General features: G+C 42.9%; 1 protein-coding gene and 1 long non-coding RNA gene across 12 annotated transcripts; one reads left to right on the top strand and one right to left on the bottom strand.

Moving 5' to 3' along the window:
- Positions 1-110,704: 110,704 nt before the first annotated feature.
- On the bottom strand, positions 110,705-494,898 carry LDB2 (LIM domain binding 2). Of its 11 annotated transcripts, none has more exons than XM_086705382.1 (9): positions 494,402-494,898; positions 351,623-351,725; positions 195,941-196,113; positions 188,749-188,871; positions 185,856-185,939; positions 121,521-121,644; positions 117,702-117,853; positions 115,020-115,162; positions 111,927-112,063 (listed from the first exon to the last, which is right to left on the bottom strand). In XM_086705382.1, the coding sequence occupies exons 1-8, from the start codon at positions 494,531-494,533 to the stop codon at positions 115,058-115,060; spliced, it is 996 nt and encodes a 331-aa protein (XP_086561508.1). In that variant the 5' UTR covers positions 494,534-494,898; the 3' UTR covers positions 111,927-112,063; positions 115,020-115,057. The 11 variants fall into 11 exon arrangements, with proteins under 11 accessions (XP_025777274.1, XP_086561507.1, XP_025777273.1 ...); XM_086705386.1 differs by having other exon boundaries at positions 117,708-117,853; XM_086705384.1 differs by having other exon boundaries at positions 117,702-117,850.
- Positions 494,899-527,597: 32,699 nt separating this feature from the next.
- Positions 527,598-532,448, top strand: LOC147582089 (uncharacterized). Its single transcript, XR_015250563.1, has 2 exons — positions 527,598-527,824; positions 530,272-532,448. It is a non-coding gene; the product is annotated as an uncharacterized LOC147582089 (long non-coding RNA).
- Positions 532,449-576,716: the final 44,268 nt, after the last annotated feature.

Raw genomic sequence — 576,716 nt, 5'->3', positions numbered from 1 at the left:
GTCACATTCTGCCTTCCATCCTGGGATTCCTCTGACCACTTACATAGTTTTTATTTGTGCACATTAAGATGAAGTCTTGCAAAGTAAAGTTCAATGGATGCTTAGTGTAATATATCCACAGTATCGTACTAACTCATACTTGATAGTGTGACCTCCCTAGAAAATATCTGCTTTATCTATCCAACTCCTTCTCTTCTCCTTTGAAACCTGTGGCAACCACTGATCTTTTATTGTATCGATAGTTTTGGTTTTTCTGGAGTGTCATGTAAGTGGAATCATATAGTACTTAGTATTTACACATTAATTTCTTTCACCTAGGAATATGCATTTAAGATTAATCCATGTATTTTCGTGGCATCACTTTTTTTATTGCTGAATAATATTTTATTGTACAAATGTACCAGAGTCTCCTTATCCATTTATCCATTGAAAGATGACCTTGATTGTTTCCAGTTTTTGGTAATCATGAAAAAGCTCTATACATATTCATATGCATGTTTTAGGTGGACATAACTTTTCAAATATGTTGGGTAAATACCTAGAAGTGCAATCATTGGATTATATTTAGCTTTGTAAGAAACTGTCAAACTCTTTCCCAGGTGGCAGTACAATTTTGCATTTCTGTGAACAACGGAAGGGAGTTTCTATTGATGTGAATACTCACCAAAAATTGGTAATGTCAGTTTTAAAAAAAGTTTCAGCTATTCTACTGGGTGTGTGGTGCTATCTCATTGTTGTCTCAATTTGTAATTTCCTTATGACAAATCGTCTTAGTCCATTGGGCTGCTATAATAAAAATACCATAGAGGGGGGCTTATTTATTTCTCATAGTTCTAGAGGCTGGGAAGTCCAAGATCAAGACACTGGCAAATTCAGTGTCTGGTGAGAGCCCACTTCCTGGTTCATAGATGGCTGTCTTCTCTCTGTATCTTCATATGGCAGAAGGGGCAGTGGAGCTGTCTGGGGTCTCTTTGATAAGGACACAAATCCCATTCATGAGGGCTCTATGAATGACTTAATCGCTTCCCAAAGGCCCCACCTCTTAATACTGTCACACTGGGGACTAGGTTTCAACCTATGGGTTTTGGGGGAACACAAATATTCAGTTTAAAGCACAATGATTTGAGCAGCTTTTCACGTGCTTATTTGTCATCTGTATATCTTCACTTTTTTAAATGTTTATTTTTGAGAGAGAGAGAGAGAGAGAGAGAGAAGGAAGGAGAAAGAGTGTGTGTGTTTGAGCAGAGGAGGGGAAGAGATAGAGACAGACAGAATCTAAAGCAGCCTCCAGTCTCTGAGCTGTCAGCACAGAGCCCTATGTGGGGCTTGAACTCATGAACTGTGAGATCATGGCTTGAGCCAAAGTTGGATGCCTGATCAACTGAGCCACCCCAGGTGCCCCATACATATATATTCTTTGATGAGCTGTTTGTTCAGATCCTTTGCCCATTTTTATTTAGGCTTTTAGTTTTCTTATTGTTGAGTTTTAAATATCTTTATAGAAATGTTTATTCACTTATTTTGAGAGAAAGAGAGAGAGAATGCATGTGTGTGTGTGTGTGTACGAGTTAGGGAGGGGCAGAGAGAAGGAGAGAGAATCCCAAGCAGGCTCTGCAGTGTCTGTGCAGAGGGGCCCAATCTCACAAACTGTGAGATCGTGACCTGAGCCAAAACCGAGAGTTGGACGCTCCTGTTAAGCCACCCAGATGCCCCAATATGTCATTTTAAATGCATGATATACTTGCAGGAAGGAAGAAAGGAAATTCTTAAAATGCATGAAATATCAAGAAATTATTCCATGGGTAAGCAAACTCTGGAACTAATGTTTTCTCGGGGCATTTTTGTCAATACCTGGAAATCTGGAATTTGGTGTTAATGTGTCATGCAGTGGAGAATGGAAGAGAAAGGCTAGGGCCTAAATAAAGGGAGGTTATATGGAAGATTAATCCTCAGCCCAGGCTCTATCAGACAGAACCTGTAGGAAGTGAAAAAGCAAAAACAAAAACAAAAACAACATCTAACCAACCAAATCAAAAAGCAAAACAAGGCAAAAAACTTGTTTTGCAAAGGAAGTAGCAAAAATAATTTGTTTTTTTTCAAGCCTCTGTATGGATATATGGGGATAAGGAGGAGAAATGATAAGCAGGGGTAGAACCAAGTCTACACTAAGAATCCTAATAATAACTCCAATTCCTATGGGTATGGGTAAGAATTCACACCATCCGAAAAAAAAAAAAAAAAAAAAAAAGAATTCACACCATCCGAATGGCTGCACTCACCAAAATCTCCAACTGAAAAGTCACTTGATTCTTAGTCATATTTTCTATTAAAAAAAAAAAAATCTCCCTGACAGTATCAACTGTAACTTCCTCTTATCTACCTTCTAGTTCACATATTCTCACTCTGGACTATAAGATCTTCATTAACCTGGTAGAGGCAAATTGCAATTATTTCTGGATGAAAAAAATTTAAACTTAGACCTCAAACAATAAACATAAAATTTTATGGAACACGAGCTCTCTCTCTCTCTCTCTCTCTCTCTCTCTCACACACACACACACACACACACACACACACACACCACATCACCAAAAGCACAAGCAAAAGAAGCTATCATAAGTCAGTTAGCAGATATAAAAAAAAATGTGGAATCACATTCCCAAACTGGAATTTTCAGGTATAGAATAAACATATTTAAATGCAAAAAATCTTAGTATTGAAAATATGGTAAAAATATAAGAAGCTACCATAATTGACTCAACATAATTGGAAGGAAGCATATACAACATCTAGAATTTAAAAAGTAAAAGTGAATATTAAAATTCACCAAAAAGATTAATGTAGATTAGACACAACAAAAAAGAGAATAAGTGAGCTGGAAGATAGTTATGAGGGAATTACATAGGATCCACCTCACAGAGACAAGAGAGGTAAATATGAATGAAAATAATAGAATATAAGAATTTAAAAAATCAAACATAAGTCTAATGGGATTTCCAGAAAGAGATGATGGAGAGAAGAAGGAGAATATTACTCAGTCATAAAAATAATGAAATCTTGCCAATTGCAACAACGTGGATGGATCTGGAGACTAAAATGCTAAGATAAATTAGTCAGAGAAAGACAAATCCTATACGATTCCATGCCTATGTAGACATTAAGAAACAAAAGAAATGAGCAAATTAAAAAAGGGAAAAACCAAAAAACAGACTCTTAAGTATAGAGAACAAACTGATGGCTACCAAAGGAGTGGTAGATGAGGGGATGGGTGAAACAGATGAAGGGGATTAAGAGTACACTTCACGATGAGCACTAAGTACTTGCTGAATCACTGTATTATACACCTAAAACTAATACAACACTGTAGATGCGCCTGAGTGGCTCAGTCTGTTAAGTGTCTGACTCTCGATTTTGGCTCAGGTCATGATCTCCCTGTGAGCCCGACATTGAGCGCTGCACCGACAGTGCTGGGCCTGCTTGCAATTCTCTCTCTCTCCCTCTTCTGCCCTCTCTCTCTTTCTCTCTCAAAATAAATAAATACACTTAAAAAAATAATATAACACTGCATTTTAACTATACTGGAATTTTAAAAATTGGACAATGACATGCACATAATTTTTTGTAGCAAATTAAAAATTTATTGAGAGACATTAAGAAGAGTTACGTAGACATAACATGTGTATGTATGGAAAATAGTCATGTAAAGATGCTAATTCTTCCCCAAACTGATCAATAGACTGAGTGCAATTCCTGTCTCTATCTCAACAAACTTTCTTGTGGAAGATGATAAAAAAAAAAAAAACTTCTAAAATGTTCACGAATGTGCATAGGTTGGGTTCTCCGGGTAACAGCTACCAAGATGGAGTTAGAGGTGTAAGAGGTTCTTTTGGGTGTGATGCCTGTGAACGATAAAGGGAAGAAGGAGCAGGAGTGGACAGGTATGTTGATGGACAGACTAGTGTGTGGATCTGACCTCTGTCAAAAAAGGGAGGAAGAAAGGAGGATAAGGCAGGAAGAGACTGGGTGGCAGTGCAGCTGTGGTCTAGCTCCACCAGCCCAGAGGGGAGCTTGGGAGAATGACTGCTCAGAGAGGAGTCCTACTCCGGCCAGGTCTGGTGAGCCTTTGCTCAACCATCATTGTGCTCAGTTATCGCATGACACCTGACTGCGGAATGCATGGCCTCAGGTTTAAACAGAAGTAGGTTTTGAAGGCACTTACAGCCATAGACTGTCAGCTGCCTGCACCCCCTATGGCAGGATCTGTCTAGGAAGAGAGATCTGAATAGTGTGCTTTTATGGCTGCCACAAAAGGAAAAGTGCCAAAATTAATCAAGACATTCTTGATGAAATGATATCCCCCTAGGGTGTACATTTGCCCTTCTAGATATCAACACTTGTTAAAATAAAGCTACAATAATTAAGGTATTGTGATTTTGATATAGGGATAGTTAGGCAGGTCAATGGAAAAAACAGTCTGTTGTCAGATCTGCGCACATTCAGAAGCCTGTTCGATGACTGAGCTGGCCCTGCAAATCAGCGGAGAAAGAATGGAAAATTCTATAACTGGTGCCAAGACAATTCTTCATCTAGATGGTAAGAAATGACAATGGATCCTCACTGTATCTCAGACACAAAAATCAATTTCAGATGGATTGAGTACTTAATGTGAATGGCAAAACTTTAAAACTTTTAGAAGAAAATATGGGAGAATTCCTTTATGATCTTGAGATAGGAATAATCTCTTTAGATATAAAAAAGCACATACCATAGAGGGAAATATTGATAAATTCAACTACAGTAAAATTGACAACTTTGTTTCATCTAAATACGTTCTAAACAGAGTAAAATGTAATCCATAAACCAAGAGAAGCTATTTTAATACATGTAATCAATAGAGTACTGTTGTATACAATACGTTAAAAAACGAAACAAAACAAAACTCTTGAGAATCAACAAGTAAAAAGCCAAATGATCCCAATGGATAAATGAGCTAATGAAGTGAATAGGAATTTCACAAAAGGGGAAACAGAAATGGTCAATAAACACAAGGAACAATGCTTGATCTCCTTAGTAATGAAAAAAATACTAATTCAAATATGAGATAAAATTTCACAACTATTAGATTGGCAACGAAAACCTCGACAATACCAATTGTTGGCAAGAATGTAGAGTAATGGGAAATCTTGTACCCTGCAAGTGGAAATGTACATTAGCATATCACTTTGGAAAACATTTTGAGATTATCTAATAAAGTTGAAGATGCCTCCATTCTATGACCTTCAGTTCTACTCCTAAATATATATACTGTGGCAGTGGTCTTCAAACTGGGTGTATATATTTCCTGGGACTTCATGAAGATTTCCAGGGGTTTGCAAACACTGGTGACTTTAAGTGAATTAATTTAAAAAAATTTTGTTTAACGTTTATTTATTTTTGAGACAGAGAGACACAGAGCATGAACGGGGGAGGGGCAGAGAGAGAGAGGGAGACATAGAATCGGAAGCAGGCTCCAGGCTCTGAGCCATCAGCCCAGAGCCCGACGCGGGGCTCGAACTCACGGACGGTGAGATCGTGACCTGAGCTGAAGTCGGACGCTTAACTGACTGAGCCGCCCAGGCGCCCCAAGTGAATTAATTTTTATACCTTCAGTATCTATATATATTCTTTACTAAAATTGTTCTGACAACATGTTTTGGATTAAAAAAAACCCCAAACATCGTGTTGGTTCTCCTTTTCCCAACTCACCCCTTAAAATCACCCTTGTCGTGTTAGGAAAGAAAGCCTCTCACTAAACTTCTCTTACTCTGGTGTAAGAGTAAGGGATACTGCTCTACGAAATAAAAATCCTTGGGGGTGGGGGCACCACAGAGGTAATACAAGACATTGTTACTCCGCAGCTTCCTTCAGTTAAGACACCATAAGCTGTAGCAGAGCTTTGTGATTTTTCTGGTCCTGTAAACTATTCTAAGAGCAAAGTATTGTGTTAGAAACGGGATACTTTGGGGGCACCTGGGTGGCTCAGTTAAGCATCCAACTTCAGCTCAGGTCACGATCTCAGAGTTTGTGAGTTCAAGCCCTGCGTCAGGCTCTGTGCTGATAGCTCAGAGCCTGAAGCCTGCTTCAAATTCTGTGTCTCTTTCTTTCTCTGCCCGCCCCCCACCCCTGCCTCTCTCTCTCAAAAATAAATGATAAACATTTAAAACATTTACAGCAATGGGATAATTTGGCTTCTATTAGGATGTTCTGCATCCAGCAGAAGTGATAACTATTTTCATTTAATGACATTACCTCTGGAAATCTCTGACTGCTCTCCAAAATACATCAGTCCTATGAGTATCAAAGACGGCAGCACCTTATTTCATCCGGGTAACAAATTCAGAGCAAGGCTGTTATCTCAATAACTTATCTATCTATCCATCCACCTGCCCATCCATTTATCAATCTTAGAGTTACATCACAAAAGTGAAATGTTTGTCAGGGTTTCATAGTAACACATTTATTTAATTTAAGAATGAAGCCAGATTTTCTTCTAACACGAAGTGTATCTGGCCTGGCTGATTGGTTAAAACTAAAGACTTAGTTTGTCTGCTCAGTTACATACTGGATACTATCCCTACATTGATTGAGTTATAGTCTTGCTTCTGAGGTTTCGATAAAAATATCTTAAGAGACCTTGATAAGATAAAAAGCATTTTCTCAAAAATATTGTATCAGCAAAATTTGATGAAAATAAACAGGGTTTATTTTTTCTAACCCTTTCCAACTACATTAGGTTAAGCAAGGTTACTGTAAGTGAAAAAATTATCCATATGATGGATAGTCATTTGATACATCTTTCTGGAATAGATATATGATGAAGCCTCTTTGTTATGTTTCTGAGAAACTGAAAAACTTTATACCTAAATGACTGAACAGCTTTTACAAGTCAAAGAGTTACCATTCTTTACTTTCAACCAAACTGACAAAGGATCCAATCAAGTTGCCAGCTGATGGGTCACTAAAAATAATGTTTAAAAATGCTAGGTTTTTGCATACATTTTTCTATGAAATGCTACTGACTTTTTGCAGAAAACTTAGAAAGAATTCAAAGAAGTGCGTGACTTTTCTGTAATAATATTACATTCATTTCAAGCTTCAATACCCACGGGAATTCTTCTGTGTCTTGAAACTGTCCAGAACGTCCAGAAAAGTGGGAGCAATTCCAGAATCTCTACTAGAGGGAGGCCGTTTTCTCAGCCTGACGGAAGGAGTCCAGACTAGGAGATATCTGGAGATACAGGAAGTCACCTCCCATCTTAGGTTCCCTGAAACAGGGTCGCCCACTGTTTCCCCATCTAGCTTCATTCCCTCCTTTACATCCCCCTCCCTGTCTCACTCCTGCAGAAGATAAAAGCTCATTGGAGAACAGGAATATGTGGAACAAAGTTCCAACCACTAATGGTTTTTTATTTGGATTGGCCTGATCACAAAGCCTCACCATATTTACAGTATGACAAATAGCATAGCCTTTGCAACTATTTAAGCCTCTACTGAAAATTTGGACTTATTTTATTTTTAGAGGCTTACTCAAAACTATTGAGGAACATTTAGCTTTACAAAAGCTTTATGCAGATAGGCGAAAATAAATAAACAAGCAAATGAAATAAAAACTCGAGGAGCATTGCTCTAGGAAAATTCTTGGGCATATGCAATAGGACCCCTATATGAGATAGTTTTGGGGGAAACCTGAGTGACTCGGTTGAGTGCCCAACTTCAGCTCGGATCATGATCTCATGGTTTGTGTCAGCTGAACTGACACCTTGGAGCCTGAAGCCCACTTTGGATTCTGTGTCCCCCTTTCTCTCTGCTCCTCCCCCGCTCCCTCTCTCTCTCTCTCTCTCTCTCTCTCAAACACAAATAAACAAAAAAAGTTTTGGAAGTATTTTTTGTTCATCATGGCAAAATGCTACAAATAATCAAATGCCCATCATAATACGGTTACAAAATAATGTATAATATGTTCAAACAATGGAATACCATACAGCAATGAAATTTAAGAAGTGGGAGTTATATTTTTCATTACAGTTCTCAAAACGGAGTGAAAAGAACGAGTTACAAAAGAATACATGCGGTATGATGTTTGTAACCCAAATTTCAGATCCCAGCAAAACTGACCATTATATTGTTTTTGGTTTACCATGGCAAAATCATAAAGAAGAGCAAGAGAATGATCAACATAAAATTCAGGATAGCAGCTTTTTAGGGGGATAGTGAGGAGGGTGAACGCGTCTGTTAGTCGTGCGGAGGGACTTTGCAGGCACTGACAATGTTCTATTTGTTAAACTCCAAGGTGGATACTGGGTCTCTATCTTATTGTTATGAAAATTATAAATATGTGTCATATTGTTATGTATAAAGTATTCTCCAGTATGCATAATGTTTTATAAGTATTTTTAGAAGAAAGTGGGAGGGAAATTCAGGAGTATCTTAGGCTCAACACTACAGTCAAGGGATAAACGTAGAAGGTAAAATGAGCAAGAAGCAGATGAAAACTTTCAGACTGTGACCTTTCATTTTCTTGTTGGGATCTTCTCCTCTTGCCCTCATCCCCACTCAGGAACCTCCAGGAGCTGGGATGTTGGGCTCAGGAGGGTAGCAACATTCTTGTTCTACATGGCTTTCTGTCTTGACACAAGACCCTTTCTGGTGGCTGGGTCATAGAAGCAAAGTCATGGTTAGGACGAGGTCTGCAGGAAGTGAGGAACTGAAGCCCTTATCAGAAACCCAACTGGAAGTTAAGGCAGACACAGTGGTGGTCAGGTGTCAGCGGGCTTGCAGGGACAAAAGACTTCCCCCAGACTTGTTGGATTCCAAGACTGTGACAACAAGAGCAACTCTAGATGCCACCAGCCTGTGAGCCTGGGTCCCTCAACCATAGTCTGCCTTGTTTAGAGCCTTCTCAGGACATTCTTGTCAGCATGCACCCTGGGCTTTAGAAGCAGGCTGACCCCTTCACTCACTATGTCCCCAAGTCCATTTTTCTTAACGCCTTGGACCCATTCCTTTTGCTTCCAGAATCCCTTTTGTTCTTGTTTCTTGCTCATCTTTAGTGGATAAATGGGCTTGGAATTGTTGGATTTTCCTATTGTTTTACTCCTTAGACTTGAAAACTGATGTCTGAGTAAGACACCCTAGTTTAACCTCAGCCCTGCCTAAAAATAGTACTTATATAGTCTCACTCCAGCTTTTTCTCCACTTAGGGGCTCTAATTATGAACTCAAGGCTGGTTCTGACTTATTATAGTGTCCTGAAGGAACTCTTCATGCTGGCTCTGAAGGGCACTGAGGAAGCAAGGATTGGCAATAAATCCACACTGTGCTGTGTTCTCCTCATGATGCCTAAAGAGTCTACTGTGAGGCTAGCTGAGGACTTCAGTGGAATCTGAGCCAAGAACATTGACCTGACTCATATTTTGTGGAAAGGGAACACAGGGCTAGAATATTTTCTTCAGTATTCCCCTGAATATGCCATGCAGAGAAAGTACAAAATATTGAATATCCAGTCCTCCCCTTGGAAAGTCATAATGGCTCTGAGAAGTCTTGCAATAAAGATAATTTAATTGTGTGTTTTTTCCAAACATAAAGGATCATGAAAACTCTTCCTTCCTTCCTTCCTTCCTTCCTACCTTCTTGCCCTCCTCACTCTCTTCCTTTCTTTATTTCTCCTCATGTCCCAAAGGACTGGACTTGTTTAGAATATACTTTGGGTAACATAGCTCTACCAATCCACAATAGCAAGAGAGAGGTGGGCTTCACAGACATTGTGCACTGACCAGCCCCTGACCTTGACCTCCTGGTGCACTTGAGGAGGTACAAATCAACAAGCTCTGTGACATCACTGAAAAGAGCATGTGAGAAGGTCACTCTGACAGATGTTCCCCATGATTAGTTGAGTTGGATGAACTCATTATGCCTAATGAGAATGAATTTATGTTACTTTATTGACATAAATTTACCAGTAAAAATGTGGATCCAAATAACAGAATGGTCCCTTTGCACATAGTTCTAGAATCTTTCAACATATTTTCATGATAAATTACTTAATTGGCAACTTCTGTCATTCTGGTGACATTTTGCCTACTGATCATATAACTAGTTCTTGGTTATTGATGCTCTACAATTGAATCATAGGGTAGACATTCCAAAACACCGCATGGTGTTTAAATCATTTATATGTAATCTTAGAGAGCATTCATTCTTTCTATAAACATTAGGAACATCCTGAGATCATAGTTCCACATTAAGCCAGAGAAATAGAGAATGGAACAAAACCAGTTTCACTTCCTTAACAAATTTTGAAAAGAGTGAGCCTCCTGCATGCAAATTGGAGAAATAGGGCCTGTTCCTATTCCTTGAGCATTTAGTCAGTCGACATTATTATCTTCATTTTGCAAATGTGGGACCTAAAACTCGGAGACATTCAACTTTTCCAGGATTACTTATGTAGCGAGGTTACACCTGAGAGGAAAATACAAGACACTCGGTGCAGGCTGCACACTTAAGTAAGGAGATTTCACACTACTTGAATCAGCAAACTTTACAAATGATGGTAATGCCCAAATGGTGACTTGAGCTAAGAAAGGGCTGCTCAAACCTCCCTGCTGACTGATTTATGGGTCTTTGACAATCCCCTCTCTCCCCCCCAGCAGTGCTGTGATTTAAGGATTTTATGATTCTCGCCAAATACTGTTTGTAGCCAAATTTGGACTCTTTCTGGCAGTCAAGAGCAATGGTGTCCTAACTTTTAAAGAAGCAGTACTTAACCCTTTCTTCAACTGAACTAGTTCACAGATGCCTGACATATAGAAGCTCTAGGAGGGTCTTCTGTGCCCTTTCTCTTCAACTTCTCCTTGCCCTTGGCATTGGTGACTCCAGCGTGTCAATATGAAAGGAGATTGGGACCATTAATCTGATTTTAAAGGGTGCCAGGGACCTGGTCTTACACTATGATTAAATGGCAAAGTTTTATCAGATATAGGTTATTTAGGATTTTATTATATATAATTTATTATTATTATTATAGGTTATATGTTCTATAACTGTATATACTATATATAATAACACGTTATAGATTATGATGATGATGATGATGATGATGATTGTAGGCCTTTATTAGATACAGGCTATTATATGAGTTTTGTTAGATACAGGGTTTTATTAGATTATAGGTTATTGTGTCTTGGGTGACCGGTCGGTATCTCGGCTAATGAAGGCCTCGTTCACCCAGGTACCCACCTGATGCCACCTTTGTCCCCGAGTCCCTCTGCAAAACCCCGTGGCAAGCAGTTTGGACAGTTTTGGTGTAGGCTTAGAGCCTGGCTCCCAGCTTTTCAAGATGTGCATCCTGTGACCTCGGCAATCCTCTCCCTCCCCCTGAACACATTCTCTGCAGGCACAAAAGATTCAGCATCTTCCCCCGAGGCTGCCCCCCAGGGTTTTCTGAAGATTATGGAAATCAAGTCCACAAAGCCTTCTCTGTTCCTTGGAGAACAGGGAGATGGAGGGAAGATAAGAGAAAAGTTATCCTTAGATGAAATTATTAGGTCTGGCCACACTAGGGTAACGTTCCTGAATCCAGCCTGTTGCGTTCGAGCTATCAGTTATTTTATGTACAAAAGGGCTCAGAGGCTCCCCCTGCTTCCCCTTGTACCGGGATAGAATTTGAGAGTGATTGACAGTTTTGTCTTTCTTCTGGCAGCTTTTATATTCTCCTCCTACACCAAACCCAACAGAGATCTGTGGGCCTGAAACGCGGAGGCAGAGGAAGTGCGATCATGTGACCAAGAGCTAAGCTTCCATCCTTGACACAGGCTTAGGGGGTGATCCGGCCTGAGACAGGGATTGGTGAATTACTGTAAAGAGAAAGCCTCTTCTAAATGCTCAGACTCCCTGGCTCTCACCGCAGGCTTGAAGGATTTGACTGTGAATACTTCTGGAATCCTCCCATCCTTGTTCTTGATTAACCGTTGAGAGGACAGTCTACATTTCAGGGAAAATGGCCCTCACTCTGCTCTAGGCAAGAAAAATGAGATATTAAGCATTGTCCTACAATATTGGTGAATTGATTGAGTGATTCATTCATTCATTAATTCATTCATTCATTCATTTATGTATCAGGCATTGTGTAAAGCAATGGAGAAACAGAGATTAAAAGAGCGACATCAGTACCATGGTTCTTCACCTGGGCTTTAGAGGTCTGTGGACCCCTTGATTTTGTAATCAAAATGCATGCTTATGCTAATATGCATTTATCCAGAGAGAGAATGCAGAATTTCGATCAGGTTCTCGAAAGCTTAAGAGTTGCTGGTTCATGGGAAAGATCTGTTGTAAAGGCTTTTGAGAGAGATAATGGGTAGGATATAGCGGTCCAATCTGAGTTGGGTGGAGAGATGGCGGGGTGTGCACGTGAAAATATCAATTCCTGAGGGTGGACAAAGATAGCCAAGTGTCATAGCATCCAGACAGGACAAGCAGCAACAGTTTCTCCTGGGGTGTCTTCACCCGATGCCTGATAATAAAAAACTGAATGCAAACACTTTGTGTGGCAAGACCTAGGTGTGGCAAACCTATGGAGAAAGAAGTCTGGATGGAGAATCTGGGTCTTAACAGTTCTGAGGAGTCTGCCAATATTCTGGGAAAACAGAGCAAATATGTTTTCCCCACTACCAACACAGCATCACCGTATTCTTTTACAAACGTGCTCTGGACACCTTGACTGCAAAGAGTGAAAAATGTCCCGCCCAGTGGATATTTGTGGCACCTAAGCGAGCAGTTAGCAATTATCCACTAAGCCATTTATTGAAACCCTCCCTTGAGCTCTTTGAGGACAACCACTGTGTCTTATTCACCAGCGTGCTCCCAGTGTCCACCCTGGACACTGCCTGGATGTCCTAGCACCACCCCCCCTCCGCGAACTGTGCTCCCCCGCATCCCGCCCTTTTGCACCTCACATCAAGACATGGTGTCTATTTCTCCACTCCTTGAATACAGGCTGACTGTGTGACTTGTTTCGGCCCATGGAATGTGGCAGAAATAACATCATGCAAGTTTTAGAGTCTAGGACTTAAGAGACCTTATAGTTTCTGTCTTTCCGCTCTTGGAACTCTGAGACACCATGTTCAAGTTATCTCACTAGTGCGACCACATGGAAAGACAGAGGCTGGAGGATTAGAGATTCGGTATGAAGTGAGAGAGAGAGCCAGCCAGACTGCAGGCCTTCTGAGCGTCTGAGCAGAGGATCCAGAGGTCGATGTGAAGTCATCTGGTATCCTACAAGCCCGGCTGCGCTGTCCCAGCCAACACCACAGATACGGCGGTTCCAGCCCAGACCTGCCAAAATTGTAGAACGGTGGTCAATTAAATGGTTGTGGATATCGAGACCTCTCAATTTTTAATATTAATTCACTAAGTTTTGAAGTGATTTATTAAATAAGAACAGATAATTGATATAGTGGCCGATAGATGATACTCAACAAATATGTATTGATGAATGAATGAACGAGTGGATGAATGACTAAAACTGGTATTCCCTCTAACGAGCTGCAGATTATCTATCGGGGATGCCTGGTCAATGGTATGTACTTGATAACCGCTGAGTCTGTGGGACTAACATAAATAGTCCCATCAATTTATACAGTTCTCATTATCTTTATATCAGCGCTCCCTGGTGGATGTCTGGAAAATTCCTTCCTGCTTAACAGGACAAGGAAGGAAGTGTTATGGACAAAGAGTGCACAGAGCTCCAAGGAGGTGGGGATGGCAGGAGCATATGCCCGCCTGGGGTGGCAAGGTTTCGGAGGGGATGGCTTTTGAATGAGGGGGTTTCCTCATCTAAAGCAGCAGAAAGAGCTTTGCAAACAGTAGAAGCAAAACGTGCAAAGACACCTAAGCTGGAGAGGTTCTGCAGAGTGCTTAGAACCACGAGTATTGTATGGGACCGTTGTATTCACCAGACCTTACAGCCCATTAAGATTTCAGGTTTGTGAGAGAGCAGTGGGTGGGTAGCTGAAGGGAGGTGCCCCTGGGGGAATGAGTGAGACCCTGAGTTTGGGCAGCCTTTTTGATCCATAGGAACAGACCCTTTTTCTAAAGACATAGGCAGCATGGAAGGATTTTAAGCAAGGGCTTGACATGACCTGACAGCTCTCAGGTTTCAAGACTTAAGAAGCCCTCTAGCTTCCCAAGTTCCTGACCCCATGTAACAGGCTCTGCTTTCTTGCTGACACTGGCAGCCGTGCAAAAAGGGCGCTCCTCCAAGGCGACCCCATGTCCTTTATCCACTTTTTCCCTCCTTGATAGAGATCTTCAAGGGTTTTCTGTTAGGATCGGAACCACTGCTAATTTATGAACTTGCTCGTCAGGTGTTGCTGTGGCTAACAGGCCCCTGGGCTAGCATTTTCCTCATGTGGTCAGAAAGCAAATAAATGTGCCTCGAGTCTCTATGAATTCCTGCTTACGGATACTGAAGGCATAGAAAACAGTCTTCGGATAAGGCTTTATTTTCAGACATGATTTGGAAATATTTTTGAGCTAGCAAGTTCTGATTTTCTGCACTAACTTTCTGAGGTCTTAGTACAAAACATGAGCAGACTTTTATGAGTGGGGTCAATGTCATTCTGGAATGTGTTAGACTCCTCCAGCCACAGAGTTTGGTTCTCCCTCTGATCCCTAAGATTTATGACATTCTTAATCAAGAAGAAGGAGCTGCAAGATTTCTTCCAATTCAAATGAAGGCAAAATTTATGTGTGGTTGGGTGAATTGGCCATCTCTTTCTAGAAAAGGCCATTTCATTCCCAGTCTTCATTTAAAGTTGGGATTGATTTATCCCCTTGGTTAAGTGCCACACAGTCCGTCCTGAACCAGGGTGTATGTGAGATGTTTATTGTAGCTTGAAGCTGATGCACCTGCTCCCGGTGGGTCCCCCGGTCTTTCCCTTCACCAAACTGCTGCCAAGCTGAGCCGAGGCATGCTCAAAGCAATGCCAATACCAAACTGAGGATAAGTGCAGATAAATTCAACCTCTACCAAAGCTTCTACAAGATTTTAAATAAGATCTCAGTCTCATTTCCAGTTAAGCATTTTAAAAACTATTTTTTCCATCTTTGCCATATAGGCTTTGTTAGCATACGCCACCTCCAAACCCTGCTTCTCTCTAAACTCTCTGTAAAATGCTTTTTCAATGGGATCACCAGAGATTTTCAGTCTTTCCTCCCTTTTCCTTTCGCAGCTTAGCTATTTATCAGGTCAGTCAAAATCTTTCCCTGCTTCTCAGGATCTGGATGGAGCCGAAGAAGAGCCAGGAGTGAACGTCACCAGAATCTTCCTCCTTCAGCAAGAGGGCGTCAAGATGGTCAGGAGGAGTTCTGAGTTCTGAGCCCAGGCTTTATGAGGTGTTGGTGCTTCTGTGCTTTTTCAGAGCAATGTTGTAAGAACAGCCCAAAATGCCCGTGGGTGAACATGTCTGTGAAGTCATTCTCAACCAGCCAGGCTGCAGCCTACACACCAAATGATCTCAGACCGTGAGCAAACCTAGGGAAGGTCAGCCGAGTCTGGTCCAGGTCAACAGAACCACCCAGATGTCCCACAGAATTGTGAGAATTAATACATGGCTGTTGCTTTAATCCACTGGGTTTGGGGTTGATTTTTGTTAAGCAGCAATATCACAGCAATAGATAGTGAATGATGGCTGTCTACTGTCTTCATACATCTTGATTCAGTTCAAGACCTAACTTTAATCTCAGCTTATCCCAAGGGACATCTTTGCCTACTCTAGCCTACCTTGATTTTCCTCTCAGCCAAGTTTCTTTACCACAGAAGTAGGTATCAATGTCAACTTTGTCTCGTGACTTTTCCTATTTTTCTCTTGTACTTACGTGGCTCACTACATTATCTCACTATGCTATCCCCACCAAAATAAGGTCTGATTGTAACATCTCACGCTGTAACATCATTATGACCCATAGGGAAAAAAGGACTTTCTAATTGTCTACATAAAACCAATAACATCGGTTGTTAAATCTAACTCCTGCCTTTTGTTCTACAACAGTGTAGAAACAGTTGAGTGCTACCTAAGGGGAAAAGGGGTCCACCAGGTTAGAATCTGCTCTCTCTACTAGATGGCAAGCTTCCTGGGGTCAGCATCCTTCCTGTTGCCCTTCTGCATCCCCCTCAAGATCTCATGGGGCACCAGGAACATAGGCTGTCATCAATGACTGCTGACTGACCTTCTGATGGGTTCCTTAAAAGGAGTAGAAACTCTCCCTTCTCCTCCCCATCGATGGATATTTGCAATTCTTGCCTCTTGTTCTCTTTTCCCTCATTTCTCCTTGATTACTGCCAAGGCAGATTCCACCATCCTAACCCCTGGGAGTCTATTTCATTTCCTAATTACTTTCCCTGCTGAGAACATTCTTGTATTGCTGTATCTAACCCAAATTTCCCTTTCTGTGGCTTCAGGCCATTGCTCCTTACTCTAAATCCTCTGAAAGGAAGAATAATTCCCTTGATTAATTTATATTGTAATCTCAAAGCTGTTTATACATCACAATTTCTGCTTCCCTGGAGTCTCTTTTTGCTAGATTAGAGGAATAAGATTTCTCTCTCTCCATTTCTTCTCTGTACCTAAATTTTTGGTTTATAAACCTCTAAGGTCTTTCTAGGTGCTGTATTTAGAGATTTTTCTTTCCAAACTGATGTAAAAATAATTGCTCTCAATTATTGACTATTTCCTCTATGTGCTAGGCAGTGGACTAAGCATTTTTATACACATTATTTTGTTTGACTCTTAGAATGGGGTAAGGGCTGTTGTTAACCCTATAAAGTCCATGAAGAAACTGAAGCTCAGAGAGGTTAAGTAACATCTGAAAGTTCACACAGCTTGTTAGCTGGTTGCATTTTGATCTTTTCACTCTTAAGTGTGGACTTCTAATTGTTGAGCTGTATTCTCTTCAAATATGGCCATTGTGCATGGTCTTTCTATTGATTCTCATCAGGCTACCTACATGACACCATGGTCTCTTTTTCAGCTATTTTTTAAGGCTATTGAACATTTAAAAAAATGTTCATTTATTTGTTTTGGAGAGAGAGAGAGAGAGGGAGACACAGAATCCGAAGCAGGCTCCAGGCTCTGAGCTGTCAGCACAGACCCCAACTCAGGGCTCAAACTCCACAAACTGTAAGATCATGACCTGAGCTGAAGTCGGACGCTTAACTGACTGAGCCACCCAGGCACCTCTCAGCTAATTTACTTTTATATGCTTGAGGAAATATGTGCTTTAAATGAGTCCCGTGATGTGGATTGGAGTATTACTTTGAGCACCAATTGACTCTCCGGGCCCGGAGAGGTTATTTTTCAATCTGTGAGATGAGAGAGTGATCACACTTCTTGTGACATTCGGAGAAGATAATGTCTGTGATAAATTCCGATCACAATACCCATCAGAGCAACCTGTTTTGTTACTCCAATGGTTTATTTTTCTTACTGTTATTTTGTTACTATCTTTATTACTGTTATCATTAGTTTCCAGAGTGAGAAATTGGAGAATTGGAAGCTTGGTAAACTCAGGAGTACAAAATAGCCTGTGGTTCTGGGGCGCAACAGCTTAATCTGGAGTTTAGAATTCCGTCCCTGTCTTTTATCTCTGGCACTTGCACAAGCCTCAGTCGATCACTGATGTTCTGGGTCCACCAATTTACTTCTGTGTCACATCATAATTTCCCCTCCTTGTCAGCGGAAAGGTAAATTCCATTTGCCGAGGAGATCTCTCAACCTCCCAAGATTTCTTTTCTTAAGGACTGGTGAAGTGGTCTTGGGTGAATCTCCAAGGGAAAGGCCATTTCTCAGGGCCAGTCCTTGCTTGCACGTACAGTTGCTCAGTCGTCCCTCCAGCCTCTCCTCTATCGGGAGACTCTGTCTCTTCCCTGCCAGCCTTGGAGAATCAGAGTATTTTTGTTGTTTATTTCTTTAAGAGAGCCAGCAAATGTCTTTAAAGTACTTTAATTCTCTCATCTTCAAGGTAGCCATGAAGTTACCTGTTTTTCAGGTAGGATAATATTACTGAATGAGTATCAGACTAGTTATGAATCTTTAGCCCAAATGCTTAGCCCTTCTGAACACGTTCTCCCTTTCTGTGAAATGAGATTGTTGGACTAGATGAGGGGTTGGAAACGGAGAAACCTGTCGTGTCTGGACAAATGTCTCTGATGATTGCAGCAGGCAGGTGTAGGCTTGGTAAAGGGGAGTCACTGCTTACCCCCCACCAATGGGCACCGTGTGGCATGCACACACCTAGGGCTGACAGCTTCTATATTTTTCCAAAAAAAGTTAGGGATCAGATTTCTTTGTGATGTTCTTGCCTTTTAAATGTGGGGGAAAAATCAGTTTATAGTAATTCTGAGCAAGACAAAGCTTAGTAGACCAAACAGAGACCTTGGATGTTGAGCGGCCAGGCGAGGCGGCTGAAGTGGCACCTCAGAACGTGCACATGAATTGCCTGGGGATTTGCTGACAGGCAGAATCTGATCCGGGAGGTCTGGTACTTGAGACCTGAGATTGTGGGATGCTAACAGGCTCCCAGGTGATCCAATCCTGCCGGTCCAGGGACCACACAGAAAGTTGAAGGGGGCTGGATGATCTCAGAGCAACCTCCTTCATCTCAAGCAGTTGGTGGTGATGTTGGGATTCTTAAACCTCACTAGGCCAATCTATACTTGTCCTTTAAATCTGTACTCCACCCACCTGACTGACATCCTTGCCTCTGTCCCTCTGTGTCATGTCCCTATCATACTAAGATCCTGAATTCCCTTTGACCTTAAAGTATTTACAGACTTATTTGGTGATTTTGGATGCTTGGTATTTCTGGATATCGCAAATGATACACCCTGATGTAAGAGCATTGCAGATTTTTTCCAGGATGATTACACAGGAATTATCATAGGGTATTAAGAGCCCATAAGCAGAGCTGAGATCACTAAATGGGAAACGTGAACATCTTTGTATATCAAATGAGGGTCACAGCTTCAAATTAGGCTTTGGTCTCTCCTGATAAAGCCCTCATAATAAGGCTTGTTCTGGTGACAGGGGACAGAAATTTATTCATTCATCCATTTAATAAATACTTATTCTTTGTCTGTGACATGCTAAGCAATATTCTAGATGCTGGGGATATAACAGTGAGCCAGACAAAATTACTTGTTCTAATGAAGCTACATTTCAGTGAGAGAAACAGATAAGAAGGCAGTAAACAAACAAATAAATAATATAACGTCAAGCAGTAATAAGTGCTGTGAAGAAAAAAAAAATATCAGGGTTAGAAGACAGAGATTGCTAGAAGAGGTGTGTGAGCTGTTTTGAAGAGAGTGAGCAGAAGAGTGTCTCTGGGGAGTGGCATTTGAGCAGAACCATAGATAATATGAAGGAGTGAGCCATACCAATTCCTGGAGGAAGAGCACTGCACACAGGAGGAGTAGCCAGTGCTGAGGTCCCAAGGTGGAAGTAAGCCAGGAATACCCAAGAAGCAACAGAAGGCCAGTGTGGCTGAAGCAAAGTCAGCAAGGGCTGAAGTGGCAAGAGGTGAAGTCAGTAAGGGAAAAAGGGCTGCTCAGAGCTGTGAGGGGAGGGAAAGACTCAGTTTCATCAAGTGTGACGAGAGGGTCACGGGACTGGTATGAGCAGGGGGCTAATTCTTCTTGATTTGTGCTTTTTATGAGATTAAGAGGTGTAAGAATCTGTCAGTCAGCCCACAGATTTATTTTTTATTTATTTTTATAAATAAAGTTTTATGGAAACATGGCCACACCCATTAATTTAGTTACAACCCCTGACTGCTTTGGTACTACAAGGATAGAGCTGAGCAGTTGCCACACAGACCGTATGGGCCACAAAGGACCCATCTCGTGTCAGTGCGTCTTCTCCATGGGCACCAGAGACACCTGTCTGAAGTATAAGCCTGAATACGACAGGCCTGCCTCACTTGTGTCGGTGGGTCTCCCTCACTCAGGGTTAAGTCCAAGTTCCTTTTCATGGTGTCCAAATCTTTCATGATCTGGCTCCAGCCTCACCTTAGACTTGCTACACTATGTTAGGAATGTTGAACCTCACGCATTTTTCTCCTGTTTTTCTTTCTGGCTGTTCCCTCAATCTGACGTGCTCTCCTTCCCTAGCCCCTACCCCAATCCATTTGGTTCTTATCCATCTTCTAAGGCTCCACCTGGGTGTCTCTTCCTTGACCTGCCCATGCAGCCACTTTCTCCACTGGGATATCCTGCCACCCCCTCCTCAGTTTTCCTTTTGTACTCTTCAAACATTCAGCATTGCATCCCAGGTTTCTGTTCATTTGTCTCTATTCATCAGAATGAGACCAAGTCAAAATGGTTGAAATCATGAGGAAATACCTAGACCCTCGCTGCTGGGAAGGCAGAGGCTGATTGGACTTCACAGTGGACCTAATCTGGAGGCTTCTGCTCAGTTTATCTGTAATTATTTTGCTTCTGTTGTCCTCTGGCTGCTGGCTTCATCTTCAGGTTGAGCAAATCATCACTGTCATGGTTTCACTACATCCAATGGCCAGAGAGAGACGGCAAACTTTCCCTTGTTACTTCATTGACTTCTCTGAGGTCATGTGTCTGCTTCTGTACCAGTCTTGGTAATTGGGAAGACCGGGTGCTGAAGGGCTTAGGCCTGGGTTCCTGCACTAACCAACTCACTGGCAAGGCTTACGGGGTTCCTTTAGAACCAGCATGCCCAGTCCTCAAGCTAGAGATGCGGCCATCTTGTTCTGGGGCTCATGAATAACTGAACAATAACAGGAGTCTTTTAAGAAGGAGGAGGGGGCTATAGATGCTGAGTAAGCTGTCAACAGTGTTTTGTGCTGTGCTCAAATCCACTGCTAAATGGATCACCTTGAAGACAGTGATGTGTGATGTTGCCTCTTTCATTTTCATACTCCCAACCCTGGGCACAGCGGCTCACATATAGCAGGTGTTCAGTATAAGTATGTGGAATGGCTGATTAAAATGACATTAAAACATAATTTAGTTAGAAGGAAGACAACCTTCAGAGAAAAGCCATACTTTGGCCAAATGCAAAAAATCAGTGTATCTTTCTCAGCACTCTGTTCCCTACCTCCATAGCTGATCTTGACCTTTGTTCTTCCAGATGATTTCTGTCCTCTTAATTATAGAAATGTCATTATCAGTGATTAAAATTGAGTAGGTACCTACTGAACAAAGGTTCAGAGGACAATGAGTGCGCTAAAAATGCAGGCTGATGGACCACTAATGAAAAGCATATGGAGGCATGGTTTCCACCTTTGCTGGGTGCTGTTGAGGGCAATCGCTCAAATTAAATGCTGAAGGCAGAAACTCACTGAGTTCAGATTATATCCAAATGTTCTGAAGCTGTTGAGTGAATGATTTCTGAGAACTTTAATCACTGTATTTGAAGTCCCTCAGGGGACAAAAACATTTAGACTTAATTAATATTACTTTCGGCACTCTGCATCTCGCCCTGGGCCTGCCGAGTGGTAGTGGAAATCTGTGCAAATCTCTTCTAGTGAGTCACTTTCCGTACTAGCGTTCCAAGGGACGTGAACCTGATCAGAACCAGCCTGTGATTCTGAAGTTGTTCTCAGAGTTAGAAAAAGGGCAGAAACCTGGGCTTGGAAGAAAGGGCAATTCTGGGCACTCCAGGAACTAGACAGATGGTAGACAGACGGCTTTGACCCCACCATGATGTACTTTCTCCCACTTGATTTTCCTTCTCTCTGCTTTTGAGCATCCTTCTCTCCCACTGTTTTCTATACAAGACTGGCCTCATAGCATCCACAGCTTTTTGCTTTCATCTTCTCATACTGGCTTCCAGAGAGACAGAAACTCTCAGGAAATACCCTGATTGGCCAAAACGTGGGCGATGTCCACACAATCTGGACACTTGAGTGGTCACGGGTTAGGTCCGTGATAAGACCAGTCTGGGTTAGTGGTCTACCCTCAGACTAAGTACTGTGTCTAGTGTGCTAAGTTCATGCACCAACTTTTGCCTCAGTTGTAGGAGAGACCGTATGGGGAGATGAGCACAGATCCTAGTGATACCGTGTAGCTGCATGACCCTGGACAAGCTATTTAACCCATTATGCCCCGTCTGTTACTTATTTGAAAATGGAGATAATAATAATAATGTGGATATTGTGATATATATATATATACACACACACACATTCATTTTTACATTATATATGTATTATATACATACATTTCATACATATAAGTACTACCTACACACTGTGTGTATATGTAAACAGATGATTTGTTTTCATAATGTTATTATTATTGAGGATAATGAAGATGATTGGGGACAAGGGTGGAGACAATAATACAGATATCATTAAAACTAAATATAAATGTGTATAAAATATATGAGGTGAAAAGATGTGTATATAATATAGGTAAGCACTAAGGATTTTGTCTGAGTATGTATCTCTGTATATATCTTTATCTGTATGTATGTATGTGTGTATGTAAAACATTCACTAGTTCTCACTTTGTCACAATGTCCACGCTATTATCAACCCCACTGCTTAGAACGGTGCCCGACACATTATACGTGTCACATAAGTATGATGGCTTATTAGCTATGAACCGGGGAAGGACTGGAAGAAGTGGTTCTTCAACAGGAGGGGGGCCTTGGGTCACTGCTTGACCTTACTTGTTTCTCCTAACTGCAGTGCTGAAATTGTGGCCCCAAAGGGTAGCTTTGTCTCTTGGGCTCAGTTGCCTGTCACTGGATCCCACGAACAATGGCCAGATTTGAATTCGGGAGGACTCAATTCTGGGTCATCTGAACCATTCTACTAGGGCATTTTTAATTCTCCTGATTCAGATCAAGCTTGGTGTGTCGGGCCACATCTGCATGGAAAGTCAAGTGTCTTCTCTGTTCTTCACGTGCCATTGCAGTTGTTGGCTCAAAAATGCAACCCTGGGTTGCATTCTCCAGAATGAGGCATTAATGCATAACGTGTAAGACCTTCTTGTCTCCTGTCTTTGGTGTGAAGGGTCAAGGTTAAAAATACCACAAAAATATTCTGCTTTGTTCAGACTGTGTCAGACTTGGGAATCAATCACTACACTTGGGATCACTATAGTTGCACTTAAGACATCTTCACTCCTTACAAGCACCATGGACAGAATTGGGAGAACAGGTTGAATCAACAAGCGCACAATATTACATGATACTCTTGGCTGACAGAAGCATCTGACAAATCTCATTTCTATTTTCCCAGAGTGAGTGGCCTTGTGAATGAGTCTCCTGGCTCTAAGGACTGAGTAATCTTTAAAAATATATATGGAACTGTGGTGCTCTCGAATTTACAAAATCTTCAGTACTTCTTACAAGTCTTAAAATTTGCAATCCTTATCAGGGCCTAATCTGTCTAATATGGTGTCTTCCAGTCACATGTCACTATTGAATTTAATTAAAATTAAAATTTCAAATGGAGTTTCTTAGTCGCAGTGACCTCATTTCTGGCAAATAGCCACATTTGTTTTGGGCAGTGCAAACATAGAACATTGCTCTTATCCTAGAAAATTCTATTGGATGGTGCTATTCTGCATAGCCTAGCCTTGACTACCTCACGACATCACCAGGGGGCTTGCATTTCAGACTCTTTCCTATTTTCTCCAATGCACCCAACTCTTTCCACTGTCACTCACACTTCTGCCCTTTCCCCTCTCCACCTCTCTAGCTCAACGAGTCTCTGGCTAAAGGACCCTTTGCGCAGAGAAGACTCCCATGACCCCACCTCCAATCTAAACAAGCTCCTATTGTTAGCCCTTCTCATACTAGCTTGTACTTTTTGTTTATAATACTTAGATCTATGGAGGTATTTAGGTATTTTCATGGGTGATGCCAAACTTCCCCTTTCAGCTGTAGGCTCATCAGGGCAGCCACACGTCACTACTTTAACCCCAGGGTCCAACACATAGTAAATGCTCAGTAAACATTTGTTGCCCGAATGCACGATTGAATGAGTTCTCCCATGTGCTATCTCCACGAAGTACAATCTTTCCAGTTTCCAGATGATACAGAGGACTTAATTTTCTCTTTCCATGTCCATCTTCTTCCTCCTTTTACTCTGCAAGGGTCACATTCAGATTCCCTTGGAGTTGGCTGGAGCCTCTCTCTGTGGTATGTCTATGCCATCACCACATTATCGACATGTACGGTTTCCTGGGGAAGAAGAAAGGTAAGTTGGCAGAGTAAACTAAACTTTCTTGTCCACAGTCTACAGCTTGTTTATTTTTCATAATAATAATTGGCAGGGTAGAATATTTTAATTTCCCTATATCTACATAATTAATATGTTCACATTAGAAATCAATTATCCTTGATAATTACCATTGGTGCTATGGCTCATAAGCTGAACACTAGTCTTGCTAACGAACTGAATGAGACATAATTTCTTGTTGTTCAAAGAGATGATCAACTCTAATCAGCAGCAAATTCAATCAAAACTTACTGACATCAATTGAAATCATATTAGAGTTTGTAAAAATAGGATAATTATGCTCATCTTGTAAGTTGCAGGTATTGTAACAACTCTAAAATGTGGGCCTATTTGAATAAACGCTTACGTCTGCTGGCTCTACACTAGCAGATGCAGAAACATATAATCTGCATAAATAAATTAAGAGTCTTTTTTCCCCTTCATAGCTCTTTAGTTTTGTAGGATTCAATTAATTCAACATTTTTTTTTTTTTAATTTAATGAGCTTAGAATAACGGGCTAAGCAGACGCTGCTGTGTAGGGCACTGAGGCAGGGTAGCCCATGATATAGAGTTGTCAGTATGAGTCCTTCTTTTTTATCTTCCTTGATTCATTAAAGAGAAATTTAATAGGGGTTACAATAGTGGATGCCAGAGCATCCACTGAACCTGGCTGGGTTCAGACCCCAGCTTCATACTCAAGAGCTGCATCTTGGCTAAGTGTAGGGAGAATGCGGGTGCTCGGCTCTCGTGCCCTTGACTCCCTTCACCGTGGATCCCCTAGGATGATACTTAACTAATGACTGGGGAACACAGGAGTGTAGAAGGCTCGTCTCCCTTGTCTTGGGTTGGCAAAACCGAGACCACTTACATGCAGAGTATAGGTGCAAGATCAGGCCGATGCTCCTCTCTGCAGACTGCCTGATTTCTTACCCTTTGCTTGTCTTCCTCTTCTTCCTGGTCCCACTTTCCCTGCTCTGTTCTGCTAGGCTGAAAGGCAGTTCCTTAACAGATCATTTGTACGTGACTCTTCCTCAGAGGGTCTGCGGCTGGAGAGCCTCATGGAAGACAGCAAGTTCCTTCAATGTCGTGCTTCATTTTCCATGTCTATCATGTGGGCATAATAACAAGGCTTTGCTCATAGCTGGGTGGGAGTTAATTCATGGAAAGCACAGACACAGCTGTGTCTGACAGGCCCCATGCAGAAGTTAGATGATAGCAATAAAATGATGAGGACTTTATGAAATAACAATTCTGTCCTGATACAGTACACTGTTGTTTAGCAAAGAGATCCAAGGTGACGGGCTTGAATTTTGGATGTGTTGTTGACTGCGTGTCCTTGAATAACTTTCCTTAACCTCTCCGGACCTCTGTTTCCTCATCTTGACGTAGGGATAGTGATGTGATATGTACGTCTGATTCGGCAGTTGTGAAAATTTAAAGACAGAATGATGGTCATAGGAGCAGGATCATGTCGGGCTCGTGGCAGGTGCTCGATAAACAGCTGCTCCCACTTATTACACTTATTGTTATTAATATGCCAAGTATTGAGAGCATCTGCTGTAGCCGGAGTGAGCACCCAAAGATCGGTCCAAACACTCGAAGGACAGAGCTGGCGTCATAGAGTGGTTATGACTGTGGCGTGGGACCAGAGAGTCTGGGTTTGAAACCAGCCCCACTACTTACTGCTTGACTTAGGTCGCACACTCTCTCTCTCTCTGCTCTGCTTCCTCATCTGTAAATTGGGTTGTTTAAGTATTAAATGGATGCATGTGTCTGAAGCAAGACCCACTTTTCCATTAGGCGTTGTAGGCATATGGCTGGAGCTTGCAATAGTAAATTTTAGGGGCCCAGGAAAATGTTCTAATTTTCTGCAAAACCAAAAGGGAAAAAATGACCTTTCTTGGTGGGAGAGAGTATTTTTAATATGTGATACCACCTTTATACCAATGCACTCACAAAATATAATTTTCCATTTTTGTTACTATTATTATTATTTTCATGGAGGAAGGGACTCATGAAGGCAACAGATGTGCCATTCATGGAAGTTATAATGTGGTCCTGGTAGGAAGTATTCAGACCAGAGCTTGGCACCATCCGGGGTCGGTATTAAGCGTCCCCACCTCTAGAGGGCTCTGCAGAGTTAACTCAGAGCCCCTGGGGTTGGGGGATGCCCAGTGCACCCACACATTCTGCCCTCCGGCTCTCTTTCCACAAGAACTCCTTTGCTTTATATGCAGCAAGATAAAGAATATACCCTTGACCAGACTTTCTCTTAGGAAGAGTGTCAGGAGAGCTCACGGGTTGGAAAGGCGGACCTCAAAGCAGAGTTGAACATGGATGGATCTGTTTTGGCCAAGACCAGGGAAGACCTTGCTCATAACTCAGGAGTTATGTGTCTGCAGTTGGGGGAGGTGGGGCAAGAAGATGATGGGAAATGCTGGTGGGTGGATCCAGTGGGGTAGAAAATGCAGTGTTCGGTGCATGTGAACTCCAGCTGTGACCCTCCAAAGCCTTCAGAAAGGTTACCGAATGCACAGACCTTCTCCAGCCGCATCCCTGAGTAGACTCACTCCGGCACATTCGGGACCGCGGGCATAACTGGGTCATGGTGTGATGTGGCGGGGCTGTGGCCGTGAAGAAAGATGACATTACAATTCTTTATTCCATGGGATGCACTTGAGTGCCTCGTTCCTGAAAGCATGGCCCAGCAGCGTTAGCAAGGACAGTGTTGGAAGCACAGAATCTTGCACTTCAGGACGGGTGACCCATATGAACTTTAAAGTGTGACAAGCACCGCCCTCACTCAGGGGCTGTGTGGTCACTGATGTACAACTGTATCTGGGACTCCACCTCCTCGGGAGAGGGTGAAGTCGCTCTCTATTTCAGAGAAAAGGGAACAGGAAGGAAAAGGGGGGAAAAGGAAGCAGCCCCTAGAGCACCCACTTTTGGTTTAGGTCAGTGTTTCTCAGCCTGAGTGGCTCGTTAAATTCCCCCAAAGACCAGGTAAACCAGAAACCAGGAACAGAGACTGGTATGTTTTAAAAGTTACCCAGGCAATTCTATTACGTGGCCAGATTCGAAAACCGCGAATCCAGGCCTTAAGCTGAAGGGATTAAGTGAAGGAATTTCAGTGTTCATCACCCTGCAGTGGAGAATTCCCGATAAGGCTTTAGGATCAGATCTCCAGCGACAACAACGGGAGAGTTTGCCTGGAGTATCTCTGCACATGTGATGTCAACCACAGAAAGCGGCCGGTGGAGGGTAGGGAGTTCGCTCTGTGGCCGGCTCGATGGTCCTCATCCTATAGGAGATAAAAACAGCAGGAAGAATCTGGAGCCACAGAAAAGAAGACCGCTGACTGGCAGGTGTCCTCCAGCTTTGAGCATCTGGGCAAATCTGAGGCAAAGATTTCCTGCAGGAAGACAGGGCATGATGCCGGATGAGAGTGATGGTCAGATGAGAGGGGGCCTCTGTGCTGCTTACTCCCGGAAGTGTTTCAACAGCAAGCTTCCTGTTTTGTGGATGAAAAGAAAAAAGAAAGATGTGAAGTGGAACTTGAGGATGTATAAAACGGGTATAAACTACTCTGTAACTTTTGAGGTGGACAAAATGTCACACTTCTGAATTTATTGAATCAACCCTGGCTCAGATTCCCACCTCACCAAGGTCCATGAGAAGCCCCCAAACAGCCGTGGAACTTGGGACTTCTGTGCACTATAACATGGGGAGGGGGCTGAGGTCGCCTATCAGCCAACACTGGTCACGCTCCTTCTGCTGCACAATTCAGGGGTCAGAAGCTGCTCCTGCAGTGGCCCTGGAGGCATCTCTGCTGCCAGCAACTTCAGAGACATGGCTCGGCAGATCCACGCCACGCCTCGGGGACCCTCACTTGGCCTCAGAGCCCCTGTGCTTGGTGGCTTGACTCTCCCTACGAGCCCCCACACAACCTTCATCTGAGGTCCTGTTGTTCTTAGAGTATTTCTGAGGGTGAACCCCCAGCCTCCACCCTGTGTCCTCCCCTTGTTGGACGGACTGCAGCTCTCTGGTAATGAGCCTCTTCCGCTCAGAGCACAAGAGCCACCATCCGAGATGCTGGCCACCAGCTCCAGGTGGCTCTGCTGTTGAGCCCCTGAACTGTGGCCAGTCCAAACGGCAATGTGCTGTAAGTGTAAAATGCACACCGTATTTCGAAGATTTGGTACAAAAGAAATGTAAAACATATGAATAATAATTTTTATGCTGACCCGATGATGAAATACTATTTTAGGGGCACCTGGGTGGCTCAGTCGGCTAAGCGTCCGACTTCGGCTCAGGTCATGATCTTCCAGTTTATGAGTTTGAGCCCCACGTCGGGCTCTGTGCTGACAGCTCAGAGCCTGGAGCCTGCTTCCGATTCTGTGTCTCCCTCTCTCTCTGCCCCTCCCCTGTTCACGCTGTGTCTCTTAATAATAAATAAACGTTTAAACAAATTAAAAAAATAATATTGTAGATATATTGAGTTAAATAAACATAATTAAAATCAATTTATTTTATTTATTTATTTATTTATTTATTTATTTATTTTTTACTCTTTAAAGTGTTTTCTAGAAAGGTGAAAATTCATACCTGGCTCACATTACAGGTGACTCTTGAACAACATGAGTTTGGACTGTGTAGATCCACTTACACGTGGATGTTTTTGATAAATACACTGTGGCATTGTAAATATATTTTGTGTTCCTTGTGCTTTTCTTACCAGAATTTTCTTTTCTATAGCTTGCTTCATTATAAAAATACAGAATGTAATATGTGAAACATACAAAATATGCGTTAATTGACTGTTTATGTTATGGGTAAGGCTTCTGGTCAATAGCAGGCTATTAGTGGTTAAGTTTTGGGGAGTGAGTAATTACATGTGGATTTTTGACTGCATGGGAGTGGAGGCCCCAATCCTGTGTTGTTCAAGGGTCAACTGTGTTTCCATTGGGCAGCACTGCTCTCTGCCCACTCACTTCATGCTGCCCTCCTTAGACTAAAATGCCAGGGCCTGAACCACTAACTCAGTCAGCCGGTTCACCCTCCTTCTTGCCCCACCTTTCCCTGGGATCTCAGAACCCCACACAAAGGTGCCTATTGCCCTGGCCACCTTGAGGCATGGGGGGAGGAGGAGTGGGGAGGCCCTTCCATTCCTTCTATCATGTGTCTGTCAGGAGGGGAACAGGGTTACTAAATTGTGAACAAATGTCTTGGCCTCTCTTATTCTTTTTTTCTTTAATATAATTTATTGTCAAATTGGCTAACATACAGTGTGTAAAGTGTGCTCTTGGTTTTTGGGGTAGATTCCCATGGTTCATCACTTACATACAACACCCAGTCCTCATCCCAACAAGTGCCCTCCTCAATACCCATCACCCATTTTTCCCTCTGTCCCACTCCCCCCCCATCTATCCTTAATTTGTTCTCTGTATTTAAGAGTCTCTTGCGGTTTGCTTCCCTCCCTCTCTGTAACTATTTTTTTCCCCTTCCTTTCCCCCAAGGTCTTCTGTTAAGTTTCTCAAAATCCAGATATGAGTGAAAACATATATCTGTCCTCTGACTGGCTAATTTCACTCAGCATAATACCCTCCAGTTCCATCCACGTTGCTGCAAATGGCAGGATTTCATTCTTTCTCGTTGCCACGTAGTATTCCATTGTATATATAAACCGCAGCTTCTTTATCCATTCATCAGTTGATGGGCATTTAGGCTCTTTCCATAATTTGGCTATTGTTGAAAGTGCTGCTATAAACATTGGGGTACGAGTGCCCCTATGCATCAGTACTCCTGTATCCCTTGGGTAAATTCCTAGGAGTGTTATTGCTGGGTCGTAGGGTAGTTCTATTTTTAATTTTGGAGGAACCTCCACGCTCTTTTCCAGAGCGGCTGCACCAGTTCACATTCCCACCAACAGTCCAAGAGGGTTCCCCTTTCTCCACATCCTCACCAGCATCTGTAGTTTCCTGATTTGTTCATTTTAGCTACTCTGACAGGCATGAACTGATATCTCAGTGTGGCTTTGATTTGTATTTCCCTGATGATGAGTGACGTTGAGCATCTTTTCATGTGTCCGTTGGCCATCTGGATGTCTTCTTTGGAAAAGTGTCAATTCATATCCTCTGCCCATTTCTTCACTGGATTATTTGTTTTTCGGGTTTTGAGTTCAGTAAGTTCTCTATAGATTTTGGATACTAACCCTTTATCCAATATGTCATTTGCAAATATCTTTTCCCAGTCTGTTGGTTGCCTTTTAGTTTTGTTGATTATTTCCTTTGCAGTGCAGAAGCTTTTCATCTTGATGAGGTCTCAACAGTTCATTTTTGCTTTTAATTCCCTTGCCTTTAGAGATGTGTTGAGCAAGAAACTCCTGTGGCTGAGGTCAAAGAGGTTGTTGCCTGCTTTCTCCTCTAGGGTTTTGATGGTTTCCTGTCTCACATTTAGGTCTTTAATCCATTTTGAGTTTATTTTTGTGTATGGTGTAAGAAAGTGGTCTAGTTTCATTGTTCTGCATGTCGCTGTCCAGTTCTCCCAGCACCATTTGCTAAAGAGACTGTCTTTTTTCCATCGGATACCCTTTCCTGTTTTGTCAAAGTTAAGTTGGCCATACCTTTGTGGGTGCAACTCTGGGTTCTCTGTTCTATTCCCTTGGTATATGTGTCTGTTTTTGTGCCAATGCCATGCTGTCTTGATGATTACAGCTTGGTAGTAGATTGGCCTCTTTTATACTTAATCTTATCTCTCATTTTACAGACCAAGAGGCTGAAGCCCAGAGAGGGCAAATGACTTGCCTCAAGCCACAGAGTGAGTTTCAAGAAGGCAGAGCATCCAGGGAAATTTGTCCACACTACAGTGTCTGCTGCCTTCCCCAAAGGCAAGAGGCAGCAACAGGAAGAGTCAGAGAGGGAAGGGAGAACCCATTAGAAGGGGTAATCATGCATAGTGAGTTGCGGGTATTTATGGCCCGTGATGACTCTTCCCATCCCCCATCTTGAATTTGTTTTCTTTTTTTAAAAGTTTATTTATTTTGAGAGAGAGAGAGCGAGAGAGAGCCCATGTGCAAGCAGGAAGGAGCAGAGAGACAGGGAAAGAGAGAATCCCAAGCAGGGTCCACACTCACTGTGGAACTTGACACAGGGCTTGATCTCACAAATCATGAGATTATGACCTCAGCCGAAATCAAGAGTCGGATGCTGAACCGACTGAGACACCCGGGCACCCCAAATTTTTCTAATTTAAATTTTTGCTGGCCTCTATTTTCAGTTCTTGTTTTATAGAAACTATTTTGGCCACAGTAGTACATTTGTTTGTTTGTTCATTTATCCTTATGATTTTTGCTGAAAATGCTTCAAACTCCTTGGGGAACAAGGCAAGGAGCAAACAAGAAAACAAAGCACAAATCACAGGGATTTCCGAGCATCACCTGTGGTGTTGCCTCATGGAAGAACTCCTGGGAAGAAGACTGAAGCCCGGGCTCTGCCTCGCATGGCACACAGCTGCATACATCCAGGGGACAGGGGAATGACGGGTATGTTTCATTTAATAAAATACAGAGCAGCCTCAGGGTGAAAGGTTATGAGAGCCCTTGGCAGGCCTGGAGAGAAGTTGAAAGACACAGGATCAGGTTAAATTCCCTGCAAGCTTCCATTACAACTTCACTTTCTTCCCCCTTCCCCACTCCTTGGGGGATAGTGTTGTTTTTCTGCAAGAGAAACTCTAGGAGGAGAGGGTTGTACTTCTCGGAGGAACTTTACCCTTGTTTTTATCTGCAAGCAACAGCAGAGATTTTTAAGGGCAGACCGGGATTTCTTTTTAGGCAGTAATAAAAATCCTTGAAAGTTCCAGCTCACATCATTAGTTCCCCAATACTATCACGGCACGGGAGTTGGAGAAGGGGCCCTGGGCCCCAAGACCTCATTGCTGGTGCTTGCTGAGTAGATGGCCCATCACGGAATAGTCTGATTACAGAGAGTCGACTCACTGAATCAGCCCTTCCTCAGACCACATCTTTAAAGAGAACTTTTAAGGAAGAGTGGATTAAATAGATATTCATTAGAAGGCAGATGAATTATCTCATGGGAACTCAGACATTTCATCCTTTAAAAGTCCATAGCATCATGGTCATTGCCATATTTTAGAGCACCTACTTTGTGCTAAGTCATTGAAGTTCATTATCTTGTTGAATCTTCATGGTACTCTGTGAATTGGGCATTATTGTTCCTCTTTTACAGATAAAGAAACTGGGGCTCAGGGAAATAATGACTTGCCTTGGGTTGCATGGCTAGAGGTGAGAGTGTAAAGTTTCAAGCAACGTCTGCCCACCTTCAAAGTCAGGTGAGATCTGGGAGTAAGACAGGAAGCATGCTGAGGCCTCTTTCAGTTCTAAAATCATCACTACTGATCCTAATATGATTTACAAAAGCAAATGTGATGAACCACATTCCGTCAACACACTTTTTCCATCACATTTCTCCATATTTTCGACAAGTGGGCATGTTATTGCTAAAAATAAGTAGAGAACATCTTGAGAGAAGGCTAGCTCCCGAGCAGCCCTCCTGAAGGGCCCCTGTTGGGAGCAGACGAATGTCCAGGGAAATACTAAGCCCACAAAGCCCAATCACTTTGTCGAGTGCTCATGGGACCCGTGAGCTCCCCTGTGAGATCTCTTCTGTCCATACAGTGCCTCCAAAAACACTTTACCTTTTGGTGCAGTAACCTGGCCCCATTTTTTTTTCACTTGGTAATGTGATCCGTCGAGAACCAGCTCCATGTTCTTTCTTCTATAGTGTCTTTTTTGTCTCTTCCTCATCCCTTTGACCTCTAGGAAGACTATCATTTCATTGCTAAGCTCCTAGAACATGCTCTTAATTTCTGGACTGTCCTTGGAGCCAGGACACATGCAACAGAGTGATTTGCAATTGTTGGAAGGTCCCTGCCCAAGGATTCAAAGCCCATGTAAGGGGTCCCTTCCTCCTGCCAAATGCGGGAACCATTAACAGTGGGAAAGCACACAAATGAGCATTTTGCTGTCTTCCTCTGTCCCCTACTTCATTCCTTCTGCCCTACAAGACAGGACATTGTATTTCTAAATGACCAAATCTCTCTAAATTCAGAAAACGAAAGGTAAATTTTATTTTGCTAATGAACTGGACCTCTGCTTGAAGGGATTTTGTGAAGGGCATAGAAGATGGATGTATAGCCAAGAGAAGAGGCCATAGCTCTGAGACTAAGAGATAAAGAGGGTGTGAATAGAAACCCAAGTGGTGATTGGACAACGCTCCTATTTCTCCCCTTCTCCGCCCTTTTCGAAGAATCCTGACTCCTGCTGAGTTGCTGGGCTTTTGTGCTATAGAGATGGGAAAAAAAGAGCCAGAAAGAAAGAAGTCTGAGACCAGCATGGGGGATAAAAGCAAGAACAGGAGTACGGAGTCATGGACTTTGAAAGTATTTGAACAGAGAGTCAGCATTGAAGATTGTAGATACACATATCGGCAGGGTGGGACAGGAGAGTAATGGAGAAGGGAAAAGGAAGGGAAAATAATTTCAAGAAGCATGGCAATAGACAGCTAATTTGGTCATCTTTAAAGTCCTCTGAGAGGTGTGTAATCGGAATTCAACCTGGTGGCCTTTGTGGCTGGAATGTGTTTCTGCGGGACACTGAGCCTAGACAGGTTGCTTGGGGTCCTGAGGTCTGCATTGGCTGCAGAAGGAAAACAATGGCTATGAGATGCAGCCCACAGAGACAGACGGGACGGAAAAGCATGAATCATGGAGAAGCCACGGATGGAGCGAGCAGCGTGCCCCTGGGCATGTTTTGCTGGCATGGCCTTCTGTGTGTGGCCTGTTGGCTTCGCAGAGACTGGACATCAGCTGGCCGGGCCAGACCTCTCACTTGACTGCAATCAGTATAACATTTTGTGGGGCACCTGCCTCCGGGGTAGCAAGGACTCTGTCCCACGGGACGGGTTTGGATGGGGTGACGCTTGCCTGGGGCTGTTTTGGAAGTCAGGGATGGAGAAAGCAGGGTTTTCAGACACAAGCGTGAGAGAGGACTTCCAAAGTCTAAGTGTGGATAGGAGGAGAGGAGGGGGAAAAGGGGAGAGAAGTCCCTGAGAGTCTCAGCAGGGGGTGGAGTCAGCAGTGGAAATTCCACGGTGCTGACACAGCCAAAGGAGCTTTTAAAAACAACATTGTTCTAATGCTCAATTTAAAATTGCTTGTTTTTCCACGATGTAAACCCCTTCTCCATCTCCCCCGGCTCCCCTGCAAATAGTCAATGAAGTGCGCTGTGCACGTGCACTCACAGATCGTTCCTGTGAGCTGTTTCGTGTCATTGCTGGTGAACTTGAGGAAGGATTTGAACTTCACCTCCAGATTAAGATTTGTAGAACACTGTTTCAGCAGAAGCAGTATCTTGAAGGCAGAGAAGAGAGAAGACCATAATAATATGATTGTCACCCCCCCCCCACTCCATTTTTGAAATATTGGCAGAAAGCTTTGGGATTTTTACAGGTTGTAAAATAAAGGTTCTAATCCTATCAAGATTTTAAGAGCCTGGGAGAAAGCAGACATTTCTGGTCACATGTTATTGGATAAGTCTGTCTGTCTGTCTGCCTCTTCTCTGTGATCTCTCTCATCTTAAGCCTGTGTACAATAATCTACATGTAAAGCTATGGGTCGGTTGAGAACGATTTTATAAAACCCCTTTTAGGGAGTTTTGCCTGCCAAGAGGATAAAGGGGTATATAGAGGCAGTGTATGGGGAGAACCTACTCTACGCATTACAAATGCTTCTCGATTTTTCTATCATGTACAAGATTTTGGGTAGGGAACCTCTATATAAGATATAGCACCACATAACTTAGTATATAAGTGAAATGTACATATATGTTTTAGCTTAATTTTGCAAAAATTTTGTTCATTGCTAGGTACCATAGCCAGCAAAGCAGGGGCATATTATACCTCAGCTCAGGATTGGTCATATAAATCTTTCAACAAAGCCATCTATCATATCATGCCAGGAGTTATTCAGTGTCTTTTATTGCTCATATAAATTGTCTTTATCAATATCTCCCTTCAGGTCCGGCTCTGTTAACCCCTGGGTGCCCACAGCATGTTGCTAGTCTTAGAAATGTACTGTTATCGTTATGGACATGTTAGTATCTAATCTGGCCATATATATTTCACGCTTTTCTATCTCCATTTGAGTGATCTGGGCGTCTCCCAGAGCTTCCTGATAAAATACTGCTTTCTTTGCTATAGTAGACTTATAGTTTACTTTTAAAATAACTCACTTGAAATTTAATAGGAGGTTTTGAAAGTCACATCTGATTTAAGCCACATAAGTTCCAGCTTTTAAGAACACCCTTGGCACATCAACCTTGGGGTTTTCTGAGCTATGGACAGGAAATCCCAGCTTGCCATTGTGTTGTGCCTCGTTACTGTAGTAACTATATATCAAAACACGACACAACACAACAAGAAAACAAACTGGAGTAGCCTTTTAATAAACTAATTGACCCACAATAAACAACTGAAGTGTCAGAAACTGTGGACACATTCTTTTTTTGTGGGGGGCACATCTTCTTTTAAAAGTAAAGTGTTGGAGTGGCACTCTCAGGAGAAGGGAAAGAAAACACAAACCCGTTAAGATATGAGCTTATTAGAGGGCGCCTGGGCGACTCAGTCGGTTAAGCATCTGACTTCGGCTCAGGTCATGATCTTGCAGTTCGTGGGTTTGAGCCCCGCGTGGGGGTCTGTGCTGACAGCTTAGACCCTGAAGCCTGCTTCAGATTCTGTGTCTCCCTCTCTCTCTGCCCCTCCCCTGCTCATGTTCTCTCTCTCTCTCTCTCTCTCTCTCAAACATCAAAAATAATTTTAAAAAAGATATTAGCTTATTAAAGTCAGTGATCTTAAAAAGTGAAGAAATCACCAGATCAATGATCAAGCTGCAATGTAAAACAGTAACTAATGGGGCTTCTGGTTTTTTCCTTGCAAACCTAAGCATCCTTGAGGAAGGAATGGGAAGGGGTTAGGCGATCATTCAGCTTCACAGGTGAAATCCTGAGCAAGAAGCCTACACCAACATCCTCTCTCCTGGGTCTCCTGACAATCCTGTGTGAAGATAGCAATATTCCCATAGTACAGATGAGAAAACCGAGGCCCTGGAAGAAGGGGTGGGATATATTGTCACACATCTAAATCTCTTTGGCTTTCAAGCCCATCATCTTGCTACTCTATCCAGCTACCCCTGTGCCTTTCTGGTACTCACGGTTCAGTCTTTTTAGGCTCCTCTGGATACCCCTTCAAGATTCAGTAATAGATCTCCAAGCAGAGCATTTACATTCTTAAACAGCATCTCAGCTTGACAGGGGAATAAAGAAATAAAGTACAAGTAGCTCACTGCTCAGTCTCCTTTACAGAACAGCATTTGTTTTTGTATGGTGTTGATTTCATAGCGCTCCCTGAAGGCATCCTTGCTGCTCAGGGAGTTCTTCCTGCTGTTCCCCTTGTTGGATTCCACTTTGATTCCTTCCATGGAGAGAAGTCTTGCTTTTAAAGATACACACACACACACACACACACACACACACACACACAAACTCTATTCTAACGTGGCCTTGATTTAAAATATGAGGAGAAATGTCTGATTTCAGCTCAGGTCATGGTCTCATGATTCATGGGTTCCAGCCCCGCATCAGGCTCTGTGCTGACAGCTCAGAGCCTGGAGCCTGCTTCAGATTCTGTGTCTCCCTCTCTCTCTGCCCCCTCCCACTTGTGCTCTGTCTCTCTCTGTCTCTCAAAAATGATTAAATGTTAAAAAAATAAATAAAATATGGGGCGCCTGGGTGGCGCAGTCGGTTAAGCGTCCGACTTCAGCCAGGTCACGATCTCGCGGCCTGTGAGTTCGAGCCCCGCATCAGGCTCTGGGCTGATGGCTCAGAGCCTGGAGCCTGTTTCCGATTCTGTGTCTCCCTCTCTCTCTGCCCCTCCCCCATTCATGCTCTGTCTCTCTCTGTCCCAAAAAATAAACGTTGAAAAAAAAAAATTAAAAATAAATAAATAAATAAATAAATAAAATAAAATAAAATACGAAGAGAAATTTGCACACGGTTGTGAGCCCGGAGAGACACGGACACCTCCATGCTCTGCTGGTAAGTATGTTCGTCAATAAAACTATTTTGCAAAGGGATTGTGAAAACCTCTGAGCTTAGTCATTAATTGTGTTTCCAGAAATATATCTTAAAAAACAGTAATCTCAAAGGTAAAAAGCACTTTGTGCATAAAGAGATTCCCTAGTGGTGTTGTTTTTAGTGGTGGTGAAAAAAATAGGCAACAATTTAACTGCCCAACAACTGGATAACGGTTATGTGAACATAATGCATCTACTAATCAACAGGATGGAACCAGTAAAAATGATGTTTATGTATATTTCAACTTTAATGTGACAAATTAAATATATATATTTGCATCGTTTTGTCTCCAAATCTAACGAAAGTGACAGTAAAGGGTTAAAAAAAAACCCCGCCAAAACCATAAAACCATTGCGTGCAAGATAATGAGACAGGAGAGGAAAGCAGGTGGCAGGTATCAGCACATTTCTAAACGCGGAAGAGCAGATTTACTGCCAGTCGCTGGGTTCTGTGGCTGTGAAAGCTGACCTGTAAGTACCCACGGGGGCAAAGATAAGAAGGAAACAGATCCAAGTTACAGAATCCTGGAAAGGTCAGGGACTCATGGCATCAGGTAGCACGGGAGGCAGGGAACGTGATGAGCTGAAAGCAAAAAGTTTGCGTGAAAGTTCTTACGGGAGCAGTAAGAGCCTCGATTGTTTCCCCAACTAGGCAACCACCCTGCCCCATCTGGTAGAAAACTGGGAGCTTGTTCTCCGCAGAGGCTAAACCACATAGACTCCGGACTCTGGACTCTGGGGCCCGAGACATAAGTAAGAGAAGACAGAAGCACTATAATAACAAAAAAATGTGCATTGTGTGGGAGTCTACGTACTCAGCTGCGAAATTCTCCGGCTCCTTTTCCCAACGGTGCTAAGAATGTGAACGAGCAAACCTATAGCCTCTCACAGGAGGTTAGAGAATTCTCCGGGTAGAAACTAGTAAGCCTAGGAAAAAATCTGCAGATACCAACAGCTGTGGAGAAAGTTGCTGAATGATGGCCACGTCCAAGTCCCATCACTTTGAAGTCCGTTACTTGGTGAAACTTGCCGACGCACAGAGGTTCCAGGCAGCAAACGCCTCAGTCCTGAATAAGGGTGGGTCATCTGCGGCACCTGGGTGGCTCGGTTGGTTGAGCCTCTGACTCCTGAGTTCAGCTCAGCTCATGGTCTCACAGTTTGTGAGTTTGGGCCCCATGTCTGGCTCTGCCCTGATGGCGCGGAGCCTGTTTGGGATTCTCTGTCTCCCTCTCTCTGCCCCTCCCCTGCTCCTACACTCTCTCTCAAAAATAAATATCTTTTTTTTTTTTAAATTGGGGCGCCTGGGTGGCGCAGTCGGTTAAGCGTCCGACTTCGGCCAGGTCACGATCTCGCGGTCCGGGGGTTCGAGCCCCGCGTCAGGCTCTGGGCTGATGGCTCAGAGCCTGGAGCCTGTTTCCGATTCTGTGTCTCCCTCTCTCTCTGCCCCTCCCCCGTTCATGCTCTGTCTCTCTCTGTCCCAAAATTAAATAAACGTTGAAAAAAAAAATTAAAAAAAAAAATAAAAATAAAAAAAGAGTGGGTCATCTGACATTTGCAGAAAGCATCTAATGTAAAAAAAAAAAAAAAAAAAAAAAAAAAAATAGGCACCCAAACAAGCCATCAACAAAAAGAAACCCAGAGACAATAGACACAATGTGGTAACTAGAAAAAAAAATTCATGACACAATCATTAATACTACTTCCTTAGGAAGGTAAGACAAGGTATTATATCCATGAAAAGATTTTAAAGGAATATTCAGAAAAGTTTAACAAATCATCTTGGAGACAAAAAATATATATGAGAGTAGGAAGATTAAAATTTAGCGAAACAGTTGGAAGGTAAACTTAAAGCGATCTCCCAGAAAACAGAATATAAAGTGGAAAAAGCAGAGGCAAGTTCCAGGAAGAGCAAATAGGGGAAAATGAAAGGAGGAATCCATGGAAATCATATAAGAAAATCTCCCCGGGATGCCTAGATGGCTCAGTTGGTTAAGCATCCAACTTCAGCTAAGGTCACGATCTCGCGGTTTGTGGGTTTGTGAGTCTGAGCATCGCGTTGGGCTTTGTGCTGGCTGACAGCTCAGAGCCCGGAACCTGCTTCGTATTCTGTGTCTCCCTCTCTCTCTGCCCCTTCACTGCTCACACTTTGTTTCTCTCTCTCTCTCAAAATAATAAACATTAAAAAAAATTTAAAAAAAAGAGAGAAAATCTCCCAGATTTTAAAGGGCACAACACAAAGGATAGCAACAACAACAAAAGAGACCCTTATCAGTGTGTCTTAGAACAAAATTTCAGAACATTGGAGATAAGAAGAAGATCTTAAGTCCTCCAAAGGGAGAAAGCCAGCAAACTTACAGTGTCAGGAATCAGAACGACATCAGACTTCTCAACAGCTGCGCTGGAGGCTGGGAGGCACAGGAGCAGCTTTAAATTCAGAGGCTAGTTACTCTCCATTCCAGGGTTCTGTGTCCAACAAATGATTATTCAAATGTGGTGCTAGAACAAAGACATTTGCAGCCATTTGAGATCTCAAGAATTTTTCTTCTCATGCTCCCTCTCTCAGAAGAATATGTCCGCAACACAAGTGGAATGAGATTAGAAGCTGGGGGGTATGAGATTCTGTAGAGTAAATTTAACACTGCAGAGCAAGGAGAGGCTTCACGGGGTGACTGGAAAGGATGGTTTTACAGCAGCCTTCGAAGGGTACCGAGCGCCAGAAAAGCTGAAGCAGACGGACACTCTAGAGGTTTTCTGACAGAGGTCCGACTGATGGGTGTGTTGAGAGGGGTTCTCAGAGGGTTTGAAAAGGGATTTGTGATAGGTAAACAGGAAATTTAGCAAATTGAATGGAAGGCAATTACTAACTTGAGGGAAAATACAATGTTTCAGAAGGGAAGCCTAATAAGGTATAAATAACATGTACACAAATCAGTCTGATATGACTAGATCAAGTATTGCTATATATAGAGCTACACCAGAGACACACAGGGAAGGAATGGTGAGTGCGTATGCGTGTGTGCGTGTGTGCATGTGTGAGTGTGTGTGTGTGTGTGTGTGTGTGTGTGTGTGTGTGTTGATGAACATCATGGAGACTGCTGTTTGTCCTCCCATTCCAGTTTTCCACTGTGAGTTTATCAAATTTGCATCTGCAAAGATCCAGAGGTCAAGGCCGGTATGGAAGCTTCGGGGTCCAGCCTGAAGAATCTTGTGGCCTTAGATGATGAACATACGACAGCCTGTGGACAAAAGATCAGGAGGACCTCCTGGAATATTCTAAATAATTTCAGGACTGGAGACTGCGGGGGAAGGCATCCAAATGATGGTTGCGATTGGCTTTCTCAACACTATATATATAAAGTTTTGATTATATTTTTATTTGATATGCAAAAAAAGCAATAACATCTTTCATGAACCTCAGTATTATGATGGAAATCACACCTAATAAAGAAAAGTAATTGCAATGCCTAGTGGTGAGGGCTGTGATAGATGAGGCAAAGGGTGCTGTGGAGGCAAGCAGGTATAGCCTAATCCAGCCATGAGAGTCAAATGCTTTATACACAAATCTATGAGCCTCAGGTTGGAAAAGAACAATCTCCAAAGACTAGAGACTGTCAATGTTACTCCATGAAGTACCAGAGGATGAAAATAGAAATAGCAACAAGAAGAGTTCAGATAAATGAATGGGTGATAGTTCTATGGATGTGTATTTTGAGAAGAGATTGAAGATGTTTAGGACACCTTTTCTTAGGAGAGATACATAAAAGTGAACTCTCTGGGTGTCTTCCTATCTTTTAAATTAGACAGCCGACAGTAAACCAAGAATACTAACAAATTAGCCTTTGTGGTAATTGTCAGAGTTGGAAATACAATGTCACCCACTGTGGGCTCCAGAATCACAAGGCTTTGAATCAGAGGAGACCTTAGAATCTTATCCCCTGTCTGAAAGTGATTAAATGGGTTAGTAGTTCCATTTAGCACCTACCGTATTATAATATTTTATATGTATATGTAATGCTATTATATCATAAGCCACCCCATTGGAACTCTTTGGGGGCAAAATGGCCCTATCATCCGACAATTAGCTTTAGATTGTCAAATAGGCCTGTGAACCATAACAACAGGACTTCAGCCACTTCCCCCAGACATTCTCTTCCTCTTTGTCTCAGAGACCAGACTGGAGGAGTCTAGGTGTCTGGGGAATGGATGTACTTAAAAAAAATACTTCTGTAATGGAAGGGAAGATGAAAGTCACCCTGTAAATCAGATGATCTAGATACACAATGCTCTTTTGTTTGGATTTCCATTCATCATGTCCTGACCTGTAATAAAGTCTTCTTAGAGGTTCCTCTTTGGCATCAGCAAAGACAGGGCCATCCAGAAGAGAACTGAATAAATCTCGCCAATCCCCTCATTTTACCAGTGGGAAAAGGTGGGCATGAAGTACAGAAGGATCAAGTGTTCATGGTCATTGAGAGCTGACAGAACATTCCTTTGTTTCTCTATTCTAGCCTCCAAATTGTGAAGATTCTTGTGGTTTGAAATAGGTAGATCTTTTACCATGAAGCTCCAATGCCTCTGGGAACATTCTTTGACTCCAATTTATTCAGTCGTTGCCAATTTATCCAATCAACTATTGCCATTTTTGTGCATGATTCACATCAAAAATTAAGTAAACCAAGAAAAAGAACCCTAGATAATCTATGTAATGGTCTATTCTTTTTATGTGTATGAATGTACATTCAATCTTGTGGCCATGAACATGAATGAGAAAAATTTTCCTTTTGGAGTGATATTCTACCATCAGAGGATGTCTGGTTGCCCAGAACACTTCTGAGAAGCATCTGCCATTAGAGCAAGTCTCACAAACAATGATGCATGGACCAACTTCAGCCCACAGCCTATTTTTTGCAAATAAAGTTTTATTGGACCACAGCCACAATCATTCTTTTACATATTGTCTATGGCTGCTTTCTCAAATGGCAGAGTTGAGTAGTTATGGCAGAGACTAAAATATTTATTATCTGGCCCTTTACAGATATTTGCCAGTCCTTGCATTAGAGCATGCTTTCTTTTTGTAGAATATTGGTGCTCCTCTCATACTGACTGATTGTAAATCAGCTCTTCCTACAGTCTTCTTTTCAATCCCTTCCATGATTCTAAACACATCCAGAGAAAAAAAAGGTATCGTGAACAGAAGTTTCCAAATGTGACTGATTAGAATTTCTTGGGGGAACATTTACATTAAATATTTCTGGGCCTGTTCCCAGAGATTGTGATTCAGTAGGTCTGGGTAGAGCCTGGAAAACTTGCTTATATATAAATGATTCTGGTGCACAGGCGGGAGTGAGTAACCCCATAAAGCACGTGGAAGTTGGAGACGGAATGAACAAGATGTGAATACTGACTCAGTCTTACTGTGTCACCATAGACTAATCACTTCACTGAGACTTGGTTATCTCATCTGTAAAGTGAAAACAACAGTTCTTCCTGCATAGGAATGTTCTGAGGACCAAATGAGATAATGGTTTAAAAATGTCTAGCACTGCACTCGCCCATAGTAGACACTGGGTTAATGACCATGTCCTTTCCTCCACTGGAGTCCAGGGCTTTGGAAAGCACCTCAAGCAGATTTTCTTCACTTTGCCTGGTGTGTTACATTTCTATCTCTGTTTGTGTTAATTTTGCTCTTGTCAGACTACACCTGGACCCACAAGACCTTCTCCATATGTATTAAAGCTAAGGGTGGTTTTTGCAAGCTTGTTTCAGGAGACACTCAGGAAGTTGAATGGCCCTAAATGGCTTGTTAGCCACAAGGCTGCCAACAGTCTTGATGAATTCTGCTTAAACATAATGAAGCACAAGATTTTCCAACCTTTCCGATTTTTGTAAAAAACCTTGATGCAAGATGATAGACCTTATAAACTCCAAAGACAAACCACTGGACAAATTGGGATGCTATTTAATTAGATTCTCTTTCCATCGAAATAAAAAGACTAATTTTGTCTCTTTGCCTTGGCATTCTAAATAATGTCCAGCAAGCAGTCTCTGAGTAGCAGACAAAGTTGAGGCTTTGCCCATATGTCCTCTTGCCCTGCCCAAGTTGACCAGCAGTCCCAGAAGACTTGCCAGTGGACTAGCTACTTGTAACCTCAAGTAGCTTTATCTCTCATCTTTTTTTACCGAAAGACTTTCTCTGCACCTCTGGAGCTTGGTCCCAGTAGTCAGACACAATCTGGAAATAAGGGAACCAGGGGAAGGTAAAGACCTCGGATAATTATTCCAGACCCTCTGCTTCTAGTGGGACAATACTGAGGGGTATTCTATATTGTTCTTTAGAGGGTCCCCAGTGGGATTGAGTCTCGCTTTCCCAAAGTGCTTATCTACTGTCTAATGTATCCCTTACTATCTTTTATTTTATGCCTCAGTTTCCCCCACTCCTCACTTGGGCTTTATGGGAACTTCTTCCAGATAAACTGCCCATTCCTAAGTCCTTGTCTCAGGTTCTATGTTTGTCGGAAGTGGGTAGAAAAGGGGCCTTCCTATTCTCTTTAAATCACAATATAAGGAATAATGACAGGCAATATTTGTTGAGTGGTTACTATATATGCCAAGAATTGTTGTAAGGACTTCATACATAATAACTTATTTAATCCACACAAACATTTCCTGAATCAGGTACACTTATAATCCCTATTTTATAACAAAAGAAGTTGAAGTATAAAAAGATCAAGTAATTTGCCTAAAATCATCCAGCTTGTAAGCAGAAGGTAGAAATTTGAACTTGACCAACTTAGCGCTGAAGGCTATGCTTTCCACCACTACTCCAGACTCCTGCTCTGCCAACTCTGATCGGCCCTTTCCATTGGTGGCTGAGATTCAACAACTGAATAATTGCTTGGGTTAGGGTATGGCCCCTATTAAATTCGAATGTCAAAAGGTCTAATGTATCATTCTGAAGGTATTTATACCTTACACATAGAGAGATACAGCTATTGACTCAGCTGCCTATGGCAGAGACCCAAAATGAGAGAGGCTTAAAGAAACATGGAAGCTTAGTCCTCTCTTGTACAAAGTCCAAGGTGATCAGATAGCTTTGCTCTGAAAGTTTTCATGGCCCAGACAGCTTTTGTCTCATTCCTCTGACATCTCCGTGGCGCTATCCTTATCTTCGTGGTCTCCTACATTTCACCATGTATCCATCTGCCGGGCGTCAGCAGAGAGGAGAGACTACAGAGAAAGCACATGCCTTCCTTTAAAGCACATGTCCTAAAAGATTCCCCTATCACTTGTATTCACATCAACTGGCCAGGTCTGAGTCACATGAAAGCTGCAAGGGTGGCTGGGCCTGGATGTCTTTAGTGCAGTTGACTCTGAGATCACCTAAAAATTCAGTTCCTGTGTACTTCTGCTCTTAACCTGATACCTGAGAGAATCTTCCTGATTCAAGCCTAGTACCCGTAACTAATTCTGTCCCGTGATATGGTTGGAGTCTAAAGAGCACCCTTTACTGGTCTCATCAAAAGTCAGTGTCACTGAGGCAACAGTAAAAGCCAATTGTCTCTGTCTCAGGTTAAACACTCGCCTTTTCTGTCACTTTGTTAATAATACCCACCTGGGTTTCGAAAACTTAGGGTATACTGGTTTTGTGATGTTGGACTAATAACTGAATCTCCCTAAACCAGTTGTCCTCAAGTAGGGTAATTTTGCACCCCAGGGGACATTTGTCAATGTCTGGAGACATTTTTGGTTGTCCTAACTAGGGGAAAGGATACTATTGATACCTAGTGAGTAGAGGGAGAGATCCTGCTAAATATCCTACAGTGCACAGGGCATCACTACAATATAAAGAATGATCTGGTCCAAAATGTTATTAGTTCTGAGTTTGATAAGCCCTGCTCTAAGCTTTAGGTTCTTTACAGAAAAATGGGGTGACCATGAGATCTGCTTCATAGTATGTGTGAAGATCCACTGAACTAACACTTATAAAAGATTTAGCCAAATGTTTGGCCCATGGTAGGTTCCAGACAACCTCTGTCCTCAGGGACCCTTAATCTGCTTGCTTAGCCTGACTTCTCTAGGCTTGTGTTCTTGCAATATTTGATTCACAGCACATACATCTCTTGGGATGGGAAATGAGGAAAATTAAATTTTATTGAGGAACTGGTAGATGGCAGGATTTCAACATAAACCATTTCATGTAAACCTCTCCCAAACTGTGTGAGGTTGTTATGACTGTCCCTAATTTCCAAACGGGGCAGTGAGGCTCACGGAGATCGCCGGACGTCCTCATGAAAGCAAAGTTAATCAGTGGGTGTGCAGAGATGGAAAGTCAAAGGTGTTTGACCCCAATACTTGTAGATTTCAAATTTGGCCCCTCTTAGTCCTAGGATGTGGAAAGACGAGGAAGATAGAGAGGATCTGAGGAGCTAGAATGTTCTAGGGCAAGTCAGGAGAGACTAATGTGGGGAGAAAGAGGCAGACACAGGAAGGCATGGAGACATCAATACAGACTCATGCTTTTACACCAGGCAAGGCTCAAAAAGGTAGTTTCACTGTCACCTGTTGAGGAGCTTTGGCCATATTATCTTGCCCACAATATAATGGGAAGTCTTATCATCTTTTTTCTCTGTTTCATCCTAGGAATTGGGGTCTGTATTAGTTTCTTCGGGCTATCATAAAAATTACCAGAAACTTGGTGACTTAAAAGAAATGTATTCTCTCACAGTTGTGGAGGCCAGAAGTCCAAAATCAAGGTGTCAGCAGGACACCTGAAGGTGTCTGAAGGCTGACAAGGAGAATCTGTCCTTGCCTCTTCTGGTGTCCGGTGGCTGCTGGCGATGCTTGGCTTCTCTTGGTTGGCGACAGCCTTGCAGTGTCTTCTGTCTGGATCTCTGATTCTCTACACGGCCTTCTCAGGAAGACACCGACCACTGGATTATGGCTCATGGCAATCCGATAGGATATAATTAACTTAATTACGTCTGCATTGGCCTGATTGCCAAATAAGCTCACATTCACAGATGCAGGGGGTTGGACTTGAACATGTCTTTGTTGAGGATACAATTCAATACACATCAGGGCCTAGAGAATATTTTTAATGGAAAGAAGCTAAATCACAGTTCCTCAAGATAAATCAAAAGCCGTGGTAACTCAGTGGCAACTTTGGATATATGAGATGGCTCGAAGAACACTCCCAGTATCCTGACAGCTCTGGTCCTTTCTCAGGACAGGAGGCCTCCACCACCCCAGCCCAAGAATCTCCTTCTTGGCACCGACAGTATTTCAATACATGCTAAACAGATAAAACCGCCCCTTAGCATTTGGGAAGAATATTTAAAGATAGCATTCTGTAGGTTTCTGTTCTTGGTTTGTTTGTTTTTCTCCCCCTCCCCTCATGCTTTATTTATTTATTTATTTTTTTAAAAATGTTAATCTGCAAATGCAGATTAGGGTGAGAACCGTTTAACTTTTGGAGGTGATTTGAAAGCAGAAGTCCTCCCCAGTCCCGGTCTGTATATGGCGTCTTTGAACAGAAAATCTTAATCATGCCAATCGAGACCACATCCTTTTACAACGAACTATGCATTATATTTTCCCTTCTAGACAAAGAAGAACATTTATGCAATTAAAATAGGCTGATTGAAAAAATGCGTGTCAGGCACAAGCTTGGATTTATACTTTGAGGCCCAAATGACTGGGAAACATTAAAAAAACTGCAAAACTGAGCAAAAATGGTCTTTTTTTCAGCACATATTTTGAAGAGGAACAAGCAGTTGGCTTTCCCCTCCTCATTAGTCCCCTGCAGAGCTGGGGCTGCTCCCTCAGGCCCTAATCAACTTACTCAAACAGGCTGCAAAATCGATCTGACAGCCCATGAAAGGCAGTTTGGAGGTGGGGAGGGAAGCACAAGAGAGAGGCTGATTTCGGTAATGTGGAATTCTGTAATTTCAAGGATTTGCCTCGTGTCAAGGGCTGTGACATCAGCAGGGCCCTCTGATCTTTGGGCTCCAAAATAGTTGTGACAAGGACCCTCTACTCTGTGTGTGTGTGTGTGTGTGTGTGTGTGTGCATGTGTGTGTGAGTTAGGGGGTGTCTTCTGAGTCTGAGGCTTGGAAACACTGATTTGAAATGGTGGGAAAGAAAGTTTTCTTTGATTTAAGCCTGAATCCCTTTGAAGTAAAGAACAAAGGCGATTAGCATGTTGATCATTTACTAAATATTAAATATGTTCCGTTTTTTCTTTCAATCCCCGTAAGAACCCCTGAGGTTCGCATTATTGCTCCATTGTACAGATTGGGACACAGAGGTTTGAGAGCAAGAAGCCTACTCAAAATATAACAGCCAGAAAAGATAGGCAGTGACCATTTAGAAGCATGCTGGCAGTGGTCCTTGAGTTCCCCCAGGACAGGGTTGGAACGGCTGTGGTGGTGCCCCAAGGAAGCTTGAGACAATGACCATTTGTAGTAAGTACAAAAATATTTCGATGACTAGCAGACCAGATACCAGGTAAACTGGCTATGCTGGAGAGGAAAGTTAGCTTCCCCTAAGGCAAACCATTTGCAGTGTGTGACTTGGGATTTGAACTCTGCAAAGATAACGCTCTTTCCAATGTGCCATCCTCTTGGCTGCTCACTGCGTCCTTTCTGTGAGGACAGTCTTCAGACACGCTGGGGAGGAGAGGCCACTGGCAAACTCTCTCGTGAGGGGTCAGCGATGTCAGAGCCTTTCCTGTGAATATCTTTGTCAAGGTGATGGAGAGATTCTCCAACAACCTTGAGAATGTGGGAAATGAATCACGAGGATCAGAGAGACAGTATTTCAAAAGGGGAAAAGGTGTCCAAAAGCAGAGTTGGATCACTGAAAAGCAATATTGCCTACATCTTTCATTTCCCCCAGAGTTAATGCTCCCTTTGTGGTGTGGGAAGTACCAAGATAGATGATCCAGATGCTGCTCTGGGGGAAGGTAGGTGTTCTGCTAACAATACTTGGACAAAATACCACTTATGGCTTAGATGTTTATGCTACACATATTGTGAAAACTACAGTGAAGATTTTGTTTCTGCCTTGCACATAAGACGGAGTTTGGACTTGAGCAAATTCATAGTCTTCCGTGACTTTTTCTTTATGGATTGATGCAGGCACATTAAAACCTATGCCACTTGTATCCATTCTCATATGTATGAGGAGACACAGTCCCTTCTTTCTCTGGACACCCCAGAACTACCAATGAAAAGGTGTGGTTAGATATTAAAGGAGAATGCCCTCTCTGTCCTGTGGAAAAAGAAGAGACATGTAAAATCCTTTCATTTTTTTTTCAAGTGAGAGAAAAATCAATATTCCTCTCCAGATGCAAACAGAAATTTACTCACTGTCTCTGAATAAACAAACGAACAAACAAACAAAAAACCAAGTCCAGAATGGACACATTTGCCTCTCTCTTGCTACGTTACATTTTCTTGATTGAACTAGCATCATATCTCCCTTCCTTCGTACAGATTCAAGCCTCGTATGTGATAATCACAGAACTGTAGCATCAGAAGGCAATCGCCAAGGTGCGGTCTGCACATCCTCAATGGTGGGCCAGGTGATCACAGGTGATAGAGAGTCAATTACCTTTTCTTGTTTTAACAGCCATGGATTTATTTTAATGAGTATTAAAGCACAGAATTGGAACATCAAGCTGTGATTACATAGATATTACTGCCGAGGACCATGCTAAGCTTTAAAAGTGAATCTATCTACGCTCAATTAAAATACGTTGAGAAAATAATGGTCCAGGTAGTGTGTGGATATAGCAAAGAACATCAATTATTTGGGAGACAATTCTTTCAAGCATTCTCTACCATCAGCTGCAGCCTTAGCAAATAGACAGCCAGCTTCTGCCCGCAAGGCGAAAAGGGGACCCCAGAGTGAAGCACACATAGGGCAAATATCTCCTTTCCTGAAGTTTGGTCAGCCTGACATGCTGTTCTCAAAGTGAAGTCAAGAGCTTGTTCCTGCTGCTTGCCCCCAAAGAGCACAAATTCGAGACTTAGATCCTATCACTCCAACTGGAAGAGGAGTTACTTCTACTGTGGAGAAATAGAAGAATGTGCAAGAACCCCAGAGCAAGCTCGGCTGGGGTCCCGTGCCAGGCGTTTCTACACTGGCTGTGTCAGGGGAGGGGACCATGGGGGCTGACCTTGGGCAGGCCAGTGCTGCCTGCCTGTGGCAGAAGAGGTAACAAAAGGCAGAGGGCAAAGAGAAATGTCGCACTAGCCATAAATCAGCTGCGGGCTGTAGAACTCAGTGTTCTGTTTATGAATGTAAATTGGGCGGATCTTTATCTCAACGGTGTTTCTGTTGGAAAGGAAGAAGTGCTTTGCTAAGGAGCGGATTTACACTAAATGTCTAGTATCTTCACCATTGTGTTACTTAAGACTGAATCACTCAGACCTTGGAAAAGATACAGCAGGCTATTGGTTGTTTGGGCTTGACCATGGAGTCTGTCCTTAATGCTAGAAAAATAACAGAGAGGAATACGGAATGGATTTGTTCAGGTGGATAGTTTCCGGGCAGATCATACAGCTGACGCTAGAACCTCTCTTTCCCAAGATCTTGTCTTTGGGAAAAAGAGTCGGATAAATGACCTCTTAAACCCATCTCAATATTACCTCCTCCGTCAGGTTTTTCCGAACCATATCTTCCCCCTCTCTTTGCTTTTTGTTCTTTCATCTCCTGTATCTCATTAGCTGGACAACTCTTTGGGCGAGCACACTTGCTAATCATGTTTTTGTGTGAGCCGCTCCATGATCATCCCTGCACTCTGTTTGAGGCCCAGATCAGGGCAATGCGTGGAATAATGACACAGAAACGTGGGAGTGGAATTGAAGAAAATGGAAGAAGTTCAGAGATAGTGTCAAACTCAGCAGGATAGGGCCATGTGGCTACAGAACTGCCCAGGAGACAAATGTGCCCAGCTAGCCCTGAGACCATGTTTATTGAACACTTTGTGGCCGGTTACTGCTGGCTGAGTGGAGAGGGAAATCCCAAATAACCTTGGCTGTCCTAGATTCAAGGTTTGTCTGACTCCTGCATGATCACAGTGTGCTGATTATTCTGGAGACGATTTAGATTGTCTCTACAAATCCGCCAAGAGATACTTTGTGTTCATGTACCCTTGACAGGTCCCTACTCCTTTGAGTTAGGATCATAGGTCTTAACAGTTTTCATATCTCTGCAGATTTTGTAAAATCTAGAGGTTTTATGTGCGAGGTAGCAGTGGCCAAAGGAACCAGATGGAAGAACAGGTGCTCAGGTGTATGTTGCTTGGGAAGTCAGAAAGGAAGCAGTTTGCCTCCCTCCCTCTCTAACTTTATTTTTTCCCCTTCCCCTCCCCCATGGTCTTCTGTTAAGTTTCTCAGGATCCACCTAAGAGTGAAAACATATGGTGTCTGTCTTTCTCTGTATGGCTTATTTCACTTAGCATCACACTCTCCAGTTCCATCCACGTTGCTACAAAAGGCCAGATTTCACACTTTCTCATTGCCAAGTAGTATTCCATTGTGTATATACACCACAATTTCTTTATCCACTCATCAGTTGATGGACATTTAGGCGATAAAGAGAGAATTTTAAAAGAAGTAAGAGAAGGGGCGCCTGGGTGGCTTAGTTGGTTAAGTGTCCAACTTCGGCTCAGGTCATGATCTCACGGTTCATTAGTTTGAGCCCCACATCGGGCTGTGCTGACAGCTCAGCACGGAGCCTGCTTCGGATTCTGTGTCTCCCTCTCTCTGCCCCTCCCCCACTCACACTCTCTCTCTCTCTCTCTCTCTCTCTCTCTCTCTCTCTCAAAAATGAATAAACGTTAAAAATTTTTTTAAAGCAGTAAGAGAAAAAAGAACAATTACAAATAAAGGAAGCCCCATAAGACTATCAGCTAATTTTTCAGCAGAAACTTCACAAGCCAGATGGGAGTGACATGATATATTCAAAGTGCTGAAAGAAAAAAAAAAACTTGAAATCCACAATACTCTATCCAGCAAGGCTATTATTCATAATAGAAAGAGAGATAGAATTTCCCAGACAAGTAAAAGTTAAAGGAATTTATGACCATGAAACCAATCCTACAAGAAATTGTTAAAGGGGACTTTATGAATGGAAATAAAAGACCGTAAGCAGGAGTAAGAAAAGTAGGTACCACAAAAGCAGCAAAATTAAGTATATCTATAAAAATCAGTCAAGGAAGTCACAAAATAAAAGTATATAAAGTATGACACCATATACCTTAAACATGCTGGGGATGGGGTGGGGGAGAGGAACAAAGAATGGGTTCAAACTTAAGTAACCATCAACTTAATATGGACTGCTATGTGCATAAGATGTTATATATAAACCTAATCATAACCACAAATCAAAAACCAGTGATGGATATGAAAAAATAAAGAGGAAGGACTCGAGGTATATCACTAAAGAAAGCCATCAAACCATGAGAGAAAAGAGTAAGAGAAGAAAGAACAGAGAACCACAAAAACAACCATAAAACAAGTAACAAAATGTCAATAAGTACGTACCTTTCAATAATCACTTTGAATGTAAATGAACTAAATGCTCCAATCAAAAGCCACAGGGTGACTGAATGGATAAAAAGCAAGCCCCACCAATATGCTGCCTATAAGAGATTCATTTCAGACCTAAAGACATATGCAGATTGAAAGTGAAGGGATGGAAAACTGTCTACCATGCAAATGGAAGTGAAAAGAAAGCTAAATGGACTTTAAAACTAAGGCCCTAACAAGAGACAAAGAAGTACACTATATAATCATAAAGAAAACAATCCAACAAGAATTAAAACAATTGTAAATATTTATGTACCCAACATGGAAACACCCAAGTACAAAAGCAGCTAATAACAAACATTAAAGAAGTAATTGATAGTAATACAATAATAGTAGAAGACTCCAACCTTCCACTCACATCAATGGATAGATCATCCAAACAGAAAATCAGTAAGGAGATAGTGGCTTTGAAATTGCATATTGGACTAGATGGGTCTAACAGATATATTCAGAACATTCTATTGTAAAACAGCAGAACACACATTCTTTTCAAATGCACACAGAACATTCACCAGAATAGGGGCGCCTGGGTGGCTCAGTTGGTTGAGCGTCCGACTTCAGCTCAGGTCATGATCTCGCAGTCTGTGGGTTCAAGCCCCGCGTTGGGCTTTGTGCTGACAGCTCAGAGCCTGGAGCCTGTTTTGGATTCTGTGTCTCCCTCTTTCTCTGACCTTCCCCTGTTCATGCTCTCTCTCTCTCTCTCTCTGTCTCAAAAATAAATAAAATGTTAAAAAAAATTAAAAAAAAAAAAGAACATTCACCAGAATAGATTACATATTAGGCCACACAACAGGTCTCAACACATTCACAAAGACTGAAGTCATGCTATGTATCTTTTCCAACCACAATGCTATGAAACTAGAAATCAACTACAAGAAAAACTTGGGAAAGAACACAAATACTTAGAGGTTAAATAATATGTTATTAAATAATGAATGTGTTAACCAAGAAATCAAAGAGAATATCAAACAATACATAGAGATATAAACTTAACCCAAAGGGTGAAAGACCTGTACTCTGGGAGTAGCTGGGTAGCTCAGTCGGTTGAGCATCTGACTCTTGATTTCAGCTCAGGTCATGATCCCAGGATTGTAGGATTGAACCCTGTGTTGGGCTCTATGCTGAGTGTGGAATCTGTTTGAGATTCTCTCTCTCTCTCTCTCTCTCTCTCTCTCTGTCTCTCTCTGTCCATCTTCCCCACTTTCAAATATCTTTCTCTCTCTCTAAAATAAATAAATAAATTTAAAGAAAAAAAAGAAAGGAAAACCTGTACTCTGAAAACTGTAAAACACTGATGCAAGAAATTGAAGACAACACAAACAAATGAAAAGACATTCCATGCTCATAGATTGGAAGAACAAATATTATTAAAATCTCTATACTACCCAAAGCAATCTATACATTTAATGCAATCCCTATCAAAATAACAACAGCATTTTTCACAGAACAATACTAAAATTTGTATGGAATCACAATAGACCCCAAATAGCCAAAGAAATCTTGAAAAAGAAAAACAAAACAGGAGGACTGACAATTCCAGACTTTAGGTTATATTACAAAGCTGTAGTAATCAAAACAGTATGGTACTGGCATAAAAACAGACAAGTAGATCAAGAGAACAGAATAGAAAACCCAGAAATAAACCCACAATTATGTGGCCAATCTTTGACAAAGGAGGAAAGAATATCCAAAGGGGGTTTGGGGGACAGTCTTTTCATGGACATCTACATGCAAATGAATGAAACTGGACCACTTTTTTATACCATACACAAAAATAAATTCAAAATAGATTAAGGACCTAAATGGGAGACCTAAAATCATGTCTCCGACATTGGCTGTAGCAACATCTTTCTAGATATGTTTCCTGAGGCAAGGGAAATGAAAACAAAAATAAACTATTGGGACTACATTAAAATGAAAAGCTTCTGCACAGCAAATGAAACAACCAATAAAACAAGGTTTCCAACAAAACTTAGCATGGAAGGAGAAGATATTTGCAAATGACATGTCCAATGAAGGGTTAGTATCCAAAATGTACAAAGAACTTACGTGATTCAACACCCAAATAATCCAACTGAAAAATGAGCAGAGGTCACAGATAGACATTTCTCCAAAGAAGACCTACAGATGGCCAACAGACACATGAAAAGATGCTCAACATCATTCATCATCAGGGAAACGTAAATCCAAACCACAATGAGATAGCACCTCACACTTGTCAGAATGGCTAAAATCAAAAACCTAGAAACAACAAGTGTTGGTGAGGATATGGAGAGAAAGGAACCTTTGTGCCCTGTGGTTGGGAATGCAAATTGGTGCAGCCACTGTGGAAAACAGTATGGAACTTCCTCGAAAAGTTAAAAATAGAACTACCCTACAATCCAGTAATCATATTACTGGGCATTTACCTCCTCAAATATAAAAACACTAATTCAAAAAGACATATGCATCCCTATGTTTATTGCAGCATTATTTACAAGAGCCAAATTGTAGAAGCAACCCAAGTGTCCATCAACAGATGAATGGATGAAGAAGAAGTAGTAGGTATATACAATGGGATCTTACTTAGCCATAAAAACCAATGAAATCTTGCCATTGGCAACAACATGTATGGATCTAGAGGGTAAAATGCTAAGTGAAATAGGCAGTCAGAGAAAGACAAATACCATACGATTTCACTCCTATGTGGAATTTAAGAAACAAAACAAACAATGGAAAAAAGAGACAAACCAGAAAGTAGACTCTAAACAATAGAGAACAAACTAATGGTTACTAGATGGGAGACGGAGTTGAAATAGATAAAGGGGATTAAGAGTACACTTATTGTAGTGAACACTGAGTAATGTACAGAATTGTTGAATCACTATATTGGACACCTGAAACTAATATAACACTGCATGTTAACTATACTGGAATTAAAAATAATAATCTATATTAAAAAATCCTTACATTTTATGCCCTGAGAACTTGGGACAGGGCACAGCGTCTGAGGCCATGGGAAGCACGGAATGGAGTGGGAAAGCACGGGTGTTTCTGTTAGCAGATGGGGTTTGAATCCTGCCCGTATCACATAATAATGTGTGTTACCTTAGGCAAGTTGTTTAACCTTTCCAAGGTCTGGTGTTTTTCTATTAGAAAATAGATTTTAAAACATTTGGCCCCAGTGCTCAATAGTAACTATTCTGATTATTATTTTAATTCTGGATCTCATCTAATCTTAGAACAACTTCATGAGTGCTATATCAACAGCCCCATTTTACAGATGGGGAAAGCAAGGTAGTGGAGGCTTGGAGAGTATAAGATTGCCCTTGGCCACAAAGAGGCAGAGCTGGGTTTTGAATACATACTCCCAGGCCAATCGCTGACTCCACTAACCCCCATGGGTAACTATGCCTATTGGTAAATTGTGTTCTTTAACCAGAACAAACATGCTGGATGTGTAAATTTGAAAAGTTGTCAACTGCCATTGTCTTCCAAGATGGTGGAAAGACTCAGAAATATAATTTAAGATGTATTTCCGCCCTCGTCAGTGGAGTGCCATACTGGATCAAAATACAGTAGCAGTTGAACGTCTAGTTGTCTGGGAGCAGACAAACCACTTTTTCTCCCCAGACTTCAATGTCTTACTTGAAAAAAAAGGGAGTTGACCTTCTGGCTCTAACATTCAGTGGAACACAAAAGGGAGAGATGTTTCACTGGGAAAACAGATCTTGTTTTTGGACAATAGAAATAGGGACAGAAACAGGAAAATGATTAGAGCTTGACAGATGAGGAATCCTGAGTTGTAATGTGGGTGGGAGGGAAGAGGAAGACCATGATGGGTGGGGACAATGGGACAGATGTATGGTTGTTAGGGATTTCATCTAGAAGATTCTACACAAATCTCAGGAAGCATAAATAATTTTTGAATAGAGAGGAGTGAAATTATTTGACTCAGAAGTGTAGACAGGGTACTCCGTGTGTGTGTGTGTGTGTGTGTGTGTGTGTGTGTGTGTGTGTGTACGTGGGCAAAATTGATAAGCAGGAATGAGCCACAAAGCGAGCCTCTGGTCTCCTTGCTACGGCTGCTAGGAAACACAAGAGTCCATTTTGGTTTTAGGATTGGAGAATATAAATGAAATTTGGATTGCGATCCGAGGGTGGGTGTAAGAACTGGTGAGGATATAATAGACAACTTGCGTTTATGGGATCGGATATGAGTAGCAGAAGCTGTAAAAGCAAGATATGAGTCAGTCTCATTTTCTGCGATTCTTCCAGTTACCCCCAGAGGGAAGAGATAATGACTGGGCACATCCATTCCAATAAATAAATAAACACATACACATTTTGCAATGATTGCTTTCTGCCAATATTTAATATGCCTCCCAAGTTGGGAATATGGCTCACAGTCTCTCACCATCTTGCCTACCCTGCTGTCTCCCCAGATCCTCTCCTCCTTTGGGGCTGAAGGCTTCATTAATCAGCTGAGACACTGCTACCCACGTATAAAAATACGCACTCGTTCTCTCAATGACTCCCTATCCCCGATTGTGCTAAAGAGGGCCTTCAAGGCCTCAGATAGGGACATTTTTTTTTTTTTTAATGTTGATGGACTCACAGATATCATAGACTCCAGTGGAGTGCTGACAAGAGAGGGAGGGGACGTCTGTGCCAGTCTGCAAAGAATATGAGTGGGAAGCAGTGAAGACACCCCCCCCGGATTGCTATAATGTCTTTCAACTGGAGTGCAAGGGGAGGGTTATCCTTTGTAAGCCATCCAAACACGTTTCAGTAAATGTTGAGCGTTTGGACTAAAACAGGATCTTGGCTTCACTTTAGCTCCCAATGGCCAGGGAGAAGGGAACACTCTCCCATCGGGTACAGAGGAGAGGAATCTTGGCACTCTGCCTAGAGTGAGGATTTTTCATTTTAGAGAGACAATTTAGGGAGGACATCTCGCAAGAAGCTGTTGATCAGTGAAATGTGCATTTGCTCAACACGCCCTTTGCCTGCTGAGCCCCACCCATCCGTTCCAGATCTTCCTGGCTGGGTCCTGCTCATTTGGCTGCCCAGTAGCCATGTTTGAGACAGTTTGTAGCGGATTTTACTTTGAAGAGTTTCAAAGTAATTCTGCTAATGCAGGAGCCTCTCCTATTTGATGTATCAGAAGGCATTTGAAATCTGCTTTAGCCACAGTTAAGAGCATCAGAAAAAAAAAAAAAAACAAAAACAGGCACTTATAAAAACAAAGTTACTATATGCCAGACCCATTCTGAGTACTTTAAAAACATTAACTTATTTAAGACTCACAACAAACAGCCCTTTGAGGTATGTGTATTTATTATTCCTGTTTTTGCAGATGAGAAAAAATGATAAGTAATTTGCTCAAGGTCACATAACTAATAAGTGATGGAGACATTGTTTCATCCTAAGCTGACTCCAGAGTCCACGCTTGTAAGCACACTACCATGTAAGAAATAATACCTACTTTCGAGGCTTGTTTCGATCACATGGAAGAATTAGGATGATTTATATAATAGTGTAATATAGGAGAAACTCAAATATTTGAGTGTTTCTGTTAATCCTTCTTGATTCAAAAATCAGAATGCCAAGAACTTACATTTTTTCTCTCTCCCCTTCTCTCTCATTTCTGTGCTTCCTCCCTTCTTCCTTCCTTCTCTCCTCCCTTCCTTCCACATTCCAAAAGGCGTCTTCGTGGGATCAAGGATCCAGGCATCTGTGGCAGCCAATGAAAAATAGAAGGCAGGCAGGTGGGCAGGAAGCAGGCAGGAAGCAGACAGGCTCTCTTTTCTCTTTCACTTCCCCTCCCCTCACTTCTGCGCCTCGAGCTCACACTTCCAAAATAATTCATTCACACATAAGCCTTCGTCTCAGACTCTGCTTTCAGAAGAACCCAGGCTAAGACTCTCTGTCTTTCCTTCCCAACCTCCCTGTTCTCCCTTCTTCCCTGATTCTTTCCTTTTTCTCAGTGATATTGTGTTGTTTTCTTAGATAAAGAAATATTTTGATCTTAGTGGAGTCATCTGGTTGGAAGGCCCAGTTCAATTGCAGAAGATTTGGAACAGGTACCCCGTTGGTACCCACTCACCTCTGTGTCCCACAACCTAACAATCTGGCACATGGCCAGTGTTCAATAAGTGTGTATTTTAAAAAAATTTCAGGGGCACCTGGGTGGCTTAGTTGGTTTAGTATCCAACTCTCGGTTTTGGCTCAGGTCATGATCTCAGTCTGTGAGTTTGAGCCCCATGTGGGGCACTGTGGAGACTGCTTGAGATCTCTCTCTTTCTCCCTCTCTCTCTGCTCCTCCTCACCCCTCTCTCTCAAAATAAATAAATAAACAAAAAAAATGCAAACATGTGGTTAACCCACATTGCCCAATCCACCAAAAACAGAAAGTGCAAAGGTTAGTTTTAAATTAACAAAGTTAGAAAGTTATGGTGGGTTTTTTTTCTTGTTTTTTACAGCAAAAACTGTTGTCATGCCACATTTGGAATTTCAATAGTCTGGGAAGACAGGAAAAGGAGGGGAGACACTCTGTGATGTATCAGTTTCACAATGCCAGAACTTTTTTCTCTCTATCCATGCCTCTCAAGTTACAATTTTGAGGATCACTGGTCCACTGATGTTTCTATCTCTTTAAATTCTTAATCCAGACCAACAGCTTAGAATGAACATTGTTCCAGGAGAGACTGTTAGCCAGAGGTGGTAAGGCATAAGGAGGTCAGCTGGTGAGGCTCTGACAAGTGTGCACTATAAAATGAAATCATCCCACCAGAAGATCAGAAGTGATAAATGGAAAGTGAAGAATGGAGATATGAACAGAAGAGCAAACTGACTGCCTGGCAAGTCGAAAAACCTAGAATAAAGGACTAATTGTGCTTCATATAATAGAAGTAGTTTGTGGTCTTATTTATGGATTGACTGATTTATCATTTGTGTGACAGGTACTCTGCCATGAGCTTCTGCAAGTATTATCACAATTAATTATAACTGAAGGCTGTAGTCCATGACCTTTAGAAGGCTACAGGCTTGTTTTATTTCTTTTATTTCATCTCTAACAAAATGAAGCCGTGATCATAAGGCATGCCCATCAACCTTTTTCGCTGCCTTTTTATGTTTGAGAACTTTCCTACATTATGGGTTCACTTCTCCCCCAGACAGAGCCAGAAATTCACCTTTCCAAATTTCCTGGCTGGAATGTGACTGAGGCTCTGGAACACAAACAACTGCATGAGATTTCGATCTAGACACTGGCTAAGAGAAGATGCGGGTGCTGGGCAGAGTCTATGCTGGTGAGGCCAGTGACAGGACCCAGCATGCAAAGGTGGCAGGGGCAGAGGTTCTAGAAGCAGCGATGCCATCCATGTATCTGTGCCCAGAAGTGCTGGTGGGGGCGATGTCACCAGGGGAGCAAACCTCTGCTATAATTTGGACGTTCTTACTAGATCTGTAGGAGCCTGTCACCAGGGGAGCAAACTTCTGCTATAATTTGGACGTTCTTACTAGATTTGTAGGAGTTTTCAAGTGCTGTTCCCAAATTTTCCTAGATTTCTAATTAAACCAGTTAGAATAATTCTGTAACTGATTCCATGCCTTGCTTATATTTCTAATTTCAAAGATGGTGGCCTGAAAAGTCTTTAAAAAGTCCCCCTTCATCATCAATGCATGATATAAAAAATTTAAAAAATAAATATGTTAAAAATGATAATTAAATGAATAACACCAGCACTTCATGGAAAAGAAACTGTGAAAAATTGTTTGTAGAAGAGGTAAGATGTATCAGTCATCTCTTGCTGTGTAACAAATCACCACAAAATATCAGTGACATATGGTAATAAACATTTACTTCTCATTCATGAGCCTGTGGGCCAGCTGCCTGGTGTTGTTTCAAGTGATGGGATGTGAGTTGGCTGGCCTATAGCCAATCTAAGTCAGGCTCAGTTTTTTCTTGGCTTCAGGCAAAGGGTTTGGTTTAGACATTTCCCCCAAGTTTCTCATTTGTCTGGGACCAGGAGCTGCACACGAATGCTCTTCTAAAGAAAGTGGCAAAAGTTTAAGAAAGCAAGATTAACCATGAAAACAAGTCCCTACTCATGTTAGGCTTGCTAATGGCTCATCAGCTAGGGAGACTCACATGGCCATGCCTAATTTCAAAGGTTCAAGGTTGCATACTCATTCTGTGGAGGTTGCATGTGGAGGGAGTAAATATTCTTTGAATAAGGATGTGATCCCACAGGATATTACAGCAATTAATGAAGGTTATCATCCAGCCCAGTTCACATACAGGAGAGCAGAAGGCTCACTAAATATCTGAGCGAGGCCCTGATTATGAAACAGACTGTAAGCCTAAAAATGATAAAACTGTATATGTAAGGAGATAGAGTGAGAAGTCAAGAATAGGCAGAATAAAACTTTTAAAAGCATATTCAATATTAGCTGAGAGAGAAAGAAGAGGAATGGAGTAATAAATCCCAAAACGGGTGTGGTGAGAAAAGACTAAGCAGGCAACAAACATAACTACAGATTTTAAAAATGAAAAAAAAATATGCAACCGTTGAAATGGAAAACTCAGCTGAAGCACCCAACAGGATGGACACAGCTGAACGATGATTTTGTGAGTTTGAATCTGGTGTTTTCATGTAGTAAGTGGATGTTAGATGAATGCATGAATGAGTAAATCAAAAGGAAACCTTAGATCATGCAGTACAATGTTTCAGTGTTCTACTGGGACCAAATCACTCAGTTATATCTACATATCTCTAATCTTTTCCCAGTGCAAGCCACCACTGTCTTTGTCCCATTATCCCTGTTCCTCTGTCTCCTCTCATCTACTGCTGCCCTGTCCTGACCTACTGAAAGCATAAGTCACTCTTTTTTGTTTTTAAACTGCTCCTTGGCTTCCGTCTACAGGGCACTGCACACACTCCCAACCTCATCTGCTACCACTGTCTGCATTGACTGCGTATCAATTACACTAGCCTTCTCTTACTTCTTCCAATCCATCAAAATAGTTCTAGACTTGGGACCTTTGCCCAAGCTGCTCCTTCTGTGCGGGATGCTCACATCACTCCTTTTCTCCAACTTGCTTAGCAAATTTCTTCTTTCTCTGGCTGAATGAGTTTAACCTCATCTTAAATATGTCGGCGTAAATATCACATCCGTATTTCCCCAGGCTAGAATAGGTTTCCTCGTTATACACTCCCATGGTGCCCGTCGCCTCTCCTTTGTGCCACTTAATCACTGTCATAATTACCCATTATATGCGGTGCTTTCTTTAAAGTCTGTGTCTCAAATGGGACTGCACAAAATTTGAGGGTCGGAACTGTGAAGTGTTGTTCAGCGCTGTATTGTGAGCTCGAAACCCAGTGTTGAGGATACGGTAGATGTTTAAGAAATATGAATGTATGCATGTTTAAATAAACAAATCTATCAGGGTATCCCCAGCTGAATTGTAATAAGAGACCACTGAATTTTGTGAACTTACCTTTTGTGATTGAGTAAATCCTACACAGTAATAAAAGGAAGAGCTGTAGGGAATTTTCCAGTATTTGGTTCATCAAAAATAGGAAAATTAATTTGTCCATCATTCTAAGATTCAGGATGAGTTTTTGTCATAATAATGTTGAGCTTTACCAATGAACTAAATGGCCATGTTAGTCGTAGCGCTCTTCAGGAAATACACTCTCCTCCCTCTCCCCCTTAATTATACTATCTTCACGCTATCCACCGCTTCACAGCTCCTATCAAAACTTGGAGTACCTCCAGGGATGTGGCACCAGGCATTTTTAGTTGCCTACCTAACATCCTACCCTCTTTCTTTTTTTTTAATTTAAAGTTCATTCCTTTATTTTGAGAGAGTGTTGTGCATGAGAGAGGGGGAGGAGCAGAGAGAGAGTGCTAGAGGGCAAGAGAATCCCAAGCAGGCTCCACACTGTCAGTGCAGGGCCCGACATGGGGCTCAGACTCATGAACTGTGACATCACGACCCGAGCCAAAATCAAGAGTCAGAGGCTTAACCCACTGAGCCGCCCAGGGGCCCCTCCTACCCTCTTTCTTTTGGATAAAAGCCTAATTTTTTTCAGACCTTTCAACTGCAGGGCCAATGGCCTTCTAAGGGGCAGCGAGAGTCCCGCTCTTAGGGGTGAGTCTTGATTAGTCTCAACCAACCATGATAATTAATTATGGATGTATTTTAGGCAATTTAGGACTTTGGAAAAGCAGAAAACACACTGATGTTTCACTATACAAATGCAGCCACTTCGAACATTTTCTTGAAATCCCTTCCAATCTTTTTTTTTTATACATCAGAGAATCATCTTACCCTATATCTTCATCACTTTATAGATTTTTGAGTTCTATTTACTTGTAAAATATTGTAACCTTTTTTTCTAAATAATTACACAGTTTTAACTTATTTTCAGTGGCTGAATATTCCATTGAGAAACTGTTTTTCAATGAACAAAATTATGTGTTATTATCTGCATCGGTTTCTCAGGGCTGGGGTAACAAATTACTACAAACTCGTGCCTTAAAACAACGGAAGTATATGTGCTCACAGTTCTGGAGTCTAAAGGTTCAAGATCAAGGTGTCAGCAGGGTTATGCTTCTCCTGGGGGCTCGAGGGGGGAATCTATTCTATGGGCTCTTCCTTGGCTTCTGGTGGCTGCAATCGTTGTTATTCCTTGATTATAGATGTATCACTCCAACCCTCCATGTTCACATGGCCTTCTCTCCATGTGTCTCTGTGTCTCTTCTCATACAGACACCAGTCATCTTGGATTAGGCGCCACTCTTCTTCAGTGTGACTTCATCTCAACTTGATGACTCCAGAGGTAACATTTGCAGGTGGTGGAGGTTAGGACTTGAACATACCTTTTGGGGAGATAGAATTCAATGTCTCACACCATTGTTCTGAAGTTGAAGAACTGTTGTTCACTATTCCACATCCTACACATTTAACATCCTCACCTCACAGAGCATTTCCTAGACCTAGAATTATTGACTTAGGATAGATTCCCCAAAGTGGACTTTGTGGGTCAAAGTATGCAAATAAGCATTTTAAATTTCCTATACAAATTGCTTTGTTCCTTTTCAAAACTACCCATGAAATTGCCATTAGTAATACATGAGGGCCTCTGTTTCCCCTCACTTTTTACCCTCACTTTATTTTATTTTATTTTTTTAAGACATACACAGATAAAATGGCTGATCAGCCAAAAATAGTATCCCGTAATGATCACTGAGGTCGAACCCTTTCTCAGATTTTATTTACAGCTTCCTTTTTGGTGGATTTTTCTTTCCACTGCTGACTCATCTACGACGGGAGTCTTCGTGCTTTTCTTATCTGTTGTTCACATTTGTTGCATTATTTTTCTTAGTTTGCCAGTTATCGCCATATTTTTGTTTTCACCCCGCAAACATTTTAGTTGATGTGTAATTGTCTACAAGAGTGATGTTTAAAATGAAAACAAGTACAATGCGAGTCGGAGTCCATCAGGGTGGGTGCTGCGTGCGTGCCCTACCAGGGTTGTGTCTGTCCAGCTTTCCCTCCATGAATTATTTTTAGAATAATTCATAGAATTGCTAGAATAGAAAGTCCCTCCTTCCCAGACAAAGCAATGAAGCTGAATTCTCTTTTAATTTTCATGTATATATGTTATATTCTGTAATTAGTCAGAAATGCCTTTTGGTATCCCGAATGAGGTGCTTATTTAAATATCTTGTGTTCCAAATTGTTAGCAATTGTCCCAGACTTGTTTATTGAAAAACTGTAGCTTTTCTGGGAATTGACTTGCGATGAATTCTTTATCATATATTAGAATACAATATATGACAGGACCATTTTTTCTGGGTTATTGTCCCTGATGTTATTTTTGTACCATTGTCACATTCTTTAAAATTTAATCACTTTATAAAATACAGTGTACTTCCCCTTAAAAAATTTCTTAAATATCCTGTTTATTTTTTATAGGTTAACCTTAGAATCATTTTGTCAAAGTCAGGTTGGGATTTTTTATTACAACTGTAGCAAGCCACACAATAATTTAAGAAGAATTTAAACCTTTGTAACACTCTTCATCACCATGTGGTCTCTCTCTTCTTGTATTCCAGGCTTCTTTTACATCTCTTGTTAAAGTCTCCCTTTATATAGGTCACACAGTTTTTATCATATTATTTATATCATTTTTGTTGCTACTGGAAATAGGCTTTTAAAAATTATTTTATACATTATTTTTGGCAATCTTTGTTTATCTTGGATTCAAGCTCCTAAGTGTTACCAATTTTTGATAGTTTTTACCACATTCTTTTCATTTCTAGATAAGTACATGATCTATAAAGAAGAAATTTTTCTCTTTGTAATTTTGCTATTTGTTATTTTATTTCTTTTTCCTTTGGTCAGAATTCCTCAACCAATGTCAAATAGAATGATAAGAAGCCTGCTTTCTTGGTTCTTGATTTTGATATTTTACCTTAAAGTGACTGCCAACTATTATTATGAAATATATTGCCTTTTTATGGTAAGCAGCTTTTATATTCCTACTTGAATTTTTAAAATAGAAATTGGTCAGGGCGCCTGGCTGGCTCAGTCAGTTGAGTGTCTGACTCTTGACTTCAGCTCAGGTCGTGATCCCAGGGTCGTGGGATTGAGCCTTGTGTTGGGTTCTCCACTGAGTGTGGAGCCTGCTTGAGATTCTCTCCTTCTCCCTTTCCCCCTCTCCAAGATAAAAAAATTCTAAAAATTAAAAATAAGATAGAAATTAGTCACAAATTTTGTCAAGTGTTTTGCACCGTTTATCCAAATGATATAATTTGTGTTGCCTTTGACCTGTGGCTGTCATATGTGATAACAGTAGCTTTGTTATTTGCAAACCATTGTTGAAGTCTTAAATTATATCTTGGATATCCCTGTTAAAAAGATACAGTTGAATTGCACTTAATATTTCATTTTATTAATCATTAACAATGGTTCGTTACTAATAGAACGACAGCAATTCTTTACTTTTATCACATGGACCTCATCTTATATAAAATACTTTTATGAGGTAGAGAATTGGTCGGGTGGAAGAACATGGGGCCACTCCAAGATCAAGATACTACTCATTTACTTATTCATCGATTTGGCATTCATGTATCCCTTTGATGTAAATTTACAAATATTTTCTGAGCAGTTCCTAGTCTGCACAGGACTGGAAAAGTTCCCATCCTGACTCTGTTATTTACTGGCCGTGTGAACTTGGGCATGTTGCCTAACCTTGCAAACCTCCCTTTCCCTCATCTGCAAGATAGGATAATAAATAGCACTGACTTGAGAGTGGAGTCTAAAATAGTATCTGTAGAGCTCTTAGTGTCTGCACAAGCAATCTTCATACATGCTATTGCAATGTTGTGATTACCTCCCATCAACAAACACGAGTAGGTCTGAGTTCATGCTCGGCGGTCGGGGTTATGGGCTACCTGCTTGATCACCCTGTCCTTCCAAGGCCTCTACTTTCCCAAATTGTATATTACTTGTATATTACTCTGCAATGCCAGTCCACTTCCCTTCCTATTCCTCAAATTGGCACATACCCTCCTCATGGCCCACCCATCTTCTCCTCCATGTCAAGTCTGCTAGATAAGAACTAGACTACTTTGAGAATTACAGGAGAAGGGCAGCCTTATAGCCAGGTCACTTGTGTCAGGACAGTTGATGACTTCTTAGGGAAGTTGACCTGAATATACCAATGGCAGCTTTCTGTTAAATGTAATATCAGGTCAGTATCCTAGAGCTCACTTCTGAGGGTGCTCTCACCTGGCTTTTACAACATACATCAGCATCCTCAACTGCAAGGACAATTCAGAATGTTCCTTAGTGCTGTCCAGATAGCCCCTCTCACCAGCTCAGTTTCAGAGGTCTTGGCCTCGACAGCCTGTAAACGAGCGCCCTTTGTGCTGCACACGCTCTGTCAGTATCACCAAGGATGGCCGGCTGTTAGTTTCCTGGTGATTGGGATGGTTTGTTTTATTTTGCAAAAATGACTTATTGTTCCGACCTCCCCACCTTTGGAGAAGCTTAGCTAAGTTGTCTTGTCTCCTTGGCCTCTGCTCCAGCCCTTTCTAATAAGTCGCGTTTCAGAAGGTGCACCTTCACCCCCCGCCCCCTCTGCCCTGGCCATGGGTAATTTAGATCTCCCAAGTTGCCGGATGGTATCAGCCTGGGAAACAAGAAGTTTGTTATGTATATTGTGTCAGCTGCAGACATAATTCACTAAACTACCCCAGACACAGGATGTCACCAAGTGACACTTCAATTTACAGTCTCTCAGAGGTCCTGTTGGCAAATAGTGCCAGTGGAAGCTGGGAGGGTTTCAAAGGCTTGGGGCATGTTTTTCAGCCCCTTGGTTCCCCTCCCCTCCCTCCACCTTGCCTCCTCCTTCCCCTTTCTGCGTGGGTTGTGCTGTGTGCCCTCAAGATTCTAAGGCCAATTAGCAGGTTAGAAACTGTCAAGGCATATTGACCTACAAAATCACAGTATTAGCTGTCACCATAATTTCTCATAATATTGAGGCTTATGCCGGCCCTCTCCGTGGCTTTGTTCAAAGCCTGCTGGTGAGAAGGTCATTTATATATTGTAATCAGAATTCTTGAGCTGAGCCATTTTTTAATTATGGCTTAGGTAGAGGGGGTGGGGATTGTGCAGTTTGGGAAAGGAGGCCAGCTGGGAGTTAGCCTCTCTTTGATCACTAGGCTGAGTGATTTGCTTTGATCACGGAGACAACAGTTGAGAAAAGAGCCTGGTCTCTTCCTGAAATTTGCAGGTAAACAGAGCGATCATTTGAACCCATTGTGGAATGAGCAATTCAGATCCCAGACAATGGTCTTCTTTGAACTAGATTTAGGGGCCTGTTGATTAACATAGCAAAGGGGACTGGTGACTTTAGTCCGGGAAGGTGGTCAACAGGCCACCAGTTGGTCCTTTGTGGCTGAACTTCGTGGTCCTGCGTGAACCCTTCTGTGGGGCCCAAATGGTGTTTGGGCAAATCGGTGTAAACATGAGCATCGCAGGTAACCCCGAAGGGGAGAGGATAACTCGTTTAGAAAAAGGTGCTTGGAAGTGTAGAAAGATTGCAGGCTTTGGAGTCAGGGGAATCGGAGATAAAAATCCTTGCCTGTCCGTTTATCATGTGGTTTCAGAGGGCCAGTTGCTTAAACCCTTCTGTGCCTAAATATCTTCCTCTGTACAAATTGGACACAAATACCTCAACGGTTATTTTTAGGGTTTGATGGCTTGCCTTTTGGGAAAGGAGGCCTGCTAGGTGCCAGGCATTCTGAGGAAGAAGAAAATACTGAGGTGTCTGCAAACCGGACTGGAAAATCGTATCCCTATGCTACAGAGAGGAAGCTTTGTGATGTTTTCTCTGCATGCAACTGTTACCTGAATAAATCACTTGATTTTACCCCCAGCAAACGGTTTTAAAGTGATTTTTTCTGAGTTGCGTTCTGATGCAAGAAGTTTCATTTGTTTAAAGAATTTGAGCTTTGGGGGTTGTAGAGGGCACTGCCACATGAGTGAAACATATAGCCACTCGTGGTCAGTTTTAGAAATATTAGCCGGAACAGGTATTAGGTTTGCATTGGAAGTATTTAAATTCTGTTAGTTGTGAATCTGGAGTGTTCAATTTGGTTGGTTCCTCGGGGCAAGACCTCATAACAGCAGTCAGCTGCTATCTGACTACAACATACAGATAAGTCGCTGCTACCTGTGAGTCATTGTGAAAAAGACATTGGTCCTGAATAAATAAGCCAGTCCCCTTGGGCAGGAAGGCAGAGGCCCAGTGCCTCGAGACTTCTCAGCTTGTTCAGAGAGAGTGGACGCCATCAGAACAGTGGTCCCCCAGACTGCCTTCCAGTCTTCTTATAACTACCCGGAGCTCTGCTTTCGGCCACTTGTATTCTGAGCCACGGCCAATGCATCTTTCATGGAGGGATCACAGAGGCCTGGGAAAGGCGGGGCCACGTGGGGAGGGGACACCTAAAATTTCCTGCTAGGGAAGCGAGGTGTGGGACTCCAAGCCTGGAAGGGTTGCAGGCCTGCAACACTGTCCCAGGCCACTTCAGTTGAGTCGCTTTTGAACATGTGTGGCATTAATTTTCTAGGGCTTTCATAACAAAATATCACAGACGCAGGGCTTAAACAATAGACATTTATCTCCTCACGGTTCTAGAGGCCAGAAGTCTGAGATCACGGCGTGGGTGAGGTTGGTTTCTTCTGAGACCTCTTTCCTTGGGTTGCAAGTGGCCTCCTTTCTAAGGTCTTCCCTCTGTGTGTCCACGTCTGTGTCCTTATTCTAAGGACACCAGTTATACAGGATTCGGGCCCACCTTGCTGACTTTCTTTTACCCTGGTTACCTCGTTAAAGGCCTTGTCTCTAAATATAGTCACATTCTGAGGTGGGGGTTAGGACTTCAACCTATGAATTGGGGGCGAGGGGGCGGGGCTCGGGTAACCATCCAGTCCATTATACCTACTACGTGTCAGGTGCCTGGGTTAGCCCTTGAGGGGCATTAGAGACCAGACCCTGCTGCTGCTCTTGAGGTCCCAGTCTCAACAAGTTGGTGAGAGCCAGAACAGCGCTCCCATGTTCCGTGATCTGTAGGATGCCAGGGCCTGACTTCTTTCACCTGGCCGTGCTGAACACACCTGTTTGTCAAAATCTATGTGTCTTTGGCGCCAGAGACAAAGTTCATTCGGGCATAGTTCCTCTTTGACCCCTGTGACCATTTCATCTCTGTGTCCTCATGAACAGGGCTTTTTGGTGTTCCTACAGGTGTGTGTCGTCCACTTTTATCTCTAAATAATCTTCCTTGGGGCCTCGAACATTCTACTACTTTGCGGCTTCAAATGCGGTCTGCAGACCAGCCACATCGGCTTCACCCGGAGCTGGTTAGAAACACTGACTCTCAGGACCCATCCAAGATCCACTGAATTGTTATCTAGATTTCTAGCAAGACCCCAAGGTGATTCGTGTGCCCGTTAAAGCGTAGAAAGCACGTTTTTACTGATGTTGGCTCCCTCTGTCTCCGGTTACCTGTCAACCTCTTATGTCCAGCCTCCAGACTTCTACCAACGTCCAGCTGTCTGTTGAGCACCTCCGAGACGTCCCATGGCCCTGGCCAACCAACCTCCATCCTGTCTCCTAGTGCTGCCCCTCTTCCTGCATTTCTGGTTTCAGGGAACAGAGCCCATGACTCCACTTACGTAGGCATTTGAACTTCTCTTTGTCCGCATTTGAACTTCTCTTTGTCCTGTCTCTGCATGCAATCAATCAAGTCCTGCTGATTTTTTTTTCTTTTAAAATATTCCTATCTCTGTCTCTCTCTCTCTCTCTCTCTCTCTCTTTTTCAACAGCACCTGCCCTAGTTTGGGCTTACATCTCTATCCCCTGGACCAGCTAAAGAGACTTCCAATAGATTTATTGGCAGGCAGGTTTTTTGCCCCTTCTACTGTCAATGCTTCTGTCTGTAACCTCCCGCTAAGCCGCCACCCCCCCCCCCCCCACCTCACCCCTGTTGCCTGGCCACACTCATTCTTTAGGACTCAGCTCAGGAATCCTCCCCAGAACCTTTCCTCACCCTACCCCCACCCCTAGGAATCCTTTTCTCTGTTCCCTCAGTAACTCCTCCTCAGTGTCTGCACCTGTGAAATGGGATAAACAGAAATGTTTTAAGGAGTAAATGAGTTAAGTTCATGCAGCAATATTGACGCAGAGTAAATGTTTAATAACTGCTAGTTATTATTTTAGCAACCATTTCATCTTCTTGACAGGCGGTCTGGAAGTTATCCTTCCCTCTGCCCTAGACCGTGGTTTCTGAAAGCACGGTCAGTGGCCACCAGTGTCCATAACAGTGGGATGGATCCAGGGTGGTCTCCGGTCTGAGAGGCCCAGGCTGGACACGACCTCTTGGGAGCAGGATTGAGTCTGAGGCATCTGCGAATCCTGGACCGACTTCCACTTGTGGCCCATAACAGGTGCTCCTTGGATATTGACCACGCCAGGTGACAGCTGGAAATTTTAGGTGGATATAGTATTTAAAAAAATAGAGCTACAAATGACTTTGGGGGCATTTCCTAAATGAGGAAGCTGAGGAGGAGAGTACTGTCAGCTTGGCCAATTTATAGTTTTGAATTTGTGCCCAGAAGCTGTTTGCAGAGAGGGTATTTTTAGAAATGTGAAAATAAATACAATTAAATTAGAGAGAAGTGTCAAGTAGTTTTTTTCTTATTAAGACTGTCCTCTGACCATTACGGCTTAGGTAATGACAACTCTTTGAATAATGGTGCCGTATTTCCTAATTAAACAATCAAGGCTCTGCGATCATTACTTTAGTGAAGATGGGGTCAGAAACCTAGAACCTAAAATAAAAGAGATTTTACATGGACAGAAATGGCAATAAAAATGGAAATATTTTCCCTGTGTCTTATTAACTCTTTGTATCCTGCACACCTTGTTTCTCCTCATTTACTTAAACAGCTTTTTGTTCCTTGATGTAAACATCAGCCCATGGAGTACAGAAAACACAAAGAAATGTTAGAATCCGGCAGGCTTGCCTGGGTTTGAATCCTGCCTGATCAGCTGTGTGGCCTTACATGGGTCTGTAAACCTCCAGAATCTCAACTTTTCTCTCCTTCAGAACTTAATATCAGGTCCATAGTCTGCTATGGGAATTAAAATAGATAATGTATGTATAATGAGTAGGCTTTTTTGCTTCATCATAATCAGGGTATAAGGAATATTGCTTTAATTTCTTTTCTAAAATGAAAAAAAAATGTTTATTTTTGAGAGAAGAAAGAGAGAGACAGAGTGTGAACAGGGGAGAAGCAGAGAGAGAGGGAGACACAAAATCCGAAGCAGGCTCCAGGCTGTCAGCACAGAGCCTGATGCGGGGCTCAAACTCACAAACCAAGAGATCGTGACCTGAGCCAAAGTCAGACACTTAACCGACTGAGCCACCCAGGCATCCTTAATTTCTTTTTTTTTTTTCTAAGCCAAATCAAATGGACCCAACCCATATCAGAATCGGATGAAAAAAAAAATCCAAATTTTTAGTGACTCCTTCACAGGGTGGTTACAAGTTGGGTGAATGGCTACAGGAGTTTCTCAGGCTGGTGACATCACCCTGAGATTTGTCTTGCTTAGGCCCACGTGGGGCCGAGCTCCTCTGGCAGTATATGCTTCCCACTTACGAGCTCGCTTAGCTATGGAGCTGTTGGCCTCAGCTCTCAAGTGTCTGGGAACAAAGGCAAGATCTCAGGCAACCATGCAGTCAAGCCACTATTAGTTACGACATCTGGAATTTACTTGAGCATACTTCCTAATACAACATGTGATTGTGTGTGTGTGTGTGTGTGTGTGTGTACCTGTGTGTATTAGACTACCACCCACATGCTACTCACCTCCTGATCAGGAGACCACCCTCCCCCTCTGAAGAACTCTACTGGTACCAGACAGGAGCCCCATGCTCTGAAGGAGATAGACATAGATGTCTGTTCCCTTATTGGATCGATCATTTGGGTTTTGCTGAGTAACCTAGTGAATGTCTCAAATAGTATTTTTCTGGCGACATTAGCTTGCTCATCAGAGCGATGCATGTTAGAAATGGATTCTCAGTGGTGACGAGAAGGGTACGTGGATCTGCTAGAACATTCGGGGACATTCTCCAGTGATGATGCCCTGGGCTATCGCTCGCTGGCTCTAGCTCTCTGTCCCTGTTTGTACCACCTGCTTGGCACCTCTCTCCGTGCTCCCTGGCCCGGAGCGGCCCCCATGCTCACACAGCTCCCAGGCGTGGAACTGCCACCCACGTGTCTCCATCGAGCACGTGGCTCCTACTCTCATCTCTCTCATTCCCACTGCCAGATGACAGATGGAGCCACCGCAGGGGTCCCACCTGAAAGCCACAGCTGGGATCCCATGCGCTCTTCGTGGTATGGGGAGCCAGAGATCCTGACCCTGCATCACAGCAAGACCACCGGCAAGCTGGCCCAGGCCACGGGGTTGTGCTCTGCATTGTCCTCTGTCCTGCCCATGTAGTCTGACTTGACTTCAGGACTCCTTCAGGACTCCTAGCTGGTGCATGAGTGTCCCTCCCTCCTCAGGGCAGGGCCTTCCCTCTTTCCTCAGCTTACTCACTCTCTCAGCTGTTAGCATGACCTGAACGAGCTACTTTCAAAAAAAGTTCGCCCCAAGGTTACTTCAAAAGGGTTTAACTAATAAACTAAAGGTAGATTTGGATATACAAACATTTAGCTCACAAGCAACTCCTTATCCCCATTCATTCTTCCCGCATTTTTGTTTTTAAAGTGTATTTATTTATTTTGAGAGACAGAAAGAGAGAGCAAGCCGGGGAGGGACAGGGAGAAAGGGAAAGAGAGAATCCCAAGCAGGCTCCAAGCTGTCAATGCAGAGCCTGATGCAGGAATTTAACTCAAGACCTGTGAGATCATGACCCGTTGAGAAACCAAGAGCCACCCGGGTATTTATGAACTCTTATTATCTAATAGTTGCTGGGAATGCAGTGGAGCCCCCAGACATACTGCTCGAGCCCTTGAAAAGCTGTGAGTGTTGTAGGACACACTGGTGAGTGAGCCATCAGCACCAACACGATGTGCTAAGTGCCCCAAAGGGGAGTGGGGTGTTGTGGGAGGATGAGGAGAGGAGCTAGAGCGGGTGGGGGGCACTATGAATTATACCACTAACAAGGCGCTTTGCGGTGATTTGCTCAGGTCTGATCCCCCCATAGGTTCTGTAAACTGATGTCAGGTCCAGATATTCTGCTGCTATATCTTCGGGGCAAAGTGTGGTTCTGTGTGACAGTCGCACGAAGTGTAAAATGACATGCATTGTTCTGGGAATGTGGTCATGTAAATTCCATTCATGGATGGGTCTCACACAGTATTGTTTTTAAACCTGAACTTGAATGAGCAGGAGGGACTTTGAAATGAGACCACCTTGAAAGAATGAAACACCATTGCTAAGGCATCCTGGCAACTGAAAGAAAGAAATTCAGCTTGTGGAAGCAGCTGTGGGGGGCCTGCTCACTCAGAGTTTGCCACTCAGAGTTTCAGAGGGTGGATGACTCAAATGGCCAGGTGCCCACAGGCACGTGCATCGGAGCAGGAGGAAATCCAGGTGTTCTAGCCATACCGGGTGTCTTTCAGCCGCATCAGTGCCCTGCCCTGGACGTGCGACCAGACAGCTGGACATCTCAGGAGAGGGAGTGTTTTCTTTGAAGATAGATTCGTGCCTGGCTTTCCTGAGGAAGGCTATTTAGGCTCCAAAGCGCCTTTCCCTAGGTTGGGTGATTCATATCGGCAAGGGATTTATACTGATCTCTGTCCACGTACAAAAGAGTTTGATTTTTGCAGGTGCCCCAGGGATATTTCGATGTGGAAAGCATAATGCGCAGAGCTTCAGAAGGGGACCTCTGCTCTTTCTGAGGTTCTGTCTTGTTTACCTGACTCAGTGCAGGGGAGGCGGTTCACAGTCACAGACAGACCACACGTGGCTTGGAATCCCAGTCTTTCCGATTATGGGGTCCCCCGAACTTCACCCCATAGTCAGGGTTGAGTCTGCGAGTGGCAGAGACACCGGGGCTGGCGGGAAGCATGTGAATGTCAGAGACATGGGCACGGGGCCAACTCTGCCTCCAACTGTCTGAGTGCTTCTGGACAAGTTCTTTAACCTCTCTGACCTTCTGTTTCTTTATCTATTACCTACGGACGATGATAACTTTCTATGGCTTATGGTAAGGATTAAATGATAAGAAAAATAGAGCAAATGGTACATAACAGGTGCCAGGAATGCTAGTTCCCTTCCCTTCCTCCCTTCACCTACCCCTCCAGGAGCCCACTGAAAGTGCCAATGCCAGCAGACCAGGGGTAGGTACACTGGGATAAGTTGTTAAATCAATTCAGCAATTTCACTGAATTGGAGAAAACGTAGACTGAAATTAGTCAAATGCTTAGTAAATTAGTTTTGTGAATTAACATGACACCGATTAAGAACTGGGTAGAGTTTTTACTTTCCAGACCGGGTACTTGGTGAACATAAATCTTAAAGAAAAGACGGGGTCAGTGAGCTCCCCAGCAGGCAGACGACACATACCCCCAGCCCTGCCTCTAACCCTACAGACTAGAGAACAATGTCTTTGTCAGACTTGTCCATGTCTCCATACATTATTGTGTGTGACCCTCAGAGAGGCTTCCGGGATTAGACTGGGGAGGAATCATTATCTCTATTCTGTAGATGATGAAAAGAGACACGATGTTTGGGTGTGAGGAGACTCACAGCAGAAAACAGGGCCTGCTGCTTCTGGATTCTGCCCTGGTGGCAGGCACTTCTGCTCGGCCGTTCAGAGTCCACACCCCCTCCTTTGTCCTTTGCAAAAGTATGCACGTTTTGTTCACATACTCATCTTTCTGTGCTGGGCCGTGAGCGTAACAAGCTGGATCCCACATCCGGATATCCGAAGCCAACGATGGGAAATCCGGGACGAAAAGGGATGCTAAGCAAAGCCGTGTAAGTGGTGGCTCGCAGCGGCCACGGCTCAGGTGCTCAGGGCTGTGTGGGACAGCAGCCTGACGAAGAGCTGAAAGGGCAGATAGAAGATTTGCATCCTGGTCTGAAGCAATGGTTCTCCAATTTGAGTGTGCATCAGAATCACCTGGAAGGCTTGTGAAAACAGATGTCTGGGATACCCATCCAGAGTCTCTGACTCAGTAGGCCTGGGGCAGGGGCCCGTGAACCTGTGAATCTGTTTTCCTGACATGTTCTCAGGTGATGTTGACGTGACTCGTCTGGGAACCACAAGTGGAGAACCGCCGAACTTACGGAGTGGTTCTTAACACTGGCTGCACATTAGGATCCCCTGGGGAGCTTAACTAATTCCAAATCCCAGACTGTACCCCAGACCCAGTTTAATCCAAATCTCTGGGGCGAGGATTTGAGTTCGGTAGTTTATAAAGCTCCCCGGGTGATCACAAAGTGCAACCAAGTATGAGAACTAAGTAGGGAGTTTAGAAGGCCTGGGATCAAGGTCCACGTGTGATTGAGGGGGTTGGTTAGGGGATCACATCAGGGATTCTCCTCTATGGAAGAGGGAAGTGTTGTACCATTGTATCACTCTTCACGGGCAGACATCACACTTACTCTTAATATAGTCTTAATACTCAATCCATTATGAAATTTCAAAAATTAAATAAGTGCATGGGAGTTTGTATGTTGGCCCCGAGGAGGCATGGATCGTGGTGTGCAGGAAGGGGTTCACGTGGTAGGCTTGGTATTGCTCCTTAGATGGGCCTGCTTTTGAGCTGATCCTTGGCTGGCATCCGAGAACTTGGGTTTTAGAGGTTTCCCTATGTTACTAATGGATAAGGCTATTTTGCATGCCTCGGGCATTGAGGCCTGCTGTACAGCTCACCTAGATGGCAAACAGTGTGAGTGGTGAGCACCTGCTTTCCTCCTGGGAGTGACCAGGTGCCTGGTGACCAGCACCCAAGAAAAGCCCTGCACCCTGGGTCTTAAGGGTGCTTCTTTACACAGAACGTGGCGCATATAGCGATGCAGGGAGGAGCACTTTCTACACGAGCATCCCCTTGGGAGGGGAGCATCGAAAGCCTGCCTGTGGACTCGGGTAGACTCCCTCCACAGCATTATTTTCATGCTGGTCCTGCTGTGCATCTTTTCATTGCAACAGAGCGTAGAGGCAAGAACAACCACCTCTGAGGCCTGTGATTCCTTTCTATCAAGTCACCAAATGTGTGTGTGGAGCTTCCAGAAAAGATGGGTGAAATTGTTTGCATTACATTAGAGATAAATTTTAATATGTAACATATACTAAGTAGGGAGTTTTATGTGCAGAGACAGTTGCTGAACTAGAGAAAGGAGATGATGCAGATTTAATATTCCTAAAACTCCAGCAAGAAGGACTGGGGTGATGTCTGGGCAGATGATCGAGGCTCACCCCATCCACGGGAACATCGGGTGATGGATAGGTGGCTTCACCGAGCATGTGAACTTGCCTCTCCTGCTGGTGTGTCTGTGACCAGGGAAAAGAAACCAAGGATTCCTGAATCTGTACCCGGTCCTATCCCGTCTCTCACCACACCTTTTCTGTGTGTGATGGCAGAGCCCGTTTTCTGGATCATTAGCCATCATGACAGGTGGCCACCTGGATTTCTCTGCCAGACTCTCGATATGACCAAAGAGGGACCAACCGCCCCCACCCGCTCCCTGCCGAAGGAGAATAGAATTGAAGAAAGGGTTTCAGAGGTCAAGTATCACGGGTAATACATTCTCTAAAGATCCTCATGACCCTAAAAGTCTGTGATTCAGAGTCCCTGACATTCTGAGTATTGGTCTTCTCATCTGTACAATGGGCACAATGCCTAACCAGCTGCCTCACAGCAGTGGAGAGAAGATGGATGGATGTTCCAAAGAATAACGGATGATCAGAGCTTAGCTAAGACTCTTCATTAACTCTTTGCTGTCAGGCCAGTATAGAAACAAGTTGGCATCTTTGTATGAGTGCCTGCCACGTGCTAGACGCCTTGCAGATATTATCTCACTGACCCCCCACAGCTGTTAAAGATGAGAACACTCAGAAGTGAAGGACTTGCTTAGGGTCACTTAGCATCAGCGTTTTAAATATAGATCTTCTCTCATGTACAGTTTCCTGCAGGTAAAATAGAATTGATAGCATTTCCTGAGCGCCGACGGTATGCCAGACATCATACATTATCTCATTTAATCCTTGCAACAGTGCTAGGAATGAATCACGGCCGAATCCTCTAATTTCATCCACTCTGAACGCAGCAAGATCCCCATTAAATCATCACCAAGTATGTGCTAAGTTATTAAATCTAAATGCCAGCCCTAGGGTCCTGAACCCAAGCCAAATGACGGTGATGGAGATTGTAAATCCGATTTAGGGCAGCATTGAGATTAAAGCTTTCTAACTGGACAGACTGTAATCTAATTTCACTGACTGAAACCAGCTCTTCCCCCTAGTGCTCTTGGAAATGCGGGTTTCCATCTCCTTCCAAATTGCCAGGCCAACCTCAAAGGTTAAGGGTTTGGTAGTCACATTGGCCTGAGATTGAATCCTAGGGTTGATTATTCCCCCAGGATCCAGGCAAGTTGTTTAAACTCCATGAGCCAGTTTCCCCGTTTAAACAATGGGGGCATATGCAATAGAAACTATCCTGTTAACTACATAAGATATTCAACAACTAGTCCAGTGGATACACCAACCCATCGGTGCGGGTGACTCTCCACAGAAGTCCCCGGCTGTTCTGGATAACCAGGTGGGAACAGTTCAGAGTCTCTTGGGAGAAGTCAAGGCAAGCCGCCAGTCGAGCCTTTCCCCTATTTCCTCTATTTCAGTTTCCTCACATATGGACTGTGGCCATGACCTTGGAGTGGGTAGAGAGTGATTTGGAGGAGGGAACGAGAAAAAGGAAGTTGGAAAGTGGCCGAGAGTAGCCTGGGAGGACCACCAGCTGGGAGGACCTGTCCTCGAATAATAAGAGGATGTTGTAACTGACACCACGAAACCAGAGGGAGGTGACGAAACTACCGAGTGGCCATTCTGGACCAGGTGGTGTGAGAGGGTTGCGGTGAAACTAGGTAGACAGTCTGGGTGTGACCCCAGTTCCGTCCCTTACTAGCCGTGTGAGCTGGAGAAGGTTTCCTAGCCTCTCTGCAGCTCCCTCTCTCCATCTGTAAAATGGGCGTAACAATCGCATACACCACATTTTGATGCTGCAAGAATTAAGTGAATTAATGGGGGTTAAGTGCTAACGGGGGTCTGGAAAAGAAAAATAAGGTTTTGAGGGAAAGAAATCCTATGCATGCTCTGACTGTGGGAAACATTCTCTCCGAAGGCAAGTCTAATTAGACAGCATAGACTTCACACTAGGGAGGAAATGTGTGGATGAAGTGAGAGAGAAGGTTTTCATCAACACATCTAGGAATGAAAACCTGTGGATATTCTGGATGTGAAAAATCCCGTGGCAAGAAGCCCAACATCCCTGTATGCAAAGATTCACAACGAGGTGAAATTCTGCCAGTTTGGTGAATTAGGAGAAGCATGTTCTCCCAAAACTAATGATAGAAGGATAATGATGCTAGAGCGTGATATATTTTTATAGGATAGACTTAATTATAAAGTGTATCTGTATCTATATTAACCGTGGATATTAAGCTGTGAAATCTGTGAATAAATGAAATCATCAAGACAATAGGGAAAAGTGTACTGGCTATTAATATTATCATTAATATTACATTTGCACATTTTACTTCATTTGACGATACCACAAACTTCTATTATGCTCCCCACTTCATACATGAGAATATTGAGGTTAAGAGAGGGAAAGCAAGCAGGCAAAGGCCACGCACGTGAAAGGATTGATTCAGGGCGAGAACGCCAATCTTTCCAACTCCAAATTCAAACTCTCCCGTAAGCCCGCACTTAGGGAAACAGTGGCAGGTCATGTCACCTGAAACAAGATGAGAATAGAAGAGGTTCTAATGATATACATGGCAATTTCACGGTGTCTCACCAAGTGAGAAAAAAAAGAAAAAAAAAAAAGCGGAAAAGGAGGAAAGACCAGACCCAGGTTCAGAACAGCTAACGATCTCTTGTGTAAGTAGGGGGGCGGAGGAGACAGGAAGGCTGTGCTAGAGCAGCGTGTCCCAACCGAGGAGGGCTGGTTGCTAAGGCGTCAGGAATTTTGTCGGCCGGCTGACATCCCCGTGGGAGCTTGCAATGACTACCCCAGGAATATTTACACCGCTGACGCTGGCAAACATACTGAAAAGATACAAATGAATACAAAATGGTCAACTGTGATGGAAGAGAGAAGGGGGAGGGATAAGGAAGAGAAACAAGCTTGCTCGGAATGGACTTTTCTATAGAGCTTTGACCTTTAAATCATGCACGTACATTGCCGTTTAAGAAATTAAAGGAAAAAAAATCCTCTTAAATTGAAAATAAACAAAAGGACCCAACCATATGTCAAGTTGGCAGCGCGGCCACACAGAGAACAAATTTATTTCACAGGCCTGCAGAACACCGTAATCCTTAAGGGGAAACCGTCGAAGAATGAAAAGTGGTACCAAGAAACTTTGAACTTTCATACATTTTATAGCAATTTCAGCACTGGTATTCTGGCACTATTTATGCTGTCGGTTAAAGCAAACAACTAATCGTGTTAATGCTCTTAGAAGTCATTGTTTTCACTGGAAGATACAGTTGTAACATCAGATAAAATGTTCAAATTGAAGCATCAAGAAGCTCACATGATTTTACAACACACACGTACACCGTCACGGTTGTTCCTACCCCTATTTATGGAAATGGTAGCAGTAAGCACTCCTCTAGCATTCAGATTATGGCTTCTAATTCAGTTACCCAATAAAAGGCACTGGAGATTCCTAGAAAAACGGCAAATTCCAGCTCTGGGGCCGAGATGAACTTGCAACATCTTATTGTGCCAAAAAGCAACGAAATTTGCAAAGTTTAACAGTGTAATATAAAAAAGACCCAGGAGTCGGCTTAAGAGTTGTCATAAAATGTTATGGGATTTGAACAGGAAAATGATAATTATTACAGTAGATTAAAACATTTAATCAATAAAAATCCATGAGTCCGTAATAATAGTTTAAAAAGAGAGAGAGAAAACCTCATTTATTATCATCTGGGGTAACTTTTAAGATAACTGATTACTCTGAAAATCAGTAATTATATGGGCAGCGGTAAACATTTATCCCACCTTTCCAATAGAACCTACGTTTTGCTATTACAAAATAGCCCTTTTGATGAAAGAAGTCTCTATTTTATAGGACAGCATTAACTAAGAAATAGGAGGAATGAGAAAGTTAACAAATCTCATTTTATAAACCCTCTGGAAATATTGATTGAAGTGAAGATTGTCTGCGGGCATTAAAACAATAGATGAATGCCTCCTGGAGAACTGGACAATTGAATAGCGCCAAAGAAATATCTCCCAGGTTGCTTTCTGGATGCAAGAAAAACACTGTACAATGATTTGGGTAGGATTCAATCTTAGCCACCACCGCTCCCCCCACCCCCCACCAGTGATGAGTGTGTTAGTTTTGCCGGGGCCTGCCATAGCAAAGTGTCACCGACTAGGTGATTTAAACAACAGAATTTTTTTTTTTCTGACCGTTCTGGAGGCTACAAGTATAAGATCTAAATGTCAGTAGGATTAGTTTCTTCCTTGATCTCTCTCCTTTTCTTCTCCATGCTGTATCTTCCCATGGTTGTCCCTCTGTACCTGTCCGTGTCCTAATCTCTTTTTCTTATAAGGGCATTAGTCATAGTGGGTTAGGGCTCATCCTAATGACCTCATGTTAACTCAATTACCTCTTTGAAGACTCTATACCCAAATATAGTCACACTCTAAGGAATTGGAGGTTAGAACTCTGACATGGACCAGGCGTGGGAGAAGGAAGGGACACATTCAGCCTGTAACACATCTTGCACATGGCTGCCTTCTAGATGTTTCCTCAAATGGGAGAAAGAGTTGGGGGGGGGGCGAGCTTTCAGTTGTCTCTTCTTATAAGGGCACTAATCCCATCACGTGGGCCCCACTCATTCTAATTACCTCCCAAAGATCTCCATCTCCAAATAACATCATAGCGGGGCTTTAACATACAAATTTTGTGGAGACACAATTCAATCCGTAACAATCTCTTCAAAAGCTAATTGATTGTGGTAGTAGATATAGGAAACTACACATGTAAGGAAATTGTACAGAACTAAATACACACACACACGCACACACACACAGTACAAGGAAAACTTAGGAAATTTGAATAAGATTGGTCATTTGTATAAGAGTCTATGTCCTGCTTGTGATATTGTACAATAGTTTTGCAGTACATTACCATTGAAGGAAATTGGAAAACGGTACATAGAATCTCTGTATTATTTCTTACAATTTACAGTTTTCTCAAAATGAAAAGTTTAGTTAATAAAAGATAGTTTACTGGGATACCTGGGTGGCTGAGTCAGTTAAGCTTCTGACTCTGGTTTTCTGCTCAGGTCATGATCTCACAGTTAGTGAATTCAAACCCCACATCAGGCTCCGTGCTGACGGTGCAAAGCCTGCTTGGGATTCTCTCTCTCTCCCTCTCTCTCTCTCTTCCTCTCCCCACCTCTCTCTCTCTGTCTCTCAAAATAAATAAAAAGTTTAAAAAAAGAAAGAACATTGAAAAAAGATAGTTCACTGTTTAAATAAAAGTAACAGAGTAGTATGTGATTTGTAACATTATATAAAAGCAAAATGTATGACGATGATGTCACCCAGGTGGGAGGGGAAACTCAGAGGTAAGAAACATTGTAAGTTTCTTATACTATACATGGAATTGTATACTATCGTTTGAAGGTACACTGATAAGTTAAAGATGTATACAGTCAACCCTAGAGCAACCACTACATTAACACAACAAAGAGCTATAGATTATAAGCCGCAAAGGAGATACAATGGAATCATGAAAGCATTTAATCCAAAAGTAGACAGAAAGAAAGAGGAAAAAACGGAGCCAACAACAGATGGGGTGAATAGAAAACAAACAGAAAGTGATAGATTTAAACCTAGTTATATTAAGAATCATTTTAGCACAGGTTATCAGAATGAATAAAACATCAGGTCCCTCGATATCCTGAGTACAGTAAATACACCTTAAATGTAAAGGCACAAATAGGTTGAAAACAAAAAGATGGGAAAAGCCATAAAAGGCTGGCACTAATGAAAAGAGGCCGGAGGATCTGTATTAACTTCAGACAGAGTAGATTTCAGAGGAAAAACTCTTTCCAGGGTTGAAGAAGTCCATTTCGTAATGGTAAAGGGGAATGTTCATCATGAGAACATGCCAATTTAGAAGTTTTAGGCTGCTGATAAGAGAGCATCAAAATATATGAAGCAATAAGTGAGAGCACTGAAGGATCAAGACAATCCAGGATTACAGCTGGAGATTTCAATACGTTTCTTTGTGTAACTGACAGGACAAGGAGACAGAAGACCCATAAGGATGCTGAGGCTTTGAAGATGCCCAGAGATGGCAGAGGCAGGATCCAAACCCAGGCAGTCCTGCACCAGAGCCCTTACCCTCAATCTTTACACGGTTCTGGCCTGTATGTGGTGGCCATCGGGATATTTCACTGTGTCACTGGGTAGACAGGCACAATGGACGCATTCAGAATGAATGCACTGAGCACTGAGCACCAGTCTTCCTGGATTTTCAGACAATTTCTTTCTTCCTTAGGGAGAAGGCTTGGAGGAGATGTTATCTACGCACGGAGCTTGAAGACCAGGTAAGGTTTCCTTTCTTGTGAGGCTGTCATTCTCCTAGAAGAGGAAAGGGCTCCTGCAACAGGCACTGAAGTTGACATGGTCCGTGGCTTGGTCAGTCTCTGGATGAATTTCTTCCTTGGATGAAACACTCTGATATCAAAGGAGTACCTTCGAGCAATTCGCAAAGCGCGTAGAGCTGGTCTTACCTGTTGCAGGCTTCCTTCACCTTGCCTGCAGGTTCACATGCTTGGTGGAGGGCTCTCTGCCTCTGGTCCCGCCTTTTGCTTCCCTGCTTTGTGCTTTTAAGAACTTTCATCCTTGAGCTTTAAAGTGCAAACGTCCCTCACCAGGTTGATATGTTTGGTCTTATGACCTCATGGTCTACCGCCATGAACACTGTACTAGGGATTCACATCTCAAATCTGCTGGCTATTAACCATATATTTAGCTACTCTGGATGTCAGTATCACCTCTTTTCAATTGGGTTCACAATGGTGGTTGTGAATATTGAATGAGATTATGTTTCCTACCCAGTACCTGCTCATCTGGCCCTTACCATTGTTTGCTTTTCTTCCTTCCTAATGGATGACGAATAATAAGGAAGAGACCCAGGACCAGAACAGAGAGGAGAGAGAAGAGGCTGGCAGTCCATGTGAAAGAGCCGATTTTCCTCATCTGCATGGTCGTAAGTTGCTTTGTATCTCATTTTTTTCCCCTGCCAAAAGCTACCCTGCGTCAATAAAATCAGCTGAAATAAAATTTTTATTTTTTATTTTTTAAGATGCTGCCAGAAAGTCTGCCTCAAGTGATAATATTCCAGGCTATTGCAGAATTTGCTCTAACTTTACTGAGTATTTGATCTTGGAGCAGAAAATTAGCAAATGGAATTGATAATGCCGCCCATCTCTGAAAGTAGCTGATGGGTTAATTCACTAAGTAAAGGTTTAAAAATAACACCTGAGTTATTTCAGAGCCATTTTCCTAAGGAGGCTGGTGGAGCTACTGAAATAGTGTTCTTAAAAGCTTTTTCGGTCCTTCAACCCCCAAGAGACCATTTAAAGAGAAGAATAAAACTTTATGTGATGAAATCAGCACTGGAGGAGAATATGATAAGAAGTGTTGAATGATGACATCAAGTCAAGTGTTTGCTAAATGTGTCCTAAGTGTGTTGACAGGAGAGACGCCACTGAAAATCCACATGGCCATTCAGGAGGGGGGTTCCTGACTGGATCAGAGTCTTACAAAGTTTTGGAAGCCACACTTTTAAATTAAAGCAGTGCAAGAGAAATAGTGTCTTCAGAGGAGATGTTTCTAGTCCTGTGAAGATGTGATATCAATCATTCTTCTCTACGTTGTCGTGTCAAGATCTATACAATGGGAACAGTAATAATGCTCACCTCAAAAAGGTTGGTATGAGGATTACATGAGAAAATTAATTTAAATGTCTTAGAATAGTGCCTGGCATACAGTAAGCACTCAAGAAATTAACTAGTCTTAATCTTATTAATTCACTTCTTCCATCAAGCCAGTGGCACCTCCCCCGTGCTTGGTGTTATGGTAAAACATAGTATATTAGTCGGGCTCATAGTTGCAAAACAACAGAATATACTCTAGGTACTTCAGGCAGAAAGGAACTTCTCAAAGGATATGTGGTAGACCGTAGCATCTCTGGGAGGGCCAGCTATTGTCCAACATTGGCAGCTGCTTCCATGGGACTGCTCCAGTGGACCCTCTGCCCTTGCCACTGAGGGGACGCCTCTCCATTTGTAGCTATTACTGAAAGCCAAAGTCCACCTTGCTGGAGTGGCTTTCACATGGTCTCCCCTTCTTCAAGATACTACATCTGAACTGAAATTTCTCATGAGTTTTTCTGACTGGAGGAGCCTAGCTCATGGGCTAGATGCCCAAGCTGCAAGGCAATCTGGAAATGTGAGTTCTAGATTTTAACTTGGAGTAAGATTCCCCAAAGCCATGACAAACGTCCATTGGACCGAGTCTCTGCCTTCCAAGAGCCCTTTCAACTGCCAAAGTCAGAGATACAGAGACATGACTACAACATCAGGAGCATGGGAGTTTGTATTACGAGACAGCAAATACGTTCACTCTGCTTGACGCTATGCTTGGCCGTGTGGCCTGCTCTTATTTGTGGAATTGTGAGTGGAAAGGATTGATGGTCTGCTGTATCCAAGCAGAGGTCCTAAAAGGCGTCACACATATTCTTCAACTTTGATTTTGTGTTCCCGCCCTCTACCATGAGAGCGTAACGTTCCTGATTAGGGATGGTTCTTCAGCTTTGAGTGAGAAAACACATGGATCAGACCCAGACTCAGTCATAACCTGGCAGAGCCACAGCCCTTGACCCACTGCCGCTGAAATGCAGCCCGAGCAGGAAAGGCATATTTGTATTTATAAATCTTGGCGATGGACAGATTGTTGTGTACTGCTGTCGCGGACAAAGCTGACTGAAGACACAAGGAGATACAGAAAGATACAGATGCGTACCAAGTGCTGGAGGAAACTCAGGGAAGGGAATAAGGAACTGGAGACACCAGGGAAGGCATGATAGAGGAAATAAACCCTGTGAAAACACTTCGGAAGCATTTAGGTTTTATCCAGATAGAAAAGCACGGGGGAGTGTATTTCAGGATGAAATATCCATATGCAAAGGCACAGAGAAGTGAAGTGGTCACTTATGTCCTGGGAAATTCAGTGAGTCACCTTAGCATTTCCAAATTGTAGTAATGTCAGTATCTCCCATCATACCTGCAAGCCACCAGTGCAATTTACCTCACATTTTTGTTCAAATAAATTTACATCCCTGCCTTGTTGCTTTCCTTGGTATCATTATCAATAAAACTATTTCTAAAACCCCAACTTTGTTAGACCGGTCATTTTTTCCGAATACACAATTAAACCGAATGCTTAACTATTAAAAGTTAAAACTATAGTTTTCCATGTACCACCAATGCCGTGTGCTCGGCATTGTGTTCGACACCCCTGGAGCCTACAAAATATCCTTTCGTCCCTGCTGTCTACCGGCAGAACTCCATTTGGTTTGAGGCGGGACTGGGCCTGGCTAAAAGTGCTCACCTCTCCAGACTCTTTTGCAGATATGCGCTGGGAGCCCACCTGACCCAGTTCTGGTCGAGGAAATGTGAATCCACTGGGTTGTGTTGGGGGGAAGGCTACTGATTTCCCGATGGAAAAGGACAGATTTAGCTGGCAGGTGCCTTTTGCATGTTATTGCCCTGTTTCCTCTTCTTTTCTGGAGCGCAGATTCAGTGTCTAAAAGTGTAGCAACCCCACGGGCCTGTGAGCGATGAAAGGCGCATGCTGAGGATCGCAGGGCGGGAAGATGGCAGGAGCCCGTTGCCTTCCTCCAGCAGCTCCACTAACCCCAGCTCTATTTTCAGTTAAGCCATCATAGGTGAGTGTTAGATGCAGCTGGATACAATCTCACTGATACGTTGGGATCTGGGGAGGCCCTGGGCTTGAGCCACAGAGTGAAGTCTGGGAGAGCAGGAGATGATGCCTAAAGGCAGACAAGGGCCACATCCCAAAGGGCCTCGCGGAGCAGCCAAGCAGGTGCGGGTTTCTTTCTACGGACAACGGAGTGGAACAGCTTGGAAGGCAGCGCTTCTTGGGTGTAAGGCCTAGTCCTAGTCTTCAGTGTTCTTCCTGTCTAAACACCTCGACTGTATTTAGCCCTTCTTCCACTATCATCGAACTCATCTAGGAGCCTTCACTGTAGATCTTGATTCTATATCCAATTACATTAGCTGTGAGCTTGAAGAATCACAACACCTTTGGACTTCAGTTTGTTTACCCATAACAGACACATGAAAAGATGCTTCGCATCACTCATCATCAGGGAAATACCAGTCAAAACCACAATGAGATACCACCTCACACCTGTCAGAATGACTAAAGTTAACAACTCAGGAAACAACCGATGTTGGTGAGGATGCGGAGAAAGGGGAGCCCTTTTGCACTGCTGGTGAGAATGCAAACTGGTGCAGACGCTCTGGAAAATAGTATGGAGGGTTCCTCAGAAATTAAAAATAGAACCACCCTATGACCCAGCAATTGCACCACTAGGTATTTACCAAAGGCTACAAAAATGCTCATTCGAAGGGCACATGCACCCCAGTGTTCATAGCAGCCCCATCAACAATAGCCAAAGTATGCAAAGAGCCCAAATGTCCATTGACTGATGTGGACTGATGAAAGATGAAGTGATGAAGTGAGATTCTCTGTGAGATGTTGTATATCTATCTATCTATCTATCTATCAATCATCTATCTATGTATGTATATGTATATGTATATGTACATGTATATGTACATGTATATGTATATACATACATACATGCACACACACATAGACACAATGGAATACTACTTGGTGTTGAAAAAGAATGAAATCTTACCATTTGCAATAACATGGATGAACTAAAGTGTATTATGCTAAGTGAAATAAGTCAGTCAGAGAAAGACAAAAATCATATGATTTTACTCTTATGTGGAATTCAAGAAACACAACAGATGAACATAGAGGAAGGGAAGCAAAAATAATACAAAAATGGAGAGGGAGGCAAACCATAAGAGACACTTAAATACAGAGAACAAACTGACAGTTGCTGGAGGGGAGGTGGGTGGGGGAATGGATTAAATGAGTGATGGGCATTAAGGAGGGCACTTGGGTTGAGCATTCGGTGTCATATGCAAGTGATGAATCACTAAATTCTACTCCTGAAATCATTATTACACTATGTGTTAACTAACTTGCATTTAAATTTTTAAAAATGCCACGGACACCTATGTTAGTTTCCTGGGGCTGCCATAACAAAGAACTGCATGCTGGGTTCTATTAATATTGTCTCAGAGTCTGGAAGCTGGGAGTCTCTCATCAAGGCATTGACAGAGTTGATTCCTTCTGAGACCTGCAAGGGAGAAATGGTTCCAGGCTTCTCTCCTAGCTTCTGGGGACCTCAGAGATTCCTTGACTTATAGCTGGCATCCTTCCTGTGTCTTCACATCACCTTCTTCTGTATGTGCCTGTCTCTGCAACCAAACTTCCCTGTTTCACAAGTACACTGGATTGAAGGCATTCTTGAACATAGACATCTGCAACAACCTTATTTCACCTGCAAAACTAGATCATCTGCAAAAGCCTTATTTCCAGGTGAGGTCACATTCACAGGTATCTTTTTGGAGGACACAACCTGACCCATAACAATGGCCATCTCTTGGGTTTGTTTGTAGTGCCTCTCATGCATTGGTATGGATTGGAAAACCGGGGGCTGTGGAGGGTGAAGAACTTCAATGAATGTGTTCTGGTTCTTTGAAGGAAGAGAACATGGCAACCTAAAGAATCAAAGTGATGGAGAAGAAGCCCCAGGCATGAGTCGAGACACTGTCACTCACTAGCCAGTGTCTGGGAAAGCCATTTCCTTACTTTTGTTTCAGTGTCTATGACTGTGTAATAAACAATCTCAACTGGTCCCCCTCTGCCAAGTGTTTTGATGTTGTTGGATGTTCTGGGACAACACTTTGAACTTCCATTGAAACCTTTCTTTCCCCAGGGCTTTCTGATGTCAAGCCCTGACCTAAGCCAGGTGGGCTCATGCTGAGGTGTGAGTAGCAAAGAGCATGATTGTGGTAATGAAAGTAACAAGTTGATCATAATAACAGAGCCAATTGGGCCACTCTTAGAAAGGTCTAAAATATTATTTATCTAACTGATGAGAGGATTAGCTTGAGCTGAGAGGGTTTCTGTGGAGCACAGCAGTTGATTAACATGGATGATGGGGAATTCTCTACAGTGTGAACTGTTTGTTGTGAGAAAAATCTCGAGTAAACAGGTGATGAAAATGAAGGACAAGTAACCCCATCCTCTATCCCTAGAAAAGGTGTTCCATTTCTTGTTCAGCTCCTCTAATTGGTTTATGAAAAAAGGTTTTTTGTTTTCCAGAGTAAAATGTTTTAAATTTGCCTGAATTTATAATTGGTTAAGGAGGTCAATGCCAACTCAAATGTCCAAAGAGCCAGTCATAAGCATATTATGCATAGAAGCAGTGGGCTACATGGAGCGAATTTTATTTCCAAGATGACAGTTTCATCTAAATTCATCTTGCTCATACCTGGAACAGGAGAGGGTTTCCTGTGAAATTAACAAAGCACCATTTCTTATTCTGCCTTTGCTTTTCTAATTAAGGACTCGGATTTGTGGCTGTCCTTCCAGCCAGCTTTACTCTGAACCAGGAGACTCAACTGTTTGGAAACAGAACTTGGGTTCTGGAGTTCAATATTCCTTGATTCAAGTCCAGGTTCTTCCATTTACGAGTGCTGTGACTTTGGAGAGTTCATTTCTGGGACTCAACCATAATATGGAGACAATAAAATAAAGCAGCAAGTTTAAGTTGACCTCTGGAGTGGATGTACAATAAACTTTTAGTCTCTCTTCTTTTCCTTTTACAGAATCTTCCTCCCAGGATTTCCTGTACTAGATGAATCTTTGAACCTGCTTGATTTAGTCATTTGTTTGTCTATCTATCTATCATCTACTTACCTACCTACCTTCCTATCATCTATCTATAAACATTCAGCCATCCATCCGTCCATCTATATTTTGACCATATTTGACCTTCCCTTTTTCTACCACTCCAAATTTATTCTTCCTGTGTTCTGTCCTAGAAACTCTGGACATCTGAAATTTATCAGATAAATCAATTCATGGGAATATTTATAGGCTTAAAAAATAGAACATTTTAAACCTAGGAAGATTTTGGGGATTTTAGTTCATATCTCTTAGTTTACTTACGAAAACAGGTTGAGTAACATGGGCAATGATTCAGGCTTTAGTGGGAATACCACACCAATTTGTGTAGGTTCCCTGGCCTTGAACACAGTAAATCCAAACAGATAAAGTATTTCTCCATGCTTGTATTTTATCACGAGGAAAGATAATGATGACGATGATGGTGGTGGTGGTGGTAATGGTGCCGATGATAATAATAGGCATTCTTCTCAGCCCTTATCATATCACCAGGACTATACTTCTTTTTTTTTTTTTTTAATTTCATTTTATCCTCCACAAAACCCTTGGAGACATATGTTACAATTTTATATACGAGAAAACTGAGAAAAAGAGAGGTTAAGTGATTTGCCTACGGTAACACAGCTGGTATGTGGAAGAATCAAAATTTGAAAATTCCAACTAAAATTCTTTGTTGTTGTTCAAATGCATATTCTTTTTTTTAAAAAATTTTTTTTAACGTTTATTTATTTTTGAGACAGAGAGAGACAGAGCATAAATGGGGGAGGGGCAGAGAGAGAGGGAGACACAGAATTGGAAGCAGGCTCCAGGCTCTGAGCCATCAGCCCAGAGCCCGACGCGGGGCTCGAACTCACGGACCGCGAGATCGTGACCTGAGCCGAAGTCGGATGCTTAACCGACTGAGCCACCCAGGCGCCCCCAAATGCATATTCTTAATCTCTGCCTTCTTTGGCTGGTCTAGTCAGGCCAGAAAGTGATGCTGCTGCTGATGATGATGAGATGATGATGGTTTATGGGGGTGATGATACCACCAAATGCTTATTGAGCATTTACTATATGCCAAGTACAGTTTGGGGTATGTATTAACACATGTAATCTTTACACCATCCCAATGAGGTCAGCACCATTGTTATGCCAAGGCACAGAGAGGAAGTTAAGGAACTTGTCTTCCAGCTGGAAAGTGGTAGGCCAGAATTTCAGCACAGGCACTCTGATTTCAGTGACCCCGCTCCAAACCACTGCATGGGGCAGCTTATTTTGCAAAGGCCCGGAGTCTTGTAGAGGCTGGGCTGTGAAGCAGAAAGCAAGGCTGTAGAGCAGTTCCCACAGGAAAGCAATGTAGAAAGTGTAGGCAATGTGCGAAATGTAGGCAAAGGTATCCTGTGAACTCTAATGCACAGTCACGGTTACCATTGCCCATCCTTAGCCTTACCTATGACGTGACCAACAGCAGTCCGTCAGGTCGATTGCCAGTCAAGAAAACTTAGTGGCTGTCCCTGGGATGCAGACTCTATCTTCTGACGGCTCATAACCAGAACAGTCTGGAACGGGGACTGCAGACACACATACCCACGGGGCCAGGGGAACAACGTGATTGAGTGAAGGTGCGAGGTAAGAAACGTAGCTATTATTTACAGACGAAACCCATAGGAACAGTCTTTACTTCCTAAAAGAAAGAAAAAAGGCTGCTCACATGTTTCTTGGCACACAAAATCAGTTCTCCCTTTATTTTCCAACTTTTAGAAGAGAGAATATTGGAAATATCACTTTCTTCATAATTCTCCCTAAAGGGGAGTGATAAATAACCTACCTGCTACACAGCCTTGGAATTGGAGGCAGATGGGACCTGGGGTAAAAGACTGAGTTCTGGACTCAGCAGAGGGGGCAGGGTCTACTTAACAATTGATTGTTGGTATGAGTACCCTGTATTGGTGAGGATGTCTCGGGAAAACCAAAACACATCAATCATTTTAACATGGAGAATGATAAGGAATAGTTAAGCAGAAATCAGAGAACTGAAAAGGCATAAGGAGGACACTGAGATAATGCTGAGCTGATGACTGCGAGAGCTGCCATGTTGCTGGTGCTGTGGAAATGAGGGTCAGAGAGAGCGGGACCCCTAGAACCTGCAGCTGCGACATCCAATATGGCAGCCACCAGCTCCGTTTGGCTTTTGAATGCTTGAAATGTAGCCAGTCTGAGTTGTGAAACGCTCGGTGTGTAAAATACATGCTAGATTTTAAAGACTCAATATGGAAAAAAAGATGTAAGTTATCTCATTCATGACGTTTTTAATATTGATTACATGTTGAGATCATTGTTTGGATAGATTGAGAGGAGCAAAACCTATTACCAAAATTCATCTCTCCTGCTTTTTTTTTTTTTAAATCATTTTTAAAGTGGCTACTAGAAAATTTTAAATCACTTCCCTGACTTGCATCTGTGGCTTTCATTATCCTCCTCTTGGACAACGCTAACCTAGAAGCTTAGAGCAGGAGCCCCGTGGAGTTGGGACCCACACATCTGAGAGGGAACGCCAGCTGGCTGGTACCTGTATCCCAGCGAGGGGTCTAACTGCAAAAGTTTGGGAGGTAGGGGAAAACCACAGACCGCAGCCTCTGCCCTGCCAGGGTCAGGAATTGTTACTCGGGTGGCAATGACAGAAAAGAAAGGACCCAGGAAGGTATGTGTTCTTTCTTCCTCCTCCAGCCTTCCAGACGCTCTGTCTCCCGAACCTTCTATCAGCAGAGCCTAACAGGGAACCAGTGGGCACAACGGCAATGTTAGCAGAGTCCTAGTGCCCACGTCATAGACCAGATGACAGGATGAGTTTGGGGCATGGAGCCTATGGTTTAATAGGCTTATGGTTTAATAACATCATGCCTGGCACTGTAAGAGTTACTTACTTTTCAAGAGAAGCAACTCTATGCTTTTTTTTTTATGAGAAATTTTCCTGGTTCTAAATGCTGCTGACTAATTAAATATTTTCCAAAACATTATGCATCCAAAGTACATCTGCAGGTCATATCGCCTGTAGGCAATAATCTGGGGACTTAAGTTGAGATGTCCTGAGATCCCCTCCAGCTCTGAGCGTCTATAGTTCAATGAGCATTTAATTGAGTGTAATAAAGATAATAGAAATTCTCTGGAGGAAGAGCACTGTGGGCTGTGGTCAGGGAAGCCTTCCTTGAGTTGAGGAGGCCTGGACTGGGGCCTTGTTGTTCTTTCTTGTAAGCAGACCTTCCTGCAATGTCCCTGGTCAATTATTTGAAGCTTTTTCATCTGCTTGCCTCCATGAGACTGCAAATACTGGTTCCAGCATTGATTATACCTGAGGGTGAGATTTACTTGGGTCGCAAGCTGGGCTCCTGATCGGGACCCAAACAAGGAGGCCCACTGACAACTCCCATAATGCCTCAGAGACAAATGATGACTTTCAGAGCAGGAGCGGGGGCTGCGGGGGCATCTCGAAACCGTTCAGACACAGCGGCTCTTCCCTGTTGAGGTATTTTTGTTGTTGTTCATATCAAAAGGGGGTGAATCTCACAAATAGGAGTGTTTCCATTTCCAACTATTTGTGTTCGTTTACTGATAAGGGAGCCATAATATGTAATAAATCTTTCAGAAATTAAAATGCTAATGCTAATCTTAAAAGTTTAATAAGGAAGACACTTTAAGTGTGCTTATGCAAATCTAACACGGAATGATTATTAGCATTTTAAAATTCTGAAAATTACAGCCTGGATCATAATGTTGTCCAGGCCGGGCTTTCCTCTAAGGGAAAACAATATGTGTTCTGTTGTTTATAGGAAAAAGTAGTTGCGGGTACACTCTCTGATTGATTCACCCCTGATTTTGGCTGCTTCGTCCTGCAAGAACCCCACTCACCCGGATGTCCCCTTCATTCAGCCGTCTTTATTAGAGCCCACTGAAGGCTCCAACTTAAGGAATCTCTACAGCCCCTAGAGGCTTGGAGCTTCTCATTCTCCACGTGTGCGTGTTTCAGTTTGTGCCCTGTGTCTGTGTGGCTGGTTGGAGGCTACTTCTGAGTCTGGTTGGGATAAGCTGATGGTGGCATCTTTAAAGACTCTCTATTCCCTGGACTTTGCTCCAGAAAGGGCTTCTAAATGCTTCTCTTTTGGATAAACTGCTGATACTTGTGACTTGAAGACGAAAGCAGGTCTATTGCCCAAGCTCCAGCTGTGGACAATGCATTAACATGTGAGCAAATGGTGACTGACCCAGAAGATTGGTTGTGACACGGCCAGCCACCTCCAGCGTGACTTGGGATAAACTCAAGCTAACAGGGATGCTTCATGCTGAGTGGTGGCAACATCAACAGACCGATTCCTATTTTTGTAGAAATCTAAATTCAAGATGAACAAGAGAAGGTACCTCATTCAGGGTTTCTTTCTGAAGCAATGATGAGTGTTTTCTTTGATTTTCTGTTGACTTTAGTACATACTCCGATGTCAAAGTTGCTGGAATGCAATTGTATGGTTGATTTATTCTTTCACATTTGTATTTATTAAAATGTGTATTTAATAAAATTTGTATTTATTAAAATGTCTAATGTGGGGGTGCCTGGGTGGCTCCGTCAGTTAGGCCTCTGACTTCAGCTCAGGTCATTATCTCCCAGTTCACGAGTTCAAGCCCCACGTCAGGCACTGTGCTGACAGCTCAGAGCCTGGAACCTGTTTCGGATTCTGTGTCTTCCTCTCCTTCTGCCCCTCCCCTGCTTGTGCTCTCTCTCTCTCTCTCTCTCAAAACTAAATAAACATTAAAAATTAAAAAAGAATAAAATGGCTAATGTGGGACAATTGCTTTGCTAGACACTGGGCATATGACCAACCATAAAACAGTCTTTATGATCATAGAACACACTCCCTACCAGTGGGGGAAGACAGTAAAAAGATAACTACAAGACAGTGTGTACATTCGGTAGTGGAGGAAAGCACAAGATGACATGGAAGCACAGAGAAGGCAACATACCTGGTCTGAGGGAGTCAGGGAAGCTTCTGGAGGAAGTGTGGTATAAACCAAGAACTGAGTTATGCATGGAAGATAGCCATAAGAAGGTGGGCCTTTCTATGTGCAATAAACCTCCATTTTTGAAGGTCACCTGTGCATGACCTTGGGTCTTTAAGGACTTTTTCCCTAGTTGACTAGTTCAGAGTCTAGAGCTTAGTGGCCTTAGTGGATAAATCTTTGATGTAGAGAAACTCTGATCCTAGCTTCCCACCCTGCCTCCAGCCTGTGTGTTGGATGTGATTAGAAAGTATGGAGGGGTGCCCACAGGCAGTCATTTTAGAGAAGTCAGAAAAAGACAGTGGGTAGCTTGGACCCTTCTCTGACCTGTATGCACAGAACTTCAGGGAAGAACTAGATCTTAGAATGTGGAAAAGACAGTGGCACATTCCCAGAAGTTGAACAACTCTTTCTAAATTAACCCTGCCCTTTACTAGCCGTGCACTTAGGTACAAGATGAACCACAACCTCAATTTTTTCAATCCCTGCCCTTACACAAAAGCTTAATTCAAAACTCCTCTCTTCTCAAGGTAGAATAAATACTTCTTTCTTCCTGTATGCCCATAGCACATTTTCTCTGTTCTCTAACATCATAGCTTTCTGTTGGTGGATTGGTGGGGGTGGCCTCTGGGTGTCTCCAAAACCCTGAGTAGGTTGAGCACCCCTAGAAAGCAAGACCCACTTTTTTTTTCAGGTCCTTGCACACTGTAGGAATTCCAAAAATAATTTTTAAAATGAATTGTTGAGTTGAATTTGACCTACACCACGGCCACCATCCTCCAGACGGTTAACTTGGCTTTTCTGCTTACTGGTATTTGGTTAGGAAGGTATCTACAGGTGAAGAGAATGATGGAGAGAATTTGAAACTTTGAGGGTCCAACACGCACATCCCTCCCAAAACTTGGCTGTAGCTCCACATGACATCTATGACAAAAACCTTGGGCTTTGGAGAGTTAACTTCGGTTCTGTTCCATAATCTGTATCTCCTGCTGTGATGTTGTCACAAGGACTACTTTCCTGGATCAGTCTCTTAGGTGACTCTTACCAGAAGAGGTCAAGGGCTATTATAATGGAATGTAGTGAAAAGCATGTACTCAATAAATACTAGTTCAGTTCTTATTCTTATCTCACAAATCTGAAGACCTGGCATCTCATTGGTGAACTCAAATGGCAGAATAACATGGTTTTGAGCCTTCTCCTTCTTCCTTTTCTCTCTATCCCTCCCCAATACCATGACCCTCTGAAACCTCACTATGAGTAGTTCATTCCTTTGTAAGTAACACAGTCCTATATTAAAAGACATATTCTCTCCCCTGTGTGGAGTACCATTCAGATCCTATGAACAAGTCTCAAAGATAATTTTTCCTGTTGTTATCAGTATAAAGGCATTGGTCTTGAAGAACATGGAAGGGGTACATTGCTTTGAAAAGGAAGTTCAGATCATAGCACTGGGAATTCAAGTTTCAGCAGGAGGAATATTTGCTTTCTCAAAAACTGTTTAATCTTTGGACCCTAATGTGGGAGTAGGGTAATGGGATGTGTGTGCCCCATACCTCGTGCAAGGACATCCACTGGCTTAGTGCTCCTGACCTCTGTTACCCTTCCTGCCTGGGCAATGGAGTGTCTCACTGGGTCCATGACTCTGAGAAGGTAAACTAGATACAGCCCTCTGTCCTCTCTTTGCTGTCGTGAAGGAAGCACACACTCAGCTGGCTTGGCTTCCTGTCATGTGGTGAAACAGGCTTCCAGGGGATTCTTCAGGTCTGCAGGGCCACCTCTGACTGGCTGGCTAAGTCTCTCTAATTCATTCCAGGAAAGCTGAGTGCCTACAGATGTAAGTCACGTTCTCTGTATCAGCATTTTCCATAATAAGGCTGTATTTTGATAGCCATATAACCTAATCCATATTCAACTCTAAAATGATTGAGAGTTTGGTTGGGAAAGTGGTTCCTTTGGGATTCCCCCACTCTGACATATAAAAATCATCATTCATAATTCCCCCATTGCCTTTAACCATCAAGACACCCAGACCCTAAATGGTTAAGTGGTCAACTTAAGTTTACTAATACACAGCAAAATGTAAATAAAATGCAAAGGGATTTTGAAATAACTTTTCTACTTTCCTCGTATAAAGAACTGGTGAAAGCATTTGGCCAGTTGTGAATAAAAGAACATTTTTTATTTGTCATGGTCCCAATTTCTCTTTATTTGCTGCTCAGGCTCAGCTAGCTTTTGCTAGTTTATCCCTATAACTTTCATCCTGGGTCAGTTACCCAGGGTGTCTGGTCTTCCTTGATTATTGACATGATGTGAGATTGCAGAACAAAATCTTGGTTTCTGCATACCACTGTTCAAGACGAAAATCTTAAATATGAGCATTTGATGAAAACTCTCTCCAAAAAGGTATTGTCCCTGGAATGGATGCCCTGTGTTTTCACGTGACCCTGCTCATCTCAGGCTCTGACAATGCTCGATGTCTGCCTTTCTTCCTCTCGAGTCTGGCTGGCACTGTGTTTATGGTCCACTCCTCTTGGCAATAAGAGCAACCGTTTGATTGGGGTCTGATCTGAAAATGGATTCCTCCTTTGAGCAGAAACTCAGACGCTATTACATCGGCTATAAAAATGATTAAACATGTTTCCCTCTTTCCCAAGCACAGCAGCTGGAGTTTTATTGTTTAACCACTTCATGCCCACAGTAATGGGGTTACAACTTCACCTCCCGGAGCCTCAGATTTTTCATCCTCGAGGAGCCAAATATATGTTCTCTGGCCTTGAGCCCCTGCTGTCCCTTCTCTTCCTTTCTAAGTGAAGCTGATCTCCATGGAAACAATTGAAGACTAATACTCAAAATAGAGAATCATTCGTTGCTCTCTGAACAATACAACAAAAATAAAGATTATATTAGGAACGATCTAATACTTACAACAAATTAAGAGGTCTAGTGGCAGAATAGAAGTGGAAAGGAAGAGGCCACCCCTCTAAACATATGCTTGAGCTTCTGAATATAAAAATCATGAAGTCCCGAGACAAACATTTATCAGACAAAGGAGCATCAACTTTCATAAGCCTTGGATTTTGTCACTTAATGAATACTTCCTAGGATCAACTCCTGCCAGACTTCAGGGGTACCTTGGCACCATCCATATTTATGGTAAAAGGGCTGCAGGTCAAGTTTGTTCTACTGTGACCTGAGGTTCCTCACGAGAGCAGCTGCAGGTAGGTTCTAGCCCGCTCTCATGTTTCGGGTTCTTTGTGCCCCATCACCATTTGAGATTACTTATTTTCTTTCTTCCCCGACTACATTTCCTGGGACCAATCTTCTGGATAGTCTGTTTGGATCACAAGCCACATCCTTGGCTATAGGAGAGAGTAGAGCACCTTGATTTCTAGTTCTACCAACATTTCGCCCAAGAAAGTAAAGGAAATAGACCATTGTTACTAGAAGGGAGGAGGATGGATGCTACAAGACTAGAGGACAATTCATGTCAGTTACAGAGTGACAGAGAGAGAGAGAACAAACGCAGATGCAGGGGGGCTGCATTGAGCCGTGACAGAGGGAAGGGATGGTTCATGGACATAGTGGGGAGTGGCCTGGAATACCTCTGGTTTGTCAACCTGGGAGTGTGAGTTTAGTTAGTAGACTGCACCTGACATCTGAGAGACAGGTACATGGCTGCTGTTAAGTTTATATGTCTTTGATTAATGATGGGTTGACCGTTTGCCATGTAGTTATTAACAAGCATAGTTTTGTAAATTTTATTATACTCTTGGCCTATTTTTCGTCTCTGAGTTTTGTCATTTTTCCAATTAATAAAGGCTTTTTACTTAATAACAATGGTAACCATTTGTGTAATAGATTTGTAATACTTAATTCATCTAGTTAATGATTTCCTTTTGATTTTCATCTTGTGAAGAAGTTTTAAATTTTTATAACATAAGATCAAGTAATTTTTTTTTCATGCAACTTTCTTGTGTTTATACTTGGGAAGTTGGTCTTTTAGAACAGACATATAATAAAGCTATATTTTCTTCTTATTTTATGCTTTTGTGTTATACATTTAGCTCCTTATTCCATATGGAATTTATTTTTTTCTTTTGTGAGTGCTGAGTACTTACAAGTATGTCATTCGCTCATAGTTAGCTAATTGTGGAAATGTCATTTATCAAATAATTTTTCCTCGCTACGAATTTGTGATGTCATTTATGTCATTAATGAAATTCTTTTTTTTTTATAATTTTTTTTTCAACATTTATTTATTGTTGGGACAGAGAGAGACAGAGCATGAATGGGGGAGGGGCAGAGAGAGAGGGAGACACAGAATCGGAAACAGGCTCCAGGCTCTGAGCCATCAGCCCAGAGCCTGACGCGGGGCTCGAACTCCCGGACCGCGAGATCATGACCTGGCTGAAGTCGGAAGCTTAACCAACTGCGCCACCCAGGCGCCCCTGTCATTAATGAAATTCTTAAATAGACTAGGGTTTATTTCTTAGCTATGTATTCTGGTTTCACAACCTATCAATTGTCATTAACTATAGTATTTTTGAATTAGTGATGCTTTATAATTCATTTAAATAGGAAAAAACTCTCCACATCAGTTGTTCTTATTTTTCCAAAAACTTTTTTAGCACTTGTGCCTGATTGTATTTCCTAAAGAAAGTTGGACTGATGTTTCTCACAAAAATTTATTTTGGAATTTCGATGTGACGTTTGTGTTAATTTGAGATGAACTTACATCTTCCTAGAAACATAATCATAACAGTGCGTAGTGTTTAATGAATACTTTTGAAGTCCAAAAGTGCTACCTAAATATGATCTCATTTAATTCTCAAAATAATCTTGTGGAATAGGTACTATTGTGGGATTCATTTGACAAGTGAAGTCTTGAGAAATTATTTACCTTTCTGAAAATTACATAGCTGATTAGAGGAAGAGTCAGAGCTTAGGCTTAGGTCTGTCTCAAGTACTTGTGTATGAGAGATCCTCCAATTGCTTTGTGTTATTTTTTTTTTTCTCTTAGGAGAGTTTTATTATTTTGCCCATAGATATTTTGTGGTTTTATTGTTTTGCCTATAAATATTTTGTGCTTTTAAGATTAAGATTATTCTGGGGCGCCTGGGTGGTTCAGTCGGTTGAGTCTCTGACTTCGTTCGGCCCAGGTCATGACATCGCAGTTTCTGAGTTCAAGCCCCGCTTCGGGCTCTGTGCTGACAGCTCAGAGCCTGGATCCTGCTTCGGATTCTGTGTCTCCCTCTCTCTCTCTGTGCCTCCCCCTTTTGTGCTCTCTCTCTCTCTCAAAAATAAACATTAACAAATTAAAATAAATAAAATTAAATTAAGACTGTTTCTCGATATTTTATTTGTACTTTCACTTTTGTTTATTCTATTTCTCTATGGCTCTTTGTGACGTATCTAAATAGTGCTCATTTTTATATTTCTAGTGTACCTGGCCAACTTACCAACCTGTTTAAAATGCTTTCAGCTGCTTGTCTTGGATTTTCACCAGCAAAGGGTGATCATATTGATATTAGTAAGATGGCAACACTTTCCAAATTGATCTACAGATTCACCATGATCCTCATCAAAATTCCAGCTAGCTTCCTTGCACAAATGACAAGCTAATTCTAAAATTCATATGGAATTGCAAAGGATCCGGAATATCTAAAACAATTGCATAAAAGGAAAACAAAATTGGAGAAAACACATTCCCTGATATCAAAACTTACTACAAAGATAAAATAATCAAGACAGTGTGGTGCTGGCGGAAAAACAGGCATACAGATTAATGATATAGAATTGAGAATTCAGAAGGAAAGAAAAAACACCGCTTCCATTTCTGGCTAATTGATTTTCAAGAAGGATGCCAAGATAATTCAACGAAGGAAGGAATAGTCTTTCTAACAAATGGTGCTAGGACGACTGGATATCTACATGCACGAGAATGAAGAACTTAGACTCTTACCTCATACTGTGCACAGAACTAATTCAAAATGGATGACAGCCCTAAATGTAAAAGCCAGAAGGATAAAACTCTTAGAAGAAAACATAGGCATAAATCTTCATGATCTTGGACTAGATAATAATTTCTACAAATGATCATAAACTCATGAAGAGCTCAATATCATCAGCCATTAGAGGAATTCAAATTGAAACCACAATGAGATAACACTTGACATTCACAAGGATGGCTATAATCAAAAAGATAGGCAATAATTAATGTTGGTGAGGATGTGGAGAAATCGGAACCCTCATACATTGCTAGTGGCAATGTAAAATGGTGTAGGCACTTTGGAAAACAGTCTGAAAGTTTCTCAAAGATTAAACATAGTATTACTGTATGACCCAGTGATTCTACTCCTAAGTATATACCCAAGAGAAATTAAACCTATATCCACCTAAAAAATTTGTACACATATGGGTATAGTGACATTATTCACAATAGCCTGAAGTAAAAACAACCCAAATGTGCATCAATTAATGAACGGTTTATGAATATGTACATCCCTTAAGTGGAATATGGCAATAAAAAGAATAAAGCACTGATACGTGCTACAACATGGATGAACCTTGAAAACATCATTCTATATGAAAGAAATCAGTCACAAAAGACCACAGATTACATGATTCCACTTTTATGAAATGTCCAGAAGAGGTAGGTTTATAGAGATAGAAAGTGGATTAGTGGTTGCCTAGGGCTTGTGATGGGCTGGCTGTGGGAAAAGCGGAGTGACTGCTTATGGGTATGGGGTTTTGGCGGAGTATGATGAAAATGTTCTAAAATTGATTGCAGTTATGGTGGCTCAATTCTATGAATGCACTAAAAAACACTGAACTGTATATTTTAAATAGATACATTATATGTTTTGTAAGTTATATTTCAGTAAAGCTGTCGTAAAAAATAATTCTGTATTTTTTTTCTGATAGACACATCTATCATTTTCTGTCTTGTTATGAAAAGTCAGAGACCCAGCAAATATCACACATGGAAACATGTGCTTTCATGAATGCTGGGCCTGGACACATAATGATAACCTTCTAGGTAACCTTCTAGGACTGGACCCTGCTAGACTTTAGTGGACCTGGGTTGCCATTTTGTTTGATTAGACAAAACTTTTAAAATGGCTAACTTTCTTATATTCTTACTATGTGCCTCTTACCTTTTCAGGTATTTTCTTCTACCTATGTTACTTCATTCAATTTCTCAATAATTATCCTCATTTTAATATGTAAATAAATTGAAAAATATTGAATAAACACAATGGGAAAAATAACAGTGAGAGTGTTAATTCTTATAAAAACTTGAGGGACCCTCAAACACTGTCACCAGAAGGAAATTATTAGTTTCAAAGTGTATCATTCTCAAACAACAAAGAATGAATATTAAAGAGTCAAGCTTCAATTCAGAGAATCCCAAAAGCCCAGGGAAATAAAGGTTAGAAAAACAAAATAGAAAATACTCCTAAAAATAACAACAGAAATTAATTAATTCTTATATCGGTTTGAAGTGAACTTAAATCTCTGAAGAAAAATCATTATAGTGCTTTCAAAAGCACTCTGGTGTCCTATAGTTACACCTAAACTATATAAACTATTACAGAATCCAGAAAAGATAGGGCACTTTCAAGCTCATTCTATGCAGATGGCATAATTCTGATGGCATAATGGAGTAAAAATAGAACAAAGGAAGAAAACAATAGCCTAGTTCCACTCTGAACACAGACCTATGCAGCATAAATGAAATAATAACAAATATCATGTAACAGCATATTAAGAGAATAATCTACCATGACCGAGTAGAGTTTAACCTAGTGAAGTTAGGAAATAAATCCACAACATATATCTCACTAATAGCACAACAAGGAAAAGTAAACTTGATGATGTCTTTAGTTGACAAAATGGCATTTGCTGAAATTTAACTTCTCTTGGTGACTGAGTGACAAGGATTAGAAAATCTGAAAATATTGTCTACATATCATAGGATTGACAGCATTATGTTAAATGAAGAAACACATAAGAATCAATTTCGTTGAAACCAAGATTAATACAAAAATGCCTGTAATCACCATCACTATTTAACACAGTTTAAATTTTAGCCAGTGCATTAAGCAAAGTAATGAAAACAGAAGATACATCTATTGGAAAGATAGAAAATTTTCAATATTCACAGGCAAATTGGTTATACACTTTAAAAAGCACAAGAGAATGAAATGAAAAACTATTAGAATTAATGAGAAAATTCAGTAAAGTTGTCCAATGAAGACATCAGTGTACAAAAATCATAGCAATAACCAGAAAATAGAATAGGAAAAAATACCATAGGTTTTTATGAGCAATGGTTTCAACTTTCTTATTTCAAGATAGCATGTGCGTATTAATTTTATTTTTTCCATGATCCAATTGTTATTTGGGAGAACATCTTAAATTTTTAAATGTCTGGGGCGCCTGGGTGGCGCAGTCGGTTAAGCGTCCGACTTCAGCCAGGTCACGATCTCGCGGTCCGTGAGTTCAAGCCCCGCCATCAGGCTCTGGGCTGATGGCTCAGAGCCTGGAGCCTGTTTCCGATTCTGTGTCTCCCTCTCTCTCTGCTCCTCCCCCGTTCATGCTCTGTCTCTCTCTGTCCCAAAAATAAATAAACGTTGAAAAAAAAATTAATAAAAAAAATTTTTAAATGTCTGGTTAAGAACATTTTGTCTACATTTCTGTTAAACATTTGTGTCATTATATTGTGATCAAAGTAGGCAAACTATATAGTTACTACACTGGAAAAATGCCTTCAGGCTTTTTTTTTTTTGGACTTATTGTTTGGAAAGTTTTTGCGTATATTACATCAAAACGTGGCATACTTGTTAATTATCTGTCTAAAGATAAATATGTGTCTATTATTTCAACCTAATTACATTATTTAATATTCTATTGTGCGGTATTCAAATTCCTGAATTCTAACAGTCTTTATATTTTAATGCTATGTTACTTGTAATATAGTGGCACTTTTAATCAATATAAAATTTACAATTTTTAAGACAGATTTTAACTTGTCTAAAATTAATATTTTTTAAAATGTCTAAATAATCTCTACACCTAACGTAAGGTATGAACCTACAACTTGGACATCAAGAGTCTTACGTTCCACCAACTGAGCCAGCCAAGTGTCCCTAAAATTAATATTTTAACTCTCGATTTCTTTTTGTTTATGTGTAACTCATAAATCATTTCCCAGCCTTTTCATTGTCATTGTGGGTCACTTTTACTTTCATGCATCTTTTCTTTATTGCTGAGCATCGATTCTTTCTGTCTCAGTCTCTCTTTTGTGGCTTGCCTTTTAACAGAGGAGTTTAAATTTGTTAAGCTTGTTATCATAACTCTTAACCCTGACCTTGTTTACATTGTCTTGTCTTTTCTAATTTTTGTATGTTCTTGAAATTCACTTTATGTCTTTTACCCTAAAAATATTAATAATTCATAATAATAATTGATTTCTTCATATGTGTTACATCTTACATATCATATCACATTTAATTCACAATATAACCTTTTGAGTCGGAACTATTACACAGGTTTTTTTTACAGAGAAGGCACAGAGAGTCAGAGAAGGCGACTAATTTGCCCCAGGTCACGGAGCCAATAAGTGTCAAGATCAGGGTATGGACACAGGTCTAACTCTCTCTGGAGTTCAGACGCTTCGCAATTCAATATTGTCTACTGAACGTGTGTATTGACAAAACAAAACGAAACCATCTTTATAGTCTTGGTGTTTAGAGAAGAGAGGTATTTCTAAATTCCTATTTTAATGATTTGCTGTTTTCTTCTACTGCTTTTGTTGTCTTACGTTGAAGTCTTTAATTCACCTGAAATTTTTACATGTGGACTAAAGTAAGATAATCATTTTGAAATGTATAGCCAATCAATTAACTGATATTTAATCCCATCCTTTTCTCATAAATGTAAAATACCCTGAATGCAGATATATGTGTTGATGTGTTTCTGAGCTCCCCTGGTGCGTCCACCTCTAGGCTCATTTACGCTCCGCTTTGGGATATCTTAGGGTCAGGCTCCCCTCATCGCTCTTCATTTTCAAAAATGTTTTGGACAGTGCCTTCTGTATTTAGTTTTGATGGTTGTAACATCAGTTGTCCTCTGGTTCAAGGGCAGTGGTTAGAAGTCATGTTAAACTGGGAGTCATTTTAAATCAGAAGTTATCCAGGAACCTCTTTCCTAGGACTATGAAGCAAGAATTAGTCTGGTTCTTTAAAATGTGGAGTCAACCTTGTGCACATATTGAAAGGAAGTAAAGAATGAAGGATGTCGGTGGTCTCAATGGCTAGGGAGATTAAATTTGCTAGTGGAGACAATTTACTCTCTTTTAAAGAATAATGTGTTCTCACTTCCTTACACCATACACAAAAATAAGTTCAAATGGGTGAAAGACCTAAATGTAAAACAGAAAACCATCAAGATTCTAGAGGGGAAAACCAGAACAATCTCTTTGACCTCAGCCACAGCAACTTCTTACTAGACATGTCTCCAGAAGCAAAAGAAACAGGCAAAAGTGAACTATTAGGGCCTCCTCAAGATAAAAAGCTTCTGTGCAGTGAAGGAAACAATCAACAAAATTAAAAGGCAACCGATGGAATGGGAGAAGATATTTGCAAATGACATATCCAATAAAGGGTTAGTATCCGAAATCTATAAAGAACTTATCAAACTCAACACCCAAAAACTAAATCACCCAGTGAAGAAATGGGCAGAAGACATGAGAAGACACTTTTCCAAAGAAGTCATCCAGATGGCTCATAGACACATGAAAAGATGCTCAACATCACTCGTCATCAAAACCACAACGAGATACCACCTCACACCTGTCAGGGTGGCTAAAACTAACAACTCCGGAATCAACAGATGTTGACGAGGAAGGGGAGAAAGAGGAACCCTTTTGCACCGTTGGTGACAATGCAAACTGGTGCAGCTGCTCTGGAAAACAGTATGGAGGGTTCCTCAAAAAATTAAAAATAGAAAGAACTACCCTATGATCCAGCAATTGCACTACTAGGTATTTATCCAAAGGATGCAAAAATGCTGATTCAAAGGGGCACACACACCCCAATGTGTATAGCAGAGCTATCAACCATAGCCAAACTGTGGAAAGACCCCCAAATGTCCATCAACTGATATGAATGGATAAAGACGATGTGGTATATATGTACAATGGAATATACTTGGTCAAAAACAATTAAATCTTTCCATTTGCAACAACATGGATGAGACTAGAGTGAATTATGTTAAGCAAAATAAGTCAAAGAAAGATATGATTTCACCCATATGTGGAACTTAAGAAACACAACAGATGAACATAGGGGACGGGAAGGAAAAATAAAATAAGATAAAAACAGAGAGGGAGGCAAACCATAAGAGACTCTTAAACACAGAGAACAAACTGAGGGTTGCTGGAGGGGAGGTGGGTGGGGGGACGGGCTAACTGGGTGATAAGCATTACGGAGGGAACTTGTTGGGATGAGCACAGGCTGTTATATGTAAGTGATGAATCACTGGGTTCCACTGCTGAAAACAATGCTACACTGTATGTTGACTAACTTGAAGTTAAGTTGAAAATAAAATAAAAAGTACTGTGTCCTTCCATTAAAAATGATAGCCTGGGGATTATTGCCACCTCATTGTCAGAGTTCTGCAGTGAGAGGTAAGCAACATTCTGTCACTCTTGGGTGGTGGTATTGTGTAGAGGGTTGAGTTAGAGAAGGGCCCACCCTGGAGATGCCTCCCCCCACCCCACACAACTTACTTTTCTAATTATTTGTAAAGAATCTCCCAAAGTGCACTTGGCAAATGCAAACTGCCCAAACCCAGTTGCAGAAGTAACTGGATTGAGTGCAAAGGGGCCATAGATATTGCTAACTGCTTTCTGGACTTCAGCAAAACTACAGGCCAGTCATTAAGACAGGCTGGATTAGTCTCCATTGCAACGGAAAGGGACGTTTTCATTGGACCAGCTGGGATAAACCTTGGCTCTCTGTGGTAGGTTCCCAGTGTCATTTGTCTGCATACTTCCTCATCGGCCAAATGCCATAGCGCACAGCAGCTTTTTCGATCGTTAGCGTGACTGAGCCAGTGGTGTTCTCTTGCAGCCTAGTGACAGTGGGAGAATACAGGTGTAGACCTGACTTGTACAACCAAGACTCTGGTTCTTCAGGATTTTTTCTGGGTTTCACGGTCTCTGATGCTTGACTGTTTCTCTTAGTTAACTTTATATATTGCACTTCCCTTGGTCTTATTTGGAATAAGAGTTCAAAGCCATCGATGCAGCAGAGAAAGCACAGGCTGTGAGCCAGTCACACCTGAGATTGCATCTAAGTTCTGTTGCTTATTTGCTCGGGGTCCTTGGGCATCTTCCTTAATGTTTCTTCACCTCAGTTTTCCTACCAGCAAAACAATAACATTAACGCCCCCCTTCCTTCCCAGAGTGGGTGTGCGAGGTGCCTGGAATGCAAAAGATGCTTTGTAGCAGTGGCTACTGATTATGCATTTGTCTGTTTTGCTGCACGAATGGGCTGGGCTGCCTGGAAGTGAGGAATTTCCCAGGATGAGGGACATTTGGTGCTAAAATGGGGAAAGGGGAAAGCAGGGTTTTCTATCACAGGAAAACAATCCTGTGAATTCCAGAGGCCTCTACCTTTGAAATGCTTTGTGATTTAGGGCAGAAAGGCAAATCCAGGGAAATCTGAGCCCTCCTTTACCTCAGTGGTAGGCTTTGCCAATATTCACACCCTTCTTCTCCCTGAGTGAGCTCCTCAGAAGCTCTCCTGGAACAACAGGACTTGCCAATATTGGTCGGTACTGGCTAGAGGAAGTGAAAGGTGTTTGATCCCTTAGATAGTGCCCAGGTTTTCCAAAATTCACTTTTTCTACGAAATAGAAGTTTTCACTTTTGTGACAATGGACTTCAGGTGGGCTTCAGGAGTTAAAGCCGTTTCACAACCGTTTGAGACTTTTTGCAGATCTTTCCGAAAGCATTAACACTTTCATAACAGAAGAATTTGCAAACCCCCAAGGAGCAAATACTACTTTTAACAAATTAAGAATTAAAAGAGAAAGAATGGCTTCCTATTGGAGAAGAGCTCAAGATACATCATGTCCACTCTGGAAGAGACACAAAGAAGAACTTCCTTCAAAACAGGTTTGCTTAACTTAGGAATCAATACTTTCCAGAAGTTCTTTGGAAGTCATTGAGAAAGAAGAAATGTTTTCTTTGCCCAAGATGGTGAAGTTCTGGAAAGAATAGGAATGGAGGAGAAGGTAGGGCTGGGCAGGGCCATAGACAATGCTTCACCAGTTCCCTTAATTTATAGTTTTAATAACCTTTCAATGCCTTTTCCAGCTTAATGGCTTCAAGTGCTGAAAATACCTTTACGTAAACAGCAAGAGTGCTGATACATTAGGTTTTGTTCAAAACCCAAACTCCTCAATATCCCCAGCGATCAGAGACATCATCTTGACAGCAGTGATGGATAAAAGATGAAGCCAGAGAGCGAATTGTGAGAGTCAGCCAGACACTCAGATGTGGGTGCGTGTATCGATGCATTGTCCCCTCTTGCTCTGTCACGAAGTCGTTCCTGCCAACACTCATTCACAGCATTTGCTGTTTCCCCGAGGGATTTCCTGTGGCACACCAGCAAAAGAACAGGCTTTGGAGTCATGTGTTGGTTCAAACTTGACCTTGGCATTTTCTATCTATGTGACCTTGGGCAAGGTGTTCAACTTCTCTGAGCTTCCTGTACAAAACACCCACATCCTCCGGCTGTGGTAAAGACTAAGTGAGATGCAAAGCAAGATGCAGACAGGGTAGAACACAGTGAGTGTGAATCAAATGCCTTTAAACTCCTAGAGGTTTTATTCTCTGTGCTTTGTTGATCCTCTGAATAGATTCAGCCTTATATGCTTGGACAGCATTTTATGTACTTGTCCTCTATCCCAAGTGAATTATAAGCACTTTGAGGGTGGGACCAGGTACAGGAATCCCACACAACACTCAGAATGGTGCTGGGCACGTGGCAAATACCCAATAAGTGAATTTTGATTTAACAAACTCTAATCAACCTTGGACCAGTTTGTTAATGATTATGAAATTCTAATGAGATGTAAAAAAGGGAGTTGACCAGCCATAAATAAATGGCTTAATACATTATGGTATATTCCATTAGTGGGTCATTACATGGAAATTAAAATCATGTTTTTAAAGAATAGTTAACAGAGGTGGCTCATGAGACGATATTATATGAAAGGGGCAGGATACATCATTGTCTATTCTGTATCTTATCAACATTGTAATGTATATGAGCCAAGAATAAAACTGGAAAGATAAGTATCAGAGTATTAGCAATGCTTATATTGGGGTAGTGGAATTACTTGTCTTCTTGTTCCTGTGTGTTCAAATGATCTACAATGAGCATGTGTTACTTAATCAGAAACAAACAAACAAACAAACGAAAAACCCTGGTAATTGTTTCTATGGAGAATGGAAAGGCATCCCATTATAAAATGAATTTCTCAAGGATGCTGCCAATCCTGATTTAGGGACATTGATATTGTTGACCTTGTTCCCCTGCGGCCCACCCCACGTAGTATCAGTGCAAGTTGTGTCTTCCTATTGCATTAAATGCTCACCTCAAGGTTAAAAAGAAATGGAGAGAGAAAAAATTTCCTGCAGGGACTGGGCCACTTATTTCTAAATCCCTTGTCAGATGCCCTTGAGATTTCAAGGTCTTAAAGGGGGCCTCCCCACTTTGTTCCATTACCAGGTCAGTGGCAATTCTTGATCTCTGGAAGTCTCCTCGACAACCCCTGAAAATACACAGCAAATGGTAGAAAGGTGGATGCCAGGACCCCTCTCCCAGGCCAGAGAACACCTCCAAACACCCAACATGCAGACTGTGTACATGACAGTAAGTCTAATAAAGTGGTTCAGAGAGTCAAGGTGACATGATGTTGTCACTTGTGACCTCCATGACTTTGGGGAAGCTGTTTAACTGCTCTGAGTACCAGCTGCCAAATGGAGGAGGATAACTTTACCTTGCCCACAGGAACAGTGCGAAGATTCAGTGCGATCGTGCTTGCCACGTTCCTAACCTAATCCACAGAGGCTGACCCACTACCACTAAACCAGTGTGGCTTGCTGAAAGGAGCACTGACTTTGGCCCTGCAAGCCCACTTTAGTACTCACCAGCTATGTGACAAATGGGCTCACCTAACCTGCTTGAACATTAGTCTGCACATCTGTAAAATAGAGCCAATGATGTTGACTTCCGAACGTGGTTTTAAGGAGTAGAGAGCATGGGTGTAATAGATACAGTAGCCTGTGGAAGCCAGCCAGGTGGAGTGGGTGAGATGGGTCAAGTGTGCCACGGTGGAGAGCATCCAAGCAGGGTAGCCATGCCGTGACACCAGCCAACTGTCACCATCCAGGCATTCAGAAATGGGAATCTTTGTTAAATTTTTTTGCATTGCTGTTCGATACGATGTTAGGAGCAGCACGAAATTTTAATTCTAAAATCAGTTTTGAAGTGTTGGCAAATAATTAGACATTTCTTCAGGCAACATTGTGTAGGTCACCAGTGGTTGACTAGATTCCCACTTGTTTATTCCTACCCTTCGCCACGGGACTTTGCAGGAGGGAGTGTATATTTCCCCACCCCCACCGATGTGAGGCTTATCCTTGCGACTTGCTTCGGCCAGCGGATGCAGGGTGAGCAGGCGTATGTGTGATTTGGCCTAACTTCTTTTCACTTTTTCCAGAGTATGCCAAGAGAGGAGCATGCCCCTCTGTCCCAGAAAGAGATCTGAGGGGCAGACCTGATGGAGAGTTGCCCCAGGTAACCGACAGCACCTTTTTTTCTTTTTTTCTTTTGTTTTTACCTGAAGAACACTCCTTCAATAATCTCGTGCCTCCAAATCCTGATCTCAGGCTCTGCTTCTGGGAATCCCAACCTAAGACACGTGGCCTCCCATAACTTCTCTTTTTCAAATTCGCCTTTCCAGAATTTGCCAAGATGATAAATTAAAATCACCTGGCACTTAATACACATCCAACAAATGCTGACTTCTTCTCTCATCTTCCTCACTGGTGGAAAACAAAGTGGAAAAACACGAGGAAATTTCTTTTAGGAAAAACGTCCTCAAGTGAATTTTCTGTCGTCTCATATAGCAACTTTTTGAAAAATGGGCAAGCAAGACATTGATCTTTAAAAATGGAGATAGCAATGCCAACTTTGTGAAGCTTTGGGGATTAGCTGAAATAGTATCTGTGGACCTTAAGTAGGGCTGTTTGGTGCAGAATCAACACTTGTGGGGAAGCCACCGCTCCTCCACTTGCCAAGCTGCAACACAGGCCAGTTCTTGCTTTCTCATTGTTGTGTCCATGGCAAGCATGTGCCCAGCACACAGCAGACTCTCACACATCTGCCCAACTGAACCACAGTGAGCAGGGAAAGGAATCAGACTTTACGAAGGATGGCATGGCTGTCCCAATTCCACTCCGTTTGGACTCTGGGCAATAAATCCAAGCTCAATACTTCTCATGATCGTGGGCAGATTTCTCCCCCTGCCATCCCCCCAACCCCTCGCCAAACGCTCACAAACAGCCAGACGCAGTTGCTTTGGTCGTTAACACAGTTTATTATTGGCACACTTATCAGTAAAGCATACATAAAATACAGCTGTTTTATAACACACGGAGCCACTGTGTCTTTACATGTGTGGAAGAACATATTAATATGCAAATGGAAAAATTAGTTCTCTTATAAAGTTTCACATAAATACACTGGAATTGCCCCCAAAGAAGAATCCCCATAAAAGAACCAGGTGAGGGCTTTACAAAATATTATACAAGAAATATACCATGAAAAGAAACAACAGTCAACTCAGATACGATAAAAAACACAAAAAAGTTTCAGATTTATTAACCTGCCCACAAAATTAATGGATTACATGTCTTGAAAAGATTTGGATCAACAGCAATTTTACAAACGAGTAGGTTCTCGAGGGGCCAGGTGTCTGTCTTTACATAAAAATCTGCCTCGGTGTCTTCGATGACAAAAAGACATTTCTGGTTTCAGCCCTTGGGCTCAACTGAACCAGCTGCGGTTGGAGAACCGACTGACATTAGCTCACCCAATAATTACCCTGCAAGGCCCTCTTAGCTGTCACCCCATGAAAGAAAAGGTGAAGGAAAAAAATAATAATAAGGATACATTGAAATTACTGTCCAAAGGCTGATTTTTTTTCTTTTCTTTTTTTACTGAAACAAGAAACTCTCAGATGCAAGTCAAAAAGCAGAAAATATTTTACAATATTAAAAAGTCATCTGTAGTTAGGGTCGGCATATAACGAGACCCTGAGCACTGAGGGCGTATTGACAATATGGCCTTCGTCGGGGTGGGGTTGGGGGGGTGGGGTGTAATTAACAAACACGTGGTTAACACCGAGCCCGGAGAAGCGCGAGCTTTCACTCTTTTCATTAAGATCAGTGCCACTCTCTGTGTTACCTGTGAAGGCCTCCAGGGAAGGGTCAGGGAAGTTTATTGGAACGATCCTCTCAATTCAAAAAAGAAAAAAAAGAAAGAACAAAGAAACCCAAACTCAGATCATTGTGGTTTAGAAACAGGTATTTGCGTGGAAGAGTTTTTTATTTCTCCTCCTTCCTCTCCTGCAAGCAAGGATCTGCAAGCGTGAGCGTGCCCCACGACCTACTGACGGCGGGTGCGGGTGTGGGTGCGGGTCAGTGTCACTGGGGAGCCTGGGGTGGGGCGTTTTCTGATTTGGTCTCTTGAGCGGCGGGGGGTTTACTGCTCCACGGGCTGCTGTTCCCCAGGGCCGGGGGGCTGTTGAAGTCTTCCTCGTCGTCCACGCCGTTGGCCGCGTCATATTGCGTGTTTTCTAATCTAGTGATTAGCCTTTCGTCCTCGTCCCCAAACTCACCTCCCATCAAGGTTGGTTCGCCTACCACCATCACATCCTGTGAACAGCAGCTGACATTATTACAGGGAAACCTTGGGACAGAGAAGCTCAGCTTAAAACACTAGCGGGAGGAGCTGGGGGGTCTAGGACAGACACGCTCGTGTACTGTGCACCGGGGGTCAAGTCTCAAAGTCGGGGGGCGGGGGCGAGACGCATATTGGATTTCTACAGGAAATAAACATTGCCTCCTGACGTGGAACAACCACGCGAGTTTATGTCCTTAGTGCGCAGCCTGACACCGGAGAACGAGCAATGCTAGCAATCTGCAGAAATAAAAAAATGGATTTTTCAAGATTAAAAAAATCCACGCTTTTAACTTGCCGACGTTGGGGACTTTTAGAGAGAGGGCTGTGGAACCTTCTGCTGGGTGCTCTCCACTACCTCCAAAAATCCGCCACTTTTTACGTTAGGGCCTCTGAATGGCTTCAGACTAGCAGCCAACAGGGGGAGGGTGCCATTCTGCAGTATTCACGCAACTCATTCCAAATGGCGTTCTCTCTGTCCCAAGGACGGTATACATTTTAATTGAAGGCAGAATCTCTCTTTTTTCCACTCAGCCAGGCCCTTTTATGCAGCCAATATCCTTGACATTCTGCTACTTAATTATGGTAATTAATTTAGGTAAAGTTTTCGATAAAAACAATGTTCACACTGATTTGACAATTTGCATAGCTAATTAAGTCATTAGCAAAAACCTGCTGATTGCCAACAAGCCCTGAATTTACCATCTGTTATTTCATGGTGCCTGTCACCTATCCCCACACAGGCAACCCTGCCACCAATCTGGGCAGTCAAGAGAACCAGTCTGTCCAGCTGGTGCCATAAAAGGAAGAAGAGCACTAATTATAATTACATTGATGAAGCTGGCAGTCATCAGAAATGGAAGCGTGCAAGAAGAATCCATCTAATCACTCCTTTAAGCACAGACTGTCCTTCCATGCAAACAAGGAAGCCACCTACTGTAGCCGGGAGCATCGTGGAGGCCACAGCTGGAGAGGCCCGGGGCCCAGGAGGAGAAGGGGGCATACACAGGGCACGGCTCCGGCCTCTTTGTTCAGAGGGGGCTGTGTGGGGTTGGTGGGTGACCTGGGCATGGGACAGGACACCTGTCAGGTGATACTGGGTGATACTTGCTGGGCAGGCTGTGAGCAATAATCTACTCAAAAGTGCGGTGACTCCAGGCGAGTGCCCAAGGCCATCAGCTTCCGCCTCTGCCAAAACAAGCAGGGCTGAGCCAGATGCTTTTGGAGACGTAAGGGTGTGTTTCCTGATGCGGACGCTAATTCGATGAAATGCCCTGGTAACTGGGCGAAAATTTTGTCTTCACTGGGGCAAGAGAGGCTTTCCTGGGACGGTATAGGAGAATACTGCCTTTGGTCAGGAGGCGGTCCATTGGGCCCTCCCGTTTCTTTCTAGAATTATGAAGGTGCCAATTGAACAAAACCCTTGCTTGTCGCCTGGTTGATTTTGCAGTGGAAAACCTTGTTTGTTTGTTTGTTTGTTTGTTTGATTGACTGATTGATTGGTTCCCCTAGAATTATGGGGAGATAATCAATAGATTTCCAAACTGTGTTTTCTGACTAACCGATCTTGTGATTTGATAAACATGATTTTAAAGAGATATGTCCCAGATTAAGTAAATGCCTCAAATATGCACTGGGTAAACTCAGCAAATATAGGTACTGGCAGGACAATCAGAAGTGTGCTTCGAAGAACGTACTGACTATGCAACGAAGAGCCAGACACGACATTGACATGTGGGGAGACTCATGAGGGCTCAAGGTGAGGTACAACATAGACAGAGACTCTGATTGGCAAGAATGCCGACAGGACTGGAGATGGAATGTGGCCTCCAGAGAGGAGGGGACATTATCGGGTCAGCCATATGACCCGTTGGGGGTGTTCTGGACAAAAAAGTGCCACTTGGTTACAGGCAGTTAGGAGACAGTGCTTATGATCAGGAACAAAGGTGGGGTGGGGGGGAAGAATGGGGCAAGATTGGGCAGAGGATGACACGGGTTCATCTCATTTCATGACTTACGTGCAGCACACGTTGAAAGGGTCGGAAAACACATGCATAAGGTGTCACAGGGCAGGGGAAGGGTGTGGGAAGTGACCACATGGGTCCTCATTAGTACTGTGAGTCCAAGGTCATCGAGAGAGGCTGGGGCAGTGTGAGGAGGTAAGCGTAATTTGGAAACAGAGGAGAAAAATCAGAAGGCAGCTTAAGCGTGACATTAGAAAAAGTTCTCGACACTCCAGGTGCCTTCATTGCATCAGAAAATAACAGTTATTCAAGAAAAGTACTGTGAAAATAGTGATTTGAGTCACTTCAAATGGGACTGATGTAGGCTTGTCATGTTTGGAACAGGCATGGATAGTTGTAAGCATCCTAAATTTCAGAGTGATGCCACATTTGCCTTCCTGATTGTACAAGAAAATCCTTAGCCAGATACATAATCCTGTGTGTACCTGTGCGGATGAGTGACAGATGGCAAGCTATGACAGATGTGTGCCGTGGGCTTCTCATGTGCATAGATACCTGAGGCCGCTTAGGCCGCTATGCACGGGGCTCTACCTGCTTCTTCTAAACCTACAGACTCAAAGAGTGGTTCTCTGCTCAGGCAGTCTCACTTGGTTAGCCTCACACAAAACGAACGGAGACATAGTGCACGTTCTGGGCTGCCTCTACCTAGCGGATGTTGGCCCCGTTTTCCCCACCCCCCCATCTTTAAAAATCCCCCCAACGTTCAACATGAGTAGTGAGAGTTGCATTATCCTTCCCGTCTCTGCTATCTCGTGTGTCCCACAGGAGGCAGGGCTGGTCTGTCTGAGGGTAACCCCGGATGCCCTTCGCTCCCCCTGAGGCAGACCTCTGCTCCTCGCCGGAGGCCTGGAGGCGCCACGCCCATTGTCACATCTTCTCACTAATCCCCCGTGCAAGGACCACCAACCTCTGAGGAGGACTGGAAGTGACTCCTTTCAGGGCCCCTCAATGCTTCTCCTTAAATTGGCCAGAAGGGGTCACTGCTGTTGAATGACACAGGTCTCCATCCCTCCCAGGGTTGAGGCTGCAGTTCGGGATCGCTCCTAGCCCCTGCTCATGGAGTGAGAAGCAGAATCCAAGGATTAAACCCTAGTCCTCGCCGGACACGCACGTTTGCTGCCGCGGCAGCCAGGCGGACCACAGCTGTGGTCACGGTGGCACAGAGAACCTGGCCGTGCCTTCGAACGAGGCAGCCCTTGTGCCTGCAGATCGCGTTCTAGTTCAACAGTCAAATCGTGTCGGTAATTCAGTACACAGGGTTAAAAGAGGGGGTCGCTACAAGCCAGACGATGCCTATCGCGGAAGGTCCATTCAGCAAGAGTGCACCCCGAAATGTGCACCTTTTCCTAATGTGGCGGTGGCTTTTTCCTGCCCCCCCTTGGCCATCTGTAAGCTTGACTTCATTGAAACATCTTGAATTGCATGGTGCGGGGGTGGTGCTGGCGTTCTGCTCTCGCTTTCTAATGGTGCCTTGTTCTCTCGAAGTCCAAGGGGTCTCACTTCATTAAAAGCCCTCTCGACACAGGGATCCTCCACTAAGATGTAGTTGTTGGCTTGGAGGATAGGAGCATAAGGGAGCGGAACAGACTATGTGCCCTTTAAAATAAAATTGAAATGTTTCCGACGAGGCTAGGGATGTCGAAATCTGTGACACACATACTGCTATTCTACACCTGAGGCAGACATCACCAATGGATGGCCCACCAAACCCAAGGCCTCAGAATCCTGCTCAGTGCCGTACCCTGCTGGCTGACACCGGGAGACTGAGCTGGCAGGAGAGGCTGAGCTCTTCAGTGACCGACAGGGCCTGGGTTTTTGTTGTGGTTGTTTAATCTCAGTATTGCTGATATCTGGTACGGTGTGGGGCACATAGTAGGAGCTCAAAACAACTGGTGAACTGAACTGAATTCTTGCAGTCACTGTGCCTTTAAGGAGCAATGCCACAGTTCCAGAATTCTCTGGAATGCACTTCCATTTGCTAGAGGAAACTAACAAATGTTAGTTTCTAAAACTCCAGGAGTAGATGAATAATAGGCTACTTGTGTGCACTTTGGGGTTGATTTATTTATACCAGGCCATTTTCTCTGTGTATTTTCCAATTTAACCAGAAGTGGGCCTAACTTATTGGTACCTTAATAAAAAGACTCTGTTTTGTTTTTTTTTTTTCTTTGATTTTTTTTTTTTTCTGACTCTTTAGCCAGTTCAGAAAACAGAGGTGAGTCTGGCATTATTTAAAAACTATAATTCCTAGCGGTCTTAAAATTAAAATGGTACCTTCCCCACAGGCTGGCCACTCTCTCCATGACCCTTTCTTTCTAGTGCAGTGATGATGAAAACCATACCCTCTGTCTATGGAAGACAGGAGAAGAGTCTCAGTGGCCCAGGTGATTCTCAGGTACTGATGGGGTTGCTTCTAGCCAAAGAAAACCGACCGATGGAAAGTGGGTAAAAGTGGGTTGGGGCCAGATTTGAAAGACACATTTAGAAGTAAGTGGAGAATCCCCATGAAAGAAGAATCCACTCTCACATGGGGAGAGATAATGAGGACAACAGACCAAGACAGGGAAGAAGGTGTGAAAGAGAAAAGGTAAAATTGTACTGGTTGAGGGAAGTAATAAGAAATAGAACACATTTCCGAAGACATGGTATCCAAGGGATAGCCATGAAGCACCACGGAAGTATCAGGGTTCAAACGACAGTCAAACGCCTGGAGACAGGGTGATGTGACAAGGGCAGCAGAGAAGGACACCCACAAGTAATCGTGGAGGGGACGAGGGACGAGAAATGTTCAGAGGAGCATGAGAATTTAAAAGCGATAAATGATCTAACACTGGGCTGAGGAATCTGGAGTCAGAAAGGAAGTAGGCAGACAGGACAGAACTTGAAAAAAAAAATGGAGATGAAGAAAGTGCCCACACGGGCAACGCGCTATTTGGGGACACCCGTCAGCTGTCAGCCTCGGAGTTCAAAGAAGCCCCCTTCTAAGCGGCCCATTTCCTCTGTCAAGACCCAGAAATGAAAGAAAGGGTCAAGAGGTCAGGAGAGTTGAGACCAAACCAAGGGCGGACCCTCCCCCTGAGCTAATGAAATGGGTCAAGTGGCATCCACTGAGCTGCGATTTTAGTGGCCGAGAGTTCATTACCTGAGTCTCAAAATGAGAAGGGCACCCATGTTGGGAAGGCCCAGTCAAATTACAACATGGAGCCTGAACGCCGGAAGCTAGTTTCCAGTGGAGCACAGGGGTCCCCGGGGATCTTGCCGAGGGCCCCTTCTCTGCCACCAGGCATGGCGCTAAGTGATATTTTAATTAAGCCTCACGTGACACATCTCCTGTCTGTGCCTCTGACGGCTCTGTAATTCAGGTCCCTGTGCAGCGCAGACGCTTAATATTGCTTCCTAATTCCCAGTTTGCAGGGGAAGGTTTCCACGGTAGAGCTCCTCCCGCCCACCCTCCCCCTGCCCTTGCCTGGCCCTCCCCCGCCCCCAACCCCCAAGGCAGGAGCGGCTAACGGGGACTTTCCCTGGGCCCCCAGCAGGCGGAGGACAGGCGGAGGCGGGATTTCGGGCCTAAGAGGAAAGCGAGACTTACAGGTACCTGACTGGACAGACTCAGGTTAGCGGCTGGCGTCTTCTTCTTGCTGCCGGTGCTGTTGGCGGTGTTCCCGGCGCTGCTGTTGGACGTGCTGCTGGTGGAGTTTTTTCTTTTTCTCCGCTTCGTTGTCGGCTGCCGTGTGGGTTCTGCTGCAATACGGACAATGGATGGAGGGTCAGATCTGGGGCAACCGTCACCATACCGTCCCCCCAAGGAAGCTGTGCTTGTAAATGACAAAGAGCACACTCTACATTGTTGCCGTTTCTTTTAGCTTCACGCTAAGTGAAGGGAGGAAGCCGCGGCTTTATCCTTTTAGCACCAAATGGGTGCAACTCTTTTCTTTGGTCTCTAGATCAAACGATTTGTGCTTCACTGTTCTCTCTACCGTTAGACACGTGCCTGCAGTCTAGTAAATGTAGTTTAGGGGCGAGCCTCAAATACCACTGTTAACAGTCGCGTGAAACATATTATCACCATTACAGAATTTGAGAAAACCCTTTTCTCTGGACTGTTGGCTCTTTAGGGGGAAAGGAGGGCTCTGCGTTCCTCCGGGGGGCCTCGGAGGAATGAGAGAAAGGGTTAAAACGAGTTAAGGTGGTAGACCAGCACCTCCCAGTCGGCACCTGGTTGCAGGCCAGCGCAGACCTTGAGATGCTCAAGTACAGAAAAGAGGAAGCATGAGTCCTATCAGCTGAGAGTGTCACACGTAGGGTCCCTAGCTCAGTACAGTTGTCAGGTCGCATGGTTTGGACCCCGGTGTTTAAAGAATGCTGCTCATTTCAAAGTTGCTGGGGGGAGAAGGTCGAAGTGTGCTAGGGCCAGCATCTGCACGAAGGGGAACTAGATCTTTGCATCCAAGTCCCGCTTAGAAACAGAGGAAAATATTGCGGACCCGCCAGCTGAACAACGTCTTAGTGGAAGCAGAGGGACGTGTGGTGATGTGGGGCCGGAGGATGTTATTTGTTTACCTATTAGGTAGTGTGAGAAGTACCAATGTTTTCATGTCCGTAATGGTTTCATCTGCTTCATGTGTTTTATGTCATGACTATTGTATGTTCCTGGCAAGTCTGTTAATTCGGTTCTATTCTGATCTTTGTTTTGTAAATGAGAAATCTGCGCAAACTTTTTCCAGGCATTTACTAAGTTGGAAATGTCATGTAAAAGCATCCTTTTTGCTAACCCTCTTTTGAACCAGCGCTGATGGAGAGAAGGTGAGCCAGGGACCCAGTGAGAGAGCCTTGTAGCATTTTCTTTTTTTTTTTTTTTTTTAATTTTTTTTTTTTTTCAACGTTTATTTATTTTTGGGACAGAGAGAGACAGAGCATGAACGGGGGAGGGGCAGAGAGAGAGGGAGACACAGAATCGGAAACAGGCTCCAGGCTCTGAGCCATCAGCCCAGAGCCCGACGCGGGGCTCGAACCCACGGACCGCGAGATCGTGACCTGGCTGAAGTCGGACGCTTAACCGACTGCGCCACCCAGGCGCCCCTGTAGCATTTTCTTAAAACATTTATGCGCTTCTGATGGGCAGTGGGGAGGATTTCCTTTAAGGCTCATTTCAAAGGCCACTTAGTCCACCAAATTACCCCTAACATTTGAGGAAGAAGAGGATTGTGTTCCTATTTATATACCAATTCTTCTTTTGTAAATATTTTGTCTCTTATGTGCAAAGATTTTCTTTTTTCTTTTTTTTGTAAACATGATTAATTTTTTTGTTAAGTTTTTAATAATAAGTTTAAATAATAAGTTTATTTATTTTGAGAGAGAGCACAAGTGAGTGTATGTGTGCAAGCAGGGGAGGGGCAGAAGGGGGCGTTGGAGAGAGAGAATCTCAAGCAGAATCTGCACTGTCAGCACAGAGCCTGACACGAGGCTCGATCTCATGAACTGTGAGATTATGACTTGAGCCAAAATCTGGAGGGAGTCGCATGCCTAACCTACTGAGCCCCCCACGTGCCCCAAAGATCTTCATCAAAGGTCCTAACATGTCTATCTGTAGAGAGTTATGGGTGCTGCTCCTAAAAGTTGTGGAAACAGGAAATAGAATTTTTCCAGCTCATGATGCTGGGAAAGAGCTGAGTGACACATTCAAAGTCAATCGAATACTTAGTTCCCCTGACAATAGCTTCTTCCATTACCTCAAAAATTAAAACTGACTACTTTTTTTTTTTTTTTTTTTGGTATCTGTATTCCTTCATGAAATTTGGGGGAAATATATCGAAACTGTGTGCTCTGGATTATTCCCATTGGCAGCAGGTAGCTGAGGTAAGAGAGTCATGAGCTCTGGAGACATAAAAACCTATTGTGACACAGGCCTCCTTCATTGATGAGCTATGAGACTGACCTTGGCAAATTACTACTTTAAATTTCAGGCCCTCAGGGCGCCTGGGTGGCTCAGTCTGTTGAGCCATGGACTTCTTCTGCTCAGGTCATGATCTCACTACTCTTGGGATCTCACTGCTCATGGGCTGACAGCTCAGAGCCTGGAGCCTGCTTCGCATTCTGTGTCTCCCTCTCTCTCTGCCCCTCCCCCCTCATGCTCTGTCTGTCTGTCTCTCTCTCTCTCTCAAAAATAAACATTAAAAAAAATAAATTTCAGGCCCTGTATATTTAAATAGGAAATAATAAGTACCTCATAAGGTTATAATGAGGATTCAGCAAACGAATGGAAGGTCCGTGAGGGCTGGGATTTCTGTTTCATTCAGGGCTGTACCTCTAGTGACTAGAACAGTGCCTGGCACCTAGGAGGGGCTCAATAAATAACTATTGAGTGAATGTTTTAATTAATAAATAATATATAAATTATATATGCATATGAAGGAAAATACAGGTTCTCAAAGCATTTATTGAGTGAACTATTTTTTCTCATAAAGCCCTATTGATATTGCAAGAGAATAAAACTTAAGCACATTTAATGAGTTTGAAAAATAATGCTCTAAATGTCTAAAATTCCTCTAAGAGGGGATGTAACTATTCTACGTAAAATAATGCCCATTTTCTCAGATGTCTAAATACGTACTTGGCTAAGTCTGTCTTCATTTTATATAAAATGCCTCGCCAATTACCAGTGGAAGGTGACCATTATATTTTGTGATTCAGAAAGCTATGTGCTTCGTGTTAATAATTACTCTTGATAAAAATAATTTTTAGCGAATGGATACGTTTTGCTTTTATGATCAATGAGGCTCGACACACGCCTGGGAGTAAAAATTTTTAGATAGAATGACAATTAATGATAACTGGAAGCAGTAATTTCAGAACCTCAGCAGGAGACTATAGCATCTAAACTGCCTTCTAAGGAAGTGAGGAAAATGGAATCTTTTATGTATTCTCTTCATGATCAGAGTACCCTTTGATATTAGATCTATCTTTAAAAATGAACCAATTTATTTATTTTTTTCTTTCTTTCCTTTTTCCCTTCCATCCTCCCTTCCTCCCTCCTTTCGTTCCTATAATTTCTATGATTCTTAAGCAAACAAACAAACAAACAACCAAGCAAAATAACAACAGACTGTGAGAAGCCATCATTCTTGTCCAGTGGAACAAAGACTAGACTGGGAGACAGGAAACCCTGGTTCTGATTTCGGCTTTGCCAGTGACCTTGGTAACATTGAATAAATCAGTTGACTTTTGTGGGTCTCAGGTCCCAAGTGAGATTGCAGATGATTCCTAAGGATGTTTTTATTTTACAAATTAGATGTCCCCCAGTCTAAATATCCATAATGAGCTACTTTTCCTTCTCACATCATTTTCTCCCCAAAAGAGGCCTCCCTCAGAAGACGCATTTTTAGAATGAGAGGGAAGAACGAGGTCGTACCTGGTGGTGCTACCATTCGCTGCCACTTCTGAAACAAGCAGGTCTTCAGGCAGTCTCGTGGACTGAGGTTGTAGGTTTTATGTCTCGACATCAGCTCCTGCATTGGCTCCAGTATTACACACAACTGCAAAGAAGTTCAAAGACGTTGGCGTTTCGCTACTTGATAATATTATTTGCAGTAAGTAATGTCAACAGCTGGAAACAATTAGAAAGCTTAAAGGTACTTCTCTTTTTCTCCTGCTTTTGATTTTCTCTGTGCAAGTTTGGAGGAAGAGAAATACTACCAATACCTGATAATGCCCACTTCATTTACTATTATTTATACTACCATATTATAGCTGAATGTGATTTATACCCGCACACACGCACGCGTGTGCATATCCAAGGACACATTCTGTACAAACTCTTGGGTGGATGTATGTAGCTCTATTCTGAATTCAAATGATCCTTTCTGGTTAAAGAAAAAAAGCTCTCTTCCGTGGAGCACAGCATGCTCTGATTTCTACTCTGGTTTCTGCTGTTGTTCCTGTTTGTATAACCACACACTGTGAGTTACAATGCTAGTTTATGTAGATTACGTGGCAGTGAAAGCCATCTTTTAAACTCTGGAGAACAGAGTGGCAACTGCAAGTACTTTTTTGATCCTCATTCTTATCAAGGCCCTTGATGAACACTATTTTATTTTTATCCATGTGCTCGTTTGTATTTTACACATGATAATAATGTCAGTAACATATGCCCACATTAGTTCAGCGTGGGGGCTTTTTCTGTGGCGCTGCACACTGTTGCTTTCTTCCCTCCTTTGGTTAGATTTTTCAGATTTACTTCGGTCCAAGACATCTGATGACAAAGATTAATGAATGAAACGAGAACGGAAATCCATTTAGGATTGCCTTGAACTTTTCTGAATTCCTTCTCCCGTTGGAAGCTCACCAGAATACTGCCACATGGAGAGTGCCGTATCGAAGAAGACAAAGACCACAACCTGGAATGATGCATCCAGTACTGTTGCAATTACAACCACACAGATATTGGCAATGCACCCTCCCATGTGGAAAAACACTAGTTCATTATGAAAGGCAGATGTGCAATCTCCTCCTTCCTCGGCCCATCGCTCCGACTACCCGCTTCCCTTCTGTCATTACTCAGCAGACACGTTGGCTTTTATCCACTGGTTTCCCTCTCACCTGGAATTCTCCCCTCCCCTCTTCTTGGCCAATAATGCCCACTCGTCCTTGCGACAAGGTCACTGCTCCTGTTACACCTTCGCCTTCATCTCTAGGTTTTGCATCTCCCTACGCAGGCTGAATTGGGTGCCTCCCTGTGGTTCTCTCCATGCACCCAGCCCTTTCTGCTTCACGAATGTACTCTTCCATGCTTTGCAACTATCTGCTTCTAGTCTTTCTTCCACTTGACCTTGAACTCTTTGAATGCTGAGACTGTGCCTTTTATCTCTGTGTCCCTAGGCTTGGCTCAAGTGAATGGATGCATTTAAGGTGTCTTTAGAAAGACCAGAGGATTTTTCCATGCCAATGTTCCTGAACGTATGGTCTAGGTAACACTTCCATCGGAACCAAATGAGTTGATAATTAAAAATGCAGGCTTCTAGGGGCACCTACGTGGCTTAAGTCAGTTAAATGTCTGACTTCAGCTCAGGTCACGATCTCGAGGTTTGTGGGTTTGAGCCCTGCGTGGGGCTCTGTGCTGACAGCTCAGAGCCTGGAGCCTGCTTTGGATTCTGTGTCTCCCTCCCTCTCTCTTTCTTCCCCTCCCCCATTTGTGCTCTCTCTCTCTCTCTCTCTCTATCAAAAATAAATAAACATTAAAAAAATACAGATTTCCAGGTTTTTCCCCTTCTGTTTCACTGGGTCTGGAGCTGGGGTCCTGAATCTGCCTTTTGGAAAAGCATGCCCCTGTCATATTCTGATACATACTCCCGAAGTCTGCCGCCCTACATATGTGCTAGGCTTTAGAAAAGATACATATAAACAGCAAGACGTGTGCAAATTCCCTGTAGTTTCCAGCTTGAATTCCACTCTCTTCTCACTTAACCCCACTTGCCCATGCTGCTCCTCTCTTCTCAAGCCTAAGCATGATAATCAAGATTACCTTCATCTAGAAAACATTGTCTGCTCTTTTTACCTAACAATGATCTAAACTTGACCCAAACCGCTAACTCCGTTGAAAGGACAACTGTAATCTCTTTCCCATTGCAGTTTCTCAGGAAGAAGAGAGGAAGACTTCAAAGCCTAAATGACATGTGTCAGCCAAAGAGACAAAGCCACTCAACCCTAGTGGATCAGGCTGTCAAGTAATGAGATCTGGATGCGTGATGGTACATCTTCAATCTTGTCTATCTTCTTGCTTATTTGGAGTCCTCCCTGAAACGTAAAGTGTTAGTGAGGAAGACCCCATGAAAGAGGGGAGATTCCTGTGCAATGAGCTCCACATTCCCACACCGTGAAGACTCGATGTGGACATTACTCCATTAAGAATTCCTCGCTGGAAATCAAAGTACGTGCAAGCCATAGACGGCCGCGGGTCTCCCCCAATGGCTGATGCTCAGCAGACCAGAGTAAAGGATTCCATAGTCATCTCTACAAACAGAGATAAGGGCGGATTATCCATCAAAGGAGGACCACTGCGAGATGCAGACAGGGTCGGAAGATGTTTGCATCTATTACTAAGCTAGGTTAGTGAGAAAGGAAAAGCTTTCAGGGAAGTTCTAAGGGCTGGGAAAACATTTTTTTTAATTAAAAAACCCCACAACGTTAAGTTTTCAGGCCGTTTCCTTTTGGCCCGTTCCCCATTCTTGAGAAATGGCGAGAGGTCTAGGTATGGATTTTAATTCCGCACTAGGTATGCACCCTTGGGGGAGTCCCTGAAGAGTGCCGGGGCTCCGTCTCACCTGCAAAACAATACCCATCTTGTGTGTTGTTGTGAGAATTTGAGGTAATATGTCTGACACATCAGAGGTCAACAAACAGTAGATATTACAATTACGTGTTAACAAGTACAGCACAGACAGTCAAACAGATGACATTTCTATCACTTTACATCCACAAGCATTTACTGCGCCTTCTTCTAAGTGTCAGGCACTCTTGCTTTGGCGCTGGGGACATAATGAGGATAATAGGATCTCTGCCCTCAGGGAGTCTTCAGCCCCCTTCGGAATGATTTCAGGATAGTAAGAAAACTCCTCGAGTTTCCACGTCAAGCATCTCCGGGAATCACATCTCCGTGAAGCAAGTATTTTCGTTACATGACAAGTCAGATGGCCAAAGTGACCTTTGTGGACCCAGAGGGGCCCTGGGCAGGATACATGCTGGCACACAGGAGAGTTGCCTTTATCCTGAGAACCTGGGGGCTCATCATCTACTTCTTTTTGTGGTGCCTTCCTTTCCTTTCCTCTCTGGGCTTTGGGGAAGCACTTTTTTTTCAGGTGCTAATCCTCAGGATTGATCCCTCCCCCTTTAATGTAAAAATACTTTCCTATCCCGGCAACCCACCCCAAAGGAATTCGTATCTCTGAATACTAATCAGGAATCCCCGAAGCCATGTTTTTGCCTTCCAGGGGAGGGTTCCCAGGCTGGAGAGGCAGCCTTCCCCTGGATTCCTGTGTGCAAACAAGCGAGCCTGCTGTGGAGGTGCGCTGGCTTTGCTGGGCTGCATGCTGTAGGTGGCGGAACTAACTCAGACAAGAGCCTGCCTTCTCATGCAGCAAGCCAGTGCCTTCGGGCCACAGCCAAGGCCTGGGGCGTTATGAAACGAGATCAGGAAGACAGCTGGGGGAGTGGTTCCCGCAGCCACTGGCCAGTTCCTTCTGGAGCCAAGATTCCTGCTGTCCCTGGGGTCTTGGACCCCCCTGAGAAGCTGGTGCAGGCTAGGCAGCCTGCCTCTCGAATTTTGTACAAAATATCTGGAGGTTTATGAACCCTCTTATACTCCCAACCATAGACTCTAGGGAAAGAGTTCCCTGTGTGTCATAAGTGTAAACCAGGCTACAGTACACGTGCCTTTTGCTCCACCCCACGCACGCACACACGCGCGCACGCGCGCGCACACACACACACACACACACACACACATCAGTCGACTGCATGTTAATGGAGCTAAGCATAGTAACAGAGTCCTTTGATTTAGAGGCACAATTTCATATGCAAACTTGGACCTGCTGCAAAGGTCTTAGTGGTTGGGTCCCTTTAACTGAAGAGGAAGGTCCCAGACAGCATTTGTGCAACTTCTGTAGCACCTTGTGTGCAGGGTTCTCATTTAGTTTGGTTTCCTCCAGTCGTGGTGGTGGTGGGGGGGGGGGGTACCAGGAGGAATTCTAGAACACTGTGGAAGGGGGCAGGAGTCAGCAAGACTTGAGATCTCATTTTGAGTACGAAGCCCCTGAACATTCAGCCCCCACCAGGTCCAGCTAGGGTCCCAAAGAAAGCTATCGCCCACCCCAGCAAAGCTGCAAGGACACCTTTTTGCAGATTTAGTGAGAATTTTAAGCTAGGCTTGATCTCCTTATGCTTCTGACTTCATGTTCTGGGATTTGGGCCCCAGCACTGACCCTTGGGTATGGAATCAATGCCTGTAGCTACAACAGTGACTTGCTGGGTGAGTAAAAGGATAGATGGATGGAAGGATGGATAGATGGGTGGATGGATGGATGCGTGGATGGATAATAAACATCTTGGCCAGATTTATAGCAAGGAGTCATTTGCTAATAGCAGACAAATCAGGCATCGTCCCGGGGGCTTAGAGGTGATGAATTTGTCCATTTGATAAACAACCAATTGCCTCCTCTATACAGAAGGCTTTGCACAAATGCACATGCATGTACTCAATTACTACATGTCCAGACCAGGTAGGAAGATCTCAGCTAGTCCTGGGACTTGTCACAGTAACAAAGGGCCGAGCAAATGTAGACAGTATTGTGTTTTGCTTTGTTTTCATCGGACGGTTCTCCCGGAGACATTTGATTCTCCTTGTTCTTCTTGTTCAACTCCCTGCCCAAAGCCAGTCCCAGAAATAGGTGATGCTTGTCAGAGGCGGCTCTGGTGAGGAGAAAGCTAATGCCCTGGGGCTGGCAGTTGGCTAACTCCCAAACCTAGGTCCCGTCTACTGCCAACATTCTGATCCACTCTTTTCTGGATGATGGATGACATCCTCTGAGCCTGAGCCACCTAGTCTTTGTATATAGGTTTGCCCAAGGTTACTCTTTCAATGCCAGCTCAGGCCTTTCTTCATGTTGTGAAGACCTCCCCTCATTCCCACCTAGAAGACCTAGAAGACCACCTAGAAGACCTCCCCTCATTCCCAGTCCTTTTAACCAGAGGTTGGCAAGCTACAGTCTGTAGGCGGAATATGGCCATGCTTACGCAAGGTTGGTAGCTGCTTTTGTGAAGTGACACCAGAATTGAATCGTTGTGACAGCATTCATATAGTCCGCAAACCTGAAAATATTTACTCTCTGGCCTTTCACAGAAAGATTGCTGACCTCTCTTCTAAACCGGTGCTGCTCAAAGTAGGTGGTCTACAAACTCTTTGTTGTGTTTCCGTGACAGGATAAGCAGCTTGAGGCACAGTGTAATTCAGTTCACTGCTTCCTTCACTGAGAAAATCTTATGTCAAAAAAAAAAAAAAAAAAAATTCAGATGAACTAAACAATGTGTTCAACAATGCAGTTGATTTATATTCCAGAGCAAGCTTCCTTGAGTTTACAGTCTGGTCCTGGCCTGAAAACCACATTTGAGTCATACCAATATGACCATTAATGTCCTCCAAGGTCCAGCTCAAAGCCCACATCTGTCTTTGACCATCCCCGCCCACAAGGGACTTCTGCTTCTATAGCACTTATTACGAATCTAGGTACGTCCTCGTGTTTATATTTGCATTGGGAATATTCCTTTCTTGTGGACTTGTTTCATCTGCTTATCTATAGCAAGCCATATTTCACTTTTCTCTCCTTCTATTTAACACAGTATTAGGCATACTCAAATATTTGCTGAGTCGTAACTTAATAATCACGGTGGAGTATCTAACCTATGCCTGTCCCTGGAGTACGTACCTGACGTATATTAGATCATTAACCCTCACCAGCTACTGGCCCACTTTCACAGGTGAGGAAACTCAGACTCAAAGCCATTAAGTCACCTAGAGCTGATAGTAAAGAGTGTGATTCCTATAACGTACCCAAGGTTTTACAGCTATTCGAAGGGCAGAGAAGAGGTTTGTAGTTAAGTCTGCCTGATTCCAATGATGTGTTCTTAACAACAAACTGTTCTGTTGTCTACCTTTCTAAATATGAGTGGCTTAAATCGCTACTAAGATACCAAGTTCAAAGGCTCTCTCATTGTGAGGTGCCTGGGTGGCTCAGTCAGTTCAGCGGCTGGCTCTTATGTGCAGGTCAGGTCATGATCTTGCAGTTTGTGAGGTCAAGCTCTGTGATGACAGTGTGGAGCCTGCTTGGTATTCTCTCTCTCTCTTCCCCACTTGTGCATGCTCTCTCTCTCTCTCTCAAAATAAGTAAATAAACGTAAGAAAAGTCCTCTTAAAACTTGCGTGCGTGCGCGCGCGCGCACACACACACACACACACACACACACACACACAGGCTCTCATTGCCTTTATATGGCTCCCTGTACACGGTATTGACCTCTATACAGAGAGGTAGGTCATACATGAGGGGTGCAGGCTTTGGAACCAGATTCATGTGGGTTCAAACCCCCAAGTGTGCCGTTTACTACTGTGTTCTTGGCCAAGAATTTAGCCTCTTTGAATCTGTTACCTCATCTGTAGAATGGGGATAATGATACTTATCTTTTTTTTTTCCAACGTTTGTTTTTTTTTTTTTTTTTTTTTTGGGACAGAGAGAGACAGAGCATGAACGGGGGAGGGGCAGAGAGAGAGGGAGACACAGAATCAGAAACAGGCTCCAGGCTCCGAGCCATCAGCCCAGAGCCCGACTGGGGGCTCGAACTCATGGACCGCAAGATCGTGACCTGGCTGAAGTCGGACGCTTAACCGACTGCGCCACCCAGGCGCCCCATGGTACTTATCTTTGACAGTTTGAAATAACGTATTTAAATATCTAATGCAAAAGCTGGCACAAGGCCAGTACTCAAAGGATGGAAATTGGTATTAGGATAAATACCAGTGGCATCAATGGCTCCTCTGAGCCAGATCAACGTGTGATGTGATTGGTTGGCTACTGGGGAGTAAATCATTTGGTCTCCTTGAGACTTAGGGGGTCACTAGATATAATATTCCAAGGGGTGTTAATTACAATTACATTGCATTTTAATGGCTGATGTCTCTGATAAAAACCCATTTTTAGAATTCAGTGATAAATACAACATGTTCGAATCCACAAACCAGAGTTTTTTTTGCCCCTGCTCCCCCTCCTCCAGTAACTTGCTCCTCTGGGTAAATTTGAATTAAAAAGATATCAGAGTGTGGGGGTGATTAAGAAACAAACTCTTATCTAAGGTGAAAGAGTATCTCTTAATTAAGAGACATATCACAGGAAGATATTTTACATTAAAACAATAGAAAGATACAGAGAATCTAAAAGAAAAACAAAACGAAACAAAAAAAACCAAAGCAAAATAAACAGATAATCACACCTAGAAGCAGATAAGAATGAGTAACAGACATCCACATGAGTAAAACCCACTGTGCCTCAGAGGATGAAAAACAAGAGAGAAGGAAATGCTTTCCCTTAGAAGCTAGGCAATTCTAAAACATCAGATTATGATTTGGGTTTATTTCCTGATAGGATTAAAGGTAGATTGGTTGTCAAATTCAAAACATTCTCTCTCTCTCTCTTTTTTTATCTGAAGATTCAACCAGGGGAGCCTTTGCCTTTTCTCAACTGTTTTGCAAATTGATTACGGGGAAAGGTATCACATCCAGCCCTGGAGAAGGCAGCCTCTTCTGCTCTGGGAGAGGAGGTGGGTGGTGGCCCGGGGGAGCTGACTTTCCCCAGCAGCAGCTGCCACCTCAGGAGCCATCCTTCCAGAGCAAGCAGGCCAGCCATGCACATCTCAGTATCTATGCCTTGATCTCAATTTTGAGGCCACCAGAGAGGACTCCTGTGTGTGACCTCTGGCTGCTTTTCTCACCACCCCACCAGAAAAACGCGGAGCTCGGGAGGCCCCAACAGACTAGCCACACTCAGCGTTTCTGCGTTTCTGCCGTACCTGTCAGGTCAAGGAACAGAAGGTTCAAGGCCCTGGAAGTACATTCTCTATCCTTCTGATCCTATGGACTTGATTTTCCCACCATGTCATTTGGTATGGGCACCCCCTTCCATAGTGCCCCTTCCTTCCAGATCTGTATTGACGAGGACAGACCCCTGCACACTATTTACCAGCTCTTTTGCCAACAGGCTTCACGTGAGGTTGGGCCGGCTGGAGGCACCAGGGAGAATGGAGGGAAGTGGGTTGGGTTAGTTTCCTAGGGCAGCCGTCACGAAGTGCCACAAACTGGTGGCTTTAGCCAACAGAAATGTATTTTCTGTCAGTTCTGGAGGCTGGGAGTCTGAAACCAAGGTGTTGGAAGGGCTACACTCCCTCCAAAGGCTCTAGGGTAGAATTCTCCCTTGCTTCCCCCAGCTCCTGGTGTTTCCTGTCTTGTAGCTACGTCACTCCAGTCTCTGCCTCCGTCCTCACGTGGCCCTTTCCTCTATGTCCCCGTGTCTGCTCCTCTTCTGATGAGGACAGTGGCCATTAGACTTCCCAGTAAGGACACACCATGAGGTTCCAGGTGAACATGAATTTTGGGGAGATACCGTTCGATCTACTACATGGGCAAAGAAAGAAGGGTATTTCTTGTCTTCTCTGGTTCAGACGGCCTCTCCCACAGCTGTCACCAGAGGTCCTATAGCTTCTATCAGGTGGCAGGCAGTAACACCTCTTGCCTTTGTCCCCTGGAGTGGCAGTTGCTACTCTTGGGGTTGTCTCATCTTCTGGTGGCTTTTCCAGCTCCAACATCTTTGTGCATAATTCACCATATTAAATTTCCTCTATGAAATTACTTGGTAATTACTGGATAGACTCTGATTGACATTGTGGTTTGTAAGAAATTAGGTAATATATAAAAGATGAAGGACTTTGGGTGTAAGGAGGCATCACGTGTAGTGGGGTTAAGCGTGCAAATTCAGCTTGGGTTCAGATTCCAGCTATTTAATAACTGAGTGACCGTGGATGAATTATTCAGTCTCTTGGTGTTTCAGGCTCCCCATCAGGAAAGTTGGGATAACCATAGTACTCAACTAACTGGGTTGTTAGGCAAAACAAGAAAATCCACTTAAAGTACTTACCTGGGTCCTATTCCTAGCATATGGAATGTGCTCTGTGCATGTTTATTATGATGGGGTATAACCAAGCTGGGGGCCAGGGGCATTCTGGAAGACATTTTGAAACTTGTCAAGACATACTTGTTAAAAATTTACAGATGTTTCTTGCCCTATGTATATGTGTATGTATGCACCCAGCCTAAACATTAGACTCTGGTGAAACAAGGGACATCTCAAATGTTTAGTCAATTTGCGTTTCCTATAAATACCTTGTCCTGACCACTGGGCCATTGCCTCAGATACCCTCTCCAGGTGTTCTGCCAGCATCTCTAAGTTCTACAGCATGGTCCTGGAATGTTTCAAAGGAAAGAGAAAAACTCTGCTTGGAAATACTCTACAATGATTAACAAACATTTAAGGAGTTCTGTCTGTCACTTGTAGGGCTCGGAGTAAATTTCAGGTAAATTTTAAAAATTCTTATTGACCCAATGGTGTGCCTTTGGATGAGTCAGATAGTGAAAATGAATACCAGTGGCTCAGGATTATGAAGGGACCTCCTGCAGACACTGTCTCTTTATTGTCCATGACTGTATTAGTCAGGGTTCTCTAGAGAAATAGAACCAATAGGAAGTGCATGCTTGTATGTGTGTATTTTAAGGGATTGGCTTTCCCTTGATTGTAGGGGGCCAGCAAGCCTGAAATCCAGTTTCCATGGGCTGGAAACTCAGGCAGGAGTCAGTGCTTCAGTCTAGAGGCAGATTTCCCTCTTCTCCAGGAAACCCCAGTTTTGCTTTTAAAACCTTCAACTTCGGGGGCGCCTGGGTGGCTCAGTCGGTTAAGCGGCCGACTTCGGCTCAGGTCATGATCTCGCGGTCCGTGAGTCAAGTCCCGCATCAGGTTCTGTGACTGCTCAGAGCCTGGAGCCTGTTTCAGATTCTGTGTCTCCCTCTCTCTGACCCTCCCCCATTCATGCTCTGTCTCTCTCTGTCTCAAAAATAAATAAACGTTAAAAAAAAAAAATTAAAACCTTCAACTTTGTCAACAAAGCTCACCCAACAGTAAATCTATTTTACTTCAAGTCAGCTAGTTATAGATGATAAACACACCTACACAATATCTTCATAGCAAAACCAAGATTAGCATTTGATTAAATAACTGGCAGTATAGCTGCTATGAACTGAATTTGGCCCCTCAAATTTATATGTTGACGCCTAACCACCAATATGACCGTATTTGGAGAGAGGGCTTTTAGGGGGCAATTAAGGCTAAATAAGACTGTCATCTGACAGACCGGTGGCCTTGTAAGAAGAGGAAGAGACACCGGAGAGCTCTTTCTCCGTGTGCACATGCTGAGGAAAGACTAAGCAGGAATGCAACAAGAAGGTGGCCATCTGCAAACCAAAAAGAGAGCTCTCACCAGAGTTGAGCCCGTGGTCAGAGGTGACCATGATTTTGGACTTGACGGTCTCCGGAATTATGAGAAAACAGACTTCTCTTGCTTAAGGCACCCAGTCTGTGTGTTTTTTTTTTTTTTTAATTTTATTTTTTTAATTTACCTCCAAATTAGTTAGTGTATAGTACAACAATGATTTCAGGAGTAGATTCCTTAATGCCCCTTCCCCATTTAGCCCATCCCCCCTCCCACAATTCACACACATTGTAATTGTAGTAACTTGGGTAGCAGGGATGTAGTGGTGAACACTGCACAATCCCTCCCTGGAAGCCTCCATCCAGAAGGGAGACAGGTGATAAACGAGACTTCCAGTAACCCTCTGTTTGTCCTCCATATTTAAGAGTCTCTTATGTTTTGTCCCCCTCCCTGTTTTCATATTATTTTTGCTTCCCTTCCCTTGTGTTCATTTGTTTTTGTGTCTTAAAGTCCTCATATGAGTGAAGTCATATATTTGTCTTTCTCTGACTGATTCATTTCGCTTAGCATAATACCCTCCGGTTCCATCCACGTAGTTGCAAATGGCAAGATTTCATTCCTTTTGATTGCTGAGTAACACTCCATTGTACATATATACCACATCTTCTTTATCCATTCACCCATCGATGGACATTTGGACTCTTTCCATACTTTGGCTATTGTTGTTAGTGCTGCTATAAACATGGGGGTGCATGTGCCCCTTCGAAAGAGCACACCTATATCCCTTGCATGAACACCTAGTAGTGCGATTGCTGGTCGTAGGGTAGTTCTATTTTTAGGTTTTTGAGGAACCTCCATACTGTTTCCCAGAGCGGCTGCACCAGCTTGCATTCCCATATGGTATTTTTTTAAGGCAGACTGAGCAAACTAAGACAATGGCCTAGCTAAGCTGACACATAAAACTTCCAGTTTCCCACTAGATGGTAAAGAACTGGAAAGCTGGGTTGTGTCCTGTTTCTTCCATTCATTCATTCATTCATTCATTCATTCATTCATTCATTCAATATTATCTCACACCAAGCAATGGATCTAATGTGTGTGGAATGAATGCATGCTTGAATACATGAATATGACCGGATGGAGAACAAACCCAAAAAAGGTGATTAGACATCCGCAAACAGGTCAGCTCTTGCTTCACACACGTTGTAATTGTGGTAACTTGGGTAGCAGGGATGTAGCGGTGAACATGGCACAATCCCTCCCTGGAAGCCTCCATCCAGAAGGGAGACAGGTGATAAACGAGACTTCCAAATGGATTGGCTACTATAAAGGAGAAGGATGAGGGCTGTCAGGAAAAGTTGCCAGGAAGAACTGATATTTAAGTTGAGACCTAAAAACATGACTGAAGCGTCGGCCAGGCGAAAGAAGAGGCAGCCAGGACAAAAGTTGGGTGGACATCTTCAGCAGGGGGAATGCAGATGTGACTGCAAGAGAGGACACGGTGTTGGAGACGGGGAATGACTGGAACGGAATCCTTGGAATGATTGGATTCCATGATGGAATCAGGGAGCCAGCGACAGTGGCCAGGCAGGGGTCAGGTTTGTCAGGGCCTCAGTTTCCGGCCACAGCAGAGCTGAGAGGTGCAGCTGATACAGGCGAGGGCATTCCGCGCATGACGTGGCCCCACCGGTGCCATCAGCGTGGACGCTGCAATATGGTGCATATTGGACTGTTTCTCTTTCACCCACGTTTCCTAAGCATGAGAAAAGCATCACCACTCTTTTGATGTGTTTGGCTACACAAAAGCACCAAATATCCCTGAAGGCAAATATTGGCGGCTCGGAGGCTCCAGCGGTGGACACCGCCCCCCAGGCTGAGTGCCGTTGATCACAGCGCTGGGGGCCTTCGCGCTGGTCCACGCTGGTCCTCACCGGAAATAGGGAGCATTTGTAGCGTGCTGGTTATTTCTCCCAAGGAACTAAGAGACTGTGCACTTACAACGAGGTAACATTTAAACACTAGCATTTATAAATGGGGCCTAATAATCTTAATACTGCGAGCAGGGGAATCTGGATACGGTCCTTGGGAGCCGTCAGTGACAGTTTCCAAGGAACAGGGCTATCTTGTTCGTGCAGTTATAATCCCTCCTGAACATTAACTGTGTGGTGATGCCTGCCTCCCACCCTGGTACAAATACCCACAAGACTGTTAAAGATAGCATTGTGCTCTGGGGTGCGGGCCAGCATCCCCATGGCCACCGTTTAGGGCAATGTGGGGATAGGGACTTCTTGGCCCTGAGCACCCAGTGCATGGCTGTGTTTTGAATGCCTGCCTGCCTTCTTGGGAGTTTCTGCCAGGCAATGGCCCTCCAGCTCCGCTCCGACTCAAAGGAAGGAGCAATTGTTCAGCAATGCAGCGTTCAGCCGCTCGGTTGCTCCCGTCGGCCGCGATCAGGTGCACCTGTGGAGCCTATATAAGCAGCCTTGTCCCCACCCAGGAACAGAGGTGAGGTTGGCGAAAAGCAGGGTTCATGCAGACATCGGCGACGCCGTATGAAAATGGGGTTGGCAGAGATTGGGATGCATTCATTCGTTCACTCATTCAACACATATTTATTGAACTTGTACTAGGTGCCCCCTGTTTGGTCCAGATGCTCAGATTGAGGTAAACAGAAATAAAGAAAATCACTGCTCTTACGTAACAACATTCCAGGGAAGGAGACAGATAAAGAAACAAGCACGTGATATATGTCAGTGACAAGTATCGAAGAGCAAAAGCAAGCAGGGAAAGGAGGTAGGACATGTGAGAGTTGGGAGGGTTTAGAATCTGGGTACTCTGGCTAAAGTCACTGCTTGGAGGGGTGGCTCGGCAGAGGTGTCGGGGCCCTAATCCCTGGAGTCTGGGAATATGTTAGGTTACCTGGCAAAGGGAATTAAAGTCGCCCATCAGCTGATCTGGGGAGGGAGTGATTAGTCTGGATTATTCAGGTGGGTCCAATATAATCACAAGAGCATCTAAAAGCAGAAAAGGGGGCACCTGGTGCCTCAGTCAGTGAAGGGTCCGACTCTTAGTTTCAACTCCAGTCTTGATCTCATAGTCATAGGATCGAGCCCCACATTGGGCTCTGCCCTGACTGTGTGGAGCCTGTTTGGCATTCTCTCTCTGCCCCTCCCCTGCTCTTATGCACACATGTGCCTTCTCTCTCTCTCTCTCTCTCTCTCTCTCTCTCTCAAAAATAAATAAACTTAAAAAAAAGTGGAAGAGGGGATCAGAAAGGAGAGTCAGAAAGGAGAGTCAGTATGAGAAGGACCTGAGGTGACCTTGGGGCTTTGAGGACAGAAGGGGGTCAAGAGCCAAGGCGTGCAGGTGGCCTCTAGAAACTGGACAAGGCAAGGAAAGAGATTCTACCCTAGAGCCTCCAGAAAGGGAACACAGGCCTGCCAGCACCTTGAGTTTAACACGGTGAGACCCATGCCAAGATTTCTAATCTACTGTAAGACAATAAATCTATAATTTGTCCCGGCAGCAATAGAAAACTATTACACTCACCCAGAAAGTGACATCAGAGTAAAGATCTCTGGTGAGGTTATCATATTTGGCGAATAAAAATAGAGGGTGCCCTGTTATATTTGAATTTCAGCTAATAAAGAATAATTTATTATGATAATTAAGAAATAGAATAGTAATTTATTCATTATTTATCTGATATTTAAATTCACCTGGGAATCCTCTATTTTATCTGGCAATCTTAATCTCAGAGGAAACTAGGAAGAGAGGGTTTTTTGGGGGGGAAAACACTTCAGGCAGAAGGAACAGCATTCTGAGTAGAGGGAACAGAAAGGGCAAAGGCCTGGGAGCTTTGAGAAACATCTAGGAGAGAAATATGGCAGCCATGGTGAGAATGAGAACAGGAGAGAAAAGGAGTCCAGAGAGGTTGTGAGGTGTTGAATCATGAAGGTCATCAGGAGGATGTTGGCCTTTGGTCTGAGTGGGATGGGAAGACATTGGAGGGCTTGGGGCAAGGGAATGCTGATGTTTGGGGTCTCTGGAGAATGGAGAGATGCTGACTGTAAGCGACTTGAGGACAAGGTCTAATCCACTTTTGCATTGCCCTGGACCTAGCACAGAGGTAGGTTATCAAGCACCGTGGGGCTGGGAGGGCAGCAGGCCCTTTAACTGGTATAACTCAGTGCTGGTCCACCCGCAGAAACGTATAGCGACATGTGTGGTAGGAAAGGGGAAGATTTTAAGAGGAAAGAAGTGGTTCTTCAAGAGAAATCTGAAGCACGTAGGGAGATCTGTAAGGATGGGGAAAGGACACGTGTGCGGGGACTTCCTGGAGGCAAAGACATTATGCACAAAGCTGGATTTGACTCCGGAACTCAAGTGTTAAGAAAACTCAGGAAAGAGCATCACATCCACTGTCTACTCCAGTTAATTCTGAGCAGCAGAGTCTAAACCAGGACGTGAGGAAGCCAGATTTCTTTTTCTTTTTTTTTTTTTTAATTTTTTTTTTCAACGTTTTTATTTATTTTTGGGACAGAGAGAGACAGAGCATGAACGGGGGAGGGGCAGAGAGAGAGGGAGACACAGAATCGGAAACAGGCTCCAGGCTCCGAGCCATCAACCCAGAGCCTGACGCGGGGCTCGAACTCACGGACCGCGAGATCGTGACCTGGCTGAAGTCGGACGCTTAACCGACTGCGCCACCCAGGCGCCCCGAGGAAGCCAGATTTCAACTCTTCAAACACCTGAAGGTTTCCTCGAAAAGGTTACAAGAGGGAAGAGAACTGTGATTATAAAACTTTTTGTAGCAGGCTGCTAATCTGTCACTCACTACCCCGAAACATGGCGGGCATGTGGTATTCATGCCCGTGGGTTTTCTCCCCTCATCTTCTAGCATGTCAACTACACACACATACAGATGAGGAACGGGAGACCAGAGAGGGTGGGTTACTGGCCCAAAGTCACAGAGCTTTCAGGGACTCCTTAGCTTTGGCTTCCTTGCCTTAGCCCCCAAACCAACCAGTTACTCCCTCTCTTACCTTTAAGCCCATGCTTACGAACACGTCTCTATCACCCAGCATTATAACAAGCTGCTTCCCTAACAAGACTGGGATTCTGGTGGAGTTGCCCACCTTTACATCACCAGAAATTGGCACTGAGTAGGCATAGGCAATCATAAAAATGAATTGATACTGAATGAATGAATGAATGAATGAAATGTCCTCTAAGTCTCAATGCACATATTTCAGTGTAAAAAGACTGATGAGGCCAGGCCGCAGGTAGGAGCAGGTGCTTGTTCCTTCCTTCTCAGCACTGAGAAGGCACTGAGGCTCCTGCCCCTTTGCTACTTTTCTTCTGGAGTTACGTGAAAACTTGAAGATGCATCGCCTCTAATTTCCCTGTGCTTATTTTCCCACAGCGGGTATTAAAAGTCTCAAAAGGGATCGCAGATTATAGTTCCTGTTTTTATTTTTTCCTTCATCTATCTACAGTTCTGCACACTGGAAGCTTCCCTTCCTTATCTTTCTTCATGTGCTTGTCTAATTGTTTTCCTTTCACTTCTGTGCTCTGAGAACATCTCTGGACCCTTGACAGAAGATCTGTATACAGTGATTGAAAATCTGCTCCTGTTCTAGCCATTAAATTGATCTAGCCTGCTGGGGCTTCAGCCTCCATTCTTTGTGTGTGTGTGTGTGTGTGTGTGTGTGTGTGTGTGTGTGTTGAAGAGAGTTTTATGGGAGACATCTGCCTGACCTTGCCCTCTTTGGCCCTTCGACGTGAGAAAGAATGTGTTCCTCAGGCCCTCTGAGAACAGTGAGGAGCTTGGGGTGAGCATCTTCAGGGGAGCTGGTGGGACCAATTAGCAGAACTACCACGGGGGCCTTCCAGCAAGAAATCACAAAACCTAACTACAAGTTCATACTAGGCTACCACATTTGGATGCAGTCACAGAGTCTCAAATTATTTATAAATCAGTAAGCAGATAGCACGAAGCCCCTAAAATGACAGGCTTTTGAAAGCTGGAAATCTCTTAGCCGTTTTTACAGCCGTGGAGACGAAACTTCATAGTGTTCAAGAAATTCTGCCTGGTCTTACACTGTTGTGTTGTGGTCAGCCGGGCAACTGTGGTTCTTTTCTCTTCTGGCTCAGGGTCTGTGCTTTCCATCACACTGTGACACTTGGTAAGGTGTTCTCCTTAACAAATAGGACATTTTCTTTTGAGTCTGGTTTCCGCCTTCTTGGAAAATTCTCGCAACCTGAGATTCTCTCATGGCATCCAGAACTTTCTGTGTTGCTCTGCTGTCATGTATGGGCAAATCTCAGTTTGGCCCCTAGGAGAAATAAATTCCCCAGGGGTACCATGCAAGTGGTATCTCCACGACCCTTATGATCTGAGGCAGAACCTAATACCCTAAGTCCTGAAGAAGTGTCAGATCATTTTGGTTAAAAGCACATATTCATTTGGTGTGAACACAGACAGGTTGGGGAGCATCATTTTTCGCATGATTAAAGCATGATTAAAGCTTGGAGAACTTCCCAATGTGACAAGTTCCCATTTTTCCCCCAGAAATGCTCTCAAAGTTTGTTCTTGAATTCTGTTCACCTGAGCCACTGCCAAAAAATCCTAAAAAAGGCCATCCACTATTTTGAGGGGTCTGGAACAGGACCAGTTGCTGTGACCCCATTTAAATTTTCCAATAGCTTAGGTATTACTATCTTCATTTTAGCTTAGGTATTACTGTCTTCATTTTGCAGATGAGTAATCTGAGATAAAATTTATCTCATTTTATCTTAACAAAAAGTGGATTAGGACTGATTATCCCCATTTCCAGAGGCTACCATCAGAGTTTTAGAGAAGCTAAGTGCTTTGTCCCCAGACCCGCAGCTAGACGTTAACGGAGACAGATGTGAGCATAACTTCTTTAAATCCTACATCCAGAAAGGTGCTCAACAAATAGCAGGTGCTCAATTAACATCACCCGAAGAAATGAATTATCCCAAAGGCCACATTCTTTCCACGACCCTCGACTATTGCAAAGCTGCTACCTCTTCGTTTGGCACATGGTTTTGAAACCAAGGCTGATCAAAAGGCATCCTGCCAAGTTCTTGTTTCTCAGGCTGGCTCTCGGCTGCCCGGTTCCTCCATTACCTCCCTGTAACCCTTGGCTCCCAGCGGTATCTTTCGGAAGCAGCCTAGGAAATGACAATTTCCCAGTCTGCCATCTTTCTTCGCTATCTTGTGCGAAGCTGCAGAATGACATTTCCTTCCTCTTAATTTCTCCAAAAGGCAAACAACACATTATTCAGAAGTTCTGCGTCAACTCCAAACACCTGATACTTCTGATATGCAAACTGTTCACTTTTTCTGTTTGTGCAGCATTGAGACCTTATCACTCTTGCCGCTCTTCGTTTTGATTATGAAATGCATTCCCTGTCCCTCTTCACCTGTGTCCTTGGCAGCCCCCTCAGGTTCACATGGCTTCTCAAATGCTATTTGTCTTGTTCGAGTTCTTCAGGATCCAAAATAAATCATGGATTTAGGGAAATCATCACTGTATCATCCAATGCTTGAGTGCTGGCATGGCTAATAGGCAGACAGACATTCCAACCAGGGATGGGGGTTCGGAAAACCTTACTACCGGAAATCTTTTTATCTAGGAATTTTCTGTCCAAAAGCACCCAAAGAGGATGTAGTTTTGTAAGTCGTCATATAAGGAAATATGCCAATCAATCATTTTTCCATGGCCACTTTGCAGTTCAAACTGATGAAGGAAAGCAGAATAGGGCATAATATGAGTGCAACACAGTTTTCATTTAGGGAGAAGAAAAGGCTCTAATAAAAGGCTCTTCTGGGGATTCATTCTAGCTTGGCAGGATCATTTTGTTCACTAAAAATAAACAGAGATTATGCATAGCTAGGGTTCTGGGGGGAAAATCTGCTTCTGTTTTTATCTTTCTCTCTCCACTTTTCCTTTTCCTTTTTTTTTTTCCTTTTAATTTTCAGTATGCCAAAAAAGAAGGTTTCGGGAGAATAAAAAATGATAGATTTCAGGCATCATGATTTTTTCTCCGGGAGCACGCACACACACACACACACACACACACACACACACACACCCTTCCATGTTTCTCTACCATGGCTAAAGCAGAAATGCAGTGTTTTTCACAGAACTGATGCTATTTTTAGACTAAATTGTAGGAAGTCTGCAGCATAATAAGTGGACAAGAAGCACCGAACCACGGTGCGGGGTAATATGCCAACGCAAAAGCTAGCTTGGCCTCTAGCCAATGAACTGTGATTCGATGTTGCAGCAATGAAAGTAAAAACACCGCTTACAAAGGAATGATTAATAAGCTGACAAACTTCCAGGCATTTATTTCCTATTTCTTAGTGCCAGCTATATGAATACTAGCATATTTTCAACTTTATTAGTAAAGTCTTACAGCCTGCTAGTCTTTGGTGTGTACATGGAGGGCTTCTTAAATTGGCTGCAAATCATCTGCAGTGGTGAACATTTGATAAACATAGCTTTCCCCCCCGCCTTCCCCATCACCCTGTAGACCAGGTCTGTTTATTTGTCTCCATGACACCTTGCACTGAACAATAACTATTACGTTTCCCCAAACCCAATGCTGGAGGAAATCTTCTCCGACACAGGGATTAGCATCTGGTGGTAGCTGGTCCACGGGCCAGTTAGTGTGACTTTTCTGGGTCATGATTGTTATGGGAGAGTTCTGCCCCTCACGGTGACAAACCGCTCCCTCCATGTGTTAGTTAGACATCCTTTGGACGTCAGCCACTTCCTACAGAGGGAGCCAGTCGATAGACTCCAATCCACTCTCTTGGATAAACTCGTGATTTTAGTCATCTGGGGAGATGGAGTAAAATGAGGAATTAGGGATGGAATTAGGGTGACTATCTCAATCCAATTTGCTTGGCATTGTTCCAGAGTTTAAAAGTGGGAGTCCCACTTCCCAGGCAAGCTCTCAGTCCCATCCAAATGGGACATTTGGTTACCCTAGATCAAAGAGTCACCAACTTGGCCCTATGAGAAGCCGGGAAGGGGCTTAAGCTTTGGAGTCAGATCTAAGTTCAAATCCCAGCTGGGGTCTACCAACTCTGTAACCTTGGTAAGATTTCCACGTCCTCAAGCCTCAGCGGTACCAAAATGCAGTAACGATGTCGAGTCTTAGACGGTTATGAGGTTTATGTAAGATAAGGTATTTAAGCTGTAGAACACAGTGCCCTCCCTCCAGCCCATCCACACGCCACTTCTGAAGTTATAAAACCATTCATGTCTGTAAAAATGGAAATAATAGCGGCTACCCCACAAATCTGAGGGGACAGAGCAATATCGTGTGTGTAAAAGTGTCTTCTCATTCAAGAAACAGCAAACTTTAGAACCCAGGTCAATGGGCTCCAAAGTGGTTTGAAATACACTCTCAAGAGAGCGTACTAAAAAAGTGACAATGAAAGACGGAGCAAAACCATATCTTCTGTGGCGTTCTCCTCCTTTTGATTCTGAACGTGGTTTTGTTCTTATCCATAAAGTTGGAAGTTTTCCTGGAGAGCAAGACTCACGGAGAAGGCCAGCCCCCAGCACCATCTCCTGGACACCAACAGAGGCCTTGTCTAAGGACATCACCCTGGCTGGACAGATGGGTGCTTATATAAAAGGCCCTGACCTCCAATGAAATTCCATTTTGGGGTCACATAAAAACAACAATTGCTAGGAAGTCAACATTTTTAATTAAATGTATTCAAAGGGAGTACAGATTAATGCCTCTAAGCAAGAGAGTATTTAATGCTTACGGACCAGCTCATGCTAAAGCAAAAATCTCGCTGCCAGCAAAGCTTTTAAGTATTGATATTTCCTGCATTAATAATACTCTAAACCACATTCATAACAATATAATTAGCAACACAATTCATGTCATACAGCACACGAGGACTCTGCATTATTAATTGTGCCAACAGAGCCTTTTTGCTGAGCACCAATGCTCTAATTTTAGCCTTCAAGGTAAATGATCCTAAACTCGGGGGTGGGGGCGACACGCAGAGAATGATGCCTCCGCACAGTTCATGTCTCTCTGGTGATCACTAAATAACAGTGAAATGTTCTGTCCACAAAGCCTTCGGGGATGACACCCGTTTTAAAGCCCAAGCCTGAGTGAATTTGGCTGCGTTCCCAAATGTTCTATGTAGCAAAATAAGACCGATGCCCTAGCATTGCTTATTCTACTTCAGATTCCATCTTATGACCCGCAGGACATCATGATACTTTCATGTGGATGAGACCAGGATCTCAGTTAGGGTCTTAGAAACTGAGTCTCACCCCAGTGGGCTTACCCCACCATCTCCACCCCCCTGCTTGAACACTCTGGGCTGGGCGTTGCAGGAATTCTTGTCTGTACTCCTAGGAAGCACCGGGAGAAGGGAAGTTTTATCGTCAATGGTTCTGTTAAAGGCCCATGCTAGTCCTGAGTAGGGGAAACAAAATATGGAAACGTATAGCTGTGCTAATTTATATTCCAAAGGGGCATCCCTTTTCGTGTATCTTCCCCAACACTGTGTATTATCATTTAAAAAAATAATTGCCGACTTGATAGATGAAAAATACTATGGGATTGGGTATTTTCATTTTCCAATGTGAATTTGGAAGAGCACAGCTCAGCTGAGATGCCAAGAAGAAGGAGGATGCTAGACCCAGATGGTCTGAGGACAGACTCTGATGAAACTTCTGGAAGAGTCCCCCTGGTTACCCACCTAGCCCCACACTGCACTGCCTCCCCCATAAAGCCCTTCCTGAACCTCCCATTGACTCAAGAACTCCGGGCTCCAGACCGCCATTGCAAGTGTTCCTCCTCCAGCAGAATCTAGCATTTCATTGTTTTCTTACTCTTGGAAAAAATTTTTTTAATGTTTATTCTTTACTTTTGAGAGAGAAAAAGAGACAGAGCACTAGCAGGGGAGGGTCAGAGAGAGAGGGAGACACAGAATCTGAAGCAGGCTACAGGCTCCGAGCTGTCAGCACAGAGCCTGATGTGGGGCTTGAACCCACGGATCGTGAGATCATGACCTGAGCTGAAGACGGATGCCCACCAACTGAGCCACCCAGGCGCCCCTTAAAATTCGTAACGTTTACTCATTTCTCAGAGACAGAGCATGAGGAGGGGAGGGGCGGAGAGAGGGGGAGACACAGAATCCAAAGCAGACTCCAGGGTCTGAACTGTCAGCACAGAGCCCGATGTGGGGTTCAAACTCACGAACTGCAAGATCATGACCTGAGCCAAAGTCCAACACGTAACGGACTGAGCCACCCAGGGGCCCTGTTTTCTCACTCTTTACATTAAATTCAAGTAAAGGATCAAAGAAGGAGTGTTTTTCAAGGATCTACTAGACATTAGGTGGATATTAGGAGAGCTTCTGGAGATGCCCATTCCATAAGCCCTGTTCTTTAGCCCAGAAGAGCTCACAGCCTAGGCAGGAAGATGGGCAAGTAAAGACTAAATTATAATTTGCTGTGGAAAACAGAAACATAAGTAATCACAGAGTGATAATTCTTTCTTACCCATCTTGAGTTACAATGTGTGAGTATGTTCAGAAGACAGCAGTGGTCTTCACTAGAACGTTATGATCGGTCCAGGGTAATGGGAGCATGTTGGCTGGGGTCTTACCAACTGGTTGAAACCCCAGTGAGGTATTATCACTACTGGCTCGGCAGGGATCCGTTGGCTCAGAGAAGGGAGTTGTTGTCTTTCCTGGGTGAGGGTCAGAAAGGAATCCCCAAAGAGGAAAATCCACTGAATGAGGTTCTGAGTGTGAAAAGGAATTTGGCAGGCAGAACAGAGGGAAAGTCATGTGCAGATGTATAGAAGGACACGGTGCTGTTGTCTACTTGGGGGGTGTCTGGGATTACTGGGGGAAAGATCGGTAGGAAATGAAGCCCGCTTTCATAAAATGTATATTATCAATATTTCCTATAATGTATTTTGCAGATATTAAAAGTGTTAGGCAAGACAATTAAGAAAATCCCAGGTTGAAGGAGTTGGGGAAAATATACTGAGTGAATTAAAATTAAGCAACTTTTTCTTTACTGCAGGACTTGGCAGAACTTTCAGCTCAATTCCCAAGAGGAGGATACAGGATTTCCGAAACTTCTCACTTTACTGGGTTGGATTTTTGGTAAATCAAAATTGCCATTTTTGTAGGTAAATTAACAGTCAAAGAGTGGTAATTTTATATGATTCAACCTAACATTTTGCCACCAAGCTATTTGCTCAGGGACTTCCGTTTTGGAGAACAGTTTATAAAATGTGAACACAAATATTTTATCAAACCAGGACATAATGCCCAATGAAGAAGAGACACATGTCATAATTTCTTTGTGTACCACCCCCACTTTGAGACGAAGAGTTGTTTAGTAAAGTTTTTTTAAATCAGGCAAAATTTGGTAGACTTTTCTACGGGACAAGAAGACCTGCCCACTGGTGGCTGAAATGTTTCTAGGTCATCCTTGATACACCTGAGGATATAATATGCAAAAATGGAAGTGGGTCAGCCACAGGCCCAAGGTCAATGAACTGGTCTCGAGTGTTTACACGAAGGCAACTGCCTTTGGACCAGCACACCTCACCCCATTCTGGAGTCCAGAGCCAAATAACACACTAATGAATGTGAGAAAATGAGAAAGAATGGTGACAAATCTGATTTGGGCCTCGTGCCGGTCTCAGCTCTTCCCCAAGTGACACATGGCTCTCACTTTTGACAGGTTAAAAGAAAGCAAGGATTTCTTTAGTCATAGTCATTGCAACAAACCCTTCCACGCATCTGGGATGAGGGGGTCCGGTGAGCGAGCCGCTGGGACTTGAGTGAGGGGAAGGCAGAAATGACTTCTGTTTCCAAAACAGAAAATCAGTCAGATGGCCAAAGGCGAACCAACGACTTTCACAGGCAGGAGAGACCCTCCTCATAATATGATGCAATATAAAAGGCATGGATGGGATTTAGGGGCCAGCAGACCTGACTGATGACCCTGGCCATCTCTTCCAATCATTGTTAAGTCTTGTCTTCTCAGGCCGCCTTAATTAGCAACTTTGGTGCTTTTACTAGTGTTTGGGCTCTTGAACATGGCAGAGGCCACAGGCTCTCCTTATATTCTGTAATTAATTAATGAACTCATGTAACAACTATATTTTGAGGGTCCACATTCTGTGCGACAGGTTCTGTTCCAGATGCAGAAAACAAAGCAGACCTGATCCCTGCCTTCAAGACTGGGTGATACAAAGTATTATGGGGGAATGATAAGAGCTGTGGAAAATACCAGGGAAGGACACTCAAGCCCACAACTGGTGGAGGGAGGCTCAGTGTCTGCAAATGCTTCCTGGGAGAAAAAATTATCAGAGTTGAGACCAGAGGTTTAGATGTTGATTCTGGTAAATGTTGAATAATAACAGTTTCCGTACTTAGTTGATGGTCCCAGCGAGGAAGTGCAGAGCTGGGAACCGAACTTGGCAAACTGAGTCAGCAGAGGTCCTACTGCATTATACTGCTCGTCTGTGAGCCTTGGGAAAGATCCTTGGAACACGATCTTGGGAAGAAGCACTGAAGCCCCATTTGCAAAGGCAGATGGGGCAAAACAGCATGGAAACCCAATCCCAGGGATCTAAGGGCATGAAGAAAGTTGGAAGGAACACTGGTTTACAAAGGGTGACATATTAGCCATGAAGGATGGCTGGTTCTCTTCCCAGCCACCACCTTTGTCTTCTGTACAGGACACAAGACATGTGGCAAATACAGAAGATACTCATGTATTTTCTTTCTGTAGGAGAAGAAGTAACAAGCATCCATCCTTTTTTCCATGGCTACATGCAACCATTATGATAGAACTACATGGAGAGACGTATCACTCATGCTTCAGGGGAGGGGGGGGGTCTGATGGCCATAGCTTCTCAAACTTTGTATGGGTCACCATCACTGTGCTGCCTTCCTATGCTGTCTGTGGGGTGTCTGCTCATGCATGCTGGTTGGTAGGTCAAGTGTCCCGGGTGTTCAGCCACTGCCCAGAGAAGTCGGCGCTTCTTTCGGATGGCTTTTGCCTCAGGTGACACAAGAAGCCCTGAGAGCTTGGTCAGGAGGAGAAGCCAGAGGTGTTATGGACAGGCACTGTGTTACCTCCAATTGGCCTGTGTTGAGGACATCGGTTCCCTTAACACCGTTGGTTCCTGCGGTGGAGAGAACCCTGGTTGTGCCATTCTCGGGAATCAAGTGACTTGGGTGGCTCTGGTGAGGGAGGATGGCCAGTCAAGGTGACAAGGCTGCTGCAACCCTTCAGAAGGCTCAAGGGGCAGGGAGGACGGCCGAGAGACAAGCACAGGTTAGAAGTCACACAAGCCCGGTGGTTACTCCTACTCCCCATTTATGGACTGTACAGGCTGGGGGCACTTATTCAGTCTCTCTGGGTTCAAAATAAAGTGCCTTTCTTAGGGCTGCTCTGAAAATTAAGCAAGATGATGGATGTGCCCCATACGATGCTGGCACGTAGCAGGCGCTCATCATCAATCGCAATCTAACTTGAGTTTTGTTTTGTTTTTTCCTGAAGTTATATTTGTATATTGTCCTTTTGGAAGTTTTTAAAAAGTTGGTAATTGTTTGACTGTCGTATGCATGTGTGTGTGGCTACGAGTCTGAGTTTTGTTTTGGGGAGAGGGACTTTCTTTCCCTCTAGCCACCTGGGTGGCTCCTTTGGTTAAGGGGCCAACTTGATTTCAGCTCAGGTCCTGATCTCATGGTTCATGCATTCGTTCAGCCTGGCATTGGGCTCTATGCTGACAGTGTGGAACCCTGCTTGGGATTCTCACTATGCCCCTCCCCCCCAAAATAAATAAACATTAAAAAAAAAAAAACCTCAAGATCTTAGAAACATCATCTTTCCCCCACCTGACAAAGCAGGAAAACAACGCGAGAACTTGACAGGCAAATCTGGTTTGGTTTTCACTAAGTAACACTGAGTTTCCCTTGATCTCCCTTCTTCTAGAAGGAAATACACAGATTTCCTTGGTTTCTTCCTTCTGCATGAAGACGTAGCCATAGAGATCTTGCCTCCCAAGAAGGGATAGTTCAGGAAAAAACAATGCATGTATGAAACACATTCCAAGCGAAAACATTTTTACAGTCCACAACAGCCTGGTAAGTCTTATGTTCTTCCCTCCTTTACAGACAAGACTGTAGTTTCTGAATGACACCAGCGTAAGGGGTTGGGAACTCGGCATAACACAGGGTCTGAGGTCGACACTCGCCTCTGTCCTCTGTCTTTATGTGGGCATTGATCATAACAGTTTACAAAGAGCTTTCCTGGAGGACGGTTTATGGTTCCTGATGTCCTAAAAATCCCGAGAGAAGGGTCAATGAGGGGCTCCCTTCGTCCTTTTACAGGCCCTCAAAGCGCAAGGTGCAGATGTTATGTGCAACACCCCCAGGTCCCTAGCGGGTCAATACTGGAGTGGGGCTAGAATCTGAGTTTTCTGTGGTCTGTCCGTGGCTGCTGCTGGTGTCTTAAAGCACTCTCATTCCACTTAGTTGCCTAGAGTACAGGACAAGGCGGTCACTTATTACTTACAGAAGTCATCTCCAAGAGTAAGAAGGGCAGCCAAACTGTCAAGGGTGGGAGGTCCTTGGATTTCTATCATGTCACTTTATCTCTTTAAACGTCAGGGCCTGGGACCAGGGACATGGGCGTGGGTGACCTGGCACGTTGGTGACCAAAGAACTTGATTGTGAAGAAGGGCTCTGAGAGTGTCTACTCACAGAGGGAAGTGATGCTCAGGGTCCCTCCTGCCTTTATGCATTACACTCAAACCTCCCACTTGTTTGGCTTGTGTCCCAGGACTCCTTACCTCCCCTCTTAATGCAGCAAAAGAGGAAAGTGTAATCACTCTCTGAGGGGCCTGGACCAAATTGCTAACAACAAACCCTGTTTCGCTTTCTCCCAGCATCAAGGAGGCATTAAGAATAAAGACTGACTTTGTGAGCTGGGCTGCAGAGCGTTGGATATGACCTGTGAAATGAAAAATCCCTGCTCTGCGCCCAGAGCCTTCCAATCCTACTGCACGGGCTGTTTTCCTTTTATATCTGCTGGAAGGAAACCAGAAAAGTCCAACCAGCAAAAAATATCACAATAGTAAAGATTCAGCAGGAGACGAGGCATGTTCTCCTGGGGCTTCATTCAACACATCCTTTCCTTTCCCACCGTTCTGATCGGGGTCATCAGTTCTCATGTTCACTTCACCCATTTGTTGAGCACCTGCTGGGTCCACATATTTATCAGGAGGAGGTTTTAGACTCAGACACTCCCACTAGCTGTGTGACCTTGAGCCAAAAACCTCCCTGAAGCCTCAGTGTCTTTACCTGTGACATAGTGCCTCCTGAGACTGAGTCAGTTAATCACCCACTCATTCTTTCATTTGCCAAATATTTACTGAGTGCCTACTCTGTGCAGGTATTATTAAGCACCCTGTGTGTATTTTTTATTTAATCTTCATGACAACCCTGAGGTAGTCCGTTTTGTTATTACACCACAGATGAGGCAACTGAGGCAAAGATGGGTGAAATTCCCCATCTGGGGTCACACACCCTTTCAGTGGTTGAGTTGGGATCGGAATTAGTCTCAGTACTGAGCCTGCTCTGCTGAATGGAGCATAAGACTCTGTCCCTGATGTGAAGATGCTCACAGCCTCGTAGGGGAGACAGACACATAAATGATTAAATGACATGTAGGTAAAGTTTCACAACAGACATGACATAGGGAGGAACCCTAAGCTGTCTTAGGGTTGGGGGTCAAGGAAAGCTTTATAGATCAGGGGATTTTGAGTTAAGCCTTGAGGGACACATGGATATTTTTTGGATGAAGGAGGGGAAGGGAAGGGGGGAGCATTCCAAGCAGAGAAAGAAGGATGGACAAAGGCAGAGAAAAGATCAGGCACGTCGGGAAATTCTCAGGAGTACAGAACGGTTGGAGCGCAGGATACTTAGAAGAAACAGAAGAGAAACAAAGCTAGAAAGATAAGCAGGGGCTTTAATTCTCTCTGGTCACATACACGGACCACGGCAGTCTCTGCCCTCCTCCACTCGGTAACCATGGTGATGATAGTGGCGATGCTGATAATAGATTAGATTTGCACAACACCTAGCAGTTTATAAAACACAATCACCTACATTACAGTATATCATTTGATCCTGTGAAGAAGGCAAGGCAGGGAGTATTTTTATCCTCATATTACACAAAAATAGTTTAACTTCCAATTGCTTACATGAATTTGTGCCAAATTTACTCTGTCAGTCCAAAAAGCATGGTCAAACAAAGGGTTTTTCTTTTCTTTTTTTATTTGGAGTCCAGGAGTTCACTGCTCTCTCTCTTATCCAGTTAGGAAACAAACAAACAGAACAACTAATCAGATTCACCAAAGGCTCCCCATTACTCTGCCAGAGTGGCCGCTCACCAAATATCCACGTGCTCCACTGGGTCCCCCAGCCTTGCCTGCCATTGAGTTGAAGTCACATGACTAGCTGTGACCAATGGGCTGCGAGTGGGAGTGAGGTATCACATCAGGCGAAAGTAGTTCATTGCTCTCCCCTAAATGCTTTCTTCCTCCAGGCGGCAATCTTGGATGTCACGTCTCAAGATGGAGGCAGTGGCCAACCCAAGCTGGACTTCCACAGTAAGAACCGAGTCTTCACTGGGTTAAGCCAACTGAAGTTTGGGGTCTACTCTTTACTCCAGCATGCCTTCTCCTATCCTGACCACCACAGTTTTCAAAATGTTGGCACTTTTTCCTCACCTTCTCTCATTCTTCCCCTCAAGTTGACACATGCCTTCTGCAGAATAGCACGAGATAGAAATATTCCAGGAAACACTGTAGAAAACAAGGTACTGCTAACCTTATACTCCTAAAGACCAGCTGAGATCACTTCTATTTTCTATTCTTGCTCAAAAGTCCTCAATGACACTTAAATGCTTAAGCAGATAATTTCTGAATTACAGACCCTGACATATAAGGTATTTAATGATCTATTTGTCTTTATATTTTATTTTCCACCAGCATTTCCTCCCCAATGTACCTTTTTTTTGGGGGGGGGGCTTGTTGGACCACTTAGGTTCCCTGGATATGTCCTTCAAGAATTATTTACAGATAGTCTCCTCTTCTCCTACTTGATTGTAAATTCCTTAGGAGCAAAGCTGTAACAATCATTTGGGAAAAGAAATAATTCGCAGGAAGAGTCTGGCACATACCAAAAAAATCTGCATAGGACCAAATTTCATTGAAAAAAGGAATTTTGAGAAAGGACCATTTTGCTTGGGACACTTTTAGATACCCGCGGCAATTTAGTGGGTTTTAGTAATGATATTATTTAATGTCAGATGAGTCTCTGGCTAGTTTTTTTGTTTTTAATTTTTTTCATGTTTCTTTATTTTTGAGAGAGAGAGAGAGACAGAGTGTGAGTGTCAGAAAGGCAGAGAGAGAGAGAGGCAGACACAGAATTCAAAGCAGGCTCCAGGCTCTGAGCTGTCAGCACAGAGCCTGACATGGGGCTCAAACCCATGAACCGTGAGATCAAACCCATGACCTGAGCCGAAGTTGGACGCTCAACCGACGGAACCACCGAGGCGCCCCTCTGGCTAGGTGTTTTAGTCTTGGACAATGTTTATACCTTATCTTTGCTGGGCTTTACATGAATTCTGAACAAGAATTCTGGACTTTACATGAGAGGCTGGGTATGCTACAAAACAAAAAATAATGGTGTCTACCAAATCTGTAGCACGAAGATTGATTACAAATAATGACAATCTGTTAAACATTAAAATTGTGCTCACAACACAAGAGAACCGAAGTATTTGGATAGTTATGTGTGGGGCACAGAGCTGGTGAAATCCACGTATCACCGTGATTGGGGTTCCTAAATCTTTTCTTCCTCTTCTATGACAGACATGATGGATGGCAGCCAAGTATACCTCACCCTGCCTGGGGCATCCCAAACAAGGGCTGGACAGTAGGCCAGGAAGTCTGTCCTATTTACAACCCCTAGCACACCAGTTATCACTTCATCCCTCCGTGGTGCAAGAAAACTTATCAGAATCTCATGAAAGAGAAGAATAGTAAAAGAACGACCTTACATCTCACTTGGTCTAGGGCATAAAAGATAAATATCACCCCAAATTTGGTAATTTGCCTACCCCCCGTGGCACCTCTCACAATGAACTGTGATGCCTCAGAGCTGGAAAGTGCTATTCCAGGAAACATGTGAGGAGCTTCTATTTAAAAGTTCTTTTTTTTTTTCCTTCCTAAAGGAAGGAAGATTCACCTCGTTAGGTTTGCTATGACAGTTTCTTTTCCAAACGATTTTATGCCTCAGTCTTTCCAACTTCTTGGAGTCCTTTCTGGCAAGACCTGCAGCATTCTGTTCTGTTGCCCAGGTGCCCAACTCACTGCCTTGCACAAAACAGCAAATCTGTAAATAGCCCTCATCTTTGATGTTATCAGGAAAGGGCAGGAGAACACAAGGAAAGTCAGTGTCCCGGAAGGCAGCCTCAGTTACTCGTTCACCACACGAACGATGACAGGATACCCACCATGTGTCAGGCGGAGGTATAGGCCCTTGGCACGCCCCACTGAGCAGGACAGACAGAGAAGGCCTCTGCCCACATGAAACTCATGATCTAAAGGGGGAGATAGAAAAGTTAGGAAATAAACAAGACGTTTTGGATGTGGATAAATGCCATGAAGATAATAAAACATTATGTGATAGGAAGTAGGTAGAGAAAGGGATAGCAGGATTGGTGAAGGTCTTTCTGAGATGACATTTGAGAAGGGCCCAGCCATGTCATGACCTGGGCAAAGAAGCTTCCAGTAGGCTGGAGGGACTGCAGTAGACTGGGAAAGTGGAGGAGAGGCAGGGGCCAGGTAGGTGATGGCAATCCTTCAGATCCATATAAAGATATGTGGATCTTTCTGTAAGCACAATGGGAGGCCATCCGAGGGTTCCTCTTGGACATTATTATGAAGGGTTTAAGTCTCAAGAGACCATCCTATCCATTGGTCTGCATTTCTGAACTGAACTTTAGGCAATTTTTGAGAAAGATTTTTCTTTGTCTCCTTCTCTCTCGATCATTCATTCTATTTTTATTCTCAGTACTGACATAACACCCAATCTATACCAGATACTGTGCTCCACTGTGGAGACACAACAAACAGTGCACAAAAACTAAATTCCTGGGTGCCTGAGTGGCTCAACTGGTTAAGCATCTGACTTTGGCTCAGGCCATGATCTCACCATTTGTGAGTTTGGGCCCCACTTCAGATTCTCTGCTGTCAGCACAGAACCTGCTTCAGATCCTCTGTCTCTCTCTCTCTCTCTGCCCCTCCCCTGCTCACGCTCTCTTTCTCTCTCAAAAATAAAATAAACACTTAAAAAAACTGAATTCCTGATTTCATGGGTCATATAATCTAGTAAAGAGAGAGAAGCAATAAAAAAACATATATAGGGGCGCTTGGGTGGGTCAGTCGGTTAAGCACCCGACTTCGGCTCAAGTCATGATCTCAAGCCTCAAGAATTCGAGCCCCACATTGGGCTCTGTGCTGACAGCTCAGAGCCTGGAACCTGCTTCAGATTCTGTGTCTCCTTCTCTCTCTGCCCCTTCCCCACTTGCTCTCTCGTTCTCTCTTTCTCTTAAAAACAAATAAACATTAAAAAATATGTATATAATGGGTTAGGAAGTATTAAGCTTTACAAAGGAAAAATGGAAGATGCTAAGGAAGATAGTGCCATGCATATGTGTGGGTGCATGCTGGCTGTTTTTGACTGGGGATCATGGATGACTTCTTTGATGGGGCGATTGGAGAAAGGGTTGGAAAGAGAGACCCCTATGAACACCCGAGGGAAAAGCAGTCAAGGAAGTGGGGACCCCAAGTTCAAAAGCAAAGCAGGAAGAGCTGAGGAAGAGCAGGTGGCTGGAGGGATGGAGGTGGAGAGTGGCCGGGGAGGCTCGTGGGAGTGGCTGGAGTCCAGACCGTGTTGGCCTTCGTGGGCCGAGGACTTTCACTCTGAGATGGGAAAACACTGGAGAGTTTTGAGCAGAGGTGCTGCAGCATTATCCAATTTAAGCTTAAAATGATCACATCGGGCTGCTGCACAGAAACCAGGGCGAGTGGAAACAGGGAGACTAGTGGGACTGGTCTGGCCGCGGGAGATGGGCAGAGTCATCCGACTCAAGACAGAGTTTGAAGATGAGCCAGCAGGATTTCTCAGTAGGATGGTTGGGGGCTGGGGAATAGAGAGGGGAGCTGGGAAATGCCCCCAGTACTGGATGAGAGTATATAGAAAAGGCAAGTTTGGGGAAAGGGGTGGGGGAATCTGTTCAGTTACGAACAAGGGGAATTTGACCTTGTTCCGTTAGACCTCCACGTGAAGATGTTGCGTTGGCAGTTGGATCTCTGGGGCTGGGAATTAAAGGAGAAGTGAGGGCAGGAAATATAAATTAAAGAGTTGTCAGCTTAAAGAGAGCATTGAAAGGCGTGAGGCTGGATAGGGTCTCCTAGGAAATGGGTTAAAAATGAGCCAAGAAGAAATCTATGCCTGAATCTATCCTGGGGCAAGGGATTGAGACAAGGTAGCCAGTGTGGGAAGAGGAAAACCAAAAGAGCATAAATCGAGAAAAAAAAAAAAGGTTTGGAGAAACAACATGAACTGTATCAAAGGAAAGGATAACTGGATTTTTAAAAAAATTTCTTCCTTCCCTTCTTCCTCCCTCCCTTTCCTCCCTCCTTCCCTCCCTCCCTCCCTCTCCTTCCTTCCTTCCTTCCTTCCTTCCTTCCTTCCTTCCTTCCTTCCTCTCTTTCCTTCCTTCCTTCCTCCCTCCCTCCCTCTACCCTCCCCCCTCCTTCCCTCCCTTCCTCCTCTCTTCTTCCCTTCTCTCCCTTCCTCTCCTCCTTCCTTCCTCCCTCCCTCCCTTCTACCCTCCACTCCTCCCCTTCTCTCCCTTCCTCCCTTCCTCCTCTCCTCCTCCCTTTCTCCCTTCTTTCCTTCCTTTCTCCCTTCCTTCCTCCCTTCCACCCTTCCTCCCCTCCCCTCCCTTCCTTCCTGCCCTCTCCTTCCCTTCCTTCCTTCCTTCCTTCCTTCCTTCCTTCCTTCCTTCCTTCCTTCTGTTAGTCTAAGATCCCATAGGCAAGATATTCTCTGGTCCTCGTCATGGAACTGAGGACTCTAGTTTTCCTCCTGATCCCCCACCCCCTGCCCAGTTCATACAAAGACACAGCAGATAAAGATATCTAAGTACGGAATAGATAAAATCAGATCTAAGCACAAAATGCATCCCTTGCACTCTGTTATTATATTAAAAGTGCTGGTGGTACTTTCCTTCCAACTTTTACCCATGGAGAATTGAAAAGGCACTCCAAGTGAAGGTTCAGAATCATCAAAATGTGTACACGATCAGCATAAATGTCTCATTCTAGATGAATCCACTTCAATTATATATTTAATTCAGCCAAGAGCTCCCCAAAGAAGGGTTATTCTGTATTCACCAGCAAAAGTACCTCCGATAGCCTCATGGGGACAATGATTTGCCAAAAATTCATGCAACCTTTTTTATATTAATGCAGAAAAACTTGAAGGTTATTAAGTCCATGCTTCTGACAGCCCCTGCAGTTACAAATAAAGCAGCTAATGAGAAGAAAAACTGCTCCTACCGCCTTATTCCCAAATCCCCAGCCATCTTTACGCAAGAATGCTGTGACAAATGATACTTTTCACCTTTCTCCCATGCCCCTTCTCCGATTATAGATTTAGATGGATAACATGACCACAAGAGTTAGGCCCCGAAGCAGATGATTGCCTCTGGCACCCGCCGGACGCAATTCGGGTGAAATTTCCAAGAGCCAAATGAAATAATTGTAACAGGGTAAGTCTAACTCTGCAAGTGAATTTATAAAAATTAAAAGGTCTGAGAGGTAATGCTCATGGACCCATTTGTCACATTTTTGCTCATTAACATTTAATTGAAATGAACTCTGGTAACTGTAAGAAAAGTTACATTCTTATTTTAGACTAGCAGATAAGAGAAGGTAATTTTTTAAGCCTCCGAACTTGGGATCAGCTCCGTGCAAGCCACTTCACAATCGACGCTAGTGCAATCATGCTCGAGAAATGTAACGTATCGGAAATATCGCTTAATGCTATCAGAAATGGAGCTGAGTCTTGACATCTCCGGAGCACGGGTATCTGTGTTTGAAGGCACAATTAAAACAGCTTCTGAACAACCTCTAAAACATGAATTGGCCCCCTACCACGTAAAACTAATTTAGAGGAAATGGAAAGTCAAAATATTGTCATCTAAAATAATTGCCTTATATAGGCAGTCATTCATATATATCTGCACTTTGGTATGTTTTACGAGAGAGTATTAATGTAAAGCACATTCTTATGTATGCATAAGAGATGGAGAGTAAGAACGGGAGAGTGTCCTCACCGGGGTTTTTCCAAGGCTGCTAATGTGTCTAATGCCATTTAACAGCTTGCAAATGGTGTGATAGCAACGGCTACCAGAATTTCCAACTCCAGGCTCGTCCCTCTCCCATCAGCACTACCAGGCTAAAAAACAACACAACACAACACAACACAACACACATACACATAAAAACCCAAACCAACAAACGAACAAACCAAATTGTTCTTGCCAGAAACCTCCATACTTCTTGGGGGTACCTGACCTTGCTGCCCAGGCCGTGCTTTTTTTAAAAAAAATTTTTACATTTATTTATTTTTGAGAGACAGAGAAACAGAGCACACGTGAGGAGGGGCAGAGAGAGAGAGAGAGAGACATAGAATCCAAAGCAGGCTCCGGGCTCCAAGCTGTCCACACAGAGCCTGATGAGGGGCTTGAACTCACAAACCATGAGATCATGACCGGAACCAAAGTCAGATGCTTAACCGACTGAGCCACCCAGGCGCCACTAAGCCGTGCTTTTTATATATAATACACTCCCCTTGCTTTTCTAGGTCTCTCTCCTGATTACTTCCTCTTTGTCTGGGGCTTCTTTCTGGTTGCCTCTTGGCATTCTCCATTTGTCTCTCCCCTCAGAGTTGATCCTCCCCCTGTGTTCTGCTTAAGTTCCACTTGCCTCCTTGCTCACGACCTCCTCAGAACGAGCTCCTCCCTGTAGTGAGTTAACTCACTCCCTGTAGTGAGTTAAATAAGGTCCATCAAAGAGATACACCCAGGTGTATGCAAACCATTTGAAAATAGAGTCTTTGCAGATGTAACGAAGGATCTCGAGATGAATGATATCCCGCTGGATTTAGGGTGGATCTCTAATCTATTGGGAAATGTTCTTGCAAGAAAACAAGGGGGCACAGAGACACAAAAGGGGAAGGGGGCCAGGTGAAGATGGAGGCGGAGGATGGAGACATGTGGCCACAAGCAAAGGAATGCCTGGGGCCACCAGAAGCTGGAAGAGACAGGAAAGATTATTCCCTAAGAACCTGAGAAGGAATGTGGCCCTGCCAACTCTTTGATTACACGCTTTTGGCCTCCGTAACATAGAGAGAACACGTTTCAGTCGGTTTATGCCTTCAACTGTGCCACCATGTTTTGAAGAGCCATAGGAAACGAACGGGTTCACCCTGAGGAGATGTTAACAGCTACCTTGAACCCGGTGGCCCTCAGTTCCATGGCTCCAACTCAGAACTCTCACCTGAGTGTCTGACCCTCCGGACTTGTCTGTCCAGTTGTCTTAAAAACAGCTCCCTCTTGAGATGCACCTCCACCTAAAGGCTCTGTCTGCTCCTTGACTCTGCTGCTGCAGCCAGCCCAAGACAGTTGGCATTACTCAAGAACTATCCGCACAACCAAACTGCACCCCGATGATAGAGACAGAAGCAAGATGCGAGAGCAAAGAGCATAGATTCTGGAGCCCGAGTCTTGGGCTTGAATCCTTTTTCAGGCACCTGCCAACTGTTCCTACTTGGGCAAGTTGTCCATCTTGTTACCTCAGTTTCCTCACCTGTAACACAGAATAACTGTACCTACCCCCAGTGAGCACGATGAGAATTGAATTAATTGCCATTTGTAAAGTGTCCAGCCCATCAAAAGTACTATTTGTTTATTTATTTAAGTTTATTTATTTTTGACAGAGAGGGAGAGAGACAGAGCATGAGTGGGGAAGGGCAGAGAGAGGGAGACACAGAATCCAAAGCAGGCTCCAGGCTCCGAGCTGTCAGCACAGAGTCCGGCGCGGGGCTTGAACTCACGGACCGCGAGATCATGACCTGAGCTGAAGTCGGACGCTCAACCGACTGAGCCACCCAGGCGCCCCTGTTTATTTTGAAGTAAAAGTTTTACAAGTACCTGGAACTTTCTTGGTTCTTGACCCAAACTCAAGGTCAGCGAGCCCTCACCCTCATCCAGGAAGGAAAGCATAGGCATTGACCAGATGGCTCTGAAGGGTATCTCTGGGTCCATCTGTGCAGTGCGCCAGAAGCCCACATTCCACAGTTTACCGTGTGATCTCGTTTCACCCGCTTGCCTCCAGGGGGTTCCTTGGCTTCTCGCCCCCAATCCCTTTCCTTCCCCTGAAATGGTCTTCCTTTTCCCCCGCCATTCTTTCCTGTTCTCTCACCCACCTTTTTTCCCAAGTTGGACTCAGCTAAGATGAAACCTCTTCCAGACACTGTCCACTGACCCCAGGAGCTGAAGTATAATGATCCGTCTATTAATCTGTCTCTTTTACTTGACTGCCAGCTCCCCACAAGCAGCCATTGTGTTTTCTTCCTATCCGCACCTCCAATGCTTGGAACGCTGCCCGAAGAGAGAGGAGACGCCAGCAATCCTTGTGAAGTGAATTGCCATTTGTTCAGCAGCTTCTTCCCTCTGGGTGGTGAGGGTCTGGTGGAGGCCTGAAAAAGGACCTTGGCCACCAAATTAGAGCCCTCAAATCCTCTATTTTAACAATTAGCTGAGAGTCTTCAGGGAAATGTAATAGTTACTCACTATTTCGATTCCTACAAAGCACAACACCGTACACTCACGGTTTAGATTCCTACAAAGCAGTCCTGCCTGATTAGATGCAGAATACACTTCACAAAGCACAGCAAAGTGTGCCAGTGGCAGAGATGTGATAATATGGAGATTAATGGCAAGGAATCGGATTTCTAGAAGATTAAGGGCATAGAGCAAGACCCCACATACTTGTGCCTTGAGGCAGATGAAGGAAATAGAAGCATGGCGTCCTCTGTGAGTAGGGGGCATTGGAGCATCAAGGCCTTCATGGGTCCTGAAACCAAGTTGATTGAGTTGTGACCTAGAACTAATGCAGACATCTGACACCTGCCATTCTCCTATTCAGAGCTTTTTCTAGATATCATGGAGCCAATGAGAAAACAACTTCTAAGAGTCTCTTGCAACCGAGTGTCTAGTCAAAGTTTTTTCTAGTTTCATCTAGATGTCCAGGCCACAGGCTTTAGGGGAGCTCAGTGGTCTTGTTTTGATGACAAACTGATGGTGGAGGCAAAGCAAGGGTCTCCGAGAGGAGACAACTTGTGTCAGGTGTCTAGTCTTTTGGTTGTTTTCAAATGTTTATTTATTTTTGAGAGAGAGCAAGAATGGGGAAGGGGCAGAGGCGGGGGGTGGGGCGGGACAGAGGATCTGAAGCAGGCTCTGTACTGACAGAGGCCAGCCCGATGTGGGGCTCAAACTCACAAACCATGAGATCATGACCTGAGCTGAAGTTGGATGTTTAACTGACTGAGCCACCCAGGCGCCCCTCAGGTGTCTATTCTTAACAAGGCCATCTCCACCTTTTTTCAGCCATTTTCTGAGGAATGAGTAGGAAACCAGGAAGGGCTGCCCCTTTTTCTCCTTAAGTCCACATGCCTTCTACCAGGGAACACTGTTGGTGTTACAGTGAATCCAGAAGGCCATCGCCACTGCCATGACTCAGCTCCAAACCCCGCCATCTTACGTCTGGATTTCTGCAACAGCCTCTGGACCTGTGTCCCTAGCTCTACCCTTGTCCGCCTCCCAAGTATTTTGCTCAGCAGCTGGTCTTCCTGCCGAAATTAAGTCGGACCATAGTGTCCCCGTGCTCAAGACTTGCAGTATCACCCAGATCAAACTCCAGTTCTCTCTGAGGTCTGCAGGACCTTCTACGACCTTCCTCTAGAAAGGATTAGAAAATCTACTTCTCCGTGGCCTCAGTGCCATTAAGCTCAGCTCTGAGAGAGGAATATGGCAGACTCTTGCTGACACCGCATTCCCCCTCCTACGACAGTCGCAAAATATTTTGCTGACCGGCAGGAAAAAATTAATGACTCTGGCTGAGGGGCTGAAGCCAACTGAAAATTCAGATGATGTGTGTGAGTCAAATCAGACATCTGGGTGAGTCATATTGTGGGAGGCATGCTCTTTCACTCTGTTCAGAGCTTACCCAATCCGTGTCTACGGGACTTTGGTACCAATGGCAACTTTGGGATTTCTTAAACAATGTGCAGTCTTTGGGTCCACACTGACATTAGAGACAAAGACCCGGGTTCAATTCCTTCCTTTACCATTGACTCACCCAGGTGTGTTACGGTGAACCCCCTAGACCTCACTCTCCTCACCTGTAAGATGGGATAACAGTAATACTTTAGAGGATTACGTGCATTCGACCCTATTTATCTTGAATTCTGTTGAGACATCACTTTCTGCTGTAATAGAATCAGTTTCTCCCTTCTGTGATTTCCCTTCCTACTCGTAATAAATTATCAAAGCATTTATCACGTCTTCGTATTTGTTTTGCATGTCCGCCTTCTCCTCATGAGTTCCTGGATAGCAAGGAGATGTCTTACTTGTCTTTGTGTTCTCAAACTGGTCATGTTTGTCGACTAAGTGCATGAGATCTCAGGAGTAATTGGAAAGTATATTTCTTGTATGAAAGTCAGCTGTGATTTTTGTATTTCCAAGAGATTTGTTCCTTCATGCTGGTAAATTATACCATTGTGCTAGAAGAAAAGGAACTGTTGTAAATGGAGAGAGAAGGAAAACAACGCGAAACCATTTGATATTAGTATGATTGGTGAAAACCCCAAAGCGAACTTTTTACAGGACAGGAGCGGTGGAGACTTTCACACACGCTTGGTGGGAGTGCGAATTGGTACAACCCATTCGGAAAAAAAAAGCTGCAGATGCACGTGGCATTTCACCAACCGTTCTACTCCCAGGGATCCGCTCTTGAGGACCCGGGCACGCACAAACAAGGAAGTTTATGTGAGGCTACTCACAGCAGCACAGTTTGTAAGAGCAATAAAATTGGAAACCATGCAACTTCTCATTAATAGCAAAACAGATGTAAACAGTGCCATATTCCTACACAACTCCTTACAGCAGGTGACATCAGTGAATGAGAAGAACACTGGTTTGCAGAAATAAATCTCAAAATCAAACTGAGTTGCCAAAGAATGTATGAAATATGGCACACCATTTCTATTAAGTTTAAAAACAGAAAGATAAAGCCAAATATTATTTCTGGTTACACACGTATATGATAAAGTTCCAAACCACCCAAGAAATGGTAACCACAAAATTTTTGAATGGTAGGGTTGGGAAGAGGGAAATGGGCTTTAGGAAGAAACTTCTAACCCAACTGTAATGTGGTTATTTCACAAATAAAAAGACTCAGAGAAAAATATGCCCGAAGGCTACAAGTTTTAAAGGTTGTGTGGTAAATACGTGATCATTCATTACAGTCATCTTAAAGTATTTCATAAAAATTAAAAAAAATGCAATGGTTATTCATTGTTGGGGGCGGTGCCGAAAGAGAGGGAGACACAGAATCCAAAGTAGGCTCTGAGCTGGCACGAAGCCCAACACAGGGTTCGAACCCATGAACCGTGAGATTATGAGCTGAGCCAAAGTCAGATGCTCAACCGACTGAGCCACCCAGGAGCCCTTATTTCATAAAAAATTTTTAAGAGAGTTAAACAAAAATCTAATCTCAGCCATGGAAATTGCTTGCCAGCTAATTATTTTCGATGCACCTGTGAGACAGCAGCCTTCATACGTTTATTTAATACATAAACTCCACTGAACAAGTCCCAGAATGGACCAGCTCCGTGAAAAAGCCTTCTGTATATATTTGTTCTTTCCTTTCCACTATTTTTTACCTCATATTTTTGTAATGGAAATATTTGGGAGGGCATAATGCACTTGAGTTTCTTGAAGATATCACAAAGTACATGGTTTTAAACACCCCCTGCATTCTTTATAGAATCATTTTCTGTTCCTCTCTGCTTGATAAGTCTTATGTGTATAGTTCATTTGTTCGTTCATTCACTCATTCTTTCATCACCTGCCCAACAAGTATTTGCTGAAGCAAAACTATTTACACCCTCCTCCGGGTCCTGAGCGTAGATTGTTGAAAAAGGGATCATCTGATTCAGTCTTTGTCCTCACTCGCTTGTTTTATAGTTCTTGTATCTGTTTCAGCTCCTTGAAGGCAGCAATGGAGAACTTCTCACTGTCGCGCCCAACAGAGTGAATGCTCGGTAAGTTGAATATATTAACAGATGGCGTTGACTTAAGAGTGCGTTCACAGCATTAACAAATCCTTGTCTTTATTATTTAAGTTCCCTTGAATTTTGCCTTATTGGGAATTTTTCCATCTCTTATCTAATGTCCTCAATGATAATTTTACGAATAAAAGTATTTTCCTTGAAAAATACCCAACACATTAAAAATAACCAAGCCTTTTCCGTTCCTTAATAATCAACAATTCCAGCTAATTAGGATTCAGCCCTCTTTTCTCTTTGGTGCTGGTACTGATATCTGTCAAACAAAAGATATCCACAGGATATCTGATGATACGTCAGCTATATGTCAGATATACATCAGATGATACATCTTCGGAGGGAACAATGCTTACTGTTCTCCCGTCTTTGCTCCACCCCCACTCATCCGAATATCACGATTTCTCCTATTCCCCAGATGACGGTTCCTACCACACAGAATTCCCAGCGGCCAACTGCTTTAATACCCAATGCAAGCAAAGACACAGACCAACCACTCTCAATGATCCCTGTATCACCGTTCAACAAACGTTTCTCCAAACGTCTTATTTTGATACTCTCTGGACTTGGATGGCTGAGAACAAACATGTTGAAGTACAAAAAAAATGAACAGGTATAAGGACGGGGTCTCTACAGGCAGGTGACGTCACTCTGGCTGAGAAAGGATCTCTCCAGCTCAGCAGGGTGAGACATAAGACAGGCTGGGCCAGGGAGGGTCCAGGAGGTGGGAGGAATCAATTGTACCCAGGGCAGGCTCCTTCATTGGCCTGAAATAGGGTCAACCCCCAGGATCTCAATCCCTCTCACACATTTAGCAGAAACAAGCATCACTGTGAATCCCATGCATTCCTGAGAAACACGCATCAGGTAAGCAAAGAGGGATTTTTTTTGGGGGGGAGGTAGATTTAATGTTCCCAGTAAACTGAACACAGGGTATTTTTATGATTGCCATTCTCCAGGTGAGGAAGCTGGGGCACAGAGAAGTGGTTTTATTTTTGGACCTTGATTGGGACCCAGACTGCATAGCCAGCAGAGGTACGGAAGAAGCTGGTATTCCTAAAACTGAGAGCTTAAGAAAGGTCCTTTTCGTATTGAGTGGCTTAGGCTTAATTTTTTTTTTTTTTTTTTTAAGTTCCCTGCCCTGTCCCTGCCTTAGCTGCTCTTCACAGGAAAGAACTGGCATTTATAAAGGGCATCTGATGCATCGGTTTCTGTTCCGAGTCCTTTGTGTGAATTAGCTCATTGAGATCTCATGATAAGCCAGGTCTTGCTGCTACCCCATTTTATACCTGAGCAAACTGAGGTCTGAGAGATTAAGTGATGCACCCAAGGTCAGCCCGGTAGTAAACTGGCTGAGCAGGGATTCTCAACGACACCCTCAGGCATTTAGCCACTGCTGTCTGGATTATGACACCACCCTCAGAAAGCGGGAGTTAGTCCCCTGTGTCTCTTGCTCTCCTACCCGCCCCCCCATTAATGAGATGACTAGTATCATTTTTGTAATTCAGTGGCCTGAATGTTTTTGAAATCCATCCTCTCTTTTCTGTTCCCATTGAGTGCTGCCTCCTCCAAGATCTCACTCTTCTTTATTATGGAAGCCTCCTGGCTTCTAATCTCTGCCAAGCACCCGGGGAGTCTCTGTCCCTAAACCACCAGCTCTCAAGCTTGGTTACACATTGAAATCATTTGGGAAGCTGTAAAATGTCTGGGTGCACCCACAAAGGTCCTGATTCAATTGCTCTGGGATATATCTGAGCTTCAGAAGTTTAAACAGCCCCCTGCCCCTGCCACTGATGGTGATAATTCAGTGGAGCTAGAAATACTCTTCCAAATTCACAAATATGAGTTTATAAGAGGTACCTCACCTATTCAAAGACCTCAGTTACTATGGGATGGTCCTAATTCCTTAGCGTGGCTGATGGTCCTGCTTTGCTAATGCCCCGAGCTGAATTTCTAAATGCATCTTTTAAGACGTCCGACTCCAATCCCCCTGCTTGTGTGCACGTATGTATATACACACACATGCACACCAGCTAACATACACACGCTACATATACTCCAGTCACACATGCCTTCTGAACACACCGTGTTCATTTATGTTTCCAGCTGTCCTAGTCTGTTTGGGTTCCTATAACAAAATTCCACAAGCTGGGTAGCTTATACACAACAGAAATTTATTTCTCATGGTTCTGGAGTCTAAAAATTCAAGGTCAGGGTATCGGCATGGTCTGTTAGGTCCCTCTTCTGGATTGCAGACTGCTGACTTCTTGCTGTGTCCTCACATGGCAGAAAGGGTGAGGGATCTTTCTGGAATGTCTTTCATAAGAGCACTAATCACATTCATGGGGGCTCCAGCCTCACGATTTAAACACTTTCCAAGGTCTCATCTTTGAGACTTAGGATTCCAACATGTAAATTGGGGGTGGGGGCACAAACATTCAGACCACAGCACCAGGTGTTTGCACATTCTGTTCTCTCTGCAGAATGGAACAGCCATTCTCTCTTCTCTTGATTACCAAGCTCCTGTCCATTTGTAAAAACCTACTTTTATGTCCCTCTACCTGGAAGCTTTCTCTCATCTCCAACCGAATGGCCCTCTCCCCTCTGAGCTCACAGAACAGTCAGCACATGGCATGACTCCGTGATGCCCTTCTCCTGCTCCCCCCAGTTCAAAGCAACTCATCCCTCACTCAGTCCACTCATCATTTCCTCAGGGAAGACTTCTGAGATCTCTCCTAGACCAGAGATGAGTTCCCTTTGTAATATTCGCTCACAAAATCATGTTCCAGGGTGGAATTTACTTAGCAATTATACACACATCTGTGTGTGATTATTTGGTAGGTGCCTTTCCACTTGATCATAAGCATAGGAGAGCAGGAATGTGACTGTTCTCGTTCCTCTTTCTACTTCCAGCATCTACCACCATACCTGGCACCTAGCAGGTGTCTGATGAACATCCGTTACAAAAGTGAATGAACGCTCATCACATAGTAAGTGCTCAGCATATGTTAGTTAATACTCCTAAGCTTGGTAAGAGCGAACAACACATCTTCATTTTTATAATCCCCAGATTTCGGAGTACAGGGACACTCAATAAGAGGTTATTTTGTATATTATCGAACCTAATGACTATTGTTTCCACTTCATCTAATAATCAGCATTTTAAGTATATCAAAAGTGTTTTTTTCCCCATCATAAAACCAGGGACAATAAACACTGGGTATTTGCATAGTCATTGCCACAGCTAAGTATTGCCTAAAGCCACTGGGAAATTAGTGAGAAGATAATGGTTTTCAGAGGGGTGAAAGACCTCTAAGAAGAGAAAACCTAAGTGAACATATGTAGTAAAAAGTTGAATCAACATGTAAATATAATTACAGAAACCATGGTTATAACTGCCTTTATTTAAATGAGGTATTCTCTTCACCAATTTATAGTTACATTTAATAAAGTCAGTCTACCAAACATTTTTTTTTTAGAAAAAAGAAATAACATAGAGACATTACTTAGACTCATAGTTGGGGGAAGGCAGATTCTAGAGTTTTCTGGAAAACTCTACATCCAGAAAACCAAGTTAACCTTTGTTAAATAAAATTTTAAAAAGTATCTCCATGTGTTAATATTATCACATCCAGAGATTATTCCAGAGAGTCATATTAAAACTATATAACACTCCCTTCCATAAATAATTTGTGGGGTTTTCATAAGCAGGCAAATCTCCCTCAGGATTCCAGGCAATGGCTTCTACATGTGCATCTGGACAGCAGAACTTTTTTTATAGTAAAAGCCTCTATGTCATGTTCAAGAGGCTTTTTGTGTACATGTACTGAATTACAAGACATTGTGTTATTAAAAACATTAAAAAAAACCCTCAGAGATTCTAAAACAACATAACAAAAAGACTAGAAGGCAGTCACATCACTTTAGATCTGACCCAGGACACCAAATGTCTCCTTTAGGAGAGAAGCCCAGAGCCCCCAGAGTCCCCAAATCAGAGCTGGTCCTTTAGAGGATCTCTACACTGTCCCTCTTAGAATCCCCAGAAGCCCTGAAAAAGAATCTCAGTGGCTAGCGAAATAGACCAATTCCCCACCTGATGGGATTGTTCAAGAATAGCACTCTTGCAGAGACCCAGGCTCTCCTCTTCCTCTTTCTCCTTCCTTCCTGGGCTTCATCCCTCACAATGATCCTCAAGGTTTTAATGATCAGATATTCAGAAGATTCACAGCTTATATGCAACTACTTTTTTGACACCTCTAGATGTCTCAAATGCCTTCAAAGACAACATATCAAAACACACACACACACACACACACACACACACACACACACAGAAACCAACTTAATGTCTCCCTATACTTGACCACCCCATGCCCACCATACATGCAATCTTCTTCCTATCTCTGCTCTCATCATCCAGCCTGTTCTATAAGCTAAAAACAAGGGCACATAGTTGATAATTCTACCACTGTCAACCTCCTAATACAATCTAATCACCCAAAGGTACTAACTTTTCTTTCCTAAAAACTTTCAAAGGCACCCGCTTCTCTGAGCGAGCTTTCCTTCAACGGCTTCTCATTGTTTTAGGGTAAACTTTTTTTTTTTTTTTTCAACGTTTATTTATTTATGGGACAGAGAGAGACAGAGCATGAACGGGGGAGGGGCAGAGAGAGAGAGAGACACAGAATCAGAAACAGGCTCCAGGCTCTGAGCCATCAGCCCAGAGCCTGACACAAGCCTGACACGGGGCTCGAACTCACGGACCGCAAGATCGTGACCTGGCTGAAGTCGGATGCTTAACCGACTGCGCCACCCAGGCGCCCCTAGGGTAAACTTTTTAACATTATATGGGCTTAGCTGATATCCTCAGCCTCAGGTTGAACCATGCTCGCCATCTTGCTCTTTGTCGTCCAGCCACATTAACCTTCTTTTGGTTCCTTAAACATATAAAAATCCCCTAGCCCTGCGGGGATTGTATTCATTTTGGAAGGGTTTCTCCTCCACCCTTCTTCAAGCTCCAACCTCTATGACTTTTACTTTCTGTCATGTGACATGTGTTTCTCTCCTTCCTGGAACTACTATGATTGTGATTGTACATTTCTGAGTTTTTCTCATTTAATGTGCACAGCTCCCATGTGTTAAACTATAATGACAGTTAAAAAAAAATAATCTGATTAAAAATGGGCAAAGGACCTGAAAAGACATTTGTGCAAAAGAAGATATATGACTAGCCAACAGGTACATGAAAAGATGCTCAACATCACTAATCATTAGGGACATGCAGATGAAAACCACAATGAGATATCACCTCACATCTGTTAAATGGATAGCATCAAGAAGACAAGAGATACATGCTGGTGAGGATGTGGAGAAAAGAGGACTTCTGTGCCCTGCTGGTGGGAATGCAAATTAGTGCAGCCATAATGGGAAACAGTATGGAGGTTCCTCAAAAAGTTGAAAATAGAACTACCTTATGATCCAGCAATCCCACTTTTGGGACTACATCCAAAAAAATGAAAACACTATGTTGAAAAGATATCTGCACCCCAATGATCATAGCATCATTATTCACAATAGTCAAGACATAGAAACAACCTAAGCATTCATAGTGAAATATTCTTCAGCCATACACAAACAAACAAATAAGCAAAAACCAAAAACAAAAACAAAATAAAAAACAAGAGGAAATCATACTGTTTGAAACAAAATAGATCTTGAGAGCATTATGGTAAGTGAAATAAGTCAGATGGACAAAGGCAAATATTGTAGTATCTCATTTGTATGTGGAATCTAAACAGAGTATAAATGATAATAAATCCATAATAAAAGAAACCAGATTTATGTTACCAGAGGTGGAGAGTAAGGGGAGGGGAACTTGGAGGAAGGTTATCAAAGAGACCAAATTTGAAATTATTAGATAAATAAGTACTAGGGATGTAATGGACATGATGACTATAGTTAACATTGCTGTATGATGTATATGAAAGTTAAGAGAGTAAACCATAAGAGTTCTCATTATATATATGTATACATATTTATATATATATATATTTTATATATTTTTTGTCTATATGAGGTGATGAATGTCAACTAATCTTATTGTGGTAATCATTCCACCATATATGTAAGTCAAATCATTATGCTTTATACCTGAAATGTATACACTGCTGTATGTCAATTATTTCTCAATCAACCTGGGAAGAAAAACTATATTGAAGACAGGATCCAAATAGACCAATTTCCTAGAACAAATAAAGAAAATGTATCAGAAATCCCCTTTCCACACACACACACACACACACACACACACAAAAGCCCAAGGCCCAGATGGTTTCACAGGAAAATTAGGCTGAAGTAATCTCATAAGGAATTCTACAAAACATTCAAAGGCAAATAGCTTCATTCAAATTATTCTGGAAAAAAAATTTAAAAAAAAGAAAAAAGTTTCCAAAATGTTCATGAGGCCAGGATACCAATAAGACTCAATACTGGCAAAGACATTATAAAAAAGAGAATTTAGCTAAATTTTTCCTTTGAATGCTGATGCAGAAATTGCAAATAAATATTAACAAATGGAATCTGTGAACCAGTAAAAGGAGGATACCTTCTGAACAAGTAGGGTTTGTTCCAGGAATGAAATTATGACTAGCTATCAAGAAATCTATTAAGATGAACCTTTGTACAGTATTTATACACAAGGCATTGGCCTGGATCCAATCTCAGCTCTGCCACTTACGGGTGATCTGATCTTGTTCAAGTTACTTGACCTCTGTGAATTTGAATTTTCTTAACTTTAAAGTGAAAATCAGAATAGTAATGAGTTCTAGATTGGGCAAGGATTAAATGAGTTGATACATGTAAAGAATTGAGATACTGCCTTGGATATCAATTGCACCAAATAAGGATCAATCATTCTTACTAATAATCTTAATCATAATAATAAAAAGAAAAAAATAATACCATCTCCTTGGACACCATAAGTACATTGGATAAAATTCAATATCCATTTTTTTTACTTTAAATAGCTCTTAATAAAATAAGAATAGATAGACATTACCTTAACATGAGAAATATATCTATCTCAAATCATAAGCCATCATCCTGCTTAATGAAAAAATCCAGAAGCATTCCCATTAAAGTCAGACACAAGATAAGGATGTTAATTATCCTCACTATTATTTAACACTTTTCTGATGATACTAGCCAATGTAATTAGAAATAAAATATAAAAATTGGAAAAGACTTGGTAAAAGCATCATTATTTGCAAATGATATAACCTTGCTGGAACACCCAAGAGGATAAACTTAAAAAAAAAAGAAACTATTACAAATATTACAAAGATTCTGTAAGGTGTCTAGGAATAAAATTAAAACACAGAAATCATAACTTACATAAATACAAATAAAACCAATTAAACTATAAAATGGGAAAGACCATGTTTATGATTCTAAACACACACACAAAAAGATTATCTAGGTGCAAACTAAATACATACATCTGTAAATAAAACCATACACATGGAGTTCCTGGGTGGTTCAGCTGGTTATGTGTGTGACTTCAGTCTCATGGTTCATGAGTTTGAACCCTGCATCAGTCTCTCCACTCTCAGCGCAGCACCCACTTTGGATCCTCTGGCCTTCTCTCTCTGCCCCTGCCCCCCTTTCTCTCACAAAAATAAACACAAAAAAAAAAACCTCTTTAAAAATAATAAAATAAATAGAATAAAACCAAGCACACATGCACAAAGACATACCCTTATAACACACACAGACAGACAAAGAAAAACCTCAAAATATTACCAACCAAAGAACACAAAAAAGACCTCAATCCAGGAAAGGCTACCCAAGATTTTGGATAGAAAGAATCAACATCATAACGATAACACTTCCCCCCAAATTAATTTAAAAATGTAACAGAATTTCAACGGAATACTACTAAGCTCCTTTTAAAAGCAGATAAGCTAACGTACAGTATAGATGAAAAAATAAACACAGATTTCAGAATCCTAAAAAGAAGAATGATGATATGATGCCAGCCCTACCAGATCCTAACATGTATAATAAAACAAGAGCAGTTTGTTTTGAAGTGTAGCATCAGACAAAGAATATAAAGACAAATTAGCAGAACGGGAATCGGGGTCCAGAAACAGACTCAAATACCTCTGGCAATTTAAAACATGCCACACTAGCATTTCAAATCAGTGAGAACAATATGTATTAATCAACAAATGATGTTTGAACAATGGGGCAATTAAACAGGCTCCCCACACTTCTTGCCCCCCAAATTCCATGTGGATTTAAACATAAACACCCCCCTCAGTGTTCAAAGTGGCATTAGAAAACAAAGAGAAATATATTTTTATTATTATAGCTCGAAGAGGGCTAATGCTAAATACAAGATGCAAAATAGAAGACACTGGTGAACATTGCTCCATTTAACACACACACGCGTGCACACACGCACACACGCACACACACAAAACTAAAAAATATTCCGTGAACAAAGCCACCTTATGCAAATTTTTAAAAAATAAAACCACAAACCTGCAACGTAATTTCAATTATATCACAACGAAATGTGTACTTCTTTAAAATATAAAGCCCTACATATCTCTAAGAATAACAACCCAATAGAAAAATGGATAAATTAGGAGCAAATAATTCACACGAAAGGAAATACAAATGGCTCTTAAGTATATGAGAAGATAATAAATCTCTCTTGTAATAAGAAAAATGCATATTACAATGAAAATGAGGTATCATTTTTCACCCATAATATTGGAAAATAGGAGAAAAATTCGATAACCTCTAGTTGTTGAAAAGGGTGGCAATAGTCATTTTTTACATGTTGCTGGGGAAACTGAAACCTAGTACAATCTCTAAGTTGAACAGCTTGACAATATCTACCAAAATTACAATGTACATGGTTTTTGACTTGGCAATTTTATTTCCAGGAATCTCTCCGACAAATTTAGTTTTGTAGTTGCTCCTGCAAAAAACCAAATCTGGAAAGATATTCTCACACAGTTGTTAATAGCAGGAAAAGATTAGAATCAACCTAAGTGTTCGTCAATAAAGCGCTGGTAAAATAAAATATGATGTATCTCTCAAGTAATATACCTCCTCGGGATATATGTCTGCTGCTTTTATAAAAAACATTACTGCTCAACGCTTAGAACTCCATGCGTAGTTGTGCGCAAGTGTGTCTCTGTGTGTGTTTAAAGCAAAATATGTTTGCATGTGTATAGAATGTCCAGGAAAAAAAATGCAAGAAACTGGCAATGTTGAGTGCTTCTGGGAAGGGGAACTCAGAAGTTGGGCACTAGGACTGAAGGCATAGATTTTAAAGGTTTTTGCACTTGAGTTTTGCACTAGTATATGAGTAAAATATCTGTTTAAAATATAAATAACTAAGTTTGAAAGTGAGATTAGCAAGGTTAGTTAAGTAATTTTCAGTTCCTGGCACAAAGTCACCAGACAATAAACGGCTATTGTGTTTACAATCACAAAGCTGAGAAGGAATTGGACGATGATAGTCGGAAATGAAAAAAAATTGTGAGGCCCAACAATTGTTTCCTTTTTCTATAGGGTCTTGTTTCTTAAATATTAGCATGAACCATATGAAATAGCCAAAATTTGGCAGGGTTTGACTTGCAAAAATAGCGATTTCTTATCATTCAACCCCAAATTATTTTCTTCTGTAGAAACTAGACTGTTAAGTGATAGTGACAATAATGGTGGCTCTTAGCTCAATTATTTCTTGCCATCCAAACTCATGTGGCTTCCAGATTTGGAGAGCGAGAATTAAGAGACTATGCTGAGTGATGAGGATCCCGAACTGTATGAATCAATTTGGTTCCCGAGGTCTGGACAATGAGTAACTTGAATTGCATAATAAAAGATACATTTACAATTTTATTCAAAACTCATTGATTCCTGAGTTAGGATAGCAGAAGTTTGGACACGGAGGGTTTGGGTAGTAACTGAGAAATAATCTGTTTTCATAGGAGAACTTTACAGCTTACAAAGCGTTTTAGTGTAAGTGGCCTCCTGTATTCTTTAATCTCTGGAGGTAACTATGAGTCCACCCTCCACCCAATTTCACAGAAGCGGAACAGTTTCCACTTTTAACTGCAAGCCGAACAGATGTAACACGATTGGTGTCGAGGAAATTGACAAAGGACTAGACCCACTGCCAGATCATGGCCACCTTCAATACTAAGACTACGTTTCTTATTCTCTCCAAAGCAAGCACTGGTCCTTCCTGCCTCCTGTCTGTTAGTGAGATACCCAAAGTCCTAAAGCTCAGGAATTGAGTATAAAGGGTAGGATTGCTACCATTTTGCAAATGTTTGTAAATTCTGCTTATCAGCATCATGAAAGCTTTCAATTTTCCCCTTTAGCTTCCAACTCATGGTAAAACTGTTAAAAAATTATGATAGATGGCCACAAATTTCTTCTGTAGGTAAAACCCTGACAGAATCCAAACAGGGTGCTGGGAAAGGAAGGAAGAGAAACAATTTCATTGACTGGTTCCTAAGGCTACTGATACTTTCCTATGAAATCCACATCGTGAGGTTTCTGGAGTTGCATTTTACTTGTAGACCAAAAGTTTCCATGATGATCCTTGGCACTATTGAACTGAAAAGGGGTGACTCCCTACCTTATTTCACAAAGATTGGGAGAGGCAAGAAGAAAAGAGGGAGAAATTAGCAACCTTCTTGGGATGACTTCCAGTCTTATGCTATGATTGGCCTATAAAAGATTTTAAGGATATCAGAGGCAATGTTTGTGAGATTCTCATTAGCCCAGACATATTTATTATCAATATAGAAATTGATAGCTAGAGACCAGAGCAGACTTAGACATAGAGTAGGTGATCAGTAAACATTTGTAGATTAAATGGATGTGAATGGTCCTGCAAACAGAGTATGAAACGAAAAGAAAACCAGAAACTATCCTACACTAATAGGCAGGTAGACTTGGGTCAGCCTCAAATCACTTGGTTTGTTTCTTCATTTCCAGCATTGGGTTTATTAATATTTTACTTGTGGAATTAGTTAATATTTTTGTTTTGCCTTCCTTCTCTTTAATGTTTAAGGAGAAGTCCTTAGAGGTCATGCTTATCTCCTTTTTCTTACAGATGAGGCACATTTATCAAATAAAGTGAATGACCCTCATCTACTATCCCAGACAGGGCTGTTTATAAATTGCAAAGAAGAACATCAAATCCTTGGAGGAAAGTGCTGCAGGCATTCAGTCCAGGAAGTCAAAGATGGCTAACAGCCTTTCCATGAACATTCTCAAGTATTCCAAGGCTACCTTGGGGTTTGGGATTTTATAACTGGTTTTCTCTTTAAAACTTCTGACTTGTTAAGGAGTGCATCTGGAGTGGAGTAGACTTAAACTCATCGACTTTCTAGTCACTGCATGTCTGGTCCTGTTACAGACATCATGGAAGAAGAAACAAGATTTCTGGTTTCCAAATATATTCCAGTGACAGGCATGAAAGGTCAGAAGGCAAACAGTGGGACAACAGAAAGGTAAACTGATGATTGTGTAAGATAATTCAACCAATGAAGATGCTACGGGAAAAGTAAGACAGGCAATGACGTGTGATGGCAAGTAGCTGCGGTGGCAAGGTCACGTGAGATGGGCTGACCAGGAAGGAACTCATGGAAAAGATGACATGCCCCGAGACCTGAATAATAATGAGCCAGCCATGCAAAATCTGGCCAGAGCATCTCAGGCAGTAAGAATGATGATGATGATATAGCAAGTACTTACGGAGCACTTACCGTGTGCCAAGATTTATTTGAAGCCCTTTGTCAGTACTGTTTTGTTTAACTTTCTCAAAAACTCATTGAGGTCAGGGACTATGGATGAGGAAATTTTATTGATGAGGAAACTGAGGCACTTGAAAGAGTAGGCAATTAATTACCCAAGGTTCTATAGCTAGATAGATGGTCTGATACAGAAGTCCAGAGACTCCACCAGAGAGAGGAATTTGGTATGCTGGAAAAGAAATATCAGGCTGCGGAGCTGGAGACTTCTGTGAGATGAAGGAGGGGAGGTCCTATCCCTTAAGGCTTTATAGACCAACCTAAGGATTTTGGATTTTCACTGGATGGTTATAAGCAGATGATTTTAAGGGCCACCTCGGAGGAATGACAAATCCTGACGTATGTTTTTAAGATATAAGTTCAGGCACTAGATATACTAGTCCAGGTGTAATAGTAGTAGGGGTAAAAATATGTATGATGGGTAACAGCCTCGAGGCCTGGGATTTTGCAGAAGTCTGAAAGAAACAGGGATTGTGAGATGGGTCTGGTCAGGGCCTTGACCCCATGACGCTCAAGTGTTCAGAGTTGTCGATCCATTGACTCTGTTGACAATTTGGCAGAACTGCTTGGTCATCTCAGTGGAAATGAGCGACCTCATCCAGGTTTTCAACCCTGCTCTAGTTAGGAGGTGACATTTCTGCAGCATGACAGAATGATGAGGCATCAGGCCAACATGGGATCCAGTCCCAGCCTGGCAGTTTACCCATCGAGCCAACACTTTTATGAGTCTCAGTTTCTACTTCGGAAAAATGAAACCACGGACACCCGCCTCCCAAACTTGTTGTCAGGACTCAGTAAAACCAAGTCAGCATCTTGCACATAGTAGGCAATCAACGTTTCCAGGTTAATCAAGGCTTTCCCTTGCCCTTTGGTGGAATATGCCAGACATTGCAAATTTCACTTGTTTTCTCTTAATTATGGTACACATCTATAGCCATTCCCAAGCTCATTGTGCAGATCAACACCACAGACTTTGGCCTCAACTGCCCCCCTCCCTTTCACATATTTATTATCTCCCTAATATGTTTCTTGAACTCTACTCGGGCCATGCGACGAGGCTGTACAATCCAATACCTGTTACTATATTCAAATAATTTGAGTTTTCTGTGTGCAGGAAGACGGTGCCTATGCGGAGGTGGGGAGCATCCCAAGACCAGATGCAGAAGGCTCTCGGGATGAGCAGTGAGACCTCCCAGCCCCTCTGCATATTTCAGGCTACTTCCCTGCCTAAGCTCTTAAATTCGAATAGCTCTCCCCTTCCCCCCTTTCCTGCATTTTCTTGACACACTTTCTTACCCATTCTAGACAATTAGGAAGGCAATTTCCCAGCAGAATTAACTCTAGGCTCCATCTTGCACTTAACTACTGTCCCTCGGCTTTTCTTCCCCCAGAGTGCCAATTTCCCACCTGGCCATCTCCCTTGATTTTCGGTGTCTTGTTAAACAAAAATTTCTTTCTCTTTCTCTCATGCCCGAGACTGAGAAATTACTTTCTTTAATCCGAGCCCTATTTGTACTTTTAAAGCCAAGAATTTTAGAAGCATTCATGGCTCTGAAATTGTTTTCAGTTAGGATTGCTCTGCTAAAATACTGTTGTTGTTGTTGGTGGTGGTGGTGTGTGTTTGTGTGTGTGTGTGTGTGTGTGTGTGTGTGTGTGTGTGTTTCTTTTAATGTTCTGATAGCCGTTCCCTCTGGCTTCATTTTAGAAATCACTGTTTTCTAGACACTGCGATGTCTGTATGTTACGGTTATTTCACTTCCTTAAGAGTTAACTACTTTAATTCCTTTATCATACAGTCATATGTACTACCTTTCTATCTCCAAATGCAATTAAAAGTGCCCTTCGGGTGTTCCAAGTTTTAATCATTCTGTGTGTGGAGCGTTCCCATGGCTCAGAAGGGCTTTCTCTGTCTCCTCTCAGATGGAGCCTTTCTCGGGGAAGAAGGAGGAGGAGGAGGAGGAGGAGGAGGAGGGGGAGGAAGAGGAGGAGGAGGGGGAGGAAGAAGAAGAGGAGGAGGAAGAAGAGGAGGACGAGGAGGAGTGGAAGAGTCAGAATGAGGGGTGGCAGCTTTGTTCCAGAGGCCAAATTCCTCACTTGTTATAGCATTGGCTCTCTTGTGTGGGCCGATGCCAAGAAACCGTTTCTCACCAGCAGTGGCTGTGCATAGTGGTCTTGGGGGACAGGCCACATGTGAGTCCAGGAAAGCACTGCTCTCTCCAACTGGCTCTGTGATCGTAGGCAGTTACTGAATCTGACCTGTAAATGGGAATTATAACACCTATCTCATTGTTTTATTGAGGATCTATAGAAGTTCCTCCAAACTGATGGTATTATAATATTTGTTCTTCAAGATGGTCCTTGGGAAAAGCTGGCCCTCGTCTTTTAATCAGGTTCATGTCAGTGCTCTACATACAGGTGCTCATCAATCTGTGTGTGACATGCGCTCCTCTAGCCCTTGGTTGGTGGCCGCTTGCGGTGCAAGTTTGATGATACCGGAACCGCCCTAGATCCCAATCAGTGCGATGAGTCTACTGGTCGTGCACTTGGATGTCCTGGCAAAATGTCAAATTGCTATCGCGGTTCTCACGTTCTTACTCTCATTTTTCCGGACTTCCTCACAGAGTAGTAACAAACAGGTTCAAACCTGCAACGATCCATGGACCACATCTTGAATAGCATTACTTTCAGCTGCGAGCCTGTTGAAAGTCTAGAACACGTAAGCATTGTGGGAGGTGCAGAAGGTCTGCTGGCACGGCTCTGCCCACCCCCTCAAACGTCAGTGCTTAACAGGGTTTGTGGCCAGTCTGAGTGCGTAAATGGTAAATGGTCTGCCCTGATGCCGGCCTTTTCTGACCACCAGTAACTATGCCTCATTTCCATCACTAAGCGGGGATTCCTATTCCATCCTCAGGCTTGGCTTGGCATTTAGGTGGGAAACGGGATTGGATTGTCATCCCTTCTCATGTTATAAGACCAAGGAAAAGAACCTGCTGGCAGTCAAAACCTTACCAAAAAAAAAACCCAAAACACCCTGGCAGGATTCCAAACACTGACTCCACCCACACTCACTCTCCTAGAGGCCACTTCATGTCGTTGGTGTTGGGGATCACTTTCTAAAGCCAACTACCTAATTCTTCCGGGCATTGGACTCTACTCATTGGCTACCAGTAGAGGCTACGTGTGGGGACCGATGTTCTTACAGTACGACAATAACAACAAAAGTCTTCACTCACTCGGGAAATTCAAGGTACAGCGGCCAAAAGCATTAGATGCCTTCATGCCCAGCTGATGGTGCTGCTTACTTGAAGAGTTAGACTTATTCAACAACACCAACAGCAGAAGGTTATAAATAGTGTTGAAAACACCCAGTGATAATGATTATACCCTTGTAATAACGTTTGTATTGGGAAGGGGGGTACCAATATACGGCACGTGTCTCAGACTCCCTCTCTCCTCCCTCCTTGGCAGATATTAATCAATCGCTTCTCTGTCTTCTGATCATAGGGCTTCAGAATGTCGGCGTAGAATTCAAGGCCATGGCCAACATATAGGAGATGATGAATGGGATGAGACTCCCTCAGCCTTCCAGGGTCGTAATTTAGAGTTAAATGTGCTTTTCACGTGCATTATCATTTCAGCCCTCACCTAGGATGCTGTTACTATGATTCACAATGCACATAATCAGAAAACTGGGGCCCTGAAGAATTAAGGCAGCTGGTGGATATCATACAAGAAATAAGTGGCCAAAGTGAAAGCCGAGCCCTGATCCGCTGCGCTCAGATAGCAAAAGTATTTATTATGCTCCTTCGGAGTGCAGGCTTTTATAAACCATAAGTCATTTAATCTTGTGAATCATAACTCATTGCAACCTGTGAGGCATTATTCATCCCGATTTCAGGGTGAGGAAAGTGGGGCTCAGAGAACTGGAACAACTTGCTCAAAGCCACTACAGGTGGTAAGGAGGGGAGGATCTGATCCCCCTTTCTCCGAATCCAAAGCACATTTGTTTCTCTTAGCACGTGGACCCCACAGTTCAGCCTCTGCTTACACAGAGCACTGCTGGGAGCAGGATGTGGCAAAGGTGTTCAGAGGAACAACATTAGAGATGATGACAACTTGAACATGACTTCAGTGTTTGACACTTAGACAATGATTAAATAAACACTGTCAGAGCACCACACTAGAATATTTGCCACTATTATAAACGGATGATATGATGACTCTGTAGAAACACGCAAACGTGTTTACCAAATAACATTAAGAAATCATATGTATACTGATTACATTTATGCAGAAATTATGCATATGAATGGATAAACGGTAAGGGGAAACACAAAGAAAATATCTCTTGGTTGGGATGCAGGATAATAAGACGTTTTAGTCATGTTAGGCATACTGCGGGGAGAGGCGGGGGAGGTTTCTGTACCTCAGTATGAAGAAAATCTGGCCAAAGAAAATAGACAAAAATAATCACCCATTAGGAAATTTGTCTTTAAGATTTGAAAGAACACATTTCTTTTTTTTTATTTAGTTTTTTTTTTTTTTTAACATTTATTCATTTTTGAGAGTGAGAGAGGTAGAGCGTGAGCAGGGGAGGGGCAGAGAGAGAGGGAGACACAGAATCCGAAGCAGGCTCCAGGCTCCGAGCTGTCAGCACAGAGCCTCATGTGGGGCCCGAACCCACGAACCCTGAGATCATGACCTGAGCTGAAGTCAGACACTTAACCAACTGATCCACCTAGGCGCCCCTGAAAGAACACATCTCCAAAATAATGAAAAGGGCGTAATGGCATTTAGAATAAAAACTAATACTGATTCAGAGCAAGTGGATGTGGCGGTATTAGAATAAAAATTTCCCGTTGGGAACTTGGGAGAATTTCAGTGGAAATTTTGCACACGAGGGGGATCTGGACGTCCCATGCCTGTTTCCTTTCATTTCCTCAATGTGTTCAAATTTTCTGCTCTTGAGATATCATGGTGAAGTTCTAGGTAGTGATTTTGAAAATCAATCACACATTTTTCCCCCTAGATACTGTTGGGCCAGTGACTTCATCTGAATTCTACTGTGTGTTTTTGGGGGGAAGAAGGAAGGGTGTCATTCAAAATCTAGTTTCCACTTACCAAACTCCCATCCACCAGCCATCCATTCAAGAGACATTTACTGGGTACTTATTGTGATCTAGAGCTTATGAAGCTCTGGAAACACAAGACAATCCATCCATGTTCTGGTTGCTGAGTCTAGAGCAGAAGACAGACGAGTGCAGTGACAATTCTTACACAGGACCTACCAAGAGCTAAGCGAGAGACCGTGTGCAAAGAGCTCCAGGAGTAGTGACGAGGGGCAGCTGCCCTGGCTGAGAGTCTCAGAGAGAGAGTCTCAGAGGAGGTGACTGACAAACAAATCTTGAGGGATGAGAAGGAGATGGCCAGGGAATACTGGGAATACTGGATGGGAAGAGAAAGGTAGGAACAGTGTTTCAGGCAGTGAGTCAAGCAAAGTCATACTGCGCCGACTCACGGAGGCAACAAACAACACATTAGGGGAGCGGCCAGTGGTTTATGTGGCGATAGGACGACATGTGAGATGGGGAAAGGATATGGGGCGAGGCTGGGTGGCAGCAGAGGCCTGAGCATGGAGGGCCTTGAGTGCCACGGGAAGACAGCATGGGGAAGCAGAGCAGTCAACCAGTGCATGGGAAACCACAGAGTCCAATTGAAGTCATATGCTGAGACCAACGAGGCAAGGTTTCCTCGCGGATATTAGGAGAGAAGGAAATTGGGGGATGACCCAAGTCCTCCGTCAAGGAGGCAATGTGAACTGTAAGCAGACCTACTTGTTCTGGTACCTTCAACAGCTAGGGAGAGGGAGTATACCTTATCCATTCTTGTCAACACCCCACCCCATCCCCTTTTGTTTCTGGCACACAGTAGATGCCACCAAAATGTCTCTTGGTTAGATAATCTGACTTAAAAACAAAACCAGAGGGGTGCCTGAGTGGCTCAGTCGGTTGAGTGTTCAACTTCAACTCTGGTCATGATTACAGCTCGTGAGTTCGAACCCTGCATTGGGCTCCGTGCTAGTGGTGTGGAGCCTGCTTGGGATTCTCTCTCTCTCTCTCTCTCTCAATAAGTAATTAAAAAAAAAACAGAGCACCTTAAATACCCAAGGTAGGAGAAAACTGTTCAAGCCAACATCGCCCTGCCCGTGTTGAGCATGCAAGGATCGTCCCCCTCCGTCATGGATGGGAGATGAATGAAAACTGTGCTTGCCACTCACGGCATCTTGGGATTTTGCACCCTCCAGGTCTTGTCTAAGTCCTTATGGACACGATTTCTGTATTGCCCACTCCCATTCTCCTTGTGGAAGAGGAAATGAAATCAACATCAATTATTTCTTTTTCAGTTGGAAAATCGAATTCATTAAAGTCATTCAAATTTAGGAAACTGCATACCGTAAACACTCACGTACAAGAAGTGCTTACAGGAAATTTGAAATGATGGCAATTTCAAACCCTGAGTGAGAAAGGACTTTCACTTTGACGAAATAAAAGGCAAGAGTTAGGAGGAATTGTGTTGTCCTCAGGGGTTCTTCTCAGGAGCTCCAAATCCAGGGGAATCCAATGAACAACTCAACTCTTCCCAGGGACCCTCACGAAAGCACACTTGGCAAATAGGAGATGGGACCTCCACGTACCTCTATCACTGCAGTCCAGTGAGGGGGGTGTAATACCCATTTTCCAGACAAGGAAACTGAGGCTTCGAGAGGTTGAATAACTTGTCCAGGGTCACACAGCTGGCAAGTGGCTGAGCTCAGATACATACTCCTGCCTGCTCCCAACCCACGTGCCAGCATGAGGTGCTCTCCCTGACTGGGCTGTGTTCTTGCTGGAACAAAGCTCTCTCCAGAACTGTGCCACTCAGCTCAGCTATACATTCGGGGTCACAACACCTACCTTGTGCCAGTGCCTAAAACAAACTTAACACTTACATTTCAGCCACGGGAAACTGCCTGGAGTTCCCCAAACCCACTAACTTTCTCCATCTTTCTGTGTTGCCACTTGAGGTAGCCCCTCTGTCCAGTCTACCTGGGACCACCTACCCGCCTTTCAGAATCAATTCAAGGGTCATCTCCTCCGTGAAGGGTTTGAGCCTCTCCTGTCCACCCTCCAACAACCGTTCCCTCCTTTGTGCCTGGACTCAGGCCGTAGGATCAAATCCCTCCTCTGCCACCTACCAGCTCTGTGACTCTAAAACATTACTTCTCTGTGCCTCAGTTTCCTCACCTGAAAAACAGGACCAAAAAGAATCCCCAATTCATAAAGTTGTCGTGAGTATTAAGAAAAGACTTCCCGGGCACCTGGGTGACTCAGTCAGTTAAGCATCTGACTCTTAACTGCGGTTCAGGTCATGATCTCATGGTTCACGGGTTCAAGCCCCGCGTCTGACATTGTGGAGCCTGCTTGGGATTTTTCTGTCTTCCGCTCTCTCTGCCTCTCTCTGTCTCTCTCTTTAAATAAACATTAAAAAAAAAAAAAAGACTTCCTAAAAAGTCCATAGCAAGAGTACCTGCACATACTAAGTGCTCAATAAATGTTAGCTATTACGTTGTTCACTGTACCGAGGACAGATTTCTTGCACAGATCTGGTTTTCTTGTGTACTTAAACATACAGAGATCTCCTTGAAAATTGTGGAGACCTGGTACAAAGACGGTGTCTAATAGTTGCATGCGGAGCGAACAATGAACAATGAACAGCGCATCTGGCAGGAATGACAAGGTTGCACAACCGGGTCTCAGGGACTCAGATGCCACGATCCTATCAGGCTGCTCCCTGCCTCCCTGTGGTTGCTGGACTGGATCTTTTTCTGAAATGCCAGGGGGATGGCAGGACTTGCTGTTTTCCAGCAATTAGGGCAAAGGACACATTGTCGAAATCCTAGCTCCTTCTCCCCACCCATAGGTCTCTGGTTTCCCCACTAGAGGGGTTCTATCACCCTACTCAGGGAAACAACCTCCCTCCCCAGGAGTTGGCGACACATTTTGTGAAATGCATCACATAGTTTCCAGGAGTGTCTCCCAGGCAGGAAGCAGTCCTGGCTACTGTGCTGCGCCCGCCCCTTCCTCCAGCGACGACAGTCACCCCAATTGACTCTCCACTGTCCCTGACCACCGGCCGCCATGAGACTGATTCGGAATGTCACGGCAGTGAATGACGCTGTTTTGGCGAAGTTAGATGGCTGTAACTGCTTACCTTCTGTGCTGCTTAATTTTGTGACATAAAAGACACAGCATATTGAAATTTAAGATGTCTGGAGTATTTCAAATCTCTAGCCCTTCTTTCCAAAGCAGGATGCACCCATTTAAAAAAAAATTAAAATCTTCTGCTGGTTTAGAAGGCCATGGATTAATATTTGCCAACACTCGTGTCTGACCTCTTTTTTCTGATCTGGGCGTGGTTTTGGAGCTCCTCATTACCAATCTAAACAATGCCTCGGATGACCCCCTGAAGCCAAAGGCAAGGTCCTGGCTCCTCAGAAGGATGGGGGAGCTCCAGGTTTTGTTTTGTTTTGTTTTATTTTATTTTATTTTATTTTATTTTATTTTATTTTATCTTATCTTATCTTATTTTATAATTTATTGTCAAATTAGATCTTGAGAAACTTAACAGAAGACCATGGGGGAAGGGAAGGGGGAAAAACAGTTACAAACAGAGAGGGAGGGAAGCAAACCATAAGAGACTCTTAAATACAGAGGACAAACTGAGGGTTGATGGGGGGTGGGGTAGAGGGGAAAACAAGTTTATGAATGAATGCACTTGGTGACTGCTCAGCTGTCTTGCGAATATCAGCTGATAAGAGCACTAGGGAAATCTGGGATCCCACTTCTAATCCGAAAAGAAAAGCTTCGTTTGTCATTCTTAGCAACCACTAACCAGGCCAGGTCTCATCACGGAAGCCAAAAGAGTGGTTTTGGGAACTGAATGTGAGGTTCCGCTCGGCCTTGACCTATCAAGTGGTCCACGGCGGTCCCGAGTATTGCTAGGAGGGGTGGCTTCTATCCAGAGACCAGAGGACCCCTCCCTGGGCTCTCATGAATCCTGTGGGTCCTTCTTTGTCAGCATACCTCACTGGAATTGTGGCCAACCACACCCTGCTCGCCTCACCCAGCCCTGGAAGGGGCCACATCTTCTCCACACTGAAGGCCCAGCACCTGGCAAGGCCAGGAAGACAGAGTAGGCTCAATGAAAGAGTCCTGAGACAATCAGTAGATGAAGAAGTGATCAAGGGAGTGAAGAAAGGGAGGAACGGAGGCAGGATGGTCAAATAGCTGCCCACCCAGGATGCATGAGCAGAGGAAGTAAAGGAGTGTTAGGTAGACCCAGAGTGGGAGTAAACAGCCAGGTGCCATGTGGATCTCTGTGATTCCAGTAGGAACCACGATGATGAACACATAGGAGGCGTTCAATAAATTATGCCAATGAACAATAACTGGGTGCTTTCTGTCTCTAGACACTGCTCTAGGCCATTTATAGGGATTGTCTTGCTTAACTTGCACATGAAAACCTACAAGGAGCTGGCATTACTTTTGGCAAAGTGGATTAAGGGCCCATGATAGATGGTGACTCCCCTGGCAGGAGAGACATGATCCAGTTCCTGTCAATATCATCATCCTTCATTCTTACTAGAAAAGCAGCAGGACTCTGCACGGAACACCATGGATTCTAGAGCCAGACAGCCTGAGTTCAAGTCCCAGCCCAGCCACTCAGTGGTGTAAAGCTGGGTGACTGAGTTCACTCACTTGCATTCTCTGTGCCTGGCTCTCTTACATGAATGGTGCTTGCGCACATGGGCCATTGTGAAGGCTAGTGAGTCAAGACATGCATGGATGGCGAGAGCATGCTGTAAGTGCTACATTTAAGTGGTAACCTTGGAAACACTGTCCTGTATTGCCCAAACCCCCACATGTTTTCTTATATCGCTGTTGGGTGAGGGGTTGGTACCAGTCTCCCTCAATTTGCAAATGTGGTCTTCTCAGTCTCTGTGGGTTAAAATCAGAGAACCACAGAACGTGGGAGCCGGGTGGGTCTTGTTGACCCCAAAGTGAAGGTCACCATTTTACTGATGATAACAGGAGGAGCTAGGGAAAGGGGAGGAAGAGAATTTAGCATTTATTGATTTGTATTAAATGCAGCTAAAAGACTTAATAAAGAATCTGTCCAGATTTCACCAGAGAGTCAGTGACCAAGTCTACAATAGAATCTAAAATCCCAGACTCCTCTGTGGAGTCTGTTGAGGACACAGAGTATGGAACTTCTTTCTCTGCCTGAGAAGAGGCATCTTCAGATAGTTTAAACTAAATCTCTCATGGTCTCTAGCATGATGAAATGCCTAGCAGTGGAGAACAGCCTTCTGAATTCCTATGGCTAGAACATGCCAGAGACCCCCATTTCCCCAGTCCTTGCTACTCACTTCTATTGTTCCGGTGGCCCCTTGGGGGCAATTCTAAATACAGAGCCTAGAGATTTGGAAAAACCTAGTTCCAGCTACCCTGGCTGGGGTCACTTGCCTGTCCACCCATCCTCCTGGGCAGACCCTGGATTCCTTCTGAGCAGGGACCACAGGACTATTTACTGGAGAACAACCCAGTTCAGAGCTGCCAAAATGGTGGTGGTGTTGGAACAAAGTAGGGTGGTGGGCAGCAAAGCTGACCCAGCTCTTTTCTTGTCTGGATTTGGCTTTGGGGCATCTAGGCTGGATGGAAAAGGGCTCTTCTCCCTCTACTCAGATGGGGGACACAACCATACTCATGGTTGATCCTTCCGGAGGCTTCTGGCCTGGCAGCCTGAGCAGCCAGTTGCTCCAAGACCTGGCTCCCAAGTTACTCTCCCTCCTGACTCTCTTGGCTTCTCACTCCATGTCCCAGCATCATTAAACTGCTTGGAATTCCATCCCCTAACCCATCATGCTCCTTCTTTTCCCTCTGATGGGAGTGTCTTTCCTCCCCTTCCTCTTGTTTGCCTTTGTTCATTCTTTCATACTCAAGTCAGGCACCATCTCCTCCATAAAGCTTCTCTGATGTAGTCTTCTGAGAGGTCTCCCTTCTGCACTCCCATTTCTCCACTTGGAGCTTTTGGTCATGGCATTTACCATTTTGTATATAATGTTCTCTCTATGAATCTAGCCCTCATAGGAGTGGGTTTCTTCATGGCAGGTGTCATGACTTTCGTCTCTGAATCTTCACTGTCTAGCCCAGGGTGTGGCCCATGGCACTGAGTGCATGACTTGGAAGCATTTATTCAAATCATTGTTAATTCACAGAAGAGAAAGTCCAGCCAAAACATTTCAACATTTCCACATATGCAAAATGATTGTGCATAGAGGGTTGTGAATTCAAAACAAAATTCTCAAACCTACACAGCACTCAGGAATAAAGAAACAACAGCATGAACTCCATGATGGGATGGGGGCCTGAAGAAGTGGCTGCAAGTGACAATGATGGAGCTCAGAAACAAAGGAATGTGGAATGTGGCCGCTGCCTTCTTGTGGAGTTTGGAGGACAATGCTTGCCTTATGACGGAAATCATATTCTCTACCTGCAACATGGCGACCGCAATTCTACATTACACACCACTGTGACATATGTTACCCTTTTAGACCAAATATGGAAGCTAGAATTATTATGTAGGCAGAGAATCTTGCCTAACCCTTAATTTTTAAAAATAAAAACTGACTTCATATCCAACCCAAAAAATCTGTTACGTGTTACCCAGAGAGTTCTTAAGAAGACTTAGAAATAAATGTCTGTGTCACACCATTGGGCTGCCCTCTTTCTGGAGGCACACAGAGTCTCCTCAGAGACACTCCTTGGGTGGAGATGCAGAGGCAGTGAACGCAACAATAGTACACTCGAAACCCGAGACAACCACAAGGGGCATAGCGCCCAAACATTTGATGAGCAGACATTGCTAGCCTTTGAATAATGAATTCCAAGAGTCATACAGAGAGAGGGAGTTCAATCCTGATGATGTCTAAGTTTGCTGTTTTGTTAATTAAACCCCATCCCCCATTGGACGCACACACACACACACATACACACACACTGTGGCGTAAGACAACATACATATTATGTTACATTGCCTCATTTTAACTCCTTGGTTCAAGATACATATAAATCTCTAAAGCACTTTTCAAATTCATCAGGAAATGTAATCATCCCATTGGTCTTACCCTGAGGTAGTTGAGGGTGAAATTTGTTAGTCCCATCCTGGTGATGTTTTTGGATAGCTGATCCAGGACCTGAGGATCTTGTGCCTAAAACAGGAAAAGAAAATCGTATTTTTCATCTCTGCATCATGGTGCCAGGAAAGTCTCGGATTCTACTAAAGTTGCTAAGAAATGAAATCTTGACACTGTTGGTTTTTCTCAGAGGGGAGGTTGCTGGAGACAATTTAATTTACATTTTGAAGACACTTGAATATAATGGCTCAAGAACATTTTTGGATCAATGGTGCAAGATCTATGGCCAGTAGAACCAAAATGAGTCAGACAAGCTTTCAGTCCTTGGGAGAAATAGCTTTACTTCCTTCCACCAGTGAGACGCCACGTGTCTTCAGGAGGAGGGTCACTAAGCCAGGACGCTTTCAAGTCTTTGGCACTCGCCAGAAAAGGCAGGGCCCCTGGATTTGGTAGAGCCATGCTTTAGGACTGGCCTTTGTTTTGTGTTGTGGTAGTGTTGTTTTTAACAGCTTGGAGTCCAAGACTATATTTGAAAACTTTGCCATTTCTACCAAATGGCAATATATATATATTACCACATATACCATACATATATATATACGTATACACACACACACACACACACACACACACACACACACACACACACACACATATATACATATATTGTATGTATATATAAATAAATATATATATTTAAGAATTCTAACTTTCCTCCCCATTAAGCTGAGGCTAGCAATAGATGTTCTCAACAATTTTCACCCCGCACATCCTCCAGGACTGTAAGGGGAAGCATCACATTTTCCAAAATATCCGCCACGTGTATAAGAGCAATGTGGCATTCCGTAGGCTACCCCAGTGTTCTGTTGGGCTAGAAAAAAAAGAAAGTTCTTTTGGATTGCATTGTAAAGTGAGTCTCTTGGTTGATGCTCTTTCTTTCGGTTTGTCTTTTCTTCTTTCTTAACTGGTAGAAACAAATTGGAATGAAAGAGAGACTCAAGTAAGCACCCTTTTGTCTTCCTGCTTGCAGTCATGAGACGATCTAGGTTGTTCTAACACTTTAATTTATTCTTTCCTGTACTTAATTCTCCTCATAGTCACACAACCACTTGGCGTTGTGTATATCAGTAAAAAAAAACAGATGTCAGCAAAAAGAGAGCTGGTCACTTCTCATGTCAATTTCTGGAAAGGGCGTCCTCTGTGAATATGGAGCCAGTATTTATGGAACCCCTTTCATGAGCCAAGAAAGGTGGTTCTCTAGATATTCTCTAGTCATGACCGACATCAAGGAGCTTCCTTTGCACAAGGAGGACAGGATAATAATAAATGAATGGAACTATATTGCTGCTGCTGTTAAAAGCCAGTCACCACTACTTGAAGAGGACCTACTGTGTGCCAGGCACTGTTTTATGCCCTTTACGTGCATTAACTCTTAATCCTCATACCAATCAATCCTCTGAGGCAGACTCTATTACTGTATCCATTTTACAGATGAAGATCTGGAAGCACAGAGATGCCATGCCACTTGCCCAAGGTCACACAGGAACAGGGATACACCTATGTGGTCTCATTTTAGGGCCCAGGCTCCCAACCACTAACCTCTGCTATCTTTCTGTCTATTCTGAAAACAATAAGAGTGACAACTCCAAGCTGCTTCAAGGGGAGCAAAGGATGTGAACTGGGCTTTGAAAGCTGAGAAGAAGTTGGGGATACGGATAGGAGGGAAGATTGGAGCAGGGGAGTTGGGCGCCACAGCAGAAAGTGCAAGGTCAGTGAAAAAGGTAGAGATTGGGTTAACCAGTTGGGAGGAGAGGGTCGAGGACAAAAGCCTGGGGACACAGACTGGAATTGGATGGTCGGGAGACAGATAGCTTATCAGTCTGGGTTCTGGAGTCAGTACCAGCTGAGTTGAAATCTTGATTTCCCACTTTCGGGCTGAGAAGTATGGAGTAACTTATCAAGCCTGAGCCTCAGTTTCCTCACTTCTAAAGCAGGGAGAGTGATAAGGCACCTCTCTGGGTCACTGGGAGGATTAAATATAATGTGTACAATACTTAGCACAAGGCCTGGCATAGCAAACAGCCAGTAAATACTAGCTACTGTTATTGTATTCTTTTTTGATTGTACAGGGTCTCAAAAATCAGGCTCATTAAGTCTGATTTTGCTCCAAAGCTTTTTCACAGAAACTGCTGCATCATGCATTCTGGAAGAGGGATTTATTTAGTCGATGCCTTTGACGCCTTCTTCAGGGACTGCACTCAGCTAGCTCTTAGCAAGTCTTACCCCTCACACACATCCCCAACTTGGCATTGAATCTGGCCTTGCACCTAGTTGGTGCTCAATAAATTTGTCGTGGTTCATGGTCGAATGAAACCGAGAGAATCCCAAATCGTCTGCTTCACTCCAACACCATGGTTAGGAGGGACGTTGACACAGATGTGAGGTACATGAGCCCCACGTCTTGTCAGCTGGTTCTAATCAAGACTGGAAACTGTTTTTCTTACTTCTTGTTTTATTTCTTTCCCCAGTTATACATAACAGGTTTAATAGCCCAGGCAGAGCAATACTTGATAATGACTCCATGGAATTTAAGAAAAGTACAAACTGTTTATTGCGGTAACCCCAGTTTGGAGTTTAAAATAGTAAAGTATCAAAAAAAAAAAAAAAAAAAAAAAAAACTCACAACGCACCAAACTCACAAACAAAGAAGAGGGAAAAGGGCCTGTGGAATAAAATGGTTGAGGGAAAAGCTCAAAATTGAGAGTTCATTGCCCAGTTTGTGAAAATTGTTGGCATTCTTTACAGAGAGAGAACTGGACTTTTTCTCGTTGAAGAAATGAGGGGGTAAAAGAAAAGACAGTAAAATAGTGATGAAATTACTTACGTGCATGGCTAGAATGCTCCTTGGGACTAACTCTCTGTATTGTCTAATGGTAAAGTGCCATGTTTTTATTCTCATGAGATCATCAAAGGTGAACTCCAAGATCAGTCTGCCTTCTGTACATACCTAGAAGCGACAAACATCACACTCATTGGCTGTGCACCTTGTGAATGCCACATTTTTGTAACTCACACGTCAGCTACTCAGCGGGGTCTCCCTGACTGTCCTTGGGCAGCACTGTATCTTAGTAAGGATGTGACACAAGTGCTTTATCCACAGCACAGTGAGGCAAGTGTGAGCCCTAGAATCCATGGGTCCTGAAGACGGCACAGTTGCTCGCTAGCCATGATTTACTAGTAACTTTACTGGTTGCCACGAAACTCTATGAGCCTCTGTTTCTTCATTTGCACGTAGGGGACCAAAACCCACATTATTGTAATATTATGTCAAAAGTGTGCACCTGCGAAAATAATACCCTCCCCACCTCCTTTTACTTCTGTTGTCATCATCTTTCTACCATCAGAGCTTGAAATCTTGTTCTAATCGTGGTTGCCCTACTCTGGGAGGAAGTATCTGCTAAAATTATTTATGCTTACGTGTGACTTACTACAAGGTTACCCAATCAGAGGAAGTTTTCATTTTTAGAGACAAATTCCAGGCATGTTTAGAGTGTATTCCTTCAATCACATGCTATGAACAGTGACAAATTTTGCTTGCATAGAGGCATGCTCTCTTTCGAGGAAAAATTATATTATTAATGAAACATAGAATTTGTGAGGCTCTCTTGGGGCCTCTGGCTGGCTCAGTTGGTGGAGTGCGTGACTCTTGATCTTGGGGTCATCGGTTTGAACCCCATGCTGGGTGTAGAGATTACTTAAAAATAAAATCTTAAAAAAAAAGAATTTGTGAGGCTCTCTTCCGTGATGCAGTGATCTTTGACAGGGTAGTCATTTTTTTTCTTCTTTTGATATTCAGATCAGTTTTAGCATGTAGTTCCTATTTTATTTACCTATTTTGTTTCACCGTTAATGACTTTGAAATAGAAAATACTAGGTAGTCAGACACCATTGATCCCACTGATCCAACTTCAGCTAAAAAATAGTGGCAGTGTATGTGTTCAGTTTACATAATTACAACTGCTTATTCAGTTCGTCTTTGCTTTAGAGCAGGTGGAGGCTTTGATATCAAAGTCCTAGATTCACATCCCAACTCTACTTTGTACTTGTTTTGGAACTCTGAGACAACTGAATACATCCCCCGCATTCCAGTTTCCTCCTCTGTGAAATGACAATAATACTAACCTTACTTCGGGTTGCTGGGGAAATGTATGATGATATTGTGTGTGTCGATTGCCCAGTATTATACTTGGCACACAGGAGGATGATAGCAAATGATAGCTCTAAAGATAAAAGAAACACAACCAAAGAACCCTGGACTGGTGGTTGTCATAAAGTGCTCTCTGAGATTTAGGGGTCCATGGAGGCGTCTCAGGGGCTCTGCTGGGAAGAGTTCGGCCTCCTTCTAGACCATGTGATCTCCACCCATTTTTTTCAATTCAACCAGAACAGCTTCAGTTCTACTGTTTCAATATATTGGACTTCTGCTCAAGCTTTTTTGGAGAAAGCTTTCCTATGCTAAGAGCAAACATATAAAACTTCGGAAGCCACTGCACTACACAATTTTTAAAAATCATAAATAACAATCCATTCAACAAGGGGCATGCTCCTTCTGAAAACTATAGTCCCTGAAGATAATTAGCAATTTACCTAACTTTTTATGAGATGTTAACAATCATTTCTCCCTTTGGGAATCTAATACGAAAGGCCGCCATTCATTGAGTTCCAACTATGTCCTAGGCACTGGGTTAGGTGCTTTCTATTTACTCTAATTTAAGGTAATGTTTTTTTTTTTTTTTAAACGAACTAACAACCACTACAAAGAGAATTAGTAACATGTGTTGATAGGGCACTACTTAAGAAAGATGCTATTGTCATGTGCCATTTTCATTTTTTCAAAAGTCTCAGGACTGTGGGATGATTATTGATGATGTGGGTGAAGACCTCTAACTGAGATGCTACTAGCAGAATCTGCGGGTAATTTCTGGCATTTAAGGCACTTTGCCCCAAAACTGCTCGAAAGAATGGTCTTCAGGGCTTCCTTCTGACATCTTAGCCATGATAGTTGTGCACTCTGAAACGGGAAGACTTTCATGTCCCCAAACCACTCCTCTAGAACACCCTTAGCACTGGAATTAATTCACCAAGGGTTGCAGGGAGATTAAGTTACACAATTCCCCCTGGGGTGTTAGTAGGACAGAAGCCACCTGCATTGAAAGCTTTCACAAAAGGGAGGTGACCGCAGCCAGCCCGTGACAGTTGAAATATCCTGACAGTAGAGGACAGGGATATTTGGATGCTACACCTTTTTAAAGAAAGGGTATTGTTAGGTGTTTAAACAAATATTAGCCCAGTTAAATCTCATGCTTTTTTTTATTATTATCTAATCTATTTGTTTTGTGTTTATTAACCACAAACTCAGGGAAGACGTAGGTTCTGGCTTACTTCTACTGGAACAGAATTTCATAATGAGAAGGTATGGATGTAGTCCTTCTGATGAATTACTCAATTGTAGCATCTGTAAGGTCAAGTAAAATTGTGTTCTCTGTTTACTGTGACATAGCAAACCAGTTGAGGACCCTTATTGCTATCAAACCGTCCTGGGTCTACAAAAGGGGAAACTGTAATAAGCCTTGGGCTCCTCCTTTGTCAGCCAAAGCCAAGAAATCAGCTTTCTCCCAAGCAGGTCACGTGCAAGAGAGGAATCCTTGAAAGTGAATCCACGTTGACTGTTTTGGATGTTTTTCCTGAAGGAAAATTCAGTGACTTCCTTGAATGGAAGAATGGAGAAGAATTTGGTCACTGTTGGTCTCCCCTAAGTAGTGATACCATGGCCTTCTCCCAAGCCCTATTCAGCCTCACTGCCTCCTGCCCCCATCATGGCAGTTGAAGGCTTTGTGATTTATTTCATATGCAACAATCAGCAAATGGAATAAAGGCACCTAAGGGGGGGGGGGGGGAATATATATATATATTCCTTGTTTGGAAATGGTAAAAAACAGACATAGCTTTTAAAGGGGAATTAATATTTTCTCTTTCCAGAAAAATTCTGTGCATTGCTCTTAATCAATACAATTAACGTAGCTTTTATCTAAAGTTGGCCTTTTTTTTTAAAGCTGCCTTTCACTTGGAATCCAAAATCAAAAGGGTCCCCAATTAAGAAAACATTTTCTGTTGTGCTGAATTCATGTTACCGTACTGTGAGCTCTGACATTTTGTTTCTGTGGTAACCAAAATCAGCTGATTAGTTGGCATGGCAACAGAAAAGATGTAATCCCAGCAGACACGCTCTAATCAATGCCCCCAGCACAGATGGTCTCCGGAGGATCAACAAGAAAGAGGCTGGCAGGCATTCAGCGGATCACGTGCTAGCTTGAGACTAGGCCAGGAACAAGAGAACTAAAAAAGAACATTTCTCAAACTAACCGGTAGCTTTTTAACCCTTTTCTTTCTTTGGCTAATTGCGAAGCAATGTTGACCATGCCACTGCACAATACAGTGACTTTCATAGAGCTGTTACGAAAAGAAAATGTGCTTTTCAGGTAGAAGTGTTTACTTAATTTTCTCAGTCTTTATGCATGAAATACTGCTTTCAAATTAACAAGCGCACAAAGCTCATTGTATTTTATGTAGAGATACTGTATCTGTAAATGCATATTGAAATGCATATATATACGTATATTAGGGCAATATGATCATTGATATTATAATAATTTGATTGGAGTTGGGCTAAGAGTAGAAACGTATAAATCCTGGAGGATGATGTTGTAGACAGGCTAAGATAAGAATGATGTCAAAGACATGAATGAGTGTTCATCTAGGAAAAGTGGCTGGGGCATTTCCATGGTACTTTTCTATAGTAATAAATAATTGCATAATAAATAATTGAGACCAGAGAAAGCATAAAGCTGTATTTACAGAGTGATAAGGGTGTTCAGTCCTGGGTGTGATTATTATTTCAGTTTGTAAAATCTAAAAGTAACCAGATGTGTACCCCAAAGAGGGCTCCTCTCGGCATCTGCCGGCATCCACACCCTCAAATATAATTCAAGGGTCTTTGATTCTGAAAACCTTGGTGATTGCCCTTCAGATTATTGAGCCTTGTTTTCAATTTGATTCAAAATTGAATACAGAAAAGAAAGGCTTCGTAATGTGTGTCTTAAAACTCTAATTACATATTTATCCATAATCTATAATGTTCCTAGGATCAGGAAATTGCAAAATGCACACTATACCCCTCGGTAATATTAAATATTACTGTTGATTAGGACTGCAGCTGATTTTTGATTCACCAGTTGACCAAATTTTCATAAAAGCAACTCGGAACCACTGGGTCAAACGCTATTGGGGGAATTAGAGTATATTGATAGTCTAAATTAGAACAATGTGATACTGCCTGTACTTAATGTGCTAAATAATTCCACGTACAGCAGCCTCCCCTTTAAAAATAGAGCATCGGCTTCCAGGCTATATTTTTCTTTGTGGTACTGAAAGGTCATTAGCTCACTGTTTCATACTAAATAGTCATATTTTATTACGTGAAGATGGCTTATTTTTAATTAACATAAGAACAAAAGAAAACTGGAAGGATTCCTTGGGTAGTATAATGATCACCAAGGAGCCAAAAAAAAAAAAAAAAAAGGAATGCTTTAGAATTTTCTAAAAATAAATGTGCATAATTAGCATCTGGACTCAGTCCACATAGCTAAGCTACATTTCCCAGAAAGTGGTATTTTTCATCATGGTATGGAAATATTCATTATAAGAGTTGGGAACGTATTGCCATGGAGGAGAGGGAGGGGTGATCTAAATAACTGAAGCTTGGGGCCGAAAGAACTGAGTTCAAGAGGATGCTCCCACCGTCTTCCTGGTGACTACCTCAGATGCCTGAACAAACCACTCGGCCAGCTGAGAGGGGCGCATCCGCAGATGAGGAAGAGTCAAGAATCAACAGAAGAAAACTTTAGCTTCTTGATTTGAATGAAAAAAAAAAAAAAAAGAGCACTTTATTATTGATTCATCAGAAGAATGGGATTTTTTTCAAATTTAAAACCAGTCCTGACTGTATGGCACTTTAACCTCAGAGCAACTGACTCTGCTCATTTATGAGATAGCTTTGGCCTGAAAAGAAAGACATTGGAAAAATATAAATGATAGGGCTGCCTTTTATTATATATTTTACATGCATATAAAATGTTATGTTTTATTTTAAAGTTATTTATTATAATAAAATTATTATAAAATATTATATTATTTTACTTCCATAAACTATTTTATGTGTTATGAAAGGGCTGCCACAAAATGCATTTTTACTTTCCATGGCTGTAGGCTTTGGAAGTAGCTTCTTCATTATAGCTGTTTTATTTAATTCTCATGGATTTCTTTTTTCCCTTAAAGCATAAGAAATTGGTGTGTTTTTCTTGATTACCTAAATATAATGCTAAGTCTAGACAAAAACTAAACAAACAAACAAATAAAACCATAATGAGCTAGCAGAGAAAGCTTTTCTCCGTGGGGCTTTGACTTTGTAACATTCGAAATAGGTTGTATTATCCATCTAACATACAAGATTATGGAAATATTTTACATCTCCAAAATGAAGTGAGGCATGGGCAGATTAAACCATCACCCAGGTGATCATTCCTTTCCACATAGCAAAACTCTCTTCCCAGAATACAGTGGGAATGTACTTTGTCCCTGAGCAGCAACCTTCCTTTCTGCTCAACCGTTAAAAAGGAAGAAAGAGAAAAACCCAACTCTTATCCTGCATTTAAAAATGTCTATTGACAAAATCAAGATACCATAAGATCAATGACATTTGATGACTTGCTTGGCATTTTAGAACTATTTTCTTTGCCCTTGTGTGTGTGTGTGTGTGTGTGTGTGTGTGTGTGTGTGTGTGTGTGTTTTAACATCATTGTGAGCATCAGAAAGATTAAACTGTACCAACAAGATCAATGGATACTTTACATGATAAACATTTTATTTCTATTCTTTCAGCAAAATTGAGCAGAGGTAACAAACACATCTTCAGTTTGGTAATTTGGGCTTTTTGCAATTAACCCTGATAATTCAACTTCTGAACTATAAAGAGAGGATCATCGTGTGTGTTTTCAACTAAAAGAGATAGGTGCTATCATTAATATTACAAATTAGTTCAAATTGAGTCTTTGTGAAAATGCAATGAACTAGTGTTCATTAAAACAAATTTCGGTTTGTCAGAATCTCTAGCTAAATATTTGTTCTGAGGAATGTTTCTACTTGGGAGAGGGCATAAAGGGATTGTCTGTAGTGTTCCAGAAAGGTCTTTGCCCAGGGGGACGTTACATCTGTCAACTGTCTGTGGATAGGAAGGGGTCATAGGTGTAGAACGTATAGAAGCCAGGTTGATTCTCTATCTCTTCTCTTTCATTTTACATCCTTCAAGGTCCTTGAATTCTGCCTCAAAGAATGTGTCACTTGCTCCTCCCTCCACAACCCTTCCCCTGTGTTCCTATTCTCTCACAACCAGCCTTTGGCTCTACTGTGCTCACTTGCTCACTGACCAACCAGAACTTCCTAGAATTTGGGGAAACAACCTTTAAACTCTGAATTCCCTAGTTTCATTCATGTTTTTATGTTCCCTAGAGATTACAACTAGTTCAGTTGTAGTCAGTTGACTTTTTCCCTGTTTGTTAACATTTGAATTTAGCTTTAAAAAGTGTTTCATTTCAGAAACAAAACACAAATACTGACCACACAACAATGGGGAAATGTTATTTTAGCTGTAGAAAATTCTTTGTATTACAGTCAAAATTCTAATTTAGCAAGTTGGGTTTGACAGACCAGCCAATGCTCTCTCCCTCTTAGTTCCGAGGCTCTGTCATATTTGACTTTCAGGTGCTCTGTACCACTTGCACATATCTTAGAAGAGTGTTCACCAAGAGTCTAGCCGTGCCACAAACAAAAGAGATGATCTCATAGTGCTGAAAGCGTCTGAGATGTGAGAAATCAGCTCAAAGTTCCAGAAGAAAACCACAATCATTATCCTTCAATACACCCACAGAGAAACAAGCCATGTTGCTGAGGGTGTCCTGTACCTTGGTAAACATGGGCTTCCCATGCTGGGTGACCATAGCACACTGGTCGCAGTCCACTGTGATGGATGAGTTGTGGTATGACTCTTTCGAGTGTTTGAGGATGTAATACAGGTCAGTCACCCCTCCTTCAAACACAGTGCTAAAGTAACGAGGGATAAGCGTCCTGCCAATAGCTGGGAGAGAAAACACAGAGAAATAAACCATTAACACAAATATCCAATGGTCCCACGCACCCCACATCATTGCCAGACCTCCAACGGGTACGAATCATTTCAGGAAACCAATCATACCAGGAGACAAATGTCTTTCTTTTATAAACAGCCATGACCCTTCTGGGTTACAGTTAGTAAAACAACATCTCCAACTATTCAGGGAATATTTGTACGTTCATCTCTTCAGATTTTGTGTCCACCGAAAGTTGATCATGTAAGGGTTGATACTTTAAAAATAAGGGGAACAGAATCATTGACTCCTTTGGATCTCATAAGTATCCTCTAAGTGGACATATTTTCTTTTTTTTTAAGTTTATTTTATTATTTATTTTTGAGAGAGGGAGAGAGACAGAAAGAGAATCCCAAGCAGGATCTGTGCTGCTAGAACAGAGCCCAATGCGGGGCTCGAACCCACAAACTGTGAGATCATAACCTGAGCTGAAATCAGGAGTTGGAGGCTTCACTGACTGAGCCACCCAGGTACCCCAAGTGAAAAAAAACAACAAAAAAACCCACATTCAGCTGACTTGGAATTTTCAATGAGCTGTTTATAGAGCAGTCATCTAAACATATTTGATTCATAATAATGTAAATTTTAATAATGTAATGCTTTTTAGTGTGCAAAGTATTTTGGGGTGTTATTTCATCGGATCTTAAGAACAACCTCAAGACAGTAAGGAACTGGAACTCAAAAGGATTATTATGCAAAAAACCAAAAAGGTTATTAGGACTGTATCAGAGTCACATGACTTATAAGTAGATAATTGGGGTCTCTAACTCCAAATCTGCAAACATTTGCTCTTTCCAATACCTTGTCTCCAAATGCTTTAATGAATGGAAATCTTTAAAATGCGATCAGGATCAGAATATATGAAGAAGTCCATACCTATGTAAATACTGATTATTCTATCTGCTTCTGGAGCTGGATAAGATTTCTTTCTAGAACAAAAGACCAATTTTAAGAGAACCTGATACCTTCTACTCGGTCTAAATTGGTCTCTTTGATTGTATGTGTCCTGCCTGTCCTGCCCCATTTTAGTTTGAACGATTGGTAAGTAGCTGGGACTCTCTGATATATGAAGCCTAGAAACACCTAACAAGCCCTTGCTTTAGCAGAGATTTTAAATCCTCTTATGCTGAAAATCCCAACTCATAATATCAGGAATTTTGCCTATGTGCAGATTTTAAGGCAAAGTACTAAAGCACTCTCAAGCGATCCAAGGTTTTTAATAAATCTCTTACATTCACTGTGTAATGCCTTCTGAAAGACAAAAATAATATTTAAGGTAAATAAATTACCAAAGAGAGCTTCGGTACGAAAGATCATGCAATCTTCACTTGAATGTTTTAAAATGTTTAATTTCATTTTCAAAGAATCAATATGAATCCATTCCATATGTATCTATATCTCTTTTGTACATGGATTTGGAAAGAAAAAAAAAAAACTGTAAAAAGAATATCCTGCCAAACTGTGCTCCGAAGTAATCTCTAAAGAATCCTGCTGTGGATGACTAGTCTCTGAATAATTTATATAGTTGTTATTGCTTCATATTTATTGCAGTAAAATCAATCAACAAGTGTGTGCTAAATATTCCGGGATTTTTGGCAATTCCATTCTAAATAATCCTTACGCATACATTTTCCAAATACTGCTTAATCCCTAACAGCGCATGTTCATTTGCTAAATATAAAATTCAAACAAGAGTGATTTGAGTCCATCATGTCTTTAAACATATGCACAGCTGATACCATAAAGAAAACTCTGTTAATGCAAAAAGCCTTATTGTACTTTGCTAAACAGATAAAATTAAGTTAATGCATTTCAAATATTCCAACCTAAAACGAATTTCCATAAAACAGCTCTAGTAATTTGACATTTTGGGATCGGTACTGTGGAGAATAAATACAAACCATAAAAATGTAGATGCAGAGTGAAAATATTTCACTACAATATCAAAGAGATTGTCACACGAAAAAGGTTCCTCCACATAAACACCACCGGAGTAGCCACATTATAGTTTATTCATTATGGATCCTGCACCATTTAATTCCTTTGTAGTAATCTCTGTGATAAACTATCATCATTTTCATTCACAGAAAAAAAAAACTGAGCAGGGAAAAAGTTTGTGACTTCTTAACTTTAAACCTAAATTTTAATTACCTCTCCAATTCCAGAATACGTACGAACTATATAGTAAATATACTTAGAGGGAATGGAGCTTTGCTTTATTTAACATTTTCTGGCACTCTCGGAAGTGACTGTTAAGGAAACCTGAGGTTTGTGTCCAGTCTCTTTTCTTTGTGGGACGGCCCCTACAATTTCCCCCATGGTCTTGTTTGGACCATCGCTCACAAAGCTCTATCATCCACTGTGGTAGACTTCTACAGGTGGCCCCGATGAACCATGACAACGACATTTACATCTTTGTGGATGCAGTCTCCTCTCCTTACATCTGGCCTGGATTCTGTGATCCACTTTAGTCAGCAGACTGTGGCACAAATAACCTTGTTTCAGTTTGGGGCTGAATCTTACCAAGGCTTAGAAGCTTCCACTTTGTGCATGGGTGGGAAGTCAGTGGCTATGTACAAAGTTTACTCTAAGACAGCCATACTTTGAGAAGCCCAACCATTTGGAACAGTCACATGAAGAACCGAGTCTTCCAGCCGACACCCTCAGCTGAGCTCCCAGCAAACAGCCAGCACCGACCTGCATGAGGGAGGCTATCCTGGAAGTGAATCCTAGAGCTCCAATTAGCCGCCTCGAGCTGGTGTCACATAGAGCGGACAGGAGCTGTCCTCCATATGCTTTGCCCAAATCACAGAATCATGAGTAAATAAAATAAATGGTTGTACTTTTCGCCAATAAATGTTTCACGTAACAGTGGATAATCTTAACACCCTTTCAACTAACTTCCGAGGCTACAATGATGAGCAAATCAGAATCCTTTTCTGAAAGATAGAGAGGGCAGTCTTGCTCCTAAAAATGTGAATTATAGAAATGCAGAAGCTTGCATGGAGAGGAAAGCGGATTAGAGAGACAGAGAGTCTTTGTAGACTGACCCGGGACCTCATTATAGTTTGGAGTGAAAGCCAGCCCCGTCCCTGGGAGGTCCCGCTTCTGTGAGATCTGCACCCTGCTTCTTCTGCTTATGTCAGTTTGTGTTTGCTTTTTGTCATTTATAAACAGAGGAATCCTCATAAATGCTGTCCTACTCTAGCATGGATAGGGTAACGAACACTAATGTGAAAATAGAAAGGAAGTGAATGAGAAAAATGAACTACGAGAGGGAGCGGAGTCTTTTTGTGCAACATCTTGTGTTAGTAGCTGATGAGGATACACAAGCTGTGTCAGAGACCGTATTCGTTTTTCTATTGCTGCATAACAAATCACTGTACACTCAGTGGTGTAAACTCTCTCTACGGATTATCTCATCGTTCCTGATATTCTGACCTGGGTCTTGCTGGGCTAAAATCAGGGTGTCAGTAGAGTTGTGTTTCTTCCTAGAGGCTCTAGGAAAGAATCTGTTCTTGCTTTTTCCCGCATCTAGAGGCTACCTGCTTTCCTTGGCTACGTCCCCTTCCTACATCATCCAAGCCAGCAATAGTGGTTTGAGTCTTCCTTGCCTGCCTCCCCCTTCTGCTTTTGAGGACCCTTGTGATTGCATGGGACCCACCCAAATAATCCAGGATAATCTACCATCACAAAGCGACATATTCTCAGGTACCAGGGATTAGAACCGGACAGCTTTGGGTGCCATTGTTTTACAGAGGCTATCTTTGTTAAAGAGTTTTTGTTGTACGAGAGAGTACACTACAAAATATCACGCGTGCGCGCGCACACACACACACACGACAAGCAATATATAGATAATGTGCAGTGAATGGGACAAATAACCAGAAAAAAACCACTTGTGCTTAAGGAAATCACTCTACAACTCATTCACAGATTTCTTTTATAAATATTCACTGAGCCCATAGTAGGTGTAAAGTTCCTTGGTAGGCGCTGGACACACAAAAAGAGATTTTTGTCCTTGTCCTTCAAACTCAGTTGTAGCAAGAAAGTTAACAAATATGTAAGTATTTATAATACAATGTGATAATAGGTTTAAAAAATGGACTTGTGATTTTGAACTCTTTGCCAATTTCTTCTGAATCCTGATTTCAATGTACAATTTTATTATATCTGAAGCACTGAAAAGGTGAAAATGTCCTTTTAATTTAGTAAATCGTGCAACCACACTGCACACCCTCATATACATTGCTTTAAATCAGTGAACATTTCAGAGTCAAATTTGGTGGTCTCCTAACTCCTCAGGTACACCAATTCTGAATCTATTTAAGTTTTATACTGTCATGTCCATATGCTTCACTTACACTTCACATTTATATTTTAATCCTTGGAATTAAAAATCATTTCAATAATGATACACCTAAATCTACATTGTGCTCCCATGAAAAGGATTGCATCTTTCTAACATTCTTGAATAGATAGAAAGACTATAGTAGATTCTAAAAGAAATTCCATTTTTCTTATACATTTAGGTCAAAGTTCCAGAAGCTGGGAAGGGGAAGTGAACATGATAGCACAGGGAGCTTTTCTGTGGGTGAAATACAGGGAGATGGAATACAGTATGTATTATTTATCTATGTACTTATGAAAGACAAGAAAATGACAGATTAAATTATCCAGGAGCCTGAAATGTGTATAATGTCTAAATAACACTCTACATTGTAGGTAAACATTTAGAAATAGCTAAAAATATACTCCTAGGTAATTTAGATGCTGAGCTCTGAATTCCAGTTCCTTGGGAGGTTTTTGTTGTCGTTCTGTTTTGTTCCCAACCATTGACTCTCACTCTCCAGAAGTTCTTGCCATTGGAGTTGGGAGGCTGACGGCGTTGTGGAGCATTATCTAGCTCCCATCTTTTCTTGTAGGTGTTACTTATAGGACGATATCTACACCTGTAGATATTAGCGATTTTTCCCCCATTTAGAAACCAAATGGTACACACTGGGAACTCTTAATCACTGAGAAGCTATCAACTACTGTGCGTCTGTTGTTTCGAGCATTCCATCTCTGTTAGTCATAAGGAAATACTTTTTAAAACTCAAGCATGTGTGTAAGTAGTTCACATGAAAGAAATTTTGAGTAGAAAATAATTGTATGGGAAAATGTTCGAACTAGCAATCAAAATACAAAATAAGGTAATAACGACAAAAACATAAACCTGGCGAGGTTGTGGTAAGACAGACATACCTAAACACTTCTGGGCGATTCAACGTAGCAATTACTCCTCATCTTGAGAATCTCTAGTTCTCTAATAGCTTATTAGGTGTAAACACTCTTGCCAAACTGCAGTTCTAACGTGCAGCTCTTAAGTGCTCTGAAGTTCTCCAAGTCCTCTGAGAAAATACTGTCTAATGTTATGACTTTTTGCTTTGGGGTGATGATTTACTATTCTAAATGCCTATATTTTCTAACTTTCAAAGACAATTCACTTAAAAAAAATGAAAAGGGTGGAGAACCCTAATTAAAATGTGGAATAAAAGGATATATTAGTATTAGTACCATTTAACACTTGGCAATTACTTCACTAATGATTTTTCTCCTGGCTGGAAAGAGAAAACCATATAACCACATATTTGTGTTTTCAATTAGGCAAAATTAATTATAATAAAATCAGCAATTACTACAGTTTAAAAAAAACTCTTTTTTTGGTAAAATGATAAGGACACATTGGTTGTCTGAATCTGGGTAGTTTTATACAGTTGTTCTAAGGCTGCAGTACCTCAGAAATCCACATCAAAATTCTACTACTGAGATAAATAATAAACACAAAGATTCATTCAACTTAAACTTATCAGTATTCAGAAATAAGTGAATGCATGATTCTAACATGTAAATGGAGATGCTCTTCTTAGCGAAATAAACAATACTGGTGATTTCGTCTATGGTAAATAACATCTATAGCCAAAACAAAGGACATAACATATGCTTGAAATTAAAGGGGGGTGATAGAGGTTCAAAGCAAATTCCTTCGTCTTGAAAGGAAAGCAGGTCAAACTAACTTTACTTTCATAAATTGGCATTTGGAATCTTTTATTAGCATATCTTTTAATTCCAACACCTTTTACTTCTTTTCTCAATCAAACCAATTTGATTTAAATATCTTCTTTCTCATTACCTCTCTTACTATTCCAAAGATTCATTCATTTAATATACGCTTATGAAGCACCAATTACGGGCCAGACGTTGTTCTCGGTGCTGGACATAAACAGCAGAAAAGTGGAGAGGTAGATGAACTTGGTGGAGAGGGAGGGCAAGCTGGTTTAGACTGGATGGCCTAGAAGGCGGCAGTGAGAGGGTGATAACGGAGCTGATTCCTGATTGCACAGGGCCATAAGATCTGGGAATGAAGAGGTCCAGGCCCCGGCACCGGCAAGGGCAAAAGCCCCAGGACACGAATGAGTTTGGGTTCAATGAGCTTGGTGTACCACAGTATCGGAAAGAAGGCAGCTTGGCAGGTGCACAGTCGAGGAGAATGAGATGAGCTCAGAAAAAAAGAGGCGGGACCAGATTATGTGGGGCTATCTAGACCAAGGCAAATGGCTTGCAATGTATTCTTAGTGCAAAGAGACCTCACTGGAAAATTTTAGCCAAGGATAATATCTGATGAACATACTCTATTCTTCTTACATGTGTTATTCATCTGCCAACAAAATCCCAAAACTCCACAAAAAATATTTGATCCTCCCAGAAATCTAAGGCATTTTTTGTTCCATTTTCTACTCACCAAACAGTTAACGACTTGACTAAGGCTTTACCCACACCACCTTGCGTTAGTTGCTGGAGAGACAATGATGACCACAGTAGATCCCATCTTGCTCTTAGCGAGCTTCTGATCAAGCAATTCTTAAAGCTATTAACTCACTAATTAAGGACAAGTGAGATGTGTGTCATGCTCTCTCTCGTTCTGCACTGTTTATCCCATACTTGACACACAATTAGGATCTATCACATATCTGCTGAATGAGTTGATGCAATCCACGAATGGATTTATGGGTTTCAAGTTGTAGAAACTCACATGTAAGTCTGCCTCATTTCATCTCATTTAATTCAACAAACACTCTGGCATATTCAGGTAATACTGGTTTCTGATTCTGTTAGCTATATCACGGGGTATTTCTCTCAGATGTGTGCCTTTCATTGTGGGCAAAATTCTTTTACCCCTTTATCCAAGGTACTGACAATAACATAGTGCAGAATGGTCCACAGCCATGGCTGGACTTCCTACCATGAGCTGATATCCTTTGGGTATGAATTCAAAATCCTTTACCGACTCACAGAATAAGGCCATGCTCTAGTTACTGACGCCTTAGGGACCTGGTGCAGGGTCATTAAGGTGTTAGAGAAAGACCTAAGCTACAGGATGAGTTGATATCAATTAGGCATAGGGGGCCAAGGGAACAGCACGTGTTAGGGAGCACGGTGCGTTTCCCATGATTTGGGCTGCTGCCTAGACCAGACATTATATATTTATACCTTAGAGGGTCTTGTCTGGATGAACTACTCTATTACATAGATTTGTCTCACTAACTTCCTGTGACAATACCTTATTCTATTACTTATCCAAAGTTTATCATGCAGTTTACATCTGATAGATTTGCTTCTGCCCTCTGCATTATTTTTATTTCAACACTTTCATAACTATGTTCTCTTCTTCAACATGGGCCTTATGATAATTTTGAAAACTTCCTTTCTCCTCCCACCCAAAGTTGGAAGGAGGTTAATTTAAATTAAGTTTGATTTACTAAGAAAGATTGACATCTCTAAAATAACCAGTCTTCCCATACAGGAACATGAAATGTTTATCCATTTGTATAAATCCGTACTGCTATCACAAAATGATTCTGTTGTTTTTCTGTAGTTTTTTTTATATATAAATAGCTAAGATTTCTTGTTAAGAGAGTTGTTAAATATTTTAGTTATGTTGATGGTTAATATAGTTCTTTCATTATATTTCTATTTGGAACACAAGACACCTAATTGAATGCTCTTATCAATTTTAATAGTTTTTTGGAAGATTTGTTTTGAGTTTTCTAGGTGAAGAAATCGATCATTCCCAAATATTGATAGTTTGGTTCCTTTCTTTCTTTCCAATATATTTATAGAATTACTTCCTCATCTTATTGCAATGTTTAGAAGAGAACTTCTAGGAAAATGTATTAAATAATGAGGGAAGTAATAGGCTTTCTTTCTTTTTTTCCCCTGAATTTTTCAGGGAGTGCCTCTAGGATTAGGGGAAGTGCTGTATGTTGATCTGAAATCAGATCATATTACTTATAATGGGAAGAAAATCAAATTATTCTTCTAATTTTTGTTTTAATGATTTTCTTCTTTTTTTATACTGATGGATGTTTAATTTGATCAAATGACTTCTTGGTTACTATTGAATTGGTTGTCTAATTTACCTTAGAAAGCTATCTATTAAGATATTTTCAAATATTGAATAATGTTTTTCCTCAGGATAAACCTTGCTGTCTCGTGCACACACACACACACACACACACACACACACACACACACACACACACACATTTTTGTGCAAATTTTTGCATAAATTCAACTTACAATTCACTGATTCCTTTAACAAATATCCAGGCAAGTGGTGCCTTATATAAGGCACTATCCTACGTCCTAGATTAGAATGTTAGAGCCAGAAAAGATCTCAAGTTTAGTTCAGTGATTCCCAGTAGCATTTTCTAATTCTAATGGACTTCTGGAGATTTTATTTTTATTTTTTAAAATGTTTTTTTAAATTTTACTTTTGAGAGAGAGAGACAGAGACAGAGCACAAGCAGGGGAGGTGCGGAGAGAAAGAGAGGAAGACACAGAATCCGAAGCAGGCTGCAGCCTCTGAGCTGTCAGCACAGAGCCTGATGCAGGGCTTGAACTCATGAACTGCAAGATCATGACCTGAACTAAAGTTGGATGCTTAACCGACTGAGCCACCCAGGTACCCCAAGGGCTTCTGGAGATTTTAAAATGTACCCCTAGATAGTTCCAAGTTTCCAAAATGCCATTAAAACAAAGACTATGTTTAGCATGTTTCTCTGATTTGAGTAGGAATGAACTCAAATTATGGCGATACCGATTAGCTCCTGATGAGTGATTATGAATAGTGCTTAACATATGTGGAAAAAACACCATACAAAATACTAATAATTATTTAATAAATGTAATTATGTTATCCATGATTATATTCCACACCATCATTTTACTGCAGAAGAACGTAACAGCTGGAGAAGTAAAACTGCATAGCTACCTGGAACCAATGTGGGATAAAGTAGAATGCTTGTTGTTTTTAATCAACCAGGATTGGTTTATTTTTATACCTAAATTTGATTTTTATTAATTTTTAATAAATCACTGTTTACTAGATCTGATTTCTTTTTGTAAGCATAGAGCCAGACCTCACTTTCTAACTCAAAAATATATTTCACCTTGCCAGCTGGGTGCTGCCACCTCATGGAGCTGTCACCAGTATCCACTGGGCATTTCCATTGTTTTCATTTTTTTCCACCAAGTAGACATCCAGAAGAAAAATTCAACTTCCAGACATGGCAAGTAAAATCCTCCTGTGTAACTGGCACACTGTTCCCCACCTCTGATGACCAAATCCTGCAGACCTGGCAACGATTCCACGGACCCTCGCGGATGGAAGAGCCAGGAGATGGGAGAAGTATGGATCCCTGAATTGCTAAGGACCAGCTGCCACATATTGGGAAAACCCACTTGAACTTTGGAGCAAAAAAGGCTTTTCTATTGCGTTAAGCCACTGAAATTTCAAGATATGTTTGTCTAAGCAGCTAGGGTTAACTAATACAATTACTATAGCTCTAATGTTTCCGTGACCCTTGATGGACCCTTGTATCCATCAAGGTGAGTAACTTCGCCCCTCCCTTTGTTATCAGTATGTTAGGTAGCCTTCTAGATTTTTAAATTATACATTTATCTCCATATATATGTCCCCATAGAAGACACATATCATTTTGTGTGGGTACTTTTTGTCTTGGTTTACATAGAAGTTATCATAATAAATGTATCTACGTGGAACTTGTCTTGTTTTACTCAATAATATATTTTTGAGCTCTAAGGCTAATTCATTAATTTTAAACACTGGATCATATTCCAGAGTACAGCTATTTCACACGTAATTTAGACACTCTCATGTTGAGGGATGTAGGGATTGTTTTTTAATTCTTTCCAATGGGGTAGACACTGAAAGAGGAAAAAAATATATCTATTTAAATTTAACTAGTTACCAGTAATCACCCTTCCCAGTGTGGTGACATATTTACTCCTTACTAGTCCTGATAGTAGGAGTACGTGTTTCACTCACAACTTCACCAGCACTGAATATTGTCAAGGTGTACATTTTTTTTGCCATTCAGATCACAAAGTGTGTCCCTTACACAGGGACGGTGGCAGTTGTCTAGTCCTCAAAGCTTTCTCTACATGTAGATGATGAAATTAAGTAGTTACTCCAGCTCAGGTGATTATTGCTGTGAATGAATCATCCACATTTAATGTTTTCAGATGATTTGCAGGATTTTTTTTTTTTTTAATTTTTCACACCAAACCCATTCACTTGGCTCAAAGAAAAAAAAGGCCCCAGGAAAAGAAGTGAGAAAATGACATTCCTTGTTTTTTCAAAGGTGCCAAACTTCAAGAATTCTTACGAAATTATTTCAATACGATTTATTGGGCCATCTCAAACTCAAACCCATGGGGACACCACAAGTCATTCAATTTTATGTTTTAATATCAGCACAATTCAATGGGGTTAGAGAAATGTTGCCAGAGAAACAGACAAATGTGTGTGATTCCAAACTTAATAGAAAGCAGGGCTTGGCAACCTTCAGCAATGAATGCCAAGAGACGATTTCCTCCCTGTAGAGAGGTGCAGACTTGGGTAGAAGGGGCCTTCCCTCCAGGCTGGATATTATACAAGACATTCCCTCGGAGGTGTTAAGTGGTCACTAAAATAGAAGCTAATAAAATTTGACCTTTTAAAGTGGATTTTGAAGTCAAAGGAAAGGTTTGTAGAATTAAAATAACAAAGGGGCTGTTTCCGCCCACCTTTCTATTGACTTCACTGCAGTCCCATCCATTTCTAGTGTTTCCTTGCCTATCTCCTCCCAAGTTTTGCCCCAGAAGCATCCTCTGCCTCAGGGTCCTAGATCCTCCTCTTTTGCTTCATCCCAAGTGTGAAGCATCCTTATACCTGTCTACAGCACCACGACCTCTGGTTGAGCAAGATTACAAACTTGGGTGCTGCAGTGAAACTTCCGGATGCACATACCGGCTGGGCCATTTAGTCATTAGGTGGACGCGGACAGGTGACTTATGCTTTTGACACACCCAGTGTCTTCCTTGGTCAAACAGGAATAGAATACTCACTAATTCGGCGAGCAGCTACAGGTATTAATAACATCACTGCACGTGTAAAGAGCTGAGTACGGCATCCCACTCCGCTAAGCATGAGTCAAAGTCATTACCCCCTGAACACTCGTCTCCGCACAGTCCGTGAGACTTACCTTACTGCACTGTAATCGCCATTTTATTGTCTTTCCTTCAGTGACTGTAGTTCCCCGAAGGCAGGGAACATTCCCTGATCATTTCAGGACCACGGCACATTCACGATGTAAACAGCTACTTAAGAGATATTTGGCACAGGGATGAACGCGGACTTGGCATGTCTATTGAGACAGTCAGCCAAGCTCAAGCTGGTTATGCACACATGCAGGTTCCTGACACAGAGGCAAAGCCACTTCCAGGGTTTTGGGCAGAGAATCAAAATCACAGGGAGAAAATAAGTTTTTAGGGGCCCGTATCTGGAATTTTCACGTCTGAATGCTCTAGTCGTGATAATTAAGGATTAGAGACTAATCATTTTGAAAGATTCATTTTGGGGATTAACGGTAATTTTGAATTTTGCAGGTAAGAAAAACATCCCATGTGAGGAGACTCCTTAGTTACAATGGGCTTCTCTCTTATTTAATTTTTGTACAATTCATGCACATTTGAAGTTCATAAAAAAAAAAAAAAAGATGCTTCTTTAAAAAGAAAACACAAGAGGGGCACCTGGGTGGCTTAGTCAGTGAAGCAGCCAACTCTTGTTTTCTGGTCAGGTCATGATCTCATTCATGGTTTGTGAGTTCGAGCCCCGTGTTGGGGTCTGCACTCACTGCATGGAGACTGCTTCAGGTCCTCTGTCTCCCTCTTTCTGACCCTCTCCTTATTGCACTTTCTCTCTCTCTCTCAAAAATAAATAAATGTTAAAAAAAAAGGAATTAAAAAAGAAAAAGAAAACAAAAGAAAAAAGAGAGAGAAAGAAACAGAAACAGAAAGAGAGGAAGAAAGAAAAAAGAGACAGAGAAAGAAAGAAAGAAAGAAAGAAAGAAAGAAAGAAAGAAAGAAAGAAAAGAACAAAAACGAAAGAAAGAAAGAGAGAAAGAAAGAAATCCTCCATTTGCACGCCAAGTCAGCATTCCAGGGGCGCTTTACAGGGAAGTAAAAATCCTTGGAAACGAGAAGTAGTCAAGGAGGGTCAGCTTCGCATTCCACACAAGTCCACTGGGGGCTGTGCCTCTGACCCTTAGATTGTGTCTACAAGAAAAGGAACAACCATTCTGACAGTGAATTAAATGTTGCAGGGTCTTTCTGACAGCAGGACGAAAGGGCCAAAATGCACCCACCCAAGTCTGATAAAACCGCATGGGCGCCAGCTGTTGGAGTCTCACATGCTGTGTGCAGACTTTCAGAAAGACTGGAGGATTCAGGCCAGAGGAGGAAGCCTCTGGGCATTCTGTGGGTTCCGCAATGGGTCTGGTTTGTCTGAGCCTTGGTACCAGCGAAGTTACCAGGGCTCGCACCCACCTGTAACGTTCCTCGTGGGCCAAACAGCATGAAGAACTCCCATCACAAGCCACCACTCCATGACAGCCCCTTCCCTGAAACTGGCCTGTTCCTCTCCAGTGAGGGGACTGTGGTCCCATTCCCCGATATGAAATGACACTCATGGCCTCTGTCTGCACTCCATTGCCTTTGGGAGGAGAGGTAATTCTCTCTTTACGCGATGGATCACGTGCGCCCGAAGCAGGGCCCCTGCATCTCAGTGTGCAGGGCTCTGGCTTCTCGCTGGCTCCCACCTTCCTCCTCTGTCACTATTAAGAACTGATTAAAAAAAAAAAAAAAGTCCAGGGACCCTTCTGGCCCTGCTCCTCCTCCCAGGCCTCACCAGTCCTGATCTCCTCCCTGGAGAGGGCGGCAGGGTCAGAGTGTGGAACTAGAGCCCCCCTGCCTGGACTTGAATCCCAGCTCTACCCCAAAGCAGCTGTGTGACTTTGGGCAAGTTACTTAATGACTCTGTTCTCAGGTCTCTCATCTGTCAAAGGGGGACAAGAACAGTGCCAGCCTCCCAGGGGTGTCATACAGAGCACTTAGAAACATCTACAAAATACTCTCGTTTCCAGCCTGACTCTATCCCCCTTACCCTAATCAATTTTTCTTCATAACGTTCATCACTACTCATACAAGGTTATTTTGTTATGTTACCTCCTCCTTCGCAAGAATATAAGCTCAAAGAAGGGAAGAATTGTACCTGTTTGCATCTGGCTACATTCTCAGCACGGAAAGCAACGTGGACCACATAGTAGGCACTTAGCAAATATTTATTGACTGGCTGGACTACGTACACCATTGAGAGCCGTCGTTTTATTATATTATCCTCATTATTATTATTACTACCAGCTTGCCATGAGAATTAAATAGCATGGAGGATACCTGAGTATTGTGTGTGTGTCTGTGCTCAACATACAGTGAAAAAAAGTCTAGAAAGAGAGGAAGAAAGGTTGGGAGACGGAAAGCGAGAATGGACGGAAGGAAAGAAGGGTAGGCATGTTCCCACACAGACGTGCAGAAGAACCAACCCCGTGTGTGGGAGGCGCTGAGGGAAGACGGTGGTCAGTCCTAGGAAGCGGGAGCCACGTAAACGCTTGGCCAGGCTCCCGTGGGGGAGTGAAGCTTGGGAATCAGGAAGACGAGGCCACCAGAAAGTTTGGTGGAGGGACCAGACTTTCTGGTGGCCTCGTCTTCCTGACTAGGGCTAGGAAATTTCCCAGGGCTAGAAAATCAGGGAGACAGACCTCGCTGCCTGCTCAAGTGAAAGGTCCCCAGACTTTCCTGTCAAGTCAGCTGGCTCTGCTCTCTTCCACTCTCTTACTCACGAGGTGGCTAGAGAGAAATCAGCCTGGCGCTGTGCAAAAAAACACGGGCTCTGGAATCAGACAAACGGGACCGAATCCCACTTCTGCTGCTACAGGGAGCCATGGTTGAGGATAGTTGACAAAAATGAATCCACTCGTCCTTTTTATCTGCAACCTCCCACCTACAGCCCCATATAAATATACATGTAGCATGTACCTAGCTGGCTGGTCACATGCTAGTTCCGTGGGTATGATTTTGTTTCTAGATGACCTTGATGATTCACTGACATAGAAAAAGTACATTGAGTGTCTAGCCAAGCTCCCAGGGCACAGCCGTGTTCAACAGATCTTACCAGCTAGGGAGGCACAGTTAGGGCCTTTGCATACAGCAAGTATTCAATAACTGCTCACTGAAGAGGAGAAGAAAGGTTAAAATACAGACACAACATCAAGGATCATATAAATCTTGTCTACATCCCACCATCTACACATAAAAAAAAGGAATTCTAAGCGTTTTCCAAAAGGAATTTGCAAGATGCTTGTTAGAAGATTTACAGATGTCAGCACACGGTCCCCACATCATGCTTTCTCCCTTTTCTTGCAAACCCAGGACTACTTTCATTGACTCATCCACAGTTCCTGACTTGTCCAAGATTCTAAAGACTTAAAACAGCAGGGCAGGTTAACCTAGGTGCATTTCTCCTGCCTTTCTCTTATTATTTTCTCAAACCTTTGGAGTTTGTACATGTTCTTTTTGTTTGCATTTGAATGACTTCTAGTATGTCCCTTGCTACTAGAACATGTCTTCAAAAATTTTCCCCCTCCATCTCACCCTCCCTCCGTCCCCTCCCCCCTTCTCTTTTCCTTACCCCCAAGGCTTTTGTTGTCAGAAATTCACCCCCTCCTCAGAGGGAACATTTTAGCAGCATGGGTTTATGGCTACCGTAAAGAAGAAAGTTTGAAAGGCAAAGCCGGAGACGTGATCCCCAGCTTTATAACAAACTCCTGTCAAAACATAACAAACCACAGCCAGACATGAGCCGCAGTAACAGAATGCAAGACCATAAAGATGATGGAGATCAGACGGGACAGGCACTTTATAGAAACAAACACCTTCCTTGCAAACAGATAGAGCGAGCCTAGCACTGAAAACCCTTTCTGAGGAAAAAAAAAAAATGGTCGGAAGAAATAAGGACAAAAACATAAAATTCAAATGACAACTCAGCCCAAGGAGATAAACCCAAGGCAGACAAAGAATCCAATTTTACTAAATCAAGCCGACATCGCCTCCTGACTTTAATTGACCTCAGTAAGCTGGATCCTGAACAAACATAAAATTAAGAAGCGGGTAGAAATCCAGAGGAGAAATGGACCATCAGTTTGGAGGTGTTTGAAATTTCACTCTCTCAGGATATTCTTGGTTCTGTACAGGAGATGTGACATCATCCATTGCATTGGTGGTAGCCATAGTGCTTGGAATGAGGTCAGAGATTCAGTGCCTAAGAGCACCACACAGAAGCTTCCAGATCTGAGGTCTGGATTCTGCAAACTGCCCAAACAACAGTTGAGGTTTCGATGGTGTTGTCACTATTGGAAAGAAGTAAGCGCAAGAAGAGGACATGAAACAAATGTATGTAGCTTATCAGGATGCCAAGGAAAACCTGGTCTTCTGTTACGTTGGAAACATTACAAATGGAGGAAGCAGCACACTGGTCTCTATTTACTGGAATCCCTTAGTGACTAAGGGTCGTATGTTTTGAAAAATCTGTCCATAGTCTCTCTCTGGCATTCCTCTGCTGGGCATTCTTTCTGAGTCTTCTTCCTTCCTTTATGTCTTTCTGGATACTTCTTTTCTTCAGCTCCCAACTTGGGGACTATTTCCTCCAGGGCCCCCTCTCTGATTTCCACAGGCCATACTGGCTAGGTATATCTCCTGCAAATTCCATTGACAACCTACGCTTCTCTGTTACAGGTTTATCACATGCCAGTGGCTCTCAAACAAACTCTACCTGGGGAGCATCTTGGGCTAAAGATCCCCAGGTCTTCCTCTCAAAAGCATCTTCGTCAGTAGGACTGGGATCGGGCCATGGTCTGGAATTTGTACCAAGTGTCCCAGATGCTTTAGATTCCAGCTATCCCCAGACCACATTCAGAGACACTCTACCTGATTTGAATTGTCTCTTTGTTCTCTTAGTATGTAGGTTCCATAAGAACAGATGCCACATGTGCCACATTTTACAGTTGTATCCATAAGACTTGCTCGAGTACCCAGCATATATGTATGTGTGCATATGGTATGCACATATATGTGCGCCTAAATGTTCGTATCTGTATACATGTAGATGCACACATGTACACATCCATAGAGCTGAGTGAATGTGACATGAAGTTGTGTTTGGCATGTTATAGTTCGCCCTGTTCAACAGGGATTAAAATGACCATGGCATCAAGTACTGGGTGTGGTCTCTCATAGCCTCCAGTTATCACGGATTCCTCCATGATGGGTTGTCAAGAGAATGGATGGGGTTCTCAGAAAACAAAACAAAAGCAAAAACTCCCACTTACTGTTACTATTAGGTAACATGCTGGCCACCTCCATGCTGCCAGAAAGTCTGCATCGTTTACGCTGCTGATTACTCCAGGGCACAGACCTTGACCAAGGGAATGCGGTACCACCGAGTGGGAGCCTCCCCTAAGGGCACTTGTACGGAGAGGGCAGATATTTCCATTTCAAACAACCCCGACTGCGGTGAGCCCACATGGCAAGATAATTGTGGGAAACAGATCTGAAAGGTGAAGTCTCTTTTCTAACATCCCCAAACTGTTGTATTTCTGAGACTACCCACACTTCACTTAACATGTGAAAATACAATTGAGTGCTGAGCTTTACCCAAGGTTCATTATAGTGGGGACTTTGCATGATGAATTTGTTGGAGACGAGGGATTTGCAGTAATCCTAGAAGGTAATTCCCAGAGCCACCAGGCCATTGTGAGCATGTATGAATTGATAACCAGGGTGATCATTCGTGCAATTTCAGGCTGTGGAGATACGAACGATATCTCACTAGTGGATAATATCAGTTGTCAAGCATATGTTTTATAACCCCCAAAACTCCCTCTTGTTTTTGCAAGCTGCTGGTGGATAGCTTTGATTTTTTTTTTTTTTTTCCTGGCTGCATAAAACTTTGGGAAGATATTCTTCTTCTTTTTTTTTCCTCCTTTTCCCAGGGAAGTTAATAGTAGAGAAATTTAAGAAGAAAGAAACATCAAAATAGTAGATAAAAATATTATGAATAACCATCTTATCAGCACGTTAAATACCATTGAAAGGATTTTAAATGCACATTTTAATATCTACAGCCAATGCGGGGAAGACCTTCTCTGTGTCAGATGTACTGCTGTCTCTTCCTGCGGAATGTTCAGGGATGGGATGTGATCGTCTGCCACATCTCTCCAGGTCCTGGTTGTCCAAAAGTTCCACGAGGGAAGGGAGAGTATCTATCTCAATCATCCCTACATCTTCAATGTCCAAAGCAGTGCTTGCCACAATAGCCATATAATTAATGTGTTCACTCATCACATTGGGTCTCCAACAGTCAGAAGACAGGGCTGATTAGGTAGATATGATCCAGGAAAAGGGATGAGCCTATAGGTGGAAGGTGTAGGCAAGAGAAATCAGATGAGAAGGCAGTAATTTCTGAAATGTAAAAACTAAGAGATTTAGGCCATTTAGAACAGGCTAAAATAAAACACGAAGAACACAAACAGGGAATAGGTAAGAAGTGGGTTCCAAATCAACAGAGAACTGGGTGCCAGAGAAAGTTTTTTTAGACTCTTAGGGTTCTTTGTTATGAATGAATCTCCATGAGGTGACACTCCCCATCTCTCTCTGCCTTTTCATTCATTCCACCTGGGGGAAGCAGGGAAGCGAAAAATCTTAGCATTTCAAGTTCAAAAGGAGAAAATGGGCATGTGTATCCAGCCCTTTCCTCTTCCTTTTCTTGTAGACAGGCCCTACAGGGTACGTGTGTTCTGATCACCTTCCCCAGGGCAGACTCTGTCCTGAACAGTGAGAAAGTGACACTGATGACTAGGTATGTGGGTCTACATGTTTTTGGATTTAATATTAGGAAAGCTATGTAGAGCTATAGATATAAGCCATGTTCACAAATAACTGTTTGTGCCATTTCAATTATGGATGGTGTGTATTATATGTGCCATTTCTTTTGTCTTAGTTCCCAGTTGGTTCAGATCAGATCCCAGTTGGTTCAAAAACGGTGTCATTTAGTGTACTCTCAAATCACACAAACAGTTGGAAGGTAGCAAACAAATTCCAACTCAATTCAATTTCCCAAATGTTTTTCACTCACCTACTATGTGTACAGTGTTGTGCTGCATTTCAGAGTGATTACACCAATACTGAGACAAAATTCCAGCCCGGGGTACCTCCATAATGTTCTAGACTCAAGAGAGAGGACTGGGTCTCTGATGTCATGACCAATGACTCAGTGACAAAAGCCACTGTCCAGTGTCCAGGTTCAGATATCCAAAATCTTTAGTGGACCCCCTTCTGCAACCCCAAATGTATCTTGTAACGTGAGCTCCTTGAAAGCAAGAACTCTGAGTCCCACTCTTGGTCCCAGTGTGTAGAACAAGGCTTGGCAAAGAGCATTATAATGGGATGATTGGCTGGATAAATGGATGGATGAGTCCTGCTAGATATCAGAAGATGTGTGTTGAGAAGAAAATAAAAATCATCTCCACCTCAAATGATCATAGAAAGATTTCATCTCTCCTAACAATTTCACTTCCAAATAAGTTACGTAAATTTAGGAAGGTGTTTTCAAAATTAATATAGTGGGGATTTTTCCCAGATTGAGAACCATATTTCAAGAATACAAATGGAGGTACTTCGAAGTTAAGACAGATGATGACTGCTAGGCAGGTGGATAATAAATCTATATAATGAGCCCCACCTTTCCTACCATGAGTCTTTTCTTTTGGTCATACAGCCAGGAAATAATCGGTGGAACAGTGAAACTAGCGTTTTGATAGGGAAGGCTACTTTGATTTTCTAGATGAATGGGCCAGTACCAGTTGGAGAACCAATGGTGAAGGCTTATTTAGACTCAGAGAAACCACAGATTGAATTAGATATTTCCATGGGAACAAATAAAGACAAAAACAAAAACTATAAATGTCTGGCACACAGGAGGCATTCAAGAAGTTTCGGTTGAATGACATACATGAAATAGATGTGTGCGTCCAGAAAGCAAGCCAGGAAGGGTACAAATCACACATCACTGAGATGAGGCAATGCTTCCAGTTACGGCAATAGCTTTTGTATAATTTCCCCTCTGCACCAAAGCCCCTGAGTCTTCAGGAGGCCTTGGGGATGAAAGATAAGATATCAAAACCAGCAATAGCTATCGGCTAACTTCATCCGGCAGTTTTGAATGAAAGCTTTAGAGTTCATCTTTACTCTGCATACACAAGTTATTAACCAGTTGCAGCAAGGCAGGAGTAGATCTGGATTTAAATATTTCTCAGCTTTAAATTTCTATGACTTTTTTATTTTTGGTAATAGCCCAGTATGCCTTAGTTTTCTCTGTTAATGTTCGTATCAAATTACTGAGGAACTAAGACGGAATTTTATGGATCTGGTGTGGGGTGAAAGCACGCATTAATGGGGAAAACATGCAAATCCCTATGTGCAGAAAGAGTCATTTGTGTAACTCTAGAGACTCAATCAAAACCTTACAAAAACAATGTCATGAAAAAGCTTTGTCCTAAGGTCTGGGATCCTTGACAATAGCCTCATCCCGATGACCTTATTGCTGTATCAGAGTCTCGTTTTACTATGTTTATTTTTTATAAGCCAGAAGTACCTCTAGATACTTCTAAACAACGCCAAAAGGCTATTACTGCTCCCTTCCCAAGCCAAACTCTGACTAGGATGTAAGTTGCAAGAGAGAGGGCCTTGTCTTTTGTTCATTCCTCAATCTCCAGCACCCAGCCTGCATCCTGGCACAGGAGTGTGGTAGGCACTCAGTAACTATTTGTTGAATAAATAAATGAATGATGACTGCTATGATTTAGCGACATGACACTCACTGAGAGTAACCAGAGGAAAGTGAGGGGGACAAAAAGGTTATGCAAAATAACCAGAAAGGACAAAATGCTCTGCAAAGAAATGCCATTTTATCGCTTTGACACATGCTCTTTGTAATCCATGACTATCAAGTGCTACCAACTTAAGTGCTACTTGGAGACACTTGAATAAACCAATATGGCTACATTTATAATGACCATATGGCATAGGTGCCTAGGAAGTGGCTTAAAGTACTTGAAATGTATACGTAGACATTTTGAAAGAGTTTCACACCTCCAACTCCTCTGCTATCGCCAGACTTTCTGTTAGTCATTCACGAAGCAATCTGGTTTTGGTCCTATGGAGAAAAGAGTTTCATAACTAAACCAAATAGCCATGATTTTGAATTTTAGGTGTCCAGATAGAAGAGATTTCATTGCAACTGGTAAAATCATAGTAGTAACAGCCTCTCATTGCTGTTACAACAAACTCTCTGCTGTTCTCAGCTTCATGAAGGTACCAATACGATTACTAACATCCCCACCATTATTACTGAGAATGAAGCGAACAGCTAACTACATTTAAGTTCTTATCATGCGCCAGGCGTTAGATTAAGTGTTTTGCTTGACTGTCTCTTCCAATACTCTCAATGACTTTACAGATAGATATTATTGTCATCCCAATTTTATAGGTAATGAAACTGAGGCTCAGCAAGATGAGGGGCACACACCTAAAACAACCTGACTCCAAAATCAATCCATCCGTCCATCGATCAATCATCTACCTTCTGCCATCTCTTTTGATTGTGCGGGAGAGCTATGAGTCTCTTGCAGTTTTCTTTAACTTTGTGCACCGTGGAATCCCTGCTACACCCAGTAGGGTGTCTTCTAAGTCTTGCTAGAAAGTTTTGCTAGATAGATGCATTCTGTGAATGAAAGTTACAAAAATCCAACTGGCGATTAAAAAACGTATGAAATAATTTCTTTCTCTGGAGAACATTTCAAAGAGAATACAATAGTATCTGTTTGGGAGGTGTTGAATATCTAGGGACCTTCAAGATCATCTAGTCTAACCACCTGCCAACTGCATCCAGCCAAGGTCAGTAGTCTCTGAAATCTTTTAGCGGTGCCCTCATTGCTTTCAAGATGAAATCCAGACTCTTGAATAGGAGTCGTAAGGATCTTCGTTGCCCTGGTCGGTCCCTGCTTACCTCGTCCACCTAACTGCTTGCCACTTCCCCTGCCTCTCTGTCTCTCCTCATCCTCTCCTGCTTCTCTCTGGGTCCCTGCCTCCCACCCCCCCATCACAGACAGACATGCACTCTTGGTTCTAGCTACATGGAACTTCTCTGAACCCCACAGCTCTACTTTACTCCTGCCTCTCAGTTCATGAGGTTCTACCTGCTTGGAATGCCATTACTGGTTAATTTATCCTTTAAGAACCACCTACAGGAAATTTGGAGCCAGTGTCTCTTAGCAGTGTTTCTGCTGTTCTCTCTGCTTTCCAGCGACAGCACGTATCTCACACTGGATTGAACCGCGTACTTGATCCCCATGAGATTGTAAGCTCTCTGAAGGTAAGACTACAAGTCTCCATCTCATTTCTGTAGCCCTGTCATACCAGGGACAGAGCAGACTGGATATATATTTGGTGGATAAATGAGGTAGACCCAGAGACCAGGATTTCGGATGCCCACTAAGTTCTCGTCCATGAATATATTAGCTTCTCAAGTGGGAAAAAAACCCAAAGGCAATAAAGTCTTTGTGCAGTGCAGTCTTCTTTTTTTTTTTTTTTTTTTTAATTTTTTTTTCAACGTTTTTTATTTATTTTTGGGACAGAGAGAGACAGAGCATGAACGGGGGAGGGGCAGAGAGAGAGAGAGGGAGACACAGAATCGGAAGCAGGCTCCGGGCTCCGAGCCATCAGCCCAGAGCCCGACGCGGGGCTCGAACTCACGGACCGCGAGATCGTGACCTGGCTGAAGTCGGTCGCTTAACCGACTGCGCCACCCAGGTGCCCCAACAGTGCAGTCTTCTAAACAGAAGGGATGGTTTTCATGTAAGAGGCGGTTTGAGCCACCCTGAAAACTCACAGAGGCTTAACCACAGCCCTGAAGCATCCTAGTTTCTGTGGCTTCTCTTAGCAATGGGAAGCACTTCTTGACCTGGGCATGCCCTTTCACCTGGGCGTGCCCTTTATTGTAAAGGATGCCTTGAAGCTTCTTAGGAAGACAGGTCACTCCTGCTTCCCACAATGACTACATGCATCCCTCATTCTCTTCTGCTGTGTCCTGGAAGCACGAAACGGTTCAAAAGAAGGGTCTCTGAAGACCATCTTGCCCAATACCGTCATTCCACTATGGGTTGATACAGGACAGGGCACTGAAATGCTCAAAGGCCCCTAGGTAGTGGGCAGAACAGTGCGTATTTGAACCAAGCTTTCGTGTCTTATCTTGGTTCATCGACAGCACAACCTTATGAGGTAAGGACCGCTATGGACCCGTTTGTACAAATGAGGGAGGGGAGGCTTCAAGATCAGTGGCTTGTCCAAAGTCACAAAGCAGCAGGAGCATCTAGTATCCTACTCTTTCCGTCCACTATTCCAAACCACTGCATTCCGGTCAGAATACACATCGGTTCCTGGACTCCCTAGAGCAGCTAAGCTCTGACCCTCATTACCAATCTAACCCCTGGCTTTCATTTGCCGCATCGTATTCTTTCTCTCACTGTTTGACATAGAACAATGCCGGACGTCATCGTACTCGCTCTCAGTGCACCTGCCCTGGGAGATATGTCATCAGAAAGCTTAACAGTCAGAAATTGGTCGTGAGTGAGCAGCATATGTTGACGACTTTGATAAGACCTTATTCCCCAATCTTACTAATTCTGCGCTCTAATCCCATACACCTGAAACCTCACCAGGTTCTCAGAAAAGTCGGGTAAGTATAGCTTGTACCTTCTCCCGGTGGTCAGTTCTCTGGCCAAACCTTCATTTTCTTTTTTTCAAAGCTTCATTTTATTGCAAACCATCACAAATATTTGTTTTTATTGACTAGCAAGTTTGCTCATCCTTACCATATCTTATTTTGTCATCTATTAAATTGAGTCACAAGAACCTCTACCTCAAATGACTGTTGTGAGTTCGACACAAGATAGCTTATGTAATGTCTTCATTCGAGTGACTCTCAGCTTTAGGTACTTGGTGCCTCGAACCAGAAATATCCATTCCATAGTGCAGCTCACAATACAGCAACTGGCTTCCCTCAGGATGTGCCAGCAAGGCAGGGCAGCCATGATGGCTAGCCTTGTATATAACCCACATGAGCATCAGGAGAAAACTTCTCCGGCCCTCTCCTCAGAAGGGATGTCAACATCTGGATGGAAATGCTGCAGCAAACAAATCCCTTTGGGTGGGAGTAAAGGGAGGCCTGGACTATGACAGGATTCTCTAAGAACTGTGAGAGGCTGAGCAGAGACAGCTGCATCGTAGCCATATTAAAGGCTGCTGCTGCTCTATGGAAAAGCATCCATTCGTCAACTTCTTCCCTGATGGCTGTGTATTCATAGCCAGGACTCTTTGGCAGTGAAACACAGTGCATGAGTCACACCGGGTTGCCAGTGACTAAAGAATTATTCCCTTCAGTGTCATGCCTACCACACCATAATTCTACTTTCCACTCGCTACTTTATGCACTTGACACTTCTGGAAAGTAACTCATTATTGAGGTTACTAGAAATATATGCGGTGGTTATTGGTATGGTCCATACTACTGGGGCAGTGTGCTTCTATTCCCTTCCAGCATGGTAGAAGATGAGTAGCGAATGTTAAAAGAATTAGGTCCACTCACTCAATCTACCTGGCCATACAAAGGACCACCCTTGTAGGTGCTCATGAGCACCTCCCCCTACCTCTGGAAACAAGGAAAGAAAAACTAACATTCGTCATCATCAACATCATCACCATCATCATCATCATCATTATTTTTGACTGCCATTTATTACACATCAGGTCCTTGACATTACCTGTCTCCATTTTGTGGGTAGAGAAATGAAGGCTTAGAACAATGAGATTCGGCCAACTTCACACAACTGCTAAGTGGCAAAGAGGTGGGATTCCTCCTGTGATAGGCAGCTTCTAAGATGGCCTCCAAATATCTTTGCTAACAAAAGTTCCTTCCCTTGTGTAATCCCCTCCCCTTGAGTGCGGGCTAGATTTAGTGACAGGCTTCTAGCAGTAAAATAGAACGTGGCACAGGTGATGGAATGTCACTCTCAGGATTTGGTTACAAGAAGATGGTGGCTTCCATCATGGCTGCTCTGTGTTGCTGGCACGTCCTGAGGGAAGCCAGGTGCCATATTGTGAACTGCACTATGGAATGGATGTTTCTGGTTTGAGACACCAAGAACCTAAATCTGCTAATGGTCTCAGGAGTGAGCCTGGAGATGAACCCCCGCCCCCACCCCCGGTTGAGTCTTGAGATGAATGCAATCCCAGCTGACATCTTGATTACAGCTTTGTGAGAGATGCTGATCCAGAAGCACCCAGCAAAGACACAGCGGAGTCCTAAACTACAGAAACTGTGGGATAATAAGTGTTTGTTCTTTAAGCTGCTACATTGTGGAGCAACTTGTTATGTAACACTATTTAACTAATATACTAACTCAGTTTGGTCGATTCCATAGCCTGGCCGTTGGGCTCATTGTACATGTCACAATAACCTTGAGACACTTGCTTTTATATGAGAATGCTGCAAGTCAGTGTTCAGGGAACCTCATTTCAATGATGGTCCACAATAGGGCGTAACACAGCAAGGCAGGGGTTGGGAAGCAGAGAAGAAAGAGCAAAAGGAAGCCGGTTAAGAAATTCCAAAGACTGACACGTCTGCTCTCTACCATTGCTGAGCTCTGAGGAGAACTGGGAAGCGATGAGTCTACTAAGTACTGGAGCTCAAAGGGTCTCCATTTCATCGCCAACTGTGGCATACGGTAGGTGCTGCATCATCTGGACAAAACTGCTTGCCTAACAATACCACCCAGCACCCCACACTTCTATAGGCCTCAGTGCTTTTCCCTTGTGGCACCTTCCACCAGGACTGCTATCTCCTCCCACCTCCCTTTTTTCCTCCTTCCACATTTATTATCTTCCTGGTGAACTCCTACATATACTTCAAAACCCAGTTCGAAGACCATTTTTTTTTTTTTTTTCTCAGGAAGTCTTTACGGACCTCTGGTGATCAGCTCACACCCCAAATCCCAGGCTGGGTCAGAGAAACCACCTGTGTCTTCCCATAAAACCAAGTATTTCTTCTAATGTAATATGCGTCACACTATTATAATTATCTGTATGTATGTCTTTCTCCCCTGTTAACGGAGTGCCTGGAGGACAGAACCTATGGCATGCATGTCTGTATCTCAAAAGTATTTTTGAAATGAATAAATGAATGTGAGGGGAGGCCATGGGAGGCAAAGCAACCCCACGCAGGAAGACTGGATGCTTGGTCCCTGAGGTGGGACTGGACAAAGAGGCACGATGCTCTGGCCCTTTTAGTGAATCAATACACGTCCTACTGCAGGGTGAGAGAAACTGACTTCTCAACACTGGCCTGACCACCCAGCCGCTGCAGACGTGGAGGGCCACGCAGCTGAAGTGAAGTAAACCAGCCGCTGACGGGCTGATCTGCCCCTCTTTGCTGTGTGTATACCACTGCAGCAATACATCCTGATCCTTGCGTGGGTAATAAAAACCCAGAGGATGGGGCGCCTGGGTGGCTCAGTCGGTCAAGCGTCCAACTTTGGCCCAGGTCATGATCTCCCGGTCCGTGATTTCGAGCCCCGCGTCGGGCTCTGTGCTGACAGCTCGGAGCCTGGAGCCTGTTTCAGATTCTGTGTCTCCCTCTCTCTCTCTGACCCTCCCGCATTCATGCTCTGTCTCTCTCTGTCTCAAAAATAAATAAACGTTAAAAAATTTTTTTTTTTAAACCCAGAGGAGCTTAGAAAGGCTCATGAATGGGCCAGAAAGTCCCTGAGCTTGGGGTTAAACACCAGGAAGGGAAAAAGTAGGCTCTGTTTCCAATGTTCTGGGTTTAGTGAAGCTGGATGGTGCACCTTGCCCAGCACCTCTTCCTCTGACTTCCAAACCCTCGTGCACTCCATGAATCAGAAACATACGAGTCGCATTCCTCTGACCCAACTCATCAAAATATTTTTTGTAAGGATTTTGTGAATTTCAGGGAGCCTTTGAAAGGTGGCATTCCTTTATCCCATACTCCTGACGCTCCAAATAGTCCCCCAACACGGTAGGGTGTCATTTGACCTAGAATCTCTCCAGAATCGCACTATCCCTTTGACTCCTACGGAAGGCTTGCCCCAGAATATTTGATTCTACCCCAAACTGATAGCCAGTGAGTTTGCCTCAGATCAGTTTGCCATGCTCTGTCTTCTTAACGATTTTAGGACGAGAAAAATAATCTGGGGGCAGGCCTTTCTCACCTTTCTTACTTGACAAAATCCTACTCATCCTTCAACACATCTAACCCTTTCTACCATACCTCACCACCATTAGGGAAAACCTGTCTTAAATGTGGAAAAACCCTTATCATTTTTTTAAAAGTTTATTTATTTATTTATTTATTTATTTATTTATTTATTTATTATGAGAGAAAGAGAGAGAGCACGAGCAGGGAAGGGGCAGAGAGTGAGAGAGAAGCCACGAGAGCCTGACCGAGGACTCGAACCCACGGACCGTCAGATCACGACCTGAGTCAAAATCAAGAGTCAGACACTTAACCAGCTGAGTCACCCAGGTGCCCCAAAACCCCGTCCTTTCAAACAGTCATCACTTACATGGAGATATGGAACGGATGGGAGTTCCTGGATTCAGTACAAAGGACTGAAAATTAGTGCCCGAGTGCCGTGTGGAGAAAGATTCTGGAGCCAATACAAGGATGTCTCGAATTAGCATCAATGAAAAGAGCTATCAAGATTGACTTCCGGTGTCGGCTTTGTTTAGATACAGGTGGAGGGAGTGATGAGGTGTGTGCCATTCGCTGTCTGTGGATTGTGCTGTAAGGCAGTCATGCCCTTAAGGGCTACTGAAAGGTACGTGGGGAAGTTCATATCTGTATCAAGCCATCACGGCATTTATGCTTTTGAATTCTGGTGTTGGGGAGAAGGAAAGGGAAGAAATCGATTCTGTGTCCTCTTTTTTTATGCCATCACCTGACTCTTTTGTGTTGGCTTGCCAATGGTAGCTGCCTTTTATTTGCCGAGTCTCCCATTAATTAGAGAACCAGGCACCCAAGCCTTCTGAAAATGTGCACAAAGAGTAAAATAACAGTTTCAAATCAGGGCTCGTGAACCCCGGTATGAGCGAAATACAGGAGCTTTGCTGCATGGGATTTATCATTTTGGAGAGGTGGGCTTTTGTCATTTTTTTTATGTCCTAGTTTCTCAGACATGTTCCATACAAGCAGCAGCTCTCACTGAGAATAGTCCCTAAAGACTGGAAGAAGCATGACCATCCAGGTGGTTAGCCATCTAGAAAGTTTGCAGGGTTTAGGATTGTTTTAGACGAGGGCATAGGCCGCGGAAAGTACCGTCACAAATCACTAAAGTGGCCATTGAGTTACACTGAGGGTCAAATCCTGAAAGTCGCGATTATGCCATCCCCATCTCACAGATGAGAACGCCAAGGCCCAGGGAGCTAAAGTGGCCAGCTTAGGGCCATATCACCATGTCACAGGCAGAGCCGATATTCCAGCAGGCCTGGGTCCACGGGGAGTGTCGCACGAATGCAGAAAAGCCCTTATCGTTCTCTGCTGCCCCCGCCGGCCCACGTTTGCTCTTCCTCTCCGAAAGTCAGACCAAAGAAACTGGAACCAGGGGGCTCAGCGATCACACTTCACGGGCACGAGGCCGAAGGCAGCCGACCTTGATGCCCGTCTGCGGGAGTCTAGGGCAGTGTCGTGTTTCTGATAAGGCTCTGATTATTAAGGCGGGAGGCTGATCTGTAGACAGTGAGATCCTGTAATTTACCTGACGCTCGTTCCTGCTGTATGACAACTTCTATTTGTGTACTTTGTTTTCATCTCTGCACCTTTATTCTTTGAGGTTGATAATAAGAATCATTTTGTTGCCCCAAATCCTCTTACGTGTGGATAGGGGAATGCAGGGGGGAGGGGAGAAGAGGGAGCAGTCTGAATTGGTGAGAAACCTAAACCATCTAATGGTTTTGGAGAGATGACATGGTTTTTAAATTTATAATTTATCTGCCAGCCAAAACAAGCAGAACAAAAAGGCGCAAAGCAGTTTGGTGTATTAAACCTCATATACGTCAAAGCAGTTCAAACACGATTCACACAAAGGAGAGCTTAGAAGCCATATAGAAGGAAAAGCAATATAATTGCCCTAAGACGTTAGGAAGCACTATCTGTGCTGCGTTCAAGTTTACTCTGCAATTTGCACTCCCTGATAACAAAGAATCTCCAGATAGGAGTCCGGTCGGTCGGATCTGCTCTAATGGAAATCGGAACCCCGCATCTGATCACAACCCATTTAAATGCTGAGATTCCTCAAAACCATTTTGCTGTCGGAAAAACAAAACCTGGTACTGTCTTGTTGTAGTAAACCACTGACTTTGGAAGCCCATTCTTCAGCCCAGCCCAGCCCAGGTAAAATATTCAGTCGACATTTGTGGAGTCTAAATCAATGAGGTTTTAGTTGTTTTCCTCAGTTTGGAATCCCAGTTCTCTGAGAGAAAGGTCTGAATGCTCTAAGAAAATCCTTTCCTGGGCTGCTATTTTATTTTATTTTATTTTATTTTATTTTATTTTATTTTATTTTTTGCCACATCCCCTTCCCTAGAGAGGGAGACTTTTGAAAGAGGGCTGGTATTCATGTAAGCAACTAAATGGGTGCTTAAGTGATACACTGTGACTAAAAAGTTAGGGATGCTTTATTCATGAATTTCACAAATGTTTCTGGAGTGCATACTGGGAGCCAGGTGCAGGGCTGGCGACACCATCAACGGAAGGTCCCCCTATCTGTCCTCGTGGAGTTTAAAATCTACTCAACAATAAACCAGATGATTGCACCCATGAACATATAGTAATGAGTTGTGATAAAAAGAAGACTGGATGCTCAGAAGAGTGTAACAGGGGTGGGGGGCTTCGTCAAGATAGGGGTGTTAGGACTGGCCGTGGAAAGAAGTCAGGGAATAAGACAGTGGGGACAAGGGCATAAGAACGAATTACTCTTCAGTGTCTTAATCGTGGAGTTTTCTTCTTCCATTCTTCTACTGAGAATTGGCCAAAAAATAGTAGCTGAGGCTGATGTTGAGATAAAAACTGAACTAGCCATGCCCTCTGTCAAAGCACAGGGAGCTGAGCATACTGGGCTCTGGAGACAAGTGCCAGGGTTCCAATCCCGGCTCTGCCACTTAACTGGCTACACACCTTGGGCAAGTGACTTCACCGATCTCTGCTTCTTTTCCTCTTCTTAAAAACGGAATGTTAATGGCATTCACCTCGTTGCATTATAGGATTGTGAGGATTCAATAAATTAACACGCATTAAGTGTTTTAAAACAGTCCTTGGCACACAAGGGCTTTGCACGTGTGTGTGTGCGTGTGCGTGGGTGTGGGTATGTGCGTGTGCTTGCAACTATATATGGAGTGTGCAACCTCCAGGGAAAGAATAGTTACAAATGTCACTATAACCTAAGTGAGGGAATGGGCTTTATGACCTATGTACCGCGTGAGTGCAAAGAAGGGAATAATGGGTTCCACTAGAAAATGTATCTAAAAAAGACTCAGCATTGCAGAAGGAAATACGTTAGACCATGCTGAGCGCTCTGTTCTTTGATTTAACGTCTTTTGCTTCCATTATTCCTCCTCTGTATAATGGGCATGACAACTTTCTGGACGGCTGTAGCCACAGGATGCTACCCATGAGAGCTCTCCATGCTGCACGAGGTGGCCTGGAGGAAGCGCTCAGCCAGTATTTGTTGGGTGAGCACTCAAAGCGAGAGGGGAGCTCGGGAAGTCACCCAGCCCAGCTCAGTCAGGTCTAGCTCAGGCTTCCCCGAGAAAAGAGGAATGAGTACTTTAAAGTTTTTTTAAATGTTTATTTATTTTTGAGACAGAGAGAGAGAGAGAGAGAGAGAGAGAGAGAGACAAGGTGCGAGCAGGGGAGGGGCATACAGAGAGAGGGAGATAGAATCCAAAGCAGACTCCAGGCTCTGAGATGTCAGCACAGAGCCCGACACGGGGCTCGAACCCACAAACCGTGAGATCATGACCTGAGCCGAAGTCGGACGTTTAAACGAATGAACCCCCCAGTCGCCCCAAGGAAGGAATATTTTAAACAAAACTTAAAGAACTCGCTAAATGAAAGGGAAATGGGAATAACTTTAATGATATCCCATGTGTCAATCTTTTCCTCTATTTCCAAATGAACTTTTGCAGCTTCTTTCTGTTTTGCCAACCCTTTCCACGTCGCACTTTTAAAGTCTGCGTCTTCTTTTGTTTCTTCACTCATTTGGCAAATATTTACCGTGAATTACTTGTACCTGCCAAGCACTGTTTTTAGGGCAGAAAGGTAGGCACCGTACATTTCCTGCATTCAAGTATATCATCTGGGACTCCGCATAGATAAGGAAGGATTGTTACAATAAGACACAAACATATGCTCTGTGAAAGAAGTGAGCACATGATTTTATAGAAGCAGAAATCTCCCGTTTGGAATTTGTAAGATACTGTTTTTTTAAGTTTATTTATTTTGAAAGAGGGAGAGCTAAAGTTTATTTATTTTAAGAGAGAGAGAGAGAGAGGGAGAGAGAGAGAGAATCCCAAGCAGTCTCAGTACCATCAGCCCAGAGCTCGAGGAGAGCCCAACGTGGGGGCTCAAACTCACAAACTGTGAGATCATGATCTGAGCTGAAATCTAGAGTCAAACGCTCAATCGGCAGAGTCACCCTGGCGCTCCCGTAAAATAACTTTTAATGCTTTGTTTCCTCCTGATGCAAAAGACAACAATAAACTCAGGCTTGGATTCTTCAACTTTGAAATAAAGTTTCAGAGACAAGTTTGAGAGTTTTAAAAAACATGGATAACGTTTGCAGAAGGAGGAAAGCAAACTAAATAAGAATTATAATCTTTACTTGGTTTCACATTTCTCCTCCTGAATAATTACATGTAGAATTAATTCTAGACAAAGTGTTTCTAACATTGTCTGGGGGGAAAAACTTGCAAATTTCTGTTGCCACGTGAAATAATTTAAAGGTTAAAAAGCTAATTGTGCTAAATTGGGTCTATAGGAATTTGGCATGGGCATGCCTTGGCTTCAGAGAGAGCTCTAAAACAAAATCCAAAGATAGGTCTAACATTCTAAGCACATACCTGGCAAAAACAAATCTTTTAATGAGAAAAGGATTGCGATTATGATGAAAGAGAATAAGTGTAGAGGAAGCTGCAACCAGAGAATTTTCTTCAAGTGTTGAAGGTAGCTCCCATTTCAATTTATTTCTTCAACGAATACGTAACCAGAGCCCTAGGTGTGCAACGAGCAGGAGACACAGGGCAGGTGGATCTGATGCGACTCTGCCTTCAAGGCACTCGCAGTCTTGCAAAACAGCCAGAGAAGACAATCACATCCATCACGCATCTATTTCCAAACGACTTCGTAGTCGTCTCACTTTGTTAAGTGGTTAATCCCCAAATTTTCATCCATCCAACTTCTGTTCATCATCCATTCATTCATTGTTAGACAGCTACTAGGTGTCCCCCTATTTTATATATTTTTGTAGGATCCCAGACCTTTCCTTTATAGTACTTTGGTCAATTAGCATGCACTGCTTACAAGTCTTATTACCCCTTTATTCTGTAAGGAATACAAGGTGACTTGTGGGTCTGCAAAAAACAATTTGCACAATGAACAAATAGGTCAACTAATAGACTAGTGAAGAAAGACATGGGTAAATGGAGAACAATAATGCAGCCTGGGAAATGTAGTAACAGAAATTCTCCAAACAGGTGATGGATTCTACAAGGTTAACCTAGTTGTTAAGAACCACCTAAGTGTGCCGGGCCATTGGAGAAGCTTCAGAGATGGTCCTGACGTTAAGGAGCAGAAATACCCCACAAGGCCAATACTACAGATAATATATCTATCCACCCCTTCCTCCTCCGTTTCCCAGATCCATGGAAGAAAGGAAAATAATAGTAACAGCTAATACTTTTTGACCACTTACTGCCAGCCAGGTACTATTAAAACCACTTGCTACTTGTAAACTAATTTTTTTTTTTAAGTTTTTATTTATTTTGAGAGAGACAGAGACAGCATGAGTGGGGGAGGTGCAGAGAGAGGGAGAGAATCCCAAGCCGGCTCTGTGCAACCAGCATGAAAACTGTGAAATCACGACCTGAGCCTAAACTAAGAGTTGGATGCTTAACCGACTGAGCCACCCAGGCGTCCCCAAACTAATTTAATCCTCACAACAGAGTCTATGAGGTGGGTATTACTATTATCCCCTATCTACATATAAGAAAACTGACCAACAGAGAGGTGTGGTAAACTGGCCCTGATCATACAGTTGGGAAGTGACATATACAGGATTCAAAGCCGGCTTGTCTTGCTCCAAATTTTCCTCTGGAAAAAGCAAATTCTATTTTAAAAGACTCCTAATAAACTGTTTATTATTTCATATCTAACGTAAGACTCACATTTGGAACTGGTCCATATTAGAAAATATTGTCATTTTAATTTATTTTTTATTTTTTAAAAATTTTTTCAACGTTTATTTATTATCGAGAGGCAGATACTATCATCGAGAGAGACAGAATATGAGCAGGGGAGGGGCAGAGAGAGGAGGAGACACAGAATCCGAAGCAGGCTCCAGGCTCTGAGCTGTCAGCACAGAGCCCGACACGAGGCTCGAACTCACAAACTGCAAGATCATGGCCTGAGCCGCAGTCGGTTGCTTAACCAACTGAGCCACCCAGGCGCCCCAGAAAATAGTCATTTTTCGTTCAAAGTCAACCATGATAGCTAGATGACACTTTGCATTTACGTTGAGCCCATTTTTACTTGAGGCTGGGAATTCTTGCCTCCAAGATGCAGTGGAGCAAACCAACATCTCACCGGTCTTCTGGAAGGTTCAGCCTCGCTTTCATCATCAGTCTCGGGCGGTTAACAGAGTACAGCCTACACCAAAGCCTTAAAGCCTTAAAGTGCTCTTCACTTCCTAACCCAGGACTGCACAGTTAAAAGACAGGGGATACCTGTTCCAACACTAGCGGAGAATGGAAACCTATAAAGAAGAGAAAAATAAGGCTAAAGAGATGGAAACGTTTTGAATCTGGGCTTCCCTCAGGGGGCCGGACGTAGAGAAGGGGGAGATGATATTTCTCTGATGAGTAAACAGCTTTTTAAGGGAAAGAAACAGGAAGGGCACTGTGAGAGAAGAAGACTTCATTTCAGGAGATGGCGGTTGGGAAACAGGAAGCTGGTATCTGAGGAGGAGCCAGAGTGGCCAACAGCTTTTGAATAAAGGGGCTTACCTTTTAGTATCAATGAAAAGAGCAGAAAATGAGTCTACGTGGAAGAAATCGCATTCAGTGAGAAAGGAAGAAAAGATAAAGTTTGTAGTGGGAGAGCCCAGTGGTAAGTATGTTAGGAAAGCAGGTGGTTCAAGGGGGAAAAAGACACACACAATCCCATAGGGGGGAAAAAAAGTCAGAGAAGTAAGGACAGCGACTAGGGCGTGCCTTAATATGAAGTTATATTAACAAAGAAAAGTAAATAGCAGCGAAAACGCCCCACAATTACTCAGAGTAATCAAAGTAAAGGGGAGTGACCTAGTGTAATGCAATTTAAGAACCAGTAGCCAAGGGAAAAGAATGGCAATTCTGAAGTGGAATGGAGAGTTGAAAAACAGCATGTCTTCCAGAGCTGGTCTCATCTCCGGGAAATCATTGCCTTAGAAAAGAGAATCTTTCAGAAGGGAAAAATTAAAGCAGTTTCAGACAGCGTAGGAGAGAACAAAGGTGTCGTGCCCGCTCCGTCAGGCCAAGTAGGAGTCTGAACTTCCTACCGTGATTAATATGACAATGAACTACATGGTAATTACAGGAATATACGAGAGGAAAATGATGTTTTTTAAAAAGAAAAGGAAAAAAGAAAGAATCCAGAAGGTAGAAGCACAACAACCCCCTTCTAAGAAAAAAAGAAAGAAACAGGGAATGTCCCATAAAAGCTACATGATAGGGGCGCCTGGGTGGCGCAGTCGGTTAAGCGTCCGACTTCAGCCAGGTCACGATCTCGCGGTCCGTGAGTTCGAGCCCCGCATCAGGCTCTGGGCTGATGGCTCAGAGCCTGGAGCCTGTTTCCGATTCTGTGTCTCCCTCTCTCTCTGCTCCTCCCCCATTCATGCCCTGTCTCTCTCTGTCCCAAAAATAAATAAACGTTGAAAAAAAAAAAATTTAAAAAAAAAAAAAAAGCTACATGATATAGAACAACTTGACAAGAACATGAATTCAGCAAACCAAAAACTTAGAGACAGGATGAAGAAATACCCGAAGGAGATAAATTGAAAATTAAAAATAAAATCTAATAAAACACACCAAGGAATAAATAATAATAAATACACCAAGGAATAAATAATAATTATCCACTTATTTTCCAAAAACCCAGATTCAAGGTCCATTTGTTTTCTCACTGCCAATGACTCTCCTGCAGGTGGCCGTGACCAAACACTTGGAGGTATTTCTCACAGAGAAACCCATGGACCTTTATTCCATATTGTAATTGTGTGTTTAATGATTGTCCTATCTAGACTGTGTGCCCCTGGAAAGCAAACATTCTCTCTTACTATTCATTACATCCCCATGAGTGAGTGCAAACACTTAGTGAGTAGATGTTGAATAAACAGACAGATAATTGGTCTTAAGACCAATGCCTCGTTTTCATGCAAGCTTAAGATGGACTAAAAAGGAAAAAAAAAAAAAACAAAAAAACAGAAGAGGGTAAGCAAAAGAACTTTCTCGTCTTTATTTTTCCTAGGAAATGGGAACGTTCTCCTGCCTGAATTGGAGGGTTGGTTAAGATCCTGGACCTCCACCTTTGGTGCTGGTGGAACCACCTGTATGGGAACATCTTACATCCTGGACATCACAGATTTGTATATTTATTACAACAATTTTTCCGGTAGATGGCGGTAGGCTGTTTTGGTCTACATAATCAGTTTATTATAACAACTTTTTAACAGATGGGGATAGAAGTATCTTGAGGGAGAGGCACTTTACCCTAATTCCCATGGAGACTCCATATGTGCCAATTGCAACAATGCCCAGGGCCTGGATTCAGACGTAACTATGTTCAAATCCTCATCCCATTGGTTACTAGCTGCAAGATCTTGGAAAAGTAACATAACTGTTTCAAAGATCCTTCTTTATGAAAAAAGTTGATATAAGTTCCTTTCTCCTAGAGCGGTATTAAGAAGTCATTAAGACAACACAAGTAAAATATTTAGCACAGCTAATTGTCACAAAATAAGACTTAAATGTTGCTTGATATCATTATTATTACAATTACCATTGTTATTCTATTATTCTATTATTATTATTCTATTTGATTATTCTATTCTATATTCTATTATTATTGTTAAATGGTGCTAAAATCTTGATTCCTTTGCATTTTCCCCACACAAAATGGATGTGAAGATCATGGCTGAAAGTATAGCAGTTATTTCAAACTAGTCAGATACACTCTATGTTTTAAGCCCTTCAGAATATTTTGTTATTTGCATATAGACATTTTAAAATAACTTCCACATTTTGGTCTTTGATGGGCAGTAATTAATTAGTGATCTTAAAAAAAAAAGATTTCCAGTCATTCAGTGCATCTCAGAAATAAAGTGTAAGGAATCAACTTATTGTATCATAGTATATTATTTCATTTACTGACTTTTTCTTACAGATAGAGTCTTGAAATGCATTCCGAGACATAATGTTTTAGTGCAATGGCAAAAACAGCACTTTGGTTCTTCCTCGGTTTCTTTGGTATCTCTTAAACAACAAACAACTTCTCCAAGTGCTGCTTTTTGAGTAATTGTTGTTTGTCAATGTTTTGTCAACTTGTCAATTGCTCACACAGTTTATGAACACTCTCGTAGCACAGCTGTCTACAGTCTGATGAAGAAGCTCATCCCTTTGGAATGCCATCGAAGATGGCAGCCCTGTTTGAGTAAGTGCTGTTTACATCTAAGAAGAGAGAGAGAGTTCACGGGAGATTTATTGCCGCCATTTTGGCAAATTCTGATTTTGACAGAATTTCTTTGAATACTGAATACCGACCGATGTAGAGACACAAATGAATGGTGTCTGTGCTTCAATAGTTCATTCCAAGCTCCAGGTGTTTCCTTAAGGAATGGTTGATTTAATACCATTAGCTCCTACCTCCAGCAAGATACCATTTTTCACCACCAACCTCATCATTAGGTATTTCACACAAACCGGTTTCCATCGTAGACTTTCTGATAAGGCTCCTCTCTTTCATAATTCCACCATTTACATGCCAGTGATCCTCTCTTGTTAACTGTATCTTTTCTGTTTTCCTTCCCTATTAGATATTCAGGCCAATTACGTTTCCATACATCCTTGCTTTCCCCTTCTTCCTTCCTCACCATCACTCTGTTACTATTCCAGCTACCTTCTGATGATCCCTTTTGCTCCCAGGCACAAGAAAAAACACTTTTTTTTTTTTGGAAAAAAACAATCCTAAGTAGTGTTGAAATAAAACAACTTCCTGTGTTCAACCTGGGGATAACTGAAGCCCATTGATAAAGTACAACGTCTTGTAGGCAGTAGATTAAACCCCAATAATTCAGATTGCAGCCATTCAGAGCCTAAGAGAATTCACCTGGTAGTTCAGGTGTCCTTTTATAACAACTCTGATGAAAAAAGAAAGGGTCGATTAGGTAGATTCAAAGTACAAGCCAGACTGTAGGAGGAATGTTTTACCTACTTAACGACAAAAAGAAACTAGGATAAAATGAATAAGAGAAGGTAGATTCTGGTGAAGAAAGGCAGATTCAGAACCAACAGAAGAAGGACTTCTTTCGCAAAGCATCTGGGGTTGTGGCTGCTCTATGTTCCTTGGAGTCAGAGAGCCCCATACTTAAATCTCAGAACTGCCACTCTGTAGCTGTGACTTTGGCCCTGATCCTCCTAAGTGTGTTTCCTTGTTTGTACAATGCGATGATGATAGCATCTACTTCAAGGGCTTCCCTGAAAATAAGTAGAACGTAAGTAATTATTATGAGAATCACCCAGGGTGGCTTGCAGAGGACCAAGCTGCCTCAGGAAGTGGCTATCATCCACCCCGGAGCCAAGGTGTCCTTTAGCATTTTTTAGTGATTCAACGGACAGAATGAGATGTCCCTTTAGGCTCTTTTCACTCCCAAATTTCATTATTCTGTGAAGTAACCAAGAATTCAAGGACTCCTCGAGCCCTAAAATGGAGTATGTAAAATCAATGGGCTAAGTACAACTATTTTCACCTTTTCATTAAAGCACATCTCCAAAGACTGGCTTCTAAGTTACTATGACTTTCTCACATTTTAATCTTAAAAATGGGCTATAATTTGGAAATCTCTCTTCCTTTTCTTTCTTTCTACTTCCCCATTCACCATTTTGTCTTAGAAAAACTCAGTTTTCAGGGCGCCTAGGTGGTTCAGGTGGTTAAGCGTCTGACTTCGGCTCAGTCATGATCTCACAGTCTGTGGGTTCGAGCCCTGCATCAGGCTCTGTGCTGACAGCTCAGAGCCTGGAGCCTGCTTCCGATTCTGTGTCTCCCTCTCTCTCTCTGCCCCTCCCCCGCTAGCTCGCTCTCGCTCTCTCTATCAAAAATAAAGAAACATTACAACAATTTAAAAAAAAAAAGAGAAACTCAGTTTTAGAGTACTGTAAATTCCATACTGACTGTGGAATATTGGATCATTCTCCCCCATCCTTTATTCCATCCTTATAATAGGATAATATAAACGCACACTTTGCCATGTGACACTGCAGAACTTTCCAGAAAAATAGGCAGAGCAAACTTACTTATACCATTGACTTTTGGGGGGTTTGGCCGTGTGACTTGCTTTGGTCAAAGGAATGTTAGTGGTTTGACATGGCCTCCTATACCTCCGTCATCTGCCGTGAGGATATGACCTGGGTAGCCACTAGCCCCTGAATGAATCTGACCTACAGACTCCAACCAAACCCTACCAATCTTAGCAGAAGCCATCAGAGTTACAGCTGACCTGTAGATCTAAGAGCAAGAAATACGTATTTGTTATTGTATACCACCGAGATTTGGGGTTGTTATGCAGCACGATCACCATAATGGCTAGCCTACTGCCTAGACTCGCAAGTGAAAAAATGCTGAATTTGAGCTGTATCTCTTTACTCTGGCGCTCTTCCCCAGACGCATGGTTACAAAAAATTGCCAAGATACCAGGCATTAAGAAAAAAGGGGGGAAATGGTATAGTCACTGTAGAAAAGGATTTCCAAAGGTATAAAAATAGAATTACCATACAATTCAGTTATACCACTGCTGTCATCTACACGAGAGAAATGAAAACACTGGTCTACACACACACTTGTACGTGAGTGTTCATAACAGTGCTATTCATAATAGCCCAAAGTGGAAACAATCCAAACATCCATCAACTGAGGAGTAGATAAATAAAATGGGGCATATGCACATAATGGAATAATATATGGTCATAAAAAGGAAAGCAGCACTGACACGTTTATACTATAATATGGTGGACCTTGAAGACATTATGCTAAGTGAAGGAAGTCAGTGACAAAACACCACATATAGTATAATTCCATTTATGACATATCCAGAATAGGCAGATCTATAGAGACAGAAAATAGATTAGTGGTTGCAGGGGCTGGGGCAAGTAAGTAAGGCAGCTGACTGCTAATGGAAATGAGCTTTCTTTGGGAGGTGAAAAATAATGTTCTAAAATTGGACTATCACCACAGATAGTTCCACAGATCAATAAACATAGCAAAAACCAAAGAATGGTGGACTTTATTTTTTAAAGTTTATTTATTTATTTTGAGAGAGAGCATGCAAGTGAGGGGGGGACAGAGAAAGAGGGTGGGGGGAGAGAGAGAGAGAGAGAGAGAGAGAGAGAATCCCAAGCAGGCTCTACACTGTCAGCGCACAGCCAGATGAGGGGCTCGAACTCATGAACCACAAGATCATGACCTGAGCTGAAGTTGGACGCTTAACTACCTAAGCCACCCAGGTGTCCCAGAATTGTGGAATATAAATAGGTGAATTGTATGATACGTGAATTCTATCTCGATATGGCTGGGATATAAGAAAAGCTAAAAGAAAAGAGAAAAATATTCCTGAATAGTGTACAGTAAGAGATGTGCAGCCAGCCCCTGACGTTGAACTTCTTTGGGTCCCAGCAGTGGGTCCCAGGTTCCATTTGACTGTACATCTCCCCTGGTCAGGGTCCCCAGGATGGAGCCCATGCTCCTGGAAAGGCAATCAAGTTTCCCCCACCAGACTCTGCTTCAACGGGGCAACCCACAGTTCAAATACCAATACTGTTCGCAGACCCTCTCTGTGAGTCCTTGTTGACTCTTAGACCCACCTTGAGAGAAGGAATGCATCCAATGTTTAGTATATTTGCAGCCAGAGTTAGCACACCCAACAGGCTCACTCAGCTTTGTCCTACCCCAACCCTACCCTCTCGACATATTTCTATCGTTTTATGTCTCTCAATATACTCTAATTATCTCCCAGTAATTAGAGAATACTGGTCGGTCCAGTATAGAAGAAGAACTAGTCTGTCTTCCTTAGTCAAAGATAAATTCCTCCAGAAGTAACTTTCTTCTTTCAGTGCCTGAATTAATAAATGTGACTTTATTATTTAAATTTTTTTCTCACTGAAGTACAGTTGACATATAATATTATACAGTTTCAAGTGTGCTTCATGGTGATTCAACAATTATATACATTGCGAAATGCTCACTATGGTAAGTGTGGTTACCATCTGTCACCACACGAAGTTATTACGATATTACTGACTATATTCCCTACTCCCTACGTTGTACTTTTCATCCCCATAACTTCTTTATTTCCAGAAACATTCTTAGTCCTTCATACAGCATTGCAGCACAGAGCAAGCATCCAATATATGTCTGTAATTAAAGCAGATGATCTCAGCTGTGGAGACATAGCCACTTTAAGAAGTGGCTGTTCTTGGGGCACCTGGGTGTCTCAGTCGGTTGAGCATCTGACTCTTAATCTCGGCTAAGGTCAAGATCCCAGGGTCATGGGACTGAGCTCCAGTCAGGCTCTGTGCTGAGCGTGGAACCTGCTTAAGATCCTCTCTCTCTTCCCCTCGGCCCCTCTCCCCCACTCACTCTCTGTCTCTAAAATTAAAAAAAAATAATAATAAATAAAAAGGTGGATGTTCTTGCCTTGTACATGAAGGAGTCGAATGGTGAGAGTGTTCAGTAATTTGCTGGAGCCCCAGAGCTAGTGAGTGTTACATCCGGGACTCAAGCTCAGAGCTCCAACCTCAGATCCCAGTTCTTTCCACCCCCTCCTGAGAAATGAAGACATTTCTACCAGATATGAGGAAAGTGCTTTAAGCTATTTATTCAAGCCACAGACGTTGCTGGGAGGAAAACATTGTCTAAGGTACGTGCTTTTCAGCAGGCAGGCACTGTTCATCCATCTTTGTCCCTGTGCGTCTCTTCCTTCTTGGTTCCCCAGCCTGGTGAACCTTCTCGCCAACTGGTACCAGGAAAAGCTCTATAACCTATTATGTGCTCATCCTTTGAGGTGGTAAATGGCCACAGCTTCCTTTCACGTGTCTGCAGGTCAAGTGAGAGAGATGCTCCGGAGTCTGGTAAAGCCCGTTCAGTTCCCTCCACCTTGACAGTAAAGCTTATAAGCTGATTTGGAGAATCTCAGGAATAAAGTATCTATAACATACGAGCCCAATATTTTAATGCAAAAAGACTGTATCATATTTAATAGCTCCTTTCAACTTAACTCCTTGTTTTCTTCCTTAAAATTTCTCTATTTTTTTAAACTGAAAACTCCAAATCTCTCTAGTTTTTTTGTTTTTTGTTTTTTGTTTTTTTTTTTGTTTTTTTTGAACCCAGCCATGGCTGGGGCAATTTCATTTATATTTATAGCTAAATTCCAACTGCATACACTCTGCACATGATTAATTCACAGATGAAGGGTTCTGAAGTTTGAATGTTCTGAGTAAGTACAAAGCAGGGCAGAGTTAAAAAAAAATGGTAGCTGAAGCCAATAATTTGAATTTATAAAAAAAATCAGAAATCACAGACAGTCTCTGGTTTAAAAATTTATGATCCCTTAGAAAACTACTTTTTTATGTAGAAAAGGAAAATATTAATCCTCTGTTAACTAGGTGAAATGAAACCAAATCTGAGCTTCAAACTTCATTTCTTTATATATTCTCTTGGCAAAGCCCTAGTGGAATATTACCCAGAACCTTCTGCTGTCCAGAGGTGACTACAATATTTGGCCTTCAGGGTAAAGCTGAAGTAAGAATTGTAGGTCTAGCTGGGCTCACACTGGGAATGAAATACTTCCATTCCTCACGGTGAAGTATAAGTTTGTCCAAAATGTTCCCTATAAAATATGTGACCGAGGTCTAATTGCTCCAATGTGTTATAAACTTTTCACTTTCCTTAGGTTTCTGCACACACAGACAGATTGGCATAGATTTAAAAAGAAAGGAAGAAAGTTTAACAGATTTCTCTTACACAAAGAACTGCAAAACCGTGATATATCTTCCACGTTTGAGTAGAGTAAGTTAGTACAAAGGGTACTTTTCTTTACTCTTTTTTCATTACAGGCGCATTAAGACCCACCAGGAACCATGGGAGTGGCTGTACATCCAGACTGCCCGGATCCCAGATCTTCCACTCAATTAGCTCTCAACACCCATGCCTCAGTTTCCCCATCTGTAAAATGGGAATGCCAATAATTGTGCCCTACTGCACAAGTCTATACAAAGCACTTAGAACGGGGGGTATAGCTCAGGGGCAGAGCATTTGACTACAAAGCGCTTAGAACAGTGCTTGGCATACGGAAAACACGGAATTAATATTAACTCATTATTATTACTATCAGAACTTAGAGACTAACACAAATTACTGAAAATTAAATACTGAATGCCACGCTCTCAAAATATCTCGAAAGCAAGGGCTGTTGAGAACAGCGTTTTAAGGAATTTAGCAAGCTGGTAACTGTCACAGAGAAAACAATCCATTTGAAAGAAGATTCATCTTTTCCCTCTACCCTGTAGATGCGTGGGGGGGGGGATGGTAGGGGTAGGGGGGCTGTCTCACTTTTTTCCCGATTCTGCCCCCAAGTGTGGCCCATGTCGTGGATCTTTCTGAGATTGCTCATTAACACAAGAAAGCACGCTCCCCTCGGAAGAAAGCTTTTCTGCTACTTCATCAAGCAAAGGGGTGGTTAGAGGCACAGTCCTTGGAACCAACATGACTAATCTCCCCTCCTGGTACTGCGACCTATACGCTGTGTGACCCTGCGGAAGATCATTGACCTCTCTGTGCCAGGTTTCTTCATCTGTAAAATGGAGATAATGACAGAACTCAAGAGCTATGTGAGGGCTCAACGAGTTAATACAGGCAAAGTACTTGGAACTGGGCCAGTAACACAGTAAATTCTAAACCGCACATTTACTGCCATTATTATATACCTTCTCTGTGTCTTGTCACTTTGCTTGTTGTAATTCTTTCATTCACCCAGTAAATTATTTCACTTCCTGAGGGTTAACTAGTTGCACTGAGGTTCATGGCTCCATGCATCGGTGCGGAGCCTGATGCGGGGCTTGATCTCACGACCCCGGGATCATGACCTGAGTCAAAATCAAGAGTTGGACGCTCGACCGACTGAGCCACCCAGGTGCCCCTGTGTCTGTGTTTTGAAATACCAACCCTGTGAGGTGCGGCAACAGTTGGTAACGTTGGATTGTGCCATCTCTTCAAGTGAACTCATTGCAAGACATCCCCCAGATTCTCAGAGCCCCCCCCCAAACGTGGCTCCTCCTGGTTCTGTCTTTCATATGCTCCTACCGTACTGTCACATAAAGGTTCACTCTCCTTTATCTCAGAGGAGACAAAACTTCCCTCGCAAGCCCCGGTTCTACTTCCTAAACTGAAATGAAAAAGCCCTTCTAGAATAATAGTCTCTTCATTCCTAGGACGTGTGGGTTATCCCATTTACGGGCAATTCAGTTTTTGCCAACTTTCCTCCTACTTTCTTCCTATGTCCCTCCATCCCCGGAGTGTCACACATTCATTTTATCCACACGATTTAAATAAAACCAACTGAGACTTTGGCAGGATTTTTATATCTGTGTTTTACATAGTTTTGAGAATGGCTGTCTTCTCTAGGTTTGAGGAAGATCTACATCGTGTGTTCAGTTCTGCGTCAGGAATCAGCCATTCACGTGGCTGGAATCGCACACTCGTGTGTCTGTAGCTCCATCCACTCCGTCCAGGCACTCGTCTTCATGGTGGTCAGAACGGGTGAGGTGAGTGTTAGATGTGACAGCAATTAAGACAGTTAGGATGCATTTAGGACTTCGTTGCAACCCCACTGTTGGGCTAATCAAGTGTGTATTTTAAGTACAATTCTTTGCTTTTACTTAAGTCCTTAGCGCTCATGAATCAATTCAAATGCTTTAGACTTTCCATAATTATTTTCACATGCTGCTCCAGAAGGCAAATTCCAGTCAGTATTCCCCCTGGGAACAGCGGTCCGGGGAAGGGCTCCGTCTGTCCTGGAGTTAACACTGGAGCACCAGAGCGAGCTGCTTTTTACTTCCTCAGCTGAACCTCTTGGAACGTGGGGGTTGTTTTCTTCTTGTAAAAAAAAAAAATGTCCAGGCTTATAGTAAAATATGAAAGCTCAACATATTTCCCCCAGGTAATGGGATTGAGAATAAAGATGAAGTCTTCCCTTGGCTTTGCCATCAACAGGATCTAACCACGGGCTTGTGTTCTCTTTCTCTTTGCCAAGGGATCCAGATTATTCCCCTAATGGACTTGGTCACTCAATCCTGACTAAAGAATATCAGCAAAACACAAGGTTTCACTTTGCGGAAGATGGCAAGCCATAGTCCCGGGGTATCATTAGGGTACTTGCCCTTCGAGAAACCCCCTTATTAGCCACAAGATCCAGAGAACGCTATGAAGCCTGTACTTTTCTTTTTTCAAGTAAAAAGGGTCATTTCGTTTGCGTGCTAGCAACATGTACCCAAAGCATCCCAAACTAATGGACCTTAGAGAAACAAAATGCCTTCTGCAGAACTGAAAAGCCACTTAAACGGATTGGTTTATTCCAGGACCGAGAACCGGAAGGTCAAGTGTGAGGCCAAAGACGATGCTTTGTTGCTGCAGGAAAAACCCCGAACAATTCTGAACACGGCCAGGCTGCCAGAGTTTTAAACTTGTCCCGGTCCTAACAGAGGCTTCTGCCCCAACCCGGGGGCTTGAGGGTGGGGCCGGTCTACAGAGACACAGATCTGCAAGGAGATGCCTGAGACGCTGGACACTTCGGGGATGTCCCCAACCTCCACCTGTCTGCGGGCACAGGGGAGGAAGGAACAGCTTTAATGAAGCCATACCCCCGATACAGCGGGTGCGACGCAGGAGGCACGAGGAACTCCCACCTTTCCAGGGAAGGGGGCTACTTCGGTGGCACTTGATTACATTCACTCGTTCACGCAGCTCCCCGGAGGACACGGTTTTTATTTTTAGAGGAGCCTCCATTTGCTGACTGTCGTGAAGGGAACACTCAGGAGGAGCTATTAGCAGTCACTTGTTTCAGTAAACATTGAATGTAACATATGCCTCTCAAGTAATGTGTATCCAAACATACAATTTACAAATAATTAACATCATGTTAATTAGTCACATTAATTTATGCCACTTTGTGGAATTATTTCCTCAGAGTGTTTAGGAACGCTGCCAGGAGCTTGAGCCAAACAGTGTGAAAATGTGCTTGAAGTTGACTGTTGTGAGTAGCTGTGAAACACAGCTTGAGCACGTTGCTGCCGGGGCCCTGCGCGGCCGGGGACGCGCCCGCCGCCCGGCTGCCCCGCCTGGCAGGGCCCTCAGACCCCTTTCCTGACTCACACCCCCTCTTTCACGTTCAGGGGTCTGCTGATCGCTGCCGAGTGCCCGCTGTCCCCGCCACCGAACACACACTGCCAGGTACGTGCAGGTGGGGGGAAGGCAGACGAACGGCGATGAGTTTTACACGCGGCGATACTGTGCTGACAGCCGGTGGCTGGAGATTTAAAACGAAGACAAAACTAAAACTAAAATTATTTCCTGTGAACAAAGCTCCTTGAAGGCACCGTGGCAGAAGCGAAGGGTTAAGTTTCCAAATAAAGGGGGATCTGCAGAAGCATTCATCTGTCTTTGAAACGTTGGCAACCTCACAAAGACCGAACCCCTGCCCCCCTCTTCTCAAAGTGCTGAAAATCGGGACAACGGGATGGCTAACTCCAGCTGAGCAGCCGAGGAAGAAAAAAGAAAGATATTTAGAGAAAGCAGATTTGGGAGACTTTGCAAACAGAGGGCAGGCTCGGTAAGAAAAACACAACCAAACAATACGATGAAGTCGAGATAAGGGTCCCAACAGGGGCAGGTTATGATTTAGGAGTCTGTGAAATAGGCCACGATCGCTCCTTCTCGGATCTGGTCACTGTCAGCACGTCTTTGTGTTGGGGTAACTAAGTGGATAAGAAGGGATGAAATTCAGAATCCCTTTCTGAACTTTGCAGGATGAATTCCAGAAAGTTCCAGACAAGACATGCAACCCCTTCACCACTATGGTTTGGGTGATGATTCTGAATTAATGATATATAGCAGGACTAAACTATCTATAATTGACGTACACTCTCAAGGTGCAAAGAACTTGCACGAAAAGGTCAGTGCAGACAAGCATTTGAGGATGAAGACATTGACCAACATAAGGAAGTTGTGGGCAATACAAGGAACAGGGATCTAGGAATCTCTCTTGAATCTCCGCACACTAGTGGAAACAAGATTAGAATGGACTGTCAGCACGATTCCTTCCCTCCCAACCCTGTTTCATCTGTTTATTTGCAGAATAGGTCATTGTAAGCTGCCCTACCGGAGCCACATCACCTTGTAGACTAAGCCAAGGGACAAAATGATGAAGAGCCTAAGGGGGCAACGGAGAAGCAGTGAGGTGTCAACATCCAACGTCATCCCTGTCCTCGTGGAGTTTAATAACCTAGCAGAAGAGGCAGGTGTGTGCATGAAAAAAAATTACATAAAGGATGATAGAAATGCCAATAAAGTATTATATAAACGCCAAAAGAGAGCCCCAAAAACGTATTGTGGGAGGTAAAGAAAACCATGATCCATTCAGAAAGTTTGGGAAACTTAGCCCAGAGAAAGTTCCTTTCTTGATATCTGTTTCTAGCTATCTAAAGAGATAAATTCGGAGCTTTATTTCCATGTGGACACACGGAGACATATAAGTAGAGCACATATATATATATATTTTTTTTTTTCCCATAAGAAAAAGTTGGAATTGGAATTCATTGGAATGAGAATCACATGTAGTCTATAACTTCCTCAAAAGTCGTGGTTAATAACAATATATTTTAAGTGTTGCTTTTTTAAATTTTATTTAGGGCCTATTTGATTCATTTTAACTTGGATTCAATTTGGCTCTCTTTAATATTTATCCAATAATGTTTCAGAATCCCAAAGATGTGAATACATGAAAGCTCTTCCCTAATGTCCAGGAAACCATTGAGAATATAAAAGCAGCAAAAAATCATCCTAGGGTTTAAGGACGTTCTGAAACTTCAAAGAGATTCGAATGAAATCTGCACCTATTTTGCCCAATCTGAAATTGTGCTCGGCGGGAGAAGCACTTCTCCCCATGCAGAAATGTGAAAATGCATTTGAAAAAATAGATCCATATTTTAATTAAAAGGGGCCATTCGGAGCCCAGCATGTGAAAGCATGGCATTAATATTTGTGACACTAGCCATGGGGGACAGGGGGGCAAAGAGGGTCTTGCATCAGCAGCAGGAAGTCAAAGTTGATCCTTCTTGAAATCCAGATTCTCACAGACATTAAGGGGTCTGTTCTTGCTTCAAAGTATTACCCAAAGACAAGGCACATTGATGGCAGGTCTAGAGACCCGTTAGGGGGGCTGCGGCAGGATCAAAGTTGAAACAGGGTAGTGCTTCTGGAGAGGAAAATGCTTGTGGCTATAGATAAGTGTGGGGCTGCGTGTGTGTGACAGCCAGCAGTAACCCCACCTATCATACAAACACACGAATAAGTGTCAATCCACAGTTATACAAATTTTAAAATGAGTGTAATTTGCTCAACAGACTTGAGAAATGTTACAGTCTACTGAATACCGATGGCATTTATTGGCTTTGTTTGTTTGATAGGGTGTGACAGCTGTTGAACAGCCCGTGTTTGGCGTTTAACAGAAATGCACGTATTCAGCAAACCAGTGGCCGTGACTCCTTACAGCCATAATATGGACACCTGCCATAATGGCTGGTAGCCAGTCCTGGCCTGTTCAGTGTTGCTGGGTTTATGGACATGTATATTTACACCATGACAGGTAAAAAAAAAAAAATCATGTTCGTGTGCGTGGGTCAATTTTTTGACGTCCAATGGATCATTTCTTCCTTTTAAGGAAAATGTTCATTGTTCTGCGGGGAAAGCACCCTTTAAAAACGTAATCTGGTTCCTAAGAGCTTAGTTTCACATTCCCCTGACTTGATCGTTAATGGAATGCCATAAGCACACCCTGGTATTTCGGTTTTGGGTACCCCAGGAGAGAAGAGCGGGGAGTAAGCCAGACGGTATGACATTTAGAACCTCTTCTCTGCTCTTGAGGCACAGGAGAGGTGAGGGCAGGCCCACCCAGCTCTACCCCTCCCTGGAGCGGCACTGTCCAATATGGCAGCCTCCAGCCCCACGTGGCTGGTGAGCCCTTTAAATGTGGCTAGTGAGACTCAAGAACTAAATTTAAATCTTACTAATTTTAACTGATGGGAAGTTAACTTTAAAAACGGAAGCAGTGCGCAGTATTTGTCCACCAGGCACCTGACATTTCCGTTTCACTGCTGCATCACGTAAGATAACACTGTCGTTTTTGTAGCGAGTGCGTCGGGTACATGAGTCATTTCTGCTCTTGCACATAAACACCAGGCAATGCGTGTTAGTCTCTGTCATCAGATTGACTCAGCTACAATGACTTTTATCTTTGCACCGTGTAACATTATAATGTGTGTATTTAAATATGTTATGCAGGTGGCACAAGTTACGCGTTAGTGGGTAGGGATAACTGTGTAATTCACAATTCGGAATTAAATACAACTAATTTGTTCTAATTCTAAATTATTAGACTAGTTTCTCGTGAAAACAAGTAAGTGTAGACAGATCTTAAAATGTAAAATGATGATACCTGTGCAAAATCGAGGGGCAGATAACAAAACAGTTCTGGAACCAGAAAAGTTAAGAAAAAAAAATGAATAGAAGAAGGAACATTCCAACTTTCAGGAGGGATGTCCATTGCACTGAGCTGCAGTGCAGCAAAGCAAGGTTGTTTGTTGTGTAAAAGAAATTTAAAGGTAATAAAGTGAACAATACAGAGATGTTTTCTAGTAAACATAGAGTAAATTTGAAGTTTTTCCCTCAACATTCAAACCCAAAATGTTGTTCCTAGAATGCAGTTAGTAGAAACTTTAACGTTACACATGTGGTTAGCGTTATCCATCCGTTAGTGTCAGTACATGATGGTGAATGATCAAAATCTGTCCCGAATCTGCTCCCACTGCTGCTGTCACCCTCTGGGTGTCCCCCACCACCTCTCGCTTGCTCTAAGAAACCACCTATGTGGACTCCTGGCTATACTCTTCCGTCCTTGTAATCCATACAGTACAGAGCAGCCAGTGGGATCTTTAAAAATCAAAATCAGGGGCACCTGGGTGGCTCAGTCTGTTAAGCATCTGACTCTTGATTTCGGCTCAGGTCACGATCTCACAGTTCATGAGTTTGAACCCCGAATCGGACTCTGCAGTTACAGCATGGAGCCTACTTGGGATTCTGTCTTCTTCTCTCTCTGCCTCCCCGCCTCTCGCTCGCCGTATCTTTCTCAAAATAAATAAAAATAAACTTTAAAAAAATCAAAATCAGCTTTCTCATTTCCCAAATTTCTGTTTCCCTAAAATATGGAAAGCAGGCCACAAGGCCCATGGGCCCTGCATAAACCAGGCACTGTTGCCACTTCCAATCACTTTTGTCCCCCAACCTCCCTGGCCTTCCTTCTGTTTCTTGGACCGTGTCCAGCCTGTTCCCATCTCAGGACCTTTGGAGTCTCTGTCCCTTGTGCCTGGAAGACTCCTTCCCCAGCTCTGTACAAATCTGATGGTTAAGTACATAAATGGATGTGGGGGGGTGGGGGGAAGGGTGAACTGGATTAGACATTGAAATTTCATCCATCCGTCAATGTTTTATCCATTCATCCATTTATTTTAGCGAACAGACATTACTTAGTCTCCACTACTTGCCAGGCACTAAGCTAGGAGTTGAGAAGCCAGATGTTTTAAAAAACCTTCCCTTTATAGGAAATAAAGGGGAAACTGGTTTCTGCTTGTGTTCTCTGTTCTCCCAAATTTTAGGAAGACTAAACTTATCTATAGCTAAGTCACGGCCATAATTTTATGCTGTCGGTGTACTGAAAAAAACAAAAAGACAAAACAAAACCGAGGGCCGGACCAGATGATGTCCTAAGCAGAACATAAAAAGCTAATGCTGTTGTGAGTCTCACCCCGGGTTGGAAACAGAAAACAGAAACTCCAACCCAGAAGAGGTCAGCGAGAGCAGGTTCCTCTTGGGCCGGGACCATATCTTATTAAGTACTGCAACCTTGGTGCCAGGTCTGTAGTAGGAATTCAATAAATTCCTGCTAGATTGAGATCATCACTTACAATAAGCCCTTAATAAGACTGTGAGTTCCTTAAAGGCAGGGTCGATGGCAGTAGATGTCGGAATTCTTGAGGTCTCCCATGACCAGAGTCTCCGTAATTGTTTATGGGCATTGTGGCTAAAACCTTAAGTCCTAAACATTTCAGGCCCAGGACATAAATGTGTGAAGCAGGCTGAGTGCAAAGCATCAGAGAATGATGGAGATTGGGGCCTAGGGAGTATGTGCTCCATCTACATGGTCCCAGTGTTGCTAGATCTTCAGATTATTTTATTCAAAATCCTACAATGTAGATTTTTACTTGACATCTCCAATTTTTTTTTAAAAAAAGCAAAATTATGTATTTTGGGAGAGACAGAACGCAAGTGTGGGAGGAAAAGAAAGAGGGAGAGAGAGGGAATCCCAAGCAGGCTCCACACTGCCAAAGAGAAGCCCGATGCGCGGCTCAAACCCACGAACCATGAGATCATGACCTGAGCCAAAATCAAGAGTCCGATGCTTAACCGACCGAGCCACCCAGGTGCCCCTTAAAATCTCCAATTTTTTAAAATTGGCAGTTAATTCAGAATGTTTGAAAGCATTTTGCAGATAAAAATACATGCAGGCCACTTTTGGCCCATGGTGTGGTCAAATCAAGAGAGGGGAATCGTCTTGCGCCGTTGGTGGGAATGCAAACTGGCACAGCCACTCTGGAAAACAGTATGGAAGTCCCTCCAAAAATTGAAAATAGAGCTATTCAACAATCCAGCAATTGCACTATAGGAATTTACCCAAAGGAAACAAAAATGCTGATTCAAAGGAGCACGTGCACCCCAGTGTTTATAGCAGCACTCTCAACAATAGCCAAATTATGGAAAGAGTCCAAATGCCCATCGACTGACAAATGGATAAAGAAGTAGTATATATATATCTATAATGGAATTTTACTCAGAGATCAAAAAGAATGAAATCTTGCCATTTGCAACAACATGGATGAAACTAGAATGTATTTTGCCAAGCGAAAGAAGTCCGAGAAAGATCAAATATCATATGAGTTCACGCATATGTGGAATTTAAGAAATAAAACAGATAAAAACAGAGGGGAAGGCAAACCATAAGGGACTCTTAAATACAGAGAACAAACTGAGGGTCGCTGGACGGGTGTTAGGTGGGAGGATGGGCTAAATGGGTGATGAGCATTAAGGAGGGCACTTATTGGGGTGAGTACTAGGTACTGTATGCAAGTGATGAATCACTAAATTCTACTCCTGAAACCATTATTACCCCATATGTTAACTAAATTGGATGATAGGTAGGTAGGTAGATAGATAGATAGATAGATAGATAGATAGATAGATAGATAGATAGAGAAAGAAAGAAAGAGAGAGAGAGAAAGAGAGAGAAAGAGAGAGAGAGAGAGAGAGAGAGAGAGAGAGAGAAAGAGAGAGAGAGAGAGAGAGAAAGAAAGAAAGAAAGAAAGAAAGAAGAAAAAGGAAGGAAGGAAGAAAGAAAAAGGGATAGGAATAAACACCTTTAAGTGTCTATTCATGTAGTAGCCACTGTAGGATCCATTCCACTTCTGTTCCATGTCTCCTTACCTCCCCCAACCTTCCGGAGTGGTGCGCATCATTAGCTCCACTCATAGGAGAGAACAATAGGACACAGAAGGGATATGTAGTGCACCCAGATCACACAACCAGTAGGTTGGTGTGGTAGGGTCTGAAAGTGAAAGCCATTGATCTTTCAAATATATGGGCTGCCTTCCAATTACAGATACCAGACCAGTTCTTAAACAGAAAACAAACAAACAAACGAACAAGCAAACAAAAAACCACACCAGTAGCTCCTTACTAACAGGCCTACCAAATGGGCTTGAAGTTTAGGATGGGGTCATCTTTACAAACAACGGGAGCACCACCAGGAAATGCTCTCCAAAGACAGGGATGTCGAGGTTCTGCTGTACTGTTTCAAGCATGGAGAGACCAAGCCTGCTTTTAAGTACACAAACTGTATTTATGAAAAGGGTCTGAGATACCCTTGGCAGTTTGATCTTTCTGTCTCTGGCTTGCAAAGGCTCATTTTGCAGACATGTGTTTTTGCTTAGAAATGCACAGAGGTGGATAAATCACTGGATCAGCGGCCCCAGAGCCAGCTCCATTAACTTTCTTGGCATGATCTCACCACTTAAGTCAACATGACTTAAGAGTTTATATAACATTTTATTAGGCTTTAATTCCATACTTTTCCTGAATTTCAATGTTCATCTGTTGGGCAGAAAATAAATGTTACTCATGACTTAAAGACCAAAGTTTTCTAACTTTAAGTTATTTTTAATTAATTTATTTGGCTAATTTGAATTTCAAGTAGGTAGCAAGGAGAGAGTTATGAATACTTATGAAGGAAAAAATATCATAAAGTATATATTATATATATGTATATATATGTGTATATACACACACAGACATAACAAAATCCAATGGAATCAGCCTTCTGAGAAAGATAAGTGGACAGAAGTTCAAAGTTTAATACAAAAAAGAAAATAGAATCATTTTGCTGTGATTATGAGTCATGCGACCCTGGTGATTATATTCGACTTTGCCTTCTGGCCCCTAACCTCTTGTTCTGTAATCCTTTCCAGACTTATAGTACCTACGTAGCTCCGTGTTCTCATTTAAAAAAATTAATAAATGAAGTAAATAATATAACCAGAACTCAGTTAATTGAAAATTTACCATTTGGACAAAATCATTGGATCTTGACAAGGGACAATTTCGCTCCCCAGGTGACAATTAGCGACGTCTGGAAACATTTTTGTTGTCATGACTTGGGGGAGTTGCTACCAGCATTGGGTGGGTAAGTGCATTCTATAATACATAGACAGAGTATAACGGGAGAAATTCCCTGAAGAGATTATGCAAGCATCTTTGATCTCAGCAGGAAAAAGAGGTGCATATTTCTCTAGTAGCTCTGAAGCAAAAATCTTATTTTGCAGTTGTATATTGGCAATGCCTCCTACAGATATAGAGAAGGCACAAAACTTGAGAAGGCTGAGCCCGGGACCCACATTTTGCACAGGCCACCAAACTGTCTCGGACAAGGTCTTTAACTAATTGAGACTTAACTTCCTTACTTATAAATGAGGCTGATGAAGATGATGATCCAATGATCCTACAGGACACAGAGAGATTTCAGAGATAATGCCTCGCAGGCATTGTTGGAGGTCAACGCCACCCCCACCACCATCATTATGCAGGAGAATCAGAGATGTCCACAGAAGTAACATACTTTTCATTTTCATTCATTCCTTTTTGTCATTCATTTATTGAGCAAACATTTACTGTGCACCTGCTGTATACCAGGCATCCTACTAGGTTCTGGGGTGATGATGAAGACATCAATCCCTTTACTGCATCAATTCCTATTCTCCGTGTCTTCTTATAACCGCTGGATAGAACAAGAGAAACAAAGATGGCAACAGATGATACAGATGAGTCCCGGACTCCTTATTTCAGAGTCCCTTTCATTACCAGTGGTCATCAGAGAAGGACACAGATAAGTGTGTGGCTGGAGACATGCACTGGGTTGGGTTAGGAATCAGACTGCATAAATCAGCTGGGGTTTGGCCCAATCAAAGCCATCACAGGCTCACCCCAATCCAGAAGCACTAGGAAGATAGCCAGCGTCCTACATGGGGTTATAGAGAAGACTTTCACGTGAGAGCAAGGCTCCCAGGGATGCATATTGGATTCTCCTGAGAATCTGTAAATAGACTTCTGATTTTTAAAGCCAAAGTACACCCCATCCTTTCCAACCTTCCTCCCAACACTCAGGAAGAACTGCTCTCTCGACAATTAACAGTCCCTGTCACAACGCTTCGCACACGACTTTGCACATGGCACATGGTGTGAATGTGTGCACACACATTTGCATATTTAACGTATCTGTCTCCACTGCCACCCAGTGAAATTAAGAAACAAAAGGTAAAGACTAAACACATCTGGACAAACAGCCCACTATACGCCAGGTACTACCACCATGGAAATGGTCTTCAACTTCAGAAATACATCAGAACCTTTGCAGAAGCTTCATAGAAAGATGGAGGCTGAGTAGCACGGCAGTTAAGAGATGGACTGATGGGGTCAAATGCCAGCTTCCGCTTACTAGATTTGGACCTCGAACTCTCTAGGCTGCAATTTCCTCCTCGTTGACGGGGATGATAAAATTACCTACCTCCCAGGGTTGCTGTTGGGATTCCATGAGGCAATGTATGCACAATAGAACAGTGCCTGCCTCCTGATAAATGTTGGCTGTAGCTGCCGTTACTACTGCAGCTACTATTTTTATTGTCTCCATCATCATCATCATCATCATCATCATCATTATCATCATCACAGAGGCCCTTGGCATCAGCCCAAATGTATCCCATCAGTTTCAAGGGATCAGGGCCTCGGCATCAGTATCTTTTTAAGTGGTCCCCAAGGTTGAAAACCACTGACTTAGCATGCAGTAGGCGCTCCATTGTGATTGGAGAATAAATGAATGATTGAATGAAATGACCATGTGCCACGGAAGACCTCCAGAGCAGAGTGTGAGTCGGGGAAGAATGGAAGCCAGAGGGACCTCCTGCCAGTAAGAAATCAGGCTCTGTAGGATACTGGCCAAAGAGCTCATGGAATCTTCTTCTCTGGGAACTTTAATTAATGGGGCAGGTAACATTCATTCTTGGAAGCTTTCCACACAGATTCTAGCCTGGAGCCAGAGGAGACTTTGATGAACTCTTGGGCCTCTTCCAGCCTTGCATTATTTATTTCTCCTTTCTCTAAGGCACAGGTAGAAAGGGGGAAGGTAAGCGACTGCTGAAAAAATTGGGGTGAATTCTAGGCAAACTCTTCGTAGATATCTTTCTGTTTGCATTGCGCCCAGTAATAGTTTGGCCACCACCTCTCTCGGGCATTTCCTCACCACTCTGCCCATTACACTGTAGATTCTGGCCCTTCGCCACACCCCGCCTCGTCCTGGGAATTAGCATCTTATTAATCTTTGCCCCAAACACAGGAGATGCTCACTAATCACTTGTTGAAAGATGAAAACAACCCAAATGAAGCTTGTGGTGAGGGCAGCTCAACAGCCAGTATTGGACAGAGACTTGAGAAGCCCCTGCTCGCCTATTCCTGCCTTTTGTGAAGGCCACCGTCTCCCACACAAAGCCCTGCATAAATTGATGTATGGTGAAAATATGTCACCTGATCGTAACAAATAGCGAGGGGTATTTGAAAACAACACTTTATGCCACATAGTTTTTATTTTTCTTGGATAAGAGGATGACTTGGGACATTACAATAACAAATAGAAAAGAGGACCCCCTCCCCCATTGCCTTCCTGGAGCCTGGAAGAGAAGTGAACCATCCCCAGCATTTGTTTCCTTGAGTCAAAGAATAAAGGAAATACAGCTTTTCTTCCAGGGAGCTAAAAGCTTTTCCTTTTGTATACTTTCTGAGGGTCTCACGGTTTCCCTTAGAAGCATGTGTGATTCTTCTCACCGCGCCACAGAGATGCTAAATGGTTTGCTCCCAAGTGAATTACGAGTCAAAAAGAAAGGAGGAAGCATTACCTGACTTTGACAGAATGCTGGTAAATGTTGAACAACCAGGTCTCCAGAAACAAAAAAGCCCTGGTTTGCGGTGCTCACCAATTTCTGTGGTGTAAATACTCCCCACGTGGCTGCTTTCAAGCTACGCACTGGACGTAACTGAGAACAGAGTTGGGAAAACATTGGCTGCTGTGAACCGTTGACAGCTGGCCCCAGTGTCCCACTGTCTGAATTCCCAAGCCAGCCTCGCTCTTATAGATGTCACAGGGGGACGACTTCCATCCCCTCTCTACTGCCTTCATGACATGTACAAATACAGTTTTTGAAGCTGTTCTATTTCAAAGCACAGTGCCTAGGGGCACCTGGGTGGCTCAGTCGGTTAAACATCTCACTTCGGCTCGGGTCATGATCTCACGGTTCATGAGTTTGAGCCTCAAGTCAGGCTCTGAGCTGTCAGCACAGACAGCCTGCTTCGGATTCTGTGTCTCCCTCTCTGTCTGCCCCCCCCCACCCCCAAATAAAATAAGCATTAAAAAAATTCAAAGCACAGAGTCTATTTCCATGAAGCTCTCTGAAGGCGAGATTCAGCCCTTTGTGTTTCTGGTGTTCAGTACAGTGTGGCTAGTTACTAAACAGCTGCTTCTAAGGATCATATATATAATTTAAGATCCTTTAAATGAAACTCATCATGCCCCCCCAAAAGTTCTCCTTATCATGTCTGCTTAGGTACGTTCTATTTACCCTATTTTGTCCTGATATACGATCTAAACTTCCCAGACTGTCAGGTTGGTAAGAGTCCATTCTCAGGCAACTCCTGGGAGCAAAAATCTTTCTTTGAGGGCCACACAGTCTCCCCAAGTGACAGCTGTCACTATGGGAAAGGCAGTCCAAGTGATGAGCACTGTATTGACATGATGGATGTGAGCGAGTCACTGTTTCTTCCAGCACTCTTGGCACTCGGGTAGAGGCTGGAGGGGCAGAGCAGTGAGCGGTGACAGAATAAGCTGTGATAAAAGTAGGAGAGAAAACAGAAATTGGAAAAGATGAGGAACATAACATTGGGGCAGGGGCAGGATGCAAGGGTGGTGGCATAGCTGCAGGAGGCAGGAACGCAGAAAGGGAGAGCTGGGTGGGAACCAAGACCCTCATTGTTTGATATCAACTCAGAAAAGAGTTCTTGAGTTTCTATTTCTTCTGCTACCAGTGAGTTTTTTTCTTTTTCATCAGGAAAGACCACCCAGTATTTCTTCACCTTCATAGATGTGATTTTTTAAGATCCCCACTATTTAAGTTTGCCTTCCTTACCTTCCTATTCCTAATGCATGCTGAAAAGACACACACGTGTACTTTTGCGCGATTCCAGAACTTTCTGACTCGCTTCTCCACGGAGACTCCCAATGTATTGGGCTGTGCCTCCCTTCCTTTGGGCAGCGAATGTTAAAATAGTAGGAACGCCTTCATGAAAGAGAGAATGCTCTAAGATAATCCATGCACCTAAAGTAGGCCTTTCCTTTTTTCCATTGGAAAGAGGTGGCAAAGCAATAACCAAGAGCAGTGCACACGCAAGACGGCAGGACGCAGCTGTGTGCAGACGGACATGGAAACCGGAACCACTGGATAAAAAGAGACCATGAGTGAAGGCGTAGGGACCTGGGGAAGAGATTTCTTTGGAGATGACTGCGGTCTTCATAAGAGACCCCACCCTTTCTCCGGGGCATGGGGTTGGCCATCTTTGGACCCCAAGCCTCCAAGGGGAGGCTTCAGGGACACGTACTTCACAAATCTTTGCGTGTCCCTGGCAAAGATTTGTGAAGTACATTTCTGACAGTTGGAAGTCGCAGATCCCTGGAGGCTGACCTGCACCTGAGAAAGTTAGAGAGAATCAGGGATGGGATTGTGAGCCCTGGGAAGGGGCAGAGGATGCTGAACGGCTACTGGGAGGCCAACCAGGAGAGGAATCCTCAGCGGGGCTGAGCTGAGCCTGCATCCAAGAGGTCATGGGGGGCAAGTGTCATGTGCATGCTTCCCACGAGCCAGAAGTGCAAAGAGAGCGAGCGCAGGTCCAGTAAAGCCGTTCTGCTGGCATTGGCTGAATGCCAGGTCTCAGAATCAGTTGCATTGAGGGGATTGCTGGAGAGAGGGGACCAGTGTGGGACCCACAGGAACGTCCAAAGGCCCCATGCTTTCATCAATAGCTAGGCCTATGCAGAGTCTCCCCTTTAGATATTGGTCAGGCCCAGATAACATGAATCCACTCAGCCAAGTGGGAACTATCCCAGCCCACCTCACCCACCTCCGAGCCTGAAAAAGAGCGAAACGGCAGATGTATGTAGGGGGAAGGAAAGCCGCAAGCAGAAGAGAGTAGGAAGCAGAGCAGTGCTTCTCTTTCCCACACATGTCTTCCAGTTGGACTCAGGGCTGAGCTGCAGGGGAGAAAGACTCTAGCTCAACTTTGAGCTTTGGCTGTTACTGAACATTAGATACTCTAGTTACTAAATGGAGACCATGTTTGAATCTCACGGTGGTTGAATCCTACTGGAGAATGAGCAGAAAAGATGTGGCCAGCAGTCTCCAGGGATATGGGAGAAAAACCTCCATCGGGGGGTAGAATAGTAGCCCCCGAATGATGTATCTACCTGGAACCTGGCAATGTGACCATAAATGGGGAAAAAAAAGTGTTGACAGATATAAGCAAGTTAAGAATCTTGACGTGCGATCATCCTGGATTAGGGTGGGCCCCAAATCCAATGACAAGTGAGAAGGGAAAGAAGAAAGGGAAAAGAGACACAGGACACAGGGAAGAAGGACACGCGAAGACCGGGACAGACATTGAGATATTGTGTCTCCAAGCGAAGGAATGCTGAGGGCCCGGGAGGCCACCAGAAGCTAGGGTAGGGGCATGGGACAGCTTCTCCCCCATGCCTCCCCGCCCACCGGTCACCTTGATTTCAAACTTCTATTGCCTCCAGAATTGGGACACAGGAACTTGGTGTGACGTGAACCAACAAGCGGTCATTTGGTAAAGCAGCACAGGAAGCAAGTACAACCCAACACAAATTTGAAGAGATGATGGGAACAGAAAATAAGGCCATGTGTCATCACGGTCCACAGGACAAGCACGGGCCATACACAAATTACAGGGGTTTTTGTTTTCCCTGCTCTGGCTCACGTGGGGCGGTAATCGAGAGATGAAGCTTCACCGAGCCCAGCTCTTGTCCCCAAATGCTGCCCGAGGCAGAACCAAAAGGCGAAGGGGCAGCCCTGAGAAGGACAGGAAACCTCTGTGCCTGGAACTAACTTCCAATCTGCAGCCTCACGGAAGGTCAGAGGTCGGAGGTCGGAGGATCATGACTCTTCCCTGAAGCTCTTCTTTCTACCTCTGCAAGCAAGCAGGTTACCAGAGCACGTCGACTACATGCAGATGCCAGCAGTTTCCTGCCATCAGACTGAGCTGCTTCCTTCTCTGCTGCTTCTGGGGGTCTTGCTGTGCATTAAAGAGAATCAGGGTTCCACCAGGTTTCCCCTGTGGAGATGCCTCCCTAAGCTTGGGCTTTGTGCTGTCTGGGGCTTTACTCCAGTTGCCTACTGTTAGGTGACAGTTTTATGGAGATAGGCCGTTAAAAAATCCACGATATTTTGCAAAATCTAAGAAATGGAAAGACTCGGGGCGGGGGGGGGGGGTGGTAAACGGCAACAAATTGGACATGTGCCAGTGCAAAAGCAGCGTTATAATCTCTCCCCCTTGACTCGATTTTGACGGAACAGGCGGCTGTTGTTTTCTGACAGAGCCTCATTGTGTTTTAAAAACTGGGGGAAAAGGCAAAGAAAAGGACCTCCTTCCATCCACATTGGTGGCCCAGGACTCGCCCTTTGAAAGGGGGTTGGAGGATTGGGGGTCAGCACATGCAGAAGGTGGGCGGGCCCCTGAGCACCATGTCTATCTGTCGATTGAGACCACCATTGCAGAAGAAGAATATCAAAGATCACCTACTCCCACTTTTAATAATTTTTTAATGTTTATTTCTTTTTGAGAGAGACACAGAGCACAAGCAGAGGAGAGGCAGAGAAAGAGGGAGACACAGAATCTTACTGAAGCAGGCTCCAGGCTCTGAGCTGTCAGCACAGAGCCTAGCGTGGGGCTCAAACTCACAAACTGTGAGATCATGACCTGAGCCGAAGTTGGACACTTAACTAACTGAGCCACCCAGGCATCCCCATTCCCATTTTTTTAAAAGATGATTTTAATTTTTTAATTGATTTTGAGGCAGAGAGAGTGTGTGAGTGGGAGAGGGGAGAGAGAGAGATTGGGGGGAGAGAGAGGGAGAGAGAGAGAGAGAGAGAGAGAGAGAGAGAGAGAGAGAGAGAGAGAATCCCAAGCAGGCTCTGCTTGAATTCATGAACTGTGAGATCATGATCTGAGCTAAATTCAAGAGTCAGAAGCTTAACTGACTGAGCCACCCAGGTGCCCCCACCCACTCCCATTTGAATTTTGCTTACAGAGAAGTAACATGAAGCACAGACACTGATATGCCAAAAGACACACAGAGACACGGAGGGGACCTGCATCACAGCCCAGAAAGCTTTCATTTCTAGATCTGGCCCTGCCGAGTGTTTTCAGGCTGACCTTGAACTAGTGCCTTACAGAGCTGAGAAGAGGCATTCCCATCGAGCCACAGGGTGTCTCAACTTGCTGACCCGATGGTGGCCAGGCAAGGACGTGGGCATTTCTTGAGCACTCGCAGTGGACAAGGCCTGGGCTCCACGCTTCCTGCTGTCCTTCTGACGAGCCCACAGGTAACGTGTTGCTGTTGTTCCAACTTTAGGATGCAGCGCACTGAGGTCAAGAGGAGGAATGATTCAGCCCGTTCCCAGCAGACCTGGGACCTCCTGATTCTGCACTGGGTGCTCTTTCTGTTACACCTGCCAGTCCTGGCCCTGCCAGATTGGAGGAGGCAGGAATGAAAGAATAAAGGAGGGCTCTGGAACCAGGCAGAACTGGCTTTCAGACCGGACTCCGACCTTGATCAACTGACTCGTGGATGGCAAATAGTTTTCTTCTTAGGGAACGACTGTTTAGAGAGAGCAGTTGAGAAGGATTTGGAGGCCAAATCCAGGCCTGGAAGGAAAGAGTGCCGGGATCAATGAGCAGAGCCCGACTGGATGCAGTTGAGGGAGTAGAAGGGCCTGAACCGCACAGAGCTGTCCCTGACTGGCCACGGGCTTTGCTTCCTGTGTGCGCTGTGACACTGTGGGAACCGGCTACAGGTCACTGTGTGCCTCTCGAGGCCAACCACCTCCCTCTCACTGTGGATCTTGGCTGGCTTTCTGTACGTTCTGGCCTCACAAAGGACAGCGGCCCCCAAAACCGGTAGAGGAAATGGGTGCTTCAGCTCATACTGAAGCTCATCCATTCAGACATTCAGGAAGATAAATGTCGTGGTAGCCCCAATACCCAGGAGGGGATATTTGTTTCTCCCTTCGCTTTCTAAAAGTGCCTGAGATTTAAGGACACTGGAACCTCATCATTCCCTGACTTCTTGCCTTTATTTACTTACCCCGGCCTCTCTCCTTCTCACCCACCCTCCAAGCCTTTCGTGCTTTGTGAAAACTTTCGGGGCCATCCAAACATCACTCCCCACTGAAAGTTTAGCCCTGTCCCTTGCATCTGAGTCCATCATATGCTAGCATACGACATGTCTTGTATTTGTGGTTATTTCAGGCTTCCTCCATATGGCTTTATGTAAATGGTGTAGCAGGAAGAACTTTGTACTCAGATTCGGTTATGGATCTTGCCCTTTTTTATTTGTGAGATTTGCAACAGAGGCCATGTCTTGTAGCCTCTCTGAGTTTGTTTGCCTCACCTAGAAATGGGGTGGTGATATAGCCACACTAGGTTCTGCAGATGAGTACACGAAATTACGATGCGAAGAACCTTTGCTCATCACCTAGCGCAGAGTAGGTGCTCAAAAATGTTATTCAGTAACAACACATCTGCCTCCAAGGATGGTTTCACGACAGTCTGGAAATTGCAAAAACAACACAAAAACATGGTAATGAAAATCATTACAGGGCCAGATTCCCATGAGACATCAGCAGAAATGTAAAACGGTCAGGGCAAAGAAGATTCGACTCCTTTAAAGTACTCGTGAGATCATGTAGCCCACGGAGGGTCCTTGTGAGCTGGGATGGAAAGGCATGGAAAACCTGGATCCCAGTTCTGGGACGTGGGGATGAGATGTCTTTTTCTGGAAGCCTCACTGCTGGAATGGTTCTTAACCGATGGCCCCGTCCAACCCACTCCATTTGTGAGAAGGGACACACTGAGATTCAGAAAGGGTGACCTATTAGTGTTGCACAGCGATCCTCATGAGAGCCAATCCTGGGAGTGAGATCCCAGCTCAGGTCTGTCTTCACTGCTCCCAGATCTGCTTCTGAGCACCTTCTTGAAGCCTATGGCTCTCTGGGGTCCATGAGACCCAAGTTATGCATGCATGTCTACTGTTTTCCAGCTTCTCTGTGATCACCATTGCAAGAATACAGTCAGAGAGTACCCGCTGTAAGCCTGAATCCTTAAAAACAAACAGACAAGCCATCATACCAAAGGGGTTATGGATGAAATATCTGTGTCCCCTCCCCAATTCATATGTTGAAATCCTAGCCCAGCTGCCAATGTAACGGTATTAGGAGATGGGGCGTTGGGAGGTGATTAGGTCATGACGGGGGAGCCCTTATGAGTGAGATTAGTGCCCTTATCAGTGGATGAAGGGACTGGAGCTCTCCTGCCACGGAGGCCACGGGGAGAAGGCGGCCATCTGCAACCGGGAGGTGGCTCTTCCAGACACCCGATCTGCCAGCACCCTGATCTCAGACTTCCAGCCTCCAGAACTGTGAGAAACAAATTTCTGTTGTTTATAAACCACCCAGTCTATGCTAGTTTGTTACAGCAGCCTGAACTAAGACAGATGGACATAGAGATTTCGTTAAGGCAATTCTCAATCCTGGTTACGCACGCTAAACCCTTCCGAGGCTGCACAAAGAAAGAAATGGTAGATAACGTAAGAGGAGTTAAAAATACCCTTTATGTGTGAAGAGACTTAAAACAGAGTCTTAAACAGAGTCTAAAACAGAGTCTTAAAACAGACTCTGACACACAGCAAGTTACCAATGCAATGTTAGTAATAATCATAACGACCATATTCCCAGTCCTCCTATCACACAGCCACCCTCCTCACCCTCACTGCTACCCTCACCCTTACCACCAACCTCACCATCACCACCAGCCTCATCACCACCACCTCCCATCCTAGGCTAGAAAATCCTACGTAACACTATTTTTCGAGGCGACGTTGCGGTACGTCAGAGTTTGTGGAATCAGATTGTGGAGTCCAGACCAGCACCTTGAAAAATGACACAGAACAGAACAAATAAGACATAGTAGACTAGAAAGTGATCAAAATGCATTTCATGTAGGAAAAGGACAGTTCTGTGAAACAAATTTCCATACATAGGTATGTGCTTGCGTACTGGGTCGCATGTAAAATGCATTTCATACTGAGTCACGGTCAAATGTTTGGAAAACAATGTTGGGCAAAGTGCTGGTGCTGGAAACACCTAGATCCTGAAAGGGCACGACGTTGCCTCAGACAGTGCCTGTTCCCTCCTGGCCGAGAGGCTTGTCCTGAGGCAACTCCTTTCCTCACCCGGCCTGAGCTCTGCCTTGTGGAGTGACACAGCACAGAGCAAATGCTTCTTCCCCACGACAGCCTTCAGACCCTTCGAATTCTTTTTTCTCCCAAGCCAAGCATCTTCCTTTCTTTCACATTCTCTTCCTCTGACGGCATTTCTGGACCCCACTTCCCCGTTCAGACACCGCCAGGGCTACTAGTCCTTTTCACCATCCCTTTAGCATTTTGCAAAGTACTTTCATAAATAAGAAGCATGAACACTATATGATTTCTAACCCTTCCTACCTGCCAGACACTCTACCTGCTTTACTTATCCTATTAGCCCGTATCCCTCAGTGCCAGAGACAGAAAGACAAATCAAGGCGGCTGAAGCAAAGACAATATTTGCTCACATGACTGAAAACTCAAGGGATTCAGGTGCAATTAGATGCAAATAAAGTCGTTATACCTCTGCTTCCTTTGTTCCAGGTCACCTCTGCTTGGCTTTGTGCTGACTTCCCTTACAGGTGGGCTTTCCACAGGGTGCCAGCAACTTGTGACCTACATCCTAGCTCCTCTAGCAGAGAAGGAAAAGGGCCGCTTCTTCCCAAGAGCCGCAGCCAAAGTCCCAGTTATGGTTCTCATTGACCTTGCTTGGGTCATTACCGGAAAATGGATAGAAGATCCAATTCCATGGGTCTTCACAGGCTGAGCCTGGGCTTGCGTGATGCTCAGAAGAAAACTGAGAGGCAGAAAGTTTTCGCTAAGAAAGGGGGAATGAATGCAGAGCAAACTAAAGCAAGAGCCACCTACCAGGGTCCTCACAATTTTGTAAGCAAGATGGTATTTTTAGTTGTGGAAATGAAGGGTCAGGATGGTTATGTAATTCGACTAAGATCTCATGCCAAGAGGTGACAGAGCTGGGATTCTAGCCCACGATTCCCGGTGCTTGTTCTTTGCCTTCTGCTATGCTTCTTTGACCGCACTGACCTCCCAGTTCCGGTTGGCTGGGCCGATTGACCACCAGTTCCCTTGATCCCCACTCCCCAACCCAGATGTGCACGGGCAGAGATGCAGCTGCCTTCGGAGGGGCCAGACCACATGGCTGGTTCATCCCATACTTTTGGTCAACAAAAATCTGGACGCTGATATTTAATCAAGTTCTTCCAGTCCAAACCTCTGTGTGTTATCTTCTGAAGACAAATGGAGGAGTCTATATTCATCCTTGAGGAATTAAAAATATACTTCACGTTCATATATTGATAAATATCGTGATATATTTGGTCTTTTCACAGATCCACAGAGGAAGGTTGATATTCTCTATGTTACAAAAGACACATGTGTGATTCAGAAAGATTAAGTGACTTGAGTGATTTGTCAAAGTTAGACAGGCCTAATTAATGGTAGACCTAATTAATGACAGAGGCAGAATTCCAATCCAGCTATTCACATAATTTCTAATGCTTAATACCTGACATTTTCCTGGACCATTGAGAGCTTTATGATCTTCATTTTCCTCACCCACCTTTCACTGAGCTCTCTTTCCTAGGTTGTTGCCATTACTAGTATCATAACTCTGCCTTTCGTGCCTTGAACTAAATCTGAGGTCGGCAAACTATGGCCAGAGGTCCATCTCACTGGACTGGCCCATTGCCTGTTCTTATAAATAAAGATTTATTGGAACATAGCCATACACATTCATTTAAGTGTCTTTCATGGCTACTTTTATGCAGTAATGCTAGAGCTGAGTACTTGTGAGAGAGAACTAATGGTTCACAAAGCCTAAAATATTTACAGCCTGGCCATTTACAGAAAGGTTTTTCTAATCAAAACCATTGATGAAGAAGATGGGCCGTACCTAGTCAAAGATCTGCTCTATTGCCCGCCACTGGAGACCTTCACCAGGGGCCAGGGATTAGTACTGAATAAGTACAATTTACTGATGTGAGCCAGTCGAAGCAACCCCAGTTAAAGCAACTGTATTCATCCATTCGATAGTGTGTTTTCCACTAACATAAGCCAAATGATCCTGAACAGCATCTCCAAATGCCTACCACCTCCTTTTGTTTGGGAAGACATTTCTTTCCTCATTTCTGCGAATCTCTTATTTTAGAGGCTGACTGCCATGCGTGTTCACACAACAAATACTAAGTCCCCACCACTGGGCTCCTTGTTGGGCACTATCCTGAGCAGCTTCAAGGGCAAAGTCATAGCCCAGTGCCTTCACAGTGATCTGTGAAACATCCATAATTAACTGCTTAATAACAATAGTTAAATCCTGAGGTTCAGGACTAACTGACTCTTAAATTTTAAAAAAATAGCCTATTCACGGGGCGCCTGGGTGGCTCGGTTAAGCACCTGGCTCTTGGTTTCGGCTCAGGTCATGATCTCACAATTCATGGGTTTGAGCCCTGCCTGTGTCCAGCTCCACGTTGACAGTGCAAAGCCTATTTGGGATTCTCTCTCTCTCTCTCTCGCTCTCTCTCTGCCCATCCTCTGCTTGAGCTCTTTCTCTCAAATAAATAAATAAGCTTAAAAAAAAACACACAGCCAATCAGATGCAAAGTAAAATGTGACACAATGTGCAGAAGCAGTTAAAGATCGAAGACCGTGAATTAAGTCAAACCTACCCGAGTTTAAATCTCAACTCCACAGCTTTCTGCTTGCGTGGCTTTGGGCAAGTCACTTACCTACCTGTGCCACAATATCCTCATCTGTAAAATGGGAATAATGCTAGTACTCATCTGCAAAAGGTTTCTGCAGAGACTTAGTTAAAATAGGTGTCCCCACAGTAAGAGTACTCGGCATATTGTAAGGGCTATATAGAGATTTAGCTACTGTCACTCATTGAGTGCTTATGATGTGCAGTTGTATGCTAAGAGCTTTGCATAGATTATCTTGACCTTGTACCCTGGCCTCCGTCACCTGATTTATGACACACTTCCACAAGAGAAAGAAGGAATTAGTTACAGCTGGTGTGGGGGGGGGAACTGTGTGGCACCCACAGCCTGTGTTATCTATACCACATTCAGAAATAGATCTTTAACCGGATGATATCATTACTCAAATGCTTGGAGAATTTATTTTTAAAATACCACATACACAGAAACAAGAGCCTAGATCTTAAACCCAATTTTTCTTAACTTCCTCTTAAAACTTTTGGAGGAGGGCTTATTAAAATAATAGATATATTCCTGAGCGTACCTCAACCATGTGAACATCATTCATCAAGTGTATCTTGCAAGAAAAATTCTTGCAAATCTCTATTCTGGGGTACTTAGAATCACATTTCCCCTTCAGTCCTTCAGGAGTTCCTTCATCTGTAAAGAGGCTCCCAGGTCCGTTGTGAGGAAGAAATGAGATTCTCCAGGTAAAGCCTGTTTCCCGCAGCCCCTGGCTACTGACGCACAGGCTACCGTGGCCACCAGAAACCTCAGGTCATCTGCCACCGTCCCATCAGTTCTGGGCTTTCCCAGCAGCCCGAGCCCAAACACGGTCCCATCCCGGGGCTCAGCCAATGCCCCCAGAAAATCAACCTACAATTAGAACTCCGGGTTTAGAGCCTGCAAAAGAATGAGCACTTCATGCCAACACTGTCTGGGGACCCAGAAGGCCAGAATTCTAGACTCTTGAGTCGGAAGGGCCTGGCGGATGAATCACAGGCTCCAACCTCTCCCCCACTACAGGCGGTGGCCAAGCCACTGAGAAACACGCAGAGCTCAGGGACAGCAACAAAGTACAGAGATGCTACCACCTGCGTAAACCTTTTGTACTGAGCTCCTCCACAGCAGTGGGGTGATTGGGCCGACTGCATCACGCACGCCAGGTTCAAAAATAACAGTTGCTTTCTGCACAGGGAGAAAATGGGCTGCAGCTGGCTTGCCCTTCTTTTAATGATACACCATTAAAAAAAGTTATTTTAATGTTGATATCTTTTCGACACACACACACACGCGCGCGCGCACGCACGCGCGGCATGTGAGTGGGGGAGGGTCAGGGAAAGAAAGAGACACAGAAACCAAAGCAGGCACCAGGCTCTGAGCTGACAGCACAGAGCCCAATGGGGGGCTTGAACTCATGAACCGGGAGATCAGACCTGGGTCGAAGTCGGACGCTTCACCGACTGAGCCGCCCAGGCTGAATCACCCCAGTGATTCACCATTGTCTTGGTCTGAGCAGGAGAAAATGTTGCCCGGGGTACCCGGGGGCAGTTTGCAGACCTGCCTCCCAGCTCCCTGGCCAGGTGCATGGAGAAGACCAGGCCTCCAAGGACACAGCCCAGCTGAGAGTAATGATGGCAACTGTGACCGTTTACGAACCATTTCCTGGGGACCTCAAAGCTGCTTCTTCCATCATCGGTCGGAAACACGCCCTTCGAGGAAGGTGTCATTATTACCCCATTTTTACCGCTGAGAAAACCAAGACACAGAGATGTTCACCAGCTAGCTTGAGGTCACCCGGCTTGGGAGTTCCAGAAATGTATGAGAAGACAATTCTGTTTGGTTTAGAGACGGCAAACCTAACCTCTAACTTTAATGGCTCCCGAGATAAAGATGTGTCCAGTAAGACATTATCTTGTGGCCAAGTCAGAGGAGGAGGAGGAGGAGAACACATGGGGGAGGGGGAGGGAAGCCCAGGGCGGGGGAGGGGGAACTCTGCGGGTAGTTCTGGGGCCCTCTGAGCCCCGGTCTCGTGACCAGAGAGGCAAGAGTTAAAGGAATGGATCTGTGCCCTTGTTTACTTGTGTTCTAGTTTCTTTTTTCAACTATACTACTGGGAAGGACTACAAGACTTTCCCGCTCCTTATTAAAAACAGAAAATCTGTTTATGCAGCAGCTACAGCACAAAGGCAGATAGATATATTACAGGCAAAAAGGAGCCAAGCTACGGGCAGGACGGCATCAGTGCAGAAGGGGCTTGGCGTCAGCCTGTCAACAGACCTGAGGATCTCTAATTAAATATTCCGCCTCTCTCACGGTCAGGAAAATGAGAAACGATGGCAATTCTCATTCCCCACAGTGACAGACAATGTTCCTTCAAGGAAAGAAAAGAACTCTTGCCTCCCTCCTGCTCCCCTGCCCTTCCCCCCTGCCTCCCCACTTGTTCCCTCCCTCCCTTCTTTCCCCTTCCTTCCTTCCTCCCTCCCTCCCTCTTCCTTCCTTCCTTCCTTCCTTCCTTCCTTCCTTCCTTCCTTCCTTCCTTCCTTCCTCTTTCCTCATCTTTTAAGATTCTGGTATGTGACCATAGGGACTGGGATTCTGAAGGAAAGTGGTACTTACCACTCTTTTCATTTTTAGCAATAAAGGAATGACTCTGCCTCGTAGGAGATACTATTGCTTAAAAATCTATAAATACCAAGTTGCTATTTGATAAGATTTGCTGACAACCCCAGTCCAACTTCTGACCCTCGGGGGTTTCTAGGCCCCCAGAGCATCAGCATGTACATATACCACTAAGAGACTGTGTTGAAAACATTTGCGGATACTCAATAATTGTTGAGTGAAGAAAGGAATACTAGAAGTAGAATTCCCAAATCAAGGCTATTCCTGCAGCTCTAGCGTGGGATCTTGGAGCTGGGATCGTGTGTCACGTTTTAAAATAACTACCAAGAGGGGCACCTGGGTGGCTCAAGTCAGGTAAGTGTCTGACTCTTGATTTCAGCTCAGGTCATGATCTCACATGTTCATGAGATCAAGCCCCATATCAGGATCTGTGCTGATAGCATGGAGCTTGCTTGTGATACTCTCTCCTTCTCTTTCGGTCCTTCCCCTCTGCGTGCAAGCGTGCACTCTGTCTCTCAAAATAAATAAATAAACATTTTAAAAAACTAAAATAAAATAAGTACCAGTGGGAACAGTTCTTCTCACAATGTGCCCTGTTGCCATATTTGCCCTCCGTTGAAGAATAAGTTTTGGTGACCTCTGAAAATTGTTCCATTAGCTTTCTGGAACCATCAGATTTTTGCAGAGGGTTTGGGGCTCCTTATGCTGCTGAGTGTGCTCTTTCTCTTTGCTATTATAATCAGTGAGCCCTGGGGGGCGTGACTTACTATACAGAACATCTGGTAATGTCTGGACACACTTCTGGTGGCCACAAGTGGGGGGGTGTAATAGGGCATCTAGTCGGTGCAGGCTAGGGATGCTGCTGGACGTCTGACAGTGCACAGGACAGCCCCTCCCCCCGACCCTGGGACAGAAAATCACCCAACCCAGGGTGCCTGTCGTGCTGGGGTTGGGAAACCGGGTGGTTCTGACAAGGGAGTCTCGAAAAAGAGGTGAGCCGTGAATATCAAGATGAGAACATCGTTCCCTCTTTTGCATTTCTTCCTCACTTTCACAATACCCTTAAATTCATGGGATATCTGTGCCCAGAGCGCCGAGAGAGTCCATAGGGAAATTAGAGCAAAGATCAATAATAATAATAACAGTAACGACTCACATTTGTATGTTGCTTTGCTGTTTACCGAGGACTCTCTCCACATTAACTCCACTGGAGCTACGCCGGGGAAGGAAGTTGGAGAGATTTCCCTAAGAATATTTCCCATTTTATGCGTTTCCAGAATTAACGGTTTAAAACAAATTAGAAATAGATTAAACGAAGTACCTTTGGTCAAACAGAAAAGCAATTACATGATCGGAAATTGTAATAATCCATCACAGGCATCTGCTTCCGAATCCCAACGCCGGCTGCAGTTTGTGCCGGCATCCCTCATTGGATGCACAACTACAGAGAGACCACCCTTCCTTCTTCTTTGAGACCCCGAGGCAAGAGCAGTCACCATGGAAGACGTGATCCAAGAGGGGACCTGGCTTTTCCCAGTGGTGATTCAGGAGCGCCTGTCTTTGTGCTCAGTACCCACATACTGGGCTGGACTGGCCTTTGGGTGGGACTCACCTGCTATAGTCTCATTTCTGAGCACCGTATTTTTGCTGGGTAAGAAGTGTCACTCGCCCATATTTGATGGATAAACTAAGAAGTTCTACAACTGCTCAGAGCACACAAGAAAGAACAACTGGGAGCCAGGATTCAAACTATCGTCTGCCTCACCCCCCACCCCACCCCACCCCCAGTGCACACATTATCTAGAACATCACGTGAGCTGTGCAAACACTCAGTATCCGGGACACAGAAGGTACTGAATTAACATTTGTTATTATTGCCATTTTCCCAGGGAAAATTAAAGAGATAAAAATCTATTGACCACACACACACACATACACACACACACACACACACACCTCCTTTCTTTGTGTAGTCCGTGTCAGGGGTAAAAAAGTAGTATATGGCTGGGGCGCCTGGGTGGCTCAGTCGGTTAAGTGTCCAACTGAGCTCAGGTCATGATCTTGCAGTTCACAGGTTCGAGTCCCACTTCGGGCTCTCTGCTGACAGCTTAAAGCCTGGAGCTTGCTTTAGATTCTGTGTCTCCCTTTCTCTTTCTGCCCCGCCACCACTCGTACTGTCTGTCTCTCTCTCTCAAAAATAAATAAGCATTTTTAAAAAAAGAAGCAGTATATGGCTTAGTATATGGCTAAGTATATGCTAAGTATATGCTATATATACTTAGTATATAAGTATAAGTGTGTGTCCCCGTGTTCACAGGTTTAGTTTTATGCAATTTTATCACACGTGAACTTTATTTTGCTTTATTTTGTTTTGTGTACTCAGTGTAACTTCAGTATAAGTCATTAGCACCAAACAATGATGAGGCACATTTCTAATGTAGATAGAACAGTTCAGTTGGTTCACTGAAGATATTCTCTGTGCCAGGCACTTATGCAAGATAAAAAATACTAGATGTGAAAAGAAAGAAAACACAGAACTTGTTGTCTCTGGGGAGAGGCAGGAACACAGACAACCACGGGACCCAGTGAGTGCAAAATGAAAGAAGCCCTTCAATTAGTTGCAAAAATAGTCAAGTTGAATAAAATTATGTATTTCAGTGGTTATTACATTGGCCTTGATCCCAAAGTCATTTAAACCCTTAACACTATACATGTCTTAATATATTATGAGTGCTCATGCAACATATGTTTAACATTGAAAAATATTAGCTCTAATGATCCATCAATATGGTGTCTGTGAATCTTTTCCCATTGCAACAATTCAATTCAATATGTTGAAATATAAAAATAAATCAACTCCAGATTTGATTTATTCAGGCATAGACTTCCCCATTTCTTTATTATCAGATTATTTAGAATTCCATAAAATACATATATCTGTCTGTGTTTCATTAAACAAAGATGGTTGTCAGATGAGAAGGGAATATCTGGCATATTGACAAGTGCTCTTTAAGCTTTTATAAATAATGGTAAGAAGAACAGTATTTCATGTTCACATGAAAGCCTCTTTTGGGAGAAGCCAGAGGAGAAGCGTTTTATAGCAGAGAAACATCATGTCTGAATACGTGACACACTCAGTTTCCCATGATGGGCCATGTATCTGTGTGTTAAGTCGCCTCATCCACCACTGACTCCAAACGCGTTTTTTTTTTTCTTTGTTACTAAAGCCGTTCCGCTCTCTCCTGGAGTCTGTTCCCAGTTCAGGGTTCAAGAGCCACGGGAGATCGTGGGAGATGTTGACGCAAGAGGTAAGACAGGACTGCAAAGCATTTCGCCTCTTTTCCACTCCATCCCCATTACTGCTAGAGAGTAAAGAGCTAATCCAATGGTGTTTTAACTGGGAGAGACCTGAAGTACACGAAGGCATAGCCTCTAGGCCAGGATCACAGCACACACTGGTGACCTGACTGGGATGACAGCTGGCATCTCTACGTTCCCATGTTATACAAGGCACAAGAGCAGTGGCTATGGGGGATTTCAAAGAGGAAAAATCTATCAACCGGGAAGCACTATTCACTACCTGTGGAATAGATGGCACAGAGCTAAGTTCCAAAGATAAACAGCTCTAAGAAATCATCTCTACCTTTCAGAAGTATACAGGGTAGATTCAAAGCCAGAAATTAGAAGCATTTCCAGGGTGATATAAGAATGACATAATACTTGATTTAAAAAAAAAAAAAGCATCTGCTCTAAACTATAAACTATAAGAATACCAAAAAGAAAGGAGAAACAGGTGAAGTGTGCCTAGAGTTGGAGGGGGAGGGGCCAGGGGCCAGCAGAGGCCAGAACAAAGACTCTGCCTTTCAGTGTTTGGATCAGATGAGCTGAAATTTGATTCTTGGCCCTTCGCCTACTAACAGTGAGTTTGAGAAAGTTCCCTAAACCCTCTGAGACTCAGTTTCATCTGTAAGCGGGGATAGGATAGCATCTACACGATGGGGCTGTGGTGTGGTTTGCATTTGTTAATGCCTGTGAGGCACTTAACCTAGTCAAGAAGTTATGGAGAAAGACAGCTATAAGGGTGAGGGAGACAGAAGAGGAAGAGGAGGGATGAAGGGCAGATGGATGGATGCTGTTCGAGGGGGATCTGAAGCCAGGCAGAAGAACTGAGCTTCTTTCCAAGCTGCAAAGGGTCTTCTGATCTAACCTAACTGAGTAAAATGAATAAGCAAATGTGCATCAACTAGGTAACAAATTAAAAATCATTCACAGCCAACAAAACAGAATGGAGAAAAGTAGTGAAGTACATGGGTCAGAACAGCAAACGATAAATGGAGGGAGGGACGGAGGGATTGGATGTGAACGAAGATCAAAGCTGAGAGATACCTGTTGGGAACAGAACGAGGGTGCAGTCAACATCCCCCAAATTCAGAGCTTCAACTCGGCGGCATGGCTATGCCAGTCTCTATTAGACAAGACGCCTCCTCGAGAAAGTTCTGATGGTTTACTAATCTGAGGTGCTACCTGATTCCATATACCTCCAAAACATGGTTTGTTTTTAGGTCAAATATCTTGTTCCATATAATTAGGGTGTTTGTATCGCGTATTATCCGAAGTGGGAGAATTTTGTTCTGACAAATGCTAAACCAGATAGGATATCAGGACAATGGGGGTAAATTGAAACTCTCCAGCCAAATTGAAACATGTGCTTGAATTGCATACAATCCACATAAATAATATTAAATTTCTGTTTTTGGTCTATTCTAGAAACACCAGGAAATGGCTGGACATATTTCACCATATTTGGTGGGTATATTTAGAACTGCCTGAATTAGAATATGGATCTCTGTAAAATTTACATTGAGGGATCTGGAAAATACCTCGAAGATGCGGACAGCATCTGAAATGATTAGGAGAGGTTCTGGAAACTTCTATGTGGAAGAGACGAGCCATTGTATGAGGACCAGCAGTGGATAGAGACAGCAAGCAGTGTTTGCTCGGTCCCAAATCAGAAGTCCGCAGGCAGGATGGCCACGGCTGCCAAACAATGGCTGCCAGAGACCCAGTGAGTCACTTCTTGATTCTGTAACTCTATGGCGCATATTAAGGATGAACTGTAGTGACATTTATCTTCTCCATAGCAACACAGCAAAAGTGCACTCAAGAGTTAACGTCCGTTGTGCAATTATTTTGTGCCAGGCCTGCTGGTAGATTCTTTTCATTTTCAATAACTGTACTGAAGTGTGAGGGACATACAACAAACTGAACACATTATTGATTTGGGGGTGTTCTTAATTTCGTTTGGCCACAAGGTATCCCATTTATGTGTGCCACAAACATATGGTGTGCAAAGTATAACACTGGGCACGGGTGGGGTTTCAGGGGTCTGAGGGGCACCTTGCCTCGGGCTTCAGGTTTCTAAGTGGAGTGACCGACACCAGAGCAATGCCCTGGGCCTCTCTTGGGACCCTCCCTCACTCTGTCTCGGGAGATGTGGAATTAACTATTTGGCAAATTCTGGAAGTGACTGACAAAAATCTAGCTTGGCCCCCTCTTCTCTTCCATGGGAGGGACCTGCAGAAAGGACCCAGTCTCAGCTCCTCAGTCACATGCTTTCTGGGGCAGGGCTTGGACAGAGATTGGTGCAGGATTAGGGATTGTTAGCACTGCCCCTGTGGGATAAGTGTGTCTCCTCCGGGGTCCCCTATAGGAAAGCCCGCTTGGTTCAGGGGCCCTGAGGCCCATTTTCTAACACAGCTTTTTTCTTTATAAAGCTGATTTTTTATTTCCATCTGCTTATGTTCTTTTTATTTTCAAATAAGTGTAGGGACAAGGGGTGCCATTTATTAGGTTTCCCCAAATCTCAACAGTAGGTAATTGAAAAAATATAAAGCACAGTCTCTGATCTTATTGCCGGGTTGTGGAGGCAAAACATATCTGTATCTGTATCTGTATCTGTATCTGTATCTATATCTCATAAACCATATATATAAATATATATATAAATATACAAATTAAGAAAATTGGCAAGATGTTAAATACAAAAATCACATCTTCTCAATGCCTTGTAATGATGCAAATGGTACTGAGTGTTTTAAGCTTCACTTTTCACCCTTTTCATTCATATGATCAAGAACCGAAAGGCAACGCAACGAATAAAAAGAGTTTTCGCCGAGTGACCACGGATGAATGGTGCTTCTAATTTTCCATGTTATGAAACTGGGTAGGAAAGACAGGGAGTGACCAAGAGTGAGAGAAGGAAGAAAAGAAACAGCAGGAGGACGCAGGAAGGGGAACTTTTCTGGGTTGGCTGGCTACAGTAGCAGTTAATACTACCAAAGCCAATGTCTGCCAAGCACTTACTATGGGGCAGGCACAACTCTTCCTTCCACCTTCATGAACTCATTTCGTCCTCACAGCAATGCCACAAGGCGGACACTGGCGTTTTTCGTGTCCGTTTCAAAGACGAAGAGCATGTGACAGGTGGAAGTCGGTGACCTGTTTGCAGTCACGCGACCAGTAAGGGGCAGGGCATGAGGGGAATCTCCACAGACCACCTTCTGCCCACGTGCTCCTAACCTTTATGTTCTACAGCCACTGATGATGGGCCACCGAGAGGAAGTGGGGAGGATATGGGTGAAGGAGGGGCAGATGAGTGTTCCAGAAGGAGGAGCTGATGTGAATAAAGGGTTGGGGGGGGGGCAGCCAAAGGACCTTCCGTGGGACACCTGCCAGCCAGCCCGACTAGAGTGGAGGTCTGTGCAGGGGGAGAGGACACAGATTACCCTTTTTCTGCTTGGAAATTTTTTCTTTTCCTTGTTCCTTCCCCTCTTTCTCAAAGCTAATTTCAACTTTCACCTTCCTCTAGACTCTGACATGAGCTGAGAAATGCCACCTGTTTCTGGCTTATCTTTCTTTTACCAACTGCATCTAAAGACCACCCCTGGGAATGGGTATCAGTACTTGCATCCTTTTTTTTTTTAAGTTTATTTATTTATTTCGAGAGACAGAGAGCTAGAGAGTGCACATGTCCATGTGAGCAGGGAAGGGGCAGAGAGAGAGGGAGACAGAATCCCAAGCAGGCTCTGGGCAGGAGCACAGTGCAGGGCTCAGACTCATAAACCATGAGATCACGACCTGAGCCAAAACCAAGAGTCAGACGCTTAACCAACTGAGCCACCCAGGCGTCTCACCAGTACTTGTCTTCTTAAAACTCACTATGTGAGCAGTTACATTAACCGCCATTTACAGGATCCTTACAATACACAGGGAACCGCACCGAGGACTAGTTCCACCTACTGCTTGGGAAGATCACCCAGGAAGACTCTGTATCTGGTTTAGGGAGAGGAAATTGAGGCTCAAGTAGGCTAAGGAGCATGCCCCATGCCACAGAGCTAGTAAGTATAGAAACGGTGGATTAACTCCTGTCCTATCCCACCCCAAAGTCAGGCTCTTACATGTTGTCGCACCCTTAACCTTTTTCCACTTTTTCAGGAAATGGCAGAGGATTTAAAATGGGCAGAGGACAAATGTAAATGAAAACAAAAGCAAAACAAAGACCCTTCGTACAATCCACTCTGCGCCCTCCTAGCTTACTACTTAGAATGCACAGCACCCAATGCTTCTGTAACCAACAACAGGCAGAAACATCCACACCGAACTGACGTAAATCATCAACTTGGGAAGTCGCCATTCAGATGAAAAGTCACACGAAAACAAAATGGTGGTAGGCAGAGTTCGAGGACGGCACTCTTGGGTCCTGAGCCCTGCTTGTCCAATGCAATACTGACCTCAGAGCCACCACAAAGGGATTTTGAAGCTATCATGAAGTCCCAAAGCAATCGTCCTAAGATGTAGAGATTATCCAAGGGCATGAATCCAATCACGTGAGCTCTTCAAAAGCACAGAATTTTCTCTGTGCTCGGACCACAGCGAGCAAGAAAACGGACACCTTCATCCTACGACCATGGAAATGGAATTCTTCCAACAGCCTGAACGAGCTTGGAGCCCAACCCAGTTGATACCTTCGGCTGGGCCCCGTAAGAGTGTAGCTGAGCCTATCTGGACGTCAGACTTACAAAACCTACAAAAATAAATGAGTGTTACATTAAACCCTTAAGGTTGTTGTAATTTGTTAAACAGCAATAAAAATGAATGCAAGGACTTCACTGTGATGGTGTGAATTATTGAAATGCACTCTCTTCCTCATTTTAATAAAATGAATGCATTCCAGCTCTGCAAACTGAGAGCTGGGGAAATCTTCTCTACTCTCAGCGGCATTAAGTTTAACCATCCGGAGACCTAGGCAACGGGACCCTATTTATAAATGAAGACTTACAGTAATGTGCAGCAATGACTGATTTTCCAGGCAAGCATGTATCTTTTTTAAAAAAGTCCCAATGTCATTTTGAACATTGCTCATTAACATGTTGATTTTATAAAGACAGAGGGGAGACCATTGTGTGAGATAGTTGACAGGATCTGAGTCTTAAACGAGAGAAAAAGTGTGTGTTCCCACATTGTTATGGTTTTAATCTGCCAGGAGAAAAAAGCAAAGCCTGAGGAACATCTCAGGAAGCAACCAGAACGAGTTTAAGTCTGCCAGCCCAGGAAGAGCAGGCAGTTTCATCTTGCAGAGGAAGTAAGAGTGACTCCAATGCCTGACCAAAGAAGAATATGGGAGCACTAGGCTCTGCCAGTGGGCTCCCCCTTCATTTGCCTACCGACCACTGAGCCTCATCACAAGACGGCCAGGAAGACAACCAATGTTACTTCGTAAAGCACTTAGAATAATGAAAGTATTGGCAGATACTCAGGAGAGATCCCTCTATTCTCTCTCTCTCTCTCTCTCTCTCTCTCTCTCTCTCTCTCTCCCCCTCCCCCCCCCAACGCAGGCTAAAACTCCTGAACTGTGAGATCAAACTGCTGAACTCTGCTCCTAACGTTTCTTTCCTGGGACACCAGCTCAATTAATTTAAGACCATTGTCATGCTCAGCTCCGCCCCTCCCTTCCCCCTTCAAGAAGTCAGCTGTTCTTCCAGAACCCGACTCAGCTCCATGGGAGGGGGCTTACTGGAGAACAGTTTTGCCTGCCCCCTGTTCTGGGATTCTGAGCCAGGAGCCCTCATCCCAAGTCCTCTGATCTGACTTCTCAATGATAAAGGTGATATTTCAGGCTAATTTTTCCAAGATCAGATGAGATTGGGCGCATTCCGTGGTATGGCCATAGACTCAGCCGAATTTTTAATGCTCTGTTTTATGTTTCTACATGTTCAGAACCAAGATGGGAAATGGGGTGCTCGTTATTGGCATTTCTATTCTGAGCTCCCAACAACACGTTCAAGAAACTATCACTCATCTCTGTTTTATTTTGAGGTACGTGATTAGGCTACCAAAAGCAGACTCTCTGATCGTAGAACGTGTCACTTAGTGGATGTCCCTTCTTATTTATAAATGTCTCTGATAAATTATGGTAAGCAATTTCTCCACCTGACAACTCACCCAAACTGGGAGCACTTTACCCCAGAGATAAATGGGAAGTGAACTTCAATAAATGCTATGTGGTCTAGAAGGTAATAATATTGCACCCTAAATAATCCATTACAAAATGAACAAGTGTATGAATCTCCAAATATATTTCTGTTTGGGAAAATCCCTCTGGGAGATAACTGTACAGCTGAAAGATGTCACATAGCCTACTTCCTGCCTTAACGCTAATATTACATTTTCCCCAACCCCAACAACTAACATCATTTCAAGAATAAACTAACATAAAATTAAACGGTATACCATGGCAATGTTAAAAAAAAAAACCTAAATTTCATTTGGGTGGGGGGAGTGGCAATCAAGACACCTGAGATCTAGAGCCTGTCCTGCTGGTAATTAGCAATGGGAACTTGACCCTATCACTAGATGTCATGTATAAACTTCAGTTAATTATCTGTGCAGAAGTTGGTTGGACTGTGATTTCCAAAGTCCCTTCTGGCTCTAAAATAGTGTCCTTTGTTAGGGCCAATTAACCAAGAACAGAAGAGTAGAGCTGCTCAGAAACGTGGAGAAGTGTCTGTCCAGAAGAGGGTTGGCTTCCGTGGTGAGAACCACTGTCACTGGAAATTGTTCACACTAGAGGGATGCCATGACAGAGAAAAACAGAATTATAGATTAGAGTATTAATTAAAGTAATGTTAGCTGCTGTAGCAGATACAACTCCCAAATCCCAGTGGTTTAGCACGACAGAAATTTGTTTCTGGCTCACTGACTCTCTGATGGGAAGGTTCAGCAGTGACTTGAGGACCCCAGATCCTTCTGTCTTGTGGCCCCATCAGAGTTTCTTTTTTTTCTAAGTTTTTTAAAAAAATTATTGTTATTTATCTTGAGAGAGAGAGCGCTCATGCACAGGGGGAGAGCAGAGGAAGAGGGAGAGGGAGAACCCCAAGCAGATGCCATGCTGTCAGCACAGAACCCCATGTAGGGCCCAATCCTATGACTGTGAGATCATGACCTGAGCCAAAATCAAGAGTTGGATGCTTAACTACTGAGCCACTGAGGTACCCCCCCCCCCACCTTCAGGGTTTCTAATCCTTCAATTCCATCCAGTATGGAAATACAGAGTGAAGAAGGCACTCCTTAACCACTCAACTAGAAAGAACCACATATCACCTCTGTCACATTCTTTTGTCAGTAATTGGTCATAAGACCTTGTCTCAACATACAGGGGCAAGAAAGAGGGTATGGAATTCTAGTTCCTGACTGGGCATCCACTTAGCAGCAATAACTTCCCTCTATGGAAAATGGCAGTCAGTCTTTGGGGAGCGAGAGCCATATTTTTCCCAGTTAACGTGATGTGCTCCTCACAGATAGGAACGTCCTATTTTCTATGGCAACTTCCACATTAGTAACCAATTTCTGCTTTATCTGGCTTTAATTATGTGACACAAGGGTGCCAAGTGACACAGCACCATTCAGGACTAAAATCAAGCTAAACTCAGCTGAAATCTAGTGTGTGTTTTGCTCTGTGTGCCTTTTTGTTTTCAATGTATGTAAGCAGAAACATAAGCCAGATGACGGTAAGAAGAAACGTGACAGCAGTTACTTTAGTCAAACTGTAATAAGAATGAACACATGAAGAATGACTGGATTCAGGTAGAATTCAACTCATCAAGAATATTCCACAAAATATGTATATATTCCTTGATTGCTCATTCATCATATTTTGGCTTATTGAGCTGCTGACAGGGTTATATTTCTCATTTGGTGGGGAAAAAATACTTTGAAAAAGTGTCATGCTATTATCTGGATAGCTGAGCCTTGTTCTAAATTTGCTCTCTAAGGCAAAGAAAAGTCTAGATTTAAAAATGCAGGTTTGTGTGGAGCAGAAACATTTGGGCCTTTGGATCTGAAATTTGATAACATCTCCACGACGCATTGCCATCTATCAGTGAAAAACAGAAACTTACTAAAAATATAAATTTAGACCTTTGGCAAACAAGTATCAATTATAGCATGGGTGGGGAAACTTTCCATAAAGGGCAAATAGTAAATATTTTAGGTTTTAAGGGCCATGTAGTCTCTTTCCCAACTACTCAACTTTGCCCTTGTAGCAGGAAAACAGACAGCAGTCACAGTTGCTATGTAAACAAATGGGCATGGCTGTGTTTCAATAAAACTTTATTTATAAAAACATGCAGCAAACTGGATCTGACCCACAGGCTGTAGTTTACTGATCCCTAAACCAGAGGCAAGATGGCAGAAAGTCCTAAATGGAAAACTTCCTCAGCCGTGACTGGGAGAGGATCTCAGTTTTCCTCTTCCATTTTGGAGCTGGATCTTCAAAGTTTGTTTGGAACTTCCTTTATAAAATAAATAACATTTCTGTTACCAACAGGTGATGAAGGGGAAGGATATGTACCAGCTCGTACTGAAGAGAATTTGAGACCCAGGAGACCAAGTTCTAATTCTGGTTCTGTCAGGATGGAAGATGTGATCTTGCCTCATTTAACTTCAATAGGCCTTTGTTTCTGCTTCCCTAAAATCAGGGAGTTAGGTGAGATTACTCAAATATCCTTTACATCTCTCAAATCCTTTTTAGACTGGAAAGCTAACTGTGCTGGAAGAGACTTCAGATTTAGACTTATAGCCCTACAGCTTGCTACACGTACCACCCCAGATGAGTTACTTAAACCCTCTTTGCCCCAATCTCCTGAACTGTGCAATGGACTCGGGGCTCCCCACCCAACAGAATCAAATGAAAAAAAAATGTATGTGAGAGTAAGCAGCAGGGGGCCAGGAGCAGATTGGATGTTCCCGTGTGAATCTAATCCAAATGTGGATTCCAGGACCAATGTAAAGAAAACTTCACCCCAAGAACCCTGCAAACACAGTCAAAGCTACCCCTACCCCCTTAAAATCTGGATGCATCCTCTAGCAAGTGATCAGCCAAAACCGAGTAAAAGTAAGTAAAAAATACATAAATGTGACAGGTCAAGGCTAGTCACAAGGTCTCAAGAACTCAGTTCCACAGGGAAGAAGGCTCCGAGCAGGGAGTGGCCATGAATGGAGACCCCTCCAAATCCTTTCAGTAGATGTTCACAGAACAATGGTTCAACTTTTCCCTTCCTTGCGGCTGTTCCTTTTTCATGGACTAAGTCAAAACCCCACATCTTTTTAAAAAAAAATTTTTTTAATGTTTATTTATTATTGAGAGACAGAAAAAGACAGAGCATGAGCATGGGAGGGGCAGAGAGAGGAGACACAGAATCCAAAGCAGGCTCCAGGCTCTGAGCTGTCAGCACAGAGCCCGACGCGGGGCTCGAACTCACAAACCTCGAGATCATGACCTGAGTGGAAGTTGGACGCTCAACCAACTGAGCCACCCAGTGCCGAATGCACAATTAGGATAAAGTTTATTGCCTCCATTGTGACAGTCACCACACTGGCATCTTAGGACATTTCTTCTCACTGGATTTCTACAACCTTGACCTGTACTTGGCATGACAATTCCCATTTTTAAGGATGAGCTGGGGCTCCATAAGGCTCCATAACTTGCCCAAAGACAGAACATGTGGGAGGACTGTTTGAGTCCACAGATCGTGCTCTTGCTTGGGCACTGAATCTCAAGAGAAGGTAGGACTCTGGGCAGAAATGATGACGAATTGAGGCAGGGATTCTGAAACCAAACTTCCCCATGAACCTAAAAACCAGAGACTGTCACCAGGCAAAGCACAGGACTCTCAGAAGATGGATAAAGCAGGGAGACAATCAGAATCCAAGTCAGGAGTAGTACCAGATTGTTCCTGACGTTGGAACAGAGCCTTGTACATTGCAGGGGAACTCCGTGGTTTGAATCAATGAATGAATGAAACCATGAAGAACTGGCCTCTATTCAGGCTGCCAGTGCCACACGGTCCATGGATAAAAATGACCGTTGTTCTGATTTTTTGTTTTTGTCTTTAATGTATGCCCTGGCTCTTGCTGCAAATCACACTCTCGTCCTTATTCATCCAGCTTTCACCCTTTCCAAACCTGACCTGTTTTCTTTGGCCTCATATTTTTCTCCCTTTGCTTCTGCCTTTCACCCTCCTTCATCTTTATCCCAAATGCTTCCGGAAAGAAAGCTTGAGTACAAATTACATTTTCTTTTTTCACCAGCAGAACACGGAGCGAGAGGGATTTCTCATTTTTATATATATTTAGATCGTACGACTTTCCTCTATAAACTAAAAGAAAAAAAAGAAACATTAATTTGAGTTCATTAATGGGATGCCATGTGCTTTGTGTTAAGAACCCTCTTCTCAATCCTGGGAATAATAATAAGGCAGAGGATGATTTAAGGAATACATAAATTAAGTTTGGATTTTGCTCAAAACCAAACAATATCAGACCCTACTGGGAGATATCCACTTATGCCGACTAACGTGCACTCATTTATGCAAGGAACCACTTTCCCCTCCAGTGCTTCCTCTGTGTAGGATGCTGTTCTGGGTCTGGACCAAAAAGGACTCCAGGAAAAAATTTAAAATGTGAGAAATATGTGATTTTAGGAACTGTCTCATGAGTTTTCAGGACAGAGAGTCTAGCAAGTTTGGGGACTGGGATTAACCTTGTTTATCATAAACAAAAATGTGGGGAGTAACTGCTTGAAAAAGAGTCCTTGTCCAATTTAACGCACATTACCTGTGTAAGTATTGGGAAACAGTTTCACGCTTGTTCAGCGCCTCTCCAGTGGCAGGCACTGGGCTCGACTTTCTATATTAAATTTTAGCTTCAGAACCACTTTATGAGTCAGGTTTAAAAAAAATGAAACATAGGGGCACGTGGGCGGCTCAGTCAGTTGAGTGTCCGACTTCGGCTCAGGTCATGATCTCACGGTCCATGGGTTCGAGCCCCACGTCAGGCTCTGTGCTGACAGCTCGGAGCCTGGAGCCTGCTTTGGGTTCTGTGTCTCTCCCTCTCTCTGTCCCTCCCCTGCTTGCATTCTCCTCTCTCTCTCTCTCTCTTCTCTCTCTCTGTGTCTCTCTCAAAAATAAATAAAATATTTAAAGAAAGAAAGAAAGAAAGAAAGAAAGAAAGAAAGAAAGAAAGAAACATAAAGACTTAAGTGAATTACTCTAAGTTCCAAAATGTGGAAGCACTTGAATGGGGATTTGAACTCCAGTCTGTTGGACCCTGAAGCCCATATTACTGTGGCAACCACTCTGCATCCGTGAGTGGCCTCTACCCAGCAGGAATAGAGGCGTTCAACAGCACATGGATGCAAGAACTTGGAAGCAGACAAAGGAAATGCCCACGAAATAAACATCTGTTGAATAATGTGGGTCTTGTTTCAGAGATCACTGATACCACCAGATTCAGGCCGGTGCTTCTGCACAGAGGAGGAGGCAGGTCCCAGACACTGGGCAGCTGCCTGAGCCTCTAGCAACACGGCAGCACTCGTGGGGCCATGGAACAGTGAAGAATTGCCTAACTGAGGGGAGGGTCAGCACACTCTGGGATGTTCCTGAGTGTGAGCAGGACAGCTCCCGTTTAGGGTTTACCATGGGACAGTTATGCTGAGTTTTATCAAGCACTTTGCACGTATGATTCCATTTCTCCTGCATCACCCTTGGAAGAGGTATCATTATTCCCATTTATTTATTTATTTATTTATGTGTTTGTTGATTTATTGTTACTGAGGAAACGTTTGCTTTGGGGTTTGCTTTTCCAGAGGCCACAATTTGGTTGGTAACAAGGCCAGAATTCAGGCCCAGCTTTGCCTCATCCTCAAATCTGTGCTCGTCATCTTGCTTGATGGGGTACAATTCAGAGCCCATTGCGGAGTCTTTTCCAAACCACACAGGACACCCGCTCTTGACTCCATGCGCTGGGATCTGGATTAATCTGCCATGTGGGTGTTTCTTTTGGGAAGAGGAAGACAGACAGACAAGAAGAGGAAAGCAGCCTCGGGCTGACATCTTAGGAGCTCCTGAGGAAGTTATAAGGAAAGGAGAAAGCTCTTTAGGTCCAAAAGAGGAAATCAAGTAAATTCTAGTCCTTTCTGAGCAAGGCTGGAAAGATGCTCTTCTATCACCTGGAGGGAGGAGGAGAAGGTGCTGGAACACTGGTAAAACTAAGGAGACACCGCTTGTACTTAAGGGACACTTAAGTGTTGAAATCTGTTCAAATGGCAGAAAGTGACAGAGGCCACAGCAACCACTGCCACGGCCCACCCACTGAACAGATATGAAATTATAGGTTCTTGCTTTCCCTTTTATTCCATTTTCTTAAAAAAGCACAGAATGGCATTTTAGTCCATAATTACTGTTCCAGCATTATATTATATTATGGGATCTGAAGATAAATTTTTTTTAAAACGTTGTAACGTAGCTTTGCTGGCCTGAGCATCACGTGTGATTTGTCCAGGAGACCTAGTCTGGGGCTGTTTCAGTTCGGCTGTGTTTCAAACAGAGAATGTGTAGAATTTCAATAAGGTAGTCCCACAATGTAAAGTTCTCCACAGCAAATCTGCAGGCTCAATGTCAAGAACAAACAGGCTCTGTAGCCTAAATTCAGAACCTCTGCCTTCTGTTCTATTCTTGTCCCTAGCAGTCCTTGTTCTCTCCAAAGTCATATGACCCTGGTCTTGCTGGGTTCTTTTAAAAAACAATATGCCGGTTTGATAGTCTGGGATTCTGCATCAGGCAGGGTCCACTCAAATAAACAAACACCACCTTCGGCATTTCAAGCAGAGGGAATATTATGCAGCAAACTGTTTTCACTGAGACCACAAATAGGGGACACTGAGCAGTGCAGAAATTACCCACAGCAAGAAGCTCTCTGACTCTTGGAGCTGGAGAGAAAGACAGGAACTTGCGATCCAAAGGCACGTGATAGGCGCTGGAACCTAACATGAGCTGGGCCATGGAGAGAAGGACATGGGAGCTGGGTCAGGGGAGATACAGCTTCTGCTGGGGACAACATCCAAAACAGAGGGTGGGGGGCATGCTAGCTTCTCCCCTCCTTCTCTCTCCGGTTTTCTGCCAGTTTCTACCTGTGGCTGAGCTTGCCTGGTACCCAGAGGGCAAACAAAAAGGGGAAGTTCCAACTGATTCCTTCTGGTTTGTTTCACATACTACTTCCTCTAAGAATCCTCCCCTTTGCATTCGTCAATCCCTTTACATAAACTTCCTCATGATGCCACAGTGGCCATCCTTGACGGTTATGTATGTAGAACAGCTGTGAGTCCCCAAAGATGAGTCCTACAGAGGAGTCTTCGTGATATTCTCAGGCCTGTGGCATAATAGATACAAGTCTGATAGACCTGGCTTCAAATCCTGACTCTCCCATTTATAAGATTTCTGATTCTTGTTAAAGTATTAAATCTGCCTCAGTTTTATCATCTATAATAAGGAGGAATTAAACTCATCGCTTTAGGGCCAATGTGAGGATTAAGTAAAATAGCACCTAGCTCTGGAAAAGAGGAGATTCTTACTGTAATGCGGTCTTGCCTGGATTGCAAGTGAATTATGATGCATTTGGAGAGCTAATATTTTCTATTGGTTCATCTCCCTCAATCACTCACTGTATACTACCTAATGGAGTTGACTGTGCCTGGCTAGAAAGTTTTAAGAATAGTTAGGCCTTGAAGCTGTAAATGTGAAAACCTATTTGCAGAGCTCTACCTTCCTTAACCTCATCCCTAATGAGAAAATTGCAGTAGAAAGCAGCTTCAGAAGGAGGCTGCAAAAAGGGTCAACCCAAATTTGGGTGTAACACATATATATATACTTAGTGAGTGAGCTTCATTCAGCTCACCAATCAGATACACAGAAATCGTTGTGCTACTCTCCATTGGCCACGATGCTCTTTACAAAGAAAGCAAGGGAAACAAAGCAAAAATAAACTATTGGGACTATACCAAGATAAAAAGCTTCTACACAGTGAAGGAAACCATCAACAAAACAAAAACACAACCTACTGAATAGCAGGAGATATCTGCAAATGATATATCTGATAAGGAGTTAATATCCAAACTATACAAAGAATTTATACAACTCAGCACCAAAAAAGAAAAAAAAAAAAGAAGAAAGAAAGAAAGAAAGAAAGAAAGAAAGAAAGAAAGAAAGAAAGAAAAAAGAAATCCGATTAAGAAATGGGCAGAGGACCTGAATAGACCTTTTCCAAAGAAGAGGTACAGATGGCCAATAGACACATGCAGAGATACTCAACATCACTCATCATCAGGGAAATGCAAATCAAAATCACAATAAGGTATCACCCTACACTGGTCAAAATGGCTAGACTCACAAAGACGGGACGCAACGAGTACTGGCAAGGATGTGGAGAAATAGAAACCTCCGTGCACTGTTGGTGGAAGGTAAATTATTGTAGCCACTGTGGAAAAAAATAGTGTGGTGGTCCCTCAAAAAATACAAATAGAAATACCATATGATCCAGTCATTCCACTACTGGGTATTTACCCGAAGTAAACAAAAACACTAATTTGAAAAGATACGTGCACCCCTAATGTTTACTGTAGCATTATTTATAATAGCCAAGATATGGAAGCAACCTAAGTGTTCATTGACAGGTGGATAAAGAAGATGTTGTATATAGATGCAATAGAATATTAGCCATAAAAAAGGATGAGATCTTGCCACCTGCCATAACATAGACCTAGAGGGTAATATGCTATGTAAAATAAGTCGGAGAAAGACAAACGTCATGTTTTCACTCATATGTAGAATCTAAAAAAACAAAACAAAACAAATGAACAAACAACAACAAAAAACAGAAATAGCCGTAAATACAGAGAACAAACTGGTGGTTGCCAGAGGGTTGGGGTGGAGAGATGTGCAAAAGGGGTGAAGAGGAATGGGAGATACAGGCTTCTGTTATGGAATGAGTAAGTCATGGGGATGAAAGGTATAGCACAGAGAATAAACAAAGGAGGTGGGCGGAGACACAGAAAGAGAATACACTGTCCTCATTAACTCATGGGGGAGTTTATCACAAGGATACGTGACATAAACAATGCCATACCAGCTACTGCCAAGACTTTCCAATCAAGAACCAAATATTTAGAAGATATATGGATTTTCACACTTGGTATGATCATCTTGGGAGCTGGGATTGGTCTTCTTAAACCAATGGACAGCCTTCAGGCTCAAGAGAAAGAGAGTGAACAGAAATGTAAATTGTATCAGCCCAGTTTGGCTAAAACCTTCAACACAAGATTTGAAACATGCGAAACTTACCAGGAAGAGAGACAAAATTATGACACTTCCTGAAGTTTAAAATAATGGGATTCTAGAGATGCTTTAAATATAGTTTAAGCCCACTCTGTAACTGACTAGAAAGAAATAAACTTGAATCAGATAAACAGTTTCTCCTGAGTTTCAAAAAAGCCATCTCAGATTTCCTCTCCTACCTTTTAACAATAAGCACCCCCCACCACCACGTACTAATCATCTATTTTTCACCAGGCAAATTATGCTCATTAATGATTTCTAAGTCTTCTTGCATAAGTGCAAGGTATGAATCATTATCCAAATTTAAGAGATGAGGAAACCATAATAATAAGAGAGGTTAGGTAGGCTCCCAAGGTCAAACAGCTTCCAGATAGTGAGGTGTGATTCCAATCCAGGTCTGCTTGTGTCTAAGGTTCTGTGGACTTTCCTCTTTCAGCTGGACCACGGTAGCTAGGTCTCTTATGTGAGACAGCATTACTCATTCATTCACTCATTCATTCAACAAATAGCTAATGAGAGCCCACCATGTGCATGAAACCGTATTAAGTTCTGAAACAACAAGAATAAACATGGCTCAGAGCAGCTTTGCAAGAGCAAATCATTCACAGTCACTGTTAAGTTCTCTGCCCTGAAGGGAAACAGGTCATTCTGTAAATAAGGACTGCATGTGCTATTATACGCATTTACATGGTTCTATCCATCAGGCAGATGAGACTTGTTAACCACGGGACAGACAGAAGGAGATGAAATCAGGAGTATAAGAACCAACATCACTCTTTCTTCCAAGTACAAGCAATGCAGTATCCAATTTCAAGAATAAGAACTCTGGCTAGCACATCTGAGGATCAATCTCAACTTGGCTGGTCAGTTTTGGTGGCTTTTGTTTTAAGCCTTTTTTGGGGAATAGAGGTAGTTCACCATCTTCTAAACTATGATTCTACCATTTTATTATTCTTAAAAATTTTTTTTAATGTTTATTTATTTTTGACAGAGAGAGAGAGAGAGAGAGAGAGAGCAAGCGAGCATGAGCGGGGGAGGGGCAGAGAGAGAGAGGGAGACACAGAATCCGAAGCAGGCTCCAGGCTCCGAGCTGTCAGCACAGAGCCCGACGCGGGGCTCGAACTCACAGACCATGAAATCATGACCTGAGCTGGAGTCGGACGCTCAACCGACCGAGCCACCCAGGCACCCCATACCATTTTATTATTCTAAAATGAAAGTTCACCTATTTTCTTCTCGTGATAATGACCATCAAAAAGAGTTTAGGTGCCTGAGGCATATGGGTTTTCATTCCCTCTGTCAAGGACCCCCTCCTTTGCTTAAATTAATGATCCTTCAAGCATCTTTTCATGTATTTGTTGGCCATCTGTACAACTTGTTTGGAAAAATGTATACTCAGGTCCTCTGTCCATTTTTTAATTGGATTAGTTGGATTTTACTGTTGAGTGGTAGAAGTCCTTTATATATTTTGGATATTAACCCCTTATTGTATTTGCAAATATCTTCTCCCATTAAGTAGGTTGCTGTTTCATTTTGTTGATGGTTTATTTCAGTGTGCAAAGCTTTTTATTTTGGTGTAGTCCCAATAATTTATTTTTGCTTTTGTTTTCCCTCCCTGAGGAAACATATCTAGAAAGAGGTTTCTATGGCTGATGTCAAAGAAATTACTGCCTATGTTTTTTCCTAGGAGTTATATGGTTTCAGGGCTCACGTTTAGGTCTTTAATCCATTTGGAGTTTATTTTTGTGTATGGTGTAAGAAAGTGGTCCAGTTTCCTTCTTTTGCATGTAGCTGTCCAGTTTTCCAAACACCATTTGTTGAAGAGATGTCTTTTCCCCATTGTTATTCTTTCTCCTTTTGCCAAAGATTAATTGACCACACAAGTAGGGGTTTATTTCTGGGTCTCTATTCTGTTCCATTGATCTTTGTGTCCACTTTTGTGCCAGTACCATACTATTTCATTTACTATAGCTCTGCAGTATAACTTGAAATCTAGAACTGTGATACCCCCAGTTTTGTTCTTCTTTCTCAACATCACTCATCATCAGAGAAATGCAAATCAAAACCACAACTAGATATCACCTTACACCTGTCAGAATGGCTAGAATCAAAAGACAGCAAATAACAAGCATTGGCTAAGAAGTGGGAAAAAAAAGAACAATTGTGTTGGTGCGAATGCAAGCTGGTGTAGCCACTGTGAAAAATGGCACGAAGGTTTCTCAAAAAATTACAAATAGAACTATTATATGATGCAGTAATTCCACTACTGGCTATTTACCCAAGAAAACAAAAACAACAAAAATTTGAAAAAAAATATACACACACCTGTTTTTTTGCAGCATTATTTATAATACCCAAGATATTAAAAGCAACCCAAGTGTCCATCAATAGATGAATGGATAAAGAACTACTATATATATGTGTGCAAAACCTTGGTTTGCGAGCATAATTTGTTCCAGAAACATGCTTGTAATCCAAAGTACTTGTATATCAAAGTGAATTTCAAGAACCATTGGCTCATTTGTGATCATGTGACATTTGACATCACACACTATTTGTATTTCAAGATGTCGTTCATTTATCATATTGCAAGACATCGATCATCTATCAAGTTAAAATTCATTAGAAATGTTTGCTCATCTTGTGGAATACTCACAGAACAAGTTCCTCCCAATCCAAGGTTTTACTGAGTGTGTGTGTGTGTGTGTGTGTGTGTGTGTGTGTGTGATGGGATATTGCTCAGCCTTAAAAACGAATAGGTCTTGCCATTTGCAACAACCTGGATGGATCTGGATCTAAAGGACATAACGCTGAGTGAAACATATCAGAGAAAGACAAATGCCATACGATTTCACTCACTCATAGAGTTTAAGAAAAAAAGAAAAACAAAAAAACCAGGTTCTTAGATACAGGGAACAAACTGGTGGTTGCCAGGGGGAAGGTGGGCGGGTAATAGGCAAACTAAGTGAATGGGATTAAGAGTACACTTATCGTGATGGGCACTGAGTAACAGAGAATTAGCGAATCACTATATTGTTCATCTAAAATTAATATGACACTGGATGTTAATTATGCTTCAATAAAACATAAGATAAAAAATATGACAAATGCACAAACTAACAATAAAAAAAAAAAAGACTCATGATGCTTCGAATAGCTGCTTCCTGTCCTGAACTTCATTTACATCCTTTCTCTGCCTGCTAATTACCATCATTGTTTGTGGTTACAAGAAGTTGATTTCCTGACCTTTTCTCTTTGATAGTCCAGTGACTTTTTTCTGGCATGGGTGACATCCTGAATTCCCAGTATTGAAGCAACATAAATATAGTGTAAAAGTAGTACCATTTGCTTGATCTTAAGAGGCAAAAACACGTACATGGAGAGAGAGATCCTGTATGAAAAGAAGCCTCACGCGAGGACCAAAACATCAAAATGTATATAAACTTATGTGGTCATACCTCCTAATCTGATACAGTAAAAGCTAAATGTAAATACATTGGCTCATGCCTGGAGGATAGAAAACAGAAAACAATCTTCCATTAATTGCGGAGATCTTCAGAATAAACATAGTCGAGGTCCTCTTATCAAGTCTCGCTAATATACAAACAAGCAAAAAGTTAGGTGCAACCTTGTCACTAGAAATGCATCAAGCCTAAAATTCTATCACAGCAGGAAAGGGGTTATTTCCAACCTAGCCTCAGAATGTGGAGATATACCGGTACCAGTTCCCCAAGCATGTAATATTTATAACAGTCATACAACTTTAATTTTTTCTTCTTTGCTGTGGAAAGAAAGAATACTTCTCTCTCTTTTTTTTCTTTTTTGTTACAGCTCAGCACTGCAGGGGGAAGGGGAAAAAAAGAACATCCTTGGTCTGGAATTTTCCATTGCCCCCATCAGTCTAGTTAGGCGAACACAGCAGGGGACACAGAGCCAGAAAGAAGTGCCCAGACAAGGATTTGTTGGTGAGTTTCAGAAATGTTTCACGGTCCCCACGGCTGATTTCACCTTTGCTAAGTTAGTGATTATGCCTGATTCGCTTTTGCATTCTTTATGGATACTCATAGTGGCCCATATGTACACAAGCAAAGCGTGAGGCTGACGTGTGCTATAGAAACCCAAGGCAATTTGTTCCTTGCTGTTGGATTAATTCCTGTCTTCCTTTGGGTAGAAATTAGTATAAAAGTACTGACTCCCCAAAATTCCTTTTCCCCCACCTCCAAGGCCCATTTATTTTTACAGTGAGAATTAGGTAATTATCTGGACCAAGCCCCCTGTAATTCTCTTAAAAAGCAAGCAAATAAAATGAGATTCAGGGACCTTGGCTTGGCTTCGTGTGAGATATTGGCAGCTAGGACACCAGGTCGTGAGACTTGTAAGGAGTGAGTCCCAGAGAAAGAGACTCAAAGACTTGGATACTTATGAATCATGATTTTTATCTGAGTCTCATCAATTCTGGTACCTAAGAATCATTATTAATTTATTTATTTGTATTTTTAATACTTTATTTACTTATTTATTTTATTTTATTTTATTTTATTTTATTTTGAGAGGCAGAGTGCAAGCAGGGGAGGGGCAGAGAGAGAGAGGGAGACACAGAATCCAAAGCAGGCTCCAGGCTGTGAGCTGTCAGCACAGAGGTCAACGTGGGCCTCGAACCCATGAACATGAGATCATGACCTGAGCCGAAGTCAATTGCTGAACTGACTGAGCCACCTAGGTACCCCTCTGGTACCTAAGAATCTTTGGAGAGAAGAGCCAAGCAGCCCAGAATCTTCTGACAGTGTTGTACCTGTGTACTATGAAGTACTTACTCCCTAGAGCAATGATTTTTACACTTTTTGTGGCCTGCATCCCTTTGAGACTCTGACAAAATCCCATGCACACTGTCCCTAGAAAAACGCACAAACACACAGACATATTAAAAATTGTTTATATGTTTTCAGGGCACTGACAGGCCTCCGAAGCCCCCTCTTGAGGTTCCTTGGACCTCAAGTTATGAATCCATGCTACAGGAATCTATGAAATAATAGAAACTCACTATTCACCAAACCCCAAAATAACTCATCATCACCATCATCATCATCGGCAGTGGGGAAGGGAAGACAGAGAAAAAGGAAAGGTAAATACAGAGATTCCTGTACACAGAGTTTTTGTTCTTCGATCCAAACCGTTGCTAAAAAGCCAAAGACGTCTTGCGTTGATAAAGAAATAAAAGTTATAATCATAACCCTAGTGTTACGTTTAAGAATGTTTACATGACGTTCAACAGTGTTAAATAACGATTATGTGCCGGCCCTGTCCTACACCTGTTGGCTTTCAATCGGCACGAGGACCCCGGCAGGTAGGTACTTTGTCCACTCACATCGGGTGGGTAAACGGAAGAACAGAGAGAAGAAATTATGAATCGAGGCCCGACGATGTTAGAGCCTCCATGGTGGATAAGGCGCCACTGGTTTCCACGTGGTTCTGTCTCCGTGGCAGGGCCTGCAAGACACAACCCATTGGAGGTCGAAACCATGAGCCCTGTCAAGATTCGGGAGAGCCGGAGGGGACAATGCCTTGTAGGAGGTGATACACGAGCCAACGTGGGGCACCAGAGGTGGATAGCTTGGATGCCTGATTCAGTGTTTTGCTTTTTGCATGGAAACACTCTTCATTAAAATAAACATGAACTACTTCCCTTTCATGCAGCGAATATTCTCTCAGTCATCTGTTCTACCACCAGCTGTGATCGTTCAATGTTCTTAAAACAGAGGGGAAGGAAATGTGGAGAGAAGGGGGCGGAGGATACAGAGGAAACCTCTTCGGAGTTTCTTCTCCAAATCAGAGGAAAGTGTTAACGTGCAAGTAAATACGGCAACGTGTTTGTGAAATGCTGTCTCACAAGCAACTAACAGGGTCAGGAATCCATTCAAATTATTTCACTAAGTTATCCCAAACGTGCAGACCAAATCCTAGCTGAAGAAGCTTCCTTACTGGGTGGGCACTCAGCTCAGCTCTGCAGCTTTGGGGCAGAATACAAGAAAACCCGCCCAGATTGCACTGACAGCCTCTGGGGCGGTCAGTCGGAGCCGTGGTTTTCAGCTTTCATTTGGACTCAGTGGCACAATGTGGCCAGTCAAGAGAGGCAGCAACAAACAACTCGAACTGTTCAAAGTCTGAACGATTCATTTTGTGTAAATACTGAAGCCGGCTTAAGTTTACAGCCATAAATGTGCATCCTAGTTTAATTCCTGTAGAAGGAGGGAAAAGGCTAGTGGGTCAGGTCATCTGCTGTGCCTTGCCCTGGTTAGTATCGGCACGGGAACATAGGCCTCGGTTAAAAAAAGAAAAAGAAAAAGAAAAAAAAAATATATATATATATATACACACACACATACTAATGAGAATTGCTGAACTCACAGTCCACGGGGACATGAATACACCAGGGAGCGCTGGTTCTCAACTTTGCCCCTGTCCTTTCTAAATCTCTCTGCAGTGATCGGGATTTGTCACAGAACCAGAGACACCAGAAAAGCTTTTAAGAGAATGGAAAGCCCAATAAAACACCGCAAAAAGAAGTTATATCCCCAAAAGTACAGTGCTCTAAAACGTACCTAAATAGTTTTTAGTATGAGTACCATCTAATCAGAGGAGGTTGAACCAGGGATTGGCAAACTTTTTCTATCAAGAGCCAAATAGTAAATGTTTTAGGCTCTGTGGGCCAGGAGGTCCCAGTGAAGCCTACCCCAATCGACCATCCCACGGGGGAGGCACCACAGGCCATGTGGACAGGACTGGACATAGCTCTCTGCCAGTAAAACTTTACGGACACTGAAACTTGAGTTCCACATGTTTCATGTGTCATGAGATATTCTTCGTTTAATTTTTTTCCCCAAGTATCTAAAATATAAAAACCACCCTTAGCTTGCAAGCCATATGCAGAGACTGAGTCTGCTTTGAGCAGTAGTTTGCCAGCCCTTGGATTAAATCACCAATAAGGCAGTATCAGAATGGTGGGTTCCTGGGGCACCTGGGTGGCTCAGTCAGTTAAGTGTCTGACTTCGGCTCAGTTCATGATCTCCTGGCGTGAGTCTGAGCCCCGCATTGAGCTCTGTGCTGACAGCTCGGAGCCTGGAGCCTGCTTCGGATTCTGTGTCTCCGTCTCTCTCTACCCCTCCCCCACTTGCACTCTGTCTGTCTCTCTCTCAAAAATAAATAAACATTAAAAAAATTTTTTTTAAAAAGAAATGGTGGGGTTCCTGAGTGACAATGATCTCAGGCAATTCTGGAGTGACTCTGGGGCACCAAAGGCCTACAAGGAAAGGGGAAAGGACAGTAGGACTTGCCTCAAAGGGGTCTTCTCAGCCTTTCTTAATGGCTGAGGGGCACAAGGGAGCCTCCTACGTAGAACAGGAGCTCTGAACTGCTTTTGACTCTGAGGGAGAAAGAAACCATTTTTTCTCCACCACCATCCTGGCTCCTAGCAGGCAGTGAGAGGCTCTAATGAAGAACGGGTTCTTTACGTGGTCAGATGCTACAGAGCCTAGAAGGGGGCTTATCTTTGCCCCTTCAGCCACAGCAGCTCGAGTCTGCAGGCAGCAGATGTTCTGGTGAACAAACTAATGATTACTCTGACAAAATTAAATTAAAAAAAAAAAAAGAAAGTTGCCACTTACAGTTAAGAAACTTTTGGGGGGGGGGGTGTCTGGGTGGCTCAATGGGTTAAGCGTCCAACTCTTAATTTCAGCTCAGGTCATGATCTCACCATTTCTTTCTTTTTTTTTTTAATTTTTTTTTCAACGTTTATTTATTTTTTTGGGACAGAGAGAGACAGAGCATGAATGGAGCAGGGGCAGAGAGAGGGAGACACAGAATTGGAAACAGGCTCCAGGCTCCGAGCCATCAGCCCAGAGCCCGACGTGGGGCTTGAACTCACGGACCGCGAGATCGTGACCTGGCTGAAGTCGGACGCTTAACCGACTGCGCCACCCAGGCGCCCCTGATCTCACCATTTCTGGAATCAAGCCCTGCGTCAGGTTCTGCATTGACAGTGTGGAGCCTGTTTGGGATTCTCTTTCTCTCAATCTCTCTCTCTCTCTCTCTCTCTCTCTCTCTCTGCCCATGCTTGTGCTCTCCCTCTCTCTCAAAATAAATAAACACACATAAAAAAAAAAACCAGTTTTTTTGAAGGAGTAAATAGGTGTGGGGGGTGGGGGGAAGTCAGCCTCAAGAATCAGAATGGGTTGTCTCTCCACAGCCTGGTTTTGACGCTTTAGAAACCAGGGCCATAATTCCAGGCTGAATACGAGCTGGGCCGAGATGTAGGAGGGCACCAAAGACAGGTGACCTCACCACAGCGGCAACAGCCCCCGCCTCTGTCTGTTGTAAATTGGTCATGGAAGAAAGTATATTACCTGTTTCCACCCATCAGGATGTCATTTTGTACCTTCTGTGGTTGTGAAAGAGTTGGGCTTTTTTTGTGTTTTGGGGGTTTTTACCGAAAAGCTATCAAGCCCATTCCAACCACTCCATATCCATATCCATATCCAATTCACTCACAGAGCTTTGAAGCAAGCAGATTCTCAGGGTCCACCCAGATTCCTTCGGATTCAGTAAGGTCGGGTGTGGCACGGGGCGGGGGGGGGGGGGGGGGGGGGGGGGGGGGGGAGATGTATTTGAAGAAAATAATAATAACAAAAAGTCATCCGGGTCTAGTATCAGTAGGCTTGGAGCTTACTTCTCTAGTTGTTAACTAGACTCTGTAAGCTAGTGGGGGAGAGGAAGGAGTTTGGAAATGGCAGCTTAGAGTCTCCATGGACATCACAGTGGCCAAGAACAGAATGAGCTTCAAGGACTGCCAAGTGCTCTATTTCTGTCTTTAGTAACACTGAATTATAAGTTCTTCAAAAATCTCATCTTTGCTCAATCCACCACACCATGTGTCTGCCCCAGGAGAACTATACCCTCCCCAAATATATTCATTTATTCACAAATTCCACCCCCCCCCCCGCCCACCGAGTATATCACTTTCAGTCCAACTACCAAAAAGCATTTGTTGAGCACGAACTCTATGCACGACTAACCTGTTGCCTTCGCTTGTGACCCCAGGTACCATTCTCCATGGCCATAATCTCACGCTGTCGAGCAGAGCACAAGTTCCTAATTACGTCGCCAAGATGCTTCTCCCCCCCCCCCCCCAACCCCACCCCAGGGCTAGAGACGTGCAGCTCCCTCTGCCCAGATTGATGACGTGCTCCTCCATCAGCGAATAACTAACCACTACCTGCTCTTCCAAATCAGCCAAACGACCGCATCCGCCTCCAGGAAGCTCTCCCTGCCCTCCCTGGTCTCTCACCTGGACCACTGAGATGGCCCCAGCTGCTCTCTGCCGCCCCTTCCCCCTCCTTCAGAGCATTCTGCACATAGCAGTTGGAAGATATTTGAAGAACACAAATCACAAGTCACTCCCCTGCTTAAAGACCTTCCGGGACTTTCTATCAAACTTGAAGGATGAAGCCAACTTCCCACCTTGGCCTCTGAGGACCCACAGGGCCTGGCCTCTGCACCCCCAACCCGACACTCCCTGTGTCTCCTTTCCTTTCCCTCCTCCACCCTCGCCGGCCACCCTGCTTTCCCCAAATTTGCCACCTGTGCTCCCACCTTCTGGACGTGGGGCTTGCCTCCCCTCTGCCCAAAGCCTCTACCCTTTGATCCAGACAGAGCTGGCTCTTTTCTTTGTTCCTGACCCTCTGTGCCTCTACAGGGGGGCCTCCTCGATCCCAGGCCCAGTGTTGGCAATAGGACGGAGGACAGGAGGGAGAAAGCTCCTGCTCTCTTACATTTGACCCTGTAGTGGGAGAGGACGGACAGAAAACAAGAAACGCGTAAGACTGGCTTAGGCAGTGGTAAGTAACGTAAAGGAAATTAAAACAAGATGATGTGATAGAAACGTGTTCACCATTGCAGTGCCAGGCACTATAAAAGTACTCGAAACACTGTAGGCATTGAATAACTATTCGCCGCAAAATGAATTCCCCTTTATGTACGTACAGTCTTTCTTTATATTTAAACAAAATGGATCATAATTTATGCACTGTCCTATGTTCTACTTTCTTCTGTTAATAATATATCTTGGAGAGTTTCCCACATAATCGCATGCAGACCTACCCTGTTATTATTGTCTTCCTCCTACTGACTTGCACAAATAGTTTCTTTGTATTTATCCAGTTTCCTGGTGACAGATTGTTTCCGGTTTTGTTTTTCCTTATTTTTGGGTGATTCCAAACGCTTCACCAGACATGCTTGAATATCTACCTGGATACACTAGGCACCACATTCGTGAAGAACATTCCTGGGGTAAAATTATTGAGTCAACAGAATATGAGTAATATAATTGTGATAAATATGGCCCAAATTATCCTCAAAAACCAAAGGCGCCACTTGAACTCCCATACGCCCCCAGTGTCGGATAACGACGTTTCCATCCACTTCACAGGTGCCCTTATTATCAGACTCTCAGTTTGTGGATCCCATAATCTCTCCTTGTTCTGTTTGATTTGCATTTCTTTAATTATGAATGAGGTTGAGCATCTTTTCATATGTTTATTGGCCATTTACATTCCTTTCTGAACTGCCTTTTCATATCCTTTGCCCTTTATTCTATCGGACTCTTCATCTTTTTTCCTTCTTCTTTTCTGTGGGTTCTTTGTCAATTAAGGAAATTTACTTTATGATTCATAGTGCAAATATTTCTTCCTGGTTTGTCATTTTTTTTCTTTTCGTTTCTTTGTTTCATATTTATTTATTAGTGTCTTTTTATTGGGCCTACAGAGAAGTTTTTAATTTGTATAAATGCAAACATATTTTCTTTTATGGTTCCTAGGCAGTGATTTATTTTTCATGCAATAAGTGTCTCATCAGAAACAAAGTAATTGTCTTAATCCATCTGGGCTGCTATAACAAAATACCGTAGACTGGGTGGCTTGTAAACAGACATGTATTTTCTCATCATTCTGGAGGCTGGGAAGTCCAAGATCAAGGTGCGGGCAGATTCGGTGTCTGGTGAGAGCCCGCTTCCTGGTTCATAGACCTCTTCTTGCTGTGTCCTCACACAGTGGAAGAGTGAGGGGGTACTTTTCCATCTCTTTTAGAAAAGCTCTAATCTCACATTTGAGGGTACCGCCCTTATGATCTAATCATATTCCTATAGGTTCCAACTCCTAACGTCATCACATCAGGAATTAGTTTTCAACATGTGAATTTGTAGGAAACATTCAGACAATCGAACAACTGAACACAATTCAGTGGAAACAATTTAACATAGACATTCAGTCCATAGCAAATATATAAAAGAAAGAAAAACTCCCAGGGCTTTGGCAACAAAAGACCTCTTAAAGAAAACCAAGGAAGACAATCAAGGATGATCCCTTCCCTGATATCTCTGATGGAAGATTAGCCAGATCCTCCTTCGGTTTCCTCAGGAACTAAGTGTCCCATTTTCAGAGACAGCCCTTTATGTTGGTAAACAACTTTTTATTCATTGTTCAAATAAGAGGTAGAGCCAAGAAGGCAGCACACGCAGAGGTCAAGGGCAGATGGTGGTGTCTTAAGGGGTTACACATTCTTAAGTTTTCATGTGGCCTAGCTCCTCCTGATACACAGCCAGAAGCCACCCCCTCGTGTTTTCTCATGATTTTGTGACAAAGTGAACATACCTGAAATAAAAGATTCCACCAATCTTTTTGAACCATGCTGCAAAAATCAAACCAACACTGCATGATAAGGATCATCACTAACTAATTGCATAGTAAATTCTGGCACAGATTTCAGTCTCTGGTGATATTATCAGGTAATAAGTATTTCTTTCCAGTTCATGGGAGTAGGATGTATTTCCTTGAGTTTGCCTGTTAAAGAAGTTCTGTATATCAATACCATTTCCACTGACTTTTATTATGTAATTAGGAATATGATGACCTTGTATCAACAACCATTATGCAAATAGAGATATGTCCTCATGGAGAATATCTGAGATGAAGTATATAGGATACCTGGAAATATAAAGAAATTGCACAAAGAATTGTGAGACAAATAAGGCAATAACTCCAACCCTCAAAAATAAAAACTGTAGAGAAGAGGAACAAGGAAGAAAAGGCCAAAGACAGGTTTATAGCTTAAAATGATCATTACCCCAAAGAAAATCAGCCCTTCATTGCTCATTCCTCTTCTTTCTGGGAGGGAATAGGCAGAAGTACCTGAGAGGCTAGCGTTCCCATGATGCACTCTGTTCCCCAGATAGCTGGCACTGCATTCAGTCAGAATACATGGATGGTAGGGTTGCCAGATTCAGCAAATAAAAATACAAAACACCCAGTCAAATTTGAATTTCAGACAAACAGTGAAAAGTTTTCAGTGTAAATATGTCTCAAATTCCGTATTCTCTCTGGTGAACCAACTTCTGGTTTTCCCTTTGGAAATTCCAAACTCCATAAAGATGACTCTGAGGTGACCCAACACATACAAGCTCTTTAAATTATGTGCTAAATACATTTGGTTGTCATCTAATAAGACATCCTTGTCCTGAAAACTTCCAAACATCTTAGGACCACATATTTCACTTGTACATAAACACATTCTCACCTAAGAAACAATTATCACTTGCCTTCCCACTGCAAACTTCCAATGGGTTAAGAAAAAAAAATCACCCTATTTCTCCTATTTCAAGTGACGTTTCATATTCAATCACATCGTACCTGCAAATAAGGTCTTGAATCAGAGTGAGGTAAGTTATGGTGAACAGAAGCCAGACTGTATAGTGAGAAGTCTATGGAATCCTCTTACCAATGTTTCCTTGTAAATATACAAAGCGTGAAGACTGAAGATGAAAACAAAATCTCATAAGATTGTAAATAAAAACAATCACTTTTGATATTTCCTGGACCAGTCTGAATACAAAAGCAGTTTAGGTAATGACTTCACAAACGAAGTCCCTTATTCAACAGATAAGAGTAAATATCCTCATCAGCTAACACAAATGAAGGGACAAATGAGTGAGCAAATCACAGCCTGTGCCAAAGAATACAAATATAAATAGCTCTCATTTTGCATTAAGTGTGTTTTATATATATTAACTCAATTGATACTCAGACTAGTCCTGTGAAGGAAGGAGTCTTACTGTCTCAGTTTTACTGCTAAAAAGCCTAAATCACAGAAGAATGAAATAATGACCCAAGGTTACACTGCTAGGAAGGAGCCAAGATGGAATTCAAACCGAGGCAGAGGATATGATGTTTCCTTTTTGCGATGACACTTTCTCCTCAGACTACCCGACAGACAAAAGAAAAACAAAATTTTCTCACTATGCACGCAGAGCAAATCCAGTGTTCTCTCCAGAGGCTTCATTCTGATTCTGTCAAAATCCTTACCAGGCAGCCTCAGCGTCCACAACAAAGACCTAAATGCTCACTACGTATCCTTTTAGCTGATCGGCATAGTGTTAGTCTACTGACCAGCTTCACCACTTATTATGCTCCCAGAAGCAAAGTGATGGCAAAGTGATGGCAAAAGAGTAGAGTGGATTGAACGTCTGAGACTTGCCTGGAAGCCATGTGACTCTGGACCAGTCACAGGCCTCCACATTGTAGTGGTTTCCGCACCAGAATGGAAACTGACAAAATGATAATGGCGGTCAGCCTAGAGCGAGTTCCTGCTATCTGTAGGCACAAGGCCAGGCATTTAGCATACATAGCACTGAGAACACTGGAAGCATAACTGTTTAGGTATATTCTACACAAGCTGACTATTACTATTGCTGTCACTATGCCCTTCCTATTTTGCCACATTGTCTCTCTCTTATAAAGGAATGATTTACAGCTCAAAAGGTCTGTAATTCCTGAAATTCTAGAAATCTGGAAGTGTGAGGAGAAAAAGAAAATGAAACAAAGACCAAAGTTTCTTAGAAGGGAAGAAATCCTTATGAATGGCTGCTGGGAAAAGATCAAAAACAGAAAAGATCTGAAATATCCACTCCTTTGAATTTCAAATACTTTATTCCCATTTGCTTCGTGATATTGAAATGCCAACCCTACGCATGAACCTTGAAAGTTCTCTCCTTGGTTATCAATATATTTCTTAAGAAGGAAGGAATATATGTATCAATATATTTCATTTTGAAATTAAATATCCAACTGCAAGCCCTGCACACTCCCATTCTTTTCACCCCTGCACCTGACAAGACACATCGCCCTGAATTGCCTGAACATAGATTGTTTTAAAAGTCAGCACTGGAGGTTCTGTGGGTCCCTCTTATTCAACGCCTTCTCTCTTGCAGGGTAGTTTCAAAGGGTAGGTAAGCGGGAAATCAAAGTGAAAGAAGCTGCTCTTGGTTTCTAGGCTTTGCTAGACGTTAGTTTCCTAGCCCAAGTGCCTCTGCCCTGTGGACTCTGTAATGTGGGTTAGCATCATTCTCTTTTTATCTACTTCGTTCAGGAGGAGGTGGGATTGATGGCTGTTGGAGGTCCAGGTGCCTTGGTCTGCATGGAAATCGGTGAGCGAGGCCCAGTTCCCAGCAGTGTTTGCACAGACACGTGCCCTTGGAAGAACACCAGCAACATGGCTGGAGCTTCATTCCTTACCATGATGTATAGGGCTACTGATGAGTGCCCTTGATGACCTTTCATGCCCTCTCTCTCCCACTCCCCCAAACTGAACTGCTCCCAGCCCTTGAATGCCTGATGCACAATCCCTCTCCCTATCCATGTCTCTTACAAATAATTCTTCCATATGGAAAGCTCTCTTCCCTCCCTTGCATGCCTCTACCCATCCTGAATGGCTAAGTGCAAATGTGGCATCCTCTAGGAAGCCACTCCTGATCACCAACCTGGATGAGTTATCTTTTGCATGTATTTAAAATCCCAAGCGTCAGTCACCCTGCTTTGTCAGCATCGTCTATGTGCTAAGCCCAGCTCTAAACGATAGAGAAAATAAGTGTTGAATAAGTCAACATGGGGAGAAAAATAGCAACGTAAGTGAGACCATTTCAGGTAGGAATAAGGTCTAAAACACTTATAACAGGATGATGTGGTAAAAAGTAAAAAAAAAAAAAATCTTACTACGATTTCTTGTGAAATTGGAAAACCAGATACAGACTTTCTAAAGAAAAGGAACTAATATATTACCAGAATCTTAAAGGCTGAGAAACAGCCACCCATGGAAAGATCTGGGGCAGAATGTTCCAGCTAGACGAAGCTATGCAAAAATGCTGAGGCAGCAATGGGTTTGGTACATGAGCAATGAGTTTGGACAGAGCTTCTTAGAGGAGAATACTAGTGGCTTATTGGTATGTCAATAAAATCATTGTCATGGTCAATTTACATTCACTGGTCATCTGATAGGTGATTGGACATACGAGTAGAGCTTTAGAATAACAGTCATCTCCACCATGTATTGGCTGTGTGGCCTTGAGCATGTTATTTAACCACTCTGATCATCAGCTTCATCAGCACATGACAGTTCTTAAAAGCAGACCTTAGAGTCAGTCAGACAACTGCTCTTTTGATAACTAAGTGGCAAAATATTTAACTTTTCTGAAGCTCACGTTACTTACACGCAAAGTGTGCTACATATATAAGCCTGGAAATTTAGGATATGATCAATACATTGTGCACATTATCGTTGTTGTTGCTCATTAGTGTGAAAGGAATAATACCACCAACTCACAGGTCTTTTGAAAATTAGATATAATTTATATACAGCGCCCCAACTTTAGTATTTACCATGTTAGTGTAATGGATGTCTCCTGCTTTGCATCTGCTGTGCAATTATTCCCCCAACTACCAGGGCCAAGAGTTCCTTTGGAGACGACTTCTTCCAATGGGATATATTCAATGGGATTGTTAACTGGGTGCCCCCCATTTCCCCGGCCAAGTGCCCCACAGAAGTCAAGCAGATACATTTTCCTGGGAATCTGAGTGGAGCAGTCAACCAGACTGAAAAACAGTGGTGTTCATTCATCCTGGCAATGGCACCCAAGTAATTCTCTTCCTGTGAAAAACCACTGTTGCGATTTTGGTTTCCTCTAGTCTCTTATAAGGCCTGTTCTCCTTTCCCTATTCACTCTAGAAGTTTCCCATAGCCTTTAAACACATCTCTTTAGCTTACAACAACCAGGGTTATGTTATTTTGCTTGTACCCAAAAACTGGAATCAATCCACATGGCTACGTTCTTGTTCTTCTTCTTCTTCTATTACTCCTATTAGGAAAGAAAGTTTAACTCACATTATTATGGTTCATTATGTCTTTTTTTATGGTGGGGGGATATAACCTGCCCACAAATTTCTTGCCTAAATTGGGAGTGGATAATAAAATCAAAAGCAAGTGACATAAATCTTTTACTCACTTCCGCATTTATGCCCACACCTGCTCTTTGCACACATCTATTCACATGGCCCTTGTGATTTGTAGTTAAAGAATAAATCTTGGCTGAAGTTCAACACCAAAAAAATTTACAAATCATAGACCGAGCTGCTGGTTTCCTGTCTATTCTCAAGGTCAGTGACACAGACACACCTAAAGAAAGCCTCTGATCAAATATTAGTAAAATGATGCTAGGCTGGGCTCTCTGTAGGAAAGACAACATGGGGTGAGGTCTCCCCTCCATGTGAAAGGCACAGACAGCCATCGCGAATGACTCTAATGCAGCACTAAGGGAGGGAGATGGAAAACAAAGATGAATAGGTAGCGTTCCAGAGGATCTAGAAGGGTCCTGTGTGCTTTCTCTAGGTCTGTGACTCTGCGGGTCTATGATTTTATTGATTTTTATTGATTTTCGTGTGTGTGGATGCGTGTGCCTGAGGATCATTGATTTAGAAGGTAATTTTACACTGTAATCTTAACTGGCTCAAGTTTCTTATTTCTACACTACTAATAACATGACTCCTCTTACGAGCTGCAAAATAATTCTATACGGTCCTCTCATCATTTATATAACTACCATCCTGTATGATGTACAAAGTTGCTGTAAACAATAAAGGTAGTCCTGTGCCTGTCCTGCCTCACCACCGCGGCAATTGTAGACGAACCACTTCTCATTTTCTCCCTGTATTAGCATCACACTCTCACTGGCCTCTGACTTTGCAGCTCCTCCTTTCAGAATGAGTCCCTAGATTTCCCCGCCCATAGAGATTGGGTATGACCACGTGACAAGCTTTGGCCAATGGAAAGAGGGCAAAAGAGAGACGGTGCCCGTTCTGAGCTGAAGTCTCCAGAGGCAGAATTTCCACTTCCCCTCCCACAATTTGCTCTGAGAACTCATGTGCCCCAAAGCTGACCCAAGGAGAATGGCTAAATCCAACCAGTGGCCTAGAGCTCAGCCCAGCCAACCGGCAGCCTGATATGGAGCTGCCCCAGCTTACCCAGACCATGATGCAAATAATAGTAATAATAATAATAATAATAACGTTTGCAGTTATAAGCCTCTCTGCTTTGGTTTACGCAACAAGGTTGTGACAATAGCTGGGAAATATTTTAGACCTTATCACACATGATATCATCTTTTGAGTGGTTTTACACTCAGAGTCAAGATCTATCTGGTCCATTGTTGTTTCCTCCATTCCTTAGGATAGGTCATGGCACATATTTCATAGCTTATGAGTCTACTGCAGCATCCCTTAGCTTACTACAGTCTTCTCCCATTAATAAGCTGTGAATTTAAGGGGTGCCTGGGTGGTTCAGTTGGTTAAGTGATGGACTCTTGGTTTTGGCTCAGGTTAGTGAGTTTGAGCCCCATGTCAGGCTCCACACTGAAAGTGCAGAGCCTGCTTGCGATTCTCTCTCTTTCTCTCTCTCTCTCTCTCTCTCTCTCTCTCTCTATCTCTCCCCCCCTCTCCCTCTCTCTCAAAAAAACAATAAATAAACATTAAAAACATAAGCTGTGAATTTAAGAGAAATAAGCAATCCCACTTTAAGAATGATATCCACAGGGGCGCCTGGGTGGCTCAGCTGGTTAAGCGTCCAACTTCGGCTCAGGTCACGATCTCACGGTCTGTGAGTTCGAGCTCCACATCAAGCTCTGTGCTGACAGCTCAGAGCCTGGAGCCTGCTTTCAGATTCTGTGTCTCCCTCTCTCTCTGCCCCTCCCCTGCTCATGCTGTGTCTCTCTCTCTCTCTCAAAAATAAATACACATTTAAAAAATGATAACCACAAAATACACGAGATTATCATTCACTTTTCCCAATAACTGTATAATGTTTTGCTGCTAAGCGAACAAAATAAACAGGCAAATCTTGTGGACAATAGCTCAGCTGTCACTTTAAAAATGTTGGAGAAAATATTTACTGTTTCTTTGAATGGTGGTAGTTCCAACAATGCTGGTAAAAATCATTGTGAATTTGTGTATTCCTATATTCACTGAACAAGTCTTCTGATAGAGAACCTACTTTGTGCTGAGCCCCATATTAGGTCTTTGAGATATGGAGAGTAGGTTGATGGCTGTTGGCCTTCAGTCACATATACTATGGCGGGAGACACAAACCACAGACACTTGAAGCTTGGTGCATTGTTTGGATAGAAAGTGAATTCTTCCTTTTTTAAAAAAAAATTTTAATGTTTATTTACTTTTGAGACACAGAGCATGAGGCGGGGAGGGGCAGAGAGAGAAGGAGACACAGAATCCGAAGCAGACTCCAGGCTCCGAACTGTCAGCACAGAGCCCGACATGGGGCTCGAACCCATGAACTGTGAGATCATGACCTGAGCCGAAGTTGGATGCTTAACTGACTGAGCCGCCCAGGCGCCCCTAAAGTGAATTCTTCCTACGGAGGCATAAAAGAAGTATCCAACTCAGACCTGGAAGAAATCAGGCGCAATCTCTTTGAGCTGGTGATAGCTGGCTGCATTTTAAATGATGAGTAGGAGATAGCTGAGTGAATAATAAAATTGAGAAAACTAAAATAGCATGCACAGCAACTCTCCTCAGGAACATCATGGCTGATACATTAACAAGGATCTCTCAGTTACAGAGCAGCGCATGTTTGCAAAGTGGAGTGTTTAAGCACAGTGTTTTTTCAGTTTACCTTTATTGACCACAATTCTTTCCCATATATTCCCATCCTCTAAGAAAATGATTGTTTTCTATTTTGGCAAATAATCCAGAATGAGGCAAAGTCTGTGACACTTTTAGACAAAATATTCACAGTTTCCATTTATTTGACCTCCATAATAAAATTAATAGTAATCCCATCCTACTTAACATAAGGGACAGAGGCTTCACTTGGAAGTCTAGACACTGACTTAATGAATCTGATAATTCGTGAATTATCATATAACTCCAAAGATAATGTTTTGGGTCATTTTATGTCACTGAGACTTTCACCTTGCCACTTGTGCCATATAACTCAACTGCCATCTTTCTACTATATACATTTTGGCAAATGACTGAGCGTAATGATGAAACACAATTCTAATTTTGTGCTCTAGCCTCTTCAAGGAAGAAAAAAAAATCATATAATTAAAATATTATACAAAATGACCAAATGGACGCGGGGGTAATGTAAAATAAATCCCGGAATTTAATGAGATTTTTAATCATCACTAGTTAAGACAATTGGTTGGGCCTGTTATTTTCAGTAGCAAGCTAAAAATCATTTCACGTGATAATTTCGAGGGTTAATTGTTGTAGTTTATTCAATGCAATCTCCTCCAGCGGCTTTATTTTTATCTGCCAGTACACCAATACGCCATGATTAGCATAAATTAAACTAAATGAATTCTGTGGGTTACTAAATTATTTTACACTGGTCTTTTTTTTTTTTTTTTTTTTTTTTTTTTCTCTCCAAACATTTAAAGGTTAGGGATGGGTGGATGGTCTGATGGAAAATTCCAACATCCAGCTGCTCAGCCTCGGCTCAAAAAGAGAAAAAGCCTTAAAAACCGGGTGATTGATTTTCAGAAATCTCGGGTAGAAAAATACATCGTGAAAAATGTCATCATGCAAGATGTTGTATCATTATACACTGACCTTTTACAGAGGCCCACATGACTCACGGCTGGGAAGCAAGGAACTCGACATGCAAACTTAGATAATGCAGAAAGAGAAAGATTCCTGCGTGTGCCTCAAATGAGAGATTTCCAGTGTTCAGACTGACACACAGTGACCTTGGATGGCTCTGGTAACATGTGTGCTTAATAAAGTGAGTTTTATCTAATTTAGAAACTCTGTTCTTTTAACCTTGCCTTATTGGTGGTTACTCATCTTTCACCGAGAAGCTCACCACAGGGCCCCTTGACTTCACCCAACTTTATTTTTTTTTTATTTTTTTTAATGTTTTATTTATTTTTGAGAGAGAGAGAGAGAGAGACAGAGCATGAGCAGGGGAGGGGCAGAGAGAGAGGGAGACACAGAACCCGAAGCAGGCTCCAGGCTCTGAGCTGTCAGCACAGAGCCCGACACGGGGCCCGAACCCACGAACCGCGAGATCGTGACCTGAGCCGAAGTAGGATGCTTAACCGACTGAGCCACCCAGGCGCCCCAACTTCACCCAACTTTAGAAAGAAGGTCTCTTACAGAACAGTCAGCGCCCCCAGGACCCGCTTCCCACCTACCTTATCACCATCCAGGGCCATACCCATCCAGGGCCCCTTTCCTCATCCCTACATATCTGGTCCCATGGATATGTCCTCTTCCCACCCACAGATATGACTTTCTCTTCACTGCCTCCCTCACCTGTGTGTGCATTCACCTGCCATCTACCACTTTTTCTCTCCTGCAGATGTGGCCCCAGAGAAATTCCCTCCTCAGGCAGCAAAATTTATTGTGTACCTGTGAAGTGCCAGATTCTGGCCCCAGTGGTGCTGGGGATGCATTGTTGGACAAGGTCCAAATGGTCATTGCTTCACAAAGCTTAGAGTCGAAAGGAAACATAGTAATTACAATAAAGGCATAGAAACTCTACATCCGGGATAGTACTCAGACCTACAAAAACAGAAGAGTGCCTCTCCTCTCTTGTCAGGTTTCCCAGGTTCTCTCTGGAAGCCACATCTCCCCGCCACCCCTGCTTCCTTCCCTAAAGGCAGGTGTGAGGGCCGACACTGTGGCTTTCACTGGAAGGGCACAGTTGACAACAACAATGTGCCCCTCCCGCCCTGGTGTCTCCAAAGTGTTGGAAAGCAAGCCAACCCCTTCTTGACTCCCAAGGTAGGGGTTGGGGGCCGATAGCAGCTGTCCACGCTATGGAAACTGTTTATTCTGCCCATCACTGGCTTATCATGTGTTTGCCCAGTGCCCAATAAATATTTCTTGAATAAGTTAAATGAATAAACATTCATTAAATTAATGAATTGTTCTAAGAATCATCACATAGTCAAAAATGGTGGATGGTGTTTGCAGAGACCACAAAAGTAGACCACACAAAATTGTTCTGCAGTGTATCATAACATAAAGAAGTTCAAAACTATCATGAATCTACTTCAAGACCCAATGGGAAACTCAGCCTATCAGCTGTATACCAATTGCCTGTGACAAAGGGGCCTTAAGTCCCAAACACCTGGCTAAGTCTGCCAGTTCCATGAGCACAAAGGGGTCTGTCTTATCCGACATGGAGTCCCTATCACTTAGCACACAGCTTTAGCGCAAAGAAAGTGCTCACTTAACATTTGTTGAATGTATTAAAGGAAGGAGCCAAAATAAACTTTTGGCTCGCATTGGCTCACATGACATTTGTATCTTCAGGATTTCTCTACAAGAATTTCATCTAGAGGTCTGCAGAGGCGCTTGGTTTGATGTGCACACTGTTGTTGTTGTTGTTTTATTTTGAAATTTTTAACAACATAAAAAAATTTTAATATAAGAACATCTGACATTTAAAAAATTTGGCTTTAACATTTCTTTGAAATATCAAAAGATCCAGAAAGAGCACAAGTGGGAATAATGGCAAATGGGGGATTCGTCTGGAACTTTGTAGGGCGATCTTGTTCAGATGGGGCATGAACTGTATACTTCACAATGGCCCCTACCCTGCCTGCCTCATGCATCCATACACCCTTTGTGACCCTGACCTAAATAAACATACTAAGGAAGAAGCAAGAAAGATCATTTGAAATTACGAGCCCTGAGGCTCTCTTAAATTCTTAATAATTTGTAGTTTAAATCCTTTGCCTATTTTTTTCCCCCACAGAGAGTTTAAAATACAGAGTGATGGGATGGGAAGAAACGCAGCTTTAAAACATATCTCTGCCTTTAGAAATAAAACCAGAAATACTCCTAAACTAGCCAAGCCAGCTGAAAAGAGTAGGGTGGGGTCAGCTACCTTGTTCTCCACATAGTGTCTGCTGGCCTGTGAGGCAGAGAACGGATAACCATGAAAACACACGGCGTAGAAAAGGCTAGAAGAATGCCTTGTTTGACAGTGAGATCAACTGGCACCTTTAAAAAGTGGAGTGGTTCCATTTCAAGTCTGGCATCTGACAGTCAAATTATTCTTCCACGGGTTACCCTCATCAGTAACATGATGAGGGAAAATTATGAGAGTCTGTGGATCCAGACTTCCTGAGAAGTCTAGAGTCATTTATGTGTGGGTAAAACCCTAGAAGGTGACACGAAAGACAAATATTAGCTATTGAGATAGGATAAAAGAGGCTCTCCATGTGGAAAGCAACCTTAGAAAGCCATCCCCTGAATAGCTGACAGGAAAGATTTCCTGTGCCTCGAAGGACATACATACATTTGATTTACATTGGGACATAAGATTCAGCAATTTATCCTTAAGCAATATTCAGACTGAGCTCTATCATTATGCCAAGAGCTGTTCTTGTTTCATTTTTTCACTCTTCTTGTTTCTAGTCCATTGTTTATTGGCTCAGAGCCATCTTAGAATATGTTGAGTCAACAGGGAAAGATGCAAAATGGAGGGTGGGGAGGGATAGGCTCCAGAAAGGGCCAAAAGACAATTGGCTCTGCACTCGCTGCCTAAGGCTGGGGAAACAATGTTATTACAAACTGTGATGGATCCAGACTCCATCCAGACTCCAGGATCCTGAGGTATCCTTGGCTAAGTACGCCGTTTCTGAAAAATTCTAAAAGATACAATGCAAAACACACATCTACCCATTCATTCATTCAATGATGTTGTTAAGCATCAGGCATTATAAGGACCAGTGCCGAAGCTCTTACAAGCTAGAGGGATGGATAAACAAGTAAACGCGTAATTACAAGGCGATATGATAAAGAGTATGATAGAAGCATTTCTAGGGCACCTTCAAGCCCATGGCAACAGGGGAAGATAAGAGCAGAGAAAAACTTCTCTGGAGTTAACCAGCTAAAACAGAAGAAAACCAGCTAAAGAACTTCTGGCAGGAGTTAACCAGCTAAAAAGAATAAGATGACGTCCAGGCAATGACTACAGTATGATTCATGGTGTGTTCACCTTATATAATGGATATTTACCTTGTGTCAGGCACTGTGGTTGGCTCTAGGCCAGTGTGCTACTCTCTGGCACTTAAGGATGCTAAAGCATATGGCACCATTAGGAAGCCTGGATAGCCCAGCCATACTGGAATAAAGTGCGAGTGAGGTAGAAAGAGATAAGGAAGAAGGGATAGGCGGGGCAGCAGTGCCAAGGTAAAGTGTAGGAGTTTTCATTAAAATTAGAGCAAATGAAAGTTTTTACACAGAGATGACAGGTCAGATCTGAGTTTTAGAAAGATCTCCCTGGATGCTACAAAAGGCAATGGGTGGAGGCAGGGGAACCAGTGAGGAGAATGATCTGGTAATCAAGGGAAGAACAGATACGGACCTGACTTCAAAAGTTACTCTAAAGCTATCGTAATAGAGACAGTATGGTTCCAATATAAGAATCGGCTTATATATAAATGGCATAGAATAAAAGTACAGAAGTAAATCTTTACATTTACAGTAAATAGATTGAAACAAAGATGTCAAGACAACTCAGTAGGAAAAGAAAGTCTTTTCAACAAATGGTGCGGGGGGGTAACTGGATACCCACACAGGAAAGAATTAACTTGAGCCTCTATAGCACATCAAACATAACAAAGAACTCAAAACAAACAATAGATCTAAGCGTAGAAGTTAAAACAAGAAAACATTCAGAAGATAATGTAGACTTTGGGGTAGACAGAGATTTCTCAGGTATGACACTAAAGCATAATCCATAAAAGAAAAAAAAATCAATGAATTTGTAGTCATCAAAATTAAAAAATTTTGTGCTTCAAAAGATGTTATTGAGAAAGTGAAAAGGAAACCCACAGACAGGGAGAAAAGATTTTAGAATAATATATATAATAAAGGACTTGTACTCAGAATATCTTAATAACTCATTTTTTAAAGTTTCTTTCTTTCTTTTGAGGGAGAGCATGAGCGGGGGAGGGGCAGAGAGAGAGAATCCCAGGCAGACTCTTCACTGTCAGCACAGAGCCCAACGCAGGGCTCGAACTCCTGAACTGTGAGATCATGACCTGGGCTGAAATCAAGAGTCAGTCACTTAACCAGCTGAGCCACCCAGACGCCCCTATTAGTAACTCTTCTATTAACAACTCATAAGATAAAATAATAAAAAGCCAACAAATAAATGAATAAATAACCAAACTAACAATAAAAAGACAAATAATCCAACTTGAAAATGGGCATAATGAGTGAGTGTGCACATTTCCAAAGAAGATATGTGAATGGCCAAAAAGCACCTGAAGAAATGCTCGACGTCCTCAGTCATTAGGGAAATACAAATCCAGACCACAGTGAGATGCCACCCCACACCCACCCAGTTGGTCACAGTCAAAAAGAGAATCACCGGTGTTGGAGAGAACGTGGGGAGACTGCAGCCCCCACACACCGCTGGTGGGAATGTGAGATGGCCCAGCTGCCTTGGAAAACAGTTTGGCACTTTCTCAACGTGGTAAACCCAAAATTACCATGTGACCCAGGAGTTCTACTCTTAGGTATCCATTCAAAAAAATAAAAACATATTTCGACACAACTTGTTCATAGCGGCATTATTTATAAGAGCCAAAAAGTGGAAATGGCGCAAATGTCCAAAGCTGGTGACTGAATGAATAAATGGCGGCACATCCACGCATTGGGCTTCTCTTTGGCAATGGAAGGGAATGAAATGCTGATACCTGTGACAACATGGCTGACCCCTGAAAACATCATGCTAAGTGAGAGAAGCCAGGCACAAAAGGCCACATATTGTATGATTCTGTTTATAGAAAATGTCCAGAAAAAAAGCCAACAGAAAGGCAGAGGGTAAGATCAGTGGTTGCCTGGGGTTAGCAGTAGAAATGGGGTGGGGACAAATGGGCCCCAGAGGTCTTATTTTGGGTGATAGAAATGTTCTCAAACCGGGCTGTGGCTCCAGCTATATAGTTCTGTAAATACGATTAAAAAATTATTGAATTGTATACTTAAGATGGGTGAATTTTGTGGTATGCATAAAATAAACAGTAAAGCTGTTGAAAAAAAAAACAGATAAGAAATGGAAAGAAGTGCTAGGAACCAACAATAAGAAAATAGCATCAGCAGACCTTGGGAACAAAAACGATCTAATAAGAGTGCTTGGCCAAAAGAATTCTACGATTAAAAGCAAGGACAATACTGACGGCTAATCTTAATTGAATGACCATTATGCCGGACACTGTTATTCGTCCAATATGAATTAGTGTAAAGTTTTCATAGAAACCTTATTAGGACTCGTGGACCGTTATTATCCATGTTTTAAATGCGAACAAACTCTGCTGGGGCACAGAGAGGTTAAGAACTTTTCTGAAGTTCACACTGTAAAGCGATTTGTGGAACAAACAGGACAAGAGGAGGGAATGCATTTCATAGGCTACCCTGGCAAGCCATTAAAATGCTCGACAGTCCTCTGTCTCCTGACATTCACACAGCCCATCTCGATCTACCCAGGAGGGAGAACATTCTTCTTTTCCAGCCGTGGACCCTGGTCAGAGCAAGCCAAGGCCGGTTTTACCATCATCTTCTGCACAAATGTCCACTGACAGATTGATTATTTCTGCCCAAGACCGTCAGGAATGCCAAATGGTAGGTCAAGGACAACAGCCAGAAAGAAATTAAAAGCAAATAGGGCTCACTCACTAGTGAGAAGATATTTAAAAAACAATTAGCTTCCTTCTGACAAGCGGCCAAAAATAGTCATGGAGAAGTCATGGGGTGGAAACCCGCTTCCTCCAGGAACTAGAAAGGCATCTCATACCTATTTCCTGCTAAGAAGTTTGTCTTGAGAAACTGTTTTTGTTTTTCCTTTTTTAATTATCATTCAAACCAGGGTACCATTTTGTTTGGAAGATGATACTAGAAAGTAATAAGTACATGCTCGCTGTGTTCCTTCAGCAGGAATTTTACCTGCTCAAGGAATGAACAGGTGACCACCTCAGGTAGTTGTGAGAAAGCCCACTCAACCAAGGCTCTGCTACCCTGACCAGGCATGCTTCTCCGGGGGAGGTTGGCATGGTGTGGGCAGCATCCAGAAGACACCAGCTGACCACCCGGAGGCCTTCTTTGCACCTCAGACCCTTCCAACGTTGTGCGGCCTGTGTGACCTTGGGCGGACCCCACCACATGTCTGGGCAGAAAATGGGAAGGCCGGAGGAGATGGGTCCCAAGGTCTCTTCTAGCTTAAATGTCCTTCTCTTCTATTTTAGTCTGTGCAACAGCCAGGCTTCCAGTCTGTCCCCTTACAGTTAAAATAGTATATTAGTCCCCTAGTACATGGTAACATATCACCACAAAGTGGGTGGCTTAAAACAACCGAATGGTATTCACTCGCAGCTGTAGAGGCCAAACCTTCAGAATCAACAATTTCCGCAGGGTGAATTCCTTCTGGAGACTCGGAGGGAAAATGTGCTCCACGCCCTTCTCCTGCCTCTGGAAGCTGCTGGCAATCCTTGGTGACCCTTGCTTTCTACACACATCACTCTGACCTGTTCCTGTCTTCACGTGGCTTCCCCACGATGTTCCTCTCTGTGTCTCAAGTCTTTTCCTTTCGTCTCGAATGAAGATATTATCTTGAGGTCTTTACATCCGCAAAGACCCTATTTCCAAATAAGGTCACATGCACGGGTACTTGGGAATATCTTTTGGGGGAACACCATCAACCTGCTAACAAACCGCTAGCATTAATTAACTTGAACATGCACCTGCAATGTTTGCAGATGCTTCGGGTGTATTATGACATTTAATCCGGACAACAACCCTATGTGGTAAAAACTTGCGTTGTATCCATTTGATAAACGAGGGGACCAAGAGGTTGAGTGACGAGCCCACGCTACTCAGCTACTAAGCCAGGCATGCAGAATGCCTCCCAAGTACACTCTCCAACACGGACTCTGTGCTGCCCATGCAGCCCATGCAGGCATAAGCACAGGGTGCCAATGTCGTGCAGGTGACAGGTGCTTCCAGATTCCAGTCTTTCATTCATTCAACAAACCACACAGTGGGGGCTCAACACACATTTATCGAACGGAGGAATGCCTGAAGAACCACAGGCTCTGTACTGGACAACAGGGTACAGACGTCAACGGGTTCTAGTAGGCTGTGGTCAAAGATCAGAAACGGCTCCTCTCCAGCGAGGCCTCATCTGGGGTTGGATTAAAACCAGCAGTAAGACAAATATTCAAGACTCCCAGAGCCAGAGATGTGACGCCGGAATAACCCCCTCTATCCATTTTACAAAACGGTATCAAACCATAAATATCATGGGACTGTGACATACGGGTTTTTCACATGGGTTTCTGCCGCCTGTTTGTGAAGTTTCTCCCTCTTTGTCTCTCTCTCTTTCACACTAGGAGGATCACCTCAACTTTATTCTTTTGTGAGTTGGGGGCAATCACTAAGTTTCGACCTACAAGCAAGGGTCTGCTGTCAGGAACGTGGATGCCTGACAAAGGGGTGAGAGTAGTATCAGACCTTTTTCTGACCTCTTATGGGCAGCCTGAGGGGCAGGCACGGTCTCCACTCAGAGCTCCCTTAGCTCGTTGAAGGCCGAGTTACTGTTTCGGTCCCTCTTCGTCCTTAGTAATAACATTTGAAGGGTAGCAGAAATTGCTACCCCAAATAGCCGCTTACACGTAAGGATTGTGTTGAGGGAAAGACAATTGAGAAGAAGCAGAAAAGTAAGAAAAGTTCTTCCGATTTCCCCTATTTGCCTAAAAGTATATATATTCAAAGTAATCGATGGTTAGATTAGTGTGGAGTAAAGGGAAAGTTTGACCAATGTCAATAATGTTAGTTTCTTCACTTTTTGTCAAAGCGGATAGCAAATAATGATGATAATCACGGTGATGACGATGCCTAGATTCATTTCTCTCTCCTTCCTGGTTCCCTTTCTACTAAGACTAGAAACAGGTAAACTGCAGATGACTCAGCAGAAGGAACAGTAGCTTTGGATATTTTACAAGCCAGAAAAAAACAGGCCTGGTTAATTAGGCGTTAGCTGGAGAAAACTGGATTCTCACCCTGAATACAAAGCATATCCTCTTCCCCCCACCCCCACCCCACGTTCATCAGATGCATTCTGGAGAAGTTGTCGGTAATGCAAATAACTGCATATGGAGTCATTATTCATTGACTTACTTACACTGGCAGGGAAGTTTTCCCAGAGGAAGAAAAATGATCTCAAACTATGATTAAAACTCATACTTTACGAATCTTAATAATCATATCAAAAAGCCTTCTGTATTTTTCAATGCATGAGCTTTTAACTACCCAACAGCCCTGCAGGTGAACTGTGAATCCATGGGATCATCTTACATTCATTTACTGCTATGTTTCTATTACATCCAAATCTCTTATTTGATCAACACCCCCCTTGGATGGACTGATTATGTTGCTTGGTATTTTGCCTGAATTGTCAAGTCAGTGATTCTCCACGTGCGTTTGTCCCCTGTAAGTATTACTGAAAATGGCAATGGCGGCCTCCAAGGCTCAAAGCACCTAAAACACATTATTTTCCCCCAAATATGGCTGCCACGATTAACTAAAATATCACGTTTCTTTGCTTTAGGCAGAAATTTTAGAAACTCAGTGTGATAACAGTGTTTATCTCCTATAATCAGAAGCTCTATCTTTCAATAGCAAACAATGGGAAAAACAAGTTCAATGCTATGTAATAAATGTCGTTCAGTAGACAAAGTCCTCCAAAATGTGGAACCCGGGGAGGATTAATAAAAGATACCCATGTAAGTTTAAAAATGCAAATAAATAAGAAGCATTGTTCCCTCTGGGGAGAAAAATAAACGGTAAAGGAGAGTTTTATTGGTGGGGGGAGAGAGGATATTGATGGTGCACATTCATTTACCTACTAGAGAATTATGTATTCAGGTTCTGCTGGGTGCTGGGCATTGTTCCAGGAAACTAAAGGAAATAGAGAGAAATAAGACATAAGAAATTCCTATCCTCAAGGAATTGCCAATCTAGAAGGGAAACAGTTTTAATGTGTAAATAAATAAGTATATAAATGTGTGCATGCATACATTCTTCAACTCGTTTAATAAGTTGAGTCTAATGCAATGAAAAAAATGAGAATAGTTTGAAAGAATTTTCAAGACAAGATTGAGTTTATGAATTTTTAGTGGCTTTAAACCGAATGTCACTCTGACAACTTTTATTCTTGCCGCTACCTTAAGACATAAGACAAATTGGCAAAATGGAGACCTGCACATTCGAGGCAGCCAATCTGTGTATGTGTAGTCATTGACCTAATGGCTGTTCTATCATATCTCAAAGTACGTCCTCTAGATTATCACCCTCAACAAAACAAACCAGAGGGTGGGAATCACTGAACACTTCCACTCCGTCTTAGAGATCCATGACGGAACTTCACATTTTAAAGCTGTATAAGGTACTGCATTAAGGAACCTCATTTAATTTATGAAACCCGTCTTTCCCAAACTTACTTCATCATGGACGGAATTTTCTTTTTTGTTGCACCTATTGACATTCCATCGAGCTAATGCTCCCCAGAACATTCTCTTGGACATGCTGTAGTAATAGATAATAAACATACATCTATCGCTCTTAAAAGAATACTTATAGCCACTTGTACCCTGACCCCAGTGACTTTACAGAGATTAAACTGCCAAACTCTGTCACGCACATTTCCACAGCCTAATGTTTGTATATTGAAGCAAACTGTGCGAGTTGAAACTCAAAATAAGTAGGTACCTAAGAAGGAATAATCTGTAGTATGAAAGGTTGTGGCCAAATGCAAAAGAAAAATGGTTTTACACAGAGTAGCTAATCTGTTGTTAAGCAGCCTTTCTGAACTCTTTGGCTTTCCTTATTTCTTTCTTCTTGACATAAACATGATTCACCTGTTTGAATTGATCTTTTACACGAGAACTTTGTTAGCCTCAAGTTGGGGATTGCTCCTTCAGAGAAGGCTCAAAATAATTCAGCAGAAGACATGGTCAGCCAAAGGTAGTCAGGTTCTTCGGTTTTCAAGAAAGAACCTACAGAAAGCCATGGGGAGTGAATTAGCCTGACAGAATATATTCATAAGATCAATGAAGTAAGTCAAATAATTTTATTCCCATTATGTTAGTTCTATAGACAAAAAGTATCCCTTTAGCCCTTTGTTCTTTGACGAGGCCTTCCGTAGCATCAAAAATTACTTAAAAATAGACCTCATTCTCTGGGCGCCTGGGTGGCTCAGTTGGGCATCCAACTGCAGCTCGGGTCATGATCTCACGGTTTTTGAGTTCGAGCCCCGTGTCGGGCTCTGTGCTGACAGCTCAGGGCCTGGAGCCTGCTTCGGATTCTGTGTCTTCCTCTCTCTCTGCCCCTCCCCCACTCATTCGCGCTCTCTCTCTCTCTCTCTCTCCAAAATAAATAAACATTAAAAAAAATTTTTTTTTAAATAGACCTCATTCTCAAAGGGTATGGGTTTCAGTTCTGCACGATGAATAAGTCCTAGAGATCTACTGTACAGCATAAAGCCTACAGTTAACAATACTGTCTTGTATATTTAAAAGTTTGCTAAGAAAGCAAATCTCAGGTCAAATGTTTGTATCACAAAATAATAATAATAATAAAATAATAAATATAGGAGGACATTTTTGGAGGTGAGGATATATTTAGTGAATAGACTGTGGTAATGGTTTCATGGGTACATACTTATATATCCAAACTTGTCAAATTGCACATATTAATTATGCACAGCTTCCTCTATGTCACTCATACCTAAATAAAGTCATTTTTAAAAAGAGGTAGAGAGGTGCCTGGGTGGCTCAGTGAGTTAAGTGCCCGACTTGGGCTCAGGTCATGATCTCACATTCCGTGAGTTCGAGCCCCACATCGGGCTCTGGGCTGACAGCTCGGAGCCTGGAGCCTGCTTCAGATTCTGTTGTCTCCCTCTCTCTCTGCCCCTCCCCCAGTCACACTCTGTCTCTATCTCTCAAAAATAAACAAACATTAAAAAAATTTTTTAGGGGCGCCTGGGTGGCGCAGTCAGTTGAGCGTCCGACTTCAGCCAGGTCACGATCTCGCGATCCATGAGTTCGAGCCCCGCGTCGGGCTCTGGGCTGATGGCTCGGAGCCTGGAGCCTGTTTCCGATTCTGTGTCTCCCTCTCTCTCTGCCCCTCCCCCGTTCATGCTCTGTCTCTCTCTGTCCCAAAAATAAATAAACGTTGAAAAAAAAAATTTTTTTTAAATAAATAAAAAATAAATAGATTGATGGAAAAAATGAAATAAAATAAAATAATACACTGAAAGTTACTCCATCATCTATCCCATTGATTCTGTTGAAAATGCTACTGTCCTAGAATCCCACTCTTTGTGTTCCTGGCCCAGTGAGGTCTTAGTGAAATTTTCTCTAAGATGACTATAGTTAGAGTTATAGTTATTAATACTAAGAGTAATGTTTACTGTAGCTCTTACATGAGGTAATATAGGTGATACATCTATACCAGCAGCTGCCCAGAGTATATGTTGCCTAAATGTTGGCTATTATTATTTGTCAGTAATTGAAATTCAATCTCCTCTTCATTCCTCAGAAACATTAGGTAGATGTTATTGTTCTCCCCATCTTTTTTTTTTTTTTTAATGTTTATTTATTTTTGGGAGAGACAGAGCATGAGTGGGGGAGGGGCAGAGAGGGAGGGAGACACAGAATCCGAAGCAGGCTCCAGGCTCTGAGCTGTCAGCACAGAGGCCGATAAGGGGCTTGAACTCATGAACCGCGAGATCATGACCTGAGCTGAAGTCGGACACTTAACCAACTGAGCCACTCAGGTGCCCCTGCTCTCCGTATCTTATAGATGAGGAAACTAAAGTTCAGTGATACTATACAACTTGAAGCAAAAACCAACCAGTTAAGGATCCTGGGGATAATTTTAAACATAATCAAAGGCCCATTCAAATATCTATCTTTTTGTAATTCACGAAACTCTATTATATTCCTCCTTTCACAGATAAGAAAAATTAATCATAGAAGGGTTTAATAGCTCCCTCTAGGTCATATAGTCATAGGTCATATAGTCTAGGTCATATAGTCTAGGTCAATGGTGGAACCTGGTGTGATGGTCAGTGTTATGTGTTAATTTGGCCTGGCTCTAACCCTTTGTAATTCAATGAAATACTAATCTAGGAGGCCTTGGGAAGGTATCTCGTAGAAGTAAGTGAAGTCCATAATCAGTTGACTTGAAGGAAAGGAAATTATTCTAGGTAGACAGATGGGCCCGATTCTATTATTGAAAGACCTTAAGAGCAGGGCCCCCCCTTAAGAGCACCCCCCCGGGTGGCTCAGTAGGTTAAGTGTCCGACTTTGGCTCAGGTCATGATCTTGCGGTTTGTGAGTTTGAGCCCCGCATTGGGCTCTGTGCTGACAGCTCAGAGCCTGGAGCCTGCTTTGGATTCTCTCTCTCTCTCTCTCTCTCTCTCTCTCTGCCCCTCCCCCACTTGTGCTCTCTCTCTCTCTCTCAAAAATAAATAAAGTGTAAAAAAAAAAAAGAAAAAAAAGACCTTAAGAACAGAGCTGATGTTCCCCTAAAGAAAAAGAAATTCACCTGTGGACTGCAATATCAGCTCATGCCTGGGAGTCCCATCCTGCCCTTCCCTTCCCTATAATTTTTGGATTTGCCTAGCCAGACTCCACAATTGCATAAGACATTCCTTACGATAAATTTCCTAATATATGCCTGCTACTGATTTTGTTTCTCTAGTTGAACCCTAACTGATATACCTAGATTCAAATCTGAATCTCTGCATTCAGAGACAGAGTTCAATTCTCAACCTCTAACATCATGGTAACCATCGAAACTGAACTCATTTAGGTCAAATAGATCTTGACTTTATTGGGTCCCCATTGACTCAATTAAGCAGCTTTATGCATATACACCATGAATAAGCTATGCAAACGTTCTTTTTATTTATGTACCACTACCTTTTGTCCATTAGTTCTAAGACAATAATAGCAATGCTAATAATAATTAACATGTACTAAGGAATTGCCATGTTCCAGCCAAGGACCAAGACCGTTGAATTCATTATCTTGTTTAATGGGTGTAAGCTATAAAGAGGTAAGATTCTGCTCAACACAAAGAAGAATTTCGTAGGCACAAAAGCAACCTAAAGATTGGCTGAGCTGATCCAGGAGAAGGAAAACTCTCCATCGGTCAAGATATGCAAGCCCAAGTTCAAGTCACTTGACAGGAAAGTTAAGGAGGAAGTTCGGCATTGGATGGTAGCTAAAGATGGCAAGCCCCAAACTCCCTTATTCCAAAACTCTGTCCTCTAGCAATTTATATATTTAATCCATATCATATCTTTATTAAACTGCTGACAAAACTGCCCTCAAATGACCGAGTACATACATGTTTGGACCCTTTCTTTTTTTTTTGCAAAATTATTAATAAATCAGTGAACCTTTTCTTTTGTGGTCTCCCACAAGAGTAACGACAAAGATCTATAAACAGATGCTCAAAAAATTCAGGTTAAATTAGAGTGAATTTTCAATTATCCACATTGATAGTTGAAGCAAATGGACAGATAATCCAAATAGCAGATACATGCTGGAAGTATTTATATTTGGCCTTTAAATTCTGCACCCCACTCACTCCACAATCAAAAGGTGACAATGGCTCAAAAAGTGCATACTTCCTGGGTAGACTTCTAGTCCCTCCTACTTTTAAGTCTCTAGATGAAATATATTCGAATTTTTAATTAAATCATTAATAAGAATTAGCACCAAATTAAAAAAAGATTTTTTTTCTCCTGGCTTCCCTGAAGGTCAAACCATTCAACTGAAAATTTGAGACAGAAAGGGCAAAATGATTACACACAAATGCTTCCATAGTATATGGGTTAGCAAACCTAAATTGTGAAGCTAAATGTTTTGTCTTAGATAAAAAGTTCTTTGCATCATAACGATGGCTCACAACAAACCTTCCCACTTTGGAAGGCACCTTGTCTAATCTTGACCCGGAAACTTTGCCTGCCTTTGCTCTCTTGATAGGATTGGGCTGCCGGTCAGTCAGTTTCTAGATGGTTCTAAGACAAAAGACTAGAGAGTACCAGCACAGAGACCTTTGCAGGTGGTTTCAGAGTTCTAGGGTGATAAAGAGATAGAGCCTGAACCAACCGAATTCGTTTCCCAAACATGAGCCATGACTGGGCAAAGTGAGAAAAAGTTTCAACTTCATTTCTGCTTTGTTTAAATAAAAACTGAAAACACCATAAAGTATTCCAGGACAAAATGAAACACCATGCTCAGGAGAGACCTCTGGACCAGAAAATAGACGTTTGGGTTGTAGACACAAAATACAGATCGGCTGAGAATTACCTAGAAGGTGAAAGGCAAGTTGCTTCACTTCCGGGCTGCAGTTTGCTTATGACAGCAACCCTTGCTTTCTTACTATGTCACAGCAAATTTTCTAAAAATACGTTTGCATTTCAACTCCCAGAATCCTCCCCATGACCTTAAAAATATGTACCCTTAGTAACCCCATGTTACAGATGGCCAAAGAGAGGCATAGAACATGACTTGCCAATGGCACTGCCATATATTGGGATCAAATAAGATTCCAACCCCCACTCAACCGTCATGCTGTATTGCCTCTCAGCTAGAAAACAGAATTGAATTAGATATTCTCTCTGGATTCTTTAGCTCTTGTGTTCTGTGATTCTATGACACAGCAAAAAAAAATCTATTAAATAGAAAATTTTAAAGGGCCGGCCTCAGAGAGAACATCTATTAGAAGAAATAATCATCCTTCCAGATCCAGATCAAATGGTACCTCCTCTATACCTTATACATATATGCCGGTATATCCTAAGTGAGATAAGTAGTGCCTTAAATCCTGGCTTTGACACTCATGATACCACAAGGTACTGCTGTTGGCTTCTCTTCTAGGCCAACAGCATGACTCATTCATCTTTGTGTGACCCCAGAAGCTGTAACATAATAGGTGGTCAACAAATATTTAAAGTACTTATTAATAGCATATAGGCTACAGAGGCATTAAGGAACCAATTGTAGCCAAGATTTTCAGGAAAAAATATTTAAGAATAGGGAATTATAGGGGCACCTGGGTGGCTCAGTCGGTTAAGCTTCCGACTTCGGCTCAGGTCATGATCTTGCTGTTCGTGGGTTCAACCCCCGCATCGGGCTCTGTGCTGACAGCTTGGAGCCTGTAACCTACTTCAGATTCTGTGTTTCCCTCTCTCTCTGCCCCTGCCCAGCCCCCTCACTCTCTCTCTCTCAAAAATAAATAAACGTTTAAAAAAAAGAGTAAGGAATTAAAATAACCTGGCCTCCCTTTCCTGACACCCATGAAGTCACCTTATCTTACATCCTTACCTGAAAGGCCCTTCACTTGGATCCTCGTCACCTATTTTAGATGGGTGCTAAAACGCCAATGAGTCAGAGTCCTTCACTGACCACCCATAGTAAGGAGCAGCACCCCGCACCCTGCTCCCTCCCCACAGCTGCCTCTTCTTGCGGATGGTATTGCCTACCGCCTAAACCAGGACAAATACATTGTCGTATAGCTTGCTTTTCCTCCAATCAAATAAAGGTGCCATAAAGTTAGAAACTTCCATCTGTTCAACTACTGCTGGGTCCCCAGTGCCTAGAACGGTACCCAGCACATTGTAGTCAATCAAATACTGCACAGGTAAATGAATGAGTAAAATATTTTTCATCATACAGATATTGAAAATGTTCCTTAAGAAATTTGGTATAACAGCAGTAAATTTAAATGTGAAACATTAGGTTAATGACAAAGTCCATCTCTGCTCAGTTTTCTGGGCTGTGGCTTGTTATGAACATAAATGTTCTTAACAAATATTAAGAAAACTACCAACAGAATATGCAGCTAGTTTCTTCATTGTGATGTTTGGATGTAAATGGCCCAACACTGAAAGGTAGTGTGAGTTATATGGGTGCCTTGGATGCAGCCACCTCCCCGGGTAGAGGGGGAATCACCTTAGTGCTGGCAACTAGGTAGTTGTGTTACTGAAAATTTGCCTCTCTGTGCACTCCCCAAGGTCACAAATCCTGTCTCCATGATCTCAGCCCTTAATGATGGGGCCTGGCAGGCAGAAGAAATGTTTTACATGCTCACTGAGTGGATAAAGCCAGCATTGAACTCAGAGGTCTCCCCCTGGCACTATTTCAAGTTCCCCATGCCTGGGGTGTACCCTCAGCTGGGTCATGGCAAAGTTCTGAAGCCACGTCACTTCCTCTGGAAAACTCCCCCCCCCTGGATTCACATTTATAATCTATACCTTCTAAGCCAGATCAATACTTTTTAAATACTCCCACCCCAATATTAGGAAACCAAAATTATGAGGAAGGACTGTATACAAATATGAGCTCAGTCCCTGCAAAGAATATGGCATTTGAGACTGAAAAATGCTACCTAAATGAATAATTAAAGATTTCATAGAAAAGCTTCCCTTAGAGATGGGTGAACACTTCAGAGGGAGTTCCCAGGGCATGTGCATGCTGTTCTTGTCACTTAGTTCACTGGTAGGTATTGGGATTTTTCTTTTACAGGTATAGGGAGGGAAGCCCAGAGACAGAATGATTTGCAGGTGGTGATACCACAAGGCGTTGGTAGAAGCAGGAGAAGTCTGAGGTCTGTTTACTCTGCTTCAGAAACCAGAAACTGATTTGAATAAGGACTTGCCCTGTTCTCTCTTTTTGCCAGCTGCAGAAGTGTCCCTGGCTTACTGCTACTTACTCACTGTCACGGACTTGAGTTATTAGTAATGAGAAGCCATTAGTACATAAGATGTCCAAATGTCTATCTCTCTGGAGGGAAGAGATAGATGATAGATAAATGATAGATAGATAGATAGATAGATAGATAGATAGATAGATAGATAGATATAGACATATCATATATACATGGAATTGAATCATATAACAAATATATATAACAAATATATATATATAGTCCCTATCTATCATATATATAATGTATATATACACGTATGTATATGGAGAGAGAGAGAGAGAGAGAGAGAATATACATACAGACAATGGTCATACCATATATAAAAATAGAACCTTGACCCACAATCTATAACAACCTTCCCAGGAACCAGACCCCTTATCTCCCATAAACCACCCAGGAAGCCAGTCTGCTGTAAGTCACTGTAGGAAGCCAGATTTCTTTCTTTTTTTTTTTTTAATTTTTTTTAATCTTTATTTATTTTTGAGAGAGAGACAGAGTGTGAGCGGGGAAGGAACAGAGAGAGGGAGACACAGAATCCGAAGCAGGCTTCAGGCTCCGAGCTATCAGCACAGAGCCCAATGCGGGGCTCGAACTCACAAACTGTGAGGTCATGACCTGAGCCGAAGTCAGACTCTTAACCGACTGAGCCACCCAGGCACCCCAAGGAAGCCAGAATTCTGTCTCTAGTGACGTTCCAGAAAGCTAAACAGTAACTTCTCTGATAATCAGCCTAAACTGGCCAGGTGTTGATTCATCAACAACCAAGCTTCCCTAGGTTTTGTCCCCACCTCCAACTTAGGACCAACTAGAGAAAGCCAAATACACGCTCTTGACCAATTACATGGGATACCCTGCTCCTAGTCGGCCTACCTCCAGCTTCCCCATGACCACAGCTTCCAGTCAGGGCATGCCTGAAGCCTTCCTGTTTTCCACTATAAAGCTTTCCCATTCCTCTACCTGCTTTTGAGGAAGTGATGGTGGCTCACTCCCTCTCTGGAGCAGGCTCTGAATAAACGGCCTCTGCTCTTCTCATGTGGTTGGAGTTGGTTTATTTATATATACGTAATTAATATGTAAAATATCTGTATGTATGTATATATATGTGTGTGTGTGTGTGTGTGCGCACACATATATAAACTTATTTTATAACATAGATATGCATATCTAAATTACTTATATATGTGTGTACATATATCTGAATTTATACCCAACATAACTAGTGAATTATTGTTTCTTTAATATTTTTGTTTACACATATGACTTACAAAGTCTTTACATTTTAGTTTAAATTTTTTTTAGTGTTTATTTATTATTGACAGAGAGAGAGAGAGAGAGAGAGAGCATGAGTGGGGGAAGGACAGAGAGAGAGGTAGACACAGACTCTGAAACAGGCTCCAGGCTCTGAGATGTCAGCACAGAGCCCGACGCGGGGATTGAACTCACGGACAGTGAGATCATGACCTGAGCCGAAGTCGGATGCCCAACCGACTGAGCCACCCAGGCGCCCCTACATTTTAGTTTAAAATTAATTTCCACATTACCATCTTTAAACAGAACAATAGTAATTTTCTAATATGCACTAAAAACGCCTGTGAAGTTAATCTATTGCTTCAGTTACCACCTCAAAACCCTTCACATACTACCAGGATTTAGTGTGCACAACTTCGTTAGGCAAACACTGAGTGCAGGAACAAAAGCCCTGTGTTTGAACTCCACTCCTCTCCTCACCTGCTGCGTGGCCTCGCACAAGTGACGCAGCCTCTCTGAGTCTTGGGTCCTCACCTGGCAAATGGCCGTGAAAATTCCAAAATAATAAGGTCATGGTGACGATGACATTCAGTGGCACTTGTGAATGCCCCAGGTATGACAGGTGCTCAATAAATACATTTATATTTTAACAAATGCAAAATGACGAAAAGTAAGAAGGATGAGAAGACAGTGCAGCCAGAAGAATAAAGTTCCTTAACTTTGTCCAAATCCAAAGGAGTATCTGCAGTCCGCCATGGGTCAGCTGCACAACAGCCAGGAAATGTTCATCCACGTTAAGCAAAGTTCTGGCAATGAAAAGCTATTTAAAGCACCTTAGCCTAACCAGGGTATTAGCTACGAATAAGGCTTTAAGGGGAGGGAGGACCAGCCTGTGGTTGTTGACAACCAGTCATTACCAATAACGTGAGTTCAACGGCCGCTTACAGTGTCTTTGAACGTTGATCAGAATTAAACCGAAGAAAGAGAAAAAAATTCAGCAGATGACAAAACGGTCTAGACTCCATCTTTGCACATTCTCCAGAAAAGATGAAGTCTCTTACAAAAGCCTCAAGCGGACCGTAGCAGTAAGAAACCTGGAACATGGAAATTGCGTATGTACATTACAGGTCTACGCATATAATTATTTTTTAATGTTTGCGCTGATGTGGGTCAGGTTGCTTTCGAAAACTGGCATAATTAAGGTGGTTTGATGGCTAAGTTATTTCATAAGTAACTGCACAGATTAATAAATCAATGGAAATGCATTTAAATGATGGGCGACGGGGCTCAGTTCTCTTGGGGTAACTTGGAAGCAGAACCAGTAAGGTAGATGCTCCCAGGGTTCCTGATTCATGGACCCAAAGGGGATGCAAAATGCCCGGCCACCAGAAGATGGAACAAAAAGGGCAGTGTTACCAGGAGGTGCCCCCAGGAGAGGAGCAGAGGAGGTTCTTTTCTGCAGAAAGAACAAACCACGCTGGCAATTTCCAAGCTAAAGCTGATATACCAGGGGCAATATAAAGCAAGACCAGAAGTTGTTTCTGTCCAAGGAACCCGAGTCTTTATTGAGGCACACTCCACAGCCCTCTCCATAAACCAGGTGGACCGGGGCACGGGGTTGAGGGCGAGTGGTTGAGATGTGGCTCAGAAACCCTTTGTCCTCACCGGACTTTTCTCCTATATTCTGTTTTATTCTTCAAACACAAGAGCTAATACTTTGCCTTTAAAGAGAGATAACTTACAGCCACTTACAAAATCTTTGTTTTGCCCTATCAATAAGCATGTCTATTTTTCTAATATCCCTCAAGCTAATTTTTAGCCAGCAGCCCACTCTTCCTGTGCTAACACTAGCCACACTAATTTCCAAACTGTGGTTAAGGCTTCACCTTTCATTTCTCTGTTTTGCTTTTTAAAGTGGAGGTAGATCAAAATAATAATAATAATAATAATAATAATAATAATAATAATAAAGTAGAGGCAGATCCTATTTAGTTAAATGGATGGGCATATAATAGAACATTAATGTGGAGAAGGAGCCTTGGTTGTTACCTGGCTCCAGTTTTACAGATAACGAAATGGAAGCTCGGGAAGTTTTACTTTCTAAACATTCTCAAGGCCATAGGATCAGCCAGCCATTGACAGACCTCTCTCATCTTCCTACAGTCTGAAAGTTGTGTTTGTTGCTTACTCCTGCGTGTAAGAATGAAGGGGCCTAATTAAAGGAATAAGGACATGTGATGGGGGTGGGAGGAAAAGAAAGAAAACATGGGATCACATAGGGAAAGAAGGAATAATCGATGAAATCTGCCTGAATAGAAAAACAAGGAAACACTTGGGGGCCGAGACAGGCCAGATGAGCTGTCAGAAGTGGAGCCTCCTTCGAGAGGCTTAAAGAAGGCAGCTTTTCCACGAATTCTGCCTTTTTAAAAAGTGTTTGCTTATTTATTTACTTTGAAAGACAGGGAAGGAGGGAGGGAGGGAGGGAGGGAGGGAGGGAGGGAGGGAGGGAAGGAGAATCCCAAGCAGGCTTCACACTGACAGCGCAGGGCTCAACCCGATGAACTGTGAGATCATGACCTAAGACAAAATCAACAGTCAAATGCTTAACCGACGGAACCACCCAGGCACCCCAATTCTGCTTTCTAGTAGATGAGAGGAGAGGGAAAGAGAATGAAAATTAAACAGTACAGTATTAAGCACCAGGCAAAGCATTCATAGTAACCTGAAGCATGTTTAAGGACTCAAAAACTAGCAAGGGGAAAAGGGAACTATAATTTTGTTTTGCTTCTAAGAATATGTGAATGGCAGTCAGATAGATATAGATATAGATAGATATAGATATATAGATATAGATATATAGAGACAGATATGTATACATATATAATGAATAGTCTGTAACATATAATTAATAGTCTATAATTGTCTATATAATTAATAGTCAATGATAGAGTCACAATTTGACCATCATTATCACATAGCCCACTAACTAACATAATGTGTCTATCCTTCATATTGATGCCATTTCGACCAGACACAGCGCGAAAACATCCGGTACCTCAGTCCCCGTGGATTACCACCAGAATGGCCTCCCTTGGAGGGCAGGGGCCACATCACATGCATCTCGGTATCCCTCAACAGGTACAGCGAAGGCTTTGTGCAGCATGAGAACACAATAGATATTTGCTACATGACTCGGTAAGAGAAAGTAATGGTCTCGCTAACAAATAAAGGGGGAGCGAGTCTAAAAGGACGCCACGCAGGACTGTTTGCCCCAGCAGCCTGCATGCAAATAAAGTGCCAAACCCTGTCAAGAAATCAAAGCCACATTTAAAAATCAAATGAGATCCCTTTTTTATTGGAAGGACTTGGGTCTGGATCTGTGGTCTGCTAATGCGTGAAAGATGGTCCATGTCATTATCAGCCAGATCCTGAAAATATGGATGACAAGCCCCTGAATTACGCAGAAGAGGCAAGTCTTTGCCTCACTAAAAATTCAAGAGCCTCCCTTTTCTTATTGTATTCCCGATTATTTCCGATTTCAAAGCAAACTTCATCATTCACGTGAAAAATACAAGCCCTCTGGCCCTTTCTGCTCAGGCTGCAAATGCTTCTCATATGAAAAGAGGCTTTATAAGTTCGGCCTTTATTTGCCTCATTATTTATCATAAGGCCACACTGTATAAGGATAATATGTATTTGCTTACAGGGGATCAGCCAACGTCACAGAGCTGGGTGACGTGACATTCCGGCCAAAATTCAAGTTTAAAACTAACCATTTTCTCTCTGAATGGCAACGGAAAGAAAAAAAAAAAAAAAAACACAACACACACCGGCTCAGCCAGGGAGCAAGAGGGGGAGGTGGGGAATTAGCAAATCTCTGAAAAATAAAGCTGCATAATCTGCTATATTTCAGGCCGCCTTTATCCTCCAAATCCCCCATCTTTGTTTAAGCTACAAACGGACTCTATAAAAATCAGCTCACTGGCCTCCCCTATTATACACCTCCCTGCACAAATCAAATGAAGCCTTGCCTGAAAAGCTGATAAAAAAAAAAAAAAAATACACCACCACACGACACATGAGCAAGCTGATGTAGTTAAAAAGTGGTTATTATTTCTAATTCTTTCCTTTCTCTCCAGGGACTGGAGCATCTTTCCGAGGAACACACAAAACTCTGGCACTGAGCACACTTCGCCCCTGCATTTGTTTTGAATGGGGATTTTCTAAAATCGCCACCACCCCAAAGTGTTTCATCATCGGCATTGATCTTTAACACCTCGGGAGGGAAGCGAACCGTTGTGGTGTAACTGTTTAACATCGGGGCATACCCAGGACCACCTGCGAGCATCTGCTCTCAAGATCCAGCTTTTCCTGGAGAAACGCATTCTTCTTACGCTGACATCAACACTGGCACGCACCTTCCAGGTACTGGGGTCTGTCCCGTCTCATTCTACTTGCATTTCTACTTACAATGAATTCTCAATTCCGGCCAGCAATGTCAGAAGCATATGGCTTTCTTGTCCTGGCTTTCTTCCTGATTATTGGCATAGTGGGAGACCCTGACATGCTCAGCGTCCATTGCTCTGCTCTCCAAGTCCCCAATCCAAACCCCCGTGGCCCTTTGCCCGGTAGCACAGCACCGGAAACCTCGGCTTCACGGTCACTATCATGGCAACAAGTGCATAATGTTTAACCTTTGACTAATGCCTATCTCACCTGTGACACTGGGGGTTCCACACGGGAAGAGCTTGAATCCTCCCTGCCTGGCCCAGTGAGCTAGGCGTGATAAAGACTCAAGACTTCACCACTTACCACATTACAGATTTTTTTGGTAATAATAATATCAGCTAATATTTACAGAGTATGTACTATCAACCAAGTGCTTCACACATATCGTCTCACACATGCCTCCCCCCAAACTCTGAAAGGTGGCCACTGGTATCATCCTCTCACTTTTCAGATGAGAAATAGAGGCTTCGGGAGGCTAAGTCATTTGCCCAGATATTAAATCATGGGATAGAATCAGGGTTTGAGCTCACAGAGGCCGGCTTCAGAGCCCCGGGGCTGACCCGACAGATCTATCGCTTCAAGTAGCTGCGTCCCACACTGGGCCAAGAAGTGATCAGGATGAGACTGTCGTGTCTGACTCATCATTGTGATTCCTGATACCGGGTACTACGCTCCTCGTCCTGACACTTTCCTGGCACATGCAACAACCCCGTCCTATTAAGTATTATCGCTGTTGTTAACCCCATCGACTGTTAAGAGCACTGCCACTCAGACATCAGGTGAGTTCTCTGAGGCTGTATGGGATGTAAGAAGCAGAGTTTAGTTTAAACTCATGTTTTTTGGGGGCAAAGTTTTCCCAGCGTTTCCAAAGAAGAGCTGGAATTGGGGAAGGGGGTGTCGTGGGGAGAATTATTCTTGCCCACCAAAAGTAATCAAATAGAAATAGGGAAAGGGTATACTTAGGAGAAGGAAGAGGAAGTCAAAGGACACAGTATGCTGGGCTCATAGCAGGGACTCAAGGAGGCATTGGTTCAATTAGCGTGGAATGGAATGGAATGGAATGGAATGGAATGGAATGGAATGGAATGGAATGCAAACACCTGGCCAGCTTCGCCCTCGGCACAGGCCTATTCCAATTTCTGGCATATGGGTTTACTCACCGCCATGGACTGAATTCATATGGCCCTAACCAGGACTTCATCGTCCTCAGCGTGATGGTATTTGGAGATGGGGTTCTGGGCAGCTCATTGGGATTAGAAGAGGTCATGAGCAGAAAGTCTTCATAATGAGATTAATGCCCTTGTAAGAAGAGGCACCAGACAGTGTGCTTGCCCCTCCCCTCCTACTGTGTGTACAGAGAAGAGGTCATGTGAGCACAGGGCAAGATGGTAGCCACCTACAAGCCAGAGGAAAGCTTTCACGAGGAACCAAATTGGCCAGACCCTCGATCCTGAACCTTCCAGCCTCCACAACTGTGAGAAAATTAATTTGTGATTCAAGACACCAGTCTGTAGTATTTTATCACGGCAGCCTGAGCTGACTAATATACTCAGACTTTCCTAAAAGGCCTTTGGGGCCCTCTTCTGCCTGCTTCAGTTTCTAAATCCCTTGGTCTGACCTAGACTGTCTTCAGCTAGTAACGTTCTTTGGGAATGTTTTCTGCCCATCTGGTCTGCCTGCTTCCGTCCTCAAGTAGTCACTTCAGGAAAGCAAACCAAAACCAACCCAAAGCTCTCTGAGGCAAATCTAACTCCTTTTTCAAAACTTACCCAGTTGGCCTTTCAAGCTGTGGGTGAGATTCTGAGAATGTCCCAACGGGAATTCAGAGGCCTCGCCTTGACAAGTAGATCTGTTCCTTCAAAGCAATTTTTTGTAAACAATTTAGCCTATCAATCTCAACTTGTGCAGATTCCAATCTGCCTTATTATGGATTCGAACCTGCTATACAGAGAAAAAAAAAGTCTCCCTCCCTAAAGATCCGTTATTTCAAACACCCAGCTTTATGATTTTTCACCTCCCAGCTCTGCCTTTTCAAAGGAGCTTGGGACTTGGTTGGAGCTTTCTTTTATAAATGAAACGCAATTATTACTTATGCATTTCAATACATCCTAAAATGGTAAAGAACAATACTACAGCACTCACAATAACAATACCTTCCTTTTTATCCCCTGCCGAGCTCCAAACGTTACTTCATTAGTGCGGATTTGATCACAATGCTCTTTGCCACCATAGTGTGTATTCCAAGAGCCCAAGGAAGCTGCAAATGCTGGATAATGTATGATTATTAACCTACATCAAGCAAATCACAGTGGCTCAGTATACTGTTTTTTCTCCCAATTCAGTCCCTCATTAATAACTTTAATTATTATGCATGGATAGAATAGGATTTATATAGTTCAGAAGCCTGAAATTGCCATGGCAAACGCATTAGCATCTCCAGCTAGAGTTCTATACAAAAGTCAAATTGGAAAATGTGAGAAATCGCCTAATACAGAAAGTTGTATTTTGATAGAGAAAGCCAAGGTGGTTTCTCATCTGCTTGGACAAATACACAAATCTGAAGTATCAGCTGTTGGGACAAGATTGAGGGTGGTGCAGAAAGCGGGATGCATTCTTCCCCGGAAAGGGGTTTGCCAACAAAGCAAAGCCAATGCAAGCTTAAAATGAACACTCTGCACTTAGAAAACCAGATTATGCAAATCCATCCACTGTCCACCTAGCTACTGTTATGCTCTCCTGGCTGACTTTGTTAAGTTGGGGAGAAAGGCAAAGGGGGTGTTTGTAATCATCTGCACTAGTGGCTGCGGTTACACAAACCACAGTTGGGGAAACTACCCTCGACAGAAACTGGACACACATCTTTAAAAACCACCAGAACAAAAAAAAAAAAAATGAAATTGTAAATGAGCACAAACACCAAACCCAGGCCCCTTCTCAGATGGAGAGTTCAGACGAAAGGTCAGCACAGCGAAAGATAGGGTCCCAAATCAAAGGACCCTGCTTGTTACCTTGATATAGCGTATTTCCCCAACTTTAATGATAATGCAAAGGAAGGAATAAAAAGGGATCTAATCTAGTCATTCATGATTGTAGAGTGAATTGAGGCGGGGGGTGGGGGGCATATAATTTCATCCTGCAGAAGATGCTGTCAGCAGCATAATTCAGATGACTTTTAACAAATACCCCATTTTTGTACAGGAATACTTGGCATCTTGTGTTGATTCTTGAATCTTGAACTTGATCCTTGAAAAGTTCTGGAAGTTCCTGACAAATACAAGGTGCCCAAACGTAGTCCAGGAATTGGTCTTGGCATCAGGGATCTGGCTGCTGACAGAGCCCAGGCAAATGACTCTGGGTTATAAAACTGACCATCTACAACTTGGGGGTTATTCTATCTGCCTCAAAGGGAAGCTTTGGGATACGATGGAATAATGGAGAAGAAAGCCCCATGGAAACAGCAGCACAGGGTAAAAACTTACTTGTGTGGCGCCAGTGAATCCAGAGTTTGCTCATTTTCCAGTTATCCACTAATAGGACGAATGTCGCCTTGCGGAATAGCAGGCAACGTGATCCGATGCTTTACTCTGTCTTAACTATCATACACAAAGTACGCTAGTCATCCAGGCAATAATTAACTTCATTTCTATGTTGCCTAATTACAATGTTTACTTTTCACGTTATCATCACATAGTGTCTTATTTTTAAAAATATTGTTATTAGCGGTAACAGATAAAATAAATAAAAATCTATTTTTATTTATAGTTGGGGAAGCTACATGGGAAAGATAGAACTGCATAAGGCAAGGTATTGTTTTAGGGATACATCTTGACACAGCAAAAGAGAAGAGGGTTTGGACTGGGTAGAAAAAAAAAAAACAAAACCCAATAATCTGAGTTCAGATTTTGACTTGATCTTCGTTTTCCCATCTGATAAATGAAAATAATAATAATCACCCTTTCAGAACCCGACAGAAGAGATAGAAAAGATGCTTTATGTGATATTCCTAGCCTAGTTTGTGGATCATAGCAGTTCTCCTTAAGTGCCTATAATACTAATGATGATGGCCAAAAAAAAAAAAAAAAAAGCCCATTGTGTCTGACCTTTGCAGGAAGAGGTTTGAAAGCCCACCCACTGAGGCAATTCACCCAACAGTGACATATTTAATCTTATTGATTTAGTAAGTAAATGCATGAATGAGAGAAAGAATCCTATTGATTTAGTAAGTAAATGCATGAATGAGAGAAAGAAAGAAAGAAAGAAAGAAAGAAAGAAAGAAAGAAAGAAAATTTAAGAAACACACCAACATTACTAGTCACTAAAAATTTCAAAAGTTGAAGCTCTGCTCCCTAGAACAGTGCCTGGTGCTCAGAATGTATCATAGTGAATGAAACGAAACTGTATTAAACGAAATTCCCAAACACACATGGTTGCACTGAGGGCCACCATTACCTGGCCTTCACCTTATGCTACGCGGACGTGTTGATCTGCACACTCCCTCTCTTGACCAACCCCTATCCCTCTCTCTGCCATCACTGGTACCCCCGCTCTGGCTGTTGCCCACATCCAAGAAGCCCCGACTTCCTCGCCATTTCCCACCAAGGATGAAGCAGAACTGATTCCCGTCTTCTAAGGACTCATGCAAACGGTCAACATTCCTCAAATGTGGGGACTGATTATGTATCCAGATGGGATATCAAACTATGAGTGCTTGTTCATCTCAAGACCCCTTGTAGTTTCCAGTTCACCTTCCTCTCCTGCACTCCTTGCCCGTGGCCCCCTGACACTGGTGGGAGACAGGGAGGGGGAAATGAAGTCGGACGCTTAACCGACTGAGCCACCCAGGCGCCCCTAAACTATATTTTTTATAATAATAACTAGTGCTGCTAGGTATATAAGAAAATAGACTTCCGTATATATACTTTTGTAATTTTTATTAGTTTTCTTTATTTTTGAGAGGCAGAGAGAGACAGAGCGCGTGTGGGGAGGGGCAGAAAGAGGGGGAGACACAGAATCCGAAGCAGGCTCCGAGCTGTCCGCACAGAGCCCAACGCGGGGCTTCAACTCATGGACCGCGAGATCATGACCTGAGCCGAAGTCGGACACTCAACTGACTGAGCCACCCAGGCGCCCCTTCCTTATATATTTCTGACAGGAGTTCAAAGGGAAATAAACTTAAGGAACAAAATTTGCCATATCCATTAAAAGTCTTTAAATATAAAAATAGTTTTAAAATCTACACTTCTTCTATCCAGTACTTTTTCTTTTATGAATTTATTCAAAGGAAAAGAGTACCTTTCTTCTCAGAGATTTAGTAAGGGGATGTTCATTCAGACACAATGAACAACAGTACAAAAAAAATAAAGATTCAAAACAGAAGATCAGCTAACTATATGAAGTTCTTTCGTGAAATAGAATATTACACAGGTACTTAAAGGGATATTGTAAAAGAAACCTCTATGAGAAAAGATGCTGATTATATATTGAGCAAGGATAAGAGCAACTTACAGAAGGCATACAATATAATCTCAGTTTTGTAAAAAAACAAATAAACAGACATTTGAACATGGAAAACAAAGATCAGCAGTATATAAGCCAAATATTAAGTGATTTGTCTCTAAGCTATGCATAATTCTCTTTTTCTTTTTTTCTCTTTTGTCTCCCTCTCTTAATAATTTATTGTCAAATTAGCTAGATACAGCGTATACAGTGCAGTCTTGGCTTTGGGAGTAGATTTCTGTGATTCATCGCTTACATACGACACCCAGTGCTCATCCCAACAAGTGTCCTCCTCAATGCGCATCACCCACCTTCCCCACCCCCCCAAACTCCCACCCCCATTAACCCTCAGTTTGTTCTCTATATTTAAGAGTCTACTATGGTTTGCCTCCCTCTCTATTTGTAACTTACTTTTCCTTCCCTTTCCCTATGGTCTTCTGTTAAGTTTCTCAAATTCCACATATGAATGAAAACATATAATATCTGTCTTTTTCTGACTGACTTATTTCACTCAGCATAATACTCTACAGTTCCATTCACGTTGTTGAAATGAGCAGAAGACATGAATAGACACTTTACCAAAGAGGGAAGACATCTTTTCTCTCTTTTCAAAATTGTCTTCAAAGACCATATATCACTGATTTTTTTTAACAAATGTATTATTTCTCAAAGAAGGGACTTTAGACTAAGGATTTACCTCTTATGGTCATTCAATAATTGTTGAAAACCACTAGTTCCTAGAGTCATTGAAATGGGTTTGTTTTAATCCAAAATTACTTTCAACTTAGTTTAATAGTTAAGTGTAGTAGTTAAGCTGACAGGTATAGAGTCAGAAGTACAGGACTTGGGGGATCCGTTTAGAATATCCAACCAGTGGTATCAATGTGTGATGTCGTCAGCTGTTTGGGAGGGATCCATAAATGGGGCATGTTGCTCAAATAGAACATTGGGAAAACATTTAGTAATTCCATTAGCTGCGTCATATTATATCATTGCTCCTCACCGACCTCCCACCACCAAAACTTTTGTCATTGTGAGACCAAAATAATGAGTTATATTTCTAAAAATGAAGAAGAGGAAGGAGGAGGAAGAGGAAGAGAGAGAGGAGTGCTTAAGGATAAAACACACAAAGAGCTTTGAACACTGGAAATTATTTTTCCGCAACCTTCATATGATATATTGCCCAAAACTCAAGACTATCACCAGCCTTGATGACTTTTGATGTTTATTCCTACACTACATAACATTAATTTGTATTTTGCTACACACATAAAAAAAATCCAGATTTATTTATGTCAAATGGAAAGACATGCATTTGCTTTCAAACAGTCTATAAAGGCTTTTAAGGCTACCAGAGGTGTCCTCAGAGGGACGTGAAAATCTAGTTCATATGTATTAAGTACAAGGAGACAGAGAACATTTGGCAAATTATTGAACAAATGTTAGGAGTGTTAAGTGTAGAATGAATGAATATGCAAATAGATGAAATAACATTTGCAGTCCCATATTGAATAAATTCTCATCGTGGATTGTTTACCCGTAGTTTATGCAAATCTTCTCAATTCACGCTGGCTGATATTTCTAGAAATTTGGGGTCCTTTGATGAAGGGGGCAGCTAAAAATTCTGAACTCACTTCTCCAGAATTGGAAAATCTCTATCCTTTTAATTATCTGTCCAAAAATCTTTGTGATAGGAGAAGAAATGAAAAGTTAATTTTTTAAAAAATTGGAGGAAGAGGGAAATAGTGAGAGAGACAGACAGCCTTCCAATTCTTCCAAGTGGAATTTTCAACTGGGCTTTTTTTTTAATTAAACCAATCTAGGGAACCCTCAAAATCATTTTTCTTTAGAATCTTGAATCTTCACCCCCACCCCCGCTCCATCAGTTTCTGAAACTCCTTTTGATGATCTAAATATTTTAAATTTTCTTTTGCACATAATTTTTTGGAGGAGTTGACAGAGAGTACAATGCAGAAAAGAAAAAAAATGAGTCAATTGTTGTGGTTTTAAAGTACTCTAAAGCAACTTATTTTTTACTGAAGTCGATTATATTTTATATCAGAATTCAAATTTTTATACTTCTAAAAATTATAGTAAAAATGCATGGTAAAAGCATGTGTTCACTTGTTAGATTACATGAGGGTGGTTCCTCAAATATGAAATAAAGGAACCATGCCATAACATGGTTCAAGTCATATGATTAATGGCAATAAAAAATTTAAAACTTAGGATGGAGATGGGAAAGAGATACCGCAGATTTTATTGCAAGACCTCGATGACTATTTCTCGGTTTTGCTGGAGTAGCACTCAACTATGACATCTCCATTTGAAAGAAATCAGCTTTGTTCTGGATTCTCTAAGAGACAGTTTCCATCATTTCTTTCCTGTGGATGCTTAACTGTTGAAATTCTTCTTTCATCCTGTTGCATTTGGTTATGTTCCCAGCTTACCCTGCCCTAAACAGGCCTCTTGAGTCGTGGAGGTCTATAGGTGCCTATCAGGATGCCGTCTCTAGCAACAGTTGCTTACCTACATCGCAGATCTTTGGTTCTTTGCCCATGGATCAATCCCACCAGGCATCCAATAGTGTGAGCTGTTCATCTGATTGCCCCTCGATATCCTTTGCCTTTCCTGCTACTAAAATCAGCATGTCAGGTACTAATTCATGAACTTCATGTATCAGTCTGATTTTTGTCTCATGCTAACGTGATACCTGCCTAATATAATTCATGGACTTCTGGAGCATACCCATTCCTTGGGATTCTCTTTGCCCTTGGAGAGCTGCGTTCGGGATGACTTTTTCTCAATGTGCATGAATGCATGTTTTTCTTCTATACTAAGTGACGCAATTATTCTGTCTGTCTGTCTTGATTTCTTACTCTGCCCTACAGGTGTATATTCATTCATAGTTTGACAGACTTTTCCGTTCTAATGACTACTTGGACTATTTCCTTAATGTAATCGCTGAAACCTTAGGTATACTTAAAAAAAATTTATCTCCTGTATCACAAATGTAACATTCAGAAATGAGACCAAAATGCATAGCTCAACTCAGAAATATATGGCCAGGAAGGACTCTCCCATCAAAAAGCCTACTTGTGGGCCTAAATTGAGCCCTTTAAAGAAAACGCATAAATGTTCTCAACTGATCAGGATCAAAAACATAATTTGATAATTGATAATAGTTATCATCGAGTTTTACCAATTCTATTTTAGTTCTGATTCAGACACACAGAATCATGGGACTTTTGTTGCCTCCGGGGATGCTGAGCTCTGCCTCTCATTTGGAGGCAGACCATTTCATGTTGGACCACTGTTTTTAATGAAAGATCTTCCCTTTAAAGCGTGACAGCCTATCAGCATGTTAACTTCCATCACTCCCAACTAGTTCCGGTTTATTCATTCAACAAATACTATTCAGTGCCCACTGCGGTGTCAGGTGAAGTATCAGGTATTGGAGAGGAGCGATGAAAAGACTGTAATCACTGTCTGAAGACACCTCCAATGAGGTCCCACCTGAGCCTCGTGTAAACAGATAACCATGAACTACGAGAGCTAGGCCATGACTGGTGCCATGTGCCACATGTCACAAGCACAGAGTGAAGGGAGCAATTTAGTCCTCTGGAGAGGTGGATCGTGAAGGATGAGAGCTGGGACACCAGGCAGGGAAGACATGGAAAGCACCCAGGATGGTTCATTCTATCCCCAGTTTAAAAATTCTTCACCTCGTCTTGATGGATGTAGGGCAACCCTTGTGGTCACTCTAATTGGTCTCTTCTCCCCGGTACGCTTACTTTCCTAGTTCTGTTCACCCTTTGTAACTTCCTCAGGGAGGTTTAGCTTGGCCTGCCTTCTACAGCCACTTCTGTGGAGACCAGTTTAAGCCTCCAATTTGCTCTCATGGCATCCCATATATTTTGGTCACAGCACTTATCACAACTGCAATCAAAGACGAATGAATGTATCTTCATTTTATTGGCTCTCTGTCCCTCACAAATCTAAAGTCTAAATCATATTGAATTATCTAGATACCAGAGTCTAGATTATAAACCTCATGAGAGCAGGGACCATGGCTGTCTCATTTACTGTATCTTCAGAGGAAAAGCAGACAGGAGGGCCCAGAAGAACACAGTGCGTATTTATTGAACAGACACACGAATGAATAAGCACGCTATTTCTTACGCAGCGTGGTTTGGGATTCTTTAACCTACAGCGGGCTCCAGTTGGTTTAATGTGTAGGTTTACAGAATTGAACTTATGCTTGCAGACTTGTCCATCCTGCTTCTAGACATAGGGGACAGGCCTCCAGAGAATGGCATTTTATGAACAGTGGATGCCTCAGAATTTAGAATTCTCTGTCAGAAAGGGTGGAGAAGAAGTAACTGTTCCCAGGCCCTGAAGGGCGGTGACCCCAGAGAGAGGATGAGGAGCCCGTAAACAAAGGACACACGGTCAGCCCATCCTCCCTCATGGACCAGTCAGAACAATAAAAAGTAAAGGACACTCATGGAATCTGACAGCCCTCCTCCAATTTTCTATAGGTTTCGTGTACTCAAAACCCAACAGCCTCTTGAAAACCATGGAGAAGTTCTTTGAAGCCAAAGCAGACCATTAATCATTTCCCCAAACTGCCTTCTTTGCGTCCCTCGGAATGTGCTTCTTTCACTCTATTCCCTCCTCACTGACACCGCTCACCATGACCTCTGCCCAAATTCTACCCATTGTCTCTGCCAGGCCTAGCAGCCCCCACCCCCCTGCCAACAAGAAATAACTTCTCTTCGTGGGCTTGACGGGGCAGTTGATACTTGTTTGATGACACTTGTGAGGAAGCCTTGCATCATAGCTATGTACTTGTCTTATATGCCTGGTGGGCAGAATGCCAGGATGGTCCCCAAGATTCCCACTCCCTGATGTACGTACCCTGCAAAATCGCCTCCCCTCGAGTGTAAGACCTGAGACTATGTTATATCACTCCGAGATATGTTACATTAAATGGTAGAGGGACTGTGCAGATGTAAATAAAGTCCCGAAACAGAGGAGTCTGTGTTCATCCAAGGGGAGATTGCTGTCATGGTGGGCCTGACCTAATCGGGCGGGTGGAATGGCAGAGAGAGTTGAAGGGAGAGAGAATTCTGTCGGTCCTGCAAGAACAAGCTGCCACGTTGTGCAGGGGACCATGTGCCAGGAAAGAGTGGGAGGCTCCTAGAAGCTGAAAACGTTCTCTAGTTAACAGCAAACAAGAAGGTGGGAACTTCTGTCCTACAATGGCAAGAAACTGAATTTTGCCAGCAACCCTGAGCCTCATGCGGGATCATTGTCCCAGCTGAAACCTTGATTTCAACTCTGTGAGACCCTGGACAGAGGATCCAGCTAACCCGTGCCCGGACACCTGACCCACAGAAAATGTGAAATAATAAATGTGTCTTGTTTTCAGCTGCTACATTTGTGATAATTTGATATACTGCAATAGCCAACTAAAACACCTATCAGATAGGTTGTCTACAATTTTTTGCACATCATTGAATTCAATGAGTTTATTGAACTTTCATATTACAGTTGGCTTTGAGAGATTTCAAAGATGATTCAAAGAAGAAAATTAGGTAATATGTGGTCTCTAGAAACCACATTACTTCAAGACTATATCCACAAAAAAGAAAAAAAAAAGGAGAGCAGTGTAAAAGTTTTAACTAGTCACTAGGTAGACTCTTGTGTTTTATAAAGAATCGAGAGACATGAATTTGAATCCTGGCTCTATCACTAACCAGTTGGATTCCCTTGAACAAGTCAAAGCCAAGTAAACTTCTTGGTATGTTGTCTATGAATAATCATTATAATAGCTACTTCTCGCTGGTAAACTTCCATGTACCGGGGACTGCATACATATTATTTGCAAATACCATTATATCACTGCCAGATAAGCATTATGTTCATTTTACAGATGAAAACAGTGAGGCTCATAGTGAAGCTCAGAGATCTTAGATGTAACAATCAAGGTCAGATGGTTATTGCAGGACAAGGTTGATACCTAAAGCTTGTCTATCTCACAGTCTGGGTTATCTGCCTTTAAAACGAGGGGTTACTGTAAAGTCCTCTCTAATCAGACCATCCTGGAAATGCAGACTGAGTGTGCAACTTGCACAGCATAAGGCAAGGAGAGGACGCTCCTCCCCCGCACCTCAGAAGGGAGTCACATGTGAGTTCCTGGCACTCCAAATATGGCCAGGCTGAGACAATGACAGAGACCCAGAGCCCAGGCAGGGAAACGGCACGGATTTAAGAACTCGTTTACTTAGAACAGTGGAAAAGGAAGTCAAGCGTGAACTTCTGAGCTTCAAAGATATTCTCAGGGCCCATTTGGGAATAAGCATAAATCTTCAAATTTATCCAAAGTTTAGCAAATTCACAATGACAAATGTAACAGTTCCCCTAAATTGAAGTTCATCTCTTGGCAGTTTCGAAGGCTTGGAGAAAATGCCAGCAACAAGGACTTGGAAGGAAATAAATCTTTAGATTCCCTGAAAACATAGATAGTTATTATGGAAGACATATGGAGGATCCCATACTGCGTTGAAAAAGAAAATTTATAAATGTCAGCTTCGTAGCAGCAATGTTGGAGGGATTTAAGCAATCCACACTTAACTATGATGAGAAAAATATGCTGGGGGTATGCATTTGCCATTAAGAACTAATTATTCTTAACCTGTGCTGTTTCTGGGAGAAGCGGATGAGGAAAGAAGGAGAGAAGGCTCCAGAATCCAGAGCAAGAAATTAGATTATTTTTTTTTCATCCAACAGATGACATTTAAAGATTCCCTCCCGTTTAAAAAAGGTGCTGAGAAGCAGGATAAGGTCCACAACGCGGGCCTCTACGGCAGGAGAGTCGAGCTCTGAGACTCAAGGGGCCTCACTTTCTTCACCTCTGCGGTACAAATGGTCAATCCAACACCTGCTTCTGGGCACGTAGTAAGGATGGGATGAGACACTGCCATGCAGTCCTGCTTAGCCACTATTTACCACAGACGTCCTCTCTGTCCCCTGGAGCAGCAGGCACAGAGGCTACGGAGACGAGTAGCCTCCATGGGCTTACAGATGGTCCTGATCTGTGACAGAATTTTATAAACTGCAAAGCATTATCAGAACGCTGGTCATTTGAACTCATTCACCAGCCCAGGAGATTACCACTGGACACATTTGAAAAATGCCAACTCAAGAATCCACTAAGTATCTGCTCATTTTTCTTTCAAATGATAATACCATAGCAAGAACTACTTATTTTGGACTAGAAATTAGAATCTGTGTCTCTTTTTCAACAAAACCATAGCTAATATTAGAGGGTCTTGTTTTTGTTTTTTGGTTTTGTTTTTTTTTTAATTTCCTTTCCAAAAAGAAGTAATAAATAAAATTGCAATTCAAAACCGGGGAAAGTAGGAAGAGAAAAGGTATCATATGCGCTCCCTGTGTCCCTGAGGGTCGGTCATCTTTCCTCCTCTTCCCGGAGGCTCTGAATGCAGATGGTGCCAATTAGTGCCCTGGTTACAGCAAAGCTCAGAGCTAAGAATGGGAAGAACACAGTGGAAATGCCAACTGTCAAGAGATGCAAAGAGACCTCAGGAAGATACTACAAATATCTCACGAGAAATACACTACTTTTGAGAACTTCCATAACGAATGCCGATGAAGCAATGCTGAAAATGAGCCTGGATTTAATAAATCTTTTAATATTTCCACAGCTGGGCCGGCTTGCACAGGGCCGGCGGACCATTTTCTTCAATAAGGCATGGCGCTGGTCTATTAGTTTATCAAGGCAATTATCAAGTGAAAAACAGTGGCCTCATTGCTGTGAACCTGAATAGTAACTCTCATAATTACTGATTTGGGGTCCCGTCTTTAAAAAAAAAAAGATCTCTAAGTACTAAAGCGTTTTATAGGAAATACATTTGGGTACAGTGTCTAGAAGCATGAAGAACGATTAAGGGTATATTTAGAAGTTTGTTTACATAATCAGTCAGATACCAGGTATCATTTCTCTTATGGTTCTATTGAAGAGAAACAAATAAGCAAAGGAACATTGCTATTTGATGCAGGCAACCTTAGAAAAGTTGACCGTTACTATTTTTTTTTTTCAACATTAAAGTTGGACTTTCTTAAATACCTCCACCAAAACGTGAATAAACGTAGCTGGCGTCATCAAATGCAAGTCCTACTTCACACGTATAACATGACAAACGTTTCCAGAGGAAATTTCATGTGGATTTTAACATCTCTCAGGTAGCTAACTTCCACGTTCGAACTATTTTCAAAGCTGGCCTTAATTCCGAGACACAACACGTGAACAGTCGTTCTTTCACTGAGAACCATCAGAAGGGAAAGAGAGGGGCGGCACAGAGATACCATGGGCATGTGTGAGGCAGTACCCACCCCAACATGACTGACTAGGCTCACCTTCTGATAAGATTCTGGAAGAATGCTTTGTTTTTTCATTGCTCTCAAGGTAACTAACCCAACCTGGCTGAGCAAATAATGTATTTTTCAAAGTAAAACGAAGATGAACGATCAACGCGTAAGTAAGATTATTCAAAGGCAAGATGAAGTAAGACACACATACTTTTAGAAAAGTTTGTAACAATAACGTAAGGCTCTGTTTACTCCAGGTAAGATGGAGAACTCGTCTCATAAAAAAGGAGTAGCTTTATTGCCACGCTCCCAAGTGACCTTACTTCCTCCTTCTACAGATCTTCAAAATGATTATGAGCCTCAATTGTTGTCAGTTTGAAGTCTTCCTGACTTATTGAAAAGCCAAAGATACATGTTGCACCAGGGAAGCTATCATCAGAGAGTAGATTAAAGACAACACCAATTGGGAAAGGATCAACTTCATAAAAATAAACAAGTACATCATGATAGTTGCGTGAAGCTCATTCTCTCAGAATGAATAATAAAAGCAAACTACATGAAGGCACCAGGTTCTATAAGCTCCTGATTTCAGATATTCCAACATGACTACCTTGATTAAACAATAAATAATGAAACACACCATGATAGGTGATCTAAAAATCATGGACCCTCTACAATCTTAATGAAATCCACCTGAACGTTGCTTAACACAGTTGTAGAAGAATGCTAATTTATCCCGACTGTAACAAATCCTCTATTTGACTTCATTTGCATAAATAAGGTGCATCCACAGCCTGAAAACACAGCACAAATGTGACGATAGGGGGGAAGATGCTTAAATAAGCTCACCCCACTGAACAAGAATGTCACAAGCCAGAGTCATACAAAGGAAACACTGCACACATCCCAGCTCAACACTGGGTTTTCAAAATGCTTTATGTTAAAAATATACCAATATCACATTTGGATATAGAGTCTAAAAATAGAGTGGTGACCCTTATTAAGAACAAGTTCACAATCAAAAGCGGAAGGCATGTATTTAAAAAGATGTGGCTAAAACCTGCTAACAGTCAAGTCCTACAAACAATAGTTCACTAAACCTTTAGCTCCTCCAAGGCAAGCGATGTTGCTCATTCGTCTTCTTATTGCCAGAGCACAGGAAGATGACACATGGAAAGTCCTCAAGAAATGTTCAATGGATAAATAAGTGTTTCAACTGAAATTCTGTCCATTAAGATTCACTCAATGAGACTCATGTACCTAGTTAACCATTGCTAAGGATTACTTATTCTATGAAATTTGGTGGTACCATCAGACTTAATAGATTAGCAGACGAACCAAGTAGTGAAATTACCAACCCATAGCCCAAAGCATTAAAGGAAAAAAAAATCAATCCTGGTGTTGTAGGTTGGGTAGATGTGAATCTCAAGTCCTTATTCTGCTTGTGGCTAAATTTCCAAATTGCTCTTTGACATTTTTGTCACTCCATGACACAAAATGAGTTGCTACAACTTGAGATTGTGATGATAGAAACGTATTAAACCGGGGGGAAATCATATGTGCAATAATGTGTCTGTGGTCTAAATAATCAGCCCCCTTGAGTAATATTTGTACTATTGACCAGAGCTGCATTATTCACTCAATCCATTCTGAAACCCTCATATTTGCAAGGTATTGTGGCATGATGGTTTCTGTCACGGCTGTAAGAAACAAAGGGTTTTAGGAGTTTAGAAAGAAGTCTTTGCCAGCCTGAGTCTTTTTTCACTAAAAAGCATATTTGATCACTCACTTCTCAATGCCCCATGGTACTTTTGCTCCGCCTACTCCTCCAGTGTTGATGGTATTGCATTAGAGTTCATTGTTTATGTGTCTGACTCCCTCGTTAAACTATAAGCTCCTTTAACACAGGCGATTCTCACACTCATGTATGTATGCCCAGCATCTGCACAAATGCTGGCAAAGTCAACTGTGGAATGCCTGCAAGGTGGACTTTGGATTTAAATTTAGGCAGGCTTCACCCTGCACTCCCACCCTCTATTGAGGTGTTTTATTCTTTAGGTGGGGCTGGTGAGTGAGTACATTTGCTGAAAATAAACAGAGGCAAGACCACTGTGAATAACAGGAACAGGTAAATCTCTTAGAGTTTTTTTTTTCTTTTTTCATATGCTGAGTCATGCTCACATTGCTTTGGAGCTGCTCTGGAATGATCAAGATTTCATATCTAAGAATAAACTGGGATACTTGAAGGATCAAGTATGGCTCCCAGATTTAAGAAAGAAAAACACAGGATACCTAGTTAATTTTGAATTTTGGATAAACAACAAATAATTATGTAGCATAAATATGTCCCAAGCATTACGTCTGTGTACTTACATTTTATCTAGCAACACTGTCTTTAAGATGATGAGTAAATTGGAGGTAAAGAGGATTTGGTGAGGTGTTTCTCGATAATTTTTTGTTATGTGGCATATTTATTTTCTTTAGCCCCCAGACAATAAATAACACTAGCACCTCCTGCCATTGTGATAACGAAAAACATGGCCACATTTATCCCTCTAGATCGTATTGCCATCTTGGTCTGAGAGCCATAGGAAGGACATGGGAATAGGAATGTATCCATGAAACCAAGAATCAGGAAATGCACGTGCCAGGATCCCATAGATATCTTAGTCACACAGAGTCTCAAAAACAACATATAATGTCCATTTCCTAGTTAGTACCTCATTCAGACCTCCCAACTAAGTTCTTAAGGGCAGTCAGAGGCCTAACATCCTCAAGTCTGTGTATTTGACAGTGAATTTTAACCCTATGAAGAAAGATCCAACAATCATCCCAGGTTTCTTAACAGTTTGACATATAAAGGGAAAATTAAAAGTCACCAAATCCTAAAGATCAATTATAAATGCAATGATATTATACCTTTAACTTGTATAGCACTTGAAATTTATTCAAAACACTTTTCGGTCCATTAGCTCACGTGACCGTTAGTATGGTACTTACTTATTGGTGAAGAGAGAGAATGTAATGTCTGCTCAATCTATTGTTACCGCCTATTTGCGACTGTTGATATCATCAATTTGGAACCACAAACGGGAAGGTATTTAGTCTCTTTTTCTCCCTTTCAGAAGTCTCTTCATCTATCAGTTGTGAGCTTTCTCTTAAGTCTTTTTTATAGCTAGTCATAGATTTTGTATTAATGTCCCAAGAATATTTTCTTTTTGAGCTACTTAGCTGATTGTATTAACTTAAGGTAAGAGTTTTAAATAGAATGAAATCAAAAGTAATGGAAAAATTTGTGATGAACGGTCCTCCTTTCAAAAATTGACTGCCTCTTTATGACAATGTCTGGCAAATAGCAAACACTTGTTGAGTTCTGAATGAATGAATCAAGGAATGAGTGCAGGAGCAAATGAATTTCAAATGAAAGGCTGCTTTCATCCTAACTTAATTTACTCCAAATCTTGCCAGCTTAATGAAGACTGCTATTTAAAAGGGCTACATGCTAAAATCATAACTTCAGAGGCTAGAGTCATCCAGAAACCATTTAGTGCAGCTCCATGCAAAGGAAAGCATTTTTCAGAGTCTTCTGAGACAAAGACATCCACATTCGTATGAAACAAAAATGCGAGAGCCATCCAGTAACTTACCATCAAGGCTTACTCTGAGTGGGTGCATTCTTTTCCGTAAGATACAGGTTTTTTTTTTTATGTTTTTTTTTTTAAGTTTATTTATGTATTTTGCGAGACAGCACAAGTGGAAGAGGGGCAGAGAGTCAGAGAGACAGAGAGAGAATCCCAAGCAGGGTTCCATGCTCTGTGAAGCCCAACGCGGGGCTCTATCTCACAACCACGAGATCACGACCTGAGCCAAAATCAAGAGTCAGACGCTCAACTAACTGAGCCACCCAGGCGCCCAAGCGTTCAACACTTCCTTGCTCCCTGAGCAGAACAGAGGATGGAAATCTCACCCTTCACTGGACAGGTCACACTTGTAATAATTTAGGTCTTGTTTATTTAAGTCATCATCTTCCATTCAGTTTTTCTCCCAATTGGTCTTTAAATTCTTAAGGTTTCCATATAGAAAGAAGACAGGTCTGATCTGCCCAAATCCCAAGTTTTCCCTGCTATGTGCCAAATGACTGAATGAGTAATGGGAATTATCCTCTATTTTCATTCCATTTATTTATTCATACAATAAATATTTATCGTATGCTCTCCATGGGCAGCACTAAGCTAAAGTTACATGCTATTTAATCTTACTTAATCTTCACAAGTATTCTCTGATGTTGGCATTATTATTATCTTAATGCTGCATGTGAAAAAACAGAGGTGAAGATAGTTTATGCAACATGCCGAACATCCTGTCACATGCCTATATCACACAGCTGTAGGGGAACAAAGACTCAAAATGAATCTGCATGGATCCAAAGTCCATGATTTTGATCTCTACCACCATAATTTTTTTTTTAAATAAGGAGTTTTCAGGGGTGCCCGGATGGCTCAATCGGTTAAACGTCTGATGTGAGTTCAGGTCATGATCTCACAGTTCATGAGTTCAAGTGCCATGTCAGGCTCTATGCTGACAACACGAAGCCTGCTTTGGATTCTCTCTCTCCCTCTCTCTCTCTCTGCCCCTTCCCCACTCGTACTCTCTCCATTTGTCAAAAATAAATAAATAAACTTTTTTTTTTTAAGGAGGAGTTTTCAGAGAAACAAAATTACTTGACTGAGGAAGATCCCAGGGACCAGCTAACAAACGTCTCTTGAGAAAGCACAGGGTTTTTAAGTCCCAGCCACACAAACCTGTGCCTTCTAGATCCCAGGTGAACTCTATAGAGGTGTTATTCATAGAAAACACACAGGCACAGATTCTCGCCTTGTAAATCCCTTCTCCCCATGTGCTGTAGAGCATGCTCTTTGCAGGTAACTTTTCAAAATGGCCACGTCTGTGCCCCAGTAGTTATTAAATGCCGTGTCAAGGGGCGCCTGGGTGGCGCAGTCGGTTAAGCGTCCGACTTCAGCCAGGTCACAATCTCGCGGTCCGTGAGTTCGAGCCCCGCGTCAGGCTCTGGGCTGATGGCTTGGAGCCTGGAGCCTGTTTCCGATTCTGTGTCTCCCTCTCTCTCTGCCCCTCCCCCGTTCATGCTCTGTCTCTCTCTGTCCCAAAAATAAATAAAAACGTTGAAGAAAAAAAAAAATTAAAAATAAATAAATAAATAAATAAATAAATAAATAAATGCCGTGTCAAAATGCCTATGCATATATTCGAGGAATGATTTTCTCAGAAATATATTTTTAGTCATTCAATATGATACTGGGGAAAGAGAAAGTTGGGGAGAGAGGGGAAATGCTTTCAGAATTCCTATACAGCAAGCACAATAAAAACACAGCTGGATGAGGTGAACCAATAAAAAGCAGGAGAAAGATAGTAAGCAGAGATAGTGAAGCTACTTGAGCCTCAGAGAATTTCCCTACCTTAGGGGGAACACATCCGAATACACAGGACATAAAAACACATATTACAAGGCAACGTTGAAGAACTTAGTCAATGTTGCAATGGTACCAGAGCTTTCGAGAAATGGCAAACAAAAAAAAAAAAAAAAAAGGGATGTGAGAAAGAAAATGTTAAGGAGAAACAGCAAGTGTAGAAATGGCTCCACAGAGAGGCCGACTGGCCGGTCTTCACAATATCATTGGGACTTGATGGCTGAGGAAAACAAGAAAATAATGATACGGAGGATGATATGTCTTAGAACAATTTTCTTTTGTTGTTGTTGAGTGAGATGTGCCCCCAGCAGCCACAGAGAGGAAAACAACAGTCTTTGGCTAACGTGACTGTGTAAACGTGTAGTCGTGCCAGAAATCCTTAGTCCAGACAGAATATGGAAGTCAAGATGAAATAACAAGTAGATGATAGAAAATTACTGGGCCCCCCAGCCCCAAATTGCAAATAGTAGTTAAGGGATTAATGACAATTTTATCTGAATTGCCTCGGATCTCAATCTAGACTCAGCAAGGCACACATTAGAAGTCAATCAAAAGACGGCTACTTAAGAAACATTTTCAAGGAGCTGGAAATACACATCACTGCGTCAAGCCCTCACCGTTCACATGAGGCCACTGATGCTTAGAAAGTGATGTACGCCAAACCACACAAGTAGCAAAAGGCAAAGCCACATTTGAGCTCAGGTATCAGACCCAAAGCCCCTGCCTGAACCCTGTTCCTCGCAAAGCAGGCCGATGAGAAGTGCCTTGAAACACGACGGTCACTTAGTAGTTACGTCGCTTTTTTCCCTAATGTCCAAGGCAATACCAACCTATACCCGGTTTAGCGTCTGGAGTCTTCAGCCCCCAGAGGTACAAAGCCCCACACATTCTCAATCACCCTTGCCCTATTTCTCCCTTCCTGAACATAATCTACATGCCACAAATAACAGTGAATGTGTGTAGTTGAAAGCTGGGGAGGATATAGTCTCTTCAATGCGGCATTTCAGTAGAAACTGCCCATCAGTGAGGTCGTGTACCTCCCAGCTGACCTGTGAGTCTCTGCACATGAGCCCACTTGAAAAACACCTGCCCAATGGCACGCCTCTTCAAGGCACAGAAGCTACAGTAATGCCAAGGCCGTGCATTGTTATCGATAATAATAGTGCTAGGGGCGCCAGGATGGCTCAGTCAGTTAAGCGTCCAACTCTTGATTTCGGCTCATGTCATGATCTCATGATTCGTGAGTTCAAGCCCCATATCGGGCTCTGCATTGACAGTGTGGACCCTGGCTGCGGTTCTCATTCTCTCTCTCTCTCTCTCTCTGCCCCTCCCACATATGCGCTCTCTCTCTCTCTCTCTCTCTCCAAATAAATAAATAAACTTAAGAAGAAGAATAACAGTCAGTGTTTCAAATGGTCTGAGGCTCTTGGACTGTATTATCTCACTTAATTTTCACCCCAAGCCAGTGATGGTAGTATTACACCTTACAGATGAGGAAATGGAGCTTCTGTCCACCCATCAAAGCATGATATGACAACCAAAAATGTTCACATGGGACCCTCCTGCCCTTTCTGCTACACGGTGCTAACTCCCAGGCTCTGGGAGTTAGCCTGGGAGAGCTAACTCCCAATGTCGTGAGAGCCAGGAGCACTTTTTCCCTGCATCTCTCCCAGCAAAGAGAGATCTCCTGAGTGAAGTGGGAACAGATGAAGACCATGGCCAGCGTGGACCTGGGCACAGCCTAGGTCTCTGGAGGGGCTTACCATACCGTTACCCAAAGGGTGTTTGTGACGGTCACAGAGGGAGAGAATGGTGCGGGACACAACTCCACGACGTGCTCAAAAAGGGCCGGAGGACTCGAAGTGCTTTCTGGAGGCTCCCCGGGAGTGAGCAACCTGAGAGGGATCACTTCTGTACTTAGGGAAGGGAGACCACACACCCCGCGGGATGTAGAATTAGAAAGTAAGTGTGCAGGGGGCTTTGAGAGCCCCAGTCCTCCGCTTCCCTTGCCTCCTCTGTCAACTAAGCCACAGTAATTATTTGTGATTTATGTTCCTGGGAACGTGTGAATTGACAAATCCATTCCTTTCCCTTTAGCTATGGGACAGTGCGGAGATAGGAAACGGAGAGGGAAGGAAAGGTGCCCTGGTTTTGACTTTGGAGTCAAACGGCCTGAGGTCCAGTGACTCACCAGCTGGGGCTCTCCAGACCAAGTTTCCATTTTTGGAAAAGACGCTTTGCAGCTCTAACAGTCTTTAACTACCGATCTGCTGACAGAGAAGGAATTGCTTGTCCCTGCTCTCTTGCCCACCTGAGATTCCGTGTCATCCAGGGAGAAAACTACCTCTCGGAACTGCCCACTTCTCCAGCTGCTGAAGAAACACCTCCCTGAACCTTCCACAAGGCAGGGGCAGGGACGCACAGCTCAATTTCACGGTCTGGTAATCTTGTCCACCTGGCACCGTCCACACCAACCTCACCCCCCAGCCCCAGTCTTCCAGGAAAACATCAGCAGTCTCCACCTGCCCCAGCCATATCCCACCCTGGCGGGGCGGGGGGGGGGGGGGGGGGGGGGAGGGGGAGGGGGGGAGGGGGGTGCGGGGAGGGAGTCCCACCCCCCTCAGGAGAGGAAAGCGCTGAGGACTAGAGTGGTTGAAGGAACATGATCGACACAGAGGAGCTTTCTGAGAGAAAGAGTAATAGATCTCGGAAAGCATAATGATTTCCTGAATTATTATCTCACTGGTTCCCCCCCTCACTTCAAGTAGATCAGACCATATCCTATGGCCTATGTGAAAACACCAACGGAGTGCTGTGGATCATGTTCTTCCCATTTTACAAAGAACAGTGATCTCGGTCAAAGAATTGTTTGGCCAACATTCTGTTTGGTGTTATGAACTTCCCCCCAGATGTCCATTACTCGTTCAATTATTCGTTCAACAAATACTTACTGAGCACCTATTATGTACAAGTCCCAGTATTAATCTGAGAATTCAGCAATAAACAATATGAAGCTCATGTTCTCAGGGAGATGACATTCTAATAGGATGGTGACAGACACCAAACAAATAAGCAGACACATAGGATTTACTCTAGCTTGGAGATAAGATATCTTAGAGCCAGAGGGACCCTCTAAATGCATAGAGATGTGAAGAGAGAAGGAATTTTTCTTTCCAGTAAGGGCTAAATAAACCCCATCTGGCATATTTCTTGGTACCCAGGATAAATGTAATTTGGGGCGATTCTTTACATATAGAAACGTAATAGTCAAGTCTTGTTTTCTTTCTCAAAAACGCAAGGCTGTCAGCTCCCTGGGAGGCTTCAAGGAAGAGCTGTAACCTCCAGTCCAGGGCCGGCAGGTGTTTTCCCAACCTGGCACAGACCGCCTGGTGCACACACGGGTTAACGTGGCGTCGCCAGAGCTCAGAGCCCTGCATAAACAGTGTGCGTCAGGCGTTCTAAGCATCCTTCATCTTCCCTGTCTCCCCGTCCTGGGCTGTCAATCAGCTGTCACTTGCCCGCACATCAGCAGCATGTGCACATCACCAGGCTGTCAGCAAAGCAGCTGATGAGACTCCGCTCCAAACTGTCAATCATCTTTGTTTCCCTTCTCTGCTCGGGAAATATTTTGGCTCACGGAAACAAAGGAACCTGGACAACAATGGCTTAGAGTCAGGCGTTCACTCCTGTGCACGGGTATCAGTAAGATCTTAAAAGGATACTGATCGTGCCTTACCCTCCAATGGCGTCGGGGTGGGATGGTGGGCAAAGGGAAGATCGAGCCCCTGCTGTATTAGTACAGGCTTCAAAACTGTAATTCTAGTTCCCTGAGCAGACTCTGATGGATTCACAAAAAATAGAAATAAAAAAAATAAATAAAGGAAAAAAAAAAGGAAAAAGCACAGGAACATAAAACAATGATAACTTGAAGTTATCTGAGCTTATGCCTCAAAAGAAAATAAGAAGGCTCAGGAGGATGGACGACTGCACGGCTCGAAATTATTCACCATTGATCAGGCAGGCTTTTGGGGAGAGAGTAATTGTTGGATTGCTGAGTTCATTTATCTCCCGGGACTTCGGAAACAGCAGCTTCTCTGCACCGGACTCTTTTACTCTCCAGGGCGTGAGGCTGCCTGGGGGCACCCACACACAGGAAAGCGAGTTAACTCTTCAGGACCCCACGAGGTGGGCTCACCAGTGCTTATGACAGGAGTCAGTAAGTTGAATGACTCTGAAACAGCCCGCTGTCTGGCAGACCCACAGCCCCCCTCACCCAAAACACTTACTGGAAATGCCCATGCCCTTAAAAGCCCACAGCAAAGAAGTCTAAAGAGATGCTCATGGCAATGAGTTCCAATTGGGCAGCGAGTTCAAGTTGTCCTGCCGTCCCCAGTTTGCCATTGGGCAAAATCACCATGCATATGTTAGCGTAATTAATCAGCCCGTCACAGAATAAGTCCAAATACCATTAAGTTGTCCAAACTCCTCTAAAGTTAAAAAAAAAAAAAAAAAACGCTCTAGCAGCCTCAAAATACATATAGCAACAATCAGACCTTTTCATCATGTTTATCATGAGCCTTATTATCTAACAATTGCCCAGTGCTCTGGATTGACTTGTTCAGACATACGGTGGTTGGTTCCATCGTCTCCGTCTTTGTGACATTCGGGATGTCTTATCCTCTGACAGAGCCTTTCATACGTGCAACGCTGATTTCTGAAAACACATCTCTTTCTGATCTAACCAGACGTTAATTGCTTCTGTGCTGATGTATCTTTGCCTCTTGGTCTTATAGCACAACTAGCAAATCTGATCTCTGACAAGTTAGCTGAACCTAATCAGGACAGATCAGCTGTTACCCAAGGTGCCACAGGCAGTAATTTGAGGATCTTTACAGAGTTATCACTCTCTGGAAAGACAAGGAACTATAATTCTGTCAACACTAATCCCAAACTGTATGCTCAAAGCCGCTGTGGCCTCCCCTGCCCCTAAGAAAAGATAGCACTTGTCAAATAAATACCGGAGATAATTGATAAGAAGAAATTAGAAGGATGTGGCTGATACAGTGACTGAAGATTTCTTTTTTTAAAGGAACCTTCAGAAGCAGAACACTGGGTCTCAAGTGCCAGCTGTCAAGGATAAAGGAGGGTCACAGGAAAGAAATGGATGGAAACTCCTCAATCCAGCTCCCACTTATCATTGGGTGATTTGGTTCGTATTTGTCTCGCTCGCTAAACAGGCAGGTGCCCAAACATTGTAAGCTTCGAAGGAAAGCTCTCACAGCCGACTCTGCCTGCCACCCGGCGACAATGCCTTGATCGGAAGCAAGAGCCTCGTCAGGAGCGGAGAGGATACTGTCGGCCTGTCAGCCTTGTGCTATTCTTTGACGACCCCTGTGGTTTTCTTACAGGCGCAAAAAAAAAAAAAAAAAAAAAAGGAATATTAGAAAAATAAACTGCTTTCTTACTGTATCGCTTTGGTCCATCTTCCAAACAAAATGAAAGGGTTAAGGTGGCGTCATCTTCAAAAAACTCAGTGGCAAATGCATCCCACCAGAGGTTGTCGCTATCCTGCAAAGAGACGGATCATTTATTTAACAGGCAAGAACGGAAAATATCTCAAAAGAGGAAAAGGAAAAAGAAAGAAAAACCCAGTCACCATTCGCTTGTTACTTAGCATATGTGTGTGGGTGTTCTAGAAGGCGGGTGGGCGAGCGTGTGGTCACTCTTCAAATTAATTGCCTCAAATGGGGACCAAATTCCAATTCGATAAATGAGTTAATGCAAACTGGATGAGAATTAATTCTTGAGGACGTGTTTGGGGAGATTTCATAAATGTACTTTGGAACACAATGTGACATTTTTTAACAAAAGGGTTTACATTCCACGTAAAACGCATTCAACTTCTTTTTGTCTCTCCCTGTCTCTCTTTGCTCTTCTAAGAATTTGATTTTACAAACGGAAACCACCATATCACAAGTAGCTTAAGGGGAGTACATTTTTAGAGATAATTAACTCAAAAAGGGGTTGGTGCGACTGGTGGCCCTGCCCTGTGCAAATATGCCCAAGAGATACGTGTTTGCCACATGGGTCTATCCAGATGATACAGAGGGATACGCAGCGGCAGAAACACCCATCACATGCATGTGGATGGTTCTTGAGAGTTGTTTTAAGATTACGGGCAGTCTCGTTGCCTTGTTATGAACATGATTATTAAAAATAGAGCAGTCCAGCAGAATGCAAACTATCCATGTGAACTGTTTATCTTGGGTTGAGCCTTTCTCTTGCTCATCCAGAAAACACTTGAACATTGGCCCAGTTGAAGGCAGTTAAAATCGTTGTTAATCATGATGGGGCAGGGGGCTCCTATAACTGTGAATTAGGCAGAGTGTCGTATTCAAAAGGGGAAATCATACCTGGCCTCGTGCTCTATGTCTTACACCATGTGCCGTAAATACTTTTTTTTTAATTCATTTTTGAGAGAGACAAAGAGAGCACAAGTGGGGGAGGGGCAGAGAGAGAGAGAGAGAGGGAGACACAGAACCCGAAGCAGGCTCCGGGCTCCGAGCTGTCAGCAGAGAGCCCGACATGGGGCTCAAACCCACGAACCGTGAGATCACGACCTGAGTCGAGGTTGGACGCTTAACCGACTGAGCCGCCCAGTCACACCCACCCCACCCCACCCCCCCAAAAAAATCTGAAGCACAATCCTTTTCCAGAGAATGACTGGTTACTGGCAGACTTTAGGAGGAAATGCTCTGCAGCTGTCTGTCAGATGAGGGAAGGGAGGGAGGGACTCGCAGCCCCCACTGCTTGGCCGGGGCAGAAACACTGCAAGCCTCTCTCCTTCCCGTTAAGTTGCTCTGCTTATGACAACATGAAGCCGTTGACACTGGCGGGCGTCAGGAATGAGCCTTCAGTCCTGGCAAGAATAATTAAAGGGCCACTGAAGGTTGATGCTGTCTGTCCCTTGTTCCAGAAAAGCAACCGCTCAGGCAAATGAATCTTGGGGTCTCTTTTTTTTTCTGGCTTCCTCCCAATCACCATACCGAAAGCCAACGCTTTTCTTAGTAAAACACAGTGAATATAAAAGCACCCGGGGCAATGCCTGGCTCCACATACAAACTACCGCCCCGCCCCCTTCTTTTCCCCCCAAAACAAATATTTATTGAGCACTTACTACGTGCAGGCCCTCAGAGTACACAGCTGATTGAGAGACCGGTCCCTCCCCTCAAAGGGCTCACACCTACTAGCAGGAGACAGCCAAGTGAGCAACGAACCGACAGCCTCCCTCCAGGCCCGAGACCACAGCACGAAGCCTGGGTGCCATGGAAGCTCTCAGGTTTCTAGAAAAATCAGTGGGCTTAGAAGTGGAAGAGGCATCTGGGGAAAGAAACCCTATCTGAGAGCCTGGGCACACTGGTTTATTTTCTTTCAAATTGCTACACAGATGGGAAAAGAATAATAGTTAACATTTATTGAGTGCTTACCACATGCCAAGCATTATTCTAAGTGCTTCATGTGTATTTTCCCTCTCACTCCTTAATACCTCCCTGTTTCTTTTTTTCTTCTTCTCCTTCCTCTCCAGTTCATATCATTTTCTTCTGAGGAGGGGCTGTGCTGCGCTCACTGCTCTATCTCCCAGGCCCCTGAATGGCGTCGAGCCCATGGTATTACTCAATAGCAGCCGTTCAGGGAATGAATGAAGCTGCTCACATCATGTATCATCCCTACTGTACAACTGCAGGAACCGAAGCACGGGTGGTAAATGGAAATTGCCAGGTACACTCAGCCGATAAGGAGTGCAGCTGGGATTCCGACTCAGACCCTCCGACATCCGAGCCCCAGCCTCTGCCTGCCTCCTTTCTCTGGCAGACTTCGCCGAGGCAGGGGTTAGGATTTAGAAAGAAGGGAGGGAGAGTGCAAAGGAAGGATTTTTGTCTCAGATTGGTTTCTCCGTCCAGCCCCTTGCCTCGCGGTCCTGCCCCGGTTGCCAGGACTCACGCCCCGGAGGATGCTCAGCATCCGGCTTAGCTCGGGGCAGTTCGGCAGGTGACACTCTGTCAGTGATGCAACTCGTTCCGGCCAGCAACCCTCATTCCCAGGCTACATCCCTCTTCCCAGCTAAGTGAGCGTTCACAATGTATCTCACCTTCCTGAGCCTGCCTCCTAACTCGCACGTTGAGGACAACGATAGCAAGAGCACAGTAACAATTCTCTGGCAGAGCACATGGGTCAAAGACAACAAAGCAATAATCATCTCGTGGGATGGGTGTGAGGATTAAACACATTTGTGAGTCCAACGTGCCCAGCAGAATGCCCAGGACACGGTGAAGATCAGTAAAACGCTCCTTTCCTGACTCTACCTTACCATCTCTTTTTTTTTTTTTTAATTTTTTAAAGTTTATTTATTTTCGAGAGAGAGAGGGAGAGAAGTGTGCGAGCAGGCAGGGGCAGAGAGAAAGGGGGACGCAGAATGCGAAGCAGGCTCCAGGCTCCGAGCTGTCAGCTCAGAGCCCGACGTGGGACTCGAACTTACGAACGAAGAGATCACGACCCGAGCCAAAGTCGGACACTTAACCAACTGAGCCGCCCAGGCGCCCCTGCCTTACCGTCTTTAGTATCATTTTTAAGGGGTGAAACATCGCATGTTCTAAAGAACTACACCCCAAATGTACTTTATAAAGCAGCCTGTTGATAAATCAAACAGGTTTCCCTAGAATTTCAACTATTTGCAGCCCATTTACCTGGCAGTGGCTCCTGTCTGCAACTCGGAACAGAAATGTATCCATTCTCTTTTGCCCTGGTGATTATTCAAAGGCCCAGTGACTAGATCAGATCCTGCACCTCCATTGCTCCGTAATCTAACTCTGGGTTTCTGGCATTTCTGCCAGGAAATGGAGCCGTGGAAGGGAAAAGCCCAGGGAGAACCAAGGCTGGTCCGAAGTCACTGGGAAAAAGGGAAGGACTCGGGTGAAGTGAGGGGTAGCAAATGCTTAGAAGCAGCCGCACAGGGGCCACGTTGCCTAGACAAGTGAGTGTCGGCAATAGCCGAGCATAAGCCGAGCATCAGCAAGAAGTGATGATTCAACCAACTGCAAGGGAACATAAGATGAGTCTGGGTCTCAGGAAGTGTCAGGACAGGTGCGGCAGGGGCAGGTTAGATCAGGTAACCATACACACCAAAAAAATCTATTGGTTTTGGTGAAGAATCTTAGAAGAACTTTTCAAAACTAAAGATGAAATATATAATTATCCCAGACACAGAAAAGGTACAAAATACATATATTGGGGGTTGGCGGATAGAATGAATGAATGAATGAATGAATGAATGAAATTCTTTATTGTACCGTCACAAACCCAACTCAAGAAACTCACTCTCCAAAGTTCTCAAGAGATCTTGATTGCTGTGACCCTACTTTGTCTCTTGGCTGATATTTCTAAAATGGCATAATTTTTTTATATATTTTTAAATTATCATTGTCAACTGCTGCTAAACAGACATATATAATGCTTTTGAATTAGTCCTTAATTATGAGAGGACAGGTGTTTATGTAGGAAAGGGAATAAAAGGAGAGAAGCTTTAACAAAAAACTTGCTAAACATCAAGTATAGGCCAGTCTTGCGTGGAGTGTATGTGAAGGAAGCAGATTATGGAAAGATTATGGTGGTGGGGAGGTAGGATGGAGGGGGAGGGGTCTGGGTTAATAGTAGGATCCATAACCCGGTATTTTCTAAGTGCTGTACATGACTTGAACGATCTTGTATTCACAACTGTCCTGATTGCTACTGAGGAGCTGAGCAGGCAGCCTTATAGAAAACAGACATCTTTAACCTCGATGTCACATTGAACTTCATACATGTAAATTCTGCCTCTTATCAGCTGGAGGACCTTAGTCAAGTCACCTGCCTTCTTTGCGTCTATTTGCTCATGTGTAAAGTGGGAATAATAATCTCGGTGGACTCTGAGGACCGAAAAAGTAACTGTCCGGCACAGAGTAGCTTTTCAAGAAATGAAAGCTATTATAGCTATTATTATCCATTATTGTTTCAATTGACCCTTAAAATAGTTATAAACACAGAATCTGAATTTCAGAAAAGTTAAACTGAATAAAGATCAGACAGCTACAAAGCGGTAAATCTAAAGTTCACTTAAAAGTCTGCCTAACTCCAGTCCATTTTTTAAAATTGATTTCCTTTTGCAGAGCAGTTTTGGTTCACAGCAAAATTATGACAGACTGCACAGATATCTGTTATATCCCCTGCCTCCCCCCAATACAGCCTCCCACATTCTCAATATCCCCCACCAGAGTGGTACATTTGTTACAATTGATGAACTACCAGTCCATGATTTTCCTCAACAAATTCTACTTGAAAAGTGGTTTTTCACCCTAAGTTGAAGACGAAGGCAGCTGGCATTGCCGAGAGGAAATTCTGCCTGAGCAGACCTGTGACTCAGGTGTTTTCAGATGCTGTACCCTTTCCCCCAACTTCATGACGTTCTCCTGGCAATAAACTTCCTCTTTGCACACCTCTTCCTTCCATTTTGCTGCTGACTATCCTTCCTGGCATCCCTTAGGCAATTTGGGGGAAGACATTTGCATACTAATGACGCTAGGGGTCCAGGCTGGCTGAAATGCAGCCACAAAGGCTTCCGAGAAATCAAATAAGAAACCTCTGGCAGAGATCTTACAGTGCCTAGTGGTAAGAGCTCACGGCCACCTCATGCGCTGTGGACAACGATGACAAATCAGTCCCTCCATCATTCAACTTCACGTTGTCAGTCACCTAAAATGACACCAGCCTTGCAAAGGCCGAAGGCGCTCTGCCTGGTCATGGGAAGAACGGTAAGAGGCCAAGGGGATATAAAGAAAGACAGACTGGTTAACATTCTACAGTTGAACCTACAGGTTAGCACCCCTGCCTCTTGACCAGAAACCTAGCGCCTCCGTCTTTGGAGAAATGGAAGAACCAAAAAATTCCCATTTCTCCTTCCAGAGCAGAGAGCATAGCCAAGTTTTTAGCAAGTTGACCAGTAGGAGGCTGTGTGAGTAAAGTTGCCAAGCTGCTTAGAAGCCAGGATTCCAGAGAGAAGCTCACTAAGTCAGAAGTTTGAAGGGGACGAGGTGTGGCTGACCACTCTGACTTCACGCAGGCGATAATCCCCTCACGTCAGACTAATTTGGAGATTAGCCAAAAAGCGCCTTGAGGTTGACGAGTGAGTCAAGACCAATGTTTTGGGACTTCCAAATAAGGGTTACGGTAAATGACCTCAAAAGCCAACCAAGGCACAAGGTCTTATTGCTAGGCTGCGGGTTGGGGCACACACCTCAGTTACTAGCAGTGATAATAGACACGACATTTGGAATATATATGGTAAAATCCATTCCATCCAGGGGCACCTGAGTGGCTCAGTCGGTTAAGCATCCGACTCTTGATTTTAGCTCAGGTCATGATCTCACAGTTCATGAGTTCCAGCCCTGCCTTGGGCTCTGTGGTGTCCTGCTTGGGATTCTCTGCCTCTCTCTCTCTCTCTCTCTCTCTCAAAATAAATAAATAAATTTAAAATTAAAAAAAAAAAAAGACATTCTATCCAGGGAAAAGCCATTCTTACCACACTATAAAGGAGCCAGCACTAGTCGTTTTCCTGTGCGTAGCCAATGGACCTCGGGCAACTTACCTTCCTGAACCAAGGGTTCCTGGTTAACAGTGGCCTCCCCCCCCCCCCCGGTCTGTGAATAGGTTGCTCTTTTGGCCCAGAATGTGCAGCAAACGCCAAGTCCCAGTCTTGGGACTCCTTTCGCACTGAATCTTGTGCTAGGAAACTTCGAAAACTACACCCCCGTTAGAATGCAAATCAAATAATGATTGAATCACATTCTTATAATTGTGTAGTAAATGGCGTGATACTTAAGGGAGGGACTAGGCATTAGGTATTGTTCATCCTCAGCAGAGCTCCCACCTGTAGATTACCCAATAAAGGAACAGAAGAATGGAATACACACACGAAGACGCCATACCCACACAAATTCTTCCTCTAATTTCGTAGGAATCTTTTGAGAGTGTAAATTCAGTGGCCAGGGAACCAAGATGGCGTCCCAGCTAAGCCCCCTCTCTGTCACATCTCTGTTGACTCGCTTTCCATCAGCGGATATACCACCCCTGCATGTGAGAGGTTCACATGGAGACAGAAATTTTCAAAATTATCTCACACCCACGTTGCCATTCTACTGTGCCACCTCTTGGGTATTTTTCTTGTCCTTTTCAGCAAAACGTTGGCTAAATGAATATACTTTACTGACTGTAACTTAAGTAAGTGAGGTTTTACCTTATTAATTTTTTTAAAAAACAGAGAGTAGAAGATAATGTAAAGACCCATGGGTCCATTATCCAGAATTAACAATTATTAAAATGGTATCTTATTTTCCTCTTTAAGAGGAATTAAAAATTATAAATAAAAATAAATGCCCTGGGTCCCCATATCCTGCTGTTTTTTTTCTCCCCTCCCCGAGGCTCTCATAAACAACTGTCTCCTAGAGTTCAAGTGACTCTTCCTCCCCCATCTTTTATATTCATACACACACATGACTCCATTCATATACGGTCTTATTTTATGGTTTTAATATTTTATTTAAATGGTATCATACATTATGTCCCTTTCTTTAAGCTTGCTTTTTTTTTTCATTCAACATTGCTTTTTGGAGACCTATTTTATATATTAGAGCCTCTTATTCTCTTGTATGAGCTACATGGTAGTGCACTGAATGCACGTAATATATTTTACTGAAGCATCTTGCTACTTCTCTCTAGACAGTTTCTAATTTTTTGCTATTACAACATTGTTGTGATAAGGATCTTTATAGTGTCCCTTTGTGCACCTGTGTAAATTCTCTGGGGCATATATCTAAAGTCCCTGTGTCGAGGCACAGGGTATATACTGGTCTCTATTTTGGCTCATACATGACGAGGATTCTGTTCTTCCAAATGGAAGATTTTTGGTCTGACTGATGCATGGGCAAAGATGAAACAAGGTGCATTTCTAAGCAATGTTTTTCCAAGTGGGATCTAATAAGAGGATCAATATAATTACAAAACAGAGACCAGCCTGCCCGGAGAAGGATGGGCATCTAAAAGTCCAGAGAAGATTCAATAATGGAATAATAATAAAATATTAAATTAAAAATGAAATTAAACTATTTGCCCATTATTCTCTGAAGGCAGAGTGTGTCTCAGGGGCTTCATTAACCAAAAGGAGGATTATTTCTTGACACTGACAGAGGAAAGAAAGCATAGGCTCTTCGTGGTCCTTCAAAATAACTCCCGAAACTGAAGCAGCGTGGGAGGAGGTGGGGATCTCACTGTGTACTCCCGCCACAAGGCTTCTGATCGGGGCCACACCTTTTCCACACAGACAGGTCCTTCCAATCCCTGCTGTTGTTTGGTGTCTGAACAGTACATATTTAGTGTTTAGTGAATATTAATAAGGAAAACTGGATTCTTTTCCCACAGCTGGAAAACGACAATAGCACAGAGTAGCCTCTAGGTAAATAAAGACGAAATTAACTCAGCCTAAACACAGGAAGGGGGAGTGGTATCCGTGATTCTCATATATTTTAATTAGGCAAAAATGCCACGGAAGCTTCTCCACTCCAAATAAGCTTCTATATGCATTTCTGTGATTAAAATCCTTGGTCCTTTTGTCCCATCACAGGTGAGTCCCAGAACCACTGGCAGCCACATCATGTATCAGGATGAGAGGCGCACTCAGGTCAAATAGCAGAAGAGAGGCTTAATTACGTTCAAAAATCCACAAAAGCATTTTCCTTCCATCCCAGATTCTCTCCTGCTCCCATCTCTGTCCCTCTCCACCAAAACCAGGACCCCGGTGCGAGGGCTGGCCCCCGGCATCTGTAACTTAAGCACTGACAGGTTATGTGGGATTTTTGCCAGAGTAATTATTTTTCAATTCAACAATAATGAGAAATTACCATGGCAACCACTGGTCACATGGCACACATACACCCCCTCCAAAGAATGAAACCATACATAAAGCATCTATTTCTTGAAAAATGTGTGTGTGTGTGTGTGTGTGTGTGTGTGTGTGTTTTATTAAAACAAACTTAAACAGGTCAAAGTGGAGCGAGTGCATGAAGGGGTCTGGAAACAGGAAGATGAGAAAGAGCATTGACTTTCTTCAGTATCTCGTGGTTCTAGAAAATAATGATGTCTTATAACCCTACCTCCTTGTACACACACATGGACAGCACTCTATTAATTTGTATCTTACCATTTCGGTCACTCCCATTTTGCACATGTCGGCCAACCCCTCTCAGGAGACACTGAAGGAAGAATGATACGCTCAAGGACAGAGGCAGAAGTGTGTATGGCCATACCGGCTTTCCCTAAATTTATTTGCCCGTCACACTCCTACTAGATTGAGACAGGAGACAGTAAAGGAGCCCAATCTCGTGCCTTTCCTTTTGTGGACGGCCCCTCATGCGAAGGGAGCGCAGGTCAATTATGTTCTCTAACTAACAAAAGTCTTATTCACTTCCTTAGTCCCCAGCTGCTTTTTCTTCAAACCTGGGAGCCTTGCATCAAACCGTGTTTATTCCCAACTAAGCACATTTAATAACAGTAGACAACAGTTCCAGAGCACTTACTCCACCATTCTGAACGTACTGAATGATATAAACCCTGTGAAATGTCGTAGCGACCCTAAAAGTCCTTCTAAGAAGCCCATTTTATAGATGTGAAAACTGAGGCACAGAGAAGTTCAATATTCACTTCAGATCACACAGTGAGTTCAAACACACGGATGCTGGCTTTTGAGTTTCGCCTCTTAACTACTCTATTATCATGTTCCTTCAGCCAGAACAATATTCTTCGAGACATCTACCGTCCTCTTACTTGTTTCAACATCCAGTTAGTGCTAAGTGCACTGACTGTTTGGGGCTACCCCTCTTGAAGACACAGCCCAAAGCAAGGCTGTCCGCCACATCTGTGGAATGCTACATGGAGACACAAGAATGAGAGGAATAAGGAAGCATCATTTGCTCCAACCAGCTGCTAACTGCAGGAACACGTGATGGACGCAGGGAAAGCATTCTACAGCCCCTTTTTTATTTATCTTTGTGGGACTGTGTTTATTCTCCCGTCCCTGGGATTGCATTTTTCTTCTCTCCTGCCATCTACCATTCCGCTCATTCTCAGCTAAATCGCATCTTACTTGACAATAAACACGAGCGATCATTTTAACGGAGAAGTTTTAAAAGGCCACGTTATCCAACAGCAAACTAGGTGTCTTGATAGAATATCTCAGGGTTCAACTCACAATGCAAGGCTTCCCTTCAGAAAGTGCTCCCTGAATTTCACTCTTTAGTGCAAGTGGAAGCTGCCTGGGGAAAGAAGGACAGGAAAACAGGCAGAAAGACAAGACTTGGCAACCGGCAGATAATGGCTCTTGAGCAAAAGACACATCAGCGCCTTTTCCCCCAAACACCTGGGAAAATTCATGTATTTCGATCCTCATCCTTGACCTACTAAATCGTCAATTAATTGTGAGCATTCCAAAGAGAAATGTGATTTACGATAATCTAAAAATAATGACTAAAATGGATACATGTTTTGTGCACCCAGAACTCAGTGTTTTGTTTTGTTTTTTTTTGCCACTGGACTTATCATAACTATAATAAAAGAATAATTTCCTTTTAAAGTTTGGGTTTCCGTAAGATTTATGAGGGTAGTATCTATATGCAAGTCTTGTACATTTTGCCTCCGTAGCCCAAAACACCTAGCTGGTAGGCCACAAGTAAGTACTTGATGTTTTTATTATTTAAATTACATAATTTAAATATTTATTCAGTGAAAACCAAGACTATTTTAGGGCGTCTGGGTGGCTCAGTTGGTTAAACACATCTGACTTCGGCTCAGGTCATGATCTCATGGCTTGTGAGTTCGAGCCCCGCATCGGGCTCTGTGCTGACGGCTTGGAGCCTGGACCCTGCTTCGGATTCTGTGTCTCCCTCTTTCTCTGTCCCTCCTGGCTCACGCGCTCTCTCTCTCTCTCTCTCGCTCTCAAAAATAAATAAACATTTTTTTTTAAAAAAAGGAAAAAATAAAGAAAACCAAGAATATTTTCCAAACTCTGAAGAAAAACAATAGTTGTCTTTTCATGATTGTGAAACACTTCCACTCTCTGCTCACATGCCTGTTACACAAGGGTGTTAAATATTTAATATATGAATCAATGAAAATGCTACGAGTTTTGCAATGAACTATTTCCTAGTCTTTACAGTATTCCATCAAAGCGGTACTTTCGTTATCCCAATTTAAATGAGGAAACTGATGCCCCAGGGGGGTACCCAAGTACATAGACCAAGTAAGACACAGCACTGGGATTTGATTCCTAATCATTCTGATTCCTAAACATTTGGTCGTATCCACAGGGCTTGAGTACCTGTTCTAATCTGTATTATGCTGGCGTGAAGGAAGACTAGTGTTTTCTCCATAATTAAATTTCCTGTTTTCTACTCAACACGGAGACATGCACTCTAACATATCAAAAATAATATATCGGGGACCCCACGATAATCCACTCTGAAAATGACACGGTGAGGCATTACTCTAGAAGCAGCGGTCTCATTGGTGGCCCCTCTGTGGCGGTGAGCACCGTACCTCATATTACATCACATCACCTAGGTGCAAGGGGTCCTGAGATGTGGCATAATGGGATGAGGCAGCAACCTATATATCTTGAGAAAAGCTCATCATAAAATAAGGCACAAATCTTCTGTTCCAACATACACACAGCAGGCAGGAGAACATTTCTGGAAATGCTTGCAAGATGCAAAAGCTTGTTTTTGTGACCTGCCCAATTGCACCTGAATCCAGTGACAGGAATACTTCCTGGAGTCATAGCTAAAAATTGGAAGACCGGGCCAGGGCTGAGGCATTAGGGAGCCACTGGAAAAGAAAACTCAAGTTGTTCTTTCTTCCTACTTGAGAAAAAGGCAAAAAGGATTTTTGTTCACAAAGATAAATACAAGAAAACAAACATATTCAGAAGATAAACCTATCTTGATGATGGCTGAAGGCTTCCATTGTCTTCTCCATTTGGATTTCTGTTATCAGATTCTCTCTGATTTGCCAGGGACAGCGGACGTCTGTGTCACGCCCCTCAGGTACTCTCTGGGGCTCCTCAACTGTGGCTCCAGCTGCCCCACTTGTGAACCCAGGAGACATGACAGAAGGAGCATGTGTGAAGCCGGACCTACTCCCCTTTCCACCCCACTCCGAGCCTTTTTTCTTTTCCATCTCAACAATGTAATTCCAGTTTCCCAGTCGCTTAGGCCAACCTTTTCGGGCATGTTCTTCCTTCCTCTCTGTTCCTAACCCCACACTTCGAAACTGCCAGCAGTCCCCAGGAATCTCCTTTCAACGTTTACCAGAACCCACCCACGTTTTTCTCTCCTTCTACCCCTGCCCCTTGTCTGGGCCCCAGGAACTGCAGCCTGGACAACAGTGACCGCTTCCTGATCCTTCTCTCGGCCAGGCCCCCGGTTCCCCTAGAGCCTGTGCTCTGCAGAGAAGCCTGCCTGACCTTTAAACAACGTCCACCGGTTGCATCTCTCCCTATTAGAGCCCCCCACCCCCCATGGCTCCTCCACGCCATTTCTCCAGGAAGCACACTGCCCTGCGGTTGGGACTCCGTCTTCCTCTCTGGCTTCAGTTCACTTCGCTGTCCGCACACATTGCAGATCCTGGCCCTGGCTTCTGCTCCGGGGCCACATTCTGCCCCTCCACAGGGCCCCTTGCTTTTCCCATTCCGCCACCGAGTGGATGCCTTTCCTCTACTCTACTTGGCCTGGTTTTCTCTTCCTTGGCATTCAGCTCTCGGCTTCCTTGTCATCTGTGACCATGCAATCTATAGGCTCCAACTCACTATCGCATCAGTGTTTTTCCTCCAGGAAGTACTTATCACTCGATTTTATTTGTTTATTGTCTTCCTATCTCCTTGAAAAACGTTAAGTTTCTTGGGAGTGCAGGACTCTGCTGCCTGCTTTACTATGGAACCTTGCACATAATACCTGCTTAGTAAATGGCCGAAGAAATAAATATACAAAAAATGTGCTAAACAAACAAGAAAAAAGAAAAGCTAAATCTGTTGAGGAGTCCACGTTCATTGCTTCCACAGGGCAGCCATTCTCGGACTCAGACTTGTCATGGCCCAGTTGACGACAACTACATAATAAAGTACCAAGAACTTACCAGAATCTTTATGCACTGTAATTTTTTAAATAAATATATGCCATGAATTAAGAGCATTAAAAATACTTATGCCCTTTGACTCCGTAATGCTATTTCTGGGAACCCATCCAAAAGACATAATCCAAAAATATGTAAATGCTTTATACACAAAAATATTCACCGTAGGAGCTTCCGTAACAGCATAAAAACTAAAACAATGCGCAGCGCTGAAAGAGAGGAAGGATTCAAGAAATCATGGTAGGTCCACTAGGAAGAAAAGAGGAATCTTTAAAAGTAGTGTGTGCCCATGGTTTATAATGACACAAAGGCATTCTTACGTTATAATGTGAAAGGAAGAAAGCCAACGGAACTCAGCGCGAGACAGCATTGCGGCCCCGGGAAGCCGGGAAGCCGACGGAAGCTGGGTTCATGGTCAAGATGGCCATGCTGGGGAAGGCGGGGAGGACGGACTGTTTGATAAGCAGTGTTGAAACAACTGGCTTTTCACATGGAATAAATCAATAAGTTTGATTCTACCTCACATGACCAAACGCACATTCCAGATGGATTAAACATATAAATGAAGAAAAACACAAGGTTGAAGCTATTAGAAGATAGCAGAATACCACGTGTGATCTCAGAACAGGGGAAACTTTTGTCAACGACGCACTACAAGGATAAAGCACAAGAAACAAGCCACCTACTTGAATATATCAACACAGAAACAGACCGTATGACACAAGAGACCTTAAACAATGCTTCAATATGAGTGACAGGCTGGGAGAGGACTAGTAACTGGAATATATAATGAACTGTAAAAATCCAAAGTCACGTTGAATCGCTATACTGTATGCCTGAAACTGATATAACACTGTATGTTAACTAACTGGAATTAAAATAAAAACTTTATATTGAGGAGGGCACCTTTTGCGATGAGCACTGGGTGTTGTATGGAAACCAATTTGACAATAAATTTCATATATTGAAAAAAAATTAAAAAAAAAATAAAATAAAATAAAAACTTTAAAAAATCAGTAATCAATAAAATATAAAAAAGCAAAAAATATGAAAGTATCATTCTCAGAAAATGGTCAATAGAGCTATGAAAAGATTCTCTATTTCACTTGTAATCAAGAAAAGGTGAGTCAAAAGTAAGCCATCGTCCACCCACGTAGTTGTCAAAAAAAAAAATCAAAACACTGAACAATACCGCATGTTCTGGACGGGTAGGGGGACACAGGAACTCACGGACTGTGGACGCGTCTCACCGTGGTCTGACGGCAGCACACAGAGGGGCGGATTCCAGGATGCTCATCCACTCATCACCTACCGCCCTCCTCGTCGGCCCTGAAACCCGGCAAGCTTTGCCCTTCATCCCCTCCACCTGCAAATTCCTTCTCACCCCACACGCTCCCCGCACTCCTTCCCAACCATCTGTGTTAATTCCTTAGGACCTCCACCTGAGTCTTGCCTCCAGCCGGAAGCCCCCAGGCCTTCCAACCTACTGAAAAGTCACCATTTTATAGACTGAGATACATTTTTCTTTTAATTTTTCAACTGGTGTGAACTTCACGCTGAGTACTCCTCTAGTACCATATTTTTATTTTATTTTACATTATGTCTAGTTATTATATTTTCACGTCTCAGCAATTAGACTCCAAACTCCATGGGCAGATACATTATCTTCCTTGGGTTGTTCTTTGTATTCCCATCGCTTACCTGGCACACATTTACTGTGTGTTTAATTATGAACTGAACACTGTGCATTATCTACTTGAAGCATTTGAGCATTTCCAGGCAGCTACTGTTATTAACCTCATTTCACAGATGGAAAAACCAAAGCTCAGAAAGGTTACTTTATCTTCCCAATCACACATCTGATACACGTTGGAGACAGCGTTCAAATCCATGTCTTCAGATTTCAGAACCTGTCCCTTTTAACTGATGTGTGTGTGTGAGAGAGAGAGAAAGGATTGTGGGAGAATATCAGTAATAAAAGGTCCTACATAAGACTTGTGCATGAATGCTCATGGCTTCATTATTTATAGCAGGCAAGAAATGGAAACAATCCAAATGTCCATCAAATGATGAATAAATAAACCAAATGTGGTATCTCCATATAATGGAATACTATTAGCAAAGAAAGGAATGAAATGTTGACAAATGTTATAACAGATATCTTGAAAACATTATCCTACATGAAAGAGGGCAGACACAAAATGCTGTATATTGCATGATTCCATATATTGTATGTATTGTACGATGCTATATATTGCATGATTCTGGATATCGTATATATATACTATACTATATATTATATTATATTATATTATATTATATTATATTATGTTATGTTATGTTATGTTATGTTATGTTATGTTATGTTATATATCCATATTATATATCCATATCATATATCCATATTATATATCCATATCACATATCCATATCATACGTCCATATAATATATGCAGTATCCAGAGTTCTGGCTCCACCATTTACTACTAGCTGTGTGATCTCAGGCAAATGACCTCAACTCTCCATGTCTGTTTCACCACATGTAAACATGCCTCATCTTGCACTGTGAGGATTAAAGTAGAGAAGGCATGGACCAGGGACTGGAACAGAGTAAACATCCAGTAAAGAGCACTATTGTTAAGTGGTGGGGAAAATCCCAAGGCCAGGGCTGCTGCGAATCTGAAATAACATCCATCAGGACCGCACCTCATGATACAGCCCACACACTTGCATCCACACAGCCTGGGTCTAGACACCAATGCCAGCACTTTTTTTGCTCTGTGACTTGGGGCAAGTTACCCAGTCTCAGGGAAGAAGAGAACAACAATGGTAATAATTGTAGAGCTGTTACAAGGTTGAAATGAGCTGATACATCCAGGTGCTTAGCATAGTGACTGGCAATGAGCTAAGTTATTACCCGTCATTATAGTTCTGGCCATCAGTGTTATAAAAGACACCCAAGATAGGGCTCCCTGTTCTCAGAAAATGTATAACCCAATTAGACTGTCGCAGTATCGCCACTGACCACGGATTACGAACAAGGCACAGCCTTCTGTGCATCCACCTCAGGAGACTGAAAACCCCTTGAGGGCATGATCAAGTGTTTTATTTGTGACTGTGTCAATTGTGCCTTACACAATGCCTGCCTGGGAAGAACAAGGGTGCACATCTATCAAAGTGAGTTTTCACGCAGCCCGACAGAAGCAAAGTCTCTATTTTGCACGCCAACCTTAAATCCACAGTTGCGTGTGGTTGGGGCTAATTTGCATCTCAGCATCTCAGAAAGCTCTGCATTTAGCTATTCGATTTGCTTCCTTGTCAACTAGAGATCACAACTCGCACAGCAAAGAGAGCTTTAGAAAACTGGTTTGCCTGCCAGCTCCCATATATGGTCCGGCAGGATTCTTCACTTTCCCCCCTTCCATCTCCATGGGAGGCAAGAAACTGGTTCTGATTCTAATCCTGAGACTATGCTGGGTGACCTCAAGTAAACACAAATCAAAGGAAAAAAGAAGAAAGAAAGGAAAGGAAAGGAAAGGAAGGAAAGAAAGAGAGAGAGAGAGAGAGAGAGAGAAAGAAAGAAAGAAAGAAAGAAAGAAAGAAAGAAAGAAAGAAAGAAAGAAAGAAAGAAAGAAAGAAAGAAAGAAAGAAAGAAAGAAAGAGTCTTAACCATTATGCCAAATCAAAAAAAAACCCAAAAAACAAAAAAAACAACAGAATCTTAAGTGTTCATAATGTCCTTAAAGGATGCGCTTGTGCCTTGGTTTCTCCATCTGTCAAATATAAGGACAATTCTTTTTTTTAAAAACACTTATTTATTTTTGAGAGAGAGAGCGGGGGAAGGGCAGAGAGAGAGGAGCCAGAGTATCAGGCTCCTCACTGCGAACACAGAGCCCATCGGGCTCCAAATCACAAATCCACTGTGAGATCATGACATGAGCTGAGACCACGAGTCAGATGCTTAACCGACTGGGCCACCCAGGTGCCCCAAATATAAGGACAATTCTCAGGGTACTTTTAAAGGCATCCTGCCAGAACACTGATTTCTTCAGGAATTTACTGCTCACCAAAAGAACCTGCCCACCTTCCCCCTCTGGCCTTTAAGGGAAAATATTTGGGGGGGGGGGGGGGGAATCTTGGTCAGAGCTAAAATGGAGGCAGGATCACCACCAAAGGATATAAGAGGAAAGATTTCTCATGCCATCACTTTCCAGGTTCAAGAATGGTCTCCACAAGGACGGCAAATGGATTTCAACCCAAGGGGCCTCTCTAATGAGCTGGTGATTGTTACCGAGGACTCTGAATTCATTCATACCTGCAATAAATATGTATTGAGCACCTACTATGTGCTAGAGAATGTTTTAGGCATTAGGGATAAAGCAGCGAACAAAAAAAAGGATACAAATTTCTGTCCTCATAAAGCATACATGTCAGTGGATGACAAACAATAAGGAAGATAAGTGAAATATATCATTTATTATAGAGTGGCAGGTTCACAGAAGAAGAAGAGAGCAGAAAATGAGGACAAGGATGAAAAAGGAGAGGGTGAAGGGGCAGTGAAATTTTACATCGGGTGAACAAGCACGGCCTTGATGGGAATGTCTCTTCTGAGCAAGATTTCTCAACCTCAGCATTACTGATATTGGAGGCTGGATGGTTCTTCGTCGTGGGGGCGGTCTTATGCACTGCCAGATGTTTGATAGCATCCCTGGCCTCTACCCATGAGATGCCAACAGCACCTCCCTCAATGGTAACAACCAAAAATATCTCCAGACATTTCCAGATGTCCAACAGGTTGAACATCACTGGCTTAGAGTTAAAAACCTGAAGAAAGGGAGAGAGGAAACCACACAGAGATCTAAAAGGATCCTGGGTAGGCAATGGAGGCCGAGTGGCGAACGAAGCTGGCCTCAGCCCCGACCTAGAGGCAATTTATATCAAATATAAATATCTTGTCTAGTATATTTGCCCTCAAGACGGGTCTTGGTCACTTTAGGCAAAGAAACAGCAAGGGCCCCAGCCCAGAGATGGGAGAACTGTGATGCATGTAAGGAACTGAAAAGAGGGCATCTGAGCCAACTACTGGGAGCCAGGAGACAGAGGCCAAAGATGAGCCTGGCGAAGGCCTGAGGTAAGCTGTCACAAGCAAAGAGACCTCACAGGGAGGTGTTAAGCAGGGAAGTGTTGTGATCAGTTTAGTATTCTAGGTTCCAGGGACCCTCTATGACAAGCCCAAGTAACCTCCACTCCCGAAGAGCTGTGTGACCTTGGGCAAGTTCCTTCACTACACTGGGCCTCCATTTCCTCACCTATGAAATCGGGAACGGGGACAAGAAGAGATCTACTTCGTGGGTTTCTGGTGAGGACCGAATGTGTGCAAAGCACTCAGACCTTGTGCCTGGTACACAGAACATACTTCAGGAAACTCTTAGTTTTGATGAATATCACTCTTCTTTCCTTCCCTTTTCTTTCCCTTTCTTCCCTTACCGATGCCCAAGTGACATTTATTGCTAGGTTAAGCTTTCATATCTACCCTCCTTGTCCCTGCCCTGTCTCCTGCACCCATCCTTCAGGCCAGCTCATGCCTCCGCTCCCAGGGCCCTGGCTTTCTATTTCTATTGCACCACCTGCCTGCCAGCTTCTTTGCAAACCTGGCCTTTGTATTACCTATCAATAGTCTTTACTGGGGGCAAATGCTTCCACTTGAAAACTAACATCCAGGAGGCCTCTTTCTTGCTTCAATACATTAAGATCCCATACGTGTGTATCTTAAATCTCTGTCCTATCTTGGGAAGGTCCTCTTAATCAACTGTCGTCTTTGAGGGTCATGAAACCACACCCCGCCCAGTTAACATGCACAAATGATACTGTACTATGTCCTTATAATCCATTAATGCCTACACAACTCCCCTACATGTACAGCCTCCCTTCCCATTTTGTGGTCCAGAGAATTTCTACTAGTCAACACCTACTGGAGTTTCCCTTCCCAGACTCCACCCCCACGCCCACCCAATCCCTTTTCCCTGCCACCTTCAGTATCAGTAATTCCATTTTGCTTAGCTGGAAATGCCAGCTTCTGCCTCTGGGCCTGGCACTAAGCAGGGGCCCCTCCCTCCGCCATCAATATCCACTGGAGGGTTGATGCACACACAGCAATGTCACGTACCACATCCCAGTTCATCCTTACACCACGCTAGTAAAATCAAAGGCATAGGTGTTGTACATGTGAGACAACCAAGGCTCAGAGAGGTTGAACAACGTGTTCAGAGTTACCCAGGAAGCAAACAGCAAAGTCATAAGCCATATAAGAATTTCCTAACTTCCACTGGTGAGATGTCTATTTTGTTTTATTTATTTTTTTAAGTTTATTTATTCATTTATTCATGAGAGAGGAGAAAGTACAAGCAGGGAAGGGGCAGGAAGAAGAAGAGAGAGAATCCCAAGCAGGCTCTGCACTGTCAGCACAGAGCCCGATGCGGGGCTCCAACTCACGAACCCTGAGATCATGACCTGAGCTCAGACCACGAGTCAGATGCTTAACCGACTGGGCCACCCAGGCACCCATAAGACTTCTATTTTGAATAAACGTGCCATCTGCCAAAACCTTACATTTTAGATTCAAACTGTGCACCATACACGTGTAAACAGAAACATTACCTATAAGTTGCTGGACTTACTGTCATCACAATAATGTGGTGATTATAGCAAATCATATCACTAACAATTATTGAATATTTTCTCTGACACAGGCAGTGTGCTAGGCCCTATACAGAACTGTCTCATTTAATTCTTGCAACATTCCTGTGAGGTAGATATGATCATGTCCAATTTACAGATAAAGAAGATAAGGCTCAGAGAAGTTAAGTAATCTGAGCAAGGCCACCCATCTAGTGAATGACAAACAGAAATTTTTTTTTTCCACTGTGACGGTTAATTTTGTGTGTCAACTTGGCTGGGCCACAAGGTAGCCAGATATTTCTAGGTATGTCCCTGAGGGTGTTTCTGGATGAGATTTGAATCAGCAGCCTGGGCGAAACGGATTGTCCTCCTTCATGTGGGTGGGCCACACCAAATCAACTGAAGACGTGAATAGAACAAAAGGCATGAGTAAAACTCCACCTGCCTGACTGGTTGGGTTGGCACATTGGTCTCCTTTTGCTCTCAGGCTGGAACTTACACCTTTTGGCTGAGTTGCTTCTCCAGCCTTTGGATCAGACCAGAGCTACATGATCAGATGCCCTGCGTCTCCAGCTCATCAACCTACCCTAGAGATCTTGGGACTTGTCAGCCCCCATAACTACATGAGCCAATTCCTTATAATAAATATCCTTCTATACACATATATCCGATTGGTTCTGTATTTCTGGAGAACCCTGACCAAAACAGTGGTATACACCTAAGCCTTAATATGTTACCATCTCCTGCATTAAGTAACAACAGAATTCCTTTTACTCCAGGTAGAGAAGAAACATTAATTATCAATAGCATGCAGCAAGGAACTCACTCAAACACTTTACTAGATGCAATTTGTTTTGTGCCAACATCTCAGAAGCAACTTGTTCTCCCCCTGCTCACTTATATTTCAGGAAAATACACCACACCTGGGAACAGAGAGATGGCTTTGAATTTCCAGGAGCTTGGCTGGCCTTGTACCTCTGACACACTTTTCATGGATGAGCTTGGATAAGTCATTTTACCTCTCCAAGGAGGTAAAATGTGGATTACTTACACCTGTGTGCCCCAGAGTGCCGTAAGGTTTACATGAGATCAGATATTGATTATTTTTAACTTTATTCTTCCCCAAACCACACACAAAAAAAGTTAGCAAGCAACGGGAACCATTGACTTCAGGAGCAGTGCATGATGCAAAGTAGATGCCAATTCTGTTTAATCTGATTCTTGTCCAGTCATCCTAACTGAAGGCTAGAAATGATTCTGCAGTAATAAAGGGAATTATAATACACAATTGCAGAGGCTTGGAGAGCAATTCCAGCACAGAACCAAGCGATTATACATTGCAACAAATTAAAAACTCAAAAAAAGCAGGGGAGGTGGGGAGGAAACCAAAGACCACTCAAATCCCTTAAGAAACGCTATTTAATAAAGCAAACTCTATTTTCCATAGAATTCCAATCAAGGAGCATGTGGGCTCCTTGGAAGCAATTAGAGACATGTATGATTTAATGAAAATGCAAAAGCCAAGGACAAACAAAATAACTGTGTAACAAGAGGCCCCTTCCCTATCCCTGCCTCCAAACCCACAGAACGTAGAAGAGGTGAAAAGTTTGTACCAGAGATACACAGCTAATATCAGCTAACATCAGAGCCACGATCCCCCAAAAGTCAGGTCTGCTTTGCCTTTTGCCAGAACACAAAGGAAATGAGACTTTCAACTCAAGTCCAGGCTTAAATGCCACAGCGAGTGAGGACAGCCTCCATGGGTGGCCATTTAGACCTGTGATCTCAGGAGGAGAAAATGTGAGGTCTGGCATCTCCTCTCTTTGGCCTTGGTCAAACCCTAGCCCCGTTCCTCCTACAGGGCTTGGTCATTGTTGGGGTTCCCCTTTGTCAACCATACACCTCAAATGTAATATTGATTTTAAGCAACCTCCCTCACTGCAGAAACACATAGGTCGCTGTCCTATGACTGGAACTCTCTGGGGTTCAGAGGAAGAAGGAGGAGACAAATTTGACACCTGATGTGACCCCCTACCCCTCGGTCCGCATGTCTTGCTCACCAGCTTTCTATTCTCCAAACACCACGTGGTAACTTCTGTTTCCGATCAACCTGACCCCTTACCAACCGCCCCCCTCTAGCTACTGAGCCCCAAGAAAGCAGAAATGATGACCTTTTATTTGCTCATCATTGTGTCCCCAACTGCTTGTACAATTCCTGGCACTGAACAGGCATTTAATGACATCAGTAGAATGAATACATAAAATGGTGGGTTGCTTGGAGCTTTGCAAAGTCTTTGGAAAGACTGCTTTATTTTCTTTGTTCGTTCAACACTGTTGAGTGTCGAGTATGTTCCAGGAGCTGGGGATAGAGTGATGAATTAAACCTGGGTCTCTGCCCACAAGGAATTCGGGGTAGAGGAGGAGAGAGAGAGAAGGAAAGAGTCCACCAGAGTACGATGTGAGGTGAAGAATTAGGGCACAAAGGAGTGGCCAGCACTTGGCAGTTGGTAATGCTTCCTGGCCTGAGGAATGTAATTCCGAGGTCCTCACTGGTAAGTAGCTGGGTGTATTAGTTTCCTGTGGCTGCTGGGACAAATTGCCACACATTCGGTGGCTTAAAAACACAGAAACTTGGGGCACCTGGGTGGCTCCGTCAGTTAAGCGTCCAGCTCTTGATTTTGGCTCGGGTCATGATCTTACAGTTCGTGGGTTCAAGCCCCACACCGAGTTCTGAGCTGACAGTGCAGAGTCTGCTTGGGATTCTCTCTCTGCCTCTCTCTCTGCCCCTCCCCTGCTCATACGTCTGTCTCTCCCTCTCCCTCTCTCAAAATAAATAAATAAACTTTAAAAAAAAAGAAATATAGCAACTTATTCTTTCCTAGCTCTGGCGTCTGGAAGCCTGGAATCAAGGTGTCAGCAGAGTGAGGGCTGGGAAGAAGAATCCGTTCCGTGCATCTCTTCTGGCTTCTGCTGGTTGCAGGCACCCCTTGGCACCCCTTGGCTTGTAGTTGTGTCACTCCAATCTCTGCCTCCGTCTTCACATCGGCTTCCTCCTGTGTGTCTGTCTCTGCGTCTCGGTTTTCTTCTAAGCACACTGGATTCGAGTACATCCGAATCTAGTAGGACCTTAACTGAGTACATCCGCAAAGACTCTGTTTCCAAATAAGCTCACTCCTTCAGAGATTCCGGGATCCATGGTGGTACAGGGTGGGGAGGGGAGTGAAGAAAACACTATTCAATCCAGTACAGTTGGCTACGTCGTAGTCTTTGATTCTGGAAAGTATATTTACTTTCACAAGCACCAGTTGTCTGATGGATTTAGTGTGACAGCATTTTACTCTCTGCTGAACACATGGATATGCCACAGTGTGAGGAGTGACCCACATACTTCTCCCCCTGATCTATTCAATGTTCCAGAGGGGACGAGGAGCAAAATAGGTCACTGGCTGGCTGCCGACTCTCCCTACTGCCATGCCTTGCCTCCTCCGGCCTCCCAGAGCTGAGGGCTCAATCTCACCCACCTTAGCTTTATGCTCTAACTCGGCAGTCTGCTCTGGGTTCAACCAAGGCAGCTGTACAAGCCCAGTGAAGTGCTCCCTCTTGGAGATGCTCTGGGGGAAGACTCACTCTGAAGCACTCAGGACAGCTAAAGAAACTGCCATAAAGTACAGCCACTTCCGTGTGGCCCCTGAAATCCTGGCCATGCCCCCTGCTGCCTCTTCCTGTTTGTTTAGCTTGGTTCCTGGTCGTTTGCTCTCCCATCCTTAATCCATTTTTTCAGGGCTTCCTTCCAAGGCACAGTCTTATCCCGTCAGTGATGGGAACTGAGGTTTCTGAAGCCCGAATTAAGGGTTCGTCATTGGTCCCCTCAGTGGAAGGGATCTCAGCCACCTCTAGGTAATCCGAACCCCAGAGATGTCCAGGAAGATCCACAAAGCGGGCCTCAGTAAAGAGTAGATGGAAATAGAAATCGAAAAGCCCAGAGTCCAAGTCTGAGCTCTAATCTTTATTAGACATCTCACCGTAGGTCAGTGGCTTAACTTTCTTAGTGGCTATTGATTGTCTCATTTATGTTAATTCCTACCAAATAAGATTAAAATATACATAAATTAAAGAAAAATAAGAATGCATTTGGCACAGTTCAAGACACACGGAATACATTCAATAAATGTTTTTGAATTGCACTAAGAAAATTGGAACACCTAATATAGAGCTAATAAAGTTTAAGGGAGTGAATATACTGGATTGAGGTCTGGAAAGAAATACGTGTATTTTCGTTATATACAAAAACATGTTGTTCCTCCAGGGCTTGTACCTTCTTGTTCTTCAGGTAACTTAAAGATCAACTTCTCAGGGAGGTCTTATCAACCCTTTACCTAAAAGACAACATCTGTCCTCTATTCTCTGTCCGTTTTCCTCATACCACTCATGTAAGCGATGATTTTGTTAGTGTGTCTATTGTCTGTCTCCTCCTCTACGCTTTTTGCTGCATGAGGATATTAAGTTCATCTTGCTCTAATCCCAGTGCCTGGTATAGAGCCACATGATCAATACAATTTGTCAAAAGAAAGAATTAGGAAGTCAATAAATCCTGTCACAGCAAATAGAGAAGGTGCCATATTTTTATCATTTTAGCTCTTTTTTTAAAAATGGAAAATGTTTGGGCTGCCTGGGTGGCTCGGTCAGTTAAGCCTCCGACTCTTGGTTTCAACTCGAGTCCCGATCTCACGGTTTGTGAATTGTAGCCCTATATCAGTCTCCGTGCTGATGGTGCAGAGCCTGCTGGGGATTCTCTCTCACTCCCTCTCTCTCTACCCCTCCCCTTCCCACTCTCTCTCTCTCTCTCTCTCTCTCTCTCTCTCTTTCTGTCTCAAAATAACAAATAAACTTTAAAAAATGGAAGAGGGTTGTGCATTTTGAAGAAGAAAATGAAAGAAGTCAAAGTAATTGCTGCTAGTGGGATTATTAAAGCCAATTAAGAATGTCAGGAACCGAGTATATAATCTAGAACAAGTATCCAAGGGATGCCTAAAATTCTCGGACATTCCTGGCCATTGTGTTTACAGTCAAATGAACTGAAGGTAAGACATCAAGGGGACGAGGGGGAAATTAGCTTCCCCTATTCCCTCATCTCCCTTGGCTACTTGGCATTAGGGCTGGTTTACCACCTGAGGTCCCTAAATATTAGTCTCTTAAAAAAGAAAAAAAGTAGCAGTCAAACACTGGAGGACACAGCCATGGTTCCCATGACCCTTCCTCTTCTTCAAGCTAATCATCTCTGGGTCTTTGAACGCTTTCTCCGGGGCCTGGGTTTTCATGTTTTCTCATCATCCAAGATGGCACCACTAAACTGAAACAGACATTTAACTTGCCACCCAGTCTCCTTCCTATGCGGTTAACAGTGTGAGGGGAAAAAGACACATAAACCTGGGCCATCCGCGCTTAGCAAGCGCATTTAGATTTCCATAAAGCCATAAAAGGTTTCAGATGACACATGTACTTCAAAAAAGACAGATTCTTAAATGAGAGCAGTTTCGAGAAGATCAGGCATCCTGTGGTGCCCTTGGGCAGGGAGAGCAAATTGCACAACCATTGCTCATCTGAGCAGCAGCGAGAAGTCCTGCCAGCAGGGACACAAGTTCAAATCCCTGGGCCACCTAAGCCAAGTTTTGCAAAGAGATTCCCCTCCAGCTCACTGCCCCCCACAGCTAGATCGCCACACTAACTCATTCTTCCCGTTGCGTTTCCCTGAAAAGGGGAACACAAGAAAGATAGAAAATGGGCTTTGTGAAAACCATGCATCTGCCCTGAAATTTCCCTCCTCTGAGTTATAGGTAGACAATGAGATTGAGACGAAAGAGCACTGCCCGGCGAGTCAGGCTCTTTATATCTAATTTTAGAACTGGAAGGACCCTTTGACACGAGCTAATTCAGATCTCTCATTTTACATTCAAGGACATTGAAACTCAGGCCACCTTCATTAAGTAGTTATCCATGTGACCTTAGCAAGTTGCCACGACTTGCTGGCCTCAATTTCCTAATCTCTAAAATGGAGATGATGATAATGCTATCTACCCTTAAACAGTTGTGATGATTAAATGACATGGGACAGTGCACAGGACGGGTCTGGTAGGGAAGAAAACACTCCACGATGGCTGGCTCTTTTTATTTTTCATTCAGCAAACAGTCATGGGGCTTCTGCTATGTGTCAAACGCCACTCCAGGGAATGGGGACACAGCAAGAAATGAAGGGGTATGGGAAGACAGACATTAAAACACAATTCATAGACAGTCTTGATTACAGCTGGCTGAGTGTCGGTGCTTGAGATCACACAACCAGCTGCTGGCATTCCTGGCACTAGAATCCAGGTCAACCAGCTTAGAGAGTCTTAATTTTCATAAGTGCTGTTGTCACCCCTCCCCCCTTTCTCATCTGTACCCGCGAGGGAGCTCGGTGAACTATAATGCCAGGTGGTGTTATGAGAAGTCCCCTCTCCTCATATTTGATGGGCCTGCTGTGGAGTACTAACTCAGTTCTTAGCGCCCTCTCTGTCAAAGAGATGTGGACCACTTGGAACACAGTCTGTGGACCAGGATGGAAAAACAATAGTATACAAGGAACTCTTTGGAGATGGAAGGGAGGGGAAGGGAGGCGAAGGGCTCTGGTTTCAGAACCAAACACTACTTTTATTTTTTTTTAACCCAAACTTAACTATACTCTCCACGAGCTATGTGACCTTTAGCCAATTATTGAAATTTGCTAAGCCTCAGTTTCCTCATCTGTAGATTGGGGCTGGTGTTTCCCACCTCAGAAATTTGCCTTCAGCATTAAATAAGAAAGTGCACACAAAGTGCTTAGCCCAATAAAGCATGTATTAAACATTCAATAATTGCCTGCCAGGGTTAAGCAGGAGAGAGGGGAGTAAAAACACAGGAGTTCAACACAGATCATGTCCCTTCTCTACAAACCCCCCCCCCCACCCCGTAGCTTTCCAATTGATGTAGACGACAAAGAAATCTCTAGAATCGTCCACAGGCCCTCAGCAATCCAGATGGTCACTATCACTTCTCAGTCCTCATTTCCTTCTACGTCCTCTTGCACACACGTTAGTCCAGCCATACCTCATTATGCCTGCACACACCCCGTACGGGCCACCTCAGTGCCTTTGAACTTGCCAGCCCTCCTGCAGAAGGCAGGGTAGCACAGTGGTTAAGAACATGGGCTCAGGGTCAGATCCCTAGGTACGTATCCCAGCTCTGCTCCTTACTTAGTGTATGATTTCGGCAAGTGACTTAACTTCTGTGTTTTTATCTCCTCATCTGTGACATGAGCATAATATCACTACTACCTATCACGTAAAACTTAAGCTCTCTATAGCGGAAAAAAAGAAAGAAGACCAAATGCAGTTTGTTGAAGAGTGACTAGCTGCTGGAAGGTCTAGCCGATATATGGTGCCAGCACTTTGCATACCTCATACCTAATCCCCAGGACAATTCTGAGATAGACTATCCCTTGTCTCATTTTCCAGATAGGGAAACTGAGGCCAAGAACAACTAAAGCACATCCAGGACTCAGACCCACCATGGCTGACTCCACAGGTCTCTGTACTCTCCGCCCATCCTAAATCTGTTCACACAGCTTCGGGCTCCAGTCACTAAAACGTGAGGTCTCCAAGGGCACACATTTGCATATTGTCCCCCTGGGCCTGTGTTTCATAAAAGGGACCTACATCTTCTTACCTGTCCTGTGGGCACGAGTGAGCTAGAAAAGTCTCGGGCTTTCCTGCCCTGCAGAGGCAAAGTAGACAGACCCCTGCCAGAGTAAGACAGCTCCACGCGTCTGGGACCCACACTGCCTTGTGGTCATCTCATAAACAAGTGGGCGGAAGGCTGAAAACACTTCTTTGGTGACTTAAATCCCCCCAGACTTTATCGAGCCCCCAACCTCACAAAGAGTGAGTATCTGTGAAGAGCTTGGCACATTCCTGACGGTGTCGGATCTTGCTTTCCTTTCTTCCCCTGGCCAAGTGTCTATCACCTCCACCCCCTCTGATCCAGGCGGACAGGAGAGAGCCCTGCACGTGTGCACGTGTGTGCAAATCACAGCCGCCAAAAGTGCTCATCTGGGAGAGCCGGGTTGCTGGAAATACAGGGCACTACTGGGAAGCGTTTTATGACCAGGTGGAAGAATGGGAGAAGGTACAGACACGCTCTGGGACAGAGCGGAAGTCTCTAAAACCCATGTCCTAATCCTACTTGAAACATGGCCACATACAGGAAGTCCTGTTTCTCTGCCTGAGGATGAAAGAAATCAGTAGGCTAACTCCACCACCATATCAAAGAGGCCAGGGCAGGAACAAATACTTCGTCATCATAACCCAATCATGGAGCGCCCCACGGCCCTCCTAGGAATGGGTATGAAATTGAATTATTTCTTAAAAATCATCTTCCAGGGCCTTGGGATGGAAAATGTTAGATCAGGAGGATTACCAGCAGGCAGGGAGCTACACTTAAGGACTTGTTTCTGTGCTCACGGCAATGATTCAAGATTTTCCTTCCACTGGCCACTTGACATTAGATTTCATCAATACCACTAATGTTAGATGACCTCCACTATAGGAATAATAACGATAACGATGATAATGTGTGATGACGATAGCGATTATAGTTACCGCTGTCTGAACACTTTTTTACATGCGCCAAGCACCAATACTAAATATTCATGCTCATGCCCTGTGCTATTTAAACCCATCAACAACATTGCGCGGCAAGTACTCTGTTGTCCCATTTTACAGATGAAGACAGCAAGGCCTAGACAGACAGGCATCTCACTCACAAAGATGAGCGCTTATAGCCATTGCTGTGTCTCTCTAATTTGCTCCACTCTGTGGATCTTTTTTTTCGATCTGCAAAATTATGGGGTTTTACACCAGATCAAGTGATTTCTAAAGGAGCACGGGACACCAGCATCCCAAACTTCCAGATCGTTATGCAGTCTTCAGAGGGAGATAGAAAGCACCATCGCTTTCCGGGGTCTCAGAGACAGGTCCCAAGCCTGGGAGTCTACGTCAACAGCCTCAGTTCATTTCTTTCTTCCGTTCATGAAGAATGGCTCAAAAACCGGAAATGGTTTCAGAGCTCAAGGTGGCCAAAGTCTGTGAATCAAGAACACTGAGCTTTGATTTAAGCCCACACCTAATCCTTCTCTCCACTGGTCAGAGTCTTGAACAAAATTCCCTACCTAAAAAAAAAAGTTCAAATTCCTCAGTAGACAAGGCAGGGCTCCCTGGGTTCTAATCTCAACCTCGATGGTAGTTTATCAATCTCTTTCCTTCCAGCTTCTGCCCACAACTCTATCCCTGGCCCATTCCAGACCGCAAGAGCTCCTGCCCATCTTTACATTCTCCCTAAAGTAGTGACAGAAAATATCGTTTTAGCAGTGCTAAAAGATCCCGTTTAGTTGAAGGTCTGGCTCCCGGGGCATAAATTGCCACATGCCTTTGCACCTGCCACCCTTAAATATTCTCCGTTCCCCTACAGTATCTAATTTTCTGTAATAAATGGCTGCTCTGATCTGGATGCTTGTGTCCTCCCAAAATTCATAAGGTGAAACCTACTGTCCGATGTACTGGTACCAGGAGGTAAGGGCTTTGCTTAGGTCGTGGGGGTGGAGCCTCATGAATGGGACCTGTGCCCTTATAAAGAAACCCCAGAGCTCTCCCTAGCCCCTTCCTTCCTTCCGCCACGTAGGGTCCCAGCAGGAAGAAGAAGGTGGTCTGCAGGTAGGGGTGGGTCCTCACCAGAGCCCTGCCGTACCGGCACCCTGATGTTGGACTCCAGCCTCCAGAACTGTGAGAAATAAATTTCTGTGGTGTTTCTGTCTGTGGCACTGTGTTATAGAAGCCCAAATAAACTAAGGCGATGGGTGTTGCCTTATGATTGAGGAAAAGAGGTATTTTTCTTTTTTTTTTTTTTTAAATTTTTTTTTTTTCAACGTTTATTTATTTTTGGGACAGAGAGAGACAGAGCATGAACGGGGGAGGGGCAGAGAGAGGGAGACACAGAATCGGAAACAGGCTCCAGGCTCCGAGCCATCAGCCCAGAGCCTGACGCGGGGCTCGAACTCCCGGACCGCGAGATCGTGACCTGGCTGAAGTCGGACGCTCAACCGACTGCGCTACCCAGGCGCCCCTTGATCGCTATTGCAATGTATGTTTATTGTAGGAAAAGTCAAAGTATAAGATGGGATGATTACAAGGCAACCTTATACTCCTCACCAGGTATAACTATTTTAAAACATGGTTTGAGGGGCACCTGGGTGGCTCAGTTGATTGAGCGTCTGACTCTTGACTTCTGCTCATGTCATGATCTCACGGTTTGTGGGTTTGAGCCCTTCATCCTGCTCTTAGTAAATGAGCACATCTGTCACTTCTCATGAGAATAAAATTTCCAGGCTTCATTTGTTTTCCCATATCTTTTTATAGTTTGCAATGCTCCTGTGAAAATGATATAAGTAGCCATTATGGACATGTAAAGCCTTTATCCTTATTTTTTTTTTTTAATTTTTTTTTCAACGTTTATTTATTTTTGGGACAGAGAGAGACAGAGCATGAACGGGGGAGGGGCAGAGAGAGGGAGACACAGAATCGGAAACAGGCTCCAGTCTCTGAGCCATCAGCCCAGAGCCTGACGCGGGGCTCGAACTCCCGGACCGCGAGATCGTGACCTGGCTGAAGTCGGACGCTCAACCGACTGCGCCACCCAGGCGCCCCAAAGAGGTATTTTTCAATTGTTAATAACAGCATGGGAAGATGCTTCCGATAGAATAGTGAAGAAAGAAGCACCATGTAAAGTTAAATGTATACATGCATGTGTATCTTTAATGTCCCCAATTTCGTAAATATGCATTTGTCTTTTAAAAGCCTAGAAGAAATTCTCTGGGTGGTTAAATGACCCAAAGACCCCAGGCCACAGTTACCCCAGTGCTCAGAAAGAGCAGAGAGGGAAGAAAGCCCAAGTCCATTCCAACCTTTTCCCAATCACTTCCAGGGCCCCAGTTCCAGGGCCAAGGCCACCACAGAAGAGGGCAAGGTCAACTCCCAGGGGAACCCCTCGCGCTCCGCTGAGATACACAGGGGCTTTGCGGTAAGGATGGACACATCACCATATACACAGTTGCAAGTGCCCGTCCTGGTTCCACGAACAGGCCAAACTGTAACGTGCAAGCATCGTCTAACTGTGACTTCAGTGGCAGGGAAGGCTCTGCATGGGGTGAAAGCAGAGAAAACAATGTTCTATAATGTTCCGTCGATAATAAGCTCTAGCCAAGCGTGGGAAGTGGTTCTGGAGACACGCAGGATGAATAAGCAGGACGGAGTGGAGGACATATTCGCGGGCTGGCAGGCAGGCTCGCACGTGGCTGCTGGCGTGCTGTCTCCCCTCCCCCTCCACACCCACACCAGCTGAGAGAATGACCTAGCTCCCCTGTCGTTACTCAAGAAATCCACATTTCAGGGTTTGTTCCCGGAATCACATTAGGTATTTTTGCTTATCCAGAAAGGTTAAAAACTCTCACGACCCCCAACCAGCTTCATTTGTCTCCTCAAGTTCTGAGAGCAAAACTCAAGGGACTTTCCCCAAAATGAATTATGCAGAAGATATGATAAGATGAGATTCCACCTGCTGCTAAGGGACTCGCCTTAGAAAAATGTAATCAGATATTCATTTCCTGATATTAACAACCACTAAAAGGGAGCTCTGATTTCTGGAACAAATACCTTAAGAAGAAAGTTTAAACATATACATTTTAATTGAATTTCTTCCTAGACAGGTTGTAATTGATAGAACCCTCCATCCATCATGATCCACAGGCGTCTGTAACTCATAAGTTGGTCAATCTACCAGTATGACTTTTCTAGGTTCTTAATCCTCTTATCAACCACTCAAGTTTCCAGGGAGACTCATTAACAGAGCTGGCAAATGCTGAAGTCGGCATCATTACCGACCACAAAAGTTGGGAGCATCTGCTCCCCTCTATGTTTGTTTGTTCATCGTCTGTCTTACCCCAAGTAGAATGTGACCACAATGCAGCAGACATTTTTATCTGTTGTGCTCACTACAGCAGCCATGTAGCACCTGGCCGTCCGGGTTACCTAACACATATTTGCTGACTACTGGAGACGACTAGAATCCGCCACCCCAAGACTATGCCACTTTGGCCTGAGGATAATTTTGAGCTGAAGGCAATTGAGAGGAAGCAGATACAAGAAAGCTCTCTGCCTTACGCCATATGACTTAAAGCAAGACATAAATTTATAAAGGTGATCCTCCTCCCTTCACCAGGAAGGACAGAAGTCAATCACTGAGACAACTCTAGACCCATCTTGGGCCAGAGACAGCCCCAGAAGAATCTACATAATAAACTTTGCTAGCTAGCAAAGACCTGATCTTCCCATTTGTTCCCCCATATTTTTACCTTCCCACAACTGTCACCCCAGAAGTATGAAGTCCTTTTCCTTTGTCTTGGCACTTCTCAACAAATGTACTGTTCTTTTAAGATGCTATATAAGCCCAAGTTCTAACCGCCTCTTTGAGTTATTCATCACTGAGTGCTCCCATGTATATGCACAATGAAAATGTTAATCAACTTGTTTGTTTTTCTCTTGCAAATGTGTCTTTCATTGGCCTATTTTGCAGAGCCCCAATCAGAGAATCCAGGATTCTAAGAGGAAAAAGATTATCTTCCTCCCTTACACTAAAAATTTCTTCTGTACTGAGAACCTGGAGCCTAGGGACTGCACACAGGTCCTACCATAAATGAACTTTCAGTCTCCCTGACTGGGTGGCAATGGGCACACGTAAAAAACCACACATTCAAACAGAAATTATAGCAGCATATTCTAAGGGTCAAAAGCTCAGCACAGACATTAAGATTTAAGCAGGGGTGAGGGGCACCTGAACGGCTCAGTAGGTTAAGCGTCTGATTCTTGATTTCAGCTCAGGTCATGATGTTGAGGTTTGTGAGACTGAGCCCCACGGTTGGCTCTGCTCCAACAGTATGGAGCCTGCTTGGGATTCTTTCTCTCCCTCTCTCTCCACCCTTCCCTGTTTGCATTCTCTCTCTCTCTCTCTCTCTCTCTCTCTCAAAATAAATAAATATCTTTTTAAAAAAGATTTAAGAAGGGGCGCCTGGGCAGCTCAGTCGATTAAGCCGGCTGACTTTGGCTCAGGTCATGATCTCACAGCTCTTGGGTTCAAGCCCCGCATCGGGCTCTATGCTGACAACTCAGAGCTTGGAACCTGCTTTATATTCTGTGTCTCCCTCTCTCTCTCTGCCTCTCTCTCTCTCTCTCTCTCTCTCTCTCTCACTCTCTCTCTCATAAATAAATAAATAAATAAATAAATAAATAAATAAATAAACAAACATTGAAAAAAATAAAAAATAAAACAGATTTAAGAAAAGGGAGAAATCACACTCTCAGGACAAGAAGTTCTCTTGCTGCATTTTCTCCTCCTTAACAGTGTTGACATAAGACTTAGAACAACTGGGAACTCCTCAAATGGTCGAGCCTTCCTGTCCTTGGAAAATACTACACATGCCACACCCAAATCCAGGGACGTCTGCCTCTCCTTACCATACAGAATGGAGTTCCAAGTCCTGCAGACTCGCTCCTGAATCATTCACGAAGGCATCCCTGCCTCTGACAGAGTGATGGCCCAGCATGCCTCTCTTCCCTCTGCCATCTTACCTCAGAAGCAGAGTTGCCTTATGAGCACTGAAAGGGAGGGGACTCATTTGTTGATATTTAAATAAATTACACCACAAAATGGAAGCGAAAAGATTCCCTCTGATGTTTTCAAGGCTGCTCTAGAGAGGGGAGGAGGTACCAGGTGCCGAAGAGGCATTCATTCATTCGCTTCCTTTTTCACGCAGTAAACGTGTGGTGGCCAGCTGTGCCAAGGGTGGGGACACAGGCGGAACCGTAAGGACACAGCCCTGCCTCAAAAAGTATACGGCTGACTGAGAGAATACACAATAAGGAGGTAATACAAATACAGTGTGACAAGACTCATTGTAAGCGAAACCCAGCGTGCCAGAAGAGCAAAATAGGGGCATACCTCCCTTGCAACCCTAGCTCTCCATGAACCCTACCTTATTTAGAAGGCGTCACTTCCCACTGACCGGCCCTGATTTTGTATTCAAAACGTGGTAACATTTTCCTATCTTGTAGCACTACGGTAAGGATTCAGTGCACTTCCATAACTAAAGGGCTTAACGAAGTGCACGGCCCACGGCAGACAAGCACTCGCTACATTGTTAATATTGTTACCAGCAAGAGGAAGGCAAGGACCTGAATTGAGATTTGCTTCCCACCGCTTAGGTAGAGGCGAAAGCGTGGGATGTGGGGTAAGTGTATCTCATGGCTCCCCTGCTGCCTGGCTGCAGAAATGCTTCCCTTCTTCCGTGTCTGATGGGCACTCCCCGTAGAGCATGGAAGTTTGACCATTAAGGGGGGATTTGAGCATCAGGACTCAGACAGATGTGTGCTCTCTAGCTTTAAAAAAAGTCCTGGGTCACCCGGGTGGCTAGGTCAGTTAAGTGGTAAGTGTCAGTTAAGTGATCTCAGCTCAGGTCATGACCTCACCGTTTGTAAGACCAAGTCCCACGTCAGGCTCTGTGCTAGAGCATAGAGCCTGCTTGGGATTGGGATTCTCTCTCTCTCTCTCTCTCTCTCTCTCTCTCTCTCTGCCCCTCCCCTGCTCTCTCTCTTTCAAAATAAATTAATAAACTTAAAAAAATTTTTACAAAGGGCAAGAAAGTCCTGAGGTCTTCCTTACTGCCCTTCAGCCATGGTAGGAGTGGCCATGTTGCTCCTTCCCACTCTATTAAGATGAGGCTGTGACCTCCAGGGGGGTAGGATGCCCAGGGCTGGCTTAGGAAGGACTTTGGGGGGGAGGGGGAGGGGTGATGGGAAGGGAGAAGAGGGGGCTGTGCGTTGTCTGTGTCACATTTCTCCACCTCAGGCAGCCCAGATGAACATAAAGTCAAAGTCAAGGTAAGTGCTTGCTGTGGTTATTTTTCAAACGCAGAATCTTCCCGTCTCTGGACGATCCACAGGGTGGGGCCTATCGAAACGTCTAACCCGAAACCAAGAGAAACCAAGAGGCAGCTTAGATCCTAGACCAGTCTTCCAAAACGTGTAGGCTCCTAAGACACCCCGACCCCAACAGAGTTCCCCCCAGAACCAGCTTCTGCTCTCTGCTGTAATTCTAACACCCAGCACATCCTGGCAAATAGCAGAAGTTAGAAGAACATTAATAACCACAAAAAAATGAATGAATGAATGAATGAATGAATGAGCTCAGGAACAAATGGATAAAGGAAAGAAACAGCTTGGGATTGGGAACTGCCTTCTTTCAAAGGACACCAATGGCGAATCCTCGAGAAGCAGGGAATGTGTAGGGCGGATGTTGTCCTGACACTGCAGGCAGCAAAGGGGCACCACCCTGCAATTAACTCTTTCCGGTAGGGCTAGTGGGGAAGGGGGCAGCCCTCAGCAGCGCAGCCATTACGCGCCCAGTAGGGGGTCCAAAAAGCTGCCAGACCGGATTTCATTTCGGAATGAACTCTTATGATTTTTTTTTTTTTCTGCTGTTCCAGCAGCGGCAACAGCAGATTTACTCTCCTAATTATGTTTGGCTTTGGTTAAATTAGTTTGCATTCCCTGAGCACACACAGGGTGGGGGAGGGGGAGCAGGCAGGAGTAGGAGGTGGCCGGAGAAGATGCCGAGAGGTGGAGAGCATCTTCTCAGAGGATGATGCACACAGCAGAACAATCCATCAGGCCCTGGGCAGCGGCTGGACAGACAGCTACTGCGCCGTGCTCCAGGGATCCCCAAGGGATGGAGAAAGTGGTGTTCCGCCTAAATCTCGATTCATTCATTCATTCATTCATTCATGCTACAAATATTTATTGAGGGCCCAAGATGAGTCAGACATTGAAGTGAGAGGTGCAGGGAATTGCAGTGAACCAGACAACTAAAGGCTCCCTGACCTCATGAACTTCTATTCTAGGAGGGAAGCGAGACAAGAAATAAGTAAGAAGATAAGCAAAACTTTCAGATGCCATGAAATCAATGGAACAGAATAAGGTGATGGGGAAGTTCATTAAGTTGTTTTTGCTGGCGGTCTCACCCAATAACAAAAATAACACAACCACCATGAATCCACGTACTCAGGGATATTCTAGAACCCACATATTCTAGAAGCTCACTAACCTTTCATTGAACCTTCACAGAAAACCCTGAGATGAGTATAGTTATCCTTGTTTCACAGATGAGGAAACTGAGGCCCAGAGTGTTTTAGTTACCTGCTGGAGGACATACAGCAGGTGACCTCCAATGCAATGTTGCCCCTGTGCCTTTCAAAGCTCTACAGTCAGTAACAGTAACCAGTGATTAAGGCACCCATTAACTACCAGGCACACAATCCTTGCAGCACACTCTCAGTATCAGCTGTTGGCAGTTTGATCCATTGCCTTTTACCAGCCAAGACCTGGAGAGCCTAGTCAGTTGACCCAGCATGATAAGTCCGTGAAGGAATAAAGGCAGGATTGAGACTCACATCTGAATGACCCCTCAGTCTTGTCACCGCCCCCACCCCAGAACATAATACAAAGTAGCTGCTGAAACTAATATATTTTTTTCCTTGATAACCAGGAGGAAAGATTCTGATGTTAGAATGTCCTGCGGTCACCATCCAGAGAACCCCTGGCTGGGACCAACATTTCCTCTGACTTTTCTGGCTGTTTTTCCAGGTAACCAGCCCGCAGCTAAGCTTAACACTCTTGCAAACTTACTTTGGGGAATAAACCAGAAGCAGAAAAATGCCTAGAACTCGAAGCAATGGTGTGACTCTAAAAGGGCCTCTTGTTAAATCGTGCTGTCCTCAACAAAGACACAAATAGGCAACCCAGGATTTAGTGCTGTGTGTAGATGAAAACTGCCTGTATCTTTACACCAGGCCTTCCTTAGTATCCTATCTGATCAGTGACCTACGTTCTTCTATGCTCTATGGAACTGCCCCTATTTTCATAACTACCTGTCCTTACCAACTGCTGAGTTAGATTCTCCATAGAGAGCCCAGCCAACATCTCAAACCACCTCAACAGTTAAGGGCGTTTTAGAATTTCTATGATAAAACCTGTTCTTTATTCTTTTTAACACCTTGTCTATTTTTCACATTTGTAATGGACTCAAACCTGAAAGGGGAATTGTCAAATCAGAATTTTTTTTTTTTTTTTTGAGCAAAATGCCATTACAACCAGAAGCAGCTGGTTTTGATTTATAAACACTGTAATCTTCCCCAGGCCTTAGATTTTTTTTTTTTAACAACATTCAGATCAGAACCAATTTAATTTTGAAAGATAGCTAATCAAGTAATTTGTTGCAGCACCTCTCTGGTTCTCGCTGTTGCAGAGGGGGTTGGGAGCTGCGTATGGATAAACTAACACTTTATTGAAGATTATAAATGGACCCTTCAGGTATCATGAAGTGCTTACCTCTAATCTCCAGAAACACAATAACTTCTATACGTTCATTTAGCCACTAACTTGAGCATTTCAGTGATTCACACGGAATGATCCACTTATGTGGTTAAGACTTGAAGCTCCAAACATGTTTTATATGCAATAATTCTTTTTGTTATTAAAAATGTTTATTTACTTTTGAGAAAGAGAGAGAGCAAGAGGGGGAGGGGCAGAGAGAATGGGCGACAGAGAAACCCCGATGTGAGGCTTGAACTCCCAAACTGCGAGATCATGACCTGAGCCAAAATCAAGAGTCAGATGCCTAACCGACCGAGTCACTCGGGCGCCCCTGCGATAATTCTTTTGAAATGTACTAACTTTTTAGAGATGCATATAGATGAATTCCCAATTTTGGAGAAGAAGGGTACATCAATCTCCATCTTGATTTTGCAATTTTCTATATAGTAGTCCCCCCCCCTCGCCTTATCTGTGGGGACACATTCCAGGATCCCCAGTGGATGCCTGAAACCACGGATGGTGATGAACCCTATATATATTTTTTTTTTCCTGTGCATACATACCCATGGCAAAGGTTAACTTATAAATTAGGCACAGTAAGAGATTAACAATAACCAATAATAAAATAGAACAATTATAACAGTATACTGTAACAAAAGTTATGTAAATGTGGACTCTCTCTCTCTCTCTCTCAAAATATCTCACTGTACTGTACTCACTCACCTTCTCCTCGGGATGATGTGAGATGATAAAATGCCTCTGTGATGGGATGAAGCGAGGTGCCCAATGTAGGCAATGTGACACAGAGTTAGGCCACTACCGACTTTCTGATGACACCTCAAAGAGAGGATCGTGTGTGGTTGACTGCAGGCGAAGGAAGCTTCAGAAAGAAACCGCCGATTGGGGGTGGGGGAGGGCAGGGCTACTATACTCCCAACACCCTAACATGTACACACTTAATGAGAAACAAATTGGACGTGGACTTGAGAATTCCACATATTTGGGGATCGTTATAGTCACCCCAAGCTTTCCATTCACCACACTTTCATTAAGCACGACTACATGATGGAATATCACCTACCCTTGGAACTCGTGTTCCAATAAGACAGCATGGCAACCCATTGCCTTCTCCTTAGCAAATACCTACATTCCTACTCGGTGCCAGTCTCTGTTCTAAGCGCTTTATAAATATTGAATCCTCGGGGCGCCTGGGTGGCACCTGGCTCTTCCTTTCGGCTCAGGTCATGATCTCATGGTTGTGACATCGAGCCGTGTCTGCTTAAGATTCTGTGTTTCCCTCTGCCCCTCGCTCACTCACTATAAATAAATAAATAAATAAATAAATAAATAAATAAATAAATAAATACTGAATCCTTGTAACAATCCTGTGAGGTAGGAACTGATTTGCCCCCTTAATTTTTTATTCTTTAAATTTGATCTGACTTAAGTCCTAGCCATGATATTCTGTTCCTCTTTACTGCGTGGGATAGCCACGGCATCACCCAGGATAATTGTTTTCAGACCTGTTTCACATTGTAAAGCAGATGAAAGCCTCATGGAGCTAAGGCTGCTCCTGGTGTGGTTAGTCTTCCACCCCAGAAGCAACTAAGTAATTCCTCTTTCTGAGCAACTTCTCATTTCCTTTCAAAGGAGGCACGGGGATTGTGGGGAAAGTACCAAGCCCAAAGACATTACCCTGCCAATCTGGGCAGATAAATGGGAACACCTGGCATTCCTCTCAAGTGTCCACGTCCCTGTCACCTTCCCTTTACTCTGGTCATCTCTGAAATTAAGCAGTCTGCTGGTTGACTTGCAGGAATTAGGAAAACTCCTGCAAGAAGCTTTCAAGGGAGGAAGGAATGAAAGCATGCGCTGATACATTGTATTAATGTGCTGGGAAAGTGTTTTCCACCTTTTATGGTAGAAATAAACATGGGCATGGGGGTTCAAATTCCAGCTTTGCCCCATGCTTGCCCTGTGACTTTGAGCAAGTAATTTAACTTCTCTGAGCTGTCGCCTTGTCTATAGGAAACCTACTTAATAGATTTTTATGAAAATTGGGTAAACTTCAATTATATGATACAATATAAGCATAATGGCCCCTTGTGGTCGCTTCATAAATGTTGGGTCTCTCCTCATTTCCTCCTCCTTCCATGTATGTTTCCAAGGCAACCTGCTACCAGAGGTACCAGATAATAAATAACAAGTAACGTTTCAAAAGAAAAAAAAAAAAAAAAAAAAAAGACCCTCCTCACCCCCAAAGTCCTGGGAAGGAAATGCTCCTATTTTATAGGTTTGCCAAGGTGGGCTGATTACCACCCAGTATACCAATTCTGTCCCATTTTGCTGCCTCTATGAAGAAGAAGAAGAAGAAGAAGAAGAAGAAGAAGAAGAAGCAGCTAACATTTATTTTCTCATTTATTTGCAATGTAGGGAAATAGTCCCAAGTGCAGGAGGGAAGGAAAATGCCAGTTCGAGAGGTCCTGATGTCACCACTCTCAGGGACAAGGTAGACAATCCAGAGCCTTCCTCACACCCAAAAGGAAAGAAATTGGACCCCAAAGCGACTGCTCCCCTTGGCTGCAATGCCTTGTAACAGGATTACAGGTTATGTAAGTCAAGGTCGAAGACGGCCATTTTCTTTGTACGGCTCAAGCATTTAATTTTCCAAATCAGGAAACTTCATTTCTCAATGTGCTCAGTAGAATCTATCGGCTTCCTTCAGCAGACAAAAGAAAAGTAGCTGAAAATTGGCATGCGTGTTGCCTTTAATTTCAGCTTTTGTGCCCCTATTCTTGGTCCTTACGGTTCAGGAGGTGCAGCTCTTGCCCCCAGGGAAGAGAACAGTATCAAAGCACCTTCGAACCAGGGCGTGAGGAGTCTGGTGACCTTAGGGCCTCAACTCTGAATTTTCTGGCTTCCGCGGGCTTACATCCAATCCGCAGTGTTCCTTTAAGTGGTGTTTTATGCTTAATTATACTTAAAGGTTTGGCGGGTGGGATTTCATCCAAAGCCCAAGACTTTGAGCCATCAGCTCCTGGGGTTGTCATTTCAAGCTTCTCATTTCTAATCACCTGGGTCTTTACCCAAGATGTGTTTTAACTCAAGTTAAAGGGGTTTTTGTCTTGTAAGCAACCATTTTTTTTTTTTATTTTTTTTTTTAAAATTTTTTTTTTTTTTCAAACGTTTATTTATTTTTGGGACAGAGAGAGACAGAGCATGAACGGGGGAGGGGCAGAGAGAGAGGGAGACACAGAATCGGAAACAGGCTCCAGGCTCTGAGCCATCAGCCCAGGGCCTGACGCGGGGCTCGAACTCCGGGACCGCGAGATCGTGACCTGGCTGAAGTCGGACGCTTAACCGACTGCGCCACCCAGGCGCCCCAACGTTTTTTATTTATTTTTGGGACAGAGAGAGACAGAGCATGAACGGGGGAGGGGCAGAGAGAGAGGGAGACACAGAATCGGAAACAGGCTCCAGGCTCTGAGCCATCAGCCCAGAGCCTGACGCGGGGCTCGAACTCACGGACCGCGAGATCGTGACCTGGCTGAAGTCGGACGCTTAACCGACTGCGCCACCCAGGCGCCCCAGCAACCATTTTAAAAAGCAAAGTGTTTTGTTTGTGGGGAAAAAAAAAAAAAGGAAACACCTGAATAGATCTAAACCCTTCCTGTGAATAATTCACAAATTATTATGAAGGGATTTGTAATGTTTGAAACCTGTGTTTGCAGCCTCAGCCACTCTGTCGGGGGCGGCATATGTGACGTGCTTCTGGGAGTGATCTGAACCGTGACGTGGCGAGAGCCACCAGGCAGACTGGAGGTTCAGAGAGGCCAGAGAAAACTGGAGCAGGCAGTAAAAGCATGTCGAAGCTCACTGAGGTCTTCGAAAGCTACATACAGCCATTAGAGCAATTAAAGCTCTTTTCTCAGCTTTTTCAGTAAAATCTTACATTTAACAGCTAAAGACCATGAAACCACATTGCCTCCCCCAGTAAATATTACCATATCCAAAGTCCATTTGCCTTCTTGCAGGAGAAGGGCCTTGGCAAAAGGGGGGGAACAGTCCTCTGCCTTGCCAGACGACTTGAAAGGGACTTGCCCTTTCTGAATCCGTGGAAGACCCTGCTTGAATCCCACAGCAAACAGCACAATAACATGGCCTCCAGAGGGTGAGGTGGTGGGAGGCTGAAATGCTGGGGCAGAGCTATGATGCGTTGGCTGTAAACCCCCTGGGATGCCAGGCTGTGGTCCATATGTCCTTAAGGCACCTTGGTTGACAGAAGGTGAGGGCGAGAGGCGTCCAGGCTGAGGGAGGAGGTGTGATAATCTCAGGAGGACCATCTGAAGGAAGATGGCTGTAGTTCGTCCAAAGCGGTCGCTTCACCTTCAGCTGGCCCAAAAGATCTCCATGAAAGGTGCGCATCTCCTCCTCCTATCCCCTCCTTAATGCCTCTCCAGGTGCCCCAGCCTCTTTGCTTCCAAAATAAAAGCTGAGCTTCAGAGTTCTGAAGCAGACATCCTGGGATGGAGCCCTGGTTTTGTGGCTGGGATGTTTGACCTTGGGTCTGTTATTTCCCTGTGCCTCAAATGCTTCATTGATCAAATGTAAATAATTGGAGTATTCCCCTAATTGAGTTGATAACATCAGAAATGAATTCATACATGAAAAGAACTTAAAACACATATTAAGTGTTTGGAAATGTTATTCATTATTAGGTTGAACCTTATGAATAGTCATCCATTTTTGCCTAACTGACAATTTCATATGGTTCAATCACTTATTAAAGTTCTCAGCCTTCGGGTTCCTGGTTGGCTCAGTCAGTTGAGCATCTGACTTAGGCTCAGGTCATGATCTCACAGTCCATGTGTTAGAGCCCTGTGTCGGGCTCTGTGTTGGCAGCTAGGAGCCTGGAGCCTGCTTCAGATTCTGTGTTTCCCTCTCTCTCTGACCCTCCCATTCTTGTGCTCGCTCTCTCTCTCTCTCAAAAATAAATACAACATTTAAAAAAAATGTTTTCAGACTTCCTGAAACCTCATCTTTTCTTCTCTTGAGAAACACTCAAGCATCACCTGCTCCTGGAAGCCTTCCATGATGCCCAGTCTGTTCATTCCCCCATACACTCATGTGTTCACTTACTCAACAGCAGAGTATTGAGCATCATGGCCAAGTACCAGGAACTGAGAATTAACAATGAGTAAGGCCAAATGGTCTTTCCCTCAAAGATCTTAAACCCAGAGAAGAGAGTCAACCATGTACTGACAACTGATGGAGTAAGTGCCTCTCCAGGCGAATAGAGAGACTATGAAAAAACTTAACAATAGAGTCCTGGGGCGCCTGGGTGGCTCAGTCGGTTAAGCGGCCGACTTCGGCTCAGGTCATGATCTCGCGGTCCATGAGTTTGAGCCCCGCGTCAGGCTCTGTGCTGACAGCTCGGGCCTGGAGCCGGCTTCTTTTCTGTGTCTCCCTCTCTCTCTGCCCCTCCCCCATTCATGCTCTGTCTCTCTCTGCCTTTCAAAAATGAATAAATGTTAAAAAAAATTAAAAAAAAAAAAACAAAACAATAGAGTCCTGATGGAGTACATGGGTTAAGAGCAGGGAAATCTTGGAACAAGTAATCTTTACCTAAGACCTGACGGGCGAGTTGAGATTGGTCAGATGAAGAAGAGACGAAAGATTGTTCCAAACATCTAGACTTTTCTGTGAAGGTCCAGAAGTGAGAAAGAGAGAGAGAGAGAGAGAGAGCTCGTGGAAGAGAAGGGTGTTGGGTGTGGCTGTAATGAGACAGAGGCTGTCCTGAGAGGGCAGTGAAAGGGAACACGAGCAGCAGAGCCCCAGTCATAAAAGGCCTTGTAAGTCACCTACAGACTTTTGGGCAAACTTTAAGGAGGCATTTTCTCTCAGGGCTACCCAAGGTTGTACCTGACAGCAAGTATCTGCTTAATATCTGCCCCCTCAGTATCTCATTCTACTGCTATCCCTGTTGGGCCAACAGGAAGCCCTTGAAGGGATTTCAAAAGGAAAAAGACACCTTCCCCCACTCACTTTGGCTCAACTTGGCTGATGAACCAGAGGGAAGCAAGGGGAGTCGGGACAGAAAGCTGGGGCACTTATTCAGGCAGTGGGGCCCTTTATACAGGTGCCCAGAACATACCGGCTTGCTTCATACATATCACCCAGGATGCTGACTTTCAACTGTCTCTCTACATGTTTATGTTCCACTGGACTGAATCCCTTGAGAATAGGGACCTAGGAGTCTGTCCTACCACCTTACCTCCAGGACCAGCACCATGCCTAGGACAGAACAGATAGTCAATAAATAGTAACTATTATTATTATGACTATTGTTATTTAATACTTACTGCTGAAATCCAGACACACAGATGCTCTTGCTATGGTTCCACATGGTAAAGTGATTCCATGGAATACTAATATTCTGAGAAATGTTAAGCAAAGTTTTGGCCAGTTGGGGGGAGGCCTGTATTCAAAGTTTGAAAAACATTTGCTTAAAAACATGAAATGGGGTTAACTAAACTGTGTCTACTGAGAGGCTCTAGAATCAATAGCATCCCAGTAACAACATGCTCACTAAGCACCCAGATTCTCCAATAAAGAGGAATCGGGGTTCCTTGAAAAAAAGATAGCTAATTCTAGAGCTGGGATAGTGAATATAAAAAAATGAGCCTGGAGTACCTTGTAGTGTCAGAAAGTAAGGAAGTGTTAGGGCGCCTGGGTAGCTCAGTAGGTTAAGCAGCCAACTTCAGCTCCTCTCATGATCTCACAGTTCATGAGTTCAAGCCCCGCGTCAGGCTCTGCACTGACAGCTCGGAGCCTGGAGCCTGCTTCGGATTCTGTGTCTCCCTTTCTCTCTGCCCCTCCCCTGCTCATGTTCTGTCTGTGTCTCTCTCCCTCCAAAATAAATAAACATTAAAAAAATTTTTTAAAAATAAAGTAAGGAAGTGCGTGCATGCGCGCGCACACACACACACACACACACACACACACACACACACACACACTGATGGACATACGAGACACGGGAACCAACTGAAGAGCTTCTAATAGCCATTGGTGGACAAGTGAATAAAAAGATAAATAACATAGCATTGGATTATAACCCAGGGTATAAAATAAGTATCCATGAATCCATACTGATAGAAATATATGGTTGCATAAATAAAAAGGAGAAAAGGGACAGATCTCTCATGCAGAAGAATTACAAACAATTCTTCTAGATACTCCTTTGCATGGACGTGGGGTATAACTTCCTCCTTCTTGAGCACGGTCTATGCCTAGTAATTCCTTTCCAAGCAGTGTGGCACAGGAAGAGGGAAAGAAAAGAGCGATTTTACGATGAAGAAACCTGACAAATCCTACTTCAGCCAGGTGATCAAGCTTAACATTCACATTAATAAACATTTGCTAAGATGTGCTTTGATACCACGTGATGAGAGTGGCACTATACGTCTGTGGTTTTCCTCCCCAGAACAAATACCCCTGTCTACCCGCGAGGAATACAACTGACATACACGAACTGGGCCGTATTCTGCCGATCACCTGACCGGCACTTCTCAAAACTGTCAAGGTCATCAAATACAAGAAGAGTCTGAGGACCTGACCCAGCCCAGAGGAGCCTAAGGAAATGTGATAACTAAATGTAATGTAGTATCAGGGCGCCTGGGTGGCTCAGTCAGTTGAGTGTCCGACTTCGGCTCAGGTCATGATCTCACAGTTTGTGAGTTCGAGCCCCACGTCGGGCTCTGTGCTGACAGACAGCTCAGAGCCTGGAGTCTGCTTTGGATTCTATGTCTCCCTCTCTCTACCCCTTCCCCACTCGTGCTCTGTCTCTCTCTGTCTCTCAAAGATGAATAAACGTTAAAAAAAAATTAAAAAAATAAATAAATGTAATGTAGTATCTTGGATGGGAGCCTGGGAACATTATATAAAAACTGAATAAATCTGGGCAGAGTATGGACTTTAGCTAATAATAATGCATTAATATCGGTTCATTAGTTGTGACAAATGTTTCGTGCCAGCATAAGATCTTAACAACTAGGAAAATAGGCATAGCGTATGTGACAATTCTCTGGACTATCTTTGCAACTTTTATGTATATCTAAGAGTATTCTAAAATTTTTATAAGACTATTTTTTTTTTAATTTTTTTTTTCAACGTTTATTTATTTTTGGGACAGAGAGAGACAGAGCATGAACGGGGGAGGGGCAGAGAGAGAGGGAGACACAGAATCGGAAACAGGCTCCAGGCTCTGAGCCATCAGCCCAGAGCCCGACGCGGGGCTCGAACTCACGGACCGCGAGATCGTGACCTGGCTGAAGTCGGACGCTTAACCGACTGCGCCACCCAGGCGCCCCTTATAAGACTATTTTTAAAAATTAAATAGTACCTTTACTATCCAACTTCTCGGATGCTTTAATATGCTGAGATACGTTATGAATCTTCCCAAATTAATAGGATTAAGGGACTGAATAACTGTTACATTCTCTTGGGCCCTGCCTGGTGTTCCCTAGAATGGTAGGGAATAGTAATAATAATAATAATAACAACTAACATTTTTAGAAAGGTTCTGAACACCATGGTTAATGATGTAGCCCCATGAGCCAGACTGCTGATTGTAGTGTCAGCCTTTAAGAGCAGCACGACCTGGGGTGCCTGGGTGGTTCAGTCGGTTGAGCATCCGACTTTGGCTCAGGTCACGATCTCATGGTTGTGAGTTCAAGCCCCGCGTCGGGCTCTGTGCTGACAGCTCAGAGCCTGGAGCCTGTTTTGGATTCTGTGTCCCCCTCTCTCGCCGCCCCACCCCTGCTTGTGTTCTGTCTCTCTCTGTCTTTCAAAAATGAATAAACGTAAAAAAAAATTTTTAAGGCGGCACAATCTTAGGCAAATTCATTTAATTGTGCCTCTGTTTCCTTAGCTGTAAAATGGGATTGATAATGCTACGTGTCTCACAGTGTTATTATGAAAATTCAGTGTGTTTATTTGGATGAATCGGTGGTCAGTACATAGTAAATTGCTCAACACCCTCATTGTGACTTCTTAAGGGCTTTCCATACGTTGTTTCCCTACATAGCAAATATTATCATATGAGGTAGTAACCAGCTACGATTTTAGAGAGAGAGAGAGAGAGGGAGAGAAACAACTAAATTTGCCCCAGGTCTCACAGTTAGAGAACTATGGAATCAGGCCCATCTGGGAGGAAGCCCAAGGCAGAATTACAAGACTCAGAATCTTGGAAAGGAGTAAAAGGACCCTCACTACCAAAACCCCAGGATGAGGAGGAAATTCCAAAGGATAAGTGAGAGAAACTAGAAACATGAGCACGCAGAATCAAAACTCATCTTGCCTACTCTGCAATTTCATAAACACCTTCCCGGTTACTAACTGCCATCTCTCAAGTGTCGGTAGAGACACCACCTCTGCTAATGCCATAAATACCCCAAAGTCTCTCCCCATATTTCCTCAGGACCAGTGCCTAGTGGACCTTTCTCTACCCAGCATTCTCTGTAAGGACAGAATTTGCCCCTGAATGTCCAGTTCTCCTTGAAAACGTGGAAGACTTCTTGCACACTTTCCTTTCTCTGCCTCTGGCCTGGGAAACTGGACTCTGTAATCTGCGGTCACTTGAAATGAAGTGACAAGAGATTCTGCCATGCTTACTCATCATAAGACTGGGGTTTCCATCTGTCAGCCAACTGCACAATTAGGAAAAAGAGAAAATTCAAAGCAATCCAAAAAAGAATGACTAAAGCCTATAAAAGTCTGGAAGAACCAGAAATGGGTTCCTCTAACATGGTGTTCTGAGAATCCACAAACACTGAACACGATCCCTGAAGTCCCTCCTGACCTGCAGCACACACATGGTAACCTAAGGTCGTAGGGTGAGCCGGGTGCTTATTAGGGATGGAGCTCTTCTCTAAGGCCAGCAAAGTGCTACCCCTGTAATGTAACTCACAGGCATGCTTTCCTCACCCACGACAAGCAAATACCTGTCAAAGCCCATCACGGATAAACATTGAGTGGGAGCGAGAGAATGGAAAATTCTCTCCACTGGCTGCTTTCCCTCCTTCTCTTCCCACTCCCTTCTCTTTCCTTCCTTAGGTTCCGGTCAACCTGTAGCCTATGTCTCAGTTTGATGTTGAACTTGATCTCTCCCTTCACATCTACTGAGGATTTATGAGTAACTAAACAAAACACCAATCAAAACAAAAGCAAAAACTTAAAAAACGGCATCTCCAGCTTCCTGAGTCTTCTTGAATTGACCTTCTTCTCTTGGATTCTTAATTCTACAGTCTACACCATTTGCTTAACATTTGGCATATAAGTAGGGTTATCAGATAAAACACAGGTTGCTTAATCAAATTTGAATTCCAGACAAACTAAGAATACTTTTTTTTTTAGCGTAAATATGTCCCATTCACTATTTGAGATCTACTTACATTAGAAAAGTATTTGATATTTATCTGAACTTCAAATTTAACTGGGCATCAGGATTTTTATTTGTGGAATCTGGCAACCCCATATACAGTGTAGACTACTTCAGTAGATTGCTTTGTTCGAATGGTATCACACACAGTTGCCCAGTACCTGAACAAATTAAGATGAAAAGACTGAGATCCAGAGGGGGAAGGTGACCGGACTCTGCTAGGTCCGTATTAGAGTGACAGAGCTCAGAAATGAACACAGACACGTGTTTCTTTCCTGTCAGGAAGCAAATGTGAAAACCTGAAATGGGCATAAAAGATTCCGAGTTTCTGGTGCATCTGGGTCATCTCCACCTCGTATTATCTTTGGGCCATCCTACAGCTGTGTAAGTGGCAGAAAACAGATTAATAACGTAAGTGACTTTTGTTAGTAGCTGCGTATCAGTTGTGAGAGATTGATCACTGTGCTGCGGACGGGCTGGTCTCTGCATCTATTTATATACACTTACCCCAGCGGGGCCTGGGGGCACCTAAAGACGTCTTTCTTTGAATTCTCCCTTGAACTGGCTGTAACGTCTTTCCTGTTCCTTCATTAATGAATGAGTTAAGCGAATCTTTGACCTGTGTTGATAAGATTCACTCTGTTACCTTTGATTAAAAAAAAAAAAAAAAATCACCTTTTGGCAGTTTGTCATTCTTCTCTGAAAGGAGGTCTCAAAGGGGGTGCTGCCGAGGCAGGGGCAGTGGTGTTACCAGGTCGCAAAATGAAAGGTAACACTGGGTGGAGAGGAGTGGAAGAGAACACATTTCTGAAACAGAAGTCTGGTCACGTGGCGTTCCCCGAGGAAAGCCCTACCCCCTCCCACTCCCCCTCGGACTCGGCCCAGAGGACCCAGTGGGAACCCGCCGCCCTGGGGGCTTGCTCCTGGGCCACTGAGCCTTCGCACGCGGCGGACGCCCTCTTTCCCCACCTCTCGCTGGGGCTCCCTCCAGCTCTGCTTCCACTCCCGCTCTGGCGTAGATGGATGCCCAGCCTGTGGCTCCCGTGAGCCCCTGGGGCTTCACGAACCATAGCACTTTTCTTATTACGTTGCAATTACTGTTTAATTGTCTGTAGCCTGCATTAGACTGCACTCTGGGAGGGCAGGGACCAAAACTTGCTTTGATTTGTTTACCTGTGCATCCGCACCCCGGAGCAGAGGGTGTTGGCTCACAGTGAGACTCAAAACAGGAGCGTGGAATGAATAAATGGAACCGGAAGCATAATAGGATCACTTGTGAACACGACGAGAAAGGGAAGGAAGGCACAGGGAGGGAGGCAAGCGGACTCCGACCAGCTCTGTTCTCTTAGAAAAACATTTTAGGGGACAAGTCACTAAGCTACCTGCAACCCCCAGGTACTGACTCACCCTCCCTCCACTCAGCGATTTCCTCCCATCTAAGGCACAGAGCTAATTAACATATTACTCAAAAGAACAGCATAGCAATTTTCATCCTGTTTTATATAAAATTAAATTATAATACTGGGCAGGTCCACCTAAAAGCTCACAGTGCTTTACAGCCTTTCTAAAAAATAAAATAAAATAAAAGCTCCCTATTTAAAAAGAAGAAAAAAATATTTTTTGAACTCTACCTCTCCCCAGTCTGTAGAAAAAAAAAAAAAAAAAGTCAATCCATTTAGAAAGAGTGCTTCCAGGAGAAAGACAGACTCCCAAACCTTTTTCCTAATGGGTTTTCCCATCCCTCCCTTCAATTACCCAGTAAAAGCTCCCATAGAATTCCAGGATCCTGTAACTCCTCACAATTCCCCAAAGGCAACCTGGTTTCCAGCCCTCTCTTTCCAAAGTGCCGGCTCTGGAGGCTGTGGCTCCCATTTGTAACAGCCAGTTCCTTTATTGCCCCGCCCAGGTGAATTAGGGAGATGCTGTTTACAGCAGAGCGGAGTCTCGGCCAATATCAAGGGTGCCCACCCCCCTGCCCCCCTCGCACACCACGCCATCTCCTCGGCGGGTACAAGCTGATTCCTCCTTGGGAGAGAGAGATCTGGGACCGAGTGCTACAGGTGCCACTCCACCTGCACTGCTCTTCAGACAAGGTCCAGCCAGCCTCAGAGGGACAGCAGTCTCTTCTGAATGCCTGCCGTTCCTTCACCCTTCAACAGCTATGAATCCCCGTCCCTCCTTTAAATGAATACAACCTACTGGCAAAAGAAATCTCAGAAAAATATGCAACGGCCAGGCTGGAGTCAGGATGTGGGTTTGATCCTTCTGGAGGGAGGACTCAGGATTGTGCACCACCAGGCGGGTGAGTGGGTGCCCAGGGTAGAGCTGGTGAGGGACCCCCATTGACAGGTCTCGCTGGATCGCTGCATCACACTGCCTGCTCAAATGTCCACATTTCAGGAAACAAGTTAGGTCTGTCAGAAGAGACACACTCCGGTAGGAAAGAATTCTAGGAAAGAACAAGGGCTAAAATATACTGAGGGTTGACCATGGGCCAAGCACTGGTGCTAAGTGCGTTATATGCATTCTCTTACCTACTCCTTACCAGGTTTATGTGGCGGGAACCATTTCTGTTCTCACTTGAGAAATGAAGAAAATGACTCTTGAAGATGTTCTAAAACGTCCCCAAGGTCTTATAACATGATGGTGGCAGCAACAGAATTAAGACAAATAAAAAGTTAGGGCCCAAACTCATAACAATTCGGATGTATTTGTTTGGAAATTAGGTGCTAGAGTTTTTATGTCTGCTCTCTCATTTATCTCTTGCTGATACTCTGAAGTGTTTGATTCCCTTACAAAGCATAAGGAATGGAGAGAACTGGTCCCAGACCACACAGCTAGGAAATGATGTAGTAGTTTTGGGGAGAGGTCTGCCTGCAGCCAGCTGTCAATGGAACTGCAGTGGGCATGGGGCGGGAGGTGGGGAGTGGCGGGGTGGTGGCGGGGGGGCATTAACTCCTGAATTCACGAAAGAGGCTCTAAGTGCTCCTATTAGTTCCTGGCCACCAGAAGCACTGATCTTAGGCCAAGGTTTTAAGAGAGAAATCCTCTAAGCTGGAGGAACTTGACTTCCTTGAGATGGACCTGAGTCATAGGATGTTCAGAGGGCAGTCATTGGGCCCAGAGGCTCCCTCCATCCCTGGCTCTGAGAACAAATACATTTCCCATCCCATGGCTTACAGGAGAAACTTCACAGGGCTGGCATCCTAGGGAGACTGTTTGAAGGAAATATATCCCCTTGTAAGGACCCTCCCCGTTGGACTACATCAGGAATAGCTCAAGTTATTTGTGCATTGGGCAAGAATCACTTAGCTTTGATTCAGAAATCATGTCATGATCTCACAGTTCATGGGTTCAAGTCCCACATCGGACTCACTGTTGTCAGTGCAGAACCCATTTTGAATCCTCTGTCCCCCTCTCTCTCTGCCCCTTGTCCACTTGCACACTCTCTCTCTCAAAAATAACTAAATAAACATTTAAAAAAAAGTTCCCAAGCCTGTATCAAGGCACTGACTCAACTTACTGAATTCATACATTTCCTAGGAATCAGATAAAAAAAATATTACTGCTCTTAATAGCACAAAAGAATACTGACTTTCCAAGAAACCAGCAATGTTATAAATACTTTGTAAGAATGTTTGGAAATGAGAGGAGAGTGAGATTTACACCACTGAAGAAAAATGGTTCAGAGTTCAAATTATAAAGGAGGATTTGACCATGAGAAAGTTTGTTTTTATTCTAAAATTAAATCAGAGCTCATTAGGCACGTGAACCCACCCAACTGCTAACAACTGATCGGGAAGAAAATGTATCTATCTCATCTGCACATACAACCAAACAATTTTTCAACCACGTAATCTTGAGAAACAGGACAAAAACGACATGAGAACTGAGCTAGAGCAAGGAAATCTGGGCTACAGCTCTATGCTTTTATTTGTTGCTTAACCTCACTGCCTCTTGATTCCCTCATCTGTAAAATGGACATAATCATACTTATTTCAGGTTTGCTCGTGTCCCGAGTGAGAGGAAGAGAGCAACAAATTCAGCACCGTGCTGAGTGCAAAGTAATTGCTTAAGTAACGTTCACTCGTTAACAAAAATGCGTGCCATTCTTTTAATTTTTCTTCTTAGTACGGGTCTGAAATAGTTTCCAAATCAGCCAGGTGTTAGGAATAAAGAATCTACACCCTTCAACCTTTAAGAACTGTTCAAGTTACCACGGGAATCAATCAGATTCCTTAAGACTATGAATTGATTTCACCACTTGACTGAGTGCCCTTAGAATATAATTATGAATTGCACTTTGGAGAAAGTTTGTAGGGACTTTTTTTTGATCCATGTGGATGTGTAAATTGAGAAGATAGATGGATACATGTTTTTATTCAAGTAGGTTTTATGTATATTATATATACACAAAAATATGTATGTATACATACTACACATACATATATATATGCAGATGCATGTATGTGTAGACACATATACATGCGTATAGATACATATATATACCTACACACACTGTCATGGGAGTGCACATATATAGAGAGAGATAGAGATAGATACATACACACACACACACACACACACACACACACACACACACACACAATGAGACAGTGAAACAAAGGGAAAGAAACAGAGATAAGTAGACATTTGTTAAAGGCCCCTGCCAGGGGATGAACAGGATGAAAAACGACAAGAACTAACTCCTCTAAGTTGCCCTTTGCACCTTACTGTTGACACATTTATTGAGACTGATTATGAATCACATAAGCAACTTTATTGTGTTTGATTTATGCAAATATAAGGTTGCATAAATCAACCTCTTCAATGGTTGCTCTTCAGGGGAGGTGTGTCCCCAGCAAAGAATTCTAAAGCAGGAATACAAAGCTGAAATGACAACACTTGTCTCGAAGGTAATGTACAGAAAGGTCTGCCAAGTGCCCAGAAGAGGGAGACAGTAGGAACTAGTGAGGACTGTGGCACACTGGCTGGCTGGCCAGCGGAAGGAAGGAAGCCCGGACTGAGTCCGGGCAATTGGTTGCCATGTGGGAGGAGAGCCAAGTTATTTGCTCAGCTTTCTCACTTTATTTTATTTTGTTTTCTTGTTTATTGTTTGCTAGGTTTTCCTTATGCTTTTTTCTGTGTTTAGTGGCTGTAAAACTGGATGTATTGGGGCACCTGGGTGGCTCAGTCGGTTAAGCGTCTGACTTCAGCTCAGTTCACGATCTCACGGTTCGTGAGTTCAAGCCCCACGTCAGGCTCTGTGCTGACAGCTTGGAGCCTGGAGCCTGCTTTGGATTCTGTGTCTCCCTCTCTCTCTGCCCCTAACCCACTCACATTCTCTCTCTCTCTCTCTCTCTTAAAAAATAAATCAACATTAAAAAATTTTTTTAAAAAACCTGGATGTTTTAGCCCAGACTAATATAACCAAGCACCATGGACTGCCTGGCTTAAAAGAAACAGTTGTAGAGGCTGGAAGCCTTTGATCAGGATGCCAGCATGACCCAGTTCTGGTGAGAACTCTCTTCCTGACTTGCAGACACGCACTGTGTCCTCATGTGGCAGAAAGAGAGAGGGAAGCTCTGGTTTTTCTCTTTACAAGGACACTAATCCTATCATGCCCCCACCCCCCATCACGATCTCATTTAACCCTAATTACCTCCCAAAGGCACCACTTCTAAATACCTACACATTGGGAGTTAGGGCTTCAACTTATGAACTGTGGCTGGGGGCAGGGGAGGGGCACAAACATTTAGCCCGTAACATTATGTTCAAATATTTGAAAGTACTGCTTAGGCCAACAAAACTCACTCTGTATCAAGAAGTGTTCATCTGACTGGGCGCCTGGGTGGTTCAGTCTGTGAAGCGTCCGACCTCGGCTCAGGTCGCGACCTCGCGGTTTGGGAGCTCAAGCCCTACATCTGAGCTGTGCCGGCAGCTCAGAGCCTGGAGCCTGCTTCGGGTTCTGTGTCTCCCTCTCTCTCTGCCCCTCCCCCACTCATACTCTGTCACTCTCTCTCTCTCTCAAAAATTAAAAAAAAAAAATGAACATTAAAAAAAAATTAAAAACTAAAAGGAGTGTTCATCTGACTCATAGTCATGGGTTGGTCACCAGATATATTCTACCCACCATGCTTCACCATGTTTTATCACTTTAAAATCACAACACACACATGCATACGCATATACACACGTACTCACACACACACACACACACACACACTTGCCTTAGAAATTCTGTCAAGGGTTTATGCAGGGGTCTGCTCTGTCTTGGGGTGGGAGACATGGAAAGTTATGTACAGAGTCATGACCAGCTTCCTTGATTGAAGTGAAGGGAAAATCCAGGGTATGGCAGGAGGTGGGAAAAGGCTGTTGGGTAAGACGGAGGGCTTGGAGCCCGTGATCAATTTCATTCAGGCTGATTCAAGAGGCAATTGGGAGCCACTGCCTACTTCTCAGGTGGGAAAATGCGATGATAGCAATTACGGCAATGAAAGCTGATTCCGCTGACTGTATGTGGAACCGACTTGAGTAGGCAAAGCCTGCGGAGAGAAAAGGCAGGTGGAGGCTACTGGCAGGCAGTGTTTTGAGGGCTGTGCTGTGCGGACAAATGATTCTGTAGGTTCGTGTGCACCGGCTTCCGGTGTGGGAGTTTTTCTCCCTCTCCTCGCCCACCCTCTCTTCTCTGCCTGGCAGCCTGCTTCACGTCAACCACAGTGCCATCTGTGAAGTGTCACAACCTCCGTGAGGCTCTTGAGACGGTTATTATTGTTACCATTACATCTCCCAAACACTTGCTGTGTGGCCAGTGTTCTAGAGACATCTCTCCCGGGATCCTCACTGTGGCCTGAGGGAGGTAGAATTATCATCTCCATTTGCCAGGATAAGAAATTGAGTCGTAGGGAAGAAAAGCAGCTTTCCTGACCATCTCCCCGGTACAAATTGACTTAGCCATGACTTGAACCTGAATCTCTCTGGTTTCAGTTCCTGAGGAGACAGCTAATACCCTGCTGCCTCGACTCCTAGTTCTTATCCCAGATCAGCCCCTCCTCTCGGGCTCAAGGAGATCACTGCTCACAGCTCTGTTATAGCATGTCCTGCATATCTTATCACTAATTACCTGATTCCACGTCTCTCTCCTCTCGAGACTCTGCTGTCCTTGAGGGCAAAGACCAGGAACTCTTCATATCTCTGCCCTCAATAGGCCTAGTTCAGTGCCTAGCTCATGGTAAGGACTCAGTACGTGGCAGATGACTCTGTGAATAAATGCCCATCGGGGGGACAACCGGACACTGGCAATCTGTGAAGCTGGACGCAGATGCACCCCAGGTTTTAAGGCAGGGAACTGTTGCAGAGGACCTTTCTTATGGGGGATTTCGTCTCCACATACCTACAAACTGTTTCCGCAAAAGTTCATTAGGACCCAGGGAAGAAGATTGATAAGTCTTAAATCTGAACTCTGAATCCTCAAAGCCGTGGAACACCTTCAAGAACTGAGCACGGATTTTGGAATTTCTAGCTGTTTCATGTTGAGAGGAGGTGTTGCGTGGAGGTTAAGAACACGGGCTTTGAAGAGAAACTGCCTGGATTGTGTTCCGGGCTCCTTCCCTTACCAGTTAGGTCACAAAGGGTAAGCTACTTAACCTCTCCTTCTCTCCACTCTCTCATCTATAAAATCATGCTCATAATTATCCCATAGCATTGCTTTGAAGATTAAATGAGTTAATATGTGAAAAATGCTTAACAAAAGGCTATATATGTGTTAACTATTACTGCATTTTTCTATTTCAAATCTTCTTGGCAGAAGGAGCCATGGATTTGGAAGTTAAGAAAACTGCTTGGTGTCCTGGATCAGCCCCATTCTGGAACCACACTGACAAGCCCTCCTTCCATGGGGCTACGGCCCCGTTTTAAGTCATCATCCATGAAATATACACCTAAGATACATGTATCATTTCATCATCCCATCTGTAGAATGGGTTGTAAATTCCTGCCCTGTTTTACTTCATGAGGTTAAAAATGAACGTGATCATGCTTTGAAAAATGTAAACGGTTATGGTGTTATTTATTATTATTATTATTACCATTATTATTATTGCATTCACAAGCAGAACACGTCAAGAGCCATATGGCCTTAATTAATCATAGCTAACAAAGTCATCACTCTAACCAGGAATAATGCTGGATGCTAAAAATAGCTCATATACAAGGATGGAATACAATGAAAAAATTCTCTGTGTCAGAAACAGAACTGTGTCTTCTGCAGGGACGTGAAGCATGCTTTCACTCATGCTTCCCTTGCTTTACACGTCCCCTTTCTTCTTGCTTTCTTACTATTCCAGCCCTGCCTGCCATAAATTTCCCCGAGGAATAGTAGCTATTGGTGAATCACAGAAGATTATTGGCTGCTTACAGCTAATGAGCTCTTTCATTTGCTACGCTGCAGAAAACCCACCAGATCTTTCATTCGGACTCTCACGGACAAGTGAGCTGTAGAGAAATCAAACCCTCCCCCCACTGGTGTCCTCCTGAAATATTGTATTTAGAGAAACTACGGATGGCTAACATTTGAGACACCAAGACCAGCTTCCTCTTCTCCCTCATCCAATCTTGGTTTGCCTGTGTCCTTCCAAATACTCATTTATCTCTCAGCCCCAGCAAATGAGAAATGTCAGAGAGTTCAAATCATGGCAGAAAGACAGAAAGAAAGAAAGACCACTTAGGAAATGTATCTCTTGCAGGTCGGGAATTTTCCCCCGGAATTTCAATATTTACATCCACCTACAAAAGGTGAAGGTGGACTTTCTCCAAAGCAATTTTTTTCGTCTCCCGACTCCATAAAAAAGAAAAGTATTAGAAACTAGATACCTTTAAATATTCATTGTAGTCTGTATGGCCATTGAAGAAAAAATTAAGAAAGAGGAAGAGGAGAAGGAGAAAGAGGAAAGAGGGAGGGAGGAAAGGAGAGACGGAGGGAGGGAGGAAAAGAAGGAAGGAAGAAAGGAAGGAAGAGAGGGAGGGAAGAAACTCAACAATCCTGAAGTTAGTAGACATCTCTTTTCTTCAAATATGCCTCTCTGGAAAACTCTGGGATCTTTAATTACAGCAAAAACAATAGCAGAAACTTCTGTCTTTGGATCTCAAATGCAACTCTGGATGGAGCTCCCCAAGAGAGTGATAGATATAATTTTATTAGTTTCAGCAAGACACAGGCATAACTGTTCAGCAAAGAGTTTTATAAGAGGCAAAGAGAAGGCAGAGATAGCAAGAAAGCCCTGAGACAAATAGAACTGCAGGCAGATTTTATTAATGACCGATGGATCCCGGGAGCCTCAAAGTTTAGTGCAGTTGCCTCTTTTGAGGTCATATTTTAAAAAGAGAGAGAGAACGTGAGATGATTATGAACTCTCGGTCTCCTTTAAAACTGCTAAACTGCTGCTGATGACAGAACTTTCAAAGGAGAGACTTAAGACACAGTTTTGATGTAACAACTTTTATGCCAAAAGCAGAGGTTCATGGAAGCCCAGAGAAATAAAGGTTATCAGCATTTAGGGAGTTTTGCCATGGAGATTAGTAATAAAAGAGAGAGAAACAGAGAGAGAGAGAGAGAGAGGAGAAAGAAACCTGTATAAATTCTGCTCACTTAGGGCAGATGGCCTATCTTCCCCATTTGCTAGAAAACTTTGTGAAGAGGGGCACCTGGGTGGCGCAGTCGGTTAAGTGTCTGACTTCAGCCAGGTCACGATCTCGCGGTCTGTGAGTTCGAGCCCCGCGTCGGGCTCTGGGCTGATGGCTCAGAGCCTGGAGCCTGTTTCCGATTCTGTGTCTCCCTCTCTCTCTGCCCCTCCCCAGTTCATGCTCTGTCTCTCTCTGTCCCAAAAATAAATAATAAAAAAAAAAAAGTTGAAAAAAAAGAAAACTTTGTGAAGAATCAAAACAGTGTCTTGTCCGTATTCGAATCCCAGGCAGTTCATAGGGCTGCATGGGACAGGTCTCCACAGAAAATGTATGTTCCCTTTGCAAAATGAGATTGTCACTGGGAGATGGCTGCCCAAGTAGGACTAATTGACAAGTCTCTTTTTGCCTCTTGTGGTCCTAGTTTAAGTTCAAAGGTTTGGAAAAGTAGGTATATTTCTCTTCCTCTCTTTTTCTACTCTCTCAGACTGAAAGTCTCAGATCACTCAGATACTAGAGGATTGCCAAGCCACTGATAGACGAAGTTTGGGCCCCTGAATCATTATGTAAAGGAAAATCACTCACTGTCCAGAAACCGCTATGTCGAACCACGTATCACATGGCAGACATGGACATTTTGAAGGTTGTTTGTTACAGCAGCTATCCTTCTCCTAATACACTATTTTTGCACATGAACTTGAGTTGTGGGTATTCTGGCTTAGCATGAAGGTTTAATTCAGCTCCGTAACAAAAACTGTAAAACAAACCTGTTCAACAAACAGATATTGAATGCCAGTTTTAAAGGCTGTCCCAGAATAAGGGTGAATAACTGCAGATAAGTTCTCAGGCTTTCTTTGAGATCGAGAGGAGCTGAAGACTGGGCAGGCATTGACACGAATTACCATGCACTGAGACTTTTAAGTCACCACTTCACTTTTGAAGGCAGCCGCCCACTACCACCTTCCCTGAGTGGGTCTCTCTTCCTTACTGGGATTTACAAAGAGTCTTTGAGCAAAGGACTTTAATCAAGGTCAGTGCCTCCAGGCACAGTGACTACCAGCCTTGCACCCAGACCATGTCGGTTCTCCTGCTTTGTGAAATAATCTTAAGCCTCTACAGGCCTGTCAAAAGAGAAAGAAGAAGAAGAAGAAGAAGAAGAAGAAGAAGAAGAAGAAGAAGAAGAAGAAGAAGAAAGAAGAAGAAGAAGAAGAAGAAGAAGAAGAAGAAGAAGAAGAAGAAGGAAGAAGAAGAAGAAGAAGAAGAAGAAGAAGAAGAAGAAGAAGAAGAAGGAGGAGGAGGAGGAGGAGAAGGACAAGGAGAAGGAGAAGGAGAAGTACATGGGAATCGCTGATAAACTGGTATTGATTTTCACAGATCACCCTTGTCAAAAGGATTTATTGATGTGTCAATGCGTGTTGTCGAGAGGATCATAGCAGGATGGCTTTGAAGGATTTATAAGAAATCTACAGGCTTTAATACACTTGGCGGTAAATAACTAACAAGTACTGCATGTATTGATTCTTGTCATGTGGTCAATGCAATCTTTAGCCCACTAATTGTCAGTATTGACAAACAGTTCATGATCTAAATGAGCAGCTGGACATCTGTTCTGAGCAGAACATTTCCAAATGGCGTTTTCCTTGCAGTTCTCAGCCTAATGTTGGAGCAGTCTCGCAGGTAATCGGCTGTAGGCAGAGGGAAACGTGTGGTAATTAATTCTTCCTTGCTGTCAAATGTCACTAGAAGTAGGGAGAAGGGAGGCAGGGAGAGCCTGGTCACGGTGCACAAGGCTGGAACCCAGTTCTCAACACATGCACAGCAGCATCCCCCAAGGCCCATCTCAAATGCCTCCTCCCAGGAAAGACCTTCCAAAACCACACCATGCACGGAGTTTCTACCATTCGCGACAATTCATCCCACATTATCTACATCGCACTTGATTCATCCACATGTGTGAACTTCATTTTTTTGTGTTATAAGTAAATCCTATTAAGTTTTTTTTTAATTCTTTAATGTTTATTTATTTTTGAGAGAGAGAGACAGAGACCAAGCAGGGGCGGGGGCAGAGAGAGAGGGAGACACAGAATCCGAGGCAAGCTCCAGGCTCTGAGCTGTCGGCACAGAGCCTGATGCGGGGCTCGAACCCACAAGCTGTGAGATCATGACCTGAGCCGAAGTCAGATGTTTAACCTACTGAGCCACCTAGAAGCCCCTATTTTTATTTATTTATTTATGTATTTATGTATTTATACATTTATGTATTTATGTATTTATTTAGGAGAGAATGAGCATGAGTGAGGGAGGGACAGAGAAAGAGGGAGAGAGAGAGAATCCCAAGCAGGCTCCTCACTGTCAGCACAGAGCCCAATGGGGTGTTTGAACTCAAGAACAGCAAAATTGTGACCTGAGCCAAAGTCAGATGCTTCACCTACTGAGCCACCCAAGTGCCCCTAGATCTTATTTTTTTCATTGTATACAAACTCTTGAAATTTGTTCGGAAGATGCAGGATGTCAGTATGGATCTCCCTGAGAAGATGATGGAGGCTATGAATGGTTTCCCTAGAACGATTTATAGTTGAATTAAAAAAGAATTAAAAAAAAGGCTTTCAAGGGTTTCACAGAAGGTCTAGGGAGTCCATAACCCCCCCAAAAATATAATTAAACCCAGCATCAAATTCCAGTTCCATTACCTCCCAGATGTCTGACCTCCAATACGTCTCTTAACTTGTCAGCCTACCCATCCTTAATATAAGAATAAACAGTTACGCTGGGTGCCTGGATGGCTCAGTCAGTTAAGCATTGGACTTTGGCTCAGGTCATGATCTCACGGTTCTTGGGTTCGAACCCCATGTTGGGCTCTGTGCTGACAATTCAGAGCCTGGAGCCTGCTTCGGATTCTGTGTCTCCCTCTCTCTCTCTGCCCCTCCCCCACTCATGCTCTGTCTCTCTCTCTCTCAAAAATAAATAAACGTTAAAAAAAAATAAGAAGAATAACCAGTTACCGTGTAGCTATATTCTAAGGATTAGGTACACTAGTTCATGGGAGGTACTTTGGACATAGTATCTACCCCCCGCCCCCCAAAAAAAAGAAAAAGAAAAAAAAATCATTGGTATCATTGAAGATTTCTGGGTTCATTTCTTCATGTTATAAACATTTGTTGAGCACTAACCAGGAATCCGGTGTGGACCTAATTGCTCCCCCTTAAACATATAGATTGAACTTAACAGAATAACCATTTCATTTGTATTTTAATGCAGACATATATCAACTTATACCTAGTTCTGCTGTAAAACATTTTGCTCTCCATTGGGGAGAGTGCTATAAAAATGCAATTAGCAAGTGAGGTAAAAAGAGTGAAGCCAATATATGTATACTTGATCTTTCAAGGTGCTTTTTTAAACTTGGAACACTGACTTTACAGACACAAAGAATACTAGATGATTTTAGTCAACAAAATTATCAGAGCTCATTTCTAGGCTTATGGAACTCTTTCCCATTGTTTTTATCAACTATTTTTCTTTTAGGCTCTCAATCCCGTGCCATCATGCGAAGGCATCTTTATTTTGCTGATGGAGAAACTTGGCATTTGCACAAATAATCTGAAACTCTATCACCTAGATGAAACTTTCTGTCCCATCTTTTATAATTTCCCACCATATGTTCTGATACTTGAGGTTTAGTACACTGACATTAGCAAGGCATAGAGCCCCCATGTGTCTGGAGACAATGATGGACACTCCATTGTCAGAGATGTAGCTTCTTAAGGAAGTGATATCCTGTCTGATCTTACAAATGTCTCCTATGTCCAATTATCACCAGCCATTTGGGTGAGTGACAGGAAAGATATCAAGGGGAAATTCTTTCCAGATCAGTTTCTCTCCCTCTCTCCTTCCCTTTTCTCTGAACACAGGAAGTGCTCCTTATTATGGTCTAAGCAGCATGACATTAACTTTGTGGTTGCAGTTAAAGTTTTAATATAACACTGCTTGTTTGCTTCACCCAAATCCAAATCTGCTCATCTGACCACCAGATGAATTACCACTCTTCTTTGACCCAGGACTTAATCTCTTATAGCTCTATGCCTCTAACCTTCATGGGAAAAACACGAGCAAAAGTGAGAAATACTTAAGACTGGAATCCATAAATGATATATATGTTTATAAAATTAGGGAGAAAAACAAGAAAGGGCAGTATTCTGAAGTGTTTGGCTTTAAAAAGTAAGATGGTCGTGAGCTAGGATTGGGAAGATTAATTAAAAAGCACAAAGTGTAAAAATAATATGATATTTCATATTTCATTATTATGAAAACGCACAATAATTGCATTCACCAGAAGCTTTCTTCCTAGAAATTTCCTCCTTAATCTTCTTCATAATGTGGCAAGATGGTTAAAAAGCAGGCACTAACATTCGGATTTGACCAATGGGATACAGAGTGCAGTGGATGATGCGGCACTTCTGTCTCTTTGGTGTGCCTCACTTTACTATCTGTAGGATAAGAATATTCATAGTATTCTATGCAGAGGGTTATGGTGAGGATTAGAGGAGTAAGAACGCAGAAAGAGGCCTAGATGAGATCCCAACACATAGGGAAGTCTAAGTAAATGTGAGATAGTATTATCACCAGGATGCACGATACACAAGCAAGAGAGAGTCGCCTTCACGTTTCCTTTGGAGCCTCAACACTCACGACAGGAATAAATCTCTCAATTCCGTTCTGCAACCACCTAGTCAACAAGGGTGCTGCAGAATGCACGAAAAACCCATAAAAAGAATATTCTGCGTTTATATAGCCCTTGTCGTTCACAAAGCACTTCTAGATATGTTCTCTTCTATGACCCTTGCAACCATCCTGCAAGGTTTTCAGAGAAGCCAAGGTTATTACAGTTAATGAGTGGGAAAGCAAAGAACCCGAGAGGACAAATGACACGCCCAAGGTCACCGGCCTGCTAGAAGTCGAGACAAATTCAAAACCAACTTCATTACTGTGGCGTTACCTGCAACGAGTATCTCTGGGCTTTTTTTTTTCCTACCCATACTGATCTTACTAATAGAACTTTGATTTCCTTCTGGAAAACTAGGTCAGCGTGCGCAGGGCTGGTTTGCTACTAAATGGCACCACCTACGGAAGCTGAGCGCCCTTCAGACTCTTCCAGGTCTCTTCTCTCCGTGCCCCCGTGCAGCCATGTATCAGTAGGGGAGCCTGGATCTGAACGGTCGGACGCTCTCTCCTGTGACTCTGAATTTTAAATAGCCAGAAACAAAGCTGGAAGAAAGTGGTTTCAGTCCAGTGGCTGCAACCGGATAAGAGCATGAAGTCACTTCCGCTGCTAATATCCTATGGCGCCTACTGTGGCAACTCTCCTATGTCTGATCCCTCCACCTCCCTGCCCATTCTCCCAGCAATCCCCGCGAGCCTCCAATAAATTATCTCCTCGCTTAAGTTAACAACAGCTGCACCCTGTTTTCTGCAATTTAAGAGCCCGAGCTGATGCACCGATGCTCTCCGCTTCTTTCTCTCGTCTGTCCCATCAACAGACTGAGAATTTATGAATTTATTAGAGAATTTATCAGCTGCCATGCTAGGAATTATGGTATGGAACACAATCAGAATGAAAAAAAAAAAGGTAAGCATCTAAGTGAGTTAAATTAAAAACTAATAAGAAAATACGAGGAGGTGCCACAATCGGGAATACGGTGATGGGCATCAGAAAACACGCAGATCAGAATTACCTAGAGAGGAAACGAAGGCTTCCTGCAAGGAGAGACTTCACCTGCATCCTGAAAAATGAGCAGGATTTGCAACACATTCAAACATGCAGAGTCTAATACTGGGAAGAAAAAAACAGTGCAAAAGCAAATTTATTTTCCCTCTAAGAAGTCATGACTGATTTACGGAGAAGAAGAAGATTCTGGGGAATACAACCCTGTATATTTGGAACATTCAAATGTGTTATGTAGAATTTGTTCACATCGTGCCTGAAAGTGATCAGAGCAGGAGAACGTGAACTTTAACAAACAACTGTAATTGCAAGTCCAAAGCAAAGTATTATGTTTTTTATTGCAGTCATCAGATCAATCACGGGGATGAGTATAAAATCCTGCTGGGTTTAAAACCAGATTTTTCTGACTAAAAGCTATAATTATACTATATTGGTCAGCACACTAACCAGACCAAACACTTCAGACTTAAAAATCACCTCTAAATTTTCCCTGATGTGACTGACGACTTTAGGGGCAAAGAACCATAGAAGAGGCTTCTTCGGTGTTTTTCCTATATTCAAAAGGGTTTCCACCATCCAGAAACTGTCATTAAGGTCTTAAGTACCTCTCAACTTTTATTGAAGTTAAATAGAATAAATCTAAAAGGTTTTATGGTATATACTGAAATCTATTATCCCTTCCAGCAGATCTCTATTTTTCCCAAAGCGTATTTTGTAAGATCCCCATACCACAGGGCCTTTGTACAGGCTGCAGTTTCTATCTAAACTGCCCTTCCCTACCCCTTCTCTTCCTACCTCTGTAACTTTCTTTCAAGCCTCAAGTCAAGCATCATCTTTCTAGAGAAGAACCTCTTTAGAAGTCCCTCAGTATCAGATCCCAGTTGCCTCTCTCATAGCTCACTTTGCTTTTCTGTCATAAGTGAGAAAGTTATGATTTGATTAATGATTCTCTCCAGCTGGACTGAAAAAAGTTGGAAAAGCAGTGACTATGTGTTACTCCACTGGGTCAGCTTTGCTGAATGAATAGAGAAGAAATAGAGAGTTCTAATATGTCTGCCTTAAAATCCTACTGCTTCCAAAGACAATGCAAGTGCCTTCTATGTGGATATCAGTGAAGTCCGTTTTCCTTTACTCAATGAATTTTTCCCAAGTTCAAAAATGTCTTTGTCGTGGATCACTTTTCTTCAATTATGTCTTGATTTGTAACTCTCATTCTCTCTGATGACAGCTTGTTAATTCACCCTGTTTTCTTTTCTTGTCCTTCACAGAAAGAAGGACAGAGCCAAATAGGCTTCTCAAATGTACAAACTCTTACAGGCTTCTGTTTCTCTTGCTCTCTATGTACCTACGCTCAATTTCTTATTTACGTCTCTAGTTTTCACATATTTTGTTTCTATATCCATTGTCATAGGCATCATCCCAGAGTAGAAGCATTCACTCCCTCATGTGTGTGACATCTGTACGTACTTGCACCCGTCACCTTGTATTATTTGTAGTGGCTTCGGTCTGCGTTACCTACAGGACCACGAGCTCCTTATAGGGAGACACAGGCCGTGTCTGCATAGGGGCTCCCATTTTGAGCACAGCGCCTGGCGTGTGCCACACCTTCGGTAAATGCTTGTTCAACTGAAATGCTTCAAATCATTTTTTTGGAAAGGATTGCTACATTGGCAGATCCAATTCAAAATCTTGAACTTGACTGCATTTAATCTTACTGTTTCATTTTCTTCCCAGCTCACCTTCCTACTCCCTCCGGATACAGAGATGTAATCCCTGTTCTCTCCTGTCTTCTACATGATTTGATGTCACAAATATGATTAATGTGCTACTCAACCTCTTGCCCACATCACTAATAACAACATTAAAGAATAGCGGGCCTGTTACTAAATGCCACTCCCGCAAATGGCATGTCTCTCTGCCCCTTGTTTACAGTCCTCAACCTCTTTGAGGTTCCATGGGGATATTCGTTTCTATAACCAGTTTGAATTAACTCTGCAAGTCAGATTTCAAGAGACCTGAAGACTCAGAACAAAGGCCTGTTCGCAATCCAAAAGTAGTCCCGGCTCGTCCTGAGCGGTCATCTAAAATCGACGTTCAAACCAAACGTAAATTTTTGTGCTCTAGAGTAACACCACGTGTTTGCATGGCCCTTTCTCTGTGTACAGAGCTCTGTTCTAGGAACTTTATAGGTACCGGTATTAATATTTTCTTAAGCCCCAAAGGAACCATATGAGGTAGATACTACGATCATCCCCATTTTACAGTTGAGGAAACCGAAGCACAAAGAGATTCAGTAATTAACTGGAGGATTCGGTCGAGGTGGTCTTGCTTCAGAATTGGTGCCATGCTATACTGGCTGTAGGAAACTGCCCACTTGAATTGCAGTAACTCGAATCTCTGGTTATCCACTGTTGCATTTATATTATTGTTTTTAATGTTTATTTATTTATTTTTGAAATGAAAAGAGAGAGCGTGCATGAGTGGGGGAGGGGCAGAGGGAGAGGGAGAGAGAGAATCCCAAGCAGGCGCCAAGCTGTCAGCACAGAGTCCAACTCACGAACTGTGAGATCATGACCTGAGCGGAAATCAAGAGTGGGGCCCTTCACCAACTGAGCCCCCTGGGCGCCCCCAGACCCCACCTCTTGATGGCAGAAAGGTCAGCAAATTTGTTGCCTGCTTTTAGGCAGTTGAACCAAAATACAGTATTGTGTATTTCGTTTCCTATTTTTCATTCTTTCGTTTTAACATTGCTTATTAGGAAGTAAGGTAGAAAAGCAGACATTTTTATCTATCAGGCATTTCTATCAGGCATTTTTATCCATTCTGTTTCAATAACCACCTGACTGAGCTATATTGAGTCTCGTTATGGTGAAGGTTTCAGTCTCTCCATAAAAACGAGTACAGTAAGGCTCAGAGAGGTTGGGGAACTTGCCCGTGGCGACGTGGACTTAAACCCAAGAACTGTGTGGTGCATGGACTTAAACCCAAGAACTGTGTGGTGCGTATTTTTCTTTTTAATTAAACCGCAGCTTCTTCTTACGATTTTATTCGGTCACTGATTGGAGTGAAAGAGAAGACACGGTATGTGGACCCCCTCACACAACCTGGCAACAGGGTGACTTGAATTTGGTGCGACCTGAGGAAGGTAACCTCCCCTCACAGCACCTTTGTCTTCCCCATTTGTAAAGTGAGTGGCCTGAGCCACGTAAGTGTTTTCCAAACTCATGTGCCTTGAAAGCAGCGTATAATAAGTGAAGTATATAAAAAAAACAAACAAACAGAACAGAACACATCTTATGTAGGAAGGGGGAGAACTGTGAATCTTTAGTTTCAGTTGTGGTTGCCTATTTGTGTGTGTGGGGGGGGGGGGGCGGTGAGAACTGGATCATACCAAAAAATGTATTTCTCACTGTAGATAATAAAAAAGAAGGAAAGCAAACTGGGTTAGGTGACATTTTATGATTCCTTCCGGATCAAAAAGCTATGATTCTGGGAATGGTCATGATGTCAACCATAATTTTGTGTAAAACAGAGACTACATCAAACTTGCTTTGAATAAGACCCTGAATAAAATGACTATTTGTTATAACAGACTTTACATATTTATCAGCTCATGTATTATTATTATTCAAAATCAAAAACTTTTTTCTAGTTTGGGTTAAATTTTGGTGGAAGGAAGGAAGGAAAGAAGGAAAGATGGAAGGAAAGAAAGAAGGAAAAGAAGAAGGAAGGAAGGAAGGAAGGAAGGAAGGAAGGAAGGAAGGAAGGAAGGAAGGAAGGAAAGAGGAAAATAAAAAGCATCCCTGTACCAAATCTTCCTGAACCTCAGGGCAAAAAAAAAATCTCTGCCAGCAAATATTCCCAAGCCCTAACTGACACATTCTCTATTCATTTCAAGCAGTATTTTTTTTTTAATGAAATTTTGCTACCTCTAGAAATCAAATCTCAAGAGAATCTTTTAATACACAAGTGTGAGCAATAGCATATCAATGCTAAATTAATTCAGAGGATACAGTCTACAGACTTAAGGAAGTGATTTAGGGATACAAGTGTCGAATTTGGGGACTGGGTGACTCAAAGAAACGAAAAGTTTCCTTTTATGCTGAAAGTCCATGATTCAGCAGTTCTACAAATGTTGACAGGCACACATTCTGAAGTGTCAAGACTCAATATGAATTGTGGATAACCTTGTTTCTCTGATCCACTGGATTTTGTTGGCCAGAATATGGGGCCTGGTCATTTTTCTTCTCTCAAATATAGAACAATGAAGCCTCTTCTCTGTATATTTGGCCAAAAAGCAAGATATGCATTTTACTCTAAATGCAAGGGCACTGTGTTTTGGAAAGTATTGATTTCCTAAACTTCTAGAAATTGGCACTCAGTAAACAGCACCTGAGAAGTAAAGTTAAAATAGCCTTTGTGTAAAATACATAATACGGTGTGCTCAAAAAATTTAGAAATGACATCACAAATATCATCTTGGTTTTTTCCTGATTTTAATTTTCACATAATATATTTATGGGGCACTTCACTCTCTTTAAGGTACTTTTTTTCATTCACTCATTCAAAGATATTTATTGGGTACCGAGTTTGTAGCAGGGCTTACTCTTGGCAACGGTGTGGCAGACAAGGTCCCCTGGAGTTTCCAGCTCAGCAGAGGGGGATGACAAGGAACAAAAAAACAAATAAAAGAACCAGATCATTGCAAATTGCAGTAAGTGTCACGGAAGAGAAAATCAGCTTGTGATGCTCAGCGATGACTTCAGATGTGCAGGGAAACGCTAAGGAGATAACATTTGAGCTGAAATGTACAAGGCAGGAAGGAGGGGCGCCCAGGGGGCTCAGTCGGTTAAGCTTCTGGCTCTTGGTTTCCACTCAGGTCATGATCTCACGGTCTGGGAGTTCAAGCCCCACATGGGGCTCCGTGCTGACAGTGCGGAGCCTGCCTGAGATTCTCTCTCTCCCTCTCTTTCTGCCCCTCCCCCCGCTCACTCTCTCGTCTGTCTCCCTCTCAAAAATAAATAAATAAACTTACAAAAACTAAACCAAATTAAAAAATAAAAAGCAGGAAGGGGTCAGCTCCATGCAAAGCTGAGGACAGAGTTTTCCTGGCAGTGAACTTGCTGGGGCAAAGACCCTCCAGAGGAAACAGACCTGGGGAAAGGCAGAGGACAAAGAATCTCACATACCCAACACTCCCTTTCCGTGTGAATATGCTGCCTTTATAAAGCTCGCTCTTTTTTTTTTTTTAAGTTTATTTATTTATTTTGAGAGAGAGAGAGAGAGAGAACACAAGTGGGGAAAGGGCAGAGAGAGGGAGAGAGACAGAGAACCCCAAGCAGGCTTTGCATCACCAGTGCAGAGCCCGAGGCAGGACCTGAGCTGAGGAACCATGAGATCACGACTTGAGCCAGCCAGTCATACCTGACTGAGTCACCTAGGTGCCTAAAAAGCTTGTTCTTAATCCTTCTAACCCCAGTTCCTGGTGTTCTATATTTTGTGAAAAAAAGAGAGAGAGAGACTGAGAATTGAGAAAAAGCATAGTAAAGTTTTTCTGCCCAGTACACACTCAAAATAGTCTGATAATTTTTTTTTTAATTTTTGTTTAAGTTTATTTATTTTGAGAGAGAGAGTGGGGAAGGGGCAGGGAGCAAAGGAGAGAGAGAGAATCCCAAGCAGGCTCTGCGCTGTCAGCACAGGGCATGCAGCAGGGCTCAAACTCATGAACCCTGAGATCATGACCTGAGCTGAAAACCAAGAGTCCCACGCTTCACCAATTGAGCCACCCAGGTGCCCCCAAATAGTCTGATAATCTTTAACTCTTATTTTTAAGGTCTCTTTAGGACAAAGATGAGACTGATAACATCAGATTGTGTAAGAATATTCTTCTTTCCCTGGAGCTTGATTTCTCCAAATGCCACGTTTTCATTCGCATGGTCTTGTCACGTTCTAAATATTGACAAGCTTTTTTATTTCCTAATCATCATTTGATAATTTAAAACTTGGGTTGACCAATCACCGAAAGCTTTACAGCTGCAAAAGAAAAACGAAAAGTACTATTTTTGTGACTGTGCAAAACGGAGTCAATTTTCCCCCAAATATTTCACCCCTTTGGCACCTTCTGCCTCCTCCTCCATCACCACTCCCGCTCATTCTGAGGACCAACCAGCAGCAGCAGAGATCACTTACTGGTGAAGGCTCGGATTAGCCCTCCCCAGGGTTCTGGTACCAGTAACGCATTTCCATATCCCGAGCGAGCTCTGTTTTTGTCTTTGTTTTTCCAAATGCTGAAACTAGCCTTTCAAGCCACTGGCCTCGGACATAGAATATTTGCAAGAATTGTATCCTTGGTACCTGAAAATGGAAGCCATTCCAATGTTTTTTCTTTCTTTCTTTCTTTCTTTCTTTCTTTCTTTCTTTCTTTCTTTCTTTCTTCTTTCTTTTTTTTTTTTTTAATTTTTTTTTTTCAACGTTTATTTATTTTTGGGACAGAGAGAGACAGAGCATGAACGGGGGAGGGGCAGAGAGAGAGGGAGACACAGAATCGGAAACAGGCTCCAGGCTCTGAGCCATCAGCCCAGAGCCCGACGCGGGGCTCGAACTCACAGACCGCGAGATCGTGACCCGGCCGAAGTCGGACGCTCAACCGACTGCGCCACCCAGGCGCCCCATCTTTTTTTTTTTTAAATAAGGAACTTCTCAGGAAAAATCAATGGGCAGATTGGTCAAATTTCCTGAGCCTCATTTCCTACAGCGAAACCCGTGTCTCTATCATCAATAACGCAATGGTAGAGCGGAAAGGAAAGAATCCTAGAACTCATCTCTGTCCTAAGGCTTTGGACATGCCGCTCTCTTTCCCTGGAATATCCTGGCTCACTCCTTTCACTTGACATACCTTTAAAGAACTTTCAGATGCAGCGGCTTTGGCCCCAGAAAGAACTAGACTCAAACCTCAGCTCTTCTGACTTTGGGGTTCATTTGTAAAATGAGCATAAAAGATGACTTATTAGGATTGTTAAAAAAAAAAAAGGTTAGATGAGATAATCTATGTATAACTGTGTACCTCTGCTGTCTGTGCTGTGTATCTGCCTTGTGAATATGAACAATTTTTTATTTTATTTTATTTTTTTACATTTTATTTATTTTTGAGAGAGAGAGACAGAGCACGAGTGGGGGAGGGGCAGAGACAGAAGGAGACCCAATACCAAGCAGGCTCCAGGCTCTGAGCTGTCGGCACAGAGCCCCACGCGGGGCTCGAACTCACAAACCCCGAGATCATGACCCGAGTGGAAGTAGGAGGCTTAACCGACTGAGCCACCCACGCGCCCCCCGAACAATTATTTTTGCAGTAGATTCTCTTTATCCTGGAATAAGAGGCCTGATAATTAGTAGGTTAATGGAGCATTGGTAAAGCAGAAGTAGCATGGCCCGCTGGCCATGAGCTTTGGGCAAAAACCAGTATGTTCTATAGAAGGAAGGAAGCATGTCCGTTAACCTAGGAAGCGTGGTACACGGGGGATGCCTCAAGCTCTTCCAGTCTATCGGGGCGCCCAGTGGCTCAGTTGGTTAAGCGTCCAACTCTTGGCTTTCGGCTGAGGTTGTGATCTCACAGTTTGTGAGTCCGAGCCCTGCGTGGGGCTTTGCACTGACGGTGTGGAGCCCGCTTGGGATTCTCTCTCTCTTCCTCTCTCTCTGCCCCTACCCTGCTCACAGACACTGTCTCTCAAAAATAAATAAATAAGCTTAGGGAAGAAAAAAGATCTTTTGCTATGTTTTTTTTCAGGTCTCAGTTTAATATTTTCCTCCCAGAGTCTTGCCAGACATTCTAGGTAATCTTAGTTTTTTCTGTCTCCCCTACTAACCAGCTAGGATTTATTGAGCACATACGATATGGCCAGGTAATATTCTATGTATTTCACAACAGCCCAATAAGTAGGTATTGGTGTTTTCTTCAAGGTGACACGGCTAGCAACGTCAGTGGTGGCTGTGACACCACACAGTATGGCTCCAGACTTCCTGTAGGTAACACTGTGCAGACCTGGTAACCTATCACACCCGCACTCTGTCAGGATCCGGACTCAGCACACTTGATCCGTGCGCACTTCATCTGTCTTCCTGGGCAGCTGACCTCCACCAGGTGAGAATCACCATAGACGCTCAATATACGTGAGGTTTCCAGACCCTCATTTTCACAATTAGAGAGTGGGGTGAGGAGACGTTTAGCGACCTGCCCACTGGGCAATGCCGATCTTAGAATGTGGGGCTCCTCACTCTACCCTCCACTCCCTGCACTTCATCAAGCTCGGGCTTGTGTTGGTTTCCTTGTTCAACATCCTCCTACTCGCCTGACAGCATCTTGTCTCTGAAGTCGCCGCCCCGATCCCATCCCCGACCAGGTCTTAAATTCTGTTTCCTGAAACTTGATTTAAATCTATGATACAATGAAAATTTTTAGTGCATTAAAAAAAAAAGGCGGGGGGGGGTGCTAATACTAAAACATCCAGAAAGAAATCGCAGGAGCCTAGAGCCCACGGTACCAGGTTTCATAACTACCTCTCTGGCTGAGGTCCCGCAAAGCCATCCCTTTGAACTGAAAAAGAAAAACAAATAAATAAATAAGTGGGTCTGCTGATTAGCAAGGTATTGCAGCTGCTGTGGAAAAACCTCCCACATCTCACTTCCCTCGTATCATCATCCCTGATGTTTGTTTCTTCTTCCAGCAGAGATGAAGAGAAAACTGAATTGTGCTTCTAGGGTACAATCTTACCTAATTATGCCAGCTGATCACTTAAAAGTAATGTTTGCACACAGATCGGGAAGATGCTTACAAGAACCAGCTGGTTGATAAAGGCTATAAGTGAGGATTTGATTCCTTTTCAAAGAAGTGTTAAGTATTTACATCTATTTTTAAACACGGCATCACAACACCAGTGACTGGGTGGCACTGAGAGGCTGTGCTGTACTCCTGTTCCACAGGGCGGACAAACAGGAGTGAAGGAGAGCCCCGCGTGTCAACAGTGTGATGCCCTCATTCGCCGCCAAGGACATCGTTGAAAGGAGGACAGACGACTGTCTTTTGGTTTTAGACCCAAAGGAAAGATTCAGAAGATCACTGGGAGAGAGAGTGTGTATGTGTGTGTGCGTGTGCCCTCAGGAGCATGGGTTTTTCTTACAAAGCAGAATGGTGCCCAATCACCGCTGGCTTCCAGACGGAGCCAACTAGTGTTAGAACACGGGCCACACCCCATGCCACCCTCACGCCTTGGCCGAGTTACTTCGTGGGCGTTTGTGCTGAGTCCGTGTGCTAAAAACCGTCTTAATCCCTGTGACACCGTCTTACTGAATGCACGCAGCAACCTTACGTGGGAGGTTATTACAATCATGTTTTGTAAGTGGGCCTCACACCCAGCGGAGGGTCCAGTCCGGGGCTCGAATTCATGACCTTGAGATCCAAGACCCGAACTGAGATCAAGAATTGAGCGCTTCACTATCTGAGCCGCCCGGGTGCCCCTGCAAATCATTTTTTTTTTTTAACTTGTAGAATATTAAGTGTCTTTGTCCAAGAGGCAAAGTGGAATTTGAACCTAAACCTGTGTAGTCTCAACTTTGCACCCAAAGTCTGTGTTCTTAACCTTTAACTCCTCTATTTGATTCTCCCTGCTCTCTCGCAGGCCAAAACTGTGGCACCTTGGATCCATCCAGTTTCTGAAGTATGCCCACAGCTCGGGAATTCATCCATGCTTTTTATTTATTTATTTATTTATTTATTTATTTATTTATTTATTTTTTAACGTTTATTTTTATTTTTGAGACAGAGAGAGACAGAGCATGAACGGGGGAGGGGCAGAGAGAGAGGGAGACACACAGAATCTGAAACAGGCTCCAGGCTCTGAGCAGTCAGCACAGAGCCCGACGCGGGGCTTTAACTCACGGACCTCGAGATGGCGACCTGAGCCGAAGTCGGCCGCTCAACCGACTGAGCCACCCAGGCGCCCCTAATCCATGCTTTTTAAAATGAAGGGCAATTTTCTTAAGTCAACACATGCTTCTGAGTGTGCCAACTAAGTCTCAGTACAAGCCTGGGTGCTGGGGTATGAAAGAGAATAAGACAGTGGGCATCTTAGCCTTCTTGAAGGGCCACAAAGGGGAGACTTAAGGACAGCAAGCATCACACTGTGGAGTAACACATATTAATGGCACCTAAATGGTACCTGGCACGTGACAGGTGCTACATAAATATATATGGATCACAGAGAAGCATTTGCAGTGCAGTGGGAGCTGAGATACTATGTCTAGTAAGTTCAGAAAAGGCAGGCTCCCTGGAGGAGGTGGCTGTAGAGGGAGCCGTTGACAAAATGAGTGGTTCACCAGGGAGGTAACGTGAGAAGGACACTCCAGGGGGAAGAAAGAGACCTGCTTCACTGTACAATGAGATTTAAGGATTTGGGATATACGCAGCTCCAATTATTTTTCTGAAATACGAATCTTAGAGGTGGCCATTCATGGAATAAAGAGATAAACCAAAAAACAAACAAATAAAAAAAAATAATAGTGCAAATGATGACTCTGAGACTGGAGCTAAGGTTTTCCACATTAGCGATTCAAAGGGTGAAGAACACTCAAAGACCCTGCCCTTTGCCGAGACTTTACATCCCCAAGTCAAGCATGGTACCCTGAACGTCTGTTGCCTACATTCAATCTGTGATCCATGTGGGTCTTTGGGTGACCACACGATATCCAAAACAAGACCAATGCAAGACCTTGAGGGTAATGCAATGATATGTAAGGCAAGACCTTGGGGATTAAGAAGAGAAGCGTTCTTTCCTTAAGGTAATGAGGCTGATACACAATTTAGCTCCCATGCTGTTCATATAATCAGACACAGGGATCACAATTCAGCATGCATAAGGGGGATGGCCACTCTTCCTTCCCATGACAGACATCACTGCTTGATCTATTGTTGTCACCTGGAATGTAAATTCTTAAGGGCGGGGAACTTATCTATTCCTTCCCTGGTATTTCCCAGTTCCTAGAACATTGAGCACATTGTAGGTGCTCAGTAAATATTTGTGGCATGAGTGAGTTGATCACTACTCTTTTTTTTTAGTAGTATTATTGAGCCTAGGGTTACTGCACTTCCAGAAGCTAAACCCATCAATAGGAGGGACCTCCTGAGATGAAACTGATTGGCTTTTCTTGTGAAACAGAAAACACCCTGGACTCAGCTTAACAATTTTGGGCAAACAATTTCACTCTCCATGATTTGGTTTTATCACGTCGGCATCATAGAGTCTTTATAAGAATTGGATGATATATGACGGGGGGGGGGGGGGCTCAGTTGGTTAAGCATCTGATTCTTGATATTGGCTCAGGTCATGATCCCGTGGTCATGGGATCGAGCCCCACCCAAGTCAGGCTCCACACTGAGCATGGAGCCTGCTTGGGACTCTCCCTGTCTCCGCCCCTCCCCATCTCCTACGTGCATGCGCGCACACGCACATACTCTCCCTAAATAAATAAACATTAAAAAAAAAGGAATCAGATGATATATGAGATGTGATATGAGGCCAAAGTCTTTCCCAAGATGGTTAATAAATAACAATTTTATTTTCATTTTCTCTAGAAAGTCTTAATAAAATTGAAAAACTCCAAATTTGGTTTATTAATCACTCATGGACCGATTTTATATACGGGTGTATATACAACACACACACACATCTATTCATTATATATTATCATATATAATCATTCTGCATATGGAAAGTATTAAAATCAGTAATATTGCTTTGGCTCTAATGCTCGATCTCATCTACTTATGGATTATAGATTAGATAGAGAAATGGGTAGATAGAAAATGAAAGAAAGAAAACAATAAAGAAAGATGATAGACCCAGATAGAAGACGAAACAATTACAGATCGTAATTGGGCAGACTGATTTTAAATCACACACTTATCACAAAATGAAAGTCATCAGAGCACATTTAGTCCCAATAGTGCAGCATCTATAATCTTCCAGGCTTTCTCTCAGCGTAAACAAAAGCAGAAGGACAAGAATGTAAGTGAGTTTCGGTGATCGTGGCCATTTAAAACAAAGAAGTAAACACCACATTGCAGAGTTCTGCCAATCCACCTCTCCTACTTCCACAAACGTGTCCATCCTGAAACTTCTACCCCCAGAATATGAATATTCACCCGCAAATGGATGGATTAAATTGTTATGCAAAAGACATGGTCCCTCTGACGCATTGCAATTCCCTTTGCCTCACTCTGGTGAGCAAGGCTCCTCCCGCAGATGGTTTTCTAAGATAGACACAGTTCTTCCACAGCATTTCCAACAACTGCTAAAACAGAGTTCCAGTGTATGCCGTGGAAAGGGGAAAATCCTCTTTCTAAGCCCAGATATAATTTATTAGCTGATTCATTTCACTGCAAGAGCTTGAGAAAAATCTGCTTTTTTTTCCCAACAAGCTTAAACATTTTGGGCAGGGCCAAGGACAGAAAGAAAAAAATAAAAAAGGAAAAGCGAGAAAGAAAAAGAGAACAGAGAGGGTCGGCTAAATGCAAATGGAAAGAGCTTAGGGAGGCTTCTGGACTACCATTTGAGCTGCAATATCTTGGCGGGTAATTCGAGATTGATTAAATACTGAACGAGGCTTGATTGGTGTAGAGGTTCGATCATAATCAGGATTCGGAGACGGAACCTAAGAGGGAGAGGAAGATTCCCCCCACCCTGTGAAAGCCTCAAGGTCTGAAGAAAGCACCCACCAGATCCACAGGAAAGGCACCTAGACAATTCTCATTCCCTGTGCATCTCCACAGCCCGCCCTACCTAGAGGAGTGCCCATAAAGGAAAAACAGTGCCCCCCCCCCCCCAACCACCAGGACACATGAATCCAGCCCTAGAGTTGTGCCCTGGGGCAGACACGGCCTACCTCTAGCCTGGACGAAGATGGTTACACTGTGGGTGGTCTTACAGAGACAGCTGGGGGGCAGCACATAGGCTCGGGCAACGTGGAGGGGCTAATGCAGGCTGACCCTTTCAAAGAGAATTTGGAGTCAAGAAAAATGAAAGAAATAACTCCTAACACGCATCTGAAAGACACTCTTAAACATACAAGAAGAGTTTTCCTACCCTACTTGGGAAGGAAAACACACACACACACACACACACACACACACACACACACACACACGATAAGAACAAGCAGCACAGGTTAAGGAAAGTCTACAGTTCTGACCTGCTCAGCAAGAGGCTTGCAAGGCTTTCCATTTCGTTCCTAAGATTTACTAAGCAGATTAGTGCTGAAGAGTCCTTATTTTTGCAAATAGCAAAAAAAAATAAATAAATAAGCAATCTGGGATGTGAATAGATCATAAACATTCTCTTGTCTGCATAGAGTTCAATATTCACATTTTGCCAGAACTGCAAAATCAACAATATCTTGTTTTTCTTATTCCAAAATTTTGCGCATATGTCTGTGCTTTAATAACTGGAGGGGTGGGGGCGGGGGCGGGGGGAATCCAAGCAGGAATCACAAAGATTCGTGGAAAATCCCCAGGGTTATCAGCATCTGGGATGTCACCCTGTCCACGTGACGCACGAGACCTCAGGCCCTTCGGTGATTTTCCAGCCTCTTATCTCCTAACTGACACAAACTCCTCACGTCAGGCAGGCAAGCACAGCTGGTTTCTCCTCTTTGACTCTTGGTTTTTGCCACGTTTACGCCCCTGGTCTCTTCCTGGAACCTTTCTCTTGCCCCAACTGCAGTTCTGCCAAACCATTTCCTTTCCTTTCTGGCCCACAGTTCATTTCCTCCCCTTTCCCAGCGTGTTTCTCTCTCTTTCTTCCCCTCTCTCTCTCTCTCTCCTCTTCTGTCCTTCCCTTCTAGGAGCCTGGTTCGAGAAGAGCTCTTACAGACATTCCTTATAACATCTGTTTGTAGGAGGATGTCAGTGGCAAGCCATCATCTTAGGACAAAATACTACCCAAACTTCTAATCAGACATTCAAGGCCCACCTCCACTTGGAGCCCAGAGGGTTTGTATATTAGTACTTCCTTTCATGCATTCCTCTCCTCAAGCCGACGGACCCACTGTTTCTTCTCTGCCCCTGCACCTCCCCGTCTTGAGGATTTTGTGCAATTGTCCCCCCTGGGGACACTCTTCCCTCCACCTTCTTCTGTATCTCTCTGGATCCCTCTGGTAAATTCGCTCTTGGGTGTGCAATTATGTGCCCACATTAGAGGTGCAGAATCTATGGGTGGGATTTCACTGGGGTCAGGTTATGAGACACTTGAGGACAGAATCCCTAGAAGGTTTTTCTTACATCTCTCCCAGAGTGTAGGCAGGATGTAACAGATGTAGAGAGATAATATCCTGAAAGAAAAAGCAAGCCTAGAACCTTCCATTTTAGAATTGTGGCCGGACCACATACATTTTTTTTTTTTTTTCTAATTCCATCTGAAGACACAGGGAAGGAATAGAACAGATGCAACTTCAGGGGTCAAAGGGAATGGAAGAGGTAAAGTCGGTAAGACATTTCAACCAGTTTTTGGGAGGTAAGAATTGAACGGGGAAGTGGGAGTATCTTTATTAAAAGTGGAGACACCTAGACCACGGCAGTCTGCAGAAAGAGAGAGCAAGAGAAGTGAGCCAGTACATCCTACACAGCCCCAGAAAGGCTCAGAACTTGGATATGTGGCTGAAGGAGGGGTGTGAAGTGTGGAATTAGGAAGGGGTCTCTGTTTATAGGGCATTTACATGCTTAGGTATATCCCTGGCCCCAACCTCCTCCCACCTACCTAGAACTCCTGTCTCCTCACAAGAACAGGTGTTTCACACCCTAAGCAGAGAGTTGGAAAGTTCTTGTTTGTAGAGACTTAAAGGATCCAAAAACAAAAAAACAGAAAACCGACTCTAGAAACTCATGTGGACCTCTGTAGCGAACACACCAGCTGGCCCCCCAATTCCCCAGTGGTGTGACCCACCAGGCAAAACGCTTTACTCATGCACTCAGGGCTTATAATTCGCTTTTTAGCAGCACATATTTAATACGAAAGGATAACCAAGGAACCCCAGATTTTAAGCAGTTTCCAACATGAAACAGAGAAACAGACACAAATAAAAGGGGGGAAGGAACCCAAGGGAAAAAGACAATGCAGGAAGCAGAAGAAAACATTTTTTTTAAGTACCATCCGATTTTTAAAACCATGTGTCTATATGCTGCTTTGATAAAATATATGTCAATATAAAAATAGAGTACATTTTTGGGACTCTAACAGATTCGAGTTTGAAGTATGATTCCCATGCCTAAAATCTATGTGTGATGTTAAAAAAGAATTGAATCTCTCTGACCTGAGACTTTGCATCTGTAAAATTACCATGGTGATATACTAACTCATAGGGTTGTTTTGAGTATTAAAAGGAACGATGCAACATAGTGTGTATAACCCGCACTTAATAAATGATAGGTATCTAGGGAAGTTTTTCATACCAGTCGTTCTCACCATGTTTTGGAGTGGCAGACCCCTCGGAGAACTTGATAAAGACTCTGTATTCTCTCGCTAGGAAAACAAATACACACACGTACACAGACAAGAGTTTACACATAATTTCAAAGGAATCTCAGACTCTCTGAAGCCCTAACAAGAACTCCCCAGGTTAAATAACTGATCTAAACAAAGAAGTCCTTAAGGGCAAGGATATTCCTTTTCATTTCCTTTAAATCAACTGCAACGTTCAGTAATGTTCAACTCAGTGAATAGGGTAAGAACTGCATCTAACTTTGCTTGTGCCAAATGGAGAGGACTCTGCACAGGAAACAGCAGAAGAGTCCTCTGACCTGAGGACGTCTGACCTTAACTCCCAAAGACTGTCATTCTATTTGGTCCATGAAAGGAAGATGGCTGATCCAATTAGCCTGTGCCGACCTCATGCCTGATGATGCTTACAGTTTTCTACAGCTAAAGGGTTTAGAGAAGGGGCTCCTAATGGTTCCGGCAGAGATAGAACCTAAGAAGACATTGTTTTCTCCTGCAGAGAAACACATGGATCTCATAGAAATGCTGAGCAGCCTTTTCTCAGAATGGACGGACTGCCTCCACGGAACCTATCACTAGCAATCAAGCATTCATTAAGTACTTATGCGATGGGGTTTACTACAAAGATACAGAACTTGTAGTCAGACTGACCTGGTTTGGGATCCTGGCTCCATCACGTCTAAGCTGCATGACCTTGGGTGACTTACTTAGCATCTCTGAGCTTGTTCCTCTATCTGAAGCGCAAACAGCATAAGGAAAGTCTGTACTTTCCTTACGAGTATAAAAAGAGCAGTGAGGAGGCTGGTGTGGCTGGGGTATAGTGAGGGGGAGTGAAAGAGAGAGAAACTCAGAGAGCTGGGTCATATGGATCTCACAGGGCATGACAAAGATTTCAGATTTTTTTCTGAGGAAAAGAAGAAATCATTGGAGGGTACTGAAGAGAACAGAGACGTGATCTGACCTACATTTCAAAAACTTACTCTGGCTATTGTGTGGAAAAGACTGTGGGCACAGAAGCACGAGTTCCATCGGTGGCCTGGACAAGGGCAGCGACGGTGACCGTGCTCATGATAAGAAGAGTCAGACTCAGGATATCTAAGGTGTATTCCTACACGCTCTAAGATGAAAGAAATAAAGAAGAATCCAAGTAGCTGAGGACAACTTTATAAAAGAATGTGGCTTCTGCTATGAAGAACGTGACAGGAAAGATGCCTGTTGTTCCATTCTTTCTCAGTAATTGGACACAATGGATTTTGGCTGAGACAACGGCCCAGAAAAAAAAAAAAAAATTAGTCTATATATCCCATCTCCCCAGCAACCAAGCGTGACTGTGTGAACTTGTGACCATGTGACCATGTGACCATGTTCTAGCCAATGGGAAGGCAGTTAAAGTTGTGTATGCATCTACCAGGAGATGTCATTAAGGGAAAGGGGCACTGCCTTCCATTTTCTTTCTTTTCTACATGCTGATAATACCTCAGCTAGAGCAGCCATCTTGGACTTAACGCGGAACCAATGCGTTGAGGCTGCACCCCTTGGGAAAGACTTTGTCCTCACTGACCGTAATGCATCCCCGCTAGCCCCCGAGGGCCAACATCATGTGAACAATAACTAAATTTACAACTGTTTAAAACACTATGATTTTGGATATCGTGTCGCTCAAAATGGAGCCTAATCATAACTGAATCAAAGAGTAATAGATTTTAAGGTATAAAATTGTTGAAAGAAAATGTTTTGGTTACTTGCCAAGCACATGGACACTAACTCTAGAGTGTAACTCCAAGATTCAGAGTGAAACAAAATTACACACCCTAAGTCTTGGAAATTGATTGAAATAGAGGTCAATCGCTGGCTTTGAATTTTTGAGCAGCATTTTGACAGTCTCCCTGCACTGCTCTAAGAAAGAAAATTGCTCAGATTAGGATCATCAGACTCGAGGGACCTCTCTAGATGCCACCAATTCTGCTGACAAATGGGGATGCGAATGACACAAGAGTTGGCTGGGGATGAAATTTTGAGAACCTCTCCCATGCCTAGAAACCAAAATTGCAGGACCATCTGAACAATTTGAAAAAAACAAAACAAAACAAAAAACCCCTGTAAGTTGAGGGACTCAGGAAAACTAAGTATCTCCCAAGCACCTACCGCATGATTCCACAACTTGACTTCAATATTCTTAAATTAATCATAAAGAAAGTGAAACGGTGATAAAAGATCAGATAAACCTCAGATTGGGGTTTAAAAATAATTATTGTATGAATGAGTAAACTTTGCAAGGGATCAAAACCCTAAGCAGTTGGCCTGTAATATGTCTTGGGAAAAAAGTACATGAAATCTCAAACTTTCACAACCAGGATTTCCAGATTCTCTTGAGAAATCAGATCTGGAGGCGCCTGGGTGGCTCAGCTGGTTAAGCGTCCAACTTTGGCTCAGTTCATGATCTCACAGTTCATGGGTTCGAGCCCCACATCGGGGTCTCTGCTGACAGCTCAGAGCCCGGATCCTGTTTCGTATTCTGTAACTCTGCCCCTCCCCCCACTTGCACCCTGTCTCTCTCAAAAATAAATAAACATTAAAAAAAATTAAAAAAAAAAAAAAAGAAAAGAAATCAGATCTGGCAGGGGTGCCTGGATGGCTTAGTCAGTTGGGTGTCCAACTCTTGATTTTAGCTCAGGTCATGATCCCAGGGTCATGGAATCAAGCCCTGCATCAAGCTCTCCACTGAGTGTGGAGCCTGCTTGATCTTCTCTCTCTCTCTCCCTCTCTCTCTCTCTCTCTCTCTCTCTCTCTCACTTTCTCTCCCAAATAAATAAAAAACTAAAAAAAAAAAAAAAAATCGGATCTGGCATGACTGGGCCCTCATGCCACCAGGACATGGTTTCATCGAAATGAAATAAGGGCTGTTCCCTTTACACCAGCATATGTCCTGCAATTTGGCCACCTGCCCAATATTGTCTCAACCCCTATAAGCATGTGACCCCTATAGGCACTAGATTTAGAGGGTAGGATCCATGAGGGAGGGGAAGAATTTCTCTCATCCACATCCTATTTTTAGTATCTGCACAGTGACTGACACACGAGATTATTGGTTGAAAGAACAAATGAATATATTTCCGAAGAGGAAGTTGAAATTCAGACAGGTTAACTGACTTGTCCAAAATCACAGAGCTGGTAGATGGAATTCAAACACCACACCCCTTGACTCCAATTGTTTGTTACCTGTTTCACAAAGACAGTGAAGGAAAAGTTCATTTCAGGCATTTCCTCTATTCCAGAATATGGGCCTTGATTTTTTTTTAACTGAGGTCATATTTGAATACCATGAAATGTTTGGATCTCAGGTTTACAATTTAAGTTTTAAAAAATGTATATACCTATGTAACTGCCATCCTTATCAAAATGTGAACATTTCTATCACCGTAAAACATTCTCTTAGGCTCCTTACCAGTCGATCCTATCTCCACCCCCCCCAGAGAATGTTCCGGTCATTCACCTGTTCATATAAATGGAATTATTGCTATATCCTCTTTTGTTCTGGCTTCTTTCACGTAACATAATATTTTGAGATTCTTTCCTGCTGCTGCATGGATCAGAGTTCGATTCCTTTTTATGGTCGAGTAGTGTTCCATCCCATGGACACACCCGAATTACTCATCCTTTTTCCTGCCATGATTTCTCGTCATTATTATTTTTTTGCATGTGGCTGTAAATATTTGTGTACAAGTCTCTCTGTGGACATACATTTTCATTTCTTTCAGGGCCACAGAGGTAGATGTAAATTTCACTTTGTAAGGAATTGCCAAAGGGTTTTCCAATACGGCCGTACCACCTTATACTCCTAACACCAGTACACGAGAGTTCTAATTACTCCGTAATCTCACCAACCAGCCGTTCTGTATATGTGGTGCTTTGCTTTAAGGTGGCTCAAAAAATAAACTCTATTTTCAGAGGTAGGACTTTCCTCCCAGCTTCACCGGATAGCTGTCCTCCTCAATGTCACACTTGTGTGAGTTGTGCCACAGAGATGTGCTGGTAAACGTTTAACAACTGGCACTTCAGGGTAAAGACCATGTTGAGCTACCAACACTAAACACAGAATTGGGAAGAAATGTGCACACTGGGCTCTTGTATTACTGTATGGTGCTTCACGGTGAGATTCAATTAATAGAGAAGAAACTGCCTTTTCCAATGACAATGACTGTATGAATGAATGTGCCCGTGGTGCGAATCAAGGTCACTAACAAAGAAGAGAGAAGGGGTTTTCCATTCCACTATGGGCTCCACTTGCAACATTTGAAGAAACTCAAATTATTGAACGTAAGGGACTCAAATCTAAACCTCGTTTGCGCTAATTAAAAAGCTTGGCTGGGAAGATGAACCTGGATAGTAGAGGACCCACTGTACTTGGAGGATGACTGGGTTTGCAATCACATGCCCATTGTAGTTGCTCGCAGGTCCCAAGGAAGTCCTTAAGTCCATTTACCAACTTGGCAAATTTAGCTCCTCTCCCTGGACATCTGGGCTTCTGGAACCTGGGCTTTATCTTGCCTCACCATTGTCACTTTGTGTTAACACCTGCTATAAACTGGCTGCTCTTGTGGCTCAGGCAGAAGCCAAGTCGTATTTGCAGGTAGACTTCTTCCCTCTGTCCAACATTGCTCTTCTCTTCTCGCCTGACATATCCTCTTCTTTGCTCTTCTGTTTTCCTACCCAAATTACTCAGGCCTACTATTTATTGACTTCCATCTATGTACCAACATCATGCTCAAAACACTACATACATAGAATCGTTAAACACTCAGAACAGTATCCCCATTTTAAAGACGAGATCACGGAGGCTCATAAAGTTGAAATAATCACAAACTAGAAGTAGCTCTTAACTTAAGTCTTTTTAGAACCAAACTTAGGTTTTGAACGTCGCTCTTTTTATAACCAAAGCCCAAAAGCTTCCCGTTTTGCAGGAAGGTCAAATTAAAATTCTAAAAACTCACTGAAGATGCTCCCAAATTATTAGCCCTTGTGGTCAATCAAACTTTTGCACACAGAGAGCTGCTACACTACCATTGCCTGCCTGCCACGGTTCCATACCTCATCTTTTGTGTCCCAAATAGTTGCTAGCCGGGCCTGTATCGATCCTGGTTTGTGGATTTATTCAGTTCAGGGTTAAAATCCTGGCCACTTACTATCTCTGTGGCCTTAGGCAACTTAACTAATCTCAGAAAATTTGGAATAATAATACCTACCTTGAAGAACTATTCTATAGATTTCATAAAATAGCATACGTGAAGCATCAGGTCCCTTACTGGGCATATGGGAGGGACCAAATAAGTGAAATGGTCCCTATTACTATTTAGGTCAGAGCCTATCGTTGATTGGTATAGTAATGCTCCCCAGTAAATGATGCCTCCTGTATCCAAGCCTTGGCATTGTGTCTTCTCACATTGACTCTGGGCTTGGGTTTGGTCCTTGGAACATCAGTAAACAGAAGGAAAGTACAGACTGGAAAGTCACTTGTACCCTGGGATTGTTTTCTCGGAATGCTGCCTCCCCTCTGGGCTAGCCTGCTGCCCAATACCCAACACCAATTGCCAGATATGTACACCAGGCCGTGTGCAACCATCCAGCCCCAGAAGAGCTGCCAGAAGACTGCAATCACATGAGAGATTCCAAGGGAGACCAACAGAAGACCGTTCAGCCAGTGTGGCCAAAGTTGTTGATGCACAGGATTTTAAACAAATAAAATGGTGGTTGTTTCAAGCCACTAAATATTGGAGCAGTGTGTTAGACTGGAATGTGTCCTTCATATGTGAACTTTCCATCACTTAGCACTCTAGCTCATATATGGAAGCCATGTGATGCACATTCAGTGAGTTCTGTAGAGGACAAAACTCATGCATGAGATTGATATCTCTGAAGGCAAAAGCTAGGCTTCATGCCTCCATGATATCTCACACAGCTTGGACAAAGAGAAGGCACAAAATAAGAATCTTCTCAGTAAAACAAGCTTGATTCCACTTGCATTTAAAGAAAATCAATGCTTTGTTTATATGAACAGCTAGGATTGTTAAGCCTCTTCTCGTGCAATGACCTCTCTCACAACCTGGACTTTTTCTGACATAGAAATATGTGAACTAAAGTTTTCATTGAAACGCACATTCCAGCCTCAATGCTGGAAGAAGCTGATTTCTCCCCTAATTAGGGGAAATCAGAAATGGATCAACTAGCCTGCCTTTCCTTCATCCAGGCCCCCTACCGCAAATCCTTCGACATGTGACCACGAGGGCACTTTTCACCATGGCCATCCTGACATTACAATGGCTCCACATCTGGGAAAGCAACTTTTAAACTTGATTTCACAAGCACACTTGTGGCTCCCTTTGGGCCTTTAAAGACATAAGATACATAATTATGAAACCTACAGCTAAGAGCTTCGCACCAAGATTTAAGAAGCACTATTGGGATGTTAGCGGACTTCTTCTTGGTGAGGGTTCACAGGACACCCAGAGTGGACTATCACCCTCCACAGAAGGCACTGGCAGAAGCATGTCGCTGCAGAGCTCCCAACGAACCCTGAGATCATAAACTCTGACTCAACCATTTCTCTGCCTGGCAAAGCAGGAAACTTCCAGTGTGAGGCTTAGGACATTAACCTATCTTCTGTTAATGCTAATATATGATCCAGCCTTCCATACAAAAGCAAAAACATCGTTCCGTGCATTCTGGAAGAATTTATTCTAAATGTCTGATAGGCCTATAGCTGCATTAGTGACTCTGCCTCAGAGACTCCAACTGTATTCATTTTTTTATGTTTATTTTTTTAGAGAGAGAGACAGAGAGAGAGAGAGAGCGTGCACTGGTAGGGGCAGAGAGTGAGGAGAACACAGAATCTGAAACAGGCTCCAGGCTCTGAGCTGTCAGCACAGAGCCTGCATCAGGGTTCGGACTCACAAACGGTGAGATCATGACCTGGGCCGAAGTTGGACGCTTAGCCAGGTGAGCCACCCAGGCGCCCCGTCCTCATTTTTTTTTTAAGTCTCCTTCCCTGGGACTGATGAGGAGTTCGAATTGGGCTCTGTGTTCAAGAAAGAGTCCCACAAGAGAGAATCACAGCTTCCCCAGGACTACAAATATCCCAGGAATGGGAAGGGAAGGAAGGAGAGAATTAACCATTTTCCGAACTTCTTATGTTCTAGGCATTCAATATACATGCTTATATTCCAGCCTAACCATGTCCTGGCTTGGTGGGAATTATTTTCATTATAAATAAGAGGAAACTGAGACTGAGATGGTTAAGTAATCTTGTCAAATTGAGTAATATGTCACGATTTAAGTTATATGTCTTTGTTAAGGAATTTGTCATGATTCACCAGGGTGGAGGTGAGCAGCTAATTGATGGCAGAACAGGTATTTAGAATGAATCCAGCCAATATTCTTTATAAGAAGTTTTAAACTGAAAAAAAAAAAAAAAAACCACCATTATTAAGAGTTGCCTCTGTGCCAGGCACTGTGCTCTGAGCTTCAAATCTGTTTTCTTATTTAAAACTGGGTGGCTCAGTTGGCTAAGCGTCTGACTCTTGGTTTCCGCTCAGGTCATGATCTCATGGTTTGTGAGCTCAAGCCTCACATCAGGCTCCCCGCTGACAGTTAGGAGCCTGCTTGGGAACCTCTCCCCCTCTCTCTGTCCCTCCCCTGCTCGCTCTGTCCCTCTTTCTTTCTCTCTTGAAATAAATAAGTTAAAAAAATAAACTATGAAGAATGAGGAAATTATTACCCTTGATTTGTAGATGAGGAAACATCTCTGTCTGAATCTGGCTGTCTGTGAACAGACCCATTAATATTGCACACACACACACACACACACACACACACACACACATTTGGAGCTTTTGAAAGAGGCCAACATATTCACGGAACTCAGTAAGTCTTTGGGTAGAATGGGACCTCAAAGGTCTTCTAAATCCTTGTGTGCTAGTAATAAATACCTTCTGTTCCTTTAGCCTTCTTTAGTTTATAAACCACTTGCAGAATTTTGTTTTAACCTTCCAACAACCCTATCCAGAAGGAAATGTAATCATTTTACAGATGAAGAGCTAAGGATTTAAGAAGTTGAGTAACTGACTCCAAATTCATCAGCCAATATTGGCAAAGCCAGGCACTAGTCCCAGTGGGTCCTCAGCACCAGTGGTAAACTTGACAGAGACGTGACTTTCAGTGACAAAGTGTAACCTAAGTTTACATACGTACTACGATCACAGCTCTGTAACCATATACACACACCTCACATTTTTTGAATGAACCTGATTACAAATTGATGCACAAATACATGCCAATATTTTCTATCTCATCTTTCCCAGCCATGAAACATTTATCCGGGAAACTGTACGAGAAGAAAACTCCCAGAAGGTCAACACTGGGGAGAGGAAAGAGTGTAAGAGGAAAAGCCGTGTCTACCATGTGGCTTTAGCAGCACATAGACAGCACAGAGGCTGTTTTGGATTGCGTGAGTGATACAACAGTTCAGTGGTTAGACCATGAACTCTGACCCTAGATGACGCATTTGACATCTCTCTGTCTCAGACCAAGACACTCGACTCACAAAGACGATCAAATGTATTAGAGCACTTGCACTGTATGTATAATGTAACATGCACAGAGTACGCAGAACCCAAGAGCTTTTAATATGATGAAGCTCTCATGTCTTGTCTAAGAACAAAGAGATCTCCTTCTCTTCTACCTGAAGCAACTGGGGTGATACTCCATTCTCAGCTTACTGGTTCCATCCTGAGGAGACCCTACAAGGAAGCAACTGCCGCCAGTGACATCCTCGATTAAGAGTATCCAAGAGTAGGGGTACCTGGGTGGCTCAGTTTGTTGCACGTCCACCTCTTGATTTTGGCTCAGGTTATGAGCTCACGGTTAGTGGGATCGAGCCCCACATCGGGCTCTGCATGGACAGCATGGAGCCTGTTTGGGATTCTCTCTGACTCTCTCTCTCTCTGCCCCTGCCCCACTCACATGCTCTCTCTCTCTCTCTCTCTCTCTCTCTCTCTCTCTCTCTCTCCCTGAAAAACATAAATAAACTTAAAAAAATAGCCAAGGGTATTTGCTTGGTTGCTGTAGTGTCCCCGTTTCTGCATGCACACCCAAACCCAGGTTCCACGAGACAGACTGCATCTCATGCAAACTCATAACCTGTGAAATTGTGTTTTGATTGGGTACACCACATATGCCTAGCCTTATCTACCCAAGTCCCTAAGGAAAATTATAGAATACCACTTTTTTTCCTTAGCCCCTGTAGAAAAAGATTCAGTTATTACATTTTTTAAAATTCAGGGCAGGCATAACCATAGCTAGCCTTGACATTTCTGAACAGGGCTGAATTTCCAGGGGAAGCATAGCTAACACAACCAGTATACCAAGGTCTATTTCAGAAGACAGAAAATGTGAGCGGATTCACAATATCCCAGGAAAATCAATATTTTCCCTTAAATATCTGAAGCAGATGAACCAAATATTTAAATTAGATGATGACATGATTTATTCACATTCTCCCACCTGGTGAAACAACTTTTTCAATGGCATTATACATCATGTGTGCACCTACTTACCAGGTGTTTGATAATCCTTTAGAAGACATTGCATGTGAGTAAGGTTCTAATTCTCACATAGTTACCTTTGAATGAGAACATTACTTTCCATCTTGAAAGCAAACAACACGCAGAAAAATACCAGACTGCCCTGTATAGTAGGTATTCAAGCCCAGATTTAACGGGGAATCCCCCCCCCACCTTTACCCTTCTTTAAGACAGGGCAGAGTGTGTGAAAAATGGTTTGTAAATTTGGGAGCCCTACACAAATATCAGTTGTTGTGCTGGAAAACAAACTTTACATTTATCTTAGAATCAAACAACTACAAAAAGTCCAGAGTTGAGAGGAAACCAGGAGGTCACAGAGTCCAACCTCCCATTTTCAAGGGGGCCCCTACAAATGAAAACCAGATGACATTTTCAACAGACCACTTTCAAATTAAATGTCAACTGCATATGATGCAGCCTAAAACATCATAAACTCTTAGAACACAAACTCTTCCCCATTTTCTCCAGGAGGCCATCAAGGCCCACGTGGAATTCATATATTCATTCTAGAAGTCTATAAAGGCATATTGCTGGGTACCTCTTGGGGAACTCATCTATTTTCATGGCTTTGGTGAGCACATTTTAAGGTTATAATCCTTCCACATGCTTTCAAGAGTCACCTTTGTAATTCTACCCACATATTATATTTGACTCATAGTCAACAGATATAAAGCATAATAAAGCAACCTAAGCCTGGAATCCCAACTGCTGGTTGGGAGTTTAAAACTCGGGCTGCCAAATACCTCCAAAGTGCAGATTAGAGTCGTTTCTTGACCTTGAAGGGGCTTGTTCAATGAAAGGAAAAGGTCAAGAAAATCATAGATGGGTGGGACTGAGAATGTCCGAGAGAGAGAAAGGGAGAAAGAGCAAAGAGAAGCTGACTCAGCAGAAGAAACTAATTTTCAAAACAGACTTTAATCAGGATAGTTTTTCCTCAATTTAAAAAAATGTTTCGTGTTCAAAACAGTTATTTAAAATATATAAACTAGCTAATTCACAGTTGTGTATTTAACAAAAATGTGCTTAATTTTTTTTTAATGTACACATTTATTAAGACACTCAAAAACCTTTTGAATGGAAAGGTAAAATGACTGACATTTGAATGGAAATGTAAAATTCACCGAAGACACCCATAAACATCATTGTGTGTGGTACTTTCCACAGTAGCCTTTGGGCAGTGGGTATTATTAAGACCTCCATCTTACCAACCACACTTAATAGCTTCAGCTCTGGGAAACACAGCTTGGATTCATATTTTTAAAGCTCAACCAAATCTCTTTGAAGGAACAACTGGACACAGTTAAGAGGTTAGTTTCAGGGACTAGACTTCCGGGTCGGAACTCAAGCTCTACAGTGCCCAGTGTCCTCACCTGTAACTTCTGGCTATAATGAAAATTAGATTAGCGAACGTATGTAAAGCTCATGAAGCCTAGCAGAGTTAGTTTACTGGAAAGGAAAACTGTTGTCATTATACTAAAGCAAAATGGAAACACTGCGGAGTGAAAAAGAAAGTCCACCATAATCTCATCACACAACCATTTTTGTTGTTGCTGTATTTTTTTTTCCTTTCCTCATTGTTAGCATAATTGTAATCATCCAGTATATACAAATCTGTGCTCTGCTGTGTTTACTTAATATAGCATAAACACTTTTCTCACAAACACCATGTTCAATATCTACATCCAGAAAATTTATTATAAGTAATCATTTCGTTTTTAAACAGTGAAGTTGCTTCCAATTTCAGTGTTAAACATAATGCTGTAATAAACATCTTCGTGAATTTAGCATTTTCCACGTACTAGATAATTTCCTAAGGATGCATTCCTTATGTGTGCTCTTCTTAAGGACAGAAATCGCATCTTTCTTCTTTATTATTAACTCCCCAGAGACCAGTATAAAGTCTGGTTCCAGATAGTTGTTGAATGACTAACTGACTGACTGAATGAATGAATCACTTCAACAGATTCTTATATGTTAAATATTGGGTGAAAATGTATATATCATTCTTTAAAATGTAAATGCCAAGTCATAAAAAATACAGCATATTTTTATTACATACATTGTTGAAGGTATCAGATGGCAGAAAAATGGGGCCACGTTGTTTTTTTAATTTTTATTTCTTTGAAAATCAAGGTGTTCCTTCCCTGTTAGAAGCAATTATTGGTGGGTCAGCAAGTAGGTGTATAGATTAAAACTAAATACCTCATTCCTCTCCTTTTCCCTGGGTGCCTCATTTCAAATTCCTTGGCCAATGATACCCTTTCACTAAAAAGACACCCTTTCAATCAAGCTTTATTTACATTTCTGCAGTTCTACATCTGGAAAAGGGACTTTTAAACTCTTTTTCACGAGAACTCTTGTGGCTCCCTCAAGGCCCTTTAAATAGTAAAGATATTAAAGATTTGTCTTTTATTTTGCTTGTAATTTTTTTTTCTAATCCTGCTTTTTATGATGTAATTGGAATATGTCCTTGAGGCACAGAAGTTTTTAATTTTTAAGGAATCAAATAATTGACTCTTTGCCTTCACGAAAACATTTCCCATGCTTTTCCTCACCTTGAAGCTTTTTGTCAATGACTTCTGAAGATGGTGGTTCGAAGTGCTACCTCCCTGATCATATTGCCCAGCTTCTTCACTGCATTAGCACATTCTTCAGAGCCCCTGAAAACATCGCTCTTCCCTGACCTCTACAACCTAATGTTTTCTTCCACCTACATTTGTTTGATTTCAAGCCTGATACTGTATTAAACGTTCAAAGCAAATGGAATGTGGTCTGCGGTTAAAAGGTACAAGAGGGAAAACTATATCATGTCCTGTTTCTGCTAATGGTAGGTCAGGAGTAAACATCCTTAAGCAGATGCAGTGAAATCCACCACCCGCGGTGGGGATAGGTCACGCTGGCTCTTTAAGAGTCAATACCGTAGACATGTTGAGTGAATGTTTCATCCACTCAAATTAGAAGACCCTTCCTCAGACTTGGGGTCTCAACATCACTAATCTAAAGCTGGGGGATGGGGTTGTACCACGTTGGTGATCTTTGTTCCGCAGTTCTTGAAGATCTAGAGGCCTTGCCCGAGAGAAATGAGTGCAAGATGCCAGCGGACCCCCCACTCCCAAGTTGACACTGAGCCTCCATGTTACAGAGTAGCTCCGGTAACCGCCACCATAATGTACCAAGTGCCCCTGAAGTCCCTTTACAGCTCTGTCATGTGAAGATTCTATGAGCACCTGTTTCTTTTGAGCATAGAAGTGTTAGCCCTCCCTCTCAGTAACAGCTTTCCTATCAAAGGAAGCCAGACAACAATGCAGAGAACTCAACTCTCCTCTCTTGCCTTCCATTAACAAGACCAAGGACCGGGCGCATGTTAGGTGCTCGATCAATGTTTGTTACGGTTGATAATATGAGTTATAACAGAGGCTACTTACAAAATACAAACTTACCTATTATCCCGCATGCACTGCTTCTTCCAGCAACAAATCCCATGATTACAGCAGTTGTCGGTAATAATAATCATACCAATCATAACAGCACAATGACTTAAGGAATTCCTATCTTATATACACTATCTCATTCAATCCTCAATTTTCAAGCCAGGTAGGTATTATAAATCCTGCTTTATGGGGTCACTTATGAGGAAACCGAGTGCTAGAGAAGTCAAACTGTTTGCCAAAGAAGAAATGAGCTAGTAAGCAGCAGGTCTGTACTTTCAGGCCAAGTCTCTCGGATCTCAGCTCTCAGACTTTTTCTACACGCCATACTATCTCTAAGACTTTGGTCCGTTCCTGACATTCTTCACATTACCTGATACACTGAGTTTGCCAACGGATGAGAAGCCTCACCTGTAACTTGCAAGCCCTGCAACACGGCTGACCTTGGTTTAATAATTTCACGCAACTGATAGCCCAGTAGTTGCAGGTTTCATAAATAGAAGGCAAAGTGAGTTCTTTCTTGGGCTGTTGATAAGCAAAAGATCAGACTCTCAACAGAACTAGTTGCATTTTTACTTATTGGAAATGGGGCTAAAGATTCTATCTATACATTTTTTATGGCCTACATGCATAGAAATCAGACTTTTGAAGGATGTGTTGTTACCTTCTGTGGTAGTTTGAGAGAATATTTCCAGAGCTATAAAAGCCCCGAATATGTAAATTTTGGAAACACTTATATGTTAAAAATACCATAAAGCCACCATGTGTAAGCATTGCTCAAACAGGTAGAAGGCAATGCCACATTTGCAGTTCCTAGGCTCCCTGGAGCTCTTTAGTAATTCTATCGTGTCATTTACATGAAAATAGGCCCTCCTTTGTATTAAGAAGCTAAAGCCACATCACATGGACAATGCAAATGAGTCAGCAAAGAGAGCTTTGTCATAAAAATATATAATTTATTTTAGCAGTTTCTGTGGATTTTTGATATCAAAGTCTCTTTATGACACTGACAGTCATCAAGCGGATGTTTGTCAAAGTACATTTCCCAGATGTCTAAATAAAACAGTTTTTGCTTTGATGAGTTTTATACTGAGAGCTGGAGAAAGACTGTGCTCGATTTAAATTTCTCTATGTTTGGAGTGTGTGTCATATCTTTCTCTTTTCAATTTGCCTCTCACCGAAAATTTGAAGAGTTAACGTTCAAGTTAGTTGGACTCCAGTTCATGAAAAAATCTCCTATAAATGTTTTTATAACAAGTGAGGGAATAATAATGTAGAGGGCAGACAAGTGTCTTAAAAATAACAGAAATTCAAATGATAAATGGAAAAAAGCAAAGACAGGCAATTCAGAAACAAAATTTAATGACTGATAAACATATAGGAGAAATACTTATCCTCACTAGTAAGCCACAGAATACAAATGAGAATATCAACATCAAACAGGTTTTGTCTATCAAATCAGCAAATGTTTCTTGCAGTGATACTCAACAGAGGCCAGAGCATGCTCAAATGGCCATACTAATGCACACGCATACTAATAACGGGATCAATTGTATCACCTTGTTGGAAATTTGATGGTGATACTTAGGATGAAGAGCCTCAGAAATGTCCACACTCTCTGAATTTCTGCCCCCCTTAACGACGTTACCCAAATTGCGGAAAAATCCTAATAATCAAAGCTCTTCACCATTGCAGCATTAAAATAACAACAATCATTAAAACTATAGCAATAAATTAAGTCATCTTATTGACTAAAAAAAATAATAATATTTAGTGTTATGAGAAATATTCTTTGAGAAACTCTTTAAAGGAAAAAAATACTGCAAAAAAAGTAAGCCAAATACTGTCAAGTTCTTGGGTGGTTAGATGCTGGACGGTATTTATTTTTTCAATCTAAATACTCATCTCTGTTTTTCTTATACTCTACCATAAGCATATATTACATTGAAATTCAGTACAAAGTGAAGTATAAAAAGCAGAAAACAGAAAACAAAACAAAACAAAATTGCGTAAAGAGTCTTGATGAGGGGTTCCTGGGTGGCTCAGTTGGTTAAGCATCCAACTCTTGATTTCAGCTCAGGTCATGTTCTCACAGTCATGAGATGGAGCCCCAAGTTGGGCTCTTCTTGGGATTCTTTCTCTTCCTCTTTCTCTGCCCTTCTCCCACTTTCTCTCTCTCTTTCCCTCTATCTCCTTCTCTCTCTCTCTCTCAAAGTAAATTTTTAAAAAATAATAAACTTAAAACAATTTTTTAAAGAGTCTTGATGATAAGTCATCACTAAACATTGATCACTCCACCTGCATCCTAATGCAGTCCCCGGTGCTGTGGAGTCACCAGGTGGCAGCTCCAGCCATCAGACCCAAGTTTGGAAAAGAAAAGGGGATGTCGCACCCAATGGCTGCATTTTCTGGGTCTCTGAGCTGCCCTATATCTAATCAGTGCCACCAGCAAAGGGTCTCCTGTGCACTGGCCTCGGAGTGTGTGCCAATAGGGTGTTGCCATCACAGGGTCCCCCATGAGGGGTAATGGCTTGCAGGATAGAGAATGCTCCTAAAAATGCCTTCCAAGAAAGTGGCCAAAGAGACCGACCACAAGGCACAGCCTTATTCATGGGCAAATGGCCACGACCAGGGTCCAGTAGTTACCCGGTCAATGAAAAGAAGCCACCCAAGTTGAGACAACAGAGGGCTGGCAAAATGAACCAAGGTGGTACCGACCCTGCTGAGAGCACCTTCCAACCAACTCCAGGCAGGGCAGGAAGCATTCTCTCATTTAATCTTCACAAGAAACAGACCGACAACACACACTTATCACCCCATTCAAAACTAGAACTGGATAACATGGCTCCACACAGATCACACAGTCGGTTTGGAGAAGTCCCACATACACACACCATGATTTAATTAATGGCATTTGCACCCGAACGAATTTGGAATTTTAATGTGTTAAAACAATGTCAAGAATCTCAGTATTCAAATATTTAACAAAACTTTCTGAGAAGACGGCAGATGTGTTCCATGTGTTTCCAGAGGAACAAGAATGGAAACATGGATGGAGCTGCAAGAAGGAGGAGCCTAGATTAGTATGTGGAAGTCGTTTCACCTTTACAGACACAAAGCAGTGGGCAGCCTAACCCTCCTCAACTTGGACAGGAATTTAGCAGTAGCTGCAAGGCAGCGTGCTACGATATAGAAGCAATCATCTCCTCCCTAAACTTTCTCCCACCTCCATCTGAGTAATCCCCATCTTGGTAAGTGGCACCAATACTCACATAGTCACTGAAGTCAAATATTTGAATCTTGTCTTTCCTTTACCATCCACATCCGGACCATCAGCAAAATACATCTCAAATTCACCTACTTCTCCCCAACCTCACCACCCCCACCCTCCTCCACACCAGGATCTTATCTCCAGTGCAGACTGGAGGAGCCCCCTAACTGTCCACACTCTTTCTCTACTCCCTGAAATTCCTCTCTGCACAGCTGCCAGAATGATGTATCGACAGCAAATCAGATCATACCATTCCCCTACTTGTCACCTTCCAGAGGATTCCTAAATCACCACAATTAAATCCCAAATTGAAATCCTTTTTCCTGCTCTATAAGGACCAATAAAATCCAGCCCCAACTGTCTCTTCAATCAAACCTCAGACTATATGCTTCAGTCATATTGGCTTGCTCTCTTTCTCTCCTTTTCCTTCTGTGTTTGCCATTGGTTTCTGTTTAGAATATTCTCCCCCAAGATGTTCATGGGGCTGGCTTATCCCTGCGTAGAAGTCTGTTTCAATATCAGCTTCTCATGGAGGGCTGGGAAGGGACTTCTCTAACTTTCCTATCTAAAGTAGCCCCAAACATATTCTCTCTCATCCCTTGTCTTAGATCACTATCTGATATTTTCTTATTCTTCAAACTGATTTAGTTCAAAGCAAGCTCCACAAGAAAGGGAGTGTATCAATCCTGTTCATTGCTTCATTCAAAAAGTGCTTTTGCCTGGCACAAAGCAGTTGTTTAATTAATACAAATGGAATGCATGTTAGATATACTGTATCATGACCAAATTCCACACAGGGTGAACACAAAGGCACTATCTAAGGAGCTTAGTGACTCACTGGGGAGCGTTCCTAGAGAGTTGTGTAACTTCCTTCAAACCCTTCTGACACAACTGATGTATGGGATTAACGCTTTGGGAGCCATTAACCAATACAGTGACTAACGTAGTCTCAAGTGACACTTCATGACATGACTGCTTCCTGATTATCAAAAAATAACACATTCTCTGAAGTGTAGCCATTGAAATATGACTATCAAGACCACGTGGGCTCTTGCTCCTACTGTCCCTCCTGTCACTCTCTGACCACTTCATGGGTGGAGATCCTGTCCCCTACTGGAGAGTCAGCACCTCGAAGGCAGCTTTACTTCTGGTCCCTATTACATGTGATCCCTCCCAGGGCACAAGCTAGTCTCATGGCAGACATCTCCATACTGGTGACTGACTTTTTTGAAAGTGTGAAAACCATGCCTTTAACAAGCCTTTCAAGAAAATGAAGCCCTTTGCATCTAAAAACTCAAAATATTAATGAACTTCACTAACAGAATGAATACTCTACCCATCCAGGTATTTCAGCAGGTGCTATTGCTACATAGGTTCTTTGGTGGGCATTAGGGTTTGGCTATAGGAGAATATGAAGACACTAGAAAGGATGAGGGCCTTTTCAGGTCCTGCAGAGGGTGAGGGTAAGAGCCCTTTCTGGAGTCTCATTGAAGCTGCCAGTGAGCAGTCTCCTGCACATAGTAACACCTAACCAGAGACAACATGGCGTAACGAAAGGGTCACCAGCTTTGGAGTCCAACAGGCCTATCCAAATCACAACTCCACCATCTACAAGCTGCGCTCTGTGGCCAAGCTATTTATTTGAGCTGAAGCTCAATTTTTCCTGCATGCAGAAGTACTCTGGGAATAGCTATGTCATAGAAATATTCAGAAATTAAGTAAACTTATGTATGGAAAAGCTTCTAAAAGTCTTGGCATCTAGGAGATGCTTAATTTAAATGAGCTTATTTCCTCTCTTTCCTGAGCACAGAGGAGGATGCCATTTTCACTGCAGAAATTTTGCAGGACCTGAGGATGTCAGATTTCCCACTCTGCAGAAATTCGAACAGTCTAAGAATCAGAAAGAGAGCAAAACCATCACTCAAAATCACCACTTGCCTCACATGACCACCCCAGGAACTAATTCCTAGAATGATAATCCCTTTTAATAATGTCTTCCTGGGCTCGGCATGGGTGAGGAGAGAGAGGACACACAAAATTTCTGGAAGGGAAGGGAGGTGGATAGTGGAGCTAGGAAATGAAGTAGGGACATAGGAAAAAAACAAGATGGTGAGTTCAGTTCAGGACTTGGTGAACTCATGGTGTCTGTTCAACATCCAAATGAGCATTTTCAGGAAGTGTTTGGATATACAGGTCTGAAACTCTGGAATGAGTTTAGGTCTGCAGGGAGATACTTAGATGTGATGGTACAGGTGACAGTTAAAAGCATAAGTGTGTGTGTGTGTGCGTGTGTGTGTGTGTGTGTGTGTGTGTGTGTGTGTGTGTTGGGGAGGGCAAGATATCACCCAGAAAGAATGTGTCAAGAGAGGAGCAACTTGTTAAGAATTGAAAATACTAGGGCACCTGAGTGGCTCAGTCGATTAAGTGTCTAACTCTTGATTTTGGCTCAGGTCATGATCTTATGGTTCGTGAGTTTGAGGCCCACATCGGGCTCCATGCTGGTAGTGTGGAGCCTACTTGGAATTCTCTCTTTCTTTCTCTGCCCCTCCCAGCTCACTCTGTCTCGCTCTTGAGAGAAGAAAGAAAGAAAGAAAGAAAGAAAGAAAGAAAGAAAGAAAGAAAGAAAAAGAATGAAAGACCCTCCTTTATGGGGGAAGTTGAAGCATTGGGGTGCTGGTGAATACTTAATGCTCTTGGGCTTAGAGGGGGGGCTGATTTTTAATACTTGCTAATTTCTATGTGTAAATACTCCACCGGAGCCAATTTCAAGCTACCAACATGACATCAACAAACTCACAGAGTTTCTTAAAAATTCACAGTAGGTTTTCACAAGCATTTAGGAACCACACCCAGCATGCCACACATGGCAGGAAGGAAAGGCTGAACAGTGAAATAGTCAAGGAAGTAGAAGGAAAAACTAGAACAACGGTGCTACGAAAACCAAGGGTCTTGAGTTCCTCAGTAGACACCATGACAATCGCAACAGAAAGGCTCAGGAAGTCAACACAAAATATACCATTCGATTTGCCAACATGTAGGTGAGTGATGGCTCTAAAAGGCAGATTCAGCAAAGGGAGAGGAAGGCAAGTCGAGTTGCCATGACTTCACAGGGAACAAACGGAAAAGAAGTGGAGACAAGTGTGGACAACTCTTTCAAAACACTGGTTTAGAAAAGGCAGGAGAGAAATAAAGCCATGGCCACAATGGGATGCAGGCTCAAGGCAGGGTCTGACAATAACCTGAGAGGCATGACCAACTAAACACAGAAGAGCATAGCAACCAAAACATAATTGAGGACAATGGCCACCATGTCAACAGGATAAGAAGCAAGTCAGGTGGTCAGGAGCGCCACCGTATGCTAGAGAAAGAAAAAAACTTCTGAGCAATGTTCCTCCACCTGCTCGGCTCTCACTATAGCGAACAGGAAAGAAGCGATGATGACCCTCCTTGATTTCTGAAGCCAAAGACAGTCGGGAGCAACCCTGATCCTGTCACATTTGAGCTTTGTGATCTCAGGCAAGACTCATTTCCTCCGCTGGAAATTGGAGACAATAACAACTTCACCTCAAGGGGTTTTCTTGAAGATGCGACCACTTAAAACATCTGAAGGACCTATCAGAGTGCCCGGCGCACCGTAGACCTCACGTTCCTTTTCGTCTCTCTGCTCCAACCCTTCACCACAGCGTTAAGACATTTCAACTAAAATTACAAAGGTGTCCTGTGTTCTGCCCACGACTGGGGAGGAAGGAAATGTTTCTTCTGCTGGGTAAGTCAGGCAGCTCCCAGGGCACGAGGGGATAAAAAGGACGGACTTCCCCCCCCCCCCCCACCTCACACTCATCTATTGAACAATGAAGTGGTAAATTTTTATATGCACGGGCTGAGCTAGGCACTGCCACGGACAGGGGAATCTATCCATAAAGCACTTGGAGAATCATCTGGACAAAAGATGTTACATGGAGGTCCAGGGTCATTACCAATCACGTGTTCTGTAAGGTATGATTCATGGGAAGATAGGAAGTGTGTATGATTTCAGAAGACCATCAGACCTAGGGAATTAACTTGCTCCAGCTTTTCCTAATTTGACATTAGTTATTTTTAGGATTTGATGATCTCATTTCTTATATGAACTCAACACAAGAGTAACATTTGTTTTAAATCTCTAAATGGTGCCTTTGGGGCCGAAAACTTAACTTTATTTTCCTATGGTAAAGATAAAGTCAGGTGGTTACAAAAGTGTAAAAGTCAGACACTAATATTTAAATCCAACAAACTGATCCAAATATTCTAAGTAACAGTGGTTCCCGTACCCAGGATTGCATATAAATATTGGGCTAGGCTTATTTACATTACTTGGTCAAAATTTGGAAAATGGAGAAAGGAAAGGTCACTTCAAGGTTAGTGAAAACTGGCCCGCATCCCCATCATGGGATAGGTAGGGCATCACTTTTCAGTAGGAAGCAAGCAAAAAAAAGCCCGTTAGCTTCCAAAACTCAGTTTTGCTTTTTCAAGTGTGTACGCCCTCCTATTCTTCCTATCGCATAGGGAAATCCTAGTCCTCATGTGATATTATGCTGGAAAGATTAGGAAGCCATATTTCTATAATTTGAAGCTATCTTTAAATTCTATTCTTTACATCATATTTAGATTCTATAATTTAAATTTGTAAAATTTTAGTATTTTAAATTTTAGTTAATAAATTCACAGATACAGCCTCCTTATAAAAATATGAAAATATCTGAGGGCTCCTGGGTGGTTCCGTCGGTTGAGTGTCCGACTTTGGCTCAGGTCATGATCTCGCGGTCTGTGGGTTCGAGGCCCGCATCGGGCTCTGTGCTGTCAGCTCAGAGCCTGGAGCCTGTTTCAGATTCTGTGTCTCCCTCTCTCTCTGCCCCTCCCCCACTCATGCTTTGTCTCTCTCTTTCAAATAAAATAAATAAAACAGTTAAAAAAATTTTTAATGTGAAAATATCAAATCAAAAGTCACAATCAATATAACTGTCTGTTGTGTATCCTCTTCTTCCATCTAAAAGAATGATTATCGTTTGTGTTATAATCTGGGTGTTTATATTGTTTATTTTCCTGTGCATTTAAACACACACATTATCTGTACATACATATGTTTTATATATGTAACAGTTATGGGTGTGTAAACATGTAACTGTTTTGTATATAAAACAGTTATACAATTTTACATATATATCTATACATACATAGAAAAAAACTATTTTGTATGAAGGAAAGCAATTTATAAATAATACCCTCTACATTTCCCAAAACTTGCCATTTTTTTAATACTAAACAATATCTTTTAGGCCTTTCCAGGTTAGTATATTCTATATTATTCCATGTAATGCAGTGTTTTACTTTGTATGGATGTACCTATTATTTAAGCTTTGCCCTTTTGGTGAAGAAATATTTGCAATACATGTATCAAAGAGCTCTACTCTCAATATACACATCACTTCTAAAAATAAGTAAGAAGAAGACAAAAAATCTCAATAAAAAAAATTGGCAAAAGGGACGCGTGGGTGATTCACTCAGTTAAGCATCTGACTTTGGCTCAGCTCATGATCTTGCAGTTTGTGAGTTCGAGCCCCGTATCGGGCTCTCTGCTGTCAACACAGAGCCAGCTTCGGATCCTCTGTCCCCCTCTCTCTCTGCCTCACCCTCACTCATGCAAGCACATGTGGTCTCTTTCTCTCTCTCTCTGAGAAATAAACAAAAAAAAATCCTTTATAAAAAAATTGCCAAAAAATACAGATAGCCAGTTTGCAGAAGAATACACGGGCAAAAATATACTCAACCTCAGTATTATCTAGGACAGCCATTCTCAAATGGTCCCCAAAATCATTTTAAGAGATACATGAGATCAAAACTATTTTTATCAGAATTTTATGTCATTTGCTGTTTTCTCTGTGTTGGCTTTTGTAGTAATAGAGCACAACAGTGGTGGGGGGACAAAAACTGGGGAGCCTTAGCACAAATCGAGGCACTGGTCTCAAACCTATATGAGTAATTGTATTCTTCACCACCAGGCCCTTAAAAACTAAGTTCGATGAAGCAGTAAAAATGATACATCATATTATATCTCTACCATTGAGTATTTGCCTTTTTATCACTCTGAGGGACAAAATGAGAAAAGCATGAATGCTTCTCTAGAAGGCACTTGCGTGATTGTTGTAAGCTCAGCTAGCCGTCCACCATAGTTATTCAGATGTATATTTGGCAGATACTTTCTCAAAAAAGAACAAAGTGAGCCAATCACTTTAAGGAAAACAACTGACAGCATTTGTTGCCAATGATAAATGTTGAGCTTTCGAGCAACAATTAGACGATGGGAAACTTATATCTGCCCTTCTGAGCTTGACAGCTTCCCAATAATACTTAAAGACTTTTCTGAGGAGATCGGTGGTGATATTAACAAATGTGATTTTTTGCTCTTGCATAATGAAAAGTGTCAGATTTGGAAGACGGGCAAAATTCAGTGAACAGATATTTTCCAGGTAACCTATATGCAGTATTCCAAATTCACGAGTGGAATGATCCATTCAATGTGCAAGACTGACTAATGAATTTTAATATTACAGAGCATGAAAAGTTCAGTGATATGGTTTCAGATTCCACGTTGAAGCTCGTCTTCAAGAAACCATCACTTGTAGAGTTTGGGTAGAGGAACAAAGAAGAATTATTTCAAAAGCCTATTAGAATATTCCTCCCTTTTCCAACCACAAATCTATGCAAGGCTCATTTTCTACAGACTTTCTTCAACCAAAACAACATAATCAGCAGATTGCCTGCAGAAGCCAGGAAGAGATTCCATCTATCTCCTGTAAAGCAAACATTATATTTGCACACGTGCAAAACAATGCCAATCTTCTCACTTGGCTTCTAATTTGTTTGAGAAAATATAATTTTTTAATTTAAAAAATGTCATTTATGTTAACATGTAATAGGTTTAATATTGCCATTTTTAAATGGGGAGCAACTATTTTTTTTTTAATTTCTCAGCTTTAATTTCTAATATGGTGATTCTTGATAGCGATATCCCACAGAAGCAAAAGCGTTTAGGGGTTCTCAAAACTTTATGGGGCGCCTGGGTGGCGCAGTCGGTTGAGCGTCCGACTTCAGCCAGGTCATGATCTCGCGGTCCGTGAGTTCGAGCCCCGCGTCAGGCTCTGGGCTGATGGCTCAGAGCCTGGAGCCTGTTTCCGATTCTGTGTCTCCCTCTCTCTCTGCCCCTCCCCCGTTCATGCTCTGTCTCTCTCTGTCCCAAAAATAAATAAATGTTGAAAACTTTTAAGAGTGACGGGGGGAGGGGGTTCCTGAGACCAAAAACTTTGAGCACCTCTGGTCGAAGAAATGCAAATTAAATTTAGATATTCTGTTTGATCCACTAGCCAGGCTAAAATTTTCAAAATTAATAATATCAAGTGTTGGTAAGAGTACATACTCGGATTGCTTAATGGGTTATAAATTGGTACAGTCACTTTAAAGGACAATTAGGCTGTGTCTATTATAGGGGCTGGCAAACTTCTTCTATGAAGACTAAAAGAAGGGGGGGAGCCTTATTTATATTTAAAGGCTTATTTATATTTAAAATAATTATATTTTAATGTTCAGTTGCTCTGCTCTTAAGTGCCTACGAAAGAAATACACCTGTATCGTTATCTACTATGGGCTGAGAATTGTTTTCATCAGTTTACATATATTAATCGACACAAAGGTCTTCGCAGAACAGTCTTATCAGGTAAATACTGACAGTTTCTCCATTTTATAGATGAGGAAACTGACGCCCAGAATGTTAAGTAACTCGTCTAAAGCCACGTAGCTAATACACAGATATTGGCCGAAGCATTACTTTGTATAGCAAAAATCTAGGAACAACCTAAACGTTTAGAGACTTTAAACATCGTTCTGGTTGGGGTGTTTCCTCATATAGACTTCTTTAAGCGGTTTCCTGCCTTCATTTCTTCGCCCACTGAAATTTGCTGTTACATTCAAAGCGTCATGTCCTCAAAGCTCTGGTTGACCCGGCTGGCCCATAACGATCCCCATTCTTCCTAATCACCAGAGATGATGACAATGATGAAGATATAATCTCTGAAGTGTATGGAGTTTACTATTGCCTAAATAGGTCTTCTCATCCCCTAGCAAACCCCCAATTGTTTAAGGCTTGGGAATAGATGGATCTTCTGCTCCCTTTTATTCCTTAGAGTCTGTCTCCATTTCCACCCCCTCTGTCCAAGTCACCATCTTAGCTTGTCTGAACCGAAAACCATCTCCAGATCGATGACCCCGTTCCCATCCTGCCTACCTGTGATCTGTTCCCTCCTCAGGATCTAGAGTGAGCTTTACATAATGTTAACTTTAGACAAAAAGAGTAGCCCTGAAACTTCTAATGGCTTCTCATTGGATAAAATTATAAATCATCACCATGGGCTTCAAAGCTTGACTTCCTTTGACCTGACCTCATTTCCTGCTGCCGTCCTGTCTCACTCAGCTCTGGGTTCTCAGTGTCATTCATTCCCTGTGAGGGACTGAGTCACTCCTGCTACAGAGCCTTCATGTATATATACGCTGTCCTCTCTGCCTGGAGACTCTTCCCTGAGATGTTGGCCAGGTCCGTTCTTCCACAGCATGAGGGTCTTGGCTAAAATGTCCCTTATCAGGGAGGCTGTGCCTGGCAATTGTATCTAGATGAGCAGACCACCTCCATCCAGCTCCTTTATTCTCTTTTGCCTTCCTCAGCTTAATCTTACCCCTTACCAGAATCCCATATGCATTCGTTTACGCTTTCTCCCCTCCCCCAACCTACAATATTGTCTGGGACACAACTGCTCCATAAATATATTGATGGAATGTGCCTCAGTCTCCTTACTTCTAAAATGGAAAGAATACTGTCCCCCACAGGATTATTGTTAATAATTATTATTGTTTCATTCTTTTTTTTTTTTAATTTTTTTTTTTTTAACGTTTATTTATTTTTTGGGGGCAGAGAGAGACAGAGCATGAACGGGGGAGGGGCAGAGAGACAGGGAGACACAGAATCAGAAACAGGCTCCAGGCTCTGAGCCATCAGCCCAGAGCCCGACGCGGGGCTCGAACTCACGGACCGCGAGATCGTGACCTGGCTGAAGTCGGATGCTTAACCGACCGCGCCACCCAGGCGCCCCTGTTTCATTCTTAAAGTATGGCAAGAAATGCCAGGCACACTGCTAAACCCTTTCCCTGCATGATCTCACATAATCTCCACAACAATGCAACCAGGGTGTTATAATCATGATCTCCCACTTTACAGATCAGGAAACTGAGGCTCAGAGAGCGGAGAGTCATTTGCCCAGGTTCACAGCCTGCGGGAAGTCATGAAGGTCACAGCCAGGAGCTGCCTCCAGAGTTAAGTGGCGTAAAGAATGAGCGAACACGCTGGAAGCGTGCAGCTCTCTCTGAAGGCGAGGCAAGGCTCTTTCCATGACTGCTCCCCGCAGGGCTGCGTGCAGGATGCGATAATGGTCCCGGAGCCGGATGTGCGCCCGCGCTGACGCTCCAGGTGAGCAGGGCCTCGGTGCGTCACCGTCCCTGTGGGCAGGGGGGCCGAGCAGGTGGAAGAGGGCTTTTTCCCCACGAGGGACTTTCTTAAACAGACTTTGGGAAGGGTGTTTGCTGAGACCGTATTCTGATCAGATAACAATTAGACACTAATTCTTCTATTTTCGGCTGGCACCGAACCCGGTCCCGGCTTTATCGCCCGCTGGTTATCTGTGTCGCCTGGAAGGAACTCCGGGTAAGGTACAGGAAAAAGGCGGGGGTATTGTTGGGGCTTCCTGCTGGCCAGCACACTGGCCTATTGTTGCGTTTATTTTTTTAGACTATCACATCACAATTATTTTGGCCACATCCTTTTTCCATCCTGGACCCAATACAATATTTATTGAACTCTACAAACTGCGTCAATACGGGGCGCTTTCTGTATTGTTGCCCGCGTTCTTTACGACAGTTTTTACAATTCATTGCAAGACTGCAGATTGCCATGGGATCAGCCATCCCTCCACCCTCGAAATCATATATTTTTAAACCAAAAGAGGCCTCCAATAGGACCTTGCTCAACCACTCCATTTAAATAATAATAATAATAATAACAGAATAGCATTTCTTGAGATTATGATGTTCCAGCCACTGTGCTCTACATCGTCTCACGTCCATGACTGTTGCTCTATTTCCCATTTCACAGATGACAAAAGTGAGCTAAGGAAAGGGGGGTGTCATTACCCTCTCAGTAAGTCACAGATGCGTCCTCTGATCTTTGGAAGCCCTCCTGCGGGCCTCCTCCCTGGAGATGGGAGGAATTACTTGTCCTTGAAACATTTTGCCACTTTAACTCGTGACCAACCGAGCTGTGTGAGTAACGGCCCTGCAGACAGACGATCCCATTCCCCTTGTCAAGACTGGTAGTAGTATGTGTGCACGATTCACCCGGGTCCCAGTTAATAGGAGCCCCTTAACTGCATTTTGAAAGCCCCGAGCGATATGGCAATATGGGAGCTGCCACAACACCTCATTCTTATTTTCCCGTCCTAATTATTTCTATTTGATTGCAGGGGTGAGCCTTCCCACTGGAATCAACATCGTGAGAAATATTCTTTTCTTCAGCAGGTTCACATCACCCATCACTTTTTCCCCCAACACTGTCACTTTGGATTCTTTAGCTGCGGTGTGACCGGATCCACAGACTCAGAGCCTAATTACTGAGAATGTGTAGGGGGGTGGGGGGAGTGGCCATCTTCATTTCCTTCAAAACAGGAGGCTGAGGCCCCAAGAGGAGGGTCCCTTTCTCTGGACCACACAGTCACGTGGTAGCAGAGGAGTCACTCAAAACAAGACAGGTAGCCTTTGTTGAAAACCTGTTATGTGATGACACACTTCATAATGAAATAATAATATAATAATAGAAATAATAAAAAACGAAAGCTAATGAGGGGCGCCTGGGGGACTCAGTCGGTTAAGCGTCCGACTTCGGCTCAGGTCATAATCTCACGGTTCGTGGGTTCGAGCCCCATGTCGGGCTCTGTGCTGACAGCTCAGAGCCTGGAGCGTGCTTCTGACTCTGTGTCTCCCTCTCTCTCTGCCCCTCCCCCGCTCATGCTTGCTCTCTTTCTCTCTCTGTCAAAAATAAACATTTAAAAAAAATTTTTAATGAAAGCTAATAAAACCTGAGCTTTCATCATTTGTCAGGTATTATGCAAAATGCTTAATGCAAATTTTAAACAAATCATCCTCCAATTTAAAGGCAAGTACTAACATCGTCCCCATTGACAGAGGGGAAAAATTCTCAGAGAGGTAACTTAGCCATGGGGATAGGATTCAACGACCCAGCCATATCTGTCAACATGGCCCTTGCTTTACTGCAAACATGGGGAAAATGCACATAGAATGCTACCCTCCAATGCCCTAACCTAGCTGAGAAGGATCTTCCTAACTATGGATTTCTGCTGAGACAAACACTGAGAAAGACAGATGGGTTTCAGTAGCCTGGAAAGTAATATTATCTGCCAGCCCCACAGGCACTTTCCTTTACCTGTAGTTTCCTGTACCATTTAAATACTGATGGGGCTTTTAAAAAATGTGTTATAGAAGGACTTCGAGACCAATTCAAAGCCTTGATCGTTTGGGTACATAGAGACCTACCGTCACAAAGAAAACCGAGTAGTCCTCTTGCATGAACGTATATGCAAGCTCTTCAGTTCAACGAGTATCATGGAGACCCAAAGGTGTCTATGTAACTGATCCAAATCTGCTCCAACAAGGAAAATGATGCCTGGTCATCTGTGAGTACAGAATGCTAGCACGATGCAAGTGGTCTGGTTTTAAACGTCCATGCCCTTATAAATACGGCCCAAAGACTGCCACCCATCAGCTGTATGACCTCATACAACTCACTCCACATCTCCAGTCCCCAATTTGTGCATCTGTAAAAGTACAGATGGACTGGACAAAATGAATGGTCTCTCCCATCCAAATGCCCTATGGCTCCTTGACAGATTGTTCTACGATGATCTCATTCAAATAGCACTTGTTTCATGACCAGCCTATTCAATGAGACTCTATAATGCTGCAGCAATACTGGCAGTGATCCACAGTTGTGGACTAAGTCACAGTTGGTGAATGTATTCACAGTATATTCACAGTATATGTAGCAATATACTGATCTCAGCAACACTGTGGTTCTTTACTACATGGATCCATATCTGCCTAGTGGGGGAGGGGGAGAACACCCCAGAGGCATAACTATGGCTACATTAAAAAAAATCAATCTAAAATAATTTGACAAAAAGGTAAGTGCTAGTCCTGAAACAAGGATTCTGGTGCTTAAATGTAATAGATAAATTAACTAAAAGGACCCCCCCCCACCACCACCAAGGAGTTTACTTCTGGAGAACTTCTTCCCATGCTTGTTTAGAAGTTTATAAAGAACATATGCATTAATCATGGAAAAGTTCAGAATGATTTTTGTCTTACCACTGGAGTCTTTCTAATATCTTCTTATATCTACGTTCCAGGTAAGGAAACTCGAGCACAGACTCACTACACTGATCAAAAGAGGTTAAATAAAAAAAAAAAAAGACTGTGCAGATTGTGATGTTCCGTCCTAACCCAGCCAGTTCTACCCAAATCCCCGTAGCTCACGGTTTCTCAAACATGGCACCATCGATGTTTGGGGCTAGGTAATTCTTGGTGTAGATGCCTGTCGTGTACGTTGTCTGATTTTTAGCGGCATCTCTGACTTCTGCCCATTAGATGTCAGTAGCTCTCCCCTCTGGTTTTGACAAGGAAAACTATCTCCAGACATTGACAAAGGTTCTGTTCTCAGGCAAAGTCACCCCAAGCGAAAGCCAGAGATACAGATGTTCGAAGAAGGACAGAATGGATAGTAAGTCTTCAGCTCCCCCGGACTGAGGTCTGGCTCAGGACTCCTCACTCCTTCCCAGGTGACTCCATTTGCTTCCAACTTTCTCATCAATACCAGCCCTCCTTCTAATCACAGTAGTGTCATGCTGAACCCCTGCTTTAAAACTCACAAGCCTTTCCTTCATCGGCTACAGAATCATAGTAGCTGCACGTATTCCCCAGACACACTATGCCTTGCCACTCCTCCTTTGCACATACTATTCCCTCTGCCCACAATGCTGTTCCCATCCTCCCAGACAGATACGGTGTGATTCATCCTCCTGAGCCAACGCACCTTCTATGAACATTCCACAGGTTCTCAAGAGCTATTAGAATTGAATTGAATTGAACTGAATTGACTTCTGGCTCAATTGCCTCAACATCTTCGAGCTCCATTTTCTCATCTGTAGGATGGGCACAGTGATGCCTTCCTCACAAGGTTTTTATGAGAAATAAAGCACATCAAGTGGCTGCCACATAATAAGCTTTCAATTTAAAGTTCTTTTATCTTGCTGTTCTTACCAACCCATGAAAATTGTTTTACAAGAACGGGCTCACTCTCTTGGCTACAAGATCTTCACATGTCTGATTTACAGAAATAGAACCAAAAGCCTTGAAGTCTCCTTATTTTGAATCCTGAGTAATATTCCACTTTTTTTTTCCATTTTTGGTTTTTGGATCTTTCCCCTAAATATTCGGAGACAGGAATACAAGTTGGATACCAGTGTAACTATAGAAACAGCCCTATCTTGTGGGAATCAAAAGAGCCCTCCAGCTCTGGCCCTGGGTGAGTTCTCTCTAAACAGTGCTATCTGCAACCCACACTGTTTGCAACTGTCAGTGGTTTTCAAAAGGCTTCCAGTTTCCCACGGGAATATAAGGAAATTGGAATTATTAAACCAAACGATAAGAGAAACAGGAACAATGCCACAGCCCTCCGCCCCTGAAGTCCAGCAAATTGGAAGTTCTTTGTGTAACACTTATAAGGATGCCAAGCCCTGCAGCGATTGGTCACCAGGAAAAGGAAGAGGACGAGGAAAGGAAAGAGGATACCGAGGGTCACAGCCACTTGAGCAAAGGAGCCATCCATCACCAGCGCTTCCCGGGCAGCACGCACGTTTCCAGTCACAGAGGGCACCAGATCCGGCCGGCCAAGGACAGAGGAAAAAAACAACCTTGCCTCGGCTTTATTAGTTAAGTGAACACACTCCTCAGGAGTATTGATGTATTGACTAATGATTCTGACATCCAGCGTGCCGAGAGCTTACATGTTTAAAGGGCAAGAGTTACAAATCAACAAGTTATTAATTTAATTCCTCTTTGAAAAGGCGCCAAAGGTAGAGAAAGCAGAACTGGGAGGGTGGTCACGTTTGCTTCAGTCTAACTTCACCCCCCACCTTCTCAGCTTTGTGAATCTTCAACACCAGGGTGTTGAAAGCAGAGGCCCCGGGCAGCAGGTCCCGGGCCCACAGATCTCGGTTTGGGCCAGGAACTTTGCATCCTTACCATTCACCTCCCGCGCCAAGGAGTGATGCAGGTGGGCAGCAAACCCCTTGGAGAAACACGGCTCCACAGGTGACGACCGTGTTCCGTCTCACTTGACAACTGTTCCCGAGACACGACTTCCTTCCCCTTTGTGCGGAGCTGGGGCGGTTGACCGAGTTCTGTCCAGGGTGGGGAGAAGCAATCTGTACCACTTCTAGGCCTGGCGCAAAGACCTCCCACACCATCCTCAGCCGGCCTGCGGTCGTCGGCTGGTGGGACGCAGAGGACCCCAGGGGAGCCCTGGGCCCTGGAGGCAGCACAGAGGTCCCTGAGCGATTAGGGGGAGCAGAGTCCCATCCCCACTCCCACCAACCCACACTGGACCGTCACGGCAGTGGGAGGGAGAGGGGGAGAAACCACAACTTGATTTTATGAAGCCACAGAGATTCTGGAATTTTTCTTAGCATAGTTAGTCTAACCTGCCAAATACACATGACTCTTCTCTCTCCTGCGATCTTATCAGAGCTTCGTGCTAAAGATGCAGGGTAGGGGCACCTGGGTAGCGCAGTCGGTTAAGTGTCTGACCCTTGTTTTAGGCTCAGGGCATGACCTCCTGGTTTTGTGAGTCCGAGCCCCGCGGCAGGCTCTGCACTGGCAGTGTGGAGCCTGCTTGGGATTCTTTCTCCCTCCCTCCCTGCCCCTCCCCTGCTCATGTTCTCGCTCTCTCTTAAAATAAATAAATTAATTAAAAAACAAACAAATAAATCCAGGGTAAGTGTTGTAAGGGCAAAACTGGTAAACAAACAGAGGAAAGTCCAAGTTGATTCATGACATCAAATCCAGTCTTACCCTCAGATATGAGAATGAAAATGCCTTAAAGTATCATAGGTCTCTTGGACTTTCTTTGCTCATCCCAGTTTATACCTTAGATCTCTACCAATTTTGGTGCCAAACTAATACAGTAAATGTTAGGCTCTGGTAAAATAAAGACCGAGGTAGGTAATTATCCCCAGAGAAATTAAAGGCCCCTTTTGGGCACCAGGAATACAAAGGAATCAGCCACAGAGCCAGGAACTAGGGAGCCATAGCCATCTCTTAGGAAAGACTTCACTTGGCCATCCTGAGACCCCCGTGGCCTCCATGAACGGATACTCAGAATCCACGGCCCTCAGCCCTATGGCAGGAAGAGTCTGCCTTCTTAACTGTGTGACTAGCCTGATGTTTCTGATGTTTCAGAGCTCAGGACTCTCCACAAGTCCTGCCGGAGACTCATCCTGAAAGTCTTCACGAGCCAGGCCCAGCAATGGTGAGGATACCACACAGCCCTGGCCCTTCCAAGAGAAGGGCCATTTTCCATCTGGTGAATATGCCCTCGCCTATGAAGCCAGCCCTTCAGATGGAGGAGAAAGCGTCTCGAGCTCTTTCTTCCCTTTGGCTTCAAACCAAGTCAGCCTCACACCAGGAGAGCGGCTGAGGTAGAACATAACTCAGTTATATATAACCCAGTTATATTCTAACTCAGTAGAGTTGTCTGTGGTCACTCTGGGAAGGATCCAATTTGACTTTGGAAAAGAGAAGAGAAGGGTCATTCGTCCCAGAGAGCTCAGGGACGGGATGATCCACTCACACCTCCAGCCACAGTGGTCCTCTTCCTGCCCCACATGCGTCCCAAACTCGTTCCAACCTTCGAGTTTGCTCCTGCCTCCATCTAGAATATTCTTCCCCCAGACCTTCACATGGCCCATGCCTCTGCTTCCTGCAGGTGACCTCCACTTGAATGTTCCTGCAGCGAGATTTCCCCTCATCGCCATTTCTAAATCAGTTGCCCCCACCCCAGTCACTCTCTAACCCCTTGTCCCATTTTATTTTCCTTCAAAGGCTTTATCGCTCCATGGAAGTATAATCATTGTTGTTGTAGTCTAACAGGATATCTACAGAGGACTGGGTGATAAGAGCTAGAGAAAAGGAAGGTGATTGTGCAGAGGATTTTTTTTTTCCTAAGTGCCGTTTAAAAACAATCAATACACAAAAAGGCATCAATATGGAAAGTGCACGTGAAACAAGGTTAATGAAAATGTGGGTTACAAAGCAGCACACTTCTCTTGCAACTACACTGGAAACGATTGGGATAAAATAGATACATATGAGATTTAGGTGATGGAATAATAAGTAATAGTTCTTTATTTTTTGAAATTCTACATACTACTTTACATTACTGTATTAACTTTAAGAATGCATTTAATAAATAAGTACATAAGTATGTAAATCAACTAAATCCCATAAATAAACCAAAGACTACTGTAACCTTGCAAAAGACTATAGCGGCTATCTGCCCTCACACCCTCATTTTCCAGATGAAGAAATGAGCCTCAAAGGAAAGTGAATTACCCGAGGTCACAGTGAAGATTAGTCAATGAAGAGAGAGAATCAAAAGCAGAACTTGGACTCCAGGCCCAATGCTTTCCCCTCTGCATTGTGTTTCATAGTCAGTCCGGCAAAGGAGTCTCTTGAGAAGGGAAGACCAAAGTAGTCGTAACCGTGCACATGCAGAGTCTAACGGAGAAACGTGTCTTGTTCACATGGGGCCCTCACTTCCTGCCTGAGACCTTCACCTTGGTGCTTTTCTTTAGCCCAATCACTTAACCTCTTTGGGGTTCTGTTTCTTCTCCTGAGACAATGATGATGATGATGATGGTAATGATGGTGGTGGTGATGATGTTGGTGACGATGATATCAACGAGAAGGAGGATAATGCTGATGATGTCACTGGTGATGATGACTGGTACTACCCTTTGCCAGGCACCATGCAGAGTGCCTCGGTGCTTCATAAAGATTGCTTCATTCAATTTCCATTCCACTATGAGGTGGGCATGGTTATCATTACTGTTATCACTGCCCCCTTTTATCAGGTAAGGAAGTGAGGCCTAGAGAATGTAATTACCTTCCCCAAAGATACTCAAGTAGTAAAATGATTAAAATTAGAAGTTAAGCTCAGGCAGACCAGCTACAGAAGTTGAATTCTGGTACACATATAGCAAAAATCCTAAGAAATGGTTTGCAAATGCCTGAAGTTTCAGGAAAAGTGGATCATGCTATACCAACCCCACTGAAATGGAGGTCGCAATAGTGGCCAACCTTCTTCAAGAGAGGGAACTTGTTATGGACTTCATTATCTGTGTCCTCCCAAAATGTATATGCTGAAATGTTAACCCCCAGTGTGACGACATTTGGTGACGGGGCCTTTGGGAGGTGATTAGGTCAATAAGGTAGAGCTTCCCTGATGGGACTGATGTCCTCATAAGTAGACCAAGAGCCGGCATTCTCAGCCATGTGAAGACTCAGCAAGAAGGCAGCTGTCCACAAGCTGAGAAGTGTATCTCACCAGACACCAGATCTGCCAACACCTTGATCTTGGACTTCACAGCCTCCAGAACTATGAGAAACAAACATTTGTTTAAGCCACCCAGTCTATACTAGTTTTGTTACAGCAGCCCAAACTAAGACAGATGTTGTTCTAAAGAGAAAATGAAATCATAGGTATGATGGAGCTTCTGCAACTACCGTGTTCCATAAACACTGTGTAACAGCATTAATTTATCTAATCCTAATAACTTCCCAAGGTAGTTACTATTACTACCACGTTTCATTTAAAAAATGAGCAAAATGATTCATAGTCAGATAACTTAGCCAAGGAATGGTTGGCCTGGGATTCAAATACAACAGTCTGGCATTACAGCCTGAAATCTTAACCAGTGCATTATGAGTGTTTCTAAAAATTATGATTATTATTGAAGCAGGAAGCTCCTGGGTCACAAGAGTATGTTTCTGTGCTTCATCTCTTGAATTTGGAGTGTGGTCATATATAGATACTCTCCCCAGGGATGCCTTCGATCATCCTCCACCCTAACAATATAAAGAGTACCCAGCTGTTGTCAGTTCCTCATTTGGGATCAGCCTGGAAGAGCAATGTGGAGATGCAAGAGAAGTACTCAGTAAGTTCCTTGAGTCGATTTCCCCTCTTGCCGCCTTTCGTCAGCCAGGCATCTCAGTCTTTGGAGACTTGTTCATTCAGGGTGACAGTGACATGAGCTGATGTGAGTGGGTTCCCACGCGGAAGGTCGGCCAGCAACAACATTTAAAATGAACAGGGCTGCTCCCCATGAGCCCAAATGCTTAACTGGCAAAAGCAAGTCACTGGTTTGTTCTTTTTGTTTGTTTTGTTTTGTTGCAAGACGGCTACAGAAACAAGCCACCAAATTCAGAGGCCAATAGGAGATGCGGAAGAGGCAGGGGATTCACAGTGTTTGAGGAAAAAAACAACATGGCAGAAGTGCGGAGAAAGCCCAGGAATCTCCACATAGTCAATAGGCAGCAGAACCCACTGCATCCCTTTTTGCTGTAAGAAAAGGATTTGAAGCCTTAACTAGATTCAGAGGTTGGTAGAATCGGAAGGAGTCATAGATGCCACGTTGGTGCACTTCCGCATCCTACATGTAAGAAAAGGGATGGCCAAGAAGGTAATGACTCCTTCAAAGTCATAGCTGACTAAGGGCTCTGCATCTACGTAGAGGGTGGTGTGTGTGAATGGAGGGTGGCCTCACCTGGAGGGTATGGAACCCTGTGGGTCATTCCCACTTCCCTTAAAATGGCCCCTCCACCAGGTGCAAAGTTCCTTTCTGATCTGGCCCCATTATCTCTGCTGCCCACCCCCCTCCTCACGTCCACTCTGTGACCATAACCCCAACCTCCTGGTTTTTCTGTAACCTATCGAGCCTGCTCCTACCTGGGGGCCTTGGCACATACCTCTTCCTCTGCCTGGAATGCTCCGTCCTCAAATACCTACACGCCAACTCAGATCTGGTCCCTTATTATCACATTTTCAGGAATTTTGTGAGACAGTGGTTAGTTTACAGTTAAAGAAGTTACTATGTTAAAAACAAAGGTAATAAAACTCAGCGCATCCGAATTATTTTGCTCCATCTATTACTTGCGCTTCTGAGGTTCTTTATGGGTATTGTATCAAGACGGTAGAAATACAAGCCCAGGTCCACGACTTCATGTTGGTAGCTGGAAACCGGCCACCGTGGGCGGATTTACACCGCAGAAATTGGCACAAGCTACCAACCAGGGCTTGCTTTTTTGTTCCTCTAGATTTACCAAAGCAGTGGACAAAAATGCCAGTAATGTAGATTAAGCATAAAAGTGTGGCATGCCAGTAGCCGTAACGTTGTAACTAGCATGACATTTGAGGACCTATTTTTCCAGCGTCGGAAAACTCTTATCCTGTTCAGAAGAACAGGAACTCCTGACATTGATGAACGGGTGAAATTCAGATATTCATCTCTGTTGTTTCACTTTTTCTTATTCATTAAGGTAAAAGACAATATCAGCCAACGTTCATGTCAGAACTACTCCTGCCAATTAAAATTATAGAAAATGATTACAAACAAGAGTTTAGCAAAAATCAACAAAACCATTTTGGGAGAATTCACTGGCCATATAGAATTTGTAATAAAGAGTATTGTGTATTTTATTATTACATATCAACTGTGAACTATCTATCTTTCTGTCAGCAGAATTTATTTTTAAAAATTCATATATGTATAACATATTTGTTTATGTATTTGTTTTTTAAAGAACTAGTTGCTAGTTATCAGCCCACCAGTGGTCTCTTGCATTTTGTCTGAGTCTCTGCTCAACCTCCATTGGCGCAGAGAAGTCTTCTCGGATCACATTAGTGGGGTCCATCAGGCTTTCTATCCCCTGACCCCTCTTTATTTGCCTTCATACTATTTTATCACTACTTAATGCTATGTCATTATGTATCTCTGTTTACCTGTTTATCTGGTTCCTCCACTGAATTGTAAGTTCTAAAGCAGCAAAGAAATAAAAACAAAAATAATTTGTTTTGGTTACTATCTATGTTTCCCCTTGCTGAGAATAGATGCCTGGTACATAGCAGGTACTTAATAAATATATTTGAAAAAAATGAATGAGTGCAACTGGCCTCCTCGGCTTCTTAGGTAAATTCGTGGCATTGTTTGCTGTAAGTCAATGCCGGCAGGACTCTAGACCCCTCTCATAGTGTTACGCTCAAGAACATTTGCAAATAACCTAGAAATCAGTACAAGAGGGGAGGAATAAAGAAAGAAAAAAAAAGTTCTTACAGCTTCTGATCAGTGTTGTGTAACTAGCCTGTGAATATCCTGTAACTTTCCATATTCCGTAAAAGGTGACAAGGTCTACAACTTCTAATGACATCTGTAAACAAAGCAGGGAAGCCGCCACCGTATTTGAACCAAGACCGGCCCCGTCCCCTGTGGGGTGGCTTTTCTGTATCTAGGCCACACACATTCTAAGAGTCACATTGACAACCCTGTGGCCAGGAAAGGCAACCAGGCAGGAGAGATGCCGCTGTGCAATGGGGAGTCGGGCAAGTCAAGAGATAGGATGTCAAAAACGCTGTGAAGGAAGACAGCACGCGTGCCTATCCGGGGTGTCGCCACGGCACTGGACTAGCTGAGCCCCTGCAAGTAGGGAGCCCAGCGATGAGAGGACCGGGAGCCAGGAGCTGATTAGCTCCCAATATTGGGAGAGTGGAAAAGACAGAATGAACTTGTTCTGTACAAGCTCAGGAAAGGACTTATGACTGAAAGCAGCTAAAACACTGAGTTGGGTTTCATTTTTTCTATTCCTTCTAACAGCTGGAACTCTCACACAATGGGAAATATTGTCTGTTCACCCCAAAATTTTCTGACAAAACATACTCTTTGTCCTTAATGCTTCCTACACTTTTACCTTATACCTTAGGGAGAAAAAAAACCAAAAAACAAAACAAAAAAAAAAAACCCAGAAAACAAATTATTTGAATTCTACAAAAGTTTTCTAACAAAAGTAGCATTTTAACATTCTATAATTTGTATTTTTAGCAAATGCTCAGTCTTAAAACTCTATATTCTTTTTTAAATTAAAAAATTTTTTTCTGAAGTTTATTTAATTTTGAGAGAGAGAGAGAGAGATAACACTCAAGCTGGGGAGGGGCAGAGAGAGAGGGAGAGAGAATCCCAAGCAGGCTCCCCGCTATCAGCACAGAGAGCCTGATGCAGGACTCAATCCCACAATCCTGGGATGACAACCTGAGCTCAAATCAAAAGTCAGATGCTTAACCGACCGAGCCACCCAAGCGACTCTCTATTCTAAGAAAACACCAAGGGTGGCAGATAGCTTTTTTAATGATTTTCTTGCAGTATAATATACAAACCATAACATTCATGTGTTTTCATTTTTAGTAAATATACCAAGTTGTACATCATCACTGCAACCAGTTTGAGCATATTATCCTCATGCTGATTGCAGGAACTCCTGCCCTCACACCATATCCACCCACATAATTGCTTGGTGTATATGTGTGGTCTTCTGTGACAGACTTCTTTAGCATAATATCCTTGAGGTTCGTTCATGCTGTAGCATGTTGTTCCTTTTTGTTCCTTTTGATGGCTTAAAAGTATTCCACTGAATGGATATACCACATTTTGTTGATTCATTCACCAATAAACAAGCATTTGGATCATTTCTGGTTTTTGACTGTTACGAAAAATGAATAGCATCATTTTGAAATATCTTCAACTCCCCGCATAAACCAGACAGAGTTGCGCCATACCAAAACCCATGGAAAATACTTACAACAAAATTAGAAGAAGATCAAAAAGGTGTTTAATTACATGCACCATGGTAATACATAGACTGGAAAGCATGTAGATTTTACAGTGCAGTTTTATCTCACACTTAATGAAAAAAAATGTTTGGGATATATTTTCAGGTGCGAAAGCAGGTTTCAAAATAAGAAGTGCAATAAAATTCCAAATATTTATATCTGTACATATTACATATCATAAATTCTACCAATGGCTCTGGGCTCTGAATTCTCAATGCATGTTTTACAATAAGACTTTAATTTACCATCTCTGTCACCATTGTTGTCATTGCACATATGCAGATATTTAAAAAAAAAAAAAAGTATCAGAATTTGCAGAACAGGTGTAAATGACTTGGAAGAAAATGCAAGACAAAAACGGATCACTCTTTAACCTCTCGGAATGGATGTTTCAGAGTAAGAGTCAGGGCTATTGTACATCCAACAAGATTAGCTACCTTCCGAATACTGAATTCAAAATCAGGCAAGCTCCACATAGTGCAAAGCCTGCTCAGAGCCCAGCACCAATTTTTTTTTAATGCATTATTTTGAAGAATGCTGTCTCACCAACACGTTTCACGGCACAGAGATTTTACTACATGGAAAATCTTGGACAGCTATGAGTCAAAGAACAACTCTGAAAAGTTAGACCCTGCATCTGAAAATTCTTAGGAATACATAACCAATTTATGTTCCTGTTTACGTATGTACAAGAGTAATGTTGGATTTTTAAAACATGTCAAAAGCTAAAGGAGCTTTTTTAAGAAGTATAAAATAAAAATTCTGTGATAGGAAAAAATGACATTTGGGGGTGTGGTGAACTCCCAATCACAAGCAGGTAGGACAGACCACTAACAAGGACGAGACATGCATGTTGGCACAGTCTGGGCAGGAAGAAGCAGAAGGAGGCTATAGCTCATTTGATGGCACAGAAAATAAGGGGACCAAGAATAACCAACAGGTATCCGCTGGAAAGTGAGGCAGACCAATTTGAAAATAGCAGCTGAAACTGGAGGAAAAACCCTAGAAAGTTAATACCAAAAAAGTCCACTGATACTGTACAAGGAGGGGATGTGGCTGGGACAGGGCTTCTGGGCTGGCCGCAAAATTCTGATCTCAGGCATAGCCAGATAACCTCTTCCTAACTCCTTAAAGCTGTACAAAATTAACTGATTGATTTAAAAATAAATTTTTAGAAATTACCATGGTTACTTGATGAAAAGCAGATCCTGTGCCCTACTCCAGACTTACGATATCAGAGAGGATGAGAACAAAGCCAAGGAATACTTAAGACGATTCAAGTTTCTGCGGGGGGGCGGGGGGAAACCTCATGATTGATATTACTTAAAATTATTTTTAAAAATCAACTGCGTTTTGGAGTGAATCATAAGTTTAGTCAGTACCAACCCTTCTTCCAATTTTCTCAAAGGAATTTTTGTCCAACAAAAGAGCGTCTATCTAGAGCCATCTCCCGATCTAGACTGACAGAGAGGGAGGACTGTTTCTGGGCGATGACTCACCAGAGCTCTCCACCAGAAGGGCCGGGAAGGCCAGCAGAGTGAGGAGACATCCTGTTATGTAAGCCACAGCCAAGGACAGGCTCTCCCCAGGGAAGACAGGCTAACTTTAGGGATGGGGGCGCTTGCTTATGAGGCACCTCACACACTAGCAATGCCATCATCCACGTAGGAAGCTTTAGAGTCTAGAAAGTAGATTCTCCTCCTTCTCCTCCTCCCGTTCTGATGTGGGATAAGAAAAACCTCTGGTCATAGATAAAGGATACATAACAGGAGGAAAATGAGGTTCAGTGAGGGAGGCCAGATGCACAGAAATGGGGGGAGGGAGGGGCTGGGGCTTTGACCCACATCTTTGCCTCGGGTTCTGCTACCCACCTACTGGGCTCCCCGCCGCCCCCCTCCCCCCCCCCCACCCCTGCCCAGCCAACTCAAAGCCACAAAATCATCTTGCATTACCACGTTTTAGTTTGGATACACTGACTATGGAGACAGAAATTCTTAAGTACCCTATGTGCAACAATCTCTTAAACATTTAGTATTCTGGGTCTATTTCTTTCTCTGAAACAACCACCGAGTTGATTGATAATTTATGCAAGGATGATGTTCTGCTCATTTCAATCTAGGGGTACACACCTCTGCCCAATGTTGCCTCTAATTTTTCCTACCTCGTTTTCCTTGAAGGAGTCAAAACTTGGTAGATACAAAGGAGGAAGAGCAGCTAAAGCCTGAAGTGTAAAGATAAAGAGCCACTAAGGTCACCCGAATGTATCCATACTGCACCTGTTCTATATAGTATGTTTCTCCACTAATAGACGATCAAATGTAAATCCTAATGTACACTCCATTTTACATGCAATATGGGTTAGTTACTGTTGCTATGGAAACCTTCACTTTTGCATTTACTGATTCTAATTCTGTGACATTTGCTGACTTTAGTACAATGTAAAGTTTATAAATATAACATAAAGGTTTGCGGGGAGTTTTTTTTTTTAAGTATTCAATTTGCATAGATAATTCCATCACAAATCTCTAGGTACATTAGGAGGAAGGCATTAAACTGATGCCGGCTAACAGTAATCAGCAAACAATGGGCTATTTCTAGAAATAACTATGTCCATTGATCCCCAAAAATCTCCTTTCACTAACCAAACGTATACCATTGCATAAGCCTTCCAACCACGGATGCAGTGATAATTTTCCCGTATAGATTTGTAAAGTAATTTCATTTATTCAACACACTTTCGTATCTGTTACCTTATTTTCACCTTACCATCGACCCGGTGAGACAGACAACCGGGCAGTTTTGAGGAAAGAACTGACTTCGCTTTAGGGACTATAGTCGACCCTTGAGCAACACAGGTTTGAACTCCATGGCGCCTCTTATGCACAGGTTATCTCCCATAAATACCGTCCAGTACTGTATATGTATTTTCTGTTCCTTATGATTTTCTTAATAACAGTTTCTTTTCTCTAACTTACTGGATTAGAAGGATACTATGTGTACTACATATTCTGTACAAAACACGTTAATCAACAGTTTATGTTATTAGCAAGGCTTCCAGTCAACAGTAGGCAATGAGTCAGTTTTGGGGGAGTCAAGATGTATATGTGCGTTTTCAATTGCACGGGGGTCGGCGCCCCTAACCTCCGTGCGGTTCAAGGGTCAACTCTACTTCCAGCCCGGAGCAAACAATCCTTTGACTTTCAATTGGAGCTTCATGGGGATCACTGAACAAATCACCCTCTTTTCCCTTTTTATTCCCAGTCTGAGTCATCCTTGCGTTTTTGAAAGCTAGCACAATTTCCACCCATGGAATAAATGCCTCCTCTCTAAATGTCCCTACATTGTTCTAATCCCTTGATTATTGTCACTTACCAGCCACAGAAACTAAGACCCATAATTATTATGCAAAAATATCAAGAGTCATCTAGCAATGAACAGGGACCATAAATGCATTGATAAAAGTTGATCGAACTGACATACAGTTATGACGTTCACCCAACACTTTTGAGGCATTCCCACAGGCAGGGGTGAAATGCTACCTCCCTGTTACAGTCACAAAGAAAGGAATGATTTTGCGAGTCTCCCCAGGGAAAGCCAGGATTCAGGGAGCCACGCACATACATATTTGAATATAAAAGAGAGCATGTACAAGAAGCATTTTAAGTGGTTCCATCAAAGCCTGTGCATGCAATGAAAGGAACAAATTTAACCAATATTTATTGAGCTTCTATATTGTGTCAGACACTGCTTAGCAATCTTAGAGCGGTGAAGTGTCTATAGTTGTACCTGAAGAAGGAAAGAGGGGGTGAAAGAAAACTATAATGCCGTACTTAAGGCTTATAGCGGAAAGGAAGACAGGCCAACAAAATGGCAAATGGGTTTAAGAGAATCACAAGAGCTTTTCAAAGATAAGAGGCACTTGAAAGAAAACAGGACCACTAATCACCAAGAAGAAACAGGGAAATAATGAGACTCAAAAATGGGGAAGAGAATGAACTCAATCAATCTTTGCTTTAAAAAAAAAAGAAAGAAAGGGGCGCCTGGGTGGCGCAGTCGGTTAAGCGTCCGACTTCAGCCAGGTCAAGATCTCACGGTCCGTGAGTTCGAGCCCCGCGTCGGGCTCTGGGCTGATGGCTCAGAGCCTGGAGCCTGTTTCCGATTCTGTGTCTCCCTCTCTCTCTGCCCCTCCCCCGTTCATGCTCTGTCTCTCTCTGTCCCAAAAATAAATAAACGTTGAAAAAAAATTTTTTTTAAAAAGAAAGAAAGAAAAAAGGCAAAGAATGTTGAAAACCTGGTAAGTAATAAAGATATCGTGAGAGTAGAAGGTATTCGAAAGCAAGTTGGGGGAGGAGCTTGGGAAATGCACAGCTCAGGGGAGGTGGATAAGGCTATGAAGGGGTTTGGCAGAACTGATGGACACAGAGGATGCTGCTACAGCCATTTCAAGTGGGTTCTGCGAAGCAGGCAGAGTGGAGAACAGTAAACCGTACACCGATTTACAGCTTGAGGACACAGGTCCATGCCGTTGACAAGAACGGATAGAGATGAAACCTAAAAAGACTCCCTGCTCTTATCCCAGCCTGGAGACCTCTTCTGCTCAAAACGATCCATAGTCCATCCAGTGCACCAAGCACTGTCCCATCCGTGCTCATCTGTCCCCTCTCCTGGTGGCCCAGTGCACGGTCATCTTTTTCTTGGAAAAGTATAATAGCTTTCTCTAGCCTATCTTCTTGCATCTGCTATTACATGCTCCCAAATCGTTCTCCCCTCAGCAGCCTGAGCAATGTTTCCAAAATGCCATTCCAAAGCGGTGCCCCCTTTCAAACTCCCATTCAAAGGAGGACACCTCCCACTGCTCTTAGCATGACTTTCTAAATTTTATTTATTTATTTATTTATTTTTAAGGTCTGTTTTTTTATTTTGAGAGAGAGAGAGAGAGAGAGAGAGAGAATCCCAAGCAGGCTCTGTGCAGGCCACCAATGCAGACAGAGTCCAATGAGGGACTCGAACTCACAAACCATGAGATCATGACCTAAGCCAAAACCAAGAGTCAGATGCTTAACTGACTGAGCCACCCAGGTGCCCCAGCATTTTTTTTTTTTACAAAAGCCAAAACCCTTAACATGTCTAACCACAGTCAAGCATGATCTGTCCCAACATGTATCTTTAGCTTCATGATGCTTCTACGATCTCCTCCCTGTACTCTGCACTCCAGACAACCTGCCCCCCGACTACCACAGGACCTTAACGTTTGCTGTTCCTCATTTAAAATGCCATCCTGGTGCCCCAAATCCCATTATTTTTTATTTCAGAGAGAGAGAGTGCAAGAGTGCACACAAGCAGAGGAGGGACAGAGAGACAGAGAGAGAGAAACTTCACCAGGCTCTTCCTTCAGTGCGAGCCCAACACAAAGCTCAATTCCACGACCCTGAGATCTTGATCTGAGCCCAAATCAAGAGTCAGACGCTCAACCAACTGAGCCACCCAGACACCCTCCACGAATCCCATTTTTCTAATTGAATCTCATTTGTTCTTTTTTTTTATTTTTTCTTGTTTATTTATTTTTGAGAGAGAGAGAACACACACGTGAGCAGAGGAGGGGCAGACAGAGAGGGAGAGAGAGAATCCCAAGCAGGCGCCACACACTGTCAGCGCGGAGCCCCGGCACCAAGCCCCACTCAATCTCACGACTGACCAAGATCAAGACCCGAGCCCAAACCAAGAGTGAGACGCTGAACCGACTGAGCCACCCAGGCACCCCTGCTCTTTCAATCTTGGCTGAAACTTCACTTCCTCAAAGAAGGCTTTCCTTACGACTGCTCCCACCAGCACTGGCCAGGTTTCTTTATATTATGCTTTCCAGAAACACGCTTGATTTCTCTGATGCATTTATCACACTGTGTTATATAGTACACGTTGCATTTTTTTTAAATGTTAATGTGATTTAATAGAACGACTGAATATAAAAAAGGAGTTGAGATACATATACAATAGAACACTAGAGGACATAAGACGTGCTACTTTTAATGCACGGCTTTTTTATTAAAAGTTATTTTAGACTTCCAAAAAGACTGCAAAAATCGTAAGGCTCTTCTATAACCTTCTCCTACCTTCGCCTAATGTCAGGATCTTGTATATCTGTACCACAATTGCTGCCACGAAGAAATTAGCATTGGTACGATACTATTGACTGAACCACACATTTTTATTCAAATTCTGCCACTTTTCCCACTAATGTCCTTTACCTGCTCAGGACCCAAACCAGATTCCTACACAGGATTTAGTTATCTTGTTCCCTCAGTCTCCTCCAGTGAAGGACAGTTCCTCAGTCTTTCCCTGCCTTTCACATTTAACTATGCAAATCCAAATGTAATGTTGAGTTTTTAAGAACAAATGAAACGGCATAAATGATAACATAGTCCGCCAACCATGCGATGATAACTGTTTATACTGAAGGAAACCTTATTGCTTGAATTATTTCTAATGTTCTTTCTGGTCTGGGAAGTTTGGTGTCAGTGTATGACAGATCCTGGGTTCCAAAGTATGTCAATCAGTGTCCAAATTCCAGATCTGTCCCCTGTGACCTTTATCACCACATAGTACACATTTTACACATTATAACTATATCAATTTCTGTGATCATTTCCTGGCTGTATACCTCCCTGACTTGGTTGTACGTTTCCTACACGAAAGGCCTGTGTCTATTTTTATGTACCACCGTATGCTAAACATCCTGGCCCCTACTCAACATAAATACCATACTGAATGAGGAAATGAATAAGATTTTAATGGATCTGCTCAAGAATACGTTATGGTTCCTATCATTACAAAGTGAAATCCAAACTCCTCGGCCAAGCTCTCAAGGACCTTCCTTACCACTCTCTCTCATAGCTGAGAAGACAGACATTTAGCAGGAAAAAGCATGATGGTTAATTCCATGGGTTAACTTGACCAGGCCACGGAATGCCAGATTATCTGGTTAAACATTCTTGCTAGGTGTGTCTGGGAGGTGTTTCCAGAAGAGACTGGCATTTCGGTTGGAAACCTGAGGAAAGCCGAGGCCCTCCCCAGTGTGAGCGGGTATCATCCAATTGGGTGAGAGCCGCAGAACATGGTTGAATAGACTTCCTGACTCATTGAGCTGGAATACTGATCTTCTCCCACCCTTGGTCCTCCTGGTTCTCAGGCTCCAAACTGGAATCTAGACCACTCGCCCTCTGACTCTCGGGTCTTCAAACCACATCACCAGCTTTCCAGAATCTGCAGCTTGTAGATGACAGATCATGGGACTTCTCAGCCTCCATAATCACATGAGCCAATACCTTCTAACAATAAATGTCTTCCTAGATAGATAGAGATACAGATACAGAGAGAGAGATGAGAGAGAGAGAAAGAGAGAGAGGATGAGAGATATCCTAATAGTTCTATTTCTCTGTAGACCTCTGAATAATACTGAGTGGGCAGAGAAGGAAGGGTGTGCCGCTCAGAAACAAGAAGCAAATTTAACAAGTCTGTGAAGCCCCGTTCACACTGCATTCTGTGGACCATGGCACCCAAGCATGGGATGGATGAAAATGGTTTCTCTTTCAGACATGCTATCTCCTTCACACCTGCAGACACTTCCCCGAGCAGAAGTCAGGCAACTACATCCTCTTCCCACCCCATACCTGTTTGCTTGGTGGCACCTCAGGCCTTTGTTCCTTCCAGCTGGAAGGACTTCTTCCTCCAACAAGTCCAAATGCTATAATTTTCTTACAGGACTGATTCAATTCCAACCTTCTCCGTGACACATAGCACAAACGCTCTACTGTAGTTATTATATTATAATGCCAGAAGACAATTTAGCACTTCTTTAAGTGTCCAATCAATATTTAGTGGAGATCAGTCAGATTCCAGGTCCTGTATTAGAGCCTGGATGATTAAGTTAGATAAAAACAGGACTTCTCGTACCGTCGGGCAGTTTCCACGCTGGAAAGAGACAACTGGCTGAGAGAATAGGAAGAGGGGGCTGAAATCCAAAACACTTTGCAAGGTAGTTTGGGGCCGGTGTCTGCCTGACAGGAAAACCAGAAAGCTTTCCATTTGTACAAAAGGACCGCAGGCTCACCTGGAGGAGCACCTTTTACTAAGTCATATAAACATGTCCTATGGGCTGCTGTTCCTGGAACGACACACATAGTGTTGTGTGGAACTTACAGCTACCTTGGGTTTAAAATTCTGAGCTTGTTGTTTCTCTCATATTTCTTATTTAGTCAAGAAAGGTCTACAGCATTTCTTCTGCACTTGGCCCTGTGCTCTGGGCCTCAGTTTCTTCATCTGTAAAGTGGGGCACTGTCTTGAGAGTCAGCAGAGTTGAGAGGTGAAGATCAACCGTGGACTTGGGTGCACCCGGGTTCAAGCCACCGTGTGATTCCTGCTCACTATGAAACCCTGCACAAAGTACTAACCCTCTCGCAGCCTCAGTTTTTTCATCTGAAAAATGGAAGTAATAATACTACCTATTACTAATATTATGATTACCTAATAATCCTACCAATACTATTGGTGTGCGGCTTGAGACAATGATGGAAAGCACTTAACTATGAGACTGGCATGAAGCAAACGCTCAATACATGTGCACTTGATTTTCATTGTTCCTGCTGTTGAATTTTGCGAGATTCTCAAAATTCTCATTAAGTCTCTGCCTTCAATTTTATGGATACCTAACCATTCAAGACTTTGCATGATTTGTTTCTTCCTAAATTTTTCTCAGTATTGTCTAGCTAGATGGTGGGAGGAGGGGGGATTTTTTTTTTTAAGATTCGCTAACTAACACCCTAAAAGTTTCATGGAAATTTCTACATTCAACACCCTGGTAAGGATGAGGTTTTCTACCCTACACGCAGACATTTTCTCATGACCAAGGAAAAACAAAAGGATTATTTTTGCTATATCTTGGCCTTTAAGCAGACTTAGAGAGGTTGCCTTTTTTCTTTCTCTCTCATCGGAGGTTTAGATTCTAATAGGTTAAAAGGCCTGGTTGCAGCCATCACTTTAATGCTGCAGCCATCACTTTAATGCTGCAGCCATCCCTTCGATCTGCCGCCATCACTTTCATTGCTGCAGCATCCCTTCAATCTGCAGCCATCACTTTAATGCTGCAGCATCCCTTCAATCTGCAGCCATCACTTTAATGCCGCATGGCTTTATCTCCCTGGGTTTGGATGCTTAAGCAGCTCAATTCCTCTAAAGATCACCAAATACACAGCATTGTCAAAAAGTTAGTAAGAGTGCCCTAGATTAAAACTATGAATATTTGGGTCACAATTTACTACATATTATAAGCAACTTAGAGTGCGAACATGCACATGTATGAGTGCATGTGCGCACATGTATGCATGCATGTTTTATGCATGCTCGTGTGCATGTGTATGTGTGCACGTATGTGTGTGTTACAATATTGTGGTTTCTGCTGGGATGACTTCTATTCTCACTGTTCTCAACAGTCTGGTCTTGCTTATCAGGAGTCACCATACACCCCTACACTGTAAGTAGATGTTTAACTGGCTGCCTTCCCCACTAGGCTATGAGCTTCCTGAGGGCAGGGTTTGCTTGTTGTCCTCCATCATTGAGCACGTAATTAAAAAAAAAAAAAAAAAACTCAATCACTTATTGAGGGATGAATAAGCCAATGCAATCCCATCATAGACACTACAGGGTGCCACAGTAAATGCTACGTCTTTAATGGTTTTAAAATCAAAGCCATCATAAAAGTAACAGCATTCTCTCTTTTCTCCTTTTCCCCTGCCTCCACTTAAAAAAAAAAATCACAGGAAATATAGAATGAGGACTGGAAACCGTTCCCCACTGTTTCTCTCCCCACCCCCACTCTCCTGTTATACCAAGAGTATCTGGTATCCCTTCAAGGAGGTCTCCGGAGACCTGGTAACACTATATATATGGTTAAGCTCCTTGGAAATACAATGGACTGAATTAAGGTAGAGGTTTCTAACTGTAAATGTCTTGACATATTTTCCTTGCAGACAAATGCCTGGAAATATAATAAACTATATTTTAATGTTTATTTGTCTCAAATACAGGGCTTTTTTTCAACAGACAAATGTGAAGTTTTGAGTCCAGAAAAAAACAGGTTTAAATCACCACCCAGCAAGCAGTTTTTAAAATAGTACACACAAGTGATCATTTCAAAGCAGTTTAATGCACTTAGCCAACAGGCATTAACAGTCTTTGCAGAATAACCTAACACCTTAAGCTTATTTTCTAGTCTTGGTTCAGATGAATTTTAACCTTTCTTAAAAAAAAAAAAAAACAAAACTGACAGTGCAGGGCACCCACTGATCTCTGTAATTTTAGTACATCCTGCATTTGCATTTTGTGGTTCTTTTATCATGACCGGAAAAAACAATCCCTGGACCTTCTTTCATGCACAGTTAAGACAATGGCGCTCACAGCATTTGGAGACGAAGTGTGGTTCTCCAGCTCCGGCCGGTTGGTGAGGAAAGGCAAGGCGTTGTGACTCAGCAAGTTCCCCTCAGCAATGAGGGTGGGAGAGAAAGAACAGGAGGCTTGACACAGAGTCAATAACACATTATTTACCTCGATTTTATTTTTAATGTGGTAGATTAAAAACAGAAGCAAATAGTCCACCTAATGGGAGTCAGAGACTCTGGGGCCGACAAAAGACACTTGCCATTCACATCTCATCTACGCCAGAGCTGTCGGAAGAAAAATCAGCCTCAGGAAAGGGAAAGATTTATCCAAGGCCATAGGCTCACGTTTGGGGAGGAAAGTAGCTATGAGAAGAGTTCAGGAAACCCACCCCTAAAATGAGAACAGTCTACAGTCTCCGTGACATCGCATCAAATGCCATGGAGGGAAGGGAAGACTCGCTACCCAACACCGCCCCTGTCTTGGCAATTTACCTCCATGGTCCCACTGAGTGTTCAAGATGTGCCTGATGTTGATGGATTATTTCTAGCCTGCCACCTTGGAAACTGGATTTCTGAGATTTGTGTTCCCCGTCCTGGACGGGGTAGGATTTCAAATCTCTCCGTCTTGTCTCTCCCCACTCTGCCTTTTCACTTGACTAACTGCCACATTGCTATGGGGTCCTCTTGCCAGGCTGGCTACCACGTAAGGAGGTTTTCCCAGAAGGCATAGTGCATCACTTCCGGTTTCCCAAATCTGTCAAAGGCAGAGGGAAAAGTCAGGGCTGGAGACATGGGGACCCATCTTCTAAAATGACTGCTAAAAGTTCCATGAACCACATCATGGGCCTCACTGGTACACAAATAAAGTGGCCCTGGGCAAGTTACATAACCTCGGCTCACGGTAATTTTGCATCTTTAGAAAAAAATGCCATGAAAATCCATCCTTTGCTTCAGACACACTGGGCTAAAAATATCTCCATCAGCCAGTAACTGTGTGTAATTTTTCCTTTGTGCATCTCCCCATTCACTGATTCCCTTCTCTCAGCAGACAAGTATGTTCCAAGACAGACCGCTAGTCCCCCCTCCACAAAGTGACCAGAGGGATCTTGCCCAAAAGCAGATCAAAGTCACACACACACACACACACACACACACACACAAACTACCTTTATCAGTTCCCTTTGTCCAATACGGTAGAAGCTAATGTTGGTTTAATCTCTACCATTTATCAGGTGCTAGTCTAGGGACCTGACCTATAAGCCTTATCTCATTAAATTCTCCAAAACAATCCTGTGAGGTGAGTACTATTGTGGTATCATTTTCCCAAAGAGAAAACCAAGGCACAAAGAAACTAAACAATCACATCAGGGTCCTGCTTGTACTTACCGTGTGAAGCCCAGGAAATAAATAGTCTCTCAACAATGAAGACCACACGTCCTGGCTCAGCACACCAAGGCCTTCACCATCAGAATCCCACTTCCTTTCCAGGCTTATCTCCTACCACCCTCACCAACCCCACCCGACACGAATACATACATATTGACCTGACTCCCCAGACCCCGAGCCTCAGCCATGCCCAAATCCTCACCCTTCCTCAAACAGGATATCGCCTTTCAAAGCTCAATTTCTTTGCATGTGCTGTTCCTTCTGCCAAAACCTTCTTCCCGCCATTCTTTTCAGATTGGCAAATCCCCCCTCATCCCACAAGACCCTCCTTCCTACAGATCCTTACTGTGCCCTTGCTAAACTCTTTCCCTCTTCATCTCTAGGCCAGTAAATATCACATAAGGTAAGTGTCCAATATCCACTAAGCAAATAAGCCATAGTAATGATAGTTAATACATACAGAGGAGAAACGCCATGCTAACCACTTTGTAAGAATGATCTCACTCAATCCTCATAAAAACCCAAAGACATAGTTTCTGTCATCAGTCCTACATTACCCGGGAGGGCAACTGAGACACAGAAAGGTAAATTAATTCACTCAAGTTCATACAAATAGTAAGAAAAATAAGTCTGCATGACTCCAGAAGTTAATCATTTAATGCCAGTGCTGGGGAGGGTATTGCACACCACGACATTGTAATCGAAGCATATGTGTATGAAGCTTATTTATAAAATGTATATTACCCATATTAAAACAGTGATAACTCAGAATCTAGTTACAAAATGGCTGTCTCTGTGAAATGTGCCTTTAAAAAAAGACCACTATTGGCCACAGAGAATGTAAATTGTCATGACGGATACAAACATGAATAAGATAGTACCTGACCCCAAGGATCTCTTCGATCCAGTGAAGAAAATAAGATAACATTGCATACAACTCATGACACAGCCCACTTTTTGAGATATCACTTTTCTCCTTGAATCGAATATATGTCCTTCAAACGGTGTCATAAATTAACTTGCTATAGCCCAGCCTACTGGTTCTAGATCAACACTAACTCTTAACATTAATTCAAGCTCCTTCTTCCCGGTATAAATTGTGCAAAATCTTTTGATTTATAAACCTTACACAAGGTTGCATGCCTGCTGCCTCTTGACTCAGAAAAAATACAAGAGAAAGAAGAACAGTCGGGGGGGGGGGGGGAAGGATCTGCCTTCAAGCAGGAGGGAAAATCATTCTTAAAAGGAGACAGAGAGCCCTCGGTGAGGATTTCTGACTAGTATTACATGCTAAGGGTAACCATAATAGTTACCACAGCTAAGTCCTCAGTACCAGTATCCTATCTCAGAACTGGGGGACAAGACAGATTGTTAAAAATTCTCCTTCTTTGAGTTCAAATCATGGCACAAAGGAGCCAAACAATTTTTTTAATATTTAGATGCTATCTTATGTTTCAAAACATAAGCATAAGTGTAAAGAATTCAGGGAATTCATAATATATTTGAAAAAAGTTTAAGAGCGTGGTGAAACACTCCTAATGTTAGTTTAGAAAGCTGGATTCAAAAGGGCACCCACTATGCTTCTAAGCATGAAAAGGTTGATACACATGCTTGTGTGGATTCCATTTGCATACTAATATGTTAACAGCCATTTTTGCTTGTATTTTAGAGAAAATGTGTATATGCCTCTTTGCACATTGCTGTATTTATAAATACTTTATGTTAATAATGCACCATGTTTTTAAAATCAGAAAAATTAAATATATGTTTTAAAACATATACAATTTAATTTTAAATAAACTGGCAGAGAAAACAATCATAAATTCTAAATTCTTTTATTTTTTTAAAAAAAATTTTTTAATGTTTATTTATTTTTGAGACAGAGAGACAGACAGAGCATGAACAGGGGAGGGTCAGAGAGAGAGAGGGAGACACAGAATCTGAAGCAGGCTCCAGGCTCTGAGCTGTCAGCACAGAGCCCGACATGAGGCTCGAACACACAGACCATGAGATCATGACCTGAGCCGAAGTCGGAAGCTCAACCGACTGAGCCACCCAGGCGCCCCAATTCTAAACTCTTTTAACATTTATTTATTTTTGAGAGACAGAGAGAAATACAGCGTGAGCGGGGGAGGGGCAGAGAGAGAGAGTGAGACACAGAATCCAAAGCAGGTTCCAGGCTCTGAGTTGTCAGTACAGAGCCTGATGCGGGGCTCGAACCCAAAAACCATGAGATGATGACCTGAGCCAAAGTCGGATGCTTAACCAACTGAGCCACCCAGGCACCCCATAAAGTCTGCAGCAATGTAAACTAGTGATGTGTTTTTCAACATCAGCAGCATGATGTTAAAGACTGATACTATTTTAGCGCAATCAGAAAACCGGAAAAGGTGAAAGGGATTTCAAACATACAAGTTTTTGTAGGGGGTGCCTGGGTGGCTCTGTGGGTTAAGCGTCGGACCCTTGATTTTGGCTCAGGTCATGACCTCCCGGTTCCTGAGTTGGCGCCCCATATCCAGCTCTGTGCTGACAGCGTGGAGCCTGCTCGGGATACTCTCTCAAATAAATAAACTTTAAAAAAAAAAAAAAAGGAAATTTTTGTGAGATTGGTAGTAGTTGGTAAGAATGGTGTTTAATGTGGCCAGTTCCTGGTTATTCTCAAGCAACAAGTGTTAAGATTTAGAAAACCTGAGACCATTTTACAGCACTTGGGAGCCCAGGTAAGCCCCGCCTATGTGTCGTTTCTGCACTTCCAAAGTCAGGAGCTATAGGGCTGGATGATCTTTCATGTCTATTCCAGCTCTGAAATTCTAGGATTCAGCTATTTTGAGAGTGGTAGTCTCCACCAAATGTTCTCCATCAGAACCTTTCAAAGGCAGGAGATATTCACCAACTGCTTCATTTCAGTTTTAGGCAAGAAATTTTAGTCAACTGCAGGGTAATCATGGCTGAAATTATAAGGCAGAAGAAGACGTGTGTGTGTGTGTGTGTGTGTGTGTGCATTGCCAAAGGGTCAGCCTTGTTTATTAGTTTAGCTTTTGCTTGTCTACACAATTTTCAGTCTCAAGATAAAATCCTCATGAGTCCTAAGAAATGACCCTATCGGGAAGCAAAATTTAACAAACACTACCCTCTCAAAAAAAAAAAAAAAATATATATATATATATATATATACACATATATGTGCAAATAGCTTAATGTTTGAGCTATGCAAGATACTTGACTAGAAAGATTTATAAAAAATATTAATGTGGAGATCTAAATAAAAATCGCAGGTGAGTTGGTCAAGGAGATGTAAGGTAGGAAGCATTGCGTAGTTTAAAGAATTCAGTAAGGAAAAATCAAGGAAACTCTACCCTGGTATTAGTGGGACATACCAGCACATTGGAACGCCCAGGTGCATCTCTAAGGAAAGCAGAAGGAGGCAGCTTTCCTCCCCATCAACCTGAGCCCTGAGGCCAGAAGGATGCCGCATGGTGCCATTCAGCACATCGCCACTTCCACTCGTGTGCATTTTCACTGGGTTAGGGAGCAAGCCACAAGGTGTCACAGCAGATGATCAATTGGCAGGGCTGTTATGAGTCCAGACACGGAGGTGGCGCTTCCGGCTTCCAGCCCTTGCTGACACAGCTCCCTTGGAGAAGTCTGTGAGAAGCTGCGTGTTGAGAAGGGCACCTCTTTGAAGGAGATGGCCAGTCAAGGCCAGTAGGTGTGTGCTCTCCATTTAGGTGGCCCTGCAAAGGCTCTCTGGAACAAGGGACCCTCTCAACATTCTGTTCTCTCCACTGAGTTCTTAGCCGGAACAAATCCTGAATGTAGCTTCTTCCCAACAGAATGGAGGACATGTGTCCCACACTTCGGTCAGTCCTTAATCCGAGACTACGGGTATGTCTCAGAGATCATTACAACCTGGATTTTGGGGGCGATCGCGGCCACCAGAAGGTATATGATTATCACGTGAGCACTACTGTATGGCACTGGAAAACCCTTGTCACGTTAGCATATATTGTGAGAATACCAAATCCACAAGTCTTACAACATCATAGCAAATTTTGCTCATTAAACGGAAATATGCTAGTACAAACCATGAGAAAAAAATATTTTTAAAGATACTTTCAGGAAATCAAGCAGTGTTTCATTACTTACACTACTCGATTTGCTGATAGGATAGAGAATAAGGGCAACAGCTTATGATCATTATCTTGGTTCACATTTATTGAGCACTTACTACACATAGAAATCCTCCCTTCCGTGTGGGAGATGATTCCAAGCCCCCTAATGGATGCCTGAAATTGTGGATAGTACCAAACCCCATATTTACCACGTTTTCCCCTATCATACAGAACTATGATAAAGTGTAATTCCTAAATGAGGTCCAGAAAGAGATTAATAATAATTAACAATACAATGAGACAGTTATAATAGTATGATGGAATAAAAGTTATGTGAATGTGCTCTCTCTGTCTCGAAATACCGTAGCATACTGTAGTCACTCTTCTTCCAGTGATGATGCCAGATGACAAAACGGCTATGTGACGAGGCGAAGGGAGGTGACAGACGCAGGCATTGCGATATAGTGTTAGCCTACTACTGACCTCCTGACAACATATCAGGAGGATCACCGGCTCCTGGACCTCAGTTGACGGCAGATAATTGAAACCAAGGAAAGCAATACTGCACACGGGCCGGGGGGCGGATTACTGTACCAGGCATTGTACGTGCCTTAGCCATTCCCCTCCCAACCTAACACTCAGGCTAAGAAAACAAACCCTCAGAAAAGTTAAGAAACTTTCCCTCAGATCACACAGCAGGCAAGACGCAAAGCCCGGGTTTGGATCCAGATCTGACTTGTTATCAGTCATACTTGAGTTCAGATCTTTACACTCCATGCATGTCCCTCTTGTTGCTCCAAAGGAACAGACACTGGTGCACATGTTTCCCAGCTGGAAGGTGCACACGTACACAAGCACAATCTGATTGGGGCAAGGATCTCTCTCTCTCTGTGTCTATCTGTCTGTCTCTCATGCACACACACACACGCACACAAACGCACGACAGTTAGCAAACACAAAGTTATCATAAACCACAACATCATATACTAATATAACTTCTCTTATTTTCTGTTGGGCAAATCACTTCAAACAAGCTAATTAATGGCCCTGAAAGCCCTTTCCCAAAATGCAAAGTGCTCCGGGAAATGTAAGGTGTGGTCACGATTCATATCATAACTCATGGCTGTGGCCCCCTCGGCAGATCCAAAGAGAGATAGGTGGTAGATGTATCAGATGAGGAAAAACACTATGATAAGTATAAAGGTTTTTAATCAGAAGTCAGGAGACTCCCCACAGATTCACGCCACCCAGAAGGCAAGATTCTCAGGTCAATGCTTTCTTCACAGAAGAAATTCCCTCTTCAGCCTTCTTTTTTCTGCAGGTCTGGCTGAACATTCTATCAGTGAACATTCACCAGACTATTAGGCTTACAGATTCTTTTCCAGCTGTAACTGTTGGTAAGACTCGAGGTAAACTCCAGTTTGAATCTGGGTAGTGTAGGTACAACTTAATTTCCTTTATTCAACTGATATATTTTGCATATCAACTATGCGCTATGGGGCATGGGGAGGTGCGGCGGGGAGGGGGGGCTGTGATTGACAACTCTGAACAAGACAAATGAGGCCCCTGCCCTCACACAGCTCGTATTCTGGGGGAGAAAAGCAAACGCTTAAGAAATAAACTAGAAGCAAGAAAATATCAGCTTGCTGTCATTTCTGTGAAGAAAATGATCAGGCCATGTGATAGAAAGTGAGTGGGGTTAAGGGAGAGAATTTTAATTGAGGTGATCCAGGGGAGCTTTTCTGTGAAGGGCACATTTAAGCTGGTCAGTAGAGGACCTACTAAGTGCTGGACGCTTACCCTTCGTGGTCATTGCTTTCTTTGAGATATTTAATTGATCACCTGCAAATAAAGTCAACATCAGGCCAAATTCTAATTCAAATTAGGCCTGCTAATACTTCTATGGATTATTATGGAGGAACAGAGCTATCCCACCACCGAGGGCAAAGATGTTGAGCCGTGAATGAGCTCGAAGAGTTAATGGAGCCAAAGATGGTCCCTGTGGCTGGAGTCCACTGAACATGTAGAAGGAGATGAGACGAGACCTCGGGATCAATTGTGTTCTCACAGCTAGAGCAAGGAGTTGGGAGCTGACGCTAGGTGTGAGGGAAAGCTAGAGAGTGATGTGATCGGATTTACGCTTCAAAAATATCACTGCGGCTGCTTGCGGGGAACAGATTTTAAGATGGAGAGAGGCAGCAGGGAGCACAGTTGGGTGGCCCTCCAAACCCTGAAAAGAGTGGATGGGGTTGGGATGTCACCAGGACAGAGTACTCCCCACCTCTTCAGAGGGGTCTGTCAAATCTCTAACCCTGAGCCTCTGTTTTCATTTGGAAGGCTAACACTTCAAATTAGGTTAGTCAAAAGTGGTGGTAAAGTGAGGGCAAGTCAGGGCCTCCAAAAGGGGTGGGGACCCCTTCCCACCTGCGTTGGGAGAGAACACTGAAGGCAGGAGTTAGAAGATGGCGTCCCCAGGGATGCCGGGGTATGGCCTCCGCCTCCCCGTCTCTGGGTTTCACTTTTATCTGTTAAAGGAGAACGAGAATGCATGCATGTCAGGCTTGGGGTGGATAAATGAGGAAACCCATCTTATGTCCGACAAGTGGCAGGCGTTTACTGTAAAGACAGTGGCCTCACTGGGAGCCGAAGTAGGGGTGCAAAGGTAAGGAAGGAACATCACCTCCCACAAAGAAACGCAGAGACACAGGGTGTGGAGACTGCCTCGTACAAGAGGATCAGGATCAAACTAGGTGGGTAGGAAGCCCCTGGACACCTTATTTTCTCTAAAATTCCTTTTATTTTTAATTTTTTTAATGTTTTTATTTTTATTTTTGAGAGAGAGAGAAACAGGGAGACAGACTGTGAGCAGGGGATGGGGTAGAGAGAGAGGGAGACACAGATTCCAAAGCAGGTTCCGGGCTCTGAGCTGTCAGCCCAGAGCCCAACACAGGGCTCGAACCCACGAACCGGGAGATCACGATCTAAGTCAAAGTCAGATGCTTAACCCACTGAGCCACCCAGGCACCTCTAAGATTCCTAATTGATGCAAAGGAAGCTAACACCATGACAAACTCTGACTGTAATTTAATCTCCTTATATTTTAATTGTTTAAGACAATTAAAACACCGTCTTCCACAGAGCCTGCCTGAGAAGAGTCCAGCACAGGATGGAAACCTAACTATTTTTAAGTAAAAGAATTAAACTTTGAGGTGACTATGCATCACAGTCCACAACACTGTCAGTGACTCTTCAGAGAAGACCACTTCAATGAATACCGAGGACACTCATTCTTCCATAGGGAGTTTCATTTTGGTTCTTTTTGTCAACAAACAGGGTATATTTTCCAGCTCTGGCATCATCCTTTGGGATTTCACATCATCCCTTTTGAAATCAGTCAAGAATTTGAGAGACAAGTGGTCAAGTCAAGTTACGTAGACGAGGTCCACTTTCCAGGCAGTGCCTAATAAATTTCTACAGGTGAAACCAAAGTCCTGGCTAGTATTTCTTATCGCAAGAGAGGTGTTACAGCAGCGAAGTTAACAGCACAGTCTCTAAAACTAAACTACCATCTGTGTGACCTTCGACAATTTACTTAACCCTTTGTTTCCTCAGTAAAAATGCAGTTAGTAGTACCTACCTCATGAGGTAAGTATGAGGGTTAGAGGCACTGACCCACAGAAAGCACTTAGCCCCATGTTCAACACATAGCGAGCACCCCGATGATGTTAGCTATCATCATCCTGACGACCTTTCCGAAGGGTCTATACCTTTCAGTACATGGACACACCCATAATACACTACGAACCTATCGTGGCACTTCATTGTAAGACTTGGTTTGTATGTCTTCCTTCATTACCAAATTGTAAGCTTCCAGAGGACAGAAAAATATTTTAATCACCTCTGTATTCCCAGATATTGTCATTGTCTAAAATACGGCAATTCTCGAAGAGATAACCGAATTTTGTTTTAAGTATTGATAGTTGCCTATGTCCAGATGTATGCTCCTACAATGTGAGTTTTTTAAAAAAAATCTAGGCTCAAACTGATGGAAGGAAGGAAGGAAGGGAAAGAAAGAAAAAAGAGAAAGAAAGAAAGAAAGAAAGAAGAGAAAGAAAGAAGAAAAGAAAAAAAAAGAGAAAGGAAGGAAGGAAGGGGAGAGAAAGAAAGAAAAGAAAGAAAGAAAGAAAGAAAAAGAGAGAGAGAAGAAAGAAAAAAACAGAAAGGGAAGCAAACAATATCTTTGTCAGATAATGACAAAGGTATGTACTCTCCACATCAGTTGAACATTTTTTTAAAGCTCTGTTTTCTGACACTTTAAAAAAGAGATTGTTTTCCCAGATCAATTATATTTTTGAGACCCACCAACCAAATCCAAATAAGTTGATGAATCTTGTTCTTGACTATGGATAAAGTTGGATATTCAGAGTTGTTTGTTTTATGTTTTGTTGGCTTGTTCAGAAAGGAGGTGTTCTGTGTTTCTCGTGAAAAATGAGTTAATGTGGACAAATGTAATAAAAGGAGATTTATAGCCCTGTTCTCCATACAATTTAAATTAATTTCTTTCTGAAACCCAAACAAAAAGCTAAATGCATAAAAAATGCATACTGTTTTAAATCCTATATTATCCTTTACACACCAAAAAGGGAGAGATTTAAATGTGCATTGATTTTAGACTGATAAGAATCTGTGTTGAATGGGAGTTGAGAGATTTTTTTTCTTCTTCTTCTTGGCCTCCCTACTAATAGTTAGTTTGCAGCAATTTTTAATTAAAAACAGTTCCCATCGCAAGAGCATGGGGGGAAAATAAAAAGACGTCAGGAAAATAAGATCGGTATGAGTCCTGCAGTTTGTTTTCTGAGGCCATGCAGAGATTCTGAAAAATAAGAGAGTTTGGAAGTTCTCCTTTTTAAAACTGCACTTTTGGTTTCATTTAACATTTTCAAAACCGCTTTCCTTACCACTACCAACGCCCCCTCCCCCCACTCCTCACCAACCCCCTTCGGAAAAACTTGGGAAGTTCTGTGTTTAACACTGAAAATCATTCCTATGATGCAGAGCAACGGCAACATGTTTCTTTCTAAATTTTTAGGGGAAAAAAAATCCAAGTTATCACAAAGTATTTCTCATTTTTTTCTACCTATCCAAAATACCTAATCTCATTTTAACTAGACTCCGTCTGATCAGGGATATTCAGCTACCCCATGAATAAACATGATGTTACAACGGGAAACCCTGTGACTGAAGTATATAAAAATGTAACTGAAAAGAGAAGAATGAGAGCCCCCCCCTTCAGTCCCCTCCCACCCCCCCCCCCAGGGAGTTTGAGAGAAGGACCAGGAGGGGTACAAGCAGCAGATTTAAATTTCAAGGTCTTCAAACATTTTTCACGTTCATATTAAATCCTGTAAAACCAAAAACTGTAATTCTAATAAAAACCTTGTGTGTGTGGCTTCCAATTGTAATCACAGTTTTCTCTTTTGGAGTGGGATGTGTAATGTTGATAAAAGAAAGGGGGGGAGAAAAACCCTCGAAACAGAACAAATACATAATGGAACCCACACTTTCCTGGAGTTTGTGGTATTTTATTAAAAGGAGCGCATTGCCAACAGGAAAAAAAATATATATATATATATACTTAAAAACAGCTTTATTGCAATGCAGACGAGTTTGGTAGTTTGAATGAGGACAAAGTACAGAAAAGTTACCAACGATAAGGAAGATTTTTATAACTTGATAAACTTTCTGAAATTCTAGAAGAATCCAACATCAGTGAAATCTTTTCTCGAAAAATGAAGGTTACTATCATGTGTTTCATATTTTACCTATATTTTCATTTCACGAAGCTCAGGAAGTGGGGGGAAAATGCTGTTTTTGTGATTACTGAAGCTTTTTGGAGAACAAATTCTGATATCTGTAGACCATGTTTTTATAGCCTACCTGATCGCACTCTATGTGCGATGCTAAACTAACTGTATAATTGTGCACTTGTGTCCCTCCCGGATACATTTGGGACAGCAGGACCATCCATGAATTTTGGAAGACACGGGTAAATCATGGTAGCCTACACAACGGAAAATGTCACCCCCTTCCTACTGCCTGGGAATTACTAGTGACCAACTGTGACGCAAATCTCAAAGAGTTTCTCTTAATTTCATTTAAAAGGTGGGGGGGGGGGGGGCGGGGGTAGGGAGGACACCCACGCATTTCTTTACGAAATTCCACTGAGATTCTGATGTTGCAAATAAACTTTATTTCCCAGAACAGCCAATAGCATATAAAACATATTCTTGTTGTTTTTGTTTGCTTTGTAATACACTCCTATTCCTTTAAAAAGGTCCTATAATCTCTTAGAGACTTGCTTGCTTTTGCCACAAAGATTATGGATCTAAATTACGTCATGGTGAAATAAATGTGGAGAGTGTGGGGAAGAGAGAGCACTTTTAGGGTGGGGGAAGCTGACGCCCAAAGCAGCTTCAGGGAGCACCAGCCCCCCAAAGGCATCAGAATTAATTCCAAGGACCTAGTTCTCAAACTTTCTCTCCTCTTCCATGTAGTGATGCATCCACTGGCAAGTTAACAGATGTTTACTGAGTAACTACTATGTCCCAGGAACTTCAGGCTCCAAGTGCTACTTTAAACAAGGCTGGCAGGGTCTCTGCTTTCCGTGTTTTCTCCACTATCACCGCATTATTTCAGTGCCATTTGTGACTTTGAACTGAATACCCTGAACCAAGAAATAATGTCTGTGCTCCTCGTGCTGGCTTGCAACACTCTCTCATACAGAAGAAAACCAAACCCAGGACTTTTGCAGAATCTGAATTTTTAAGTTAGAGGGGTATTGCAAGGTAATTTTCAGATGAGGAACCGTGATATCTATGCCAAATAGTTAGTAAGTGGCAGAAACAAGTTAGGAACAGGAGAACTCCCAATCCAGTGCTCTCAAAACTGTAACTACTCAGCTTCTGATGGACTTCGATTTGATTTAATTGGAAGAAATGCACCAATCACTTGAGAGAATGCCCCAGGGAAGGGGTTGGGGGTCAGCTACTGGGGGAGAATAGGTAAACCCCTTGCTTCCTTACCACTGTCTTTCCTTTCCATGAAAAGGACGTTGCTAGGAAATTTCTACAAACTCGATTACAATTTATTCATTCAACATTGATTTGCTGCAATTTCTTTCTAACCAAATCTATGTTTAAAAAGGAATAGGGACTTGAGAGTATTACCCAGATTGTGTGTGTGTGTGTGTGAGTGTGTGTGTGTGTGTGTGTGTGTGTGTGTGTAATGAGGAGTCAGTGAAATAGTACCATGTAATATAGGAGCAGGAACCAGAAGACAGGAGAAAGAAGTGAGTCTCTTTTGTCCAAAATGATTGAATGCATTGGTTAAGTTCCCAAAGTCACTCAATAATCTATTTGATTTTGTGTGTGAATAACCTGGTAACTCTTGCTGGGTATTGTATTTTATGTCAACCGTCTACAGGGCTCAGAACAACTTTATCATCAATAATCATTGTTGGTAAGGCACAATGTAACTTTCTCACGAAAAGTTTTTTTTTCGAAATATTTTCTTTTCCAATTACAAACTATGATCAAAATGTAGTATTTAATGTTAATATTTAAATGGCTAAGTAGAAATTATTTTATTCTCTTCTTTTTACATATGAAATACAAACAAATTTATGGCCTTGGGTTCATGACATCATTTACGGCTTGGCAAAGAGAAAAGAAGTGTCAGGGCAATTATTTGGATAATTGTAAAAAAGATCTAATTAGTGGGGAAATGTTCGGGGTTGGCTCTAGAACATACCAGAAAACAGTTCACAGTGCTTTTTTGTCACAGTCAGAGAGGTTTTTAAAAAAATCTTTAAGATTTGTCAGAGCAAGCTTTTCTCTCCAGTTTCTTGAGCTATGAAGCTGTTTTTTTTCTACTCAGGGGAAAATCTTTAAAAGTAATACCCCATAATCCAAAAGGTAGGAGTTCCTGAGTTCAGCTCTCACAAAAGATAATGTGACATTTTTAAGAAACATACCACAAATGGGGGACTTTTCGAAGGTGTTCTCTCAAATGGGAAACAAATGTGGGACTTTTCTGCAACTGTAGATTTTTGTGAGGGCCAGGACACAGAAGTGCCCCCAGATAATCTAGCTGTGACCTGGCCAAGTGATAATTTAGGAGCACAGGGGAACATAGACATCAGAGAAATCTGCCTGTTCTTCTGACCAAGGAGGATGGGAGAAAAACCTCATTCCACAACTTCTCAAAAACTTTCTAAAACGCGAGCTGGACACAGGTTATTTTTTTAAATCCTGTAGCTGTTCAAGAATTGAGCCTTCATGGCCCCTGTTCTCTTGTTTTCAACCAAGTATATTTTTAAGACCTTTTTTAACCTCAGATTTGTATAGCAATTAATGTGTGCCTGAACTACAAGACATTTTCTATCCCCCTAATTCTGATAAGCAGGCTATGACAACCAATAGCTCATGCAAGAATTTAAGAGTCCAACAAATAGTTGCAAAAACGTGAATGAAAGATACAAACTGTCACACACACACACACACACACACACACACACACCCCACAACACACACGAATATCATTTCCTGCCAACAGGTCGCCACCCTAAGCAAAACAGAGTTTACACTTCTGTAAAAGCTACTGGCTTCTGGGGAGAGAAACAGTATCATCAATTATATTTAACTTCTATGATGTATTAACATATAAAGAAAACAGCAGTACTAAAGACAACCCAGTTTTTTAAAAAACATCAGTCCTTGTCCAGGAGTTAGCCAATCAGAAAGCAGGTCACATCTTGTTAGCTGTATTAAATGCATTAAACGTCATGAATTCTCCATGGCTCTGTTGACAATTTAAAGCAAGTGTGCTTTATTTTATCATACAACATTAACAGAGTCCCCTTCCAGAGCTGAGACTTAGTGTTCAATCTAAAATTCCACCAAGGCTATTTCCTTAAAGCTCTGTGCCATCAGCCTTCTGGGTATTTTGTACTCCGGCAGAGAAGACGGAATTCCCAGCGATTTCTACTTCCCAAAGTCACTTTGGTGCACCCATCACAAACTCCTTGTCAAAACACTTCAACACAAAGCCCCAACTTACAGGCAAATTGGACAGCCCAGCAGCCCAGCAGCAAGACCCGGCCAGGCTGGCCCAGAGAAAAAGTCAGCTGGCATTAAATATTTAAATTGCAGGAGGCAGTCTGGAGTTTTGCATTTACAAAGTTCTGAAAGTCCTGTTCTCTCGGCTCCCAGAGTTGCTGGCCGAGGAGGCAGAGGCTCACTCCCCCCTCTCAGGCACAAGATTACAAATATGCAAAACTCAAGCTGACTTGAAGGCTGAGCCAGCTCCCGGGGAAGGTAGAGCTCCTTAGGAGACACTCCCAGCAGCGATAAGAGAAGTCGAGAACCCCCTTGCCCCAAGCAACTGGTTTCTGAATTTAACACGGAAATACACAAACAATGTGTCCCTCCAGGGCTAGTTCAGAAAAGTGTGTGGGCTTACCCTTCTCCCCCCTCCACCTCGATTTTGATGACTTTGAAAAGCAAATGCAGGTCAAGGCAGACTTCCTCTGGGATTTGTTAAAAATGTATTTTGCCAGATGCAAATGATCACAAAATCCCTTGGAATTATATCTCACGAAACACTAACGGGACTGACTCAGAGCCTGCAAACCCCAGAGTTCTGGAAGAAGAGCATTTCTGGAGCCCCGGCAGGCAAATCAAGTGCTGGGCTGTCTATTTCAAGATTCCGGCAGAAACTGTCCCCAGCTCCAAGAGTTGCTGTGCCTGGAAGCCCGGCGTTCAAACTAGTGGATTCATCCTGGCGCTCATTTCCACGTACGTGGTAGTATCTAGTGGGACACTTCCCACAGCATTCAGCCAGCAGCCCAGGAAAAGCCCATGCACAGTTTGAAAAAAACACACAAACATACACCCAAGGTTGGAGTACTTACCTCTGTGCGAGCCTGCAGCCTCTTGTTCATCTCATAGATTCGGTACTCTGGCTGTACCATGTATGGTGTATGTCTCCTATAAAATGGGCCGAAAGGAGAAGAATAGAAGGGGTCATGTGGTGTGCTGGACATCTTGCCTGCTTGTCGAAAATCAAGCTAAACAGAGTATCAGTAACGTCCATGCAGAGCACATGGGCTGTGTTCCTCACAGTACAAAGTAGACGCACGCACACGCTCACACACACACACACACACACACACACACACACATACACACACAGAGGCAGGCAGGCAGGCAGGCTGAACACACTGGCTGGGAACTGCTGTTGGAGCCCTCTATAGCAGGAGAGGAGAGAGAGAGAGCGAGAGGAGGGAGGGAGGGAGGGAGGGAGGGAGGGAGCACGGGAGAGGAGGGAGAGGGAGAGAGCAGGAGCTTCAGAGAGGAAGGGAGGTTGGTAGGGAGGAAGGGAGGAAAGGAGGGAGGGAAGGAGGGAGGGAGGGAGTGAATGAGAGAGAGAGAGAGAGAGAGGAGGCTGGATGGCTTTAGGCACCACTGCTTGTTTTTAAAGAAGCAGTTTGTGGAGAGGTCATTTCCTGTCCACACTGTAGACTAGTTCAAAAATATAATTCTCCTCACAGTCTGACAGAAGTCTAAGGTTTGGTTTTAATTTTTTTCCTCCAGCCAGGACCCTTCACAACCTGATTGCTAAGCTTGTTAGCATATAGGTGGTTTAACCGCTGCCTGAGCCACTCACCCCTGACAGTCACACTGTTGTAATGTATCAGAAATGTGATTACCACAAAATACAGCAACACTGCACTGTGGTCCCCTGTATTAGAGCTGGTGATTCACTGGCAAGCCAAGATTTCCTTCTGCACTAATCTCCCCATATAGTTTTGGGTTTACTTGCTGTTGTTCCAAGGGCTTGTTACAGCCTTTGCATTTCCACCCCCTCCTCACCCCCACGCTCCCCAATCACCCCTCTTCCCAGCCCCTCCCTCTTCTCCCAAGGCTTCAGTTCAAGCAGGGTTAAGGGGGGCCTGGGTTCAGGTTACGGAAGCATTTTCAGGTAAAACAATCATTCTGAATGTGGAATGCCTAGGATACACCCTTGGAGCAGTGGGCTTTTTTTTTTTTTTTTTCAAGAAGAAGAAAAAAAAAAAAAAAAAAAAAAACCCTCCCAAAGCCGACCTCCAAATAAGATAGGAAAAGCAACAAGGGGGAAACTCCCACAAAAATGACCATGGAAAATTCAGTTGAGTAGGAAATTGCAGATAATTGAATGGCTCATCCCCAAATAACATGTCCAACTCTGATGGAGGCAAAGTCTTTATTTTCCAAGATTGGTCAAGAACATAAATCTTTTTGCAACCGAGGTACACGATAGCTGCAGGGAAACGGGCACAGCTCAAGGGAGGGGAAAGGATCTCTACAGAGAACTAAATGATCCATATGGCAATCCCACTCTACTGGACCCAATGATAACCAGACGTATACCCCTCAAACAAAGTCTAGATGCAGAAAATGTAAATCTATTGAGGTAAGACCTAGCTAGGTCTGTGGTATTAAGAAGAGAAAGCAGAGACCACCAAAAAGGGTGATGCACGCAAGCCCCTGAATGTAAATGCATGCAAATGAGACATTTCTTCTTCTTAATAAGCAGATTAATTAACTTTCTGCCCCAATCATGGCTTGGGGTATCTCCAAGTCACTAGCCAACAGGGGATAAGGTATTGCTAATTCTGTAATTTACACTCTTTAAGAATACTCAGGAGCAGAAATACCCCCAAATTGCTGTCTCGATCAGCCCTTTGTCTTGATTGGAGGAGATACTCGTAGGGTCCACCCCAAACTTGTACTGCAACTCAACACAGTAAAGTCCCTTGCCAGGATGAGATTAGGGGAGGCATTACACTGGGCTGCTTGCAACTTGTTCGAGAAGACCCCAGGGCAGGCCAGCATGCTTAGTTTCAAGTTTCATTACAAATCCAAAAGCTGGACTAAATTTGCTGCAAGGTTTGTCAAAACACACAACCTTCTAAAGACGAGATTTCAAACAAATTTGGCTTGATTTATGTTTTGGAATGATGGCCACTGCAAAATCTAACGGTTCCTTGTGTTTAGATTCCCAAACTAAGGACGTTCCAAGAGTTTAGTGCCTGCCTGAGTTTGTGTTTACGTGGCTTTTTCGGAAAAAGAAGCAAAGTAACACCTAGCAGGCATGTGCAGCCCAATATTGATAAAAAAAAAAAAAGAAAGAAAGAAAGAAAGAAAGAAAGAAAGAAAGAAAGAAAGAAAGGGAAAGGAAAGGAAAGGAAAGGAAAGGAAAGGAAAGGAAAGGAAAAGCTCAAAGATCCATTTGGGGACCTTCTTTCTAATAGAAGGTAAAATTTTGCTCTCATAATTCTTGCAGACCATTCCAAGTTATCATTGGAAATACTGCTTCCCATTAGTACCTAAAGGCTAACTGCAGAAAGATCGGAAACCTTGTACTGCTTGGGCCACATAGCTTCTCATCTTTGCTGCTTCAAGAGTCTGCACACTGGCCTCCCTGCTCAGATTCACAATTCTTTTCTGACTGGGGATTGGTCTTTGTCATTATCAGAATGCTGGCTGCAGAAAAGAAAAACCGCTCTTCCCTCATGGTTTCCCTTCACGGTTTCCCTGCCACCAGTAAGAAAATGTCCATACTCCTCGGTGAGGCACACAGGGCCCCTGCACTCACTCCCTCTCTCTCTCTGTCTCCCTCTCTGTCTTTATCACACACACACACACACACACACACACACACACACACACCCCTTTCGTTTGTTTGTTTGCTTGTTATCCTTGGTCTTCCTAAACTTTACAATCCTGTTCCACACACATGTGCACATTGTACTTTTGGCCCTTGTTCACCTGTAAACTCTTATTCGACCTCTGTCCAATTAAATTATCACCTCCCCTCTGAATCTTTTTTCATTAATCCTTCATGAATTCATTTATTCCACGGGTATTTCATTCACGGTAGAAGGGGGCCCGGAGGACCGTAGCACTGGTCAGAGCACTTTTCAATTCTGGTTCCACCACCTGCCTGCCCTGGGAGCTTCGGCAGGTGACTGCATCTCTCCGTGCGTCTGTCACACTGTTTTCAAACCAGAAACAATGAGAGTAACCACCCATAAGATTGTTGCAAAGGATTAGATGAGATAACACGCTGCAATGTACTAGAACCCATACATATAGGGGTGCCTGGGTGGCTCAGTCGGTTAAGCACCCGACTCCTGATTTTGGCTCAGGTCATGATCTCATGGTTCGAGGGATCAAGCCCCGCATCGGGCTCTGTGCTGAGTGTAGAGCCTGCTTGGGATTCTCTGTCTCCCTCTCTCTCTGCCTCTCCCCGGCTTGCTCACACACACACTCTCTCTCTCTCTCTCTCTCAAAAATAAGTAAACTTAAAAAATACTTTTTAAAAAGCACCCACACAGGGGCGCCTGGGTGGCGCAGTCGGTTAAGCGCCCGACTTCAGCCAGGTCACGATCTCGCGGTCCGTGAGTTCGAGCCCCGCGTCAGGCTCTGGGCTGATGGCTCGGAGCCTGGAGCCTGTTTCCGATTCTGTGTCTCCCTCTCTCTCTGCCCCTCCCCGTTCATGCTCTGTCTCTCTCTGTCCCAAAAATAAATAAACGTTGAAAAAAAAAATTAAAAAAAAAAAAAAGCACCCACACATATAAATTCTCAGAAAATGTTATTATTGTTAGGTACCTAACATACACTTAGGTGCTAGGGAACACCGGGAGGCCAACGTGGGTAGCAGACATGCTCCCTGTCCTCTTGTCCCTTGCAGTCCATTGAGGATGAGAAAGGACACAACATCGGAGAACTAAAAAGCCTTTGGGAACCTAATTTCAAACTGTGGTGTGCGCTATGAAGGAAATACAGCGGTCTCCACCTTCTCCGGCTCCCTCTCTCCAACGATCTGACTGTATTGTACTCACCCCACTTGTGAAGATGTGAGGTGATAACATGCCAGCGAGATCAGATATGAAGGAGGTGAGTGACATAGGCATGTGACGCAGCACCAGCCTACTGTTGACATTCGTCAGAAGGAGAAGCTTCTGCTTTCAGCTGGTACTTGAAACTCCAGAAAGCCAAACTGTGGAGACGGGTGAGAGGGACTGCCATAAACAAAAGGAAGGGACAGAAAACAATGTCCCCATCTCGGTCAACACTGGATCTTCTGTTTTCTTCCAGTGGAGAACTTACACGTCAACGTGCTCACTGCTGTCACTTAGTAAGTCCTTGCTATGTGGGAAGCACTATGCTCAGTGGAATACACAAATATTCTTTATTGATCTCGAAGTAACCCCCACGTGATTCGTTTGACCGCTGTCCCCATTTTACAGATATGGAAACTGGGGCTTCAAGCTGCTCCGAAGCTTCTTCAAAGTCATACAACTGGTAAGTCACGGGGGCAAAATCCTTACGCACTTCGCGGCTCGACATCCAGGTCCATGTTCGTCTCTGGGGCATCTCTGTTCTTTGGCCTCGGTGGCTAGTGTGGTGCTGGGCCCCCAGCGGGCGCTCAAACCACACACGCCTGAGTAAGTGGAGGAAAAGACAAGAGGGCGAAGTGCCTTCTTTGTCCTGCTGAATTGCAGGCACCCCTTGTCCCCCACCCCCACTTCTGCCCATTCTCCCTGAAGCCCGGCCTCATTACTTCCCCTTTTATTGCTGCCCCAAATCTTCCAGAACGTTCTCCCCAAATTGCAGGTATCTGTTTAACCCTTTGCACCACCAGGTCGCCTGGCTGGTTTTGCCAGTTCCCTATTTCTTTTTTTTTTTTTTTTTTTTTTTCAACGTTTATTTATTTTTGGGACAGAGAGAGACAGAGCATGAACGGGGGAGGGGCAGAGAGAGAGGGAGACACAGAATCGGAAACAGGCTCCAGGCTCTGAGCCATCAGCCCAGAGCCTGACGCGGGGCTCGAACCCACGGACCGCGAGATCGTGACCTGGCTGAAGTCGGACGCTTAACCGACTGCGCCACCCAGGCGCCCCAACCAGTTCCCTATTTCTTAAGGGACCAGCTATGACTCATGTTATTCTGGCCCAGGGCTGCGCATAAGTAAGAGAAAGGATGTGCTCATGTTAAGGCTGCAGATCAACTCCTTCAGGAAACCGTAGAGAAATCCAACAGCCATGTTTGTATACCGTAAAAAAATGAACGAGTCTAACCCCTGTTGTGACAGTCCTGTTACCCCCAGAGCCTGAGCCATGAGTTTACATAGGATTTTGCATGATGGGTACTGAATAAACTCCAAAACTCTTCACACAGACATTCAAGACGATTTAAAAGCTGACCTGACCTTTACGCTAGGGACCTCCTCTTGCCATATTCACATTAGATTTAGCCCACAGAGTGTTTATTTTTCTTTTAATTTGGAATACTTGCCAACACTTTACAAAAATAAAGAGTTTCGTAGGAAATTCAGATTTTCATCTTCTCTTGAAACCCCATGAGCTCTGGCCACCCTTGGCCCCATCCCATGTCGGCGGCGTGTGGTGGGACCTGCTCTTTACCGCCCTTCCCTCGATCTCTTGATGGCCTTCTCCAGCCACTGTCCCTGATTTCCGTTTATCCGCCTGATCCCTCTGGGTATTAAAGTCATCGTCCTTTTTAAAATCTACCCAACTGCACCCTCTCCAATTCCTTTTGCTCGCTTGTTCCAGAAAGCCAGTTTTCTTAGCACTCTCTGTTCCCCTCCCGGCCCTTCCTTACCTATCTCTGTGCCCCGTCTTTTCTTTTCTGCCCCTTCATTCCATAAGCATTCGGCTAACGTACATGTGCAAGACACAGCGGAGACGTGGCAGGGGGATGAAGATAAACGAAGATTTATGTGGCGTAGCCTCTATTTCCAGGTCACTAAGAGAGATATGAAACCTGTACTTGCTTCGTTCACGACAAGTCGCTATTGAGTCCTTACCCTGCACTAAGTACTGTGCCAAGCGCTGAGCATACACCTGACTTGCAGAACTAATTCCCGCCTCCAGGGTCTTGACCACAGAGAAGCAGACTTGATCGTCTTTTAGAGGATGAACTTTGGAGCCTCACTGACTTAGTTTAAATCCAGAATCCTGCATCTGGCTGTGTGACCTTGGGCACTTAACTAACCTCTCTGTGCCTCTGTTTTCCCTTCTGTAAAAAGAGGCTTAGGGTACCTGAGTGGTTCAGTCGATTGAGCGTCTGACTTGAGTTCAGGTCATGATCTCATGGTTCCTGAGTTCAAACCCCGCATTGGCCTCACGGCTGTTAGTTCAGATCCTGCTTAAGATCTTCTGGGGCACCTGGAATTAGCAGTGGAGACAGGGCAGGAAAAACCTAAGGCATAATATAGTAGGCATCTGCAAACTGATGAATGAAATGCTAATCTACAAAGAGCCTCCAAGGAAGGAGGGATTCATTCAAATTAGTAAAATCAAGGAAGGCTTCACAGAGGAGTTGGCGTTTGTATTTAACCTCAACATATCTTTCAGAGAGAAAGGCCACACAAGCAGAGGAGACAGAATGGAAATGAACATGTCTGACAGCAAGCAAAGTCAAGAAATATTGTGAAAGTAGAGACAGTAAAATGCTATCGAAGCCTGTTTCTAGAAGGTTTAAGTACCAGTGTAAGGAATGTGCAATTTATTGCATGGATGGCAGGGAGTCAGAAAAAGGCAAGAAGAGTGCTTTTTTTTCTCTTTTAATTTTTTTAATGTTCATCTACTTTTTAAAAACAGCCTTTAAATGTTTATTTACTTTTGAAAGAGAGAGAGAGAAACAGAGAATGAGTGGGGGAGGGGCAGAGAGAGAGGGAGACACAGAATCGGAAGCAGGCTCCAGGCTCCGAGCTGTCAGCACAGAGCCCAACGCGGGGCTCGAATTCACGGACCGCGAGATCATGACCTGAGCCGAAGTCAGAAGCCTAACTGACTCAGTCACCCAGGCACCCCGAAAAGTGCCTTGTTTGAGCAAGATGCTTTGCAGACACGAGGGGGATAAACAGGACTCAGACCCAAGAATTGAACTCTGCCCTGGGAAGTCGATTTCAGTCAAAGGCATCCCTCGCACACTTTGCTCAGAAACTTCTCTCTTGAACATAGGAAACAGAAGAACCAGAGCAGAGGCTGAGAAACATCTCCTGTTGCTCTTGGCTCTCCCCCGGAGTGAAAATGACCGATGAGGCTGTGAGATTCCTAAAGGCCACCTTCTCATCGGCACCCGTCATCTTTGCCCAGGCCTTTAAAACTTACAAACGGAGTCAGTCCGTGGTTGAGGAGGGCATTGCTAACTACGCCAAGGAGCTTGGAAATCTGTCTCCACCCTGCCGTTTTGAAGACATATTGAGTTTCCTTTCTTGTGGCGTCCACTGTCATTCTCCGATGTCCTCTAGACTCAACCAAATCTAGTAAGTAATTGTAATGACCAAAGAAGGCCGTAGCCACTGAAAACCCACTCATTTCTCAAGGATCAACAGTAAAATCCAACCCACAGCATGGGCCATCCAACGCTCACTCAATCACCCCAGAAGTATTCGCCGAGGGCCCACCGCGTGCTGAAACCTCCTCTCTCAGATTCTGTGTGATCCGGCCCTTTCGTGCCCTTCCAGCCACATCCAGACTCTGTTTCTTCCTGCCCTGCTCCCTCCAGTGCATTTGCAGCACACAGCAAACTCATTCCTCCAAATTCTAGAATCGTCCTCTCTTCGTCACTGCCATGACCACCTGTCTCTTCCTTAGCCTTCGTTCTCAGCTCGAGATGTTACCCCTTGGAGGAGGTCCTCCATAACCAAATGACCTAAAAACCCATCCGTGGCCATCACTCTCCGTCACGGAATCTTGTCTGTGAGGTCGCCAACACTGACCGCTACCTGTGAGCACGTCTGCATTTACTATTGACTTGTGTGTTGCCTGTGTTCACTACGAGATTGTAAATTCTAGAAGCGTGGGTGATGTGTTCATTTTGTCCACCCATTCGCACTCAGAATTTGCTTGGCACATGTGGGTGCATGGTATATTTTTGTAGAACAAATGGATGAAAACTTATCAGAATGAGTAAGGACAGCTAGGAGAGCTGTCCTAGCAATTTGCCTCCCTAATTCCAGACCAGACTCGCCATTTAAGAAGGGTGTGTAAAAGCTATTACGCATTCATTCATTTATTCATTTAGGAAGCATTGTATCGGGTATTTACTCCACGTCAGGTACGATGCTAGGTCCCGGACAAACAAAAATGGGCAAATTTTATACTTTCAGCGACTCCCTTCCCAGGATCCAGTTACCTGTGAGGGCCTTTGTCGTGAATTATTCAGTATCCAAAAGATCTCAGAGCTGCTGTTGAGATTTCTGTAATCTATTTCCAACCCACGGGAGAGCATGTTGGCCAAGGGTCAAAGACGCTGCACTCCAGATCCAGTTTTGTCACTCCCTCGCTGTGAAAACCGGATCTCACCAATTACCGTACTGCTGAAGTTAGCTTTAATTTCTTTATTTGTAATTGGGGCGCCTGGGTGGCTCAGTCGGTTAAGCGTCCGACTTCGGCTCAGGTCACGATCTCGCGGTCCGTGAGTTCGAGCCCCGCGTCGGGCTCTGGGCTGATGGCTCAGAGCCTGGAGCCTGCTTCCGATTCTGTGTCTCCCTCTCTCTCTGCCCCTCCCCCCGTTCATGCTCTGTCTCTCTCTGTCTCAAAAATAAATAAAACGTCAAAAAAAATTAAAAAAAAAATAATTTCTTTATTTGTAAAATTTCATAGGGCCATTATGGGAATCAAGGAAGAACACTTCATAACAATAAGTAATCCCTTATATAGCTGTTATGAAATGCCAGGCATTATTCTAAGCAGTTTATAAATATTGACTTGTTTCGTCTTTACAGCAATCCCAGAAGATAAAAACTATTATTGTTCCTATTTTGTAGATGAGGAAGCGTAGGCCCAGGAAGGCTGAGTAACTTGCTCAAGGCTACCCAGTCAGTCACTGGGGGGTTGGGAGCTGGAGCCAGGCGGTCTGGCTTCTCTCTGTGGACACTGTCAGCCACCAGGGTCCACAGCCTTTGTCCATGTCTACACTAGGTGGTGACCTGCCGGAGAACAGAGAACAGACCTTCTCTAGCATACGGCCACATAGACCTGCAACATGTCAAGAAGAAACAAAAGTATAAATGAGAGGATACAACGTAACATTGGAGACGCTTTGTTTACGAGTAAAAGAAAAACCACTCTAAATGCCGTAAGCAAAAAAGAAAACAAAAGTGCATTTATTGGCTTATGTCATTGGAAAAGTTAGAAGCATCTGAGTTCAGGTACAATAGGATCCAGGGGCCCAAAGTAAGCCCTGAAAGCTTTCCTCATTCACAGACAAGCTTTATCCGTATGGTGACTACAGGCAGGGCCGGGCTAACCTCTCCAAATTAGCCCAGCGGAAAGAAGTTTCCTCCATGGGAGTTTCAATAAAAATGCCGGTGTTGAATCTCATTGCCTGATTTGGACATACATGCCCGCATCTAAACCAATCACTGTGGCCAAGAGAGTTGGCCAGTGCTAGGTCAAAGGTTCACCCTTCCAGCCCCGGGCTAGAGTTCATCCTTCTAAAGCTGGGGGCCTGCCCAAACGTCCCGATCCTCACTAGAAGATAGGTGTAGTGGATTGAACGGTGTCCACCCAAAATATATCCTCAAGTCCTAACCCCCAGTACCTGTGAATGTGCCCTTATGTGTAAATCAGGTCTTCATGGGTGTAGGCAAGTTAAAATGAGATCTTATTGGATTAGATTGGGTTTATGTCCAGCGGCTGGAGGGACACAAAGGCGCAAAGAGGGAACACAGCGACTTGAAGAGGGAGGCACAAACTGGAGTGACGTCATTATAAGCCAAGGATCACCAAGGACTGCCAGAAACCACCAGAAGCTAAGAGGCAAGGAAGGATTCTTTGCTAGAGCCTTCAGAGGTAGCATGGTCCTGCCTTCTAGGACTCTGAAAGAATGCATTTCTGATGATTTAAGCCACCCACTTTGTGTTACGGAGTCCCTGGGACTTTACTGGACAGGAAATGGATCTGGAATGCAAAGCCTGTGATATCCAAGCACAAAGATGCCTGCTTAGCTGAGTTGGAAGGAAGTGCAAGGACACCCCGTTTGTTGTCTCTCCCTGTAATAATAATAACAATAATAGTCTCATTTACTGATTGCTTGCTAGTTGCCGTGCAAATGTAGACTGGTGCTTTACTTAAAATTATATCTTCAAATCTTATATCTTCGTAGTACCCCTGCTGAGTTAGCTATCTTTCCCTCTAGGCATGAAGGAGCTACCATACACAGAATATGGTCCTACTTCTGAAATTATGGGTAAGATCCCTGAAGGCAGCTTCTATATGTCACTAACCTTTATATGGCACCCTCCCCCCAAATCACACACACACAAGTGCACATGTGCATACACACCTGTGTCACAACACCAAGCTGTGTTTGCAGCAAATAAAACGGGTGGGAAATACTTCACAGATGAGGGGTGCCTGCCTGGGTGGCTCAGTCAATTCAATAAATTCATTTTTTTTTCTTTTTTGCTTATGGCATTTAAAGTAATTTTTCTTTTACTTGTAAACAAAGTCTCCAATGTTACGTTGTATCCTCTCATTTATACTTTTGTTTCTTCTTGACAATACATGTTGCAGGTCTATGTGAGCGACTGACTCTTGGTTTCGGCTAGGTCATGATCTCCCGGTTCATGAGTTCCAGCCCCACATCAGGCTCTGCACTGATAGCATGAAGCTTGCTTGGGATTCTCTCTCTCCGTCTCTCTCTGTCCCTCTCCCGCTCGTTCTCTCTCTCTCTTTCTCTCAAGATAAATAAACGTTTTTTAAAAAGAAATCAGGGGCGCCTGGGTGGCGCAGTCGGTTAAGCGTCCGACTTCAGCCAGGTCACGATCTCGCGGTCCGTGAGTTCGAGCCCCGCATCGGGCTCTGGGCTGATGGCTCAGAGCCTGGAGCCTGTTTCCGATTCTGTGTCTCCCTCTCTCTCTGCCCCTCCCCCGTTCATGCTCTGTCTCTCTCTGTCCCAAAAAAATAAATAAACGTTAAAAATAAAAAATAAATAAAAAAAAAATAAAAAGAAATCAGGGGCGCCTGGGTGGCTCGGTCGCTTAAGCGTCCGACTTAGGCTCAGGTCATGCTCTCATGGTCCGCGAGTTCGAGCCCCGCATCGGGCTCTGTGCCGACAGCTCAGAGCCTGGAGCCTGCTTCTGATTCTGTGTCTGCCTCTCTGACCCTACCCCGTTCATGCACTGCCTCTCTCTGTCTCAAAAATAAATAAACATTAAAAAAAAAAAAGAAATAAAAAATACTTCACAAACGAATAAATAGCAATCTATGCTAGCTAAATGTCTTAACGGGTGCACCAATTTTTTTTTCTACCATGCTAAAAATTACTGTCTGTGATAGCACGTTTTTCTCCTGCTCTGTTTTACCCCCCACCTTATTTTTGGTGCTGCCCAACCCCCAACCCAACCTGCCAGAACTAGTTTCACTCATCTGTACTTCAGCCCCACGCCTCCTGCCTCCCTCTCCTCCCCTTGGAGCTTCACAGGGATACGCGCAGACCCCAGGACTCTGACAGACACCCTGAAAGCTGGAAGAAAGACAGCGTGGCCGCACAGCCTCCTAAGCCCGCCAAGGATGGACCTGTATGGTGTAACTTGGACCTGGACAATCATTCGTGAACAAAGGAGCCCAGATGCCTGTGCCTGCTCAGAATTGACTTCTGAGTCCCTCTATTATTGAAACTGACATCGGAAGTGTGTGTGTGCGTTTCTTTCATAAAAGCCCTATCCTAATCCAAGATCAAACAATTTATTTTGGAAAATAACTGTACATAATGGTACATTTTCTAGAACTGGCCAGGTTTCCCCCTGCCATTTGCCGTCGGCTTTGAAGTATTTAATAGCTAAGGTAACTTGAAGAAACTCCCATGTTCCCGAAAGCTGCACTTACTGCCTCTACTATTTGCTAGGGACTTATCATTTACCCACCGCTTTATCAGTCCACTTTTTGCTTTTATCTGCTTATTTCCCAAGTGGATTGTCATTACCTAGTTTTCTGCACATCGTTTTTAAGACCTGTGGAGGATTTCCTTACATAAATCGGCCTTAACTGATCTAACTGTCCCCTAGAGTTGATATTTGCATTATTTCCAATTTTTTCTCTAATACAACAATTCTTGAATGAATATTATCATATCTTTTTCCCCAGATTTATTGAGGTATAATTGACCAATAAACATTGTATCTATGTAAAGTGTACAATGTGATGATTTGATAGATATACTCACTGTGAAAGGAGTCCCGCAATCAGGCTAATTAACACATCCATCACCTCACATGGTTACCTTTTGTGTGTGTGTGTTGTGTGTGTGGCGATCCATATCTTTTGGACATCCACATTTATCCACAACAAACTCCTAAAAGTAAACTCATTTTGAGGCAAAGGGTATTTACTTTGTAAACCTTTAGTTGTCTGTTGCCAAGCTGCCCCCTAAATGAGTTGGATGGAGATAGGCCACCAGCAATTATGACTTAGTTTTTATGTTAGGAGGCATGATTCATACTCATGAAGGAAGTTTTACATAATACTTCATGGTACGAAGAAAAGTGTGAAACGCACCTGGTTTTCTCCATGCACACAGGATGAGACAGGACCGAGGAGCTCGTCTCTGTGGTGGATGTGTAGACCCCCCCCCCCGCCCCGCCCATCTGCGATGCCCCCTCTGAGAATTAGTGGAAGACCATCCATTGTGTAACATGCAGTTTTGGGGTCGACAGATCCCTGGCTCTTTTCTGATTTTTCACAATTATAAAAAAACGAGTCGATAATCATCCTTCAGGTATAGATGTAAATGCCACTTTCTTAAGGGGCCTTCCCCAACTCCCCAGCCTACATTTCAACTTTTTCTTGCACTCCTTAACTGGACTAAGAGGCCCTAAGCCCTCTGAATAGAAATTGGCACCCACGCGGTCTCTTATACTTAGTACATCATGGCAAGCTACGTCTGCATGACCCTACTGATACGTACCGATCAGTTCCAAACATACGTGCCGTGAGATGTCTTGTCACTTACCACCTAATTTCAAAATGGATCGAGATTTTATATACACAATGCCCTGTATGCTCAGTTCTGTTGAATAAACATTTATTGGCATCAGGATGTATCAAGTCCTAGGCAAGAGTTAGGGACTGTGATGGTTAATTTTATGTATCAACTTGATTAGACCAGATATTTGGTCAGACATTTTTCTGTCTGTGAAGGTGTTTCTGGATGAGATTAATCTCATGTGAATTGGTACATTGAGTAGAGCAGATTGCCCTCCCCGGTGTGGATGGGCCTCATCCAATCAGTTGAAGACCTAAAAAGAAAAAACTTGAGCCTCTCACAAGTAAGGAAGAATTTTTCCTGCGTTTAAATTGAAACTGAATTGGCTCTTCCTGGATCTCAAGCCAGGCTTCAGACTGGAGCTAAAACAACGGCTTTCTGAGTCTCCAGCTTGCTGACTCACCCACAGGTCTCAGGACTTGTCAGCCCTATAATCACATGAGCCAATTCCTTCTGATAAGTCCCTCGTAGAGCCAGAGACAGAAACAGAGATGAATATCCTATTGGTTCTGTTTCTCTGGAGAAGGAGACTAATACAGATTTTGGAATTAAGGGTGGTTCTTGAGGAACAGTTTTAAGGATAAATTTCCAAATTGTGGTTTCTGGAATTGAATCTCTAAGCCGATCAGATTTAAAGATTCTAATGGGGGCGCCTGGGTGGCGCAGTCGGTTAAGCGTCCGACTTCAGCCAGGTCACGATCTCGCGGTCCGTGAGTTCGAGCCCCGCGTCAGGCTCTGGGCTGATGGCTCGGAGCCTGGAGCCTGTTTCCGATTCTGTGTCTCCCTCTCTCTCTGCCCCTCCCCCGTTCATGCTCTGTCTCTCTCTGTCCCAAAAATAAATAAACGTTGAAAAAAAAATTAAAAAAAAAAAAATAAAAAAAAAAAATAAAGATTCTAATGACTATATTTAGGGTAGTAAAGCGAGCACTGACGGTGCAAGGCATGATCTTATCTTGCAGCAGAAAGATGCACAATATCGCCAGCGGGTACTCCTACTAACCCACTTACAAGAAGCAATGATCTGAGCGACTGTGTATACGACACTGTTAAACATTTCTGTCAAACTAACAAATATAATAAGATTGATCATTGCTTCTGATGTCACTGAAAAAAAAAAGCGGGGAAAGAAAGGGATGAGCTCGGCGGTGCCAATTCTGAGCTCCAGCACTGAGTAAATGACCTGAAAGCTTCTGTGTATGTTCTGGCTTTCGTTTAGCCACAGGGCTGAGAATACTGCAAACCACAGGATACCTGGCATCCTGTGACTGGTTGAGTGACACCGCGGGTGAGCACCCAGCCTCATAGCCTGTTCATTGTGAAGGTGAGGACACTGGTTGGGAAGAAATGGAATCTTGAGAGATGCAAATGGGAATATGTGGTGGAACTGTGATGAGGCTGGGGACCCTGAGCCCCTGAATTCTGCATAAGTCTTCTTTATTAGTGGAATAGTTCTCTCCACTCTGGACGTGAGCCAGCTTCTCCATCGGCCCAGGGGCGGTGGAAAGAGCAGTGGCCTCCCCCGAGACGGCAGTTGTTAGGCAAGACAACTGATTCTCCTCAGAACCAACTCCCACTACCTCTTTTTGTTTCTAGACCTATAACTAGACTCGAGTCCCAGAAGGCCCTTAAAGGAGAAGTACAAAGTGTGACCTATGGGGACATGCCTTAAGTTGCAAAAGAACTGCTTCGCTTTTACAACTCTGGAAACATAAGCATAGATATTAAGGGTATGGGATAATGGTGGAAGGAACATAAAGTTGGATCAGACCACACTGGGCTCAGAGAAGAGATTCTGCATTTAATGCTGCAGCTTGAGGAGTTAGAAAAGGCTGGAACAGTTTGGTTCATCGGCTGAAACACGGAGCCCAAGAGAGCCCACAGTGTGGGAGGTGGAAATGCTGGACCTGCTTGTTTCATTGTAGATGGAGGGATTTGGAGGCTCACAGAGCCTGGGAGTAGATCTGTCATTTTAGACCTACTCACCAACCCTGCAGGGGGCAGGGTGTGTCCACAAGACCTCTTTCACAATAACTGAAGTAAATCCGAGTGGAGCCTCAGCAACCTTGTAAAGCTCTGTGATCACTGGTCTCCATAGGCCTGACCTTGTGGTGGGAACTGCAGTCACTAAACTGGGAAACTTAAATTCAGTGGGAACAGTTGGATCCCAGGGTGGCAGGGGCCAAATGGAGGCGCTCAGTTGTCAAAGGCAAGGTGGATGTGGTTACCGTAATGGAAAACAGAGTCAAATCAGCAATCGGGATAGTTTGACTCACAGAGACCGTGAGCACTGACTAGGTGATCATGGTATTCCTGGAAGTAAAATAAATGGGAAGCCTGCTAAATTCTTACTTGACCCGTATAAGCAGAAAAGTTCTAGGTTAAGTAAAGAAAAGTATAACTTGATTCTTAAAAATTGGAAGTCATGGCTCTTGAATCAATTCTAAGACTTGAGCCAGGGTACAGAGCCAAAACACCTTGAATGAGGCGGGAGGTTGGGTCCCCTTGAAGAAAGATCGCAGTACAGTGCCGAAAATGTATACTGTTAATCTTTCTCCCAACCTTCCCCCAAAGGAACCTATGGTCTTCTATCTATAACTATGCATTGGGGAGGAAAAAAAAAATAATCAGGCCTTTTGGAAACTACTGGACACAGTCGCTGATTCCAGGAGACCCAAAACATCTCTATGGTGCACCAGTGAGAGCTGGCTCTCAGGGAGTGCAGGTGATCAATGGAGTTTTAGCTCGGGCCACTCCCATTCTGGGTCTCTGAACTATCCCGTGACTATTTCCCCAGGTCTGAATGCATAATTGGAATACACATACCCACTAACAGGCAGAATCTCCACGCTGGTTCCCTGACCTGTGGATGAGGACTATGATGGTAGGACAGGCCAAGTAGAAATCGATAGAACTGCCTCTACCTAGAATAATAGTAAAAACAAAAACAATACCGCATTCCTGGCGGGATTGCAGAGATTAGTGCCACCATCAAGGACTTGAAAGACGCAGGGGTGGTGATTTCCCGCCACATCCCCATTCAACTTGCATGTTTGGCCTGTGCGGAAGACAGATCTGGGAGAAAGACAGTGGATTATTGGAAGCCTAATCGGGTGGTGACTTTGATTGCAGCTGCCGGATCAGATACAGTTTCACTGCTTGAGCAAATGAACACATGGTATGCACTGTTGATCTGGCAAATGCTTTTTTCTCTGTACTTGTCAATAAAGACCGTCAGAAACAGTTTGCCTTCAAATGACGTGGCCAGCAATGCACCTTCACTGTCCCGCCGCAGGTGGACATCAGCTCTCCAGCCCCGTGCCATAATGTAGTTCGCAGGGATCTCGACCGCCTTCCCTTCTATACAGCTTCACATTGGTCCGTTACACTGATGCAATCACGCTGATTGGTCCCAGTGAACAGGAAGTAGTAGCCACTCTGAATGGATCGGTAAAGCCTTTGCATCTAAGATGGGAAATAAATACAACAAAAATTCGGGGGCCTTCTATCCCAGTGAGATTTCTAGCCATGCAGGGGTCTGGGACACGTGGAGATAGATTGTCACATCTGCTACAAAAAGGAGGCACAGTGCCTACTGGGGTCTGTGGATTTTAGAGGCACTGTATTCCTTATCTGCGTGTGTCATTCCGGCCCACTTAGCAAGTAACTCAAAAAGTTGATAGGTTTGACAAGATCCCAGAACAAAAGAAGGTTCTACGATAGGTCCAGGTTGCCATCAAGCTGCTCCGTCACTTGGGACATGTCACGCAGCAAATCTAATGGTGCCTGGAGTGGCAGTGGCAGATAGGAATGCAGTCTGGGTGCTTAGGCAGGTCCCTTAAGGTGAATCGTAGCACAGGTCTTAAGCTTTGCCGTCTTCTGAGAAGACAGCTCTTGGTCCGCTACAGGACCTTCACAGAGACTAAATGTTTAACCACGGGCCACCAAGTTCCCATGTGACCTGAACTATGCGTCATCAACTGGGGGTTACCTGATCCACCATGCCATAAAGTTGGGCATGCACAGCAGAGCTCCATCATCCGGTGGAGGCATGAAAATTGTATAGCATTCAAGCCCAAAGGAACAGAATATGCAAAGTCATAGAAGAATAAGTCAGTATTATGTACTGAGAAACTCAAATCCCTGAAGAATTATCAAGCATCAGGGTGCCTGGGTGACTCCGTTGGGTGAGCATCCGACTTCAGCTCAGGTTATGATCTCATGGTTTGTGGGTAGTTCGAGCCCCACATCAGGCTCCCTGCTGTCAGTGCAGAGCCTGCTTGGATCCTCTGTCCCTCTCTCTCTGCCCAAATAAAATAAACATTAAAAAAAAAAAAAAGCATATCTGCATCAAAGACTGTCCACACACTGGGGTGCCTGGGTGGCTCATTCGGTTAAGCGTCTGACTTCAGCTCAGGTCACCATCTCACGGCCCCATCCATGAGTTTGAGTCCCGCCTCAGGCTCTGTGCTGTCAGCTCAGAGCCTGGAGCCTGCCTCAGATTCTGTGTCTCCTTCTCTCTGTCCCTCCCATGCTCACACCCTGTCTCTCTCTCTCTGTCTCTCAAAAATAAGTAAACATAAAAAAAAAATACATAAAAAAAGACTATCCACACAAAGTCTCTGGTATGAAATAACAGAAGTGATATGCAAATAATATTACTTTAAATTAAATACTATTTTTGGTCCCATTGGTTAAGAAAAAATGTACGTTGCCTTATTGGTGATAGATGACTCAATTCGATGGCTCAAGCCATAGTCAGATGCTCACTCTGGTTGCAACTGGGCACTAAGTATTGAGAGTGAGAGAAAATAAATGCCCTCGAGGTGCTTACAAGATAATGTGTGTACCTAGAATGTGCTTCGCAGTGAGAACTGCTGATTGATCAGGATAAAAGCTGAGGATATTGGGAGTTCAGAGTAGTTCATTCCAATCCCTGGGAACTGGGGAGCCTTCCCTTAACAGTGAGCAAGACTCTACGGGTCATTTCTTATTGGGATCGCCCTATCACCCTCTTTAATTTATCTCCTCTGAAATGCCAACACCCTCTCCCTGAGACAGCTACACAAGACCTAGTCAAGAGTTGGAAAAAGGAATGAAGTGAGAGATCACTTGAAAATGTAAACAATAAAGTTGAAAAATCCCCTAGATACACCATATATTTTATATATCATATTTAAATAAAACTGAACGTGCAATCTGGTAAGTTATAAAGTAGTTTTCCATTTATAATTACAGTAATAATCATTATAGAAAATTTTGAAAAGTAAAAAAAAATTAAAAGACAAAAAAGAGGAAATTCTATCACCCGGGAAAATAATTACTAACATTTTGGCATATTACGTCCTAGTTTAGGCACACAGACTATTTTTTTAATATGCTTGTGGTGATATTATAAATAAAATTTTGTATTTTTTAACTTAATATTATATATATATAATTTACATAAGTATATATATATTATATAAATATATATATGAAACCATTTTCTCATATCATTAATCTTAAAAACATAATTTTAAATAACTGCATGATATTTTAGTTTGAGGGGGTACCACAATGGAAATAACCATTTTCCTATTGTTGGAGTTTTAGGAAAATTTCCAATTTTTTGCTCTTTTGAAAAATACTGTGATGAATATTCATTTCATTCATTCAGTACTGTTTCTTAATACCTCCTTTAGAGATACCATAGGCCAGGTTTTCTGAGAGGCAGACACAAGACAGGATTAGAAATTCGAGAAATTGTTTTAGGGGAAGTGCCTGCAGGAAAACAGGAAGAAGCTGGGCAGGCCAGGAGTGTCCGCCATCAAGATGCAGATCTAACCTCCACAAAAAAAGAGCGGAAGGAAGGAAGGTTGGGTAGAAGACTATTACACAGGCAGTTCCTAGAAAATGCCAGAAATCTAATGGGGAGTACTCAGGCCAACGTTGTCCATCAGAGGGGTCCTGCGTTTTCTTGTAGAAGCATCCTGCCTAAGAATCCCTGCTGAGTTCAGCCATTGGAGGTGGCAGCCCATGGCAAGAGTGGCCTCAGCTGGGCCGCAATGGTGGATTTCAGAGAGCAGCACCGTTTGGGATGTCAGTCAGTTACGCTCCCGGCATTCAAAGACCTGCGAGGCGCACTTTTGTGACCACCATGGGAGAGATTCCCATGAATGGGATTCTAAGTTCTAAGACAGAACCAATTTTAAGGCTTTTGAACAATATTAAAAATTCTTTCCTACTCGATAAACATTCTAACAATTATGAGTACAAAAAATTATTTTTAATTAAAAATCTCCACTCTGTCTCTAATCCTGGGACTCTCTGCTCCTTCCCAGGGTCCCCTTTCTTGACTGTGTCCTTGGTACCTCCTGGGCGAATCTTTGCAGTAATCTTCTGACCGTGCTGTCCACTTCTAGGCACCTCATTTTATAATCTATTCTACACTCCATTGCCAGAATAATTCTACTAAGGCTCAATTCTGACCTACCACATCCCTGTTCAGAAGTCTTCTAAGGGTCAAAGGAATAGAACTTCAGTATGGAATTTCCACAGTATAGTATAACCCAGATTCCCCCAAAGATTGCTAATTATCGAATGCATTTGTTTCCTAGGGATGTGTACCATATGGGCATGCATTTGTATACATAAATATATAAAAATTATTTATAGTACATTACACACACACACACACACACACACACACACACACACACACAGAGTTCTGGAGGCTAGAAATCCCAAAGCAAGGTATAAACAAGGTTGGCTTTGGAGCAGAGTGCTCCTACGGAGAATCTGTCTCCTGCCGCTCTCTCTCTTAGTTTCTGTAGCCCCAGGTGTAACTTGGCTTGTTAATACATCTCTCCAATCTTTGTCTTCACATGGTGTTCTCCCTGTGTGTCTCTGCCTTCATGTGGCTATCTTCTCATAAGGACACCAGTCGTATTGGATTAGGGGCCCACCCTATTCCAGTATCACCTCATCTTACTTTAATTATATCTGCAATAATAATATTTCCAAGGACACTTTCTGAGGTATTGGGGGTTAGGACTTAAACCTCTCTTTTTTCAGGGATGGACACAATTCAACCTATAATACTGGGATCTTCTAGAAAGTCTTCCCAGCGAGTAGTAAGAAAGATTATCACATAGGTTTTAAGTAAAGCTCAATGTATTCCATTCGAAGGGCTGTACTTTTTTCTAAGATCATGTCCTTCTTAGCTTTTTAGTATTGAGATGGTCTTTGTTTTAGCAAATGATACTGACAGTAAACAATATGGGATTTGTAAGGGAAAAAATGAAAAGCTGACAACTTTTGAAACCCATTTTTGAAATTTTACTTATTCAAATAAATATGGACTCCAAAATCTTCTGCTTATACAGCCCAATTAGGAAAACCAATCTAATGAGTGACCACAAAAAATGTGTTTTGTTTATTTTTTATTTATACCTGAACACTAACTATTCACAGCATAGAAATTTTAAAAGATTAGATAAAGTTAAAACAAATAACACTATCAATGATAATTTGGGAGAAATCTTACTAAGGCTATTATAAATAAATGCCTAGCGATAACAATAGGTTTGATCATTCTTCAGTATTTGGTAGATCATAGTTTAACACAGGGATATAGTATTTAAAAACTAGATTTTAAGTACAATTTATTTATATATTTGATTATCATAGGTGTCAGAACTGAAAAATTACCTTGGAAAAGTTCATATCGTGCAATATGTACGTACTCAAAAAGAAGTTTATGGTTATTGATAATGGACATATAAATTTATATCTTAAATAGCTTTCAAATTTGGAGTTGGGCATATCAGCAGCTTTACAATTTTTTGGGTTTTTTTTATGTTTATTTATTTTTTAAAGAGAGAGTGTGAGCAAGGGAGGGGCAGAGAGAGAGGGAGACACAGAATCCGAAGCAGGATCTAGGCTCCGAACTACCAGCACAGAGCCCGACACAGAGATCAAATTCATGAACCATGTGATCATGACCTGAGCCGAAATCAGAAGCTTAATTGACTGAGCCACCCAGGCACCCTAGCAGTTTTATCATTTTTAAACCCTATATATGTATCTTGATTTATAGGCCCAAAGAAAGCAAAAGTGAAAATCCAATTAAATATTAATAAGCCTAAACCCCTCTCTTATAGTTTGATAAAATTAGAAAATCACCATTAGGTGAATACCACAGCAATTATTGTTGCAAGAAGGGGCTAGTGGTGCAGGTTAACTTAGTGACCAAAGATAGGATGAGAACGGGCTATATGCAGAGTTTCAAACTCTCTCCCCATCATAAGCTTTTTAATTGTTGAAAAAAAAAATACTAACTACAGTGGACCTAGCAGGTGCCATCGTAACCAAGTGATCAAAGTCAGCATTACCAATAACGAGACACATTGACATCATGTGTATACGATACGATATGATGTAATGAGAGGGGCACATCGCTTCTGTGAAGTTCTTGCCAAAACTTCATGACCTCAGTCACATCAGAAGAAAACATCAGACGAACTGAAACTGAGGGACATTCTACAAAGTGACCACTAGCTTTCAAAGATGAAAAACAAAGACCGAGGTACTCTTATAGATTGGACAAGACTAAGTAAAGATGACAATTAAATCAATGTGGAATCCTGAATTGGACCCAGGACCAGGAAAAAAGGATGTTAGTAAAAAAATCAAACTTCAAGCTAGGTCTGTGTATTAGTTGATAGTACTGTATCAGCATTAGTTTCCTGGTTTAGATCGATTACGTGAGATACAGTGTTAGATGAAGCTGGGTAAAGCACATAGGAGAACTCTCTGTACCATTTTTGCAACTTTTTCTAAGTCTAAAATTTTTTCTAAATAAAAAAAAATTAAATACACTAATAGAATTTGTAATATTACCTTCCTGGCGGATCCTCTTGCCCAGTCTATGTCAGACATCTTGCTCTGTAGAGTCCTCAAACCGTACCAAACTGTACTTGAGAAACTCACTCAACAGATGTTGATTCTCATCAACAGAAACTCACTCTGCAGTTATTTGAGGGCCTAGCGTGTGTACAGGTAAGTGATGTCCGCGGGTGTTGAATTCAACGCTATCATTACCAACCTACCTCTCTTTCCAGGTGGCTAAACTCCTCCCTCAGCTGTGGGACGATTCCAAATTCATCTGGCCAAAAACCCAGAGAAGGAGGACAGATACTATATTCTTATGTTCCTTTTACAGTTGAAGAAACAAATTCCAAGATTTTAGGCATGTCTGCTGCAGACTAAAGGAATATTTGCTCTCGCCCTTCTCTTTAGCCATGTCTCCAAGTTTAGTGTTTACAAAAACATCTCCCTTTGAGGAATCCATCACGTTGCCCAGGCTGAGTTGTCTCAGCCTCAGGGCTGAGTTGAAGACTGGGTTGAATGTGTTCTCATCCAAGAACAGTCTCTACAAGCAGGTTGCTGTGATCATTAATTTCATGTGTCACTTTGACTGGACCAGGGGATACCCAGATATTTGGTCCAACATTATTCCGGGCATTTCTTCAAGAGTGTTTGTGGAAGAGATTATCATTAAATTGGTGGACTTTGAGTAAAACAGATTGTCTTCCATTAGGTGAGTGGGCCTCATCCAATCAGTCAAAGGACTAAAACAAAAACAAAAACAAACCCCCCACCCCAAACCTGACCACCCCCAAGTAAGAGAAAATTCTCCAACAGACTGCCTTCAGACTTCATCTGCAACATCAACTCTTCTTGCCTGACAGGGCTATAAATATACGTATTAGTCAGGGTTCTCCAGAGAAACAGAACCGATGGGATCTATATCTATATCTTTATATCTACATCTATATATCTCCTATTGGTTGTTTCTGGAAAACTCTAACTAATACAGTTGTCTTATGGTATTTTTGATATGAGTGGGTTCTCTTGTCACTTCTCTCACTCCCCAAAGTCATTTAGGGAATAAGCCAAAAGGCAGCATAGTTGAGGTATTTCCCAGACTGATTATAATTATCACATGATATTGATTGACTTTGAAGCTTCTACTTGAAAATGTAAAATACGCTCATGGATGCCAGGAAATGGCTAGAGTGCAGGCGAAAGTTTTTTAAATACAAACTCCTCTTGGCCTATCAGAAATATATAGACTGACTGCTAGCAATGTTTAACTGAAGTATACTCATGTTTTTGCTTTATTTAAAAAGAAAACCTAAGAAGATAATAATAATAATAAAAAGAAAACTTGTGGGTGCCTGGGTGGCTCAGCCAACTGAGCGTTTGACTCTCGGTTTTCACTCAGGTCATGATTTCAGCTCCGATCATGACCTCACGGTTCATGGGATCAAACAAACCCCACATCAGGCTCTGCTCTCCCTCTGCCCCTCCCCCACTCCTGAGCACGTGCTCTTGCGTGCTATCTCTCAAATAAAAATATATATATATATATTTTTTTTTAATTAAAAAAAAGAAAACTGTGGTTGCCATTTACTCTCCTAGTTCCAGGATGTATATGGGTTACCACCTGTCTCCCAGTCATTGAGTAACTTTAATTTTGCCTTTGGAGTATTCATCATAGCTGTGTATTTTCTAAGCCAAGTTAAAATTTTGACATCCCTTTTAGTCACCGCGTAAATGGCGACAGTGTTGTCTTAGAATTCCGCAACGTGTCAAGCCGCCGTAGTCAATGTGGTCAGTGACCCAGATCTTAGATCACATTCCCTTGCGAGGAATATGTTCTTTTGAGTCTAAAATGTTGAAGATGTTTCTCTTTTGCCATTAAAGTCTTCATATCAGCAACTTTGTCCCAACTTCTGCTATGTTAAAATCTAAGACATAATCCCAATTGTTTTGCTGCATGTGAATTTTGATGCATGTGTTTCAATAGTTTTAAAAATAAGCTCGTCATCTACTGGCACCTAACCTGATTGCACGTTTTTCTCTCCAACACATTTCCTGTAAGAAAATTTGACCCACCCATTTTTGCCATTTACAGGATTCTGCTTAAGGTAATGGTGAAATTGAATAATTACCCAAGATCCAGGTGATGGAGTTTGGAAGGTAGTGGCCTGAGGGTTCCTGCTTTGGAAGCTTAGATAGTGACTCAAGGGGAAGGGGGTGGTGGCCTCCACAGGGTGGCACTGTCAGTACTTAGTAAACAGGAAGTGACCCACCCACCCCCATATCTGGAAGAGGATTGCCTATTTAGAATTAAATACTGAAAACAAACAAACAAGCGTAATCCAACAGATTAACTGAGTGCATATAGGGAAAGACTGTCAATAAAAAAAGGAGCATTGACAACAGGATGAAAGCCGCCATTGTAGTTTGCCACGTGTGTTCTCATTTAGTCCTACAACAACCTTAGGAAGTGGGCAGTGTGATCCCATCATCCCCTTTTAGAGATGAAGGATGTAAAGCTTAGGAAGTGGGCAGTGTGATCCCATCATCCCCTTTTAGAGACAGGCTGTCACTTGCCCGAGATCACAGAGTTGGCGGGACACCCAGCCACGATTAGAACTCACTTGTATTATTCCAACACCCTCTCTCTGAAGCAGCAAGCTGAGACCGGCAGACAAGAGAGCCACTAAGGCCAGCACTGGTTGTGCTAATTCAAGGACTGCCGGTAGGGAACCACCCCCTGCCCCCACCACCAAATTCATGTTGACCTGGCAGCTGTCTCCACCATGAAAATCAGAGCCGGCTACCATTAAGCATTTTCACCTGTTTTACATATGCTGTATTCACCAAGCATGTGGCTGGCAAAGTTTGACTTCTGGTTTTGTTTCTTTGGAGCGAAGATGTACCAGGGCATACCTGCCTGTCAGGGGACAGGGTGGGGGCGGTCTTGTTATAATCTGGTACATGGCTATCCTGGCTTGTAGATGCCAGTCTCTTCAGAGGTGACTGTAGTTCAGCCTCTCTCATCCCATTGTCTCAGGAATCACTAATAAAACAGCAAACTCCCAAACTTGCTGAGCCAGGTCCATACCTCCTAGAAAAGTCACCAGAGTCCCTGCCACCCTGTGAGGTTTGCATGGCTACCTGGGAACTAACCAGCTGGTCGGTCCTGAGGATGCATCTTTCTTTGGTTGCTACTGAAAACAATCTCAGACATGTGTCCGTAAAGCTCTATTTAACACCCACCTTTTTTTTTTTTTTTTTTTTTTAATTAGACAAAGTTTCTGATCTCTTCCCTTATTCACACACACTCTTCCCCTCCTGGGCATTGCCTTCCCTTGAAGCAGGTAATACCCTAATTGAAGGTGATTTCCTGAGGGGAAGGATATGAATTGGAGAGTTTGAGGGGTGACTGCCCCATCTCTCCCTGTCTCCCTCTGGTGGCAGCTTGTGGCATGGCAGGTATAATGATGTGAATTGTAAACCACACCACAGGGAGCCCTTGCTCAAAATCTTCCAGTGTCTCTCCCCATCACTTATAATAAAACCTATTTTTTTAAACCAGGCTCTACAAGGGCAAACACCATCTGGACCCTGCTTACCTCGACAGCCTTCTCTTTCCTCCTCACAATACCTGTGTCTTCATTCTGACTGCAAATATACCAAGCTCAGCAACCTTAGATACTGTGTACTTGCTTTTCAGTCTCCAGAGTTTCCTTCCCCCAGACTCGTTAAGCCGAGCTTCTGCTCATCACTTAGGTCGCTACTTAACTACCACTTCTTTGGAGAAGTCTTCCCTAGCGACAGCAGCTAAGGAAACCCTCTTTCTTCATCAGATTGCCCCATTTTACTGGTTTCTCACGGCACTTATCACTACTTTATATTTTCCTGTTTATCTTTGTATTAAGTTGCTTCCTTTGCAACTTATATTGTATCCCCATCCCAGGACACTGCTTGTATTGTTCAGCCTTCCCAGCCCTTAAAGTCTGTCCAGCAAAGGGTAGCGAGGGGCTCTGTGAGCATTTATTAATGAATCCGTTCTGCCATTCTCCTATCCAACAGCCATGACAGATACAATTAATCAATGTGCTGCTCTTTCCACTGCATATTATGGCACTGAGAGGACAATTTGCTAGAGATCCTCAGTTGACTCCATATGCAAAAACAAATTCTGGACAGAGTAAAGAGCTACATGTAAAGAAACATAGAGATGATAGTTAAAGGGGTCTATTCTTATAATATTGCATTGGCGGGGGGGGTGGGAATCTTAATGGAAAAGATACTCTAGGGGTGCCTGGGTGGCTCAGTCGGTTAAGCATCTGACTTCAGCTCAGGTTATGATCTCATGGTTTGTGAGTTCGGGCCCCACATCAGGCCCCATGCAGACGGATTGGAGCCTGGAGCCTGTTTCAGATTCTGTGTCTCCCTCTCTCTCTGCCCCTCCCCCACCACTCGTGCTCTGTGTCTGTCTCTCAAAAATGAATAAGTGTTAAAAAATTAAAAAAAGAGAAAAGAGAAAAGATACTCTAAAGTTAAGCATAATTATGGCCAAGAAGGTAAGGAGAAAGTCTTGACAATGTGACATTAAGAATGCTGAATGTTTGTATGGCACCATCAACCAGGTAAAAGACAAGGTTTACATTTGGTGGAAATATTTGCAGAGTAAATGACCAACCAATGGTTGATAACCTTAACTATTTTTTTAAAAAATGTTTATTTATATTTGAGAGAGAGACAGAGTGTGAGCAGAGGCAGGGCAGAGAGAGAGGGAGACACAGAATCGGAAGCAGGCTCCAGGCTCCGAACTACCAGCACAGAGCCGGACGTGGGGCTCGAACGCACAGACCGTGAGATCATGACCTAAGCCTAAGTTGGATGCACAACCGACTGAGCCACCCAGGCGCCCCTGACCTTAACTATTTTTTAACTGTACAAATTAATAAGAAAAAGAAAAGAGTGAGACAGAAAATGAACATTAGATATCCACAACGAGTTCACACGATGCAGGTGGCCCAAGAGGATGTTGAAAGGGAGCAGGATGTGGCACTCGAAAATGTGCCACTTTGGCACGTGGACTAATTTGAGGTGAAGGCAGTCCAGACTTAGCGGATTCAAGGAAAACTTTACCTCTCCCTTAACTGCCAAACAGAATTTACATAGAGGCCCAGAAAGGGAGATACTACCAGAGATAACTTTTACCTGAAAGACTTACCTGTTGGACAGGCAAACATCTGACTACCGAATAAACCTCTTCTTACCTTCCCGTGACACGCTCCTCCACTAGGAAGCCCCAGGCCCCTACCCCATTCCTTAGCTCAGGATGGCATATAAGCCCCAACTCCCTGACTGCCTTTGCATCTCATGTGGGTATAGGGCTCCCCTACGTATGAAATTAAATTTTGCTTTTTTCCTGTTCCTCTGTCTTTATCAATTTAATCATTAAACCAGCTAAAGAACCTAGAAGAGTGGAATAAAAGAATTTGTCCCCAACAATGTGCAAAGACATCCAACCACACTTATGATCAAGAAAATGAAACTCAAGATAGATTTTTTTTTTTCCCCTATTACATTAATGAAACAAAAAAGATCCAAAGCTGTCACGGATGTGGAGAAACGGCCATTGTTACCATGGGGAAGAGTGTGAACGTGTCCTGCCTTTTTGGAAGGGAATTTGTCAGTACAAAATTTCTACTGCCCGTGTACAACAATTTTGCACCTAGGTGTTTATAATCATTGACATTTCTTTGGATATAAGTGAGCTTAAGCATTTTTCATGTTACTTGCTCATCTCCATATTTTCTTATTCTGAATGTGCCAACGTATGACGTCTGCCTGCTTGTCTACTAGTAGACTGTTAGCTGAGTAAGATTTGGAGACGCAGAGCAGCACAAAGAGGGCACTGAAATCCGCTTCTTCACACAAGAACTATTGAACTCCTTTATCATTTCACTCTCAAGAGCAGAAACAGTTGCACTGAAACCATAATATAATCACAATCGCTTCTCAGCAGTGGCCCCATCCCCAGGAACTTGCGTCCTTCCTAACTTGCTAAAAAGATGTAGTGATAGCATTTACATTTTTTAAAAAATGTAATTCATCATGCATTCTTTAATTCACTTAGCAAACATTTATTGACCACCTACCTCTGCCAGGTCCTGCTTTAGCCATCTGTCCTCAACCCTTTTGCTCTTACTGATAAAATATGCACAAACCCTTAAGAAGCAATGCCTTAGGAAGCAAGCCCAGTCATCAGGGTCCACGAAAAAGATACCCACGTGTGCATATGGGCACATCGGAGCCAGAGGAAAAATTCTGTTATTAAATTTTAAAAAGCAGAATCTCGAAAACCTTAAAAATCCTCCATGTATTATTAAGTCAAAAAAAGTTAACAAAACGCTATGTGTATAATGTTCCCACTTTTGCTAAAAAAGTGTGTGTGTGTGTGTGTGTGTGTGTGTGAATGAATTTACGCAGGAAAAGTTCTGAAAGGATATATTCAAAACTTATTTCCTTAAATGATGAGATTTCAGGTTTTCATTTCCTTTTTTTCTCATTTTGTTTTCTAAATTTTCTGCTCCTGATATATACTGCCCCAATAATCTCAGAAATGCAAAAGTTCTTAATGCCATAGTTAAAAGTGGGCTTTGTAACCAAATGTCCATTTCTCTTTCAATTTTTTCTTGATCACTCCCTAAACTTAAGAGTTAGAAAGTTAGCTTTTAAAAGTTACTTTGCAAGCCCAAACCTTAGTTTGTCACCCGAAAATAGTGTTAATAACTAATAACTATCCCCACGGGTTCTTGGTTTGAATTCAATAATATCAAGTAAGAAACACTCTGAGCACAGAGCTTCATGCTTAGTAAGTGCTCTCAATGTTAGTTCATGTTTTTTTCTTCTCTTCTCCTTATACAACAAATGTTAAAGTCAATTAAACCTTAGGGGGTCTATAAAATCTATAACTAAACACCCAGGACTTTCCAGGATAAACCCAGTTTCAAATATTTCATCGTATTGCTGCACTGCGTATACTGATTTTGTTTTCAGATTCATGATTTTCATCAGCCTCATGTTTCTTTGGCCGTCTTATCACAATATCTAATGTCTTTGAGCGTTCACTATATGCTATCCGATCTTCTGAAATGAGAAAAAATAGCTCTGAGAGTCTGACACATAGCTTCAACCCTCACTCATAGCCAAAGCGTCTTACATAGTTAACTTGAGAAGTTATCTGCCTTCTTTGATAGCTAGGCAAACTTAGTTCATTGGAATAGTAAAAGTGCTTCTTAACAAATACATATTTTTCAATTATGGTAATATTAAGGATTCCATATTTAAAAATAAGGAGAAGTTCTAATTGCATTTTATAAAGTAAATATAATATCGATACTAAAAGATGGTGACATTGCACAGAAGCAAAACAAAATGAAACAAAAAATCAGAACGGACTAATCACATTAAAAATCTTCAATACAATTTGAGCAAACAGTTCACTAAAAAATATACATTAAAACCATGTGCCCAGATATTTAAGCAAACTAAGTGTCTATCAATAGGTGAATGGATAAAGAAGATGTGGTATATATATATATATATATATATATATATATATATGTATGTACGAAACAGAATATTACTCAGCCATAAAAAGCAAGGAAGCTGGCTATTCACAACAATATGGATGGACCTAACTGTAATATGCTAAGTGAAATAAGTTAAACAAAGAAAGACAAATACTATATGATTTCACCTATATGTAGAATCTAAAAAAAAAAAAAAAAGAAGAAGAAGAAGAAGAAGAAAGAAAGACAAGACAAGAAAAGGTGTAAATACAGAGAGCAAACTGATGGTTGCCAGAAAGGAAGGGGGATGGGGGATAAGTAAAATAGAAGGGGATTAAGGGACAAACTTCCAATTATAAAATAAATAAGTCATGGGAATGGAAAGTACAGCATACGGAATATAGTCAAGAACATTATATCTTTGCTGACAGAGGGTAACTACACTTAGCAAGGGGAGCACTGAGTAATGTATACAATTGTCAAATCTCTATGTTGTACACCTGAAACTGATATTATATATCAAAAAATGTTCACTTTTTAAGGAATGTAAACGTGTTTCAATATGAGGAGTTGTATTTACACAATTAATCAAACTAATAGGCTGAAAGAGAAAAATTATTTGATTATTTCCAGAGATGCGAAAAGGGCACCTGCCAGAATTCACTTCTATAAGAATAAAACAACAAAATAAGAATTGATGGATATTTCCTTGGCATGTATAAAAATTACATACATAACCTTAATACCCAAGCTGCTAAAATTAGTAATAAGAAAAGTGATGTCTATCAATTCCACACAAAGATGCTCAAGGAATCCATTGCTATGTAACATTTGCAATGACTAATACTTCAAACAAAATGTTACATAGCATTGGATTTTGCACCTCTTATTCCATTTTTAGTGACTCTGACTCTGTTGCTAAGGTTGTATATGGAATTTTTAAATTTATTAGTGTAACAAAATAGAATGTTAATATAATATATAACTACTATCACATAATTTTCTATAATTAGTATATATTCACATATTAAAGAAAATTCCTGCAAGACCCAAAAGTAGACTTAAAAAAAGGAAGTCACCTATGTCCCTGGACAGAGACACCAGTTTTTTCTAAATCAACTTATAAATATAATGCAATCCGATAAGAATCACAGCTGATGTTTTTTTCCTCAAGCTAAACACGTGGATTACAAAATTCATTTGGCAGTAGAAACAAGCAAGAATCACCAGAAAAATCCTGGAAGAAAAGAATTGTGAGAGAGGCTAGCCCTTTCAGAGGCTAAAACATACTACCAAGTTTTTGTAAATCTCAAATGCGATATTGGTGCATAAAAAGATGGGCAAACCAATGAAACTGGGGAGCAAACAAAGAAAGATACACCATTACAAGGGCAAATGTAGCATATGGTAAAAACATCTTCTCAAATCAGTGGAGAATAGATCAACATTTTTGGTAAGTAACATGGAGATAACTGGGTAGTAATATGAAAAAAATTAAAAGGTATCTGTTTCTTATACCACACTCCAGGATAGATTCCAAATGGATGACATTTAAGTGTAAAAACATTAAAACACAAGTACTAGATAAAAACATGAGTGAATTTCTACTAGAACTTAGGGTTAGAAAATGTTTTCCTATTATTCAAAATTCAAAAGAACCATAAGAAAAAATAAACTGTATATATATAAAAAGAAACCTTTGCAAAGGAAAAGATAGCATAAACAAAGAGGATAAAAGCCAAACCGGCAAAAACATTAGTTCCTTATGTAACAATAAATTATGTTAGTGTATATCCCTAACACATATAAAGCTTCAAAAATCTTTTAAATAACTACAATTTTATACAAAGCAGACAAGAGAATAAAGCAAATGGTTCACACGAAAAAATAAGGACTTAATTATATGAATAGTTGCTCAATTTCAGTTATAACAAAGGAAATCTGTTTCAGATTATCATTTCTTATCTATTAGGTAGCAAATTCAAATGTGTTGGTTTGACAAAAATCCAGTTGACAAGGCTTTATTTAGGCAACCAGGTACTTTCATATATTGTTTATGGAAATAAAAAATGGTACGTTTTTTATAGAAGGGAATTTGGAAATATCTGACAAAATTATATGTGCATTTAAGCTTTGACTTAACAATTTCACTTCTGGGAATATATCCCAAAGATACACTGGCAAAGTACGGAAAGGAAGGAAGGAAGACAAGACTATGATTTCAAGATTATTATTTGCAATATTAATTATAATAGCAGAAACATGGAAATGACCCAAATGTTTGTCAATAGGGCATTGGATAAATAAATTCTGAAACACGGTTCAGTAACATGAAGCTCTGTAGAAGAATTGATACCCAGGACATGCTATATGAAAAAAGCAAGGCAAGAAAAAGGTGAATAGTGTGCTATTTTTAAAAATGTTTATTTATTTATTTATTTATTTATTTATTTATTTATTTATTGGGGTGGGGGGCAGAGAGAGAAAATCCCAAGCAGGCTCCACACTGTCATTGCAGAGCTGGATGTGGGGCTCAAACTCACAAACTGTGAGATCATGACCTGAGCTGAAATCAAGAGTCCTGTTGCTTAAGCAACTGAGCCACTCGGGTGCCCCAGTAGTGTGCTATTTTTAAGTAAAGAGCATATGAGTAGGAGTTCCTACCTGCTTATATTTGTAAAAAGCAAATGATGGAAGTGTAGGGGAGAAAAAAAATTTTCCTCTACCCTTCTAGATTCTTTTGACTGCTCTATTAATTAAAGTGACAGAAAACAGATTAACAGAAGAAAAACAATTACATACATACAGGAGCCCCCATAAGAATATGAGACCCCCAAGGTAATCAGGCAATTGAAGTTTATATGCCATTCTGAGCTAAAGAGAAGGGGTTGGGGGCCTGAGATTTCAAAGGAAAGAAAAACAACTTAAGGAAGTTAGGAAGAGCTGATGTTTGTAAACAAATACTTGTTATGCCTTGCAGACAATGGGACACAGAGAGCAATTTGCTCTCTTGGTTGTACTGAGCCTACCTCTGCCCTACCACACCTAACCCACATTCTCTGTCGTTATCCCTAGTGATAGTTCTGTCCTGGACCAGCTCTTCGATCTAAATTCTTTTAGGCAGTTAAGGAGGAGGTAAACATCCTCCTAAGGCCTTTGGACCTTGACTAACTTCAGTTCAAAGTAATCCACATGCCAAATGGCACATTTGGGGGAGGTTCCTTCGGAACTCCTTCAGAAGATAAACCATAAAATCAAAAGAAAATGGGTACCTATGGGGAATTGCTTTGTAGGTTTGACTCTCAAATCATGCAAATTATTTACACAATTTAAAACAATTTAATTTTAAATTATCAATTACTAATAATAGAAAGTGTTTTTAAAAAGAAGAGAAAAAAGAAACCACAGGGTCCAAATGGGGCCACTTGCCCCTCTGACAACAAACCGAGACTTAATTGCAAGAATGTGACCTTTACCCAGTCAATCTGGAATTTCCTGATTAGCATTAGGGAGGTGAGCAGCATGAAAGAGTCCTGCCCTTCCCCCAAAGGAAGGGAACCTTGCCTGAAACAATTCCTTTCTTTTACTAGTAATTTCCTTGTCCCAACCCACTTCTGCCTATAGAAGTCTTTCGTTTTGTACAGCTCCTCAGCCCCTGTCAACTTGCTAGACGGGATGCTGCCCGATTCTTGAACTGCTGGACAAAACCAGTTAGGCCTTCCGACTTACTCAGTTGAACTTTCATTTTTTTAATAAAAGTGAAATGAAACAGATGGACTTCATTGAAAGTCCACTTTTGTGTCAAATCCACAAGAGAACAAGAAATTCAAGTGATGGGGAAGCACAGTGAGTTGACTTTTTATTCACAGTGGGATACAAAAAGAACCGGTCCCACCCCCAAATACGTGTAAAAGTTTTAAAGTGATGCTATTGGTCATGACAATATTATTTTGAGATTGTTGCATTTGCTTTGAGAGACAATGCAGTTGAATAATTATGTCAAATGTAAACTTTACGACAGCAAAGAAGGGACCGTGAAGCAAATAATCCATTTTCTTCAATGTAAACGAATTGTAGGAAAAAGAAAGGTTGAGACAGCCTACAGGTTAAAATAAACTTAAAACACCTATCAAACAATCACAATGGACAGACCTTATTGAATGCTGATTCACACAAGAAAAGATGTTTTTTAAGAGGTGGCCTTTAAGAGACGACTGGAAATTTTAATAAGGCTGGACACTTGATATTGATAACTTACGGCTGTTTTGTTTATGTATAGTAATGAAACAGGGGTTATGCTTTAAAAAGGAATTCTTACCTGTTTAGCATACATCTTGATGTATTTAAAAATGAAATGATATGATAATGAGAATTAGGTCATAAGAATAACAGAGTAGAAATGAGTGGGAGTACCGAGGAAATAAATTGACCATCAGTTGATAATCATTGAAATGGAGTGGTGAGGACATGTGGAGGCATTATATTGTTCATTCGATTTTTGTGTATATTTGATATTTTCCAAAATAAGATAATAAGAAATGTCAACCTCATAAAAATACAGAGATTGCTAACATTTGTTAGATTTATAAATGAAGCATAAATTTACAAGATGAAACTAAAATCCTAAGGAAGACCTAGGTTTTGTGAATCTGTAACTTTAATAAATTGAATTCCAATTGTTTAAGGCAAGATGCAACTTCTGAATGTGTTTTCTATGTATAAAAAACCAATCTCAGGGGCATGAAAATGCAAACTTAACAACACAAAGGCTTAGAGGAAAACAGCCTGGACTCAAATTCCTTCTCACCTGGAACTAGAGTTATAAAATACAAAGTGCTTAGAACAGTACCTAGCACATAGGTAACAGTCAGGAAATTTCAGCAATCATGATTATCATCAGCCTGGGCATTGGAAAGAGAAAGGACCTTTTTCAAATATTGACCCTTCCATTTATGAACTAGGGACAAGTTATTTGGTTCCATTTAAGAAATACAGATGAAAGCGTCTTCTGTGTGCTCACCCTGAGAAACTGGGTCACTGATGTCAAGGTGTTAATAATCTACAGTCTAAAGTCAATCTGTTTCTTCAGTTCTAAAACTGTTATCCTAATAATCAAAGATCATAAGTTTTCACCGACTGGTTTTGCAAATGAAGTGAAACTAGTTCTAACAATCTAACTAGAAAAATCCCCAAATGAAAACAAAAAAAAATTCTGTTTGCAGCACCCTGCCAGATGAAAATAGTCTGAAAGAATGGAAATATTTTGTGCTTTTGTTCACCACGCCAACTGCTGGTGTTGATCTGCTCTCTAAAAGGACCTACCCACTGCCCTCTGTTCAACGAACTTCTCGTCTTTCCTATTAATCCAGAAAAGATTGCATTAATTCACAAATTGCAATTTGGATTTAAATATCAGGCCCTCCTCCATTTTGTTAATGTAATTTATCACATTAGGGGTAATTTCTGATGCTCAGAAACCCAGCACCATCACCTTTCATTCGTTCATTCAACAAGTCTTTTCTACTGCCTACAATATGCGCGAGTCTGAGCTAGGAATTGAGGCAATCACTAAACACAGATGCAAAAGAGCTTATGCCTTAGCAAGACAATAAGCAATATACCTTACATGAATAAATTACATAGTATGTTAGATAGTGAAATATGCATGGAAAAAATTAATGAGTACAGAAGCATGAAAGAGGTGTCTAATAACATTTGCTGACTGATTATATATATATATATATATGTATATGGTGTATATATGGTATATGGTGTGTGTGTGTGTGTATACTGTGTGTGTATATATATATATACACACACACACACATATTTGACTTCTATATGGTGTGTGTGTGTGTGTATACTGTGTGTATATATATATACACACACACACATATTTGACTTCTATATGGTGTGTGTGTGTGTATATATATATATATATATATATATATATATATTTGACACATATTTGACTTCTACCAATCTCTGTAGATAGTTGTCTATGAACAACTCCTGATAGATACTTCACAAACAATTGTTTCTGCTGACACCCACTTAATTTACTGGTAAGAGTTTCTGTTCTTGGGAAAAAATCCTTTGGAGTTCATAATACTAACATATGGTGTTCTCAGTCTTTCAGCAACACATCTATTGCTTCCGTAGAGTCCAGCGGAACCCATACTCCCATATCACACTTGGTAAATGTTTCCTCACTGAGCGTCCTACACTCCTGGTAGATTGCAGCTTGGGCTGGTTTTTCATTTGTGTGTTTTTAATCAAGTACCTTCTGACAGAGCACATACTCTTTGCCGCCACCTGAAGATTCCAAGCAAACTCTGAATGTACAGCCAGAGCTCTCCACTCGGGGGTACCAGGACTGTTGAGGTGAGAGGGCTCTGAGAGATGAGTTCGACGCCTCCCTCTGTAGCTGGGTGCTCTTGAATGCTCACTTTGCCACCTGGTCTAGTCTATCGGCCAGTGACGGCCAACACCATGCAGCAATGTGATTCTTTCCCCGCGGCTTTTGCTATCTGGGATCTCTCTACTGCCGTAGCAGTCACACCTGTGCAATCACGTAGGGCCTAGAAGGGGGATTCTGTACAAAAGTACCAGAGGCCTCCTCTCCGAACTCTTACGGGGCTGCTGAGAAGTTTCGTGCTTAGTTGTAACATTTAGCCCATCCCCTCCCTGCCTGTCCATCTAGGTTGGTTTTTCCTTTCTTGTGTTGACTCCCTTGTTTGTGAGAGGGATCAGAATGTGACATCCCAAAATATGCCACTTTGGCATCAGGCTTATTTTGAGCTGAAGGCAATTAAGAAACTGCAGGGGCACCTGGGTGGCTCAGTCAGTTAAGCATCAGCTCAGGTCATGATCTCGCGGTTCATGGGTTCGAGCTCCGCGTTGGGCTCTGTGCTGACAGCTCAGAGACTGGAGCCTGCATCGGATTCTGTGTCTCGCTCTCTCTCTGTCCCTCCCCCGCTCAGGCCCTGTGTGTCTCTCTCTCAAAAATAAAACATTAAAAAAATTAAAAAGAAAAAGAAAAAGAAACTGCATACACAAGAGACCTGGGTCCTATCTCTGCCTAAAAGCCGGGGCACAAAATTACCTTTTGTGAAGGAAATTTACATTTGTAAAGGTGTCCTCCTCTTAGGAGACAACTCTTAGCATCTGAGATGACTTTGATCTGCATGACAAACCTTATTAATCATTCTTAGTCACCTGCTCACAATTTACCTCCCTAGAAGCCCCAATCTCTGCTTTCCTTTACCTATTCACTTCTCTGTCCTTGATTACAGTTTGTTAAAATGCTATATAAGCTCTTGGGTCAAACCACCTCTTTGGGGTCTTTACTTTTCTGTGAAGCCTCCATATGCATGTAAAATTAACCTTTTTTCCTGTTAATCTGTCTTTTGTCAGTTTAATTCACAGACCCCAGCTACAGAACAGAAGAACAGAAGAAAAGGGCCTGAAGAAGTGAGCCAAAGCTGGACCTCAGGCGGCTGAGACCGTCGGCTGGAACTTGCTTAGCATCACTGAGCAGGCTAGGAAAAGGAAGATACTTCTCCACACTCTCTTTCCTTTGACTAGCAAAACCTATGTTTCCCTCCAGAAGCAGTTCATTTATCACTTCCTCTTGCAGCCTTGACGCCCCATCAGAATTTATATCCCCAACAAATCCTCCATGGTCCTTATACTATTATATCGATTGGTATACACGCCAAAGGGGATCAGAATTTGTCACTTCAAAATGCGCTCTTTTGGCATAAGGATTATTTTCAGCTTGTTGTTTTTAAGAAACTACAGACACGGGAGAAGCTCTGATAACCAAATAGAAGTTACCCGTCTTAAGAGTCACATAAACACATAAGGAAAGCCTCCATTTATAAGGGCGTCTCCCTCACTGTCCAGGGAAGAGAGGGTGGCCAGATCTCTAGAAACTCTGATCAATGCACAATTCAAAGACTTAACTCTCCATAATAAGCATACTTTTGTTTACTGTGCTTTCTAATAAGTTCCCGGAGGTGGTGCCCCAACCCCCAACATACTGCTTTGCTTTGGTTGAGATGATTTTACCATGACAGCCTAGGCTGTTTCATTTTTTTTTTAATATAATTTATTGTCACATCGGCTTACATACAACACCCAGTGCTCGTCCCAACAAGTGATGGCCTGGGCTATTTCAAACACTTACCGCTCTTCCTGGGTATCATACACAGGGGGTACATATGTTATAAAAACTGTATGTCTTTCTTCTCTTAATCTGTCTTTTTATTACAGGGGTGTAATAAAGCCTAGAAAGATAGAGGGGAAATTATTTTTCTTCCCCCACAATGCCTTTCTCCCCAGAGAGGCTGTAAGATCTTTAATGGTGAGACTAAGACATATGGTATTTACCATTGCAATTCCCAGGATTAAAAGTATGGTACACCCTAGAAAAAATAATAATAAAATAAATTAAATTTAAAATTAAGGGGCGCCTGGGTGGCTTGGTTGGTTAAGCGTCCGACTTCAGCTCAGGTCATGATCTCACGGTCCGTGGGTTTGAGCCCCGCGTCGGGCTCTGTGCTGACAGCTCAGAGCCTGGAGCCTGTTTCAGACTCTGTGTCTCCCTCTCTCTCTGCACCTCCCCTGTTCATTCTCTGTCTCTCTGTGTCTCAAAAATAAAATAAAATGTTAAAAAAAATTTAAAAAAAAATAAATTTAAAATTAAACGCTTTCTGAGAAAATGATACCATCTAACAAGTATTTACTTTAAAAATATTGCACATAAACTTGGGTGTTTTCTTTTCTTTTTTTAATGTTTATTTATTTTTGAAAGAGAGAGAGAGAGAGAGAGCACAAGCAGGGGAGGGACAGAGAGAGGGAGACATAGAATCTGAAGCAGGCTCCAGGCTCTGAGCTGTCAGCACAGAGCCCAACACAGGGCTCGAACCCACTGACCACGAGATCACGACCTGAGCCAAAATCGGACCCTTAATCGATTAAGCTACACAGACACCCTTAAACTTCTGTGTTGCAATTCAAGCTTCTTGTTTAAAGAAAAGACAGAGATTGAGGAACAAGTAATATATGATCAAGAAACAAACAGTGTGGATTCTTTGGGCAGCTAACCTGATTTCTTTAATAAGTCAATGGCATGGAAAAGAAGGGAAAAGAAGGCAGGAAGACTCTTTTAGAATAAAAAAGACTTAAAAATATATTACAACAAATAGCAACATGTAAACCTGTTAGACATTTTGAGATGGTTAGGGGACTCTGAGTAGGGAGAGAGTATTAGGTAATACTAAAAGTTATTGTTCACTTAGTATAAAAACAGTATTTTGGTTGTGAGTGAAATGTCCTTATTTAAGGGTATAATAATGTGATGTAAAGGATTTTCCTGAAAATACTACAGCAAAATAAATGGAGTAATTGATAAAAAATACAAATAAGGCATATGTAGGTTATGCAGTACAATAAATACATATATTTGGTCTTTGTCCCCTATTTCTAAACCAAAGCTCCTAAAATTCTTGGAATTTCCTGAGTGATAGGTCTTTTGTCATTAACAAAAAAAAATCCCTCTCGCTCCCACCTGAGTTTATGCTAGTGAGGTGATTCGTGGGGGTGTCTTAGATGGCTTCAAGATGGGGGCTGACCACCAGAGGAACTAACCATGTGATTAGGGGGTTAGAACTTCCAGCCTCACTTCCAACCTTCAGGGAGGGAAAGGGGACTGGAAATTGAGTTCAATCACCAATGGCTGACGATTTAATCAATCATGTCTGTATCATGAAACCCCATACAAAGATCCTAGAGAAACAAGGTTCAGGGAAGCTTCTGGATCGGTGAACACTTTGATAGGTTAGAAGAGTGGCATGGAAGCTGTTCCCCCAAATTTTATCCTGTGCCTCTCTTCCATTTGGCCGTTATTGAGTTGCGTCTATTGTCATAAAGTGATGATCATAAACAAGGCGCTTTCTTGAGTTCTGTTTGTCATTCTAGTGAGTTATCGAACCCGGGGGAGGTAGCCTGAGATGTCCCAAATTTGTAGCTGGCTAAGCAGAAGTGCAGGTAACCTGGGGACCCCATATGCGCTGGCATCTAAAGTGGGGACGGTCCTGTGGGAGTGAGCTCTTGACCCATGTATGGCATCTGTGCTTCAAATGGGTAGTATCAGAATTCAGTGGAGTTGGGCATCGCTCAGTTGGTGTTGGGGGATTGCCTAAATGTTGTTGAAAAATGACACAGAGTAATTATGGTAAAATGTCGGTAATTGTTGCATCTGTGAGATGGGCACAAGGCAGTCCGTTACACTATTCTTTCTGCTGTTGTGCGTTTCAAAACTTTCCTACCAAAAACATTAAAAACTTAAAGAGACACTTTTTTTAATGAGTTTGACCATTCTGACAATATTTGCAAAATATAGACATCATAAAAAGATATAGTGATACCTCATACTGATTTTAATTTGCATCCCTTTTATGATTAATGCTGTTGAGCATCTTTATATGTGTATATTGGGCATTTATATGTCTTTTTTTGTAAAGCATTACTTCAGTTAACTTTCCCTAAGGAAATGACGCCGTGTGTCCACAAAAGGATGTGTCTAAGAAGGTTCGTGGCAGCTTTATTCGTAACAGAAAAAATATAAAATAAAATAAAATAAAATAAAATAAAATAAAATAAAATAAAATAAAATAAAGGAAGCAACTCAAATGTCCACCAGCAGGAAAACAGACAGAGAAATGGTGACATATTATGCAAGGAAATATTACTCATCATTAAAAAGAACAAACTACTTGTTAAATGGAGCAACATAAGTGAATCCTGAAAACATTGTGTTCAATTTAAGAATCCAGACACAAAAGAATACATACTGCATGGTTTCGTTAAGAATTCCAAGATCGGGCAAAATGGATCTGTAGGTATAAAAATGAAAACAATGGTTGTCAGTGGAAGATGAATGGAAAAGGGTAGGAGGGAACTTTCTGGGGTGACAGAAAGGTTCTATTATTTTGAGTGGGCTACTGGTTAGCCAGGTGCACACATTTGTCAAAATCCATCAAATTCTATACGTAAGATCTGTATATTTTATTCTATATAATTATACTCCAACTTAAAGAGAGAGAGGGAGAATATACCTAACACAAAGGAATGTGTTGTTAGTGATGGTATTTCAGACATTAGCAAAAGAGGTTTTTTTTTTAAGTTTATTTATTTTGAGAGACAGTGTGTGTGTGTGTGTGTGTGTGTGTGTGTGTGCACATGCATGTGAATGGGGGAGGGGCAGAGAGAGGGAGAGAGAGAGAATCCCAAGCAGGTGCTCTGCTGTTGGCACATGGCCCCACCCAGGGCTCCACCTCATGAACCGTGAGATCATGACCTGAGCCGAAATCACGAGTCAGATGCTTAACTGCCTGAGCCACCCAGGTGCCCCAGCAAGGGAGGTGTTTTCAGGCAGAAGGACACATCCACCCGGTCTTTCTGCCAGGAGGGAACCTGTGCCTCAGGACTCTTACAATCACCCTGAGAAACCGAATCCGCCTTTGCTTAAGCATCAGTGCAGGGCAGTCCGCCGTCCTCCCTGTCTGAACTTCTCTTGCTACAGTAGCAATCCAGAATTCTTAGTGTGACACCATGGAAACAGTGTTACTTTCTCTACAGGCCACACAAGTGACCCTGCCACTGACAACCTTCGTGGATGAAGAAGCAGAAATCTGATTAGCCATAAGTGGGTTGTATCTGACTGGAAGGAACACTGTGGACAGGCACACCTTACTTCCAGGTCTAAGTGCTTACCCCATGGACTTCAGGGCTCTCAGTCCCCACAACTTACCTGTCGGATTTCTCAGGGAGTAGGCATGAAGGCTCAGTCATAAGAAGGGATAAAGTGAAAAGTGAAATTATTTCATACATTTTGAGACCACTGTGTATTTGGGGGTTTATGAACTAGAAATATACTCTATTAGTAGTATTTGTCTAGATCACAGAAAATGATTAGTAAAATATATTCATCCTCCCCTGGGATATTAGGGGCTGTCATAACAAAGGGCCACAGGCCAGAGGGCTTAAACAACAGAAATTAATTTTCTCACAATCCTGGAGGCTGGAAGTCTGAGATCAAGACGGTGTCAGCAGGTTTCATTTCTTTTAAGGTCTCTTTTCTTGACTTGTGGATGGCTGTCTTCCTCCAACGTCTTCCTGTGGTCACCCCCCTGCGTGTGTCTGTGTTCCCATCTCTTCTCATAAGGTCGGCAGTCATATCAGATTAAAGCTCACCCATATGATCTCATTTTAACTTAATTACCTCTTTAAAAACACTATTTCCAAATACAGTCCCATTTCGAGGTACTGGGGACTAGGAATTCAACATGTGAATTTGGGGGGACATAACTTAACCTATAAAACCAGGTGAAATGCCTATTGTCCTCATTTTGCTCATAAGACGAGTGAGCCTCAAGAAACTAAGGGACTAGGTCAGAGCTTGGTGACATGTAATGATGGGTGTGATGGACCACGTCCCTTGAGCCTCTCCATTTTAATGCAGCCTGGTTGACTTCCAACTGTCAGTATGGGAACCTCATTCATGGGGGGCCTTCTTTGAAGCTTGGACCGTCGCTTTGTCTGTCTCTCAGCAAGGAGTGCCTGAAATTACCACCCCCCGGGAGCCGCCCCAACCAGTTACTGATGGGAATAGGTGCATCAATCCCCCAGCACCTCCCCCTTAGGTAGGAAACCTCTGAGAAGAGCATTTCCACATTTCCTCAGTGAAATGAAACTTTTGTTGCCCTTCGTTGTAGCTGGCTTGACTGTATGCCCCCTGTGGCCTTCCCATCTCGGTGTCACTTTCCCTAGCTAGTATATCCTTCGCTTGCCAGAGAAAGTCCTTGACTTTGAGTCGTGCGTCAGAGTCTGGTTCTAGGGAACTCAGACCAAGACAATGAGATTCAAACCTAAGGTTTTTGACTGTACAGTCTGTTCCACCATACTGTAAATTATAGGTCCAACTGTGAAATTGTGACTTGGACCATTTTTTTGACCTAGAAAAAATGGCAATGCTATATAGTTCAAGTGTATAGCAGTAGAAATATATGTGTATGTGTACACATATAAATCACCACAGAAAATGGGTGCACATATGTACATGTAATAAAAACATAACACACATTTTATAATGCAAAGAGACTACCTACTTCATCTTTTTAAAGCAAATGTCTCTATGTCTCTTGGGGCACCTGGATGGCTCAGTCGGTTGAGCATCCAACTTTGGCTCAGGTTACGATCTCACGGTCAGTGAGTTCAAACCCCCTGTCGGGCTCTGGGCTGACAGCTCAGAGCCTGGAGCCTGTTTCAGAGTCTGTGTCTCCCTCTCTCTCTGCCTCCACCCACTTGTGCTCTGTCTCTCTCTGTCTCAAAAATAAATAAATGTTAAAAGCCTTTGTGTCTCTCCTCTTCCTTAAATTTTTTAGTAATTATATCACTGCCATGCTCAAATTCAGGTTTCATAGAATAATATTGATATACTATTATTTTCTGTCTCCCTCCTTTTCCCCTTGGCTTGTTCTCTGCCCTCTTTGTTCTGTTTCGATATTACTAAGTTGCTTAGAATTAATAACAAAAGAAGAAGAAAACACTGTACTATCGCCCAAGTCTTTGCCCTTCCCCACTGGGAAACATTCTTCCGTCTTGAACAACTCAACAGCCAAAGCTTTTCCTCTGCTCCCTTCCCCCAGATTGAATGAGTCCAATCCTCCCAGGGCCATCTCTTTACCTTGGATATGAATCCACAACCGTATCAGTCACACTGAACTACAGCATTTTTTATTTGCCTGTCTCCCCTCTCCGACAGTGAGCTCCTGAAGCCAATGCCTGGTTGTGATCCTGCCTGTATGTCCAGTGTCTATTGTAGTCCTCAGGGCACCGTAGGTACTCACTAAATGATACTGAATGAAGATAAAGTCAGACCTCGACCTTTGTTATCTAGGCTCCAGTAAAGCATTGTGCAGAAGGTATCTGGACAGTGCCCGTTTCTTTACATTGCATAGTGACTATATACTCAGAAAACAAAAATAAAAGCATATGACCTTCTGACAAAATGGTCCAAGACAGATTTGAATATTTGACCCAAAGTATACTGGGAAAGCAGATCTATGCTAAACTGTGAAGTTGAAAGTCAGACTGCCTGGGTCCAGTGAGGGTCTAGTGGTTTGACCCTAGGCAGGTCTCTTTAACCCTCTTGTGCCCCGTGTTCTCCATCTGCACAGAGGGATAATAAAAGACCCCACCTCAAAGAATTGTGAAGATATTTCAGTCCTGGCGATAAATACAGGCTATTCTAGGATAGCTATAATGCTGGCCTTTCCATGGCATTTACTCTGAGATTTCACGCAAACACCAAGCCTCGGTCTCCACAGCTAGACCCAGGAATGGACGTATTAATTAATATGGTAAGTGCTCACATGTCTGCGTGTGCTGTGACTGGGAAAGCAGCAGTGGTGAAGCCTGACCCAGGACTTCTCTTCATGGAGTTCCTTGTCTAGGGAAGAGCAACAAACAAACTGGCAATTCTAATATCATGCGAAATGTTTTGAGCCAGTAAAGAGTCTTATGAAAGCTCATGGAGAGGACAACTGCCCTCGCTTGGGGGGCAGGGGGGAGTGGACATGTCGTGTAAGTGGAGGCAGAGAGCTGAGAAGCTATGCCCAAAAGGGTGGAGGCTTTATCTTAAGAGTGCTGCATTTTAATCCAGAAAGGAACAGCATCTGCACGCGTCCTAGAGGGATCATTCAGGTGCTAGGTGCAAAATGGAACTCGGCTCTGGGAAGCAGAGAGGCAGGGCCGGAGGAGGAAGATCCATAGGCAGCATCTGTAGCCAGCCATCCAGGCAAAAGCTGGTGGGAGCCTGAACCAGGAAAATGATACTGGCATGTGTGTTAGTTTCCTAAGGTTCCCATAACACAGCATCACATGCCTGGTAGCTTAAAACAGCAGAAATACATTCTCTCACACTTCTGGAGGCTAGGTGTCTGAAATCAAGCAACCGTCAGAGCCACTCTTTCTCTCTGAAGGCTCTGGGGGAGGATCATCCTTACCTCTGTCTAGCTTCTGATGGTTGGCTGCAATTTTGGTGTCCCTTGGCTTGTAAACTCCAACCTCTGCCTCCGTGGTTACATGGCATTGTCCCAGTGTGTCTCTTTCTCTTTGCACAGATTTCTCTCTTTTTATAAGAACACCAGTCATTGGGTTAGGGCCCACGCTAATCCAGTATGATCTCACCTTAATTGATTGCATCTGCAAAGACCTTATTTCCAAAACAAAACAAAACAAAACAAAAAACGGGGGGGGGAGGGGGGGTGTGCGGGGAGGGGTCACTTTCACAGGTACAGAGATTTAGGACCTGAACTTATGTTCTTAAGGAGACAGGATTCAATCTACAAATGAATGGAATCAAATAAATGAATTAAAGAGATATTACCAGGGAACTGACTCTTTGGGAACAGAAAGGGTTATAAAGGAATCGAAGATATTATTCAGAGAGGTGACTCAGGTAAATTGTGGGTGACTAGTGAATTCCTGGTGAATAGTTAGCGCAGCTCATTTAAAAGGGAAGGAGGGAGAAGAGAATTTCAAGGGACAGATGATAAGTGTAGTTTTAGACAGGCGGCTGGAGATACCATTCTTGGCTAACTTCAAACCCTTTAGGGCCAAATGTCTGGGTAGCATTCGAGAATTGGGGATGACTGGATGTCTTAGAAGGTAGGGCATTAGCAGGAAAGATTGAGAAGCAAAATCTGAGATGATCTAGAGGTGAAATGTTTCAATTTCCGTGAAATTTGGAATCATAGGCTTTGTATTCTGAGCGCTTAGAAATTATACATGAAAGAGTCTCATCTGTGTCTAGGACCATGAACTTCCTAGATTATTATAATGATGACCCATCTTAATATTTGGGTAAAACTTTAGTTTACAGAATATTACTCCATGTAAATCTGTGTATAGACACATAGATATACCCCCATTTTCTTCAGCTCAAAAGACCACCCTCCTTAAAACGGAGAAGTCCATGAGAACATATGGACTTAAATCCTGTCTTTATCATTGTCTAATATTATTTTTCCAGGGAAAAGAAGTAATATATCTTTGAAAGCAATCTGATGCCCTTAGATTATAAAGTGCTGTGTGAAAAGCAGGAAAATGACCACCAGAGAGAACTAAAAAATTTTTTGAACCTAAAAATAGAATTCCAAATAGTGCTTTTAAATTGTTGACCAAATTAAAATCAAGTAAAATAACAGATTTATCTCCAAATATTTAAAGGGGAAGAGGTAGTCATGCATTTATAATGCCGAAATGTTATAATTACAAAGAGGACTTTTGGGAATGATGTAATCTGTTTTTCTTTTTCCTGGATTAGCTATACTTAATTTAGTGTTCAAGAAGTTTACTCCGTAAATGTAAATAAATATTAGGTTTTTTTCTTTTATTGGGGGGGGGGGGCTTAAGACTTTTTATTTAAATATTTTAAAATTGTGCCTTTTAATAATCCAAATTCTTTGAAAAAATGACTACAGATTAATCTTCATTTAAATATCACTTTTTTTTTTTAGAAAAGAGCAGGTGGTGGTGGGAAATCTTAGATGAAGTTAAATGGATTTACTTATTGCAGGACTTCTCAGGGCCTTTGATATGCTATATACTGAATCCCTAACAAGAATGACTATGATATGGCATGAATGAACATTTGCTAAACTTTTTGAACATAAACCTTTTCATCACATAAGACCCTGAAGACAAGCACATCATAGAATATACTTTGGGTAACAATTATTTTAGTAATCAAAATGGATGGACATTTGCCTAATCTTGAGAATCAGTAGACCAGAGATTCCTGATTTTCCTCCTTATTCTAGGTTTAACTTTAATATAAGCCACATTTTTAAAACATGTGACTTAAATTTCAGCACCTACAATACAAACTGTAGTCAGTCAGTAAGTATTTATTGAGAATGTATTACGTGTCGGGCACTGTTCTAGGTACCAGGCTTCTGAAGAAATACAAGTCAGCAAATACGTCTGTAAGGGAATGTGTCCTTTCTAACACTGAAGTCTTAGGCTCATCCATTCTTCTAAACTCTACATTTAAGAATTGCAATTCTTCTTTTTTTCTTATAGAATTGGTTTAAACTTTCTTTTCAATGCACTTTCACCGGCAGAGATCTGAGATTTGTCAGATCAATGTCCTCGTTGTAAAAGAGAAGCATGAGACCAGATGGGAAAAATAACTGATCCAAAATTACAGAGCATTTAAAGATGGAGGTGAGCTCCAACTCAAGACCAATCAATCTTGTTTTCACTTCACCAGCCTGACCTTCCCTTTGCTCAATTCTGAGCCCTCAATGGGTTACTTAATTCCTTAGGTTATAGAGTCCACATACTTAGAACAATAGCTTGGCTGATTCTTGACCAAATGTAAGGTACTGCTTGCAGTCCCACCATCCAAGACTTTTACCCAGAGAAAGTGCTGGAATGGAGACAAGCACAGATTTACACCCCAATTCAGCCACTAATTTAGCAGTGAGAAGTGGCACAAGTTTCTTAAACTCTGGGCCTCAGTTTACTCATCTCTTAAATGGGATCAACACCAATGACAACTACTACAATAATAGAGAGGCTTTAAGGTGGTGCTTAATAAATATTGTTAAAACTGAACATTCAACTGGGAGCCTCGGTGGCTCAGTCGGTTAAGCGTCCGACTTCAGCTCAGGTCATGATCTCAAGGTTTGTGAGTTCGAGCCCCACGTGGGGCTCTGTGCTGACAGCTCAGAGCCTGGAGCCTGCTTTGGATTCTATCTCTCTCTCTCTCTCTCTCTCTCTGCCCCTCCCCCACTTGTGCTCTGCCTCTCTCTGTCTCTCAAAAATAGATAAATGTAAAAAAAAAAATTAAAACTAAACATTCATCAGATAATTTAAGGAGTTCATTAGGTTCAGCTTCACCCCCAATGACACACAGGATCTAAGGGAGCACTGGCCAAATACATGGCCCCCAGGCTACTTCCCTCTCCTCAACAGACCCCTTCCCTGGGGCAAGAGAGTATAGAGGGTTCAGGAAACTCTAGGAGGGGGCGCTATAGAGTGAAAACAAGATACAAATTAACATCTCAACAGCCGTCCCATTTCATGTGTATCACATATTGTTTCACTGTAGAGCAATATACAAGTCTCATTTTTAAGCCCTTTGAAACAGGGAATATGTCTTGTTCCTCTTTGTATCATCCAGGCACATTATACAAAGCAATTCTTGATACAGAGCCTCCCCTATGCTAAGCACCTATTGCCTACAGGCTAGAGGGAATAAACAGATGAGTGAACGAGTCCTGTGGCATTTCCACTCCTGTGTCCCGGCTCCGTTTCTCCTTTGGGTTTGCCAGTGGCCTGTTAGGAACTAGAGCTCCCCTCTGCCTTTTCAGACCCATCTGCTGCCATTTTCTTTCTTTTAATTTTTAATATTAATTTTTGAGAGACAGAACAAATGGGGGAGGGACACAGAGAGAGAGAGAGAGAGAGGGAGACACAGAATCCGAAGCAGGCTCCAGGCTCTGAGCTGTCAGCACAGAGCTCCATGCAGGGCTCGAACCGACGAACCCTGAGATCATGACCTGAGGCAAAGTCGGATGCTTAACCGACTGAGCCACCCAGCCACCCCATCTGCTTTCATTTTCTACTGGGCGGTCTTGTTTTTCTCCCCGAATCAAACAACCAGCACTGATTCAAGACTTACTACGAAACAAACGGCCAAGTGATGCTTGGGCAAAGCATTTTCTACAGCATCTTAGCAGATCCCAGCTAAATAAAGCCCATCATACATTAAAAAAAAAAAAAAAAAAAAAAGGCAAGCTTGTGACTATGTCTCCTGTCCCGGTGAATAGCAGGGCTTTGAGACATGAAGAGGAGAAAAAACTACTTACACACGGCAGACCATTAGGCCAGAAACTAGAAAACGAGAGTGATCCGTTAGTGCGGGATGTGGCACACCAGAAGTGCCTGCTGTCAATGAAACATCCGTCTTCAGATCAGACTAGCAGCGAACGAAGAGGGCTGCAAACCCCTGCCATTTGAGTCTCGTCACTGACACCTGGGTGCTGCTTTCTCTACTTTATAGTTTATGACAAAGTCTCCAATAAAAAGCCTCTGGGACTTACAGACACATGTCTGTAACTTCTCTTGTCGTATTCCAGGAAGCGAAGATAAGGCATGGTCACTGTCAGCTGAACTGAAGCGGGGCAGTCCTTTAGAGAGAAGCTTCAAGGACAGACTCTGGTGTTTACAGGCTGGCTGCCAGCAATGGTACAAGCTCCTTCTTCACAGAATCTCGCCCACCTGATTTCATTCTGCGGGGATCATTCGCTGCCACATGTATACACTTGGTCTGTACTTGACCATTACACGCTTGTTTTACCGACCCTTGGGTGATCTTCTGGTCGTTCTGTCTCCGTAGTTAAGACTCAGCAAGTTCTCCATTACTACCACACCTCTCCCCAAGCCTCCTGAAGGACTGGCCTGGGCAATCTCCGAGTCAGCTTGTAGATGCGGGATTTTAGACTTTGGAGGCGGGAGAATTTGAATCCAAGTGCCCGCCCGGCACTGATCATGTACTCCCAGATAACACAGGGAACTTCACTGAGCATCCCTTTCTGAACCCGTGGGGAACAGCGACGATGTCCCGACAAAATAATTTGGGATGTAACGGAATGATTGGAAATAAGTCAAATGTCCCACCCAGCCTTGTTATATGAATTATGGGACATCCATACCTTGGGGGGAGTTTCTTCCCCATTTCTGATGTTTCCTTTGATGTAGAGGAAGGTCCACTAGCGTCATAGTCTCTATCCACCTCTGTACCCTTCCTCACTCTTCCAAAGGGAAGGGGGGTGACTTTTCTAACTGGTGAGTTTGGAAGAATAAACTGGGCGGGCTTAGCAGGTTCCTCTCTCCCATCTCCTGGGAATGAGATGTCCACACGGGCATAGGGGCCCGATTTGCCTGCCCAGCACTGCTTGGGGCTGGGTAGGAGACTGTGTTACTGTAAGCTTCGATATTTGGAAGTCTACCAGTCTTTGGCTGTTAGCTGTTGTGCCCACTATCAGCCTCATCAAGGATGAAAATGATACTCAATATCTCAGACAGTTCAGAACTCAGATAGGAAGGATGGTGGCTATTTTGTGGGCATTTTCAAAGGTCCAACCTAATACCATGGAATATCCTGCTACATGCTTAAAATAATTTAATAGATACTGAATCATTGACAGAATGATATACCATGGCATTTATTTTATGTTGTTAGGAGAAAAGATTATGAAGTAGAATATACGCTGTGATTCTGGTTTTGTTTCAAACATCTACATTTATTCACTATTTCTATTGTAACATTTAACAATAGAAAAAAGTCTGAAATGGCAGCATGAACATTTAGTGGCAGTTATCTTGGGGCAGTAGATTTATGGGTGTTTTTAAATGTTCTTTTAGATCATACACATTTTGAGTCAATGACAAAAAAAAATAGATCCCGATTTTATTGATAAAAATTCCAAAGTCATTTATGCTGAAAAACAAAAGCCAACACTCTAAAAATTGTCAAAATCACAAATGCCTCACGATTACCTTTTTATGAGTTCATTGCTTGGTTTGTGAGCTCAAGTCAGAAGTAATTATATTTTTGGTTGGGGACCATCTGGTGTCACTGACTTTAAATGGGCAACTTTCCACAGGCTGTAAATCCCTTCGAGTTTCAGAATAGTACGGAAGGAGAAAAGCTAGTTCAGATTTGAATAATGCTATCTGCTCAGTATGTTTCAAATAAAAACAAAGGAACCGAGTCACTAATAAGCAGATCACAGGAAAGCGTAGAATTGTCCGCCTCGAAAGACCCGTAGAGTTGTTCTAGCTCACCGGAGAGAAATCGCGGTGTGTTGTTCCTTTCTGCTTTCCCTGCAGCAGACATAGGCCGGCAATGGCAGCCTCTTCCTTTCTTGGCCAATGTGTGTCCATGTTGCATCTTTCACTCCAAGAAGCCACTACACATCATCAGCTTTGGCAGGACAGGTGACACCATTGGCCCATCTGTCCTCCATCTGGACCATTTATTTCACCGATCAGGAAACTGAGTAGTAAGAGGCTTTTGAAGAGTCGCAGAACTGGCAACAGAACCTGACATTAATCCTCAGCTCACACAAGGAGAACACACTTAATGGACCTTTGCATGAACAAACCACCGTCCTAGGCTTTGGGGAGCTACTGAGGTGAACAGGATAGTCACCTGCCCTCAAGAAGTTTGAACCCGCTTGGAGTGACTCGGGTCTGTGGCTGAAGATCATAAAATTGCTTAATGCAAGGTGGGGGGAAATGACCTACAGTGAAAGAACAGAGGTAAGGAGAGCATCTGTGGTTGGAAAAGGTTGGGAAATCCAGTGCTCGATTCAAACCACTACACTGTGAAAAACCATGTGTTACAAATACGAGCCCAGTTTTATAAATTCAACAGATGTTCATTGAATAAATTTATAATCAAATATCAAAAAAGGTATTCAGGACAGCTAGCCAGCTACATATATATAGAGAGAGATTTCAAGTAAATATCTCAAGTGAAAATACTCCAAGACGCACATATATCTATGAAATAAAAGAGTAAATATCTAAGCATGACGATTTCCAAATTTCCTCTTTAGTACATGCTTGCCATTCTTCATTCATTTTGTTATTTACAGCTCTAACTAGCTAGTAGATTAGTGAGTTAAAGGAGAATAACTAAAAATTAAGAAAATCTATCCACTAACTTGTTTTTTATGTTTTACGAATGAAGAAAGACTGTATTCATTCACTCTTGGAGGTGTAGTGACTCAATATTTACTTGAATTACTTACTGGTTGTTACAATAGTATTCAGAATATTCTTATTACTATACAATTTCTAGGAATGTACCATTTTAAAGTGTTGATGCTTTAGAAGTGTTGAAAATATAATATAAATACGGTTTGATGACTAAAGAAAAAGTGTGAAAAAATATTTATAAAATAGATATATTAGCTCTGCACTGACAGTGTGGAACCTGCTTGGGATTCTCCTTTTCTTCCTCTCTCTGCCCCTCCCTTGCTCACTCACTCTCTCAAAATAAATAAATAAACTTAAAATTAATTAATTAATTAAATAGATGAACTGAAAAGAATAAGAAAAATTTAGTATATAAAGAGCTTCTACAAATCAATAAGAAAAAAAGATTCAGTTTCTTAAAAACATGCAAATCTCAACTATGTGAATAAATAAAAAGGCTATGGTCATAAAAGCAGTGTCATCTCCGTATTAATCAAGTAAATGGAAATTAAAACAATGAGATATAAATCTTACCAAATCAGACTTCAAAGATCGACAATTGTCTAGTATTGATGAAGGGGCATGGAAACACAATCTCACATATAAGAGGGAGATTTGGCAATATGAATCAACATTTTTATTTTTAGTTATTTTTATTTTTTTAAACGTTTATTTTGAGAGAGAGGGAAAGCGTGTACACGAATGGGGGAGGGGCAGAGAGAGAGAGAGGGGAGAGAGAGAATCCTAAGCAGGCTCCATGCTGTCAGCACAGAGCCCAACGTGGAGCTCCATCCCACGACCATGAGATCATCACCTGAGCTGAAACCAAGAGTTGGACACTTAACTGATTGAGCCACCCAGGCACCCCTGAATCAAAAGTCTACAATGTGCATACTCTTTGATCCAGGAATTTCATTTCTAAGAAATTATCCAAAGGAGTCAATAAAGATTGTGTGAAAAGATGCTTAGTAGTAATAGTGAAAATACTAATGAAACAATAGTAAATTCATTAGCTGTTTTAGCTCCTAAAATATACTTTGAGGTAGATACTGCTATCATCCCCATTTTACAGTTGAGAAAACTGTTTTTTAGAGAAGTTAAACAATTTAGCACCTTTCCTTGGGGACTATGAAAACAAACTCATGGTACCATTGTTTATAATAGTAAACAGGTGAGGGGTGCCTGGCTGGCTCAGTTGGTAGACCTGCGACTCTTTTTTAAAGTTTATTTACTTATTTTGAGAGACATAGAGAGTGAACCCATGCAGAGGCAGGGCAGAGAGAGAGAGAGAGAGAGAGAGAGAGAGGGAGAGAGAAGATCCCAAGCAGTTTCCATGCTGTCAGTGCAGAGCCCCAGTGCAGTTTGAACTCACAAACTGAGATCATGACATGAGCCAAAATCAAGAGTCACATGCTCAACTGACTGAGCCACCTAGCTGACCTGAGCCTGAGCCTCTTGATCTCAGGGTGGTGAGTTCAAGCCCCACATTGTGTGTGGAGCCTACTATGATAGTAAACACTTGGGTGCATCATAGCAGATCAGGTGGTTAGTATAATAAACCAGGGTACATTTACACAATGGGATGCCTCTGTTGGAAAGAATGAAATGGATCTATGTATGTTGACATGAACAGATAACCATGATATATCATTACTCAGTAGAGAAAGGAGGCTAAAAGTACTGTATATATAATTGTTTAAATATACATAAGACTTTCAATTATGTACATCAAAGTATTCATAGCCGTTATCTCTAAGGAGAAAGATTATGAAGTCTATTTTATAAAATGTGTATTAAATTTTAGTAAGAAGCATGTGTTACTATAGGGGTTCTCCTGGACAAGGCACCCTCTTCTTTACCTGAGGCCGACATCAGTCGTGATATATGACAAAACAGTAATGAAATTAGGGCTCTAAATGACATTATCACTACTAATGAAGTTCATATCAGTGGTTCCAGCTGCCCCAGCCCCCAACCTTAGGACACAGCCTTTAAGGCTAAGATTACTGCATGGGCAGGGCTGAGACAAAGATGATTCTTTCTCCTTTCATACTTACAATCAGATTAAGTCGCGTCTCCTCCTCAGCTAGACTAGAGGGGGGTGGAGGGCAAAGTGAGGAAGCCAGGTCAGGAGGGGAAGAAGTCTTTCCCCGTACCAATGATTACTTACTTACTTATGATCTGTGGTAGGCTGAATAAGGATCCCAAGAGATATCCAAATCTTAATCCCTGGAATTTGGCATTATTATCTTACATGGCAAACAGACTCTGGACATATGATTCAATGGAGGCTCTTGAGATGGGGAGACTATTCTGGATTTTCCAGCTGGACTCTAAAGGTCATCACAAATGTCCTTATAAGAGGGATGCAGAGGCAGAGTTGACCACAGAGGAGGCAAAGACTGTATGACGATGGAAGGAACAGACGAGGTGAAGAGAGATGTGACAATGCTATTCAGCTGGCTTTGAAGATGGAGGGAGAGGCCAGGAGTCAAAGAATGCAGAAGGCCACTGGAAGCTAGGGAGGAGCGAGGAGACAGATCCTCCTCTCAGACCCTTCAGAGGGAAGCCAACACCTTGACTTTTCCCCAGTGAAACTGATTTCAAACTTCTGACTCCCAGAACTAGAAGGCAACAAATTTGTATTATTTTAAGCCACAAAGTTGAGCAACAACAGGAAACCAATACACCATCCTAAAAAATTCAATGACTATGTCTGATATTTACAAAAAGTATTTAGAAGATTCTGTTAACTAGAACTTAGTAGAAACACACATCCCCCCTCTTCCTTACAATTATGCAACGTGCTGTGGAAGAAAAGATGTAATTTGAAGAAGATGGAGAGTAAAGTATTCTGGAAACCAATTAAAACAATTTAGACTTAATACAGGAGGTAATTTACTCACTAATAAATCACTGTGTTCATTCAAATAAAAAACAGGCAAAAAACCCCAATTATGCAATGTGCTAAATTCTACTGAAATCAGGGATCTTCTTCCATCCCGAATGCAGTGAGATCTTATTTATCCAGCAGAGTGGATAATGAGAAAAGCGTATCAGCCAATTGTCCAGATACTGAGGCTTCTTTTTAAAGGGCTGAAAGTTTGGGGTACCTGGGTGGTGCAGTCAGTTAAGCATCTGACTCTTGATCTCGGCTCAGGTCATGATCTCACAGTTCGTGAGTTCGAGCCCCACATCAGGGTCTGTGCTGACGGCTCAGCTCAGAGCCTGCTTGGGATTTTCTGTCTCCCTCTCTCTCTGCCCCTCCCCCACTTGTGCAATCTCTCTCTCTCTCTCTCTCAAAATACATAAATAAACCTTAAAAAAAAGAAGAAGAAATAAAGTGCCAAAAGTTCAACATTTTATCACTTGTTCTAAATTTTTTCTTAGACAATCAGGTATTCCCAGTTTTCTTCACTACACCACCCTGAACAGATTTGAGCCTTCTTTTTTTTTTTTTTTTTGGTAACTGATGGTCACAAGCAACTGTACAAGGTGACATCTATGTACTTAAATGTGGTTAATGTATTGAGATGTAATACAGGACTGTTAACTTCTATTTCAAAACCCTCCCCACCACCCCCCCCACCAACTATGGTGCCCGAACTCTTTGCCCAGATTATTATAATTGTTTTGTCTCTTTCCTTGCTTTCTAAATGAATGGGACACCTCCTTGCTGCTGCCTCTGTGCCCACTTTTAGCAAGCTCTAGCCTTTCTTAATTGCTGCCTTTGATGCACAACTAATTAGGACTTTGGAAAACTAACTTGTAACAACAGTTTCTGAAATAAATAAACGCTCAGCTTCCTAAGGAGCTATCTGGTGAGTAAAGTGCATACACGCTTCTGTATGAGTTAAGGACTCCTATGTGTTGGCCAAGCAGAGGCCCTTTGGGCTGATTCCCGGTATCTGAAGCTATCCGCTTTTCTGTCAGGCTATGAGTTCTCTGAAGGCAAAAGTTGTATCTGAACAATAAAAACTGAAAATAGCAACTTATAGTTACTATCCTAATAGTATACTAAATACTAATAGTATTTATTCCGCACCAAAATTGTGCACCTACCTATGTGTCAGCACTGTGTAGAATGCTTTACAAATCTCATTTAATGCACACACACACACACACACACACACACACTGGAGATAGTTATTCTAGTCCTCATTTTACAGAGATAGAAATTGAGACCAAGGATGGAGTGATTTGTCCAGGACCAAAAAGGAAACTATTCCCTGTTCTAGGAACTAGGCCACCCTGTATCGCCTGTGAATAATACGATCGCTGGCACTTAGTAGGTGCTCAGCAAAGGGTGCCAATGAGATGAACGTGCTTCCCCACACTCCCTCCCTCCAAGCGTGCAAGGCATAGGGAGTGCATTCAGCAGAGGCCATGGCACGGACCATCCAACTCAAATGTCTGCGAAATGAAAACCTTGAATCACGTGTGTCACTGCATATGCACCTCCCTCAAACGGTGCGGTAAAAGGGCAGCGCATTCGCCACGGATTCCCAGGAACAGAAACCGCTAACAAATGTATCTTGTTAGTTTGCTGTCAGGAGCAAGATTTTTATCAGGAATGTTGTATTTCTGAAGACACCAGAATAATTTCCTCCTAATAAATTTCCATCTTATTCAGAGAAGCTGAGATTCTGCCAGGAGCTCAGAGCCTCCTGGGGGTAGAGCTCGGGCAGCTTTGTGCTGCTGGATTAGATGTGCGTGCACGTCTCCAAAAGGCGGGCACGAACCCAGCTCATGCAGACACGCTGGGGCGTTTAAAACAACAGCACAGAGGCACGCACGGCTTGGGTCTGGGTTCCTAGCACCCAGTTGAAGGGACCTAAAATTTGGTCTTAAGGGGATTTCTTCCTTTCCTGGTAAAGGAGGAATTGGGTTTGCGTGTGTGTGTTCTTCTTTCAAAGGGGAAAGGAAAAATTTTCCTATATCCATTTCAGATTTGCTTCATGGAAGTTTGAGACGCTGTTAATGTTGCATGGTTCGGGTTTTTCTGTTTTTCCATTTTGGGGTTTTCTCATACATTATCCATTTGCACCAGCACCCACTCCAAATGCGTCAAGGAAACACCCGAGAAGGGAATTTCTGGAGGCCCTAATGGATTAATTTCCGGAAAAGGGATAAAATAGGTTTGGGGCTTGAAATGTGGATGGCATTTCTTCAAATAGGTAAATAACCTCAGCCTCTCCTTTCCTCTGTTGACACCTCCTCCCCAATTTTTTAATAAACCAAAGTGGACTCTTAGATTCCTTTTGCTCTTTTTACTGATGCCAGACTATATTTAAACCCCGAATTCTTTTCTCTACTCCCCAGGGATCACCAAACAGGCTCTTCTCAGCGATGAAGAGAAACGGTGTGGAATTTTTTTTTTCTTTCAAAAAACACCATTCCAGCTTGCAGCCTAATTCCATTTGTGATTTAGAGGGGCATGGTACCTTCCCCCCAGAACGTCCCCAGGGAAAAGGATGAATGGCCATCCCAGTGTTGCATAAAAATTAGTATTGGGCCACAAATTATTGGACCCTATTAGGGTTTTCTTTTAAGTAAATTGAGGTTATATATCACAGTCTTCCAAGAAGCACGGGTGCTGTGAATCCTCCAAGTTAAAAGAACATTTAAGAGTTCCTGCAATCTAATAGTAAATATGATTAGAAGACCAGGCAGGTTGTTACAAACACAGCTTCTCTTTTGTGACAGCCTCACTAAAAAAAAGATTAGAAAGAAGACGATGGATCTCACAACTGAAGGATTTTCAGCAAGGAAAAGGGATCATATGATCAGCAAATACTATACCATGAGCCCAATGCCAGTTTGCTAATCTATCAGGTCAGCAAGAAATTTAAGAGAATATACGTGTGTGTGTGCATGCAAGGGTGGGTGTCTGTGCATGTGCATGGGGCTCTGCATGTGCACAGGTGTGTGTTTGTGTGTGCACATGCACAGATGTGTATGGATGTGTTTATGCGTGCACACACATAGGTGTGGGTGCGTGGGTGTGCTGGGGTGTTTCGAGCCACATAAGGGCAGTTATTATTTCATCCAGCCAGACGTATCTGTGTTACTGTTTCGTGTCTCCTTCAGTAATCAAGCTTAAGGCGAACTTTATTGTGTTTTTACATCTTTCAAGTAGCAAGTTGGTAGTAAATGCCAGCGTTGACGCACTAATGAGGAAATCTATACATTGTTGCCTCGCATGTGACTACACCTTTCACATTTCATCTTAATTTCATAAAACGTCTAGCCATATTTAGGCAGAAAGACTGTTTTCTCAGGGCAGGTGCCTGCCTGGTGGATGTATTCACACCCTGCACAATGACTCCCTTCCAGAATTATTACTCCATTCCCCTGCATCCCCGGCCATGCCCCTCTCCATTCTTCTGTTGACAGCCCTGAGGCACATGACCTTCTGTTCATGGTTCAAGCTTCAGTTACAAAAGGAAGGTTGTCCCCATATCTGCTCCCCCCAGCAATGATCATTCTAAACGAAGACAGAGGGTGTTTCTAACCAGCTTGCTCTCTCCTGGTCACGGCCCCTTCCCACCAGCCTCACGGATCCAGAAGCCCAGCCCTCACAGGCTATTCCCCCAGTCCTCCTGGGTGGTGTCAGGGAAAGAGTCCTTGGCTGGGAGTAAAGAGGTCCAAGTTCTGACACCAATAGGCAGAGCTAAATTCACTGAGCCCTCACGAGGAGCCATGCCCTATGCTTTCCAAGTGTATCAGCTCATTTCATCCTTAGGGCATGCTATGAAATCCGTGTAAGTCCTCCCCTACTTCAGGTTGTGAAGCTGAGGCTCAGAGGAGGTAAATGATTTGCCCAGTGGAGTAGCTGGCATGGAACCCAGGCATTGGGACCTAATGTCGATGTTGTGGAGTGGACCACTCGCCAGCCCCAGGGTCCTTGTTAAATAAGAGGGTTGGCCATTCAGCCTCATTTCTACACTTCTTTCCGGCTCTGATATTTCACAATATTCTCTGTCTCTCTAGCCTGCGTGTCCCAATTATAAAGAGGAAACCAAAGTCTGGTCATCCGCAGCTCCAGGCTGAGGTTCTGAACGCGGTTCTCTGGCACAAGAGGTTACCACAACTCCTCGACAAAATGTAAGATTTCTTTTTTAAAAAAGCCGCATCCTCAAATATTAACAGTGGGATCACAGATGTTTTCTGCCTGCTGAAAATAGATACCACATTTGCACAATGTTGTTTTTTCTAAGCATCCTCTGTCGCAGAATTGTGCATAGTATGTATTCATTTTGCTGAAAAAAGCTGTTAAACACTCAGAAAAATAAAAATCTAGGAAGATACATAGCAAGTTGTTGACAGTATCTTTGGGTGGTCAGGAACTTAAAACCCTTTTTCTTGTTGTTTTTGGAGCTGATATTTTCCATGAATTGATATGACTTCAGGAAAAAAAAAAAAAAAAAGAATAAAGAACAATAAGCTAAAAACAAAACCAAACAGAAAACCCACTCATCAGCACACCACCCTCCCCCCAAATCTAAAATCACTATGACTCCAAACCAAGGAAGGAAACAGCGTGGGGCGTGGGGAGGCGGGAAAGAGACTTCTCTGGCACTGAATCTAAATCGCACAGGTTCCCATTGTGCTTAGTTGACGTGTGTTATGGTGGGAGAGAAGGTCTTGGAAAGACTTTCCCCGGGATTTCTCCAGAGGATTTTCTTCTCCAAGACAGCTGATGGCCTAAACAGGAGATTTTAGAGCCTGTACTTTCTTTCAACCATATACTACAGGTTCACAGTCCCTTCTTTGGAATTTTGAAATCCAAAATACTTGGAAATAGGAAGTTTTCTTCAAAATTCATTTAAACTGCAAAACCTAATGGTTACTGATGGTCTTTATCCCACCTGGTGTGTTTACTAATATATTTTCCTGCAGAAATAGTAAGGCTGGAATACTGAATGCCTCCTCATGGCTACTGCTCTGGGCACCATGTAATGTATCCGATGTATTTCCACTGGTTTACCTTTGTAAAACTTCAATAATTCTGAATTCCCAAACCATCTGATCCCAGCATCTAGGCTGAGGGCTTAGTGACCTGTATCTAGCTCAACATTCAGTGCTCTTTAAACCTTACAAGGGGGCATAGGTCTATTGTGGGCATGCAGCTTCCTCTCTCAATTTCCCTGCTAAGGTTACCCCACACGCCGTGTTGGATTTGTCGAAGGAGTGCACAGTACAATCTTGGAAGAATGGGACTAGGGAGAGAACTTCTGTGAACAAAATAAACATTTTTTAAATTTTTTTCAACGTTTCTTATTTTTGAGAGACAGAGAGGGAAAGAGCACAAGCAGGAGAAGGGCAGAGAGAGAGAAGGAGACACAGAATCTGCTCCAGGATTCGAGCTGTCAGCACAGAGCTGGACGTAGGGCTCGAACTCCCAAACCATGGGATCAAGACCTGAGGGAAAGTCCAACGCTCAACCAACTGAGCCACCCAGGCACCCCCAAAATAAAATTTTAAGACAAGTGAAAAAATAATTGCCAAATGAACAAACCACTTTGCTCCATCTCTTCCCAGAATATAGCCCTGCATGTACTTATTTTAAATTATTTTCTCTTATTGGTAATATTGAACATGGGTAGGAAACACATGTAGGACGACATGGGCATATTTTTATAGATATAGGCGCCTCACTCAACCTTCACACACATTCCAGGTGATTACACTCACTAGGATGCCAGGGAGCACATCAAGAAACTAAATCACTTTAAGCAACCTAAAACTTGGGTCAATGAGTCTCTTGTATCAAACATTTTTTTTCACCTTCTAACACAAATAATGTGGTAGAAGAAAGATGCTTCTGAGGTGGTATGAATAGAGATTAGGCTGCTCAAAGAAGCAGGCATCTCAGCTTATAGTCAAAACCTTTCATGAAGCTGAGCTACCAAATTCTTGGGCATTTCATCCTTTCAGATCACAAACCCATCAAACTAGTTTTTAGTCTCAGGTACAGATCCAGTCTCCTGTTCCCTTGATGAGCTTTCTGTGGATCAGGACAAATTTTCTTTTTTTTTTTTTTTTTTTTTTTTAAATTTTTTTTTTTTTTTCAAAGTTTATTTATTTTTGGGACAGAGAGAGACAGAGCATGAACGGGCGAGGGGCAGAGAGAGAGGGAGACACAGAATCGGAAACAGGCTCCAGGCTCTGAGCCATCAGCCCAGAGCCCGACGCGGGGCTCGAACTCACAGACCGTGAGATCGTGACCTGGTTGAAGTCGGACGCTTAACCGACTGCGCCACCCAGGCGCCCCAGGACAAATTTTCTTTTTTCTTTCTTTCTCTTTCTTTCTTTCTTTCTTTCTTTCTTTCTTTCTTTCTTTCTTTCTTTTCTTTCCTTCTTTTCTTCTTTCTTTCTTTTTTCTTCTTTCCTTCTTTCTCTTCCTTCCCTCCTTCCTTCCTTTTCTTCTTTCCTTTTCTTTCTTTCTCTTTCTTTCTTTCTTTCTTCCTCATTTATTTTCTTTTCTTCCTTCCTTCCTTCCTTCTTTCCTTCTTTCTCTTTCTTTCTTTCTTCCTTGTTTGTTTTCTTTCCTTCCTTCCTTCCTTCCTTCCTTCTTTCTCTTTCTTTCTTCTTTCTTCTTTCTTTCTCTCTTTCTTTCTTTCTTTCTTTCTTTCTTTCTTTCTTTCTTTCTTCTTTCCTTTCTTTCCTTCCTCTTGTTTCTTTCTTTCTTTCTTTCTTTCTTTCTTTCTTTCTTTCTTTCTTTCCAGATTAAGTTACTAAAATCAGCTCAGGGAACTGTTATGGACTGAAAGTTTGTGTCTTCCCCAAATTGGTATGTTGAAGCCCTAATCCCCATTGTGATGGTATTTGGAGGCGAATCTTCTGAAAGGGAATTAGGTGTAGATGAGGTCCTGAGGGTGGGGCTCCCATGATGTGAATAGTGTCCTTAAAGACAAGGAAGAGAGACCAGAGCTCTCTCTTTCCATCACGTGAAGATGACAAGTCTGTAAGAAGGTGGCCTTTTGCAAGAGAGCTGTCACCAGGAACCAAATCATCCAGCACCTTGATCTTGGGCTTTTCAGCCTCTGGAACTGTTACAAAGAAATGTCTGTTGTTCAAGCCACCCAGTCTGTGGCATTTTGTTCTAACAGCCCAAGCTGACTGAGATGGAGACGAAACCTTCAGAAAGAGATGCACACATTGACCTTTCACAGAGCAAAATTGGGCAATACAATTTCTTGAGTTAATTGCTTTGTTTTTTTCTTCAGCACTGAATACCAAGCTCTGCAGAGACAAAAACTGGAAAAACAAAACAAAACAACAACAACAAAAACAAATAAAAATTATCTCTCAGCTCCCTGCCCAACTTCAAGATTTGTTACTTTTCTTTTGACTCAGAATCCATGAGCACCAGAGTTTGACTTAAATGCAGAGTCTCCGTGCACAGCTTAGATACAGTAGTGTGGGAGTGGAATTTTGGTGAGGACAGAATTGAGAAGACAACTGAGACATCTTAGGAGAAAGATGATCTAAGTAGAGATGTCTAAAGCAGGGGCATTGAGGTCAGGAGGGACCGGGATGCATTCTGGCTCTGAGACCAGAATGCTGTGTGTCCTAGAGCTGTTTCTCACACCCTCTGAGCAGTTTTCTCACAGCTGAAATGAAAGCATTCGGACTGGCCTGTTGATTTGAGGATGGAATAGGATCATGTATGTAACAAGTTGAGCAACGTGCCAGACACATTAAGTAAGAACTCAATAAATCGTAGTTTTTATTACTCCCCCCGCCCCCTTTTATTACTGTCCCAGTCTCACCATCCCCCACCATACACACCTCCCGCCTTGCACTTTTAAGATTAAAGAAACGACAAATCGACAAATCGCAGTTTCAGGCTTGCATTTGTGGGTAAGCAGAGCTATTCTTCCACAATTCGTGCAAAAATCCTCGCAATTAAAAACGAAAATAAAACTTTCTCTCTTCAGATTTTATTTTAACCAGCCCACAAAATTTTTTATCCGTCTTTGCCTTTCAGAAACCCCGCAGCTGATGGCAGGGAAGTCAGACGAGCAGCCTTCAGATGTCTCGGATTCTTGAATTTTCCGCTGCTGATTAAAATTCTGTCTCACCCGTAGCCTGATCCCACAGGCCCCGGACTGCAAAGCCCGCAGAGCAGAGCCTGCCTTCGTTTGATTCATTTATTCATCAAACATTTACTGAGCATCTTCTATGTGTCGGGCGCCGTGCGAGGCTCTGAACCAGCTTGGTGGATAAGACAATTCTATTCTCAGGGAGCTCAGAATCAAGAGAGGAGTCAGACGTGTATATTTTTGTAATTACAACCCAATGAGGAGATGCAATGATAAAGGTTCATCGGGAAGCAGAGAGGAGAGAACTTACAGCCCCTTGAGGGGGTACAGGAGGGGCAGTGAGAAAGTCAGCCGCAGGACGAGCTTACTGACCACGTGGCTCTGGCGTGTAAGACTCGTCAAAGGCCTCTGCCCTCAGTCAAGGAGACTTCCAAGAATGCAACCTTCCTCTCTCTCTCTTTATCAATTGTTATTATTATTTTTTAAAGATTTTATTACTTTTATGTAATCTTTACACCCAACATGGGGTTCGAACTTACAACCCCGAGATCAAGAGTCGCACTCTATCAAGAGGTGACTGAGCCAGCCAGGCACCCCTTATTCATTATTATTGCCTTTTTAAAATTTATTTTTGAGAGAGAGAAAGACAGAGAGAGCGTGAGCAGCCTCCAGGCTCTGAGCTGTCGGCACCGAGCTGGATGCAGAGCTTGAGCTTACAGACCATGAGCTGGATCATGACTGGAGCCAAAGTTGGATGCCCAACCAACTGAGCCACCCAGGTACCCCTCGTTATTATTAATAATCACCTCTCCCCCCTTTTGTCCTTCACTGCTGAGTCTCTAGCACCTTAGAACAGTATCTGGCACAGAGCCACTTTCTTGTTAGGAGCTGATTTGTCCCCCATTCGTATGTTGAAGTCCTAACCTCCAGTATCTCAGAAGGTGACTGCAGTTCGAAATAATCTTTAAAGGGTTAGTTAAGGAGGGGTGCCTGGGTGGCTCAATCGGTTAAACGTCCGACTCCTGATTTTGGCTCTGGTCATGATCTTGCAGTTTGTGAGTTCAAGCCCCGCATCAGACTCTGTGCTGACAGGGTGGAGCCTGCTTGGGATTCTCTCTCTTCCTCTCTCTCTGCCCCTCCCCCACTCATGCTCTCTCTCACTCTCTCAAAATAAGTAAATAAACTTAAAAAAAATAAAGAATTAATTAAGGAAAAGTAAGCTCATTAGGTCAAGCCCTAAAACAATCTGGCTTCTCCTTACAGGAAGAGACGAGGACACAGACAAGTACAGGGGGAAGACCGTGTATAAGACGCAACGAGAAGAAAGCTACCTCCGAGTCAACGAGAGAGATCTCAGAAGGAAGGAACCCTGTAGACACCTTGATCTTAGACTTCTAGCCTCCAAAACTGTGAGAAAAGAAGTTTCTATTGTTGAAACCATCCAGTCTGGGGTATTTTGTTATGATAGCTCTAGCAAAGTAATACAATGCTCAAAATATATTTGTTGAATAAATCAGTGAATAATGCTTGCATTTTAATTAACATATATCTAGATAGATGGTGGATAGATAGATAGATAGATAGAGATGAATAGATACATATGGATACATACCCTTTGTCTGCTCACCTCGGAGTCCTGGCAGGTTGCTAGCTTATTAAGTGACACTTAGGAAGAGCTCCATATGTGAGTTTGTTGATTAAACATTAACTCATTTCCAGGGGTCAGATTGAATGTTGTGCTTCTTTGTAAAAGAACCACGGGGGGAAGAGTTTTGTTCAATTTTAACTCTGTGACTTAGTTGCAGGTGACAGAAGAGGAAAGCAGAAGAGGAGAGACACTAACGTTCACCTGTCTCCTCCCTGTTCCCTCCATTGGGTTCCGGGCTTTTCCGCAACTGTGTGGCTTAATCCTCCCCATGATCTGTGAGGTGTGTACGAATATCCACATTTCACAGGTGGTGACGTTGCAGCTCAGAGAGTCCTAGTGCCTTGTCTGAACATCCTATACCGTGTCCACGGTCACATGTCTAAAAATCAATGTTTGTACAGCGTTTCTCTCTGAAACTCCACTGAAACTTTTATGTCTATCTGACTGGCTCTTTGAGCAATTCTGCAGTTTGGAAAACCTAAGTGACTCGCCCAGTGTAAAGTATGCTTGCTTAATTTATTAAAATAATTTTTTTGCCTTATAAAAAATAGAAACCAAGTGCAGAAGCATGTAGTTCATGAGGTATGTTAGGCACAGATAAAACAACCGGATATGGATATAAACCGGATATAAAACAACACATATGGTATATGTGTGTTAAATATAAATGAAATGAATGGAACAAACACGAGTGTTTCTGGATGGAATGATCTGGTCATTAAGGTACGACGGTCCCAGCAGGTAGGCTGGTAATTCACATCTCTCTCTCTCTCTCTCTCTCCCTCTCTCTCTCACACACACACACACACACACACACACACACACACCTGCACCCATCAGCAATATCCACTGTGGTCTCCTTCTGGCTCTGGGTGTTATCTACCCAAGAAATGCAGATAAAACCTGTAGCTGCTCAGCAGATCGTGGGCAAGCTACAGCTAGAATGCAGCCATGCTTGCCAGCCTCCCCAAGTGTCTTCAATGGAACAAGAGGCTTCTATTGCCATGCCTCCCCACCCCCCACCCCTGCCCAATCCTCAGTTCTAATCCTTAGTGCCACACTGTCAGTGGTGAAGACTGGGGAAGGGGCAAAGGGATAGGGGAGAGAATATATGAAAAAGGACTAACCCAGCATCTGAGGGACATGGCCCCTCTACCCCACCTCGCCTTATCCTGAGTGTGCTAACCTGTACCTTCTGTTTTCTATTGCATCTTGCTGAGTTTTTTAAGTTGATCAAATAAATGGATTCAATTATCTTACTTTGGTCTCCGAGCCTTCTTTCTCGTGGCCTGTGAGATAGCCTGCCTGGTATTGTACCTGAGGCCACTGTTGCATCAAGGTGATTTCCTGGGGCATCTGGTGGCTTAGTCAGTTAAGCATCAGACTCTTGGTTTCAGCTCAGGTCACCATCTCACAGTTCGTGGGTTCGAGCCCTGCATCGGGTTTTGTGCCGATGCGAGGAGGCTGCTAGGGATTCTCTTTCCTCTCTCTGAACACCCCCCTTCTCGAAAAATAAATAAACTTAAAAAAAAGAAAGATGATTTCCTGCACACTTACCGTGTGTCCCCTACCTCCAAATTCCTTTTTATCACAGGCTCTTGCCCTGTGGGTACCTACTAGAAAAGTTGATCTGTCTGAAAGTGGGGCCTCTCCCCACCAAAAATAACTCGGTGGAACTTTTGGTTCTGTACAAAGTCTGATTTTGGATCTTCCTTTACATCAAAGATATATACATTTGAGTGAGTATTTAAGTCACAAGTATAGAGTGAACTATTTGAAAGTTGTCAGAATGAGGTGAGTCCTGCTCCGTTGGTACCACTCCTCGGTTCTGCATTTGGATACGCACATTCCCCTGTAAGCCTCAGTTACCACATCTGAGACCTGGGAATGGTTTTTTGAGTCGTGGCTTTCCTGCCCCAGTGGGGTGGGAGGGGAGCAAATGGAATGACAGGTAACTCAGAACCTTGTGCCTGGCACTGCTCTAATCCTTGCAACAGCCCTCTGCGGTAGGCTGGGAAATTATGCGGGAGGGAAATTATCCTCCCTTTACAGAAGGGAAAGCTCAAGTACCGAGAGGTCAAACGGCTTGCCCAAGGTCCCATGGCGGGATGCGAGCAGAACTGGGATTTGAACCCAGGCCCGCGGCTCTCCGGCACCACCCCGAGCTCTGTGCGGCCTGCGCACAGAGCCAGTAGCACGCTGTCCACCGCCTCCCCCCGGCCCCCCGTGATTGCAGGTAGCAGAACAAGAGTCAGCTGCAAGATGCAACAGAGGGCAGAGAGCAGAAGCATTTCTGGAAGGAAACGAAGGAGCTGGCGAGCGGCGGGCTGGGCATCACCAAGTCCAGAGGAGGGTGACCAGCCCTGCTGGGACGAGCGTGAAGCCTCCATAGAGAGGTGACATCAGGGTCACCCGTGGAGCCACGTGAAGGAAGAATGAGCTCTACTCCCGGAGGGAGGAAGATTCTGCTACTTACAAGCGGGAAGGGTGAGCGGAGACTAGCACCACCGTTAGTTGTTAAAAATGTCCTCGAGTACCTCAAACTGGCCCCAAACTCCCCACACCAATTTCCCATCCATCCACCACCTCCCAGGTTCTCCTTCCTTGTGTAATTTTTACCCCGTTTCCTCCTGGGATTCCACGCCCTCAGGGTCTCCTCCCCACGAGGTTAATGAAAGCATCTTCCTCAATGGATCAGCACCCCCTAAGGTACATGCCAATGCCAGCTGCTAATAACGCACTGTCCAGCCCGCTCCATAAGTTCTCATAACTGCCGTTGTGGCGTTCTGTTTTGTTTTGCTTTTTGAGTAACTGCTATCGTTTTTGTACGAACATATCTGCGTGGTTACATCAGGTCTGGCTTCAGCTTGAAGTCTCAGAAGAAAGATAAAACCGCCGGATCTTGGGGCTCTGATGTGAACCACACCCTCCTTTTCTGGAAGTGCAGAGAGAAGCCTGGAGTCTTGATGAACCTGGACGCCCAGCCAGTGCTTCTCGGAGGAGCCAATTGCCACCTGGCATGCGTGGTGACCTGGGAAAGAAGAAATGGGGAAACACCAGGCCCAGGGTGGGAATGTAAGAAGAGCCTCCCTGGGTGGGGGGGGGGAATTGCAGCTGAATGTTTACATTTGAAAAGAGGTTTCCAGGAGCACCTCTTCTCCCCCAAAACAAAGGACTGTAAGGGTGTCTTCGGGGGAGGTCTTCAGTAGAAGGGGTCGGTCAGGACTCTGAGAACCCCACCACCAAGCCCCTTAGACGCAGCCTCGTTCCTTACCACGGAGCACCGTCCAGATTGGAGAAGACCAGGGGACATCTATGGCAGACAAGGAAAAGTCCACTTGTACCACAGTGTGATCATTTCAGACCAGAAGGATTCTCTTTTTAATTTTTAGTTTTTTAGTCTGTTTCCTCCATATTTATGGAATCGTAGACACGGTGTTTCTTCTTTCGGAGTCAGAAAGGACCTTAGAAATTTAAACTAATGTATTTTGCAAAAGGAAATACGTCCGGAGAGGTAAAGTGACTCACCCAGGAAGGGGCAGGCCAGGACGATGGTGTCCTGACCGAAACAAGTTTCTCAGGGATTGGGAATCACCAGACCCGGCTTTCTAGAAGGAGTATCCCCCTCCCACAATGGGGTCATTGTAAATACCCCTCCCTCCAATTACAAGATTCGACTTCCTTTGATGCCCATACCAACTCCAGGGCAAATTCTCACCTTTGGTTTCAGGACACACTGAGGCTCAGAGAGTTCAAGAGATTCACACCAGGTCTCTGTGTGGGTGAGTGAAGGTGCCAGATGTTAAATGCAGATGAATTCACCAGGCCGCAGTCATTTTGTGATCTGACGCCAGGAACAGCCCTGCATTATCCCCAGTCCTGTCACGCCCTGAGATCTGATAATCCTGATGTCACCTTTTGGATCCTTTCTTTTAGTTGGTTTCAGGTCTTTCTTTGTGGGCACGTGTGTGCCCCCTTACATCCTGCACCCCCTTTCATCCTGTGCCCCCTTACATCCTGTGCCCCCTTATATCCTGCACCCCGTTACATCTTGAGCCCTAGCTGCCGCACTGGCCTCCCCGGCCCGGCCTTGCTGACACAGCTTGTTGCCTTTAAGCCCATTCTCCACTTTCTGGAGATGGAGTTTTTCAGCCCATAATGCCCTAATCATTTTAATATTTCCATTTAAAGGTGCATGTTTCTAGCTTCTCTTGAGAAGAGAAGTGACTCTTCATGCCTTCGTTTTTTTCTCAGTAAAATTTATTTTCTCAGTAATAACGCAAAATAAATGAAACCGTGCTTGACCAGTGCCTGTCATTTTCAATATGATGACAATGATGATGGCGGGGCCCTGTCAGCTGAAGCTGAGACGCGAGCACCACCTGGGAGGGGTGGGGGTGCTCCGTGGTCCCTCCTACTCCTACTCCATCCCTCCTTCCAGACACCTGTCCGGCCTTCAAGATGTCTGCGTTTGTGACTCCTGATAGAGTCCCCTTCTTTCCCCACCCTGTACTCTCCCCCTTTCCTGTCTCCCATTTTTAAGCAACACCGAACAGCTTGTGTTTCCTCCATATGCCTTCTCAGCCTGAATCCGAGCTTTGCCGATTCATGACACGTGGAACATGTACTTCGCCCGTTGACCCCACCGGATAATATTGCCACACGCGACTCTAGGCAGGGACACGGGAATGTGACCCAGGACTGAACACGGGGGCTAGCTCACCAAATGTCTTCGTAAATAAGCCAATCTGAGAGATTACCACAGCTAACCCATTGACACGGATTTAGAATCTCTGTGGCTCCAGAAGCACCTGCATTTTCAACAGGCAACACCATTCCACGTGCAAGTCCAGAAAAGATCTTGGTTTGCAGTTAGATCAACTCAAGTTCAAACCCCAGCCCTGTCACTTATTGGTGACTTAGAGCTAGTTACATAGTCCCTGTGAGCCATAGCTCTTTCACCTTTCAAAAGCACCTAACAGCTCTGCCGCTCGTAAGTATTCTGAATTTGTATGTCCACACAGTAAATTGTATGCATTTACAGCAGCTTCATTCACAATAGCCAAAAACTGTGGGGTGGAGACAAAAAGGGATCAACAAGGGAGTGGTTAAGCCAATGTAATGTAAACCACGCGGTGGAATACAACTCAGCAATGAAAAGGAGTGTACCATTGATCAACAACAACGTGAATGAATCTCAAAGGCATTTTGCTGAGTGCATGTATGATTCCATGCGTACAGAAGCAAACCAATCTGTTACGACAAAAAAGCAGTTCAATCGCGGCCTCGGGTTCTGAGCAGAGGGGCAGATGACCTCTAAAGGGGCTCGAGGAATCCTTTGTAGGTGCTGGGCATGTTCTGGATCAAGATCGTGGTGATGGTTTCGTGGGTGTATGCCACTGTGAAACCGATCAGATTGTACACTGAAAATACATGTCATTTATTGTGCGAAAATTATTCCTCAATAAATGCGAAAAGGAAAAAATGATTAAAAGCATAACACCTACAATGCTCAGCAGCCTTTAATGGTCATTGAGATTCCTCAGTGTATTATTTTTTTGCAGTGGTTCTTATCTGAAACACGTAAAAGAATTAATATTAAGACCTGTTGCATTAGGAAGAACTCTATAATTGTATTTTTTGTGCTGGTTGTTTGACACTTTTCAATGCAATCTTGACAAAGTCATTGCAATACTAAATTTAGTACAATGGTGTTTATATATACACAAGCGTGTGTAGACATGCTATAAAAATAGTTAATAAATTCTTTAGTGGATGATGAAAAGAAGAGGGTAGGCCAGTGGCTGTGTTGTTTGCTGCCTGTGTGGGACTGGTGCCCAGAGTCCCTGGAGAAGAGGACAGAGGCCTCCGTCACCAGCCTGGGGCTACAGCGAGAGGTCTGGATCCCAGAAACCCTCATCAACAGTTCATGTTGCATTTCCTGTCCCTCACACTTCTGTGTGCCTGAAGTAGGCCTTTCCTCTAGGTGTGCCTGGAAAACACAACAGCATCACTGCCCTCTCGGGTTTCAAGTTTCCCTCTTGTCTAGTAGACAGGGTTTCCCTAACAAGAACAACAAGCCTCATCCTAAGCGATAAATCGGGAAGGGGGGGCAGGTGGGAGTGGGCACCATATTTTAATCTTACCAAATACCAAATACCCATCTCCCGCAGTCTGCTCTTGACCTCTCTCTGTGATTTTATTCAGCTTTTCGATCATTATCTTAATAGGCATCTACCCATCATTTACCACAATGCAGTAAGCGGGGTGATCATTTTTCTAAAGATAAAAATGACATCTCTATTTGCTTTCTTTCTCCTTCTTAAAGCTGATGCCTGTCCATTATGTTAACTCTCGCTCTTTGTTCCTCTCTAGGATGGCTCAGCGCTCCAGCGTTGTCTGTAAAAGTTGGGGAGACAGAGAGTTAAATCATCAACTAGAGAATTTGATCACTGCAGACCTAGACTCCTGGTAGTTCAGTGCAAATGAAAACAGCGAGTTTCTTTTTGCCTTAATTATCTGTGTGATTACCTTAGCCCAGAGAGACAGGCTCAGAATCTCAAAAAAGGTGTTGTTGTTTTTTTTTTCTCTCAATCGTTCAGTGGCATAGTCAGCAACATTTATTATGTGCCAACTGTATGAAGCAAGTCTACATTAAATATTGAAAGTGGAAGGTACCCAAGAGACTTATTATAGATGCTGCTTATGAACCTTTCAATAACCAACTACAGAAACAAGATCGTTGGAATACCTGATGCGCACCAGGCAGTTCACCAGCTGCAGGGATTCAGAGATGTACAATATGTGGACCTAAGGAATGTAGAGTTTAGTGTGTAAGAATAAGCAAGCCTAGGGGCGCCTGGGTGGCTCAGTCGGTTAAGCGTCCGACTTCAGCCAGGTCACGATCTCGCGGTCCGTGAGTTCGAGCCCTGAGTCAGGCTCTGGGCTGATGGCTCAGAGCCTGCAGCCTGTTTCCGATTCCGTGTCTCCCTCTCTCTCTGGCCCTCCCCCGTTCATGCTCTGTCTCTCTCTGTCCCAAAAATAAATAAACGTTGAAAAAAAAAATTTAGAATAAGCAAGCTTAAAGAGGGGGGAGGGGCAGTATTTTTATGATGCTGCCTCATAAGTGTGGCATGAGTCTAGGGAAGGAACGATTGGAGTACAGATGTCCGCCCACACCTAATGGACACTTACTCCACGCCAGGCATTATCTCTTAGACGTCTGTCCTCCAGTCATCACAGATTTTTATAGCTCAAGTGCTACCTCCGCGAAGAACTCCCAGCCCTCCAGACAAAAGGAATCACTCCTTGCTCGGTGCTTCTGGCACATATAGCTATTTGCCCTCTGTGGAGATGAGTTGTTTGCATGTCTGTTTTGACCACTAGTTCCGTCTTGAGGTTTAGGAGGCTTGTGCTACTCCTGTGTTTATCCTCGAGAACATTCATTACCTTGACTTGCACAGAAGAGTGTTAGCAATTCCCTGTAAGAAAGACATGTGATCAGAGGTGATGATGGGGGAGGCACCTTGACTCCCTTCCAAGGAGACTCACCAGAGAGCTTTGTCCTGATTAATTTACATCGGCACTTCAGGTTCAAACACTTGATTTTGATAACGTAGGAAGAATAATTCCCTCTCTCAAGGGCAGACTCCTACTAACCAAGTCACATGATTGAGACAAAAAACTCTTCTAGAGTCCTCCAAAATGACAGAATACTCTCTCTCATTTTGTTTTGTTTGTTATTGGTGTTGTTTTTAGTCCCAAAGAGATGGAAATTTGGGGGGGGGGGACAAGGAACAAAACAAAGGGACAAAAATATGTTTTATCCAGATAGATTGTTTACTCCCTGATAAAGGCACTGCCGTGGCAAATTGAGATGTCACTGTCCCAGTTGCCAGCTCTCTGCTCAAGTGTGATTCTTGAATTGTGCAAATGATACCACATCCTAAGCCGACATGTAATCACTTAATGATCTGAAGGCAATGAGAAAAGGGGTATCCACACATTGTAGCCAAATCTCTCAGGCCAAGTGGCCAATCCTTCTCCATGTGTTTGATCTTGTAGGTTGTCCTCCTTTAGAGAAGAAGCAAACCGTTCACAACCCTCTTTTCTGTTGTGGACACAGAAGGCCAAGTGTCTTGCATTTCTATAATGGAAGCATGGAAAACGAGCCAGCAGAAATTGTAAACAAAGAGGATTTGGACAAAAGATTATTCTGGGGTGATATTGGGTTCCATCTTTGATGTGGTCTACCTACGGAAAAGAGAACATCAACTATTTTTTTTAACGTTTATTTATTTTCGAGAGAGAGACAGAGGGCATGAGCGCACAAGTTGGGGAGGGGCCCAGAGAGGGAGGACAAAGGATGCAAACTGGGCTCTGTGCTGACGGCAGTGAATCTGATCTGGGGGCTCAAACTCACAAACCATGAGATCATGACCTGAGATGAAGTTGGATGTTTAACCAACTGAGCCCCCCAGGCGCCCCTCAAGTTTTGTTTTGTTTTGTTTTGTAACAGGGTCACAGTCTGTTAGTCCCACTTGCTGCCTATGAGCAGAAAGTCATCCCATGGTAACATTTTAGGGTCTCAGACCTACAGTGGATTCCCCCCCCCCCCACTCCCACAAGTCTTCTCTAATAGAGACACTAATGTATTATTTCACACTGAATGATGTCCACTGGGCCACAGTGCTCTCTTTGGCATAGCCTATACCTTCCTCTTGCTGCAGGCCAAGGAGCCCTAACCCCATTACAAGGTGCTAGGTGAGCACGGATCAGAACAAAATGAGTTTGTCAAGTTAGAGTGTTAATCTGATTGATTCCAATGAAGACATTTTACCATAAGGGTCATCTTCTCATCAAGATCCAATGACACAAATGTGGGCTTCCATGGGCTACTTTGGGAAGAACACTTCAGTTTTCTCTGGGACTGCTCCAAGCTTCATCGTGGATCTTCTCATTTGCCTACCCATTCATTCAAGTCACAGACATGGCTTATGATCTAGACCTCATTCTCTCTCCTTAAAGAGACTGTGGACATCTCTATCATGATTTTTTTCAGCTGTTAAGTTTGCATTTGAACTCTTAGAGGGCAATTTTATTTCCCATCTTTCCAACTCTGTGAGGTATCACATCATAGTTCAGGACCTTGACAAAAATAAGGAATCAGAAAATTATTGTTGAGTGTGGAGAGGTGTTATTGGAGCTGGAAACTCAACATGGTGATTGGAATGGGTAGAGCTGGGATGCAAGGACATTCTTTGAAAATGGAGAAATGTAACAAAATGGGATATGAACTTGAAAAACTTCTGCTATCTCTGGACTGTTGTCTCAACAAATTATGATACTTTTTGTTCATAATGACTTTTTACTTTTTTTTTTTTTTACTTTTTTTTATGTTTATTTATTTTTGAGAGAGAGAGACTGAGTGTGAGTGGAGGAGGGGCAGAGAGAGAGGGAGACACAGAATCCGAAGCAGGCTCCAGGCTCTGAGCTGTCAGCACAGAGCCCAACACCGAGTTCTAACTCACAAGCTGAGATCATGACCTGAGCCAAAGTCAGACACTTAACCGACTGAGTCACCCAGGTGCCCCTTTTTACTTTTTTCTTAATGTTTATTTATTTTTAAAGAGAGAGAGAGAGTGAGGAAGAGGCAGAGAGAGAGGGAGGAGAGAATCCTGTGCTGTCAGCACAGAGTCTGATGCAGGGCTTGATCCCATGAACCATGAGATCATGACCTGAGCAGAAATCAAGAGTCAGATGCTTAACCAAATGAGCCACTCAAGCACCCCTTGTTTTGACTTTTCACAGGGTGAGGTTAGTGATTGAAATGCCCCTTTCCAGTGGCCTAATTCCTATTTTTCTTGTAATATTTTAATATCCAAGATGACATGGTAGGAAGGATACTGGGAGGAGAAACAATGGTAGAGAGGAAGGAAGAAAGGAAGGAAGGCTCCATTTGCAACCAAAGTCCTGGATTCAAATTCTGGCTCTGCCACTTACCACCTGTGTTGCTCAGGCAAAATGTTTTTCTTACCTTTTCAAACCTCAGGTTTCTCTTTCAGGACAATATTACCTACTTCCCAAGATATTAACTTAGAGGATTGACCAAGAGAACGTATATACAAAAACCTAGAACAGAGAAATGGCTAATAAAATGTCAATCAGATCAGAATCTGAATCAGAAACCTAACTAAAATTCAACCACCAGAGTCAAAGCTTACCTGACTTCTCTGCCTTAAGTGGTCCTCAGCTTGCATTACATATGGCATGTTCCACCATCACAATGCTTACCATGCCTTACTAGTCTTTCTTAGGTCCCTGTCTCTTACTATATTAGAAATCCCTCAAAGGCAGACACCAATCCATGTTCACTCATGAACCCTCAGACCCGAGATGGTCTCTTACTTAAAGGAGGTCTTTACAAATCCTTACAAAATGAACGAATGAATGTCACCGAAATCTCCAGACCTAACAAACTCAAAAAGCAAAGGTGTCATTATTACTTCTGTTATGAAAAATTTTTCCCTCGCTGTGAAATCCTTTTACTTTCCAAAGCACCAGCACATATGGCATTTTGGGTTTCAATTTCCAAACACATTTACAATTAACCTCACCAAGGCAGGTCTTTGTGGGCTCCTGATGATGTAAAATTACCCAAGAAGAGTCTCATGCATACAAGAACTGCAATATCTATTAGTTTCCTTGTGTCTTCCTTTTACAGAAAGGAAGAGTGAAACCCCAATTCCTAATTGATGTCAAAAAGCACATTTCCTCTCCATGGTTTTTGGTATTTTATTGTTTTCTGTCATCAATTATAATTTTACAACAGAATTATTTCATTTTCCACGGGTTCGTGAAGATTTTAAGAGCTGCAAGCTAGCTTCTCTTACGTGTGCACAGAAGGAAAAAAAATGAGGAAATCTTGGGAAAGAGAGTAAGTGTAAGAAAAGGATGAAAAACGTCCTAGAAGGAATTGAAACCTTAAATAGGCTCTAAATTCTTCACACTGAAGGCCAGAGCAGATTCAGGGTTTAAAATTAATGTATAATTTGTTCAGAGCCTTTTTCTTTATTTTAGCTTGAAAAAATACGACGAAGCAAGTTCAATGGATTTTTCCATTAATATTATTAAATGAAGTGTTAATTTAACAAAATGCGCAGATTTTAAGGGCAGTTTGGTGAATTTTACAAATGTATATACCCATGCAAATACCAGCCCGACCAAGATACAGAACATCTTCGTTTCCTTGGAATTTTCTTTTCTACCCCTTTTCGGATCCCTTCTCATACCCTGTCCCCAGATCAGTGTATCTTAACCTTTAGGGCTCCATGGATTATTTCTTAGTACCAGATAAAAGCTCCAGCCTCACCACAGTGGGACAAGCAAGTGGGGTCATGTGAATGGATCCCAAGTTAAGGACCCCAAGCAAGTTTTATTAATTCATTTACCTATTCATTTAAAAATCTTTATTGAGCCCTGGCTGGAGCTTGGAGTAGGTGTTGGGTAGACCATGGTAGAGAAATATGGCACTGCTCTTTCCTTCTTGATTTATAGCAAGGAAAAAGGCAATCAACAAAGAAAGCAAGCCAATAAAGATAGAATTTTGGACTGTGATAAATGCAATGAGAGCGACTATCAGTCCAGGCGTAGTGACAAAGAAGAACACAGAGAAGCTATTTTATAGATTCAGGGAAGGTCCCTTGGAGGAGGTGGCCATTTAGTGGAAACCTGGGCAGGAAAAGAAACCAGCCACTCCACGAAGTAGAGAAGACCTTTCCGGCAGAGACAACTCTTTGCCACTGCCCTATCTGAATCATGCTTCCCCTTCCTTCTACCCACTCAAACTCTGTCCTAAAATACAGTTAATTCTTCCCATTCACAAAGCAGTCCAAATATTAAAAGAAAATGTACATTTCATATGACGTTACTTTGAATTCTCATGAGGGTAATTTTACTGGTTTTCTATTGGTTGTGCAACAAGTCACCCCAATATCTAGTAGTTTAAGCAAAAATGATAACTTTATTATCTCTCATGATCTTTGTAGTCAGGAATTAGGGGAGGATTCGGCTGAGTGGTTCTGAACCATGGTCTGTCTTGGAGTTGTAGTTAGGCTTGGCTAGATCTGGAAGAGCAGGAGATGGGCAGGGATTCTCTTTCTTAATCTGGCATCAGGGATTCTCCAGGTAGTATCCCTGGAAGAACTGCCTTGGTTTCTGTACAACATGGCAGTCTCAGGGCAGTCAAATTGCTTCCATGGTAGTGGAAGGATTAAGTAGTGAATATTCCAACAAAAAAGTCAGAACCGAATAGGAGACAGAGTGTCATTTTTACCATGCTTTATTCATCAACACATCAAAATATTTCAAGAAGAGATATAGGCTTGATGGGAGAGTAGCAAGATTCTAGCAGAGCATATAGGATAAGAACACTGCTGCAATTATCTTTGGAATTTACAATCAACCATGTGTGTGCAGGGAAGATAGATAAGAAAGGAGAGAGGAGATTTCAAAGGAGGGTGGGATGGGGAATGGCACCTGAGGACAGGTAAAAGATAAGCACCTGGGCATGTTCAGAAAGTTCATAAAGAGAAAGATGGCCTAACTTTAGATATGCTCAGTCATCAAAAAAAAAAAAAAAAAAAAAAAAGGAGGGAGAAAGAGAAAATTCTGACTCAATTAAATTGAACACCTTCAACATGGCAGATTTCCTACAAGATGTCTCCCTTTATGGCCTCAAGGTCGCTGCCACAGATCCAGGTTTATATACAATATATAATATGCAGGTATATTTCAAGAAGAGATATAAGCTTGATGGGAGTGTAGCAAGATTATATGCAATGTATATTAATATATGTGCGATATGTATATATTATCTTTTCTTCCCAAGATCTCTTTCTTAAGTGTGAAGATACTCTGTGCAGACTTTCCATAATTTCTCATTGATCAGCTCTGAGTCATATGCCTGCCTTCAATCAATTACTGGTAGAGGGAATGAATGGATTGTTATAATTGACTTGTGATGTCCTGAATCATGTGGGACATCCTTAGAAGCAGGAAAAGAAGTCATTGACGGTAAGAAAATGACAGGGTCAATGGATTTGAGGTCTTGATGAAATCAAATAATTGCTAAATTGAGAATATGGAAGTAAGTATGTTGCAAAGACAGGAGATGGCTAGGGACAGATGTTTGAAGTCAAGGCTATGACAAGGTGTAGTGTGTGACTATGACAGTGGAAGAGTAAGATTATTGAACATCAAAGATCATGGAGTCAAGAAGTTGGAGAAACCAAGAGACCAAGAGAAACATGATCCATGGGGATATTAAAGACACCCAAAATGGGACAGAAATAATGGCAGAAAAAAATATGGCAAAAAAAATTAGCAATTAAATGCTTTGCTGTGAAATCTACAACTTTCATATGTCACACGTGTATACTTATATGGCCTATACCAGTACAAACTTATTAGAAAAAATTGATGGAATCAGAACTTCAACAGCCTCTAAATGATCCCTTTAATGCTAGTCTTCTATTCTGTGGTTAGAGTAATCTATCTAAACAATCTATTTCATCACTTTAGCATCCTGTTTAAGGTCTTCTGACACTTCCCAATGCCATCAGGATAAAATGCAAATGCTTTAATGACTTACAAGGCTCCTTAATGTATGGTCTTTGACACTAATTCAGGTGACTTCTCCAAACTCTTACTCTACATCCTTATCAGAAAAATATTTTTCAACATGCGTTTCTAACGTGTATCTATTTATACACTATTAATATATTGTTTTTGTATAAAAGATACATAAAAATAAAAATAAAATAAATAAGTTTTGTGAGTAGCTACAGTGTAGAAATTCAAAAGGAGCCGTTTTTGAAATCCACAGTTATAGTTAGAGACCCTAGCACCCATTTCTCAATAACTGATAGAACAATCAGACAGAAAATCAGCAAAGATACAGAATAACTAAGTAACGTGAGCAAAAACTAAGATCTAATCAACATTTAGAGGATGATAGCCAAACACTCTTTTGTTCCAGTGCCCAAAGAGCATATCCCAGGATAGACCGACAACATTCTAGGCAAAAAAGAAACCTCAATGAAGTTTAAAAGAATTGATATCGAACACAGTGTGTCCTCCAACCACAATGCAATCAAACTAGAAATCAGTAACAGAAAGAAAAGAAGAAAAGCTCCAAACACTTGGAAGCTAAACAATACACTTCTAAATAGCCTATGGGTCAATCTAAGTCTTAGTGGAAATTATACAAATATATAAAACTGAATAAAAATAAAAATACACCTTATCAAAATTTGTGAGACAGCTGAAGCTGTGTTGAGAAGGAAATAAAAAAACATTTTAATGTTTTATTTTATTTTTGAGAGATAGAGTGTGTGTGAGCAGGGGAGGTGCAGAGAGAGAGGGAGACACAGAATGTGAAGCAGGCTCCAGGTTCTGAGCTGTCAGCCCCAACATGGGGCTTGAACTCACAGATGGCGAGATCATGACCTGGGCTGAAGTCGGATGCTCAACCGACTGAGTCACCCATGAGTCCCGAGAAGGAAATTTTTAGCACTAAATATAGATGTTAGAAAAGATAAAATTTTCAAATCAATAATCTAAGCGCCCACCTCAAGAAATTAGAGAGAGAAAGGCAAAATAAACCCAAAGCAAGCAGAAGGAAAGAAATAGTAAAGATAAAGCAGAAATTTTTGAAATTAAAGACAGAAAAACAATAAAGAAAAAATCAATAAAATAAATAGTTCCCTGAAAAGATCAATAAAATCAACAAAACTCCAGCAAGACTAACAAAAAAAGACAAGACATAAATTACCAATATCAGGAATGAAACAGGAGATATTACAGACTTTTTATGCATAAAGAGAAATATTATAACCACTCTACGTATATACATTTGTGACAGAAAAAATAGACCAATCTCATGAAAAATAAGAATTACCACAACTCACCCAATATGAAATAGATAATCTGAATATCTCTGTAACTATTAAAGCAATGGATTTTTAAAAATTTTTTAAATGCTTTTTATTATTTATTTCTGAGAGAGTGAGAGAGTGAGAGAGAGAGAGAGAGAATGAGAACCAGCGGGGGAAGGGCAGAGAGAGAGGGAGACACAGAATCTGAAGCACGTTCCAGGCTTTGAGCTGTCAGCACAGAGCCCGACGCAGGGCTCGACCCCAAGAACCGTGAGATCATGATCTAAGCCAAAGTCAGACACTTAACCAACTGAGCCTTCCAGGCACCCCAAAGAAATTGAATTTTTAATTTAAAAACTACCAAGAAAGAAATCTCCAAGCCCAAGTGGTTTTAATGTAGAATTCTTCCAGATATTTAAAGAAGAATGAAAACCTATCCTACACAATTTCTTTCAGACATAGAAGAGGAAGAAATAATTCCCAATTATTTTATAAAGCTAGTATTGCCAAAACCAGACAAAAACAAAAAAATAAAAAAATGAGAAAAGAAAGAAAAGAAAACCTCAGATCAATATTCTTCATAAATACAGATACAGGGGCGCCTGGGTGGCGCAGTCGGTTAAGCGTCCGACTTCAGCCAGGTCACGATCTCGCGGTCCGTGAGTTCGAGCCCCGCGTCAGGCTCTGGGCTGATGGCTCGGAGCCTGGAGCCTGTTTCCGATTCTGTGTCTCCCTCTCTCTCTGCCCCTCCCCCGTTCATGCTCTGTCTCTCTCTGTCCCAAAAATAAATAAACGTTGAAAAAAAAAATTAAAAAAAAAAAATAAATAAATACAGATACAAAAATTCTGTTTTAAAAAAATTTTTTTGACATTTATTTATTTTTGAGAGACAGAGAGAGACAGAGTGCAAGCAGGGGAGGGGCAGACAGGGAGAGAGACACAGAATCCAAAGCAGGCTCCAGGCTCTGAGCTGTGAGCATGGAGCCCAATGCGGGGCTCGAACTCACGAACCCATGAGATCATAACCTGAGCTGAGTCAGATGCTTAACTGACAGCCACCCAGACGCCCCTGGGCACCAAAATTCTTAATGAAATATTAGCAAATAGAATTCAGCAATATATAAAAAGAGTCATACATCATGACCAAATGTTTTTTTTTTTTTTATTTCAGTGATATAAACCTGGCTCAATATTTGAAAATCAATCAATGTAATTTACCATATTAACTGGCTAAAGAAGAAAAATCACATGATCTTATCAATCAATGCAGAAAAACAATCAGACAATGTTCAATACCTATTCATTAGAACATATTCAGAAAAATGAGATAAAGGAGAACTTCCTCAACTTGATAAAGAACATCTTTAAAAAATACCTGTTAACATCATATTTAAAAGTGAAAGACTAAATGCTTTTCTCTTGGGATCAGGAACAAGGCCAGGATTTCTGCTCTCACTATTCTTATTCAGCATAATGTTAGAAGTTAGTCAGTTCCACAAGAAAAAATAATAAAATAAAAGTCACATAGGTTATAAAGGAAGCAATCAAACTGTTTATATTTGAAAATGACATGATTTTCTGCAAAGAACATCCCAAGAGATCTATTAAAAATATTTCTAGAATCAGCCAGGTCACAGGATGAAAAATAAACATATAGAAACCAACTGTATATCTATATGCTACCAATGAACATTTGGACACAGAAATTAAAAAAAAAATACAATGCATTTATATTAGATAAAATTAATGAGGAATCGCTCAGATGCAAATCTAACAAATTACAGGCAGGATTCGTATTATGAAAACTAGTGTGATGAAAAAAAAATCAAAGAAGAATTCCGTAAATGAAGAGATATACCAGGTTTAGGGATTGGAAGTTGCAACATAGTACAGATGTCAATTCTTCCCAAACCCATTCACGGGTTTAACACAATTCTTATTGAAATCTCAGCAAGATAGTTTGTAAATATAGATAGAGATTACTCTACAATATACATGGAAAAGCAAAGAAACTAGAAAAGTAAAACAATTTTGAAAAATAAGAATAAAGTAGGAGGAATCAGTTTACCTGATTGTAAGACCTCCTATTGTAAGACCTTACATATCTGTAAGAACTACAAATATGTTCAACTGATTTTTGACCCCACGTCCCCCCCACCCCCAAAAATGTGAATCAGTAAAAGAAAGACAGTCTTTTCAATAAACGATGCTGGAGCAGTTGGACAGGGGTAGGCATGAAAATCATCTTGAAATTTTCTTAGATCTTATACAAAAATTATTTCAAAACTGATTATGGAATAAAATGTAATAAAAGTTTAGGGAAAAAGTGGAGAAAATGTTGGCTCTGAGGCTAGAAAAGAGTTCTTAGGTTTAATACTAAAAGCACAATTCGTAAGAGGAAAAATTGATCAATGGGACTTCATCAAAAGTAAAATTTTTGCTCTGTGAAAAACCCCGTTTAAAAATGAAAAGACCAGCGATATCTGGGAGAAAATATTTGTAAACCACATGTCTGAACAGGGACTAGCATCTAGAATATGTAAAGAACTCTCAAAACTGAACAGTAAAAGAGCATACAACCCAATTTTTAAATGGACACAATATATGAAGAAACATTCACTAAAGAAGGTATACAGATGGCAAATAAGTACAGGAACAGGGCAATGCAAATTAAAACTGTATGAGATATCTCAAGTTAAAATTAAAAAAAATAGTGACGGGGCGCCTGGGTGGCACAGTCGGTTAAGCGTCCGACTTCGGCCAGGTCACGATCTCGCGGTCCGTGAGTTCGAGCCCCGCGTCGGGCTCTGGGCTGATGGCTCAGAGCCTGGAGCCTGTTTCCGATTCTGTGTCTCCCTCTCTCTCTGCCCCTCGCCCGTTCATGCTCTGTCTCTCTCTGTCCCAAAAGTAAATAAACGTTGAAAAAAAAAATTTTTTTTAAAAATTAAAAAAAAAATAAAAAATAAAAATAAAAAAAATAGTGACAACATCGTGTATGGGGGAAGGATGCAGAGAAAGAGGATTACTGATACATTCCTGGTGGGAATATAAAACTGTAGTTACTCATGAAAATTGGCAATTTCTCAAAAAGTTAAGCATGCAGCTACCAAACAGACCAGCAACTGAACTCCTAGACTTTTGTCTCGGGAAAATACTTATGTTTACACAAAAACCCGTACACAAATGGTTATAGCCACTTTATTTGTTAACACCCCCAAACTGGAAACAACCCAGATACCTTCAATTGGTGAATGGTT

Source organism: Puma concolor, chromosome B1, assembly GCF_028749965.1.
Source record: "Puma concolor isolate L17-30 chromosome B1, mPumCon1.1.hap2, whole genome shotgun sequence".
Classification (NCBI taxonomy): Eukaryota; Metazoa; Chordata; class Mammalia; order Carnivora; family Felidae; genus Puma; species Puma concolor.
The sequence above is the reverse complement of the archived record's forward strand: the minus strand, read 5'-3'. Positions and strand labels throughout refer to the sequence as shown.

Bases quoted from the DNA above. Each gene is read 5' to 3' on its own strand.
- LDB2 (XM_025921488.2), bottom strand. From the start codon at position 494,533: ATGTCCAGCACACCACATGACCCCTTCTATTCTTCTCCTTTCGGCCCA. The intron at 188,872-195,940 runs GTACAGGACACC...TGTCGCTTCTAG, and splicing joins GGAAGCCCATGTTTACCAAG to GTATGTACAGAAGGCAGACT. The intron at 117,854-121,520 runs GTACGACCTCGT...TCCGTATTGCAG, and splicing joins GCGAATGGTAGCACCACCAG to CAGAACCCACACGGCAGCCG.